The sequence below is a fragment of the Dipodomys merriami genome, unplaced genomic scaffold, assembly GCF_024711535.1.
Source record: "Dipodomys merriami isolate MVZ:Mamm:240054 unplaced genomic scaffold, mDipMer1.0.p SCAF_34, whole genome shotgun sequence".
Taxonomy (NCBI): Eukaryota; Metazoa; Chordata; class Mammalia; order Rodentia; family Heteromyidae; genus Dipodomys; species Dipodomys merriami.
The window spans coordinates 5956302-6533017 of record NW_027204937.1 but is presented as its reverse complement, the minus strand read 5'-3'; the positions used below and the strand labels follow the sequence as shown (position 1 = coordinate 6533017).

The window sequence follows — 576716 nt, the reverse complement described above, 5'->3', positions numbered from 1 at the left end:
TTCCTATTCACCTATTCATACAATTACTGGTCAGCCCTCTGGGCTGCATGATGGACACAAGGCCCTTCAGTTAAAAAAAAAAAAAAAATCAGAGGCCGGGCGCTGATGGCTCACGCCTGTAATCCTAGCTACTCAGGAAGCTGAGATCTGAGGATCATGGTTCAAAGTCAGCCCAGGCAGGAAAGTCCGTGAGACTCTTATCTTCAATAAACCACCAGAAAATCGGAAGTGGCTCTGTGGCTCAAGTGGTATAATGCTCGCCTTGAGCTGAAGAGCTGAGGGACAGCACTCAGGCCCAGAGTCATGTAACTTGTATTACAATACATTTTTGCAGCTGTTTTCTTTTGTTTGGATACTTGCTGTTAATCTCTGACTCTGACTTAAAAATTAAACTTCATCATAGACATGTACTATATCACAGTATGTCTATTAAATTGTCATACATAGCAAGAATAGAATGTATTTATATGTATATGGTGTACTATATATATATATATGTATGGTTCAGTGCTATTCTTGGTTTCAGATATTCATTGAGATTTGAGGGTGTATCCTCCACAGATAAGAGGGGACCCTCTAAATGGATCAAGACTTCTTGAAGATTGAGGTGAACAACCGTGAGAATGGCTTCTCAGAGAGCTGGTGCTCCTTACCTTGGGTGGAGAAAAACATACACTGATTCTTCACATGAATGGATTTATACATGTACATGTGTGTTTTATGTAATGGAAGAAGTATTTCTGAAGCCCAGAGAAATGCATCGGCACTGTCACTAAACAGTATTTACCTCTGTTCTTTGCCAGGAACTTACTGAAGACACAATGGGGGCTGAGACCAGCCAGCTAGGCTGAGCGCCGACTACCTCTGTGGAAGGAAGATACGATGGGATGTGTTTTGTAAAACAAACATGTTTAATCTTCTCGAGAAAGTGGGAGTTAGACTCTCTATGTCTTTTCATTTTTCAAAAATAGAAACAGAGACCCAGTGAAGGATGGACTTCCTTACATCCCTCCCCATGCAGTTTGACAGGGAAGCGGGGAGGGAGAGCATTTTTGGGTAAATGGGAAGGCTTGAGGTTCAAGCTCATGGCTGTCTTCATTTCCTACTCAGCAGTGACCCTGTCAGCAGAGACGCTTTCCCAAGTTTACCACAGCTTGGCTGCTTGCAGTCAGTCATGTGGGTCTGTTCTTAGGTTCCTAGGTTTTATAGACCCAGTTTTGCGGGGAGATATCTAATCCCCCTTCCGGCTAAACTTTTCAAGCTTACATTCTTCCTTCCCTGACAATGGAAGAGAGATAAAGGCATTTTACCTCACCAGTCAGGACTGTGATTAGTTTTCTTTCAATGCTCAGTAAACAACAAGGTCTTGTCCTTTTATTGCTTTATTCCCCTCAATGGTAGGAATTGAACCCAGGATCTCATGCATGCTAGGCAAGTGCTTTACCCATGAGCTACATTCCCAGACTCTTTCATGTGTAGCATATGGTCAGTGATGTTTCTGTATTTGTTCATCTTAATCCCGATCCCTTACCCCAGTGTCTTTCAGGTTTTAACGGAAAAGACCCTATCTCATATTAACATCTTTCTGAGTACAGCATGCATAGAACATAAAACAAGGTATTTGAATGATTGCTTCTGTTTCACTGATACCAGGTTCTAGCTTCTAAGTGCTGGGCTAAGACCTGTGCTGGAAGTGACTCCTTAGTTGGTGAGAGGGTAGTGCTCAGGCAATGTGCGCTCTAACTGTGAGAGTCCAGGTAGCTTAAAATTGACCAGAGTAAAGCAGCACACACACTTTAAATCAGGGCCTTTCTCTCTCCTCTTCCCACTCCCAAACACATTCCCTGAGCCATTTGTGGGTCCCCCACAGTCTAATTTCTGAGGAATCACCATGTGCTGGCAGATTTCCAGGTGACCTTTAGCTTAAGCTTACCCAAGGAGAACCTTCAGGCTTTTTGTAGGCTCTCAACACCAACAGTAGGATTTTCTTGTATGAAAATGAAAGATTTCAATTTAATCTCTTCCAAGGAAGAATCGCTTCTGTAACATCTCTGTTGACTAACCATCTGCTTCATAATTGCCTTAGTCAATTAGCTGATCTTCCAAGGTAGTTTTTCTTGTGGAGAAAATCAATCCCTTCCTTCCTTCCTTCCTTCCTTCCTTCCTTCCTTCCTTCCTTCCTTCCTTCCCACCTTCCTTCCTTCCTTCCTTCCTTCCTTCCTTCCTTCCTTCCTTCCTTCCTTCCTTCCTTCCTTCCTTCCTTCCCTCCTTCTTTCTTTTTGTTGGTGGTGGGGCTTGAACTCATGGCTGGGTGCTGTCCCTGAGCTCTTTTGCTCAAGGCTAGTCCTCTACCACTTTGAGCCACAGCTCCACTTCTGGTTTTCTGGTGGTTCATTGAAAATAAGAGTGTCTCGGACTTTCCTGCCCAGGCTAGCTTTGAACTATGATCCTCAGATCTCAGCCTCCTAAATAGCTAGGTTTACAGGTGTGAACCACCAGCACCAGGCAGAAAATTATTTCTTGATAATATTTTGTTCTTACTTTTCCTCTAGCTTTCACTCGCTGTTCTTGGTATCAGCCTGTTTTGTTTTGCCAGTCCTGGGACTTGAACTCAAGGCCTGGGCACTGTCCTTGAGCAAATTTTGCTCAAGGCTAACTCTATACTACTTGAACTCCTCTTCTGACTCTTTTGGTGGTCAACTGGAAATAAGAGTCTCACAGATTCTTCTACCTGGGCTGGCTTCGAACCATGATCCTCAGTTCTCAGCCTCCTAAGTAGCTAGGATTACAGGGGTGAGCCATGGGCACCCAGCTTGGATCAGCCTGTCTTTATAGCAGAGCAAACATCTCCAGTCTTTGAGTGACAACACAGCACCGTAGAGCTCCTGTCTGCTCAGCTAAATGGCTGTGGCTGCCCGTTTATGAAGACCCCTCCATATGTAGCCTCCAAAAGCTGAACAAAATATTAGATTTGGCTAGTTTAATGTAATAAAATGAGACAATTAATTCTTACAATTTTTCCCCACAAGCTGTCACACATTTAGTTTATGTTGTGTGAAAATTTAATTCTTTAGAAAAAAACCTAATTCTTTTTTATGAGCACTATTTTCAAGTGGGCACAATTTAGTGTACACCTACATGATTAATTTTATGAACTCAGCACTTCACATGTATGGTGGATAAATAGGATATTTTCAAAATTGATGAATTCACTTTTGGGTATTGAGTTTGGTATCTGGTATGCTAATTTAATTTATTATTATTATTTGATTTGTGACCTCTCTTAGAGGCCTTCCTGTAAATACATGATTAAGACTGTAGCTGGGGGTTGGTGGCTCATGCCTATAATCCTAGCTACTCAGGAGGCTGAGATCTGAGGATTGTGGTTCAAAGTCAGCCCGGGCAGGAAGGGCTGTGAGACTCTTATCTCCAATAAAGCACCAGAAAACTGGAAGTGGCGCTGTGACTCAAGCAGTAGAGTGCTAGCCTTGAGCTGAATAGCTCAGGGACAATGCCCAGGTCCTGAGTTCAAGCCCCACAACCAACAAAAAGAAAAAAAAAAGACTGTCTATAATACTTGAGAATATGTAACCACTGTGATTTTGCTAACTTACTGTTATTCAATATGATACAAGTTTCTGAAGTTTGGTCACAAGAATACTTTGAGAAGATTTGTCCAGTAGTTTGCTGAAATCTAATATTTTAATAGAATTCTCCAGATTTGTTTGTCTGTCTGGTCATTTATTTAAAATGGTAATGAATAAAAAGTGGTATATTTTGCTCTTAGTAAAATCAGCTGGTTTCTTATAATTATCATTTGCTAGTTTGCTGATATATATGATATGTATATATATACATATATTCTGAAATTTTGTCCTAAAAAAGATAGCTGCCCGATAGATGCCTTTTTGTTTGTTAGATTGAAGGTGAGGTGATATCTTTCTTTCTTCCTTCCTTTCCTTCTTCCTCTCTCCCTCCTTTCCTTTCTCCCTTCCTCCTTCCTTCCTTCCTTCCTTGCTTGCATCCTTTCTCCTTTCTTTTGTCTTTTCTTTTCTTTCTTTATGCCAGTTCTGGGGCTTGAACTCGGCCTGGTCCTGTCTCTGAGCTTTTTTGCTCAAGTATAGCACTCTACTACTTTAGCCATAGTTTCACTTCTGGTTTTTAAAAACTTTTTTTTTTTGTGGTTAATTGTAGATAGGAGTCTCATGGGCTTTCTTAAAGCCTGAGCTGACTTCAAACCTTGACCCTTGGATCTCAGCCCCCTGAGTAGCTAGGATTATAGGTATGAGCCACTGGCACCAGGTTTGAAGGTGACATTTTCTTAATCACCTCTACTGTTCACTCTGATGTCACATGGAATTCTAGTCATAGGCATATTGGAAGTCCCGGCTGTTTTCAGCTTAAGACTCTGTCTTGTCCTTCAGTGTCCTGCTGTTGAACAAAAAATGCTACAAGCCTCAGCTGCTTACCTAACCTTAAATTATCTAAAAGCTACATTATAGAAGTAAAAAGGAATCAGAAAAATTTTAGTAGTACATTTTGTTTAATCTGATACCTCTGAATTATTATCATTCCAATCTATATTCAATACAAAATTATTAATGAAATATTTTACATTTTATATTTCAAAATGTAGTGCATATTTTATAGTTTAATTGTAATAGCCACATTTTAAGTGCTCCAAAACCAGCTAGCGGTTATCTTATTGAACAGCACAGATAAAGATTTCTACGCATTTCAAATACCTGGACTGATTACTGTTATGACTCCTATTTTGTCTTCTATTTTAATCCTCTTTTCAATTTTTTTTCTGCATGAAAGTCTTGCTCATGGTCGAGCTCTTGCAAAGCAGGAGTGCAGTGGCATTGCTTTCTCTCTGTCTATTAATATTAACGAGGGGCCTTTTTACAGTTGAACACCATAAAGAAGGCTCGTTAAGGGCTCCATGTCCCCTAGCACACAACTCTCCCTAGAACCACAAAATGGGTATGTTACAGAGGCCTGGGAGCTAATGCGTTCCAGATGTTTGCAAAGCGAGCAAGACCAAAAGGTGGAAACTGAAATTACTAAACACTTAATAAGGAGCTGATGGAACCAAGGCCCCAGGGTTGGCTCAGCAATAAGGGAAACACACAGACCCTGTTTATGCAGAGCAACTTCAAAACCACCTATAAATGCCCAGAAAAGGTGAGAGGCAAAAACACTACAGAGATCCAACATTCCTGCAGAGTCAAACTGGAGACTACTAGCTGGAGATGCTTCCCTTGGTGCTTAGGGAGGAGACTTAGGGGCAGTCTGGTGAACAGATGTTTGGCTGTTGTTTATGCACTGCTATTATGTACAGTGCATGTCTGATATAGATATTTCCCTAGCTAGGCCAAAGGGGACAAACCAATTAAACATTCAGTTAAAAACACTGAAAGAGAAAATGCCTTTTCTCGACTATGTATCATTCTACACTAGAACCATAAACTTGCTAATGAGACAGCAGATCCAAATAAAATAACATTGATTGCATTTATCTTTATTTCTTCTCCATTTGCTCTTTTTAATAGTGGAGCCAATCAACTGGAGTATTAGCTGGGATTAGAATAAAGAGGAAGGAAGGTCAATTCATTAAAAGGGAGAGACCAATTAATAAATATACTATGAAAACATGATGAGTTACTCTTTGGATACAGGTACCTGAAAGAAACTTCCAGGATCCAACACTGTAGCTGTTTTGTTTTGTCCACTATTGATTACCAAGACCTGTCAGGTATGTGATGTTGGGGTCGGCCATGGTGGCACACTCCGGTACTCAATGAGGAGGAGGAGGCAGGAGGATCAGGAGTTTGAAACCAGCCTGGGCTACACCTTTTGGAAGTGGCGCTGTGGCTCAAGTGGTAGAGTGCTAGCCTTGAGCTGAAGAGCTGAGGGACAGCACCCAGGCCCAGAGTTCAAGCCCCACGACCAAAAAAAAAGAACAGGACAACAGCACCCAAAAAAGAGAGTAGAGAAAGTGAAAAAAAAATCTATCTTCTAAGTAAAATATCCATAGATGAGGGTTGAGAATGACTCTCTTTAAAGAATTATCAAGAGGTAGAAAACAGATACTCCTTGTGCTATGAGTAACTGAGGCAAAATCCCATCTCTGCACACAGCTATCGATTGGATTTCCAGTTCAGCAACTTAGCATGGGTGTAATTCTCTCTTGGTTTCAGTTTTTCATCTGTAACCAGAGCATGAAAATAATACCACCTTTCTAGGACTATTGTGAAGATTTAGATGAAGCAATGTATACAAAATGCTTATGTTTTATAGCCTTATCCCTGGCAGAAGATAAGGTTGCCCATGCTAAAAGCTGTTTATTAGGTATTGTCCCAGGCTTTTGCTCAGCTCGCTCCCCTTAGGAAGATGCTCTATTGACATGCACAGCCATCAGCAGAGTCCATGATTTTCAGATAGATCCATTCCCTTCCTAAACTCCAAGGATGGCTCTCTTCATGCAGAAAAGAGAGAGTCTCAACTGACTCACATGCTTGGTGTGCTTCTTATGTCTAGGTGTTTGCTGGCAGTGTGGTTTTCAGTAATGGGTTTCTGAGATGGATTGTTGGCTAAGTAGCCATGTGCTACCCAGTGCCCATGAATCCCTCAGTTTCACTTCCCTCTTAGTGTTTTGTGCAAATGCTCAAATAAATAATAAAGCATTTTGCAACTCATGATTTGACAAGAAAAAGATACATGTAAACACTTCACAGACAAACACTTTGGGGAGAAACATCTGGATGTCCACTGCTTATTTCCTGTTGAGAGAGTTGGGGAATTTTTTTTTAACAGTTGGACACATTATTACATTTCTCTCTTTGAGAAAAAAGAAGACTGAATCAGAAGTCATGTGTAGAGGGTTTTTTGTTGTTGTTGTTGTTGTCGATTTTAAATTTTCTGCTCTCTCACACTTAGGAGATCCTTTTACCATGCCTTTACGGTACTTAGTTTTGTCCTTTTCTTCCTACGTTCTGTTCCCTCTTAGTTTCTACAACTGACAACTTTGAACTCTGGCTTGAACACTCCCTGGTTAGTTGGTCTTCGGCAAATTATTTCATTTCTCTAAGCCTTATTTCCTTTTTTGAAAATAAAACAAATGTGTGGCCACTGCTTTCCTATCCCTGTTCCAAGTATACTTCCTTTCTTCCTTCTATGTCTTTCAGTACGAGGTTTCTCTTCTTCTCTCTGGGCAACTGTGCTTCACACTTCTAGAGCCAGCTCCAATGTTACTAATGCTAAGAGGTATGCTTAATATCACTTTCATAACTATTGAAATCGCATTTCAAAGCCCATTTAGTAGTGTGGACATTTACAAGTTTTTAAAATGATCTTTAAGTAGTTGTAGAAAGGAGGTGCCATATAACAAAGCAGTTTATAAACACAATGCATCTTGATCAGTGTCACCCCCTTCAATGTTCTCACCCCCCTCAATCGGCCCTACCCTTGGATTTCCTGGTGTTGATTTTGTTGTGCTTTGACCTAGTGTTTCTAGAAGATCATACTAATTGAGCTTTCTATAGAGCCTATTATAGTCAGTTCATTTATTTGTAACTATTTGCATACCGCCCAACATGTTTACTTATAGATTTATAGGTGCATTCTATACTTATAGGTGCATTCTACCACAACTGAAGGAAACCATACAACTTTTGTTTCACTAAGTCTAGCCTACTTCACTTAATATAATTTTTTCCATGTCTTTTCATTTCCTTGGCCATAGAGGAAATACAAACAAAAACAACACAGATTCCACCTAACTCCAGTTACATATCGAGTGATATAGATATATATATAATAGAGTTATCTATTTATAGATATATTTAATAACTGTCCCTCTTCTTGTCTTAGACTTTGGGCTACAACTTCAAAGTGAAAGAAGTTGCTGATTGAACCCTTACATCCTGGAGAGGAACACTGGATACACATCAACAGATGCTATGAAAAGTGGACCGGGTCGTCTCCAAACATCCTACCACTCCAATCAGCCTGTGAAAACCAAGAAATTCAAGCCAGTTTGCTAAGGCAGGAGCTGCACGCGAATGTACAAGCTGTCCACTTCTAGGCCAAATGAGAGCAGCTCTGCATAGCACCATCCCAACAAGTCCAGCTGTCTACAGGAATGGGAACACGGCTCCTCACCTCCTCAGGGCTGCTGGCTGATCATGGCCATCCCCACGCCCAAGCAGGTGCTGGAGGAAGAACGTTCGTGGAAGCTTGGAAACCTGATGCATACTCCCTACCTGCCAGTGGGAAGCTGAATGAGCAGTTCACAACAGCAAGTCAGAGGGACAGGGTGCGGAGGAGTACTTCAATGCTGCCATTCAGTGTGGAAAGGGTGTTTGAGCTTTCCAAGGTCAAGCTGATATGTCAGAATGCAACTGGGTTTAAACCTTGCTGAAGGTTATTCCAGCATAAAATGGCAATAGGATAATGGTAAAAGCTACTCTTACAGTGATGGAGTGAGGGACTCCAAGACATCAGCTGGACTACTGTTTGTTCATAATAATGTCTGAAATGCCAAGGTGTAGATACACCTGGTGCTTCCAGGTAACCTACTCACTCAGCCATCCCAAAGACACACAGAATGGAGGCTTGCCATGGAGGACAGGCGATGATAGCCAAGGCAGACTTTGAATAGCAGCAGCTGGGCTGGGAATGTGGCTTAGGGGAAGGGAGCTTGCCTAGCATGCTCAAAGCCCCCAGTTCAATTCCTAATTACCACATAAACAGGAAAAAGCTGGAAGTGGCTGTGTGACTCAAGTGGTCGAGTGCTAGCCTTGAGCATAAGAAGCTCAGGGACAGACCCTGAGTTCAAGGCCCAGGACTGGGGAAAAACACAAACAAACAACTAAACCACTAGCAGCAGCAAAGAGATGATGTTAAGAACTTTGTTACCATCTTTCTATTGCTTCCTCTTCCAATCTGAGAGTTAGGAGAAAGAGGAGAACAAATCCAAGAACACTTTCTCCCTACTGAAGACTCAAGATGATAAGTTAGGTTAGGTTGAGAGTTGATTATTAGGACATGTTGGGGGAGAAAAGGAGTTTTAAATTGCAAAGTGAGATTAAAGTTTTGATTTAGGCTCAGTGGGACTTGTCATTATAATCTAAAGCAATATTATTATCATCGATCAATTTTAATCTCCCATTCCTAACTGTGAAGAGGGAAATTTTAGACTTGACAATGAAAATGAATGCAGTTTATTTGGTTTGCAAGTAACTGGTGGGTTCCATTAATAGGACTATCAGGGTCATTTCCCCTTCCCCTCCTTTGTCTTATCTCTGATGGAATGTTTGAGTTTGGGTAGAAGTTCCAGTAGACTACACATGGTGGGAGGAATCTCTGTTTTGCCTTGATTGCTACCGTTGACAAGTGAGAAAGAGGTTAAGTAGTCTGCATAGGTTCAAGGCTTCAGTGGTAGAACTACCTTCCTCCAGGTAAGCAAATATATATATATATATGAATGAAAGATCAGGGAATAGATGGAAAGACACTTGAAATGTTTGATTTCAAAAACTAGGAGCTGGTGGGGTGGCTGAGATGACAGTTGACACACTTGGCAGGATACTGATAGACTGATATAAAACACACTAGATGAACTACTTAGTCTTTATTATATTTCTGGAAGAAAGACAAAGTCCAGTAAAGCATCTAGAACTTTGTATGATTCACTTATTCCACATTCACTTATTGCATATCTATTTTGTGTGGATTGTACACTAGGCAAAGTTTTTATTTTATTATTTATTTATTTGTTTGTTTGTTTTTGTCAGTTGTGGGACTTGAACTCTGGGCCTGGGCATTGTCCTCCAGCTCTTCAGCTCAAGGTGAGTGCTCTACTACTTGAGCCACGGCGCCATTTTCGGTTTTTCTGATGGTTTATAGGAGATTAGAGTCTCACGGACTTTCCTGCCCAGGCTGGCTACTACTCAGCTTCCTGAGTAGCTAGGATTACGGGTGCCTGGCCAGTCAAAGTTTTACTCACTATAAATACAGAACATTTGCAAGGCAGACAGTCCCTGCACTTAAAGAATTTTCATTAATATAAAGGAAGGAGATGTTAAAAACAAAAAAATTACAGGATTCATGCCTTAATTATAATTTTTGGTAAGTGCTATAATGGAGACATTTAGAGTCCCATGAGACCATTAAAAAAAGGCCATACTCTCATTTGGTAGGTAAGGAACCTTTCTTGAGGAAGTAGCATTGAGCTAACTTAAAAGAAAATGAATAGCAGCTAAGGAAAAGGAAAAGCGAGAATGTTCCACTCTATGTATGACATTCCTATTGAGACAGCATGACTCAGTTACAGACCTGAGAAAGAGCTGGATGACCAGACAACAGCAGTATCTGTTGTTGGATTTTAGTTTAAGCAGGTATTGGATTCAGTCTTTCATGCAGATGAATCAGTTCGCAGGGGAGGGCCCATGATCCTGCTGGGAACGTCTAGGAATTGGAGGAGGTAGCCAAGATGCTGCTGTATAATTTTGGCATGCTCTCAACAACATGTAACTGAAAACCCAACTAAACTATTGAGGCCTGGGGTTACCAAACTTCTTCTGGGAAGGATCAGATGGGAAGTATTTTAGATTTTGCCAACCATACTGTCTCTTGTAGCTACTTAACTGCCAGTGTCACACGTAAGGAGCCATAGACATTCATAAACAAATTCATAAAATTATTTATTGGCCCATCAGCTGTACTAGCCAATTTCTAGCATAAAAAATAAAGATATTTAAGATTTACTTAGACTTAGCAAGAAGTCTATTGTGGTTGGGAACTGGAGAATAATTTTTTATGGTCCCCTCATGGTCATGTGAACAAACAAATCACAACAAAAAGCTCCCAAACTCCATTTTTCTTTAGAAAGAAAACATACATTCACAAATTATTTTATTTTATTTTTTTGCCAGTCCTGGGACTTGAACTTAGGGCCTGGGCACTGTTCCTGAGCTTCTTTTGCCGAAGGCTAGCACTCTACCACTTGAGCCACAGTGCCATTTCTACCTTTTTCTGTTTATACGGCACTGAGGAATTGAACCCAGGGCTTCATGGATGCTAGGTAAGCATCCTGCCACTAAGCTACATTTCCTGCTCAAAGTTTACTAATTATTAATCAAACACATTTCAATGAAAAAAATTCTCTTGGAAGCATCTCAGGGGGAAAAGTCAGAAGTTTTTTATTTTAGGGAACTGAGGAATGGTTAGGTTAATTAAGGGTTGAAAATTTGTATTCGAAGATAGAGCAGAATACATTTATAAGCCTGCCCATGACTTGTTCAAGCCAGTCTCATAGCTCATTGACCAGCAAAGAATCTTCAGTTAGGTTCCATAAGGCGCTGATTTCCTGGAAGTTCATGGATCCTTCAACAAGGCATGCTGCTCTGAGCAGTTGAATGAAATACTACAATAAGTTTTAGTGTCTCCTAGACAAGAGCTGATGCAAGGGAAAATTCTACCATGTTGTCTTGCTGACACTCTAAACATCCCTTGTTCAAAGGACAGATTATGGCAGGGAGGGAGAGCAGAGCCAGAGCAACCATTCCTTACAACTCTATATATCTGGGAAGGAAACTTTCCCAGAAGCCTCCTCTCCACTACTGCAGTCTTTATTTATTTATTTGTTTGTTTGTTTGTTTTTGTGCCAGTCCTGGAGCTTGAACTCAGGGCCTGGGCACTGTCCCTGAACTTCTTTTGCCAAGGCTAGCACTGTACCACTTGAACCACAGCGCCAAGTCTGGCTTTTTCTGTTTATATGGTAATGAGGAATGGAACCTAGGGCTTCATGCATGCGAGGCAAGCACTCAACCACTAAGCCACATTCCTAGCCCTACTACTGCAGTCTTACTCTTCTATTTCACTGGCTCAGATGAAGTCACATGTACAACTCCATATCTACCTCTGGCAAAGAAGAGCAGGATTAGTAGAGCCCTTCCCTGGGCTTCTTGCTGATTAAAACTGACAATTGGTTCATAAGGAAAAAAAGGAAGGCTAAGGCTTTGGGGAGGGTCACCAACTGTGTTCTCTGGCAGCTGTTACTAACTGTCCTACTTGTTAACAGAATATGCTAGTACAGGAGGATACAGTACTGCTGTAGAAGCTGTAGCCTGAGCGATCCAAACTGACTGCTAGAATTGCATGAATTTTAGAAAGCAGTCACCACTAGGAGCTGGATGGCCAGAATACAGCTTCCATAGAGCCAGTGCTGATGCTGATCATATCTTACCCGCTTGGGATCCAAATCCAAAGGGGCAAACCTCCTTACAATCCTTCTTTCCCAAGGGCATACAGAGTCCCCTTGAGAACAGGAAACTCCAGTTTATCCATAAAGCAAACAGTTTAAATAACGAGCCATAAGTTATTAGATTTCTTCTATGTACAGTGCAGTTTTATGAGAAACTGACAAGTCCATACACATGTTCATGTTCAAGATTTAGTAAAAAATAAAATAAAATAAAAAACACAAAACACAAAAAACATCCAAGCACAAGATAAGTGATAATTAAAGTCATGCTGATTCAGCTCAATCCTATAACACCTACTCTGCCTAAGTCTGGCAGACATAATTCCAACCTGGAATTCTTGCAGGACATGGGAAAAAAAAGTTTGTGTTACTTGTATGTTACTGTTGTCCTTTTGGCAGGGGAAGGCAATGAAGAATGATGAGTGAGACATCGATTTTTGCAGCTGGAAAGTGTGGGATAAAATCTCAGGTCTATTGCTTTGTAACTATCTGCCTCAGTTTCCTCATCTGTGTTAGTTAAGAACTTTGGTATCTCAAGGGCAATCAATCTGTGTATGTGTGTGTGTGTGTTCATGTGTGGGTATGTATGTATGTGTTTGTGTGTGTGTGTGTGTGTGTATGTATGTGTGTGTGCCAGTCTAGGGCTTGAACTAAGGGCCTAGGCATTATCCCTGAGCTTTTTTGTTCAAGGCTAGCACTGTGCCACTTGGGACACAGCTCCATTTCTGGCTTTTTGGTGGTTAATAGTAGCTAATGGACTTTCCTGGCAAGGCTGGCTTTGAACTGAGATCCTAAGATCTCAGTCTCCTGAGTAGCTAGAGTTACAGGTATGAGCCACAGAAACTCTAATGCACAAAAAGATTAATCAGAGACAGTTTAGTTTTAAAAAATAATGTTCTTTCATTAACATTGTAAACTCAAAGTTTGAGTTCCTTTTAGTTTCATATCTTAATGTCTTCATTAGCATAGCCAATTTAAACAGTCACCTTGAAGGGAGCCTATGATTAATATTTGGCCTAACTTAGCAATTAAAAATATTCAAATACCTTAAAGTACATTTGTACAGTGAATAGATTTGATTCTTAAGGATTTCAGTTGTCTGAAATAAAATGAATAAAACTTTCATGAATATTAAAAGTTGTAAGTCTAATAAATTAAACTTATAACATGGGAAGGAAGTTTCCCTAACTGTTCTAATATTTTTTCATAAACTTGAAATTCAAACCACAAATCTAATCAGGTATTTGATTACATAATTTAAGATGGAGTTATAGAAGACTATTATTCTTTTGATCAAATTTTTATAAATATTAGAAATATGTAGCTCTTGTAAAGAATCCCTTTTCCTTTCTCTCTTCCTCCCTTTCTCCCTTTCTCCTTTTTTCCCCTTTGTTCCCATCTTCCTTTCTTTTTATGGTGCTGGGAATCAAACCTAGAATGCTAGGCAAGCATTCTACCACTAACTTATACCCTCAACTCCTCATATAGATTCTTGATTAGGAAATATTACTGTAAAACAATCCTAGAGTTTTCTATGCAGATATCATTGAGGTGATTTTCAACTAAGAGAGTGCAAACACTCAGAGGGGCGCATTTAGAACCTCTAGAACCTACTCTATCTTCCTATGTAATACATGGGCTGGTCTTTTCAGCTTGTTTATGTATTACTAAATCCAGGATGTTAACTAGATTTTGTCCTTGACTACGATTGAATGTGCTAAATCTTAGTTATAATTACAGATCAATTTCCACAGGAGGCTTTTTTTTGTCCTTGGCATAACCATATATGTATGTTATATACACACATATACATATACATACATACACACACACACACACACACACACACACACACACACACACACACACACACACACATATATATATATATATATATATATATATATATATATATATATATATATATACTCTAAGAAGCCTATAACTCCTACTGGGCCAGTCTTCTGTTTGTATTTTGCATTTCCTTGACCCTTAAGATCTATAAGTATCTTCCTAGCTTCTTCTGATTTCTTGGAGACACTCATTGAAACTGAACCTAGTTCCTGAATAATGGATATGGAAATAACTGATTGAATTTCAAATATCTCTTCACTTGTGATCACAACACATGAAATTAGTCAATTAGCAATATATAAATTTGAAATTATACTTACCTTAAGGGTTGTTGTGAGTATAAGCACAAATGAACATAAAGCATATACTCCAGCAATGGTATGTTGTAGGCATTTAATCAACTACAGCCAAGATATTATATATATATATATATATATATATGTATAATAGATGTACATATATATATTACAACCCATCAATCTAAGTGATTTTCTCAATAATTCCCCTTGCCCATTTCCTCACCTTTTTTTTTTTGGCTAGCTTAAATTCTAGCATCGATTACAATATGGTAATACCCTCAATTGCATATCAAGTTAAATCTTTTATAATGGTATACAAGGTGCAACAAGACATGAAAACCCAGGAGTTCTTCAGTATATCTTATACTCTCTTTTCCTTATTCCTTTGATTCTGAAATGGCAAGACCCCCACTTTGAGGCCTTTGAACTCACCAATACCCCTGTTAAAAGCAGTCTTCCCAAGGGATCCATACTTGTCCCTTCCTAACTTCTTCTGGGTCTTTAATCCAATGGCATTTTAGCTCATTGCAGAAACGAGCAACTCTGAAATCTCAATAGCCTAGAACAAGTCATAATATGGAAGGGGAAACAAAGGAGGAGGCTACAATGCTTGATAAGAAATGTACTTATTATCTTGCCCATGTAATTGTAACCCCTCTGTACAGTATTTTCACAATAAAAAAGTAAAAATGAAAAAAAAGAACAAGTCATAATATATACACATCTTGGTTTGCTTCATGTTGTTCTCACTTTAAGTTCTAAACTGACTGAACAGTCGCTCCTAGAACTCTGCCATAGGAGAGTGCGATGAACCCTCTGTCAGCTCTGAAGGCTTCCATACTGAGGCAGCATGTATCACTTATATTCACTCACATTTCACCAGCCAAAGCAATTCACTGGCTATCTCTAAATCTAATTCAGCAAGGAAAGCCAATCCTATCTTGTGCCCAGAAGAACCAGAAAAATTGGTGGAGAGTACTATAATATGAATGATTATCATGGTCACAATGTCATCAAGCCCTTCCTCAGCTGTGCTATCAAACCTTATAAGCAACTGGGCACCAATGGCTCTTGCCTGTAATCCTAGCTGAGATCTGAGGGTCACAGTTCAAAGCTAGGCTGGACAGGAAAGTTTGTGACACACTTACCTCCAATTAACCACCACAAAGCCCCAGGACCAGCATAACACACACACACACACACACACACACACACACACACACACACACACACACACACACACACTCAGAAACCAATTTACAAGCCTTCTTGATCACTTTCCAACTTTCTTACTCCCCAACCTACTGTATTTATTTCTTAGGATCTATCACCATCTATAATCTATCATCCACTATTAGAATATAAACTGCAAGAATTTTGCTCCTTTATTTAATGTTGTATTCCCTGGGCCTAAAACAGTAATTGCTGTTGTTCTAGACAAAAATGTACTGAAATGTATTGAATACATAAATGAATAAGATGGATACAATAGTTATTCATGTAAAATATGCAGTGATTTTTTTCAGTTAAACTTGGGAGTGAGCTAGCATCAGGGTTAGTGCTATTCATTTATTCAACTCATTTGACTGCATACCTAGCATGTGATCTATGTATCCGTGTGAACATTTGCACCCCCAAATATAACAAACACATCAGTGTTTATTACTTCTGCCAAGGGAGGAGGAAGAGCTCCTTGACTTCGTGAAAGCAGAGGGGATAAGCTTCCATGCTCAGTAAAGTTTCTTGTTGAGAAACACTAGAAGGTCTTATGTGTGCTAATCACACTGCTATTTTTTTCCTTTCTGATCGATGTGCATTTCACCACATGCACCTTGCTCCCAGTAAGCAAAACTCATGACTGTAATACAGTTCTCAGTACCTTAATTTAAAATGTTTTCATCAGTTAAGGTCAGCTTCTTTACGTCATGGTCTTCTTTTATAACATATTTCTCATTTGTAATTAAATAATATCTTAACAGGCTCTGCTTTCCATCTACGATTCATATGGAATTCATTGCCACAAAGGGATAATATACTCAGCACTCAGAGTAGATGATCTGTGCTGAGGCTGAGGTCACCAGCTCCTTGAAAACTGACCTCAAAGAAACTTAGCCAGTAGCTCAAGTTCAAGTTAAAGAGTTAGAGTTGAAGAGCAACTAGGTGCTGGTGGCTCATGCCTATAACCAGCTGTTCAGGAGGCTGAGATCTGAGAATCATGGGTCAAAGTCAGCCCAGGCAGGAAAGTCCATGAAATTCTTACCTCCAATTATCCACTAAAAAGTTGGAAGTAGAGTTGTGGCTCAAGGGCAGAGTGCTAGCCTTAATAAAAAAAAAAGCTCAGGGACAGGGGACCAAGAAAAAAAAATCACAGGCATATTGGTTTTTTCTTTTAGAGAAATAATTTCTTAGTCAACTATTTTTTACCAAAAAATTTGTATATTTCATCCAGGTATAGAACATATTTGAGGGATATACACGTGATATACAATTTTCATACAGTTATATGTCATCTTCAGGAAAATTCTAGGTTAATATGAAATAAGTGCCAGTTTTCCCTATGTCCCCACATTTTCTTATCAGTTGAACAAGGAGTTTTCATTTTGACGTGCTCATGTATGCATTCAGTGTACCTTGATCAGACTCATATCCTCCATCATACTTTCTCATCTTCACCCCCCCCATTTCCAAACTAATCTCAACAAGCTTCATTGGTCCATTTTCACTCAAGTATAAAAATATTTTGACTATATTTACTCCCATTTACACTCTGTTTGCCCTCCCCTTCCCCCCAAGTATCCATTCCCTAGATAGGACCCATTTTATATTTTTGTCATTCTGTGTGTATATGTGTGTGTGTGTGTGTGTGTGTGTGTGTGTGTGTGTGTGTGTGTGTGTGTGTGTATGTGTTTATGCCAATTGTTCAAAGGGGTTTTATTGTGGTATTTCACACATGCACTGACAGTACTTTAATCAGATTGATTTCCTTGTTTGTTCTAGCTTTCCCTGATTTTGTTTCTGTAGTTTCATGCCTCAGTTTTCTAGTGGGAAAAAAGGTAATATCTTCTTCCTGTCCTTCACTGACAGACCCCATTTCACCGGTCCTGCCATCACCATCTCTCTTCCTGCTCCTTACACCATCTTTCAGAGAATTGTTTATATACCCGCCACAAGAACTCACTCCTTGGGCTGGGAAGGTGGCTCAGTGGTAGAGTGCTTGCCTTGCATGTCTGAGGCCCTGGGTTCGATTCCTCAGCACCACATAAGCACAAAGAAAAAAGCCGGAAGTGGTGCTGTGGCTCAAGTGGTAGAGCAATAGCCTTGAGCTGAAGAGCTGAGGGACAGCGCCCAGGCCCAGAGTTCAGGCCCCATGACTGGCCCCCCCCCCCCAAAAAAAAGAACTCCTTACCATGCCAGAGGAGTCACTAGTGGTTGATCACCCTAACAGCATTCTCATTTTCTTCTTTCCTAAGTCTTTCTTTCTGTGAATGCTGAGTGTGTTGGAATTTAGGAGGATCTACAAAGCCCTAGAGTGTAAACTTTTGTTAGTCCAAGCTAGATCCACCATCATTTGTAAGTGATTGTGTTAATTAGTAAGAAGAAAAGAGTAACATGCTAGAGGGATTCTTGGAAAGTTTCCTGAGACTTAAAGGGGGATACAAAAAGCTGGGTGCTGAAGGACATAGCTAGCAAGATCAGTAGAAAGCCCACGGATTGGGAGAAGATCTTCACTAGCCATACAACGGACAAGAGTCTCATAGCTAAAATATACCTGGAACTAAAAAAATTAAATCGCCCAACAACAAATCTTCAAAGAAACAACTGCCCAATAAATAAGTGGGCTAAAGACTTAAAGAGAAACCTCTCTGAAAAGGAAAGAAGGATGACCAATAGACACATGAAGAAATGCTCAACCTCCTAGCCATAAAAGAAATGCAAATCAAAACAACATTGAGATACCACCTCACCCCAGTTAGAATGGCTATAATCAAGAACTCTAATAACAACAGATGCTGGAGGGGATGTGGACAGAAGGGAACCTTACTGCATTGTTGGTGGGAGTGTAAACTTTTTCAACCACTTTGGAAAACAGTATAGAGCTCCCCTATGACCCAGCAATACCACTTTTGGGCATTTACCCAAATGTTCACAAACAAGGCCACGCTAAAGCTACAAGCACAGCTATGTTTATTGCAGCATTATTTACCATAGCTAAGATATGGAACCAGCCCAGATGCCCCTCAGTAGATGAATGGATCAAAAAAATGTGGTATATATACATAATGGAATTCTATGCCTCCATCAGAAAGAATGACATTGCCCCATTTGTTAGGAAATGGAAAGGCTTGGAAAAAATTATATTAAGTGAAGTAAGTCAGGCCCAAAGAAACATAGGTCCCATGGTTTCCCTTATTTGCAATAACTAGTATATATCTGAATCAAGCAGAAAAGGTCAGATAAGTTGATGTTAGATAAATGAGCCCGAAGATATGTATTCAAATGTTTTTTTCTTTCATGCGATTGTTTCTAACGCATTTATAAGATCATTTCTTTGTTGCTTTGTATGTCCCTCCCCCATGGTATAACCCCTGCTTTCACTGTATTTGATGTTGGTATAATTTGTGGAGGGGAAGGGGAAAAACAAATCGTTTAAATAGGGATACAGGTGGACCCATTGTAACAATGAGATGTGCAAGTTGTTATGTTGAAAATGAACTTTACAACTTTGGTGCAGGGTGGGGGGGAAGGATTGGGTAGGGGGGGTGGGGGGATGATGGGAAGGGATGGGAAGGGGAAACAAAGGAGGAGGCTACAATGCTTGATAAAAAATGTACTCATTATCTTGCCCATGTAATTGTAACCATGTAATTGTTCAGTATTTTCACACACACAAAGAAAAGCTGGGTCCTGGTGGCTCACACCTGTAATCCTAGTGGTGCTGTGGCTCAAGTGGTAGAGTGCTAGCCTTGAGCCGAAGAGATGAGGGACAGAGCCCAGGCCCAGAGTTCAAGCCCCATGAACAACAAAAAAAGAGGGGGATACAGAGAGAGAGAGAGAGAGAGAAAGAGAGAGAGAGAGAGAGAGAGAGAGAGAGAGAGAGAGAGAGAGAGAGAGAGAGAGAGAGAGAGAGAGAGAGAGAGAGAGAGAGAGAGAGAGAGTCACCACTTTCTTTCTGTTTCTGAACAGGGCTGTGGCATGAGATATCAAAAGCATCACAGACATTGCAAGGCCATGACAGCAGTGAGATGTTTGAGAAGGAAGGCAGAAAGATGAGGAGCCTGGCATCTTCGAGGCTCGTTGTGCTCCTAGATTAGACCATCATCTAACAATTAAAACATAAACTTAAATGTCAGGCACTGTTCTGAGCATGTTATAGATGCTAATTCATTGAATCCCCGCAATAAGCTTATGAGCTGGGTGTTATTATTCTCACTTGATATTTGGGCATATTTCATGATTGAGGTCACTCTCCTTATCTACTTGTTTGTTTTCTCAGCTTTCATTATAGGAAATTTAAAGTACATGCTAAAGTGGAGAATCGTTATAACAAATCCCCACGTACCCATCAATCATTCAATTTAAACAATTAGCAATTCATGGCCAGTCTTGGCTCATTTATGCCCCTGTCGACTTACTTTTCCTCTGCCCTACAGTATTTTGAAGCAAATCCCAGACCTCATATCATTTCATTCTGGAATACTTCATGCATGACAAAAAAAACCCCTAAAAGCCACTTTTATGTGGGTCTACTGTTACAAACCCAACTAGTCACTAAATATTAATAACTTTTTTCTTCATGAAATTTGAAAATGTAGAAAAGCTGAAGGCAAGATATAAAAATCACTGACAATTTGATTTCCTAGAAATAATCACTGTTATGGGACTTAATTAATGTTTATGTCCTTCTGAACTTTATATGTTGGAAACCTAATTCTTGTTGGGGTGGAATTTGGAGGCAGGGCCTTTGAAAAGGAATGAGGTCATAAGTACATGAGTAGGATTGGCGCCCTTTAAAAAGGGGCCTCTCAGCAAGTCTTTTGCAATTCCATCATGTGAAGTTACAAGGAGAAGACAGCCAGGGGTGGAGTCTACGAACCAGAAAGTGGACCAGTAGATACTGAAGCTACTGGAACCTTGATCTGGGAATTCCCAGCTTCCAGAACAGTGAGAACTAAATTCCTGCTGTTTATCTGACCTCTAAGATTTAGCATTCTGTGATAGTATCCCAAATTGATGAAGACAACAATACCTAATACTGCATTTCTGCCAGTCACTGGTGGCTCACTTCTATAATCCTAGCTCCTCAGGAGGCTGAGGCCTGACAATCACGGTTGGGAGCTAGCCTGGGCAGTCAAAAGTGAAAAAGCTGAGAAGTTGAGTCTTTGAGTTCAAGCCCTGCTACTGGTGGTAGATACACACACAAATGTGTAATTTCTTCCAGAATTTGCTGTCTATATTAGGCAGTTCCTTCCTTCCTTCCTTTCTTCCTTCCTTTCTTCCTTCCTTTCTTCCTTCCTTCCTTCCTTCCTTCCTTCCTTCCTTCCTTCCTTTCTTTCTTCCTTCCTTTCTTTCTTTCTTTCTTTCTTTCTTTCTTTCTTTCTTTCTTTCTTTCTTTCTTTCTTTCTTTCTTTCTTTCTTTCTTTCTTTCTTTCTTTCTTTCTTTCTTTCTTTTTTTCTTTCTTGTTGTGGGGCTTGAACTCTGGGCATGGGTCCTGTCCCTCAGCTCTTCAGCTCAAGGCAAGTGCTCTACCACTTGAGCCACACCGTCACTTCCGGTTTTCTGGTGGTTAATTGGCGATAACAATCTCACAGGCTTTTCTGCCCAGGCTGGCTTTGAACCTCGGTCCTCAGATCTCAGCCTCCTGAGTAACTAGGATTATAAGCATGAGCTACTGGCACCTGGCTATTAGGCCGTTTCTTGCTGTGACCAATATCTAAGATAAACAATGAAAGGAGGAAAGGTTTATTTAGGCTCAAGGTTTCAGTTCATGGTTGCTTACTCTGTTGCTTCTTGGCCCATGCATGCATGGTGAAGCAGAATATCAAGGCAAGTATCATGGAGGGAGCAAAGTCCACAGGACTTTCTGTCCACAGGGCAGAAAGCAGAGAGAATGGGAGAGAGGATGCCTGAAACTGGCAGCTGCTTCTGTCACATCCAGGTCCCCATATGATTGCACAGTGCCACCCATGTTAGGTTGGGTCTTCCTTATTCAGTTATCATCCAGTGGGCCAATTGTCTCTAGCAGTGTACTCCCAGACATACCCAGAAACATGATTTACTAACCTAGACATCTGTCTAATCAAGTTGACAATCAAGATTAGCCATCTTATACATACTATTTATATGGAAAGGTTTGCATCTTTATTGCTGCCTTCATAATGTGTGTGCAGAGCTCTCTCTATCTTTTATCTTCTTAGGAACTTTCGTTATTTTTGATGACCTGCCTTCAGTGTATGGCTTTTCCTTTTTTTTTTTTGGTCGGTTGTGGGGCTTGAACTCTGGGCCTGGGTGCTGTCCCTCAGCTCTTCAGCTCAAGGCGAGTGCTCTACCACTTGAGCTACAGCACCACTTCCGGTTTTCTGGTGGTTTATTGGAGATAGGAGTCTCATAGTCTTTCCTGCCCGGGCTGGCTTTGAACTGCGATCCTCAGATCTCAGCCTCCTGAGTAGCTAGGATTATAGGCGTGATGGCTTTTCTTAATCTGTGTTCCTTTTGCACTTTGTCCAATTCCTCCACTATCATATTTTAGTAGCATGTGGCAATTATCTGTTAATTCATGTCTCAGACTAGACCTGAGTACAAGGTGCCAAGGGTTGTTTTTGAGTTGTTGGTTATTTTTTGTTTTTACTTTCTGCTGCTTTAAAAAAAATATCGGGCAAAATTCATATTGTAGAGTGATATTAAACACAGAAATACCTCCATTATATAATGTTTCTTCTTCGAGGGTCCAGTGGAGAAATCTTCCTTCTCATAAACAGTCATGCTTTCTTTAGTAGATGTCATGAATAGTTGTATCCATTTATGCTTTGGCCACAGCATGTACCAAGATGAACTTGATGTCCTAACTTTAGCAAAGTTTATTTTCAAAAGATTGTCTAGCCAAATCACACCTGTATTCCTAGTTACTCAGGAGGATGAGATCTGAAGATTGCAGTTCAAAACTAGCCAAGCAAGAAAGTCCAAGAGACTCTTATCTCCAATTAACCACTAAAACAGGCATAAGTGAAGCTATGGCTCAAGTGATAGAATGCTAGCTTTGAGCAAAAAAGTTTAAGGAAGGCACTCATATCCTGTCATCAAGCCCCAGGACCAGCACCAAAAAAAAAGAAAAATAGAAAGAGAAAGGAAGAAAGAAAGAAAGGAAGGAAGAAAAAAAGAAAGAGCTCAACTGTCTCATTAGTTTTTGTTTCTTATTCACCATGAATTCTTTATTTTTAAAAAAGAAAACCATATGGTATCAGAATAAGACCATATTTGAGATATTAATTCTAGAGTTTTCTTTTGTTTCTTCTTTCTGATTCTACTTGAGAAAACATGGTTGTTTTCTCTTTCTGGATTTGTTTCAAGATGTCCAAAGGCATTGATTGCTCACACTTAAAGTCTTAGCTACTTGAGAGGCTGCTATTGGGTTGATCATGATTCCAGGCCAACCTAGACAGAAAAGTTGATGAAATCTCCCCTCAACCCATAACTAGAAGCAGTGGCATCCACTTGCCATTCTTGGCTATGTGGGAGACTAAGATCAGGAAGACTGAAGTTCCATGCCAGCCTGGGCAGAAATGTCTACAAGGCTCTGTCACTCCGTAGAGCAGGTGAACGTGGTGGTGTGCCCCAGGGAAGAATGAGCATCTAAAGATCTGTGCCTAGAGTTATCTCAGCAACCTCAAGAAGCCTAATGTAGGCCAACTGCAGTCCAGGCATATGGGAAACTAAAGACACTATGCTAAAAATAACCAGCCAAAAAACAAGTTAGTTCTGTCCCCGACATCCAGAGAAAAGTTAGAACAAGGTTCTGGATGGAGAGAATTCTTCTTCCCAGGTCGACAAGATAGAATGTCTTTGGATTTGTAGGTTTCGAAAAAGCAAGCCCACAGATGAGAAGGGTGGTCAGCCTGGGTACTGGCCAAGGTATCTGAACAAATGTAGCAATGGAGCTATTTGAACTGGCTTCCCTTGTTCTCAGGCAAGATTGAGCAACCAAGGGTTCTGGAAGATCCTGAGGATTCTGTACTAATGTGAAAGTGGGGAACCCTCCAAAAGGCTGAGGCTGAATTTTCCACCTACCCAGTAGGAATGCGCTCAAATTAAACACAATATCTGATTTGAGATTCATATTCCATACAGCACTTACTGAATTTGTGAAAGCCACTCCAAATTCTTCTTGGAATGAAATGATCTACAAACAAATAGAAAGTTGTTATTATCATGGAAAGAATGTGTGGGTTTTGAAGGCAGATCTATATTTTATTTCAAGCCCTTTGTTTTTCCCCCTGGGACCCAGGGGTACTAGCCTAGACTAGTACCCCATCTTGTTGAGTACTTTAATTCTCCTTTACTAACGTCACTTTCTTCCTTCCTTTTTTTTTTTTTCCAGCCCTGAGGCTTGAACTCAAGGCCTGGACACTGTCCCTGAGCTTCTTTTGCTCAAGGCTAGCACTCTATCACTTGAGCTACATTGCCACTTCTGGACTTTTCTGTTTATGTGGTGCCAAGTAATCAAACCTAGGGCTTCATGCATGCTAAGCAAGAACTCTACCACTAAGCCACATTGCCAGTTCTGGGGTCACTTTCTTGCTTCAAGTTCTGCATTAAATTCTATTTGGCCTCAGGAAAAGTCCATGTCTATGAAATCTTTCATCATTTACTTCTTGTATGCCTTCTAAAAGAATCCCTTCACTCCTGCTCAAACTTGGTCCTCAAAACACAGTGGCCCATTTGCTGTTCCATGAACGTATCGTTTCTATCTTTTCCTCTAATCTCACCTAGGCTCCTCCTGTTGTCATAATAATTCCTCTGGACAAACTTCTCTTGCAGAAAGCTTCTCAGGCTTTGATCTTATCTGCACAGCCTTTTCTGACTGTTCTCTGCATGTGGCTTAGGTGTAGTATTCCCGCTGTCATTCCCAAGACAGCCTATGGTGACATATGTCATGTACCAAGTGATGGAATTCATGTGTCACAGTAAGCAAGAACATGCAACGTTATGCACAGTTAGTTTTTTACTATCTACAGACATGCTTGACAGATGGTGAACTGGGAGTACTTTTTTTTTTTTTTTTTTTTTTTTTTGCTTTTTGCCAATCCTAGGGTTTGAACTCAGGACCTGGGTGCTATCCATGGACTTCTTTTGCTCAAGGCTTACACTCTGCTGTTTAAGCCACAGCTCCACTTCCTGCTTTTTTGGTAGTTTATTGGAGATCAGAGTCTCACAGATTTTCTTGCCCAGGCTGGCTTTAAACCACATCCTCAGATGTCAGCCTTTTGTGTAGCTAGGGTTACAGGTGTTGAGCCACCAGTGCCTGGCAGGAGTAGGTATTTTTAAGGAGGAAAATAAGGAAGAAGTCCTCAAGTGGCTCACACTTGACAACAGGATTTGAAGCCTACGTGACTTTTGGCACAGTATGATGATGCTTTCTCAAGTACACCTGAGGCAGAGACACCTGACTTCTTCGCCAATACCCAATTTCTTTGTTTCTCTTTTAGAAATGGAAAGATACCTCTACCCTGAGCCTTTTAGTTGGTCACATGGTCACTCAAGCAAAGATCAGATTTTTCCCAGCTTCCTTTGCAGCTAGGTATGGTTATGTCTCTTATTTTGGGTCAATAGAATGTAAGAGGAAGGAATGTGTGAAAAGTTGCATATGATCACTTAAAAGGCAATATTGTTCACTCTGACCTCTTTCTCTTCCTACAGGCTGAAATGCAGATAAAAATGAGGAAACCTAGATTCCTGGGTGAACCTGTGCAAGGCTGGAGAGCTTCCCTAAATCAGTTCTGTTACGTGAGGATGAAGCAAAGTTCTGCTGTGTTTGGTTAAGGTGGTCATATAAGTCAAACTATTTTGTAAGTGTTCCACTCAAAAAGATGCTGTGTGATTTACCAATGGAAATCAAAATTCAGGACAGAGTAAGGGACTCTAAGGAATAATGCCAGGGTGCATCTCCCATAGAGGTACTATACAATGTGACATCCTAATCAAGTCAAATTAACTTATTTGGGGTCTTCAAGAGACTTAGTTAGTACTTAGATTTCTGCCACAAATGACTACTGCCAAGGAAGAAAGAGCCAAAACACAACCTGAACTGAATTTTGTTACCACAACTTTTCCCTGTTTATAAAGCTTAGAAATATAGGAAAAGAAAGGGAAGTCAGGGAGAAGAAAGAAGAAAGCACATTCTTTATGTGAGTGGACAGTTCATCTCCTGAGTTAGGTGGAAGAGAATAAAATAGAATATAAAGTCTGAAGCTTTAAACAAGGTCAATTGTACTACAGTAAGTATTTTTGTAGATGAATTGTATAATAGTAGATATATGTAAAAATAACCATAAACTTTTACCTAAAAATGTCATTTATTTATCTAAAAATGTCACTTAGAAAAAGAAAAGTGAGATCCATTGGGTTTTCTTAGGGGCAGTCATTGGATGACATATTTTTCATATTTGAACTCTGCTGAATTTAGACTACTCAATAAACTGAAAAATAAAAACAAAGACAAAATTTCCCACCTAGAACAATAACTCCAGCTCTCTTCTATCCTAATTTGGCCATGGCTTCTGGGGAAAGCAGTGAAAAGAGGAAGGGAAGAAGAGTTGAGCTGGTCAGAGAGAGAAAGTGAAATCTTCGAGATGTAGACTTGGAATCTTTTGTATCAGAGGCCAAGCCGAACAGCGCCCTTACCTTGGGTCACCTGACAAAATACTGCAGGGCGCTGGAGAGTAAAGGCTTCATCATGCTGACATCATGCCAGTTTTGGGGCATGGACTTAAGAGTGATGCTCTTAGCCTTTTCTTGGAACTTTTACTCACTTTTTCCCAGGACAGAAGAAAGACTTAACTGACTGGTAAATCTGGGCACAATAAACTAAGCATAGTTATCACCATTCTTGCTATTCCTCCTGAGAGTTAGCTGTCCAATGACCATAGCCTCTTTCTCTCCATACCACAAGTGACAGAGAAAATGATCCCATGTGGCAGTGGGGAGAAAACTTGAGTAATCAGTCAATGCTTCCTGGGACTGGGTGGCATATCAGTCTGATCTGAACCTTAGAGAATTCACTAGCCCTTGGATAAAAGCCATATCCTCAGCCTAGCTTTCTTCAGGGGTAGAGGTGATATTTTAGCTTCATTCCATCTTAGTGTTTTGTCTTATTTATCAGTGGGTTCAGAATTTGTGTAGAGAAAAGGAGCCCTCTTACCTCAACCCTGAGTGCATTGGTAAGGCTGATTAGGACAAGGGCATGCTGTAGACATGGAGAGACAACAGCCAGAAGATAGGGAAAGAAGCACAAATCAGGGAAAATAACTTATTATAGGTCAGATATCCAGCCCTACCTTGGAACTCCACAGAGGTGTAAAGAAGAAGAAGTCCTAGATGTACCTTAGAGACAAGTGAGGATTACTACTAGAACAGATTTAGGGGAAAACTTAAAATAACCTAACCCCAGCTCCACTGTTAGGGGATGATTGGGTCTGCAATAATCAAAGAATACTTGAAGACTTCCTGATAGGTAATAACACTATACCAGGTGTTTTATAGTGCTTATGGGAGAGGTAGTCTAACACCCAATAAGTTTATAGTCTAATACAATTTAATGAAATGTCAACTTTTCTTCTTGCCATGGAAACCACATTTTCCTCAGAGGTTTCCACTCAAATCCTTTCCAATTTTACCCTCCTTGCTTTATTGATTCCGCAGCTTGGTGGAGAAGGTATGAGATTTGATTTGCTGAAAGGAGCCAACCTATGCGATCTAAGCCACTCAAATTCTGAAGGGCTGTATCTGAAGGATGTAGGATTTCGAAGATGCTCTCAAATCAACTTTAAGAAATAGAGATGTAGGTATGCATCACTATTCCTAACTGAGATTATTCTTGTCAGGCTAGAAAATCTTGAATTCAAAGTGAAGTAAGCCAGGCCCAAAGAAACACAGGTCCCATGGTTTCCCTTATTTGCAATAACTAATACATGTCTAGGACAAGCAGAAAAGGTCAAAAGCTATATGTACATATGACCATATAAGATGATGTTAAGTGAAATGAATCCCAAGATAGGGAGCCGAGTGGTTTTTTTTCTTGCTATTGTTTTTAACTATTTAAACTGTACTATGTGATTTTTTGTTTCTCTTGTATGTTCTTCCCCCAAGGTACAACCCCTGTTTTCACTGTATTTGATGTTGCTGTCCTGCATCTTGTATATACATTTTTCTAATTTGGGGAGGGGAAGGGAAATAACAAAATGCTGAAATAAGGATGCAGGTTGATGCATTGTAACAATGAGATGTACAAGACACTATGATGAAAATGAACTTTACAACTTGGAAGAGGAGGGAGGAGTTGCGGAGGTGGAGAGGGAAGGGATGGTAGGGGAAAAACAAAGGAGGAGGTAACAATGTTTGATAGGAAATGTACTCATTACCTTACTCATGCAACTGTAACCCCTCTGTACAGTATTTTTACAATAAAAACATATAAAAAAAGAAAAATTTGAATTCAGCACAATTCTTGTCCTAAAAAAATGTTTCATAATGATATTTGTACAAGTTCTTGTTACAACAGCTCTAACAAGGGCCAGATTGGTTGTGGTCGAGTTATAGTTGCCATTTTGTGGGCTACATATTTGTAAATAGGCCAGTTTGTGGTCTTAATTGGGGTCATTGGGGGTGTTTGGGGTGGTGCAACAAGGTCACTCCATTTCCCTTCTGTGGTTCTTTATTAGTCATTTTGTGTGCTAAGCACAGCCAGCCACGGGGCCAGACAGCATATTTGCTTTGGGAGAAGCAGCTGGCTTTTAGAGCATGCAATGCTGTAGATGATTCCAGGTGTCAAGAATGATTTCCCTCAAATTTGTTAGTGATGTCTTCCCTTCTCAGAAGGAGGAAGTCAGAACAAGCAGCTCTGAGTCATGTAGTCCTATGTTCAAAGTGCAACTCTGCCATTTACCATGACTTGAATGTCCCACAAAGTTTTATGTGTTGGAAACCTAATTACCAATGCAACAGTGTTTAGAGATGGGGTCTTTTAAGACAGGCGATTAGGTCTCAAAGCTTCTGTTCTCATGAATGAATGAATACGACTAACTTAGGAGAGGATTTTTCCAAAAAGATGAGTTGAGTTTCATGCTCTCTTGCCCTTCTTTCCACATGGGATGCTGCAACAGGTGTGCCTTCACCAAATGCTGACATCTTGATATTGGATTTCCCAGCTCCTAGAACTGTGAGAAATGCATTTCTTTTCTTCATAAATCTCCCAGACTGTGGTATTCTGTGAGAGCAACATAAAGTAGACAAAGACAGTTCTTTAATCTTTTTGAGTCTCTGGTGTCTCATCTGCAAAATATAGAAAGCAGTGGAGTTAATATTATCATTAATGACATTGAATATGTAATGATCTAATGCATATGAGCTGCCCTCAAATAGTAGTAAAATAATTTTGACTCTGGAGACAGATAACCATCTGAATTGCTAAATAAGGGCAAGAGGAAATGAGCACTTCAGAAAAAAATACTTTCTTTTGAACATGTAATGTTAGACAAATGGAAATCTGGAAGCAATTAATTCAATAAAAGCATAAGCTATATCTTTCCACCTTGTGTTGAGTGCTGTGGAGATATTAGGAAGCCCACATGCTAAGGCTTCTTTCAACATGGTGACTCTGATCTGCTCACTAGCATGAGTGCTGTATAGACATGAACCGGAAGCAATAAGCTAGCAGTTAGGTCAATGAACAACAAAGTCCTAGATGGCCACCAGTGGATACTCTACAAACATTTGACAAGCAAACACATATAGTTTATCTGAATCAAATCATGGATTGTGTGAACTGAAGATTTTCCACACAATGAATTGAGACACAGTCAAGCTGGGCAGATGTTCTGCCCAGAAAAATAATTTAATGGGTAAAAATAATAAATGACAACTATTTCAATCTCTTGAAAATTGTCCTACAGTGATGAAGTAAGTGGAGAAAATCTACTAAATCTTGTGTGTCATTTGAGCTATAATCGAGGTCCTTACGCCTCCCTACACCTTTATGCTGCAAAACACTGTACTTCAGGTATGTGAGGCTAAGAAAACAATGACTACCTCCCTCTTTACCTCAGTTGAATCCACTGTCTGGTGGATGAGAGAGACTGCCAGCCTTGTGCTAGACAAGTTCCTTTTCAGGCAAGCAAGACCCTAAAGATTAAGAGTTTTCCAACCCTACTGTATATATCTATCTATATATTTTTTTTTAATTATGAAAATACCATACAGAGGGGTTACAATTACATGGGCAAGGTAATGAGTGCATTTCTTATCAAGCATTGTTGCCTCCTCCTTTGTTTTCCCTTCCTATCCCTTCCCATCTCACCCCCCCACCACGCCAAAGTTGTACAGTTCATTTTCGACATAACATCTTCTATATCTTGTTGGTGCAATGGGTCCACCTGAATCCCTATTTAAACAATTTGTTTTTTCCCTTCCCCTCCACAAATTATACCAACATCAAATACAGTGAAAAGAGGGGTTATACCGTGGGAGAGGGACATACAAAGGAACAAAGAAAGTTATCTTATAAATACGTCAGACACAATAGCAAGAAAGAAAATAAAACATTTGAGTCCTTAAGTTGGGGTTCATTTCGCTTAACATCAGCTTATCTGACCATTTCTGCTTGTCTCAGATATATACTAGTTATTGTAAATAAGGGAAGCCATGGGACCTATGTTCCAACCCTACTATATTTGACTCATGGGTGGGAGCTCTGCTCAGGTGTAGAAGCTGCAATCACTGGGTCCCTGATGTCCTAACTTGCTCCTCTGCTAGGAGGGGCAAGGAAAGATCAGGGCTTTATCGTTCCTACTCCTACCACGCTCACTTGGAGCAGGGAAAATCAATATGGCAGCAGCAGGAGCGATTGTACAAAGACAGTTAAGGAAATGGGACGTCTTAAGGACCTTCCTTAAGATGTTAAGAGCACTAAAGCTCAGCCTGAGAGCACAGAACCCGCTGAAGAACTCCACAAATAAACCATACTAAAAAGCAACTGGAATCTTGGTGCCTATCGATGAAGAGGAGGCAGGTTGTGTCATTATACCAGAAAAATTGCACAGCAGAAGTTTAGTAGAAAGAATCAGAAAGAGACAACCATAAAAAGGGACTTGTGGAGATCACAGCCAATTCCAGGGTCAAGAAGGATGGGCCCCAGAGCTGGGCTGCGCCTATTCAGTGCAATAGAATCAGGTGTGGGCTGGCTTGAAAGTAATTCCCAAGCAGCTCACAGAGCTAATAATATAGGGCAGTTGCTCATTAGCATAAAAGACTTGCACACACCATCTGACAAAACCCACTGAGCACTGAGCTATTCTGATGTAGGGGTCAAGCATGGGAAGGCCTGGCTGTGTAGATGGTGAATGAATACCCAAGGCCACACCCTCTGAAGAGTGATCATGAAGGAATTTCCAGGCACTATTCTCTCCTTGAACATGGAACAAAACAGGGCTGGGAATGTGGCTCAGTGGTAGAGGGTTTGCCTCGCGTGCATGAAGCATGTACCACATACACAGAAAAAGCTGTAAGTGGTGCTGTGGCTCTTGTGGGGCGAGTGCTAGCCTTGAGCCAAAGAGCTCAGGAACAGGCCTGAGTTCAAGCCCAGGACTGGCCAAAAACAAGAAAAACGAAAACAAAAAGAATATGCAGCAAAACAAATACACAATAACCCAGTAAACCCAAGAATTAAAATAGAAGCTGTCAAGATGCCCATTTCTCCATTGGGACAGAGTAAAAGATTTAAGTGAACTATACAACTCGTGGGAGGAGATGGAAGGGAATGGGAGAGAATGAGGGAACAGAGAGACACTGTACAAGAGGAAATGTACTTCTTATCTGACACATGTAAAAGCAATCCTTTTGTATATCACCTCTATAATGATGACAATGTAAATGTTTAAAAAAGATCTAAGTAGTTAAAGCACTCACAGCTTCTCATGGGTAAGTCACTACAACCCAGGTGTAACCTGTAGGAAGTCAGACTAAATGGAAAACTGAGCAGATCACACTTCAGTTGAATGAGGCTTGTAGAATTACGTCAGTCAAATCACTAAAGAAACTCTAAACAAACAAGCAACAATCTCCAGAGAGAGCTTGTATGTATAGTTGTTTCTACATGTTATCTAAACATACCTAAAGCATTTAGATAATAAAAAAATAGTAAGCACTCAATAAACAAGAAGAAAAATCAGCTCCTAGAAACTGCCTGTGAAGGGGCCTCATGCCTATTAAGGATTTAGTGGAGAAAGTCTTTTAAAAAATGCTATTATAAAACTTTTTTTTTTTTTGGGTCCGGTCATGGGCCTGAACTCTGAGCCTGGGCGCTGTCCCTCAGCTCTTCAGCTCAAGGCTAGAGCTCTACCACTTGAGCCACAGCGCCACTTCGGACTTTTTTTTTTTTTTTTTTTTTTTTTTGCTTATGGGTGCTGAGGAATTGAACCCAGGGCCTCATGCATGCAAGGCAAGTGCTTTACCACTGAGCCACCTTCCCAGCCCCCCTATTATAAAACTTTTTGAGGAAAGAATAGAGGTCAGTATTTATGAATTTAGATTATACATAGTTTTAAATATGACATTAAAACAAAAGCAACAAAAACAGAAATAGATAAAATGAGCCAGGCATCGTAGTGTACTCCTCCAGTCCTAGCACTCGGGAGGTGGAGTCAGGAGGACCACAATTTTCATGTATTCTGGGCTACATAGTGAGTCTCTGTTTCAAAATAACAACAGGGCTGGGAAGGTGGCTCAGTGGTAGAACACTTGCCTTGCATGCGTGAGGCCCTAGGTTCCATTCCTCAGCACCACATAAGCAAAAACACAAATGCCGGAAGTGGCGCTGTGGCTCAAGTGGTAGAGCACTAGCCTTGAGTTGAAGAGCTAAAGGACAGCGCCCAGGCCCAGAGTTCAGGCCCCATGACCGGACCCAAAAAAACAAAAACAAAATAACAATAACACCCACAAAAGATAGATACATTGAACTACATTAAAAAAAAACCTTTTAGGGTGTGAATACCACCATTACAAAAATGAAAAGATAATACATAGAGCAGTAGACAATACTTCCAAGTCCTTTATCTGAGGATCTTGTATCAGGAACACATAAAAAACCCTTTCAACTCAACAGCAAAAAGACAAGTTAATCCATCTTTTAAATGGAGCAAATATTTGAATAGACAAATAGCTAAGAAGAGCACAAAACATCATCAGTTATTAGAGAAACACAAAAACCAAAATCAGAATAATGTACCACATCATAATAAAAAAAATTAAGCAATAAGTACTGGAAAGTATATAGAGATAAAAAATTAAGCAATAAGTACTGGAAAGTATATAGAGATAAAAAAAAATTAAGCAATAAGTACTGGAAAGTATATAGAGAAACCAGAAGCCTCAGATGTAGCCAATGGTGCAGTTGCTTTGGACAGCATTTAGGAAATTCTTTGAAATGTTAACTGTAGAGTTCGCATATTTCCCAGCAATTCTACTTCAGAATATATATTCCAAGATACACAGACGTGTCCACACAAAAATTTGTTCATGAGTATTCAGAGTATTATTATTCCTAAAAATACAATCTTAGTCCTAAAGAAGACACATTTCCTGGCAATGAACTATTTACTCAGTTATACCTAAATAATACACATATTATACATACTGTACATGCTACAATGAAAATATAGGCAAAAACAAAAGAATTCAGTTACAAAAGGCCACCTGTTGTGTTATTCCATTAGTATGAAATGTCTCAAATAGGCAAATCCATAGAAAAAGAGTAATAGGTATGTAGTTGTCTGGCATTGGAGAGTTGAGGGGAAATGTGTACATAGTTTCTTGTTGCAGAGATGAAAATACTTTAAAATGGATGGCAAGGATGGGTACCCAATCTTACAAACTTAAGGAATTTTGCATGTCCTATTGTGTGTTAATTACTTGTACATCAACAAAATGGCCAAAAGAAATAATAGATCATCTGTGTTTATTGATGCAAATTTCGTCACTGCTAGGAAAGGAAAGAAGAGGAGCAAGAGTGATAATGGAGAATGTTCCAGGGATGAAAGCAGAGCTCAATTTGGTGGATGCATGCATTTAATTAATGTCGAGGATTTAGACTGGATAAATATGACTTGGAATTCAAGGAGGTGTTCCCTTCTAGAATTGATTTTTCAAAATTTGTTTTTATTTCTTTAATATATTTTTTGTTAATATTAAGATGCTGTTCGGAGGGGTTTCCATCTCATAAGTCAGGTAATGAGTACAAATCATTTGGACAATGTCACCTCTTCCTTCACTTTTCTCGTTTCCCTCTCCCATCCTTGTCCACATGTTGTACAGTTCATTTCCCACATAGTGTTCACTGAATACTATGGCTACATTTGTTCATCCTCTCTCTCTTCATTTCTGCTCCCCTCTTTGCCCTACCAAAAGAAAATCCCCACAGGAAAAATACACAATACTACTGTCACCAATCCCCACTACCACAAAAAAAAACCCCAAAACTAAAAACCCCAACACCCATGTTTCCATTTCCTGCAATTTATTTAGATAAATAGTATTTTAAATGTTCAGAGGAATTATGCCTTTGGGTTCCTCCCCTAAGAGTATCCTCCTTTAGTCTAACTCTGTGTGTGTGTGTGTGTGTGTGTGTACGTCTGTGTGTCTGTGTGTGAATGTCCAGAGTTCTGTGTAAGCTACCATGTCCAGTTGTATTTTAGTTCCAGCTTCTACATATGAGAGAAAACATGCACTGTTTGTTACAATCATGAGTGAATTTTTTTCTGATGAGCTAGCTTTAAATTTTTGTTTACTTTAAAAAGCAGGTGAGTTGCTTTGACTTGTTTTTCAGAATATATCTTAGCAGGAAGAAATGGAGAGAGAGGTGGAAGTCAGAGAAACTAATGGTAAAGAAGGATTGAATTAAGCTGGTTGCTATGGGAAAAGAATGAATAGGAGGTAAGACACTAGGACATCCTATCTGGTAAAGTAAGCTGGACTAAGCCCCAGTACTGTTTAGTAATTTGGATTCCCTATGGATATTACTATCATGGTCTTTGTCACATCTTGGGTTTTCTGACCTCAAGAAAGAATTATTTAGAATCTGATTTTGAGTTATTTGTCTGGTTAGGTAATTGGTCATAGTTACTTGATAAAAATAGCTAAAAACAATAGATTAAAAAATCATTTAAAGCAAGGTGATTGTGATGGATACCTGTAATCCTAGCTATTCAGGGGCTGAGATCTGAGGATTGTGGTTCAGAGCCAGCCTGAGCAGGAAAGTCCATGAGACTCTTACCTCCAATTAATCACCAAAAACTGGAAGTAGAGTTGTACCTTAAGTGGTAAAGCAATAGCCTTGAGCAAAAAAGCTTAACGACAGCACCCAGGCTGAGTTTAAGCTCCAGAACTGGTACACACAAGCATAGAAAACTCTTTTTTTTTTTTTTGGTCGGTCATGGGGCTTGAACTCTGGGCCTGGGCGTTATTCCTCAGCTCTTCAGCTCAAGGCGAGCACTCTACCACTTGAGCTACAGCGCCACCTCCGGTTTTCTAGTGGTTTATTGGAGATAGGAGTCTCACGGTCTCTCCTGCCTGGGCTGGCTTTGAACTGCTATCCTCAGATCTCAGCCTCCTGAGTAGCTAGGATTACAGGTGTGAGCCACCAGCGCCCGGCAGAAAACTCTTTTAAATCTGGAAAGCATCTAAGATTTGTAGAGTAAAAGTAATTAGCCAGTGATATTCTGAGAGAAACCTAGGGTAAAAACCTCAGAGAAGTCTTTGTCTTGACAGGATTTGCTGAATTTTTTACTCCTAAACTCTGGTTTTCATACCTATAGGTAACAGAGACTAGAAGATAAAGCCCAGCATGAATAAAAGCATGAAAAGTGAGAATTCTCAGAAAAAAATGACAGCAAGGACAGATCAGCAAAATCTTCAAATATTATCTAACTGGACACACACAAAACTGATGTTTATTATACTCTAAAAAGTTCAAAATAAACTTACAAATATCTTCAAGAATGTGCAACTGTAAAAATTTGGATTTAGAAAATAATTGAACTCATAGAAATGAAAATTACACAAATCACAATAAGAACTCAAGGACTCAATAACAGATTAGACACAACTGTAGAGAGGATTAGTAATCTAGAAGATCAAATTTATCTAGAATGGAATGTAGAGAAGAGTGTTGAGTAGACTTACAACGGAAGACCTGAGAACCTCCCATTTGTTCTGTCCTTGCCAGGGTCTGGGGCACATTTCCTTCCCTAAGGTGAGAAGACACACTTGAGTTAAAGAGCCTTTGGCACCTTTGAGATTCTCTGCTATTCTGGGTCTATACAGGTACATGTGTGAGGATCTACTGGGCTCCTAAGGGTCAGTGGAGACAATGGATAAAGCCCAGAATGAATAAAACCAGAGCTTGGTGCTTTATGATTAGTGGTAAAAGATAACATCATTTCTACAACTGCTAGCAGGGTTAATAGTGGAAACCAGAGTTTCTTATCCCAATGAGATCTGTGGTCATGGTGGATAGATCATGGTGCTTCTAGGAGACAGACAAAACATGGATGACTAAGGTAAAATTTGTACATTTTAAAATTTAAATGAAATAAAAATAATAAACTAGAGAGCTGATAAGCCAGGTAGTGGTGATAATTGTCATAATGGAAAACCATATTTCTTCATCTATTTTTCAATTTCAGCACATAGGCCACGACCTTTCATTAGAGGAGAAGCTGTGTTCCCTTGAGAAATGACCCACAATACCCTCACTAAGTCACTATCCCACAGTACATTCTCCAGTTTCTATGTATCATTTGTCAGGGATAAGAGTAAGGAGTGGTGGAATGCATATGCTTTTAAAGGACTATATGCTGTAACATTGAGCTCATATTGATGCCAGCATACACCCTAAATGTCATCATGGCTTTCTATTGAGGGTGAGACTCATGGAAACCAGGAGATAAATAAAGTTCTGCCCAAATCTCTCTCATTATTGGTCTGATATACCTGAGGACCCACACTGCAGTTGTTAACCCGGGCTTTGCTTATAGAATTAGTATAGATGTATAGTATAGCTGCCAGGACCCTCTGACCTATGGGATAAAGCCATTCTTGTAGAAAGAACAAAATAGAAACCCTTATAACTTATGTCTTCTTGCCTTTGGGAATTGCATAGATTAAACAGTTCTAGCTTCAACAGACTTAAGGTTGCAAACGTAGTGGTTCCTATCACATGTCTGGGTTTTGGATGATGGCATAAGATAATAAATTACTGTAGTTCAAACCAGATATGTTAGCCTCAATTGCTGAATTTGCAACTGTTCCTGGCATTTGGTATGTGATTATTGATCTAGAAACTATCATCTTGATCATATCTACAGAAAGGCTCATACTAATTGGCCCCCACATGGCAGCCTGGCAGCACATGCCCACAGTGCCCCAGGGCTGTGTTCACCCTCTCATAATGTCTCTGAGAGCTTCTAAGTAGATGCAATGAACAGGTGTCCTAGATGCCCTGGTAAGACATGTGTGTAGGCATGTGGTCTCTAATTACTCTCCCCATACACATCTGCTTTATTTGCCATCTTCTCATCCTCTGCACACAGCCAATGATGGCTCCTGTATTCAAGTACTCCATCTAAGTGATCAGCACAGACCAGTTAGAATCATTGAGATCCAGTTACAAATCCTTGGGAGAGAGAATTTGGTTGGCTGAGCTATTTGACCAAAGCTATTTGCCACAGGCCGCAGAAGATTGTTTCAAGAATTTGCAATTGATCTGCAGTAGACCATGAAGTATGTATCTTTTGGAAATCTGAAACTCAAGTCTCTGTTGATCTCTGTTGGTCACTTGGAAGAAGGGGATATAACTCATGATCATGGGAAAGACAGGCCAGGCCGTAGGAGCAGGATTTTCAGAATCCATCTAGAGAACAGAATGGATTGATGATGCCTTGAGAACCATCCCTCTACTTAACATCTAGTTATGGGAGAAATCAATGACATCATATCATAATATGAACACTCTTAACACCTGGCAAATTCTTTCTTTTAGTTGCCTCTATTTTAATGAAACTTTTGCAGATTTGGTATCAGGTAAAATTTGGCTCAAACTGCCATAGAAGAGTTGTTTTGAAGTTTAAGTAGTAGTTTAAGAAAATCCTTCTACATGGATTTAAATGACACTCAGATGTGTGTCAGATTCAAATCTTAATCTATAGGTTAAGGTAGCAAGAAATATCTCATAGAGTTCCTTTTTGTTGATGCTGTTTTGTTTGATTTGAGAGTCTTACTTCAGAGTCCAGGCTGGTCTTGAGTTCACTATTTAGCCCTAAATAGCTTTGAACCCTTGATCCTCCTACATTAGTTTCCTAAGTGCTAAGATTCCAGGTGTGTTCCACCACACCTGGCTCCAATATCACAGCTCTTTTTTTTTTTTTTTTTTTTTATTATTTTATAAATTTATTTTATAAAGTTAATGGTGTCATATTTTGTTTTCTTGCTGAGATCACGTTCCTAATCAGTATTTAAGGTGATCTGTTTTAGCTAGGGCTAACATCACTTTAAAGTGATTCTTGATTTTTGGTAAGGAAACTCAGTGAATGGTCTTTAATGAAATTAGTAAATTTAGAAAAGAATTCATTTACATTAATTGAGCTGAACATTTCTTCATCATTTAATATTCATTTAGTTAGAATTTTCTTTTTTTTTTTTTTTTTAATTGTATTTTATTTTATTTGAGAACATACTGTACAGAGGGGCAACAATTACATGGGCAGGATAATGCATACATTTCTTACCAAGCATTGCAGCCTCCTCCTTTGTTTACCCTTCACTTCCCTTCCCCGCCTCCCCCCTCCCCCCACCCAATTTTACCCCCCTCCCCCCACCCAATTATACCCCCCTCCCCCCCCACACCGAAATTGTAAAGCTGGTTTTGACATGACATTTTGTACTTCTCATTGTTGCAACAGGTCCACCTGAATCCTTAAACGACTTGTTTGTCCCCATCTCCTCCACATGTTATACTAACATCAAATATAGTGAAAGCGGGGGGTTACACTGTGGGGGAGGGACATACAAAGCAACAAAGAAATAATCTTATAAATGCATTAGAAACACATGCATGAAAGAAACGAAAACATTAAAATACATATTTAAGGTTTCATTTTCCTAACATCACATTATCTGGCCTTTTCCGCTTGACTCATACCTATACTAGATATTGCAAATAAGGGAAACCATGGGACCTATGCTTCTTTGGGCCTGGCTTACTTCACTTAGTATAATTTTTTCCAAACCTTTCCATTTCCTAACAAATGGGGAAATGTCATTCTTTCTGATGGAGGCATAGAATTCCATTGTGTATATATACCACATTTTCTTGATCCATTCATCTACTGAGGGGCATCTGGGTTGGTTCCATATCTTAGCTATGGTAAATAGTGCTGCAATAAACATAGTTGTGCTGGTAGCTTTAGTGTGGTCTTGTTTGTAAACATTTGGGTAAATGCCCAAAAGTGGGATTGCTGGATCATAGGGGAGATCTATGTGAAGTCTTTTGAGGAACCTCCATACTGCTTTCCAAAGTGGTTGAACAAGTTTACATTCCCACCAACAATGAAGTAAGGTTCCTTTCTGTCCACATCCCCTCCAGCATCTGTTGTTATTAGAGTTCTTGATTTTTGCTGTTCTAACTGGAGTGAGGTGATATCTCAATGTTGTTTTGATTTGCATTTCTTTTATGGCTAGGGATGTTGAACATTTCTTCATGTGTCTATTGGCCATCCTTCTTTCTTCTTCAGAGAAGCTTCTCTTTAAGTCTTTCGCCCACTTATTTATTGGGCAGTTGTTTCTTTGAGGATTTGTTGTTGGGTGGTTTAATTTTTTGAGTTCCAAGTATATTTTAGATATGAGACCCTTGTCCGTTGTATGGCTAGTAAAGATCTTCTCCCAATCGGTGGGCTTTCTATTGATCTTGCCAGCTATGTCATTTGCCCTGCAGAAGCTCTGCAACCTTATGCAATCCCATTTGTCCAACCTTTCTTTGATTTGTTGTGCTTCCGGGTCTCTATTCAGAAAATTTCGACCTGAGCCAAGGAGACCTAGGGTTTAAAAAAAAAACTTGGCTCTAAATCTTATATGCAGCCTTATGCTTGCATTCTTCCAGTCTGTGTACAAGTTCTTAGGTGTTTTACAGGGCCATGTCTAGTGATGGCTGAGATGCCCCTTGTCCCCTTTTAGACTTCTTCAGGTCCAGGTGCTTTACCTGAGGATCTGGTGAGATGAGTCCCTGCGCCTGTGTCTTATATGTCTAGAAGCTCCATACGACTGGTCTCTGAGCATGTACCTCTGTCAGACCCTCTGGGTCTGGTTGACTGTCTATACTTTTGCTATACCTATATATGTCCCCATCTTGCTGCCTTTTCTATCCAAGTCTCTTCCTTCCTCCTCAGGGAAGCCTCATGTAATCTCTTCTGTGAATTTAGGTACTCTTTCCTGGCCCCTCTACAAGAGTAAGGAGTTTTTAATGCTAAAAAATTTTATTCTACTGCTGCTTTCGTCCTAAAAACCTTCAAATATTCACAGAAACACGAATTCATATCTGAAGGAAATATCCTAACAGAAATGTCTCTCTCCTTCCTATCTCCTTTACTAGGAAGAGGAGATTTAAGAATTTAAGAATTTAAGAATTCCTAGAAGTTAAAGAAGCAAAAATAAAAGAGCTGTAGAAGGGGAGGAGCATTAGAGGTAGAAGAAGAGCATAAAATGGTATCTCTTATCTAGATGAGGCTTGACTTCAGGGAGTGGGTGCTGTCCCTGAGCTTTGTCACTCATAGCTAGTTCTCTACCACTGGCAAAACAGCTTTACTTTTGGAATCTTTGGTAGTTAATTGGAAATGAGAGTCTTGCAGACTTTTCTTCTCATAGCTTTGAACCACCATCCTCAGGCCTCAGGATTACAGGTGTGAGCCACTGATGCCCATTCTACACATTTGCTTCTGTGACCTTCACCTGATGTTATTTCATCTCCTTGAACCAGTGGCTGTGGCCAAATAGCATGATGTGCACTAATGGGTCAGGTTTTCTGGTCTAGGCCTGCCTGCCCTGATCTCTGTCAAGATTCAGCCTCCAATTCTTCCCATTGGGTAGAGCTAGGATGCTTGAGCAAGATACCAGAACTTGGTGAGGCTTGCTTCTCTAAGGACAGAGAAACACACCTCTACCAAGTTTTATAATAGATCATTCCAGAAAGATCATGGCTTTAGAACTCAAAGCCCCAAATGCAGGAATTGGGTAGCAGGACAAAGCAGAAATAGGACTTTTTCTTTCAGTGCTGGGGATTGAACCCAGAGCCTTGGACATGCTAAGCAAGTGCTTTACCTCTGAATTACCTAAACTCAAGATGAGAGAGCCATGGCACTAAGAGAGAATATAACTTACTCAGCTTCCCAAGCACCGATGGGATTGTGGTCTATCTCCAGAGCCAATGCCTCAATTATAACATGATTCTGATAAAGTTATAAAGTTACATTCAGTTATCATATTTCAAGGAGATGAAGAAACCTGTCTTTGCCATTTAACATCTCTGCAATTTGGAATGTGTCATATAATAGATGTGATAAGAATATATAGTAGACACCTAATTGACAACACTTTTTTTCTTTTGCAGTATATAAATAATAGTTGCATCCCAAACAAGTCATGTAGGAGTTGATGAAGTGCTGTATCCTTTCCACAGATATTTATAATGCTCCTTCTTGATGGCAAGCAGCTGTTCTGGGCTCACCATGCAGTGGGGGTAAAGAGATAGACACACAGGTAACCATTACCCACAATACAATGGAAAGTGGGCAGTGGAAGAGAGTCATTCTCAGGAAGGTATGAGAAGGTACAGGCAGGGCCCCAGCCACAGGAAGACACCAAAGGGCTGGAGCAACAGGTGGGTACAGAAGGAGGTGATTATGCAGAGAGCAAAAGTAGCTCCATCTTGAAGGAAGGCCAAAGATATTTAACATCTTTTGATGTAATGATGCTGGTCCACTTGAACCTCGAGTGCTGTGCTGAGTATATCACAAAGAGGAGCTATTTAACTTGGAGAAGTAAGCCAAATCCCACTTTGGAAGTCTCCTTCTGGAAACTGAGTACATGGTGAGTTAAACTGGAGTCTGGTTCAGGGGAGGTGGCAGTCACACAGAAGGACAGTGAAAAGAACTTGAACTCCATGAGGAGTCAGTATCTAGATGAAGAAGGGGTAGATGTGGTTATTTAGAAATAATAAAGAAGTGGTGAATAGGTTTAAGGGTGAAGGAGAGAGAGAGAAATCAGGGTAATTTACCCATCTGGTTTGGACACTTGGGTAGCGATGCTGCTAATTTATGTAGAGAACAAAGGAAAAGGACTTTTAGAAAGCAAAAAAGGCATGTACAACTCTGTGCATGCTGAGAGTTCTGTAAGAGAAGGAGAAGGCATTTGTGACAGTGAAGACGAAGTCTAGAGGACAGATTGAGACATCAGTGATACTGGAAGTAAAGCTAGAAAGCCAGAAGATCAAGGACTCTTCTGAGTATCACCTGTTCTGTGTTTAATGGGGTAATCAATACTCAACACATGATCAGTACCCATCAAACATTTTCCATCAGGCAAATAGAGTAACCACATTACCTGTACAGTGTGTGTGTGTGTGCCAGTACTGGGCTTGAACTATGGTAGTTGGCTTTTGAGCTTAAGTCTGGTGGTCTACCATTTGAGCCACACCCTCATTTTTAGCTTTTTGCTGGTTGAATGGAGATAATTGTCTCATGGGTTTTTCTGCTTGGGCTGTCTTCAAACCACTATCCTCAGATCTCAGTTTCCGGAAGATCTAGGAATACAGGTGTGAGCCACTGGCGCCCACCTGCACTGGTTGTTGACTATTTACTTCTTACAATGACATATGAGGTATATACTATTATGATTCAATTTTATACATTAGCAAATGACAGCCGAGATTAGAAAATGGCAGCAGAGAGAAGCTTAGTAACACATTTCCAGTGCTAGAAAGAGATAAAGGTAAGATGAAGCTAAGAAGTCTGGCTTCAGGGCTTGAACTGTATGCTTTGGCTATGATTATTTTTTTGTTTAAAATTAGATTTTTGTAATTGATCACGAGGAAAGGCTAGCTCATAAAAATTTAATTCTAGATTGCTTGAAATATTATTGTGTACCCATCAAATACAGAGTCACAGGACAAGATTTAGCCTAAACATCACCATCTTACTAAAGCGCTCCTCAGCCCCTAGCCTTCTTCCAGTGTAAAGCTTGCCTGTTTCTAGACTCCCCATTCCCTACTGGGCTCCTTAGGATGCTATTAAAATACTTGCTACGTTGTGTTAAATAATTTTAACTTATGAATTCTTTCTAAGGGAAGAGACTATATATTATGCTCTCTGTATCCTCAAATGGCTAACACCATATGTGGAATAAATAGTAAGTATAAATGATTGTCAGCTGTTGGAAGGAAGGAAGGAAGGAGGGAAGGAAGGAAGGAAAGAAAAAAGAAAAAAAGGAAGGAAGGAAGGAAGGAAGAAAAGAAGGAAGGAAGGGAGGGAGGGAAGAAGAAAAGACTAAAAAAGGGAGGATGAAAGAAGGGAAGGAAGTAGGAGAGGAGGGACAGAGGGAAGGAAGGAAGGAAGGACATGCTTCATTCATTATTTTACTAGCATTGACAAAGGACATGACTGTAAACACCACTTACCCTTTCCTCTGAGTTTTCAGTCTAGCTGCAATGCAAACTGAACTCTGCCTAGCTTCCCTTTGTGTGCAGATCCTTGCTGTGAGAAGTGCTGGCCAGAGGTGATTCAGTCCATCTGCTCCCAACTGCAACAACAGAGCCTAGTGTTCGATTTCCAGGAGAAGCTCCTCCATGTCTGTAGAGGAATCTTCCACGTGCTTTCCCCCAAAGCTGCAGTGAGACATGATTGTCACGTGCTGGCCCCTCGAGTTCCTGCCAAGATCGGACATCCCCTTGGAATTCCTTTAATATCTACGATCTCAGTCCCGCCCCCCTCGATGAGAAGATGAGAAGATGAGATGAGATGAGATGAGATGAAATGGGATCTAGGAATGCTCAGGACATCTCCATTCAGCCCTTGTTTACTAATGGCTTATTTCGATTACTTTTTGCTATGCATTTATTCAGGATGAGAAATAACCTTTAGAATCATGGCTGCATGTGGTTAGTGTTTGCTGTAAGGGGTGGGGTATCCATTTCTCCATCATGTGCAGCAGCTGTAATATCTCATTACAGGCCTTCCCTTTATTTAATAAAAAAAAATAGTATTGCTCTACTTAACAAAATTATCCTCATCCCCCTCCTACAAACCCCTGATCTGTGGTTTCAATGCCTTTTCACATAATAACTCAAAATGGTTTGCATGTGATACCAGTTAGCTGTTGAATCTGCTTTCAATCCAGTTGCTTCAGATTGTGTTTTCACTGTGAGCCATTAGTCACCAAATGTTGACAAGCATTTGTAAAGATGCCATTCTCCCCCTTTTGTTTATATGCAAGTGTAGCAACTCCAATGATTTATTTATGCCTTAATTAAAATTTGTGGATAGACTGGTGATTTTTAGCAGGGACTTTTCTAATTTGTGGGCTCCTGAAAGAAAAAAAAATCAATAACCTGATACCATTTATGTTTTTATAGTTGCCCTAGGCATTTATAATGTAGACCTGCCACTCACCTGTAGTCTCCCTCTAAGGAGAGTGATTCTGGCCACATAAATCTCCCCCAGAGGCTGAGAGGGTCTATATTTTAGAGTCACTTCCCTCTGTGTCAGCTGTAAGTGAGATGTTACATACTTTCCATTCTCTGGTATTCATGGCAAAGCACAAAGGCTAAAATTAATATTGAAAGTAAATTGATGGACTGTAAATTTTATAATACTTGACCCAATCTGTAATGAATGCCTAGAATTTTAATAATTTAAACCCATTGATTTTGGTCCCTGCATATTGCTCTCCACACTGAAAATGTACCCCATAGGGTCTTTGGAAGGAACATACCCCAAATGCCAAGCTTTTATGGGAACTTAATATATTCGACAATGCAGGTGCATAAATCTCCATGAAATTGCACCGAGCTAATGCATTTACTGGTGCACACAATTCAGTAACTACTTTGTAAAAGTCCAAATAAAGATAGATAAGACAGGTAGATATGGAGAAATAATGAGTAAATGTTCCAATGTATATTAACAAGATGAGGTTATTGCCTTCACAAAGTGATCAGCCTAACTGGAAAAGAATTAATTAATTTTCAAGGCATTGGGAATGGTTTTAATTGCTGTTTTTCAAAGTCTTGGGAAAATGAACTGTTTTTGCATTGTCTGCCAAGCCCAAATTATCTTCTCCCACCAGCCAGGGGTGGGGGAAGGGTGCGTGGGCAGAGTGACGACACAGAAGGTGAGAAGACCAAAGTTTAGCTTTGTTCACCATTTTGGCTAGCTCAGTAAGGCACGGGTGACAAGGGAAACTTGTTTTATGTTAGCAGGATCCCATGTGACGTCCGATAGCGCCCCGTCTCTCAGTGTTCCTCTGCACACTCATATTCCTGTGCTTGACTTCCCCCCGTTCCTCTGCTCTCCCTCTTCACATCTGTGGTTTTTGCAATTCAGCTCTGGGAACGTTCAAGTTTGCATTGCAGCATGTTGGAAACATCTGGCTATTGTCTACTAGGAAGACCCCTCCCTTGCCTTCCTTGGAAGACAGTTTGGATGTTTTCCTAGGAGCAGTGTGTGTGTGTGTGTGTGTGTGTGTGTGTGTGTGTGTGTGTGTGTGTGTGTGTGTGTGTGTGTGTGTGTGTGTGTGTGTGTGTGTGTGTGTGTGTGTGTGTGTGTGTGTGTGTTTGAGATACAGAGACTTGAACTCAGGGCCTGGGCACTGTTCCTTAGCTTTTGTTTGCTCAAGGCTGTGCTCTATCACTTGAGCCACATACGGTGCCTGCTCTCAGTCACTATGGTAGCAATGTAAATGAATGTATCCACAATGGGAATCTATATGGAGGTGCATCAGAAAAGTAAAAAATGAACTGGTGTGACTCAGGGGGGTTGAGACCTGAGGAGTATAGTTTGAAATCAGCCCCAGCAGGAAAGTTCATAAGACTCATACCTTCAATTAACCACCCAAACAAACAAACAAACAAAAAGCCAGAAGTGGATGCATAGTTCAAGTAGCAGAGTGCTTGAGCAAAATAGCTCAGGGACAGTGCCTAGACCTGAGTTCAAGCACCAAGACCAGCACCAGAGCAAACAAATAAAAACTAAAAATAGATCTACCTCTTGACCTCACCATTCTTGGGCATATATCTGAAGGAGTCTAAATCAACATACAAGAAAGATGCTTGCATACCCATGTTTACTGCAGCTTTATTTACAATAGTTAAGCTATAAAATCACCAGAGGCACCCAACAACCAAATAATAAAGACAATATGATAAATACATGCCATGGCATGCTTGCCATAAAGAAAAATAAGAGTATATCCTTTGCAGGAAGATGAATGGAACTTGAGATCATTATGTTGAGTGAGAAAAGCCAAGTTCAAGATCCAAATTTTGCATATTTTCACTCATTTGCAGAACCTAGTCCTAAAAATGTGAGTGTGTATATGTGTGTGTATGTGTGTGCACAGGCATGTGTGTAACATGAATCTGACTGTGTGACTATTTGAGGGGAAAAAGGGAAGGAGAAAGAGGGAAAGAAAAGCTGAATGATATTGAGTTGAAGCACATAGTTTTGTGAATAAAAGTAGAATAAGGAAGTTCATTGAAAGCTTTTGAACAATAAAGATGTATAGAGAAAAGGTAATAGCAATAGATGAGTTAATGTGACTAAATTGTGATATGCTCATGTGAATTACATGAGTATGAGTGACATGTACTAAATAATAATAAAAAAGAATTGCAGGGGACAGGCACCAAGAAAGTGAATGAGTGTGAATATGGTATAAAAATAAAACAATGAGACTTGTTGAAATTATTTCAGAATAGGTAAGGATAGGAGATGGAGGGAGTTAGTTGACTGGGGTACATTGTATGCATGCATGGAAACAGCATAATGAAACCTCACCTTTCACAAATAATATATGTTAATTTAAAAAAAGAAGTATAGCCGAGCACCAGCAGCTCATGTCTGTAATCTTAACTACTCAGCAGGCTGCGATCTGAGGATCATTGTTTGAAGCCAGCCCACGTAGAAAAGCTTATGGGACTCATCTCTAACCACCAAAAACAGTGGAAAGTAAAGCTGTGGCTCAAGTGAAAAAGCTAAGAAACAGCACTGAGACCCCAAGTTTAAGTCCTAGCACCAGCGCACATCATGTACTTGTGAGCAAACACACACACACATACACACACACACACACACACACACACACAAAGTACAAAGCTGGCAAACAAACTTCCTGATTCCAAAACTTGTTATGAAACCGTAATACATAAGGCAGACTGGTATTAGGAAAAAGATAGGGGTTGAGATGAATAGAACAGACATGAAAGCTGAAAAGCAAGTCCTTATACTTATGTAATTACGGATCATTGATTTTCAACAAGGGAACTAAGAGCTAAAATAATTCGGTAATGAAAGATAGACATTAGAAAAAATAAAGCTGGAACTTCTATCTCACATCATATAAAAAATTAACTCAAAATGATTTAGAGGCATAAATGTAGGCATGAAAACTAAACTCTCCTAGAGCAAAAAAGAGTTTTATGAGTTTAGATTAGGTGATAGATGCAAGTGATCACCTTGGAAATAGCTATTTAAATTTTACATTGATTAATAAAAAAAAACCCCAAACCATTTGTGCTTCAAAGTACACGATCACACAAGTGAAACTGAAAATCATATAATTCGATAAGGAATTTGTGTCCCTAATGATCCAGCTTTCCCAAAGCACCCCAAGAGGTGCTCCACAGTGAAGAATCTCCATTGAGCTTGCTGTGGGCTGGCCACTTCCACAGAGAAGGCCTTCCATTTTCTCAGAATCCACAGTCTGTGTCGGAGCCAAACTCGAGGGTTACATGGAAGTCTCACCCACTAAAGGAGCCAGAAATCAGACTACTGCTGCCACCAGTACAAGAACAAGACTCTCCTAACTTGTGAAATCACTGACCAGCCTTAGCTGTCAGAACTTGAGTAGAACCAGCTGGAGCCCGGCAGCAACTACAACATTCCAAGATTCATTCACACTTCAAAGATTTATTGAGTGCCTACTCTGTGCCAGGCACTGATATAAAAGGTAAGGTGTTCATCTCCATAACTTATAGGGCTTATAGAATTCTAACAGACTGTTATCCTTATGAATTGTGGGGTGAACACTACCACCTTTTGCCTCCACTCTTCTTATCTTCCTTCATTGTCTATTGATAATCCCAGCCACATTCCACAGGACCCCACGCATTCTAATTATGAGTCAAGAGCTGGAGTTTCAGAGCCCTTTTGCTCTTCATTTAACAAATATTAATTATGTGTTAATCATGTATTGTTCTAGACTTGTATCTTGTACATGCCAGGTACTGTTCTAGGTGCTAGAGAATTGGGTGTCTTGTACATATCAAGTAATGTTCTAGGTGCTAGAGAATAGGGTATCTGTTAGGTATCAGGTACTGTTCTAGGTTCTCTAGGTTCTACTATGGTAGAACCATTGTCTTCCTTCAATGTAAGGAAGACCATAACAAGAAAATATAAATATCTAGTTTATGTCAGGCTATGGTAAGACTACATTTAGGGTAATAGGAAAAAGACAGACTGCCTATTATGGTGAGATCCTAAAAGCTATGAGCAAATTTCTCTCCGAGGAGTTGAAATCTAAGCAAAGATCTTAGCAAACTTGAGGAAGTGAGTCACGTACAACTGGATGGACTAAACACTTCCAGGATGCCTGATACAAGAATCTTTCAATCTTTAAAGCCTGTTTGGCCTATACAGGAAAGAGCAGAAAGACCAGAGTGACTGAAACACATTGAGAAGGAGGAGACTGGTAGAAAATCAGGTCAGCTAGGTGGTCAGAAGCCAGAGCAAGGTGAAGGCTATAAGTTCTGGGTCTTTAAGGAGATGTTAGTAAATGGATTGTTAATTTAATGATTGTAACCAAACGTTTATCTTTCTTTCATGTAACGATTATCTAGTTATATTTTCTCTAGGGTTTCTTAATCATTAGTTTAAAAATCTGAACATAAACACATTTAATCTAAATTATACCCCTAAGAATAGTTCCTGGAATGGGGTCAAATTGACTTCTCTTTTAGATCCATCTATATGGTGGAGCTAAGTTGTTCTGTCCTAATTGGCTGAGAGAGGATTCAGTAACAGTAGATATAAAGGTGCCTGAAGCTCAGATTTTAGCTCTGTGTGATCAGAGTACAAGGTAGTGGAGGCTTGGGAGATGAGGTTCTCGAAAGGAGACCCGGGCTAGCTCATGTGGGCACTGGCTAGCAAGCAAAATAGACAATGAGATTTTCATTTTCACTCACGATGAGGCCCCTTGGAATGGAATTTAAGTGTAGAGTGGGTTTGGAAAGGTAATAGGTGGGGAAGGCTATGGGAAGGACAGGAGACAGCACTTCCAGACAGGCCACTGCAGATTTCTTGATGAAAAATGATGACAGTGTCTATGGTCTACAAATATTTTCTCCCATTCCACAAGTTGTCACTTGACCCCACATTGTTTCCTTGGTTGCAAAGAAGCTTTTTACTTTGTATTTATTTATTTATTTATTTATTTATTTATTTATTTATTTAATTATTTATTTATTTATTTATTGTGCTGGTCCTAGAGCTTGAATTCAGGGCCTGGGCACTGTCCCTGAGTTTTTTTTTTTTTTTTTTTTTGCTCAAGGCTAGTGCCACTTCTGGCTTTTTCTGAGTCATTTATTGGATACTCCTACCCAGGCTGGCTTTGAACCACAATCCTCATCCTGAGAAGCTAGGATTACAGGCATGAGCCACCAGCATCTGGCATTTGATTTAATCTTAGTTACCCATCTTCCCTTGTGCTTTTGGATTCATGTCCAAAAAGTCATTGCCCAAACCAATGTCTTGAGGAAATTTTCCTATTCTAGTAGTTTTATGGCTTAGGTCTTAGAATCAGTTGGCTATAAATATGTGGATTTATTTCTCAGATGGTTATGCTTTGGTATTTTGTGTGTGTGTGTGTGTGTGTGTGTGTGTGTGTGTGTGTGTGTGTGTGTGTGTGTGTGTGTGTGTGTGTGTGTGTGTGGAGAATGTTTAAGATCCCCTCTCTTGGAGATACATATAATGTTGTTGGCTATATCTCATGTTGTACATTAGATCTCCATAACTTATCCATCTTATAACTGAAAGTTTACACATTTTGATCATCCTGATTCCTCATCTCATAGGCCTCCAAAACCCTGCTTTAGTGTTTCTATGAGCCCAATCTTAGATTCTATACCTAAAGTGACATATAGTATATTTCTTTCTCCATCTGACTTGTTTCATTTGCCTGATAGGATTTTCCTTTCTTATACAAGCATCATATTTCATTGTGTACATGCCACATTTTTCTTACCTATGAATCTGTTGATGGACAGTAAAGTCATGTTCATGTTTTTAACTACTGTAGATAATGATGACATAAGAAACAGTTGAGCACAGATATCACAAATATCACAGATCTGACACACTGGATTTTCTTTTCTTTCTTTCTTTTTTTGTTGGTCATGGGGCCTGAACTCTGGGCCTGGGCACTGTCCCTCAGCTCTTCAGCTCAAGGCTAGCGTTCTACCACTTGAGCCACAGTGCCACTTCTAGCTTTTTCTGTTTATGTGGTGCTGAGGAATCGAACCCAAGGCCTCATGTATGCAAGATAAGCACTCTACCACTGAGCCACCTTCCCAGCCCCTGGATTTTGTTTTCTTCTGATGTATACTCAGGAATGGGATTGCTGGGTCATATGGTGGCTGAATTTTTAACTTTTTGAAGAGCTTATATTGTTTCATGGTGGCTGTACCAACTTACCATGCCACCAACAGTGCACGTGTCCCCTTTTCTCCACATCCTCTTCCACACTTGTCTCTTGTCCTTTTCATAATAGCCAACAACACAAAGGTCATGAAGTGATGCTTCACTGTGGCTTTGATTTGCATTTCCCTGGTGGTTTGTGATGTTGAGTGACTTCGTATACTTGTTGGATAATGCATGTCCCCACTGGAAAAAAGTCTGTTCAGGGCTTTTACCTTCTTTAAAATCAGATTACTTGGTCTTTTTTTTTGCTATTGATTTGTATAAGTGCCTTATATATTTTGGATATTAAGCTCCTATTAGATATACAGTTTGAAAATATTTTCTCCCATTTCATGCATTGTCTTTTATCTTGTTGACTATTTCCTTTGCTATGCAGAAGCTTTTAAGTTTGATAGAGTTCTACTTTTTTACTTTGGTTTTTTTTACTCATGCTTTAGATATCATATATAAACGTGTATTTCAGATTTTAGTAATTATATAGTACTGCATATAAAGCTATATTAATTATGGGGCCTATAGTGATATAGTTTACAATTACATAAATATAATATGTATTATACAATTATATATTAAAATTGTATAATTATAAAAGTTACAATTTATAGAATAACATAGAATTATTATATTATATATGTAATTATATATTATATATATTATATATTATGTATTATGTATATAATTATAATACATAATAATTAAATGTTATATTACATATTATATTTGTATATATTTACAGTTACATAATTGTATAATATATAAATTATATAATAGGTTACTATATAGATTACATAGGCTAATATAATTTATATAATTATATATAGACAGAGCATTGCACAGTCTAATGTCAAGGAATTATTTCTCTGTGTTTTCTTGAAAGGTTTCTAAACTTTTTTTCCTATTTTTTTAAAGATTTTTTTTTTTGTGAAAATACTGTACAGAGGTGTTACAATTACACGGGCAAGATAATGAGTACATTTCTTATCAAGCATTGTAGCCTCCTCCTTTGTTTCCCCTTCCCATCCCTTCCCATCCTCCCCTCCCAATCCTGCTCCCCCCCCACCAAAGTTGTAAAGTTCGTTTTCGACATAACAACTTGTACATCTCATTGTTGCAATGGGTCCACCTGTGTCCCTATTTAAATGATTTGTTTTTTCTTAAAAGGTTTCTTTCTAAACTTTCTTTTCCTATTTTTTAAAGACTTTTTTTTCTTAAAAATTTTTTATTGTTATTATAAAGATGATGTACAGAGGGGCTGCAGTTATTTATATAAGCTAGGTAATGAGTACATTTCCTATGTTTTCTTTTAGAAGTTTTACAGTTTCAGGTCTTACTTTAAGATATTACCCCATTCTGAGTTTATTTTTGTGAGTGGATTGAGATTGAGGCCCACTTTTATTCTTTTGATGATAGCGATTCCATTTTCCAGCACCATTTATTAAAGAAATGATTCTTTTCTTGTTGTGTAACTTGGGCATCCTTGTCAAATGTTAGTTGACAACACATGTGTGAGTTTATTTCTGGGCTTTTGGTTCTATCCCACTGGTCCATGTGTCTGTTTATGCTGTGTTCTTCCAGCTGAGGTTTTATTCTCTTTGTTAAATGAAGGCAAGAGTGCAGAGCTTGGGAGGAAGTTTATCTCAGACCCTTTCCCTTCCTGCCCCCATCCACCCCAAACAAATCGAAACTGTCTACTTATCAAGTGAAGCCTATGGTCAGGAGTGTATGTTTGGTTTTTTTTCCATTTTTTTTTTTTTAGTTAGCTCATTAGTTAGTTGGCTCTTCCAGTTTTTCAGATTTTAGTAATGATCTTTTTTGCAACATTTATTGAAAGCATGTTCTGTATAATGTGTTTTATCAGTGGCTTTTTTTTTAGTACTATCTTTTCATTAGCCCCATTTTCCAAATGAAAACAAAGGGCTCAGGAAGGTAGATATGTTTCTCATTGTAAGTGAAGAACCAAAGCCAGCATGAAGGATTTTGAAGTTTAATTCCATTGTTCTTTGTTTTATGTTGGATGGCCAGCTCGCTAAAGGCCTGGCTGTGTGACCACTCCTAACGAAAGATAAAAGTTTAGAATCCACCAAATAGAGACAGTGGATATCTAAATTAAAGCAGAGTTTATTTTTTAACAAATGTTTGAGACAGTTATGCTGTTCTAGAATAATAGAATCATATCTTATTCATATATGCAGTTAGTTTTACATAAAGAGCAATTATTTGTATTGTATTCTATGCCCCCAAATTTTATATGCATGTATTTCTCTTTAAAAACTTTGGATGATGCAACCTCTGATTATTCATGGACATCTTGGTATCTGCTCCTGATTTTAAGGGTAAAATTTAACTGCAAGTGCCAAAATAGTCCCATTGGTGTTGGCTCCACCCTCAGGACTTCATCACTTCCTAAGTGCTTCACCTTCTAATGCAATCACATTGGGGAACAGGTTACCACAAATGAATTTGGGGCGGGGGAGAGTATTTCCCTAACACTACTCTTCTCTGCTCAGAAAACTTGGCACTTTGCAGTGATTTTTGATAGAGCTGCTCTCGACATTCTCTGCCAGGGGGCTTTCTCCGCCATCACCCTCAAAATCTACTTGCCCTATGTCTTAGCCACTTAGGGATTGTGCTCTGCTTTCTATGTGTGTGTAGGGGCTGGGGGAGGACTCAAGCCCTACAGAACACTAGTCTCTTTAAAATGTCCTCTAAGTGAAAGGTTCTGGGACCATCCCAGTTGGTGAACAGCCCATGTTTGTGTAGAAAAGACCTGGAATCATAAAACTTGACTTAATCTTTGTTGAATCCAGCATTTCCTAGTCTAGGAACCCTACCCTTCCAGACTCCTATTGTGCCTATTAAGCTTCTACTTCCCAGGAGAGGGGTGTAAAGGCCTTAGAAGGAGAATGAAGAAATGATGTACTGTAGACTCAATGACCAGCCTGGAACACAAAGAAACGTGGGAAGTTTGGGCAGGGGAAAAAAAATGTGCCATCATAGCACATTACTGGTTCTTTTGCATGACAGCCACCACCCAACTCAATCCTGGGCATGCACAGAGAGGAGGGCTAGCCAGCAGCCGAAGCTTACCCTGGGGAATTTGGAAAATCTCCCAGCAGATATCCATCTGTTGGTTGGGAACTGAGTTCACCTTCCAGCTCTAATTTTCCCTGTTGTGTAACTTGATGGATGTTATTTAAATCATCCCACCTTTTTTTCCCTCTAGCTCTGTGGATTAAATTAGATACTTTATGTAGATGGTCTCAAAAGTGAACAGGTTCTCTGGAGGACCTATTAAAACATTGCTTGCTGGATCTCACCTCCGGGGTTTGATTAAATAGGTCTAGCTGCTAAGCTAATAATTGGCTTCTGACTAGTTTTCAGGCAATGGAAACTGTTGCTGGTACAGATCACAGTTTGAGTAGCCTTGAACTAATCTAAGATGCTAATCAATAAGGTATGCATCCTAATGAATTCGTTTACTCTATTAAAATGATCATGTGCTTATGAGGTAAGGGTGATCTCTTACTGCTCCTGAACCAGTTGGAGGAAAATTTTTTTGTTTCTATGGCAAGAGAATGATTTCCTTCATAGGTGAAAGTTTCAGGAAAGTACATGGAACGTGCAATACTCCTTGAGTAGGCCTCTGGGGTGGCTGTGGACAGGGACCTCAGACATTTCCTCTGAAAGTGCAGGGGTCACTTGCCATCTGCAGGGGACCTTTTCCTCTTAGGTATGCCATGTTCCTTTCGAGTTTCACCATTTATATTAACACACAATAGCTCTGACTAGCCCTGGAAGGAAAAAAAAAAAAAAACTTGCTCTTTCCCCGCCCGCCCCCCCCCCCCCATGGTTATATATAGAGGTTAGAAATATCAGAACTAGGCCTGTTCTGTCAAATATGGTTGCTACTAGTTCCATGTAAGCATTTTAAAGATGAATTTATATTTTAAAAAATCAGATCCAGTCTAGGAATGTGGCTTAGTGGTAGAGTGCTTGCCTAGCATGTTCAAAGCCCTGGGTTTGATTCCTCAGTACTACATAAACAGAAAAAAGTCAGAGGTGGTGCTATGGCTCAACTGGTAGAATGTGATCCTTGAGCAAAAAAAAAAAAGGCTCAGAACAATGCCCAGGCCCTGAGTTCAAGCCCCAGGACTGGCAAAAAAAAAGAGAGAGAGACAGAGAAATCAGTTTCTCGGTCCCATTCCAAGGTCTTTGGTGGTCACAGGTTCTGTGGACTCAGCTAACTCAGAGAAATTTTTGAGGAGAAATTGCATTGATACTAAATAGGTACAGATTTCTTTTTTCTGGCCATTCCCTAACCAATATAGTATAACAACTATGCACATAGCATTTGCGTTATGTGAGGTGTTGTAGCAATCTGGAGATGATTGTCGTGACTCTTATTCCACAGGTGAAGAAGGCTGATGAGGCTTTGGAAGACTGTGTTCAAAGTAGAGAAGCCAGTTTTCTAAAGTGCCTCTGTCTCCCTTGGGATCTAATGGCTAGAATTTGGTGTGTGCCAAATTTCTTTCTCCTTTTACCATTCAGAGAATGCCTACCTAGCCAGGCGTTGGTAGCTCATGCTTAGAATCCTAGTTACTCAGGAGGCTGAGATCTGAGGATCCAGTTCAAAGCCAGTGAGGGTAGAAAAGTCCATGAGACTCTTATGTCCAATTAACCACCAGAAAATCAGAAATGGTGCTGTGGCTTACAGTGGTAGAGTGGTTGCCTTGAGCAAAAGAGCTCAGAAGGGACAGCACTCAGGCCCTGAGTTCAAGACTCACGACGACCACCACCAACAAGAAAGAATGTTTACCTTTAAGCCAGGCCCATAGAAACATAGGTCCCATGGTTTCCCTTATTTGCATTAACTAGTGTATGTCTAGGACAAGCAGAAAAGGTCAAACGCTATGACCATATGACCATATAAGATGATGGTAAACGAAATGAACCCCAAGATGGGGACACAAGAGGTTTTATCTTTGTTGCTGTTGTTTTTAATGTACTGTGTGATTTGTTTCTTTTGTATGTTCTTCCCCTATAGTATAACCCCTGTTTTCACTGTATTTGATTCCAGTGCCCTGCATCTTGTATATACATTTTTCTAATTTGGGGAGGGGAAGGGAAATAACAAAATGCTGAAACAAGGATACAGATTGACCCATTGTAACAATGAGATGTACAAGACACTATATTGAAAACTAACTTTACAGCTTGGGGTGGGGAAGCGGGGAGGAGTTGGAGAGGTGGGAAGGGAAGGGATGATAGGGAAGAAACAAAAGAGGGGATAACAATGCTCAATAGGAAATGTACTCATTACTTTACACATGTAACTGTAATCCTTTTGTACAGTTTCTTTACAATAAAAATATATATTAAAAAAACAGAGAATGCTTACCTTTAGTTTCTACTTTTATAATATCCCAGTGTCCCTGCAATGGAGGCATGGTAAAGATTTTGATTTCTCTTTTTATAAGTAATCTAACAATGATTTTTTCTTTGTTTCTCTCTTTATGGTGTGCCAGTGCTGGGGTTTGAACTCAGGGCTTAGGCGCTGTCCCTTAGCTTTTTTGCTCAAGGCTGGTCCTCTACCACTTGAATCACCAGTTTTTGGTACTTAGTTGGAGATAAGAAGTAACCTGGAAGCCTGAGGGGGACTTTCCTTCTTTGTACCCTCAGTGCATTTTCTTCCTGTGCACTGTACCTCTGTCCATCTTCAGAGAGTATGTGTTCCATGAACTTACAAATTGGCCTCTCGCTTCTCTCCTGCAGCCTCCACTGGATTGGGGAACCTTGTTCAATTTGATTCTTCATGTGTAAACTTCAACGAAGTGATCTGCCTCAGACTTCTCCCATGTTGGGCATACCTACAGACTGCCCGGAGGCATGTCTGCCTTTAAGCATAAAGCAGTATGACTACCAGGGCTTAGGATTTAGAGGGACAGCTGTTTACTGAGTATCTTCTGTATATCAGATACTGTTTTAGGCAAGGCAGTTTCATAGTGAATAAAACAGACTCAAATGTCTCTCCTTCTAGAGTATGTTCTACTGCCCAGGACTGTAACTATTTATTACTATTTGATAGGCACTCTAGACTTGATATATCTAGGACTTCAATGTATTGGTATACATATAGATTTATCTCTGTTTCTATCTGGCTGGTTACTATTATCTCTCAGTTTTAGATAAAAGAATTGAGATATAGAAGAATGACTTATGTAGTTGGGGATTATAAAAGCAAGAAGTGAGGGAGCTGGAATTAAACTCCAGATCTATCGGCTGCTAAAAGTCTTGCTCTTTCAACTCTGCTCTAATCAGAGACACAATCAGACTTATTACAAGAACACAGAAAGTGACAGGCATAATTCAGAGATGCCATGTTACCTTCCCCTTTCATTTCGGGGGTTCTCGTCACTCAAACTCTCTTTGAAAGGATAATAGAGATGCTGATTCTGAGTGGCTGCAGTGAACGCTGCAGAACCTACCATGTGAGCTGTAATTAATAAAGATGCCAACTTCCAACTAACCAGAAAAACTCCTGCATCATAAATCTGTCTCCTTGGCTTCTCACAAGAACTGATGGATGAGGAATTCAGCTTAAATATTTAACAATCAATAATTCAAATACCTATCCAACCATTTGCAAGTTGGCATGTTTATAAATATAAGGGCTGTACTTCTCTTGCATTTTACATGAAACTTGGTTAAAGTTGAATAAAGGAGGATTACCCCCTTTTTTATGGGAAAGAATCTTGGGGGAGTGAATGGAAATAACACCCTGCTAGTCTTGGCTCAACTTGAATCTACTCAGTTTCCAGCTTCCACCATGTGCTATTTGTGTCTCATTACTGGTAAGTAAATCAAGCACAAATCATGTGGAAGGCCCAGATGAGCAGCTGGGATGAGACACCAGAGCCTGGTTTCCTTCGCATCGACAGCTATGGGGATGGAAACTAACAGCCAAACAGATCAATGAGTTATTCACTCAGGGCTTTCACCATCATTCTGTTAGAGGATAGCTCATTTCAGGCTGTGACTCATCCTCATTTCTCCTCCTTCACTTTCCAACAGCCATCCAGGAGTGAGGCCCAACTCTGGGAAGATGTTCTGGCATGGTGGCTGTAGCCTGAGCTGTGTATGTCCAGATGCTGGACTGGAGGATGACTGTTTGATTCTGACTCTTATGAATGAATCAAGTCTATAGTGGGAATTGACAGCAGTGATTTATCTGCACTTCAAGATTATTGGATTTAGATGCTCCATCCACTTGCTGATTTATTAAACTACTCTCGCTTCAGAGGGAGAATCAAAGCACCTCCTTTGGCCTAATGGAAAGACACTTTGAAAGCACTTAAGGAAGCCATTGTTGATAAGACATACAACCTAAAAGAGAACTCTGTCTTGAGTTGCCTTTGCGTGGGAATAACCTCCATTATTTGTGTTTCCCTCACAGTCAATAATTCACTTTTTCCAGAGGAGGGTGGGGGTGTTAGCAAACACTTCTGACATGACAGGGTTTGAAGTGTCAAGCCTATACAAGGAACTGCTGGCCATATTTGCCTACACCTTCAGGCCAAGTTTCCTCCCAGCTTAGCCAGAGAGCCCTGGGTTGAAGGGAAAACCCACAAGATTGACTACCAGCTGGCTACATTCCCTGTTTGCTTTCTATCTCCCCTTGACTATCCACAGAAACAATCTGAGTCAGTTCCTTGACCTAAACCTCCTGACAAAACAATGAGATTCTATAGCCCACCTGTGGGATGGAGCAGAGGAAGGGGCTATATAGTAACGAATCCAATACTGATCTGCCCTCCACTCTTGAGATTAGAGAAAGGCCATGACTTCTCTTATGCCAACAATAAATGACAACTCCAAATGGAGGATGGTCTGTTATTGGAAAGGTTACCAGGTTACTAGGCAGCATATCTTGACTCCACTCTGGGAAAAAAAAATTGGTAGAGAAAACAGGATGGAGCAATAGAAGTCAGGTTCTTCTTGTTGGTATGTCTTGGTTTTCGATTCCAAGGCTATGGATGAGGATAATTCAGCTATACTTGAAAGAAGACAAGGGAAAAACAAAAGTGGTTAGTTTATGCTGCTGATAAATGGATGTCATACTGTGTGCTATGTAGAATTTCTGGAAACTCATGAAAAGCAATAATAGTAACTAATGTGTGTCATTTGCACTCATTTCTAGCCATATCTACAATCATTTTCTTTGAGTGGGACAGTACTGATCAGAATAACAATGGAGAGGAATGCTGTTATGGGAGGAGGGAAAGGCACAAAATTAAGTTGCTAGGAGCAAAACATGCTATTAATATGTTAAGAAGTGGACCAGTTGGTAAAACCTTACAGGGGATATCTGAGGGCTGGGACCTATGTGTTCTTGGTGATGGGAAGAAGCAGTACAGAGCAGACATCTTCCAGCTGTAGATCTACAGTTTCCATATGCTTTACCCACTGGAGCTGGTGCTGACAAACAGCCTGAAGCAGAAATTCCTTTTCCCTGAGGGCATCTTGGCTTGAATTGAGAGCAGTAGCAATGCTATTAGTCTGGCCTTTTTCTTGTCCAGGAACCTTGGGCCTGCTGGAGTGTAGTGATTGAAGAAAACAGGAGCCTAAATTTTCATTTGAGGTTTCTTATCAGTCAAGGAAGTTGATATTACTAGCTCTGTGGTTAAAATAAGCAAACAGACACACAAAGGAGTAAAATATCCTGCTCAAAGTCACAGACTTGAGATATTTTTATTAAGATATAATTTTATTCTTATTATTAAGATGTTGTATAGTGGGGTTATCATTTCATAAATCAGGTAATGATATATATATTTATATATATATATAATATTATATAATTATATATTATATAATTATAATTATATAATATTATATAAATATAAAATTATATATTATATATAATTATATATTATATAATATTATATAAATATATATATATATTTTTTTTGGACAATGTTACCCCTTCCTTCACTTTCTTCAGCTGTGCCCCAGAATTGAAATTTTTATTTCATGTGTTGCATGTTTTTCTCCCCAACTCTTACTTTTCATTCTACAAAGAAGTGAATTGGAAGCACTGGGAAAGAGGAGGCTCCATAGCTGGGATTCTTCCTACTGACAAGAGAGTTATTTGGTTATTTGTTTGGTTATTTGTTATATTGTTGTTTGGTTATATTGTTGTTGTTATTTGGTTACATGATGGTTATAAGTAGAGTCTTAGACTTGTGCTATTGAAAAATATAAAATGACCACTTCAATAAACAAGTCAATTTTCCCTTTCATGGTATCTAGATATGGAGAGGAAATGACAAATTTGAATATTACCTGAAAACTTGGTTCTAATGTATTAAGTCATTTTCCCACAGAAATAAAACTTTTACTTACCAGTACTAACATAAACTGGAAGCTTAGGTTGCTTGTTGAATCTTTTTTTTTTCTTTTGTGCCATTACTAGGGCTTGGGCTTGAACTCAGGGCCTCATTTTCCCTTGGCTCTTTTTTTCCCCCACATCTGGCACTTTCCTGGCTTTCTCCTGATTAATTGGAAATAAGAGTCTTTTGGATTTGGCTGCTCAGCCTAGCTTTGAACCTTGATTCCTAGATCTCAGCCTCCTGAGTTGCTAGGATTATAAGCATGAGCCCCCCCATGCATGGTCAGACTATTGAATCTTGAAGATGATTAAGTCTTCAGAATGCCTGATTAAATTGAATGGCAACTGTAAAACTTCTGTCTGCCTCTCTCAAGGTCAGGAAAGGGCAGGTGCTTACTTGGAATTGAAAGTGTCCAGAAGAGGCCAGATCTAGATTGTTCCTTCTTGAAGGACAGAAACTTTTCACCATTTTTGGCAATTATTTTTTTTAAAAAACCACCCAGGGAGAAGGTACTTTTAAACACAATTAGGATTCTATTTTAAGGAGAAATCATAAACTGCCCATTTAACGCTAATGTTTGATCTACTGTGAAGCAGAGATGGGAGAAGCTATTACAAATTTGCTAATACCATCAAAACTTATAAAGTGATAAAATGAGACTAAGTGAAAAAAAAGGCATTCATCCCAAGCATTAGCCACTCTAATAGCTGTGAATATTTGAGAGCCGAGAATTATGCTGAGAAGCAGTGAGACACATCAGGCCATTTTGGCTGCACTCTGCACAGTGACCCTTGGTTGCTCCTGATTTTCAGCTGGGAAGAATGAACCCCAAAGTGGGGACATGCACCCCCTGGTACTATTACTACTGTGAGAGCTTTATTGCATTTATTTATTCCACCTATTAAAAATGTCTGTTTGGGGCTCTTCAGGATGTTTATGGTATTCCAGTCAAGTACACAAATACAATTTTGAGTGAATAGATGGTGATTCTTGCTAGCCAAATTCCCACTGTTTCAACTCAAAATTGAAATCAAGCCTTTCAGGGTAAAGTTGGAGAAGTAGAAGCTTTCTTCTATGACTCCATGGATGAAAAGAGTTAGGGTCATAGAAGGCAGACTATATTCTAAAGAGAGGAAGAAAAGAAGAGCATTGTGAATTATGAAAGAAGTGACAGGACTGTTCTGAGAAAGAGAAAGATGACACAGAAAAGTAGGAATCAACCTCAGCTCCCACTTCAGCTTGGGGCAAAGCATGGAGAAGGAGGAGACTGAAACCACAGCCACAGGTAAGCCAGGCAGCCTTGGTGTCAGCAGACTGTCTGCCCTGGCTTCAAGATAATCTTATTCTTCCTGAAAGACTTAGGTCCATAGGAGGTGTGGAGTGGTTGTGTGTAAGGCAGTCATTGGAGGTGTGGATTGGTTATGTGTAAGGTAGTCATTGGGGTGGGAGGGCGGGGTGGACAGTGACTCCTCTTGCATGACAGGCTCAGCATTGGAGAAGGAATCCAGTTCATTATTCACTATAGCTTAGTGTGCTTCAGACAGGAATCTCTGAGCTACTCTGGAGACTTAAAAACAAGGAACGATTGCAAGAGGAAGGAGTCTGGGATGTTCTGCCATAGTGTCCAGGTAGGAGACAACTGTGAGAGACAATCGTGGAGAAGGTGGGGGGGGGGGTAGACATAAACTGTTGAGAAGTTTAGGCAGTAGGGAGCTCAAACTGAGGTTGACACAGTGGTCAATGGCCCGGCCCTCTGGTGAGGAATGAGCCCTATCTCCTGGGAGTTACTGTGGAGACTGAGAGCCCCACACTTGGGCTTGTGGCCTGTGGATTGCTTGGTCCTTAAAGCTGTCCCTCTGCCATGTGTGGTTTACTGCTGGTCAGGACAGAATGTCCTAAGCCGGAGTCTGGCAGAATGCTCAATTTCCCTAAGCTTTTTCCTCCTGTAGGGTAGGTAACTGTTGAGTGGGACCTGAGATTTCATCTCATCTTAGTCAGAATGCCTATCATCAAGCAACACAAAAACAGAGGCCAGTAAGGATAGAGGGTGAACATAGGAATCCTGATATAATGGTTTAAAAATGTTTTTTATTGTCTTTAAATAGTTGTGCAAAGGAGTTACCATTCAACAAAGCAGTTTATGAATGCATCTTGATCAATGTTACGTCTTTCAACATTCTCACCCATCCCTCTAAACTTAACTTTTCCCTCACTTTTCTTAAGTTTGTAGGGTACACATTGAATATTTTTGTGTGTGTTTCAGCCTTGGTGCTTGAACTCAGGGCCTGGGCGCTGTCCCTAAGCTCTTTTGCTCAAAGTTAGTGCTCTACCAGTTTGAGCCACAGTGCCATTTCTGGTTTTCTGGTGGTTAATTGGAGATAAGAATCTCTCAGGTTTTTCTACCAAGCTGGCTTTGAACTGTGATTCTCAGATCTCAGCCTCCTGAATACCTAGGATTATAGGCATGAGCCACCAGCACCTGGCTTACATTGATATATATATTTTTTTAATCTGAATTTCCTCCCACTTCTTTTCTTCATTTGTCTCCTTATATACTGTTGGTGGAATGTGAATTAATGCAGCCATTTTGGAAGTCAATATGAAATTTTCTCAAGAGACTAGAAATTGAACTACTGTATGACCCATCTATACCATTTCTGGGTATATATTCAAAAGAATCTCTGTCAGTACACAATAGAGATACCTACACACCTCTGTTTATTGCATCTCTGTTCACTATAACCAGTCAGCCCAGATGCCCATCATCAGACAAATGGGTAGAGAAAAATGTGTACATACATAACATAATTTGATCCCTAAGAAAAGGACAAAATTATGTCATTTGCAGGAAAATGACAAAACTGAGATCATTATGTTAAACAAAATGAGCTAGACTAAGAAAGAAATAATACATAGTCTCTCTTATGTAGAATTCTAGATTAATAAAAGATACAATCTAGGCATCAATGGTTCATACCTGTAATCCTATCTACTCAAGATGCTGGGATCTGAGGAACATGGTTCAAAGCTAGCCCAGGGAGGAAAGTCCATGAGGAAAAAGCTGGGCATGTTGCTTATGTGTTGGTCTGTAGGTAGGAAGACAAGGCTGAGGCTGACTTGGGAAAAACCATGAGATCCTGTCTAAAAAAATAGTTCAGGCAAAACAGCCTAAAGGTGTGGCTCAAATGATAGAGTATCTGCCTAGAAAGAATACATCCCTGAGTTCAATTCCCAATTCTCAAAGAAGCTGAAGAAGACAAAGATGAAGAAGATAAAGATGAGAAGAAAAAGAAGAAAAGGAAAAGAAAAAAAGAAGATGAAGGAGGAAGAGGAGGAAAAGAAGGAAGAGAAGGAGACCCTTTATGGGATAGGGGTGTGCCTATCAAGTGCAAGTCCTTGAGTTCAAAAGCTAAACACCGAATGAATGGATGGATGGATGAAATTAATCCAAATACCCTTGGTAACCTGATGCTCCTCATCATTCAAACATGCTATCCCAATTCAGGAGCTGGTATACTTAGGTAGAAAAGCACATTTATAATTATGGAGAGGTGAGGTTTTTTTGTTGTTCTGCTTTTAAAAAAATTCTCTTGTCATTATAAGGGTGATGTACAGAGAGGTTATAGTTACATAAGTCAGATGAGGAGTACATTTCTTTTGGACTGTGTCACCCCTTCCTTCATTCTCTCCCGGTTAACGAGAGAGACATGACATGCTATTGTTGGAAGTGAGGAGAAAACAGCTGCAGATGACCACATTGACTGACCCGATTGACCTGTTGTAGTCAGACAGGCCTGAAAAAGTCAGATGGCATCTCTGACAGCCTGGAACAGACTGAAACAATTTTCCTATATGCTTGTGAAAAGTGAAATTGTATCTTTTGTGGAAATATGATTCTGACATCAGTATATTAAAGTGGAAATTTTATATAGTCAACATTCCCATTAAAGATCTCTCTCTCCCCCCACCCCCATCTGTCTTAAATGAGGTCTCATTCTCTCTCCAAGTTGGTTTCAAACTTGTACTCTTCTTGTACTCTTCAAACATGAGCCTTACAAGTATCTGGAATTTTAGTACACTCTGGCACACTTAGCTAAAAAACTCAGTATATTTGGTTGACCCAGTGAAGACACCGAGTTGCGCTTTGTAGTCATATGGTACCATAGGATCCCAAATGGTACTATATCTTTAACCATTAAAACAAACTCATGAAGAATGTGAACAAAGAAAGAGCCAGCGCCAGTCTCTCCTTCTCCAGCACCTCCTGGGTTCTGCGTGCAGAATATGTGCGAATACATGCTCTCTGTACAACTCTGTTCTTATGCTGAAACGCATTAGATTGGACACTTTAGGGACTACTTTAAGAAATTTATTTTTTAAAATTATTTTTAAGTAGTTGTACAAGTGGGTTACAATTCAGTGGTCAAGGTATGGGATTGTACACTTAAATTTTTTATTGTAATTATAAAGGTGATATACAGAGGAGCTACAGTCATAAGTCAGGTAAAGAATTTCCTTTTGGACAATGTCACCCCTTCCCTCACTCTCTTCCAGTGTTTTCTTCCCATCCCTAGCCACAAATTGTATAGTTCTAGTGAGTATCACTGCTGTCTCTACACTTCTGCACTTCCCCTTTCCCTCCCAAAGATAGATAAATGAACAAACAAACAAAAAAAAAAGAAAACAAGCACAGCAACAAAGAAAAACAAAACCTTGTTTCCATTTCCTGAAGTTGGTTTCAATCAATATTGTCTTATATGATCAGAGGCACATAGACATTGGGGATTGTTCACTTTAAACAGGCAAATTGGATGGTATCTTAATTGTATGTCGATAAATTTATTATCAAAAAAAAGTTGTGGAGCCAGGCGCCAATGGCTAATGCCTGTAATCCTAGCTGCTCAAGAGGCTGAGATCTGAGGATCACAGTTCGAAGCCAAGGGCAGGAAAGTCCACGAGACTCTTATCTCCAATAAGCTACTCAGAAAAAGCCAGAAGAGGCGCTGTGGCTCAAGTGGTAGAGTGCTAGCTTTGAACACAGATAGGTTCAGGGACAGAGCGTGGGCTCTGAGTTCTGCCTTAGGACCAGGGTGGGAAAAAGGGTTGTAGGCATCTATTCATACAAGTTTCTTAGTTGAAACAATACCACTCTTAGATCTAGGCAATTGGTACTTTTCTGGGCTCCACATTCTTTCTTCAGCCATCTTTTAGCTGTATCTACCCTGTAGGCTAAGATATCACAAAGCCAAGGAGATATGAACACTAAGATCTTTTATTCTCTTTTATAAGCCTGACTACTAGCTCCAGGCACTCTGAAGTTCTTCCCAGATGGCCCACCCTGTTTTGTGGCTTGCAGAGTTGCTTCACCTGTCCATCTCCCAATGTCAACAGATTTTATTATAGACGTATAGACTCTTAGTTGCAATGAGTAGTCTTTGCACTGGGGAAGGAGGGCACAGACAGACTTAGAGGCACAAATTGAGGTGTCCACACATGTGCACAAAGTCCCTTCAGTGCAGAACTGAGATTAGGATGAGAAGAGGAGCCAGGAATCTCTATCTATACTCTTTTATAAGTAATTCTACAAAGGAATTGCCATTAACAAAACAGCTATGAATACAATGTATCTTGATCAATGTCACTCCTTTCAACATATCTGTATTTTCATTTCAGGTTGCTCATATGTTGAGACCTGAAACTATGACAGAATAAGGTCTAAAACTGGAATATGCATCAGCCTAACCTGGTAACAATTCCAAAATAGTATGTTCTTTCTTTTTCCGAAATCTCAATAGAGCAATGGTTACCATCAAGTGTTTTAGTCTTTTGTATATTAAAAACAAACATTAACTCATTTATTTCTTATAACGAAAGCTATACTGTCATCGCCCCAACTTTCTTCATGAGAATGCTGAAACTCAGAGAGGTTAAGTAAATAGTTGAGTCAGAATTTGGTCACAAGACAATCTGACAAAAATGCCGGGCTCCTAGATAACATTGTGTTAGCAAGGAACAGGCTTCTTATCTTCCAACAATTCTGAGAGTGGTACAATAAGAAGTGAAGAAAAAAACCAGCAGACCCTCCAACAGAATCTTTGACTGACTTTCTTTCACTGGAGCAAGACCAGATAGACCAGCCATGCATACGGACCGTAATAAGTACTCTAATAGGAGTTGTATTTGTAAAGGACGTTTTCATTTTCTCTTCAGCCAGAGGCAATGCATAGTCAGTTATTCCTTGTAAGATTAATCTTTCTGCATCAAAGATATGGAGATTAAGGGTTCAGGGCATGATGACTTATGCACAGATGAATCTGATTTTCTATATGTTACTAAAAATCTGGTTCACAAAGCATTCCTTCCATCTGCCATCTCAGTGCTATTGGTTACTCACAACATACTGATGTGCCTAGGGGTGGTTTGCTTCAGATTGCAAACAACACCTTCAGATTTACATTTATGAGCTCAAACTGGTTTTATAACTACTGACTCCAAGGCTCAGAATTTTGTAAATTGTCCAAAGTGATATAACTAGATTCTAAGTTGGACCCTAGACACCATTGTATATATCTGTGTCTAGAAATTTATAGACAAAGGGCACTGTAACTTTCACAATCTCATGTGGATGATTATTATTAATTATTATTAGCTTAAATAGCTGTACAAAGGAGTTGTCACTTAACAAAGTAGTTGATGAATACAATCCATCTTTTTTATGCTAAGCAACTGAATGTATAGGAATAAAGGCTGTTTGATGAATCCCTCTCTATCTCCAAGCAGTAACCCCCAGGTCTTAATCTGGACAGAAGTCCCTGTGGAAAGCAATTTCTCTCTTGGCTCTCCAGAGGAGGACCTACTTACTTTTCATTGGTCAGCTTGACCTCCATGAGCCATAGAGATTGTCAGGCTGGCCGTGGGATGTAGTTTGGTTGGTGAGGTATGAGGGGAGATGTGGGAACCTCCAGAAAAGGCATTTTCTCTCCCATTCATAGTAATGGCAGGGAGAGATTAGTCTTGTGAAAGAGGACCCTGAAAATACTGCTGTTGCTTTTTGCTGCCAGAAAGAGGCAGCCAGAGAGGCACGGAGGCCATTTTGGTGTTGCTGATATGGTAGGGATGGTTTTCCTTCACTTTTGCATGTAAGAAACTAAAGTACAGAGCTTGAATAACTTCTCAGGGTGCCATGCAACTGTAAGGAGGCGTCCAGACAAATCTAGGCAATGGCTGCTCCTGCTCTTCCTGCTCTTCTTCCTCTATGACTGAGGTTTAAACCTAGCTCTTTGCATGTCCTAGGCAAGCACTCTGCCACAAAGCTGTACCCTGATCCTGTCTTTTTGTGCTTTCTCCAAACATGAAAACGAGTAATGCCTTTTCCTCCTCACCCTGGAAAAACAAGCAAATACCCACTCCATAGAAGATATATGGGGCGAAGGCCAGAAGAAATAGAAAAGAACAATGAAACCATTGTTTCAGAAAGAGTTGCACCAAAGCCAATAGAATCAATAGGATTGGACATGACTGATCTTGGGCATTTAAAGTAAGTTCCATTAAGAACGCTGACTGATTTATTAGAAACCAGGGAGGCCATTTAAAATTTTTATAATTAGTGGGATCTCAAAATATTCCCATTATGATGCCCACATCTGTGGATCAAATAAAAACGTAATAAAAAGCATAAAATATTAACTTTAGAATAGACCTTAAACATGATCTAATTCCATCTCAACAAAGGAGACATTCTTTTTTTAATTTTTTTTTTTACTGCATCTCAACAGATAGCCATCTGCCTCTGTTTGAATAACTCCACTAATTGGAAAAGCTCACTACCTCACAGGGTAATTTGGGTTTATTTTGTTTGGTTAGTTGGCCCGGGCTGGCCTCAAGCTTGTGGCCCTCCAGCCTTAGCTACGTGAGTGCTGGGATTACAGGGGTATACTTCCATGCCTTGTATGACTTTATAAACCACAAACTAACCTGATTTGATTCATGAGAATGATTAAAATACAGCAAGGCAAAAGTAGTGATGTTGCAGCACGAATATTTTTGCATTAACATTTTTTTCTCTTAGTATTTGAGAAATGGCTCATGTGTTCTCTTTAGCAGGATGGCTAACTAGAATGCAGAAACCAAAGCATCAATTTCTTGGCTTCTGGGTTTCACAAACATTCAGATGTAGATGTAAAGATGAAACAGCAACAGCAAAATGATTCTCTAGGCTGTGAAGGCAGGAGAGTGAAGAGAGAGGTGAGGAGTGCTGAGGTAGAAGGTTGCCTAGCAAAACACTGTGTGTCTGCACACCTTAAGGGGAAGTCCCAGGTAAGAAGACAGAAATTCCTGACAGGGTTGAGGGGGCTCAGGGTCCTTCTACTCTTTTCTCAGGAGATCCAAGAAAGAGGAAAATAGCTAGAATAGAAACAGTAGACAGGGAGACAACAGCTCTGCTGCCCTGCTGCCCTGCTGCCCTGCTGCCTTGCCAACTGTCTCATCGCCCAGGATGGCAGGCTGAGAGGGATGTTTCCTAAACCTAGAGGGAGAGAAAGATGTGGTGCATTAGTCTCATGGTTGAAAGGAGGCAGATTTCATGTACTCTCATGAACTTTTCACCTCAGAGCAGAAATATCTCAGTGAGCCAAAGGTGATGAATAGTGATTCAGATCAGGGTCTCCCAACTTTTTGGTCAACGTTATGGCACTGTGAAATGCCCCCAACCAAAACGCACAACACTAGTTGTTGCTTCTCGGCTTCCCCAAACCAAACATCTATCTGGGATTCCTTAGGAGGATTTTTTGTTCTCTTTCTTTCGTCCTTCCCTGGCTAGAATGAAGACACATAACCAATTGGATGCTTCTACTTAGAAGCTTGAGTCCTGAGTGGAGCAAAGACAATGAGATGAGGAGACGGGGCTTTGGTGATAGTGGTCCAGGTATCATAACAATGTTTGGTACTCACGGTGGCTGCATCCTGGTCTGTTTTTCCTATTGTCTCAATCTTGGTTGGTTCCTGACATGTTCCCAGACTGTGAGCTACCCAATACCTTCTGATGAATTCCTTGTTTGTGTTCTCTGGTTACTGAAACAGACATTTCTACCAGGAAATATGAAGTGGGTTCAAGTCAGAGGAGCTTTCTGGTAGAAATCTGAGGTCTGCCACATTGCTCAATAGGAAGCAAAGACAGTGGTCACCCTTTCAGGATGTGTACATAGGAGACCGGAAGCCTGTGGGCTACAGAAGCCACACATCTCATTTGTCACATGTGGGCATGGGGAGAAAGTACTCATGAAAGGCAAAAAAAAAAAAAAAAAAAAGCTTCAGAGGAGCCACTGTTCTGGGACAGTATAGATAACACACACTGGCCTAAAGCTAAGAAAGGGCATTAGTCTAAGGGCCTTGGGAAGCTCATTAAAAGAGAAGGATTTGTTCTCAATTGAAAGCAGATATTAGCACCCAGGAACACTGAGTGTGGTGGCTCAAGCCTGCAATCCCAACTACTTGTGAGGCAGAGAGTAGGTGATTGTGGTTTGAGGTCAGCCCTGGCCAAAGGAAGTTTGAATGATTCCATCTCAACCAATGTCTGGGTATGGTGGTACACACGGTTATCCTAGCTGCAGGGGTAGCATAATGGCTGGGTGGAGTGCCATGTGCCTGTCCTCTTCAACACAAGTAGGAGAATCACATCCCAAGTGGCCAGTAGGTAAAGTGATACCCTACCTAGAAAACAATCAATACAAAAAGGGGGTGAGGGCATGGCTCAAGTGGCAGAGCACCTGTCTAGCAAGACTGAGGGCTCCAAGTTCAATCCCCCACATCACCGAAAACCAAAACCAAAATTAACAACAAAGCAACCCAGGAACTTTCTATGCTGGGGTAAATTGAGTTTTACTCTCTAAAACACACATACTGCTGAGGGAATGGAAAATAATTCCGACCTGCACACTGAGGTTTATAGAATTTCATCTGTTGGGCTCACATCCTTGTAACAGCACTTTGGAGAAAGTTAAGATGCTGAGAGAGAGTCAGACTTGGAACAAAGATGAAGAAAACTGCCCCACCTTCCTGTCCCCATCAATGCAGCCCTCCTCCTTCACTGTTGACTTTCTTGTTTTTTCTCAAAAATACTGTCACTCCCTCACCCCACAGTCACATGGCAAGGAGGAGTCTGTTGTGTTTAATGGCTTCTTTCCCTCGTTTCCAGGATCTGACTTTGAGTACCCACTGGGGGTACCTATTGGGGAGGTGGAAGGCGGGCAGAAGGCATACATAATAAATAATTTGTAACTTGGCTAATTTACATCTTCAAAGACCTGGAGAATACACGAAGGAATGAATTATGCAGGTTCTGGACCAAGGACAGAGGAACGCCATTTTAAGAACATACAAAGTCGTCAATAGGAATGCATTTAGCAGAGACTCCAGATTCTGTTACTGATTTGGAGCAGCTGGGAGTCGAAACTGTTTGCTCAAGGGGCTCGACAGAAATCTGGACTCAGAGTTGAAATGTCATAAATTCTTTGATATCAGGTAAAGAGGGGCAAAAATATCCAAAGCCTGAGAGACTGAGAGCGAGGAACGCTGGAGTGGAGTTATCATGTGCAATGACCCCTCTCACTCCTTAACTCTGTCTCCTGGGAGAAGTCAGAGGAGATCCTCCATGGAAAAGTCTTGAGAAAAATGTCTTCTTGAGGGGAATACCAGCAACTTTGATCTGGAGACTCAGGGTATTGAGGAGAGAGGAAATCAGCACAATCTCCCTGGAATCAGAGAGGACTGCAAGGTCTCTGGTCCTCCCATTACACACAGCAGCTTTTCAGTGGCAGAGGTAGTGGCTCCAGTATATGTGTGTGTGTGTGTGTGTGTGTGTGTGTGTGTGTGTGTGTGTGTGTGTGTGTGAGTGTGTGTGTGTGTGTGTCGGGGGTGGGGGGTGTTTCCTGTCTCCTTCCTGGGCACATGTTGCTTTAATTCAGCTACTGAGTAGTGCAGAATTTTGAATCCTGAGCTAGTAAAACAAAGATGCTAGAGTTCAGATTGTCCCAAAGGATCTTGGGATAAAGATTCAACTATGCAACCTTATTTAGTTCAGGTTTTGATATTTTACAAAGCTGAACATGATTGAAACAATCTTGCCCCATTCCCCCATTCATCTGCTAAGATCTAGTTACTCTGCCCTTGTTAAACTTATCCATATTTCTCTTTCTCTTTTTTTTTTTTTTTTGGCCAGTCATGGGGCCTGAACTCTTGGCCTGGGCACTGTCCCTCAGCTCTTCAGCTCAAGGCTAGCGCTCTACTGCTTGAGCCACAGCGTCACTTCCAGCTTTTTCTGATTATGTGATGCTGAGGAATCGAACCCAGGGCCTCATGCATGCAAGTCAAGCACTCTACCACTGAGCCACCTTCCCAGCTCCTATTTCTCTCTTCTTATGACTTTCATAGATACGGTTTACTTCAAATACTCTTCTCCCAGTTCGGGTGTGGTGAACTCATCTTTCAGGTTTCAGAAACAAACAAAAACAAAAACAAATGGAACCCAGCTCTTCCTTATTAGTCTTCCCTCTTTTTTTCTTTCTTTCTTTCTTTTTTTTTTGCCAGTCCTGGAGCTTGAACTCAGGGCCTGGGCACTATCCCTGAGCTTCATTTTGCTTGAGGTTAGCACTCCACCACTTGAACCACAGCACAACTTCCAGCTTTTTCTGTTTATGTGGTACTGAGGAACCTAACTCAGGGCTTCATGCATGCTAGGCAAGCGCTCTACCATTAAGCCACATACCCAGCCCAGGTTTTCCCTCTTATACTTTATTTGTATTCTTCTGTAGCTCTTATCCCAAGGCTAATTACATCATAATTTGTGTATATTTTCTGTAATGCCTGTCTGGCTTATCATATTATAGGTTTCTTATAAAGGAAGTGGTCATTTCTGCTCAGAAATTATTTGCTGCTTATTTATACTTTTTTGATTATCTTTCCTTACATGTGCAATGAGAACATTCTTACATGTCAATAAATTAAATCTATAAGGACATTTTCCATCGCACCATACTTTTCTATACTAATAAAGGCAATCTTTATTTAAACATTTATTTAAACATTACTCTCCTCTAGCCTCTGACACAGCCTGCACATGTGTAACCTGTTTGATCTTCCTGACTCTCATGTGCAAACATGGGGATAGGGACATGGAAGAAGTAAGGACCTTTTCCAAGTTGCCTGGTCAGTACTGTGTGCATGTAGGACAGGAGCTAGGCATTCTGATGGCAGATCCTATACTTAATGCTGTACTGCACAGAAACTTCTCCTTAATTTGATAGCCTAAATTTCAGCAATATCTTTGTTGATGTGCATTTATGTTTTTTCTAATTTTGAGTCCTTTTAAACACTGGAATCACATTCCTTATCCAATGATAGTCAAAAATATTTTGCCAAAATATTTCCTTCCACACTGAACAGTTTTCATCAACAGCATGAGAATGTTTCTGGCCACATTTTTGTACTTCTTGAGTATCTTTAAATTTAACAGGAAAAAAAAAACAGGGCTGGCAGATTTTACAAATAAAAATACAGGATGAGGAGTTAAATTTGCATTTCCAATGAGTGAAAAAAGTTAGTATAAGTGTGTCATGTGCATTTGTAACTTATACTAAAAGTTGTTCATGATTATCTGAAATTTAAATTTTAGTTCAGCCTGTGCTTATCTAGTGACTTTCAGGAGAAAAGGAGACCTTTCTTTAAATAAGTAGTTATTGCAAAATAATTTATGAAGTACTAGCTAAGTGCCAAACACTCTGGCAATAAAAAGGAACAGAGAATTTCTGGCATTCACTAGCACCCTGCCTAGTGAGGAAAATGACCAACCATGAAATCTACTCCAAGGCCTCAAGGACAATGACAGGGATGTATGTATATGTACGTATGGTTTCAGTGAAAAGCATCTAATGCCACGTGGGGGAAGCAGAGAAGAGTTCCAAAAAGGGCAAAGAGAATTTTAGCTCCCTTAAGCAATGTTGGATTATTCCAGGCCTAAGGGAATTTGTAATCAAACACTACAAGCACCATGGACACGCAGGTGATCAAGTGAAGTTGAGGCTGAGTGTCACAGAGAGAAAGGGCATGTGGATTGAAGTAGGAGCCAAATCGTGCGTAGGGTTCATTTTCTATACCAGGTTACTGAATACTCAAGATTGTAAGCAGGACCATTCCAGGGACATTTCTTTGTGTCCTGGTAAGCTGTCACCTGTCTTCCTGTGTTTTCCGATCAGCTACCACCTGTCTTCTGTCTCACTTCTGTAGTAGCTTCTCATTGAACTTTCCTAACTAATGACTAAGGCACCACTCAGGGCTGCTCAGGAAGCCTGAGCTTGCTTTGTCTAAACGCCGAGCATCTTGTGCCAGAAGTGCTTATTGCTCTTCCCATTGGTCTCTGTGAACATAGGGACAATTTGTTCAGCATCCTTGTACTCTTATCTTCTGATTCTGGTTGGGTTTCCTGAATCTTGGATATGTGAATCAGTGGCTGCTCCATCAGTGATGTCCAACCAGACCATCCTTGTCTGTATCACGTAGGACCATACTCTTCTTTCCCTCGAGCCAGATGGTCTTCAGGGCCCAAAATGTGTTATCAGTATCTCTCCTGATGCTGACAGCTCTCAGCGGGTTCTGCAACCTAGCAATGAATTCCCTTGCCTAGCTCCTTGTCATTGCCCCCTGCCATTCTTCCTATAGCAAGATAGATGACTTCTGCTGCAGGAAATGCCCCATGGACATGGCTTGGTTAATGACTTCCTATAGTAGAAGCTCAGCAGCAAACAGTGCCCTCCCTATCCTGGGAAAGCTCTGTTTGGAACATCCCATGGCCATCACTGATGATTATTTGGTTCTTGTCTTCCCTCCTAATTTCCTCTCCTCTCAGGCCACTGCATTTTGACTAGTTAGTCTTTTAGACTTGCTCAGACTTAAGTTGGGGGTTGCTGCAGTATGTAGGTTAGCTCTCAGGGGATGATCTTGTTTCTCTCATTCTCAATTTTGTGCATGCACGCACGTGTGTGCTGTGTGTGTGTGTGTGTGTGTGTGTGTGTTGGGGGGGAGTATCTTTTCTTTCTTGGAATCTTTCTGGCCTTCTCTGCCATGGGTAATGGCTCTCTCTTTGCTCCTCTACAACCCCAGACCCTACATTATCCCCCGGAAGTCTCACTCTCAGCACCCCATTTGGCTCCCTGGCTGCCCTGGTTTGGGCACCTTTCTTGGCCTCTGTGTCTCTCCAGGGTTATGAATTTTGATGGTTTAATCACAAGTGCTCTGGAATCAAGAAAACTTACTTTGAAATCCTTGCTCAGTCAACTGTCATTTGATTATTTAACCTCTCCCATGTAGAATTCTTTGGTTCCCAGTTAGCCCTGTTGGTTGACAGCTGCAAAATACTGTGGTCATAAAAAGATAAAATCATTTTCTCACCCAGCACTAGTGGCTCATGCCTGTAATCCTTGCTATCTGAAGATTGCGGTTCAAAGCCAACCTTGACAGAAAAGATTGTGAGACTCTTATCTCCAAATAACTGGCAAAAAGCTGTAAGTGGAGGTGTAGATCAAGTGGTAGAGGGCCAGCCTTGAGTGAAAAAGTCAAGTGAGAATGCGAGGTCTGGAATTCAAGCCCAAGTACTGTACACACACACACACACACACACACACACACACACACACACACACACACACACACACACACACACACACACACACACACACTTTCTCAAATTTACTCAGTCCATGATTATGGTACCTGGGATCAAAAGGACAAATCCGCATTTACCCTCTTATGTGGCCTCCTTGCAAGAACGGTGCAGGACCAGGGCAGAGCTACTTCAAGTTTATGAGTTTCAGCTTCTTTCTCTCGGAATCTGGCTTCATAAGAGGTCAAGAAGAGCGCCTTCTCAACATTGTGGTGGAGACTAAGTGAAATTATGTAAATTAGGCACTTAGCCCAGAGCCTGACAACAACTGCACAAGAAATATTTCCTTTCCTCCTTGCTCTGCTCTCCTGGGCAGACTTTTCCATTGTGTTGTCAGTGAGGAATGCTAGGAAATAGCAGTGGTGTCAGCCAAGCTGGCCAGGCAGGAGCAGCTTATCAGGAGCACAGGTGGATGAGGCTCTCTCCCAACCATCAGGCCAAAATGGGCACCCTGGAAGCCGATGCTCTGGGACCTACTTTTGGTGTCTTGTAGACAAGGTCTTCATGGACCCATCATACCCCAGAGACAAATGACTGCTAACAGGCTTAGCAACTGTTTTTTGGGGGGAATCTGTTTTGGGGGATAAATCCCATATTTTTTTGGTATTCTTTATCTCTTCATCCCATCTAAGTATGGCCGTAGCTCAGCTCTGAGTTATGAGGACATAAATCTCCATCACAAATTTATTGCCATAATTTATCAGCTCCTATTGCTTCAATGGCCAAGTAGTTAATTTTAAAATGAAGTGGGGCTGTTTTCATTAATACCCCTGCATTAACTACCTATCAAAACACTTGAAGACAATTAAAACCATGTTGCCGTAGTACTGAACCAATAAATATCTCCAGTCTTGGCTTGTCTCTGGCAGATAAAAGACATTAGACTCATCCTCTGTTTTAATATCATTCTCCCATTCTCTTCTCCATACCATCAGGAACATTTATATTTAAGAACCAGAATAAATAGCTGGACAGGCCCATAATGTGAATCGAAAAGGCAGTTTTGTGACATCTAAGTAATGCCGTCAGGATGTTGTGGTAATGACAATCTGCCTGGAAAGGAGAGAGAACATTTCTGAAAATGACACAGCTTGCAGACCAAAGCCTTTTGCCTCCAAAGGTTGTGGGGAAAGCAAATGACCTTCATCTGACAGAGTCCAGCGTCTAGGTTTATGAGTGGATGGAAGATGGAGTCTATATCTTGAGCACAGGCTCAAGAAGGAAGAGATTTGCAGGAAGAGATTCTTAGATTTTAACAACTCTGGAGCTGTATCAGAGATTCATAGCCAATGAGAAACTGTTGTTACTCTATGCAATTCTGACTTTATACCTCCTGGAGAGGCTGGTGTGAGTAGGTGATACTCTCTCTTTGAGTGAAGCTCAGTAATTCTCCCTGCCCAGAACATCTCATTCTATCATCTCTTCTTTGTCCATTTCTTGTGGACCTACACTGTGCTAAACACTGTTACTAAGCTCCTGGCAATAAAGCCAGGCACCTCTGCAGAGTCCTTAATCTGCAGGAACTGGACACATCTCTCATTTGCGCTTTCTCATGTGTCAATGCCACTTGCCCCCCAAAATCCAGAGAAAACACAGGAAAATTGGTTTCTGTAAGAAAAAAACAGAAACCCATGTGGTCGCATTAAATTTTGTTTATTGCCCTTCCTCTTCCTCTTGCTTTTGACACTGTGGCCAAAAATTAGAAACGACAGGTAAGCTAAGAGAATAATGAGCTCCCTAAATCCCACCCCCCAGAGAGCACCACAGTTAACCTTAGCCTCCCATCCATGTGGGCTCATTTTCCTCTTGTACATTTGTCTACCATCTTTTAAAAAAAGATCTAGTAGCTGTACAAAGAGGTTAAAATTTCATAAGTAAGGTTATAAGTACATTGCCTCTTGATCAGTGTCCTGCCTTTGATCATTCTCCTCCCGTTTCCCCCTCTTCCATCCCTACCCTTAAGTTTTGTAGCTCAGTTTTTACCTAATGTACGTTGGCTATCATGACTACATTTGCTCATCCTTCCTCTTTCCATTTGTGTGCTAGTCCCTTGCCTATCCTCTCCCAAACATGTTTCCACTTCCTGGTATTCATTTTGTTAAACAGTTTATTAGTTGTTTAGAGGACTTAACACCTTTGGACTCCTCTCCTAAGTATACCATCCTTTAGTCTGTTTGTGTGGATATGTTTGTGCGGATATGTGTATGTTATCATGTATGTTTGTATGTTAGATCTACCTTCCACATATGAGAGAAAGCATGCACCATTTAGCTCTCTGAACCTGACTTACTTCACTTAGCATAATTTTTTCTAGGTCCACCACTTTTTAAAAAATTATTATTATTCTGATGCTGGTACTGAGGCTTAAACTCAGAGCCTCAAGCTCTCTCTTAGCTTTTTCACCCAAGGCTGATGCTCTACTACTTGGCCCATCATGCTACTTATAGCGTTCTGGTGGCTCATTGGAGATAAGAGTCTCTTAGATTTTCCTGCCTGGTCTGGCTTCTAGCCTCAATCCTTAGATTTCAGGCTCCAGAGTAGCTAGGTTTACAGGCATGAGCCACATGTGTCTGGTTCTGTTGCTATTCTAGCACAGTCATTGCCTGGCCAAATTCCTCCTTGGCAGCCTGCTGCTTGACACAATCCCTAGTAGGCTTGTTTGTGGAGTATCTGTTTTACACTGCGTCAGTGAGGATTCACAAGTGTTCCCTGTCCTGGAGAGTAAAAGATAGGCATAGAATTCGAGCATGCCAATAGTAACAGGAGAAGGAAGCCTAGAGTGCTATGCAGTCCAGCCACCAGGACAATGCTTAAGCCTACCTCAGACACCATCTGCCCGCATTTTATCCTCTAGTTTCTATTTCCCCCTGAGCCTCACACACTGAACCACCAACTGTCTCTAGACGTCTGTGTCTCACACAAATCTATAGTTTAAAGTGTCCCATGCTCAGTTCATAATCTCCCACACATGCTAAACGAAAACAGGTTCTAACAGCCAGGTCTCCCGATGGTACTGACGCTATAGCTCCTGCCCCTGCCATGTCAGGGACTTCTATTGTGCCCAGTTCTCTGTTCCTTTAGGACTTGGTCATTTCTCTTTCTTGCAAGCTCAGCCCCACAATTAATTTTACAAGATATATTTTGTCACGTGTGTGTGTGTGTGTGTGTGTGTGTGTGTGTGTGTGTGTGTGTGTGTGTGTGTAAAACAGTACTGGGGTTTGAACTCATGGCAAGCACTTGACCACTGAATACATGCCTTTAGCCCTTTTTTTTTCCTCTCAGACTGACCTGGACAGAGATATTCCTATTTATGCTTCCTGCTGTAGCTGGGATGACAGGAGTATGCCAAGATGCCCAGCTATTGGTTAAGACAGGAGTCTCATAAACTTTTTGCTCAGTCTGGCTTCAAACCACAATCCTCCCAATTTCAGCCTTTCCAGTGGCTACAATTACAGGTGTGAGCCAGTGGCACCCAGTTGTACAGTAGTTTAAGATAATGAAAGAGATGTGAATATGAAAATGGAATTAGGAAACTCGAGAGGAAGGATGGAGTCAGGATAGATGGCAGGAGGGTGATGGAAGAGGGAAACATGGATCAAACTACATTGTACTCATAAATTGACATGTTGAATTGAAACTCTTTAGTACAACCATATAAAAAAGTATTTGAAAACTAGATCTTTTATAAAAAGATACGTGAATTTCAGAGTCAGCCTAGTTTGCCTTAAGTGCCTTCACTCTACTGTTTGTGAAATATAACACACACATAGATAAGTGCCCAGAATGGAAGTCTTCAGCTTGACAATTTATCATATGCAAACATTCTCCTTAATCCTGTTGATATGGAGAATTACTTTGATTTTTGAATTAAATTAACCTGGCATTACTGTAATAAAAACAATCTGCTAGTGCTGCATGTTCAGTTACTATAAAACTGAATTTGGTGATAACATTTTGTTTAGGATTTTTGCATTCTATTCAGGAAAATTAGCCCCTATGTTTTCTTTCCTACTACATCTTTTTTTAGATTTTGGTAAATGAGTCAAATAGCTAAAGGAAGGTCTGTCTCTTGTATTTCCTGGGAGAGTTATGAAACAGTAGCATCTTCTTCCTGAAGTGTTTGGTAATAGTCACTGAAGTCATTAAGACCTAAAACTTTCTTGATGGGAAGGATATTTAAGTCTTTTTCATTATGGTAGCACAGTTTGGCTTTTCTATCTTGTCTGGTGTCAGATTTGTAAAGGAATTTATCTTAGTATTTTCTAGTTTATTGGTATAAAATTATTTATAAGTTTCTCATTGTATTATTATTATTATTATTATCTTGTGCCTGTACTGAGGCTTAAACTCAAGGTGTCCCTTTGTCTTTTTGCTCAGGCCCGGTGCTCTACCACTTGAGCCACAGCTCTATTTCCAGCTTTTTGCTGGCTAGCAATAACATTCTGCTGATCTTTTCTACCCAGACTGTCTTTGGACAGTGATCCTTAGATCAGGTGCTCTACCACTTGAGCCACAGCTCTATTTCCAGCTTTTTGCTGGCTAGCAATAACATTCTGCTGATCTTTTCTACCCAGACTGTCTTTGGACAGTGATCCTTAGATCTTAGCCTTTTAAGTATCTAGGATTACAGGTATGTGCCACTGAGCCTTGGTTTCCTTATATTGCTTTTAATGACCATCACATGTATAATTAAGTTCCCCTTTATTCCTGACATGGCTCATCTGTGTACTTAAGAGCATTGTTTTGTTTTGTTTTGAATAAATAAGTTTTTTTATTGTGAAAATACTGTACAGAGGGGTTACAATTACATGGGCAAGGTAATGAGTACATTTCTTATCAAGCATTGTTGCCTCTTCCTTTGTTTCCCCTTACCATCCCTGCCCTCCCACCCCCCCCAAAGTTGGAAAGTTCATTTTTTGACATAACTTCTTGTACATCTCATTGCTGCAATGGGTCCACCTGTATCCCTATTTAAACAATTCGCTCTTTTTCCTTCCCCTCTACAATGTTTTGTTTTTCAGTGCCTTTTTCTCCTTGTGTTTTATTTAGGGGTTAGTTTTTTTTTAAGCTTTAGTGAGGATTTATTTTAGGATAACAGAATAAAGGAGGGAGAAATGGGAAAAATAGAAAGAAATAAGTAGGAAATGAGAGCTAACGATCCCAAATGGTGGTTCCTATCTGTAGCTTTTTACTTTTTGAGCCAGGGAGAATACTTCTAGCAACTCAGAAATCTTAAACAATGGTTCTGGGTGGATAAGCTGGGTGCTGTATAACATTCTCAAACTGGGAGCCTCAATCTACTCTTCTCAAAACACAGGGACAATAGATGATATTAGAGTTTACCTGCTTGCCTTCAACTTCCCTGTGGCTTATACCTGTAATCCTAGCTAGTTAGAAGGCTGAGATCTGAGGATTTAGATTCAAAGCCAGACCAGGCAGAAAAGTCCATTTCTTATCTCTAACCAAATAAAAAGCCAGAAGTGGCAATATGACTGAAATGGTAGAACAGCAGCCATGAAGGAAAATAGCAAGCAAGAGGGAGCAGCCTTAAGTTCAAATCCTAGTACACACACACACACACACACACACACACACACACATACACACACACACACACACACACACACACACACACACACACACACACAGACACCATAGCTTTTTTAACCTCTCAAAGGAGAAAGCAGATCTAGATATCTGCTCCTATTCTTGGAGTTTAATAGTAGTTCAGCACGTTTTTAATTGAATCTTTCATATGGTGATTATATACTTTATTATTTGCTAATATAAATCCTAAGCTATAAAATGTTATCTTTATGTTGTTTAGCTATATTTTTTCAATTTTTTAAAAAAAATTTCTTTTTAACTTAAATACAGTTCAATTTCTTCTTGTTTAAATATTTGGCCTACTTTTAATATCAGGATAGTTGATTTTGTTCTTGTTAAAATTTAAGTGTTCTTATATAGTCTAGATACAATTTTTTGTCAGATGTACACTTTGAAAGTATTTTTTCATCCATAACTTATATTGTTCATCTCTTAATAGTATGCTTTGACAAGCCAAAGATTTTAATAAAGGCCAAACAGATATGTTTTTGCCTTGTGCCAGGTAAGAAGTAGAATGGTAGAGGTGTCACTTAAACCACACCCCCAGCCCCAAATGGATTATTTTTAAAATGGTCTGGTTTGGTGGTTGTACGTAAGAACTCTTTGCTTAACTCAAGGTCACAACAATTTTCAGGTTTATTTTATTTCAGAAATGTTGTAATTCTTACCACTTTGTAATGCTTATTTTAGCTTAAATTTTGCACAAAATGTGAAACATTCGTAGAAGTTGTTCTCTCTCCTCATTCTGCTCTTTCTCTTCCCATCCTCTTTCTGTATGTGGCTGTACAGTATTCTAATACCATATGTTGAAAAGACTACACTTTCAACTCTTTGAATTACTTTTGCCCATTTGTCAAAAGTGACTGCATTTGTATGGGTCTAATTCCTGGCTCGATTCCTGTCCATTGATTTATATATCTATTCTTTTGCCAATACGATGCTGTCTTGATTTCTTTAGCTTTATATTGTCTTAAAATCACAAGCTATGAGACCTCTAACCTCATGCCTCTCTTTCAAACTTATTTTGCTATTCTAGTCCCTTTGCCTTTTTATATAAATTTTGAAATTAGATTGCTGATATGTACAAGAAAATGGTGTTGGATTTTTATTGAGATTGTGTTGACTCTGTAGATCAATTCATAGAGGGTGACAGCTTAATAGTCATTTGGCCAATCCAAACATATGGAATAACTGTGTACTTATTTAGATTGTATTTAATTCTGTCCCCCAAGGTTTTATGGTTTCTAGTGCATAGTTCTTGAACATATTTTATTAGATTCATACCTACTTTGGGTTTGCTACTGTAAATAGTACTTTACAAGCTGAATTCTAGTTGTTATTATTACATAGCAATAGTATTAATTTTTTTGTATATCAACCATGTTGCTTTTGTTGATTGAACGTTAGTTGTTCTCATCCTCTAGTCCTTATTTAGAGATGGTGAAGTTCTAATACCCAAAGTGATGGTATGTACAGATGTGGTCTTTGGGAGGTAGGGTTAGATGAAGGTACGAAATTAGAGACTTCATGTTGGGATTAGTGTTCCAGAGAAATACCTCCCTCCTTCATCCTCCCTCCCCTTCTTTTTCTTCCTTTCTTCCCTCTCCCTCCTCCCCTTCTTCTCTCCTCCTCCTCCATCCTCCTCCTCCTCCTTCTTATTTCTTTTGACATTGGCATCTCAGCTTCCAGAACTGTGAGAAATAAGCATCTGAGTTTTAAATCAACCTGTCCACAGTATTTTGTTATGAAAACCCTCGCAGCAAATGAATACACTTGTTATTTTATGTATTAGTTTTAGGAACTTTTTTTGGTAGATCTTTGGATTTTCTTCAGAGACAAACACATAGCTAGTGAGGAAAAATAGCCTTCTCTCCTCTTTTGAGGAGGGGCAACAGTAAGAGTTGCTATTTTGGGAAGATAATACATATCAGTATTACTATAATATATCAGTAATACTGAAAATCTTGATTATGAATATTTCCACATTCAATTTTACTTTCTAAAATTATATGCAAAAATATTATTTGTGTTGATTAAGTTTTGGGGGCATCTTTTTAAGGTGTTAGCCCAAGGAAAGTGTATCACTTGCATGTTTGGATATGGCCTTTGGTCTACTCTGCTGTTCAAGAAGTTCAGAGGTCCTTGTGCTTCTCTTTTTTTTTTTTTTCCTTTGGTCGGTCATGGGGCTTGAACTCTGGGCTGGGCTTGGGCGCTGCCCCTGTGCTCTTCAGCTCAAGGCTAGTGCTCTACCGCTTGAGCCATAGCGCCACTTCCTGAAGTTCAGAGGTCCTAACAGGGTTCAGGGGTCCTGTTGAGAGGAGGGAAGGGTAAGGGGTTGGGAAGTCCCAACACTATGGATCTTCCATTTCCATGCACCAGGTCTCCAACCACCACCTCCTCTTTCACCTTAGCTGATATGGAAAGACAATGGATGGATGATATGGTCTTCCTTCCAACCTAAAGCATAAAGAACAGCTTCTCTGTTATGATAGCTTCTCTGTTATAATATTTGTGTTAGTAATGGGGCTTTATCTCAGGTCCTGGGCATTGGCCCTTAGATTTCTCTCTCAAGGCTGGCACTCTACCATTTGAGCCACAGCCCCACTTTCAGCTTCTTTGGTGGTTAACTGGAGATAAGACTCATGGACTGTCCTACTCAGGCTTCCTTCAAACTGGGATCCTCAGATCACTGCTTCTTGTAGAGCTAGGACTTCAGGGTATGGGCTACCAATGCTTGGCTGGGGATATTTTCATTGGTTTAAATTTTAAAAAATTAAAAGTGATGTAGACATATTACTTATGGTTGGTTCTTGTTACTACAAGGCAGTCAAATCAATGTTCTTTCCCTTTTCCATTGCCTGAAAAAGGCAGTCAGCATTTATATCTTGGGTCAGGGCTCTCTTCTGGTTATAAACAGCAGGATAGGGTTATTACTTGGGTATTTAAAATATAATGTAACTTTTAGGCTAGGGATGTAGCTCAGTGGTAGACCATTTGTCTCCACATGTATGAGGCTCAGGGTTCTATCCCTAGCATGGCACTTAGGAAAAAAAATAAAAATGAGCTCCCTTCCTTCCACAGGCTGTTCATAGATCTCCTTGCTGATCACCCTTCCATGCCACCAAGTGGCTGGCCCCTTTGTGGTAGCCAGGTGGCCTATATCAAGTTCTTCTTCTTCTTCCCTAGGAACTTCCTGGTATTTATTTCCCATACACCCCTCCCCTGCCCCCCACCAACCTCTCCCAGTTCCTCTTGTCAGGACAAAGTGGGCCCATGCCATGGGCAGATTCTCATACAGCTCCTCTCTTCTAACATTCTTCTCACAACCTCACTGCCCAGATCTCAGTTATCATTTCTTTTCTGGCCAAATAAGGAAGACTTGGAGCTCTTTAACCGTTTGTACACTGGTTAAGTTGCACAGCAGAGCAGCACTGTTCCAGCTGAATGTATAAGAGACCATGTCCTGGATTCCACAAGAGGCCCTGATCACATCACTCAACCTACTTTCAGCTTGATCATGGATGGATGTTTCTTTTTTGCAGGGGAGAAGTAACAGGCCACAGAACCTCTGAGGGAGCAGATAGGGGCCCGTGTCATTACTAGTTCTATAGCGTCTCTGTTCACATGCACAGACTATTTTACTATCTTTAATTCCAGTGAGATAGTAATTGCCGAGGAGGTACTTAGCATGGTGTTAGTATTTGGTCACTGGAGCCATTGTAGTGGTAACAATATAAGATTTGGTCTTATTAATGTAATAGATCTGTGGAGAGGGAGGGCAGTTTTGGTTCTATCTGAGAAGCAGGCAGAATCTTCACTTCTGAGATGGCTTCCCTCAGGGAGTCATTAGCACTTTTTTTTGTGTTCCAAGGCCAAGAAGCACAGTTGCTGCATCCAGAGGGGAAAAAAAAGCCTCCCATAATTAATTTATTAGAGATTCAGCTTCAGTAAGATTGGTCAAAGGCAGGAAGCTGAGGAGGTAGAGAAGCCAAAGTGGTCTTTTGAGAGCCACTAACAACAGAGAAATGAGGGATATGGTGACACGTGGGGTCTCTTGTAAAGAGCAGGGAGGATGGAGAGGCACTGCCCATGGTGCAGAGCTGCTATGTGTCTCAGCTACGAAGATGGCAGAGCAGCCCAGCCCAGCTTGCTTGGCCTGAAGGGAATGAAGTTTCCTGCATTCTAAAGGGATGGGTCAGACCCAGCCTGCTAACCACATATATGAAAGACTAGCGAACCCTCTTGTTTTCCAGACTGAGCAAGTTGCATGGACAGGTCGCAGGGAGTAAGGACATCAATGACTACTGACATCTGGGCAGCGGTAAATTCAGACTCTCTCTCTCTCTCTCTCTCTCTCTCTCTCTCTCTCTCTCTCTCTCTCTCTCTCTCTCTCTCTCTCTCTCTCTGTCGCATATGCAGCAGAAATTGACCTCAGGTTCATAATCCTCCCACCTTAGCCTCTCTCAAGTGCTGGAATTTCTGGTATGTGTCAACATATTTGACTCTGTGTTTTTTTTAATGAATTAGTCATGTGGATGTTGCTGTTTATTTTTTGTTTTCCCCCAGTGCTGAGGATTGAACCCAGGGCCAATCCTGGACTCAATGGCATGCTAGCCAAGTACTCTACAAGTGAGCCACAGCCCTTCAACCACAGCATCTGGGTCTGTAGTTTTCTCAGCCCACAAGTCCAGTTATCAACCTTCATATGGTTTTCTTCTGTTTCCTAAGGCTTTTGTCACCCTGTCAAAGTCCTGATTTTACTAGTGAGGAGTGTTGAGGGTCAGACATTAAGTGGTAAGGATGGATCATGTGAAAGTTAGGGAAGAGACTGAAGCCTGGGCCTGTTGATCCAGGGAACAGAGTCTGACCTTTGGGGTATTTAATGTCATTTGTCAACCAGACTGGATTGTAGGATAGATGCTCAGATATCTGGTTATTTTGGGCGTGTCTGTGAGGGTGTTTCTGGAATACATTAGCCTTTGATATGGACTAAATAAAGCAGATGGTCCTCCTCCATGTGGGTGATCCTTCTCCTGTCTACTGAGGATCTGGATAGGCCTCTGAAATTAAAATGACACCAAGGAGTTTCACCATCCTATTTCAGGTATGCACAAATTGTTTTGCTCAGAATAACCCTATTCATTTCTGTTTCCCCTCCCTCCCACCCCTTTTGATCAAAAGCTTTTATTGAGATTCTGCTTTCATATGTTGTTGCAATGTTTTGCAAAATTATCCATCTTCTTACTTTTTCCATCCACCACCACTTCTCTATATTTTAATTTTTTTATTATCTTTAAGTAGTTGTACAAAGGAGCTACCATTCAACAAAGTATTTTATGAATACAATGCATTTTTTTTTTTGTCGGTCATAGGGCTTGAACTCTGGGCTTGGGCGCTGTCCCTGTGCTCTTCAGCTCAAGGCAAGTGCTCTTCTGCTTGAGCAACAGCGCTACTTCTGGTTTTGTAGTGGTTTATTGGAGAGCCTGCCCGGGCTGTCTTTGAACAGTGATCCTCAGATGTTAGCCTCCTGAGTAGCTAGCATTACCACCAGTGCCCGGCTTGAATACAATGCATCTTGATCATTGTCACCCCTTTCAATGTTCTTACCCATCTCTCCCAAACCCATTCCTCCCCTTGATTTTCTTAATTTTGTAGGGTATGCATTGAATTTTACACCTGCATTCTCCTCTTCTTCCTTTCCATATCTTATAATTTCAAGTAGTCAAATGGTTAATCTCTGTGTACCTTGTAACTTCTTCAATTGTTGAATAGGACTGTTAGAATCTACCTCAGCAAGTTCCTGGGAGAGTGAAAGGATTCAATGAAGTGACCAACCACATAAACAAAGCACTTCTGGTACTACAGTGCAGATGCCTGGGCTTCAGGTGTCGACTTCTAAGTGATGCACGAATAAGAGGAATCCAGTCTGTTAGCTTTCATGCTTTTGTGAAAACCAATCAAAATCTTTGTGTGAACATGGGTATCAGTCCAGGAATGAGAATGAAACAAGGTGTATGAGTCAGGGGACACTTTGCAGATCCATATAAGTGGTTTAAAAATATATGATTAGGATAGTGTGTGTGTGTGTGTGTGTGTGTGTGTGTGTGTGTGTGTGTGTGTGTGTGTGTGTGTGTGTGTGTGTGTGTGTGTGCAGCATGGAGTAAGAGAGAAACTTCTGTATTTCAATGTAATTTATTTGAAAGCCCAGGCCATTGGGCTCCAAGGCTTATCAGATCCTGGGGATTACTGCTGTTCTTGCTTCATAGCCAGCTCAGTTCACGTCCACTGAAAGCTCAGATGGTGGAGATCACTAAAGAGAAGAAGGTGAATCCTTTATCCCCAAGCCCCTAGCATGTGTCAGGATGTGTTTGGAGATAGGACTTTAACGAGGTGATTAAAATAAAGTGAGGCCATTAGATGAGCCATGATCTAAGCTGTTTGGTGTCCTTATAAAAAGAAGACATTGGAACATAGGGGAGGACAGGGATGTGTGTGCACAGAGGCAGGACCACATGAGAACATGGTAAGCAGGCGGTCATCTGCCATCACAGACAGGGGCCTTGGATGAGGTCAGCCCTGCTGACACATGGGTCTTGGACTTTCAGCTTCGTGAACTATAAGAGGACAGTTTCTGTGTATGTGACCCAGTCTGTGGTATTTTTGTGATGATGCCCTAGCAGACGAATACAGAAAGGCCTAAAGGTGGAGCTGAGGGAAACTGAGGGCAGATTTCTATTTGCAGAGCAACAAAGATTGTCAAGGCTCTTCAACACCAACAAATTGTAGTTTGGGCTCAGGATAACAGACAGAAGATACAAGACTGAGAGATCAAAGCAAATCAAAGGGGAAGAATTCACTATTACTTCTGTCAGGAACTCAATGAGCCTTTTTTTGTTCTTCGTGGAGACTTAGGCTCCATGTATTCTTTTCCTCCACTGACTAACCTTTCAAACTCATTCTGGAAAGTGATCATTACAGCCCAGGATTCTCCTGGCATATCGAGTTGACTACTTGAGACTGACATGTGCAGATTATCTGCTATCATTGATGTACACATCAGAGCTGGAGAAGGGTAAGGGTGATTTAATGCCTGTTTTGAAAGAATGAAGGATCTTCTCCCCCCACCCCCCCAACCCCCAGCTCTTGCCAAAGAACAGACAAAGGAAACAGGCTTCACCTGTAACAGGAGGGATTCCTATTAGACAGGAGAGAGATTTATCAGGCAAGGAGACAGAAAGCCCTGGAGTGAGTTATGATCTCTCTTTACCTGGAGAGCTTCAAAGTAAGATATACTTCCTCTGACAGGCACACTTGGGAGTGGGGGGGGGGTAGAGGGAGATTCCTTGGTGGAAGCAGGGAAATGGACTTCAGTGACCTTTGAAGGTTGAGTCCAGCCTTCTGAGTCTAGGATAAACTAAGATGGGAAAGTTTATGGTTCTGACATCCATCATGAGAATAAATCTGAGCCTCTGCTAGAGTTTCAGGAGAAAGAAGATTCGGGAAGCTGCTCTGGCTTGACCACTCTATCCATCAGCGTTCCAGCAGGAAACAGATGGCAGATTCAGCTCAAGGTGATTTGAGAGGGGTTTAATAAAGAGACTGTTTACAAAGGTGGGTGAGATGTGGAGAGATTACAAAAAATGGAGTGGTACTCCAAAACTCTTACTCCCTCATTCTTAAAGGTGTAAGGGGGGGTGTGGGGTGGGGGAGGTGGTTATCGGAAACTAGGGTACAGAGAAGCATGGTACAGAGAAGCATCTGCAGAGAGGGCACACCTTATATTGAATGCTGCAAGCTAGACAGAACTCAGGGACGAGAGCCCTGGAAATAAATACCCTGACATCACTCTCTTCTCTCTCACCAATCTCGAACAGGATTTCCAAATTGCTGATCCCAGTTGAAGGCCTGAGGTCAAGGAAGCCCTGACCTGATCCAAACAGGCTGCTTTCCTGAGCAGAGAACAACTTGGAGAAGGTGGAGGGTAGATCTGGAAAGGCAAATACAATGATCACCTTTCAAGGCATGAAATGCCCCTGTGTGCTGTGCACTGCCCTGGGTGCCACAGGGAGGGAGACCCGTGACCTTGACTTCCATTGGTGTCTAGTTGTGACTTGCACAATCTCTACTCCTTAGGTGTCCAAGTGGCTGCACTTTAAGGCCACACGTGGGCAATTAGTAAAATAAGTAAGCAAAAGGAAGTTACAGAAACTTTTTGTGCCTTAGTATCCTCATCTGCAAATTGGGGATAGAAATGAAATATCCTTTAAGAGCCCGGATTCTAAGTGTGAGATCTCAGAAGCACTTACAACACAGTGGTAAGGGTTCACTCAGTCATGTCAGCTGCTTTCACTATTATTAGCACTAGTGTCTGCCAGCCAGTTTCTGTAACTCTTCCTCATTCTTGAAGACCTAAGTTGGATATCTCTTCCCTCAGGCTCCCCAGTTTGGCTCATGTGTTAAACTCAGTCTTCAAATGCACATTTTATTTTATTTTATTTTTTGGTTTGTGCCAGTACTAGGGCTTAAACTCAGGGCTTGGGGGCTATCCCTTAGCCTTTTAGCTCAAGGCTGGAGCTCTACCGCTTGAGTCAAAGTGTCATTTCCAGCTTTTTTGCTGGTATTAATTGGAAGGGAGAGTCTAGGGGATTTTTCTTCCTTGGACTGGCTTTGAACTTCAAACCTCAATCCTCAATTTCAGCCTCCTGAGTAGGTAGAAAGACAGGTGGTCTGAGCTCCCAGTACCTGGCCCCAAATTCACGTAGTAATGCCATTTGCAGGTGGGGCCTTTGGGATCTAAGTAGGATTAGATGAAGTCATAAAGGTGGCATCTCTTTATTGGCATCACAGGCTGTTCAAGGAAAGGAAGAGAGTCTTCAGCAGGCATACTCACTCAGTCTTGCCACATGATTCCTCTGCCATATTAGGATGCAGCAAGGCCTTCCAAGTAAACCTCTTCTTTATCGATGTCCCAGGCACACGTATATTGTTATAGCATCATTTCTTCTCCTTAGGGTATAGTTGGGCTTTGGATTACCTGGCACACGGTACCTTCTTGGTTCTGATAAGGGTATGCTGCCATTATTTGGTTTGCATATTGGCTCTCTCTGCCAGACTCTGTAATCTTCTGGGATAATTTTGGGGCTTACTTCCTTTGCCAATCCTAAAAGTTTCTTTTCTTTCTTTCTTTCTTTCTTTCTTTCTTTCTTTCTTTCTTTCTTTCTTTCTTTCTTTCTTTCTTTCTTCCTTCCTTCCTTCCTTCCTTCCTTCCTTCCTTCCTTCCTTCCTTCCTTCCTTCCTCCTTCCTTCCTTCCTTCCTTCCTTCCTTCCTTCCTTCCTTCCTTCCTTCCTTCCTTCCTTCCTTCCTTCTTTCTTTCTTTCTTTCTTTCTTTCTTTCTTTCTTTCTTTCTTTCTTTCTTTCTTTCTTTCTTTCTTTCTTTCTCTCGCACATATCAGGTACTCAGTTGAGTTTATTTCGAATGATTTGACAAGGTGTATGGTCCAGGCCAATGCTCAGAAGCCAAGATGGTAGAAAGGAGGTAGAATGTGGGCCCTTAAGAATCGAGTCATAATGTTGTCATAGTAGCTGATGAAAGGTAATTCCTTCTCTCCTGCCCAGAATTGACTTCTGTTTCCCAAAAGCATGCACTTTGGGAGTGGCACCATGAACAAGGAGCCACAGAGTTGATTTTCACCTGACTTTTCAACCACAATTACTTATTTTATTCTCCTGTAAGGCAAAGGCTGTTGTATTTTTGCTGCTGCTGTTGTTAAGATTGCCAGTTGAAGGGGACAAGGGAGGACAGAGTTCTGTGCTCAGCAGTATCCTCTGAAAGAGAGAAAACACTGGCTAGGGGTGGAGTTGATGGGGAAAAGCTACTGTAATACCTTTTTCTTTGGCTTATTTTTTGTGAAGTCAGGGCCCAAGCATTCCAGACCTGTGAGATAGTCTTGGGATGGGATCTTATGGTTCAACTTCCAAGGTTATGAAAATGCTTCTATTCTAATGATAAAAGACATTGATCTATGCTACAAGATACAAGGCACAAAAATCCTAGGATAACCTATTCCAGATAAAGGAACTAGTTTTGTCAGAAAATTATCTCAAGGAAAATACAAAGATGGAAGGGCAGTTTTGTAGATTTAGAGACTTAAGATACTATAAAATTGGCTGGGCTTACATCTATAATCCTAGCTATTCAGAGGCTGAGATCTGAAGAGCATGGTTCAAAGCCAGCCTAGGAAAGGAAAGTCCAGGAGACTCCTTAGGTCCAAGTAACTACCAAAAAACCTGGGAGTGGAGTGGTAGATCAAGTGGTAGACTGCTAGCTTTTAGAAAAAAAAAAAGTGCAAGGACAATACCCTGAGTTCAAGCCCCAGGACTGGAACAAAAATAAAAATAAAATATGGCCAGGTATGTGTGGCTTCTAGCTACTCAGGAGGCTGAGATCTGAGGCTCACATTCAAAACCAGTCTGCACGGGAAAGTCCATAAGACTCTTATCTCCAATTGGTCATGAAAGGCTGGAAATGGAGCTGTGGCTCAAGTGGTAGAGCACGAGACCTGAACAAAAGCAGCTCAGGGACAGCAACTAGGCTCTGATTTCAAGCCCCAGGAATGGGAAAAAAAATAAATTAAAAAAAAGATAGTACCAGCCACTTAATGAATGAATCTTATTTGGGTTCTTATTCAGAGAAACTATTAAAATTTATAAGATGGTTGGGAATATTTGAAGACATGAATTATTCAGTCATATCAAATAATTATTGTCAGTATTTTGTGTCAAAAGTATTTTGTGATGCTGAGTGCCGGTGGCTCATGCCTGTAATCCTAGCTACTCTGGCGGCTGAGATTTGAGGATCGTGGATCAAAGCCAGCCTGGGAAGGAAAGGCTGTGAGACTCTCGTCTCCAATAAACCACCAGAAAAATGGAAGTGGCACTGTGGCTCAAGTAGGAGAGCACTAGCCTTGAGCTGGAGAGCTGAGGGACAGCATCCAGGCCCAGAGTTCAAGCCCTACGACTGACCAAAGAAAAAACGTATGTTGTGTGGTTCACAAAGAACACTTGTCTTTTAGAGATGTATTCTTACTTTTATGAATGAAATAATAGGCTGTCTACCATCTGCTTCAAACTAATCTGAAAGTGCTTAGGAAGAGGTTTAGCTGTGTCCATGGTGCTAAGCTCCTGCCTATATACTTCCAGCTCCTTGTGCCTTGCCCTGTGGATAGATCTAGCATCATACATCCATTTTCCCCCAGGGCTCTGAGTACCAGTCATTTGCAGGCATCCCAACCCTGATGATGCCCCTTCCCTGGATAGACACAAATATCAGCTATGTCCCTCCCTAGCAATTAGGTTCTGGGACCTAGCCCTTCCCTTTTATCCCCAGCTCCACAACTGTTTGCTGAATCCTATAGTTATTAACGTCCTGAGTACTTCAAAGCCTTTGTAGAAAAGGTGGCTCAGTGGAAGAGCGCTTGCCTTGCATGCCTGATGCACTGGGTTCGATTCCTCAGCACCACATAAGCAAAAAAAAGAAAAAAAGCTGGACGTGGAGCTGTGGCTCAAGTGGTAGAGCATTAGCCTTGAGCTGAAGAGCTGAGGGACAACATCCAGGCCCAGAGTTCAGGCCCCATGACTGGACACCCCCCCCAAAAAAAAAACCTATGAGGATTCTATTCCTGGCCCTGACATGGTACATAAAGCACTTAGGACAGTATCAGGTACCTAAGAAGCCTCATGTGGATGTTGAATCCTGTTTCTGCCCAGGTAGATGGAAAATAACAATACCCAGAAAGATGCTCTGCTTCTAACATCTACCCAGGCTATGAGAAACACCTGGAGTACAAAAACCATCTTCTGGGGCCACATCATACCCATAGCTGTCATGTATCCATCCAGACATGATGTAAAATAAAGGACAACACAGCTTCCATAGCATTAGCAATTTTTTATTTTTCCTTTTTTGTTGCATAGGAAATGCAGTACTCGCTTCCAGTAATTGTATTGTAATGTGAGAAAGTGGTAGCACTAACGGTTGAATACAAGAGTTAAACTAATCCACACCAGCTCAAAAACCCTGTGGAGATTTAGTTGAATAAGAATGGACGCCCACAGTGATTCTCAACCAATTACAAATTTTCACAGAACACAGTCAACTAAAAGGGTAACTATGAGAGTCAATACAAGTATACTAGAGGCACAGGGGGCCCGGCTCATAAAAAAAAAAAAAAAACAAAAAAAAAAAAACAAAAAAAATGGATTTCAGACCAAGATATTAACACGGGGGGTGGTTTCATTTCAAAAATAGATCTCTTTTGCCATCACTGGAAGTATTTAATCCCCTCCCCCACAATTTGAGATGAAAATCAGAGGCTTTTTGAGCGGCATAATTTGTAGATACGGTGGGAAAAGTCCCCAGGGAAGTTGTTGGGGGTCAGGGAGAGCAGTTAGGGTTGAGAGCAGAGAAAGTCCCACAGACTAGGCCTTGAGGAACACAGACTAGGACCTCCAGAAACCTAGTGCATCAACTAGACTAGCCTGGTGGGTACGTCAGGGTCCAGGTTACCCAGTGCCTTTGCAGTGCAGAACTGATGGTCTGAGACCCAACCAGGGAGAGAGAACAGACTGGCAGCTCCCTCACACCTCCCATTCAATGTGGCCAATGGCCTTAGGATTTTCTGGTTGAGATGTGAGAGAGAAATGTAGAAGAGCAAACTTACAGGCTATTACCACGAAAAAAAAATTTAGAAAAAAAGGAACAACACAAATACAGCCAAGAAGAAAAAAAGAAAAGAAAAAATTAGAGTCATTTTGAGAAGTTGAGCAGAAAAATAGCAGGAACAGTGGCCCAGTTTATTGGATGCTACTTGTCTTTGAAACCATGGTAGAGATAAAAAAATTCACATTATGTAATCCGGTGGGTGTTGCCACCAGGAAAGTACTCTGGTTAGATTACAGGTGGCACTTCCACTGTTAACTCTGGTGGTCCAGATTTATTTTGGGAAGTTTGTTTTCTGAGCCAAACAACACAAAAGTCCATATGGGAAACTGAGGATGCCCAAGAGATTCTATTCCAATGTGCTGTCTCCCATCCTCATGCCCGACGCTGGGCATCCCACTTATCTATGCATTGGCTGGGATTTGCTCCCAATACCCCATCTCTCTAATCTGCTTTATTCAAACCCTTTGGAAGAATAAAAGGCAGATGTGCCCTGGTTTAGGGGGAAAAAAAAAAGATGGAATTTATTTCACCTGGGAAGCAAATGATTGCAAATTTAAACCAAATAAAAGTACATTTAAATAACAACAAAAAATCCCGTGTTAATAGCAAACTTTTTTTCTTATGAATCGGGCCCAAAGTTTGTACAGAATTTTGTTTTTGAAGAAGATATTCCAACTGTGCATGAAACTAAATAGCCACGTGATTTCTTCCAAGTTTTTCTTTTCTTTTTCCTTTTACGGTGAGGAGGTCTGGTGTGAAGCCGGATTAAACATGGGTACTGCCTGAACGCAGTCCATTTAGAAAACACTTCAGCCTCAGTAAAGCAGTGTCCCGCCCCTGCAGATGCTCTCAGAGTGGCTTTATAGCAGAGTTCTTGAAGTTGGCGCAGTAATTTTGAGACAAAATTCTCACCAGGTACTGATTTCTGAAATCAAACACCCATGCTTGTCCCCTAGGAAAAAAAAGAAAACAACAACAACAAAAAACCCGAAACAAAAACACAAGTAATACTGAATTTAAGTAAATGTATACCTCCAAAATACTGAAAACAGCTGAAGTCAAGAAAAGACAGAATTTTGCGTTCTCAGTGAAATACCTTTAAACCTAGCTGACAAGAACCAAGTCAGGAAAAAAAAAAGACTAACATAACTTTGAGTAATATTCATACAGTTCACTAAGCATTATGGAATAGCATGCATTAATATTGTACGGTTATTTTACAACACCTATACCAGAGGTCCTGACTGACAGACAGCGAAGGCTACCGGTGTAGAAAAATCTTACTTCAGAAGAGCAATATAATACAGATTTTCACAGGCACTACATTTTAATATATCAGGTATTATGCTGGTTTTCTTATAATTCTTTCTGTCCTAAAGCTGGCATTATAACAATGACCAAAGGCAAGGATCGAAGTAAACGGAAAGTAGATACCAAAGTTGATATAGTAGTTTTCTTCTTCAGATAGATTAGTGCATAGTTCTCATGCAGATAAACACTGCTATGCGTTTACACTGTTGGAAAGCAGAGTGAATTGAGCCCAAGTTGTCACATTTGTTTAAATCATTTTGTCAGCCTGTAATAGCACCATGTAATGGATTTGCATTAAACATTAAATTGATTTCAGAATTGGTGACACAGTATTCACTACGGTTAAGTGCTATGGAATAGCTTCAATGTTACCTGCTATCTATCAAAGCAATTTTCATCCCACTGCTTTTTTTTTTTTTAAATTGGGAAAAATAAAAGGGAAACATACATGACACTAATTGGAGAATGCACAGCCTTGGACATGGAGAAGGCAGAGCGGGTTTAAAGTCACACAAGAAGTACATGCATGGACTTCAAGAAGAAATGGCCTCAGAAGCCGATGGGAATGAAAGCCATGCCCAAGGGGAAGGCAGAGCAGAGCTGAGATCCTTTAGGACAGGTTGGGGGCGGGGCGGGGGGGGGCGAGTAATGAGGCACCACCAAAGTTCTCCTTATATTACCATGCCATTTGCGTCTCACACTTGCCCTGTGGAGGCCTGCTACCAAAATCGAGGAAAAAAAGGAGAAAGAAGCAAACAAAAACCAGAGAGACAGAGACACATACACACATTCAGAGAGAGAGAGAGAGAGAGAGAGAGAGAGAGAGAGAGAGAGAGAGAGAGATTGAAACTACCACCACTGAGGATAGGAAAATGTGCTTCAAAGCACATAAAATGACATTCTTAGAAATCCCCCCCCCCATAAAATCACAAGGGAAATAAATGTTTTCCTTAATCCAAATTTTGTAAATACCTTAGGACAATGACACTACATAACTCAAAGCCTGTGAGAGGTTAAGAATTTGAAAAAGTGGAAGATAAACTTGTTGAGTTGGGTTTTACATATATTCCTATGGGCTGGCTGCATACTGTGACACCATGACTAGAGAGTTTGGGTCTTTTATCCCTTGGCTGTCAGAAAACAAAGAGCATAAGCTTGAAGAAGTGTAGCCTTCTGGGCCTGCCTGGCTCCCACTTGGGTGATGGTGGCTGGAGATGCGTGGCCAGGGAATCAGCTGTCAGTTAATTACTGTCATGCTAGGTAGGGGTGAAGGATTAGAACCATCCCAAGGAAGAACAAGGTGGAGAAAGCAGCAACAGGGAGTGGGCCTGCACCCAGCAAAGCTGAGAACAGCAGTGTGGTGGCTGGGAGAAGAGAAGCCAAAAGGAAAAACATTGAAAAATGCTTAGAGTTAGTGTTTGTGCCTCTGACTTCAGTTCCTAAAGGAAAAAACAAAAACAAAAACAAAAACAAAAAAAACCACAAAACACAAAACAAAAAAAAAACCTCAGTCATTTGAGGGGACTATCTTTGCCAAATCCTGTTAATGCCTTTTGATGAAAGAGAAAAAAAAATTCAGATGTGTCTTGGAATCGAGGGCTAGGCCTTCAGATGCTGATAGCTCTCTGTCTTTCTACACACCCCAGTAGCAAAGTCTTCCTCAAACATCTTTGTTCAACTTTTAATCTTAAAAGGTGGATGGTTGGTGTTTCTTTTCCTGCTTGATCATGACTGAATTACAGTTTCCTGCTGCTTTCTGGGTAATGAAACATGAACAGAAATGTAACTTAGTGTACTGAATACTTAACCCCTGTTTGTGATCACCCTAGACTGCCTCCCTAATGTTTTAAAGCCTTTAAAACATTTTTTCCCTACAAATCTGTTCAGAATTCCCCAATTTTAGCTTCATCAAACTTAATACAACAAAATGCCTTCAAAAATACAGCATACCTGTAACGTCCATTTACAATGGTTCTTCAGTAGACCTATACTTCTCAAGCATAGGAATATGCTATACCATTGAGAGAAAAAAAATAACTGTATTTAAATACTTACAAAAAATAAAAAGGAAACAGGAAAGTTTTAAACTTAAATCCAGTTCCCACAGGGGAGGGGAAATAGAAAGAAAAGCAATTCTATGAATGCTGTCTTGATAATGAACAATCAGAAATTTCACTAGGCTAATTTGACAGAAATGTTTCCTCATTTAAACAACATTACAAAAGTCTTGCATTATAAAATAGGGTAGAATAAATCAGTGTAATCAATAAAACTATACAACAATACAAATTACATATCTTCTGAGTGGGCAGTTGATTCTCTCTCTTTGCAGTCTTGACTACAACATGCTCACTAAAAACAACTAAAACTGCCCCAAACTATTGCTTAGTTTGTTTTGTTTAAAAAAGGGTGCAATTTTTATTGTATATACAACCAATTTACTGGTAATACCTTGGCTTATTGCAAGGTTCTGACAAAATGTTTGTCTAGGCTTTTTTTTCCTTCACTGTGAAGCACTGAAAGCTGCTATTTTTTTTCTGTTTTTTTTTTCTTTCTTTCTTTTTCTTTTTTTTTTTTTTTTAGTGCACATATGTCATAATAAAGTAATGCCCAGCTAAGTGCTATATAAGGAAGGCAAAGTATGCTGGCTGGCTATTGGAAGTGACATTGTACACTGACAATCACACCAAACAACTATTCAACCACTTATCAGACACATATGAAAATCCAAAATGTTTTATTTTATTTTCCTTAAATAGAGATAACCAGTAAACAATTTTCAGAACTTGGAAGTTTAAAAACGTGCATATAAAAATGGGCATTATATACTTTTTATTGAATGTGGATTGACTTGCAGTCTGCTAAGAAAAATGGGGTGTGGGAGCTGAAGAAAAAGGAAGTTGTCTTTTTTATTTTTATTTTTTTTAAGGCTTGCTTGTGAAAGGAACAGTTGTAAAAACAAAATTGCTTGAAGCAGGGTCAGCTTAGTGCTTCACAGTTTGACTGCTTCTCTAAGAGGAGCCCTTCCTGCGTGCATTCAAAAAAAAAAATCACACAAAATAAGTACAAAGACAAACACCTAAAACACACTGCATCAAGTGCAGCATCGACTTTGGTCAAATAAAAAAAAAAAAAAAGAAAAAAATTAACAATCGCTAAGCTTTTCTACATGATATAAGCAGGTATTGCATATTTTCATATATCTGGGGAAAAATAAAGGAAGACTCCAAATAAATTGTAAAATGCAGCAACATCCAAAATACTGATATTCTAAGCATGGACAGATCTCGGAATAGCACTGCCACTGACCTACAGGACAATAAGGACTGGACTACCTGCGGAACAACTAGCTTCCTATTTAGTTCTAGATGTTGAAACTTACAATGGCTGACATAAAAGTCACATTTACCAATTAAAAAAAAAAGAAGAAGAAGAAAAGAAAAAAAAAAGTGTCTCCAAATGTTTGATTTAGGGAAAACCCCTTTTCAAAAGAGGAGCCTGTGCAACAATTCCACAAATAATCGCTATCCAGGGCAAGGCACATTGATATGGAATTTTTGTTTTCGTGCAAATTAAGGAAACAAAACAAAACAAAACAACATTGTTTGGGGGAGGAGTGGGAAGGGAAAGGGGGGAAAGATGAGGAGCAAAGTGTCTTCCCAAGAATTTCAGTTACTTGATTGTAAAGGACAGTAGTAGAGCCCTTCTGAAGGGCTGAAAAAAAAAAAACATAGTTTAAAGGCAAGTGCCTAGAGGAGGGATTACAATATTGTGTCTTAATGCACTCTACTTTATCCTACATTAACTATATAAAAATTAGTTACTAACACTAGAACATGCAGAGACTTCCTCCGATCAGCAAGGCCTGCCAACCAGAACATATATATATATGTATAGTATAGGAAACCTTTGTGAAGTTGCGGGAAGCAAAGGGGTGCTTCGCTGTCCGGTAGAAAAATCACTTGCACTTTTTTTTTTCATTTCTGTTTTTTTTGTGTGTTTTTTTATGCATTTTTTGTTTTTTACATAAGATACAGGACATTTGGGGGGTGCAAACTTTTTTTTTCCCTTACAAGTACCCTTGATCTGAATGGGCACCTGCATTTGTGTCAGTATTGGTTTCATTATTATTAATTATTATTATTATTATTATTAGTTCCCATAGCCCAGTTCAAGGGCACAGAGGTCTTAAAAACTTCTGGACAATCTCTGGTACAATGAAGTGTCTGATAACTGATAAATCCTATGTTGCCAGATACATGTAAAAACTTTCAGAATTGGCATAATTCATTATAGTGACTTCTAGCTTATAAAATTAACAGATACCATGATTTCATTTTAGTTATGTGCTTTGATAACAGAAAATAATTAATTAGCATTTAATGTAGTTAACATATTGTGGTAAAAGCACCATTAGATTTGTTTTTTTTGTTTTTTTTGTTTTTTTAAATTTTCCTTCGTTTTTTTTTTTTAAAGGGATACAAGTTTAACAATAAAAAACATAAAAAGCAAAAATAGCTCCCCTTTTTCTTGCAAGGCTGTTTTTTTTTACCCCAATAATTTAGAGTCCTGGGGTGGAAGGACTTGAAAAACAAAAATAGAATTTTCAACAATCTCTATCTTACAAAGATATTTAGCTATCCAATGAAATTGCACTTCACTCAATTCAAAATTCGATTGTTTTGATTGATTCCTGTCAGTTTCTGTCAAAACAGACCATCTTCCCCATTTCCATGTGATTTTTTGTGTGTCATTGTTGAAATTGTTGAAAAAAATGCTTTTTTTTTTTTTTAATGTTAAGTGCAGCATTTCCAAACTTAAAAACAAAACTGAATCGTCGTAGTAGTTTGCCATTTTCGGAATTGTTCTGCAATGTGAGTGGATTCATTGTCCTTGTGGGCCACGTTAACACTTTAACTGCGGACTTGCTGAACCAAACCAAAGTAAAAGAAAATCAGAAAGGAACGTTAACTGCGTTTTCTTTTTCCAATATGTTACAGAAAAACATTGCCCTTTGACTGTCCCGTAAGTTAGATATTGCAGATCTCAGCTACTACAAAAGATTTAGTTCTCCAAGAACCTCCTGAAGGAACTCAAGGAGGATCACACCTGTGTGGGTAAATTCATGAAATACTGTGAAACGGCCAGACTCCGCAGCAAGGGGAAGTGTGTCAGTGAGCAAGCGCAGACCTTGCCAGCCACATAACCCTACTGCTCATACCACCACCGAAACACTTCAAATGCTACAGAGCCTTCAACCATTTCCAGCACCATATGAGAAATGACCACAGTCCCTAAAGTATTAAAAAAAAAATCCCAAAAGATTATGGCCTTTGCTGTTGGACCATAATGCTTTGCTTGTTTCCATGTACAAGTTGATTCAAATCGGCTTTTTTGTTTTGTTTTGTTTTTGTTCTCCCCTTCCACTGACAGTGAAGTTGTAACCGCGCTGGGTTGAGGTTGCGTCCATGTTACAGAGTTGAGAAGGGGTCAGGTGGTCTGTCTGGTGGATGGTGGGATGCTGCAACTTTTATCCCAGGTACCAGGACTGGAAGACAAAAGGAAAAGTATAATTAGAGAAAGGTTAGGATTGAGGGATGGAGCTCAGTAGCAGAATACTTGCCTAGTGAGGGCAAGGCCCTGGAGTCAACCCTCAGAACTGCAAAAAACAAACCAATTCATTCAATGGCATATTTTGTACGTTGCCCTTCCAACCATGGAATCAGGATCTACTATTGGGAAAAGAAAAGGAGTGATGTATAACAGAAAATGTTGATACAGTGACACAATACTCCTCCAAAATTAAAATTCAACGTCTGTGTTGGGGATTGCCAGTATTGAGTGTATCTTACAAAATGAGGCTTTTCCAGCCCCTTGAAATTCAAATCAAGTTTTGTAGTCCGGGAGGGAGCACTTCCAGGAGGCAAGAGACTTGAGAGTCTTGTTTATCATTCAATCCTTAGTGTCTAGCCCAGTGCCCGGAATAAAGGATGAATGCAAGGAAGGCTGGAATGAATGGAGGATGAGCGAAGGGAGAGGCTTATGTGGTGATGAGTGGTGACGTTCAGGTGATTCTTACAGTATCTCCTTTTAGATGAGGGGTGGGTGCAGAACACATAAACTACAACATTCTCTAACAGACACAGGTAACCAATAACAATATTGTAAGAAGTGAGGTGAGGTGGAAAAACAGCTGTTTATCAGGTATCCTGGATGATTTGGGGCAAGTGACAGATTTTCTTATACTCTTCTCTATAGTTGTGGAGGTAGATTTTAGGATGTAAATCTAAATATAAGTTGCTCTGAAACTAATCATTTTAGAAACGACATCAGAATCAGATGGTATCAATCTTCACCATGAGGTCCAAGGGGAAGAACTTATCACTGTATACCCTTCATTCTTGCTTTTGTCCATTCAACATGTACTTGGGAGTTCTGTGGTTCCCTTACCTCTTCCTTTCAGAGACATTCTTTCACAGAATTTGGTGATACATCACTTTATCCACTGGTATTTCCTTGTCAGAAAATTTAGCTAAAGAAAATGACCAATAATTATACTCTAAAAAATGTTTTTAAAAAACATGGTTTTGCTAACTTACCTCTATTGTATTTATTTGTTTGTTTGTTATTTACTGGTACTAGGGTTTGAACTCAGCACCGTATGCTTGTTTAGTTTGTTTGCTTAGCTGGCATTCTATTGCTTGTGCACACTTCCAGCCCAGCTTCTTGTTGGTTATTTTAGATCTGGAGTCTTGAAGACTTTTCTGCCTGTACTGGCCTGGAAATGTGATCCTTCAGATTTTAGCTTCCTGAATGGCTAGGACTACAGGTGTGAGTCACTGGTGCCTGGTAACTTTCCTCCTTTGATACCTTGAAAAACTCACTATGTTTATTTGGAGTCACAGGAAAAAAAAATCACCATCTCCTAGCAAAAGTGAATACTTTGATGCTTGCTGAGCTGGCCGTGTCAGAAGGATTATATTTGGGCTCATCCTTGCCCCAGAGATTCAATTAGGTAAAGTGTGGACTTATTTGATCCCAGAAATAAATAATAGCTCCATGGAGATTGGTGTAAGATTTCTTGGTCACATAAGCTACCTTTGATTTCCAAAGTAGTTTAAATGAAAAACCTAAGCCTAAACTGAAAAGAAAAAAACAAACAAACAAAAAACACCTATCATCCTGTATACTTTTAGATGCTATTCTTTAACCACATGCTCTGGGGAAACACAATAAACTTCTTATGTCCTGAAAGGGAATCATCCTGGCAGGGACACACGGCCTAAATCTAAGTGGACAAATGAAAGATGAGGGAGAAAGGAAAAAGAGAGAGGCAGGTCCCAAAGTATGCATGTATTTTCAGTTGGTTTGTCTCCTAATAGCTTATGCTGATCCTTATTAGAGATACTTTCTCTCTTGAACACTAGTCTCTAGACTTTCAGTAGGGCAAATAAGGCTTCCTATTTGTTTGCACACTTTCTAAGGCAGTTGTGAAATTCCCGGCTTCTTCAATGTGACAATCCGTAGTTCTTAAGGCAAAGGGCTGAGGTCCAGTGCTAGTCAGCAGGGGGCGCAGTTTTCTATCCCACCATTTCTGGATGAGACCTCAGGGCACTACAAAAATCTGCAGTGCCTCTGCACTTCTCTTAAAAAGCAAAGCAGGAGGGAAAAAAAGTTTCTTCACACATCTTACTATTCAGTATGTGCCTTGCCGACAAGGTTACCCAGAGCAGCTCTGTAATCCTTCACTGAAATAGGCTTTATTGATTGCTCTGGTCTATTGTTCTCTTTTCAAGTCCCCCAAGTTCAAGTTCATCCTGGTGTTACATCATGTCTGGTTGCTAAGAGCAACCAGACAGACCCAGACGTGACTATCATTAGCAAGAAACCCTCCACTCTCCTCCCACCAACCTTCCAGTGGTTCTGACGTAGCAGGCCCACTGCAAACACATTGAAGTATTTATTCTGCCTAATTTATGACCTACCCAGCAAGCAAGACCCCCCACTCCAGAAACCAACACTGTTGTATATTTAATTAATCTATCTTTCTTTGGCACTTGGGAAAGTTAGACAAAGGACTAATTATTGTGTTTCCCTCTCCACACTCTTCTTTTTTTTTTTTTTTTGCAGGGTGTGTATGTGTATGTGTGTGTGTGTGTGTCTGTGTGTGTGTGTGTGTGTGTGTGTGTGTGTGTGTGTGTGTGTGTGACTATTTGCATGGGAAAAAAACTACAAGGCCCAGCCTCAGCCCCACAACCCCCCCTTTTTTTTTTTTTTTTGCCCTATTGACATTTCATGAAATACTTTAGCTGCTTAAGGGAATTAGAAAAAAAAATGTGATTCGAATGTTACTCCTCCTGAGTTGGTATTCAGTAACACAAATCAAGTCATGACATGTTTAAATTTAAATGCTAACCACACACTCTCAGAGTTACTTTAAAGGTTAGTTTTTAATCAATAGAAGTTGCTGACTCTGAGTTTTCGAGCTGCACACTGCAACTCTTGGGCTTTTGTCTAACGTTAAAGCTTGCGAACTTTTTTTTTTTCCTTGAGATGATTTTAGCAATGATTTGCCGACACAGAAGGCTTTTGTGCTCTGACCAGCAACACATTAATAGAGAAGCCAAGCTGCCCTGTGGTGGGGTGCCAATATGACTCCTAAGGCAGGGGTTGGGGGTCTTTAATAACCCGTGAAAAAACCTTAATTAACCCTTTCAGGCCCAAACCAAAACCTATTCTTCCACTTTTTCACTCCTATAATTTGACCATTAGTACTTATTTCAACATCACACTAATCTCAATGACAATTAACCCAGCTACTTGACCAAGGGTTTTCAGAATGGGAAGTCAGTTAGGGGAACCACACAGGAATTGTCCTCCCCCACTTCTTTTGAATGTGGTCTCTGACTAAATCATCCATGGAGATAGCCGAAACAGTTGTAATAAAAATAAATTCATCCACTCAGCCACATTTTCTAATGATCAGGTTAGAGTTGAAGCTGTTCAAACGCTGCTGTGATGAGTTTGGCAGCTGTGTAGGGAAGCCACTGGAATTCTGTGGAAGTCTGTGGACTGCTAATGACCTCCAGTGGATGCAGTAATGTTTGGGAAAGAAAAGAAACAATCTTTATTTTTTTTTCTTCATGTGATACTTTCTTTTGATTCCTATTATGCAAGCTATGCAAGTTTCAAAACACTCATTGAAGAGTGATTCTGCATATCTCTTCGTTGGGCTACACTTACAGGAAAAATATAAAAAGAGACCTGAGATTGTTAAGTTGCTGGGACTGAATAGCAAATCATTGGGAAAATGTTGACACATTAAACAAAAATCATTTATGGAGAGTAAAAAAAAATCATCTGGGGACGTTTCCTGACATAAGCTTAGGTTTCATATGGTTCTGCCTACATCCTTTATAGCCCCTTAATCTACCGTGCTATATCCAGAAGGATTACAAAGGAATCTCTGTCTGCTATCTGCAGTGAGAGGCAAAGCTACAATACAGTATCTGAGGATGTTATCTCGATACATTTACATTAAGGAAGTAAACACAGAGCTTTGATCTTCTTTTCTTTCTTTTTTCCTGCAGGAACACCCAGCTACAGTTGATTAGGAGGCCCATAAATCCACATTTCCACCAAAGACTCCAGTGGGGTAAAATTAGTCAGTTACATTCACCCTGGTGTCTACAGTTTTGGATGTGCAGGGGATATGAGTGTGTGTATTTGGGAGGGGGAGAAGGATTGTCCTCTTGCAGTGTTCAAGGTGAAACATCAAAAGAAATCTGCAGCCCAGGACAAGAGCTCAGCTTTCCTCCTAGCCAGTCAGATGAAGAAGTAATCTCATCAGGTTGGAAAGTGCTGACTAAGGATTTAATAAAGTGCCTGCAGATGTGGAGTCTCTAAGGTATTCAACTCATGTAATGCAAAACAGCTCCACGCTGAATGTGCTTATAAAATTTCATTTAACCATTGCAGTGCGCCTTTTTATTTTTATTTTTTTTTCTCCTTCACAGTTCTCTAAGGAGTTTTATCACACTTACCGCCCCTTAATTTACAGCTCCATGAAAGTTGGAATCCTATTCTGCTGGGATTCTGGAATACTCACAGTAGTCAGGTTTTATGAACCATAAACAATATCTATCCAACTGCATCCTAAACAGGAAGTTTGAGATGGCTGGCTACTGCTCCAATCTGTTTCATTTCTTATCTATCATGGAGAGCAATTAGAAAATGGAGGCCATTTTCCAAAATTTGGTCACAAGACTACTGGAGACATGGCAGATGAAGCCAAGGGCTCCATTCCTTAAGTGAATACCAAACAAGCTAATGTGTACAAGAACTTCAAAAACCTCTTTCAGTCTCTTTCTTTCCACCAAGAGGGCAGGCCACAGATTTTTAAAAACAAAAAGAAACATGTCTGTCTATTTATCTTAAAAAAAAAAATGGAGGAGGAGAGGGTTTCGGAGGAGAGTGCTGACCAGACTGTGATGAGGGCAGATTCTGTTTTTCAAATTAAAAAGTTAAACAAAAGGCCTCACGGGCAAAGTTTAACACTGCGGAAGGAGGTTGTTAATGTGGAATCCAGAACTGGGTGTGACACTTGCTTTCTTCTCCTGGCAAGGTGGGTTATTTAAGGACATTTACACACAGAAAACGGAAACAAAAATACAGGGAGCTCCTTCACCCCCAACAGGCCTGACTCTCCACCAGCCCCATAAAGGACACTGCCAGCCGTGTGAGTTAATGATCAGGATCACCCGTTTGCCTTTGCTCTTGTAGAGTTGTTGCTACCTCTGCTGGGTCACACTAATCCAGTTAGTCATTTTTGGCTTCCTGCTCTTGTTTGGATGAAGTAAGCCCACTGTTTAGTGCAACTGAGTTGTCCTTAGTAAACAGGCCCAAAGCCCAGTAACCCCTTCCCCGCTGCCATATAGTAGAAGTGGACATGAGGACACTCTCAGTATCAATCATATGAAACCATTTAATTATTCATTCAACAAGTAGCGCTGTCCTACTATGTGCTGGGTGTTATGTACACAGGCTGCCGGGGGAAATAAGTAAAATAAATACAGTTCCTGTCCTGAAGGACTTTATTGTCTAGCAGGAAGAATGGGTGGTATTTTAGACTTCTGTACCCTTCCTGATACTAGACGCCTTGCTTTTCTCTACAGATGATCTGTGTGTGTGTGTGTGTGTGTGTGTGTGTGTGTGTGTGTGTGTAGGTGTGCTGGTACTGGGGCTGAACTTGAACTCGGGGCCTCATACTCTCTTAGCTCTTTTGTGTGTGTGGCTGGCATTCTACCATTTGAGCCATACCTCTACTTCCTGCTTTATGCTGGTTAATTGGAAGATAAGAGTGTCTAGGATCTGTCTGCCTGGACTGGCTTCAAACTGAGATCCTCAGATCTCAGCCTCGTGAGTGGCTTGAATTATATAGGCTTGACTACCTTCTCCCCTCATGCCTGGCTCAATAGTGAGGATCTTTATAAACTTATGTGAACTGATGAGGCTTAGGGTCTAGTTTCCAAGGACCCACACCAAGTCCCATGACTATCTGTGAGAGTTTAACCCCATGGGCCCTCTCCTGGGTTCAGAGGATGGTTGTGAGCACCATTCTGCCACAGAATACAGAGTATGAGAAGAAGACTGATTTACATGCCTTTCTTCTGAAAAGGGTGACATGCTATAGACAAGTGTTAGTTATTGGCATTGCCAGCCTAGGGCTTTGATCTCTGGTAGCCAGTTTCCTTGTCTGATTTTATTTTGTTAATTAAAGAAAGGCTGTTTCCAATAACTCTAGAGCAAGACTTGTTTAGTGTACAGGAAACTATTAAAGCATTAATGGGCTATGAGTGACCCCGCTTACCTTTGTGGCCTTATCTTTTCACCACGTGCACTCAACTCAACACTCATGCTATGTCAAACTCCTTCCAGATTCCCCTAAAGCTAAATGCTTCCTCCCTGCTGGGCCTTGGGATAGGCTGTACCTTGCTTGGCTAACACCCGCTAGTCCCTGCATTCTAAGATGAGATGATCACTTTTTCCTGAAGGATCTTTCTCAGGGTCTTTATGGTTCACCTGTTGTAGTGGCTGAACTCTAATGACCTGTCTTCTCCCTATATGTTCTCAGGAGGGGTATCCACAGTGCCCTGTCAGGTGGCAACCGAAGTGCTGAGCAAATTCTGCTATGTAAAGAAGGGACAAGCAAGCAGCATCCTGGTTTCCGATATCTGGCATCACCGCAACAAGGGTAAAACAAGGTATCTAGGTGGATGACATTAGCACAGTGGCATCAACTCCATGCTGATACCACATGCCCAGACCTCCCCGAATGCCAGGCAGCCTCCCTAGAGAGGCACAAAAGTCTCTACGAGCTGCCCCAGGCAGTTCTGATTGGAGAGCTGTTGCAACCTGGCCAACTGTGGCCAACTGCGTCAGGAGCATGTGCAATAGTTTTGTAACATGGCCTGCTGCCTACTTACTACAAGCACAGAGCTGTTGTCCAAACCACTGCTCCCTGGAGACCGCCCTGTGTTGCTTCCAGCCAAGACCTCCGTTTTGGTTCAAACCTCAAGACAGGAAAACACTAATCTTTTTACCCAATAAGCCATCCAGTACCTCCCGAACCCCTGAATGCATACACAATCCAATTATGTGAACTATGTTCCTAAGTCAGAGTCTCTTACAAAACACAGTTTGCCTTGGTGTCTCTCTTACCACCGAGTAAATTGTCTATCTAGATTAAAATTTATGCTCTGGTCCACTTGCATCCACTCGGAAGACTAACTGAAGGCTATATTCATCGTGTAGAAAGCTAGGTGCTATCTGGAGTCCCAGTTCGAGTAATCTGTGTAGCAGCCTCAGTGTGTCTTGGTAGGTAGTACCTCTGAGTCTAGGTTTGCAATGCCATGAAATGGAAAGAAGCATCTGGATCCATTTCTGAGAGAATTAAATGAGATAATATCTGGCTAGAGGCAAGTACAGAAATGCAGTAAGTAGATGGGTTCTCTAAGGGTATCTAAGGCTTTGAGGTCCACGGGTACCCAGGAGGGCTGTTTTCCTAGGAAACTAGTCATTCAACAAGGCACTTTTTCTTATTTCATGATAACATTTCTCAGTTAAAAGTAGCAGCTGTGCCTGTTCCCTTTTTCCCTAGTTGCAAGAGAAAGTTCTTGAAAAAAATAAAAATCTGCCTTTAATTGCAGTATTGAAATCAGGGTGGCGAAACCAACAACACAAAAGGAATGGGCTCAAGTTCATGAAAGGCATTTGGGGCCTTGTCTTGCTGAACTGCTCTCCTTGGAGGCTGGGGGTGGAGGTGGGGGGGTGGGAGGTGAGGGACACAGGCAGGGAAAGAGGGAGGGAGGCTGAGACAGAGGGAGGGAGTAGTCAGGCAACCAAGTGGGACAGAAACAATCCTATTTTGGTTTTTGTTAGGGAATGGCATACTACATAGATCAGAGACTTCTTATAAAATACAAACCCCCCACTGTACACAAAGCACAGGAAAATGGGAGGAAAAAAGGGAAAAACTAAAAGCAGCTTAGGGTGTGTTAACGCTGCTATTCTGTCAGCTTAAAGAGTATTTTATGCTTGATCAACAGCTCTTTTTTATTGTGCTTTTCTTTCATTCATTCAAGACATCAAAGCCGGGCCCCACCAGCGTACCTGCTCTTCTGGAGCCGGTTAGGAGAAGCGTCTAATGAAGCTCGACTCTGGGAGCCGGAGACCCCGTGGACACGGCAGTTCAAAGGGAATATTTCAACAATGATTACATTTTGTAAATCTTTTTATGAAAGAGACAGCTTATTTCCTGCTTTTTCATGAAAAAAAAAAAAAAAAAAGGGAGATTCTATCCATTAAAGTGAACCCGCGCCACGGAAGCGCGGGTCTGAGGTGCAACGGGTAGATTAAGGGGGGACACGGACCCAATGAAACCGTCCAGAGCGCCCATCCATTACATGGGGATGGACAGCACTGGCCGGATGTGAGGGGTGGGGTCCAGACAATGCACTGGACAGCTTGGCGCGGAAAATGCAGAGGCCCTGGGCCTGAGGGCTTTTATATTTTTCAAACTCTGTCCTTGTGTATATGACTGCTTCTCTTTATCTATTTTGACTTTACCAAAATAAAGGCATATATCAAGAGGCATTGTGACCACACCTCCTAGCACGCGCGCGCGCGCGCGCACACACACACACACACACACAGAGTTGAGTTACAGATTCATTAAACGTTGTATTTTAATGTCCCAAGATGGGAAAAACTCTTTTCCGTATGGGAAGTTAGCCATAAAAAGTTGGCTCTACTCTCAAGACACAAAGTGGGCTTTATTAGTGGTTAATGTCTGCCTCAAAGGCAAAAATAAAGCAGCAGCCTCGGTCTTTGTACGTTTTGATTTTCACATTAAAATAATCTTTTCCCTAGCTTTTCTTTTCTTTCTTTCTCTCTTTCTTTCTTTTTTTTGGGGGGGGCAGGGGGATTGTTGTGGAGAGGGGGGCAGGAAGGGAATATGGTTTCCTGGGGAGCTAGGAAATGAAAAAAAAAGTATGTTTTCTACACATCAGATTCCAATTTTAATTAAAAGCCTGTTGTCTAACAAGTGCAGAAAGTCACACTTGGGGTTGGCCCAGGGAAATAAACCTTTCTGCTTAGAGAAAGAGGCGTGGGAGTGGAGTTGGTGCTCAACAGAGCGAGGCTCTATTCTCATACCCTTCCTTTTGCTTCCTTACTCTTGGTCTTTCCAGACACACTCAAATTTAGAGCAGATCCATCCTGGAGATTTTACTGCTTGGATTGTTCAGTAAGGGAAAACTAACTTATTTCAGAAGTTCTCCCAAAGAAATCCTGTAATAGAATGTCAGAAGATCAGGGCCTTTGCCAGGTAACGAACATCCCACTTCTAACCCGTCTGGAACTCGAGGCCCTTCACCACTGGGATACATCTGCCCACTGTGCCCCTACCCCCATCCCAGCAGGTGCCTCATACTACGTCCCTACACAGACAGATCTTTGCTCCTTACCTCTTTCTTTCACCCTCCTCTGTGCACTATCCCTGACCTTCTCCTTCCCTTTCTCACTCCATTTTCTACCTTCTCCTACTGCAAGCCTGTTCCACCCTCCCTCCCTCACTCCTCGCTAGGAATTAGGGCAGGCCCCTAGCCCCCTCATCCCCACCCCAAACCAAGACAGAGTCCCACCACATTCAGCAAGGAGGAAAGTGAAGGAGGTGCTGAACTGCCAGCCACAACCACCTTGCCAGGCGGCTGGAACAGAGACTTTCACAGTGAGCCAAAGAAGTGAGGCATAGACAAAGAGTTTAAACAGAATGTGGAGGGAGCTATAACATCATAGTTTTGCATCCACGAAGACAGAGAATGGGAGTGCAGTGAGGTGAGACTGAACACTGGGCTGGGGCTCCAACTAAGCCCCAACTCTGACACTTAACTGGCTGTGGGACCCAGGCACCTTACCAGACCACTCTGATGATACCACAAAGATCCCTTTCCTCTACCTTTCTTCTCCTTTCAGCAATACCTGTCTGTAGATTTGGCCACTGCAGGAGTCCTCTTTTCCTTGTTCATACTACAGAGATGACACTGGCAGGGGTGAGCCTGTTCATGTCCCTCACTGAGGGTAGAGTAAGCTCGGCCATGGACAAGTCGGAGACTTAAAACCTGTTCCATGGGATGTCAGGGGTCCCACTTAACTCTTCGGCACACCAGGCCTCAGCATGCCAGCTATTACAAGGTTCGTACAAAACTGGAAAAGTAAAAAGTGTCTATGAAGTATTGGTCTAACATGTAAGTAGCCTCATTAGGAAGGTGCTGAATGTGGTGGCTGGGGTCGGGGGTTTTAACTTAGCAAATGATCATCTAAAAAAAAAATGGACCAGTTTCCCTTAGCACATCCCTCCAGACCCAAACTAGGGGTCAGAGAACAATGCTTTCTTCTTCCTCCTGAGAATGTGGTAGGATTTACGGTTTTACAGTAACAAAACTTGACTTTGTGAAGACGTGGCTTGCAAAACAAACCCACGTGGATAATCTGCACTTTCAAATGAATATATATATATATATATATGTATATATATATTTAATCTACACACACATATTTGTACATATGTATTGAATGCTGAAACAGCAAATTCTTTTTATGACAAGAGTTATTTCCTTCTCAATTCATAGGTGGAATTTACAACTAAGCAATATTCATTATGACAAACAATTAGATTCTTCCTAAGTATTTCCAGAGGTGGTGAGCTGGCAGCTTCTCCGTGGAGATGGGTTAGGTATGAGGTAAAACTCTTATGGGCCAGCCCTGATGCTGTACTTGAAGGCCCTTCTCAGTGATTTGGCCAATAGGTAACATGTGATTGTCAGGGTGACTTGGCTTTTGTCTCAGGGATGTGCTTCTTGAAGAGAGGTAATTTATTTTTTTACCTTTTTAGTAATGACTTTTGAGATGGAAGAGATCTCACAAGCAAAGATTATTGAAGATGTTTTATAAAAATCAGGCATGCAAGCAAAATCGCTCTCACTTGAGGTTTTGGTAAATTCCACTTTGTTGTGCTCTACTAGAAATAGAGATTTAGAAGCTAGCTCAGAACATACGCATGGAGTGCTGGCTTAGAACAGTGGCGCACCTCTGCGATTACTTTATTATTGCTTAATAAGACCAATCATAGATTGCATGATGTTGTATGTTTATTAGCTCTGTAAAGATCCTTTGCCCTTGTTAAATTACCATATGGATAGGAGAGCTTATTGTTTACTTTGCAAAAATGGAGGCAGGTTTGAATGCTCTCTACGTAGTTTCGTTCTGATTTGGAAATCACAGACAGCTTGCAGACCAACTAACTCGTACTATTCTAGAAGATGGTAAAAAAAACATGCTTTAAGATTTTTCTTCCTGTTAAAGAAGTGAATTGCCTGAGCTAAAATATGACTTCCTGTTGGACCGTATCAACCTTTCTGTATTGTTCTCCAGAAACCCGTTTACAAGTTCAAGTTCAGGTTTAAATGAAATAAAACACTCCTCAGGAGTTTATAACTGAGCCTCATTTACATGTGCTCTCTCTGAACTCTGCCGGCCTACTATGCTAGTTTCCAAGGCTTGGTGAAGGAATGTTTTACAGTCAGAATCTTGACTGTTTTCACAGGCAATTCAGACCACTCAGAGACTCAAGCAGTAACACAGCTTTAAGTGGTGATAAATGTTTCTACAGAACTACCTTAGAGGAGGAGCAGAGAAAGAAAGGCAAGGGCAAACAGGACTAGATCTTCCTAATGTTCTCTATGAGACATTTACATTAACATAGCCAACAGGTGAGTCACAGACCCTACATGCATTTTCTACAATTCCATAGCCATGTGTTCAAGTTCCTCTGTCAACATTTCCAGGATTTCATGGAAGTGGTCAGCACACATGTATTCTACTTTTTTTCTGCCTTGTAAATGAGTGATAAAATGTTATGAATAAAAATGTTCCCAGAACAAAAGGGATCCCAAACTGTTTACAAACAAATAAACAAACAAAAGCCCTAACAGGCTAGCTGGTGTCACCTTGGCTATTTCAAGAAACTGAGATCTGAGGATCGTGGTTCAAAGCCAGACTGGGCAGGAAAGTCCTCTTATCTCTAATTAACCACCAAAAAAACTAGAAGTGGAACTGTGGCTCAAGGACTAGAGCACTAGCCTTGAGTAAAAAAGCTATGACAGTGCTCAGGACCTGAGTTCAATCTCCAGTACCAGCATAAAACAAAAACAAATAACAACAACAACAAAAAAAACCCTAACAGGCTTTTGAGGTCAAAAGGTCTCAGGATTGTTCAGCTAGTAAGTATGCACAGAAGCAGAAGAAATGGTTTGGTTTAGAGCCAGGAAAAAACTAAGTTGTGATTCTAAGAAGCTCCTAGAGAAGCTAGCTGGAGAGAGCTAACTTCCTGGCTGCTTCCCTGGATGCAAACTTATTGCTAAGCAAGGGTCTAGGAGTTCAGAGAAAGCAGCCATGTCTTTACAAATGGCAGTAGAGAGGTAGCAAGAAAAGGGCCGGAGACTCTGCTTTACAACTTCCCCCTGTTTATCGAGAAATAGAGAAGCACAGCAATGGTCTGGCAGTGGTGCTAACAGTAAATGTTCCCTCAGGGAAGTGCCAGAGAGGTATATCTTTATACTGGAGCAAATCTGCCCTGAGTGAGATCATGCATACCCAGCCAAGCTATAGCTTGTAGATCCCCAGGTTTAATAGCATCGCACCTTCCCCACAGTGATCAGAATCAGATAAGTGGCTCAAGGATCAGCACTGCTGCAGGGTTCAAAGAAGAGACTACCCAGCCAAGGACAGGTGAGCATGGAGGCCATGGTGAATCTGGATTTCAGCTGCACCATTGGAAAAGGGATTAAGACCACCTTCTTAGCACAGTGGTTGTATGGATGAAATGAAACACTATACGAAAGTGTTTTGTCTTCTGACTGGACTATAATCACAGTTTTAGAAGGCCAAAGCATCAGCTTTTTTTTTTGGAGTGAAGAGGGGGAGGAGAGTCCCCTCAGTCTCGAGGATGAGAGAAATCTCATCTTTATATGCTAGCTCATGGTCTTTTCTTGGATTAACACAATAATAGCCAAAGTACACTGGCTCTATACTGGGATTTTATCTTTATTCTCAGTGGCCTGAATTCAGCCTAGTTCAAATGCTGAAAAACATCCAGGTTTTTCTAAAAACAAATTAGATGCAAATTCTATATGTAAATCAAACTCTGCATGAAGTGTAGAAGTTTCTTCTACATGGTAAGGACATAGACAATGGTAGAATCCACTTAGATGATGTAGTACAGAAGTGGGTGGTGAAACCCATTTCTTTTTGGGTAGCACTTCACATATGGTGATTGGGTGAAACTGGCGCTGACTGACCAATCTGCAAAAAGATCATCCTTTGCACATGAAAATCTCTCACTGGTCAACCTCAAATTGCTGAGAATTATGTGTTTTTTCTTTTGGCTGTTTGTTGTTGCTTGTTTCTCTTCTTTCTGTGTCATAAATACTGTTATAATTTTGGTTCATTCTCCAGGACCCCTTTGGACTTCTGCCATTAAGTGTTGCTATAGGAAGTCTAACACAACTGCTAATTCTATTTGTTTTTAATGCAACTCTGGCAAAATGATGATAAGAGCTTTCTGAAACTCAAAATAACTTGCAGAGTTTTCTGAGGATTTAATTTATCTACATGGATCCTAATTAAATCAAAATAATTTCATAGTTGACAGTTCAAAATGTCTTAGTTTTTTTAATATGTGAATGGAGAGAGTGAAACCTAATGTTATTTAATTTATGCTGACTCCTTTGTAAAGCAGTCATCTTATCCTATTATTTATTTATTTACTTATTTATTTTCTAGTACCAGGGCCTGTGCTTGCTAGGCAGATGCTCTAACGCTTGAGCCATGTGTTTAGTCTGGGAGACTTTTCTGGCAGGGCTGTCCTTGAACCATTTTGCTCTGGATCTCAATCTCTTGAGTAGTTAGGATTACTGATGTGAGTTACCAGCTCCTGGTTCTGTCATTTTATTATGTAAAGGAGGACACCAAATCTGCAAACATACATTCTGGATGGAGCTTTTATAGAAGGAGAGGGAGAGAGCAAGCTATTTCTTGGAAGCAAATAGGCACTTGGCGGAGTATCCGCTTTCTCAGTACCTTAGCACTAGTTATTCAAGGACTGGATTCTCATCTTACCATGGGGCTTGAGACTGTGCCTGCTTTCCACTTAAAGCAAGCAGCCAGGAAAGGGTGGAGGGGACAATACAGATCTGACAGGCATGACCCCAGTACTGAGGAGCATTAGTGAATTCCATAAGGACTTTTATCCAGCAGCTCTTGGTTTACAAAGGTCAGTGTGATGCAGAGCTCAGGGGATGAGCTGAGCAAAGGGCCTTCCTGGAAGATACTGGACTGGGGGAAAGGAAAACCTATGATTTTATTTGGAGAATAGTATGAAGACAATTTGGGACATCTTTCCCCTTTGATGGGAGAAAACATTAGGAGTCCAGCTAAGAGATATAGTATGACTCTGGTGATAATGGGACAAAGGACAAAAGAATGGTATATTCAGCAACATCCATATACCAGGGATTATGACTGCCAGATCCTAAAATCATTGCAAGAAGTCAAATTAGGGCTCTCACTGCTCTGTGATCATGATACTTCATAATATTTGTCTAGAAAAGGCATACAAAAGCCTATGAGGTTCAATGACTCCTAATGATCAATCTTAGTTTTATCCTAATTAAATAAGTTCAATGTAATGAATGAGAGCACAGAAATTAGTCAAAATTACAAATGTAAATGTTGATCTTTAAATCAAAGGTCCTCCTTACTCTCTGCCTTACATGGAAGCACTTGAAAGTGTTTGCCTGAGAGGGTGGATGGGAATTTTTAACCTTCATTTGCACTGTGAAGGACAGAAGCCAGAAAACAGCGTGGCAAAGCACTACGCAGGAGCACAGTTGGAACTACACGCCAGTTTCCGAAAGCCACATCCTAAAGCCCCAGTCTCTTCCCTCCCTGGTGTCAAGCCCCGATCTCTGAGTCTTGCTTTTCCCCTCGCTAGTGTGTGGCCTTGGACATTGTTTTACCTCCCTGGACTTTGGTGCTCTTATTCAGAGATGCTACTTTATTAAAGCGGCATGTACTTTGTTCCAACATGCAATTCAAGTCCTATCAGAAAAAATGACAGAAACCACAGTAGGTGATCTTTAAGGAAACCCTCAGCCTCAGTGCTCACTATTTCTAATAACTTCAAAAAATACTAGCACAGGGTACATGTTTCTGAGTCGTTTTATAGAAGTATTTGAAAATGCTTTTTCCCTCCTCATAAAAATCCAAAGTAGAGCCAGGCGCTAGTGGTCGCATTTGTAACACTAGCTATTCAGGAGGCTGAGATCTGAGGATTGTGGTTCAAAGCTAGCCCAAACGGAAGTCTGTGAGGCTCTAATCTCCAATTAACCAGCAAAAAGCAAAAAGTAGAGGTGTGATTCAAATGGTAGAGTGATCAGCCCTGATCAAAAAAGCCAATCATGAAGCCATGAGTGTACACACACACACACACACACACACACACACACACACACACACACACACACACACACACAACCTGGAAAACAATGAAGGGGTTTTTTTTTAAATTAAAAAAAAAAAGGGTTAAGAAGAGGAAGTGATATGAAGTGTAAGAATCTGAAAGAGAAATATGTGCTCTTATTTCTACATTTATAAAGATTTGCGCTGACGAGTCATACTTTAGTTTAGAATGCTAACCAACTCTAGATCTGAGAGAATGAACTATGTTATTGCAAGATCCACCCTGGGAAGGCAGGGCAGACCCCTCCCTCCTCTGCTCAGCTTCTGCCCAGTACCTGTGTCACCTGGGTAACTGGCACACCTGGAGGCAGGCACCTCCCTCTCCTAAGTCACATCAGTGGGCCGCCCTAGTCATGAGGCTTATGGAACTGTGGGAGGGTCCCAGGCTTTGAGGTCACATAGGCATTTGGTGGTACCACGCCTTCCCTTACCTGGCCACACCTTCTCCCCTGCCCCTTCCCTAGTGAAGGCTGGGCAAACCAGCCCTCCGTCCCCCTTTATTGGCCATGCCTCTCTACCATGGTGGGGGAGCAATTTGGTAAAATAAACTTCTCTTCCTGCCTGAATACTGTGTGGTGTTCTCTTTATCGGCTACCTAATTAAATCTAACTATTTGATTTACCTTACAGTTATCACTTTTATCCTTAAATGGGCCACAGCTTGTTTTCCAAAAGGAGGCCTTCACCCATCATCCTTCATCTTGACTTGTTCTTGATTGTATATGGGAATTATCTGATAGCAATCAATTCACATCGCTGTTTAGGGGACACCACAGGGGGAACAGTAGAGTCATTTCATTCTATAGTTGATCAGTGTCACAATCATCATTAAATTTGTAATGATGGTGGGATTCACCATACCTTGGTTAATGATCATGGACAATTCATTTCTTGCCTGCCAGAGGTAGCAATGGTTTCTGAAATATGAACTCCTACCCCATGGGAATGACACTTAGCCCATCACATTTAATTCTTGACCTTCACTGAACAGCAGGATTCTAATCCCTTGATTTCATAATCTTAACTAGGAAACATTAAAATATGGATGGGCTCCAGTTGGCAGGAATCTTTATGTGCTTTTCACTAAAAAAGCTATAAATTCAATGGTTGACCTTTTATTTCCAGGTCACAAATGACACCCACTCAGTTTTGTCTGTTCAACACAGGATTTATATAGGGTCTCAGATAGAAGCCATGAAAGTTGAACTTTAATGAAATGTCGCTCAAAGATGCACACTTCACTCAAAATTCTCTCTCTCTCTCTCTCTCTCTGCTCTCTCTCTCCCCTCCTTCCCCCCCCCCCAAACACACACAATTAGCGCACAACCTTTTAAAAACAGGGATATTATCCTCATGTTCATTGCTGGCCTCCAGTAAATTTATGAGGGAAGTTTCTTCAAATGTCATTTTCTCTGGGAGGTACAAATATGTTGATGTTTGAGAGATAATAATGCCTTAGCTCCCAGTTTAGGTTTTAAGACTCAAAGACTTCTGAAATGTTCTCTTTGCCAGCATCACAATTCATCCATCTCCTATTGAAAAATGGTCCTGTCCCTTTTCAGAAAATCAATATTATTGATGGGAGGCCTCTGTGTTGTCAATCAGGGAAATGTGATTTGAAGGGACCCCAAAGCAGCAAGATAAGGAAAGGAATACCAAACTTGTTCAGGTCCACACAATTTGAGTGAGATCAATGTTTCCCATAATACTTCTCCTGTCATGTAGCGCTCTAACTGTCACAAGAAAAGGCTGATTAACTTAAGTAAAGTGTTCTCTGCTGTGTAAACACATAAAAATCTATGAGGCAAAAAAAAGGGGGGGATGGGAGAATGGAGCAACAGAAGAACAAAATGTCATTTTCATTTTTGATGTGGACCCATTCTTACTTTGCATTCTTCTCTTGTAACCATTACTGTACCAGCCATTCTGACAGAGTCAATACATCGATTTGGGTCTTGATGCAGTGGTGAGGCAGACTAATCTGATCCGCCATTGTCTGCCATAGACAGGATGGGGGTGGGGAGCACTCAGGTCACAGGGCAAAGGAGATGAGGTCAGTCAAGGTATGCCAGCCTGGTCCTCGATACGTAAAGAGGACTGATGCATAGCTGGCAGCGGTGCTGTGCATTTGGACACGAGTGCATTGAGAAAGGACAGAGGAAAAAAGAAATCTTCAGCTCAGCTAAAGGATGCAGCCTAAGTAATATGGTATGCACCACCTATTTAGGTCCCTGTGGAATTTCAGTCACTCACAGAGATCTGCAATTCAATGAGGATCACCACCCCATTAGGACTAATCATGTCAGTGGTGTATCTGACAAAATAAACATCCAGAATTGTACTCCCCGGTTCACAACTTGGTTTTGCATGGGATCTTTTCCTTCCTTCCATCACCTGGCAGAAAGCTGAATTTTTTTTTAAAATATGAAATTATACACAAGGAGACTCTATGCAATCTTTGGCAACTTCCTCCTAAAGAACCAGAAACTGCCACTGCTAGATGAGCTTTTGCTTGCTCCTTGGGACTCTGCTAAGGATGTTCTTAATAAATAAATATTGTTCTGCTAGCTAATGGGGGAATTAATGACAAAACTTATGCAAAACGGATGTGAGAAGGATAGAAAGCGTGAAGACACGGCTCAATGGGGAAAATGCACCCATTACCCCTAGGGTCCTGGTAGTATTAACATTTCTTTTTCTTCTGCCCAGTCACAGGTCCCTTGTCCTGAAGATAAGTGGGCTGCCTCCTGCCTGGCTCCATTGCTACCCAGCTTCAGTTTGAAGGGGAGGAAGGAGGGCTTTAAAATGAGAGGGCTCAGCACCCTCCCATCCTAACTAGATTGCATCTTTATGCAATCCCAAGGTATACAGTAATGTTCAATAAATGCTGGCATCTTTCTCCTCCCTGAAATTTGATCACATAGCTGGCAAGTGGGGGAGATGAGAGAGGAATCCAGGTATTTTAATTCCGAACTCAGGATGTTTCCCACTTTATACACAGATCCCTGCCATGTCCAGGTCCCTTCCTGGATCTTTGTGTGCTATTATCCTTCTATTCCCCAGAACCAGATTCTACCCCCCTCCCTCCCCCATCAGGGGTCAGTGGAAGGGGGACTCTGCTGAGGGGTCAGAAGCTATTTGTCCTGACAGCTGGCCTTAAACTCCCATTGCCTACTGGAGACAGCCTATCCCAGCCTGGGAGGGCAGCACTGTTACTTCTGAGTCACCAAGGTCACAAGGCAAGGGCCAAAGCTGGGTGGGAGGGTGAGGAACATACATCACCGTGGCCTGTGTTAACCTAACAGCTCAGCTAGACTAAGGATGGGAGTCATAGGCTTGTGGACGTGAGTGGATATAAGCTCAAACTCCAAATCAGTTCAGCTCTGTGGTAAGGAGGTGCCCACGGTCTTGGGAAAAATTCTCCTGTAACGTCTTGGGGAGGTGTGTCCTGTGGATTGTCTACCCTTCCCCCCAAACAGATCCCATTTTAAGGCAATATCCTACCCACTACAAACAGGTTTCTCAAAAAAACGCAGGAGGGCAAATGTGTGGGTGGGGAAACAGTGGGAGAATTCTCACAGCAGGCGTGGGATCTGTCTATCAGTGGGCCTTTAAGGACCTGGAGTCGGTGGTAGCCTTTGGGAAGTCTAGGTCCTAAAGGGCCCCAGCGTGGACTCTTCCCTCTCCCAACTAGGAGTCACTTAGAGTACAGGAACAGGGGGCAAAACCCATTCTTCTACTTGGCCTACGACTGTGTGGATACTATGGTGGGGACCCTGCCCTCACCGTGTTCCCTCCAGTGTTCACAGCCAGGAACTTTCCTTCTGCAAAGGATGCACCTGGCTTCGAGTGTAAAGGAAGAGCCTCAGAGAACTGCTGGCAACTGGGTAAGTGCCAGGGTTCTTCTAGGGCACTGGTCACAGATGCCCTGGGGAGGCATAAGCCACTGGTCCCCCTTTCAATTAACCTCCCCAGAGTCCATGTTTACTTGGGGAAGGGTGACTTGGCTGCACATCCTTAACCTCAAACAGAGGCTGAGGAGACAGTGCCACACACATGCTATTTACTGAGCATCGACTGGGTGCCACATCCCAGCAATCATCAACTAAGAAGCATCCCCGAATTTACTGCTCTTTCCTTCTTCTTCCCTCCCCTTCTCACCTCTGTCTCTCTCTCCCCTCCCTCTCTCTCCCTCCTTCCTTCTCAGCCTCTCTTCTTCTCTGGACAGATTCTAACCTTCTGACCTTCAACTTACCATCCTCCTGCTTCTATCTCCTCGATGCTAGGATTACTGGAGTGTACAGCCACATCTGTGTTTTGTTTTCTTTTTTTACCAGTCCTGGTGCTTGAACTCAGGGCCCGGGCGCTGTCCCTGAGATTCTTTTGCTCAAGGCTAGCACTCTACCACTTGAGCCACAGCGCCACTTCCGGCTTTTTCTGTGGATGTGGTACTGAGGAATCGAACCCAGGGCTTCATGCATGCTAGGCAAGCACTCTACCACTGAGCCACCTTCCCAGCCCGTACAGCCACATCTGGATCCGCAAATCTTTTTGGATCAAACTAAAGCATAAGTTCCAAGGGGATAGGATTGCCCAAGTATACGAACAGAATGAAAGGAGCTTCAGCATTAGCTCAGTGGTGAGGTGCTGGCTAGCATATCTAGAATACACTACCAAAGTAGAACGTGAAAACCCAAGGTTCTGTTTATTGAAAGGTTTATTTTAAGAGTGTCTCATAGCCTGTCAGTGAGTCAGCCACCGAGTGTATGTGAGGGGAATGTGTCAAGTGCTTACAGGTTGGTGTGGGAGATGGGAGGTGGGGAGGAGTCACTCCTGCCCACAGTAGTACAGAGCGAGGGGAAGCAGACTGCGTGAGAACTCATCTCTGCCAAGTGTAGCTTACTCAACACCTGCTGCTGGAGGCTGAGGACATGAGAACAGGAATGACCGAGCTCCAACTCCATTTAGGCCCCACTTTCCCATTAGATTCTGGGAGCTACATTCACTTCTTGCCAGTTCTCTCTAGTCAGATTTCCCACAAACTCCCCACCCTACTCCACCCTACCCCTGTCAATTATGTCTTCCGTGGGTCGGTCGAGGGAGAAAGAGGCATGGGCTGCTACCTGTACATAGATGACACATGCATCAATGTAGCCAGGTATAGACCACTTTTAGTGCAGATGTCCATTAGAGAATCCTAGAGTTCAGATCTTGGGAAATTTGTCTTGTCCTAGAAGGCTGCCTTAGATGGAGCTGTGCATAGGTAGCATGTAAATATAAAGCTCACAAGTCTTTCCCTGATAGGAGACCTGAGTTTGTGTTTTGTCTTAATGACTCCTACAGGGTCTTCAGAAGTCTCTCTCTCTCTCTCTCTCTCTCTCTCTCTCTCTCTCTCTCTCTCTCTCTCTCTCTCTCTCTCTCTCTCTCTCTCTCTCTCTCAGGGCCTGGGAGCTTTTCCACCCAAGGCTAGTACTCTACCATTCTGAGCCACAACAGCACTTCCGGTTTTCTGGTGGTTTATTGGAGATAAGAGTCTCATGGTCTCACAGACTTTCCTGCCCAGGCTGGCTTTGAACTGTGGTCCTAAGACCTCAGCTTCCAGTAGCTAGGATTGTAGGCATGAGCCACCAGCTCCTGGCTTAGAAGTCACATCTCTTTAAAGCTCTTAAAAAAATGTATAATAGGGCTAACTATAATAACTCTACCTGCCTCAAAGGTCTGCTCTTAAGATCAAATAAGAAACCATTTTGTAATCCAGAAAATAACTGTCACTATAAAACTAAGATAAAATATCACTGATTGTTTAAGAGGTATTAGCACTTATTTTTCCTGTATTAACAAAATTTAAAACTTAACAATTGGAGATATAGATGCAAACATTTGTGTATGTATGAATATTTATCTATCATCTATTTATCTATCATCTATAGAAAGACAGCAAGAGCTAGAGAAAGGGAGAAAGACTAGACTAGAAAATCAACTACCAATGGAGGAAAAACCAAGAAAAAATGTACACATCCTTTTGTAGGGACAAGATAAAGTGTCAGCCAAGATTGTACATGAATAAAAGCCATGCCTGTAGCTACTGTGCTGTCTGGTCTCTGGCAGAGGCCTGGTGTTTTCTCACAGACAGACTTAGAGCATTCATGAATGAGCGAAGCAGTTCAGCTTGACTGGACAGATACATGCACTAAGAGGAAGCTGGTCTTCAGAACAACCAAGTTCAGCACTATGCCCATTGGAACCAGTAGGTGCTGGCTCTGGTGGCTTGATGCAAGGGCTTCAGTCACTGAAGACTATCTTAGAGAGAATGGTCAGTAAGCTTTTACCTCAAATAATTAGGGAAGCAACAGTTACCTGGGAAAGGAAAAAGTTCTGGAGATTGTTTTAAGTCTTGGCTATCTCAATTACCTTCAGACAAATTTGCTCCTCTGAGGACCAAATGAGTGTGCTCATCTGTAAAACATGAACAATGGCGTCAGCCTTAGAGGGTGCTTCAGGATTGCAGTACAGGCATGGGCTTGGCACTACGGCTGGCTTAACATATGACATCAACTTGACCTAGAACACTTAACTTTTCTCAAAGCAGAGGTAAAAGGCTTCTCTTTCTTTTTCCTCTCTTTTTCTTCCTCCCTCCCTCCCTTTTACCCATATTCCCTTTCCTCCTTCCTTCATGCTTACATTTTTATTCTTTTGGATGAGGAGGTCACAGGGCAGGGAGCCCAAGCTAGCCTCAAACTTTTGCTCTGCCTTCTGAGGGCTGGGATTACAGGCATGGATCAATAGGCCTGGCTAGCAAATGGGATTCTATCTGCCATTCCTCTCTAGTCTTTTGTTTTTTTTTTTTTTTTGGGGTCCGGTCGTGGGGCCTGAACTCTGGGCCTCGGCGCTGTCCCTCAGCTCTTCAGCTCAAGGCTAGCACTCTACCACTTGAGCCACAGCATCACTTCTGGCTTTTTTCTTTTTGCTTATGTGGTGCTGAGGAATCGAACCCAGGGCCTCAGGCATGCAAGGCAAGCGCTCTACCACTGAGCCAATTTCCCAGCCCTTCCTCTCTAGTCTTAAAAGCTAAGTTATGCAGGCTTGTGACTGAAATGCTCAAAATCTGCTTTCCGTGGAAGGCAAAGAATGGGGAAGAGAAAGACTTTCGTTTTCTTCTAGGGAAATCCAAATTTCTTCCCCCTGTAACGCCCCAGCAGAGCTTTGAACCACTGTGTGGTGTCTCCTCTTAGGGTAAAGAAGCTCATGTCAGGGTGGGAAGTCTGCAGGAGGCTTAGCTAACTGAGACAGGGCTGCAAATGAAGTTGGTGTGGTGGGTGAGGATGCCACACCAGCAGGGGATGCATTTCTTGGAAGTGAGAAGTGAGGACAACTGGCTGATATCTGCACTGGAAAAGTCTTGGTCTGGTGAAGATAGAATTGAACCTTTTGTCTTCTTTGGATGGGCTCACTCTATCTACCATCTGACTGGCAAGAATTAAAGTACAGGGAGAAAAGGAATAATGTACAAGAACCTTATCATCAGACCAAAGTGAAATGAGGGCAAATCCCCGCTCCAGCCTCTTTTGCCCCTTCCACTCTTTGGGAAGTCCTTATACCTCATTCTGGAGCCTCTTGGGCAAAGCCTTATAGTTCTGGTATCACAAGTTACTACAATGTTCTTGCCAGTACTAACCTTCCTTCCTTCCTTCCTTCCTTCCTTCCTTCCTCCCTTCCTTCCTTCCTTCCTTCCTTCCTTCCTTCCTTCCTTCCTTCCTTCCTTCCTGTTTCCTGTATGTTATGTCTTTCTATTTCTTCCTCTAGAATCTACACAATTTGAGAAGAGTTTGTGTTCTCTCATTTTGTAAGAAATAGAAAAAGCAACATTAAGTAATCGAACAAAAGAATGCATGGAGAATTTTGCAGATTGCCTGAGCTTTAGTTTCTCATGCAGGGCTTCCGGAATAAAACATATGGAATGACAATGAATGGAGACATTCTTTCCCTATGTCTCTACCATGCTGCTTCCTTTGTGTACTCCCATCCAAGGTGACTTGGTGGTGCCATGGACAGTCGGCTAGCAAATCGGTAACAGGCCTGGAATTTAGCAGTAGGGGTCTCTTCAGATCAATTGGTTCCCAGCACAGGGATGTGTGAGGCTTATGTGTATGTTGGTACAGTTCATGAGGCAAGTGAGTCAGGCAGCTAAATGATTTATTAAGCAAAGGTTACAGCACCTGTGCCTTTTTGTCAGCAATCAGGCCCATGGCATGCCAAGCGAGTCTTCTAATAGCCCAAATGGTAATTTCATTTTAAACAGCATTTCAGACACCACCACGATCCTGTTCATGCGAACAATGGTAGATTTGGGTGGTAGGGAGGAAATGCCTATTTTAAATATTGTTTGCACTCATTTTTCATTTTCAAGAATTAGTCCTCGTTGGAGTTCCGCAGGTTAAGCATTTTTATTTGAACATTCTGATTATACTAGTGCCTGAATCAAAAATCAGTTCCTTTTTCACTTCTCCTGTGTCAGAACTAGCATTTCTATTTACTAGCTGATGATGAAACATTAACTTTACTTCCCCTTCCTCTAAGCAAACCCCTTTTCTTTTAATGGCTCTTGTTTCCAGAAACAAGATTAAATCATGGGATGAAACAGATATGTTCATTGGCATTCTGCTATTTGAGACAATGGTAACAGTGTCCCAAGTGAGGTAAACACTTTATGCTCAGAGACTTTTCATGTTAATTTTCACTGGCCTGGGATATTATTGAAAAATAAGAGGTGAAGCGTGGAGTGAGTGCTGGTTTCTCTGTACAGGTGGCTGTCCACAGGTGCTCCTCATGTAAAGGAGAAGAGCCTGCAAAATGGAGGGGGCTGGAGGCAGAAGAAAAGGACAGGTAGCTTGCAGGAGCGTTTAAGCACTGTCCAAAAGAAGGATGAGACTTCCCGAATACAATTGGAAGGCAGGAGAGAGGAAAGTAGTTCACCACAAATCTAAGGAGGATGCAAGTTTGCTTCAGCAGAAGGAGAAATTCTCTGGAGAAAAAAGAAAACCAGACTGGAAGGGAAGGAAGGAAAAATGGCTTTCAATTACCCTTGTTATCTCTCCCTACCAATCATTACAGATGATGAATAGGTGCAATAAAAGCCAATATTCAATTTTTCCAATTTACATGGAAAGAAAGCCATAATGTACTGGTAAGGGGAAGAAACAGCAGGTTACCGAACAGTGTATATAATATGATCTCATTTTGCAATTTTATTTGTATGTGTAGAAACAGTCGGGATGGATTTATAAGGAAATGTTAGCAGTAGGACTACAAGTGATTTTTATTATTTTTCTCATCTGTACTTTCCATAGTTAATATGTTTCAGTACTGTAATAGGAAAAAGCCATCATTTAAAAACTTCTTTGTAAATTAAATTCACTCCCTGTGTGTAGAGTACCTATTACGTGCCTGGCAGGAGAATGTAGTAGTTTATCCTCTTGAGAGCGTAAAGGGCCTTTAATTGCGCTAATGATTACACTTTTTTTTTTGGTCGGTCGTGGGGCTTGAACTCTGGGCCTGGGCGCTGTCCCTCAGCTCTTCAGCTCAAGGCAAGCGCTCTAACACTTGAGCTACAGTGTCACTTCCGGTTTTCTGGTGGTTTATTGGAGATAGGAGTCTCACGGTCTCTCCTGCCTGGGCTGGCTTTGAACCGTGATTCTCAGATCTCAGCCTCCTGAGTAGCTAGGATTACAGGTGTGAGCCACCAGCGCCGGGCTTGATTACACTTTTAAAATGGTGGTGATATGAACAGATTGATCATCTGAACAACATTTTGAATGTACAGTCCAGAGTTACCGGGGACACTCACTGTGATGTGAACACCATCACCATCATCTCAAAAACCCTCCCATTATGGGAAACTTCAACTCCACATACTACCCTCCCCTTGACCACTGGCAACTTTCTATTTCTATCCTTCCTTCCTTCCTTCCTTCCTTCCTTCCTTTCTTTCTTTCTTTCTTTCTTTCTTTCTTTCTTTCTTTCTTTCTTTCTTTCTTTCTTTCTTTCTTATCATGCCAATGCTGGGGTTTGAACTCAGGGCCTCATCTTTCTTTCTTTCTTTCTTTATGCTCAAGGTTGGTGCTCTCCCCCTTGAACCACACCTCCATTTCCTGTTTCTATCAATCAGGTAAGCAGAATCATACAACATTTATCTATGATTTACTGTACATATTGTAATGTCATCAGGATTCATCTACGCTGAGGCATGGATCAGAATTCTCTTCCTTTCTAAGGAGGAAGGCTATTCCACTATATATGGCAACTGTATTTTATTTAGTGATCTGTGTGCTGATAGACACTTGGATTGTACAAATATCCCTTTGAAATTTGGATAGACGTTAATGATAAGATTTTAATGTGATTTCAGATATAAAAGCAGGAAGATGCTATGGTATTCTTGAGAATTAAACGTCAGTCTCTGGATATGTCCAGGGAGCAGTACAGTTAGAATGCTTAGAGAGTATAGGCTTTGCCATCACAGAGAACTCAGTATTTAATTTTCACTCCTTACAGTCTGATGTCCTTGGAAAAAAATCAACCAGGTCTTTTGGTGTTGATTTCCACATCTGTAAAGTGGAGACAATTATATCTCTTGCATTGGGGTAGTCATAAAGAGTAGCCACGTAATGTCCTAAAATATGTAGCATGTAGGAAACACTCAATAAATAGAGGCAGCATGCAACCAAGTAACTCATTTTTCTTCAGGATGTTCTTTCTGTAAGTTAAAAACCTACACACATACACACACACACACACACACACACACACACACACATGTATATATCCATATAGATGTATGTATCCCTATATATATATTGGTTTATACCCTCTAGGAAATAAAACCAGATTACCTCTAATCCATCTTCTATAGGATGATGCTTTGAGTATTTTGAGACACTTCCAATGGGAACATATCTTTGAGGGACAGATTTTTAGCTTACATTTATTCGCAGACTTAAGTAGAGGATACCTCTTCTGCACCGAGAAAGCTCAAAAATCTGCTTGGGTTTACCAGAGTCGTAGAAAGCAAAATTCTGCTTTCCCAGAAAAACCTTTTCCTATATTTCAGTAAATACATATTTCTGGCTTTGTAAAGATTATATCAACATAGAAAAATGCAATCATTAATCTGCAGACTCTGTTTCAATTATGTTTTGGAGAATTCCTGTCAAACTTTCCCTCTTTTAGGCCAATGTCTCCCTGAGAGGGAGCCTGCATTTAGGTCTATTGATAATTATTGTATCTATCTACTTAAAACAGTTCTAGAAAGTAGTTTCTTTTCAAAGAAGTTAACATGTACACATTGAAATATTTAGAGTGCACAATTTTTATCTCAAGGCATGTGCACCTGCACACATATTCACATGTATGAACAAATGACAACTCCATTAGCAAAGTTTCTCATAAGACAATTAGGAATAGCTTTCTTCAAGCCAAATGTGGCAGGTGTCAGTTTTTTTTTTTTAAGAAACATCTAAGCTGTTGTCTCTGTAATGCCAAATATTTAATGCAAACCAAAGGACTTTAGTTCCAGATGCCAATACTGAGTTTACATGACATCATCCAACCAGATGCGTGGAAAATTTGGATTTTTAAGAATTGAATTTTTGTGGTCAGCCTCATGAAGACCGAGTTCCTGGGTTAAATCAGGCATTTGTGAGACAAAGAGATATTGGACTATAACACGTTTTGACTGTAGAGGAAATGAGCTGAATGGAACATAGGGTACAATTTCAATGTTCTGAGTCACAGCTTATATAAAAATATTCCGTAAAGTACAAACAGGCCATTCTAGAGGTTCTATTTTTTAAGGTTCTTAATAAAGTAACTCAAGCTTTGGGAAAATAAAGTGACCACCCAACAGAGAGGCACCAGCCCTAATTGTCCTTTTTCATAGAATCTGAGGATAAAAGAACAAAGGAAAATATTAAACTTTTGGTTTGTTTTCAACATAGATGGTTTTAAGGTGATGATGCAATTTCAAACTCACCAGGAAAATATCTGAATCTTTGACAGTATTGGAAAAAAAAATAAGCAAATGACTGGATGTTTATGGGAGGAATGAAATAGGAGATTTTAATACTGGACACTATGTACAAGCCAGTTTAGGAAGAAACAACAGAAGTGAGAAATCCAAGAGGCAGCCCTCTCTGCGTCCTTGACTCTCCCTGTTCTAGGAGTGTTGTGCTCCTGTGACCCAGCTCTGGTGAAGGGAATCTTCAGAGTCAGTGTGGGTCAGCCCGTGCTGTCCACATTGCTGTAAGCAAAGCCTTGTGAAGATGGAGCATTTGAACCTAGGCAGGCAGGCCTGTTATATCCATTAGCCCCCACTCCGGTCACATCCTTACAAACAGATGAACAAATTACTAATTTGGCATCTAGGGATGACACACCCAAGTATAGACCCTAAACCACTCAATAATTTTTCCAACACCTTGCTAAGAACCTTATGGAGAAAATATTTTCCTTTGTATCAATTAGGATAAGATAGGATCCCATTCTAATTAGAAAATCAGGGAGTAGATTTCTTTTTTAGGTCCGAGACTGGGACTTAAATTCCGTACCTGCCACTGGCTTTGTTCACTGGCGAGCGCTCTACTCACGGAGCCGTGTTCCAATCCCTCAGAGCATAGTTTATTCTTAAATCAAAACGAACCTAATTCTAGCCTGAGATTCTTCTACACATGTACCTGGGAATACAAAGGCTCACTGCTTCTCAATTCTCAGCAGCCACTCTGAAACTGTTTTTCAAGAAAGATCTTTTCTCCTTGAACTACAGTCCCAGGCCCTGAACGTATTTACCCAGTGTGTCCCGATGAGGTGTGGACATTCTGCACACCTCTCTCAAACATGCATCCTATTCATTCCCTGCCCACCCTCTCCATGTTTCCCAGAGGCCAGCAGTCACCCCTCTAAATGCCTCCTATTTCTGGAACTTCACAGCAACTTAATAGGGCTCAAAAAACCCTTCCCCCCACCTCTTCCTTTTAGAAAGCTTGCCAGGTTTCTGGGGAACTATAATGAACACAGAGGAGTGGCTGATCTCCCCCCCAGCACCACAAGCAAAACCGGATGGTGTGTTTGCTTGGATTCCTTGAGAATACAGGGAAATGTGGCTGAAGGGCTGGGGGGGAGGGGGAGGGAGGGTGGGCTGGTGGGGAACCAGAGTCAGGAAGAAAAGGGGCTGGGCCATGCGGCCTGCTGTGCCTGGAGAACAGTTAACAAAATGCACCTGATGAATAATACAAGCTGCATCACATACAGAAAAGATGAGAGCGGCCCACCTGTGTCTGTTGAGGGATATTTACAAAGCTTGGATCCCGTGGTCCAACACTGACGAATCGGTTTGCGGGGGAGGTGCTGGGTGTCGAGTAGGCTGTGAAGGAAGGGACACATGCGTTCAGGAAGCAGCACGAGATTGCGCACACAAACAACACCAAAACATACAGTCTCCCAGCCGACGCAGCTGATTAACGAGGAAATGTGCAAACACTGTAGCTAGCAAGGGCATTTTAGACAGTCCAAAAGGGGTAGCAGGAGGGAGGAGGGGAACTGGTTTCTGACTGCTGTGATTAAACAGGGTCAAGTTGGTGTCCGGAGGAGGAGCTGTTTTCTTATCCCACCTTTCAAATTAGAACATGCAGAGCGTTCGCAAAAGTACACTTGCTATGTTAAACAGGAGCTCTGGGGTCAGAGAGGGGAGGAGCACAGTTCACTTAAAACCTTTGCTTTTCATGCTGTTATACTTTCTTCTAAAAGTCATGAGCTGGTTGGAGCCTTCTATATCTAGAGATGAAAGAGGAGTCTTTTCAGAAAGAGTGAATGGGCTCTCCAGGGTGGACGTGAAAACCATTTAGAACAAACTGCCTTTATAGATCCCAGGAGAGTGGTTGGAATGTTTATAGTACCTAAAATGTGCATCAAATCGTCCTGTTGGTACTTTTGCCTTCCTAGATCCCTTCTGTAGGGCAGAACTACTGGAGCTGCTGTGTAAACAAGGGTATCACACAGGGGCTGGCTTCAGGTACCAAACTTCAATTGCCTATGCTTTTCATAGGTCTGTTGTTGTTTTGCTTATATTTCAGAACTTCGCTCCAGAAAACAAACAAACAACACCAACAACATCCCAAAACAGTGGCTTTTGTTGGTTTCGAAAACCAAAGTGCATTTTGTTGTCTTGGTGTCCCATGATTCAGTCCTTTACCATCAACTCCAAGGAGTTATTTCTTCTTTCTAGGACTTCTAGATGCTAGCTGAACATAACTCCACATTTCTTAACAGTAATTATGATAATTGTCAACGAACTCCAAATGCATACCATCTCAAGGGCAAAGAAGATTCGCAACTTCTAAAAGCATAATTTCTTTCCCCTTATTGATGTCATCGACTTCTCTTACTTTGATTTTCTGCTTTAAAGAAAACTGTTCACCCTTCTAGGTCCTCTTGTAAGGAGAAAAGTCCCGCCAATCTGGCCCAAGTTCCACTGATCATTGGTAAGAGCTCTGCCATTCAAACAGATCTGTACTTTAGGGGCACAGCGATGCCATGGTCAGGCACACCAAACAAAGGATGAGTAGGAGGGCCCACTGTCATTCTTAAGCTTTTTGTTATCATAGAATTTTTTTTAAAGGAGGCCTGATTCAGAGATCATTTCATAGGAAATGATCTAAATATATGGTATGTCATATTGTCTAGTAATGTGAAGCTAATGTTTTTCTTCTGTACCTCATCTTCTGTCAGACTAGTTTGAACAGAATTGAGACAAAGATTTGCATTTAGCTATTTCCCTATATCTTTCCATCCTGGGTATGAGGGAAATTTACGTTTTCCTTTTTCTTTTTTTTTTCATTTTTAAAAAGTTCAGTAAGATAAACTCCTGATTATTTGCTTTTCTTAGCCCATGGCTTTACTTTGATACACTTTAAGAAATGGCAAAAGAAAGTTATATGTTGAAAATGGTGGTCTGTTATCTGCCAGAGTTATTCATTTGGTCCTAGCACTCACGGAGTGTGAAGGAGACAGGAGGAAGCTAGCAGGTGAAATAACCTGATGAACTAGTTAGTGGTTAGAGGAAAAGTATTCTGTCACACATACATAGGTAGGTGTGTAGGGAAGGTATAAAAAGAAATGAGGAGTATGTTCAGGTACTAAGGCTACATTATTAGTGATATGTTGATTTTGATCATCCTGCTTGTTATAGACACAGCAGAATTTCCTGCAACATTTTTGCCACACTGATGATGTCATAAAAGAGCGTGTTAACTGGTCCCAGAATACATGGCTTTTCATGATGATAGTTCTCTATCGACGAAAGCAAGCTTACTAAATCTGGAAAGGCATTTCTATTATAGTTCATTATTTTAATTGACCAAAACTTCCCATTTGAAAGAAAGTTCATCACAGAAAAAAATTTAGCTTCCTATAAATAAAAGAGCATATAAATACTAATATTATATTATATAGTATAGTATATAAATATTATAACACCAATAACTGGATATTTCTTTTTCTTTTTGCAATCATGGAATAGAACTTGCAGTTTAGGTTTCAGAACATTCCAGAAGGCCTTTAATGCTTTCAAGGGCTACTAAACTGCACCAGAGTTTATTCTGGTTAGTGGCGAGAGGTGGGAGTATATTGGTATCTTAAAACGGATATTGTACAAAGGAACCTGAGGGATCTAAGTCATAGAATGGTGTGAAGGGAAATTTTTTATCGAGAAAGTTAGCTTCTGAGTAAAATCAGAGACATAGGAAAAACCAGGGAAGGAAGAAAAAAAATTGTGACATCTTCTGTTTTTCTAGCTACAATAGAGAGGATATTCTCTAATAGCAGATGTAATTCCACAAAAGATATGACATAAGTTAAATTTGATTTTTTTCAAATCATTGAACTAGGGTGTCATACTCTTGGAGAAAAAAACCCCACCATCTAAACTTTTTATTCAAACAACCTCCTATACTATAGTCAACATTACTACAGAATCAAGAAAAAGGGCACAGGGTTCAAGATCAGCCTAGGCATAACTTTTCAAAACTCCATCCTAGTCAAGTAAGTACCAGACACTGTGTTCAACTTCCAGTACCACAAGAAAAGAAAGAAAAAGAAGAGTGATGACTAATTACATATAACTGTGTTGACTATGGCATTATATTGTACTCACTTAATTCTTTCTTAATTATAATTTTATTTTTTTGTTGGTCACGGAGCTTGAGCTCAGGTCCTGGGTGCTATCCTTGAACAAACTCTCTCTTTTTAAAAAATATCTTTATTGTAAAGGTGATGAACAGGAGGGTTGTAGTTACATGAGTAAGGTAATGAGTACATTTCTTTTTAAACACTGTTACTCCCTCCCTCATTTTTTTCCTGCTTATCCCTCCTTACTCCCTTCCCCTCAAGTTGTATTTAATTTCCAACATAGTGTCAACTGAGTATCATTGTTGCATTGAGCTCTTTTGCTCAAGGCTAGCACCACTTCAGGGTTTTGAGTGGTTAGGTGGAGATAAGAGTCTTACGGGGATTTTTCTGCCTAGGCTGGCTTCGAACTGTGATCCTTAGATCTCGGCAGTTAGGATTACAGGTATGAACCTGGCTTTAATTATAATTTTTACTTCTTGTCAAGAACAATAATCAAATGCTGTATGAAGAGCTTTGGGAAATCATAAACGTGATCTTTTGTATCATTAAAATAATTTTTGGGGGTTAATATAGACATTTTTGAGACTTAGTAGACATTTAGGGGTAATGGATGACTTTTATAATGTCAACAAGGAAAATCCATTTAGCAATATAAATATATGACTATTACAGATTAAATTATTTACTTAGCAATATCACTGTGGCCCATTTTCCTATAAGAAGCTTTATTAGCTTATCTTTATTAATTGCACCACATTTTCCCCACCCTCTAATGTCTTTCTTCACATAATGCTAGAGTCTTAATTAGTAACTATCAAAATCTCAGCGAAGAATTTGACCCCATATTGTACTGTGTCACATTGTCTTTTTTTATGCATTACTGATTCTGTAATACTTCACTTAGGCAATACAGGAAATGCCAGAAAGGAAGGGCTGGCCTCAGGAAGGGCTGAAAGAATGGTCAAGGGCAGTTCTCTCTTTATAAGCTATAGTTTATAGGGCCTCTGAGGGTTCAGCAGTCTCTCTAGGCACTGTGCGGATAAGGGGGAAGAGTATAGAGACCTCATCAGCACTGGTCTTTACAACTCTGCTGGGGTCCCTAGAAGAACTTAAGTGTCTAGGTCTCAGAAATGAAGGTGCTCAATGCCAGTAGCCAATGAGAATTCTAGTTTGTATTGTTCTTTCTTTCATTTTTCTAGGTAGGAAATAAGGGACGTGTCTGAATAAATGAATCATGACATTTCCAAATGATTTAGCGTGAATTCACTCACCAATTACATCTGCACTTGCTGTTAAGAACTCTATAAATATATTTGTGTGTGTGTGTGTGTGTGTGTGTGTGTGTGTGTGTGTGTGTGTGTGTGTGTGTGTATACTTTGGTTTTGGTTTTGTGTCTTGAACTCAGGCCCTTGCACTGTTACTTGGCTTTTTTTGCTCAAGACTGGTGCTCTACCTCGACTTGGGCTTTCGGCTGGCTAAGTAAAGGTAAGGGTTTTTACTGCTTTGTCTGCCCAGGCTGACTTTGAATGGCAATCTGCAGAACTCAGCTTCCTGAGTGGCTAGGATTACCAGTGTGAGCCACCAGGGCCTTCCAGTTGATGTATTCTGAATAGAAGTAGTTAGTGCTTTCCTGACAAGGGAAAAAATATGACTGAGAAGGAAGTTAGATATTAAAAATATTTGTACCAACATGAACTGATGCTTCCTTATCTCCTAGATCTAACAAATAAGATGTGAGTCTGTGCTGCCTGTTTTGTGAATAGGTAGATGGTTCTAGTTTGGCAACTAGTGAAATATATATAGTTATGAGAGGTAGAAAAGTGAGAAAATCTAGGTTTCAGTGCAGAGGGTGACTGGAAGGTGAGCTGCCTTTTGAAGGGCAGTGTGCCTGTGGCTGGTTTCACCTAGGCTGAGGTAACTGAGGTTGGTAAGAACATTAGAAAAGTAATGCAAGAGAACAGATGAACTTTGAGCTTCGAAATTTACTTCCAGACACTAAAAGCAAGACAGGAAGTCCCCTAAACCCTGATAGGTAGTTCTCTCTGATACAAAATGTTAAGACAAATTTGTTTTCTGTATAACCAAAGTTCCAACTCCATGAAAGTGGTGGCTAATCTCCCTATTTTTTTTTTTATCCCCTGGGACTTTACCAAGATTAACTTTTGGAGTGCATCAGAGATAGCTTTTATTATGATCATATGCTCTCTCTTATTCTCACCTTACTTATTCTGACACTTGCCACATATTGCCCATGACTGGGTTACAAAAATGACCGACACTTAATGGTCTCCTCAGATGCTAGAGTCCACTGGGCATAGGTAAGAAAAGGAGAATAGGAGCCTAAAAGTAATAGAAATAAAAACTCAAAGAGGTCCCAAAGGACTAGAGGTCCCACGGAGGATGCCCAAGCACCGGACAGAGCCGGGAAAGAGGGCAGATGGAGCATGCAGATTCATCTGCCATTCAGCAAGGGGAGTCAAAATTTTAACTCTGAGACTTCAGTGCTTGAAAGTGGAGGAGAAAGGACCTTTTGGAACTTTTCTTTCCCAGAGAAAGAAATAATCTCCAAACAACCAAAGACATCAAAACCCAATTCTGAGAACCAATCAGACAATTCTGGCCATTCCCTCACTCAGAATGTGTCCTCTCATCTCACACATCAATATGCACCTCATTTTCTGAAACTCAGTGTGAGGGTCCTCTCTAAAAAGAACTTGTGAGGAACTGAACTTCATTTAGAGTCAACTTCTGATCTTATCACCTACCCAGGAATGTGCTAGTTACTGGGAGAAAAGAGACCCTGAACACGTTCAGGAATACAGAGTTAAATGGAATTCCATGTAATCGGAAAATGGTGATGTTCCTAAATGTTTTCCATGGCCACCTGCCAGTGAAGGAAAGTTGGAGTTAGAGAGCAGTGGCATAAACAGAAAGTGAGTTCGTTAAATACCTAATTGAAATATTCAGGTCCCTAATCTCTAACTGTGCTGTTGTATCTCTTTAAAAGTCCTCTGTGAGATTTTCATTAATAAAAAAATGAAATTAAAAAAAGAAAATAAAAAATGCTGGTAACTGTAAAATCCATTGGCCAGTCTTTTTCCTTCCTTCCTTCCTTCCTTCCTTCCTTCCTTCCTTCCTTCCTTCCTTCCTTCCTTCCTTCCTTCCTGCCTGCCTGCCTGCCTGCCTGCCTGCCTGCCTGCCTGCCTTCCTTCCTTCCTTCCTTCCTGCCTTCCTTCCTTCCTTTCTTTCTTTCTCTCTCGCTTTCTCTCTTTCTTTCTTTCTTCCTTTCCTGGTCTTAGAGCTTGAACTCGGTCTGGGCACTGTCCCTGAGCTCCTTTTGCTCAAGGCTAGCACTCTACCACTTGAGCACAGCAATGCTTCTGGCTTTTTCTGTGATTAATTGGACATAAGAGTCTCAATGACTTTCCAATTCAGGCTGGCTTTGAACCGACCTCCTCAGATCTCAGCCTCCTGAGTGGCTAGGGTTACAGTTGTGAACCATCAGTGCCAGGCTCTTGGCTAGTTCTAAAGAAAACCAACGCTATTGACTTCATTGAGGGATGTAAACACTATTCCCAGCAAGGTCACAAGAGAACACAGGATAATACTTGAGTGCTTTTCTTGCAAAAAAAGTCTATTGATATTGACAAGCTTCCACGGCCTGGGTTTCCATGGTTCATAGCATCATAGAGCATGGCCTTTTTTTATTTAAAGCCTTTGAAAATACAACAGCCTCTGCTTATACTTGAGCCAGCATTCAGAGATTTAGAAATCTCCACATGATCGAGTGGATGTAGTTCTCATCCAGATGTTTGGCATCTAGAAGATAACCACACTGAATTTCCATTATTGTTATTATTTTTTTTTATCACATCTATGCAGTCAGTTACCTTATTCTATTATCTCTGCACATCTTTTGTCTTTACAAACAAGTTACCACCACAACAAAGAAACACAGCCCTCCGGGCATGAAATTAAAGCCTCCTTATCGCTAGTGAATTATTATAGAACAACATACTCACCAGCTTCCTTCCTGAAAAGCTAATGAATTCTAGCTTAAATACATTAGCATTATTTAACATGTATGGTAACAATTTGCATGACATGTCTAATGTGTCAATAGTACACAAATATCATGAAAGGAACCAATTCAATTAGATGGCTTTGCTTTGTTGCTATTTCTATGTGGATGGAGGGTCCTCAGGAGGTACAGGCTCAGGCTACATCACAATTTGGGGTAAAATGGCAAGAAAAGCACAAAATATTTCAGGTTATTGCATGCACACAGGGAGAAGGGGACCGAAGTGACTTAAACTGAATCTATTTTGATCTTATGTTACCAAAATCTCTGAAAAGGAGGCACTTCGCAATGATGTCTCTCTCCCTCCCTCCCTCCCTTTCTTGTGTTTGTGTTTGTGTGTGTGTGTGTGTGTGTGTGTGTGTGTGTGTGTTGGCACTAGAGTTTGAATTCAGGACCTCGAATTCTTGCTCACGCTTTTTCTGTTCAAGGCTTGTGTTCTACCATTTGAGTCACATCTCTGCTACTAGCTTTTTGCTGCTTAATTGGAGATAAAAATCTTGTGGACTTTTCTGCCTATGCTGACTTTAAATTATTGGGTTCCTCAGATTTCAGCTTCCTGAGTAGCTAGGATTACAGGCCAATCCCTGTTTTTCATATATATATATATATATATATATATATATATATATATATATATATATATATATAATTTTTTTTTGTCAGTTGTGGGGCTTGATCTCAGGGCCTGGGGCACTGGCCTTGAGCTCTTTTGCTCAAGGTTAGCATTCTATCACTTTGAGCCACAGCTCCACTTCTTGTTTTTGATTGGTTAATTGGAAATAAGAGTCTTACACAGGGACTTTCCTGCCAGGGCTGGCTTTGAACTATGATCTTCAGATCTCAGCCTCCTGAATAGCTAGGATTACAGGCATGAGCCACTGGTGCCCAGCTGGTTTCATATTTTTAAAGGATAAAAATACAGTTTTGTTCTGGGCACATGCGGTAGCTCATTCCTGTAATCCTAGCTACTCAGGAGGCTGAGATCTGAAGATCACAGTTCAATGCCAGCCCTGGCAGGAAAGTTCATGAAACTCTTATCTTCAATAAACCATTAGAAAACCAGAAGTGGCACTGTGGGTCAAGCAGTAGAGCGCTCGCCTTGAGCTGAAGACCACAGAACAGTGCCCAAGTCCAGAGTTCAAGCCCCACGACCACCACCAAAACAAAAATCTTTGTTTCGGCTAATTTCAGTTTATTTCTAATGGTTATTCCAAATTCTTTTAGCTATGATTACTTTCTATGTGTATGCTGTGTGTTTCACTTGATAGTATATATTTATTGATCAGAGGCCAGCATGTCTATGCTTAGGGACAGATGAGAGTTATAAGCTACAGCCATAGTAAAACAAATAAAAAAATGAAACTTTGGTCACTATATTGTAACATTCTTTCCTGAAAGGCTTCTGAAGCTCTTAAAAGACATTGTCACTCTGGAAGAGACATTGTCACTCTGGAAACCTACTTCTGGGGATTATGCTAAACGAACATAAAAATATGGACAAAGATTCATGCTCTAGGATGTTCATTACAGCATTAGCTGTAGAGCAAAAAAAAAATTGGAACCACTTAAAACTATTGTTTTAGTCATAAATTAATGGAATATTTTATAGCCATTAATAATGTTTTAAAATAAATGAATGACATCACAACATTTAAAGCATGAAATAAAATGAATCAGTTTAGAAAACTATATGTACACACATACATACAGACATTTATACCTACACCATGATCAATTATGTTTAAAATGTGACCAGATATGATTGGGAAATAAACACAGAAATAATTGTTTCTGAAGAGTATGATGATGAATAATTTTTAAAATACTTCCATGTAATTTCTAGTGATACTTCTGCACAGCCTCTAGGATTATAGGTATGTGGCACTACACTTAACTCTTCCTAGTAATTTTTCATTTTATGTAAAATATGCACAAACAAAACTTGAAAAATCTCAAATAATACTTTATGAGACCTAGATATAATCAATAGACAATGAATTTCAGAACCAGAAAGTCCTGGATTGAATCCATGTAATCTCTAACTAGAAATATGACCTTGTCAAGTAAGTTAACCTCTGAGACCCTCTCTACATAAAGAGTCTAGCATAATAAACATTATTCACTCCAGTTTTCCTAGTCCTTTGACTGAGGCTTTATCTCTCTGTGAATGTCTAATACACTGCCCTGTCTACCGAATGGTCCATGGTGATGTATGCAGTGGCTTTGCTGATAAGATTGAAAAATCCCTATGTTCTCCTGTGCTTTATATTAACACCACTGCAGAAAGATCCTAAAATCATCTCATTGAGGACTCCTGATTCCACAATCTGATTAAGGGCATCTATTATACTCTTAGGTATCTACTGCTAAACAAAACATATTGAAGCCTCTCCAGAGTTAATGTTATAATGAGTTTTACAAGCAATTTGTAAGGGTATAAATGGCACAACATTTTGCAAAACAATTTGGAAATCTGTCTCAAAAGGAATGTTAGATCCTTCCACAAGTACCTCTGACTAGTTTCTGCCTGTTCTTCCAGGAAAAAGACCTAGGAAGTGCTTTTGCCATTTACATGCTACTAAATGCTGTTCTAAGACTTTGAATAATGATAAGGGAACTGAATGAAATAAGTAAAAATAAATGTAACTTTTGTAATAAAAACTATATGTCTAAAAAGGAATGTTAGTACTGCTTATATTAGTAATTATCACTCTAGAAATCTATCTATGTTGGATCCATATATATGTATATGGATATATATAATCCAACATATATATCCATACACACACACACACACACACACACACACACACACACGTGTGCATGTGGATATGTTGTATCATATTCTACAAGTTGGAGAAAATGAATGTCCTAGAATTGGTCCTTACTATAAACACAATTTGTTTAGAATTAAATTTCCTACCTTTTCATGAATAAGCAAAGGTATAAATTCTAACTTAAAAAAGAGCTTTTCAGGAGGCTGAGATCTGAGGATTATGCTCCAAAAGCAATCCAGGCAGGAAAGTCTATGAAACTCTTGTTTCCAATTAATCACCAAAAAATCTGCAAGTAGAGCAGTGCCTCAGATGGTAGCATACTAGCCTTGGGTACAAAAGCTCAGGTACAGAGCTCAGGCCCTGAGTTCAAGCCCAGCCCCCACCAACCCCAAAAGCAATTATATTAATTATACTCATTATAATTATAACCACTATATATGTGTATATGTATATTCACACAAATACACATATAAACACGTGTGTATAGGCAAAATAAGAAACTTAAAAGTAGCTGATGGCAAGTGATCGTAATTTTCTTTTCATATTCTTCTGTATTTTCCAGGTTTCCTACAATTCTACATATTACTTTTACAAAGGAAGTCTTAAAACTATTATCCATCCAGGAAAGTGAAAAACTGAGGCTAACACAAAACTTGAATGGGTTATGAAAACTCAATTGGATGCAATCACCTACTGTTCAGTTCTTTTGGCCACACTCTTTTACAATGTTCACTCTGAATTTCTTCCTGCCCCCCCATCTCCACCTCCCACCCTGGCCCCAGCTCTGGTTCTTAAGTTTTCCATCTAATTCAATGTGACCAGAATGGTGTTATTCTTGAAATAATAAAAAAGAATCATAGAGTGTTTTAGGGCTTTCCAAGGAACACCTCTCAATCTCTTACATGTCCTGAGAGTGTGGAAAGCTTTGTGCTCTGGAGCTCAACAGGCTTGGGTCTGAGCCTTGAGCTCAGTTTCATCATTAAAAAGAGCTCACTTTTTCATGGTATAGGTTGTATGGTTTCCCTCACTTGTGATAACTAGAATGTGCTTATAAATTTGTTTGTAAACACACTGGGATGGTAAACAAAAACAAAAACACAACAACACTGGGACATTATAAATTATATAGGCCACACACAGTGAGATCAAAGGAGGATATTCTTAGGAGAGGATCACAAAGGCTTAATAGGTATGTGCATATGATTATATAAAATAATACTTATTGAAATGAACTCCAAAAAATGGAAATAAGATGTTGTTGTTGTTGCTGTTGTTTTTGTTTCCTTTGATTTGTTAGTTTATCTTTGGGAGGGTAAGGGAGGGCACAGAAAAAGCAGGACATAGGTGAACAATTACAGCAATGGTACTCACTAGATACTATGTGGAAAATGAACTACACATCTGGTAGGTGGGATGGGAGGGAAAAATTGGGAGAGAGGGAAGGAGTAATGGTTCAAAAAGAAATGTATACTTGACTTATGTAACTATAACCCTTCTATACATCACCTCTACAATAATAATAAAATATAGTAAAAAAAAAAGAGCTCACAATTCCAACTTTACAAGTTCTCATAACAACTGTACCTAGAGAGATGTATATGAAAGCATCCATCAAAATGCCTGGTTATTTATTAATTATTTTTTCTTTCACTTTGCAAACCTAAATGTTAAAACTTTGGACTGTTCACAAAACAAAAATGCTCCGAGTAAAGTATAACATATGATTTAAGATAACAATATATGTTTGTAGTTAGTGGCTCCCCAGGACAGAACCTGTGACCAATAATGGCTATTGTGAATAAAAATGCCAGCTTTGCAGAACTCAGTGCTTGCTGCAAGGGGAAAGAACATTATTCTTTACCAAAAACCATATATTTTTGCTAGCATACCCGACGTTCAGGGTAGTGTAGCTAAAAACTAGGTGTATAAAAATGACTAAGGATTTTAAAGAGTGTCATTTATGTACATGTGGTTCTGATTACTGACATGGTTGAGGTGGAGACATAATTACTAGATTGTTAGGCAAATATTAAAAAAAATATATGTCAAATAATATAAAAGGGCACTTGAATTGTTTTTTCTTGTTGGTCATGGGGCTTGAACTCAGGGGCCTGGGTGCTGTCTTTGAGCTCTTCTGTTCAAGGCTAGCATTCTACCACTTTAAGCCCCAGCCCTACTTCCGGTTTTCTGGTGGTTAATTGTGGATCAGAGTCTCACAGACTTTCCTGCCTGGGCTGGCTTTGAACCGTGACCTCAGATCTCAGCCTGAGCCACCAGTGTCTCGCTCACTTGAAAATTTAGAATCTTTCAGTTTCTTTGGATAAGATATGAAAGAGCCATCCCTTCCAAAAGTGCTCCATCTGCCTGGAGTGGACCAACAGTACCAGGTCCTACCTCTCCATGTATATTCATATGTATCCCACCATGACAAGAGTCTCTGTAGTACTTGCCTTTCAGCGCACTTTTTTTTGCCAATTGAATACAACTGAAAATATACTCCATAAATTCAAATGCCCTTGTCTCTGTTTCAGAGTTCCTAATGTATGACGGTTCTATCAGGGGATATTTAGGTTACCAGTCTTTTGTTGTATTGTATGTACAGCTTTGCTCTTATGTCCAATTACAAGCACAATTTTACACTTAAATTTCACATATTTATGATTTTGTGCATAAACACATTTGTTTTAAACGTTATGTATCTAATTTATTTTTTATTTATTTTATTTATTTATTTTTTTGCCGGTCATGGGGCCTGAACTCTGGGTCTGGGTGCTGTCCCTCAGGTCTTCAGCTCAAGGCTAGCACTCTACCACTGGAGCCACAGTGCCACTTCCGGCTTTTTCTGTTTATGTGGTGCTGAAGAATCGAACCCAGGGCCTCATGCTTGCAAGGCATGCACTCTACCGCTGAGCTACCTTCCCAGCCCCTACGTATCTAATTTAAACCACACATGTGCATATAGAAAAGCCCTAAATTGTCCTAGAGGACAATTCATAGCCCTCCAATGGTATAAAGAGAAAGCCTATTTCCAAGTGCTAACCAATACTATATTAAGATACTTTCAGATATTTGCTAATCTGACAGGTAAAAATATCTTACAAGTTTTCATTTGTATTACTCTTACATTACATGAATAAAAGCCCTTCAAAGGTTTTCTTTTTTTTCTATTTCTATCAATTTCTTGTCTTCCTATTTGGTTAGTGGTCTTTCTCTTACTTTAAAAAAGTACATATTATTAAAAATTTTTAAAAACCAAAAAAGCACATATTAGAGAATTGTGGGTTTTTTTGTTGTTACATATGCTGTAGATTTTTTTGTATGTTATATCTTTTGACTTTGCTTATGGTGTTTGCTTTTTTTTTCTTGTATTAATTCTTGGCACTTTTAGGAGTAGAATTTATCAGTCTGTCACAGATGTAAAGCAGGCACTCTTACCACGAGCCATGCCTCCAGCCTTGATTTTTGCTGGTTATTTTTGAGATAGTGTCTCACTTCCTGTCTGGGTAGAAATGTGACCTATTAGGCTTCTTGGTAGCTAGGATAACAGGCAGGCCACTGCGTCTAGCTCTTTGTTGAAAAGGGAACTCTCTTGTTTTCTTTTTTCTTTTTTGAACTGGTACTGGGGCTTGAATTCAGGACCTGGGCTCTGACTCTGAGCTTATGTGCTTCAGGCTAGTGTTCCACCATTTGACTATAGCTCCACGTGTGATGTTTTTGGTGTTTAATCGGAGGTAAGAATCTCACAGATCCCTGCCTGGGCTAGCTTTGAACCAAGATCCTCAGATCTCAGCCTTCTGAGAATTACAGGCGTGAGCCACTGGCAAAGGCTGAGAAGGGATCTTTTCAACTTTTTTGTTCACTGGATTGGCCTAGATCTGGCCTCCCAACAATCTCAGCTTCCCAAATTATAGGTGTGAGACACCTGTACTTGGCTGGTTTTTGTATTCTTTAGAAGGGTCTTCCTCTTTCAATTGTTATTTAAAAATATCCTATATTTTTATGTAGCAACATTTTTATGCTATTTTTTAAAAGTCCATCTGAAATTAATTTTTGTGTAGAAACTTTTTTTCTTTCCAGACAACATGATTGTCTCAGTATACTTGGTTGAATAATGCTTTTCCCTTTTCTGAAATGCCACGTTTATCATAGACTGAAATACTGAAGTCTTTTCCATAATCCCGTAACTCAAAGGCATATAAAAAACTAAAACCCAGTGGGGTAACAACATTGGAGAAGTGCTAGCACCTACCTGGCAACAGAGTAAGACTAAGTTCCCTGGACTGTGTGGCATCAGGGCATGACCTAAGAGTGAGTGGGTATGAAAGACGGAGTTCTTTTAGCATGGTGTCCTGTCTATGGAGTTACTTATGAGAATCTATGAAAATAGAAAAACTCAAAGCTGTATACCAAAAGGAATTTAAAAAGTAAATTTAAACTTAAATGATAAAAAAATAACATCAAGAGTCCAGATAGCAGTAGTAAAAAGTGTTTTGTGAAGAAGGTCCTGTAGGGCTGAGGACTCAGCTCAGTGCTAGAATGCTCACCCAGCAAGCGTGTTGTGAGGCCTTAGGGTTGAAATCCAACATTGCAGAGTGGAGGTGGGGTAGGAAAGAAGCCAGTAACTCATTTTTCTCTGAATCTACTGCTTCTTCTCGGAAAGAGGAGTCCTTTTAAAAATATGTATGTACCTTTATTTAAGAGTAACAAGTGAATGTTGACGACTTTTATGACTATATTTTCTGAAATGAAGGAATTTAGGGAGAGGTGGAGCAGATGTTGGCGCTCGAGCGATAGAGTGCCTGCCTAGCAAGTAGGAAGTTCTTCTTGAGTTCAAACACCAGCACTGCTTCTACTCCCAGATTAGAAAATCAGATTAAGGCTTTCTGAAGCCTGCTGTCTCTCCTCATCTGGGAGAAGCCAGTGAAATCTTGCCTTGGCCTTGTGACATATTTAATTATGCACAGATAGGGATGTCACAGGTTTATCTGTTTGATTGGGCACAAACCACACCACTGTGAAATAAGGCAGGCTGCCTCTCCAAGCAGCATGATGTGATTTATTTAATCTATTAGCAAGCACAGGGACACTTGCCTTCTGTACACTTTTGCTTTAATAACTTTTCACTGAAAGTTCAGATTACGGCAGTGTTTGTCAATATAAACTTAGGAAACAGTTTCCATGTCTTCTCCCAAATCTTTTGCTTTCTTTCTTTGCTGATACAACACTGTTTTTAGATCAGAAATCAATTCATACTACAGTATAAATATACTAATATCTTCATGGAGCTATTTCCTCATAGGGTTTTCACTGAAGAAGGGAGTGGCAGAGAATATCCTTATGCTTTAGGATAGATCCTCCTGGTGTAGTAAAATGTAAGCCTTCTGGGTCCAAGGTGGTTAGGTGGGAATCATCTTTACAACACCTGGTTGACATCTCTCTACGCCTTAGCTTCCCTAGAGGATAGACCAGAGTAGACGTGATGCCATTTGGTTAATGTGAGGAGGAGAGATGATAATACCTATACTTTTTTTTTTTTTCTTGCTGCCACTACTTAGGTTTGAACTCAAGGTCTTGAACTTTTGCTTGGCTCTTTTCTACATAAGACTGGCACGTTACCATTACAGCCACACCTCCATCATCGGGTTTTTGATGGTCAATTGGAGATAAGTGTCTCACAGCATTTTCTGTCCAGGCTGGCTTCAAATTGTGATCTTCAGATCATAGCCTCCTGAGTAGCTAGGATTTACAGGTGTGAGCCACCAGCATGAAGCATATACAGTCTTAGTAGTGTCTAGCATGTTAGTAAGAGCTTAATACTTCTTTGTTTCAGGCTGAGCAGGCAGACATGTGCTCACACAACTTCCTAATTTGTCCAGGACCAGCACGTGGCTGGAACAAGAGGGAAGTCAGTCTTTGAGTCCCCACCATAAACCACGGGGAAAGTAACTTGCACTTTCCTTTCTCAGTTTCCTTGTTATAAAATTCCAACCTCACAGTCAGACTTAGAAGAAGATCTGTGAAGAGCTTTGCTAACCAAAACGTATCCAACATACATTAATAGTTATCCTGGAAAATTTCTCAGTCACAGATTACTGTTATGTATGGTCTTGGTGAACAGGTTCATATTCCATTCACACTTAAGATTCATTGGAGAGATAAAAAAACAAATCCTGATGGTAGTTTGTTATTATAGGCTTCCATTTTAGTGGCATCCTAGTTTTAAAAGAATCAAAAGTTCATAGCTAGGAAGGCATAAGGAAGATTGTTTATGGACCTCTTATGCATTTTCAAATTAAGGTTTTAAAAAAGAAAATTTGCATGCTTTATCTTCCATCATAATTCATAAGTATTTTTTTCATTATAGTTCTTTGCTACAATGCCAATCTCCACTTCAGAAAAAGAAATAATATAGAAAAGTCTATTTTTATAGTACATTCTTGGTCCCAACTGACTACACAAAAATTGGATCTTACGGTAACACAACAAACAGTGTACTTTGAATTACTATGCCACAAATAGATCCAAACATAATGAAAGATTTTTTCCCCCATCCTTGAGTTGTTGTACTCAAGACTGTTAGGAAAAATTCCATGTTTGAAAAGGAAATCCTGGCCAGGTGTTGGTGGCTCAAGCCTGTAATCTTAGCTACTCAGGAGGCTGAGATCTGAGGATTGCAGTTCAAAGCCAGTTTGGGCAGGAGAGACCACTAGACTTATCTCCAATAAACCACTCAGAAAACTAGAAGTGGTGCTGTGGCTCAAGTGGTAGAGCGCTCACCTAGAGCTGAAGAACTGAGGGACAGCACCCAGGCCCAGAGTTCAAGCCCCACAATTGACAAAAAGAAAGAAAGAAAGAAAGAAAGAAAGAAAGAAAGAAAGAAAGAAAGAGAGAAAGAAAGAGAGAAAGCAAGAAAAGAAGGAAAGAGAGAAAGAAAGAAAAGAAGAGAGAGAAAAAGAAAGAAAAGAAGAGAGAGAAAAAAAGAAAAGGAAAACCTTCCCAATGAATGAAAGGATGCCTGCAGAAAAGCTCACAACCTCGCACCTTGGCAGATCACTTCCGCAGGCAACTCAAACAGAAGTGGATTAAAGCAGGCTTTTGCTCTCCATCTTGAACACGGAACAAAGTATCCTGTCCATTCCTGAGCTCAGTCAATGGCAACTCCATCCTTCCAGATGCTCAGGTCAAAAACCTAGGTAGTCACCATTGATTTATCTCCTCTTTTTTCAACCCATATCAAAGACATCGACAACTTTTGTTAGCTCTGCCTTCCAAAAGTATCTGGATCCTGTCTCTTTCTCACCACCCCACTGCCCTTGCCTTCAGATTCTTGCCTGGGTGATGGTGATAGTTCCCATTTGCCACTCCCCTCTCCCCCTCCGCTCAGTTCAGCTTTCTACATTGTACCTGCAGGTCCCTCACTTCTTAATGTACTTATATTTTGATTGTCACTTGTCCCCTTCTGATAGAGTACAAGCTGCACCAGGGCAGTTTTTTTTTCTTCCACTTTTGTAATTCTCAGGCTTGAAACGGTGTGTGGCAGGTAGCAGACACATTATATTTATTGAACAGAACAGCTTCATAACTTCTCTCCCAGCTTTCAAGGTTGCCCTTGGCAGTCTACTTTCAACAGGGCCTGCCAATGTTGCTGTTCAAAGCTAGATAGCCTGAATCTTCTGTTCTTGGTCTCATGCGGAGGCCATGGAAGTCCTTACACTGGCCTAGAAAGTCCTTCGGTATGAACACTGCCAATCACATCCTCAACACCTCCCCTGATGGCACCTCCTACTACCTTCCATCCTCTCACTTTTCTCAAACTGCCAGCCAGGCTGCCTCAGTACTAATTGCTCCTCCACTCGCCAGCCTCTGCCTCTACCCCCTCCCACTCTCCACGACCTGCTCTAACTTCTCCTTCTCACTAGGCTGACCACAAGTTCTCCCTCCTCCTATTATGCTTTGCTTTCCTTATTCTTCACACTTACTGCTCTGATTGGCTTACCTCTTGCCTCTCTAGGTCAGGATTTTAATTTTTTCTGTTAAAACCTGGAAGTGGGCTTGGCACATAGCTGATGCTCAATAAATGAGTGCAGAAGAAAGGAAGTGAGGATGGGGAGGGGAAGAAAGGAAATGAAAGGAAGTGAAGGAAAAAAAAGAGGGAGGGAGATGAGAAAGGAGGAAAGAAGAGAGGGAAGAAGAAAGGGAGGGATGAAAAGGAAAGGAAGAGAGGAAAAGGGAAGGAAGGAAGGAAGAAGGACGGAAGGATGGAAGAAGGAAGGGCTTTTTTTTCTCTAGAGATGGGAACCCATAAAGGCAGTCAATGAGAAGGGAACAGGCCCATGGGAATTTCTCTCACTTGAACGTCAAGTTTATCACTATACCCTGTCTACAGAGACCATTCTGTCTCTGAACACATCAACAACATGAAAGTTGTTCAACTCCCTCCCCACTTCCACTTCCTCATACTTTCAGGGCATGGGGTAGGATTTTTCCTATTAAAATGTATTTATTTTATAGATCTCCCCCCATCATTTGCATTATACCCGTGTTTCTGGCCACAGCTGCAAAGTTTAGTATTAGTGCCAGAGGCAACTGATTTAGTTAAAAAACACATAGTCTGCTCTAGGCTGACAACCATTTGCATTTCATTATAAGGGAATATTAAAAATGTTGCCTTGGACTTTTGTCTCACACAGCACAGCACAGCACAGCACAGCACAGCACATAGCACAGCACAGCACAGCACAGCACAGCACAGCACAGCACAGCACAGCACAGCACATAGCACAGCACAGCACAGCACAGCACAGCACATAGCACAGCACAGAACAGCACAGCTGTCTCCCCACTTCCTCCTAACAGGCGATCTGGGAGCCTGGGCTTTTATTCCTGCTAGTGGATAAGGGAGCTGACACCTGGTTTGTCTTATATTTTTATTTATCAACTGGTTCAGAAGTTGGGGCATGGAGGAGTAGGGGACTTAAATCTCCTCCCAACATAGACCGGTATGCTTTGAGATTTTTAATTTGAAAAGCTTCTCTAATGCTACAAATCATAGCATCCCCAGCCTATCACTGTCCTCTTAGCAGAAAATGTAATAAGCAGTATGTTTCTGGAAAGCAATGTATCACTGTGAATCCAGCATATTCTTTCTTGAAAAGCCTACCCACATGGCCAATATTTAGGATGACAAAAACCTTTTCTCTTCCATCAGTAGAAGATTCTCTATTGTCTATGTTCCTGGCACCCTATGATCCAAACAGTAGACATCAAATTACCCATATCAAGCCTATTTCATCTCTTCTGATGGTCTCCTTTTCTCCTCAAATCTTTAATCACTACTCTAGTTAACATAAGCTAGTTTTGCCAAGAGCTACTCCTGCTTTCTTCTCAGTGTGCTGACAAAATGCTCCAGAACTTGAAAGGGGTGAGGGAGGGGTCAAGGGGAGGGGGCAGATGAGTGAAAAGAAGAAGGTGTGTATGGGGGGGAATGTAGTAAAAAAAATGCAGTGCATATTCTACAAAAATAAGGAAAGCAAGGGAAGGGGTGGGTTGAGAGGGAATGGGTGAGAATGTTAAAAGGGGTGACATTGACCAAGATGCACTGGATTCATAAACTGCTTTGTTGAATGGCAACTTCTTTGTACAACTAAAGATAATAATAATAATAATAATAATAATAATAATAATAATAATAATAACAATAACAATAATAATTTAACAAAGCAGGGATCTTCCTGTACAGGGCATTTGCTTCAGTCCATGGAGTGGACTACGGACCAAAGGCATAAACTTGATTTAGTAGTGGAGTCACTTCTGCCAAATCTACACACAATTTAGGGCAGGCATTTGGGCAGATAATACAATGCTCCAATGTATTTGGTGGGGCTGCTAATTGGGGACTGATTTCCTCGAGTCCTGTCAGGTAGGTATTATCATCTACATATTACAGATGAAGAAACCGCTTCAGAGAAAGACATACATGGCTAGCAGGCTGGAAAGCTGGGCATTTGAGACCCCTCTGTTCCATTCTTTAGATGTAATAACCATACCATGCTATTTTCACTTCTCAGAGTTTCATCTTCATTACTGGCCAGCTTACTACAAAGCATGAGACACTGGTAGTAATGTGGCTATTACTATACCCTTTAAAGGGTTCTGGCAGTGTCCTGCATACATTCAGCAGGAAGAGGAACAAGAAGATGGTATCCTGATGGAGTATAGGGCACAATAAGAATGTGGTTGCAGAGATGTGAAAGCAGATAGCTGATATGTAGAGTCGGTAACTACTTTGTTTCTTTGACTTGTTAGCAGATCCACACTAAAAGGAAACCAACTGAGCCTCTTCTCTGAAACCGTTTATCTTAGTGGAGCTTCCATGATCCACAAGTCAAGCTCAGCTTGTCATTGGACACTCATGTCTTTCTTATTTTTTTTTTTTTAAAGATGGTGTCCCTCTGTGTAGCCCAGACTGCCCTTGCGCTTGCTATGTAACCCCGGCTGGCCTCAAACTTTTGATACTTTTGCTTCTGCCTCCCAAGTGTTGTGAATGTTGGATGCCTATGTACTACCACACCTGGGTGATACTGGGGATTTTTTCCTGTTGACAAGTGCTGAACTGAGTTTCCTTTTACTGACAGGCAGGTTTTTCCCTAACCCCTTTTTTTTTTGGTTGTTGTTAAAGGTACTAAATTCTCATACAATGTCATCCACTTCTGCACACATTCATAGACACAAATCTTAGATAGATGCATGTCCATGAGAAATTTTGGGCATTTTGGATTCAGGAGCTTTCTCAGAATCACATTCAATGAACACGATCTGAACAGAGATTTATCTTTCCTCTTTCCTAGGTCTTTTCTCCTAATGCAGTAGTATTATGATTCTAATATCCAATGTGAGAAAGCTGAGAGGCCAGAAATCTTCATTCTTCATAGTTATCTAAGTAGTTGCCTAATCCTAATGCTATGTCGTTCCTCTCTCTTCCTATTTCTGCTGTTCAAGTTCTTGACCTTAACACTTATCCTGATCCCTCTGAGAGGAGACCCCGTTAGGCTCTGCTTGGGACCATGTCACAGTTCCTATTCTTTCATACACGTCAACCCATCTTTAAAGCAATTAGGGAAAGGTGTTCATCACACTATCTATCACAGCTAGAACATCCATCACCTGGGAACTGCAGCCACCACTCTTCCTGTCATTATTCTAGGCATTAATGAAAGCCACATTTGTGTGTTTAAGCTATTTCTAGTCCTAGCCATCTTTAAGATATCAGGACTATCTAGAGAATTGTTTATTCTCTAGTTCATCAAGTAATCATCCCCTTTATCTAGAAAGGTTTTGAAATTGTATATTTTCTGATGAAATATTCCAAGACTATTCAGAGAAGAGCCAAGAGTTCTTCTCTCTTTCCATGCAAATCTGCCCTCATTTTCCTTTTCCCAGCTATGCAACTGCCAGGGCAACTACTCTAGCCTGCCAGGCTCTCCTTGCCACTGGCAGTGATCAACACACGCACCTTTGAGTCAACAACTTAGATCTAAACACTTTTTCCCTATTGGATGTGTGAGGTATATAACTTTTATATCCCCTCAAGTATATTTTTTTCTTGGACTACAAGTTCCTGGAAGGCATGGCTACATAAAAAAAAAATTCAGAAAATTTTGCTAATAATTTGCTCAAGTAGATGTTCTTTGATGATCATGGGGATAACATTCAAAGCTACTCAAATAACACATAAAACATATTAATTTGTAGTTCTTTTTTTTTCTTTTTGTTTGGTACTGGAGCTTGAACACAGGGCTTCGGCACTGTCCCTTAGCTTTTTCACTCAAGGCTAGTGCTCTACCACTTGAGTTATAGTTCCACTTACGGCTTTTTGGTGGTTAATTGGAGATAAGACTCACAGACGTTCCTGCTTGGACTGGCTTGGAACTGCAATTCTCAGCCTCCTAAGTAGTTAGGACTACATAAGCCACTGGTTCCTGGCTAATCTTAGACTTGGGCATGCAGTTATACAATCATTTCCACACTATCAGCTATTTCTACATATGGTGTAGTTACAGTGGCTAGGAGTGGGAGTGTTTACCTTGATTCTGGCTTGGGCTAGGAAATTCATACTTCAACCATCGTGTGTGTGTGTGTGTGTGTGTGTGTGTGTGTGTGTGTGTATGTGTGTGTGTGTGTTGCCAGAGGCTATTCAGTGAGGGACAAATCTTAGGTGTATATTCAAGTGCACAGAGCTCCATAAGTGACCAGCACCTTGTCTCAGCCATACTTACTTGGTGAGGTGGGGGAGGCTGCCCCTCCTTCTGTTGATGTGGTTGGAGGCTTTGTGTCTGGCACCGGCAGAGGTACAGGCCTGGCCATTGGTGGTGGTGGTGGTGGGGGCAACATTGGGGTGGGAAGGAATGGGTTGTGCACCTTGCCTTGACTGCTCCCGTTGGGCTGTGAGAATGAGGGGAAGAAACAAAACACACACAAGAGAAAGAAGAAAGAAGACATCAGTCATTAGCTGCTTCTGAAAACGAAAGATGCATTAGGCACCTGCTATGTAAATTGCGATGTTTCTTTACTGATTAAATTCTTTCATAAGCCCATCAGATGGGCTCAGGAGCCTACAATCACTGAATCCTAAACTATATTGCCCTCTTTCACATTTGTCTCCATAAAATGACTTGTCCATCTTCACTCTGGAATTGTCACCCAAGTAACCTTTTGCCAGATATGTCCTGGTTCTGTGTTAATTGCTATTTTCATTATCATAATTATTAAATATTTTAAATTTAAGTGTTTATGAACAAAGGTATTATTCAGCGATGTACATTTATACAATTAAGATAGTTTCCTAAATATACATTTGATATATATATTTTTCAAACTCAACCTTATATGACATTTAAAAAATGTGTTCAGTGAACCTAAATATTTTTTTCACATACTATATACCACCAGGCATTGAAACTTTAGAATTTAGCTAATTTCATAATTCTGCTAGGTAAAGAGATCACTTTTAATTTTGACCTAATTTGGTGAACATATGCCACAAGAATCAGATTTATTTGGTCACTTGATTTTTTTAAGACAACCAAATGCCAGCTGATTAAGATGTTTTATTTTCAAAATTTCCAAAATGGTCTCCATGAAGAGACCTGTCTCAAGCTCGATAAAATTTTGATCAAAATACAAAAACCAGGAACTTCCCACAGGTATATAGGATGATGTCAAAACTATTAAATGAAAAAAAAATTCGGTGTTTGGAAGGCAGATGCTTGACTTGGGTGATGAGTTCACGTGATATCATGGTTTCCAAAATGGCCCTTCTGACTGCATGTCCAGACTCCAGTGACACACTGTTCACAGAAACAGCTCATACGTAAGCTGGATCCTAAATCAAAATTCTGCTAAACGAGATTCTGGGGCCCCAGACTTTAGGCATAAGCCTAATGATTCTGCAGAGGTAGTCTTGCTCTGCCCTCAGCATTCACTGATATATTTAGCATTGTTCCTCAAAGACTATCTTGTCTGACAATCAGAATGCTGTGAGTTCCTGCCAGCAAACTTGCCCGTGTGCTATTTCTGAGTAGGCTAAAAGTCTGTAAGTGAATGCTTTAGAATAAGCCAAGCAAATGAATACACAAGCACACTAGGAAAAAAAAGGCACCATATTGATTTGTTGTCTAGACAGAAATGTATCTGCTAACATATCACCAGCCATTAGTCAAAGCTGCCTGTTCTGGCTCAGATATGCAGAATCAGGTATTTCTGCAGAGGAAGAAGCCAGTGATAAGAAAGTGTGACATAATATCCCAAACTGGGCAACAAAAATTATGGCTAATCTGTGGTTTCATGCACAGTTATTACAAGAAAGGGAAAACCAAATTTGGCTTTATGTTGATGGTTATTTATTATTATTATTATTGACCTTGAGATGTGGCTATCCAGTGTATACATCTAGTTCTACATTTGTAATAAAACTTGTGATTTTGAAAAATCACTTTTACATTTGGGATGCTTTTTCAAATTGTGATTATTTGGTTTGAGGAAAAGAAAGAAAACAATCATTTGAAGTTACTGAATATGGTTGAGTTTTATGCAAAGATAAGTGGAAAAGATAACTACTTGCAGAAATAATAAACCATAATAAACTATGCTTCTAGCATCTTGAGTTCAAGTACTGGTCAACTTGATCTAAAGTGTTAGAAGACTGTACTTAAAAAAATATATCAACTCGGTTGATCTGAAACATCTGTCCTCCTCTGCCCCCTACCTCTTGTCACCACCCCAAACCATTATTTAAAATCATTTAGTCTTTCTATTTTGTTAACTGTTTGAGTCCTGGGGTTAGAATGCAGGAGGCAGAATTATCAGCCCACAAAACTAAGGTTATATGGTTCACCCTCAAGATGATTTATATCCATAAACTTGACAGTTGAAAACTTAACACAAACACTGTTTTGAAACTCCAGCCAATCATTCTTAGAGCAAGTTAACTTTCCCACAATCTAGAATAAATATGACATTTGCCTGCAGTCAGTCAGCACGACATTAGAGCACAATGTCACATGGTCATAAGGTCTCCTCTTGTTATTTTTACATTCGGTTAGGATTTTAAAGAAATTTTTTAAAAAATAAAGAGGTTTCCTTACATTGAGGAACCCCACCTGTCCAGCCTGCTGACCAGCATCAGGGCAGACAAGTTGGACAAACTCTTTCAGCGTCTCCTGAGGGTGGTAGCGGATGGCTGGGTGCGAGAAATAAGGCCCAGGCTGCTGGATAATGGGTGATGTTGGAAAATGGAGAGTCGATGGTGTCGCGTGTGGACTTGCTGTAGGAAAAGAAAAGACAAGGATTACGGAGAGAAAGACCTGTTTGTCCAGCTGAACTATATTCAGCCTCCTTTTTAACTTCTCCCGGCCCAATTCAGGGCATGGCTCATGTGACTGAATTTAACACTGGATAGGTCTGATGTATTCTCTTTCTATAGGATCTAAGACAAACATGGAGGTTAGATTAGGGTAGAGTTTCAAGCTGTCTTTCTATTTTCAGTGGGCATGAGTTATAAAGGCATGAATAATACTTGGTGAAGATGAAGATTATTCATTACTTTAAGAGCCTTTTTAATGAAGCAAGCAATAAAAAATGTATTTGGTAGATTAGACCTGATTTAACTGACATTACATTTGACAAATTCTAGTTTGCACATATGGATTCCCTTTCATTGAGAGCTATCCACAGACAATAATTCATTGTTAAGGCTCTTATACCCCTTTCAAGGAAATTTCTAGAGACTAATTCCGGATGAATTTTTTTGAAGTGTGTAGTAAATGATCACTTAATGAACCCATACAATTTGGGGGCTTCACTTTACATGAAGGTTTATGTTGCACTCCTTTTTTATTTTTTTAAATTGGCTTGCCATTTCAAAGCCAAGTTCAGAAATGTATAAATGTCAGAGCAGAGGAATCCATGAATTGTGTAGGCAGTGACCCCCGAGAAAAGGTCAGTCCTCTGTCCTCAAAACCCGATAAAAGACTATTGCACCTGATCCCTGATAAATATAATTTGTACAAAAAGATGACATCAGATTCAAAAGCATATATGATCATGCTATTCAGTATATACTATCTGGAAAATGACCTGTGTTACTTGAACCAGGGTGGGAAGGGGCAACTGGGGGAACACGAATGAAGGGGTTCCATTGTTCAAGAGAAGAAATGTACTCATTACTGCACTTATAAAATGGCAACCCTTCATATAACACCTTAATAATAATAAAATTATATTAAAAACTTGTATGAGATGGCACAATAATTTTTCTAATAATTTTGTGTGTGTGTTGGTCCTGGAACTTTAGCTCAGGGCAATGTCCCTGAGTGTGTTTGCTGAAGACTAGTGCTCCGCTTGAGTTCCACCTCCATTTCTGGCTTTTTCTGGGTGGTTAATTGGAGATAGGAGTCTCATGGTCATTCCTGCCTGGGTTGGCTTTGAATTGCCACCTTTAGATCTCAGCCTCCTGAGCTGCTAAGATTACAGACATGAGCCAACAGTGCCAGGATCTAAGATAATTTCTGTCCATGAATTGGAAAGACAATAGAAAGTCTGGGGATAAATACAGCCCATGTCCAGGAATGAAGCACTCAAACCAAGCCACACCATGATTCTAATTTGCATTTTTTAACAATAGCCAGACAAAACTTTCTCAATTTAGGGGAGATAAGTGTATGAATCTTTCCTTATCTTTGTTTTTAGTTTAATTCTTTAAACTGAAAGTTTTTCTACTAAGAAAAATACAGGAATGGCCACATTTTTGGAGAATAACACTTTCCAAATACAAGAATGACTGACTCACAGTGCTGAAGAGAATTCAAAGTATGACAGGCTATCTCTTTTACCACTATCCCACATGCATAGCTAAGGCTGTTAAAGAGTACTTGCCTATTAATTGACGAGCACGGACTTAAAATCAGAATTTTTTGTTACCTGACCCTTCTCTCGGTCATTCCCTTATCAGTAAACAGCTTTTATATCCACTGAATTGTTTGTGGCCATATACCCAGAACTTTCTGCTACTCAATAAATACTGCACAATAAATGATTGAATAAATGAGTGGTACAGAAATTAAGAAGGTAACCATAAACATGGTGAAGAAAAACTTGGTTTTTCTACCTGTTAAAGAGTCAGGGAACTTGTAGAAAAATGGATAAATGTTAAGACTGCATATGATGAATAATACATTTTGGAATCCATTATTGTCTTTGAGTTAAAACCCAGAAGCTAAAAAAGTAAAATGGCCAGTGCTTACTCTGGAAATGGTGCTGCTGGCATTTAAAAAACTAAAGAGATTTTTTTTTTCATCTAATAGGATACAGGCATCCTCATTGGTAGCCAGAAACCTTAATATAAAACCTTGAATGTAGTAGTTAGGTTTCTCCACGTAGGCTGGGAATGTACTGAGCTTTAACAAAATGACAAAGTTTTAACAAAATGACAAAAATCAAAAGTTTTTGATTCATGTGCAGTACAAAGGGTGGCACCTCATTGTCAAAAGCACTGATGGTCTGGTCTTGAGGAGGAAGTGGTATTGCCTCAGATGCTCAGAGAAAGTGATGACTGAGAGTTAAATAAAGAATAGTGGTGACAAATTCCTCATCTTTTACCAAAGGGAGAAAACACAATTGGAACAAACAGAAGGCTGACCAGGAAATTATTAACAATTTGAATTTACACTTTCTTTTTAAAAAAGTTTTTTTTACTAATACTTGCTGTTCACTTTTTCCTTACAACATAGTTCAATAAAACCCCAGACTATATGGTACTATAAGGAAGTATTTCTATAATGACTGATTTATTAGGCTCAATTAATTTTTAATTAATTCCAGGAAATCATCTAAGCTTGTAGTGTCAAATTAGGCAACTGCTGAATCTGCATTTATAGGGTCATCCTTTTTCTTGCTGGGGAGTTTCTGATTCAGCCAGCAGTTCACTATGGAACTTCATGCTAATCATTCAAGAACCTGAGCTTTAGTTTCTTCAAGGAGAAAATAATTGTGTTATAGACATCATAAAGGCTTGTTCATTCTTATTCAATATATGTCATTTTTCTGGAAAACCTGTTATTCCTTTTCAACTGGACAATGGGGCTCATTGAAGCTCAGTGTTAAGACTTCTTCCATGTCTAACTTTCTGCTTTCTTCTCCAGATCTTAATTTTCTTGATCTTGAATTTCTTGAACTGGATATTCTCACTGTACCTAAGATTTTTTTCTTTTTTCTTTTCAATGTTACATTTCATAAAGCGTCACTGAGGTTGAATCAATCAAGCAGTAAATTCATTCAATGTATTTTGAGATGGCCAGATCCGATCCTACAGCAGACAAACTACTGTTGTGAATCTGGCGTGATGCTCATGGAATGCAGGAGGAAAGGGATGAATCCAAATTTTTGATGAAGAAAAACAGCTCTTATGGATGGGTGTGTGAGCAGTTGACACAATAAAAAAATTATAGCACATTATGTAAATGCATAGTTAGATCCTTTAAAATGTGCATTATTTACTGGAGAGTCAATAAAGGCTTTTCTCAAGTGGTTACCGTTTATTACAGTGCATCCATCTGTATCCCTGTTGATATTAATACAATTTTGTGTATGAAAAGACTACAAAATTGGCTGCTTCTGGGGTCTGAGATGCCTAGTACCCTGGGCCAGGAGCAGCAGAGAGTGTTAGAGACAATTTACTCCGGATGCCTCTCACTACTAGCTTATTAAACTTTAACCAGCAGTCAAACTGGTTTAAAAGCGACTGGTTGGGCTTTTCACAGGAATACAAATAAGATAGGAAGGCAGGAAATTTGATCAGGTTTCTCTAACTGGAATGGAGCTGCCTACACGTCCTGAACAAAGTAGCCACAATTAAAGACATAGAGTACTAGAATTTCCCAAAGGGTGTAGTGCTACCTTATTTATTACAAATGATCATATTACTGAGTACTTAAAAACAACAACAACAACAACAAAAAACAGGCCAGGCAAGTTGATTTACTTGTTTACTCCTCCTCTACTCCCATAACCTTTTCTATATTCTTTGAAATTTCTACTGGTTCAAATGGGGGGGGCAAGCTAAGTTCAAATACACTTCCTCCCTTCCCCCTTGTCCCCCATACACATTTTTTTTTGTTGCCAGTCCTGGGGCTTAAACTCAAGGCTTGGGGCTGTCCTTGAACTTTTTTGCTCAGGTCTAGTGCTCCACCACAGAAGGTAAAGCTCAGATTCTGGCTTTTTGATGTTTAGTTGGAGATAAGAATCTTACAGACTTTCCTGCCCAGGCTGGCTTCAAACCAAGATCCTCAGATCTCAGCCTCCTGAGTAGCTAGGATTACAGGTGTGAGCCATTGGCACTGGGGCACACAATTACTTTTTCTTAACTTAAAAAATGCTTCTTGTCCTCCATACCTGGCTTATGAAATTATAACTCCTTAATAATAACAATAAAATTATATTAAATGTTTCTCGTTTTATTTTTATGTTTTCTTGGCGCCAGTATTGGGGACTGAACTCAGGGTCTTGCACTCACTTGGCTTTTTTTACTCAAGATTGGCACTCTACCACTGAGCCAAATCTCTACTTTGGGCTTTGTGCTAGTTAATTAGAGATAAAGAGTCTGACAGACTTTGAACCACAATCCTTAGATTTCAACACCCTGAGTAGCTAGGATTACAAGCATGAGTCATCAGTGCCTGGCTGCTTCCTGTTTTAAAGCAGAATTGGTTAAGGTTGGAAAAGACCAAAATCACTACTGTATGACTGTGTATCCTTATAGACTTACATGGGCCAACAGCAATTGTCTGAGAATCGATTCTGCAGAGCAGGCCCTGCAGACACTGGACAATGCTTACTACAATAGCTAGATTAGTGAGCAGATGATGGTAAACTGTAAATAAGAAGACTACCAGTCCCTCCCACAGTATAACCCCTGTTTTCACTGTATTTGATGTTGGTATACTTTGTGGAGGGGAAGGTAAAAAACAAATTGTTTAAATAGGGATACAGGAGGATCCATTGTAACTATGAGATGTACAAGATGTTATATCGAAAAATGAACTTTACAACTTTGGTGGGGGTGTGGCAAGCAGGGGTGAGGGGGTCGGAGGAAGGAGATGGGAAGGGGAAACAAAGGAGGAGGCAACAATGCTTGATAAGAAATGTACTCATTACCTTGCCCTGTACGGTATTTTCATGATAATGAAAAAAAAAGGAGTACCAGGCTTGCGCATGTGTGCATGTGTGTATGTGTGTGTGTGTGCACATGCGTGAGCACATAGGTCAGAAACTTGCATTTTTATAGTTTTTCTAAGACTTAGGAAAGAAAAAGAAGATAGAAGAAAGCAATCTCTTCTTCTCCCTCAAACTCTTTTTTCCCCTCAAGCTCAAGCTCCAAAAATTCAAAGAACCCACCCTCATTTTCCCTCAAACCAAAATTTCATGGGTTGGAACACAGTCTTCTCCATAACCCTGACATGCCTTAATTGCTTTATTCCTTCTCCGTGAACCACTGCAGATTCTCACAGATGGAACAGACTCTTGGATTTTTTCCACGTTAGCTTTTGCTTTTCTGGAAACAGCCTTCAAATCCTAGTCTCTGTGACTATGGGAGGTTCCATAGAGATGCTGTCAGGAGGTGACACAAACAATAAAATCTAATCCTCCTTTAGATGCAGTGTTCTCTTAAGACAGCCTTATACACAGGCTTTAGCCCTCCCAAGAACAAAGATCACTCCCAAGTCATGGCATCTGTAAAACCTCATGGTCTTCCATTAATCACCAATAAGGCAGTGGTAACAGGTGAGGTTTCCAGGTCTTTCTTTCTTGTCACAAGACCCAGCTACCCATCTGTCTACATCAGGAAAATGTCCTTTATGTAAAAATATCCATTGTTGGGGGCTGGGAAGGTGGCTCAGTGGTAGAGTGCTTGTCTTGCATGCATGAGGCTCTGGGTTTGATTCCTCAGCACCACATAAGCAAAAAGAAAATAAAAAGCTGGAAGTGGCACTGTGGCTCAAGTGGTAGAGTGCTAGCCTTGAGCTGAAGAGCTGAGGGACAGCGTCCTGGCCCAGAGTTCAAGCCCCACAACTGGACCCCACCCCCCAAAAAACCAAAAAAACTCCATTGTCACAGAGTGAGAGGTAGCACTGAGATTTCCTGACTACTCCCTAGTTAGAAGTTAAGATTTAAAAAAAGGTAAAGCTCCAAAAGGAGAAAGCAAGAAAAAAAGAAGAAAAATAAAAAGAAGTCTTCCATAAGACTACTCACACTACTTCTTCAGAAATTCAAAACCACAATATATAACACCATTATGGGCTACCTAAAGCTGGGAGATCTATCTTAATGGCCTAGCTATAATTTATAAATCATGCATGAATCAGACCTGCCATTTATGAAAGCCAAGAAGTTTGGAGTTATAGGATTTAACCGGCCCAAGGAAAGAGGAATTGGCAAGGGTTTTCAAACCCTTAGGAGGTGGAGCCTTTTCTAAATAACAAAGCATTTGACTCAAGGCAAGCTGAGGTTTTCCAAAACAATTTTTTCTTCCAAAACACATTTAGTTAGTACCTATCTTTAACATCATGGAGGCGCGTGTAAGAGGACCTGAAAATGTCAATTGAGAGAAATAGATGACATTGTGCGAGACTTTTCAAAACACCAATGTTTTTATATTGCTGCTACCAGATGAGGTAGCATTACACATGGTACAGTAGGTTTTGTTTTGTTTTTACCGTAGCTGATGATTCCATTTGAACTAATGAGATCTTCTGATGGAAATTAAATCCCAATGCCTTTTGAAAAATCAGATCTCTCCCTTCTCCCAATAAAGACAAGGTAGTTTTTAAATCTTATTAAAATCTGTGTTTCTCAAAGGCATGAGCTTCTGCCAAGTCTAGACCAGGAGTTGGCAAATACTGTCTGTAGAGGCTAGATAGTAAACCAGTTACTTGGCAGTCCCCAAAGATCTTTGTGACTATTACCCAACTCTGTGAAGTGGTGAATCAGTTATGAACATATCATTAATAAAAGGGCATGGCTGTGTTCTAATAAAACTTCATTTTTCATAACAGAAGAGGGCTGGATTTGATTTGCAGGCCTTGTGTCAGCCCACATAATTGCTGTGCACTCTCAACACCTGTTAAACTCTGCAGCAGGAGCCTGACAATCATTCTTTTCCTCTCTTCTCAGCAAACCATGCTGTGGTTCCAGCAAGCATTTCTGATGAAGCTTAGTCTTCTAAATCCTCCCAAGGCAATGAGAATGTCACCCAGACCTCACTAACTACCACAACCCTACTATAGTGCCCCGCTACCATTGTTTACTATGCTTTGGTTTGTGAGAAGTCTCTCTTAACAGTATTAGTATGACAGGAAAGGATGGGGCAGACAACACATTGCTTAGAATCTGCTCCTGTGTTCTAGGCCAGTTCTGATTGTAGAGCCCACTGGGGGAAAGAGGTGGTAGAGTAAGAAGTACCAGTTGTTTCTTGGGAAAAAATGAGAGTATGGGAATATTTGTCAAAGGGCATCAGCATGAGTATAAGCATAGAGGTCTTCAAGAATAATATCACAAACAACAAAATGCAAAAACCAATACAAGACACAGCGACCACCTAAATCTCATAGTCAGATACCCATGTGCAATGACTTGTAAAGATGCTTTATTGACTAGATACTTTAAATCTCTGCCTTTACTTAAAACTCAGATTGTAACAGCCTAGAAGCTTAGACTTATGGGGTTACCTCCTTCTAGACATTTTTTCATTTTTCATTTGAGTATGCATTCTGGGGGCCCATACTCATATTGCCTCTCCTTTTACCATTCAGGCTTCTGACACTGAATTTCTCCCAACCAAATGGTGAGCTTGACCTCTCCATGACTCCCAAACATAGACACAATGGAAATACCTATCGTACCCTTGAAAGGCCCACTGTGCTAGTTATTGGGAGTTTGCTGAGTAGAAAACAGACTAAAAAAAAAAACAAACAAAATGAAACATTTTCTAAGAGTCTGAAGGGTTGTTGTTTTTTGTTTTTTTTTGGTCAGACTTGGGATTTGAACTCTAGTAGGCCTGGGTGTTGAGCCTGAGCTTTTGTGCTCAAGACTGGTGTTCTACCACTTGAGCTATAACTCTACTCCCAGCTTTTCATGGTTAAGTGGAGATAAGAGTCTCACAGACTTGCCTGCAAGGGCTGTCTTTGAACTTTGATCCTCATATCTCAGCCTCTGGAGTAGCTAGGATTATAGGCATGACTTACTAGCATCCAGCAAGTATGAAGTATTTTGGAGGCAAAGATTTTCTTTCTTTCTTTCTTTTTTAATTGTGAAAATACTGTACAGAGGGGTTACAATTACATGGGCAAGATAATGAGTACATTTCTTATCAAGCATTGTAGCCTCCTCCTTTGTCTCCCCTTCCTATCCCTTCCCATCCTCCTCCTGCCTCCTCTCCCTCCCCCCCCCACCAAAGTTGTAAAGTTTGTTTTCTTTAAACGATTTGTTTTCCCCCTTCCCCTCCACAAATTATACCGACATCAAATACAGTGAAAACAGGGGTTATACCGTGGGGGAGGGACATACAAAGCAACAAAGAAATCATCTTATAAATGTGTTAAAGATTTTCTAATTAGATAAAGGGACCTAAATCTTAGCCTCACTTCTGCCTCTAGTTTTATTAATGTGAGCAATTTTTATTTCCCTTAGTTCAAAATATAGAATTTGAATAAAATAATCACCAAGGTTCACCTACTTTTAAGTTCTGAAGGGGAAGAGTCTACTTTTAAGTTCTAGTGGACTATATTTACAAATCACTTGAACAACTGGTCTACAGTAGTAAAATCCAAATGTAAAGGATCAGGGACAAAATAGCATGTCTCAGTTAGGAGAAGAATTTATTTTAAAAATGTTTCTGGGATACTTAGTTACAGGGGGTATCTGGATTGTCTTTAAGATACCTTGGCTTTGAGGGTTATATTTAAAATTTTAAAGATCCTAAGTGTGCTAGTTTGCAGTCTGTGACACAGCCCCAGCCTTTGTCCTGACAGGACCTCTCTGAATTGACCACATTCATGCACTAATTGCCTAAGCTGCCAGGATGGATGATGTGAAATGTGCTCAAGTAACATGCAACAGCTGTGATTATTGCAAATACCAAGAGTGATAATTTAATAGGCAAAGTTGACAAGAATCCAGTTCTGTGAGGGGAACTTGGACCTCCACATAATACTATGAGACAAGAGATGAGGAATGAAAAACAAATCAAAACAATTACTTGAGGGGAAAAAAACCCCAACCATCATATCCTGGCTGATTTCAGAGGTTAATAGAAACAGACAGGAAATCCTTTTTTGGCTTGTTGGAAGAGCAGGTTTTTGCTTGTAATCTTAGCTACTCAGGAAGCTGAGAGCTGAAAATCACAGTTTGAAGCCAGCTTGGGCAGGAAAATCCATGAGACTCTTATTTGCAATTAACCAGCAAAAGGCCAGAACTGGAACTGGTGACTTAAGTGGCAAAGTACCAGGCTCGAGTGAAAAACCTAAGGGACAGGGGCCTAGACTGAGTTTCTTTTCCCCATGGTAGGAAGTTGGAGATGTTTAGATTGTTTGTGCTGCAATCTGAGGAGATATGACCTGTGAATTAAGGTCACACAGAGAAGACCAGAGAGAAAAAAAAAGGTATCATTTGAGCACCTGCATCCATCTCTACCTGCACCATAATCCCACAGACTTTTTCAGGTATATGAGTCAATCCATTATCTTCTTTTGTTGGAGTGGAGAAGTGGGGTAAGCTATTTGATTGGGTTTCTTTCACTTGAAAGAATCCTTTCTAAAATATCTCTTGTTCATTCCCTGGTATTCAACCACTTTTATTATGGCTTCACACTGTGTCAACGAAGGTAGCTGAATAAATCCAAATCTCTACAAATACTTGAAATATTATCAAATGTTATATTATCCCCCGGACTTCTTTTAATGCCTTATTTCCCTCTCATTAACCTCAGCCTAGGAATAGCTATTTGTCTCTTCTACTAGGTTTTAAGGCAGGACTAATTTGTCTGCTGATGTTAGGACCTAGCACAGTGCTCAGAAGATAAATACTCAATACTTGTTTGCTGAATTAACTCATATAAGCAATAGTCTCTTGTGGTTACTAGAGGTGATTCTCCATTTGATAAGAGCTATGGCTGAAGGAAGGATTGTGAAAGCAAAGCCTTCTCCGTGGCTAGAGTGCTACCCACCATGGGATTGATACTGGGGCTTGAACTCAGGGCCTCAAATTCTTGCTTGGCTCTTTCACTCTAAGTTAGTGCTCTACTACTTGAGCCACACCTCTATTTCCAGCGTTTTTCTCGTTAAATGGAACTAAGACTCTCAGATTTGTCTGTTGGGCTGGTTTTGAACTTCAATCCTCAGATCATAGTTTTTTGGGTAGCTAGGATTATAGACATGAGCATGGCATCCATCAGGAGTTCCCTGTTCTTTCAACCACACAAAGAATGATGGAGAATCCTGGCTTTCTCCCTTCCCTAAGATCATGTTTCCCTTTGCAGGAATGCGAGGTTCTTCTCCAGGAGGAATTCACAAGAAGAGACAAAAGAGTGTAGAATGAAGGATGTGAGATCATTCCAAGGGAACAGGAAAAAACAAAAACAAAAACAAAAAAAACAACCAACAGAACACTGATAAAAGGACCAGGAAAGAGTAAGAGAAAATGTATTTATGGTTGTTCACTGATAATTGAACACTTGGTTACACAAGGCATTTCACTTCCTCTTATTCATGTTTCCCAGTTTTGTATAGGTGGAAAAAGAATGGTTGATGTAAGGTAAACGATTTGCAAAGCTTAAACACATCCCATGTGGCTGGGCAGCACCTGAATTCTATTCTGGCTGACTCTGCTGCCAGAAATACCTCTTTTTTTGTATTTCCTGCTCCCATTTAGACTGCTATTACTATTATTTAAATTAGTTGTTTTATTTTTTCAGAAGACAAATGGCCTACTTCCTTGTGTTGTATTTTGGTCATCGGCCCTTACCGTCCAAGTAGAATGTGGCAACTCTAAAAGATATTCCATATGTATTCTACACACATGGAAAAGGAATTGGTTGGGGATGAGGGAGCTACTGATATTTACTATGAAGAAATGGCAAATGACAAGTGTAACTTTTTCTGTGGAAATACAATTTTTAAAGAACACCTGTGTGCCTGCGTATGATTAAACACACCAGTTTCCACAATGCAAAAGTTACAGGCTGGAATGGTGACTATCTTAATCTTGGGATCACAGGACAGGATGGATTCCCATTTCTGATATTATATGTACCCCTTTCCCTACATGAACACTAACTAAGCTCAGAACACATAAACACCATTGAAGCTACAGCTCCATGCTACCGTAATCCACTTAAATTTAACATGATTTATGATTCTGTCAATAGGGGAGTATCACAGTCCAGAGCTGAAGCTTAAAGGTGAGCTTTATATTTAAAACTGCAAGTTTGCCGGGGGGGGGGGGGGGTGAGGGGGAAGGACAGAGAGAGAGACAGACACAGAAAGAGAGAGGGAGAGAGGAAGAGAGAGCTGCTATGCAAGTTCAATCTTGAGTTTTTATTTCACCTTGAAAACTGAAAAGCAAATAAAGTCTAAACATGGAATTCACATTAGATTATGCTCAACCAGCAAGAAAGAACTATTAGAAACTTCTCTGACTATGCAAGTTTCCTTATCCAAAAGTCCAAGTGCAGGATTATCAGAAGTGGCATTGGGAAGGGGGTATCTAGGGGTAACCACTGGCCTCCACATGCAAGCACATGTGGGTGTATGGTGTGTGTGTGTGCGTGTGTGTGTGTGTGTGTGTGTGCACGCACGTGCGTGTATGTGTGTTTATGTGTGGGACTGAGGGACAGGAGAATCTGAGGAGAAGCAGCTTTCTTTGTCAGGATGAGCAGGAATGTTGGCCACTGGGCTAATCCATTCACCTTAGCATTCCCTCCTACCCTATTCCCAGGGGGCTTTTGCCTCTTGAAGAGATTAAGGAGCCAAGTAGTCTCCCTCCTGTCTTCCCTAGGACAACATATTAGCATGATTCCACTACAGAGGAGCTCTCTTTAGAAGTTTGCTGCTGGGGATGAGAAATTAACCCAGCAGGGTGTCCCACACATCTATCTTCGTACAAATTATTAGTGTAATAGAGCTTTTAGTTATGCATTTATCTGGTAATTATTGAACAGTTACACAAAACCAAGCTGAGTAGTCATGGCCCTTTATGAGGTTCGCTCGGTGGGTGGCCTTATAGTTAATTTAGGATGGTTCTCCACCAGGCAGTTCACTTGCAGACAAATTAGCCAAACAGCCTTCTCCTTTAAATATTTTCCATGTCACAGTGAAACTCTTTACAATACAATAAAGGTACAGTTTTAATTACACGCTTCCTGACTTTTGTTTAGTTGTAGTTTTAAAACATTTGCTGGCACTGTTTTTTTCCTTTGGCTGGGCAGTAATAGCTGGTTGTAAGTATCTGGCTAATGAATTTAATAATTTCCTGAACGGAGACTAAAAGAGCCTTTGCTAAAATGCTGCATTTCCTCTTTACTGTCCAGTTACCTCCAATCCCACAGATGCTGTTTCCCATTAAGTTGGGCACTGCGTTTGCATTTACCTTCACCCTCTGCCCAAGCCCTCTGCCTTCTCTTTTCCATGTTTCTCAGAGGTGGGAATGCTAGGTTCTATGTCTGCATTTGAAAATCACTTCTGGATTCTCCTACTGGAGAAAGACCATGCAATATTTGCCCAAATGCTGTTCTCTGATAATAAACCAACACCTCACATCTGTCTGTCTGTTGGCAGACTGTTTTAGCACCTTGCCGGCAACAGATACTTAATTACTTCTCATTTTCTCTAGATGATTCAATTGCACTAAAACAGGAGAGACAAATTAGACATTCTACAACTAAGTTAAATGCTTTCCTAAGCAGCAAGGAAATTTGCAGGTAAGATAGGAGAATGTTGGAAAAACCTACCACCTGGGGGCTATGCCAAAGGCCAGATGCCATGGTTATGGTAATGGTAAAGGATCAGGGCAAGTTCCTCTTTGAGGGCTCATAGTTGGAGACACAATAACCTACATAAGTCTTCTGTAACAAGTGACCAAAAACTTTGAGTTCATTTCGCTTAATACTAATCAAAGTAGAAGCTGTGAAATAAAAACAAACAAGTACCAAAGGCACAAATATCAAACACTTCAACATGCTAGGAATTTCCAGATGTAGGCCCAAATACATGTACTTGAATATTTGATATTCAAGAGAAGGAGATAGAAGAACTCCATTTTCTTAAAAACATTCTTTCTGCTTCAATCAAATCTATGCATTGATTGATTTATCCAGCAAACTATTGAATGTTTTTGTTTTGTTTTGTTTTGCTTTTTAGTGCTAGTTCTGGGGCTTGAACTCAGGGCCTATGCTTCTTTTGCTCAAGGCTAGCACTCTACCACTTGAGCTAGAACTCCACTCCAATTCTAGCTTTTTGGGGGGGAGTAAATTATTAGAGATCAGAGTCTCATAGACTTTCCTGCTCTGGCTGGCTTTAAACTGCGATTCTCAGATCTCAGCCTCCTAAGTAGCTATTACAAGTGTGAGCCCCTGGTGTCCTTGAGTGCTTTCTTTATGCGAGGAAAGGTGGCAAAGGAGTTGAGGGACGGCAATAATGATATAGTCCTTGCTATCTAATGAGGACTGTAGCCTTCTATATATTACCTCTTCTTTCCTGCTGCTGTTACTATCCCTGTGTTATTAGGAATCCACACCCTCAGCTATGCCTGGTGACCTCTACTTCCTGGAAGGTGATCTTAATGCTCATAATTCTCTGCAGTATATTTTTCTTGGCCAAACTAGGAGATATTGTTAACTTCAGACCCTCAGAGGTTCCATCATTAAGAGCAGGATCTCTGTTTGGGCCAGGAGGATCATGGATTTAGAGAGGTTTACAGAGCATATAAACTGCTGACTATCTCTCCAAACAGAAACCAGCATGACTCTTTGAGAGCTGCACAATAAATCTTTCATTTATATGACCATTGTTTTAGTATATATTATGCATATTTTCAGAATCAGGACAATTTTACTTCTAAACTCTCTCTCTGTATCTGTCTCTGTCTCTCTGTGTGTGTATACTAATGAAGATGTGGGGATGTTTTCACTTTTTATATATTAATTCCTCAGTTCCAATAGCATGACTTGTTTTCAGTTACTCTGTTTTTCCATATGACAAACAGAAGCTAATCATGGGCTGGGAAGGTGGCTCAGTGGTAGAGCACTTGCCTTGCATGCCTGAGGCCCTGGGTTCGATTCCTCAGCACCACATAAGGAAAAAGAAAAAAGCCGGAAGTGGTGCTGTGGCTCAAGTGGTAGAGTGCTAGCCTTGAGCTGAAGAGCTGAGGGACAGCGCCCAGGCCCAGAGTTCAGGCCCCATGACTGGACCCCAAAAAAACCCCAAAAAACAAAAAAATGAAGCTTGTCAAAAAAAAAAAAGTGAAGTTTGTCAACATGAACTCCAACAATGGGAACGAGGTTTTTATAATGCACTGTTTGCAGTTATTTCTTTTTCTTTGTTTCTCTTTGGTTTATGCCCTGTTATCACTGTTTTTGATTTCTGTACCCTTTGTCTTGTATATACTTTTATCTCATTTGCAGAAGGGAAGAGGAATCACAGAAGCAGGCAGGACAAAAGGTGAACCAATGCAAAAGTGATACTCACTAGATATTATGTTGGAAATGAACTTTACAACTGTGGGTGGAGGGGGGAGGGGATAAGGGAGGAAGAAAGCGAAAATGAGGGAGGTGGTAACACTGTTCAAAAAGAAATGTACTCATTACCTTACTTAGGTAACAGTAATCCCTCTGTATATTACCTTTACAAAAAAGAGTGTGAAAACAAACTGTTTTAGTAAATGCAACTTATTTCTTCCAGTGGGGTAGAAAAAGGTAAGAACTCCTGAAAATAAGGAAAAAACACTGAGCTGGAGATTTGAATACTGATCTTAGAGCCAGCCAGCTCAGATGTCTCATCTGTAAGAGTCATGTGAGATATGTAGACCTGCTAGCCCAGATAGATCCCCTCGATTTACAGATTTATGAAATCCTAATTCTATAGAAACTAACAGTATTCCCAGCTACATTTACCATTTTAGACTTTTGGGACTTTCTTGCAGCTAGAAGGGACCATGTATCATGGTAATAGCATGTCTTGGATGTAAGTTTATCTCATTTGCAGAAGGGAAGAGGAATCACAGAAGCAGGCATGCAGATGTAAGGCAAGTGTCTAATAGTCATACTGTAAAAACAAAACAAAACAAAAAGAAACCCTCAACAATCCATTAAAACCTAGCTCTCTTGGTCTATTTTGTGTCCCTATAACAAAATACCTAAGACAGAGTCTTTTTATAAAGAAAGTAAGTTTAATTGATTCTATTTTCTTGTTGGTCCAAGAGTATGGTTCTAGCATGCTGGTGAGGGCCCTTGGGTTGTGTTACAACATGGCAGAACAAAAAGAAAGGAAAAAAGCTATGTGCAGAAGGGGCATGTGTGTGAGCAAGGAAGCACAGAACAGGGGAGAACCATGTTCACACTCTTTACAACAATGCACTCTCTTGAATTAATCCACTCCTACCCAGCCTGTTACACTGCTAGGAGACAGCATTTATCCCTTCATGAGAGTGCAGCCACCACCAGCTTATTATCTTGCAGTCAGTCCTTCCACTTACAGGTTCTGTGACTTCCACACTGCCAAATCATGTCTAAAACCACAGCAATTAATGAGAGAAGGAATTTCCATCCATAAGGGAATTTTGGTACTACCATAACAGCTGTGGGTCCTATATGGGACACATGTAACTCTTAAGTTTTTCAAGTCACAGTTTAATGCACCTTTTCTCATGCTTGCAGCCAAACATGTTCTTATCTAACAAACAGGGTGCATTAGACCAGATGATATTCTAAACACAGTTGTTTCAATTTTGCTTCCCAATGCATGTAAGTCAGGCTAACTCTCTAAAGGCAGTTACTTTATACAGTTTGGAATACTTAACTAAAATTATTATCCTTCATTATCTTCTTGGTTTTGAAAACATAAAAGCCAGAAATACACTTCAAGAAGGCTTGCATTTGTCTTGAAAAGACAAAGGTTGTTTTTTTTTTATCCAATGAATCATGAATGTGATAAATTGTGATGGTTACAACTGTGTGCAATGGTAAAAGAGTCTTCAAAGCCCAGTATTTCAGCTAAAAGTGACCAATAAAAGTAATGTATAAATGCCTTTGCTGAAATAGCTTCATCCCACTCTCAGGATATCCCAACACAGTTTAATGCCTTTACTTAATTCTAACCACACAGAGGAACAGGTGGCAAAGTACCATCCCCATGGTACAGATGGCCAAACTGAGGCCATGAGGTTAAGTGATTTATCAAAGCCACAAAGAAAGCCACTATCAAAGAGGGGATTAGATTTGAAACCGCACGCCTCTACGTTTACAATGCAAACAGGAAAGTGGTCATCAAGTGAGACCAACCATCACTTAACTATCAAAGCCTTACTTAGATCGTCTTGTGCAATCTTCTTTTGATGAAAGGCTGTGGTCCCTCCGCCCCTCAAATCTGGAACATTCCTGATGAAGAAGTACTGCAGAAACTACATCATGCTTATCACTTTTGACTCTTCTGAAGCAATGAGAACCCGTGTGTGTGTGTGTGTGTGTGTGTGTGTGTGTGCGCGCGCACGCATGCGCATGTGCGTGCATGCGAGAGACAGAGAGAGACAGACAGAGACAGAGACAGAGAGACAGACAGACAGAGACAGAGAGACAGACAGAGACAGAGACTATCTTCTATGGGTGCCTTTAAATGCAACTTGGCTGCTTTTTATTTATCCAACCCATAAAACTCTCTGGATGAGGCACAACAAAGATTCAAAATGTCCAAGAAATCATTGTTTCTAGAAATTTCCCTCCAGGAGGGTGTACAGACATGAGCATTAAACAAGAAAGTGAGGCAAAGTGTTGAGTAGATATGTGAATACCAAACATTGCAAGGGATTAGGAGGGTGAGGGAAGAGCAGGCTGGATACAGCTAAAGGGGCTTCAAGTTGAAAATCGCACAAGTTGAGCATCCCTAATTGAAAGTCCCACATCTAAAATGCCCCAAAGTCCTAGAACTTCTGAACATTGATATGGACACTATGTTGGGATATCCTGATCTCATGTGATACGAGTTGCAGCCACAACTCAGCTCATTGAAAACATGCGTATGTGAAATAGAAACGAATTTCACTTAGAGTTGTGTTCCACCCTAAGGTATCTCATTGGGTATATGCAAATATTCCAAGTCTGAAACCTTTCTTGCTGTCAGCATATACTCAGCTATTGTTGAGCTAGTCTTGGGCCTGGGTAAAATGATGACAGGGGAACATAGTAGAGACAAATAAGATTTTCAAAACCTGTAGGACAATGGATTACTTAATTTTTTTTACCACCCACATGTCTAGTTTACTTTCTGACTCTGTACAAAAAAATGATTTCATTTACTCTTGCCCTAATCCAGTTCTTCTGAGGGTGAAATTATGACCTCCAATTGATAGATACAGAACCTCTAGTTCAGAAAGGCAAAGCAACATGATGTAGTAGCACTGGTTCAAACACTAGTCCATTTGACCCACAGAGTGTTCATAATTTTTGTGTCCTCAAAAGTGATACATTCAATCCTAAATCTCAATGTGAAGGTAGGGGAAGTAGAGCCGTTGAGTGGTGACCAGCTCATGAGGCTGGAGCCCTTATAGATGCCATTAGTGCTCTCTTTTTGTGAGGGCGCTCTGTGGTGGGAGCTAGTTAGCCCTTCTGCCAGGTGAAGAGACGGTGGAAAGACAGGTACGGGCCTAATCTGTCAGCACCTTGAGTGCAGACTGGCAAGCTTCTAGCACTGTGAGAAACAGTTTTCTGTTGTTTATAAGCCACATGGTCTGTGGTATTCTGCTGTATCAGCCCACAGAGCCTAAGACAACCATTATGCTATACTGCCTCCCTTCAAGGGTCCTTGTTTTCTTCCTTTGCTTTACAATCTTTAGATAGAAAGATTTCCTTTGTAAATAGTACCCAACAAATCCCTAAATACAGTTTACTTTTTTTTTTTTTTTTTTTGCCAGTTGTGGGGCCTGAACTCTTCCCTCAGCTCTTCAGCTCAAGGCTAGCTCCTACTACTGGAGCCACAGTGCCACTTCCAGCTTTTTCTGCCTATGTGGTGCTGAGGAATCGAACCCAGGGCCTCATGTATACGAGGCAAGCACTCTACCACTGAGCCACCTTCCCAGCCCTACAGTTTACTTTTACAGCCCAAAATAGTGGTGTATGTGAGTGTGTGTGTGTGTGTGTGTGTGTGTGTGTGTGTGTGTGTGTGTGTGCGTGCGCGCACGCGCTTTGGTATAGCTACTTTGAAACCAACCTCACCTCTATCTTCTGCATTGAGATGTGCTATGCAGTTACTGCTTACTGATTGTTGTTTGTCTGGTCATGGCATTCCCTTGAGAAATTTAGGGAAGGCAGCAGAAATCCTACAATCTGGTCCCAACCAGGTCCTCCCAGGCAAGAGTGTGCAAGAGTGAACACGAGTGTTCTAAGCAGACACAGAACCCTACCCTGTGCCCTGGGAACCTGCTTTCTAAAGGACATGCCTTGTGCTCTTCCTTAAGGTGCCCTTATACAATTTGATTTTTCTGAATGCTCTGATTTACCATGTCTGTTTTGGTCACTCTGCATGGTGAAAATGCAGCATTGGATGAACTCTCACTTAGGCACACATGCTATTTTTATTCTACAGCATCTCTCTCACACTCTCCCTCTGTAAATTTCAATTCATTTTCTTAAAACACCAAGTCTTAGCCCCAGAGGGATATCATTGCAGGTACGAGCTTTCCTACCGGTTAAGAGAAGAATGAAAGGCAGCAAAAGTACCCATCAACAAGTGCTTCTTAGATAACAAGAGGCTGAATCCCAACCTTCTAAAAACACTTAGCCAAAGGGATGGAGGCCAAGCCTCATGGTTAGCCTATCTCAACTCTGATTCTTACCACAAAGATGCAACTGACGAGTGTCATCACCACAACTCCATGCCCTTCACCAGACCACTAAAGGGTGGGGTGCAGTGAGAATGGGTACCTGAGCAGACATTCCAGAAAGGAGAACCGAGGATGCTGGGAACCATCTTGAATTCTGGTGAAAACAAAGAATCTTTGGTATTCCATAATTCTTAGACTAAGCAACTTTTTCTTTTCCTGATACATGATTATATAAATATGACTATGAATAGGAGATCAAAGCTTATCGTGCTGTGGGCTAAGGAATTCCACTATGGTCTAACCCAGCACAGACCATTTTAGCAAATTTGCTTAGTTGTCTAGCATGAGAATGAAGAAGCTCCCAATCATAAACCTCCAGTCAATGCTAAATAGTCCCCATCATTTCCAGAAGTACATTTTTTAAACCAAGACAGAGTGAGCACTTGGAATTTATTAAGTGATAATATATACATATTGCTTTGTTCTTTACTGTTTCAAGGAGTTGCCAGAACAATTGCTTTATTGTAGTTTCTGTAGAAGAATGTAAGATTGGAAGGAAAAGTTCATTCACCAGAGAAGTATCTCTATTGTACTGGAAAGGACTAGAAAAGACCACATGATACATGGAAAGGCAAAGGCAGCAATCCTGCTCTTCTAATTCCTGGTATATTCTGCCCAGTCTGAATTTCCTTGAATTATGATGGATCTTTTTCCTTTGCTTGGAATTACCTCTGTTCATTTAAGCATCTTTTAGATTTGACTTCAATGTTATCTACACTGTTAAGTCTCCTTAGTGTAAATAATAGCCTATTCCACACTATCTTTTTTAAGTGTTTATTTTCTTGTGTCTCTTTTGCCCAAAATTTCATGCTATATGAGAGACCACTGATCTCCAGTGTTTGTAATAGTGATGGCATATACTCAATAAATATCTGTTGAATGAATGGATAAACGAATGGGCCCTCCATGCTGTTTTCCTTGGAGTCCTGCAGAAATGTTTGCTTTTAACACTCACTGGGCATTTAAAATATTTAATCTGATCATAAAAAGTGAGAACACATACCTTAAATTCCAAGACCATAAATACTCTGAGTGAAAAGGTTTTATATCTCTGCTTCTCCATTATAGTTTAGATGTTTGATGAATGTTAATGAGATAACATCATACTACTACTCTATTTAAATATGGCTATCCAGATACGTATTTTCAAGTTTATATATATATATATATATATGTATATATGGTAAGCATCTGAGATTATACTACTTACACACATGTGAAATAATAAGAGATCCTGACAAAGTTCTAATAATGAGCACAAGATATTTAAAGACAAAGCAGTAAGTTTTATAGCTGTTAATCCAAAAACGGCTTCACATGGAAGAGTTCAAAATGGATAGCCCTCTCAACTGCTGGATTTCCCTGAGATGCACACAGAGCATTCACAAAGAGGTTCAGATTTGTGGGCCTAACATTGAGATTAATGTAAGAAATATCCATTTGCTCAGGCGTATGTCAAAGTAGACAAGAGACCATAACTTTCTAGGATACTTTATGATACCAGCTGGTAGATCACAGACCTACCTAAACAAAAATCCGATGGAAGAATGAAAACGTGGTTACAATTATTCATCCTCCTACTGTGGGAGTTTCATAAACAAACTAATAAATATTTTCATCTTGCAATAAGATCAAGTTAAGTGATTTGCTGACATTCTCTTGAGGTTTAAGGCTTGTCTTTAATGTGAAATACAAATCGTATTTTGTGTGGACACATTTTAATAATAAACTTAAAAGCACACGAGACTATACTAATGAAAACACTGCAATGAAAACCAGACAAACTATCTACCACTTCAAAAGCAGTGAATGAAGACTGCTCGTCAACACCCTGATGCAAACAACCTCAGCACAAAATGCCACATATTAAAATCAGGTTTTGTAGACTGAGAATCAATGAGAATGAGAGAATGAAAACAAATCAAGGTTATTATTTAAAATCAGGTAACTGACCACATGAAAATATATTATTTGCTTAACACACACACACAGACACTCACACACACAGTCCCCCCCCCCCCAACTTATTCCACTGGCAAAAAAACCCAAAAGAAAACAACTAGTCTACTGTCTTTTTACCTGAAGAAAGGAATAAGAATTTGATGCCAAGGCCCTTTGGTTCCTAACATCCCAAGAGTGCTCTCAAAGATCAGACACTGGATCATTCACTGCCCTCACAATCATTCTTGGTTGCCTCTCATCTTGCTATTCTGGCTTCAAGGTCATGGATGCAATCACAACAACCAAGGTTCTCTGCGGAACCACTCACCTCTGGGTCCTGTGATGACGGGTCGGTGATGCTGTGTGAAGGCCGTTCCCAGAGAGGATGTCTGCGAAGGGGAGGGACTGCTGAAACCAGACTTCTCCGACTTCTTCAGTGTGGTTGGCGATGGCATTCCTGGTAAGAAGCAGTGATAGGTCAGTATACTAACTCAGGGAACAACAGCTTGTGTAACTTAAAGGACAATGCTGAAAGAATTGAAGAAATTAAAAAAGGAAACCCACTGGTGAATAGAAAATTTGTTTCAGGTTGTTTTGAATTTTGTCATGGGAACAAACAGGTGACATAATGATCTTTGATAAATGGGTCTATAATTGATTTTAATTTGCTACATCACAGTCTGTTTGGGGGTTATTGATCTTCTCCAGATTGTTTTCTCTATCTTGGATTGTAAGACACACTTCCCCCTACCTCCCCACCCCCGCCCCAAGAAAAAGTTCAGTGTGTTAAAGATTTGATAACCAGAATGGAGCTATTAGGCAGTGGTAGACCTCTAAAGATTGAGGTCTAGTAGGATTTCCTTAGGGGTGTGCTCTTGCAGGGGAGATTAGGGGGCTTGGTCCTTTCTTTTAGTTATGTTTTGTTTCCTGGCCATGAGGTAAGCAGTTTTACTCTGCTACATATTCCCTGCTTTTACTATACTCCACCATAGTCCCTGCCACTAGCACCCACCGGGAACTTAAGAGTAACAGGGCCCACCCAATCACAGAATAGAATCTCTAAAGCTAACTTTGATAGTAATTTCGCGTATACATTGATTACCTCAGTTACTTGTTACAGAAGTTATACAACTAACATGGGTTTCAACTTCTGAGGTGTTCCCAAAATTTGCTGCATGTATTTCCCAGTCCCTTAGAGAGAAGGCTTCTTAAGTACACAGAAACCTACATAACCATCCTCCTGTACTGTCAGAGCCTTCTTGAGCACCCAAACACTTCTCCACATTTAATACTTTCTCTCCCTCCCTCCCTCCCTCCCTTCCTCCCTCCCTCCCTCCCTCCCTCCCTTCCTCCCTCCCTCCCTCCCTCCCTCCTTCTTTTCCTCCCTTTCTTCTTTCTTTCTTTCTTTTTTTCTTGTCCTGGGGCTTGAACTCTGAGCCTGTGTTGTTCCTGAACTCTTGCTCAAGGCTAGCACTCTACCACTTGAGCCACAGCACCATATCTGGCTATTTCTGTGACTAATTGGAGATAATAGTCTCATGGACTTTCCTGCCTAGGCTGGTTTTGGACTTGAATGCTGAGATTTCAGCCTCCTGAGTAGTTAGAATTACAGGCATGAGCCACTGGCACCTAGCAATTTTTTCATTTTTTAATCTTTTAGTTATAATTACTTTTGCTGTTGGTAGTGGGTTTTGAACTCAGAGCCTGGTATTCTCAATCTGCCTTTTCACTGGTGCTCTACCACTTGAGCCACATCTCTACTTCTGGCTTTTTTCGGATTAACTGAAGATTAAGAGTCTCTTGGATTTGTTTGCCCAGGCTGGCTTTGAACCTCAATCTTCAGATCTCAGCCTCCTGAGAGTAAGGATTATAGACATGAACCACTGGTGTCTGGCTAGTTTTCCACATTTTAAAACACCTAGCTCTTAAAACACAAAGATGCCCTCAACGCTGACAACTCAGTTGTTCTCTCAATGGATTATTTATAATAGAAAATGCCCAACAGTTAGGGGCAGGTTCAATAAATATGACATACACTCTACAAATAATACTATAAAGGACTATTAGCATGTGAAGAAATACTTAAAATGTTGATTGAAAAACAAATTACAACATATGATGTTTTAAATACATCAATCATGGGATGTGTGACATAATCTTAGCAGGTATTTCTATGCACTGAGAAAGAATTGGAAGGAAATATACATAAGCTACAACCAGTTCTCTCTGTTGGATTTGGGTGGTTTTTACTGCCTTCTTTTTTGCTTACTTGTCTCTTCTATGATGAACATGTATTACCTTTATGTTATGAAGACAATATCAAAGCTTGTTTTTAAAAATAGCATAGTTATTGTAGTATCTAAGGAGTTCACAGTATTTCCAACTGGGGGAGTGGCTCATGAAATAGAGTGCCTACCTAGCAAACACATTTCCAGGCTAGGAAATGCTTTGGAGAGAAAAAGAAAGACAATTCAGTCCCTTTGCAATTACTGAATTTGTGATGCTGTCAGCAACCACGCTGACATACACAACTGGAGGCATCTATCAGTTTGGTGGGGTGCCAATTAAAACAATAAAAATCTGGACATAAACCAAAAGGAAATGACTCCTCCATATCACAGGACAAATCAGGGTTCTCCTAAGTTTCTAGTACAAAATTGGTCCACTGATATCAAAAGACCCAAATTTCATTTTATTTATACATATCTATCATGTTTTCTGGCTAGGACCTCAGAATTTTTTGAATGCATTATTACTAAGCACTTGCTAGCTAGTATCATGTACTATGTCAAGAACTTTATAGGTATAGATCTATCCAGATTGTTTGGCAATATCTAAATATGTCCTTTTTCTGTTCTTTTCTTTTTTCTCTCTGTGTTCCTCTCTCTTTTCTTTCTTCCTTTCCTTCCCTTGGCCTTGCACTTCACTTTCCTTTCTTTTATGCTAGTACTGGGGCTTGAACTCATGCTTTCACTTGGCTTTTTTTTGTTGTTGCTGTTAAAGCTTGGTGCTATACCACTCAAGCCACTTTGGGCTTTCTGCTGGTTAACTGAAGGTAACAGTCTCTCATATTTGTCTGCCTAGGATGCCGAGGCTGGCTTCAAACCATGATCTCAGATCTCAGCCTCCTGAGTTGCTAGTGGTACAAGTGTCAGCCCCCAGTGTTCAGCTGTCCTTGTTATTTCTGGTCACAGATATTCTTAGTGCAGTTCTGCAACGTGACTTTTTAGTGTGCCTAAACTCCAAAGATCTATAAAAACACAGACAATGTCTACATTTCTATGTTCAAGAGACTGATCAAAGGGCCTGAAATACACCAAGTGCCCCACCCAAACATTTAAACTCTGTGAGTAAATCTCAACTTTATCTTTGACTTTACGAATCAATGCGGTGACATAGCATAACATAGGGGGCTTTCACCCCAAGAAAGAAGAAATCAATTGAAAAGTGGTAAGGACATTTGAATGGTTAGACATAAGTACCCAATATAGACTGGAGTGTGACTTCATTCTAACTGGACATATCCGGATCTGATCTGTTCTAGATCAATATCTATGTGATTAAAAACAGTCTTCACGCTAAGTGGCTTTAGGTGTATGTGTGTTGAAAAGATAACCAGCTGTGCCATATAAGTGTTCTAACATTGGTAGGATATATTGAAGTTTAGGATGAACATTCACTGCAAATAACATAACCTAAGGTATGGTCATGTAATTATAGTAGGGAAGAACTGGATAGTAAAAATAAGAGGAATATAAAGCTATTGAAATGTTCACCAGCCTCCCAGCATTCAAAGCTCTTTTGCCCAAACCAATTTTTCAGCTGCCAACCATCCATTTACTTAACTTCAAATGCCTGAATTTGGTGTCATGATAGAGATATAAAAATAGAAAATGAAAAATGTCAAAACTTTGAAGGTCAGGGATTTTTTTTCAAACAATGGAATCACTGTATCTAAACCAACCTTAATGAAGGTTGCAAATGGTTGGACTCAAGAAAAAGTATTTATTTGAAATATGTCTGCTTCCCCCCCATGCTACTGTAAGTTTTGCAGAAATGTTTATTTTGCTGGTTACTCATCCAAAGGAGCAGTTACAAGTACACTTTAGACAACAAGTATCAAAAATAATCAAGTTCAGTAGTGCTGTGGCTCAAGTGTAGAGCTCTAGCCTTCAGCTGAAGAGCTCAGGGCCCAGGCCCAGAGTTCAAGCCCCAGGACCAACGAAACAAACAAACAAAAATAATTAATTTAGCTAATGGTTTTTAATTCATTATAATTTAAACCTTCCTTGAAAGGGTTAAAGGGAGAAGAAACACTGTTGGCATGGAAGAGCAGCAAGCTAAACTATGTCTAATCTTCTAAATTTATCACAGTCAAGTAATCTGAACCCTAAGGCTGTCATGAATCTCAAAATTACTTTGTGTTTTCAATTTTTAAAGACTTATATTGAGCACATTTCATGATTATATACTTTAATATTTTCTCTACATGCATAATGTATGTTTCAGTTAATTTGCTTTGTATACTTAATTGACCAGATGAAATTTCAAAATGCTAGTGAACAGCTCTATGTTAAAACCTAGAGGACATTAATCTTGGCTCTTATTTTTGAAATCAAATTTGGTTTCTGCACATTACTTTAAAAAATAAACACATTGAAATTTCTTTTTTTTTTTGCCAATTATCTATGTACAACTGTCGCACAATTACCGTACAAATTAATGATCGATTAGGATTTCTGTTAATGAATCAAAATTGTACAACTTGAAGAAAGGTGAGCTATTAGTGCTAAAGCTTCATGGAACTAAGTTCTGCCAATAGTTATGAGAGTTTGAAAAGGAATCTCAGGCTCCAGAAAGGAATACAGTCCTGATAAATTTTCTTGTAGCCTTGTGAGACCCTGAGCAAGGGACAGTTATGATATGCAGATTTCTGACCCATGGAAACTGTGTGATAACTGTGTATCATTTTAAGTTGCTCAGTTTGTGGTGATTAGCACACAATAATAGAAAGCTACAAGACTGTTGCCATTACCAGAATGCCTATTCTTTTTTTTTTCTTTTGGTCGGTCGTGGGGCTTGAACTCTGGGCCTGAGTGCTGTCCTTCAGCTCTTCAGCTCAAGGCGAGCTCTCTACCGCTTGAGCCACAGCACCACTTCCTAAAATGCCTATTCTATATTACTCTATTACTCTCTAGAATTCCAGCAATTTCCTTTTTTTTTTTTTTACCTAATCCACTCTAGCTCGTGAAAGTTTCCACTAACCCAGAGAAAATGGTATCTTAGAAATGGAGCTAAGAATTAGTTATTTCCAAAAAAATTTAGGCATTTGATAATTTCTCTTTTCTTCTATTTCTTTCAAGAAACAGGAAAGAGGGCTGGGACTCAGTGGTAGAGCGCTTGCCTTGCATGCCTGAGGCCCTGGGTTCGATTCCTCAGCACCACATAAGCAAAAAGAAAAAAACTGGAAGTGGCACTGTGGCTCAAGTGGTAGAGCGCTAGCCTTGAGCTGAAGAGCTGAGGGACAGCGCCCAGGCCCAAGAGTTCAGGCCCCACGACTGGACCCAAAAAAACAAAACAAAAAAACAAAACAAAACAAAAAAAAAAGAAACAGGAAAGATTTTGAAAGATATTTTTAAAACCCCAAATCAATTCTCATGGTCTTCTATAAGAAATGAAGGTGTTTTAGATAAATTTTTGTTGCAACCCAGTTATAGAATTAGAAAAAGTGAAATAGGAAAAAATTGTAATTTTAATTTCTCCTCCACCTCAAATTACAATTATAATACATATTTGTATATAATATATATAATTTTAATAATTATTATTTGACCTATAGTTTTAGGCGTGAGAAGCTAAGCAGGGGGGGAAGGAAGTAGTAGGGTAGAGAGGGGAAGGACCACTGTAACTTCAATTATTCCAGTGACAATGGAACAGATACGCAAGGGTTTTTTGAAAGGGACACTGTGAGCTGTAGATGTGGTCCAAGTGGTAGAATGCCAGATGAGCAAGCATAAAGCCCTAAATTCAAATCCTAGTACTGGTAAAGGTATGTATAAGCAAATCAATTAAGTAGGCAAACCAACAAATAAATTAAAAGAACACTAAGGCAAGCCATTGTGGGTACTTGTCTTGTTTAAGGACTTGTCCTGAAGCTAATTCTCCTATGAATGTTCTCTCTGATAAACACTGCTCAAGCAACAGGACCTTTTTGGCTGACATGTCTATTTCAGGACCTTGGGATGGATAATTCAAGTTGCCTGAGAAGATTTGACTGGTATATATGCCTTTCTCCAAAATGTCCAAGTTTAGAGCAGAAAGTTTAGTTTCTATAGCCATAGACTGTTTGAAAGAAACTCTGAAAATGTGCAACCTATGCACTTTAGTTTTAAATCTAATTTATGAGCAGCATAGAGATGACCTCCAAATCCTATGAAGTTGGTTTCTCTTGGCAATGGATATTCTCTTTCCCACTGAAAACCTCTTATCTCCAGTGACCTCTTACTACCAGAACCATCATAACACCAAACCTAAAAGCTACTCTAAGCTTTCATTCCTCAGGTGGCCCCCAGAGAGCCAGGAGGCAGCTGATGAGATCAAACCTCTATAGACTGATCATTTCCATAGAGGAACCTGCAAATAATAAAAGACACAAATTGTGGAGTTCTTATTATCTGCTATTTACTTCAAATTAACTCAAGTCCTTTCATTTCACCTCACATAGCTCAATATTCATATCCTACCTACTGGTATCTTAACACTGTAGCATTCTAGATACGAAGAATGTTCAGGACCTTGCCAAAAAACACATAGCTGTTCAGTGGTACTTCACACCCCAGGGCTTAGCAACTTGCTGAACATTCATCCTGGAAAATATTTTGTTTACAGCTATGCCTAGACTCAAGACAATGAAGATTATACGGATGTGATATTCCCCTCTGAAAGAAGGTAAAAGAAATATGAATATTTTCAGATCACAGGCGATTGCAGGTAATTGAAACTGCAGAAAATGGAACTGTGGTCAAGTAGGCTACTGGACAGGGATTCAGGAAAAGGGTCTGCTGGACTTGGCACATGGATGTTTGTGACAATCTTGATAAGTGAGTTATAGGACACTGAATATATGGAAGACAGGATGATCTGCCAAATCAATGGGAACTGAATTAGGGATAATAGGTGTAGTCAGCTCTTTAAGGAAAAGAAGATGAAAAGAGGGTAACAGCCCAAGGGAAGAGGTAGGCAAGGAAGAGCTCTGAAGATGGGAGAGGTCCAAGCTTGCTTGTTGGCAATGGGAGTTGTCCCACAGGTAAGTAGACAGCAGTGACTCAGGGGAGAAAGGAAGCCTGCAAAAAGTCCATATGAAGGTGAGAAGCTACAGTTACCAAATGGAAAAACAAGGATCTGAATTCAGGGAGCCAAAACTCTTGCTTCCAAGATGACTAATTTTGCAGAAAAGAAGACTAGAACTATTTATATGTCTTATTGATTTAAACATATTATGTATGAGATGTTTTAAATTAAGGTTATTAATATTACTGAAACATTGTTTTCTTCCTGCATTCATTCTGAACCTGAACTGAAGGATGCTAACTGCTATTGCAAACATTCCCCTTACACATGGGCATTCAGATTCCCCGCTTCTCCTCTCAGATAGCCAAGTTGTGTCTGTCAGACTGATGGTGTTGGCATAAATTTCAGTGACATTTCTCAAGCCGAGGGTGAAAGTTGAGTACCAGCACCATATTTTACCAAATCATCCACCATCAGCAGGACTCTGCTCTGACTCATCTCTTGCAGACACAGGGCTCTACTAGACTCTAACAATTCCCTCTGGGCAAGAACAGGACCTTTCTAGAACTATTTCAATTATCCCTTGTGATCCCTTGTGATCATCTTTATGTGATACTAAATAAAGGCAGTGATCGGACAGATGATCCTCCAGTGAAGGGCTATTTTGTTCCTGTGGGTCTTAAACATACTATGTGATAGCAGGACATAGTTGAAGATACTTTTTTTTTTTTTTTTACCAAGTACTTGAAGAATTGAGACTCATGTTCTAATGGTAAAATCCATTAAGGTTCACTCTAATGTAACTTATATCATTAATACACTCAAGAATAAAAAAGGTAAAACATTTTGACTGTTCTGACTTTTAGCCTTTTCCAGTGAATAAAAATGTTTTAACATCACTTTTATGATGGAAAGAAAAAAGTTAAAGTTAATAAAGCTTCCAGGGTTTATCCTTCGTACTCTATATGCATCCACTTAAAATGAGCTCTGTGGACCCCCAAAAGAATGACCACATCATAAAGAAGTCCAGATAATATAAAAAGGCTTGGTGACACAAATGATTTCTTTTAAAAAATGGAAGTAGGGAGGAAAAATTATATGGATTATTCAAGAGGAAGAAACAATGAATTCTCTAATGTATTCCAAATGTTCACTTGTAAGTGAAAATTTACAACCAGAGAGAGAGAGAGAGAGAGAGAGAGAGAGAGAGAGAGAGAGAGAGAGAGTAAAGAATAGACCCAGGGAAAATGCCACATAAAAATTAGTCCCTGGGCCAACAATGAAGTCTCTTGCCTTTTTAAGGATTTCCTTTCTTTTCTTTATTTATTTTATTGTCAAGGTGATGTACAGAGGGTACAGTTACATAAGTAAGGTAATAAGTACATTTCTTGTCATATTTGTTACCCCTTCCCTCATTTTTCTCCTACTTTCCCTCACCCACCCCCAAGTCGTACAGATCATTTCCAACATATTGTCTTGTGTATATCACTGCTGCTTTGGTTTCCCCACCTTGTTCTTTCACTTTCAATGATGAAAGAGAGGCAAACTAAATCGTGTTTTGCACACTTGCAAGAGGCTGCAGATGCCCTACTCTTCCCATCTCCCCCAACACCCCTTACCCCATGTGTTGGGGGGATTCATTTTGGCTCAACACAGCCATCACACACATTCACAGAAGGAACGCGAATAAAGAAGAAACTACTGAGAAAAACACATGATTTTAAAAAAAAATAAAAAATAAGGGTGGCATATGATGAACTGTTTTCTTCACTCTGCTTAGATATCCCACTGAAAAAGTAAATAACTCAATCATGCACGTTTAGTTTCTATCTGCCCTGTTCAATATGGCGACTTGAGTTGGATGTGAGAGCTGAATTTAAATGTTACTTAAATTCAAATGTTTTAATTAAAAAACTCAGTGGCTCAGCACAGCTACAGTTCAAATGCTCAACAGCCCTACGTGGACAGCGGCTACAGTTCCTAACAGTATAGAAGCTATATAGTTTATTTTGTGGTACTGGAGTTTGACCTTAGGACCTCATACTTCCTAGACAGTCACTGTACCACTTGAACCATACCTTCAGCGATGTTTTTGCTGCCATCTTGAGTCAATCCTAAGGCTTGAACTCACGCCCGAGGTGTTGTCCTTGAGCTTCATTGCCCAAGGTAAGTACTCTACCATTTGAGCCACAGCTCTACTTCTGGCTTTTTGGTGGTTAATTGGAGATAAGGATCTCACAGATGTTCCTGCAGGAACTGGCTTAAAACCTCAATCTTCCAATCTCAGCTTGCTGAGTAGCTAGAAATACAGATGTGAGCCACCAGCTCCACACCTTTGCTGGCTATTCTTGAGACAGGGTCTTACATACAGCTCAGATGTGTACCAGAGCCCTGATCCACCTTCTTTAGGTTTCCCATCATCACTGGGATCCCAGAGGCATGCTACCATATCCAACTTCTCTCTGTGAAGATAAAGTCTCACAGATTTTTCTGCAGGGGTTGTTCTGGAGCTAAGATCTTTCCCATCCCAGCCTCCCAAGTAGTTTGAGATGATGGGATATGCCTATGTGCTCAGCGATGGACTGAGGGTCCCAAGAATTCTTACTGCTGGCCTTGAATCATGATCTTCCTGATCTCAGGCTTCCAGATAGCTAGGAATAAACGCATGTACCACTAGTGCCCAGCCAGAAACACATTTTCATGACCATGGAATATCCTAGTAAATAAGCTCTTGTCTATGTAACATCAGCAATAAACATTTTCAGTTCTACTGTATAATATCAGGTTAAAAACTAGTTTTAGTAGTTCTGAGAACAACTCCTCCCCCCTTTTTAGGTTCTAAAAGTAAAGCATGGATTCTTTCAAGTACAGAATGGTAGAATAAGGGAAGGAAATGAAGTGGTTTTACTCTCCATCTCCAATAAGCGGCAGACAACCCAGTGCTCCTGCCTTGTCAATATCCTTGTAGGTATTTTTCTCAGCATATAACAATAGCCTCAACCATGGGAAGCATTTATTAAAATGTGTTACTTTCTGTCAATTTAAACATGATGCTTGGGGATAGTAAAATTGAATTTGAAAGCCGAGACTCTGATGTTCTGTGTTTGGCTCTGCCTGTACCAGGACTCGATCAGTTCCTAATAGCCTTTGGATGCATGCAAACTACCCATCACTTTATTTAGAGTAAAGAATTTGAAACTGATTGAAACATTTCACAGGGGGAAAAGAATATAATTTTAGGCCTCTTTAAATTGCTTGAACTGTGAAATCAAGTAATAAACACTAGAAAAGGTTCTGTCAGCTAGGATATGGGCTTGGTATAGTCAGCATTTTCTTGGTAAACCTTATTATGGGAAAGCATTTGATTTTTCATCTCTGCACTCTATTCATCCCTACGAATAAACTACTTTGAACTCCACCTCTTACTTAGTGAAATGTGCCTGCCATCCTTCAACAACCCTATTCTTTGACTTCAAAAGATTCTGAGTGACCAGGAGAGTGGGAAGATAAGGTTGTGCCATGAATTGAGGGCATATCGTTTTCTAACTATGTAGTAGCATATAGTTTAAGCTGCAAGCTACACAGCAAAAGGAAATGGATGCTTTTTAAAGGTGGTGCCTATAGATGTTAGAAAGGGACAACATGTTTTATCATTTGAACATGATTTTTCTTTCCCTCCACAGCAAAAAGGGTCTGTCTAGCTGTTCTTTAATGAAGACTGCTAGCCACTCCTTGTGGGAAAACCTCATTCTACAAGCAATTCCTTCATTTCAAACAGATGAGAGCTCATTTCAAACTTAAAAATGCTTCAAAGTTGGGTGTTGGTGGCTCACACCTGTAATTCTAATTATTCAGGAAGCTGAGATCCAAGGATTAAGGTTCAAAGCCAGCCCAGGCAGGAAATCCCCAGAGATGCTTATCTCTAATTTATCACTAAAAATACAGAAGTGGAATTGTGGCTCAAGTAGCAGAACATTTGCCTTGAGTGAAAAAGCTAAGACAGCACCCAGGCCTGAGTTCAAGCCCCAGTTCCACCACACACACACACACACACACACACACACACACACAGTCTTCACATTTAAGGACAGGTATTACACGAATATTTTGCAAAATAAAATGAATCATCAGCTTCATGTATAGCTTCATCAGTGCCAAAAGACTAATGGTATTATTAAACACTATAAAACAAATGAAAACAATAAAAGGAAAATAATTATACTGATGAGAACCATACAAATATGCGAGTCACTGTCTGAACCGTGGTATCTAACAAAACAGTTTGCCCCTTTTTTTACAAACAAAAACAAGAATGACATATTCAGTGTAGAGTTGTATCTGATTAAGCTACATTCGACAGAAGAGACAGTGTCGGTCTAATTACGTTAAATACTTGTGTGAGAGGGATTAGCAGGAGGTTTCTGCTCACTGTCATTCTTTGTGACAACATAATGATAGATCCGTTTACTTAGGAGTGCAATTATTAAAAAAACGTGCTGTTTTCTTAACTGTCTTCATATCTTGGAAATATTTTATTAAAAATTACTTTATCTGACACTAAGGATAAAATGCCTGGCAGAGCTCTGCATATCAATTAAGCAAATGAGTTAGTTCCATTCAATCAATGTCACTGTGGAGTGTCTTATTCAAGTTCAGTGAAACTTTAACTACTAGCCATGATCCTTTTATATTGAAGTTAATGATTCTTTCTCTTTTTTCCTCCTCTCATTTGTCCAAATTTTAAAGTTTGGTTTTGACTTAAACTAAAAACTGCTCATGGCCGACATTTTCTCTGGAGTCATGATTTCACACTTCTTTTTTACATTCACACTTTTTTTTGGAACCCAGCACAAGATCCAATTTTAAACAGACAACTCCTCAGAGGCCAATCAGCATGGGATGCTAGCTATAGACCATCTTTAGCAGTTTTTTCTATTCATGCAATGAACTTTTAACCAGCACTTGTGAGGAAAAGGTCTTTACCCAAGATAAAAACAAGAAAGCAAAGCAGGACGGGTGCTACAACTGGCTATCCCCAAACAAAACCAACATTTTCCCATGTGTCCAAAGAGATAAAATGAGGTTGCTCCTCCCCCTTCCACGTACTAGCTCTAAAATGACAACTGCCACCAACCCTGCCCCTGAACGTGAAGGGCAACCAAATATGGGCAAATGGATTTAAGTAATTACTGGACTGCTCCTATAAGAAAGATGATCGATGTCTGGTTTTAGTCAGTCTAAGACAACTATCAAGTGGTCCAAGTGGCAGATAATGACATTTGTGATAAATCAGACCTTTGCAAAGTTCTCAAAATGTGTGGGTAAGGCAAAAATTTATGTGACCCAATATAATGACTGTGTTACAAAGATGTTTTTTCTTTTAAATGAAAGGCATGTTAAGGTTTCAGTGCTGACGGACAAACTCATAAAAATATCAAGCACATCAAAGGAGAAAAATTATTAGTTAAGTCTTTTGAGGATACAATTTCTGAAGGAAAAAAATACCTACTAGAAGAAAGAACTCTTAAAATTAGAAGCAGGTGTCACCACCACGAAGTGATAAATATCAAAGATAACTGGCCCTGTAAAGCATTCTTAAGCATCCCTTGCTACTTTTAATCCTTACACGTGTATTTTGACATCAGAGCATACAGCACTGCTTATACAAGCCCCTAAAGAGTATCCAAATGTGAGAGATAATGCATAACTACTTTGATAAATCCTTCCTTATCTGAATTCAGGATGTGTCTAATTCTGACCAGCATCAAGTCCTAAGAAATCATGGTGTCCTAAAATTCACTAACTTTGGAAGCTAATTAAGTCATATCTGAGTAGGGTTAGTTATCATGGCAGAATAATCTTGTACAATCTAGAGAATTCTTCAGATTAGAAATAAATGTTGGATTGACATCCTTTCAGAGTTGAACCACTTGGACGCCTTTCCAGCAGTGCACATAAAAACTTGAAATTATTTCTCATTATGTATAATGTGAAAGATCTCTAGATATTGATATGATTCTTCAAAATGAAGAACAATAAGATGCTTGGCCCACATAAACATGAAAGTGAAGCATTGTAATTTGATGGATTCTGAATGCCCCCAGCTATCAATTACGCCAGCAGGGTGAGGTGCTGGACCACAGATCAGAGAATCAAGAACTGAAGTTACCCCACATTTAAGAATCCAAAAGCTTCAGATGATGGGAGTCTAAATGCCAAGAAAGGGGATCCATAATGCTTCACTCAGAAGAGCCAAGTCAATCAACCCTTTTACCACCTCTTTCTTATATGAGGGCTTGAACTCAGGGTCTTGATTTTTTTTTTTTATTATCATGGCTGTTACTTTGCTACTTGAGCCATTACTTCACTTCTAGCTTTTTGCTAAATGAAAATAGGAGTTCATATCTTCCCAGATTGGCTCCCAAATGAGATGCTCTGACCTCAGCCTCCTGAGTAGCTAAGATTATAAGCATGAGTCTGGCTTCAATGAACTGTTTTTTTTTAATGAACTCAGTCATTCTCAGTTTAATTTTTCATCACATTTAGGACAATTTGAAATAAAGTGGTTTTTGTATGCCTGTATCTTTCTCCCATCTGGGTGAAATACCTTGTGACTGAGGGCTGAAGGAAACCCTCTCCATTTTAGCACTTGGTGTGTTACTCAGGAATCCATCACGAAATGGTCCTTGATTTACTGTGTTGATGTGAGCATTTCTCGTAATCTTCCAGGAGGTAATTCACCCATCATCTTAAAATGGGTGTCATGGCCTTGATTAATTGATGAGTTTATGATGTAGCTATCTGAAATCCGTGAATGGATAGAGTTGGATAAATAGGCATTATTGTGATCCTCTGCCAAGCATGAAAGCAATCGGGATGCTCATGGCCCCATCACAAATTGCTAGAAAAGCAAGACTGTGGGAGATGCATAAGTCTAAGACTTCTCTCTTCCCTCTCTCCACAACCCCCATATAAAAGTCTCTTATTTGGGAGTACTAAAGAACTATTTTATTAAACGTCCTATAAACTGATGTTGTTAGTCTTGATCATTTAACACTGAAGCAGAAAAAAGTGCAAAAAACTATGAATACTCATAACTTGACTTCTGGAATTGAAACTCCTTTGTATAACTACTTAATAAAAATAAATACTAAATAACATACAATAGAGAAATAAGCCTGTAAATAGTATATTAGTGATCTGTATCACTTTTCATATGAATTTGATAAATATATATGGACATTCATACATGTGCATATGCATGTATATCTGACATATATGTGAATATATATAAATAGCATAGAACAACATACATGCTCAATCAACATTAGACACTAGTACTTAACATTTATATAATGAAATGTCCAGTGGTATTCTAGTGATGAAATTATAAGCAAATATATTTTTGCTAATCAAATTGTGGTACTACTTGAGTACAGGAAATCTCTATATCATGTTCACAGAACAAAGGAGGTAAAATCCTGACTAAATTAGTGTATTTTTCTCTTTACATCAAAGATTAGAACTAGCTTGTGTATCAACATGCACTCCAAGATATGGAAACAAATAGTTCTTACTATGTCCTGTAGTTTTTTTTCCCTTTGGTTTCTCTTAATTTTCGGTACCTTGTGTCTTGAATATAAGATTATTCAATTAGTGGAAGAGAAAGGGAATCACAGAAACAGAAGGACAAAGGATGAACTAATGCAACATTGACCACTCACTTGACACTATGTTGGCTATGAATCTTACAACTTGAGGGGAGGGGGGAGGGAAGTAGGGAGTGGTAAGTGGGAGAAAATGAGGGATGTACAGTGTTTAAAAACAAATGTACTCATTAACTCACTTATGTATCTGTAACCCCCCTTGTCAATAAAGATTAATAAATAAAAGAAGAAACTAGCTTGCATTTGAGTTCCACAACTATCTGATAACATTTAGGGAAACTATCTATCTATCTATCTATCTATCTATCTATCTATCTATCTATCTATCTATTAATTTATCATTTTTACTTTGTCTATCCTCTTCCAACTAGTTTCTGGCTAGTTTACTCTTTAATGAATTAAATCTCTGTTTAGATTAACTTTGCTTCCTCAACATAAATACTTGCTGTCATTCCTCGCAACTGTATTACTTACAAGTCAGAAAATTGTTTTAGATGAGGGAGGCTTGGGCCCACCTGTGCAGAATGATTTTTTTGTGTGCAAGCTGAGGATGGTTCTGGTTCATGCACTTCTTGTGGCCTTCCTAGTGTGCCAGCCCTCTCTATGTGTCTGAGGAAAGGACACAGGGACACATATACACTGCTGCTCCTTTGGTCATGGAGGGATTGATGCTCTAGTCCTTCTCATCAGTGCAGTGTAGGACTGTGGGCCAAGCCAATGAATAAGCCCCAATTTATGTGATGCTTGCCGTAGCTACATCTTGGATTACAGCCCTGGTTCCTTGTTGAAACAGGTGCTTATCTTGTTTTCAGTGGGCTGCAAACTCGTCTTCTATCACTTTCCTCAGAGCTTTGCATATAATACAGATGTGCACATGTTTTCAGTGAAATTTCATTGCATCCAATCTCATCTAGCCCTTTAGTTTCCAGAGTGCTCACCAAAAACACGTACAATATTTCTTTATAGTTTTATGATTTATTAAATATACTATGCATTTATTTAAAAATCCTATGGGTAATGACATGCATAATATTTACACACAGTTGGCACTTAATCAGTGGTAGCTCTTATTAGTGTTGCCATCTCATTTGATCTTATTAAAAGTATGAGTTAGGAGGCAGTGTGGTTTTATTGTCCCTAAAGGAAAGGAAAGGAAAACTCACAGTAGTTTGCTAAAAATCTCAGGCTTGCTCATGACACAATTGTAGAGTTACAGGCTTTGAAAATTCTTAATTTGTACTCTTTTTTTTGGTAATACACTCTATACTTCAGCTATTATCCCCATCTCCAGCAAGCCTTCAAAGACTGCTGTGGCTGGAGTGAAATTTGCTTTAAAGCTCCCCCTTACAGCATGCTAAATCTAAGCCACACTTCGCTACCTCAGCCCAGGGCTGTGCTGAGGATAGTGCAGAGCCACGATCACATGCAAACCTATTGCGTGAGCTTTATCACTTTCTTCCCTCCATTCTAGAATATTTACACATCCTCATTTTCAAACAGGAATCGAAGAATCTGGTGAACTGGATAATTTATTTATTTACACAAGACCAGCTGAAATGTTCCATTTTGTTTTCCTAGGAGCTTCTGTATTTACAAAATTGTGCATCTGGGTTCCCCAGTGCCTGTGAAGCTCCACTCGTTTACTGCACAAATGGATGCAACATCTACTTCCTGAGTGCTTCATCTTATTCAATGTGCAAGATAAGACATGTGTGCTCTCCATCTCATTATCTATTTATTTATTCAGCAAATATTGATGGGTGGCTTCCATGTTGCCAGGTATTCTAATGGGCTTTGAGAATGAAAACAATGATTTTGTTGTTCTTGCTTTATCACACACACACACACATATATTACACACATGCGTATGAGACACATGCAACTCAGGGTTCACATGTATCTGAGAAGAGTATTTCTTGTGGTAAGTAGCTTAGTAGATTCTAATTACAAAGGGTTGTTGTAGGTCCTTTTCTGGCATTAAAAAATGAAATAGAAAGGGACATTTTGGAAGAGTTGTTAGAGTGATCAATTTCACCTCTCTGTTGTAACCCCTTATTTAGACAAATTTCTCTGATCAAAAAAAGTCATTAAAGAACAGGCCTCTTGTTACTGTACCAATTCTCCCATACACCAGTCTCTAATGAGCAGTGCCAATACTAAGGAGATAACGGAAGAGCCTATTGCTACAGGAGGATGCTTTCCCACTGCTCCATAAATGTAGAAGAAAAGCCAAGACATTGATCCTATGGCAATGTTCTGTAACACTGACTATTCCCATTACAGCAGGAGATGGTGGGAGATTTAATCATTTTCTCTAATGTATGCTAGTGCAGCACAGTGTACATGATCAATGCACTGTTGGTACCAGTCTGCTGCCCTTTTATTGGTACTGATAATGGGCTTCCTATGTGTTTCAGCTACAAGGAAAAGTTGGGAAACTTCCTTCTCTCACAATTGATGAATGTCTGCTGGCAGTCAGATTAGGGACTGGCAAAGCTAGGAATCCAAGTGAACCTAATGTGTGATTTTAGAAGTTACAATGAACTAACGCAAGTCTGCTGTTTCCCTAACAGTTAAGACATGGTAACCTTAGTTCGAAATTCCCTGGGTTACAGATTGACTAGATGTTTACCAAAATATTCTTCTACAGTTAGTGTGTGAGTGTATGTATGTGTGTATGTGTGTGTTTGTAGTACACATACACATACACACACACACAAACACAGAGGAACTGAGCCTTTAATTGAGCCTTGATATCTTTGGAGTAGCATTGAAAGTATTTTTTACATTTATTTATTTATTTATTTGATGGTCGTGGGGCCTGAACTCTGGGCCTGGGCGCTGTCCCTCAGCTCTTCAGCTCAAGGCTAGCACTCTACCACTTGAGCTACAGCACCACTTCTGTATTTTTCTGCTTATGTGGTGCTGAGGAATCGAACCCAGGGCCTCATGCATGCAAGGCAAGCATTCTACCACTGAGCCACCTTCCCAGCCCGAGAGTATTTTTAAAAAAACTATTAGATTAAATTTACTACTTTTCAAATTTGACTTTAAGACTGGCTGAAATGTTTAGAATTTTCAATATTTTAGCTGGCATAATTGTGTCTGTTAAAAGTTTTACCATTCCAATATAATTATAACATGTATTATTATAATTGAATGTATTAGAATTTGGATCCTTCCTTCTCCCTCCAACTCCCCCTTTCTCCCTCCTACCTTCCCTCCTTTTATCTTCTTCCCTCCCTCCTCCTCTTCCTTTTTTATAGTACTGGTGTTTGGGACTTGTTTTGCTAGGTAGGTGCTATACCATTGAGTCACACATCCAGCCCTTTTTGCTTTTGTTATCTTTCAAAAAGGGTCTTGTGTTTATTCATGAGCTGGCTTGGACCACGACCTATTAACGCTAGGATGATAGAATGACTGTCATATACTACCACATTCAACATTTACAGATTGAGATGGAGTCTTTTTAACCTTTTTTTGCTTGGGCTAACCTCAAACTTCAGTCCTCCTGCTCTTTGCCTCCCAGATACCTAGGATTACAGACATGAGCCACCTGACCCAGCCTGAATATTTTTCTCTGTGAGAAAACTTAAGTAGCCTTTTAATCTGCATGCAAACACTAAATTTCACTGAAAGGACTGGAATTGAGCAGTTTTTCACAATGAAAAGAAATTAGCTGTACCGAAGACCTGCTGAAACTATTGAATACATGTACTGAGCCTAAGTGCAGTCTTGGATCTAGAAGTGGATCAACTTGGAAACATAAGAAATCCTCCATTTCTGGGACACAGAGAAGCTGAAACAAAAGCATGCAGGCTAGCATAGAGCTGCCCCGCAAAGAAGGAGGTAATGATATGAAGACAAATTAAATTTCTACGTGCTACTAATTTGAAGGCTAAGCACCATCAAGTCTCACTTTCAGCTAGGTGAGGATTTCTCAGGTGGGTTCCAATTGAAACCCAGTTTAATTGCCACTGAGTGGCCAACCGTCCATTCAGATTTACAACTCTTCTTTTGCTCCTCCAACACTTAATTCTGTCTGCTTTTGGCCCGCCTCACTTCCTATAACACTAAACTCCATCCACTTTCGGCAGTTTGCCTCCCCAGTAATCCCAGTGAGGGCAGTTCATGAGACTAGCCTTTACCAAGGACTTTACTCACCTCATCTGATTGTTTTAATTTTGTGATATGGATGGAGCTGAAAGCACAGTGGCTATATTAGTAAGTATGGACTCACACTTGAAGCCAACCAGAGATTTGTCCTTGGAGAAAGGCACTTAATGGAGTGCTTTTGTATCTACCCTAGGATACTGCACACCATTGACACTTAATAAAGGTTTGGCTTGATTTATAATGACTAAGATGATAATCCATTTCTTTTCTTCCACTTGAATTGGAGGACCAATTTCTTGTAGTGAGGTATCTGGAGTCCCCCAACATACACTCTTTTCTTATCTATGTGAAGAGATTCTCTATCTATCTGTCTGTCTGTCTGTCTGTCTGTCTGTCTGTCTGTCTGTCTGTCTGTCTGTCTGTCTTTTGTTCCTTTAAAGGAACATCTGAAGGCAACGCAGAATGACTATATAGTTGGATGCAGTACTACTCATCAATGGGGTATGAACCTTAGCAATCGTTTCTAATTACTGGAAGCCTGAAGATTAAAAACAACAGGAAATAACATTCTAAGGGGATTATTCACAGCAACCTCTTGTTTTCAAGTTTATTGAGAGCACCAGAAACTCTCTGCTTCACTCATTCATTCATTCAGTATGTGTTGCGCTAACCACTGTTGCAAATACTGCACTATACCCTCTATTATACTGTCTATCAAAAGGTAGAAGAGATGAACTAAGTCCCGCTTCATGGGGAGTGTATTCTAGACAGTGCACAGGAAAGGAAGGTAGGGTTATGAATTAGAGGAGACTGAGGGAGTGTCAGCAGCTATTTTAGATCACTAAAGGCCTCATTGCTGTGGTATTATCCTAACCAAAGCTTGAATGCTGAGTACTCATCGATTTTATGGGTGATAATGACAAATCTTTAACTTTGTTAATGGTTACTTTTCTTTGAGTGTATGTAAAGTGTACTATTTATTCCTTCTCTGGCTTAGAATATATAACAAAAACTTGGGATAAAGAAAATGGGTGGATTTTCAGGTCTTTCTGATTAGTTATTTATTGATTTGTTATTATGTTTTAAAACTAAATACAAGCCTAAGACACGAGGCCTTACAAAGCCTCTTTTCATGTGAGCACAAATACTATGGAAAAAGAGGTTATTGCGTATAGAAAATTAAACTTACACTCTGAAGTCAGATTTGGTTTGAAATACGAATTCTGGATCTACAGATTTACTTTCTGTATGGTAAGTCACTTAATCATGCCTGATTCTCAATGTTCATTTCTAGAGAGGCAAGAAGATCCATGAAATCTTTTATATTTGGTTTGGTTAACATCAAAACCAAACCTGGTGCACGGTAGGTACTTAATTGTAACTAGAATCTTTTTACCCTATCTGAGAATGCTTCACAGAGACCCAGCCAGTGGAGACGCCTGTTGGTTTCCTTCCTATTTATTTGCATTATCAGTTTCCCAGCAATTTTTCATTTGCACAGATAAACAAGACTTGATGGTATGTGCATCTCTGCTGGATAGTATTTCATACGACTCACTTCATCAGTGTGTGATTAGCCTCCAAGCTTCGAATCTAACCCAGTTTTGAGATAACTGGGAAATGAAACTAAGTGGAGGGAACAAATGTAGCATTGTAAGAGAAGCAAAAGTCAGCCTGAGGTTGTCTGATGTTTTTAAACTAACATCATCTTTAATCTCCTCTGCCCTTCTTCCCAGATAATAGGAGCTCTGCACCAAAAGTGCTGAGATAAACTAATGGGGAACAGGATACTACAAAAGGCCTTTGAAAGGGCCCATGTCATTTACTGAGGGTCTGGTTTGTTTTACTTTGCGAAGTCTTCCTGTTGCTCAAGGAATTGTGTCTCTTCTGACCACACTGGGCCTTCTTTTGACAAGGGCGTCCTGGGAAGGAGTGAGGGCAGGTGCCCAGATGCTCTCAGAGTAAGGAGTGAGCAAAGCCTCACTTCCTGTGTTGTTGGAGGCACAGACCCAGTATCCTCAGCACTTGACTCCTCTGAACGCACGATCCCACATGGAAGCAACCAAGAGGCTGCCGGTGCATTCGAATATACATAATTCCCAACATATTTCTGAAGGTAATTTACATGAGTGAGCCACTAAAAGCCTCCTACTCAATTAACTATACCCCTGGGGAAAAGCTATGCAGGCCCGGATAAGTGTGGGAACAACATAAAGGTGTTCTCTGTGCCAAAAAGGGGATTGGGCTGGATGGAAAATCCCCAAAAAGGACCATCTGGCAGCATAAATTATCCATTTAAAATGGCTGGTGTGAGTTAATGACACCAAAGTCACCATGAACATGTGCAACATCCTTCAGTTGTGTTTTAATGTCCCCTTAGGCCCTGTTTCAATTATGACTTTCTATGCTGAATAGGGCCAAATGTAAATTTATCCACTGCCCCTCCCCCGTACCCCACAAATACCACAAAACTGCACTTTCCTTTAATGAAAAGAGGACAGACAATGGACATTCAGTGTTAGAATGTAATTGTGGGGGGGGTGTCTTTAAGAAGAAGAAGAAATCTATCTGTCTGTCTGTCTGTCTGTCTATCTATCTATCTATCATCTACCTACCTACCTAAAGAGGATATAGCTATTAAACTTTAGTTATTTAATGACTGTAAAGGATATAGGTACTCAGATGTGAAAATTTATGACCGTTCAAGTCATCATGTGCAGGTAAGAATAGAAATCACTCTGAATAAGAGAGTCATTAGGCTGAGCTATTCAACCACCCCTCACTCCCCCAAAGATGCTGATGTGAGAGCCACAGAACAACCTCATGGCAGAGGAGCTTCCTGAACATGAATGACATACAGACAGCTTTAATCTGCAGAAAATACACCGGTAGGGTCCTCAAGCACAAATGCACTAAACCTACATATTTGAATCTGATTTTCACTGAAGCAGGTAAATTGGCTAGGACTAATTAGCCTCTTTAAAAAGGGTTCAAGGAAGTTCTACATCTTTTAATTTTTTAATAGCACATAAACTTTTCACTGGCACTACCCAGAGGTCGTGCTGACAATGCAGTTAACGGCACCAGGTACTCAGCATTTCCATTTAGCCTGGCTTTATATCTTAGCCACTTCAGGCAAAAGAACATGAACATAAGTGTGCAGTGAGACCCAGGTGAGACGTGCATAGAAGACCAACCACACTGTGAGTGCTTAGTGGGTAATAATTAGAAGAAGAAGGCACCCGAGGCTCATCTCACATAGCTGTGCTCCCCACATCCATGTATAATGATCTGTTTATATGTCTGTTTCCTAGCCCTGATTGTGAATTCCTTGAAAGCAGAAGCCATAGCCTCACCATGCATCTTTGAATTCCCAGAACCTGGTATCAGAACTCATAAAGGAAGTTCCCAAGGATGATTGCCCAGTGAGGGAACAAACGAGTGAATGAATGAGACAAGGGAGGGAGTCAGGTAGAGCAGGCAGAGAAGGCTCCTATTTTCATAAAGGGAGCAAGATAAAAGGCCCAGTCAGTAAGGCCCAAGGGCTTGATTTGTTTTGTTTCTGTTAATGATACAGTACATGTGGGGAAGGAAGCTGCATTTCTGTGAATATGAAGACTTACGTAGATTATTAGATTACCATAGTCATCACAATCAGGATACAAAACCATCTTATCACCCTCAAGTCTCCCTTCTGATTTCTTTTACAGTTACCTCATCTGAGGGTGGTCTTTTAAAACAGTATCAGGGAGGAGAGAGGGGATCTAAGATTTGCACGTGGAGAGGCTAGTTCATGGTTTTTCTCGGTGCTGATTTGCTCTTGGAGACCAACAGGGATGATCAGAGGATATCTCTTTATGAGTACTTCTGTGCTAGGTAGAATTCTTAGATGGGTGACAGATATTACCCCAGCAGTGAAATAGCTTACTGTTAGATGAGTTTAAAAAAGGTGGGACGGGGTGTGGGGGTGTGGGGGGTGGAACATGGGCTCAGAAAAGTCAGGTAATTTGCTGCCATCACACAGCCAGCAGGAGTTGAAGCCACAACTATACTCTGGCTCATTCCAAAACCCACATTATATCGTCTTTTATCCATCTGATTTGTTGTTTTGTGGAAGGCATTGGAGATGACTTTCCCCTTGTCCACACGGAGGCCAAACATTGATTACGGTTGCAAACAGCTGCAGCCATCAGAACTATTCCAGGGCCAAGAGGAGACAACCCCAGGAAGTCAGACCCAGCCGCCACTGGCTTAGTGTAGCACAGATGGGTTAAAGATCATTGCTCCTTTTAAACAGCAAGACAATCAGGAAGATATCCAGTATTAGGAAAGATATTAGAAAGTATTCTCATTTTTATAAAACTCTAAGTGTAAACTGCACACAAAGAACTCTTTTGGTCTGGTTGAAAAAAAAATTGATGGGTTTTGCTTATGATTGCTAAAAGATAATGCCCCTGCCCCAAAGCTGATAAGTGTACACACACACACACACACACACACACACACACACACACACACACACACACACACACACACAGAGCATTATCTTAGCTGCTTAGGAGGCTGAAGCATGAAGATCATGGGAGCTCAGAATTTTAATGCCAGCCTGGGGAGGATAGACACACCTTCTCAATCAACCAACCAGCCAGCCAAACAACCAACCAACCAAACAACACAACAACAACAACACAAGGGTGAATGGAAGGCAGCACTGCAGTAGAGGTGATAATGTGTGAGCAGAGATCACCTGTGATTCTCATCCAGTCTTGCCTGTCAGCTTCATCTCTGCAGTGTATGGCTACCCCTTTATGAATGTGGCAGTCACATGTTTATGTGGACAAAGGCAGCTCTCTAGGGCTTCTTTCTTCATGGGCATGCATGGTATGGAACCCAGGCCCCCATGTCCTGCTCACCTGGCTCCACTTCATGCCATCCGCTGGATTGACTGCCGCTCCCTGGAGAGCGTCCTTGGCCTGTGTAAAATGGCTCTTCACCAGGACTGTCCATTTCATCCTCCACAGACTTGAGTCGCTTCGTGGAGCTGAAAGAACAAACGAGTGCATATTTAAAAGTGACCCCCCCCCACCTCCTTCTTCTTGGACTCTCTTTCTCAGGCTGAAAGAAGCCAAGGGAGGAAGGAGCTGGGCAGGTGTGTGCAGTTCCAGGATTCGCTTGGGCTCTTGTGCAGTGGGGTGAGTCACTGCATGGGGAATAAAGTTTTGGGTCTGTGTTGTTCCAACTGTCTGGGTTTGATTTTTATGTCCCTCGAATTGCTGCCACCACCACATCCTGTGCCTTTTTTCCTTTGAGGAACAGGGCTGGCTCCTGCTGGCCTTTACCAGGAAGTGTGGAAGGAAGCCCAGGTTTCCTATCTCCGTGGGCGGTGGTTGGAGGCTGCCCAGTCACAGTGTTACCTAGACATGAATTCAGTCCCCGCTGGCCTCCCAGAAAGGATAAAACAATAAATAAAGAGCAGGACTTGAGATCCTTTAAGAAAGGCTCAGATTGCTTTTATTCCCCTACATTTCCCACCTTCTACTTGGATTTGTTCCTTCCAAAATATTTACTGTAGACTTACGCAGTCCAGGTACTTACTCCCCTAGATGCCAGAGATACAAGGTAGGTGGAAGGAGGAATACTGAGGGTCCAGTGTGTACCTGTGAGACTAACCAATATGGACAAAGGGTAGTGCAATGATGACTTTATGCCTTTCCTCTATATAGGGATGATCAAAGGAAACTGGTTTCTAGAGCCGTGTGACTGAGGAGCTTCTAGAATGGCTCTCATTTCCTCTGGGTGCAGGACTGTGGTGGAAAAAGTATGAAACATTGTCTGTTGTTGTTTGGGTTATCTTCACTGTCAATGCTTCCAGTACCCTACCCAGTGGTAGATTTCCTGCCTAGAGGGAGTGCCTGCCGGGGAGCCTCTTTGTCTGTGCCAAGATATAGAATATTCCATGAGTTTAGCCCAATAAATAAGTGGGCTAAAGACTTAAAGAGAAACTTCTCTGAAGAGGAAAGAAGGATGGCCAATAGACACATGAAGAAATGCTCAACCTCCCTAGCCATAAAAGAAATGAAAATCAAAATAACATTGAGATATCACCTCACCCCAGTTAGAATGGCTATAATCAAGAACTCTAATAACACCAGATGCTGGAGGGGATGTGGACAGAAGGGAACCCTACTGCATTGTTGGTGGGAGTGTAAACTTGTTCAACCACTTTGGAAAGCAGTATGGAGGTTCCTCAAAAGACTCCACATAAAGCTCCCCTATGACCCAGCAATCCCACTTTTGGGCATTTACCCAAATGTTCACAAACAAGGCCACACTAAAGCTACCAGCACGACTATGTTTATTGCAGCATTATTTACTATAGGTAAGATATGGAACCAACCCAGATGTTCCTCAGTAGATGAATGGATCAAGAAAATATGGTATATATACACAATGGAATTCTATGCCTCCATCAGAAAGAATGACATTGCCCCATTTGTTAGGAAATGGAAAGACTTGGAAAAAATTATATTAAGTGAAGTAAGCCAGGCCCAAAGAAACTTAGGTCCCATAGTTTCCCTTATTTGCAATAACTAGTATATGTCTGAGACAAGCAGAAAAGTTCAGATAAGTTGATGTTAGAGAAATAAACCCTAAGATATGTACTCAAATGTTTTTTTTTTCTTTCAGGTGATTGTTTCATCACATTTATAAGATGATTTCTTTGTTGCTTTGTATGTCCCTTCCCCATGGTATAACCCCTGCTTTCACTGTATTTGATGTTTGTATAATTTGTGGAGGGGAAGGGAAAAAACAAATTGTTTAAATAGGGATACAGGTGGATCCATTGCAACAATGAGACATACAAGTCGTTATGTGGAAAAACGAACTTTATAACTTTGGTGGAGGGGAGGAGGATTGGGGAAGGGTGGGGGGAGGATGGGAAGAGATGGGAAGGGTAAACAAAGGAGGAGGCTATAATGCTTGATAAGAAATGTACTAATTATCTTGCCCATGTAATTGTAACCCCTCTGTACTGTATTTTCACAATTGAAAAAAAGAATATTCCATGAGTTTAATTTATCAAATACATATTGTATACCTCTTACATGTCAAGTGCTATGATACTGTGATGAGTAAGACGTACTCCATAAACACAGATGGAGGGACCAGAGGAAAAGAGGAATCAGGAAGGAACCATGTCTAGGCCACGGTGGGTCACTTGATGGAGGAAGGTGACAATGATACTCTTGGAGCTTTTCTCAGAGTATTACTAGGGAACTGTCTTTATGTGTCAAAGAGACAGCTGGGTGTGGTGGCTCAAGCCTGTAAGCATAGCTACTAGGGAGGCAGAGATGGTGGATTATGGTTTGAGGCCAGTTGGGGCATAAACATTTGAGAGACTCCATCTCCACCAAAGACTTGGCATCGTGGCATGTGCTTGTTAGCCTAACTATGAGGAAAACACAATAGTTGGTTCTGGTGGCTTGTACCTGTTATTCTAACAACAAAGCACAAATAGGAGGCCTGAAGTCCTGATTGGCCTAGGCATAAAGCAAGACTCTATAATGAAATTAAAAAAAAGCAAAAAGGGACTGGCAGAATGGGTTAATTAATAGAACATTTGCCTACCAAACATAAGACTCTGAGTAATTACTGACTAAGGAGACTAGGACAGAGAAACGAAGTAGAAGGTTGGGCTGTTATTCAGCTGATACACTACTTGGGAAGCTGTGCTGATTTAAAATATGGAAACCCTTCTTTCCATTTGGCAAACTGTCATTGACTCAAATACTGTTTCCTCCAACCTTGGTATCCTTCCTTGCTCCAAGATACTCCCATCATGCACTACCTAAAGGATTAATATCAGGCCTCAGGATACTCCTGGGCCAAGAGTAGTGGCGCTCATGGCTGCACTCATGTACACTGAGTACCAGAGGCTGTGAACATCACTCCCAGGAGGGAGGAGTATTCCAGCTTTTGGGATGTTGGGATGGCTGAAGTTGAAGAGGGGCATAGAAGAGAATGGTGTAGGATATAGAAGATGCTGTGGGTCTGGACTTTATCCTAAAAGCCCTGGTAAGCATGTGACATTGGCATTTTATTGTAGAAAAGTGACTCTAGTAAGGGTGTATGTGATGATTTAGGAAGCAAAAGGAAAAGAAGGGGTGTAGTCAGTCTAGGAGTGGCGAGACAGTTAAGTATTTACTTAAGCAATCTGAATAAAAAATGTGCAAGGCCCAATTTAGGTAAGCAATTCTGATTACTGGTGTCGGCATTCCAGTATTCTTAGCTATTAAGTTCTACTCTCATTAAAGCCAGACCACAGGAAATAAAGATAACTGCACAGGCTAACATAGTACCCAAAGGAAACTTCTTTAATAACTTATTTAATGTCCTTTCTTTGAGTTCCTTTAACCCCAGTGAAAAATAGCCACTAGAAAAACATTGCTGTTCTTAATGTAAAATTGCATCTAATGGAAATCCTTTATAGGAGGGTATATACACATAAAAACTTCCTTCCAATATCTAAAACCAGAAAAATCTGGTCTCTGAATGGATTCTACTGTTTCCTTTTATGAGAAAATGTAAATGACACACTGTATTGCCTTTTCTTCTTGCCCTGGCAACCAGGAAGATCAGGGCCAAATCTGAGACATAATTCTTGATTAATGTACCTGATATAATGATTTCTCCTATTTTTCCCCATATAGTTTCAGGCTTTTCTTTCTGTATTTAGTATATCTGTAATGTTTTATAATTGAAAGCCACTACAAGTCATCTTGGAGGCAGGAAGAATATAAATTGGAAAAAAATGTATTTCCTTAGAACTCCACCAAACAATAAGAAAGGAACTTCACGTGATGATAGGATTGTCAAATCTACAAGGAAAGTAACTCTTTCTTATTACTACATTTTAATCTTTACTGCTTACCACATAATCTGACTAATAGCAGATGTTCAAACTCTGCTGCACCAGTGTGTGTGTCAAGGATTTATCCAACTATCAGGATTCAATGAGATTCAACCCAGAGGGCCAATTCTATTACCCATCATTCTCCCATTATTCATATTTTTTTCTGAGGTTTTACTTCCTTGTCATGCTCTGATAAAATGCAGGCATGAAATCCTACAGGTAAAAGGTTCTGTAATTGCCAGCTAAGTTGGGAAGCTGGACTTTCAGAAGTGGACAAAAGGATAAACATCTGCAGGGTAGAAGTGTGGGGGAGGAGGAGAGAGAGGGTCTGAGAGTGAGGATTAGCAAGGCTGGGAAGGGCAGGTGTGGGACTTTCAAGGTAAAGCTTATTGTTTCCCCAATCTTGATGGTGGGTTTATCTTGATGGAATTCTTTGGAATAAAAAAATGTATCTTATCCTGATTTTTATACTATTCTTTGTATAATTCTGGAGACCTTTTACTCTGAAATTATATAGAGCCCACAGAAAATACCTATCAATTTCGTTTATTTACTTCTTAACTTTTAGAAGTAAACTGAACTTTGATTTTGTTTCTTGCTCTTGACTTTCTAACACCATGATTTTTATTCTCCCAGAAATATCTGAGGAAAACAGGAAAGTAAGTACCAGTAACAGCTACCCATACATTAGAGCATAAATATTTCTGAAAGTTATAAAGTGCCTCTTCACCAAGTTTTCGTGGTGTCCTGAAATGAACATCTACTCAATCACTAGTATCTGCCACTAACTTGACTATAAACTTCTGTGATGGTCTCTATTTCTATTGTGCTGAGTACAACATCTTGGCTGCTTATGAGTGTTCTCTGCAGAATTGGAAGCATTAGATACTGTCCTTCAAAGAACTAAGAGTTCAGATGTGGAGGTAGGAAAGCTGCATACCTCAAGATGATAACAGTATTCAAAAAAGCAAGTGCTACATGCCAGGGAAAGGCAGAGATGTGCATGTTTTTCTTCTGCCATTCCATATGCCATTCTTCTTTACTATCAATGTCAGCCTCATTCTTAAGCAGAGTAGGGGAAAGACCATGTTCTGTAAGTTCCAATGGACCCAAGTTCTAATGCAGACAGTACCATTTACCTGGATTGTGACACCAGGCAAGTTATTTAACTTCTCTGAGCTCTGTGTTGTTCTACTGTTTCAATAGCCATTGTCTACAACTGTGTGAAGATGAAACCAGATGGGGTATGGAACATACCCAATATGGTGTCTGCCCAGCCCAATTAATACTGGCACACAATGAGCAAATATTGATTAATTGATAAGCTTTTCTATGTAAATCTGCTATATTTTTGCAAGCACATTTTCAAAGCTTATAATTCCACTGAGCCTATGCATTCAAAGAGTTTTTTTTTTAAAGCCATCCTAGGAAAAGCCTAATGAGAGCAAAACAAACATATTACTGAGTTATTAACTACTGATGATGTTTATAATTAGCTCCTTATCGGGGTTAGTTATTTGCAGAATAGGAGAATGATACTAGCCTTTTAAAATGACATTAATAATCAGCTTTCTATTTGGGGAGTCACAACAAAAGATAATGAGACATCTCTGGAGAAGTGTGCAGAAGGGCAGAGGTGTGGAGCACTGTTTGGGAGGGACGAGGGACAGGTGCTCCACACATAGGAAAAACAAACAGCCTGTAAACTGTTCAATTAATCACTGCCCACAAGTATTTGGAAAGCTTTCTCATGTTGACAGAGTGTAGTTACACACAATGTCTTTTCCGTCAGCAAACATTGCAAATCCTCAAAGTAGAGTAACACCCAAATGTGTTCTTAATCTCTTTTTTTGCTATTAAAAATACACCTTAGATTTGAGACCTTTACCTCTCTGCGTCATCCTCCTCTCTCCCCCCACCCAACCCAGGAGCTGATACTAGAGTAAACTAGGGGAACATTTGAACAACACTAAACATGATATGGGAGGTAGAGGTTCTGTTTAGGGATGACTTTTACTGTCTTCACAGCTATAAAAATGGCTAAGTTGATTTTTTTTAAATTAATGATGCTTAAAACACTCTGATAAAAGGCAAGGTTAACACGAGTTTCCACCAAACAAAATTTCTATAATCTTGGCATTGTTTTAAATCATAAAACTGTACTTGCTTTAGGGAAAAAGAGACCTTTGACAAACATGTTTTTGCAAAGTACAAACATGAAAGATCGCTCTGCACTACTCTTTCCTTTGTTGTCACAGTCCAGTGGTAAAGCCAATTTGTGAAAGAATACTGTGGGTTTAATGCTTAATCCCTTTTCCCTGGTACAAGTTATCTAAAGACAACAGGATCTTGCTAAGTGCTTCGTTTGTATGGTGGCTTCATGACCTAAGTCACAGGGACCAAGAATTCTGCTTCAAAATTCATTCTTTTTCTTTTTCTTTTTTTTTTTGGGGGGGGGAGGTCCATTGTGGGGCTTGAACTCAGTGCCTGGGCACTGTCCAGAAGCTCTTTTGCTCAAAACTAGCACTCTACCACTTTGAGCCACAGTGTCACTTCCTGTTTTTGAGTGGTTTATTGGAGATAAGGGTCTCATGGACTTTCCTGCCTGGGCTGGCTTCAAACCACGATCCTCAGATCTCAGTCTCTTGAGTAGCTAGCATTACAAGCATGAGCCACTGGTGCCCAGTCCAAGTTTGTTCTTTTAAGGTCTCCCAAAGAATCCGGGTCTAGCCTCTGGCATGCCCCTGGTATCTTACCACTTCCTCTTTTATAACCACACACTAGGATAACAATCTAACTGACTTACTTGGAGACTTTTGGGAGCTTCACAGGAAAAGAACAGGGACTGAGTTGTATTTCTAGAGGTGGGCAGGGGACGAGGCAGGTATCAGCTGGTCATCCTCCTTTCTCCTCATCAAGCACATCCTTTCTTTTCACATAACATGGTTCCTTCATCGCTATCCCTCTTTACCAACCCATCCCACCATGCCTTTTCCTCCCCATCCCCCCAATCCTAACAATCATTCAGAGCCCAACACAAGTAACTCCTTTTGGAAAGATTCTTTTGAGACCTTTTTATTAAGCCTATGATTTACAGGGTAGTTCACTGTTTTTAAGTGTCTACTGTGTATATGTGTGTATGGGTGTGTATACATACACTTCTTTTTAATTCTGCTTGTTGGGCAAACCACTTATTTGGTTATCTTCTCTCATGACAGGCTCATTGGTAAATGTCTAGCAGGACCAGAGTTAAAAACCAAATTACCTTGTAGAGGATGTGCTGGGTAAAGACCTCCTCATTGCTCCTGGACTCATGCTGTAGTATGAAGAACTTTCCAAATCTGAGAGAGAAAAATTAGGGCCAGTTCCTGCAGCTATTGGTGCTGGAATGAAAAACACAGAAATGGAAGCAACATCAGTTAAGTTCTGTAAATGGGTCAATGAGAGTCTATTTCAGTGTTACATTTAGCACCTTTCCTTTTTGTATTTATCTAGGAAGCCTATCCAAAGTAACAAGTAGTCAATTGTGACTTCAAAGGAATGCTCGAAATAAAAAGTCTACGATTTTTTCTAACATACTTCTCATCTTTTTTTTTTGCAATAGTAAACTGTCAACAAGTTTACAACATTCCTTGATGCTTTACACAAAAATACCTCTCCATGTATTGGTCTTCACTCTTCCTTCCATTTTTTTCCCTTCCTTTCCCCCTTTCCTTCCCTTCTTTTACTTCCCTTTCCCTTTCTTCCTTGTTTTCTCCCTCCCTTCCCTTCCCTTCCCTCTCTCCCTCCCTCCCTCCCTCCCTCCCGCCCTCCCTCCCTTCCTTCCTTCCTTCCTTCCTTTTACTATTGTTGTTGTTATTAATGGTACTGGGGTTTGAGCTGGGGGCTATTTGCTAGGCAAGTGCTCTACCACTTGAGTTATACCACCAAACTTTTTTGCTTTAGTTATTTTTTGGAAAGAGCTTGCACTTTTGCCTGAGGACAGCCTTTAACTGAGATCTTCCTATCTATACCACACATGTGACTAGAATGAAAGATGTTTCCCAACGTATCTAGATTGTTTGTTGAGATAGAGGTCTCGGTAATTTTTTTGCCTAGACTGGCCTTGAACTTGAGATCTTCTGATCTCTACTTCCCAAGTATTTCACTTTTCTTCAATAACCAGCCCAAATCTCCCTTGGGCTTTTCTGACTCTATATCTGACAGCATCTTCTCTGTATTTTGCAATTCTGTTCGGCTTTCGTGAGAAAAGAAGCAAACTTTGTAATCCACTCAGTCTCTGCTACCTGCAACGTGATGGGTGCTTTCTCTTTTCTCTAAATCCCACAGCACTCTTGACATTCAGGTATTTCCCACCTTGGGAGTTATAGCCCCAAACCATAATTTTTGGGGGTGGGTGTGCCAGCTTTGGGGCTTGAACTCAGGACCTGGATGCTGCCCCTAAACTTTTTTTTGCTAAAACCTGGTGCTCTACTACTTGAGCCACAGCTCCCCTTGCAGCTTTTTTTGGTAGTTAATTGGAGATAAGTCTAATGGAGTTTCCTGCCTGGGTTAGCTCTGAACCATAATCTCAGATCTCAGCCTCCTGAGTAGTTAGGATTGCTGGTATGAGCACTGATGGCGGACCCAAATCATAGTTTTTTTTGTTGTTGTTGTTTGTTTAAATAAATGAAGGCTCACTGGATCACTGGTCACATACCTTCATTTCATATTCTCTATGGCTGCTGTCCATTATACCATCAGAGCAGCTCTAAAGGCCATGTGCTCCACAAAGCTGAAAATATTTATCTGATGCTTTATAGGAGAACTTGCCAACCTCTTATTTGACTTGGTAATATGTTATTTTCAGAGCTGATCCTCTCTCAGATGTGATTCTTTATATTATTTATGTCCTTAGATGTCCATATTATATCCTTATAGATGACTTATCAATGGTAGTTTAACAAGTATTTTTAAATAAATAACGCTTGCCAAACTTATTTTAAAACTGCATAGAATTAAGTGTTGAGACTACATTAGTGCAAGTAATCTGTTTTTTGAGAGATTATGCAACGGGAAGAACAATAGATGTATATATAGTATACTGTAAAGCTATGCTCATACAAGTACATATATAAACAAATACAATACAAATAAATTGTTGTTAATAACCACCAGAAGGAAGAACAGTTGGGAACCTCAAACACCAGGGATTTTCATTCAAGAATGATTACTGGGAGCCTGGTATGCCCAAGAACTTGTGCTGGGGAGGGAGACACTTAGATGAAAGTCAAAGGACCACCCCCTCCAGCTCTAGAGCGGGAGCCTGAAAGACAGAAAGTCAGTCTACAAGTCTTCTACAGAGCTCTTTCTAAACAGACATGGCACCCAGAGTGACTTTCTAGACTAGCTTGGGAATAAGAGGTTCAAGAGGTATCAAGGGCACCTTGCACTGTGATGTCCATGCAGGAAGATGGAAGGACAGGTAGGTATATATAACTGAGAGGAAAGGAGGGCTTCCAGGTAGAAGAAGCAGCATACAAGTAGTTAGAAAACTTCTGACAGCCTGATAAAATATAGTGTCTAAGTCAGATCATGAAGGATCTGGTAGATTCCTTATAAGGGGTATGGATTTGAAACTAGCATATCCCGATTTTCTGTGTTATTAAAGCACTTATACTCCACTGGGATTATATTGCCAACCTTTGATATAATCCCCAACAATGGGAGGCCATCAGAAGGCAGTGGTCAAATGCAATTGGTTGCTACATTGAGCTTTATTCACTAGCCAAGGGAGAGTTAGTAACCTATGGGAATGCCATTACAGACTTGCATCTATAAGGCAGAAGAACATTGAGTCATGAGGGCAGGCCTGGGACACAGAGGGATGATTGAAGAACAGAATCAAAAGACCAGATGTCGGTGTAGTTTATTGAACAGGGTGAGCTACAGAAGGGGTCTAAATGCAAAGGATAGAAAGGAAGAGCCAGAGGTAAGTCATTTAGAAGTTAAAGTCAAGTAAATGTGTTAACTGGTGACTGGAAATAATGGGACTACTCCCAGAACAGTTGGTAGGGAAACTGCATGAACTGTGGTGTCATAAGGAACTATGGAAACAGAGGCCATGAAGGAATACAACAATCTCTAAGACTAAATGCTGAGTTGTCTGATTAAGAGCAATGACTAAGCCTTAATAATAACTATCATTACATAAACAGTCATTGTCAAGTGGAAAACACTGAAATTCACATATAATTATTGTGTCAATGTGGGGCTTGAACTCAGGGCCTTTGGTTCTTAGCAACACATAGTTTTGAAATCAAATTTGTCTCTCAATGCCAGGCTGTTTTGAAATCAAACCTGTCTCTCAGTGAGAATCGAGGCAGGGCCTTTAGTTCAAAATCAAATGATTAGGCTTCACAGTAAGTGTATAAAGAACTCTACTTAAGGATGTTGCTAGTCATACCTTGCTTTTTTATATTAAATTTACTTGCATAATTTCCTCTTCTATTTCATGGTATTTTATGTATGAAATAGGCCATGGTGAGTGGGTGTGTGTTTGCGAGGAGTGGATTGCTCAAATACAATCCAGGTCAGTGTTCATCATCTTAGCAGTCTGTCATATAACAGTTATTTATTAGTACTGTAGGCCTCTGGGAATACAGAGTCATGTATTTTGGCAACTTACTAATAACTGTCATTGTGTAAAAAAACAGTCACTGCTAAGAAGTGGAAAACTTTGAAGTTCACATTAAGTTCTTGAAAATCAACCCCATCCCTCAGTGACAGGCTTGAGTGGTAAAGTTCTACGTTGAGTTTCTCTCTCTCTTTCTTTCTTTCTTTCTTTCTTTCTTTCTTTCTTTCTTTCTTTCTTTCTTTCTTTCTTTCTTTCTTTCTTTCTTTCTTTCTTTCTCTTCCTTCCTTTCTTGCTTGTTTTCTCTCTTCCTCCTCTTTATCTCTTTCTCCTCTTCCTCTCCCTCCTTCCTCCCTCCCTTCCTTTCTTTTTCTCTCTTTTCTCCTTCTTTCTTTCTCTTTCCCTCCTTCTTCCTCCCTCCTTTCCTCTTTCTTTCTTTCTTTCTTTCTTTCTTTCTTTCTTTCTTTCTTTCTTTCTTTCTTTCTTTCTTTCTTTCTCTCTCTCTCTTTTTCTTTTTCTTTTTTGTCGGTCGTGGGGTCTCTCTCTTTTTCTTGTACTAGGGCTCTCACTTGGGCTTTTAAAATCAAGGCTGGTGCTCTACCACTCCATCTGTACCTCCACTTCCAGGTTTTTGTTGTTTAATTAGAGAAAAGAATATTTTGGATTTGTCTGCCTGGAATGGCTTTGAAACAGGATTGTCAGATCTCAGCCTCTCGATTAGCTAGAATTACAGGTACGAACCACCAGCACTTGACCTACATGTATATTTTTTTTCACCAGTCTCAGAGTGGAGCAGGGCCTCAGCTGCCTCATTACCGAGCATGGGAAGATTAAGGCAGGTCCTCCATACTAAGCTCTTGGAAGGTGAAAGACAGAGCAAGAGAGAGAAGCCAGCACTAAGGAGAGCTCTGAGGCCTAGGCAGAGAAAAGGAAAAGACATATGGTATCTCTGAACCCAGAAGGTTGAAAGTCTAAGCAGAACATCAGAGTAATACCTGCAGTTCTAATGTAATGCTGAATGTGCTAAGTCCCACATGGGGATGTGCAAAGGATTTGTTGGGAAAGTTCGGAGGAGTTACAGATCCCACTGGCTTATAACATCAAAGCAAACTGTCTGATATGGGAAGAGCAGGTACTAACACTGCATCTTGGAGGATGCCCAGGTTTAAAGAGGCAGAGGAGCTAAGACAGCACTTGCCTATGTTTAGGAAGTAGGGTGAGTGATGTATGTGTATGTGTGTGTGGGGGGGGGATCCAAGGCAGGTTGCAAATGTGACAGTTTGTGATAATGGTTGAATCTGAGGCGCATTCACCTGAAAGCCAATGGAATGGGAGATCTTTGCCAGCTATATGTCGGACAGAGGCCTAATATCCAGAATATATAGAGAGTTTAAGAGACTTAATCCTCAAAGAACCAACAACCCAATTAATAAATGGGCAAGGCAAATGAACTACATAGACTTCTAAGAAGAGGAAGTAAAAATGTCCAAGATACATGAAGGAAGTACAAATAAAAACAACACTGAGTTTCCAGCTCATCCCAGTTAGACTGGCCAGCATTCAGAATACAAACAACAGATGCTGGCGTGGAGGTGGGGGAAAAGGAAACCTAATACACTGTTGGTGGGAATGTAAACTTGTTTAACTACTCTGAAGATTACTTAAAATATAAGACACAGAACTACCCTATGATCCAAAAATACCATTCTTGGGCATTTACCCAAAAGATTACAAATCAGGACACAATAGAGCCACATGCACAACCATGGTCATTGCAGCACTGTTCACTATAGGCAAGGTATGGAATCAGCCCAGATGCCCCTCAATGAATGAATGGATCAAGAATACACATATACACAGATGCACACATGTGTGTACACACACACACACACACACACACACACACACACATACAATGGAATTTTACTCATCTATTAGAAAGAACAATGTTACATCATTTGCAAAGAAGCAAATGGGTTTGGAAAAATTATGTTAAGTGAAACAAGTTAGGTTGAAGAGATAAAGGATGCATGTTCTCTCTGATATGTGGAAGTTGATCTAATTTATAAATGTACAAGTAAGCACATACGGGGTTGTATGCAAGTATGTGCAAATGTATTAACTGAAGTATGGTATTTACAGGTGAGAATTCAAATGGTGTAATTCCTGAGAAAAGCGAACTCAGAGTCCAATGAAATGAATACCAAAGAACTGGCACTTGAAAAGTGTGTGTGGGGGGGAAGCCAAGGAGAGAGGATAGAAGAATTAAGATAGCAAGGGGAGCAGAATGCAGACATAAAATGCAATGTATATCCTATGAGAAACTAAGAAAATTGAGGGGAGGGTTGGAAGGGATGGAGGAGAATGATGAAAACGGTGACATCGGTCAAGATGCATTGTACTTATAAACTGATTTGATAAGTGGTAAGTCCTTTGTAAACTATTTAAATATAATAAAATATAATTGAAAAAGAAAATTTAAGAAGAGAATACATGAGAGAAGGCTAACCCCGTCAGAGGTGGGGAAAAGTGATGAAAGAGTCCTGGTCACAGAGATTGGAAGCCTGGGTGAGGCTACTGAGGAAAAAAAAGAATTCGTGCAGTGGCTGTTTGACATATCCTCCACGATATAGATAGGTCTGAGAGACTTGTTTGGTCTCAGTTGTCCACTGGGAAAGGATCTCTCTCTCTCTCTCTCTCTCTAATATGTATATGTATATGTATATATATGTGTGTGTGAAAGGGATACTCTTCTAACAAATACAGGTTAGCGTAAGAAGTGTATAATGTAGTGTGCTTTTTGGCTAGTAATAGTATAGAGTCCTTTTTTTTTTTGCAAATTAGAAAACTCACAAAAGTTGTCAAGGACTAAACAGCTTGTCCAGTGTCACTTAATTTCTGGCTTGTCCTGAATATTATGTTTGGTTTCTAAGGCTAGAGACTTAAACTGAGATTCTAGAGCCCCTGCCAGTCAAACTCGGATGTTAAGGAATGACTGGGTCGACCATGGAACTTCTTTCCTCTTCCATATACTGTCAAACCTGATGTTGGACCATTATCTTTAATGGTAGGTGTTATTATCTTTAACGGTGTCATATTTATGTGTGAGACCTACTCCAACTAGAGAGAGCTGCATTTTGAAGACTATAAAGTACTAGTACTAGTCAGGGAACAGGAAAGATTGTCTAGGGTCCTAACCTTGCTAATAACCCCATGAAACTTGGTTATGTCATTATATCTTCTCAGTCTCAGAATTCTAATGATAATTATAATATACATGCAAATCTACCAACCCTGCTATACACACTACCATCCTGACATCACAAGTGATTCATTACAGGCCAGGTGCTGGATTTTAATCAAAACCCACAACACTGCTAGGAAGAAACTGAGACACAAAGAAGCTGACCAATTTTCTGAGGTCATAAAATCAGAGGTCAGACCACAGATCTTTCATCCTAAGATCCTAGAGCTTCTTTTGTGTTTCTAAACATCTCACAACAGTTCTGTGTATGAAGCTGATGGTCAAGAGATATGCTTTAGCCGGGCGCTGGTGGCTCACGCCTGTAATCCTAGCTACTCAGGAGGCTGAGATCTGAGGATCGCGGTTCAAAGCCAGCCCGGGCAGGAGAGACCGTGAGACTCCTATCTCCAATAAACCACCAGAAAACTGGAAGTGGCGCTGTAGCTCAAGTGGTAGAGCGCTCGCCTTGAGCTGAAGAGCTGAGGGACAGCGCCCAGGCCCAGAGTTCAAGCCCCACGACCGACAAAAAAAAAAAAAAAAAAAAAAAGAGATATGCTTTGTACATAGCTATTCTGCTCATATATCCTAGACATACACTAATTATTACAAATGAGGGAAACCATGGGATCTATGTTTCTTTGGGTCTGGCTTACTTCACTTAATATGATGTTTTTCCAAGTCTTTCCATTTCCTTACAAATGGGGTGATACCATTCTTTCTGATGGAAGCACAGAATTCCATTGTGTATATATACCACATTTTCTTGATCCATTTATCTACTGAGGGGCATCTGGGTAGGTTCTATATCTTAGCTATGGTAAATAATGCTGTAATGACCATATTTGTGTTGGTAGCGTTAATATGGCCTTGTTTGTGGTCATTTGGGTAAATGCCCAGAAGTGAGATTGCTGGGTCATAGGGTAGTTCTATGTTTAGTCTTTTGATGAAGCTCCATACTGCTTTCCAGAGTGGTTGAACAAGTTTAGACTCCCACCAATAGTGTAGTAGGGTTCCCTTTTGGCCACATCCCCTCCATCATCTGTTGTTAGTAGATTTCTGACCATATAAGATGATGCTAAGCAAAATGAACTCCAAGACATGGAAACAAGAGGTTTTTCTTTGTTGCTGTTTTTAATGTACTAGGTGATTTCTTTTTACTTTATGTTTTTTCCCCCAATGGTTTATCCCCTGTTGTCACTGTATTTGATTTTGGTGTCTTGGGTATTGTATGTACATTTATCTGAATTAGGGAAAGGAAGGGGAACAACAAAATGGTGCAACAAAGGACAAAGGGTGAACCAAGGCAATAGCGATACTCACAAGACACTATGTTGGAAATGAACTGTACAATTTGGCAGGGGGTGGGGGGATTGGGGAGGAGGGAAAGTGGGAGAAAAATGAAGGAAGGGGTAACAAGTTCGACAAGAAATGTACTCACTACCTTATATATGTAACTGTAATCTCTCTGTATATCACCTTGACAATAAAATTAAATTAAAAAAGATTATAAAAAATAAGAAATATGCTTTGAGTTAAATTATTCTCTCCTTTTACTCATCACCCCACAAAACAAGAACTTGAAGCCATGCAAAATGAAATTCTTTCTTTCTTTTCCCTTTGACAGTACTAAAGGACTGAACTCTAGATCTTGAATTACAAGGCAGGTGCTCTACCACTTGAGCCATACTTCAGCTCCCTTCTCCATTGGCAACTATCCAGCCTAGTCTGGGCTCTTCCTACTTGTGCTTCCTCTTGTTGATAGGTGCATGCCAATGTGCTCAGCCCTTGTTGCGTCCTCTGTAGCTGGGTAACAGGCATGTACCATCATCATGCTCAGACTCTGTTTGATATGGGGTGGTTTTGACTTTTTATGCCCAAGCTTCCTGCAAACCATTATCCTCTAATCTCTGTCTTCTAAAGAGCTAGGAGTATAGGCTTAAGCCACCATGCCAGGCTTGAGACTTAGAATTCTATAAATACGCACACTGTAGTGGGGGAAGAGGTCTTCATTTCTTAAACAATATTGTAATTACTGTACTCTGAAGTATCTTATTCCACCAAGGAGTTTTCTTAAAACATTAATTTTTTGGAAATTGAGCCTTCAGATGTTATTTCTAAGTCCTGGCCCCTCCCCCCTCCCTTCCCTCTCTTTCCTGTCATGAGTAGAATGTACTCTTTGTGTCATTTCTTAATAAATGGTTTGCTATTAAGGAATCATTATAGTAATGTGGGCTATTGGAAGAAAGGGGTTACTTTAGTAGCCAACCCTCTTAATGACCTGCTCTTCTATACACATTAGTAGTTGGAGAAGGTTGTGGTTATTGAACTTCTGCCATCCACCACAGACAATCTGCTCAGGCTTGCATTGTTGGAAAGAAGAGTGTGATGGAACACACACACACACACACACACACACACACACACACACACACACACACACACACACACACACACACACACACACACACACACACACACACACACACACACACACACACACACACTCTATCCAAATTTCCAAGCTACTCTGCCTAGGAGATTACCCGATACACTGAGTTTACAACTTGTTCAACAAGAATCAGCAGGGAGCATTTGCTGAATGACTACCAGTGTGTCCAGCCTACTGCTAATGGCATATGTCCTCTGAGAGACTGCACCCAAAGGGATACCACACATATCTGTGGAGCATGTCCCTGGTGCCAGGCATTGTTCTGGATGCTTGAGGAGAAACAGTCCACAAGAGAATGAAAACCTCGACCCTTACCAGGCACACGCTGTACAGATTAACCATTGATTTCTAACTTGCAACATCAACTGTGAAAAATTGAGGTTGTTTCCTCCTCCTCCTCCTCCTCTTCCTTCTCCTCTTCCTCCTCCTCCTTCTCACCCCCCTCCTCCTCCTCTTCCTCCTCCTCCTCCGACTTTAGAGGGATCTAAAACACTCATGAAGAGAGCTTATACTTTAAGACTGGAGGGGGGCAGGGGAAAGTGGTGAGCTCAACAGCATAGAGTTCCATGGGTTCAGAACAATTTAGTGTTGTTTTGCATTCCAGAGGCAAAGATCTTGCGAGAACGTCCATGTCACTGGCACAAAAGGAGTGAACATGGGAAAATACTTGTTCCTTTTCTCTGTCAAAGGCACAGTTGTACAACACACAATGCTATGAAAACTGCAGCAAATCTGGAATCGTCGTTAGAGGGAATTAACTTGGAAAGTAATTTATGGCAAGAAAATCCAAGTCCTTTGTTATCTTCCTCTTACTGTTACATACTTCCTGCACACTGCCAATAAGAGAGGGCTTTTAGAAAGAAAAAAAATAAGTATAGTAAAATTAACTCATTTTATCAATTTGTGCTCTCTGCCAGAGTTTCCTGACCGGCTACGAGAGGCTGTAAACCTGATGAATTTGCATGGAAAAAGAAACGAGTGTAAGTTATTTGGATAAGAGGTAACACGGACATAGGCTACTATAATTCAGACACCCTGCAGATAGCAGACTGCTGCAGCGTGAGCAGTTATGGGTTAGAAAAATGACCACACTGCAGTCAGTCTGACTTGAATGGAAATCAATCATCAAGGTACTTTCTTTGCAGCTTCTACACCACAGTCTTCAGCAAATCCTTGCCAAGCAGATTTCTGGTCTGTAAACCCTGTGCTGATCTCCCTTTTTCTACTCTTGCTTTCTAAAAGATCTGGCCAAATGCATGCTAGGAGTAGGATTTTCCAAACAGGAACATAAAAGAAAAGCACTGAACTAAAACACGGATTTCCCTCTATGTGAAAATGTGTTTGCTGCTATTAAAAGATTTAAGCAATGCTTTTTTTATGAAATGTAGTAGAAAGTGCCAAAAGCCAGCAGACTGGTTTTAACTATTGAAGGGCATCTGCTAACCTAGACAGACCACCTGGTTCATATGACCATGATTTGTGGACTTAAGAAATATGTGTGTGTATGATGGTGGGAAAGGTAGAGGAACTTTTCCTTCTGAAAAAAGTTTCCATTTTATTAAAATAGGAATAATTTAGTGAAACCCTCTCCCATCCAACTTGGCCATGAAGATAATTTCTCTTGGATAGACAATTTATATAATGAATTTGTAAATCATGTAAATTATGGCACCTTATTGCCATAAAAGCAAATTCAGTCTTGGAGGCTTAAAAATGTAGATGTCTGCCCTATAAAAGAAGAATGGATTTCTTCTTATTGCTTAGCACACAGGTTAGGTCATTGCTTGGACTGCATCTGTAACAAATGTCTATTGAGTTGAACTTACATTTTATGAGCTTGTTAATAAAAATAAGCTAAGAATAACTAATATCTACTAACTTTCCATTATGTGCCAGGCAATGTGCTGGGTGTTTTATCTGAAATACAGTACATAATTATATGGAATATATGTTTATAGTATTCTTAGCTTCAAATAAGAAAATTGGCTATGAAGCCAGGCACCGGTGGTTCACTCCTGTAATCCTAGCTACTCAGGAGTCTGAGATCTGAGAATCATGGATCAAAGCCAGCCCAGGCAGGAAAGGCTGTGTGATTCTTATCTGCAATTAGCCACCAGAAAACCAGAAGTGGCACTGTGGCTCAAGTGGTACAGTGTTTGCTGTGAGCTGAGGGACAGCACCCAGGCCCAGAGTTCAAGCCCCACACTGAAGGAAAAAAAAAAGAAAATTGGCTATGAGGTTTGAGAATACCAAATTTGGGGTGAGAGGATTGGGATTAGGATAATATAACTAAATAAGTAATATCAAAGTAATCTAAATTTAAGTATTTCTTAGGTATCAGCCCAAAGGAACAATGATTTTCCCCAGAAGCCACATTTCTGGTCTTCCTGTCTTTCTTTTGTCTTCAATTACTAAGGAGATGAATCCAATGAGATTCAAATAGAAAAATAATTATCACCTACTATGCAAGTGGTAAAACTTCTATCTGCTCCTCATCCCTGTCATGTCTTTGTTTGTATAGTGGTGGGAGGAGTGGTAGCTGGGCTTCTCTTGGACATGGGGCCTCACATAGTCCAACAGAGCAGTTGTGGAGGGGTGAGGGATGCTGACTGATCTTCTGCATTAGTGGCTTCTGCCTTTGGGACTGAAATTGATTTTCTGCATTTTAGAGCATCATCTTGTCTTGGCTTTTGGTTGAGGTCAAATGTGGTACCTGTTTAGTATACAATATAGGCTCAGCCATAGGTTTCAGTCTTGCTTGACAGAGGATGGATTTGATAGCATAAGAGGTCTTTTTTACCACAAGGATCTATAAACCGGGGAAGGACTTCTATACATAAGCTCCTTTGGTCAGAGTGCACTGGGACAACCTGACCATTAGCTATTAGGAAATCAAGCTATATCAACAGAGCCCCTTCCCAACAACGTACTAATCCAGCTGTCTGCAAAAATAATCGTTTTCAATATTTTTACCAAGAGCTGTTTAATTTTTCTTTCTTCCTCCATCTACTGAGAAATCCTGGGTTTTAATATAGACCCCTATTAATCACATTCTGGATTAGTTCTGCTCCTGTATTTGACTTAATGTGTGGCTTTGTTGACTGTGGCCCCTACCCGTCTCATCCTAGACATGCACACAGGGCCACTAGCAATAGCCTTTCTAATCAGCTAGAGGTAGCTGGGAAAATCTATCCCAGACCAAATCTCAGCAATATTTGTGGCCTTATCATGGGGTTAAGAAAGGATTTCTGTCAGGCTTCTGGAAAGCACAAAGATATTCCTCAATGTTACTTATTAGATATGAATATCTGCTCTTAAAAATGAAACTCACACAAATACAGCAATAATACTTCCTAGATACTATGTTGAAGATGAACTATGCAACTTGTGGGTGGGATGGGAGGGAAAAACTAGGAGAGAGCGAGGGAAGGGATGACATTATTCAAAAAGAAATGCATTCCTTACCTGACTTACATATCTATAACCCCTCTGTAATCATGTTTATAATAACAATAAAATGTTAAAAATGATATTTAAAAAATGATACTTACACTCACATAAATGTTTATTTAAAAACACATTGTCAAGCCAGGTGTCTGTAATCTTAGCTACTCAGGAAGCTGAGATCTGAGGATTGTGGTTCAAAGCCAGCATGGGCAGAAAAATCTATGAGACTCTTATCTCCAATTAACCACCAAAAAAATCAGAAGTGGTGCTGTGGCTCAGGGTGGTAGAGCACTCACCTTGAGCTGAAGAGCTCAGGGACAAGGCCCAGAGTTCAAGCCCCACAACCAACAACAACAACAAAAATAAACAAAAAACACACAAAGAAAAAAAAACCCCACACACATCATCATTAATGACTCTAGAATTGTTCATAATTTGAAAGCAAGAAGAAAGGTAAATTTCTGTAAAAATAAGTACTACTTATAAAATTTTGATACAAATAATCCAGGCATGGTTGGCCACTTAAAAAGTTGTTAATGTGGGCTGGGAAGGTGGCTCAGTGGTAGAATGCTTGCCTTGTATGCATGAGGCCCTGGGTTCGATTCCTCATACCACATAAGCAGAAAAAGCCTGAAGTGGTGCTGTGGCTCAAGTGGTAGAGTGCTAGTCTTGAGCTGAAGAGCTCAGGGACAGCCCAGAGTTCAGGCCCCATGACCAGAAAAAAAAAAGTTGTTAATGTGTCAGGATTAGACCGAGAGTTTTAAAATACCTTGTTAACTATTAGACACCCATTAGCTAACCAGAACATTGCAGAAATACCAACTGGGACTAACCTCACACAGAATAAGAATAAGGGCTAGTTTTGGTAAGTCCTTACTCTATCAGAATTATTAACCGTGAAGAGTTCATTACAATGGTTATTCTAATAAATCATAACTCTAAAATTGGTCATTCTTAAAATATACATACATGTATTTTAAAATAAATGTGCTGATGGCCATCAGTTCAAGTACAGGCTTTGAGTATCGAGTAGAAGATCCAGAGCCAAGGCTTTGTTTAAAAAACATCATGGTAGTTACGGTTACTGAGCCTCTCATACATACTAGACACAAGGCAATATCTCACTTAATCCATATAGTGCTTCTGGGAATAATTACCATTTCAGCACTAAGACATAGGCTCAGCACACAATTTGGACAAAACACACATTTTTAATTAAATAAACAACTATAACCTATGAAGAGAATACAACTAAATGGGGTTAAATAGTTATACATAAAGTAGTAGAATTTGGTTACCATCTCTTTATCCTGAACTATTTTATGGTAATAAAACAGTTTATGATCTTGAATGTGGGTTTTATATTTTATATATAGGAAGTATAACCATTTAATTACCCCAAAAAGATTAGAAATAGCTGGAGGCTATTTAGCATAAGGCCCCGAGTTCAAACCCCAGGACAACCAAAGAAGGAAATAATAAAAAATGATGAATGTACAAATAGAGTTTATGACAGCTAGTTATTACGTATGTATAAGTATTACGCATTTGGCTTCTTCTTAGGCAAAATCTTTGTACTGGGAGAGTATACAGTCTGGCAAGTGTAGCAGCATCTTCAGGTGCAAACAGAGAATAAAGACTGCATGAGTACTCTCATTGCTATCTCTAACAAGGAAGTAGAAGTGTATGACTATAACAGAAAGGACAGGACCTTCATACACAGTATTGCCAGAGCATCTGCTGATGTCCTAAGCTCCTTCTTACCCTAGTTCTAATTTCAGCTGGGACAGTGGTCCACAATACCCTGGCCAGGGCACTTGCCCAATACAGGTGCATACTCATTTCAAATGGTAGGGCTGGGTTAGCTGATCACAGTCAGCCTGTGGGTGGGGTTATCTCTCACTGTCTGTGGTGCACTCTTTATTGGGTGAGGAGAGCAGAGTTTGACCACTCATATTGAGAGCTAGGACTCAGAGAAAATGGTATTTGGATGACAACTCCTATTATTGCCAGTCTATTTCATTTGCTGCCAGCTTTACTATCTAAATATTCATCCCAGATACATGGATAAAAATTACACAACAAAACATTCTTCTTCACTAATTTAATTTCAATATTTATTTTGAAAATTTATTGAGTTATCATAGAGGAAACCTGCTAAATTAAGCCACTCCTAAGAGTATGGCAAAATGTATTATTTCATCTCTTTATGAGGAGTTGATTAAAACTAGAAAATGAGACATTTACAGAGCTATAATCTATTTGGAATAAGATGACTGGCGGGGGGGGGGAAGGGGGGAACCTAAGGCCAATCAGCATCTTCTATTATAAAATGACAGATTTTCTTTAAAATCTGTATTTTGGAGACAGATATTAGCATTTTTTAAAGGGCTATCAGCCTATTGTCTGGTCCACAACATACCCTCTAGAAGAGGTGCCACTGACTTCTACAGATATAAAATGTGTGATGTTCATTTTAAAATTACTAGTAGAGCCTGCTATTGACCACCTAATTATGCCGAGTTCCATTTATAAACATAGCTAACCACTAAGTTTATGGAGACTTTTGTGCTGCTTTAATAGGATATTGATCGAGAGCATAGTTTGAGTGGGCTGCCATTGAATTGTGTAATGGCAGATGAAAGGCAAGGTCACCGTCAGTGTTTGTGCTAGGGCCGCAGTCTATTTTTTATTATCATCTTTTTGTTTTTCCTTTAATGCTCAAGCCCAAATGGTTTCTCTCAAGATTTTTTCCTTAAGAACCTAAATTATTTTAAAAAGTGAATTTCTATGCCATGATCACAGTATCATATTCCTTAACTGAGGACATCCTACAGGCCACTCACTCAGGGAAGAAAGTTTTAAATCTATCCCACTTCAATAAAGATGTAATGGACTGTAAATATTTTTAAAGCATCTACAAAGGATCTAAAGAACTCGAGGTCTGGAATTTCTTGTCCAAGACCCATTTCTTCACCAGTCCTTCTGTGCAAGAATATTTCGTATTTTCATGTTGGGGCTTGTTCCTAGTGAAGACTTTCATTTTCTTATTGTGCTGGCTGGCCAGGTTTATTCTGTTTCCAGACATTCCATCATGTCAGGTGTGACGGAGGCCACCGGTTCCTATGAAATTCCTCCCTGGAAGTCTATGAGCATGGTTAAAGCACTGGAAGACATACCAAGAACTACAGAGTTGCAAACAAAGAAGTTTCCAAATGACTACATTTGGATCGCCCTGGCTGTTCCTCTTTGAAACTAGAGTGAGTGCACATTTCCAAGGCAGAAAACAGCCACTAGGGTGCCACCTCATGCCAGGCTGAGGCATATGCCGGGTTCCATTCACTGCCACTCCATTGACAAACAGCTCCGGGAACCCTGAAGTTCAATCCAGCAGCCAGGCTTTGATGGCAGAGCCAGGACAATTCAGCTGCTGGATTTTAATAGATTCTGCAAGCAGTACAACAGGAACCAAAGCTCAGTCTGGGTAACTGAGAGCAGTTTTCACACCCAAAGACGCTAAGGCTGGCCACAGTGTACTGAGAATCTCGGCTTTTCTAAATTCCAGGGCTGTGAAGTCATCCTTAGCCACGAAGTTTACTTAACCCTTGCAGCCGTCCTGAGTGTACAAACCACTGCTAGAAAATTAGAACGTACCAGGCCAGAGTCACAATGGCCTGTGTATATTTGTGGTTTCCCTCTTTCCCAGCGAAGTATTTAAGGTTTCAGAGTCACTCCACCAACCTCAAGGAAAATAGAGTCAGCACTTTGGAAGGAAATGAGCAGACGTAGTGGACTTTTAATTTTTTTTTTTCAAGAGAGAATTTTCTGGGTTCATATCTACTGGGGCATTTGATGGCCTCAGATCACATACTTAGAGGACACATGGGTACAAAATAAACAAAAGAGTGGGTGCCGACAGAGAGCCCTCAAAGCAATATCACTTAGCAGCTACAGAGTGGTCTCTGTAGCAACTGAAGGAAAAGAGACCAATCTGAAATCGCCTCTAGTATGCTTTGTTTGAGAATGGAGCATCTTGTACCAGCCATCCCAACAGATGGCTCCTGTCTCCTTCCTCAGAGTATTATGCTAAAACAACTTTAGTGATTCTGAACCACACTATTAGCACGTGGGACCATGTGGGATCCTACCCCCTCCCCATCCCCTCCTCCCAGCACGGAATACCTCTGTCCTTGTCTCTGGCACAATATTCAGTGGTCTGTATTTTCTCCTCCCACAGAACAAGGTCATAAATAACTTGAACTACTTTCAGATGGTCCTATCACATGGGAAAAAAGGCAGCAATAGAACAAATACAGATTTATTTTTCTTTGCTGGGGAAACAGGGCTCTCCTTTCCTTGCCTTTCACAGACTTTAGATGAATATATATATATATGTATATATATGTATGTATGTGTATATATACATACATATATATATACATACATACACATATATATATGTGTGTATATATACATATATATATACACATACATACATATACATATATATATATATATATATATATATATATAGTGAAAGGGTAGCGGGCCACAGTCAAGGGTGACAGGGAAGTTCATGGGTGCCTGCAGCTTCAACCAAACAACAGGAATCTGAATCCACCAGCTCTATGTGTCTGGCATATATGATTTAAGGTCAAGCAGCCTGGCTGCCTGATCCTCACCTCTGACTGTGTGACTACAGGCCAGCAGCTTTTGCTAGAGTTTCTCTGCCATTGCCACCTTGGCAGGAACACTAATATAAACAACAAACTTAGCACATCGTTATTTCAGAGAATCCTCATGGGGGACTACTGAAATAGCAGCTCCCTACTCTAGGACAGCCCAAAAGGAGGAAAATGGAAAGGCAAAAACTAGCTGGAAACCTGGTGGAAGTAAATATTTATACTGTCAAATTTAAAAACTGAATTTTATATATCCTAAGTAGCGAAGGAAAAAAAATATCAGTCTTTCTTTGAGGTCAAGGCCATCATTACTGATTACTGTGAGAGTCCCGGGCCGGGTCATGAGTATGGCCACGGTTTGGTGTGATTGGGGTGAAGTGGCAAAACAGATGAGTCTGGGAGGTGAGGTAAAGAAGAAATCTGCAACACAGAGGAAGGCATTTACAGACATTAAAAATAACCAGGTATAGAACTGGTGCTGTGGCTCAAAGTGGTAGAGAGCTAGCTAGCTTTGAGCACCCAGGCTCAGTTCAAACCCCATTAAAAAAAAAAGCAGGAGGGGGTGGCAGGGAGATCTTTAAGCTGGGGGCTAGTGGCTCATACCTCTAATCCTGGCTGCTCAGGTGGCTGAGATTTGAGGATCATGATTCAAAGCCAGCCCAGGCAGGAAAGTCTGTGAGACTTTTATCTGCAATAAACTACTCAGAAAAAGCCAGAAGTGGAGCTGTGGCTGAAGTGGTACAGTGCTAGCCTTGAGCACAGAGAGGCTCAGGGACTAAGCCTTGAGTTCAAGCCCTAGGACCAGCAAAAATAAATAAAAAGATAAATAAATAAAAATTAAAGTGTATGTATGTGTGTATGTATGTGTATATATTTATATTTATATATATCCAGGTATAAGGAAAAAGAATGGAGAGAATGAAAAGATGGGAAGTGGGTGCATGATCAAATAAGGCATGACACTTTTGGAGCAGTTGAAGCAATTCTATATGATACTCATAAAAGTGAACACATGTCCTTACATACTTGTCAAGGCCAATAGAAAGCACAGGAGCAATAAATGTAAAAGGCTGGATCCAACATAAACTATGGTTTTACTTTAATAATTATATATCAATATTGGCTCATTAATTACAAAAAATATACCATACCAATAAAAGGCATTAATAAGGGGAAGTTGCAGAGGATGAGTACAAGTGATTTCTGTACTTCCTGTTAACCTCTTTAAAAACTATAAGCCTCAAAACCTGCTCTAAGAAACATAAAGTTAGGGCTGAGGGCGTATAACCTTGTAGAGTACTTGCCTAGCTTGTACTAACTTGATCTCTAACACTGGAAGGGAAAAAGAAGCTCAACAAAACCCCCTCATAAATTTTATTAGTAAAAAGCAAAATCATACCTGAAAAGAATTAAACATTTTACTAGTTCTAGTTTACATGAAAATAGTCTTAATCATGTTTTAAAGCACAAGTTATTAACAAGTTAAGTGTTTACCAATTCAACAAGAACTAATTACTCAATAAAAGTTCCGAATCCTCCCTGCATCTTGTATATACATTTTTCTAATTTGGGGAGGGGAAAGGAAATAACAAAATGCTGAAACAAGGATACAGGCTGACCCATTGTAACAATGAGATATACAAGACACTATGTTAAAAAATGAACTCTACAACTTGGGGATGGGAGAGGAACAGGGGAGGTGGGGAGAGGAGGAATGGCTGGAAAAAACAAAGGAGAAGGTTATAATGCTCAAGAGGAAATGTACTCATTAACTTACTCATGTAACTGTAACCCCTCTCTCTGTACAGTGTCTTCACAATAAAAAAAATGTATAAATAAAAGTTCTGAATCCTTGGGTTTCTTTGATTCTAGAATGCAGGACAGAGTAATACAAACATGTCTGCAGCCAGGCAAGATGCGTAATATCTTTGAGCATCATGGTCTTCCGCTGAATTAAAACACACTGACCCCAACTATGGCAGCACTGAATTGACAGTGTCTGCCAGCTTATTCATAGTGTTTGCATGATAAATTTGACCTATTGCAATTTTTCATACTAACATGGCACCCTAACATCATTGGTTTAATTAACTCATGTGCCTGTTAGTTTATTTCTTATTCAGGCATGCAGGGTGCATCTTCATCCCCACTCATCCTCAAACAGTATCCCTAATATGGAGGTCAGAACTGGTACAGAGGAGAAAGCAGAGTGCACTTTGAGGAACTGGCTAAGAACTTCAACTACCGTATGTGATTTTGGTGGCAAGTCTTTCAGAAAGGAGTGCGGATGAGAAAACCTGAGTGTTGTCTGTCTCTGTCACAGCAACCCAGGTAATTGGTAAAATAGACTGACAAACCTAGATTAAGGATCTATGAGGAAGAAAGGGTCTCTGGAATACAGTTGATCCGTTTGGCCTGAAGCCATGGTTTAGCTGACACAGCCCAATCTTGCTCTTGCCGAACCGTTTCAGTCAGCACAAGGCCATGTGTGATTGAGTCCTGGAGCGATTACACAGCAGCGTGCAGAATCAAAAGGCATTCAGAAGCCGAAGGATGCTCACGATGCCAGACATGAGCTACACAACGCCCTACACAGGAACAGAAAACAAATCCAGGTCCCTTGGCAAACTCAATCCTGGGTACAACCATCCCCTCTGGCAGTCTTGAAGGCAGGTTTAGAATTCACTTGGCAACTACTCTGTCTAAGACCCAATGGAGAAAGGGTAAAAGGAGAGTACAGGAAGTGGAAAAGGCTGCAATGCTGAGATGGTTTTCAGCAGCATGGGCTTTGTCTTAACAACCCCAGGCCTTGGAATTCTGATGGTAATGAAGACTAAATGTAAGCATTACAGCAGCCAGGGCAGAATAAAATGGATTAGTGCTCCAATCTTAGAGTTTAAAAGCACATTAAAAAAAACTTTGAGTTTATATTTGGATCCCAATAAAGGCTCAAAAATTTATCTCCCTTTTATGCTACAATGGTAGGTACACTCTGATATATACTCTTTATACTCCTATTATTAGTAAATTATAAGGAAAATGCAGGATATTGATCCTTTTCAATGTCTTGTGAATAGTATACCCATGCATTGTTTTTTGTCTATGACAAATAGCTTGATTATTAGCTATGCAATCACCAGGGCTGCATATATCCTCTTGGTTAACAACACAATCTAATCTTCTCAACTCTCAACTGGCTGTTACTCTAAGCACACTTCCATTAGAGAGCAGAAGCTGCTGCATTCCAAATCATCATCTATTGCTCCTAATGCCTCTTTTCTTGGAATTCCAACTTCCCTCTACTAAACACTGCAGAATCTGCTAGGGAGCCCCTGACTCTTGGAATTTTGACATCCATAGTTACTTTCCCACTTTTTCCTTGTCTAATCTTACAGTAGATTTTTTTTTTAAGTTCCCTTGACCCAATCTATATTACCTACACTTAGCTGAACCACTGGCCCACTGACTTTAGGTAACTTCCATAGATCCTCAATCTAACTCATGTCAAAATGGGGTTAAATTCATATGTGAAAAGTTTAATGCATTGATTATTTTGTATACTATACTCAAAGGCCTTAAATTCATATGTGAAAAGTTTAATGCATTGATTATTTTGTATACTATCCTCAAAGGCCTAGAACAATGTCTGACGAGTAGTAAATGTATATGAAGAGTCTCTGGGTTCTTTCTCACAGAGATGAGAAAGAATTATATTACTTTTTAGATGCTTAAGACTCTTCCATCCTGAGAATGACTGAAATAAGAACAGACAGAATCTAGACAGGAGAGCAAGATGGCTTCACTTACCCACCTGTGTTTTTTTCATGCAGGGAACTAGCTTACCTGGCAATCGTGTAAGCCTGCAACACAGTGAATGGAGAGCATGAACATGAAGTAAAAACGTGCTTTTACTCCATCTCATTTCATAAAAGACGTGATGCCACTTGAAAGCAATACTTAACATCAAATAGGTAATCATTTTACCTACTATTGGTATTTTGAAGTAGGTGGGGCAAATAAAAAGAATATAAACCTTTGGTATTTTGTTTCTTAAAAACTGAGACCTAGAACATCGTTATCATTGTAAGTATGATTTTTAAAAATGCAAACAGATGTTCTTAAGGGGTGTGTGTGTGTGTGTGTGTGTAGAGAGAGAGAGAGAGAGAGAGAGAGAGAGAGGATGGAGAAAAAGATGGGGAGAGATATGGAAGGAGGAAGAAATAAATGGAGGGAGGGATGTAGATAAAGATGGATGGATGAATGAATAGAAGGATGGAAGGAAAGAGACTCTTCTACTTCTCCTTGGACTGTCTGGTTTATGCTGTAGTAAAAATACAATCAATAGGCCTTTGATCAACTGCACAGGGCTGGTGGCAGGTACTCTTCACTCACTGTGGTTAGTCACTATTGACAAGCTGCTAATGATCATGCTGTACTGTGTCACTCATACCGAGGACATTAGCATTGTTTAAAGGTCAGAAACAAATTCTCTTAAAATGAAGAATTTCTTAGAAATCAAAGAGCACTAATAATTTTTTGGAAACTAAGTTCACCCCAAATTCAATGACATATATGAGCCACTCAGGATTTTGATCCATCTCCTAAGTGTCTCACATTAAAATACCTAATTTTCCTGGTTCAAAACTCTTGATTTGTTTTAATAAACAAATTTTGGACAAAATTCTTCCAATAGCAGAATAAAAAGGGAATCTGAAAGTGTTTTATGTCACTAGGGGGGCTAGACAGAAAGTAGACACAAATCAGAAACCAAATCAGAGCACACTTGTACTTACTCTGTGACACTCTTACTAGCTCAGTCACACTGAAAACACCTGATGTGACAAAACTGTCCTGGAAGCCCAAATGTCCTGTGGAAACAAAAACGAAAGAAAACCAAGAGTCACAAACAGAAGACATTTAAGGCAACGGGGCTCTAAATATTCGTTTCATTATGATTAAAGAGAATACGATCCCTAATCTCCTAGCCAGCTTTGTTTGAGTTTATGTGGGAGGATACAGTCATTTGGTTATCGAGATAAGTTTCTGTTTGAATCTGGAGGTTGTGGAAAGCTATGACAAAACAACGGGGTGATTTTTGAGATGCTGAAGTAAATTCAACAGGAAATCTGAAGCAGAAGACAACTGAAGAGAAATGGTTACCTTGGGTGAACTGAGACTTGAGCAATAGGAACAGACAGCACACCTACGAATCAGCTAGATACCTGAAGCCCCTGAACATTCTGAAACATTATTCTCTAAAGAAGTATCTATTGTGATAATTCATTCACTTAAATCAAACAAGATTTAAAGATGTTCCCTTTATTTCTACAGGCACTACAGGGAGAATTTGTAAAAAGCTATGATAGAAAAACCAAGATCCTTTCATGAAACGTGCAAACAAATTACTTTTGCACAAGTTTAGAGAATAAAGAGTTTTTCGGTGAGGCTTATGGATTTTATTTTCTTGTTTTGGAGAAAATACCATAAATGGATGGTTTAAAATGGCTTAGCCTTTAAATTTTCTATCTTCTTCATGTTTACTGGATATGATTAATTTTGAGTCTAATATTACCAAGCCCCATGACTGACCAAAAAGTCTGATATTACTTCTAACACCAATCATTCATGTAATTTTTTTTTACCTTTTACGTTATTTTTTTCTCTGAACTTCAAAAAGATTGTGCAAGAAAGGTTACAATTTAACATGTCCATCTATGTTGCCCAGTGTTTCTTGATCAGAGTCTTTCCATCATTGTCCCTTATCTCATCTGCTTATTCATGTAATGGTGTGGCATATTCAGAACCCTAAAGCTTGCAAGAGACCCACTATGCCATACAGTTTCCCTCTTGGCTCTGCACCTTAATGACTTTCTAAGTCCACATAGGTAGATTCTCTGTGACAGATCTGTCTGTGCATCTGTCAGCTTCATCTTCAAATTTGGCTCAGAGAAACAGTTGTTATTTCAAGAGAATTTTTAAAAACAACTGTTATTTGCAATAAAAAATACTTTAAAGAAGTGTAATATAGGATAATAGACCAATCTGAACATATAACAAAGCTGTCCCTCTTTTTTTGGTGGGTCCTGGGACTTGAACTCAGGGTCTCGGAGTTTTCTTAACTTTTTCCACAAGGCTAGCACTCTACTATTTGGACCATCGCTCCCCTTCTGGCTTTTTTGGTGTTTAGAGATAAGAATCTCATGAACCTTTCTGCTTGGGCTGGCTTTGACTGGTGATTCTCAGATCTCATCCTCCTGAGTAGCTAGGATTACAGGTGTGAGCCACTGGGTGCCTCATGCACAATGGCTTTTTGTATAAGGATTTTTACTGAGACACAAAAGAAAATTTTCAGTTAAAGTTATGTCAAACACACAATCTATAAGACATCCTTATTTTTTTTTAGGCTATGCAATACTTGTAAATAAAATGACAAAAAAATCTCACCCTAAAATTACTTAAGAAATTTTACCTGTCAAAACAACCTTCACCCACTTACTCAGTTGTCTTTTATTTGTAAGTGCCTGAGGTGCTATCTCTTGGATTAAGAGAATTGAGAAGGGAAAAAAATCCCCCAATAAATACAAATTCCCCAAAAGATCTTGACAACACAGACCATAACATTTCTCTTCTCATTCTTATTGGGGTAACATTAAGACTGCATTTATCTCACAGATCCTAACAAAGAAAATCCAGCCACAATATACACTAAGATTGACTTGAAAGACATATAATTCAAAATTGAATAGGAAAATCTATATGTGTTTCCAACTTTTGCTCATCTCTGTCTTTGTCATTTGAGATACAGGCTGATACTTGTCTTAGTTCCCGCCTTTGGAATCCCTTATTTTAAGAAAGGACTAAAAAGAATTCCTGAACTGAGTAAATATAAACACAGGTGCTTTAAGCATGCCACCAAAACACCAAGTTATATATTATTTGTGTGTGTGTGTGTGTGTGTGTGTGCTCACACATGCATGCGTGTGAGCACATGTGCGGGGGGGGGGTACTGAGACTTGAACTCAGGGCCTGGACATTGGCCCTCAGAGTTTTCACTTAAAGCTAGTTCTCTATCACTTCAGCCACAGCTCCACTTCTGAATGTTTGCTGGTTAGTTGGAGACAAGAGCTTTATGAACTTTTCTACTGAGCTGGCTTTGAACCATGCTCCTCAGATCTCAGACTCCTGAGTAGCTAGCATTACAAATGTGAGCCACCAGAGCAAGGTCAAGTAATATATTTTAAGGAGTAAGCTGAGTTGTGAGGACTTGGTCAGGAAGATCTTTGTTGAGATTACTGAGCAAACTCTGTCACCTTCTCCAGGTTGCTTTGCTTCTTTGGCCCACCTCTTAAATGTTTTTGTTCTCCTAAGTCTGTGTTTCTCTCTATGTTTCTCTTCCTCTCCTACCTCTTACCTTTCTTCAGTGAGTTGTGTATGTACATGTGTAATTCCTAAACTATTTTATTCACTTTCATGAAATGAACTACTGGTCTAGACTTTGATATTGTGAAAACCATATTAGTATTTGATTTCATCACCATAGGGTCCTTAATACCTAAAATAAAGCAATTAGGGAATATTTATTGAATGAGTAAATACAGTTATCTATAGGCTAATGACTCAAATCTTTTTTTTTTAACCAAGTTCTCTCACTCTTGGATTCTAAACCCCTAACTCTTTGTATCTGTTGAACATTCTATCCAGACATTCTACCCAGCAGCCTAAGCCCAACACTAATTCATTTTCTTCTCCTTCTAAAACCTGCTCTTGCTCTTCTCAATTCCTTATTTAAAGGAATCTTCCACTGTGCATCTAGCTTTCTATGCTTTGGTATTATCCTTGACTCCTGTCTTAATCTACTGAACCTGTGTAGACTCCATTTCCTCTCTATCATTTCCTATAGATTTGCCTATCTATTATCCTTCAGGCTTTAGCCTGTAGTCACCTCCATCAATGATCTTATCTTTACTCAGTATGGACAGCATACCTACCATACATACCTCTAACCTACCAGTTAGCACACAGAATTGTGATTCTATCTTTGAAATATTAAGTATGAATCCATTGACCAGGCAGTCTCTTCTGTGTTTTTGTCTCTCCAGGTTCTAACACAGTGCCTGGCAAGTAGTAATTAGTCCAGATGCCTGAATGACTGTAACTCAAGCTGGGGCTCACCTCTGTTTATTTTTCCTTTGTATTAAAATATTCAGAGAACCTGTTGGTTCTATCTCCTTTTTTCCTTGCTAGTACATCGAAGTAGAAATTTGAGCCAATCAGCACTGCAAAATGGAACCACCCAAATAAATGTGAATCATGCAAACATTCCCTCCAAACTAAATAGGATCAGGAGAAGAAAATAATCGATTAGGTAAAGCATCTAATGGAGACAGTGTTATTGGTTTCTCTGATGAAAAAACCTGGGGTGTCCTTTTGTCATTTATTATAGTTTACATTTTGGGAAATCAAGAAAAACCAGAGTTAAATGATAGCATTAGTTAGGGGCCAAAATAATGTAATCTACACTTTAAAATGAAGGTCTCATGTAACCTTGAGAAAGTCAACTGCAAAAAATCATTTCATTCTCCTTCCTCTAGCAACCTGCTTCCTAATTCTCCATTAGTAGAATGTATATAAATAATAAAGTAAGATATGTGACGTGTTATTGTCAGAAAAATAACAAGAGAATATGTGTTCTTTACAAGTTCTGATGGAACCATTTCTTCACAGAATTTTCTGTTATTGGATAACCTGGACTAATTTATCGTTATAGCTTTCCCATAATAAAAGGTCTATGTAAACATCCTATGTTTTAAATCACTACACAACTTGTTTTGTTTCTGTACCAGTTATTTGGAAATGTACTAGAGAACTCTGTAAGAAGACAAGAAGGAGATGAAAGCTAAGAAATGATGGGAAAAGTAACCTGGTTAAAGTAATTACTAAGCAAGTCTGAGCAGATTAATGCTTGGTTCTCACTAACAAAAATGAAGTCATAAAAATGACTTTCAGGGAAATTATAATGATCTGGCATGTACCCTTTATTGCAAAGCAAGAGAAAAGGGGAAAAGAAAATAAAAGAAATAAATGTAAGCATTTTAAAATTTAGATGTTATTAGAAAAGCTGATCAAACATTCTTGAAAGGTCTCAACATTTCCGTTTTGAACAAGCCTCTCAGAAATGAGGGCAAAACATAGACTTTTGTTAAGTATTCCTTAGATGAAAACCAAGATTGCTCAATGATCTATGTCAAAATTTCTAACCACTGTACAGGAGCAATTGTATATAAGAATGAAATAGGAGCATATCTCTTTTCATTTTCCATAAAATAGCTAAAAAAGTTCATTCACTGAAGTCTTGTTCAATGAATCCCTAATTAGGGAACCGATTTCAATGCCTTGGAGTCAGTCATACTCAGTGGGGAGAAATGAGACTTTCTGGAGGAGGCAGAAATGTAACAAGCCAAATTTGTTCATGGGTAGTTAGGAAAAGAAGCTCTCTTTACTTCGATGATATCAGCAGTTATTATGGAAAATGCTATTATATAGAAACCAAATCTCATTTCACAAGAGGACTGAACATCTATCTCCCTTCTAACATTAAGGTAAGAAAGGATAAAGCTAGACTTGCAAAGACACAGGTAACCTTGTAGAGCTGCTCTGAGGTCAGAGAAGAGACAGCCAGGAAGAAGCCATTCGGAAGAATGGTCATTAAAAAAAGTTCACATGTTTACAAAACAGAGTTAGCTTTGTGTCTAAGGATGGAAGTTTACATACAAGGCAGCATATATATATTTTTTTACCTGTCAGAGTATCAAAGGATCTCAGCTTAAATCATCAAACCTCATCTGCTTACTTACTGGAAGTAAGCAGAATGGAATACATAGGTATTTCATCAAACAAAACATACCCCTATTATCCTCACATGTTGGTCATTGAGGTCCCATCATTGGTAAGTGACAGGCCAATTGCACTGTACCTATCCATGCTGTGGACCTCAACTCCTGGGAGGGAAGTTGGCTTCTACACCATTTAAAATCCCCCAGCATTTGGGGTTGCCTGGGGGCAGTCATCCTTCTAAGGAAAAGTTGAATTCACAGACTAACCTCCTCCCTGCAATTTAAATTATTCTCTATGAACTCCCCATTGGCTTGTGAGCCATTGAAAGAAAAGAGGCCTCCTACCTTCCCTCTTCTTCGCTTAGCTCAATAACTAAAGTTAAGTCTATCTACCTCATTTGACAATTAGTTGTTGACATGCACTCTCCTTGTACTTATACAACAAATTGAATGGGCAGAGTTGTGACTCATTATCTTATAGCGTCCACAGGGCCTAATACAGTCCCTTAATGTTGGTTTGTAATAAATATGTATTCAGTGATTCAGATGAATGACTTGAGATATCTTTATTAAACTGCAATGTAAACTCACATTAGCTTACTTTATGTAGTGATATATTACTTCTATATTCAATTTGTAATATGTGATAAGATGAAGCTGAGTTTTTTAGAAGTGAAGGTATGTTTCTATTGATTTCTTTAGATCAAAGTCTAAAGTTTTAGTTTGATTTGCGATTATGCATTGACTAAACTATTGTGCCATTCATAGGTGGCATGTGAGGTATTTCTTATTCTTAAAAGTAATTCCTTGTATTTAAACTGAAGAGAATTCAAACAGGTAAATATATGGTTGGTGTGACTGACATCTATAAGGGAGATGAAGAAAATCACTTGGTAGTCAGTTTAGGAGAAATGTTAAAAGATGGGCATACCGTGATGATAGATGATAAGACTAAATTACTTCTATCATAATTCTGTTGTAAATATAACTTTCAGGTACAACTTTTCTTCCTTGTAAAACAGAAAAAAATGTATTTTTCAACTAACCATATAAAGTGTTTCATTTTATCAAATGAACAAATGGACTGTCATAAATAAATCTGTAACATGGCTATAATTGTTATTGTTTTATTACAACACATTAAGGAACTGTCACTACTATAGAAATAATGTTATTATTACCCAGACTTTTTGAATATTTGCTAAAGATTAATTCTTTAAGCTATCACACAGATGTCCCAAACAGCAGTACCTCATTGTTTACTGAGCTTTTGTACTTATATTTTTCAGAGGAAAGAACACTATTGTAAATTGTAAATAGTCAATAAATAACTATTGTATGCAAATCTATAACTGTTGGCAATGACATCTGGGAAGAAGAGGTAAATGAAGTTTATTTCCTGTAAAAAAAAAAAAAAGAAATAATGTACTTGTGGCTGAGAAGAAGAATAAGGAAAAGAGGTCTGAGAAGTGGGAATCACAGGAAATGTACACTGCAGGCTCCTCCTCAGGTTCTCCTCTACTCCGCTCTTGTTTTCTTACCTATACTGTGAATCCATATTTTTCCAGTCAATCACTCACTATTACTCAAAGGACACAATCTGTGGCATTGGTTGGTTTTAGCTATCTTTTTCTTATGAGTAATTCTTCCACATCCATACAAATAAAGTCATTTATTTGGGTTATTACTTTAACTCAGTAAATATTCATTGAATGTCTTGAATATGTACTGTGAGGCTAGCCCACTCCTAAGCTCTGAAGATTCACCACTTGAGCCACAGTGCCACTTCCAGCCTTTTCTGTGTATGTGGTACTGAGGAATAGAACCCAGGGTTTCATGCCTGCTAGACAAGCACTCTACCACTAAGACACATTCCCAGCCCTTGGCTCTGAAGATTCAAAAGGAAATAACCCAAGTCCTTGTTCTCAGGGACTTATATCCTCAACCAAGGAAGCTATTTCAGAGATACATTTATATAAAATTGGGCCTCTTAGAAGACTTCTCTAAGAAAATATTAAAAACTAATAGAGACCATTATAATATCCTGTGTGCTGAATGTCTATACATATCTATGATGGATAGCTATAAGCCACACTTCCCAGTCTGCTTTGCAATTAGGATTAGCCATAATGGGAAAGTGAATGCAAGTGATACAATCAACGTCTACGGCTCCAGCTCGTATTTAAAAAGAAATTCCTTCCTAACAGCTCTCCTCCTCTTTTTATAAGTTACCACACTTTGTCAACCATGCAACACAGACAGTGCCCTTGTGGGAGGAGAGCAATAAGACAGAAGGAGCCTGGGACAATGAGTGACAGTATGCAGTGGGGCCATCTATATTCTTAGTCTAAAAATAGATTCACTGTGTACTTGCCAATATTTAATTGTTTTTTAGATTTTACATATGTATTTTTGTTTCTTTGCTTTAGCAACTTAACATTCACCTTATCTTTTCTCTTTTAAATCTGGGGAGTCAAAATTAGCAGTTCAAGCTGAGTACCAGTGGATTGTGCCTGCAATCCTAGCTATTCGAGAGACTGATATCTGAGGATTATGGTTCTAGCAGGAAAGTCTTATCTCCAGTTAACCACCAAAAATACCAGCAATGGAGCTTTGGTAGAGCACTAGCCTTGAGCAAAAAAAAAAAAAAAAAAAAAAGCTCAGGGACAGCACCCAGGTCCCAAATTCAAGTTCCAGGACTGGCACACAAAAAATTTAGTTCACAGGCCAATTCAATCTCATGGGCCTGAACTCTGGGCCTGGGCACTGTCCCTCAGCTCTTCAGCTCAGGGCTAGTGCTCTACCACTTGGGCCACAGCGCCACTTCCGGTTTTTTTCTTTTGGTTATGTGGTGCTGAGGAATGGAACCCAGGGCCTCAGGCATGCAAGGCAAGCGCTCTACCACTGAGCCATCTTCCCAGCCCCAATTCAATCTTTTAAACGTTTGTTGCTTGATTAGCACAGCACCGTATATGGTATTATTATTGCTTTGCATAGGAAGATTTTCACCTTTTACATCTTAAAGCCTCTGAGAGTTTCTGCAAAAAGTAAACTCCCATGAGGATTTAACACTATTCCCCCAATAAATTGACAGGGATATCATTAATTTTTTTTGTTCAGGGTTCTGCAGCTACCTGGTCTACATTCCTCCTTTTTCCTTTTTCCCCCATTTGATTTAATGTGCTGAAGGGAATGTGGAACTTGAACTCATGGAACTAATTAATACTCTGAATGTATGGCTCAAGGACATTCCACATGTTATCTGGCCATCACCTTTACGTAACTGCCTGAGGAAAATGATCTAGCCAAGTGACAGGCATTGTCAAGTTAAGATCCTACCCAAAAAGTGTTTCTAAGACCCTCACTGGGTAGTGTTGAATTTTCATCAAAGTATCATGTATCAGCATTGCTGAGAGTTTTAATCATATTAGTCCTAATGATCATTACAATTTTGTGGTTTGTATATAGATGCTAATTTTACAGAAGGGAAAATTTTAAGCCCAGATAGGCTAACAGATTTGCTAAAGATCACATAGATAATGGTAAAATTGGAATCAGAACACAGGAATGTTTAGTCCTCTCTACAAAATGTTCTATTTCATTGCGGTCCATTCTATAACACATTTTCACCAATTTATGCAGTTAAGAATAACATTTAATTAAACTGAGTTATGTGATTTCACATAGAGGGCTTATGAATTTCAGTAGCAAGTGACTGACCAACTAACTAAAACTCTATCTCTAATTGCTATCAAAACATCGAAAAGTAAAAAGTAAAAAAGATTGTTTTACTTATTTGTGTGTTTGTAGCTATTGAGTAGATGGCATTGTGGGCTAAATCGGAAATGGAAAGGACCTCAAAGGCCAACTAGTGATAGAGTAGCCATCACTGTATGGTAACACAGAGATTTGGTTTAATTATAATAATTTTTTAAAGGTCCTTCATTATGAATGTGTGCTTTTGCTTTTTTAATTTAATTTATTTTTTATTTATTTATTTTTTCTGGCTTCACACTGCAACCCTCAGATCTCAGTCTTCTGAGTAGCTAGGATTATTGGGGGTTAGGCACCAGTGTCTTATGCACACACACACACACACACACACACACACACACACACACACACACGTGTATATCTGTATACGTCTGTCTTCTTGTATTTTTCCTTCATATGCCTTGCTCTGCCCTTTATGATAAGCAGAATAAACCTTATCTCTCTTCCATTCTCTTATTCCTCAAATATTTGAAGATGGTCTCTCAACCTGTTTTTCTCTCCTCCAGGCTAAAGTTCTTTCCTTTCATTATTTTGTCTGTCAGCAAATTAATTTTCCTGAAACATTTATTAGAATCATGACTTTAAATTGATGTTTTGCAAGTGGACCTAAGTACAATTCAGCCTGAACAAGAACTAAGAAAGATTTACTTTGAGGAATGTCTTTTCTCTCTCTCTTTTAAAAAAAATTACATGTACCACTAAAGAAAGAAAGAAATGAGAATTCTGTATCATGTTAGAAGAGGCCACCACAAGTAGCAGAGTGTAATTAGAATTTTGTATGTTCAATCTTTCAAAATTAATTTTGATGTTTTTTAATATACTCTAAAATTAAGATTATTTTTTAATTGACTTCTTTTTGAAATAAACAGGGGTTTATAAGCAACCTTATCATTTCTGTGTTCTGAACCTAAGTTTTCTATAAACTTGGTCAGTAACAACTGGGTAACTTACAAAGAAACCAAACCATTTATAATAATCATAGTTTCTGCTATGAACTCTCACTATTTATATACTGGAGGAAAACAAAAGAAGGAAATTTGTTCCTTGAATATATTAGAAACTGTTTATTATCTTAAATGAAAGAGGCAAGAGACTGAATCCCCACAGGACTTCCTCTGGTTCCTGGGTGTAAAACCATAATGGCCTACCACCCTGTTCTTTTTTTATGTAGCTATGCAACCTCTAACAGAGAGACTGCTTGCTGAACCACCAGAGGACTCAGGCATTAACAATGAGGATGACCAAAGGCCATGTGTTCATTTTAAGACCCTCAACACTGATTTTGGTTCACCAAGCGTGCAAAGAAAATCATTGATGAACTGAAGCAACACATTGTTAAAAAATGCTTTTAATTATGTTTCTAAGACCATGGAGGGGGCGGATAAATATTAATATATATTACACAAAGGGTTACAAAGTTTTCTAAATATAGATAAAATTAGTTAACACAGCCACAGAATGCAAAGAGCTTTCATATTTTTAGTCATTTTGCTTTGCGCAATTATTTACCCAACAATTCCTCCATTACTGATACCATAATTCACAGTATTTATTCAATTGTATGTTCTAAATATCATATATTTATCAGAACGTACAGCATGTTGCAAATTGTGTGGGCCACAATACTTTGAAGTTTGCTGGCTTAGCACAAACAGGAAGACTTTTGGAGGTACCAGAAAATTCTTTGTGAAATATAACAGAATGAATTAGACTGTTGAGGCCATGTCTGTCAGCACAATGGAGGCGCACTTTTAAGACTTTAAAGTCATGTAATGCAATTCGCGGCCGAGTTTTTCCTTGTTAAAAAGAAGTAGAATGGGAGTGATTGGAAGAGAAAAAGGCCAATATTTGACAACAGAAATCAGCATAACCTTTTAACTGCAGCAGCCATGGGTGACTGCCCTTCGACCTTGGAAGATTATGTGGGATTTCAATGACAACAGCTGGAAGTGAGCATGTGTGAATAGAGAATACAGATCTGAGGCCGGGGACAAAAGGCTGCACAATCTCTGCCCAGATCAGAGTGCTGATTAGAAATTGTTTCCTGGTCCTGGCTTAATAGAGTGTGATCATGAAAGTTGGTGGGTTTTTTTTTCTTTCCTTTTTTTTTTTTTTTTGGAAAAAATTCTTCCAGCAAGAAATTGTTGGAGGATTTCTTCCTTAAGTATTCTGTCCAGATCTATCTTTCTAAAGGATGAAATTCTGCACAAAACTTTGTGGTACATGCAACGTTTCACAGACAAAAATCTAAATTTTTAAAATTCTTTCACTAAAATTTAAAGTAATTTCTACTGAGGACATTTCACATATAGCATTGTTATTTTTTGTTTAAAGATCTGTCAACACACACTACCAGTTGGAATAACACACATATACCCACACAAATTAAGCCTCAAAGTAGGAACTATGTCCTCCTCATCTTAATTCTGCCATTCCTCAGAGTAAAACATATGGTGGGAACGCAGTATGCACAGAGGGAACCATGTGGTCTTAACTATCCATTCTTTTTAGGCTTTTTGAGGTGTATAGATAGACTCTCTACTGCATAAGTCTTTAATGATTTCACTCTTCTCTTCAGCTAGCTTCATATATACATTAGCAGTGTCTAGTTAAGCCTTTTTTTGTGGGGGGGGGGGCGGGGTTGAACTCTGATCCTAGGTGCTGTCTCTGAGCTGTTTTGCTCAAGGCGAGGGCTCTGTCACTTTGAGCCACAGTGCCACTTCTAGTTTTCTGGTGAATAACTGGAGACAAACGTCTTACAGACTTTCCAGCTGAGGCTGCCTTTGAATCAGGATCTTCAGATCTCAGCCTCCTGAGTAAATAGGATTATAGGCATGAGCCCCCAGTGCCTGGCCTCTAGTTAAGTCTTGATGAGTGGGCTAACCCAATAAGGACATAGGAGAAAAGACAAGTACTTCCAAGTACTTCCTTTCAAAGTAAAGCTAATCTAACCTGGTATAGACAGAGCTCGGGCTGCTTGATAATTGTGGTCATTTCAACCCGTGAAAGCCTGAATGAACTATATACATTATTCTGAACTGCCTGTTTGCTGACGCAGGTACTACTCTCACTTTGCATAGGATCCCCACATTGCTCTGAAACTACCAGAGTGATGCCGAATGATGACTGAAAGGGCACGAGGTTATGACTCATTTCTGTTGTTTTGGTTTTACCAGTTGCCCTAGCTTACCTTCCACTGCTCTGGGTTTTGCTAATTATTCTAGTTTCTATATCAAATTAGCAACTGCTTAGCTTCAGTAGAAAGTGGCCTTTCCTCTATGCAAATAATAATCTGAGTCAAGAAACAACAACAACAACGAAAAGGAAGAAGAAGAAGAAGAAGAAGAAGAAGAAGAAGAAGAAGAAGAAGAAGAAGAAGAAGAAGAAGAAGAAGAAGAAGAAGAAGAAGAAGAAGAAGAAGAAGAAGAAGAAGAAGAAGAAGAAGAAGAAGAAGAAGAAGAAGAAGAAGAAGAAGAAGAAGAAGAAGAAAAGAAGAAAGAAGAAGATTCAAAAAAAAAAAAAACACCTGGCTGAGAGGTATGTGACCACAGAAACTGGTGAAACTGTCTTCTAAATCACACACCAGTCATCTGCCTACTTCCTTCTATAGCAACTCTAGATGTTATTCCAAACAAGCCACGGGGACAGATTGTTTTTTTCAGAACAGACTAAATCCATTTGCTGTTTCAACATTCTATAAACAGAGTATTAAGGAATTCAATTCCCAGAGCAACTATATGGGTGTTGGCTTCAGACTCATGGGTGCTTCTTGCCAAACTCACATATTTGTTAGAACTATCAGTTTGGAGTGTCCTTTTCGACTCAGAGTGGGAGGACCGCAGTTTGTGATCTCATTTCACTTTAAGGACTAGGTCTTGCTGGTGACAGGTATGCATGATAAATGTCCCAGAAGGCTGACCTAATTTCCGCTGAAGTGAGTGTTTTGCTAAGAACATTCCCTCCAAGTGTCCGCCTCTAGCTGGGATGCCAACTTCTCAGCAGCCATTACTGCTGCTGGGGAAACTTCACTTAAGATGAAGTTAACTTTGACTCATTTATCAAACTGTGCCAGAATTAGTTTTGAATTGATAGGTTATCCACCTAATTTATGTAATCATCAAATGTACTATCATAGTTTTTGTTTGTGACCAAAACAAAAACAAAAACAAAAACAAAAACAAAAACAACCCAGTATGTGAATGAGGATAAATACAATTGGGGTAAACCTGAAATGTATTTGCCTCTTCCCTCATAAAGAGATCCGTATGACAAACATATTTTAAGCTATTATATATAATACACTTAAAGAAGTGTTATACACATTAGAATTAGAAATATTGCAAATTCCCTGTCCATAAAAATACTAATGGCTGTATCTACGTCATAAATTTGTTGTTAAGAATAATGATTTAATATATTTAAAATGCTTACCAAAGAAGCTGGAAAACAGAATATGTTAAAAATGAAAGAGTATATTTTTAATCTTTATTATGTTATTGTAAATAATAAAATATTCTTCATATCTTGGATATCGAATCATATAGCAAATTTTTTGTCAGAAAGACATGTTCTTTTGGCTTGTTAAATGATGTAGGTATTCATGTAAAAGTTGTATATATAAGCCAAATGTTGACAATACAATTTTATTTGAATGAATTTCTGAGTAAATATAAAAGTACTGTCTAAAATGACACAACCACATTAAAACCAAATCCTATGAGATGTCTTGTATTTTTAACAAGTGAGATTAACATTATTTTATCTCTAAATTACTTTAAATAAATTAGTTTATATACATTTTTAGAATTCTGAAAATTTATTCATGAATAATATTTATTAACATAATTATTTAGTGACATAATTTGAAATGTAAATTTCATCTATTTTTATATTTATATTGAACATCTATTTGGGCCAAGTAGGACCCTAAGATACAAAAATACAAAATTTCATCTTATATAGTTTTTGAAAGTTATACAGATACTCTAAGAATGAACTTTGGGTCAGTTTTTCTTGTAGCAGATCAAGTTTTACAAAGGGAATGAAAAGTAGTTCTTTAAAATAAACAAATAGAAATATGCATTTTGCTTAACATTCCTGTTGGTAACTAATTGTGTAACAGTGCCTGCTTTAGAATAAACACGTATTTAGGAAATCCAATATCATATTTTACAACTAAAGTTATTTACATTTTTAAAATGCAAAATCCTTTCTGATAGCTTAAAAAGGGATGAGAAATAGGCTATTGTTAGGCATATTACATGAAGAAATACCATTTTGAAATGAACTATGCCCTCTTCCAGGGCCTCTACATTTGGCTCCTGATTTCAACATAAATGGAGAGCCACCAGAAAGCATCATTAAAGAAAGGGTCTTGATTCCTTATAGCTTTAAATCAATGCTAAGAGAATTTGGCCTTTTAGGCAGCAGAAGGATCGACGTATTTCACTGTACTGACTTTGATCACTGAAGCACTTTGCCACACAGTCTGTTTCTTTGACTTTAGGAAACAGAACCTTTGTTCCACTCACAGAATGGACTGAGGACAACCCAGACTCAGCTCTAAGGTCGTATGCTCCCATGATTGGAATTATAACCGGGTCATCAGTATTTTGAGGGGGACAATTCCTGGTGTTCAGAACTACTCTGCTTACTGCAAGGCACTTAAGATCTCTGGTCCCTACAATTCAACATCTCCTTGTAATCACTGAAAGCCTCCCCCCTTTTTTTAAACATGCCCCAGTCTCAAAGGACTGTAGGTCTCTCCTTGAGACATCATTAGGCACTTAATACAGAATAATCTTCCCCACATGTAACTGTCTGACATATATCTTTCTAATGCCAATGCCAAATTTCCTAAGCCAGGGACTGATTGGCCCAATTCTTCATCGTTACCAAATATTACTTGATTTTACATTAACTTAAGTATTTAAAAAAATACTTGCAGGTACAACCTAGAACAATAAAAATAAGTTTAAAAAAAGAAACAATAAGCCTTTAAGAAGGGGGAGACCTAATTTCCATTGTTTCCCTATTGTTAGATGTGAATTAACAGTTTTTAAACAAAAACTAATAAGGCATTCAAAGAACCAGGAAAATATGACCTATTAAAAGGCTAAATAAATAAAATACAAATCATTTCTTAAAATGTTCGGTTGGAACTAAAGGGAAAAGGGTGAGAAAGTGCAGCAGTGGAGTTCACTGGATGCTGGTAAAAGTGACCTATACAACTCGTGGGCAGAGATGGGAAAGAGGGCCTGGGGAGTGAGTGAGGGAAGGAAAGACACTGTATGAAAGGAAATGTACTCATTATCTAATGCATGCAATTATAATCTCTCTGTACATCACCTTGAAAACAAAAATAAAGTAAAAAAAATTTTTTTAATGTACTTGAACTGCTACCTTAGAGAGGTCACAGACCAGACTTCTAGCTAATATAGTTTGTTAACATAAGTCATCTATTTTGGACTTTCTGGAAGACTTTTAATTTCAAATATTGGTTAACTGGTGTATACCAATGAGAGCATGTTGGACAAGACTCCTGATCACCTACTGTGGTTGAAGAGAAGGATGTTCACTGTCCTAACAAATTCCCAGGAAATCACACAGATAGTATTTTGTTTCTTCGCAACAGCATTATAGTGCCTTTAAGACCATAACTTCTAGAGAAATATGATATAAAATTAGAAAATAAATGTGTATTCCATTCTCTGTTCTCAGTGCAAATACAGAACATGAAGAAATCCAGTGCCAACATGACCCCAAATCCTTACTGCTGAAACCAAAGAAACATCACCTTGCGAGGGAAGAACCAAATGGAGTAATGACAGGTTTCATGATGTCAACCAGGAATCCCACTGAGGGCTTTTGTTCTGAAGTAGGGCAGCTCCTTCAGGTCTACTTTTTGTCTCTAATAATCTGACACTTGATTGAATACCTGTCGTTTTTCCTAAAGTAAGAAGAGCCAGTGGCACTTTCCAGTGCCAGGTGGTTACCAAGAGAGGCCCCTTGATTGAGTTCCTGTTCCTAGCACTAGGAAATCTATCTCCCACAATTGTGGGATTGTCACAGGCCAGCTTGGGAGGCCCTACATGTATGTACGCCTAAAAGTACACATATGTACAAGTGTTTAACTTCATTTACTCAGTCTCTTGTCAGCACTTTCTTGGCAAGTGTAAGTTTACACTGCCAATACACTTGAAATATGTTTTAGTATCTGACATTTCTGACTCTCATTAATAAAGCCATGAGAGAGACATGATTTGCAGCTAATGCGAACCATGAAGCCTTCTTGGCCACACCTGTCAAGGCCAATAGCATTCTGCTCTGTTTTCAAGCAAATCATGTGAAAACAAGTCATGGCTAATTTCTGAGGTTCCAACTTTTAGCAAGAAGCTAAAGGTGGTTTGTTTTCTAAGGTCTTTTAACTATATACCTAAACTTTTCTCTACAACAACCTAATTTATTCATTTAACGAACATCTGTTAATGACAACCTATGAACCATGTACAGATGGTAAACTCAGTACAAATACTAACAGGCTTTGTGTCTCAAGTCTAGTAAAAATACTTCAGAAAGATTTGAATCACTATTCCTGCAAGACCCATTTCAACTGTAACCACCTTTTGGTATCACATATGAGCATCATTAGTCTTTATAATGTTGGCCTTGAAAAACACTGATGGCTTTCTGAAAGAAAATGAAAGTGAAGTCAGAGTCACAGGGCTGGACAAGGATATTCCCATGACAGGGAATCATGTATGCATGCCGGGACAGAGGATAAGATAGATTGTTGTAGGTTTGAAGGAAGGATAGCACCAAAAGTTGAGAGGGGTCCAAGTAGTTCAGACATATTCTTTGCATAAGTAATAGCCAGCCTTCAGTCATAATTTAGTGTAGTAGTATTATTAGGAAAATACTTTTAATTGTTACAACTAATTATTTTATGATTGTGATGACCAGTCACTCAAATGACTAGCTTTGTGATGTGAAATTATACTTCCCTTAATTTATCCAGGAAACACCCACTGAAGCCCTATTCTGCACTGGGCAGATCCTTATATATTTCCAATCCAGTGGGGAGGGAAGCCTTTTGGGAATGATTATAGTTTCAGGGGCCAAGACTATAGAAGTAGAAGCAGGCTCTCAGAACACAAGTGGGAGGGCCAGAGAAGGTTCCTTGGAAGAACAGCAATGGCCTGCACAAGTCCCCAAAGACCTGTAGGATAAGCCACATGAAGAGGCAAAAGAGTGACTCAGAGTCTTTGTGGGTACACATAAAATCAAGTGATGAGAGCTAATATTTACTAAGCGCTCACTCCCAGCCAGATATCTATCTCAGACTGTCATGTGTAATTCTGCAGTCTTCAGAGTACTACAGATTGTGTACTGTTATATGATAATCTTGTTTTACAGCTAGAGCAACTGAGGCACAGACTCCAAGCAAGAAATTCAAGTTCACACCAGAACTGTCCGGCAGAGGTAGGATTCAATTCAAACAATCTAAGGGAGGAACCCATACTCTTTTTTAATTTTTTTTTTTTGACAGTCATGGGGCTTGAACTCTGGGCCTGGGTGCTGTCCCTGTGCTCTTCAGCTCAAGACTAGTGCTCCATCATTTTGAGCCACAGCATCACTCCTGATGGTTAATTGGAGATAAGAGTCTCATGGATTTTCCTGCCCAGGCTGGCTTTGAACTGTGATTCTCAAATCTCAGCCTCCTGAGTAGCTCATAGGTGTGAGCCACCAGCACCCGGCTTCCCATACTCTTAATTATGATACTGTTTCCAAAGTGCATGGTATATGAATATTAACTTTGGAGGCTCAGGCACTTGGAAAGGGCTCAGATGATATGATTACAATGATATGATTGTGATGACCATTAATGTCACCAATAGATTATGTACAAATCTCTTTAACTATAGATCTAAGTAGAGAAATTTTCCCATCAGATAATGGACCCTTTATAGTCTATTCAAACTGAAACTTCAATTTACAATCTAAGAGAGGTGCTATTCTCTGAACAATCCAGTGAGAAAGTTATTTCTTCCCCAATCAAGATCACCAAATTCACACTCTAACAAAGCAATGAATATCCCTTGACATCGCCTCTTTCCCCTCTTGTTTATCATCACAAATAGTGGGCTCCTTGCCCACTATTTAATTTACAGATTTCCTGCTCATAGATGTGTGATTAAAGCCATACCAAATTGTCCACTGCTGGTGGCTTACATCTGTAATGCTATGTACTCAGGAGGCTGAGATCTAAGAATCACAGTAGAAGCCAGCTTGGGGCCAGCTTCAGGAGAGTCTGGTAGGCTTAATAAGTCACAAGTGACACTTGGAAAAGGTCAAGTGTTTATTGTGCAGGACTGGAGCACTACAAAGATATTTAGTATCCCACTCTTCCCCTTCTTTATTCCTCTCTCATATGGTGAATGCTGTAGGATGCTTCTTCCCAGGCATGCTGATGAGGGGAAAAGCCTGTATTACCTTATCTCTTGATGTGAGCTTGGGTAACCTATTGGTCATCTGCAGTAAAACATTAGGCTTACAGTCATGTCCAGTCAGACAGTCCTAGCCAAGAGGTTCAGCCCCTCTACGCCTAGTGGTCTTTTCTTACTGCCAAGTCTTCTTCTTGCTAAGATACCAGAAAACATGGCCACCAGCCCAGCATACCAGTGAGAATTCCCAAACACAAAGAAACACTGAATTAACACTTCACTTGAGATGCATCTTGACTGAACAACTCTGACTAGGTCTTGCTTTGCAAAATATCTCTGTCACAATAAAACTCTAGGTATTATATATTTGAAGCCAATGGCTTTAAAAGCAGATTTCCAGTTTATTAAAAAGTAAAAGAAAAGCAACTGCTTCTACTTCGTGTGACTGTTCCATAAAAGAGGAAATTAAAGAAGGGAGATATCCACTACATTTCTGTTCTTTTGAGGTTTGTTTTAAGTTTTTGAACTGGTGGGAATCTGTAATTATATCTTCAATATGCAGAAACTTCTGTGTGAGTTTTCCAATCTTCTCCCTCTCTTTCCCAACCCAAGCATACTTTGTCCCTCATTGTTGAAGGCAAGAAAAAAACTGGAAAAAGAAATAAGAAAGAACATCCTTAAAACATAAGATTTAAATAAGGAGACACATGCTGGTGGCTCACAGCTGTAATCTTAGCTGCTCAAGAGGCTGAGATTTGAGGATTATGGTTCAAAGGCAGCTGGGACAGGAAAGTCCATTAGACTCTTAACTCCAGTTAACCAACCAAAAAGACAAGAGTGGAGCTATGGCTCAAGTGGTAGAAACTAGCCTTGAACAACAACAGAAAAACCTCAGAAACAGCACTGAGACTCTGAGTTTAAGGCCCAGGGCCAAGTCATAAATAAATAAATAAATAAATAAATACTGTATAGATTTGTGAGGTTAGGTTTGTTTTTTTTTCCCCAGATACTCATACTTGCCCCAAGTAAAAGATGATGGATACTGACATTGAAGAAGATCTTCATGATCCATAGGAGTAACATGAAAAGAATTTAGTCTGTTCATGCTTAACCTGTGAAGCCCTTCTATTTAAAAAATTTGTTGCTGAGCTCCAGCTATATATCATGAATGCAACATATAGAGTCTTAGAGCTCAAATGAAAGCAGTAATGGTTTTGTAAGGACATTACAGAAAAGAGAAAGATAAGGAACACTTCAGAAAGTCTTTGTAGCGATAGTAATTAATCTGTCTGTCTATCTCTCTTCAGGACAGGTTATTAAACAAGGGGGCAAATTGCTTACTGAAGAATTACTATGTACTTAAAACTAAAGCGATAAAAATGTGAGAGTTGGATACTGTATTCTTTGCTTCCTAACTGAAATCTGGGACAGAAAGTTTAAGTAATTTTCATGAGTTCACAAGATTAATGAAGGACAAGATAAGTTGTCTTAAGCTCAGCTCCCCACAGAATCACCTACCTACCTAGGCCAGCATGGCTTCTGGAGAAGTGTAAGTTGTTATTTTTTGGTTATCATCATTATACAACAGTTTGCAACTTATGAACTCTCAGCAACTCCCAAAAGTTCTATTTTACATAAAACCTTTAAAGCACAAACCTGGATTACACACACCTGGAAGGGAAGTCTCCCCTCTTTTGATTTCTAAAACGAGTCTTTGTTTTTTCCTCCAATGTAACAGTCAAGGAGACCTCGGAGACTTTTTATTATCAGTGATGATGATACCTGACAGACTTTTTCTCCACTCCGTTACTCCTTTGACTCAAGCACCAACATGGTAAAGTGCATGAGAACCTGTACTTATTGCTTTGTTAGGAGACTATTACTACCACCCACTTTCTAAAATTACTATGGAGAGCTGTGTGGCTTCCTTCATCTCTATCCCCCTCCACAACATTCAGATAAAGATAACCTGAGTGGTTCTGCATTGTTTCAGTTTGAAAATGTAAAGCCAAGAAAATCTAAGTACCCCTGGTGACTCTGCTAGTCTTGTCCTTCCTCTGGTTCAGCTACCGCAGGGGATAATCATCTGTCAAAAAGGTAAATGCATTACCACACCATAATATTACCATGCGCCTTGCCCATCTTCACAGCCAAGCATACTCTCGGAAATACTGTATCTGAATTCTCCAGGGAGCACCTTACTGCGACATAATAATAATACCACCACCACCAACTTACATTTATACAGAAGACAAGAGGGCCTATATTTCCTAACTCTTGACAAAGAATAGCTCCCAGATCTACCTCAGATACATAAGTTATCATTACAAAAGACTCAGGAAAATCAGGAGTCTTTAGAAATGTCTGCAAATGGATGTGCTAAAGGTTCATAAAAGTTTAGCTCTCACAAACAACTGATTCAATTGCCAGCCTCATTGTGCTGCTGAGAGACTCCCAGTGGTACTACTCCAGAGCAACTAAATAAAAACAGAGATCAGAAGCACAGTCAGATTTGGGCAGTGGTAACAACTCTGTATGTATTGCTGACTAAGTCATCCAATTGTTCAGCATACTTATCCAGGTAACTGACTCATTTTGGCTTATTTAAAAAAAAAAAAAAGGTTACTTTGAGGAGGGGGGGGCAGGGGTTGTGGTCTTGTCTTGGTTTATTACAGCTGTTTTAACAAAATATCATAAACCAAATGGCTTAGAAACAACAGGATTTATTTCATAGTTCTGAAGGATGGGAGTCCAAGGACAAGGCCTCAAGGTCAGGACAAAGATGGTGCCTCCCAGCTGTGTTCTCCAGTAGCAAAGGGTACGAGCTAGCTCCCTGGAGTTTTGTCAATAAGGTTCTGCCCCCGTGACCTAATCACCTCCCCAGAGGCTCCACCTCCTAACACGATTGCATTGGGGATCAGGACTTCCTCACATGAATTTGGGGAGAGGGGACACAACTATATGGACAAAGCAAGCAACATAGTAAGCAAGTTACTGTACAATGTGTAGACCCTTCCATACCCATTCTGCCACACTGGGCAGAATGTTTTGTTTTGTCTTATCCCTAAAGGCACTGATTTAATCTAAAATAGTGATCTATTCTCTATTAACCAGTACTTCTACTGAGGTGGATGTGACCAAGGAAGGCAAGCAGAATTAACAAGAGTGATTACCCCTAAAAGACTCCCTAGGGCAGAGTCTCCCAAAAGCTAGGCATAGAACCTTTCTTATAGACTAAGAGTTTTCTATAATCTGAAGTGATAGGAAAGACAGTTCTTGGCTCTGCTGATCCTCCAGGCCAACACATGCTCATCCTGTGTGTGAGGTTGGGAGGTGCCAAGGCAGTCCACAAAGTAGGACTTCGACCACATTTTGCAAGTGCCTAGCTATCAGTCATAGTTAAGTGGTAGAGAATACATGGGCAAGTGAGAAAGCAACGTCTAGAAACAACAGCTAAAGGGAAAATAAAATTTGATTCCCAATCCTACAGTTCTCACCCAAGGGTGAGGGAACGCTAGGTACAAAGGCTGACAGGCAGTCCAGAGGAGAGCTAGACAAGTGAAAGAAGCAAAAGGTTGAAGATAAGACCTTGAAAATAACTAGAAGACAATTTCCTGTGGAACCAGGCTCCAGGTTAAAATACCAGACTTATTCTTTTACTAACTGAGCTCTGGAGTCTTCATATTTGAGTCAGACTAATTCTGCCCACCTGAGGATTAAATAGAAGGGCAGGCCCTGATGCCATAACAGTTGGTAATGTTTTTAATGCCATCTTGTAGGAGGAAGAGCTCAAACAGGGTTTTGCCCAGGACATGTATAGAAGTAATCCTAGTCCTAAATAATTATGTGGGAATTTATAAAATCTGTCCAGTTTCTGGCTAACAAGTCTGAATGGATATCCGGTATCATGATCCACCCTTAACAGATCCAGTAACCCTTGTTGTTATTCTCTTTCTAGCCTATGTCCATCGAGAGTGTAGAAGAGGCTTTCTGGGGTACATCTGGCTCAATGCCTTGTGGGCATGGTAATACATTACTTCATGCTTAGCCTCTGCCCTACTCAGAGATCCCAAGAACTTGGGGTTCTGCCCACCTCTGCTTGTCTTTCTCATTTAACTCCTCTTTATGGTGCTTAGTAGTTCCCTATCTTAATATTTCATTTTTTCATTCTCTACTAGACCCCTTATTTTCTTTTTAAAAATTTTATGTTCGACTGATATAACTGTATATATTTATGGAGTATAGTCTGATATTTTGGAACATGTGTACAGGTACCAATGAAAAAATCAAGGTTTGTCACAAACTAACATTTCTTTGTGGCAAGAACACTCAAAATCTTTTCTTCATCCAATTTGTCATCCATTTTGGTAATCTATAGTCACCAAAGTGTATACCAGGACCCTAGAAGCCATTCCCTCAGTGTAACTATAACATATCATAATTTGCTTCCCTTCTCTCCCTCAAAGGGTTTACTGCCATCATTTTCATGATGGCACTTAACATTCGTAAGATTTACCCCTGGCGCCTAACAGACTTTTACATTATACTGTTTTTGTGTACAGCAGGAATTCTGATGAGGAACCAATAAGTGTCACACTAGAAAAGCTAAAAGAATCGACTTCACTTTAGTTGTGACACTGAAGTGAGTTACAACTAATAGTTAATGTTCTCACTTGATCCTTTTTGGGAGACAAACCCAGAGGAGACCTGGTGTCCTGGGTATGGTTGTCCAGTTATTAACCGGTTATTTGTGACTACGAGTTCAATGTTCACTGCTTCCCTTACTTTGGAAGGAAGTAAACAGAGACACGCTTCAGGTTTTTTATTCACCCCCCACAGATCTGGGTACCTTAGGGAGGATTTGTATGTACTACAAACAAAATTTCCTAGGATCTTGGGGACTTTCACCTCTCTAGTTCTGCTAAGGATCAGACAGGAGGTCAAATGCTGTTTTCTAATTGAGAACCTGAGTCCTCTGGTCTAATTCCCCCTCACACCTTTTGCCTTCCCAGGGATGTGCTAGGAAGTCCCACATTCCTTAAGAGAGTCCTTGTCAGTCACACTGGACCAGTATCCCAACTCTGAACTCTGTGTTTTCTATCCTTTCCTCAGACTTGTAGACCAGTAGACCAGGAGCTCTTTGAAAAGAAATTTATCTACTTTTTCAAGATAAAAATTGAGTCAGAGATATAATTAACATAACTAATGTCCAATGTGCTTTTGCTATAGAAGACATCCTCAAATAATCTGATCGTACAGACTATAATAATCAATAGTGTTGCCAAGGCAGATAAAATATCTGCCTCACTGTAGGAATGTCCTGATTGGCTTCCTTCTTTTGCCCTTGTCTCCTAAATGTGCTCTGAGCAGCACCAATCCTATTCCTCCTATGCCCAAATCCTGCAAATGCCATCCATATCATTGAGAGTGAAAGCTGAAGTTTCCCAACAGTGAGACTCAGTGGTCTCAAAGTACAACCCCCTGCTCTAACAGCAGAAGCATCACCAAATCTTGTTAGACATGTGAACTTCAGAATTGGAAATGCAAGGGGTGGTGCCTACCATATACATTTTCACAAGCCTCCCCAAGGCTTGGGATGTAGTTGAAGAATGAGCTGCTCCCACCTCTCACCCCGAGTTCCCTTCCTTTTGCCCTCCTTGCTCATTTCATTTCTTCTATCCTGGCCTTGTTCTAGGTCTTTGCCTCTTTGTCCTATACCCTCCCTGAGATCTTGCTCAAATGTCAACTTGTAATCAATGTATGCCTATCTCCTTTCAAAAGTTCAAACCACTATGCTTCATCTGGTTCTAAAGGAAGATGATTTTTTTCTCCTATTCTGATGATCACAATTGCTATCATTAATTGAACACTTAAATAAACTAGGAACTATGACTGCTTTTTACCTTTCTTAACCTCTTTTTAATTGATGAGGACACTGAGGCTCAGAGATTAAATACCTTGCACAGACCAAATGGCTTCTAGCAAGCAGTTCTGATGATTCTTTCCTTTAACTTCAACAAGTATTTCTTGAGCCTTTGTTGTATACCACAGAGCATTCTGGTTTGGCAGGATACATCAGAGGGGAAAACACCTAATATGTTGGCCCTCAAAGAATTTATATTCTAGAATATTGACAGAGATAGAAAACTACAATCAGAAAATATATAATGTGTGCAATGATACTCTCTCAAAAGGCTCAGCATTCTAAGCCTCATTTTTCTTTAGGCACAATAGAAATCATCCTCAGCTGAAGGACTCTTCATACGATTGAGAAGACTCCAAGAGAAAAATTTTAAGTAATCCCTACTTCTGACTTCCTGTTGCTCTTCTCCCCTCTCTCTCATTTTTATAGTTTGGAGAACCTTGAGAAGTGGGTGCAAAAGATAAATTCCTTCTTTTTAAGAACAGGTTGCTGAAACAAGGAATTATCTTCCTACATTGAAATCATTTACCCAAAAGGCACTATTTTGATGAATTAAAAACAAAAGTTTCATAAATATACTAATTAATCTTAAAAAATAAAATACATATCAAATAGAAAACACATAAAACACTTTGGGTTTGGTTTCTTTTTGTTTGTTTTTTTTTTTAGTTGCTTCTTTTTTCCAAAATATTGCAATACAATGTTTGGGAACAGCTAATAAAACTAATATGCAGCTGTATTTTCCTGCCCTCAAACTAATTTGCACTGATTACCAGACAGGTCACAAGGTCTACATGCTTTATTTTTGATGCATTCATTATAATTGTTACTATGGGTGAAGACTAAACACAAAAAATAAAACATCCTGTTGAGGAATGACTTACCCAACACACACCACATGTTTTCTTGCCTATCCTTACTCTAAGGGGAATTTCCATAAAAATGAGATTCTTAGAAACTAAGCTTTTACTTGTCATTGCTGTGAATTCCCACTTAGTCATGTCCTGGGACCTCCCAGTTTCTCTCTGATGAAATAAATCTGAAGTTGTACACTAAAAACTAGCCATGAATTAAGTAGCTGGAGAATGAAACTCTCTTCATAGTGTGGTTCCTAACACCATAAGAAATAGCTGTAGTTAATAGTACATTGGGTTTTACTTTAAGCAAACTCTTCTAGAATACATACCCAGAGGATCTAGGATGAAGTGAGGATTCAGGTACCAGACCACATCTCTCTACTACAATAAGGCCCAAAGAGAAATCCCACCTGCTGCATGGGGAGAAAGAAGCTGTCGAAACACATTGCTTCACATCTAGCTCTTTCTCTCATGTCAATAACTCTTTTGGTTATTGACAGAATGGTGTGCCCAAGGAATCTCATAAGCAGTGAAGTCCTTTCTCCAAGGAGTGCTAAGAATGAGACTCAAAGAAAAGGTCTCCAGGTCAGCAGCAACTAAGTAAGTGCCTTAGGACAAACACCTTAGGACACAGCATTGTCATTTGCTTTTTACTTTAGTAGATGATCTGGCTGGAATAATGCCTCACTTTTCACTCCCCTCAAAGAGCCCACAGCTTCTTCCAACAGGAAAAACTGTCTTCAGACAGGACTCCTAGCAATCTCCTCCATGGGAAGTGAATTGAATCAGCATGGTCTTGCTCTTTTTCAAAAGGCTCTGCATTCTAAACCTCATTCATCCTCCATTTAAGCAATCTTCAAACAATTGGGAAGATTACAAGAGAAATTTTCAAAAATATCTTTAAAAGTAAACATGACAGCCAATCCCCACCCTCCTGTACCCAGACAAAGAACCTTCTTAAAGAGCTTCTGTTTCCACCTGATGGTCCTCACACCTTTCACTCACTCAAGGATGTGGATTTCACCCAGAAGTAAGTATCAGTTCCTAAAAACTGTAAGTCTTCATGGCTGTGCTTTCTTAACAGTCATAAGGAATATTTAGAACCATTCTCAGACTACAAGACCTACCTACCTCTCTAGATTTTATAAATTTCATGATATATTTTCCCAGCTTTCAGATATTTCTAAATGGAATAAGAACCAAGTTACTTCATGATCACTCAGAACTATTTTCATTGAGTTACATACATGCATACATACATAGACTCACAAACACACGTTCCCCAGCATGTAGTTAGTGGGCTCTAAGAGAAGCTCTCTCATGTTAGTAACACTGATTGCTACTGCATTCTTCAGTGTTCCCCTGATGAAGTTCTACAGGAGACACTTCATATTAGAATTAAGTGGTAGCACCAACTTTTTTTCCCTTGACATACTGGTATTTGTTTTTTCATGTGTAATGAGATGTGCACAATTAATTATTCATGTTTTTCCTTTTCTCTTGGCTGCTGGGATATATCTTAACATTATTAACCATGTAGATCCATATGGCATAATCTTTCATTTCTTTTGATTTTTCCCTTTCTACTTTATATATTTCCCAATACTCATTTTTTAGTTGCTTATTTTTCCATTTTATGTACATGTTTTTGTAAGCCACCAATCTTTACAAAAATGGAGGGTTATGCATATATTTACATATCTGTGTATTGTGTGTATATATTAACATATCTATCAGTATCTGTATATAACTAGAAGGATTATAGCTTTCATGATAAAGAATGATAACACAGCCGGGTGCTGGTGGCTCACGCCTGTAATCCTAGCTACTTAAGAGGCTGAGATCTGAGGATCGAGGTTCAAAGCCAGCCTGAGAAGGAAAGTCTGTGAGACTCTTATCTCCAACTAACCACCAGAAAACTGGAAGTGATACTGTATGTAGCTCAAGTGGTAGAGCACTTGCCTTGAGCTGAAGAGCTGAGGGACAGTGCCCAGGCCCAGAGTTCAAGCACCATGACCAACAACAACAACAACAAAAATTTTTAAAGGAATGATGACATGTAAAAGAATACAATTAGATATATATTGGATTATCCTCTGTAGGGAATTATTTTGAATGTGTCCAGCAAATCTCTGTGAATTCTCTACAAACATACAGAAGTAGCCATGTTTAATAGCACTTTCTATTCCATTATTTTATCTAAATTCCAAATGGTCTCATTCTCAGAACTTTCAAGTATCATTTTTTAAAAAAATTAAGTATGTCCAATACACTTCAGTGAAGTAGATATAGATCTGTTTGAATATCACATAATTAAACTTAAAAGGTTTGCAATGTACCCCATGAGATAGCACATAGGAAATTCTTTTGGAAAAGTCCAGAGTGCAATATAAATATTAACTTTACCACCATTACCTGACCATAATACAGAAAATAGTATCATCAAGATGAACTGTATTTTACCAGTAAGCATGGTAATAACTGTGGAAATGTGTGTGTGTGTGTGTGTGTGTGTGTGTGTGTGTGTGTGTTGCTAGGAATGGAGATTGAGTCTTGAATATTCTTAATAAGGAGTTTGCCATTGAGGTACACTCTGGCCCAATTTTAATTATTATTATTATTATAAATACAGGTACTAAGGCATGAACGCCAAGCCTTGTTTTTATCAAAACTTGTCATTTTTGCCCAAGGCTGACAATCTACCATTTGAGCCACTTCCAGCTTTTTGCTGATTAGTTGGAGAAAAGAGTCTCATGGATTACATGGCCAGGGCTGGTTCTGAACTATGATCCTTACATCTCAGTCTCTTGAGTAGCTAGGATTATATTAGTGAGCTACCAGTGCCCATCCAAAATGTTATTCTTAATTGCTTCCTGGGGTAAACTGAGTCTACGCCTAAAACTAAGGTCTTTTATTGGTACTCCTCAAGTAAGAAGATGCCAGAGAAGCCTCAGATACTTGGGAATTCTTTGATCTCATATGTCTAGAACTCAGTATCTAACTTAAAATCCTCTGTATGAAACAGAAGTTAAAGCCTAAGAGATGAGAAATACACTTAGTGAAAGCACGGGCCTGTTCTCCTCAAATGATGGCTATAAACACAACTGAGCTATTCACTAATAATCCAGGAAGCACAGAATGAAGACATTAACCAGCTTGTGTTCCAAGCTAAGAGGAGGTTAAAAACACAGCATTGTAATACAAACAGAACTTATAAGTACAGCGTGTGTACCTACTGTTCTGCCATTTAAACTTCGAGTCGCTGTACAAACAAGTCTATCTTGAGGAAACAGACTGAGTAATTTTCCATTTGGACTGATCAAGATTTCACCAAGTGCTTCAAACTTGCAGAAGTCTGTGTTGCCAGACATTTTTTCTCAAATTTGTTATCTACAGTTCTCCCCATTAACATTTCCCTTTAGCAACAACAAAAAAAGTTGCTTTTCTAAAAGGCTGGGCTTGAAAGTGAAAGCTTTTCTTCTATATTGAGATTAAAATTTAAAAAAATAATTAAAGAGGTAGTAGCTTAAGGTGGGTGAACCATTAGTTCAGACTTTTCTTTCATAACTGAAGATAGACCTAGCTCATGTTTTAAATACTGAACTATTTTCAAAGTTGAAAATGCAAAAGATTAGAAAGGGAAGTAAAATGTTAATCAAGGAAAAGATCAAGCTGCAAAATTTCTATAGTGGCAGTCAATGCTGACAGTGATTTAAGGAACTTTTAGGGTTGTAGATATAAGATTGGAATCTGTAAGAAGGGAAAACCTCAGCTCAGCTTATATTTCAGGAAAACCATCTCGGTTTAACTTTCACAAATACTTTGAACGTCCATGAACTGGCATCCAGCAACGAGAGCTCTGTTACACTATTATTTTAGATCTATCGTATTTAGGTACTATTTTAGGTATGTACTTATTTATTTATTTCAAGTTTTGTTGTAAAGGTGAGGGGTTACAGTTACATGGGTCAGGTAATGAGTATATTTCTTTTAGAACAATGTGTACTTATTTTAGGTAAGTACAGTTTCACCAGATCCTAGTCTTAAAAATTCCAACATTTCTTCTCTACAAGCACAAGTGAGAACTCTTTTAGAGTGATCTTTGTTAGGAAGGAGATTACTCCACCCATTTGTTGTAAAATATAAAATAAATACAATTTATTTAAGATGACCACAATTGTGAGTACCCCCCACATTGTTTGGTCTATCTGGTGAGAAATAGGCTAAGCATCTTTTTTTTTTTCTTTTTCGGTAGTGGGGCCTGAACTTTGGGCCTAGGCACTATCCCTCAGCTCTTCAGCTCAAGGCTAGCACTCTACCACTTGAGCCACAGTGCCACTTCCAGGTTTTTCTGCTTATGTGGTTATTGAGGAATTGAACCCAGGGCCTCATGTATGCAAGGCAAGCACTCTACCACTGAGCCATCTTCCCAGAGCCCTAAGCACCTTTGAAAAAATATCTTATTTAAAACTTTTAACAGCTATGAGGTAGGTACTGGTGTTGGCTCCCATTTATAGAAATGTAGGTAGTTAATGGCTGAGCCAAGCATGAAAACCCAGTTTTCTGGGTTCCTAATTCAATGTCTTTTCTGCCAGCATTCTGATGAGGCAGGGTGAAGACTCCAAGCTCAGATGACAGTCTGGCTACATTGCATGGGACCTGAGAGAAAGGACTAAAGTTTGTAGATGCATTCCCTTCCCAGAACCTTGAACAGGTCAGGTCACACTACTTGGCTGTTTTCTAAGTTCACCAAAAGCTTTCTGGCCACTATGTGATTTTTGGTGGTATTGTTTTACTGACTTGGAACACTTTTTTCCCTTTCTCCTCTCTTCTACTTCCTTGACTGCTGGTTGAAATCTAACTGTCCACTTCCTGTTCCTGAAGTCTGAATGAAAGCATTCCTTCCTCTGCATTGTCTTGTCAGAGGACCATGTCTGTTTCATTCTTAGAGTACACAGAGTATTTATGCTGCTTATTATTAGACATAAATTTGACTAACTTCCACAGAAAAGAAGTACAGCTCTTAAGAACTGTACCAACATGTCTCTGTATTGCCCATGTGTCTTTAGACAGCACCCTGAACACACATAGCAGGCACTCTATAAATGTTTCATGTGGAGTTTAAAGAGGAAACTCAGGTACTACTATTGCAACATTTATATCCAAGAAAGGGCTATTCCCAAAGGCACTTGGGAGTATTTTTGCTCACTCTTCTTTTTGAAAGGATTTTTCAGACAGCCTATCACCATTCCAAGGCAGGTAATGGGGCTATTTTTCTGTTTAGGAACCAGTGGTTTAAGTAATGTAAGCTATGGATCAGTGGTTTGCAATGATGGGGTTGATCGAAAGACAATCACACTCAGTACTGCTAAGGTTAATGGCATTGCCTCTTACAGAGGAAATATAAAAGTGGAAGATAGGGAAGAAACCAATAAAAACATTCTCACACACCTTTAATGGTATGCAGAGGAGAGCCCACTTAAATGAATGAAACCCAACTAATGAAAACATCTTGAAAAGAGAGTGATTTTTAGAGAAACCTTTTATCTATGGGCCTTATATTTATAGAGCAAACCTTTTAAATGAATACTGGGTAAAAAAATAAAGAATTAAACTGGTAATTGTTGTGATTCACTGTGGTTCATATAACTTTCATCAGGCCAATAAAATAAATGAACCATTTAACCAAAGAAGGCTCTTCCACCAACTTATATATGTATGTGAGATTACAAGTCAGAGCCTCCTCAAAGGGTACTATAGCAAAATAAGTCTGGGAATGACTAAGCAATCCCAATTCTTTGCACCTTTCTGGTCCCAGTGGAAGGTCCTTCTGAGAAGGGGAAGTAAAAAAAACTTCCTTCAGCTGGGGAAAGCATAAATAGGAAAACATGCCATAGCTCTTCCAATATGTATTCGATATTTTCTTTCCAGGGCATTTATAATTTTTTAAGTAAGTTCGGATGCCTTGCTGATACAGGTATGTGATGACAGGAAGTGTGATGAAGGAGGAAAAATGGAAGCTCAAAAGCAGAGATCAGAGCTGGACTCAGTAAGCCAAATCGTCTTTCTAAAAATCTTAGAAATAATTTATCAGCTATCTAAATTCTATGAGTAATGGACCTGTGAGACTAGTGCCTTTTGAAAGTGAATACTAACAGTTCCATAAAAAAGAAAATCACCAAATACAAAAAAAAAAAAAAAGCTGCTTAGAGAATGGTGTAACTAGAAGCTCAGCATCTCATGGAATGCAGGTAGTTCAACCTTATTTTGACTCTAAGCTGATTGTCCCCACCAAAGGAAAGTTTCAGTAAAAGCAAATTAAAAGCAGATCTAAATGCCACAGAGGTGAATGTACACTTCATAGATAAGGTCAAAAGTACAGGGACTCAAGAGGGTTTAACAACACACAAATTTGAATCAATCTGAAGTCAAACACAAATATACTAATAGAACCTTTCGAATGGCTTAAATGGCATCTGCATCCACTAGACTATCAGAATGATGATATTACTTTGTTTGAAAGCCACAGGCTCTCAACAGAAATCCATGAAATATGGACATCACCCACAATCCATCTTATTGAAATAGGTCTCACTATGGAGCCCAGCTGGCTTTGAATTTAGGATCCTTCTGCCTCAGCCTTTGGAGTACTGGAATTATACAGGTCCACTTAGAGGATATCCATAATCTCACCTGCAGCAGGCTTCATGGAGAACTCTTACTGAACATACACTGCACCATGTAACAGGACACAGTAAGGCAAAGGAGATGTCCAGTTCTGCATTTACTAGGGAGACAGTGTAATAAGAAGAGGGAGGAGAGTGACAATAAAAAGTCCCTGCCACCACGGAGTTCATAATCCACAGAATATCTGCTTTTGCAGAATTATTCCAAGAATCACACAGGTATGTGCAATGTTAAAACTGTGATAAATGGATGATTCACAATTCTGCCTAAATGACTTTCAAACAATCCACAACTTGCCCTGCCCATGAACGGAATTGTTTTGACAGCCTCTGGAGTAACTTTCTGCCTTCAGTTTATTCTTTCTAGAGAAGCAGCAAGTCTAGGGAGTGCAGAATAAGCCTGTAGTACGAAGAATGCCGGGCAAGGTCAGAACATCAAGGCTCTTGGTGCTGCTAAGGATCTATGTGTTATGTGGAACACATCCCTTTGCTCCTCCAAGCTTCCTCGGTGCTGCAACCAATGTCTGCAACAATATCTGGCATCCAGCAGATGTTTAATAAATAAATATTGGTTGGATGAGGAAATGTAATATGTGAAGATTTACTGTGAAGATTTTTATAGTTCCCTGTAAACAGCCAGAAATTAGAGATGAAAACAGTCCAGTAATAAAGATGCATGTAATTTGCTTATACCCTGAATGAAACCTCACTAGTAAATGATGTCAAAGTGGATGGGTGGCCGGCAGGAAAATGTGGGACTTTGGCCACTTCAATGCTTTCCCATTCCATCTCTTTGACTTCAGTTTTATTACAATTTAAACTCAACAAATGGCCTTTTCCAATTCTAGCTCTGTAGACCAGTACCTTGAGTAGCAAATTCACTGTTGCTATTCTAAGCCTTCTCTTCAATATTTACAGAATAAAAGGCCACTTTGGTTTGAGCTCTGAGCACATTAAATTTTGACAGTTTGGAAATGTCATTCTCAAAGCAAGGACTTTTCACACACATAGAATCCTGGCTCTAACTATTCAATAAATGCAAATGCAAATATCCTTGACCAGAAAACCTTGAGCATCATGTTCTAAGAATGTTAGTGAGATTACATGAAGTTCTTTTTAACTGTATTAGTTTCCATCCAACATCTACTAAATTGAATTAGAGTAAAGTGGAGAAGGCCTAGGTTCGAAAGGTGGATGCCAAAGAAGTCACATTTTAATTTCATCTCCATCTCTCATTTATAGATGCTTTCTAGCTGTCAGCCAGGCAGTCAGCATACTTTGTTCCAAGGAAATGCATTGACTGACTGGCCATCCAGGAATTAAACATGATATGACTGGTATATTAGAAACTGCTGAGAAATGTTATCCCTTAGCTCATGCAGCCTTACATGCTGGGTCCTATCTGCCCCAGGGCCTCTCCTCAGCAGGCTCGGTTTGCTTCACAAGGATTTCCCATCTTTCCTCTCACACATGCAAAAAATGCAAATTTTGTTTATTATTTCATCAAGGGTGCCAGAATCCACTGATTAGGAAAGTGCCTTGATGGTACGCTTCTTGTTGAAAGGGAGATTGCCAAGAATATAAATCTGCAAAACTCAAGGAAATGAGATAGTGACATTCGTTTGCATTTGGAACTAAACAAGGGCTGAGTCTAGCTAGGGAAACACAAGGAGCGAAAGAAAAGAGGACAATGGTAACAAGGTAGAAAGAGAGGAGGATGGCAAGGCAGCTCTGACTAAGTGCATTCAATGGTTTACAACCATTGTGACATTGTTTCTGTGTTCCAAGGCATAATCTCATAAAACCCATTTCCCTACACCTTCACCAAAGTCAGCTAAACACATAACTTCCAAAGGTGCATAGTACAGAAATACAGAGAGGGCCTGCCCAACATCTGGGGCATGGGACATGGAAGAAAGCATCCCGTGGCCTGGGAGAAGATCTATAAAGTGAGCTCACACAGCAGGTGCAGCAAGTGTGAGCCAAGAGGGAACTCTAGCTGAAAGGACTCCCAGTAAAATGTGGAAATCCTGGGGTGGACTTAAGATTTCCTGGGATTGTGGAATGGGGGTTGAGAGTCCTTTTGAAGGGATAAGAAGGCCCCAGGTCACAGCTAGGAGCAAATACGTGCTACAGAATTTAAATCAAGTATCTAAGGAGTTCTTTCATGACCACTTGTACTTGACTACCGTTGCCTCCTGGCACAGCCTTGATCATCTATACCTACCTTCAACACATGCCCCAAACACTCTTCAAATACCCTCAGGAGACTGTCATAACATAGTAGAAAAATAGTTGCCTAAACATCTCTCTCCATAGCTCAAATATGTACTTGATAAGCATTTATGTTTCTGTCCATTGCCTGGTACAGGCAGTAGTAGAGTCCTTACCTAGAAGCAAGCACTTCTGGGCAACAAGAAGCTTCTAGGAGGAGCTTTGACTTACTACAACATTGCCATGGCCATAGCTCCATAAATAGAGTGCTTGCCTCAAATGCATTAAGTTCTGGGTTTGATCCCCAGTATTGCCACCAAAGAACTAATTCTTCATAAGTCTATCTCCTTCACTTGGTACCTGTGTCAGAGGCCACATACCACCCAGTGTGGGCAGCATGTTCCCATGGAGAATATAGAATTCTACAGACCAGCTCACATGGGTCTCATGTCCATATTTGGACACATTACTGTTTGCATTTGCTATTGTTCAATAAAAGGGCCTGTAGGTCATTTAGCTTTGATTCACTAACTACTACCCCTGCTCCCTCTGTAATTAAATACCACTATTACATATTATTACAAAGTATAATAAAATACACATATATTATATGATATAATTATATCACCATAATTATGTTATTCTATGTCACATATTATATGTCACGTTATTCCATTTTCCTGCATTGGTGGGAGGACAGAAAATACACCAAAACCTAACAATACAAATTAGTTGAGATTATTACTGTTGCTGGCTATTAAAAAAATAGCCTCAAAGATTTCAAAGCAAGTCACACCCATTATCTCTGTTTCATTTCCCAAACTCCCAAAGAAGATGAGATAAAACAATGGTTATTCTTCGGCTCATTACTGTTGACCGGGGGTCAACAAGGTGTCTACCTCAACATCCCCACAGCCTGATTTCTAACCTTTATACCTCTTAGAACTCTTATGGCAGAATAAGATAATGTATTAAAATATGCTTAGCATTGCTTGACTATGGTCAGTGTTCCTGCATGACCTAGGGAGAATGTATAGAAACAATCTACATCAGAAGAAAGCTGAGTCTCAAATGCAAATATCCTACACCAATCCCATGTGATCTGCCCAAAACTTCGTTGGTCACTTTATATAGAAGTGCTGTATGACTCTCTATCCTGAAGGTGCCCTCCACACTCACCTCACTATCAATTCTGCTTAGATATAACCAAGTACAAGATCTGTGGAAAGAATGAATGAGAGGGGCAGATCAGAGAGAGAACATGCAGCCCCTGCCACACTAGCTCTTATTGGCACCTGCTTTTCTCTTTCCTCTTCTTGAAGAAAAAGTTAACAACTGATTAACAGAAGATCGAGGTTTCTTGATCCTATATATACAATTAAGGGCATCTTGTGATCATTTTCCATCATGGCGTCTTATTTCCCAATGTACTTCATTTTTTAAGTAATTGATAAGTCATCTCTCCTCTACTTTTTATTGAATGAATTCAAATTATCACTGTCAGAGTCTTAGTAGGAAGCAAGAGATTGATGAGTTCACAGACACAGAGAAGCAAAAAGCTTCCACCTACACAGCTCTAACGAGGGGAATGAAGTACACAATTCCTTTTAGGATTTCTTCCTTAAGCCTCCTTTAAGGACTGCTAGTTGGTAACTGTTGGTTAACTCTGTGCTAAGATTTACTTGTATAAATACCATGAGCCAGATCTGCAAATCTACTCTTATCAGCAAGGTTCATCAGTGTTGCTACTTTTAGAACTGGAGAATGCCCAGCTGACAAGGTGCCTCATTTCCCCCCCCTTTCTATCACTGACGATCTCATACTGCAAAATTGTAAGGAGGCATAACAGTGAAAAGCTTTCAGTTTAGGCAGCATTTTTAAAAGAAGAGAAAGCTCTCTATGGAGTTAACATGATCTGTGAGTGTGGGGCATGCTAGGAATCAGATGTCCTAATGAGCTTGGTCTTGCCTGCTTGAAATGGAGAATTAACCAATTCTTCTAAATAATTCAGAAATGTAAAATCAAAAGGACGAGGTGAAAAATTTCTATTGTGCTGTACAAAAGAATGGGGGCAAGAAACAAATAGTTTATGTTTTCAATAAAGCCACATTCCTATATCTTTTGCAATTTGAAACACTTTCAAATTTACTGGCAACCATAATGGTTTTATGCCATCCAACAAACATAATGGCATCTGGTGTAAATACCTTGCAACTCATCTCATTTTATACCCTCCACCTCCAGCAGAAAAATCAAATGAAAATTTCGTCCACTGCTTTAAAATATCCACTAACGAGCTATAGAATCCTACTATGTAAGACTGTTACAAAGAAAAGAGTAAAGAATGTTCATAAAATTAAGAATTGTCATTTTTTTTAAATAAGAAAAGGATGTTCTTTAGCATGTGGTTCAAGTCCATGAGGCCATGAGGTGATGAAAGGTGAACCCATTCTATTGAGTGTCTAGGACAGACAGTGGCAAGTGCTGGGTGCTTTCTCCATGTCAGCTCTGAGGATGGAACTAAGCTGGAAGGTGTCTGAATAGGGCTGAGGTAGATACTGGGAAGATGTGATGAAGAAGAGCTGATGGTCCTTGATGAGAGAGAGGAAAAAAAAGGAGGAAACGAAAGGAACTAACTGAAAATGAAAGAGCAGCAAAAACACATTTTCTGGGGAAGTGTTAACATCCCAAGTTATCAATAAGGACCTGTCAGCCCAAGAGTTTAAATTTACAAAACACAATAAATAGAGAGAACCAGAGTTTGAACTCCATTTTTTTTTGGTAATAGTATAGTGTAATGAAAACATAGATTTAGCTTTCCATCTAGCACACAATAAAGATGTCATCTTTTGCCTTCAGATTTCTCTGAAATGCCTTTTCAGGATTTTACCTCTGAAAGTGGAATTTCTCAGTGCTCTATTATTTGACTGCTTTTTTCTATTTTTATCATCTCACATGAGGCAAACAGTCTGCCAATGCCTAGATGTTGTGACAAGATACACTTCCTTTTGCTATTGCTTTAAAAAGAAGTTACATACTGCCCCATGGAATTGTATAGGTTGAGTGACTCTCGACTTTCTCTATTGTACATATTGACCACACCTGACAACTTGCTTATTGTTTCAAGAAAACTACCCTGGCCACCTACCAGGAAGTGTGGGAGGAATGGAATTTAAGCAGTCAAGTCTTGAGAACTCATGAAGCCCTTCTCAGGTTTCATTCTTAGTGGGTTAAATTCCAGTGATTTGGCCTTTGGTGATCAATGAATCATCACAGACTAATCAAACTTTTCCACACACTGCTATTACTATTGACTCTCTCACCTCCACAGGAGTATGTAGAGAAGTAGGATTGTGGCCAGATAAAATGCAGGGTTTCTTTGGAAGAACTAAGCTGTGTATTAATTTGTTCTAAGTAAATCCTACGTATTTCTTAAAAAATTATCCTTTTTTATCTGAAATTCAAATTGAACTCGACAGCTGATGTTTTGTTGTTGTTGTTTTTTGCCAGTCATGGGGCCTGCACTCTGGGCCTGGGCACCATCCCTCAGTACTAGCTCAAGGCTAGTACTCTACCACTTGAGTGAAAGCGCCACTTAAGGCCTTTTCTGCTTATGTGGTGCTGAGGAATCGAACCTATGGCCTCATGCATGCAGGCAAGCACTCTACCACTGAGGCACCTTCCCAGCCCCGACAACTCCATGCTTTTATTTACTAAAGCTAGCAGTTATTAAGAAGCAATATCAGCCTTCACAGTTAAGGTGCTTACTTTCAATGGAGGGACTTTTAATCTTATGTTGTTAGTTGAAGTTCAAGCTGAAACTCTGCCAACTTAGACCTCCATTATGAAAAAGGAATCATTTGTCTGAGTGGGTCTTTAAAGCCAACTATTCTGTGCTAACAACTTAGCTTTTAGCAATATATACACAAGGGGGGAAATTTTGGTGATATCAACAGATACTTGCCATGCAAGTGTGAGTATCATTTTGACAATGCTATGAAGCAGATCTATTTCTTCAACACTACCCTAAACTCTGTGCTTGCCTTATTTACCACTACAGTACAGCAATTCTCATATCATGGATGCTCTCAATATTACCTATTTAGTACATCAAGAAATAACTGGAAGCAGATACTTGTGGGTTACATTGCTAACACAGAGGCTGAGATCTGGAGAATCATGATTTGAGGCCAGTCTGAGGAGGAAAGTCTATGAGACTCCCAGCTCTAAAATAACTAGCAAGAGATTTAGTATGAACATTCATCTGTAGAGCATGAAACAGCTTTCAGAGACTAGCTATGTCCTGGTTCTGGCTCACAAAATCCATTGACTTCCTGCTATCTTCATTTCCAACTTTTCCTTCTCTCATGTGTGACCCTGACTTCTTTTAGTATGCCTCGGGACCTTCATACTTACTGCTCCCAATTAACTAGAAAAATAAGTTCTTAATATTGTCAGAGTTTACTGCTTCATCTTTGGGTCTTAGCTCAAATAGCAACAGGTCAGAAAGGCCTTCCTTGAGTATCCTTGTAAAATAATACCATATTTTCCCATTTTGCTTTATTTCCCCTTACAATATTGAATATCACCTGGCATATTATATGTTTAAATAATATGTTTATTGTTTCTTCTCCCAAGGTAAATTCAGTTGAGACCAGGATTCTGTCTTTTGCTTTGTGCATTGCCTGTTCCTTAGAATATACTTGCAACACTTGTGTTGTATGAATGAATGAATCTAGCCTTTTTGCCATTCCATTTCGATACTCTCAAGGGCAGGGTTTCTGATCCATCACTGTATTGTCTCAACACATACGATACGCAGCCCGTGTGTACTCAGCAGATTTACGATCTGTTGGATGGCTTATGAGAAAACTGAGGCGCAGTCGGAATGACTTGGACCACTGATTTCCCTTTAACAACAGATGCTCAGTGTCAGACTTAGCAGCTCTCTTTTGCTAATTTGACCTATTCAGAAACTGTGTCTTGGCTTCTCCTTGTTCATCTCTAAGTTTACAAGTATTGCTTGCTGCGAAGCTCTCTGATTGCAAAATACCTACAGAGATCTAAGAAAACATTGGCTCCTTCATTGAGAGATAGTTGGAAGGCTACTCCTGGTTTGCTGCCTTACCACAATATCCTTTACATTCTCCTCTCTAGATATTCTCCATGCCATGTCTGTATATAAGGCATATGAGAATCTCTTGTTCCCCCTGGGTTAAAGTCAACCAAGTATAGAAATGAACAACTGAGATGGAGTGGTGTAATCTGCAGTAAATACTACTTCTCCCCCACCCCTATTTGAGACATCCCAGAAGATTTCCTTAACGACAAGCTCATGCCAAGGGAACAGAGTTGCCAGGAGCTGAGTAAAACCTGCACTAGAGAAAAAGAGCGAGGAAGCTGAAGCCAGAAAAGGTGCCAAAAATCCTGTGGCCACATGAATTTTTTTTTCTAGCAGACAGCTAATCAGTCTGGATTAGCAACACCAAATCCCCAAATACATTATTTATGTTACATTCAGTTTTCAAATATTATCCACAAATGGGTAATTCCTTCCCAACATGAGGCACATAATTTAAAAACAACTAGCTCTCAATCAAATGTCAAATCAGAAATGATCCTGGTATTTGGGGCAAGATTCATCAACTGTTCCTAACTCCAAGGACACTCTACCCCTGATTCCCAAATGTTTCGCCATGCTGCTACTTTGATTGATGGGGAAATCCGGGAAAGTGGGCATCAGAATTGGTTCTTTTAAGGTATCTTTGTCAAAGGGCCCTGTTTTGCTAGCTACAGGCTTAGATCAAAGGGAAAAGAGCAGAAGCAAAGTAAACTGCAGCCAAACAGCAGGTGCACTTTCCACCACACTGCGATTTGATTTGATTTGATTTGATGAGGCTAGCGCTCTACCACTTGAGCCACATTTCCACTTTTTGGAAGTTAATTGGAGATTAAAATTCTCAGGGACTTTCCTGTACAGGAGGGCTTTGTACCTTGATTCTCAGATCTCAGCCTCCTGAATAACTAGGAGTACAAGTATGAGCCATCAGCACCTGGCAGAATGGTAATGCTTGCTGGGCACTCTACAGTCTTTCCAGAGAAAATTATCATAGTAGGCACAGATGAATTTGAAGACCAGGAAGAAATACTTTCCAATCTAATTTATTTATATGTGTGGAGTTGAAGGAGCATGTGGGGAGGTGGAGGTGGACTATTTAAAATAGATCACCAACCACTCAGTCTATTTCAGAATCAGAAATATCAGATAATAGGGCTTGAAACATTCCCTCTTTTTGCTAATAGCCAAACACTTCGCATTTTCTAGTGAAAAGGTATTGTAACCATATTGGACTCCAGGTAAATGCAGCACAATCTAGTGAGGGATGGGAATTGAATAAGTTGCATGGGGGAAGCCCTCAGCCCCACTTGGTCCTTTGTGCCTTTGTGACTGAAGAAATATGGAGGCATTTCTAAGGTGCTTCTGCAAAAAATGATAGAGATCCACCAGCATGCTTGCTCCCTGTTCTCTTAAAGAAGACAGAGACTAGCTCCATGGCCTTTGCTGAAAATTCATCAGCCAGAATTTAATTATGCAGAGCTGGAAACCAGACGGCATTTAGGTTTTAATGTCTCCCTGAGTTGGGACCTTTACATATTTTAGAATATTGATCATAACTGTTATTGCTGCTATTTTGGTGGTCACTCTACTGTGTCTGTCCTTGCAGGGATTTTTTTTAAAGAACACTGTAGAGAGTAACTGTTGCTAGGTAATTGTAAAAGAAAGTCATGCAAATTATGAAATATTGATAGATCATATTTACAAGTCAATGGTGCTAGAATGTTTTCCCATGCTTTCCCAACAAAATGCAAACTGTAAGCCTGCATTGCATTACTTTCTAAATTCTTACAATGACCCAACTAAATGACACATTAATCAAATAGCTCCTAAAACAAGCAGTCCATCCAGCAGTAATAACTCTTTCACTTTGGAATTATCAATTTTATTTTGCCTTACCACTATTATTAATATTGTCATATATCTACTTCATATTGGAGACAGTAAAAGTTAAAACAATAAGCAGAAAGCCTATGATTTATGAAGAGCATAGTATCAGATAAAAGAATGTTTACCCAAAAGGAGAAATAGAAGTTTATGATCTTCTAATCTCACTCCCAAATTATAAATTAAAATCCTACATATAAATCTCAAGTTAGGAAGTCAGTAACCTTATAAGTTGTTGTGTCAAGATTAAACAAGTCAAAATATGCACAGAATTGAACTCAGTGGGTGATAGCTAAGGAAATACTGACCACTGAGTTGAAGATAGGTACCTTCTTTTGTGATTTAGCAATAATAATATGCCCAGTTCAACAATTAAACATGGGAATGGAATTAAGTAAAGATGGAGAATGGGAAAATTAGACCCAACCAATATTCCAGGGTGATTTTCATGCTGGCAGGTAGAGCTAGAAATTTTCAAAATCTAGGGCAAGCATCATGATTAATGGCTTTCTACTGATTGTAAATGCCCATCTGAGGGTTGGTGCCACCAACATATGTGCAGCTACTAGACAGATGAAGAGGAATAGGCATGATTAAACCCAGAAAAAGTAACCTCAATACCAACCGCAATTGAAAATCCACTAAAACAACGTTAATATTGGCTGGTATGCAGATGGTAAGAGACAGTAAATAGGAAAGAAAAGGAGATGCACATAAGCTTTTCTTTTTCTGGCAAGGGAATCTTCCATTTTATTTTTTATTTCAGGGTACTCTCACTGGTGCCTGTGGGACCCAGGAAGGAGTGATTTCAGAGTACTAAGGTTGGCCTGCGCTGTTCCCTCAGATTCTGGTTCAGTGTGGCTCTGGAGAAGCGTGCCTTGAATTAAGTAAGACGGCTATCTTATGTGCTTTTCCCCTCATTAATGATTGACCTGATGCACCACAGAATGCAAGCTTTGAAGGACAGTTCACAGGCTGCAAACTTCAAGTAGGCACTTCAGATGTTCGGTCCCACAAATACTTTCAACAGTGGCCAAAGTATATCATGGGAATTCACGAAGGTAGAATGAATAGATTTTCGAAGTCTAAAGTCCAACAAATGAGACTGCTGAAAAGCTAGAGAAGGATTAAAGGAATGGTTCCCAGAAATAGCTGGAAACTTTATATCACTTTCATTCCCTATGCTAATTCAGCACTACCTAACATGATAGGACTCACATTTTAACCACACCTGCTCAGGGGAGCATAACTTGGTCTGAAAGGGCACTTGGAGCGTGCCTCTTATTTCTGACTCCTGGCACTACATACCTGTGTATTTATGCCTAGCACCCAAATTAGATTTTCAGCTTATCTAGAAGGTTTTTGTTTGTTTGTTTGTTTGTTTTGGCTGGTCCTGGGGCTTGAACTCAGGGCCTGGTAGCTGTTCTTGCGGTTTTTTCTGCTCTAAGCTAACACTTGAGCCATATCCACTTCACTTCCAGCTTTTGACAGATTAGAGACAGAAGTCCCATGGTCTATCCTTTCCCATGGTGGCTTTGAACTGTGATCCTCAGATCTCACCCTTCTGAGTAGCTAGGATTGCACCTATGAGTCACCAGCACCCAACATTTTAGAGGGATTTTTTTTTTCCTCTTAAAAAATCAAATCAAACAAAAAACTTTTGGTAACTTGACAGTAAGGAGACATTCAAAAATATGAGAATAATGACACATTCACCTACTTATTTATTCATTCAGCAAATAAATAACAGGTGTCTTCTAAACTCAAGGCAGTTTTGTTTTTCAAAAGAAATTTGTCATAAATCATACCCTCAATCTATTTTCAGGTGTCTTTACTTTTTCCTTTTCTTCTCCTTCCTCCCTGTTTTCTATCTTGCCTTCCTCCTTTTTCCCTCATTCCTTCCCTCCAGTACTGAGGACTGAAAACTCAGGGGCTCATATATGCTAAGCAAGTGCTCTACCACTGAGCTACACCCCAGAGCAGTTTACAGTGCTTTTCTTTTTGTTGCTGTTGTTGTCATTTTTTGTTGGTGTTTTTGGTCAGTACTGAGTCTGAACTTGGGACTTCATACTTGCCCAGTTGGTGTTGTACCACTTGAGACAAACCTTCAGCCTGGCTTTTTGCTTCTTATTTTGGTAATGGAATCTCAAGCACTTTTCTGTCTGAGCTGGCTTTAAACCATGATCTGCCAGATCACAGTCTCCTGAGTAGATATGAATACAAGCACGAGTTACTAGTGACTAGTTCCAGTTTACAGTTTTTAACAAGCCAGACTCTTCTAGCAAAAACTCAACATATATATGTACTACAGTGGATTTGAACTAAGAGCCTGGCACTACCACTTGAGCCATGCCTCTAGTCCATCAGCTAATTCTAAATACACACAGGACCAAACCTCCTTCCTAAGCACAGACTCTCAAGTTTCCAACAACTCTGAATCAGTTGTGCAGCTGCCTTGTTCTCACACACAAGAATGAAGAATAGAATGTGAGGGCAGAGCTGAATAGTAAAGTAGACGGGGCACTGTGAGGATGGTAGAAGTCTAAGAAGATCATTTATGTACAACATCTTAGAGCACAATAGGTGATTCCAAAGGACTTGCCTTCAAGTCTTGGTTTATTTCTGGAGTCCATTCTAGCTTTAGACTAGAGCACAGTCTACAGGATCATTTCTGTCAGCCAGGCACTATGTTATTTGCTGTGCCTATTCTCACGTCCATCCTCATGAAGTTGTTTTACCATCTCAGTTTTGCTAACAAGAGAACTGAGATTGGGGCAAATGCTCATGCAGTCACTCAACTACTTAATTAATTTTTATCACAGATCTGACTCCAGAGGCAATGTTAATCATCATAATATACTAATTTTGAGTTTCAGAGATTTTGGTCTGTTATCTCTGGGCTTCAAAATAATTCCTTCAAAATTCCCCTCTAATGCTCTAATTGGACAAAGATTTGTTTTCTTTTACAGTTGAGTCTTAAGGGAGTACAAGTAAAGAAAGCAAAAATTCCACAGGAAAAAAAAAACTGGCTAGTTGGCCAGGGAAGAAACAGCTGCATCCACTTTAGGTAACGTTACATGGCCTCGTTTATAGGTTTGCATGAAACAGCATGTTACCATTTGTCCACTCATTCTCCATGGTTTACCAGGGAAATACCATTCATTTCTCATTACCTTTTTCAAGAGCTGGGATTAAAAAGATTATTTTCTCTTGCATATATGTATTTATACTGAATAAGTAATGAGTTCCCACTTCACTTGAAGAACAGAGTTTGTCACATCTTCCTGCAGTGAGATCCCCAAAAACTTGTATATCTTTGTTTATCTACCTCGGAGAGTTCCCTTGTTCAAAACAACAAACAGACAAACAAATCCAGACACCTTTCGGAAACTTGTGAGGTAGCCAAGAAGAAAGGGACATGTGCTTGATTCAAACATCAACAGAGCATACACTCACAGGTAACTAACTTTCCTAACTTTCCCTGAAATCTTCATTTATTCCCTCTAGTGATTCCATGTCTGTGAGGAAGAGGTTAGATAGTGCTCCCCAATGACTTCATCTGAGATTGATCAAAGGCAGATGAAGGAAAGTGAGAACTCTGATTCTTCACTGGGGTGATTTAAGGTAAAGTATCTTCGATTTTTTTTTTTTTTGGTAGTTGATCTTATGTATTGGGGTTTGAACTCTTGCTTGTGTTTTTTGGCTCAAGGCTAGTGTTCTACCATTTGAGTCACACCTCCACTTTTGGCTTTTTACTGCTAATTGGAGATAAGAATTTCTGGGCTTTTCTTCCAGGGCTGACTTTGAACCATGGTTCTAAGATTTGAGCCTCCTGAGTAGCTAGGATTAGAGGTAGGAGCTTTCAGTACTCACCTTCTACTTCTTTCTCTTTGAAATACAGGGAAGTTGAAAAAGCATTTGGTATTTTATCTCAGTGTTTCTTTCTTTGTATTTGCTTGATCACCACAAAATGGTACCATGAATCCTTGAGGTAGTACCAAGTAATCGGGGGTTAAAAGCAAGCTCAGCAAGTATCATAATAATGCCTTTGGATGAAAAAACCAGGCTTAATCCCTGATGCTCTCTGGAATGATAACACACAATATCGGTATTGCAGGCAGTTCCAGAATGGCATATCCGGCCTTTCCTGCTCTCAATTTATATTTGCATGTGAACAGCTTGTCGGCCATTTTATGAAGACAGATGAATCTCAGGCCTGATAGAGGGGCAGCCAGACCTAATATGTGAACTATACACCCCTACTGCTTTAAATGACATAAAATGTGTACTTCTGAACACATGTTCAGGGAGAGTATGCACAAATATAGTCTATGAAAAAAAACATTTAAAGCAAGTGGAAAAGAATGAAAATAGACTTATAAATATTGTTCTTCAGAATACTAACAAAAATTCATATGTAGCTGTCTATGTCACTAAAAACAGCTTTCAGAGGTTCACCACCAGTTTTTTCTTAATATTCTGCTTTAAACAAAAACAACTTCCATCAAGAAAATAACATCAAAATATTAGTTCTTACTTCATGGCAAAGCGGAATAATATAACAAAAAATTCTTCAGGCTTAGGAAATGAAACAAATTCCCAAATATTAGTGACAGGATAGCTAATGCAATGCGATGAGCCCCATCCTCCACCCTACAACCTCAACATAAGTCAGTGTAACGATCTTTTCTGTAAGATCAGATGGAGAGCAAAATGGAAGAAATATAGAATGAAAGGAAGAAAGATCCAAGGAATGAAGTCATTCAAATTAGGTGAAAAACAAAGTGGATAAGTTTGTTTAAAAAAGAAAAATGGTAAGAATAATAGTGAATCACTGACAATACTTTTATTTAGCATAAACTAGGGAAAATCTTATGGTAAATATGTTCTACACACATCTTATTTAATTCTTCCATAGATAGGTAATATTGCCCTATATTAGATAAGAAAATCAATACTCTGAGAGATTAAACAACCTATTCAGTATTACGAGGTCAAGAAATATGGAATTTTGTGATAATATAGTATTTTACCTTATGATGGGTACTACTTAGTACTTCTCTGTTTTTATTAAAACTCAGGGTTTTACTGTCTAAAATTCCAGTGTTCTTCCTATTTAGAGAATATAGCACAAGTTTAGGATTTCACATGATACTATTATAATCATAAAGTGTATATTCCATTTTAATAAACTTTCTGCCATAGAATGTATATATAAGGGCTGGCAATATAGTTTAGTAGTAGACTGCTTGACAAAATATGCATGAAGACTTTGGTCCAATGCCTGTGACTACAAAAAAGAAATAAAAACAAAATTAAAAAATGCTTGTAATTTGTAAAACTGAAAAAACTATGTCATTTTATATTCTCACTATTTTATTATTTTATTTTAGACAACTCAAAGTAGAAAACTCCTTTCAAGATAGAGGTTGTTTTCTTAAAGCAATTTGCAGCAGGTTGAGTATAAGGTCCTAAAAGGCTTCAGAAATAAACTCTCCTCTGTGAATGATCTCTAGTCAGTAGCGAAGATAATAGGGTACCTGCCACTTTAAAAGAAACCAAAATGTCAGGGAAAAAGCTATGATTCTTTCTTTATGATTCGACAAATCAAGTCCACTTCTCAGGGTTCAGTTAGATTATCCACTTTCTTGGGAATCAAGATCCTCGGAGTACTGACAAATGGGAAGGGCTGTGATTGGAGCTGCTAAGGTGGTCCACAGAAGAAACAGTTCTGGGAAACTTCAGCTCTCTTTCCTCTGTCTCTGTCTCTGTCTCTGTCTCTGTCTGCCCCCGCCCCCCCTGCCAATTCCCTCCCTCTCAATCCTCATAGTTGTTCCTATGTGGGTCCCTCCTAGAGCAGACGCCTGAATCCTCCTGCCTTGCCTGGTTGCTGGCGCCTTGTGGACGCTAATAACAGCAGCCAGAGTCCCACACTAAACTTACCGTTTTCTGGCTGGTCCTTAATGTCAGCGTCACTTGGCTGGCTGGGACTTTCAGACTGACTTGAATCTGAAAAACATAAAAATACAGCCAAAAATTACAGGGTCTGTGAGAGAAAGTGGATCAGCGGTGCCAGACTTTCTCACAAGGTTCAGCCTATAGACTGAAGAAAGAGAACATGAGAGAAATGAACATGATGAGTAAAAAGAGAAAGGGCTAAGAGAGAAAAGGAAGGGAAGTTAGAGGTAGGGTGCTCAAGTCTTCCGAGAGCATGGTGCATTCTGTCTACACCTCTAGTAGTTTCCTTTGCATCAGATCAGAATGAAAGCACTTTAAGAAACCATTTTCTTATAGGAAGAACATTTCTAAACTGCTCTTCTCCATTATTTACACACTGGAGCCTGATAAAGACATCATCCTTCATTACACACATCTGAAGCTTGATTCAGAACATAATAAAGTGTCAAAACATATTTTGAAGCTGGTATATAAAAGCAACCCAAACAACAGTAACAAGCTCTGTTGCTATTTAGCTCTGTACTGCAGCAACAGATCATGCAGCTGAGCGCTAATACCCTAGCACGTGCACTCAAACTAGTTACATAGCTCAGAAAAGGCCAAGGCTCTGCCACACACAAAGGAAGTATAGTTTTCCTGCTGCACTCCTGCATTTGGGAGATCCGACAGGATTTTATTACCAGAGACAAGTTCTTACTCACTTTGATGGAATTAAATTGATTTCTTCTTTTAAAATAGAGGATAAGATTTTTGAACTTAAAAAAATTAACTTCATGAGTTAACTGAAAATAAACTAACATTGAATTTTTAAATTTAGATAAAATTAACTTGGATCAAAGAATTCCCCAGAATTAGAAGCAGGCACATTTATGATATATTTTAGGGAGAAAAAAATCAAGTAAGATGTTTCTGAGTGAATAACACATTTTCTGAGTACTTAAATCAACAAACATAAATACATTACACACACACACACACACACACACACACACATACACACACACACACACACACAACCTCTATTTGTGGAAAGGCTGGATGGAGATTTTACCTTGACTTTACAGGGTAAGAAATTGCTATTTGAAACTTGACCACATTTCAGCAAGAAGTTCAATGCAAGATCAAGAGTTCATGACACTTAAGTAGGATTAAATTGAAAGTATTACTTCTATTGCAAGGGAATTCTAGCATTGCCCTTGTCTTTCTTGGAGATACCATACGAAGATACAGCACTACTTGTGAATTTAGCTGCAGAAATGCTCACTTATGAGTTAAAAGACTTCTTGCTTTTAAGCAAATGAAAGATTTTAATAATCAGAAAGTCTTATACAGAATGTATCTATTTTAGAACTTTAATGTGATGATAACAAAATGTGTTTTTTTTTAAATTCAAATAACAAAAATGGCAAAATAGTGAATTTTTATTTAGGTCTGGAAAAATGATAGGCTTTTCTATTATCTTGTAATAATTGGCAGTGAATACACACAGAAATTGTGATCTGCAAATTGGAAATATAAATTGATTTATAAAGTTTAGCAACATAAATCAGTAATACTTAGTGCAGATGATTTAAAACACAATACAATTACTTTCTCTTTTCCTAAAGGAGGGTTTGGTAATTTTATTATTCAAAATTTCCAATTCAGTATTTTGAAAAACAATGAACATATGCTGGAGACACATAGCTCCATTATTTTTCTTCCAGAAAATCTTAAATCACTAATATCTTTAACTGAAACTAAATATCTCACCTATGTTTTTAGAGATGTCAAAATTCTTCCTGATCATTTCTCAAAACATACATAAAATTTTACTGACCATATTTTCTATGGAAAAATACTAGCAAAAAAACTAGCAAATATAATTGTCTATTTCATAGATTAAGCAATATATATATATATATATATACTATGTTTATGATTGTTGCTCTATGAACAAATGGAAAACATCTTTCATCTCAATTTAGCTATACAATGATTTTTTTATATTTATTTAACAATACTAAATGATAAGTGATAAAGATCTAGCTTCAAAAATTTTATTAATAACCTCAAAGTGCACTTCTTTGTTCTTTTCAATTTTTGTTTACAGTTGTTTTTCTGTTCTACCTTTAGAAAAAGAGAGTGTAATTATGGACAACATAAACATCAACAGAAGCTGAATATCAGGTAGAATGAAATTTAGCTTAAAATTCCAAGTTACGGGCAAACAAGCAAAGGACTGAGTGGTAAGAAAATGCTCAGAGTTGGTCTGCAAGGGGCCGCAGTGCTCTCGTGAAAGCTCACACACAACACACTGGGAAAGGCATCTCACCAAACTGAAAGTGAAGTGGCATTTCTCAGTTTTGTTAAAAACCTAGAGATCCTGCCATCTCTCCCAGTTTGCACACAGCCAAAGCCTTTCCCAGTAAGGCACATGTAAAGCCAAAACCCTCCAAGAAAATTATTTTTTGACCCTGGTCCATTTAATGCTGTTTCCTTTCCTGAATCAGGTCGTGGGGCTAGCCTCTGATGAGGATGGATGGACAGTTTTTCTAGTACTGTAAAAGGTCACTAAGGAAGTAAATGGCATCGTGCTAACCAGATAACCAGAATTACAAATTAATTTCTACCCATACATAATTGATACATATGAAAGATCTCTTTCTTAAGCACCTGCATTTAAATCCTATCAAGAAGGTTAGCAATTTACTTTTCTCCTTTACATATTTCTCAAGATCCAGAAACCAAACTAACTTTATGTCTTACTATTTTAGATAATTATGTTGTTGGTTGATAATAATTAGAGGCCCCAGAAAACAAATCCAATGGCAGAGAATTAAGTTCTCCTCTTGTATTGGAACCTCCTCCTGTAACAGTGACTTTCCTGGTTCCCTAGTTGAAAGCCAGATTTGTATTCTACAATGAAGAGAATATTACTTAAAGTGAGTTTAAATTTAAATGGTGGAGTTGGAAATGCTATTGTGAGAAAGTACATTAGGGTTGTCAATTTTTTCCCCATCTAGGGATTTGCTTTTTGTTTAAGGAACCTTAGACTTCAACCTAACCTTGAAACGCAATATTTCTTTTGGTTTTTAAAAAATTTATGAGCAGAAATTTAAAACTAAAATAGACAGGGTTTGCATATAGGAGTCTGGGTTAAGACCTCTTAATTGAACTGGTAGCCATCCATCTATGCATTTTTATGGCGCCTACAGCTATGTTGCGGGAATACTCAGACAAAGATAGTTCGCTACCAATATAATCACTAGGGAAAGGAATAAAATAAATCCTCAGGTCTGCATATTAGTCTCCGCTTTCATAAGCTTGTGAGATACAAGAACTAAAACCTTGCACTAGGTCAGATACTCAGCTATAGTTTCCCCCAGTATCAATTCTTCTTCCCTTCAGAAAGGAATGGCCAAAATTGCACAAATAGGTTAATATGGTAAAATAATAAGGCTAAGATATGAGAACCTTAGATTTCAACCTCAAATATACATCGAACATACTTCCCCATGTTTTATGTTTTTTAAGTTTCTTCCAAAGATAGAATAGGACTGAATCTTCCATCCTTAACTTAGAATTAGGTACCTTCCTTTCTGTAGCAATGAGGCTCACAGCAGGTGGATGTAACTATGTGAAAGTGATGTTAAATGATCGCTGGGGCCCTTAAAGAGTTCCTTCCTCCTCTTCTTTTCCCAGTTTCTCCAGCAGGGTGCCTGGCCCAGCCACACAGTTCAGTTAACTACCTGGACTGAAGAGATTTTTGTTCAGCTCTCTAACACTGAACAACTTCCAGTAACAAGAAAAATATATTATTAAGTTCACACCAAATAGGGAATAGAACTTCTAAATCGAGAAAAGGAGGGGAGAAGAAAAATGCTTTCATCTCTGCTTGATATCCCCCTTCTTCAGGACTGCCAAGGGAAAGTGAGGTACAGCCAGTTTGTGGGTGATTTGGAAATCTTACCCAGAGTTGAGAAATTGCAGACAGACCTCCTGTGATCCCCCGGCCCATCGACCACCAAGGCTGAGCTGAGGACATTGTCTGACACACAAGAGGCCGTCTACAGATGTGTACAGGGTAAAATGATGGATGGCAGGAACATTTTGCACATTCAAAAAACACAAAGGTGGAGAGCAATCCACCATCCTCCCATGTCCTCAAAATCCTAACAACTGCTATTGTGAACCTCTTGATAAAGGAGGAGCAGACACGTCATGGTGAGAAATCCTTTCCTCCCCTAAAGCACACCAATGTAATTCCTATTCAATCAACATGATAGCAACAAAAGTCTATGGATCATAAAAGTACAAATTCTAGTTCCACTAGAAAAATCATTCAGCCTCAGTATCTACATGTATAATGATTTGGCTAAATGAGGTCTGAAAAGCCTTGCTAGAATTGTGTGTCCAGTTTTAAATCTCTCCAGTTAGGAGGCAATAAGAAGATACTAGAAGGCACACACACACACACACACACACACACACACACACACACACACACACACACACACAACACACACACGAGTTAGGCAAGCAAAAGAAAGAAAGTAAAAATTCTGCATAAAAGAGTTTTTGTAGTGTGAAAAAAATAAAAGGCCAAGACAGGAAAGAATATTTTCTTGCACATAAATAGAGGTAGGAGTATTCTTGGGACTAATAGTGACCACCCTGACAGAAATAAGTAGTAACCACCTATAATTTTAGCCCTTAAAAGATGTTAGGTAGGTTTGTGTTTCTCATGTTTGGAGAGATGAGTACTTTGCAACAAAGTTGGGCCAAATAACACACTCTTATATTCATGTAATTATAACAGAAAAAGTAATCCTATTTCTGATTGGTACTGTAAGAGACTTTATATTGTCCAAAAAGAAATATGTTCTTTACCTGACTTACATAACTGTAACCCCTCTATACATCACCTTTATAATAACAATAAAATTTTAAAGCCATAAGAGTTAAGACTTTATTTTGATCACCTAGTGTCATATTTATTTATAAGCATCTCATATTAACTACAGTAGGCAAACCTAGAAAAGCAAATGGCTCTGAGAATCTTATTCTGTTTATTAGTCTCATGGTTACTCTTTAAAAATACCATTATCATAATACTTATAATATTTAGGAATACTGTTTGTTCCTAGTGTAACCATAACCTTACAGACTGATGTGAGCATAAATATTTGCAACGTATTACTTGGTAATATAAAATGTCAGCATCTAGGTGTACCCATGTATATACAATTTGTGTTGTAAGTATAAACATTGATGAATGGAACACCACCAGCTAAATGTAACATTATCCATCATGATCTAGTGAAGAACAAACAGAAATCTGTAATACCATTAGTAAGTCTTGGCCACTTAAATTTATGCAATTATTATTAGGCCATCCAGAGAACAGCTAAAAACCTTTAAGCATGGTAAATAACCAAACCTATATTTTAGGTCATATTAGATATACACTAGCTGTGGCTTGCCCAATGAAAAATGAACAATGACCTAGTTCTTAGACGAGATAAACTATGAGATGGGTACCACCATAGAAGATTGCTTAAGTTTTAGAGACAGAAACATTCTTTAAATGGCAAGTCTTATCTTTCCCACATAAAAAAAAACAGTATTCAGTCCCCACAACTTTCCCAGCAAGCTAGAACTATGGATAAAAATGCTGTAAATTACAGTATGCAAAGGGAGCTACGAGGTGAGGCCAGAGGAAGTGGTAGCTGCACAAGGATCAGCTAGTTTACACACGCAGAGAAGAAAGGCTGTGTTCAAGCAGCAGCCACTTGGAAGGGGTCCACTAGACCACCCCGGGGGCTGCCAGCTGCTCTGAATATCCACCCTCTAGCCACGCCTGTATCTGGCATTTTCAGGCCTAGTTAAGATGGTTATACAATCTGGGTTACCACTAGTTTTCATTCTTGAAACTTCCCTTTGTGTACTGCCTTTTTGAACAAGAAATTTGTGAAATATTAAATTTGCGGGAATTAGACATTTTTTTTTTGGCATGAATGCTGGTATTCAAAGCCCATCTGTTGAGTCGGGGCTGCAGATGATGACGAGGCTGTTTAAGTTGAAGAATGAGTCAACCATCTTATCACCTACTCACAAAAGTGTTATGTGCAAGAGGAGGCTGTGGGAAGATACACGGTTTTAACGCACTGAGGGAAAATTTAAATGGTGTCTAACTATCGCGTGATAACAGTAAGGAGAAAATTGTTGCTAAGTTTTAAGAATTTTGAAAGTAAGGAAAGAATGACTCAGTCATGAAACCCTCAATTTTCACATCACCTGGATTTCACAGAGGGATCAGCTTTGCCAGGGACAATAAAAGCGAAGTGAATGGTAAGAAGATAGTGATAGTAAAAGGTAACATAGCACAATACTTGGACTACTTGTGTAACTTCTCACATTTGCTTTCTGTATCTTGCGGGAGTGGGGGAAGAGCTAATGGTTCACACCTGTAATCCTACTCAAGAGGCTGAGAGCTGCAGATCCAGTTAGAAGGCAGTCAAATTCATCTCCAATTAATCAGCAAAACAACAACTCAAAAAGCCAATGTGGGACTCAAGTCCTAGAGGACCAATCTTGAAGGAGATCCAAAGGGACAGTGCCCAGCTTTTGAGTTCAAGCACCTGGACCAGCACAAAAAGAAGGAAAAAAAAATGAAAGGAAGAAAAAAAAAAGAAACAGATGGAGACAGAGACAGAAAGGAAGAAAAAGGTCCTATGACTAAAATGTTTAAGTGATCACTTTGACTTTGTTTTTCCTATAAGAGAAACAAATGGTGCTGACATGGGAGGGTAACCTGTTGATTAATTCAGAAGTCAAGTACCTGAGTCAACCTTGTCACCTACCCCCAATCCAATGTAAACGAAGATCTACATAAAAAGCCTTCAATATAAAATCATCACATGCCAGTATTGTGCTTAACTTCTCCTTTCACACACATCTTTCCTTTACAGTCAAAATTAATCCTAGTAGTAGGTTCTTAAAAATCTTATATATACTTGGAAGTGGTGCTGTAGCTCAAGTGGTAGAGCGCTCGCCTTGAGCTGAAGAGCTGAGGGACAGCGCCCAGGCCCAGAGTTCAGGCCCCACGACCGACCAAAAAAAAAAAAAATCTTATATACTTGAACATTATTTATATACTTTCCAATATAAATTAAAGTATAAAATGTGTGTACTTTCATGTTATAAAAGCAAATACAGGTCTGGGAAGGTGGCTCAGTGGTAGAGCACTTGCCTTGCATGCTCAAGGCCCTGGGTTCAATTCCTCAGCACCACATAAGCAAAAAGAAAAAAAGCCAGAAGTGGTGCTGTGGCTCAAGTGGTAGAGCACTAGCCTTGAACTGAAGAGCTGAGGGACAGTGCCCAGGCCCAGAGTTCAGGCCCCACGACTGGACCCAAAAAAAAAATAAAAATAAAAAAATAAAAGCAAATACAGTCTAAACCAGGTATCAGTGGCTTTCACCTGTAATCCTCTCTGTGCAGGAGGCTGAGATTTGAGTATCATGGTTTGAAGCCAGCCTGGTCAAGAGTGTCTATGAGCCTTTTACCCCCAACTAACCACCAAAAATCCAGAAGTAAAGCTGTGGCTCCAGTGGTAGGGCACCACTAGCCTTGAGTAAAAAAGCTAAGAGACAGTTCCTAGTCCCTGAGTTCAAGCACCAGTAATCCTCCCTGCCAAAAGGTAAAGGAATTAAATAAAAGTGATGCTTAATTGAGTTATAACCTGTGTGCATTATATTCATGCATCTGGATGTCTGTGAAGTCATTTATTTAAAGAATTAAAATGCCTCATATGGAGGGTAACCATGCTATTTAAGTTCAGGTAACACTTTAAATTTTAGCTTCCTTACATTTGCATTTTATTATTGAAGGAGTTTGAAAAGGTAAAAAAAAAATGCTAAAAAAAATCTCAGCTAGAACTTAGTTTTTTCATCTGTAAAAAGCGACATTGCTGATCATTTCACCTAACTTTTGCATTAAATAAAATAATGCAAGAAGACCTAGCTATAAAATTTATAGCCCCCCCCAAAAAAGCACATTTATTTCTGCCATACAGGTCTCATCTGATAAGTTTTTCATTTCTTTTAAAAAATCAACCCAACCACACATGATGTAGTTCTAGTATAAAATCCCAGTATTGCAGATCTGTTCTTCTCTCCCCCCCCACCCCCCCCACCCCCCCCCCCGGAAAAACAAAGAAAGAAAGAAAAAGATTCTCAATTCCCATATACTGGGAAAGAGATTATCTCTGATAATGGAAATGTAAATCTCAGTTTGTTGGTGTTTATTCCAGACAGACATTTGTGTGTTAAATCTGTTTATCAGGCAACACTTTGTCTAAGCCAGGAAGTACTAAGTCTTTGTATCAAGATGTATGCAAATGATTTCCCATGAGTCTCTGCTGTAAACTGCAGCAGGGGGAAAAATTCCTGTTACTTTACCAACAAGAAGCTACCACAAAAGTAGAGAAGAACAGAGAACCAAGCACTAGCCTATGCTGATGAGTCCAAACGAGTCCCAAACATGTGCTCACAGTCTGTTGCTCTTTATTTTAAACAGACTTGTTGTATTACATCTGTTTGTCAGACAACACTGTCTGGGTAGTCAGGCTTTGGGACCTGTGTGAAAATGAATGGTGACCATAATCCCATGAAATAACCTGTCTGTGGCAAAACTCCAAACCTCCTACCACTCAAAGAGTCCCCACCAATGGGAGCTACCACAAAACCTGGGAAATTGTAAAAGAAAAATTCATCCAATTCTAACATTTTGTCTGTTAAAAAAAAAAAAACAAACCCAAAACCTTTTTATACCCATTGGATTGTCTGTATAAGAGATTCTTGACACAAGGGTGAACTTTATCATCCAAATTAAACTTAAAAAAAAATGCTAATGAACACCCTGTCTAATGATCAAAAACAGGGAGATTTTAAATGAAAATAACAGGAAAGTACTAGACTTATTCCTTGCTGCTATTATTGAAGTATTTATCCTGGAATCTCTTTTCTTTTAATTTGAACACAACCAACACTTTTTTTTTTTTAACACATCTATCTATACATGAAGAGTTAGTTGAACAGTGAATTTCTTTTCTTTTTGTTTTTCTTGTTCGTTCTGAGGATTCGAAAATCTTACCAGAGAAACTGAATTGGTTTAGCTTGTCTTCCTAGACAAAATAAACACTTTAGGACTCTACTTGTTTGTATTCTCCTCAGTGGCGCTGTATGCATCAGCAGCTAAAAACAAAGAAACTTTTTAGCTGCTCAGACAAAATGCAGAAGCTTCCCAAACAAGAGATGGGAGGGGGCAGGGGTTCAGGGAAGGGTGGGGGTGGAGGAGTGTGCAGAAAGTCTGACAGTCCATTCAATATAGGGATGATGGCTATAATGCATCCAGGGTCCCCTTGCTAATTAAATATGCATTGGCACCGTTTTGATCGATGCAAGCCATGGATCAGATGACGCACCTGAAAAATCTTGAGCACAGAGCTCCCAGGAAAAAAGGGAAAATACAGTCTTGTCTCCTTATCTTTGTTTTCAAAGGCTCTCAATTTCTGTGCTTAGATATCTAATTTAATTCTCTCACCCCTCAGCAAACTGGATTAGGGAAGTCAATACTGCCTTTGTGCATCGACAGGAAAACACAGCTTTCCTTTTATTCAATTTAGCTATGACCTTTAGACAAAGATAATGACAACTATCTAAAAGTAAGGTTAAGGCCTCAAGAAGAAGACCCCAGAGCTAAGGCTCTCTAGGAGATTTGGGTGACATTTTTCCTAGTGGTAAGGGAGAAAGGAGAAAGGAGATAAAGAATTGGTAGGGGTAAAAAGAAAGTACAGTGAAAAGAGATTTGAAACTGCTGGTGAGATGACCAAAGTCTCAATATTCAACTGGGTCCTGTCATATCCACAACCAGAAGCTAACTCTGTAAACAGAAATGAGAAGATAGGGGTTTGCAACCCTCAAATGAAAAGTGATTGATTCAATCAATGAATACCCAGGACAAACCAGCAGGGGACTGAATGTTTACTCAATGGCACCATGTTCCTCACAGATGCCTTGATCTTTAGCAACAGAAGCAGGACCAGAACCAACCCTAGCAACTCCAAGAGTCACCATGTATGTGCCTTCTGATGAGCCTTCAGATGCTCTGTAAGACATTCTGGCCACAAAGACTAACTAAGTCTAATCACAACTAGTTTATATCTAACCTGTATGTTGTACATCACATGACATAACCATTTGCCTAGAATTTTTCTCAATTAATGGAAAGGTTAAAGATTTTGTGGTTGAGTGAATCAGAGGGTGTTCTTCCTCTTCCTCCAGAAAGCATTTGGAAAAGCAGGAAGTCCCACCACTGATTAAAGATATAACCTGAGATTTTGGATAAGTCTAGTATTCTATAGGGGTAGCAGGGCCCACACCACTGCCTTTAAATAAAGGGAAAATGCTACTGAATCATTCTCCCTCCTTGCCTTCCTTCCTTCCGACATTTCTTTCTTTCTTTCTTTCTCTTTCTTTCTTTCTTTCTTTCTTTCTTTCTTTCTTTCTTTCTTTCTTTCTTTCTTTCTTTCTTTCTTTCTTTCTTTCTTTCTTTCTTTCTTTCTTTCTTTCTTTCTTTCTTTCCCTCCTTGGGATGGCTCATTCCACCCACCTATCCATCTATCCATCCATCTATTCACTTATTACTTCTATCAACATCTAAACTGTGTATCTTTTACTCTGTACTCCTCTTGATACAAAGTGAAGAAAGGCAATAGCTCTGCCTTCCTGGAGTTCTCCATCAGTCAGAATAATGATTTAAAAAAATATAGCAAGAGTCCGTGACATCTCTTCATTGCTATGTCCTGTCTCCTAGTGAAAGTAAGATAGAGAGGTAGCATGTACTCTATAGTTGCTTTTATCCTTTTTACTCTTGGTAGTAATCAGTATTATGAAACATACCCTTGTAGCAGCATTTACAGCAGCCTAGACCCTAACTATTAGTGGTAACAGTTGAGATGGATTCTTCTAGCGAGACAGGGGTTTAGGTGTGGTTCCCTCAATACTGGGCTATAATTACCACAAATGTGTATTGCTGGAAATGCTGGAAAGCACCGAAATCATTTAGGGAAATAAAGATCTCCCCCTTCAGTATCCAGTTCCTAGCTGGTGCAGAATGCTGTTCTAATCAGGCCTGGTGACCTCCCATTCACAAAAAATGGCCATTTGAGCCGAAGAAGCTGTTGTCCAGTAAAAAAAAAAAAAAAAAAAAAGGCAAAGTACTTGGTATAAGAAAACCTAAGTTGGAGCCACTTCCTGACCATTTCTTCTAGCTTTATGGAGTTGGGCCAGCCTGTCACCTCCCTGAACACCCACTTACTCATCATCCAAGTATCTAACTCAAGACGAGGAGGACTGAATGGCATGATTTAACATGCCTTGTAAGTTCTGAAGAGCTGTCATTCTCCAACTGCACAGGGCATGAAAGCCGGTTTTCCAAAGGATATAAACTGCTTAAAGCATCACATCGAGTATTTATTTTTATTTCCTGTCTCATTTTTACTGGCAGATAGCACAGTGTCTAGAACACGCAGATCCTAATATATGTTTGTTGAAATGGAATTGCAATTAGAAGGTAGAAAAATACTTCTTTGGGGGCCATGAAATACCACAGAGTCTATCTTGGGAGGTTTCAACAGGTGTTTTGGGGTTAGACTGTCTGGTTTCAGGAAGACTGCATGACTACAGGGTGGTATGTTACATGGGAGGCAGGAGGCTTGCTTTCTGGTTCTGAATTATCCACTTTTTCTTAGCTATGTACATTCTCACCTGTCCAGGCTGGAAAAACTATAAAGACAGGGCATTACATGTTCCATGAGCATTCTTTCCAGCCCTAAGTTCTACAGTTGAAATTGATCATTAGCAGATGAGTTGCTAGTCTTTGGGCTTTACTCAGGACTGACTTTCCCATTTCACCAAAGGGGACTGGGTGATATTTGTTTATTTGTTTCTCTATAAGTGCAAGTAGAAATAACATGAGTGCAGTACTCATTACAAGTCCAAGGCTGTCTCTTCTTTACTTTATAAATGACCACAAATAGCCCACTAAGAGTTGCAAATGTTTATCTTCAGTGACTTGGCAAACCCCTGACCAGAGGCCTATAAAGAAAGTTTTCTCTTTGGAGCCTAACTCATATGTCACCCAGAACATCAGAAAACTTCTGCTGTGTGTTTTAAAAACTACTGAAGCTAGGAACTGGTGGCTCCTGCCTGTAATCCTAGCTGCTTGGGAAGCTGAGATCTGACGATGGCAGTCTGAAGCCAGTCCAGGCAGGAAAGTCTTAAGATTCCTAATGAAAAAAGCTAAGGAACAGAGCCCAAGCCCTGAGTTCAAACCCTGGTACTGGTTAACACACATACACACATACTCCCCTCCCCCTCCCCCCAACACACAAAGCTATTGAATAAAGAACTTAGTCTGTTGGGAGGCGCATAGATTTAATAGTTGTGTAAAAATGGTGTTGGAGACTAAATACAGGTTAGCATTAATGCTCTATCACTGGAATATACCTAGAACAATACTTTTACAAAATATTTCAGATCTACCTTCTCTAAATAATGGGCATTGAAATCCCATATTAACCTTTCCCCACATTTTGGCATTGGAACCTATAACACATATGACCAAATATAGGGAGCTATTAATGTAATCAAACCAAAATTGCTCCTCAAATTTCCCATATTACCACAATAATGGTCTGGCAAAATCTGTATCTGTTCAAATTCACCGAGCCTTTTCTGAGTGGAAATTGTCATATATTTCTATACTTCTGTGTCTTTATGCTAGATAAAATGATGTAAATGATTTAAGTGAGTCATTCTACTTTTAGGAGTTTCTGTTTAGATTCTATCATGGCTTTCTTCTTGACATATGCAGTGCTAAGTTATTTAAAATTAATTGCAGTACAATATTTTAAAGTTTCTTCTCATGGTGCTAATCTCAAGTGCTTTGGATGTTTGAACCACACTTGGAAGCCATCAAGTTCTGTGTATCCTGAAAGAACAGAGTGCTTGAACATGCTAAAGAGATTAGTCAGTGATTCTTCAGCAAACTTTAATCTATCACCAAAGCTGCATTGGATTATAAAATTTTAAAAATGTGTGAGCTGATACAAATGAGAAAACTGCCAACATCCCTTACAACAAGGGGGAAAAAAAAACAACAAAAACCAAACCTGGATAACTAACACACATGAATTCGCTTTGGAATCCTGCAAAACTTTTGCAACTCCCCTTCTCCCAATCATGGGGTCCTACACAAATCTCAAACACCCTGGACCACTGAAGCACCTGTGCCCACACCTCCAATCCAAAGATCATCATATGTGTCATTCTGGTTTTCATTTCAGGACATAATCACTACTTTCCCCCCCCCGGATTATATTGAGTGGGAGATTAAAAATTATTTCCCATGCCAGTAATTCAGTATGAATGAGTAAGTTGCCTGGTAAGAGGCATAAAATTAAATTGTCTTTCCTACAATGCCTGCTATCAGTTTGCATAGAATTAGTGAAGTGAATTATCTTCAGGATGTACATTAAGAAAAGTGTCTTTTCATCACCAGCATTTATTTTGGTGAAAAAAATTATGTTTAGTAGGATATCTCTCTTTGATACAAGTGCTAGTTCAATATCCTTCACCATCAAACAAGTGTAATAAGCAGGTGACTGGAGTTTTAATTCAGTTTTCAAAAAAATCAACACAGATCCAAAGAATGACTAATAATTAACCTTTCTCAGGAGGAAGAATCTTGTTTATGTCAGTCCATCAAGTACTTATTATCACTACTATGTATAAAGCACTGGAGATTTTACTCCATTCCTTAGCAGTTTACACTGTTTAATAAGAACTACAGCCAAGTCAGGTGCCAATGGCTCATGCCTGTAATCCCAACTACTCAGGAGGCTGAGATCTGAGGACTGCCATTCCAAGCCAGGCCAGGCAGGAAACTCTGTGAGATTCTTATCTCCAATGAACCACCAGAAAACCAGCTGTGGCACTGTGGCTCAAAGTGGTAAAATGCTAGTCTTGAGTGAAAAAGCTCAGGGACAGAACCCAGGTCGAGTTCAAGCCCCACAAGTAGCAAAAGGAGAAGAAGGATGAGGAGGAGGAGGAGGAGGAGGAGGAGGAGGAAGAACACCCACAGAATTCTGTATCATTTATAAAAGAATGCATTTCTGAGCTGGGCGCTGGTGGCTCACACCTGTAATCTTAGCTACTCAGGAGGCTGAGATCTGAGGATCACAGTTCAAAGCCACCTGGGGCAGGAAATGTTGTGAAACTCTTATCTCCAATAAACCACTAGAAAACCGGAAGTGGCGCTGTGGCTCAAGTGGTAGAGCACTTGCCTTGACCTAAAGAGCTCGGGGACAGGACCCAGGCCCAGAGTTCAAGCGCCACAACTGACCCCCCCCCCAAAAAAAAGAATGCACTTCTGATTCTCCTATTCTAGCCACATCTCATCATCACCACTAGTGGTAACATTGAGTTTTTCAGAGATTAGGACCCTTTCTAATGTCTAGCAGCAGTGGAAGGAGGTAGAACATTAGATAAATCAGAAATGGCAGCTGGGTACCAGTGGCTTATGCCTGTAATCATGGCCACTTAAGAGGCTGAGATCTGAGGATCACAGTTCAGAGCCAGTCCACACAGAAAATTCCATGAGACTCTTACACCCAATTAACCACCAAAAAGCTGGAAGTGGAGGTATGGCTCAAGTGGTAGAGTACCAGCTTTGAGCAAAAAAGAAAGAACATGAGGCCCTGATTTTAATTCTGGTCCCAACAACAACAAACACAATCACACACACACACACACACACACACACACACACACACACACACACACACACACACACACACACACACACACACACACACATCCTACACACACAAAGAAATGGCCTGTTTCATATTCAACCCAAATCACATGTATCTTAACTTTCATAATTTCCCAAATACCCTGGTCATAGTAGAAATCTATGAGCAAGTAAAAAGTTGTACAAAAGTGAGTGTTTCTGTTTTCTAGCCATGCTCTATTCTCACACAACCTCACTCTACCACCTTTGAGCTCCACGACAAATCTTAAGACCTAGCAGCATCAGTACTAGCAAGGCACTGGTGGGTCTGTGTGTTCAACTGATCCGTGTATCATCTCTTCCATCTCAGATCTGCAACCTTAAATAAGAATTAACCACTGACTCAACCACAGTTCATTGAAACCTATGAACATCCTATCTCAATTCTGTACTGTTTTATTTTATTTTATTTTTGGCTACTAAAAGACAAAAACATCATGAATGGGAAAAGCAGTCCAAGGGAATAGGATCTTTTGTTGTTGTTTTCAAGGCAGGAACAAAAGAAGTAGCATGGTTTGAATAGGGAACAGAGGCAGCAACTCTTACACTGGGAAATTTACTTGTAAGAGACATGGTATAGCTTGAAACAAAAAAAGAAACAAACAAGAAAACCACAAGTAAACTTGTTCAACCACTTTGGAAAGCAGTATGGAGGTTCCTCAAAAGACTTCACATACATCTCCCCTATGACCCAGCAATCCCACTTTTGGGCATTTACCCAAATGTTTACAAACAAGACCACACTAAAGCTACCAGCACAACTATGTTTATTGCAGCATTATTTACTATAGCTAAGATATGGAACCAACCCAGATGCCCCTCAGTAGATGAATGGATCAAGAAAATGTGGTATATATACACAATGGTATTCTATGCCTCCATCAGAAAGAATGACATTGCCCCATTTGTTAGGAAATGGAAAAACTTGGAAAAAATTATATTAAGTGAAGTAAGCCAGGCCCAAAGAAACATAGGTCCCATGGTTTCCCTTATTTGCAATATCTAGTATATGTATGAGTCAAGCGGAAAAGGTCAGATAATGCGAGGTCAGGAAAATGAACCCTTAGATATGTATTTTAATGTTTTTTTCTTTCATGCATGTGTTTCTAACGCATTTATAAGATTATCTCTTTGTTGCTTTGTATGTCCCTCCCCCACAGTATAACCCCTGCTTTCACTATATTTGATGTCAGTATAACTTGTGGAGGAGATGGGGAAAAACCAGTTGTTTAAGGATACAGGTGGACCTGTTGCAACAATGAGAAGTACAAGTTGTCATGTCCAAAACGAGCTTTACAACGTCGGTGCGGGGGGGGGGGGGGAGGAGAAGGATTGGGATTGGGGGGGAGGGGGGAGGCTGGGAAGGGATGTGAAGGGTAAACCAAAGGAGGAGGGTGCAATGCTTGGTAAGAAATGTACGCATTATCCTGCCCATGTAATTGTAACCCCTCTGTACAGTATGTTCACAAATAAAATTAAATTAAAAAAAAAAAAAAGAAAACCACAAGTGGAGGTAAACTAATATCCAGCATGGCATCTTTGAGTCAGTAGGTTATTGCTGGGGGCAGGTGAGCAGTAGCAGCAGTTTCACATGGATATGGGAGAGAAAAAAAGGATAACCCTTCTTCCATTTCCCTGACACCATCTATCACCCTGAAAAAGCAGTGCACAAATTCCATAAGGAGCCTTTTCTTTTTAGTAGTGGCTACGGTTTGCACATGGCTTGTGTCTCAAGGATTCACATACCCCAATCCCTAGCACGGTAGTGCTGGGAGGCGGTAGGACCTTCAAGCGATAGGGTCTAGGGGGAAGCAACTAGGTCATTGACAATGCTGGCCTTGGGGGGAAAAATGCAACCCTGGTTTCATGGGATCTGGTTAATTCTCTTGAAAGTGTTCTTAACAGGAAGGAAGTGGTTCCCTCCTAATCTTTCTCTGGCTTCCTTTCTTGTCATGTGATACCATACTCTTACACACACACCTGCCATGATGCATGCATGAGATACAGCCAGGTGGACCTTTGCCAGAGCCAGCTTCCCGAACCTAAATAAACTGTTCTCCTATGTAAAGTTCCCAGCCTCACGTACTTTGTTATAATAACAGAACATAGACTAAAAGAGTACTTGGGGACAATACTTTCCTCTTACTTTTTATTCAAATGATTCCCAAAACTTCACAGATTTGCTTTATATGTAAGCAACTTATCTAGTGATTTCACGCGTTAATGGGGGGGGGTCTTTAGAAAAGGAAACATTTCTAAAGTCTTAGTCAACAAAACATCATGCCACCTCTACATTATTATAAGCGTATGTCCTAGATTTAAGGAAGATCTCAAGTAGTTTAATTCCAAAGCCAAAATCAAAGTTCAGCAAACAGGTGTGAGGTGGGATTGAAGGGAAAAGGGTAGATGAGAGAAAAAATGATGAGGAAGCCATGCAGACAAGATTAAGAATGCAAATTAAGAAGAGTAAGGGAAGGGATAGGTAGGAGAGGGATGCTTGAGAATGTTGAAAGGGGTGACATTGATCAAGATATATCATACTCATAAACTGCTTACTTAAATGGAACTCCTTTGTATAGCTACTAAAAGATAATAAAAAATACAGTCCTCTCAATTTGCCTTTAAAATCACCATACATAGAATTATTATTACCACCATGGTGATATGGTAGCAGGATGCTTAAGACTTCCCAGGAGACTTCAAGTGAACCTATTTGAAAGGTCTTTTCATTAAAAACATTAGGTGAGAAAAAATATTTTTAATAACCAGAAACACTTCACCAATGGTAGATACTGAAGTAAATTATTCAAACTGCATACATCAATATCATAGGGAACAGAGGCAGGATCTAAGGAACTTTACTGAAAAAAGCTAGTGCTTATACAGAATCTGGGAACTCCTCACTGGAACACTCAAGACACAAACTTCAATTTCTCTAAGTAGAGAGCACATGTATCAAAGTAATAATGTGAACATGGAACCAGATACATTGAGGGGAGGTGTGGGGTTGGGAGAGATGGGGAAGAGATATTAGAAAGCATGATATTGATGAAGATGCATTGTACTCATAAATTAATATGTGGAATTGAAACCTCTTTGTATAACTACTTTAAGATAATAATTTTTTTAAAAAGAGAATAAAAGAACCCCCAGATCCCTAGAGAAAAATTTCATGCAGTAACATAAAATGTTATTCAACATTTTTCAGTTACCATGATGTCAAACAGACCACATGATATAAGAACATTTAAATATAAGTTTCTATTTCTGTTTTAAAAATTAAAAAAGATCAGAAATTTGATTCTGGAAAAGCAAATTCTCTCGCAGGTTTAGAAAGCATATACAAAACCTGGCAGAAGAAACCACTGCTCACCACCACCATCTGCTTTCTGGCACACTTGAAGAAACTTTTCCTAACAGCAACATTTTCTTACATTAGAAAATCCACTAATTAGTTTTGTTGTAATAAGAAAAATAACCTTTGCATGGAAGGCAGACAGCCAGCTTGCTTTTCTCTTGTTCTTGGCTGTACCTTACACAAGGTCTGAAACAGTTCCATGTTAAATGGACCTCTGACATCTTCACCACCACAGTTACTCGGTTATTCCCTGTTTAGTCTAAAGGAAATATTCACAACTGTGAGAGCAACAGAGGACAACCTTGAATCAATCTGGCATCATGTCTCCCCAAAAGAACATCAGGTTCCAACTGAGGAAACCTGGCCTCCAGAATCAACCTGACTCTTATCAACCTCACTTGAAGGTAACTCCTCTGCACTGGCTCTAGATGTCCCTGAAAATGTCTAAACTCTTTGCATCTAAATCATTTTTTTCCTTAAGAATTGTATGTCCCAGGAAAATTGATTATTTCAAGAGAGAAAGTAGAACTTGGGATGTCACTGATAAGCCTGAAATAACTTGGAAATGTTGCCATCAATATGTTGCTTAAAATGTCACAAAACATTTGAGCAACCTAGGAAATGGACACGCTCGAAAATTCCTTGAGAAAAGACACTAACTTAACTAGTAGGGGAGAGTGGGGAGAAGGGAGGTCAGTGTATCATTCCATAAACAAAACCCACAAGACTTTACTGAGCACCTACTGGGTGCCAAACTCTGTTGTGAGCACTGGAGATGAGACAGTTTAAATACAGAGAAGCTTCCTAAGGCTGGCCTCAAAGGAGGCATAAGTAGGAGTGTAGTCTGAGGCCAACTGGAGCAAAAAGTGAAAGATCCTATCTGAGAAATAACTGAAGCAAAAAACAGGCTAGAGGTTTGGCTCAAAGTAGTAGAGCTCTTGGCTAGCTAGTGTAAAGCCCTCAGATCAAACCCACTGCAAAGAAAAAAAAAAAGAACATGTTTATTAAAATTGCACTAGAAATGTTGTTAGGCTGGTACTAACTCCGGCATGCTGCACCTAGGGCATTTACCTAAATAGCTTTCATCTTTGGCTTGTTATAGGCACAATCTCAGATACTCTTAGGTTCTATTATAAAATCGGACCCTAAGAATGTCATTTCCAAAATTAGCCAAAAGTTCTGCAAAATGTTTTTTTAAATATATCCATATTCTATTACATGCTATTTATGAACAGATTACATTTAGAATATCCATGAGGTGATGTAATTTTTGTACAGATGATAAAATAACATATTTTCAAGGCAGATAAATATCTATGATAAATGATGTTGAACTAAGAAAAGAGACTAAGGAAATAGCATTCAGATGAGGGAGTGATATGAAAGGGAATGAAGGAAGGGGATTGAAGAAGAAAGAGGAAGAAAGAAAGAAAAGAAAGGAAGGAAGGAAGGAAGGAAGGAGGGAGGGAGGGAGGGAGGGAGGGAGGGAAGGAGGGAGGGAGGAAGGGAGGGAGGAAGGAAGGAAGGAAGGAAGGAAGGAAGGAAGGAAGGAAGGAAGGAAGGAAGAAGTGAGGGAAGGAGGGAAAGAAAGAAGGGAGGGAGGGAGAGAGGGAAAGAAAAGGGAGAAAGAAAAGAAGGGAGAAAGGGAGGGAAGAAGGGAGGGAAGAAGAGAGACACAGAGAGAGAGAGAGAGAGAGAGAGAGAGAGAGAGAGAGAGAGAGAGAGAGAGAGAGAGAGAGAAGAGAGGTGAGTGGGGAGAAGTTGAGGCAGAGGGTCAGGGAGGCTTGGCTGGCAGATCTGATGTCCCCCACCCTGCACAATATGCTTACAGTGTAAGCTCACAAAACGTACCATCAATTATTCAACAAGAGGCAGTATGTACAATCTCATTCCTGTATATCCCTCCAACTTCTCTCCTCACCTCTCTAGGTAACTGATAAAATTCAGCTAAAGAACCTTAGTTTCTCTGGCTAAATAAAAGAACTGGTCTTGAATATATATATATATATATATATATATATATATATATATATATATATATATATATATATATATATATATATATAAACAATTATTTGCAAATTGCTGGAAAGGCACAGCACTTGCATAAGTGATGAACTGAATCCTGGGTTGAATTCCATGTACCACCCAAACCAAACCAAACAAACCAAAAGAACATTTTCTGTTTCTATAGTAGAAAGAGTAAGGTAAAGAAAGCTTATAGTCAAATTTTACTTACTGTGAATCCTCTTAGGTCCTTACCTCCATTCATCTAAACTAGGTAAACTATAGTAAAAATAGCTACTTGCCCCTACATTACAACACAACACATGGCTGTAGCTCTAAAGTCGAAGGGTTTTAGTCTAGTCACTCAGGGTAGAAGGTGGTTCAACATTCTTTCTAATCTGTTGCCCTGTTGGTGGACAGTAAGCCATTCAAGCATTGTGCCACAGGAACACAAAGAATAGTAACCCACAATCCTCTTTTCAGTATAGCTCCTTACTGGCTAAAAAGCAGAACACTAAATTCATAAAGTAGAATCTGGGCTCAGACCATTGTTACTTTCTGATTTAAACAGAATAAAATAGGGGCTAAATGTTCTGCTAGATTTCTACAGGGTAGAAATACTTCCACTGAGATTATGCTCTTACTGAGGGCAGACTAGCACCAGCCACACATCTTTTGATATAAGAGGCTGGGGCTTCAAATTCAAAATGACCTTGATGGAGAATGAGGGATAAAGAAACGGTAATCAATAGATATAAAATAGAGTTAGGAATAAGAAATAAGAATACAAAAGTCTTCAGTGTTACTGCACTAGATGTCAAAATAGATAGGACCAATACATTTCAAAAAGTTATAGAAAGAGTGTTAAATGTTTCTACCAAAAAGAAACAGTAGATGTTTTGAGGAAACAGATGTTGAGCATGACACAAACATTATGCTATATATTGAAACATTATATGGTACCCCATTAATATATACAAGTGTTGTGATTTCATGCATCAGCTAAAAATAAAATACACACAAACATGTGCATTATCAAAGATGTGAATTACCTAAGAGCCAAAGCTTCTATTTCTGGGATACAGAAACTCCATGACAGTAGGATGTCGAAGACCTCATGGGACACGCCAAGAAAGAAGAGACACCTTTTCTACTCAACCCCAACAACTGTCAGGTTCAGGATCCCAATGACTAAAGACTGAACCTCTGACCAAAATGCAAACCCCATTAGGGGGCTATTTTCACAGTGGAACCTGATCAAAATCTACTCTTAAAAGCTTTTCAGTCTCCTAATGTAGCATACTTTTTATGTGACCACATTTCAAATGGTTTATACATCACAATGAGGTTTGAAAAACATATGGCATGTCTCCTTGGTCTGTTTCCTTTATTATACATGTGGTTTCATCTTTCTAAATTCGGACTTTATCGCATTCGAGAAGGTCAAGAGAATATAGTGCATAATGCAAATGTATTTGGAGCACATCTAGGATATCTATGCTTGATAATTTTTCATGGTTCATACCCAAAGAATCACTCCATATTGAAGATTAGAACTTTTTTTTCTTTAATGCTAGAACACGGCGCCCTGCTTTCAAGCAATTCAACACGACGGGTGAACTGCTGACACAGCAACGCTGTGGTCTCTGAGAGACTGTGGGAAATGTCAAATTTATGGTCCTGGGGGTGATTGGTGGATGGTTTTGTGGTGTGTATGGTGTTTTGTTTTGTTTTGTGTGTGCTTTTTCTTTTTCTCTTTTGAGCCTCTGACAGAAACAGAGCTCTACAAACTTTCTGGCGACCTCCCAGGAAAACAGAAGGAAGCTGTACCCTGTACCTCCCTTGGGATCGAATGAAATATACAGCCTCTGGGCTTCTTTCAATTTGGACTTTCAGACTGCTAAGCCAGTGAAAAGGGGTTCCTAGCTGTCACAAATGTCACATGGTTGGGGTCACCTGCTGCTTGGGGGTTCTCATGCCAGTTGTTGACATAATAAGTACCCCTTACACTTTAATTACAATTCACAGTGTGCAAACTATGCAATCTGCTTTAAGGCAGGCTGTCTTTTAAATCAACACTGAAATTCTATCACTAATACAGCGATGAAATGTAGCAGAGGAATGGTGTGTCCAGAGGAGTAGCTCCTGGCAGATTGCTGCCATTTGTGTGGGGGGCAGGGGATGGGGAGAGGAGATGACGAACATTTGCCGTAAAATAAAAATGATGTTGCTCTCCTGTATTGTGGGAGATAGATGTGTTTACTCTGACATCAATGCTTGAGACTTCTCCCGAAAAGACTACAAAACTGCAGTACAATATACTCCTTGTAGTCATTTTACATTTGTATAACTATTATGGGTTGTTGTTTCATGTGGAGACTTTACTCCTTATAATATCTTGACCATCCAATAGGATTCCTCAATTGAGAAAGAACAGGAATTCCTGCTTCTCCCCTATTTTCCCCTTTAAGCCTAAGGGGCTAGAGATGTTTAACAAAAATTTAACTAGGGTTGTGTTGAAGCCCTATCATTTACTAGATCCTTGTTATTTGGCTAACTGCAGACTTGTGTAAGCTATATTCTTGCAATCAAAACATGAAAGGTCGTTTTAAAACGGAGCCCATTTAAAATAATATGACAATACAGGGAGCTGTTTTCAAAGTGCTAACACAAAATTACAGTCCACAGTTTTCTCCAAAAACAACAGTGGAAATTAGTTACAATTCTATTACAGAGAACTACTATAAACTTAGGTGGGCTAACCTTTGAATGAACTGTCCCAGTGCTCTGGGAAGTGCAATCTCATTTTTAGTGCCATAAATGACGTAAGACGGAACACATGAAATAAACCCACGCAAAGTACTTTTCTGTTTATAGAGCCTTACTCCAACACCTTAGCTGAGCTTCAGGAATGCCTCCTTATAAAATGCTGCTGCCACCAGCAATGGCACAATAAACAGTGCAACAAATAAGAAATTCAGACTTACAAAAACAGTAGGTAGGTTGTTGTTTTTAACAATAATAATATCTATCTAGGCTTGCCTGAGTGAAACGTGCCTGAATTACAAGACCAAGACAAAGAGATCATGTTGCCAGCAATCATTCATGGATTTGGGGTAATCACTAATCAATTGCAGATATCAGGAGAAACAAAAACAACAAAAACCAAAATAATTAATTTCATTCTAACACGAGGAACAGATAAGATGGATCTTCGATTCTTTCATACTGGGAATTCTCTTTGGGTGAACGTCTAGATCCTGACTATTGGGTTTTGTTTTCACAAAGAGAGACACAGAGATTTTATTCTCTCTTCTTTGAACATTTTCAGCCCTCATCTGGCTGCCTGCCAACCCCACTAAACCACTTGACCTCCCATTGCATAACAGTGCCCACGGTGAAGTCTATGTGAGAGGCCCAGGTTCACCGCAGACCCCAGCACCACACTGTCCCTCACCACCGGGCTGCCCTGTGTTCCACTTTGGGTATGATAATTCCTAAAGTCCACAATAAATGCCAGCTCCTCTATCCATACTTGATCCAGTACCCAGACTCATTTAAAACTAGACACTCACCTGGGATGTCCTGATGCACCCTTAAAATAAAATTCTGGCACTGGAGCCCTCTCTGATGCTAGGAATCTGTTTACATTAGTATCAGCTGCTCATGTGCCTTGGTTCTGTCCACCTTTTGGAACATCTGCCTTCTCCCTGTTGGACCATGTTGTACACTGCTTCCAGTAAATGGCTCTTCAGAGTGCTTGCAGCCTGCTCTGATTGGAATTAATTTGTTTCTCCTCCTCTTCATGCTCCTCTTCCTTCACCTCTCCTCCTCTTCCTCCTCAGGGCTTCCTACATACAAATGTTTCCCATATAGCTGGGGGTTACAAGTATGCACTACCATGCCCAATCTGGACTTAACTTCTTCCTGGATTCCCAAACTGTGTCAAACTCAGAATATCAACTTATTAACTATATCAAGTTAAAATTTTAGGTCTTAGCCCATCTTGTGTTCTTGGATATGAACCTCATCTGTTAGTTCTTTCTTCTACCTTCCTTTGGTAGGAAGAGAACAGAATATTCCTTAAATCTCTGCAAAAAATATGAGTAAGAAATTAGTAGAAAAGATGTCTATCCACGATCACTGGACTTACTACACTATTGTTGAAATAATTTATTTTAAAATGGGATTTATGAACCTTAAGCATTTTAGTTTCAGACACATAGGTGCACATTTTTTGCGGTCCATCTGCTTAGGCAGAGGCAAGACCCAGCTTTAGGAAGCTTTTAAATTGGAGTTTTTTTTTCATTTCTTTCTTATTCAAACCACATCTATAAAGCATAAAAAGAGTTCTAGATTTATTTGTTCAAAAAAGAGGACAAATTCAGAGATACTTTAAAAGTTTTCTAACCAAAAAACTCTTAGGTTTTCACAAAATTTTCTAAATTTTAGAGTTATCTCACTCCTATGTAATTTAAAGAGATTTTTAGAACTCATCTTTACTCTTTCCAAAAGCACTGGCTTAGTTTCGCTGAAACAAAACTTTCTTTTTCACTTGGACTTGAATCTCATTTGTTCATCTAATAGGTCTGGAACGAACATAGCTAATGTTTGGTAAGCACACACTGGTAAAACCAATAGTCCTAGGGTGTTCTGGTAGATATTTGTTAACATTAAAGCTGGTGTCCTAGGGTGTTCTGGTAGATATTTGTTAACATTAAAGCTGGTTAATAGTAACCTTCAACTATGAGAGTCTAACCAGAAGTTCTAATAGAATCAGGAGTGTGATCCTAACAGCCCTTACGTGAATGCTATGAGCAGAAAATAGTACTGGAAGCTTGAAGCTGGTTTTCAATGTTGAAAACATGATTCCCTAGCAGTTGGCATAGCTCTAACTTCTCATAACATCAAGAAATAATTAAATACAATTCAAACTTCTCATTGAAATCACTATTTTAAAATGGTGACTGAGTTGGTATTTGTAGCTACCTACTGCAGAAGTTTTGCTTAATATTTAAGCTGATTCAAATGTTTACAATAACAAGAAAACTTTCAGTTTTCATGTGATAATATTTAAGATCCAGTGGCTTCTGCCTATAATCCTAGTTACTAAGAGATCTGAGGATCATGGTTTGAAGCCAGCTCAGGTAGGAGAGTTCATGAGACTCTTATGTCCAATTAACTAGCAAAAAGCCAAAAGAAGAACTGTGGCTCAAGTACAGAGTGCCAGCCTTACATGAAAAAGCTAAAAGGACAATGCTCCAGTTCTGAGTTCAAGCCATGGCTCCGGCACATAAAAGGAAAAAAATCAGTCTTTTAGAAAAAGAAAAAAAGCCAACTGTCAACCTTGTTGATTTTTTATCAGCTAAAAATTAAATATACTATAGAATTGTGTGTCTATGATGCTCATGTAATGTACACTGTATGTGGGTATGCATAACCACACACATAGGTTCATAATGGTGGTAGTGGTAACGCCTAGACTTTACTGACTGCCTAAAAATGGCAATTGCCAACATTGTCTGATAAATGATTGTAACTTTCCCCGTGGGAAGTAACTTTTTCAGAGTATTATTATCCTCATTTTGGGTTGAGGAAACTGAGAGACAGCACTAACAGAAAACAGAGTTGACTCTAAACTTAAGTTTTCTTGCTCCAATAAGTTTTCTTCTCTGTGTCTGTATATGTATATATGTGTTTGTGTGTGTGTATGTGTGTGTGTGTGTGTGTGTGTGCTTAAAGTAAACCAGAGATCTCAGACTTCCCTCTCTAGTGAAATTTTTATTTGTACAGATGTGCATACATGTAGGTTCACACACACAAGAAGAACAACACACACACATACACTTTAGTTAAATCAATTACATATGCAAAAGAAAAGTGAGCCAGGGCCAAGTTATTAAAAGAGGCCTTTGAAGCAAGAAGCGATGATGTGTGAAAGACATACCACAAAAGTTTATTCAAACAAAGAACAAGCGCTGAGGGGAGGAACAAAGTGAAAATAAGGGAAGTGAAAGCTCTCCATCTTTTCTCCTACATAGAAAGACACGTCCGGAATTTATGGAATATCTAAGACTCTGTTTAACGGAGCAAGGGTTTGGATGGCTCAAATTCACACTAGTTTTCAATGAGGTTTGCTATGTTCAGTGCAATGATGTTACCCAACACTTTACAATTTTTAAAAAAATGTTCCAACTAGGATTTAAAAAAATACTTTTATACTATCTTTCCAATTGATATGTTATGAACGTTCAGTCTTTCATTTGGCTTCGGAAAAGAGTAAAAGAGCCTTTCTACAAGCACAATGCTCTGCTGATATTTCAATATTCCAAAGTATGTTCACTAAGCACTAACTCAGTATTCATGGTTAAATTTTTGTCTGGTCATCTGCATTAAAAGTGAAAACTTCAGTCAATCTTATAAGTATTATATTTATGACACATATCATCCTAATCATATGGAAATGACACGATATGTTTTTGTTTTTGGTGGGTCCTAGGACTTGAACTCAGGGCCAGGGTGCTGTCCCTGAGCTCTTTTGCTGGAGGCTAGCACTCTATCACTTTGAGCCACAGCTCCACTTCCAGTTTTCTGGTTGTAAATCAGAGACAAGAGTCACATGGACTTTCCTCCCTGGGCTGGCTTTGAACCACAATCCTCAGATCTCAGCCTCCTGAGTGGTAGGATTACAGGATGAGTTACTGGCACCCAGCTTTTGGGCACAAAAGAAACCCAGCAACATTTAAATTGCACTGGATAGCAAATAGAATGTCCAAACACTGTCAAGGAGAAAGGAAAAGTCTGGTACTCTAAAATTTAAAATCATTTTGTCTACTTGTATTCAAACAGACATTATTATGAAACTCTTACAATGGCTCCTTGCTTGCAGAAGACATCATTGCCTTTGTGTATAAATGCAAGCACATTTCTAGCACTTATATTATTACAAATATTGAAAATGGCCTCCAGAAGCTTTTAGCGATGTACTCTTTGTATTGTTTCCAAAGAAGCAATCCAATTAAAATGATTGTTTTCAGCACAGAGGACTAGGACAGGGAAGTGTTTCTTGTACTCAGCATCTTTCAAATGCAATGGACAAACATCGATGGAAAATAGATTTGAAAACTACCATATGCTGTCTCTGTGCTGGTTCTAACCAAGCCTAATTTACAAATATTTTCCTAGAAAATGAACTGTATTTTTTTTCTCCCTTCCTCTTCCAATAAGCATCCACCACAATGATTCCAAACTCCACCATGAGCTCAAACTTTTCAACACAAACTCAATAATTATTATTAAAATGTTATGTGTTCTTTCCGCCTTCCTCTTTTGGAGATCCAAAAGTAAATATCAATGGTATACATACAAAAAAAATGCAATAAATGTATAAGCTGAAGTGATTTTCTTATAGAAGGATTATTATTTCTTATAGTAGGATTATTTCACCTCTGACCTAACTAGAACATCTGGTTAGTAAACCTTTCTGTTTCTAGAACTATTTACTTATGAAAAGAATTCACTGACTCATTGTGGTCTTCATGTTTAAAATTGTTCCTCTCTTAATTCCTTGAAGTTAATTATTGTGGCCATTTTTCCCATCAATAAATATTTATTGTGTCTCTTACAAATTGTGTTTTAAAATCCCTTACATTATAAATGATATTTATGAAGTTACAAAGTAAAAACGTACTCTTTTATGCCTTTCAGGATGTGTGTCATACGAAAGATGGATGCCTTCCTTTTAAAATATTTGCATGGATCACCAAACAATTACCTACTTTTCTCATACCAGTCAGATAAATAATTAAAAGGAGATATACTCAGATTGGTTGCATACTTAAGAGTGAGAATCAATTAAGACAAAATGGTGTGCATGGTCTTCCAATAATATATCACTTCAGAGACCATGAGCTGCTACCTTTCTGTTTGTAAAATCACTAAGGTCGAGTTAGATCCTTAATGCTATTTCTCCATGAGTGTTCAGAAGTGGATGAGCACAAGGGCATGTGGAATTAGAGGATGCTTTAATTGGCAATTTTTCAGTTACTAATATCTTCATAATTAAGTGGCTTTAAAAGTTTCTCCTAATAACTAGAAATGATCATTGAATATTTATTGAGTGCACCTAAAGTGAACGTTCCTTGTTTAAGTTGGAATTTAAGTTAGAACTGTAATACTGCACACCAAAAAGCTTTGCAATTGGCTTTGAATAGACTTTTAAGTCCCTTTCCTGAAAGATCTCAGGCTTTCCTATGCTACTCAACAATAGGCAACTGCTCTGTAGCAGACAAAAGAACACAGACCCCATGGATGATGCTATTGTTAGACAAATAAAAGATCATAAGGCCAGGTAATTCTTTTAGATTTGTGGGCCATGTCAAGTTTGGGAAATGCAGACACCCTAAGACTCTCCATCTTTAGGCTGGGATTGAATATCATGAAGCTGATTTATGCATCAAAAAGATTGGGTGTAAAGTTTCCCAAACCAATCTCACCCAAGTCTTAGTTAAAAGCACTACTTTACTTTGGGGCACACAGACCATAATTGAACTCACAATGTTGCACGTATCCCTTCAGCCCCACTTGAATCCATCTGCCTGATGCCATGGTTAATTACGCTTAGGTTCATCTCCCAGCTGGAAGGAGAGCTAGAGGAAATCAGGCTTTTCTTTATTTCCCTGCATCTGCTTTAGGGGTCTAGTAAATGCAGGCTGATAAGATTTTTCAGTACTTTCTCAGACTAATGTTTGTTTATCTCCCTACATATATGGACAGACTACTTAAAACTCTTGAATAGAAGCATTAGGTCCTGGAAAGGTTCAAAAATAATGATGAAAGATAACATTCACACCAAAATCCCCCAAACTTAAAACCAGGAAACACTTAAAGGGAGGTCATGAGGATACTTATTCATTCTCTTAGCTAATGGAGAGAAGAACGTTCTCAGGACAATGTTGGTAGTGGGCACTTTCCAGCTCTGAGATGACTACCCCCCTTTCCAAACCTAACTCATCATTAAGCTGTGCAATAATGATGGCTGCGAGGAATCCAATGGTGGCAGGGAACTCAAGGAGAGGCCCATGATTTGTAGGCAACAAACAGACACTCTTGTGAGACAGCATTGGTGACCAGATGTCAGTCCCAGCCTGAGGGCATCTTCTCGCTTCCCCTCACCCATTATGCTGCTTTCATCCCCCACCCATTAAGGGTGGGACCAGGGGCAATTACAGCATGCCACTAATGGACTGTGCCAGGCAGGCAGCTGCAACACCTGTCATAAGGTCTGCATGACATTAACAAGAGCCCAGAAAGTAGCTCTAGTGTGGTGTACCTGCCACAGACACAGCTTCATGTTTTATTGTGTGTGCTAGGAATGCTCTGAAGATTCTGCTTGCTGCACCCAGCAAGCTCACTATTTAATCTAAATTCTAGTTTTTCAGAGTGCCACTTCTTATCTAGGATTAGGACATCTTGGAGGTAAGAGGTACACTCAGTGTCAACATGACCCCCTTGAGAAACTCTCTCTCTCTCTCTCTGTCTCTGTCTCTGTCTCTCTCTGTCTCTCTCTGTCTCTCTCTGTCTCTCTCTCTCTCTCTCTCTCTCTCTCTCTCTCTCTCTCTCTCTCTATATATATATATATATATATATATATATATATATATATATATCTTCAGGTATGTCAAGACATTCTTTTGATGACAGACCTGCAGCTTGAGTAAGTTCCTGGAAGACAAGATGCCTAATCATCAAGTTCTCCCCAAGGCCCATGGATGAGTGGACATACAGATTCCTTATGAAAACTACTCATTTCTTACACATCTTACCCATTATGAGACCAACAGTCTAAAAAATAAAATGATTAAGAGACCGAAAGAGAACCTTATTTTGGTTACCTGTTAAACACTTAACAGTCAAAGGAAATGATTTCAGGATTCCTGAGCTGCTAAGACACCAACCAAAAAGTCTTGTGAAAATACTTAGACAAGATGAGTACCAGTGGTTCATGCTTGTAATCCTAGCTACTCAGGAGGCTGAGATCTGAGGATAGCAGTTTGAAGTCAGCCTGGGCAGCAAGTTCATGAGACTCTTATCTCCAATTAGCCAACAGAAAACCGGAAGTAGTACTGTGGCTCAAAGTGTTAGAGTGCTAGCCTTGAGTGAAAGAGCTCAGGAACAGCGTCCAGCCCCTGAATTCAAGCCCCACGACCAACAAAAACAAAAACAGGCTTAGCCAATAGAATAAAATCATTGGTATCCCAGGGTACTAAGGAACTAAGAGGGTATATGCTCAGCACAGGACACCCAGGAGTGTTTTTTTGATTTGGGGATTAATAAAGGAAGGAGCTGGTATTCTATCATGTGTCCTCTGCGTATCAATCAACCCACTTTCAGAGGATATGATAAACAATGGCATGAAGACAGTTATTTCTAGAATTTTTCGAGTTGGAAGGAATCTCATTTTAGTCTTATCATCTCAGTTTCCAAAAGAAACTGGCGCACCCAAAAGGTTAACATACCTATATCTAAAGTCACACCTCTAGATGGAAGCCGTGATCAACAATCGATTAGTTATTGTTTCTCTCTGTCTCTCTCTCTTTCTCTCTCCTGAACAGATCAATAATACATGGCTTCTACCAACTCATACTGTCAGAATAGAAGATTCAGCCAGAATCTTATTTTAAGTTTTTGGCATAAAGATTCAATATAAATTAAGGTAACTACTCTTTCCAAATGGTGATGAAAAAGAAATTTCTACTATTAAGAGCACTATTAAAACTATCACCTTTTTACTACTACTATATTTTGTCAATGTCTGTGTGCTCCTGAGAATATTTGTAAAAAGGTTCTAGTTGTTGTTTTTTGTTTGTTTTTTGGTGCCAGTCCTGGGGCTTGAACTCAGGGTCTTGGCCCTATCCCTGAGGGTTTTTTTTTTTTTTTTTTTTTTTTGCTCAAAGCTAGTCTTCTACCACTTGAGCCACAAATCCACTTCCTGTTTTGGTGGGGTTTTTTGGTAGTTCATTGGAGATATAAGTCTCATGGAGTTTCTTGCCAAGGCTGGCTTTGAACCATAATCTTTAGATCTCAGCCTCTTGAGTAGCTAGGATTGCAGCATGAGCCATCAGTACTCGGCTGCAGTTCCTCTTTTTAAACTGAATTATTATTAGACCTTCACAACAGGATAACTCTATTTAAATACCAAGTTGCTTATGATTCATACCTTCCAAAATAAAACAGTTCACTTCCAAATGTAATGTCTGTCTTCAAACTGGGGACACTTAAGCAGCTGCTAGAAAACAGTGATTTTTTTAATTAGCCGTGCTGGGTTTAGTTACTTTGTTTCTTTGGGGTACATGCAGGGTTTATAGGACTTCACTTAGTTTATGGGGTTCACACAAGTCTCAAGTGAACTTCACCTGGAACTTTTCACATGGTTTGAGCATTAACCAGGGATTGAGTGGTTTATAGATCATCCAAAAGAATTTCTGTTTTGGAATCTTGCCGTGAACTCTTAAGTATATAAATTCCAAATAAATTTATATCACAGGGTGTCTACAGGTTTTTAATAATCAGTTCTATTTTTTTTGCTTTTGCTATTTTAAGTGCCACCTCTGAACTGGTTGGCTACTTGGAAAGAAATCTGATAATATAAAGTTTCAGAAAACAAAAAAGAAATACAGCTTAAACATCTTGAATGGAATATTTTATGATTTACAAAAGGCTTTCACGTTCGATAACTTATTTGAATGTTAAGCTTTGTAGGATATGATCAGATCAATGTTTATCTTACTACCATCTCAGTCTTTATCTATAATTATATGTTTATAGCTGAAATTCTTATAAAAAATCCATTATTAATATCATTTATTTTTTTAAACAAAGAGTTAAAATAAAGCCATGTTTATAGCATGTTCTCCTCCTGAAGAACAAAAGCTTGGACCATAATAAATGGAAAATATTTTGGTGCCTACAGTTAGGACTTTGAAGTTTGAAATTTTTACTTTATATTTATGGAAATGTTTTCAGGGGATGTTATAATGAAGTTTTACTGTGTCTAAAAAGTTTAAAGATCTAACACAATGAATGGATACTCACAAAACACAAACTACATGCCTCCAGTTAATTCTGTGTACATGGCTTTTATTAGATTTTAAGAAGGTATTGTAACTTTAGTTAAGAAAAAAGCCAACTAGATACTCTCTGTTCAAAATCATCAATGACATAAACATATCACATAAACATAATCATATGATCACATAAACATGAAATTCCATCTTTTCCATCTTTCTACATATAACTGTGTTTGAGCTGGAAAACCATAGTCAAAGAGATTTTAACTTATTTCAAATTACTTTTGTATTTAATGAAGAAATATCTCTAATATATCTTAGACAGTAGGTGAGCAATTCACATCTTTCAGTCTAATTATGAGAGACAATTTAAATCTAGACAGGTAGAAATAAATTTTAGGATTATGCTCTGAAGTCTGTTAGGCATGTGTAGAAAAATATACTTACATGAAGCAAAATATTATGTCAGTTAAAAGGAGGAGAATGGTACTCTTTTGTTTGAGGAAAAATTCATGATTTGGGCCGATAGCCAGAACTCATGAATAATCTAGGGTTTTTAAACAATCAATTATGAAAAGCACTAAAACACTGTCACATTATTCGAATGTCACTTACAAGTAAACAATACCTATTCTTCTGAGAATCTCTGCCCCAAACCCAGGTGATGAAAGAGTACTAGATTATCTAAGTCCATCATTTTATCTATAATTCATATAACTACATAATTAAACCTACATATTCATTCAAGGTACCCAACAGCAAAACCCCAGCTCTTCTGCTTTACTACCCTCTGGCATTGGGTGAGGAGTAGCCAGCCTCTCTCACCTATCCTGGCAGACCCAGGCCTCTGGCTGTGAAGAAAACCACAATGTGGGGAGAAAAGCCTACAAAAGAATGAAAACAGAAAGTGTCTAAGGCCTTGGCAGAAGGACACTAAATAAAATAGAGAGTGGTGACTCATTTTGGCAGTGAATCCACCTCAACCCCTTCAAAGCCTTTGGCAACCATCCTCAGAGGAGACCCCAGCCCTTTGCCAAGCCACAAAACACCACAATTATTATCGCAGCAGTCATCAACAAAACAGATTTTGTAAACTGACTTGTTGGCACATAGATTAAAGAAGCTATAAAAAAGGAGTAACAGCTGTTTGGGTTGCCCTATGCAGAAAGCTACTATATAGAAAGTGAATTTTATATCTCTAGACTTGGGTAGGCCTGAACATATATTCACATACACCCCATGTATTAATTGAGAGATGCTATGTAGAATGGGATAGAATGCTAAACACAACACTACATCCATTTTAAACACAAACAACCCTTTCAAGTTAAAATACTTACTTAGATTTCCTGGCAAAAAGATTCTATAATTTACTACTGTAAATTTTGGACTATCGTAAAATTAATAAAGTTTCCCTTAGAATACTGAAAAGTACTATTCTTTTTATTCAAGCAAGAATGCTCAAGAATTCTTAGCAAACAATATCCTTACTCAGCCTACATAAACACGATCGTGCTGGCTTCTCATGCTCTGGAATTTAGAATTATGTTATGCTCAAGGCAATATGAAAAATATCCCTACTTGCCCAAATCCTCACAGATACGATCTGTTATGGAAAAAAGTTTTAAAAAATGCATATGTTTAATTTTTACCATTGCCTCAACAGTATTTCTGGAAAAAAAAAATAAATCATCAGTGACTATGTAAGAAAAACAAAACAGGCAAAAATAAAAAGAATAAATTTTAACCATACTACTTGCATATTCTTAACTTGAAGCTTAAAATGTATCATGATATTTCATGAAGAGGCTTGAGGTCTTGATTTTTAAATCTAACACAGAAAAGTTTTATGTAATATTGATATAACAATATTACAAACATATTTTGTAACTATGCACTAAGAGCTCTGCTTTATAGTTTTCATATCATACATTTGCCCAGCTAACCTCTGAGTGTCTCCATGGCTCTATGATGAACTTTCTAGTACTGAAGCATCTTAATGGGAATTGATCTTTTACAGTGAAGGATGCAGAGTTCAAATTCCAGCACAGTCGATAGCATTTGGCTTCATCTACTGACTCACTGGGCCTTGGCTGACAATTGCTTACCATCAGAGAAAAGACTAGAGATGAACATACAAAGGGCTTAAATGACTACAAACATCACCAACAAAATACCAAAAGAAAATCAGCAAAAAGTAAAGTACTGAAATGTCTCATTTCTTGGTTATCTCTTATGTGAAACACAGAATAATCAAACTACCTAAGGACTCCATGCCTGAATACATCCTAAACCAGTGAATTTCTGAAAGTTCAAACTGTATCAACTCCACAAGCACAATGTTTTCACTAGCCAACTCTTTTCCTGATAAAACATACTAACAAAACAAAAACACTACCACCAGTTTTTTTGGACAGATACTTAAACATTTAAATCATTTAAAATATCTTTAGGAACTCAGGTCTCAATTAGAACATAAAACCTAGTTCATAGCTGATATTAAACAGAAGCCCTATTTAAGGAATTCACTAACTAAACAAACTGCCTAGAAAAGTTAATTCGACTATATATTTTTAAAAATATCTCTGAGAAAAATTTCCAACAAGTTGTAGAAATATATTTGCTATTAGGTCATTCATCAAAATAATAAGTTTTTCAAATTAGCTTAGTATTAATTGTTTATGAACTACACAGGAAAAGCTGGATTTAAATAAAATTCTGCGCACACACACCCCCAGGCTTTATGTTTTAATTGAAACTATTTTTTTCCCTTATTATCATTCCCCCAGCTTCTTCTATCTACCTTGGAATCCAAGCACATTACATAGACAGCACAATGAGCCATCATGCCAGCAGAAGTAGTCTGCTCCACCTATCCAAGAATTTTTAAAGCATCCAAGTACACACACACACACACACACACACACACACACACACACACACACACACACACACACACACACACACACACACACACACACACACAGAGTCTCCTGTGTAGCCTGGAGATTCCTATTGAGCTCATGCCAAGTGTCTGCAAAGTTGGACCCTGCATCCGGTATTTACACTAAGCTAAAATTCTAATCAGCACTAACAGCAGTATGTTTTAATTCACCCTTATGATTTTATTTCAATCTGCTAAGTAGCACAACTGCCAGAAAGCAATTGCTATAAACTTCAGTAAACAAATGCAAAACTAAAATAAATCTTAAACCTGTTGTATATAAAGTTTGTATCACTTCAGGCAAGCAGTACAAAAAGGCACAGCCCGAAGTCTTAGTTAACGCCTTCCGATCTCATTTAGAAAGCTCTTTCAAAGTACACCCCCATGCTAACGCACTAATGGTGCACAGGAGACAAGGTGGAGAAAATGGTCATGGTATTCGCAGTGGCTTTTCCTCCCCGCCTCCCCTGCCAAGCAGTGAAACCAGTAGTTCACGGTGACTACTACAATCTCTGGATGACACTAAAGCCATTCGTGCCAAGGACTTAGTGCCAAGTCTTGAATCTGTGAGGGAATCCCTCCCCTTTCCTTTTAGGGTAGGAGTTGTGTGAGGTGGGCACTGGCGGTGGGAGAACCTGACCGACCAATTCTGAGACGTTGGTCACCATTTTGAACCTTTTCAGTGTGCTCAGACCTTGGCAGCCATCTTACAGCTTGGCAACCATTTTGCGAATTTGTTTGGCAAGCTCTCAGAATTCGCTGACACTGTCTAAATAGAATGCTAGTTAAAAATAGTCCCCAATTAAACAATACAATGTGATAGCAGGTAAAATAACCCCCAATAAATCTTGCCAACAACACAATTTACATCTTCACTGTGGGAATGACATCCCAATTTCCTTAACTTAAGTACAGTGCAAGAAAGCAGCGTCTAGTCTGACTCTTTAACCCTTTAGCAGACAAGGTCTTATGAAACAATACTGGAGAGCACCCGTGGGCAGGTAAGTAAGTGAAAGGTATGAAGGAAGAAGGAGATGGCCAAAACCAAAACCATGATTCAAATTGAAACATTCAAATTTAAGATGTGAAATAGAAAGAATGGGAGGTGTTGTCACATGCCATGGGTGTAATTCTAGAAAATAATCACCAAATTTCAGAGGCTGTGTCTGAAAGATTGTTTTATGAGCCGATGGAAAAATCCCTGAAGGTGTCATGTAGTATAAAACTCTATTTATGTAAGGAAATTAGAGACAAAAAAAAAAAACCCCACAGTGATTTTAAAGAACAGCTAAAAGAAAATAAAAAGGAAAGGAAGAATAAAGAAACTTGTAGATGCTATTCTGCAAAACCAATACCTGTTATCTTCAACTTACTTCCTTGTTAAGTTGTGTTGCTTCTAACTCAATCAGAGCCAAATTATGCCCTTGAAAATATGTATCAAGGTTTAAGAATCCAACAATACAAGTGCTAGTTGTGCAGTGTTGTGACTCTGCCATGATTAACAAACCTTTATGGTTTTGTAGAAGGCTGAATTAACCAAAATGACACTGGTTGGTAATTTCATACCACATGGGAAAAGAAAATGACAACCTAGCAATCTGCAATTTACTATTACAATAGTAAATAATATTATCATGGTATGGTACAAACTTGATGGTAGAAGGACCATATTGTATATGTTTTATGAAATAAATAAGTGGACTTATGTTCTTATGAGCCTACTATCACAGCTAAGTCATAAATAGGATAATAAAGCCTATTTTGAATCTTATGATGATCAAAGGTAAAATTTAGAGTTATTAAATAAAGTCTCAGGCCAAATATTTGTTATTTAAATTTTAATAATTCTTGGGGCATGATGGATACGTGGCTGTTATTCTAGTTCTAAGTGGGGTATAATATATAATGACCCTGAGAAAGACTAAAAGCTATGCACTAAATAACAGTGTTTACACTATTGCAGTGCTTTTAAAATTGAAGTGCTTTTTAACTTGAAGACTGAATTTATTTCAATTCAGGAAATATTTTAATTCACATAATACCATACAAAGTGAAACAATTAATTAAACCATGATCAAAATTAGAACATTACATAGGAAGACATTATGCTGAAATGGATCCATCTAAAGTCTTTATTCTGTTAGATGTCTCTTTATTGAATGACAGTATCTGCAGTGGTATGACGTAAACCAGGCAAGAATAGTTTTGAATGCATTGATAAATTGCTCTATCGATCCCGTTCTGCTTCACTTACCATAATTATAGCACGGTAATGGAAGACATGAATGATAAATTTTCACTATAGAGGGAAGCCCAGAGTTTGCCTGTTTCTTTATATTATACCAAACCCTTTCAATTAATACAACTAGTCAGATCTAGGTTTGAGGATGCAGCTGAATTGTACTGTTCTTTCTGTAATATTACTGTTTAACTATGAAACATATTATTTCAAATAAATGTATTTTGTGTTTAGAAGACACATAATTTGATTCTCTGTAAGATGCTGCTCCTCACAACTTTACAAAAACACTTTGTATTTTACTTAGGAATCTACTGAAACTTGAAGACACTTTTGCAAATGCAACATCATCATATCCTTATTCAGTGTACTAGAAGATTCCTCAAAATATATGAAGGGTAATATTAAATGGTGTATTTGAATAAAAACAAATACCACAATGGAAGACAAAACAATCAATGAAAATAATTCTTAGAAGAGAATATTAATATTTACCAATCCAAAACAGCAAGAGACGTAATGGGAGAAAATTCAACAGAAAAAGGTTTAATAGACATCATTTATAATGATTACGCACTATCCCTAATTATTCAGTATACACAAGAGCCATTCTATAGCTTCACAGAATCCAAAACATAAGCCACATGAGTATTATACCTGATATTGAGCCACTTTCTTCTTCCTGATATTACCATTGTAGAGTATTTCTAAGGAAAGACACTGGGTTTTCCCAAATGGATCCTTTTAAAATTAAAAGTGTCATTCCATGTCATGTAAAAGGAATGTGAGAAATTCCAAACAGGATACAACTAAGTCTTAACAACTGAAAAACATGACTTGAATTGCTTTTCATTTTAGAGCATTTGCTAATGAAAAGATCTCATTTTATTTGCATTTGCTGTTTAGAAGGGGGAAATATATAAGTGTGGTAAATTTTTACAAGAACAGTTCATTGGCTGAAAAAAAAAATCCCTAAACAACTAAATGGTGTAAAAATTGATTTCCACTTCCCTTCTTGAATTACAAAGGTTACCGTGGGAATAAAATGTAACCCAGGAGGGCTGTGACAGCTATCAGACCTTCCCAGACACATTATAAGGTCTGAAGCCCAGACACCAAAGGTTTACATCAGAAAAACCCTAGCATGTACTGAACAACTCAAAACCAACTATCGACCATGCTATTGATTTTTAGCAAGGAAACCAGGAGGGGAAAAAGCACCAGAAAAGAGAGAAATTCCTTTTTCTTTTCTCATCCCCAGTTTAGTGGGCTGATAAAACTCAGGTCTTCCCAGGCTTGAGCTCTGAGTCTTGCCTTGCAGCTAGCCAGATGTCTGCCTGAGATAACTCAAGCTGAAGGCAGCCAATCTGCAGTGGGAGAGCATTCTCAGTGACAATGTAAGCTAGCTCATACCCAATTGCAGCGTCTTGACAGAAAGTACAGTAAAGACAGAGACAATTAGAAAAGCCAAATATGTGATTTTCCCATTCAAATGATATTTGACCAGATCTGACTGTGTAAATTCACAAGTTATGCTTTTTTGTTATTGTTTTATTTGTTTGCCAATACTGAAGCTTGAACTCAGTGTTTGGGCTCTGTTCCTTAGTTTTTTTCCTACTTGAGCCACATCTCCACTTCCTGCTTTTTAGTGGTTAACTGGTAACAAGAATCTCATAGACATTCCTGCCTAGGCTGGCTTTGAACTACAATCCTCACATCTCAGTCTTCTGAGTAGTTAGGATTGTAGGCATGAGCCATAGGCATCTAGCTACAAATTATGCTTGCTTAACCCAACAACTGATTAGAGCTAAACCAACCATACCTGAAATGATTTCTTTGCATAATACAGATAAGGTACATAGATAGACTTATTTAGAAATTAGAGAATGAGGCACTTATTCCAAAATTCCAACATAATTACATAGAAAAAAAATCCAAGGTGATTTTTAACTTTCCCTTTTCACATAATTTAATGCAGAATGGATTTATTCACAAGCTGAAAGGCAACCATACAAAGTGCTTGCTTTAGCTCCTTGGGGTCTTAATCATGTAATTTTGAATTGGTTGAGGATCATTTACTTGGATCATTATAATCCTATCCTACAAGTATTCTGCCATTTAATTTGTGAAATGCATGACCACAGAACAGGTACACAGAAAGAATTATTTGACACATTCATTTTATTACAAACCTTAGAGATGGCTTGAAGCCATTTAAAAATAATAATAATAGTAATAATGATTAATAATTATGCACTTCTGTCCTGACTCACAGAGCCCTCTCCAGGGGTTTTACAGCTGTTCACTCATTAAGTCTCCTACCCCTTGCTAGGTAGATAAGTACTTTTATGCCAATGTTCCACCTGAGAAAATGGGGCACTGCAAAGTGGGGCCAGGTAAATCAAAACCCTAGAGCAGACATCAAATGAAAATAAGGTAGACAACTTGCAGAGTCTTCCCTTTTTTGAAATTTGTATCTGAAAACAGTAGAAAAGAAAAAAATGCAGAACTAATAAAAATAGATTATCTCCTGTTGATTTTTTTCCTGCTAATTCTTACTTATTTGTCTTTATTTTTACCTATTCTGCCCATACGAGAAAAATTACTTTGTTGATGTTCCTGAATTTTTATGTTAATATAGTTAAGCACAATATTTTCCTACCACAGAGATTTATTTTGGGAGGAGAAGTCCATTTTGATAAATATTATTTTATATCATCAGAGCTGTAGAGACTTAAATCAATTACTTGTCCATCTAAATTCTCTATCACTGATGCTATAAGACGAAGTGGAAGTTCTCATATTACCTTCAAGGTAATAGAATGACTTGGAAGGTCTTATAAATATATATTTTGTAGATGTGGTTAGGCTTTTAATTGGAACAAGGCTATAGAAGTCTGAGGTTCTCAACAGTGCTAATTAGAAATGATCATATTTTGGTTTGAAAGAAAGCTTTGCCATCATTCATTCATTCAACACTAGGGGGAGGAGAAGAGGGGCATCATTACATTGGAGTTGAGGAGAAAGCTCTTGGCTATACAGTCATTTACTCCTTCAACCATGAATGAAACATCTTAGACTGGCTTCAACGAGGCTGTTTTGCTAAGTTCTTCCAAAGTTAATTTTTGTGAAATTCTCTTACTGGTGATAAGCGAAAGATTCACCGAGCCAGTACACAACTGGAGAAATGGACTGTATCTGCCTACAGACAAAATACACAGAGTCCTTTACTATGTTCTTTATACATTAATACAGGTGATGATTATACCGAGCCATTTAAAACTAATGGACAGCAGGGAGAAGTGGAAATCACAAAATCAGTGAAACCATGGAGAGAACCAGGAAGGTCTTTTCTAGGAAAAATTCTTTCTAGTAACTATTCAAAATGTATCCAAGTCATGGTTTGGAAAATATTGGTTAGCCAGGCAAATTTACCTTTTGTAGTTATTCCTCTACTTGTCTATATAGCACTTTTTTGTAGGAAAGGCTCATGGTTTAGGGTTTGAATGTGACTAAATACATAATAAAGATCATAATAAAGAAATAACACAAAAATTATATAAAACATCTGTCTTAAATGTACTCAACACACATTGTCATCTGTTATTTGACCAAAGATACCTTTTACAATCTGTTGTAAAAGGACCCTTAACTACTAGTATCCTCCAGATACAGCCTCTATATGACACCTGTTTAGCTAAAGAACTCTATGACACTGTTTTTTCCCACATATTTGAAAACTGACTTCTCCACATCCTTTCTTCCCCATCATTTTTAAGGTGGATTTTTAATGTTTCTGAAATAACAAATGTACCCCATTTCGGGATATCTTTAATAGGTCCTGAATTGGCAGTAGAACATAAGCAGCCTGAGCTCCAACACAAAGTGGGGCTAGAGTGAAAATGAGGCTCAGAAACCATGTGAGAGAACTTTAGTCCCTGCTGATCTATAATCTACATCTATAATCTACATCTGGATCAGAGGAAGAGCACTTGCCTAGAACACACAAGGCCTAGGTTTGATCCTAGCACTTGAAAAAAATACATGTACACGGTCAGATGTTAGTCTTCACAAGCAATGGATCTGCATAAGAAGAAAGTGGTCTTCAGTTGATTGAGGAAGGTTGGTGGGAAGTGGAACTCATTCTTCTCTCATAAATATGATAATGACCTCATAAGCCTTTTCCCCACTTTTAAAAAATTGCTCTTAATTATAGTTCATTCCTTCATTTACTTCATTCCAACACAGGTAATCCTGTCTACCTTAGTGTATGTGTGTGTGTGTGTGTGTGTGTGTGTGTGTGTGTGTGTGTGTGTGTGTGTGTGTGTGTGTGTGTGTGTGTGTATGTGTGTGTGTTGGTATTGCAGCTTAAACTCAGGACCTCACACTCTTCCTGAACTTTTCTAAGCTCAAGGCTAATACTTTACCAAGTGAGTCACACCTCTACCTCTTGGATCCTATTGGGATCCTCAGATCTCAGCCTTCTGAGTAACTAGAATTACAGGTATGAATCATCAGTGCCTAGTAACCACTCTACTCTTTATCAGTGATAACTTCCTTCTGTAGAAATGGCTTCTTTTTCAAAAGTGGAGTGGAAGGGTGAGGAATAAAGGCCTGACTATGGTAAAGACAGGATATACTAAGGGAAAGGATGGATAAAACATGAAGTCATGGGAACTAGTGAGAAATCTATCAGAAGGGGCAACACAATGATTCGATTTTGAAAAAAATAAAACACAAAAAGTAGCAAAAAAATAATGCAATACAAAATGCATTTCTTCTATCCATTTGGGAAGTTCTCGTAGTCAAAGAACATCACCCGTCTTGACTAACTCATAAATCATAGTTCTCAAATCATAGAAAGGAGGGAACAATGCTGGTTTTATAAACTGTGCTTATACAAAAGTATAGTATAGACGTTTTCTTGACAAAGGTGATTAAAAACTACATCTACTGCTGGGGCTAGAGCTAAGCCTTTGGGAATGAATTATTTCTTTCACAAAACAGTAGCTAGAAACAGAGTAGCAGGGGAGGGGGCAGAGACAAAGAGCAGACATTCACATTCCAGCTGACCAAGGCCCTGGCAATCAGAGGACAGAGGAGGAAGACAAACACCCACACCCCATCTGATGCAGCCTGGGTTAGCATCAGGTGTTCAAACCTGTAACAATGAGCCACTGTGTGCATGAGTCCTTGTGAAACAGACCTATAGGAGCAGGAAAAGGTCACCATCTTCCTTCCTTCCTGCTACTCCAAGCTGAGTATTAGGCATCAACTAGTGTAGCACTCCTCTGGCTCCACTGGACTCTTAACCTGGGGTCTTGCTAACATGGGACCTTAAACAATATAGAATGATGATGATCAAGTTAGGGAACTTTCTCCTATCCTCTATCAATTCTTTATCATAAAAGGTCTGTGGACTGCTCATCAATATCACCTGTCGTTTAGAAAGATAGACCTGTAGTTTCTCTGCATTTGTGGTTTGACTAGCTCCTAAGCCGTAGCTCTTAGCTTGAGACTCATAAGCTCTTTGCTAAGCTGCCCATCATCTCCAATGATATCCAAAGCATATCTTAGAAAAGAGCAGAATGCATACTCAATCCACATCCCAGAGAAGCAAGGAGGAAAAGGACAAAAGGAAGGACACTAGAAAAACAAAAACAGTATAAAGGCATTCGATGTATAACCTAGGAGGGGAAGACAATATATACTCAATAAAAGTTTAATATGGATAGAGTTTAATAATAAACCAGGATTAAGAGTATCCTCATGCCTTTAATCCTAGCTAGTCAGAAGGTTGAGGTCTGAGGATAGCAGTTCAAAGCCAGCTCAGATAGGAAAAGTTTGTAAGATTCTTATTGCCAATTAACTAGCCAATGAAACTAAAAGTGAAGCTTATGGATCAAGCAGTAGAGCATTAGCCTTGAACAAACGATTAGCACCCAGGCTTTGACTTGTACTAGCACTAGTACTAGCACCAAAAAGCAAGCAAGCAAGCAAGCAGGCAAGCAAGCAAACAGGCAAACAAGCAAGCAGGAAGCAGGCAAGGAAGGCCAGGAGAGGAGAGGAGAGGAGGGGAGGGGAGGGGAGGGGGGAGGGGAGAGGGGAGAGGAGAGGAGGGGAGGGGAGGGGAGGGGGGGGAGGGGAGAGGGGAGAGGGGAGAGGGGAAAGGAGGGTGAAGGAAAGGAGGGTGAAGGAAAGAAAGGAAAAAAGAAAGGAAAGGAGAAAAGGGAAAGGGAAAGGGAAAGGGAAAGGGAAAGGGAAAGGGAAAGGGAAAGGGAAAGGGAAAGGGAAAGGGAAAGGGAAAGGGAAAGGGAAAGGGAAAGGGAAAGGGAAAGGGAAAGGGAAAGGGAAGGGAAGGGAAGGGAAGGAAAGGAAAGGAAAAAGGAAAGGAAAGGAAAAAGGAAAGGAAAGGATGGGTGTGGTCCAAGGAGGTAGGGAGGTAGCTCACCAGTAGAGTGCTTGCCTACCACACACACACACACACACACACACACACAGTGTGTGTGTGTGTGTGTGTGTGTGTGTGTGTGTGTGTTTATACACAATGAGGACAAACAACAATCAAACCAGAGTTGACATGTACTCCCTGTGAGCTTCCTGGGAATGAGATTTGAAATGGGTTTTGAAAAAAAAAGGAAGATTTACATGAAAATAAAAGAGAAGAGAAAGGAAAATGTTTCTACTTAGCAGGAAAAACTACTTAAACTTGAAAGGAAGATGTTTTCAGAACTGACCACTGTTGAACGTGTACTTTTAAATCTCTGTGAATTAATTTTTGCAACAATTAATGGAACCAATATTTACAGAGCAGCAAGTTTGAAATATAGAACCAATAAAAACTTTTACAACTCTGGAAATTTCTAAAATTGGTTCTCTTTAAATTTGTAGCATAGGCAGAATAGCAGATGATGTGGTACAGTAAAAACATTTTATTGGCATCTACTTGAGACGACCTGCATAATTCACTTGTGGCTTTGCCACTTATAACATGTCATCCCAAACTCATGGCAATAAAACTTTTATGCAATATTGCTCCTCTATGCTTTATATAAATATGTGCATATATAATATATATGGCTTAATTTCCTCTCTTAGTTTCAATGGATCTAGCCTAATCACTTAGAGGCATATTTGTGAACTCAGACTATTTAGTAGTTGTACAATGCTTACAAAACCTAAGACCCCACTCAGTGCCCTGCTTGATTTCAGATAGCGATACTTAATGTTTCCTTCTGTGAATTTATAAGTAAGGAGGAATCATTAGGGAAATATGACTCACTCTCTAGGCCTTGGCCTTTGTAGATGTGCTTTCCATTTTCCTAACTTACTAAATCCCTTTTGAGAACCTCGAACGCTGCTGTGGGTCTGCTCAGGAGATTGAAAAACCTAGGTTCCAATCATCACCCATCACTAACGACTGGCAAGTCAAGTCGAGTCACCAAATTTGGAGACTAGGTTTCCTTATCTGCAAAATGGGGATGCCATTCCAGGTCTTCTCTGAAGGAGATGCTTACCTATTATGCAAGCAGGCTTTACATTCTATAGACTCTTGTTAAAGCCCAACCTGTTTTATATCTTTCTGAAATACGATTGCACCAAGTTCACCTCTAAGCATCTAAAGGAACGTAGATAAATGCTCTAACACCTGAATTTTATATATTTATGGTTATGTGTCATTTATGTGTTTAAATAAAGCACTGTTATGTGATTGCAAATGTCAGCAAATAAGCTAGCAACCTCAGTGTAGGCATCAGATAGAGTATAGTGATGATTAGCACAGACAACATAAAAATGAGTTACATTCTAATTCACCAAATTTTAATTTTTATTCCTGAAACATTAAACGTGTAGGCTTAAATACAACAAACACATTTTGTATTGTATTTCAGGCTTTTTTGCATTGTATTCTCTAAGTATAATATTTATGTTTTATATCCAATTGTTTAGTTCTACTATGTCAAACAAGGAAATTTTGAATCAATTGTATCTGAAAATGATTTTATAATAAGTGTAAATTTTCTCAGAAAAACAAATTTGTTAAAAAATAATTTTAAATATATACATTCCAACAAATGATCATGAATGTCCACTATGTTCCAGTTCCTGAACTATGTACTGAAGATGCAGTGAACTTCATATCATTCAATGGAGCATACTATTAGCTACAGAATAGTGTGATAAGCACCATGCAGGTTCTAAAGAAACAGGTAAGGTACATTCCTGAACCACTGCAAGCCAGTGTCTGGGATAGCTTGTAAATGGCATAGTGCTTAAACTGAGTATTGTGCAGGAGCTGGAGTTTTGTGGGCTATGGAGCCATTTCTAAAGAACCTTTTAACAGTAGGGGATGCAGTGGTACTATACTGCCGTGCTGACTGATAAAGTACATCACCTCGGTAAACTGGACGCATTTCAGCAGAGCCAGATCAGATCAGACAGATGGAGCATGGTGTACCGAAGTGGGAAAGACAGTATGGGATAAGGAGGCAAGGGGCATGGGCTTCACACAGCAGGTGATAGAGCTTGACACTTTCCAGATAGAGCTTGACACTACTTGAACCACATCTCAAGCCCTTTTTGCTTTAGCTAGCTTAGGGGTAGAGTTTGTCCTGGTCTTCAAAAGGATGCCAGCAAAGAAGGCCCATTCTGGCAGAAGAAAAATGAAGGAATGGATGACAGGGGGAAAAGACTGGGAGCAAAGAAAGGAGGCTACGGGAATGCTCTAGGCTACAAATACTAACAGCCTAAAGCACAGGAAGAATGGGGTGAAACAGAAGATAGGTTGCCTGCTAAGACAAGACAGTAGACTCAGCAGAACGTGGCATAGCTGACTAGACGTGAAACATGGAAGAGCAGTAGGAGATAACTCCTGGGTTATGAGTCGAGAGAAACTTACTGGAGGTGATACCATTAGTTCCATTCATATCACTCTCATAGTTCAGAATACCAACTTCATAGCAGGCCTTTTTTTGTTTTTGCAATCAAATTACTGCCCAATAAGGAATAGCCATGCATGGGTTTTTTTTTTTTTTAGCATCAAGCATATTAAGTGCTTAATAAATGAAGTAATGAGGGTGTCTGTTGAAATGATGTCTAGTTTAGCACCCTGTTTTTCTTTCATAAGCTCATTTATATTAATAAAGCCAAAACAAATAATTTCTCTCTCTCCTTCCTTCCCTCTTTCCTCTCTCTCTCATGTCTCTCTCTCATATCTCTCTCTCCCTCTCGTTCTCTCTCTTTCTCTGTCTGTCTGTCTGTCTGTCTGTCTGTCTCTCTCTCTCTCTCTCTCTCTTTCTCTCTCTCTCTCTCTCTCTCTCTCTCTCTCTCTCTCTCTCTCTCTCTCTCTCTCTCTCTCTTTCTCTCTTTCTCTCTGTCTCTCTCTCGTGTTTGTGTATATGTGCCAGTATTGGGGCTTGGCCTCAGAGCCTGGGTACTGTCTCTTAATATTTTTGCTCAAGGCTGGCATTTCACAACTTAAAGCATAAAGCACAGCTTTACTTGTGGCTTTTTGCCACATATATAAGAGTCTCAAAAACTCACCCAGATTATAGGCATGGGCCACCAGTGCCTGGCTAAATATAATTGTTTCAGAAACACTTTCTAAGGATCTTCCCTAGAATCTAACTGGTGGTTTGGGGGAGGAGAAGTACTCTGTGTATGGGAAAACATTTAAAGAAATAGGATGGGAATTTTACTCTTTTGCCAATTTGCAAGTATAAATAAAAGAGATATTTCTTCTAAGAATATATGGTTAAGTAATTGCCTTGAGGTTTTATATTGGTGGAAAATGTTGTAATGTTTTTTCCAAGAACATCTTTTAAGTGAGATGTTTTAGTTCAGTAAAATAGGCAACCTGATTTGTGCATAGAAATTTAAAAAATTTGGAACTAATAAAGGAAAGACGTACGTATTGCTTTCATAGCTTTTGAAAAAAACTCTGACTCCACTAATGACTTATTTCAGACAATGCAGGTAAAACATATGTACTTCTTTCCCTACACAAAAGAAGAGGACAATTTTGGCACTATTTGGGGAACAAATTTTCCAGGCTTAGTAATTAATGGTTTATATGGTTCTTTTAATAATGTAATAATTAATCTTAAAATACTAGTAATTAACAGGCTTTTGTCCAGAATTATTGAACTTATTATTGCATATATTTTTTCTGAAGAAAAATTTATATCCCAGCGTAATTGATGTGATCATTAAGGCTCAGGAGCAAGCTTCGCAAGATGGCTAATTGAGAAAGCTTACATACAAGATAAAAAATGTGAATGAGGGAAAATACCATTTATATGGTCTTTGGGATGCTTTTGGGTTTCATATTAATCTGCAAATATGAACAGAAAGCTTACTATTTTTTTCTAGTAAAATTCCCCCCACCAAACAAAAATGCAAATAAAAATCAATGTTGCAGGAATTTTTTTTTCTTTTAAATTTTGGAGACGTCAAAAGGCTAAATCGTACAGTTTGTGGAACATGAGAGTATTTCTCTTCAAATATTGGCCCTGTCACATTTTGGCCATTATTACTGAAGCCACATGATCCATTTCTTTTGAACATCTTTCTTCAGCATAAATGCTCAATACTGAAGCCTAGTCCAAGCCAAGGATGCACAGATGGGTGGTCACAGCTGCAGCTCCTCTGACAGACTGTACAAACCCGCTGGGACACTTCCCCCAGCGCCGTCTATCCATCTTGTGAGCTGGTACCCTCCACCTTGTTCAGGCTTTGTTGAGTGTGCCACAGGACTTTGGCCAAAATGTTATAATCTGAATCAGTCTTATTAAGGCAATGAAAAATGGCCTCGGAAAACACACATCAACACAGATAAGTTTTTCCTGAAATGATCAACAATTCCAATAAAAAGAACATTATAATAGATTTAAATTTTAAAGGAAAAAAAAAACAGCCTCCCAGAAATATTGTATTCAGGTCTCTTCTGCAGGGTGAATGAGTCAAGTTACTCAATAGGATCCATTCAGACTGATTAAATTGGAACCAAGCCAAAAGAGATCTTCAAGATCTAAGAGATAGTGGTCATTGAGAGGGAACTAGCCCAACCAAGAATGCACATACCATAGCCTTGATGGAAAATAGGAAGTTGGCCAGTCCAAAGGCCAGCTCAGAATTCACAGTAATAAAAGTTCTACCCCTAAATCATCACAGCTCTCCTATTTAACATACAGGATAATTAACCTGAAGCACCATCTTACTATTTCAAAAAAGTCTATTAAAATATTTTAATCAGGAGAGGCTCAAGGTGTTAATTCTCACATTTTATCTATTCATCAGTTAACATCCTCCTTTCGATAAATCACTAGAGATGGCTCACAAACATACATTAAACATGTACACACATGAGAATTTAAGGCCATGAAAGAAGGCAAATAGTAACAAAAGAAAAGTAGTAGAGGAAGAGATTGAGGTTGAAATATCTGTTGAGGCAAGAATTAAATTTTTCTCTGAGTTTCTTGGGAGTCAAAGCAAAAGGGGAATCAAGATATTATATAATCCTTAGGTACTGATGAGAGAAAGAAGGGCATCTTTCAAAAGCACAAAGCAGAAATACGTCTTCGAGATCCCACAACAGATTGGGCATGTTCCCCACGATTCCTGACCCAGTTTGCCAATGATTATGAAATCAAGCTTGATAAATAAATTATGAAACAGCTCAACTAATTTCAAAACTAAACAAAATGGGGAAACCAAATGAACAAACGTTTCCAAACATTCAAAAGTTAAGAATCACCCAAAATAAAAATTGAAACCAGTAACAAATAAAGCCAACCCAAATCCCAGTGAACCCAGAACCGCAAAACCCTGTCACTTACTGGCTTGAGAATAAAATGCTGTTTGTCAAAGTGTCTGTCTACGGCATATGGGTAAAGGTTTCAGTCTGCTATCTCCAGGCTCATCTTATGGCAGAGGTTCAACACCAGTGAATGGTGCTTTAAACAAAAGGAGAGCTCATTCAAAATGGGCGTTTGTGAGTTAGCGGTCAGTGTCGCTGAGCGGTTTGTCTGAGTGAAAACTATTGGCATAGGAGACATTGAAGTACAGCTCTCAGGCCTTTGGAGTTTCCTAAGTGCTGAAAGGCAGCCAGGAGGTTAAAGCTGGCTGGTCGGAATGGCACACTTGGCTGAATGCAGAGCCAGGTGGCTTGGGCATATTGGCAAACAACTGGCAACCTGCCTAATACATATGGCTTAGATTGCTTTGCTCTTCCCACGAAGCCTTCTTAGATTCTTGAGCAAGCATTTGCTTTAGAACAAAATACATCTGAATGTTTAAAATAAAGCTCTCTTAATAATATCTGTCCCGTGTAAAAACCCTCCTACCAAAAATGAAAATAAGAAGATGGGAGTCAGAGTTGCCAGATACATAAATTTAAGGCATTTTGATCTTTGGGCCCGGGGGGGGGGAAATCTTTGAAAAACCATTTGCAACTCTCATTGGGCTCAGTTATTTGTACCTTTTTTGAATCACAAAGGTTGAAATGACCCCCATAACCACATCATGGAGGAAGCAGGATCCATGTAAAGATGGGATATACAAAGGGTCAGTAACCATGGACTCTTACCGAATACATAAAAATACAAAATGAGGAACAATGACAACCAACAGCAGATACATTTGATCAGGAAACATTCTTAAATTTTGAGTGACAGATAACACTAAAGGTGTTAGTATGGTCTATCATGTAAATATATATCTGGAGACTTGTTAAAACACAGCTTTTACATGCTAACAACGGAGGCACATGTCACTTCTCAGGCTTTACCAAGTGACTGCTTGACACCCTGAGCAGGAGGCAATTTTTCTTTTTTTTTTTTCTGGTCCTGGGACTTGAACTCCAGGCCTGGGCACTGTCCTTGAGCTTTTTTTGCTCAAGGTTAGTACCCTACCACTTGAGCCACAGTACCACTTCTGGCTTCTTCTGAGTAGTTTTTTTATTTTTTATTTTTTATTTTTGTAAAAATACTGTACAGAGGGGTTACAGTTACATGAGTAAGGTAATGAGTACATTTCCTATTGAGCATTGTTACCTCCTCCTGTGTTTTTCCTTTGTCATCCCTTCACTCCCCATCTTCCCAACTCTATCCCCCACCCCCTTTCTGAGTAGTTTATTGGAGATAAGAGTCTCAGAGACTTCCCTGTCCTGGCTGGATTTGAACCATGATCCTCAGATTTCAATCTCCTGAATAGCTAGGATTATAAGCGTGAGCCACTGGCATCCAGCTCAGGAGGCAAAATGTAAAATGTAATTGTGTCTCATGGTAATTTTTAAAATACATGTTCACGGTCTATTAAAATTGCAAGCCTTTATCTAATATATTGAGTTAAATCTTCTGTTATTACTGCAGTCTATTTAGTAAGGTAAAAACTGTGTTGAATGTGATAGTTTTTTTTAAGGTTTTTAGCTCAACGATAGCTCAAAAATTGAAATAAATTCAACTTTCATACAAATAAGAACTTCATACACTCACAAATCTAAAATTTCTTACAGATATGCAAACATTAATATTGTCATAGAAAAAAAATTGTACCTATTCAGCAAATATGATGTCAGTGTTAGATGAGAATAGCAAACTTCCTTTGGGTGATAAACTTTACAACTTCAGGTGGGGGGGGGTGTGTGAGAGGAGTGTGGGAGGTGGGGGAGGGAAAGGATAGGAGGACAACAACAAGGGAAGGAAGGGGTAACAATGATCAACAAGTAATGTACTCATTGCCTTACTCATGTAACTATAACCTTTCTGTATAGCATCTTTACAATGAAATAAATAAATAAATAAAATTTCCTGCTGCAGTTAGTTGCTCCATCTCTTTCCCAGGCTCAAAAAAAAAGGAAAGGCAAGAAAAACTCAAACCAAAACAAACTTGTGATGCCTTCATATTGTATAGTTGTTGAGTTTTAGGTTAAAAAAATCTTCGTGGACTTCTTCTTACTCTTTTTTTAGGAGAGGGTCTCACTATACAGCCCAGGTTGTCCTTAAACTCTGGATCCTCCTGCCTTAGTCTCCCAACTGCTGAGATTACAGGTACGTATCACTAGACCTAGTACCTTAGTACTTGAACTTTTTTTTCTTCCAAAATATATATTGAGAAATGAGGCAAACTTAAATCAGAAATATTCAATGAGTTCCTATGTCATGAATCTGGAAAATAATATATACTTAAGTCTGTTTCTTTGTAGTAAGGACAATAGAATTTAAAAAGAGGTTGATTAATGAATCTTTCCATTGCTCAAAATTATAGTTTGAAAGAAATAAAGAGCTGTTTAAAGATGGGTTTTGGAGCCACAGGGAATGACCTCCACAGTCGCACAGTTTCAACACTCTTGTCCTCTCCTCTTGATCAGCAAGTAGTACCACTTAGATCTTTATTATAACATCCTTTTGTCAACTTGGAAGAGCTCCAGGCAATGCTGGCTTCCAAGGACACAGTTTGGTTATCTAGAGTCAATTACCAGGAGCTGTGCTGATGGGCAGAGGAAAGGTGACAACTGAATCTAGAACCTTGGCCTCTGAGTCAGACTTCTATGACTGGACACTTGTTCCAAATGGAACTTGGAGATTATTATTTATTATTTTTATGCCAGTCCAGGGACTTGAACTTGAGGCCTGGGTGATGTCCCTGACCTTTTTTGCTCAAGACTAGAGGCTTTTTATCACTTGAACCACAACACCACTTCTGGATTTATTTTGGTGGGAGTGGAGGGGGGTACTAAATTGGAGAGAAGAGTCTCATGGACTTTCCTGTCCTGGCTTGCATCACACTTCAATTCTCAGATAGCCTTTTGGGTAGCTAGGATTACAGGCATGAGCCACCACTGGTGCCTGGCAACATGTCAATTTTTAAGGGAACCAGATGAGTAGAAGAGTCATAGGAAGATGCCCTTTTTTACAGCAAAGGGACTGAAACAGAGTGTTTCTTCACTTAGATGCAAAGAAAAGACCAAAGGGCATCACTTCCTAAGGTGGTTTTAGGACGATAATTGAAGTTACAGCAAAAAAAATAAAACAGGGCCCACTTAATTTGGCTATTGCTAGGTTAAAGAAAATATGAAACCTTTTCATATATTAATGTGTTTTTTTACTTTCCAAGAGGGAAACCAGTATTGTATATTTTAAATTTATTTATACAACAACCTTTTGCCAGAAGGTATTTCATAAGATTCAAGTATTAAACAGTCCATTCTGGTTAGGATTCACTTGGAGCTTTTAAAAGTTAGATTGAAGTAAAGGAATTTAATAAAATTAAATTGGACAAATGAATTCAAAGCAGTAAATTAATTTAGAATCTTTAAAAATAATTGAAATTGATACCTTCCCTTTTTGAACACAATAAGGCACTGGCCTTATTACTGTTGCTATCTCTTAAGGAAAACCTTCAACTATTCCACTACCAGTCTCTCCCTCCCATCATTGCTTTCCCTCAATCCTTTCTCTTCCTATTAGCCAAAAACCATCTGGTAGTTAGTAAGTAGGGAAGCCAGTTTTCAAAAATATGGGTTTCTGAATATTGGCTTTGAATTGCTTAAAATTTCAGGCTAACTTTCCCAGGGGGAGAATTGTTTGATTAGAAAACGTGAATCAGAATAAACAGAAATACAGAGAAGAACTGGGAGATAATAACTATTGTTCTAAACGAAACTATTACTTAATACCAAAAGACAGTTACACACTCTCAGACCAAAAAGAAAAAGAAAAAAAAGGAGCAAATAATTATAGTATTATGTGGACTCTGAGGAAAAGCAAAAAAGATTTTGTAATAGAATTTGAAATGTTTATCTTATCCAAAAATAAGCTAGATTTTAGGAACAAGTAACTTCATTTTTAAATTAATAATTCCATTTGTTGAGCTGGAACTGTGAGTTGCTGCACATAGAAAAATAAATTTTGTCTGATCACAGAACAGTGAAAAGTCTCTCTGTATATATCGATATGGAGTAATAGTTTTATAAAAGCTACTTAAGAAAAAAAAAGGATACAAGACTATGGTTGCATCACAGCATATTTTCCTGATAAACATTTGTTCTGTTTTATTTTTGTCTCTAGACTCTTCTTATTTCCGGCCTAAAGTCTCACCTAATGACAATAAAGCATTTAGTTCTTGGTTCAAACTCCTGAAGAAAATGTCCTTTAAATAGGACAATTTTATTTAACTTAATTTTAAAAGAACTCCCACTAAAAATTTCCAGTTAAAAAGAAAAACTAAACAGTTCTAAAAATAAACATTTTTTGGTTAAACAAATACACAGATTTAAAGCATATGGGTAAAAATGAATGTTAGTGTAAACATACGGCAACATTTTTTTCCCTTCAAAAAAAAAAATCCCAGAGCAGAAACAAACAATAAAAAAAGAGTTATTCTGGTTTAAATTGTGAGCCCATTTCTAATAAGTAATCATCTTTTACTCAAGAAAATAAATATTTGTATAGTCTCAGAAATCTGTTTCATTTCAGTCTCTGTGCAAAACTACACATGAAAAGTATATTTACAAAAGAAATACCAGACTTAGAATTATTTATGTCACTGTAGTGTATATATATGCATATATATATACTACAGTATACATATATATGTAATAAATGACAGCTCACCACACATACATATCTTACATAATATCAAGGTTGATTTCTGTCCTACAACTTATTATTAAAATTTTTCTTTTCTAGCTGGGATCTCATTTTAAGTTTTTAAAAACATTTCAAGATAGCAGAGTTGTGCCTATTAACAAAATAGGACCTAGCTCTCTACCAACTCTAAATACCCATAATTAAAGTTAGTCTAAGGTTTTTTTTTTTTTCCCCGGAAAGTGCTTATTGCAGATCAGAGCTCAATGTTGTAAGTTAAAGGATGGGAGGGCTCAACCCCTATGTTCCTGCTAATGTTCACTTCGAAGTCAGAAAATCAGTAGTATAAATCTGTATTTCACAGATGTTTCAAGAACAAAAGCAAGCAGGTTGAAGATTTGTTAATGAAAAGGCAGGCTATATAGAAACCCACTCAAAAAATCTAGTCAGTGCAAGAGAAACCTTAAAAATAAAATGCAAATCACTTTACTTTCTCTGCAATCTGATATTCTTATTTTATATTTAGTATTTTGCATTATTGCTAAGAGAATGTTCTTTGAAGGTATTGCTTCTACTAATTGAAAGAAAAGATATATATGATCACAGAAACGTTTTAACTTCTGCAAAACAAAAAAACGGAGCCCATACTATCCATTTCTACAGTAAAAATTAAAACAAAGCGATTGTCTTTAAACTTCTTATAGTGATGGTGTTGGAGAGAACTTTTCAAAAAGTATCGTGTTTTACGGAACATTTTGAATAAAAATGTAGTACTGAGTTCAGAGTGCTTTTGAAGCCTAAAGACCAAATGTTCAGTTTTAACAAACCAACAATGTCTGTTCATTTTACCCAAATCTTTTCAGCTTAAATATTCACAATGTGCCATTATTACTGAATCATTATCTGCCTTTAGCTCTGACAACAGCATCATACGGGCTATGAAAGGCTCCTTTCTTCTCATGATTCCTCATCTTACAGTGCTTTTCAACTTCCCAGAATGCATTGCTCAATTACAGTGCTGAAATTAACTGTATGCCACTCTTATTTATGGAGAAAAGAATAATCAAGTACTCCAAACCATGTCATGGGTTGCCCACAATTTTATATCAAATTTCAAGTAATAAAAATATTAACCCCTTCGGATGTCAATTTTTTTTTAGCCTACCATTTGTTTATTTTGGGGCTTGTGTCTTATTTTCTTTTTACATCAGAAGTTTGACTTTCTGATAGTCTTTATAATACATGTACAATAAATTCAAAGTATCTCCAGAGGTTTATGTATCCTTAAAATAATAACTTACCCCCCCAATACAGTCATAATATATAATGCACATCTGACAAAATTAAGAAAACGGAGAGAAGAGGTAAGGTTGGAAGGGATGGGGAAGACCGACGGAAGGAGTAGTGCAGATCAAGAAGCATTCATAAACGGATGAGTTGAGTGGTAACTCCTTTGTACAACTGCTTAGAGATCATTTTTTTAGAGCTACTTAAAACCACAACATGAATTTTTTTAAGTAAGTTTTTCATCGTAGCCCATTTAAACTTAAATTCAAACTTTGCTGAGCTGAGTCAGAGTTTCTCCTATTCCTACTTATTCAATTTAGAGGTGCTATAAATCATCTTTCCAAAAGCAGGAAACAGACATAAATGAACACTGAAATTAAAGTGCAGAAATGCTCCAATCTCACAGCTGTCTTGTTTATGCCACTAGATAGCACCTCTTCCTCAATAATAATAGTAATTTTATTAAGCAGAGAATGTGAGCCGTTTTTTTACATGTGCCTTTCAAGTGACTATTATTGTCACATGTATTATTTGAGCTCAACATTATGAATTAAATTTGCCACTCTTCGAGTATTATTAACTTTATTATTTCTATCATTTGCAGAAGCTATATTCAAAAGTACCTGGTAAATTGTAAAATGAATGACTATCAAGTACTCGGGTCGAAATACACTTAAAGGATATGTGTTGGCTAAATAGAGAGGAAAAAAAGGCACAGAAACAATGAATTAAAACTGTGCCTGCCTGCAATCACACTGTGAATACTTGTATAAAAAGAGAGAGGAATATTTAACACATGGATTTTTTTATTTATTTGTTTTATACCTTCAGCCAACAGAAGAATGTAAATAAAAACACTTTTTAAACCTCAAAGATACTTACTAACCCATGCATACATTAATCATTCATACCACATGATTATTGTTCAGTATTTTCTGCAATAACAAATTGGAGGGTGTGGGGGTTATTGTGGGTTTCAACAAACCACATTCTATTTAGGCAAAGCCAAGTATTAAAGAAAGGCCTAACTTGCCAAACCAAGATAAATACATGCCATTATTATGATTACATAAAAGCCACTGTTCTCAGCGTTACAATTTCTCTTATAATTGGCACGATTATAATTAAATGGATTCATATGTTTACAATTCTTCTTTGAATTGTAAAGTGATTTAGCAATGATAGTGTCTCTAATTTCTTTTAACTATACTGACAAACTTCACTTTGTCAGTGGTCTAAATACCGCATTGCCACAATAAATTAGGTAAATACCCAGTAAGGTCTGAATTGCTATTGAATTTAAGTATCTTATAATAAGGTAGCAAGTAAGTTCTCCAGAGCCTGTTGCTGGACCAGCCCACAAACCCACAAATTGGAGAGAACGGCCTGAAGTATGCCAATGGCATTCAAGATATTCTCTGATGAGTTGGAAGGTAATATAGGCAGGGACAGAGAGAGAGAGAGAGAGAGACAGACAGACAGACAGACAGACAGACAGACAGACAGACAGAAACAGAGACAGAGACAGAGAGACGGAGAGAGGGAGAGAGAGAAAGAGAGAAAGAGAGAGGGAGAGAGAGACACACAGACAGACAGACAGACAGAGACAGAGACAAAGACAAAGAGTTGAAACCCCACAGGTTTCAATGGATTATTACAAAAACGATGGTCAGCCTCTCTCTTTAAGATTCAAATAAATCTTCATTTATATCTCTCTATCAGGGAAAAGGTGGCATAAAATGATGTACCATATTATTGGGGCAAAACATCCCAGAGTTTTACTTTCCACCTTCAAATGGAAGCTATTGTAGTTTACTCTCTTATTTAAAATAATGATAGTTAATAGTTTTAAATGTAAGAAAATGGTCATAGGCTTAATAATTACATTACTAATATGTATCAAAACATACAATTCAAAATTATTTGGAAATAATTGAGAAGTTACACAAACAATGCTTTCTTAAAGCATTGACAGAGGAAACATGACAGAGGAAACATGAAACAAGTTGGTCAATTCTGTATCCCTCAGTTTTGTTTAAAAATGTTTTAAAGCATAGTCAACATTGCTATTTAATAAAAAATAGTTATAATTTTACTACATGGATATTCACTGTCATATTAATCATGATAGAAAAAACTGGTAACAAAATTATCTCCTCAATCCATCATAGAATGGATTTGACAATTGATGGTACAGTCATAGAATGAAATAAAATCATCACTGAAATGACTATAGGAAAACACATAGTAACAAGAAAAGATGTCTGCCCTATAGCATCAAATATTTTAAATGATTTCAAAAGTGTGTGTGTGTGTGTGTGTGTGAGAGAGAGAGAGAGAGAGAGAGAGAGAGAGAGAGAGAGAGAGAGAGAGAGAGAGACTAAACATTGACATATTTTAGTAATTTTTTTCCAAGGTGATTTTTCTCCCTTTTCAGGTGGGTAATTTCCTTTCCTTCTTGTTACTTGGACATATGTTACTAGTTAAATAACAAGAGCAGATAAATCCTGTAATAATAAACACAAGTTTTTGTTTTTTTTTAAGAAAGACTATGACATGAATTACTTATGCTCTAGGCACAGAAATGACTAGTATGAAATTCAATCCTAATAATAAATGCATTTTTAAAAGTTAGCATTTTGTGTGTATGTGTGATAGTGCTAATTACCACTTACTAAATTGTGATCTATTCCCAAATGCTATAAGAAGGAAAAACTCTAGAAGCACTGCTGAGGTGAAGTGTTATTAAAACACTACTGTGGAATTCTTTTCTCCTCTTTTTAAAGTTAATTTTTTAGCATAACATTTTCATAAAAATAATGAAGTTGAAAAAAGACTTAAAATTTACAAATCATCACAAAGTACACTGAGAGCCAGAAAGATTATGTGGCTTTGCCCAAAGGATACATAATTTAGTTAACACTCTTCCATGAAAAATATATGATTACTAGCAAATATGTGATTATTGGGCTGGAGTATGTTCCTTCCTCAATGGTTTTTTTTAACTTACTTGCAACAGAGTTCATGAGAAGAAAGTCAAGTAGTTCTCACTGAGGAGCAATTTAAAATAAAAGTATAATATAGACTATGCAGAATAGAGGGGGGGATTGGCAATTTTCTGGGTTTTTTTAATGTTTTAAATGATAAATGAGAGCTCAAAGCTGTCTTGTTTCAGTATCCAAGTTTCAATGGCAACTCCAAATTTCCACCCCAAATCCTCCAAAAATGTAAGATCCCTTTTTAAAACATCCTAAAGATGACCTTAGCAAACTAGTAATTCCATTACCAACACTATGTAACACAAGTGAAAACAGTGGAAATTGTTGGAATTTTAAAAAATTAGTTTGGGCTAGTATTTAATATTCATAATTTATTATGCTTGAATACGGACTTTACTCAACTTCCTTGTTCTTTCACCTACTCCTCTGGATAAACCACAGTTAGAAACCATGTCTAGTTCACAAATAAAAAAAAAAACAACAAAAAACCATGTCTAGATATTTGCTCATTTAAAAAATGAAATACTACTAATAATACTTGGAAATCAGCACTGTGTCTTGAACGTAACAGCACTCATACATTATTCAGCACTCATACATTGTAAGAATGAAGGTAAAAAAACAAACATCAAAACAGAACCAATGGAGCTGTATAGAAGATGAGGGAATTCTATCTACTGGGCATCTGGTTTACCTTCAGTATAGACACCCACTTTCTTGAGTTAGAATCCACCAAAACGGACTCATCTATTATTAGTAATGTCTCAAACACAATAGAATAGACATAAACCAAGTATAAAGGGGATTTTTAATTAAATAAAAGCATAATTTAAGTGGGGCAAGAAATTTCTAATTGGGAAAAAAACAACCTTATGTCCAACTCACAAGAGAGGGTAATTCATACCTACATATAAATCATGATGGGTCAACCTAATAACAAAGTAAGAAGTTGCTAAGATTATTTACCATAGCTAAGATATGGAACCAACCCAGATGCCTCTCAGCAGATGAATGGATCAAGAAAATGTGGTATCTATACACAATGGAATTCTATACCTCCATCAGAAAAAATGACATTGCCCCATGTGTTAGGAAATGGAAAGACTTGGAGAAAATTATATTAAGTGAAGTAAGCCAGGCCGAAAGAAATATAGTCCCATGGTTTCCCTTATTTGCAATAACTAGTATATGTCTGGGACAAGCAGAAAAGCTTAGATAAGATGATGCTAAGCAAAATGAACCCAAAGATAGGGACACAAGTGTTTTTTATTTCCTTGCTATTGTTTCTAACGTATTTATAAGGTACCATGTGATTTTTTTGTTGCTTTGTATGTCCCTCCCCCATGGTATAACCCCTGTTTTCATTGTATTTGATGTTGGTATAATTTGGAGAGGGGAAGGAAAAAGAAAAATTGTTTAAGTAGGGATACAGATTGATCCATTGCAACAATGAAATGTACAAGATGCTATGTCAAAAAATGAACTTTATAATTTAGGTGGGGGTTGGGGGTGGGGTGGGTAAGGGGTGTAGTTTGAGGAGGCGGGAGGGAGGGGATGGTAGGGGAAAAACAAAGGAGGTGGCAACAGTGCTGGGTAAGAAATGTACTCATTACCTTGCTCATGTAACTGTAACCCCTCTGTACAGATTTTCACAATAAAAAACTTATTTAAAAAACTACAAAACTATAAAAGTTTTCAAGGGCAACATAAGAGAAAATCTTCAAATGCTTGAAGAAGGTGATGAGTTTTTAATTTTTCCTTAATAATATAGTCAAAGGACAAGTGGATGAAATGCACTTCATCAAAAGTAAATTAAAATTTGGGGATTGTAGTTGTGGAGGTGGGAGGGAAGGGATGGTAGGGGGAAAACAAAGGAGGAAACAACAATGCTTGATAGGAAATGTACTCATTACTTTGCCCTTGTAACTGTAACCCCTCTGTAGACTATTTTTACAATAAAAACGTATTAAAATAAAAAAAGAAGTTGCTAAGATCCTATATTAAAGAAATACTCAATTCCCTAGAATTCTGCTCGTTAGAGTACAGTGACCTAAGGTGTCTTTTGTATACTATAATTATGACTAGAGAAATGATACTTTTAATAACATAGTCATTATGTAAATCACATACCCACTAATACCTTTCATACTTGGCAATTGCTCACAGGAAAAAAATTATTATGTGATGATTTTTACATTATTTTAGAAATATGACACATGTAAAAAGAAAGTAGAATTAACTAATTGCCAATCCCTGGTTTGGGTCATTTGTGGTATTCAGGAACACTGTGCCTTGTTTTACCATTCCTGAACATTCTAAAGATTTTCTGTAGAGCAAAGGGCTCACAGAGCCTTGGTTTTATGGGAATAAAGCACATAATGAACTCCACCTTCCATATAATAAGTCTCCAATGAGTATCAATAACAACATTTATGTCTTTGGACAAAAATGCAATCTCATCATTAGGATCAATATTAAACTTTTAGGGATCCTTTTCTCTGGGAGAATGATGGCAGCTGTGGTCTCTCTTCCCAGGAAAATAAATATACTCAGAAGCATATACCACTTTATATTTCAATTCAGAGACTTTCTCAGAACCCTGTTTTTATTGGAAGACCATCAGAGCTTCACCTACATCTTACAACTGTAAAATATTCAAAGATGGAAGGGAGACACAAACATTAGCTATGCATTATGAAAAAGTAGTGACACCTCATCCACAGAGCAGGCCTTTGCATATTGAGATATAAATGTCCTGTTGTTTTAATTACTTAGCAACCATGCAGTAATACTGTGGTAAATACAACTGAAGTAATGAAGCACAAAAACACACCACAGGAGACTTCTGCCTTAGCTTTTGCTGAACAAGAAGGAAACCAACATTTATTCTATGTGCCAGGGACTGGATTAAACCCTTTTGGGTATTACTTCATTTCTTCTTATCCACAATGCCACAATATGGGTCATCAACATTACTGCTTTCTAGTGGAAGGAACTGAGGTTAGTGAATAAAACACAGCCAGCTTGAAGTCCTAGAACTCTGAAGTGATAGAGCTCAAGGTATAGAATATAGGTCTTACACCATATTCTATAACATTAAAGAGTTACTAACATTAAAGAGTTATTCTTATTGTGCAATAAGACTATGAGGAACCTTTCCCCTATAAAATAAAGGTTAACCATGTATGGGGCTGTGAGGCAAATATTTCATATCTTCATTTGGCCTGTGCCTGCCAAAGTTCTATTTCCCAATCCTGAGCTTTTCCCAAGACCCAGTGGGATTACCTCCTCCTGTCTTCAGCTCTGTCATGGATTATTAACCAAAACTTGTACTTTTGGACAGCCCTTAAAACACAGCTAGAGGAATGCCGCAGAGAAAATAAACAGATCACCTGTCCTAACCATAAATTTTATAATTACTTATAGTTATCTTCCAGGCATACTTATGCACATTAATAGAGGTCATATAGTAGACACAGCTATTTAAAAGTTTAATCAATCCCATTGCTATTAGAATATATGTATAGACAGTTAAACAAAACAGGATACCAGAGACTAATACCAGAGACACTGCACCAGGAACTATTGGAAACATTTCTCAGAGGCAATCCATTTACCTGAAGCTCATTTAACTGAGCAGTCGGTTGTTTGTTGAATTATCACTTAGAAAACAAAACAACAACAAAACCTGACTCCATTCAGCTCAACAGTGAAACTTCCTTGATTTTAAAAGCCAACTGAGAGAACTGCTCTCTTCTACCACAATTCTCCATCTACCTGATATCCAAAAGTGGAAGAAGAAAATGCCTTTTTTGTGTGTGAAATTCCTACAATCACTTAAATATTCTTCATATATATTGTGGGTTGTAGGGTGTGAGTGTGTGTGTGTGTGTGTGTGTGTGTGTGTGTGTGTGTGTGTGTGTGTGTGTGTGTGTGTGTGTGTGTGTGTGTGTGGTACCAATACTGGGTCTTGAACTCAGGGCCTCATGAGCTCACATGTATGTTTGTTTTTTTGCTCAAGGCTGCCACTCTACTACTTGGCCCACACCTAAATGTCCAGCTCTTCCTGATTACTTGGAAATAAAGAGTCAGGCTGGCTTCATATCTGAACTGGCTTTCTGTCCAGGCTGGCTTCATACCTGAACTGCAATCCTCAGATCTCAGCCTCCTACCACTGGTGCCTGGACAACATATATTTTTTTATTTAGGGGTTGAGGACTCAAGCCCTCAGTACAGAGTTAAACACTGCTTAACACTGTGTCCATACATCTTTTAGGGAAAAAAGGAGATAATAACACACTCTTCAAACCACTTATCACCATGAACAAAGGCTCAACTCTGAGGGAAGGAATGCAAAGGTGAACTCAGTCACTGTGACAAGGTTAACTTAGTCTAAGACATCAGAATCTGTACCATGTGAAATTCATAACCCTCTGCACTTCATACACTTAATGTAGTAGTAAGTAGCAGCATTATCACTTTCTTGGCAAATAAGCCACCAAGTCCATCAAGAGTTTCTATGTTCAGGAAGTGGCGCTGTAGCTCAAGTGGTAGAGCGCTCGCCTTGAGCTGAAGAGCTGAGGGACAGCGCCCAGGCCCAGAGTTCAAGCCCCACGACTGACAAAAAAAAAAAAAAAGAGTTTCTATGTTCAAATCAATGTACATGAGAGCTTGCCACATTTTGGGTCCCCATGTTTTTCGCTTCATTTTCCATTTGGGTCAGAATGACCTCCGTAGGGCAGAGGGCAGAATCTGATGTCAAGTCACAGGTCAAAGGGGAGATACAAGCTAACATTAGCCTAACTGTCATGTTATTGAAGTAAGCTAACAAGCAGTTCTTTTGGATTTACCTGATTTACTCAGGCAATATAATAAAAGAGAAGCTATTTAGAGGTCAAAGGGCATCCTGCTTTTTCATTGCATTTGGATAGCTATAATATTGTTTTATTTCACCTGCTCAAATCACTTACATTTCTATAATGGTGAGGTTTATAATAAAAAATCTTTACCATCAGAAACAACCTATTATTAATTATTCAGAGATGAAGCTGTTAAAAATTTAGTCTTCTGATTTTTGACTTGTTTTTTTTTTATTTTTTTCTCAGCTAGTTCTAAACCTATCTGATAAATTGTCTTCTCTTAGTAAAGTTACAGTCTTTTGCCTTCCTTCCACAGGAGTATTTTAATGTTTTTATTTTCAGGACAGGAAAACTTGGAACATGCTTATCAAAAATTTACAGCATTACACAATCACTAATTGCACAGACATGGCTCCATTAGAATTTTCCAGCTGTGTTACCTTTAACAAGAAGTGTTCCTGTAAGCAGTGTCGAAGAATTTATACCTCAAATTATAGTACAGTTATTTTGAGCAGTTTGAGAATGCTGAAGAATTCATCAACTGTATGTTTTAATCTCTTCATTAAAATATATCTTAAAGCAATGCTAGAAACAGCTTAGATATCACCATTCTCAGTTTTAAAAGAAAATCATGCACTGAGAAACACCAGCATGTTAGTAAATATTTACTGCATATCACACGTTTTCTTGAAGACTCCAGATGCCTCATAGCCTAGACCAGCATTATGGAGGTAGGAAAAATTGTGTCACTTGATTTGCATTATGCTTTGCAAACTTTATTGTTTTATTAATTATTAGGGGAATTGATTTTTAGGTTAATTAAGAACTAAGGCCTATTGTACAAATTATCATGATTTTAGTTCATATGCATAGTATAACTCTGGTGACTCTTTTTATCTGTGGGCTACTGAGGTATTAAATAAAATGCATTTACAAATATCTTCAATTCTGCTCTACTGTTGAATATGACAGGAAGTCCTTTAAAGCATGTTTTATCTACAAAATGATACAAGGGAAAGAAAAACAACATAGGATCTGTCCCCTGACAGCCAGACATAGAAGTACTTACAAATCTCTTCAATTCTCAGCGGATCTATTTTCTTAAATATAAAATGGGAGGTAGATTGACGATAATGGTAATAATCATAGGAAAGCTTTCCTTTCTCAAGTGAGTAAATATCAAGCTCAAATATGCGTGGTACTTTGCCAGTTCTTAACTGACAGGCAAACACAGTTTATTAGTAGCACAACATCTCCCTTCCATCAGATTCCATCAGCTGCTCTACACGTGGGCTTTACAACACAATCACCCTCAATGAGATCCTAAACCAGATATGAATAAGTCATACTTTCCAAGACTTTTTGTGTTTTTGCTTTTAACCAGCCAGGGCTGAGGGGTTAACACTTCATTTAAATTAAGTGGCTCAATACAAACTGAAAAAGCAGCTTCCAGCCAGGGAATGTTCTGATAAATCTTTAGTAGAACACAAGACTGGTCTTCTTGTGGACATGAGGGCAGAATCCTCTCTGCCTAGGATGAACCATATCTTCTAGGATATGGCTAGGATGATTTATGTTTTCTAATCACATTTCCACTTAGGCTAGGTGAGGTCATGCAATAATTCCCTTCTAGTATTTGTGAAAAGAAAGCAGCCCAACCCTACCTGATGCTCCCTAGATTTGGGTTGGATTAGGGAGTCCTTTAAACTGGAAAAAATCCACAATGGTGCCTTTTAGGTCACATAAGCTAATAGTTTAGTTCCTACTTTTCTTGTATACTATCTGCCTGTTAGAGTAGGGAAACGTACAACCAAGTACCTAGAAACACCTGATATACCAGCAAGACAGACTCTTCCTCTTCCTCCTCCTCCTCCTCCTCCTCCTCCTCCTTCTCCTCATCCTCTTCCTCCTGCTGCTGCTGCACCTAAAGATAGAAGTAGCTTGAAGAAGTTGAGCAATGTGTGCCCTGACCATTATTTCAAGCCATCAGATCGCACGCTTGTTAGTAAATGCTAGAGGGAAAAGTAGCTTTTGCTTGATGAAACCTCTGCTGCCCTTTCCAAGGAACTGTACTCAGAAATTTTAAAAAATGCTGCACACTTATGTAGTATCAAGGGCATTTTCTCCAAAGAAAACAGTAAAATAAGATTGCAATAGAGCTGAAGTTCTTCTAGCTCAAGTTCAGTTTGGGTGGAAAACCATGCCCATGTGCCAGCAGACTTAAATGACATATTGCCAACTGGAGAGGAAAACAGAACAGGAAAAAAAAAAAGCAGGCTTCTTCATGAATAGGGTGACATATACACTAGCTCATCCTTGGAGATGTGGACGTGTAGTCTGTCCCACACGAACACACATCTTCGCAATCCTCGTCTCCTGTTGACACTGAAACATTCGCACATAATCTATATCAGGCACACAGCGCCTCTAACTCAAATGGTATCCAAGTCTAGAGCATCAAGACTGATGCGGTAGCAGACTCAAATATCAGCTGCCCTCCAGAAAGTCTTAAGGGTTTGAATCAACAAACCATTGAAGGAGTCATAGCATTTTCATGTGCTGTCAATCAAATAGGTCATGTTAAGTTTAAAAATACTATCCATGTATTGATGACATCCCTTGCATTGTCCTTGATTTTTGTCTTGCTTTTTTTCTGCTCCAGTCAGTGCTGCCTGACACTAGAGAGCATGACCACAGCAGGCACACACTGGAATGAGCCGCAGAGCCCCAGTGGGGGAGTGCTGGTGAGCCCTGCTTGGATGACTAGGCCAGACCACTAATGGTACGCAGGCCACAGTGTGAAAAACCAGGGAAAACTGCTCACTTTAGAAAAAAATGGACTGCAGCTGCCAAATTGAAAATAAGTATGGTCTACTTTCGATTATCCACAAGTGGTTTAACCACAGGACCTCTTTCTTCCTACAGCTCAACCTTAGTCTGGGCTCCTACCCAGACATCGAGCAGAATTGGGGGTCTGTGAGTCTGAATGTTGAGTCTCTGTCTGGAGGTGTGGTCCCAACGATAATGAACAAAGCACAGCCTTTTAGGAACAAAGCCAAAAATTTCTCCTTTATTCTCAGAGACAAAATTACAATACACATGAAATGAATATTGGTACCTAGAACTATGTTTATACCCCCCTCTTAGTGGTTACTGTCTTTAAAATTTATACACAGATGCTTATGATAAATGATAGAAAAACTTCATAAATGCTTTTTATTCATTTATTCAAAAAGCTTTATGGAATCCTTGCCATGATACCTGTACACACTGTTCAAGGCCCTCTGGTCCTAAGGAGGAAAGTAAGTTAGTACCTACCACATTCAGAATTCAAAAGTCATGTTTTCTAAAATATAAAGTAGCTTTGTAGATGAATACTGCCCTAGCCCCGATGTAAATGCAATCTGTTTGGTAGCTCTAAAGAACAAATAAGCTTCGATATATTTCAAAGGAAACACATAAGAAAGATTTCATGGGGGTAAAGGTGAAATTCCTGCCATAGGTGGAACTCATCTTTGATGTTCTGCTCTATCCTGTGCCAGTGTGTTCCCAGTCCCCCTTTCAAAGGCAGACTTCTCTACCTCAACTCTCATCCCTCCTGTCAAAGCTCCTACAACCAAATAACATCTTTCTGTGATCCAGCAATTCAATGTGTTGGTGTAAACTCATACCATAAGTGTGTAACAATAAGGACCTAAACTTCTTTTTTTAGGGGCGGGGGGTCCAGTCGTGGGGCCTGAACTCTGGGGCCTAGGCACTGTCCCTCAGCTCTTCAGCTCAAGGCGAGCGCTCTACCACTTGAGCCACAGCCCTACTTCTGGCTTTTTTTTCTTTTTCTTTATGTGGTGCTGAGGAATCGAACCCAGGGCCTCACGCATGCAAGGCAAGTGCTCTACTGCTGATCCACCTTCCCAGCCCTGAGGACCTAAACTTCTAAGGGAATTTTCTCTGTTTTTGTTTTCTGTTTTTAAAGGAACTCTTCCTTGATTCATTCTAACAGGATATCTAGATGGAATCACATTTTGTGGGGAATGTTTCCCACTGTCTACATTCGGATCCACATTCGTAAAACTACATTCGGAAAGAGGTGATCGAAGCATTCAGGTTTCTGCCTTTATACTGTGGGGATTATTAATGACTTTAAAAGTTAAGAGAGGGAAGTCAGAGATATGGCTCAAATGGTAGAGTAAGAATATGGAACCTTGAGTTCAAGCCCTAGTAACAGCAAGATAAAAGAAGTAAGTAATTCATGAATCCTCTTCTCTAGGAGTTCCTTTCTAATGTATAGACCACTATTATTTAAATATTACCATTAGTATATAAATATTAATTTGGCAATTCATTTCTAAATTGTGAGCAACTGCTAATTGAAAAATCAAGAAAACCATGGAACCCCCCAATTTTCTCAATATTGTTAAATTTTCATCAGGTCTAAGGAAATGGAACACACCATTGTGGCACTGTTAGCTTCCCATTAAAAATCAGGCACTGTTTGTTTCTTAGGGTAGCATGTATATTCACTGCCAAGCACCTCGGATACGGTGGTTATGGAAGCTGAGGACGCTGGATGTCATCTCCAGGTTCTTAGAATGACATGTAGTACATGAACCCAGGAAAGTGGGAAGAAGATTATACTAAGATACCCATAAGCCACAAAAGTGTACAAACTTCCTTCCTAATACAGCATACTCCTGCAATCTATTTCCTTACTTGAAATTTATTGCTATAAATACAGAGCATGAAAAATATGACATGATGCCAGTTCAGCCATCACTTTGGCCCAGATCCTTTGCTAAATTTATGCATTCTTCTGGTTTGTTTAAATGCCACAGAGCTAGGCAAATGAGAAGAATAGTATGCTTTTCTCTTCAGTTTCAAGGTTCACCTGAACACAGAGAATCAAGGAAAAAGGATAAAAGAAATGTCCGATCAGAAAGGGTTACAAGGAAACGCTCCTTCAGTAAAAGTGATCATTGAAAAACTTGCACATTTTTCAAGATCATTTCCATTTTGTTAGTCTCTGTTCAATAGTGGACAAATTTAACAGAAGTTAAGTCTGACTAAGCATGAGAAATGTCAGAGATGCATGGATCATACCAAAAAGTATCTATAAATAAACGTGTAACTCAACAGAAAATAGTCTTTAGGATTCAAGATAATGATGAAGGCTACAAAAATTTGCATGTGCTTAACACTCATTCATCCTTTCTGGTTTAAGTCCCTCATTCCATATTTGAAATTAGTGAATAATTTAAACCTTATGGATAAATAATTCCCTGGGGGTGGAAAAAGCTACATTCAAAACTGTGCTTGTAACAGTGCTGGAGGAATATCAATACCAAATTTCAAACTCTACTATAAAGCCATAGTAATCAAAACAGCTTGGTGCTGTCACAAGAACAGACCTCAGGATCAATGGAATAGAATTGAAAACCCAGAAATGAACCTACAGACCTATAGCCATCTAATCTTCAATAAGGGAGCTAAAAAAATAGAATGGAAGAAAGACAGCCTCTTCAGTACATGGTGCTGGCAAAATTGGTTAACTACTTGTAGAATACTAAAGCTAGATCCTTATATATCACCCTGCACCAGAACCAACTCCTAATGGAGCAAAGACCTCAGAATCAAAGCAGACACTCTGAAAACGTTACAGGATGGAATAGGAGAAACCCTAGGTCTTCTTGGCACAGGCCGAAATTTTCTTAATAGAGACCCAGAAACACAAGAAATCAAAGAAAGGTTGGACAAATGGGATTACATACGGTTGCAGAGCTTCTGCAGGGCAAATGACATAGCTAGCAAGTTCAACAGAAAGCCCACAGATTGGGAGAAGATCTTCACTAGCCATACAACGGACAAGGGTCTCATATCTAAAATATACCTGGAACTCAAAAAATTAAATCCCCCAACAACAAATCTTCAAAGAAACAACTGCCCAATAAATAACTGGGCTAAAGACTTGAAGAGAAACTCCTCTGAAGAGGAAAGAAGGATGGCCAATAGACACATGAAGAAATGCTCAACCTCCCTAGCCATAAAAGAAATGCAAATCAAAACAACATTGAGATACCACCCCACCCCAGTTAGAATAGCTATAATCAAGCACTCTAATAACAACAGGTACTGGAAGGGATGTGGACAGAAGGGAACCTTACTGCATTGTTGGTGGGAGTGTAAACTTGTTCAACCACTTTGGAAAGTAGTATAGAGGTTCCCCAAAAGACTCCACATAGAGCTCCCCTATCACCCAGCAATCCCACTTTTGGGCATTTACCCAAATGTTCACAAACAAGACCACACTAAAGCTACCAGCACAACTATGTTTATTGCAGCCTTATTTACCATAGCTAAGATATGGAACCAGCCCAGATGCCCCTCAGTAGATGAATGGATCAAGAAAATGTGGTATATATACACAATGGTATTCTATGCCTCCATCAGAAAGAATGGCATTGGCCCATTTGTTAGGAAATGGAAAGGCTTGGAAAAAATTATATTAAGTGAAGTAAGCCAGGTCCAAAGAAACATAGGTCCCATGGTTTCCCTTATTTGTAATAACTAGTATATGTCTGAGTCAAGCAGAAAAGGTCAGATAAGTTGATGTTAGGGAAATGAACCCGAAGATATGTATTCAAATGTTTTTTTTTTCTTTCATGTGATTGTTTCTAACACATTTATAAGATTATTTCTTTGTTCCTTTGTATGTCCCTCCCCCACGGTATAACCCCTGCTTTCACTGTATTTGATGTTGTTATAATTTGTGGAGGGGAACGGAAAAAACAAATTGTTTAAATAGGGATACAGGTGGAACAATGAGACGTACAAGTCGTTATGTAGAAAACAAACTTTACAACTTTGGTGGGGGGGGGAGGAGAGTTGGGAGTTGGAGGTGGGGGGGATGGGATGGGAAAGGGAAACATAGGAGGAGACTACAATGCTTGATAAGAAATGTACTCATTGGAAGTGGTGCTGTAGCTCAAGTGGTAGAGCGCTCGCCTTGAGCTGAAGAGCTGAGGGACAGCGCCCAGGCCCAGAGTTCAAGCCCCACGATCGACAAAAAAAAAAAAACAAAGAAATGTACTCATTATCTTGCCCATGTAATTGTAACCCCTCTGTACAGTATTTTCACAATAAAAATTTTTTTTAAAAAACTGGGCTTGTTGGACCTAAAGATTTTTTGTTTTCTGAATAAAGGAATAACATAGTGGGGGGAAAAGAGCTGGGTTGTTTTATTGCTTTTGTTATCTACCTGAGGAGTAATATGAAAACTTCTTCTGAGCTTACCTACTGTCCCTTTGCAACTCCATTCTACTGGAAAAAAAAAATACAAAACCACATTTCCTAATGTAGAGATGAGAGGGCCCAGGGTTAGGGACATACAGGGTTCCTAGGACGATCTCCGGGATTTCATGACACAAACACACTCTGTGTCTATACACTCTGCCTGGTCCCTATCTGTTGTACAATACCCGGTCTTAGCATCATAACTTTTGAGGACATAGTTTCATAATGATAAATAATTAGGATAAATATCTAGCATTGTGCTGGCAGGAAAAAAAAGTCTGGAAGGAAATAGCTCAAGAAGTTAATGTTAAGTATTTGGGGATAATGAAGTAAGTTTGAATTCTTTGTATTCTGTTCTCTAAAGTGATCGCAGATCATTTTTATAATAAAAATCTTGGAAGATAAAATTGTTTTATCTATTTAGAGCCTACCTGCATACCATGGTGTGTAGCTTGAAGGCTGTGTGACTCTTGTTCTTGTCCACACACTGATTATATGCAAAAATGATTTTTAAGTCATTCAAAGTAAATAAATGGAACCCTCATTTGAGGGTAGGCAGAAAAGCACCACTTAAACCTGGTAGTTATTGATGGCTTCCAGAAGTACACCTATATCAAATAACTGGTTTTACTGAGTGAATAAGTTCTGTTTCTCTAAGGTGATACACACACACACACACACACACACACACACACACACACACACACACACACACACACACACACACACACACACACACACACACACACACACACACACACAAATCCAGAAGACAATGCTACTCTCTCAATTATTCACTTTTCCCTGAAAAAAAATCAACTTTGACTCACTTATCATTGAAATATAAATAACTAATTTCTGGTATTAAAAACAAACTTGCATGTTTCAGTTTGAAATTGCTTTAATTTGGCAGTTCCTGAGGTGGGTAGGCTTTGCCTAAACACCACTGATGCAAGAGAAAACTCAGTCCACCCAGCTAGCACAGGAAGTGACTCCTCTAATTGGGTTCTCTGCTTAAAGGGACTGTTATGTTACATCATGAGTTTCATTCAGTACTTTCTTCTAAACATGTCATAAAATAAGTATCTTCAACTGCCACTACTTACTCACCAAGAAACTAATGATGTCTAAGCCCTTTATAAAGTCTTAGATCTTAAGGGTCCAGAAGTGCTTATTTTTAAAAATTTAAATTATATTCAATCACAAACCTTAAAATATATTTTATGAAAGTTAACAATGAGAAAAAATGCAAGGGAAGTCTTGCTACTAGAAAATTACTTGCTATGTGTAAGGTCCCATGCTTCCTAGGCAACGTCTTGTATGACCCTCTTGACAGCCCTGGTATACTATTATTCCAGCTAGCTGGCCTTGGAACGATTAAGCAGTGTGTCTAAGTCCGCTACACCCAGTTTCAACCTCAGAATTTCTTGATTCCTACATTCTAAAATGACAAAGTATTTCCCTTCGAATTGAAAAAAAATTGAATTCCTTCAAAACTACAAGACAAAACAAGTATCAAAAGAAAGAAAAGCCACTTGCATTTTCCTCTTCATGACCTTAAGCAACTATATGTTTCTCCCTGCTCTGCTGAACTTTCTAACAGGTGTAGATCATCCTTTTCAAAGCCAGCAGCCCTCAGAAGGAATACGGCAAAACGAGCAATTACCTAGACAAACTTGATTGCAGCAGGATTTTCAGATATACTACATAACCTATGTACAAGAACAAGAGCTTGATCATAATGTTATAAGCAGGAATAAAAATCACACTCTGTTATTGTAAAGAGTTCAAAGTAATGAAGTGGCCTCTTTGCTAAATATGAAAGAAAGGAAACACTTGTACTGCTCCTGTAGCATGATAGGCCTAATGAAGTTCTCCCTGCCTTAAAAAAAAAAAAAAGCTTTATACATTGCAGACAGTGTCTTTCCTTACACTTCTATGCAGAACCAAAGGAAGAAGAAAAAGAAGGAGGGAGGGAGGGAGGGAGGGAGGGAGGGAGGGAGGGAGGGAGGGAGGGAGGGAGGGAGATAGTTCACTTACAAAGTATACCATCTATCCAATTAAGACTTCATTCAATCCTAATCCCTTTTTTCCTCAGCAAAACTCCTACACAAACAGTAAAGTAGTTAAGTGTACATTTCACTACACATAAGAAATCATAGGAGGTTGCTAACATGGAAGTATGTTCTAATTTAAAAAACTAAATAAAAAGTTTCTGTCTGAATATGAAGGGGCCTGTGCCTACCCAAAGTAAATGGAGGCAAGCAGAAACAATGAAGGCCATGGAGACACCAGAGGCTTTTCAATCATGAATAGCCTTGCTGTTGGTGCCATAAAAGTCCCACTCCACAGACGAGAGGGTCCTAGGAATTCCATCTGGGCACATCTCAACAGTGCTGCTGTGGTCCAAGAAGTGTGTTCACAGCTACACAGTTGCCAGGATTCTCCCCATACTTCTGGAGTGTCCTATGAGTACTAAAGTTTGTTTGTAATGACAGGGAGATGGTGGGTAGAGTCACATGTACATAGGATTGTGAATTTCCTTGGCTAGAACCATGAAGTTTAAAAAGGAGTCGGGGAGGTGAGGAGGGAAAGGATAGTAGGGGAAAAACAAAGGAGGGAATAACAATGCTCGATAGTAAATATACCTTAGTATGTAACTGTAACCCCTCTGTAAAGTATCTTTACAATAAAAAATTAAAATTTTAAAAGATTTTTAAAAGAAACAAAGATAATCATTCACATAGCAAACATTTTCTCATTAAACAATTCAAAATTACCTGTGGTCTTTGTTTCTAAATCTAAAACTCAGGAGAAAGAAAATATGGCAACATGAAATGGGTCTATTTTTTTCATTTCTCAGTACTTATATAAATTTGAGAGTCAGTGCTTAAAACAATTGACTAAATTTTATTTTTTTAAATGTTAATTGCATAAGCCAGGTGCTGGTGGCTCACACCTGTAATCCTAGCTACTCAGGAGGCTAAGATCTGAGGATCATGGTTCAAAGCCCTCCAATAAACCACTAGAAAACCAGAAGTGGTACTGTGGCTTAAGCGATAGGGTGCTTGCCTTGAGATGAAGAGCACAGGGACAGCGCCAACCCCAGAGTTCAAACCCCATGACTGACTCTATCTATCTATCTATCTATCTATCTATCTATCTATCTATCTATCTATCTATCTATCTATCTATCTATCTATCTGTCTATCTATCTATCTATCTATACACACACACACACACACACACACATATATATATATATATATATATATATATATATATATATATTACAATTTTGAAGATCTTCTCCTTCAGTTTTCCCAAGGCATCCTAGTGTCAGTGTCCCCAGCCTCTCCAGTCCACTCTTGGCCTTTATTGGTTATTATATGACCTTCTTCATACTGAGAGGACTTCTGTTCCTAACCTCCATTAATTCCTGAATATACATCAAAAGATATATAAAGGCTGTAGAGATTCATTCTATCTATCTATCTGTCTGTCTGTCTGTCTGTCTGTCTGTCTGTCTGTCTGTCTGTCTGTCTGTCTGTCTGTCTATCTATCATGTACCCATCTATCTATTCATCTATACATACCAGGGTTTTGAAGTCATGGCCTCATGCTCTAGGTAAGCACTCTACCATTTGCTACATTCCCTAGCCCATTTTGCTTTAATTTTTCAGATACATCTCATGCTTTTGCCCAGGGCCACAGACCACAATCTTCCTGATTCTGACTTCTACATAGCTAGCATGATGGAACACACTGCCAGGAACCTGACTTTTTCTTTAAGATATGACCTCCCTAATTTTGTAATCTGGGCTGTCCTCAAACCTCTACCTCCCAAGGAGCTGAAATTATAGGCACCAGCCTATCAAGTTATTTTCCTTATTTACATTAGCACTTCAAAATGACAGGAATATTGACTTCAGTGCAAAATCTTGCAGTCTAAAGTACAATAGCATGAGTATGTTGCCAGGGATTGGGCTTTGGGAGACAACAAGAAGCAGAAAAAAATAATTCTGAAAGTCAAAAGGGAAAAGAGCTGCTCTAAGATTGTCTTCCATTTTGTTTTTCTATAGTTAGCAACCAATGAATCTATATTTATCTAAATTACACCTTGTGCCTTTCTTTTGTTGTGTTTTTTAGACAAAAGACTCACAAAGTTGCTCAAACTGGTTTTGAATTTTGGGTATGTATATTCTCCTGCCTTAGGTTCCAAAGTGGTTGAGACTAAAGCTGTGTTCCACCAGGCCCACTTTACATCTTGCATCTTTCAAATGCTTTTTTGGTAACAACTCGCTGCAAGAAATTCTCTCTGATCAGAGGATGCATAGAAAAGGGGACCACATATGTCTGAAGTCACACTGACGAGAATTTTTAAGTTGGTGGAAGAAAGTCTTCAGATTGATTTTCTATGCTTACAGCCAAGAGAGATGAAATACTAGTTACTGGTTTCAACTTCCCACCATGGAACTTTGGCCATTCTGGGTCATAATTAACACAATGAAAGTGGTTTGATCTGAAGACAAGCTAGCAGCCAGGGTAGTCTCTGGAGCTCTTCTCTCTAGCAAGAGCCCAAGAGCTTCTTAGAAAGAAAGTTTACACAAATGTGATAGCACTCCATGTGTTGGTAAATAAATAAATAACACAACTGGTTCCACATGAGTACAAAATACTGAAAATCCCAATAAAAACTTCATGTAAATGAGTTTTTAGACCTCAAAAACTGCAGCACAATAAGAATAGAACCTCACTGTCGGACATCTGCTGAATATCGTAAACTGTTGACTCTCCATGGAATACTGTGGCCTGTGTGGAGGCTGAATGACTGGTACACAGCAGCCCGTGGAATTCTCATTAACTCAAGTCAGCAAAGCTCTTCATGCTGCCTCTTCTGAAAAGCAAGTGCTTGAACTCTGCCCAGTCCTGTAACATTCTGAGTTACTAATTCCACTTTGAAAAGTGACTGGCTCACGACTACAAGCTCCAAATGTGCATGTTTCTAAAGTCTTCTATACTTTGGCATCATTACTACCATACCTATGATGGCTAGTTTTTTTAAAAAGAAGAATTAAGGCAGCTGTGTTTCATGATGCAAACTGCCTCTTAATTCAGGAAAATCTATTAAGTGATCCTTCAAAGCAATGAAAATTCTTTATAACTTCTAGGTTAAGCCTCATGAAAGTTGGTGGGCAACTTAAGAGTTAAACAATTATTGAGAGTACAGATTTGGGATAAAAGTCCCTGAGTTCAAATATATTTCTTTAACTTAGATACTGGCATCGCCACATTGGGTATGCTGAAACCACCTCTTTTGTGCTTTGGGTTCTTCATCTATAAATAGGAATAAAAGAATATTATCTCCTAATTGAACTGACAGCAAAACAAATTTATAATTGGCAGTGGGCTTTAAATCATCCAGCGTGCCTTAGCATTTGCCTAGCACTATGCTAAGCTCTCTCAGCAAAGAAAAGCAATATTTGAGCCAACAGAGTGCATTCCCAGTGCCTAGACTGATGCATGCCAAAGAAATCACCAATGAGTTGAAGGAATGTGCTGGTTCTTAGAGGAGAGGAAAAAAAAGCGCCCCCTAAATGTTTTCAATATCACTAAGTGTATGTCAGAGGAAGGCTCACACAATAACAGGATCAAGGCTACAGTTGTTCCCAACTCACCACCCCTACTAGGCAAGAAAAACAGCTGAGTTTGTTCTACTGAAGTGAAGGTCAATGTCCAATCTTCCGATAGCTTCATTATCTCCAGTAACAACATCAACTCAAGGGGGCCACAAGGTGAACTAAGGCAAATATAGTACAAACACTCACAGCTAGAAGTGAAATCAAATTTTAGTGCATTTTGCTGCTTTGTCTTAATGAAAGAATGAAGATAGATCCATATAAAATGAAACACTTAACTAGCTAGGATTACACAGAAAGGCCTTTTATGATTTTTCTAATGATATAGGTCTACTGTCTTGTATCAGATACTGCCTTGAGGGTTATTTTACATGTATGCTCTAAATTCAGATAAATGAATCATTCTATAGAACTTTCTGGCCCAGGCTGGCCTCCTAGAAATTAGATGTGGGTCAATTTAAGCTAAGTAACTTTCTAGTGAGCCAGCCTAGCTGGCTCCACTTCTCTAACCAAAAACTAAGTCTATTTTTTTATCTTTGAGCCTATGCCCAAGTAAATAAGAATCTTAAGACAAGTGCCTGCTCAGAGGCCTTTCTGAGCCAACCCCTTTTCAGAAGAAAAGAGGGAAAGTAGAGGAAGGTTGATAAAGACACTCCAGATAAGAGAAAAGCCCTGCTTGGTTCATCATTTCAGAAACTGCCAGACAGCTGGTGGCAAAAAGCACCTACAGAATTTGCTACAGGTCAGTCCAAAAAATGTGGAGAGAAACAGTACCTTCCCTAGTCAAAAATCTAGTCACACAGCGATCACGGCACATATATAAACCTACAAAACTTCGCTAAAACAATTCTCATGTGGTCGAAGTAGAGCCTGGCAAATGAGCATGTCCTTGGAGAGACACATTTTTCCTAAATATTTCTTTACCATTTGAAGGTCTCCCTCCTATGCGGGTACTTTTGTCTCATTTGTTTTCTTTAATTCAGTCTGAGAAACCGATAGTGAGCATTCACTGGTACAAAGAACTGTCATAAGCACTAAGAAAACATGGTCCTAGCATTCGAGAAAACACAGCTTGTGAAGGAGATGGATTCACACACAACTGACTACAGTGTAAGCCAGACTGAGGCTCCATAAGGCAACGTAATCCATGTGCCATGATAAAAGGAAGAGGAAGGGTGGACAGAAGAAGAAAGAGGTGTTCTTTGCCCTGTGCCAAAGGGTAAATGGGATTTCAAAGCCCACAGGAAGCACTGGGCGCCCCAGCAGAAGAACACAATAGGAAAAAAATTAAAAAGAGGCTGGTGCCTTATGTACAGAAGGTATCACTTAATAAGGAAGTGGGTGAGCTTCCTGGTGTACTTCTGTGCTTTAACTGTGACATGCCCCCTTGAGTCCCTGAAGTGTCTGTCACCTTAGCCATCTTATCCATAGGTTCAAAGGATTCTGAGCTTACTGCCATATGAAACTCTCCTGCTTACAATGTCTTTTCCACGGCTTGACTCCTTCATTTAGATGGGGCAGGCTTTAACATGTGGCTCATGGGGAAAAGTGAAACCACAGACACCAATGGAACTCAGAATAAAAAACACATTTTGAAATAAAATAAAGGTTACGCTCCCATACCAACAGACCTCGCTTGATCAGCAAAAACGTAGGTGTTAACAGGAAATCACTATATTGTGCAATCTCCTTTTTACTTTCCACAAAACTGCACTATAATTCAAAGTAAGTGAAGCAACAATTGGATGGATGACCAGTTTTTGTTGTTTACATAGTTTAATGCACAAATGTGCAGTTTCTATGACTTTCAGAATGACGTGATTTACATGCGGTCTCACAATAAATAAACTTGAAGTGCTGTGTATAGTTAGCATATGGTGACATTTTTAAGCAAAACTCTTTTTTTTCCACTCCCTGAAAGGCGTTTAAAATATTCTCCTCATTGGGGTCTCCCATTTTTATTTCACACACTGATAATTCTCCTCTTGTGTGAACAAAAATAATTTTGTTTTATAGATAATATGGAAGGTTAGAAAATAAAAACAGAAAAACTCTTTACACATTAATGCCACAATAATCATTACCAACTGTACAGACTTTACAGATATTTATAACTTTGCCATTTTGTAAGTTAGTCACAGATACCAAAAATACTTATATTATTGTATAATAATTTATGGCATTGCTATAGACCTGGTATGTATCATTTTTAACCACCTGGCACGCCAGAATATCTAGGATAAGATTAACAAAATCATTTGCAATAAATCTCAAAAACAGATCTTCTAAGGAACATACACAAATAAATCCTTAAACAATGAAGTATTTCCTTGCTAACTTTTTACAAACCCTTCCACCACAGAAGCCTTTTAAAGGCAAGATTTCCTGAAGCTGGAGGGAACATATTTTATCCAAGGTTAAGGTCATGACTTTTTTTTTATTTTTTGGTATCATTCTTCCCCAAATTTCACAATAGTGTTTTCTTTCCTCTTTACTTACTTGGATTTCATTTTTTTTAAATCCCTAGCACAGTGTTTGACCACAATTATACTATAAGGCAAAAGCCCTCATTCCTTCTGAAGAGAAATAGGAAACAAGGCATAAAAACAAACTCTCAATTGACAATTGTCCCCTCAGAAATAAGAGGACACTCAATGAGTTTCCCATAGCAGGTAAGCCTTGAACTAACTACAACTGCCCAAGATGAGAGCCAAGGAGAAGAGGAATGAGGTTCAATTTGTGATAACAAGTTAAACACACTGGAATCTTATTTTTTACAAAATCTTTTATCTTGTGTATTGTTTCTTGGACTCATCATTAATAAATATCAATATTCAGGCATTTATAGAATATTGCTAATCTGGAAACTGTTACAGGAGCTATTTGACCATTTTTATTGTGAGTTACATTTTTGTTCACACCTGCTACAAATCTCTGACCTGAAATACGTTGTGTTCAAGTGAAAGGATATCACACCACCACTGCCTTCCCTTTGTCTAATGGCTCAAAATCTCTCTCTCATAAATTCATTCTAATGAACTTATGCTTCTCAAGGTGTTTTCTCTCTCTCATGCAATCTTTATGTAACTGAACGTAATATTTTCTCCACATTGATGTTACAGGAAATAGGCTTTTATATCTGCTAGCCTAATGACACCCACACTTTCTTTTCTTTCCTTTCACCTTCTTTCTTCCTCTCTTTTGCTCCTCCCTCCTTCCTTTCTTCCCTTCTTTCCTCCCTTCCTCTTTACTTCTGTTCTTTCCTTTCCTTCCCTCCTTCTCTTCCTTTGTTCTTCTTTCCTTCCACTCCTTCCCTCTATCCTTTTTCTTGTATTTGAAAGGAAACAGAAATCTAGCCTGACAAACACATTTCTTTACGCTCAGGTCAAATTCTTTACCATTTTCTTAAGGTGATACATAAAACATACAAAGCCTCAAGCAAATATGAGCATTATGTCTTCAAGCTTTAAGGAAGAAAGAAACAAGATCAGTTAACAAGTTATTAGTCGGCTTTGTATCAAGGCAGTGATGGTACAGAGGAGAGACTATGTCAATTAAAATTACTCCAATAAAATATATAAAAGTTATTAATAACTTTTGTGTTTTCCATAAATGTAGTAAAAGGTGGCTCTTAATGCATTGAGATGTATTTTTCAAATGATACCCAGTAACAAAAAAGTCAAATCTGAGAATGTATGTAAAATCTTAATACATATCTTGGCTTATGTTGCAGATTCTCATCAAAAATTTCTATTTTTAAATAAAATGGAGAGGGAATAATTGTTTTCTCCCTCATATCTTACTATGTTTCAGCAACCCTATGGAATAAATGTGAGTCTTAGAAGAAGTTTTATGAGAAGATTATAGGTGATAAAAGTTTCTCACTATGTTAAGTATGTAAATACTGTGTCTAGGGCCAAGGGAAAAGCCACTTCAGTACATACTGCTGCTTCTATTCCTGGCATGATCATTGTTCAAAATATGACTATTAGCTCTGTATGTGTGTGTGTGTGTGCGCGCACACACACACACACACACACACACATGTGTGTGTAAAAAATACACTTCTGGAGGCCTTTTAGTTTGTTTGATTTACTTCTTCAGTGTTTCTGCCATTGCTTGGAGATGAGTATACACTTAAATTATGTGGTTGATAAATCACTGGCCTAAATATGCAAATACTCTAGAGCTCTAATGAAATGTAATTAAGTGCATATGTTTTGTCTACCTATGACTGAAATCTATTGTTTTTGTGTGCTGGTACTGGGGCTTGAATTCAGGGCCTCACTCTTTTGTTTGGCTTTGTGGGTCAAGGCTGGTGCTCTACTACTTGAGCCCATACCTCTACTTTTGGCTTTTTCTGGTTAATTGGTGATAAGAATCTCAGGAACTGTCCTGCCTAGCTGGCTTTGAACTGTGATTTTCAGATCTCAGCCTTCTAGGTAGCTAGGATTACAGGCCTGAGGCTCTGGTGCCAGGCTGCTGACATATTTTTACAGTTTATGATACTATTTTTTTATCTGGAGTTTCCATATACCATTTCATAATGGAAGCTTTACCAATGTCTGTTGACCAACAAATGGAATCAAGAGGTTGATTTATGAAATCAAATGCTATAAAAAGGTCAGTGGCACAAGCAGAAAAGGTCAGATAAGATGATGTTAAGCGAAATGAATCCCAAGATAGGGACACAAGTGGTTTTTTCTTCCTTGCTATTGTTTTCAATGTATTTATAAGGTACCATGTGATTTTTTTGATGCTTTGTATGTCCCTCCCCCATGGTATAACCCCTGTTTTCACTGTATTTGATGTTGGTATAATTTGGGGAAGGGAAGGGAAAAAACAAATTGTTTAGGTACACAGGTGGACCCAATGCAACAATGAGATGTACAAGACGCTATGTCAAAAAACGAAGTTTACAATTTAGGTGGGGGGAGGTAGGGAGGGGTTGGGGGTGTAGCTGAGGAGGTGGGAGGGAAGGGATGGTAGGGGAAAAACAAAGGAGGAGGCAACTATGCTGGATAAGAAATGTACTCATTACCTTGCTCATGTAACTGTAACCCCTCTGTACAGTATTTTCACAATAAAAAACTTAATTAATAAAAAAAAAAATGGGGGCTGGGAAGGTGGCTGAGTGGTAGAGTGCTTGCCTTGCATGCCTGAGGCCCTGGGTTCAATTCCTCAGCACCACATAAGCAAAAAGCCGGAAGTGGCGCTGTGGCTCAAGTGGTAGAGCGCAAGCTTTGAGCTGAAGAGCTGAAGGACAGCGCCCAGGCCCAGAGTTCAGGCCCCACGACCGGACCCAAAAAACAAAACAAAAATGGTCAATGGCTTAATACCAGTATTTTCTGTGGAATGGATCAATTAATCTTCCTTGAGAAAAGTTCTTTTTTGTTGTGAGGTATAAAATGTAATGACTGATTTTAGCTAGTATCTGCTAAGTGCTTCCAATGTTCTAAGACACACATTCTAAATGTCTTATAGAAAATAACTCTTGATATCATTTCTCTTATACAGAAGAGAAAAGTGAGGAAGGAAAAGCGAAGGGGGTTGCACAGGTAAACGACAATGGGAGTAAGAGGGGTTTTAAGGCCTGACATATGCTGCTTCCCAGAGATAATTACCTGTGTCTAAAACCATGGTAATGAAAACCACATGTATTCCTATGTCTGTAGGTAAGGACCCTGACTTTAAATTTCGAAGTAAATGAATATGTTCTATGACATTGGATCAGCGGTAAAAGCCTGCATACTGGCATGGAAATAATGCTGGACTGAGAGATTTAACATAAGACACAGATAAGGTCAGGTGTGATGGCATATGCAAGTAGTTCCAGCTACCAGGAAACTGAGGCAGAGGAATCACTTAAGCCTAGAAATTCAAGGCTGGCCTAGAACAATGTGTCCCACCCCCAAACAAATTAGGTTGAGCATCCCTAGCCTCAATGTTCAAAATATTTCAAAATATGAACATGTGTGTTTGTGCATGTGTATGCCAGTCCTAGGGTTTCAATTCAGGGCCTGGGCTCTGTCCCTAAACTTTTTCCCTCAAGACTAGCATTCTACCACTTGAGTCACAGCTCCACAGCTCAGATTTTTTGGTGGTTCACTGGAGATAAGAGCCTTGTGGGTTTTCCTGCTCAGGCTGGCACTGAACCATGATCCTCATCTCAACATCCTAAGTGGTTAGAATTACAGTTATGAGCCACCAGCACCAGGCAATGTAAAAGATTTTTAGCATTGATATATAATAGGAAGTTCCACTCTTAACCTCATGTGATAGGCTATAGTCAAATCAAAAGAACATAAAAGTTTTATAGAAAAGCAACTCCAGCTGGGTACCTGTGGTTCACACTTGTAATCCTAGCAACTCAAGAAACTGAGATCAAGCATCATTCAAAGTAAGACCATGAGACTCTATGTCCCATTACCCATCAAAAAGCTAGAAGTGAGGCTGTGGCTCAAGTGGTAAAGCAACAGTGCCCAGGCCCTGAGTTTAAGCCCCAGGACCGGCACAAAAACAAACAAATAATATTCCAGGCTTTGGGTAGAATGTTTATACAAAACACAAATGAATTTCGTTTTTAGACTTGGGTTCTATCTCCAAGATATCTCATTTACATACAGACAAATATTTTAATATCCAAAAACAAATTAGAAGCATTTCTGATACCAAGTATTTTAGTTAAGTAGTACTCATTCACTCTTTATATGTAAAAGTATATACTCAGAAGTCCACCCTGAATCTGGGGTGTCAGGCTTAGAATGACCTAGGAAAAGCCCTGCATTTTCTTCCCAAAGGAAACAATATGTACGGTGTGTCAGAGACCTGAGTCCCAATACCATTTTTACTATATGCCAGAAGTGCTATATAGTTTGGAAATGCTATATATAAGTCAGCCAGAGAATGTTCCTTTGTCACAGAGATAAGGGTAAAACTGAATAAGGGGCACAGGTGAACTGACTTGTATTTTCCTTAGCATTTTGCAAAAGATAAATAAGTGAAAGCTATTCATACAATGTGAATCCCACCAGCCACATGTCTTCTATGCTCTTTACAGAAAGACCTACTTCCATAGGATATTTTTGCCTGGTGTTGTCTACCTGGGATAGTTAGTATAATTCTTTTAAAAATTTTCAAATGCAGCTATAATCAAGAACTCTAATAACAACAGATGTTGGAGGGGATATGGACAGAAGGGAACATTACTGCATTGTTGGTGGGAGTGTAAACTTGTTCAACCACTTTGGAAAGTTGTATGGAGGTTCCTCAAAAGACTCCACATAGAGCTCCCCTATGAACCAGCAATCCCACTTCTGGACATTTACCCAAATGATCACAAACAAGACCATACTAAAGCTACCAGCACAACTATGTTTATTGCAGCATTATTTACCATAGCTAAGATATGGAACCAACCCAGATGCCCCTCAGTAGATGAATGGATCAAGAAAACGTGGTATATATAATACACAATGGAATTCTATGCCTCATCAGAAAGAATGACATTGCCCCATTTGTTAGGAAATGAAAAGACTTGGAAAAAATTATACTAAGTGAAGTAAGCCAGGCCCAAAGAAACATAGGTCCCATGGTTTCCCTTATTTGCAATAACTAGTATACGTCTAAGACAAACAGAAAAGGTCAGATAAGTTGATGTTAGGTGAAATGAACCCCAAGATAAGTATTTAAATGCTTTTTTTCTTTCATGTGATTGTTTCTAACATATTTATAAGATAATTTCTTTATTGCTTTGTATGTCCCTCCCCCAAGGTATAACCCCTGCTGTCACTGTATTTGATGTTGGTATAATTTGTGGAGGGGAAGGGAAAAAACAAATCGTTTAACTAGGGATACAGGTGGACCCATTGCAACAATGAGATGCACAAGTTGTTATGTCGAAAAACGAACTTTACCATTTTGGCCAGGGAGGGAGGTGGGGGGGTCTGGAGGGGGGGGGTTTGAGAGATGGGAAGGGATGAGAAGGGGAAACAAAGGAGGAGGCAACAATGCTTGTTAAGAAATGTACTCATTATCTTGCCCATGTAATTGTAACCCCTCTATACGGTATTTTCACAATAAAAAAATTTCAAATGCAAGCATACAAAGAACTGTACACATTCATAAAGAGTAGGTAACAAAAAAGATTTACATACTCATTAATACCACTACACATGTTCTTATCCAAGAGTATACCTTTATCTCATATTAAACAAGCTTCACTATGAAATGTTGTGCTATGTTGAAGGGATAGTAATATTCACTTCTTTTTGTTTTTTCAGCTGAGGATACAGAGAACAAAGACTGAAGCAGAATCTTCCCAGGGGTACAACAGGGCCCACATTCCTGGGATTTAGAGGCTTAGTCAAGGGCATCAGCCACCTTTCCTGATGCCTCTTCCTTCCCCTCCCAACCCAGAGAGTTTTGACTTCAAAATGTAACATGAGAGAATTCCAGCATGATGGGTTGGTGGGGTTTTTTTGGGGGGGGGGGTAGAATTGGGATACCATTTTTCAACCCATTCCTAAGGATAGCAAACATAATACTTCAGAGAGATTTAGGAGGGGGTGCTGGGGTGGCGAGCCTCCTGCCTTTGAAGCAAGCCAGCCAGCAAACACAAATGCATGCAATTTGAAATTTTAATTAGGGTGCCATGTGCTGGTGACATATGGCAACACACTGACAGCTGGGCGTCCAGGTTCAGGAACAGACCTGGGTTCTGAAGTCACAGTTGGCAGAAGCAAAGTTCTCTGCTTGTGCGCTAGGTGCTAGCATGCCTGGAAAGGGCTTTGCCAACATAGCCCGCTACCCGGCACCACCTTCCTGCCACTCCCAGCCTTGGCCTGCCAGAGGACCATGACTGCAGTCAGATAGACAGAGCAGTACAAACGAAAAGATATGGAAACGATCAAACACAGTCCCAGCCCAGAAACTGTTCAAAACAGCACAAGCATTGATGTGGGGGTGACCTTGGGGCTCTCATACTAAATCATCCTTGCAGGGTCAAAAGAGACCCCAGGGAACCCCACAAAGGCTGCTGGCTTAACTCTCTGAAGTCTGAAGGAGCCAAACCCTTCTGCAAAGCCATACAGGATTTAAATGTAAAAGTCAGGTCTGCAGAGATTAGAAGATGAATTGTGTAAGGGTGGTATCAAAATTGACTAAACACAGTTCAAGACAACTTGTTAAGCATTAAAGGTCAAGTTTGTTAACTTTTTTCTTCTCCCAGAAGTTGTTTTTTTTTTTCTGTGATGAATTAAACAGTGGTCAGTTTGACCTTTGAAGCTTAGCAAGCTGCCTGAAAATGCCTTGGAATGGGTTAATGAATTGCCTTGTGGCTTTTTCATCCACTTTTGCTTGCCCCACTCTGTTTACCCTGTTTGAAGTGGGAATCATCTGTTTAAGTCTGCTGTTTCCAGGCCAGCCCGGGACTCCCAGCAAGCCCAGTGACACGGAAATTTCCTAGCCAAACTAGGAAGCATTATTATTAGCAGGACCATTCTCTGCATCCTTCTCTACCTACACACTCAACTCCCCTGGAGTTGTCAGCCTTGGACCACAGAGAGCTAAAAATGATAACTAAACAACTTGAATGATACCTTCTGCACTTCCATGGGAAATCTGACTTTCTAGCCACTGAGCAATAAAATTCTTCTGGTTCATTATAAATGTGGGATCAAACTTTCTCTTGTCCTGGTCTTGCTTTCTAAGTACTACGTCAAATTAACCAAGTCAATTCAAGGGAGAATCATCACTGAGATAAAAATTGAAAACTCTGTTAAAAGGCAGCATTTCACTGTTTCACTTTATTCAATTAAACACACATATATGCACATGTACACACACACATATACACACACATACACACACACACATACACACACACACAAAACACACACACCGGTCAAGTTTTAAACTGTGAGATATTGGAAATTTCAATTTAATTTTTTAATACCAGTATTGTTACAAATGTGCAGTGAAATAGCATCACCTCATAGTTCCTTCTACTTCAGATAAACTTTTGCATCTCCACAAACAACCTTCAAGATTAATATCAGTTGTTTCAGGCTTCAGACAGCAAGAGTAAAGAATACAAGCTGGGGAACATAGATACAGAATTAACACACTCCACTTATAAGCCTATTAGCTAGTTTGGACAGCAAATATGCATCTTAAGCTACCCTTAAAAATAAAGCATGCTGGCACAAACAAAAGTACTCTCTAGCCACTATGAGTTAGCATGAACTCTTGAGAGAAAATACCACAGCCCAGTCTCATTGTCTCTCCAAATCTGCTGTACACTAAGATGTACTAAGACATTCATGTGAGAGCAACAGAGAAATGACAGGCAAACATCTTCCCAACTAGAGATGTACTTCAAACTTTTCTGAATCCATCTTTTAGTTGGATCTTTCCCCTGAATGTGTTCCACAGCTGTAAGTTAGGATCTTACTACAGAGTTTTGGGTTGGGGGATACACATATAAAGTGCTTATAAAATTCATATAGATTTCTTATTCAAATCAACCTGGGGTATTCATTCAAGTTCTAAAATTTCAGTAGCATGCGACAGCTCTAACTTTCTCAAAAGGTACTATAAAACTCTTGAAAATACCCCTATAGTGCCTACACACTGAACAAGAACACACCTACAAACCTACTTATATTGAATTTTCTTCATAAAATTTCTAAACAAGAGAATGTAAACCAAGTGATTAAAAATTCACTGCAAAATCAACCTTAGCACAGTCCAAATCCACATGTAAAGAATTAAAGCAAAGTTGGATTTAAAAGATCAAGTCTGTTGCAGAAAAATTCAGTTTCTCTGTAAGAAAAATTAGGCTCATGTTAAACTGCTAAATAAAGTTTTAAATACTGTTCTATTTATATGTGAAATTTTTTCTGATGCCATAACTAGGTTAATAATAACTAAAGTTGAATTTCAGCATATGGAATAATACTATCAAATTGGGCTGAGTGTGGTGGCATATAACTATATTCCCACTTTCTCAGAAAGTAGAGACTAAAACATCACAGTTTGAGGGCAGCCCACACAAAGTTAGCATGAGACTATATTTGAAAAACAAACCAAAAGCCAAAAGTCTAGAAGCATGGCTCAAGTGGTAGAGTATTTGAAGCTCTGAGTTTCATTTTCAGTACTGAAAATAAAAAATGACATTTAAAAGAGATTTTTTGTGGTGCTAAAAAAGAACTCTACTGTTAATTAAGTGCATTTTTCACCATGTCTTTCACAGAATAGCAAATTTGTGAATTAACAAAAAAATTACAAAAGGTTTTCAGAAAATATACACCACCTTTAAATAGGCCAAAACTATCAGACAAAACAGTTTATAAGTAAAGCAAAAGCAAATTCCCAAACACAATTTAGATACACTAAATAAGGTATTAAATTGCATTTACAAACATCTTAATGCTTAGGGGCATGATACAGAAAAAAATAGAGGAAAAATGGACAACCTATAGAGAATATTACATTTTAAAGTCAGGATAACAATACTGTTTATGGGAATAAATGACTGAATAGACCTTGAAATTCAAAGGACTAAAGAAAATTAAGGTTGACATGAAAGACTTGTACTCTGCGGGTTGCATTTCATGTACAAGCTGTATCTTTGGCCATTTTCTTACATGGCTGAGATGAAATTAACTAGCAAAGGAACAGACTCATAATGGCCTTCATAAGACTTTGTAATCAGAGCCGTTTTGACAAAAGAAGCTCCATTTCAAAGTTAAAACTCCATAAATATTACCAAAAAGGAAAAATAATCTATAGATGTGTACCTAGAATCCTTGCAAAGATCTGTAGTGCAGAGTTAGTTGCAAATATTCCAGTACAGATTCCTGGTTATCATCATCATCATCATCATCATCATCATCATCATCATCATCATCATCATCATCATTATCATTATTATTATTATTATTATTTTAGATCTGGAAGCTAAAGTCAGAGAAACACATGTACCAAGAGTAGTGATAGAATGAAGCCCAGATCTACAGGACTGTTTTTGCAGAGGTCTACGGAACAAAAGCCATGACCTTAGGAGAAACTGATAGAAGTATTACTGTTGCAAATATGTTGGAAATGAACTGTACAACTTGGGGGGGCGGGGTTAGGGAGAAGGAAAATGGGGGAAAATGAGGAAGGGGTAACAAGTTCAATAAGAAACGTACTCAGTACCTTACGTACATAACTGTACATCACCTTGACAATAAAATTAAATTAAAAAAGAAAACAAAAATAACTAGGCATCCAATACTGAATCTCACAAAAAGAAAGATTTAAAAAAAGAAAAGAAAGATACATGTGTAGTTGCAAAGTATTATATCTAGTAAAGTTCTACCAATAAAAAGAAAGAAAGAAATTGATAGGAACTTGTGATAGATTCTATAGCAGTACTTACTTAGGTATTCAAAACCAAAAAGATCTCTCTATGGTCAGACTATCTGGACTTACTCCATCTATACTCATTAGTTTGAGGTTTGAACACCCCTGAAATTAAGAGCTATAAGCAGCCTGCCAATGAGAGGCCCAAAAAAGAGGGCATTTTGATTTATTTAGAACAGTGATATGAAAAGGGCACTGAGTTCAAATCTCCTGTACCATCTTGGCCAGTCACCACACATACATAGAACATTCTTCACCTTCAATAATGGGGTAGACTTCAGGACACCACATTTCCTTCCAGCCCTAAACTCCTTTATCTCTACTTGATCTATATTACAGAAGTTGGGGGAAATTCACTGAGATAAGCATGTGAGGAAATTGTAAGACTTTTTTTTTTTAATATACGAAGAATTGGGGCTGGTGTTATACCTCATGGCCTAGCATATGTGAGATCCTAGGTTTGATCCTCAGTACTACAAAAGCTAAATTAAATAAACAAAAAATACATAGGAACAATTATAGTTATCTAAGTTGAGGATAAGGGAGGAAAGAACGTCTCAACTATAAAAAGGGACAACATTCATAGATGATATCATGCTGTACTATTGACGTCTTAAGGGGGAAAAAGGACTGTTTACTAAGAGAGAAATCTATCAGCAATCTGAGACATGGTATCTTTCAGAGGCACAAACTTTGAGAAATCTCCAACATAACAATAGGTACTATTGTCCACAATTGATTTTGGGCCAAGTATTGTGCTAAGCACTTTACATGACTTATTTCAGCCATACACATAGCAACTTTATGAGGTAGGTGCTTTTATGACATTTTAATAGATGGGGTGATTAAACATAAAAGTTTAAGATCAAGGTCACTTAGCTAGCTAGTAAGGATTTGAACCTAGATCTTTACCTGACACAAAACTATCTTGTTAATCAAATTAATTATCAAATGGAATCAATCTTGTTCATCTTCACTACCATATTATACTAATTCTGTTCCACACTGAACAAGAACTTCTCCTATTCTAATTAAATTCATCAGGCCAATCAGCTAATTGGATCAAAAGGTTAAGTTAGATTTGAATGTATACAGACAAAATGCTGAATAAAAATATAAGCATAAGGACTAAGCTATAAAGAAAGACCTTGCCTCAAAAAAAATCTATATATGAACACATATTCTGAAGTGTCTGCATTAGTTTTCAATTCCATTAGAATTAAATGTTTGCCTCTTGGTATTTCTAGTAAAGGCAATAAAAACTTTTTAAAGAAAATTTTAAAGGGAGAAAAAGTGTTTTTATTATAAAACAACTGCACTAACCATCAGAGTGTAATTCTGGGATCCAGTGGATTTACAGTTCTTTCAGTAAATAGGTCTATTGATGTATCATTTTCAGCAGAAACAAATTACAACTAAATAAAGATAATAATCCTTTGTTTTTCCTACATCAACTAAAACAGAACACTTGCAGAATAATATGAAGAGGTACCTTCTGTGCATTTTTCCATTAGAGGAAAGACTGTGAATGTTGACTATATATTAGAAACCATTTACTTCTGTTACTGTATATATAATTCAGAAACTTTCTTTGGATGGAGAAGAAAGGATATCATGGATGAGAAAGACAAACAACCAAAAGAACAGGCTGCAATGATCCTTAGTTGTAATTTTGCTTGGTAGACCTCCCTGAGTGGAAAAACTGGAAATCTCCCTTCCCCCACCAAAAATGAAATGCTTCTTCCTTGTAGTACTTACCCAGTGATCAAAAAAGAAACACTGGTAGCAACAGAACAGCTTCTTCTGATACTTACGCTTTTCTGCTCTATCTTATGTATAACTATTCCAAATATCAGGGATTAAAAAAATTCATAAGCAGTGAGCACTTCATAAATTGGTCCAAACCAAACATATGGCTGCCTGCCAACTTTGGTAGGCTTTGCCGGCACAGTCAATAATAATAGCATGTTTCCCCTAGATGAGAGGATTCTGGCAGTTTCTGCCAGTTTGGAACTCTATGCTGGGCTATTCTGAAAAATATTGAACAGCTCATTTTAAGGATCTGAGTAAAAGTTCTCAAGAGTGAGAAGCAGAAATGTGCAAAATGTGAAGTGCAGTTTAGGGGCAGGTGTACAGATAGACAAAGGCCAAGCTGCCTGAAGAGAATAACCAACACCTCCTTGGGAAACTAAATGAACTCATTCCCATGGGTGTCTGTGGAATTTCCTCTCTAGATCAGAAGTGCCTCCCAAGCTACCTCAGCACTTCCAGTAAATGAGTCAAAAAAGTGAAAATATACACAAATCCCTCTTTATTTTCACATTGCAAACCTCTACTAAAGCCACGTACCACATGGTGGTCTAAAATTAGACAGTTTCAGAGCTTAAAGAATAGCAAGTTTCTTTTTAATATACTTCAAAGCTTCCTTGTGTGTGTGTGTGTGTGTGTGTGTGTGTGTGTGTGTGTGTGTGTGTGTGTGTGTGTAATATTTATTCACAGTTCAGAAAAAAAGGAAACAGGTTCCTGCAGGAAACTTAACTCCATTCTCACATGCTCAAAAAGTATTTGGATTATCAGGCAGGAGAAAAACCTATGGTTTCCTAATGACTTACCAATATCTGTGAACACAGGGCAATTACTACGGTTTTGTGTGATGGATGAGGCCAGGGGACGGGAAGGGGTGGGAGAGGAGAGAGATTGATAGACGTGAATGCCTCTGGGTCACTGGCTTGAGAGGGGATCAGAACCTGGACGATGCACATCGCATCACCGTCTGCAAGGTTCTCCAATATAGCTACTCTCCTCACACCTCAAACCTTCAGCAGTACCCTGACTAATTGAATTGGAGCCTGTAATGGGAGGAAGCTGATTCTCAGAACCTAAATCAGTGGTGCTGGGAAAAGAAGGAAGCCAACAAACAAGCCTGAATCTGTGGAACAGGCAACCCAGAATCTCCAGATAGCAAATCCCATTTAGCATTTATTCACCCAGGTCACAGCGAAGCCTGTAGCATAGCAACTTAGGAGTTTAAATGCTACTATTCATTTGGTCATTAGTTTCTCTTGGTTTCTTTTACTTACTGGTATTTTTGGTGGCCAAATCCTTAAAAAGAAAGCAGAGACTATGAGAATGTTGTCAAATTTCAATAATGCTCAAGGGGTAGGGAGGGAGGAGAGAATCACCAATCACCTAATGGTTTGGTCTAGCATTCTTTCTGGAGTTACCCAGTAACAGATTAATGTAGCTAAGCATTGTAACACTGAGCTGAAGTACTAGGAAAACATGCTTGAAATTTACAAATAGGCCTCCCTGGCTTAGGGGGAAAAAACCTCACTTTTTTCCCACTTTACTTTTAGTGGAGTATAGTGTCAAAATCTATGTCTGGTCTTGGGAAAATTTTGGCATAAAGTTGGCTTTTCATTAATATCAGCCATTAAGACTATAAAAACACCAACTTAAAAGCTGCCAGAAAAGTTTAGTGCTTACAGAAAAAAAAAGAGAAAGGAAGAAGAGAACGACACCCAGCCAGACAGACAAAAAGGGCGAGAAGGGAGTGATACAAAGACTGAGATGGGAAAAGGTAGCTTGTCCTTGTTAGAAATCCAAGTCTAAGTCATGTAACTAAATCCCACTGCCCAGGGTCACCAAGTAGAGTCTGCTTTTTAAATATGTCCTTCTCTTGTTCCTGAGCCTTGACTTCCCACATACTCTGATTCAAAGCACTATAACTTTGAAAGTTAGAAAATGTGATCTTTGATAATTTTGTCTCAGTGGAAGTCCCAAGTTGGACATAATCAATTGCAACCAAAGACATATCAATGATAAATTTTGTGACACCTGAAGCAGACTAGCTACCTACCTGTCTTACCCTTGTCTGTTTAAAATGAGATTGGTAATATCTAGGACAGGCTGAGTGGGGGGATACAACACATGATATATGTCAAAAGGAGCCAACTTGGTGCCTTTTCAAATGTGGGAGATCATGGGTTAGTCAGGGAGTCAAGCTACTAAAGGCCCAAACAGGGATCTGTGATGTAATAAAAATCCTGGAGTTGGGAGGTAAAGCTGGGTGAGTAATAAAGGAGGAGTATGGGGTGGGGAGGAGAGTAGATCATAGGGAAGCCGAGGATATAGAAGGTCAAATCCTAATTCTTATTTGGGAAAATGACCAATCTCAAGGAGTTCACATTATGGTAGCACAGAAAAAATAACCTGGCCAATATATGAATTTACCGAGTTCATAGTGCTGGATAAGAATTAATCCCAAATGCTACAGAAGTGGAGCCTATTCTGATGGAAACAGTGTCAATGGTACTAAGACTGTGTGGCCTCTGGAGTCATCTGCTCAGTCATTAGTCAGTAAAAGAGGGAGAATAATAGTAAAGGAGCAGTACGAGGGTTACATGAGATAACTGATTGATAGTATTGCCCATCTGCTCCATACAGCACATCCAACAAATGCTACTAGATGCCATTATTACTTAATAGAATTAATTTCATTAAATTGATGTATTGTCAACATTATTAAAGTGAACTAGCATTGTAACCAAGAATAGCAATGTGGCATTTGCCCTTTCTTAACACTATAAATGTAGGCTAAATTTCCCAGAATTCAATATGTTCCAAACTCAATCCATCCATTGGCCACAAGTGGTAGTTTGATTAGCCATCCCTCCTTGGATATAAAAAGACAGGAAGTCTATTTATCACAGGCAAACTCCTAAAACACTGATCGTGAGTTCGCTGACTTAAGGGTCTTTTTATTTAAAACTGAAGAAGCAAACTATTGCACATCTTTTGGCCATACTCTGGAACTTTCCCTCTACCTGTAACACAGTTCCTTAAGTTATGTGCTATCTAGACAGACTAGACACGAAGTAAAAAAGCAAGAGCTGAAGAGCTGTCTGAAGGTCAAGTCCACCCACATGCTAATCTTCAGGGCTCTTGCTTTTTGTCTGCTTTGCCTTCTGAGAATCTGTCTCCTCTGCTCTCAGCCAACCCACAACTGACCAAGGCTATTGCTTTCGCCAGACCCAAGAAGACTATCCTAATCCTTGACCTTCACCTTGCTGTACCTCTGGACTCAAGATTTTGATGAGATATTAGTCTGACTGCCTGACACCTTTGTGTGTATGTCAGCCGTGGGGCTTGAACTCAGGGCTTGGGCACTGTCTCTGACCTTTATTGCTCAAGGCTAGTACTCTACCACTTAAGCCACACAGCTCCACTTCCAGCATTTTTGGTGGTTAATTGGAGATAGAACTCTTATGGAGTTTCCTACCCAGGATGGCTTTAAACTATAATCCTTAGATTTCAGCATCCTGAGCAGCTAGGATTTACAGGCATGAACACTAGAGCCCAATATGCTTCCAAATTTTTGAGACACATGAAGTTGGCCATTTATTACATGTAGCATGTGCCACTATCACAATGAGGCTGGTAGAAGAGATCTTACTGTTCATATTTTACAAGTGGAAAATATTCCTAGATGGAATTATACACATAGGGCTTTGAATACCAACTCAGGCACCAATTAATATGGTCTGAAGTAATTAATGTCACTTGGAAAAGTTATAATTTGGTATGGAAACAACAGTTAATAGTAAAATGCTGGCCCAAATTGTCCCTAACTACTGAAGAAAGAAGTTTTCAGACACAGGTAAAATGCTGGCCAAAATTGTCCCTAACTACTGAAGAAAGAAGTTTTCAGACACAGTGAAAGATTAATCACCACTTTGAAAGAACAGGTTTCTCTACCATAGGTACCCTAGATTTAGAGATATCACCTAAATGGTAATGGTGGTGATGAAGAAGATGATGATGATAATGATATAGCATGGTGTAATTACATGCCTATAATCTTATCTACTCAGGAGGCTGAGATCTGAGGATTGCAATTCAAAGCCAACCCAGGCAGAAAAGTCCATGAGACTCTTATCTCCAATTAACCACCAGAAAACAGGAAGTGGCGCTGTAGCTCAAGTTGTAGAGCTCTAGCCTTGAGCTGAAGATCTCAGGGACAGCGCCCAGGCCCAGAGTTCAAGCCCCATGACTGACCAAAAAAATTAAACAAACAACATAGCACAGCGATTTGCCTAAAATCTTGAGTGGCCGAGCCAGGATCTGCACTAAAATTATTAAGTAACCATGTTCTAAGATCCAATAGTAAAGGCAGAACTCATAGCGTGAAAACAAAAATTTTCAAGCAATAAAAAATAAAAAGAAATCCCTCATGTCCTGATCTTAGTTCCCAGTAGTTATCTTGTTCTGCAGTACACCACACAATAGATGCTTTTGTTCAGCCCCACAGGGTTATTTATATGTCGTAACTCTGAGTGCTCTGGGGAACTATGTTCTTCCTTCTCTAGTATCTAGATTTCAAATGGTCATGTAAGGAAACTTCAGGGATAAGCTAATTTTGCTCCAGTTCACTAACTAGTCAAACCAGACCCACCATCCCTGGGCACACAGAGTCCACTCCCCATGAAGAAGCCAAGAGGAGACAGGCTCTGGCTCCCCACACAGAAATATCCCTTCCCAGCCACAAGGGGAACGAGATTACAATGCACACTTAGATGCTTCTCAAACCTGGGACAAGAGCATTGGGTGGTGAGGTGACCAGCCCTGAGTTTTAGTAGGCACAGAACACTCAGTTTTTTCAAATGAGGATGCCACATTTCTGAAGTCTACAAGGCTGAGACAACTTTAATATTCTCTCTCCCCCCCTCTCTCTCTCTCTCGCTCGCTCTCCCTCTCGCTCTCGCTCTCTCTTTCGCTTCCTCTGTTCTACTTATTGGGGCTTAGACTCAAGAGTTTGGACATTGTTCCTTAGCTTTTGTGCTCAAAGCTACCGCTCTACCACTTAAGCCATCTCTCCACTTCTGGCTTTTTGGTGGTTAACTGGATATGAGTCTTGCCAGCTTTCCTGCCTGGGCTGGTGCAGCACTGTGATCTTAAAATCTCAACCACCTAAGCAGTTAGGACTACATGTGTGAGCTCAGTGCAAGGCTAATTTTCTATTTTTAATCATGAGCAGGGAGAAAACTCAGAGGCAAACTGTGGGCAATCAAGATTTCTCTTTTCCTGTGGACCAATACCCACGAAGGACAAGCCAGTGTGTGTCACTGAGTCTGTGCCAGGAGGGAACAGATCTTCCTGATACCACTGAGGGAGTGGGCGGCAATGCAGTCTAAAAGCAGCACATCTCCATGCCAGCTTACACATCCCCAGGAAAACAAAGGGCCTCGCAGATGCATCAATTTCTGAGTTGAAATACAAGTCAGGAGGAGTAATTTTTAAATTAGCAAGCAGATATGGCAATTGGTAAGGTAGCTAAGGAATGATGCTGAAGACATGAGGAATGTGACATTCTAAGTGCTGGGAACATGCTCTTTGCAGATGGATATCCAGTGCCCAGGCTAAGGGATAAGAGGCTTAGATAAGCCATGAGGATCCCATATCTCATTTCAACATTGCTTAATTAGTAGTAGTAGCAATAGTAGCTGTTGTTGTGGCAAGCATTTGTTAAATGTTTATTGTATGGCAATATGCTCATCACTTGACCTGAATTATTTTATTTAACTACCCAAATTTCCCTATTAGGTAAGAAGCTACTATTACAGTTTACATTTTACCAAGAAGGCAACAAGGGCTGGTCCTGTACTGAATCCTGCTGGCGCTTCCATATACTATGAAAACGGGGCATGCTATACTTTACTTTCATAGTATATAATGCCTGTGTTCTAACAGCAACAACATAAGAGACCTAGCACTAATATTTAATAGCTACAGGTCCTTGTACATGTTATTCACCTCTCACTATCTTAGTTTTCTTATCAAGGAAATAGGGATGACCAAGGCACTACTTTATAGGATTGCTGCAAGGGTTAAATGAAACAGCAGATACAAAATACTCACACTAATAAAAGAATCACAAAGGTATTAGCTGCTATTATTTTATTTTTTTGGAGGAACATATTTTACCTCAAGACAACTTCATCTCACTTAAATGCTTCTATCCCTAGAGCATCTTTCTAGTGTGCTAAATGAGGCAGTTGTTCCCTCTTTTGTGTTCTTTAATGTTCTGTTCCCGTGTCATTAGAACTCTTGGCACTGGTGTATGGTAGGTAGCTCACTTCTTTATATCAATGTCTCCCACTAGTTGAACGATTTAAAATTTATTGGAAAGGACTTGCTATAGTTGTTTTTCCACTGTCTAGTACTGGGCCAGCCCATCATTAATGAACAGCAATGGTTACCATTTCAGTCATAAGAATTTTGCAATATGAAATCAGATTTCAGCTTTATAATAATTCATAATGTAGGAACTATGCTCAAATTCCACTTTGCAGATGAAAAAACTGAGGCTGAGCATGGCTGAATCACCTATTGTAGTGCACATGACTCATCAATGTCAGACTCAAGTACAGACACACTGACAGTCCATGACTTCCTCCTCTTGGAATCAATGTGCTCTTTCAAAGAAGAATGGAAGAAATTCGTTTATCTAAACATAGTATTACCAGTCTTCTGAGTATTGGTAACAAGCTATAGGACTATTTAGAAAACTCTGTAGTAAATGAGGGCTTTTGGAGTATGCTAATTTGTCCCACAGTTTAATCCCATTCCCAAAGTGATTAGATATCACACAAATAAAAGTGAAAAGAGAGTAGTTATGGTTTCCTATCCTTGTAGTTTGCACTTTAGAGGAAAAGAGTAATAAATGAATAAATACATATAGTAATGAAATAAATGAAGAAGTACACTTCAGATGGTTACAAATATTATGAAAAACACAACTAGGAATGTCAATCCTAGGTAGACTATTCCACCACCGAGAGCTATTTGTTCTAAGAAGAAAAAGGCAAGAGTAACCTACCTATAGGCTGGACACCAGTGATTTATACTGGGATTTTAACTCATTGCTTCAAACTTCCTAGGCAGATATTCTAACACTGAGCCATGCTTCCAGCCCTTTTCTGTAGTTTATTTTTCAAATACAGTCTTACACTTTTTGCTAAGGCTAGCCTCTAACTGTGATCCTCCTGATCTCTGCCTCTGGCCTCCAACTGTGATCCTCCTGATCACTGCCTCTGAAAGTGGTAAGATTATATGTGTGATCCACCACAAATACCTTTCCACTGTCTTTTTAAATGTCCTCATGGCCCATTTGTGTAAACTGAGGTATAGAGGATTTCCATGGCATGCTGATGTCACACCAAACAACGAATAGCAGGCTTCACTCACTTAAAAAGTCAGATGTCAGGAAGTCAAGACATGATAAAAACATGTAAAATTACAAAGTTCCCCGTTACTCTAGTAAGTCTCCTAACAGTCTTCCATATTTGAAGTCTGCAGCTCCCATTCAATTTTCAAATCTTTGTTTAAAGGAGTTAAAGGGCACATTCATTCCCATGTTAATGCTAAGCCCTCCCCTCCAGCTTTCAGCTAGGACACACAGATGGAGCCTGCAGGGTTAAAACAAGAGTCCAAGTGAAGTCAAGTCCGAGAACTGAGTGTTATGTCTAGGGAAAAGTTCATGAAAGTAATTGTATACTCCTCTGTTTTCTTTCCACTCCTTCCTTCGGGTTTATGTGCACATTCTACCTTTTGTACTAGGTTGCATTTGGCCATTTTCCCTAAGAAAGCTCCCCAAAGTGACAATGCCTTTTTTTTTTCTTTTAAAGGGCCAGCATGGAGTTCCTCTGCGTTCCTGCTCTCTTGGAGCCCAGCTCCTATCACACAATAATGTGTTATTTTGTTGAATTTTGGCATCCTTCTCGCTTGTTTGGTCAGAAGCCAAAAAATTAGAGTGTGTCGGTCCACCAGTTTCTGTGCAGAGAAGCTCTCTTCTCACCCAGCCAGTGTGCTGTACCCTTGGCCTCTGGCCAAGAAGGGAAATCCATTTTACATAAAGAATGCACAAAGCTCAAGTGCTCAGAGACTTTTTTTTTTTTCTCCCCTACCTACTAAAATAACTTTATGGACACATGCCAGTGTGCGAGACACATTCTGCAGGAACATTTGGCATGCAGCACAAGGTAAAGCGCTCGCTGGAGGTGGCTCGGGGGTGGGTTTTTGTTGTGTGTGTGTGTGTGTGTGTGTGTTTTTTTCCTTGCAGAACCCAGGAAGCGGCTGTGCGTGCCCTCGTGGCGCGTCACGTGATCCCGACGGCCAGCCCTGATTGGCTGCGGCCGGGTAAATACAGCCGCCATGTAAGGAACGTCCGGACGTCGCCCTTCAACGGCTCCTTAAGATGGCGGCCAAGCGACTGCACCACCACCACCGCGGCCAGCCCAGCTCAGCCGGGGCCTAGTCCTCCCTCTCCTTCCCTGCTGCCGACCCCTCCACGCTGCCCGCTCCGCACCTCGGGGTCCTTGTTTGTGTTTTGTGTTGTTTGGGGTGTGTGTGAATAAACCTTCCCGGGCTTGAGTAGAAACAGATTTCTCGCGACTTGGCTTCTCCGGCTCAATTTCACAGCTCGGCTCTTGTCAAAAGCTTGACAGAGTTCCAGGGTGGGGAGGGAAAAAATGTATTAACTGTCAACTTTCCAAGGGGAATGAAAGCAGCCAGACAGAAACGGCGGGAAAGGATGTCCTCCTCCTCCCCTTGGAGAGCACAGCTCCCCTCGCCACGTGTGTCCACGGGGGACGGAAACACAAGAAGCCTGCGGCCCAGACGACCTCCATGTTGGTGCTGCCTCTCCAGGCCTCGGTGGGAAGGAAGGAGAGGGGGGTGTGGGGGGGGAATACAGATGTATCCTCTCCTCTCTCTCTCTCTCTCTCTCTCTGCCTCTCAGGCCTGACCAGTTGAACACTGCACACTCGGATGTATAAATATTTGGCTCTGGCTAAAGTTCAAGCAGCCCCTGTGTGGCTGCCAGACACAACAGAAAACCAACATCCAAGGGAAAGTGTTTACTGCCGTGGTGGCCAGAGGAACAACTGCCAGCCAAAGATGGCATCGGATTGGCCTGGGCCCTGTCTGTGGTGTTATCATAAAGCACCTGGCCACTAGCCACTGGCCACTGGGGTGTTCCCACCCTTTCAGTAATGGTTGTGGTCTTTAATGCACAGCCTTGCCACAGTTAATATATGACCAAGAGACATACTGATGGTTTCACAAGTGTTTCCCCAGAGCCAGGAGTCCAAATGAGCTCAGACCAGGACGCGTTAAGTGTTATCATGACTGCCATAACAAAACAAGAGCAACAACAAAATAACCAAGTGGGTTCTCCAGAAAGTTACTTAGGATCTGTGAGCTTTTTGTAGGTCCCCACTTTCTCAGGCATGGGATTTCCTGCACATCTCCCGATTCCCAGCCCTAAAAGAATGCTACAAGTGAATTTTTCTCATTCATCATTGGATAAACTTAAACATCCTTTGAAAGCCCTACTAGGAAAGGAACTAATCACTAGCTGGGTATTGGTGATTCACACATGTAATTCTAGCTACTCAGGAGGCTGAGACCCGAAACTAGCCCAGGCAGCAAAGTTCATAAGACTCTTATCTCCAATTAACCACTAAAAAGACAGAAATGGACCTGTGGCTCAAGTGGTAGAGCACTAACCTGGAGCAAAAAAGCTAAGGGACAGTGTGTTCAGGCCCTAAGTTCAAGCCCCAGGTCTGACACACATACAAAACAGTAATCACTAGTAGGTGACTGTTAATTTAGTGGGAGTTTTGGAGTTTAGTGTATTTTTGCCCTGCTGAGAACTGATCCTAGGGTATTGAGCAAGCTAGTCTAGTGCTCTAGCAACTCACTGTGTAGCTCTGGCTGGCCGTGAATTTGAGATCCTTGTGCCTCAGCTTTCCAAGTGCTGGGATTATAGGTGTGAGCCACCATGCCTTGATAAGATACTTTAAATAAAGTCACATACTCTTCAAATTCTCTCTTCCAAAACCAAAATATGCCTTGTGCTATTTTTTTCAGTATTATGGTTTGAAATAGGTAGTAATAGAGGAACATAGGCATTAAAGAATAAGATCTTTAGGAAAAATAAGGGAATTGAATGATAAAAGGGATCTTGAAGAAAATCTCTGAAAAGTTATGAGTATATATTTAATGCTAAGCAGGTAGCTTAGTATGATGTAAGAGTTTGAATACAATCAAGGTAAGTCATAGTATTTTTTATCATTGTTATCTAGAAAGAAGTGACATTGATCAAGATGCATTGTACTCATAAACTGACAGGGTGAATCAAAACCCTTTTGTACAACTATTTAAAGATAATAAAAAAGAAAAAAATGGAAAGCATGAATTGAACTTTTTGTTAATGCTGTAGCTGAAATATCTGTTTAGCTGAACCAAAAAGTTATACAGAAAATGGGACCAAAGAACAAGGAATATGAAGATAATAACTCCTGTTAAGTAATTTTATATAATAATTTATGTTTTTATCTGTTTCAAATAAAATACACATTTACTTAATTGAAACATTTACTGTTTGTTGAAAATAAAGATCAAACATCTCTATACAACTTAAAGTGTGAACTTTGAAAATTCCTCAAGATCCCAAATCTTGATTAATCCTAGGCTTAAGGAAAATTTTAACTTTGAATGTGTGACAAAACTAAAATCATGTATCAAGTAGTTTTATTTTCCACTGCTCATGAAACTCTTAAGAACGACACTCAAGTTATCTAATTCTTAACTAAATGTATGCCTCTTAAGTTTGGACCTCAGAGGCTCAGGACTCAGAGTATAAAGTCCAGCTTCCAAGAGCTCCCAGCGAATCATGTGCAAAGGGATCACAGAGGAATGTTCTGTTCCCAGCTGTGAACAAGACAGAATTAACTCTGAGCGGCTTCCTCCTGCTGCCCTGGTGGACAGAAAGGTCAAGATGGCTAGCTCTTGTAGTCTTAGTATGAACCGTCAAAACAACATGTGTGTTAAAAATAGATTGTCTGTAGGCAATGAAAATACAAATGCAGAAAGAATTTAAAGTAAAAATAGTTTTAATACATTTAAATTTCAGTTTCAGGACCTTTAAAAGACTGTAACCTGAAACCAAGGGGGAAAAGAGGACAGGGCAATAATTTTCCCAAGTGCATTACTTCATAAACTCTTCAGTCTTCAAGTTTAAAATACAACCATTCTGACCCATGGCCAACTCTTTCCTTAGAAAATTTTTTGGATTTACATTGGGAATTAAAAGTACAGGAGGCAAATTTACCACTTTTGTTTATATTTTTGATAACTGCATTTTTCTCAGCCCAATTTCTATGGAAATCAAAATCCTTATCAGTGGGGAATAGCATTGAAAAATTATGAGGCTTCTTTTTTTTTAACGTAATGAAATAAGACATCCCAAGGTGCAATGATACATCCGTTCTATCATAATCATGTAGAAAAACAGGAGTAACTGCCACTTTATATTTAAGTAGATACTTAAGACTTATCACCCAGCAGCCTGTTTAATAACGTCTGTGGCATTTGTACGATAAACTGTTAAAACAATAAAACTAAACTGGTGACGAAGGTAATTCCATCTTATAGACCTGCACAATGAAGAACAACACCACAAAAATGTACCTTCTAAATAAAAATGATGGAGGGGGTAACAATGCTGGATAGGAAATGTACTCATTACCTTATTCCTGTAACTGTAACTCCTATGCACAGTATCTTTACAATAGAAAATATATATTAAATTTTTTTTAAAAAAACGCAAAAAATATACATAAAAATGATGTTATAAATGGAAATATTCCATTTAAAGCTGCTGAATGCATCTCTCTAACAGGAAAGGCTTAGCTATGTTATTTGCAATCCGCTCATTGTACCACAATGTACATTACTGTCTGTAAGCTCTAATTTGGCATGGCGCATCATTAATGACCTGAATGGTGGCTGTTTCACACATACATATTTAATTACAACAGCTGAACAAATTACATATTTATGCTTTATAAAGGGGATTGCCAGTCTAATTCATTTGCTATGCATGCAGGTACAGGACTCCATCTGCAACAGCATCTGCACAACAAGAGCTGACAATTATCCATTGTACAGCAAGTAAGCATATCTGGGGAAACCTGTAAGGGAGGCAGTCATATTAACTATTTCACTGCCTCGGGCCCTGTTTCCATCCAGGGGTCAAAATCTTTCAAATCCTTAAGTAGTGACTCCCTTGATAATAAAACTGCAGCAGCCCACACATGGATCCAAACCATTCTCACCCTCTAACTTCCAGGGGGGTTATGATGAATGAGAGAAACAAAGGTTTAAATCCTATACTACAAGGGAAGTTGTACCTCCTACAGAGAGGTAGCAGCTCCACAACTAAAAACACTGGTTCCAAGTGCCCAACAGTTCTAGCTAGAGGGACTTACCACCAACCAAGACAGAAGTTCAGCCTTTGTGACAGTATCTCATCACACGCCTACATCTAGAGGTTTATAAAGGAAGGCCTGGCAAACTTTTTTTCTTTTAAACAAAAAAGCACACTCTGAGTCCCCTTTGAGAATCCCCAGATCTCTGCTGAGCCATCCTTGTCATCAATGTACTTTCCAGCTAAGCCACAACTAAAAGCTACTGTTCTCTTTTTTGGTAATAAAGTCCTATTCACCAGTGCCGCAACCTCATCTTAAATGGCTGTAGGACTTTCATATGTTTAATTTAATATATCCAGTGAGTAATATAAATATTCTAGACCATCACTTCTACTCTGAAACCCAAAGAGGAAGAATTAAGAGTCAGCCAATCAATAGTGAGGTTTCCCATTATCATTTAAGGCTTTTGCTAGGCAATAAAGAGGCTCCACAGTGATGGCCCCTAAAAGCTCCTTACGGCGTCTTTGCCTCTTTAGGCCACAAAAATCAAAGCATGAGTCAGAGGTGTGGGTTGTTGTTTTTTTTTTTTAATGTTCCCTCTTGAGTGATGGAGTTCAAGCCAGAGGCTAACTGGGGTAGGCCGGGTAAAGGAAAGGCAGGCCTCACCGAGGACCTGGATGGGAATGGGGTTGCAGTCAGGTCTTGTCTCCTTGCTCTGTGCCTCTGGTCCTGGCTAGGTGAGAGCCAAATTCACATCATCACAGAGAATTCTGACTCACTTGTTATTAGTCACCTATGGCAGCAAATCTGGTTAGAAAATTAACTGAGGCTAACAAAGATGAAAATTCTAGGTGTCTCTTCTGAAGGCCAATGGAACTTTAGGCAGACCAATGCTTGATCTCTTATATGTCCAAACCAACTTTCAGTAGAAAATAACTCTGTACCCTGTGAGAGCTACTAGAGATACAACCCACTCTGCTGCCTGAAGGAAGTGGTCAAGTCGTTGGGGGCCAGCAACCAGACAAGGGAAAGGGACTTTAGTTGACTTTGCAATTGCTCATCCTCCAGTGTCAGGCTACTTGAGGACAGGCTTCCTGGACTGTCACAACAACACTCCCAGGGGCTTCTCATAAGGCAAAGACGGTTCTCACAGTCCTACTGCCCCCAAGAACCCAGCACATTCTGCAATCAGGAATGCCAGTGGAAGCCAGACAATTCATGAGGCCTTACAACTCACCAGGGCAAGTGTGAAGGGACTGCTTCTGAACCCTGGGGGGCAGCCATGTCCACTTTCCAGATGAGAAATTGATAATGTGGAAATTTTACCTAACAAATAGCTGATCTGTGGCAAAACTGGGACCAAAATCCCCAATTGTCTGATTCTAAATCCTATATTTCTCCCCTGAAACTAATCCTATCTTCACTGTCTCCCCCTGCTTTCTTCACAATGCTGTCAGTCTCTGATGTCTGGGACTTTACCAGAATGGGTAATAACGTCAAAAGCAGCGTAACTGAAAGGCCATCAGTGTACCCTAGAGGTTCCTGCAGCTGGGAAGCACAGACTTTCCCATTGCAAGGACAGGGCCTGAGTCTCTGAGCCTCTTCTGTCCCCAGGAGGAAGTGAAAGTGCAGGACCTTTCCTTAACACACTTAAGCAGCAACTCACACCAAGGAGACACAAGGGCTGCTCTCAGGTACCTTCTGCAGCCTGGGGGTGGTGGGGGTGTAAACCCTGAGAGACTCGATCCAGATTGTTCTCACTGGTCATCTTGCTCATTTAAGCACCCTTCAGTTGATATCTTCCCTTACCATACTTCCTGGTATCCTCTCTCAAATAAACCAACTGCACTCAAATCTTTGTCTCAAAAGTCTAGATGACCCAAACTATAACAACAAATGAGGATCCATTTTGTTAGCAATGAAAGCCTGACTTTGTGTCCACTGCTAAGTGTAACCTCACACCAACAAGTGCACATCATTTCATTTGCTTACCAGTATGTTGTACGTCGACTGCACTGTCTTTCTAAAAACTGGAAGACTGCAACAGAGCTGTGGCCTCACCATGGTCCCAAAGCCAGACAGCTAGCAGTGAAACTTGTTTCTGTCCTTCAGTTATTCATGCTTTCACAAGTTATTTAATCTTGGTATAATCAGTTCTGCTACAGGAACAGGGAATAATAGCTCCTACATCCTGGTAGGATTGTAAAAAACAAATCGGGCATGTGTAAAAGCACCCAGCAGAGGGCCCAAACACTAAAAAAAAAGTTCACCAACAGTCAGGTGCTTGTGGCTTACATTTGTAATCCTAGCTACTCAGGAGGCTGGGATCTGAAAATCCTGGTTCAAAGCCAGAAAAGGTAGAAAAGGCCATGAAACCCTTCTTTCCAATTAACCACCAAAAAGCCAGAAGTGGAGGTGACTCAAGTAATACAGAATCAGCCTTCAGTAAAAAAGCTAAGGAACAATGCCCAGTCCCTTGATTCAAGCCCCAGGACTGGCACACACATGCATGTGCCACATACACACGCACACACATACTCGCACATATCCCCCCCCCACACACACACACCAGTTCACCATCATCATAATACAGAATCTCCAGTTAATTGTGAAGTCAAAAAGGGTATCATATGATTTAGGCAAATGTTGAGATTAAAATTTTCAACACTTCAAAATTATCAATTTTTTTGTTTGGTTCTGATTTGCTTAGTTGACTCTCTGGCTACCTTTAATCAAGAAAGCATAATTGCCCTGCTCTGACCACTTACTCTGTTGGCATTGTTGGTGACATCACCCTAAAAGTCACGGGCAGTGTTCAGTATTCCCTGTCTGTTAAGTCAATGAGCTGACCTTGGCAACTCAGAGGTCACAAAGCCATACTTCACCACGTTTCTGCCTGATCTCTGGTGATCTAGGGAAGTGGGCAGAGGGAATAACTGCAGACCCACGTAAGATAAATGAGCTCTTATAAGGTGCCATACACCAATTCATGCGCTGGAAGGAAGAGATGAATGGTGCCTTGAAAGAGCTGATTTACTGTCTCAGAATAAAGTCTCCTATAGATCTTCATTAAGAATGCTAACTTCCCAAGGTTGATCTGCAAGAGTGGCTACTGCGTGGGACAAAAGACAAAAAATAAAGTTCGAAAATGTCAAGGTCTTACAGAACCGAGAGGAGGAAAGGTTTACCAAGCTCGTCCATATTCAAAGTAGAGGAGAGAGGTTGTGAAAAGAAGAGCCTGATGAGCTGAAGATCAGGACTTACACAGAGCACATGGCATTCCAGAACACACATATGTACACAAAACACACACAGAGCAGAAAATGTTCTTATTATAAATACTATGTAAAATGGCCTTTTTTGTTGATTAAGAATACTCCAGAGGCTCTTAACATATTCCAGAGTTAATTTCATCATTTTCAATTTTCCTTTCTTTAGAATAGTTGCAATACTTGGGCAAATTAATGAAAGCCAAGTGCTGTGACTCACACCAATATTCCTACCACATGAAAGGCAGAGATTGGGAATGTTGTGGTTTCAAACCAGACCAGGAAGTTAGTGAGACCCCATCTCAACTAATAAACTAGGCATGATAGTATTCATGACTATGATCCCATCTACTTGAGAGGCACAGATAGGAGAATCACAGTCCAAAGCCAACTTGAGCAGAAAGTGTGACACCTTACTAAAAAATAACCAAACAAAAAGGGCTGGAGGTATGGCTTAAGTGAGTATCTGCTTAGCCAAATGTGAGGCCCTGAATTCAAATCCCCAAATAAATAAGTATATAACACTAATAGGTAAAAGATAAAATATTACACAACTAGTAATTTTTTGAATAAGGATTATTATCAATAATGCTATCATGACTTCATTAAATGCTATGTAAGATGTATGCAGAACACATAGGAGATTATAATAACTCAATCTGTCATATACGTTTAAAGCTGTTTTTGGTTTTTTTTGTCAGTTGTAGGGCCTGAACTCTGGGCCTGGGCACTGTCCCTCAGCTCTTCAGCTCAAGGCTAGTGCTCTACCACTTGAGCCACAGCACCACTTCTGGCTTTTTCTGCTTATGTGGTGCTGAGGAATTGAACCCAGGGCCTCATGCATGCAAGGCAAGCACTCTACCACTGAGCCACCTTCCCAGACCTTAAAGCTGTTTTTAAATTAACTCTTAACTCTTTCGTCTCTCTTTCATAAATATGCGGTACTAAATGTGGTAGAAAATGGTGATAAATATTACTTCTATTGCCAGAGTTCCTTACAGAGAATTTACAGTTTTTCACCAAGCAAAAATGATAACGAAGCACAGAATCATAACAAAACACAGATCTCTTGGATGTTTACTATAGTATGATTCTAGTATTATTCATAACCATAGACTAAAAAGAAAAAATTATTTTGTAAAAAGGAAGACAACAACCTATATTTTATATAGTTCCTTGTATATCAAGATTAGAACTGATTTTAATATGTCTTCATATTTTTTCTTTCTACACATGACATATTAGCCATTTAAAATAAAAAAAGAATTTTCATACCAACATGTTTTATATGAAAAAAAAAAAAAAAGCTTAAATCCATTAGAAGGGAGAAAATCCACTCATCCAAACGTTTTATCTTCTGGAATTGTCTGAATCAAAATAGATTGCTTTGGATCTCATAAAGTATCCACTGAGACAAAAGAAAGAAGCTGATAGAACTTGTTTTATTAAGAGATTTTAAGACTGTAACATTCATTGCTTCATATTACCCTCTCCTATCCTACAGAGTTCTGACTCAATTCAAAGTAGTAACATTTACAAAAACAAAAATGGCAAAATTTTAAAATAGGAAAAAAAAAATGGTGCCTGAAAAAGAGAAGAGCCTTTTCAGTCTTTTTTCTCTGGCTGTGTGGCTCTCCCAGCTGTGGTAGAACAGTGGCTGCTACAGGTTTTGCTAGGCACTCTCCTGTCTCCCTCTTCAGACCTACACAGGTAGAAGGATCATGGTCTGAAGCCAGTTCCAGGCCAAAATCTCAAGATTCTATCCTAAAACTAACAAAATAAAAAAGGGCTAGAGGTGTGGCTTAAGTTCCAGAGTTCAAGGACAAGGCCCTGAACAAGTACAAGGCTCTGAGTTCCAACTCCAGTACTGTTGAGAGAGAGAGATAAAGACAGAGGAACAGAGACAGAGATAGATAATTGACTTACATCAACCTTCGACCTCTGACAACAAATAAGAATCCTATGCATAAGCTCTGCTACTAGAAAAAAGCTTCCTACAATATAGGGTTACTTTTAACATTTGTGTTTTTTGCAGATGGAAAGAAGGCTGAGGTATCACAAACACTTAGAAAAACCATAACTAAATACCCCCTACTATGCTCCTCAACAATTGATTGTAATAGAAAACAACCATATCCAATACGTTTTTCCTTTCTGTAGTTATACATTTCTCATAATATTGCAAACATATTAGTCATCAACACCAAAAAGCTCAATTTTAAAATCAACAATTGCTAATGATCTTGGGACTGGTCTTCCTATTGAAAGACCAAATTTTAAGGTGCATTTTTGAAACTCTTTAATTGGCATTGGCCACACTACCAAGACCATAATATGAACATGTTTCTGTGGCAGAATGTTCCTCCCTGTGTGTCAAGTTACTCCCAAAAGAAATAAACAGTCCTGTTTTGTTGGGTCCCACCAAAATGTCACCCTAGCTATTACAATTAAATCCTAGCTATTACAATTCAAAGGCTGACTTCAGTTCCATCCAACATGTTCCAACCTTTGTCAAGATCTGTCCATCCATCCTTTTGCCTCAGGCACTTAACTTGGATGGTTCTATAACCACTTTTCCCTTCCATATCACCATATGGAAACAAGGGCAGAAAGAAGGCTCCTTTTCTGTCCCAGTTTTCAATGCAAATGACAGATACCTGGATACTCAGTAGTTTTGGACCACAGGGTAACCGCTTCATTTACTCCCTCCCTCCTTTCTTACCTCCCCTGCTCTAAGGGCAGAGGAAAACAGGAGTAAAAAATTCTAAAAGCTGTGGTATACCATATATCTGCTCCTTGCATTGGACTTATAATTGAGTGTGGAATTCCCCCAACCCATTCCATTAAAAGTCCATTTCATTTTTAGACCACATAGAAAGCAAAAGAAACCATCTGCCTTGTGAAGTGTGTATAGTTTTCAGAGCAAGTAATGCTGCCTGGGAAAAGCTTCCCCAGCAGCTCTGCAAATGACCCTGGCCTGCTGAGAGTGCATGTGCTTCAGAATTGAGGAAGGCTCGGAACCGACCAGGGTAGGGCTTCTGTAACACTCAGTCATGGATCTTCCCTTCCACAAAAATGCCATCACTTCCTAAGTCATCTCTTCCCAGAAGACTCCTAAGATCTAGGGGTGAAGGGTAGATGAGAAAAAAAAAGAGGAAGCAGAAAAATAATATAATAAAATAGTACTAAGTAAAAAAAATGCCTGAATCAAAAGCCATCTGCTTCTTCCATGAGCGTTGCCCTAATTGCTTATCTCTGTTCACCTTTCCTAACACCAAAGAATATTAATTGGAAGGGTACTGAATTCCAGTCACTTCACTGTGGACTTTACATTCATTACCTCATTACCCCCTTAGGTATCAACCTGTATCCCAGCTGTTCATAGCAGAAACTGAAGTGCATGTCACTTATCCAAGGCCACACATATGGAAAGGGCAAAGCTGTATTCATTGGCTCTAACTCTGAAGTTCCTCTCAGGAACATCATCACAGCCCTCTCTCAAGAGGTAAGGAGAAGAAAATGAAGGGAAATTGGAAAAGTTGGCTGGACAAAAACAAAATCACCCATCTGTGTTCCCTTGAGGGTAGATTTACTAGGGATATACATAAATGGTATACCAATCATTTCTAGAATGTATATTTTCTGGTGGACTGTTACCTAAAATTACTGCTGTGTCATCTTCATCATAGATCTGTAGGTCATCTAAGAAGACTACAGATTATCATCATCAGATAAATCTAAGGCTTGGAGAAGTGACTTTCCCATCCTACCATCACTTGGTGAATAGACAGGGCAGATGGCCAGGGCTCACCACTGAATACCTTCATCCTTTCTCATCTTATTAGTCAGGGCAACTGTCTTGGACCTATTTCTCCCATCTGACTTCTATGTTCCTCCCCCAAAGCCAACAACTTTTCTTTCCTAGATGAGCAACAAGTATACAAGGGTACTAAAATGGCACAGTGCAAACAGCACCTGTTTCTGGACCAACATAAAATCTAGGGGGTTCCAGTCGCAGCCACTTAACAATTGTGAAACTTGGAGCCGGATTCATAAGCATGTGATATTCGGGTTCCTCATGGGTAATTTGGAGGTAACAATAGCTGTCCTCTCTACCTCATGGAGTTGTCAGGAAAGTCAAATGAGAAAAAATGAAGGCAAAGAGTTCCTTATAAATCTACAAATACTGTACAAATATAAAAGATTATTATTTTTGGATTCAATAGACCTTTCTCAATAGAACGAAGCCCTGTATAGCTGGAGGGTCAAGTTATGTTATAAATAACCAAGAAAAATGTTCTGATTCTTGAAACAATTTTACCAGGCTTCTCTCCCCTATGAAAGGACATTGGTTATAAAATGAATTAAATCAGCACTCTCTGCTACCTTTGGGACATAAATCGTAACTAGCTGAAGATAGGTAGGGAATGGCTATTTTCAAAGGTATACAACCTCTGACTATAAAATGCTGACCTTCCCTAGTCTAGAACACCCAGAATGGAGGCAAGATGGAGAAACAAAGGGGTAGATAGCTTTCTTGTGCTAACAAAAATTATCCAATATGGTTGGAAGAGCCCATACACTAAAGTCAGCTTCTTGTTAAATATTTCAAGGATGCTAATGGAACCAAAAACATCAACTCTTGTACATCAACAGGCTAGCTGTATTCTAAAACCAATTATAAATAAACTTCTGAATACAGACTGCATTAAATGTGTGTTTAAAAAAATATCAAACCTTTGTGTCACTGTCACTAACATATATCTGACTCATTTAAAGCCCACTTTCTCTGGGATGTACTTTCTTTGGGATGCTTCAGTCATGTCTAGTATAGCATTATTTCTAATAACTTCTAACAGTTCCTTTCTCTTTAGGAAGCAGAAATCTACTGCCAAACACACTGCTTCCATTCACAAGATTATTTATGGCGCTGATAATTGAATTCTGGTCACATGACTAGGGAAGACTGGGTTGCAAGGGGAAAGAACCCAACCATAATTTCTAGAGAGATCCATAAATTACTGCTTTTCTCCCCTGGAGGTTGAAGTCTGGGAGCCCTATGGATTCTTCCCCAGTATTTATTCTACTTTGGAATCACTGCAGAAATCTCTCTGTGCTCAGTGACCAAGCTCTTAAGTTTGCATCAACCTCTAAGAACTCTTAAGCAGTTCATAGAAAATACACCCTCCCTGTTATGGACAAAATGTTGCTGTCTCCATTACAGATCCTGAGGGTATAGCAGGTTGATATTAAGCACACACACACACACACACACACACACACACACACACACACACACACACACACACACACACACACACACACACACACACACACACACACACACACACACACACACACACTCCTGTTCTGTGTTTTCTCCTTTCCTCAACAAAGGCTGAACACTGCAGGCTTGGCAGCCCCTAAAGGTAAAGTCTCTTGTTCCTTTTCAAGCTGATCAGTAGGCCATTTTCTTCATTTCTCTAAGGAAGACCTAGCAAAACCTTTCCAAATAAGGAACTTGTCCTCTTCCACAACTCTACATTCAATGTTCTGACAAAGATTCAATATAGCCTACACTGCACATAACATTTATTTCTCTTTACTCCTTGGTAAAACCCAAGAAGAAAAGGCACTACTGTTACTTAGTTAGTTTCAAAATGTTTTCTAATTTTGCTTAAAATAAAAATCCGGGGAATAATGTCAGTCTAGAAAGAACAAGTTCATTTTTTTCTCTAAGAAATGTCTTATTAAATAGATCATATTTCCATTTGCTGGGCTTCTGTACTTCTTAGCCTGCATTTTAAAATTTCTCCACAACTGAGCATTGATGGCTACACCTATAATCCTAGCTGCTCAGGAAGCTGAGAGCTGAGGACTGCAGTTTGAAGCCAGCCAGGGCAGAAAAGTACCCGTGAGATTCTTATCTCTGATTAACCACTTTTCAAAAACCAGAAGTGGTGCTGTGGCTCAAGTGGTAGAGCGCTATCTTTAAGCACAGAGGCTCAGTGACAGCACCCAGGCCCTGAGTTCACAACTGACAAAAAAAAAAAAAATTCTCAACAGTTGCTTTGATTTAACTGTTTTGGAGAATATTATAAAGAGAATTTGAGAAAATGATTGAGAATAAAAGAAACTGATAAAAAAAAGAAAAATAAATAAATAAAAAAAACTGAGAGGGTAAATAAATCTTTTGAGGATGCACAGCCAATCTGATATCATTTTAAGGCCTTATACTATGAACCCAAATGGTCATGTGTGCATATGACTATAGGCATATAGGACAGATAGGAACACACACACACACACACACACACACACACACACACACACATACACACACACACACACACACACACACACACACACACACACACTGCACCAAAGGCCAACAGTGCATTAGCCACTTGGATAATACTTCCTACAAGCTTCATGTCTTTTTCTATTGAGAAAATGAAAGAATGTCTCTCCATCACATCTTTTTTTCTAAATGAAAAAGAAAGAAAATCCAGTAACTATTTAAAAACAAAGTCTGCTACTTTAGAAGCTTATCAACACCAAACACCTTTGCAGGAGCTGCATCAATGATACTGGCCCTGCTCTGTGATAAGCATCCAGCTGTTAAAGAGAGCATTCATTCATTTTTGGTTAGCTCAGACCATCTTCTACATTTCCAATCTGAATTAAAAGATACTTCCTGCTCCAGCCCATGAAGAACACAGGTTGGCAGAAAGTTCAACAGGCTACTTACTGATAGGCACACTTGTCACATAGTTGGTGAACGCACTGGTGAGGGAGAGCACACTGCAGGCTAGAGAACAGGTCTAGTTCCAGTTCTAAGCATCCAGAAACTCTACATTGGCTGAAGTACAGGCAAATGCCTGTAGGCTGTGAGTCATGTGACAAGGACTTTATTAGTAGGATGGTTTTCTGGGCCTACTTTAACAATGTTAAGCCCAGAGACCCTCCAGCTTCTTGAAGGTCAAAGGCATTCCCTAACCCTTGTCTATATAGGAGGAAGTTCTTGGAAAGTACTGTGAATCCAAGTCACCGCATGCACCTGCATGTGAGCATCCTTCAGAGAGACAAGTGTGAGACTCAGTCATGTAATACCACAAGTCATGGATACCTTTGGAAACTTGCTGAGGGTGTCCAGCAGGTGTGATCCTGCAATGAGCTGAGTAAGATTGTCCAAGTTGACTTTACAGGGTCAGATGAAGAGACTGACAGTGTCTCATGATTCTCAATGAAATCTGGGTTGATTGATCTATACAGTATATATCTATACAATATCTAGACATATACATATAATATACCTATATTCTTTCCATGTCCTCTAAGAGAAATAACCAGCCCTCAAATACCACATGATAGGAATCATGGTGAAGTCTTCCTTTACATATTGTCTATCCCTCCCCCATCCCCCAAAAAAATCAGTGTCATTGAAAATGGGTAAAATAACACTACTTCTATTTAAGTCTCTAAGAGAAAAGTCAGTCTTAGTTATTCAGACACAAACAATAAAAAGCCAATTTAGTCAACTAATTTGACTCATAAACATTTACTGTGCAACTACTGTAAGATGTCAGGCTTTTCGGAATCTAAGACTATTATATATCTACCCATTGGAAAGTCTAATAAAGCTGAGGAATAAAAAGACCAAGGGGTTACTGGTATCACAGGCAATCTTTTTTAAGCCTGTTGGGTTCTCTGGTAAGTAGGTAACTAACACAACATGTGGCAAAAAGCAGGCTTTTGGTAAATAACCACTGAATGCTACTAAGTACACCACCTAAAACCCAAAGCAGAAGAACACAGAAGCCAACGACCAAACAAGCAAGGCAACTGCACAAGAAGTCATGGACCTCTTTCTACATTCAGTTGAGGAGTCTACAGGAAAGGCTGGAGCAGGTGGCCTTTGAAATTCAGGCTGAAGAAGCAAGGGGATGCCTCCAACACAAAGGCCTGGTATAGGAGCCAAACTTTCATAAGTTTGCTTTCTGTTTTATGTGGTTACATCATCTCTCCAAATGAATTATGATAAGACAGGCTTTGTTTTCTAAACAAACTTGGGGCCTTCCATAAGCAAAGGAAGTTATTCTTGTTGCAAAAATAAAAATGCGGATAAGCTAGTAAATAAAAAATATTTAACACTCATTTATAATTCAGCTCTCAGAAAACCATGATCAAAGGTGTGGGCTTATAGAAAAACTAAGATGGCTATTTCCAGTGCTTAGAAAAGAAATATGGAACATCTAGACAGAGGCATGAAAGAATCTTGAGATATCCCAAACACTGTCATACTTAAGCAATGTAAAATTTTCATGAGCATCCTCAAGAATCAAGATCACAAGAACATATTCGTGTCCATACTTCCCTGTGTCTCTTGTTTAGGCAACTAAGCTACTTTTTAGGGAGATTTTAAGAAAAGATTCTCCCAGCTGCACATTTAACATCAGTTAATGTTTAAATAATGTTCTTCTGCTTTTATTTCATCTTTGCCTATCATAAAAATAAAAGGGCAATTTACTACGGTATTTTTCACATCAAAAACTATTACCTTTTCAACTACATCTTTCAATTTATACCTACTGTATATATGCACACAAAAGAGACCACTTATGCACAAGTAAATGTCTCTGAAATTAGTTACTTTGGAAAAATAATGCAAATTTATTTCAGATCTTGCATTTCCACAAAAGCTCTAGTTTTTTAAGGATATTACGATTGGTATTTCCATGATTGAGGGCTTTGTTTTCCTGTGTCTTCATGGGTTAATTCCACAAACATGTACGACTATTATTGCCCTCCATATTTAGCATCAATGTATTTGCCAAGCTTTCTTCAAATATACACATAAAATAACTGTAATCTTTCAATAAAAAGCTTTACAACATTCCCTATTACTACACTCAAAAGCCCAGGCCTGTTAAATCTTCCTATAGTCCTTTATCTAATCAAAGTACAGGAAGGTAGCAACTAGTGCAAAATCTTCATAATGTTATTAAGTATACATCAAAACCTGTACATGTGGACGGCATCCAATACTGGAATTAAAATAACCTTCAGGATCTGAGCTAGGGATTTTGCTAAGCATATCTAGAAAATGAAATAATTCTAACACCTAAAACCTTCCATTGTTTTTGTGGGAAATAACAGTGACTTCAACGCAAAGAAATAACAACGGGATTCATAGCTGCAGATATTTTACTCCTTCTAAGATCTTTTTTCAAACTATTTCAAATGAATATATGAGGGGTTGATTTTTAAACCCATGTAGATTCTTAGAGACAAAGCAGACTGACTTAATTATAATCAATAAGATCTACAGACATTGATTCAACCCAGCAGAAACACTGCTACCAAAAAGCATAGCATAAAAATCACTCCATGTCTCCCTTTGTACTCAACAGTGATATAACCTTAATAAATATTTCATTCCTTTCAGTGTATAACCAAGCATCAAGATAGCAAATTTAATAGCTATGAAATAATAACATAATGACTACAAAGCAAAATGCCTCCTTTAGAGGAAAGTAAGCCTATCCTGAAGTCTAACTTGTAGTCTTCATTTCCAAAATCCACTCCAAATCTGTACATAATCCTAAATGAACACTCTTATCAACTCTCCCCATATACAGAGTGATGTATTGCTTAAGAGGTTTTCAGGAGCACTTTTCTCACTATAGAAACATTAGAAAAGCCATATGGGAAAAGATCTAAGTCCTTCAAGTACAAGAACATTATCTTTCCACCACCCCCCCCCCACACACACACAAAGTAAGAGCTCAATAAATACTCTTGGATTCTGTCTTTAGGGACCAGCCAAACATCAGGCAGAAGGACAATCTTGACAGTGACTCCTAGGCCTTTTTCATGAGGTGTAATTAATAGCAACGAGTCCATATCCTATAAGTATTTGGATTGCTTCTTCACTAAGTACATTATCATATATTTACCTATACCTAAGTCCATCTGAGTTTTCTTCTCACTTGCCCAATGTAAGGGCATCTTCTGAAATTGACTAAAGGGGCTTATATTTGTTGTCCCAGCAACAGAGGAGGCAGAAATGGGAGAATTGTGACTCCAGTGCCATTATAGCAAAGTTAACAAGCCTATCTCAAAGAATAAGGCAGCCTGGTACCCCATGCCTGTAATTTCAGCTACATCAGAGGCAGAAATAGGATTGTGGTCTGAGGCTGGGCCCTGGGCGAAAAGCACAAGTCTCTGATCTGAAAAACAAACTAAAAATAAAAAGTGGATCATGCGGTAAAGTGCTTGTGTAGTAAGCACAAGCCACCACCGAAAAAGTGAGTATGGAAAAATAGATGGCACAGGGTTCAAGACTCAGCTCTAACGTACTGACCACACACCTTAAGCAACTCACTTGGTGCAGAGACTTGATGTTATTGCCAAGAAATCAAGGAGAACAAGACCTAACTTGTAAGATCTCTGTGAAGATTAAAGATAATTTGCATGTATCTACCATACTAGGGCTCAAGTTACAGGTATATAATAAATAAAATACATTCCTATTTTCCTATACAAATACATTTCCTATTGTTTATTTCCTGTGTCTCTAAAACAGTTCCCTACCAATGAAAGAAATAATTTTATAATTCTAAAGTAGATTCTGGCATAGCACCTGGACAATCCCTTTATTATTTTTCCGTCCTAAGTAGACTGGCTCACATATCTATTTACTCCCTTAAATAATGCTAAAAGATTCTCTAAGTTTAGGCTTCCTTGATAGACACTTTTTTTGCCTTGAATTATTAAGAGATTTCACACAGCAGGGCACCAGTAGCTCATGCCTATAATCCTAGCTATTCAGGAAGCTGAGATCTGAGAATCACAATCTGTAGCCAGCCCAGACAGAAAAGTCCGGGGGGCTCTTACTTCCAATCAGCTACCAAAAAGAAGGAGAAATAGTAGAATGATAAGAGTGCTAGCCTTGAGGGGAAAAAAGCTCAGAGACAGTGCCCAGGCCCCAAGTTCAAGTCCCAGGAATGGCTCACCACCTTACTGAGCATGACATAGAGATCACATATTAGAATCCCATTGTGAAGGTTTCTCAGGAGGTGATCACCAGGCAGATCCTGAACCCAATATTCCATGTCATGCTGAAGAGTCATCTTTCAGATTGTCTGCAGCTGATTTTGATTAACGTCTACAAATGAACACACCAGTTTATAACCCTGGGAAGACATGATCACAAGCAAACTGACAAAAATCTATTCTCTCAATTTATCTACACATGGTGGCTTTGGAATTTGTCAAGGACATTAAAGGACCAGCTAACTCAGCAGTAAGCTGCCAAAAGGTGTAAGCAAAAATATTATACACGAGTCAGTGTACTGGAGTCAAACAGATATGGTTTCCCTTTAGTGCATTCATAGCTGTGATTAAGAGTTCTTCAAACATCCATAATTCTTGAGTTTAATTAACAAAGTATATAAAATGGCTGCTTGTGTAAAGCATTTCACAGGATTTCATAGTGTCTGAGATAAATGTACAGATAAAACAGAAAAGATTTCTTTACAACAGAGGTTAGAGGAATCAGATGACAATGACTCATAAAACATAAAATACGTTTTATACACATAAAAATAGAAGGGTTGAAATTGTTTTAAGAAAGAGGGAAAGATGAGAGAAAATGATTAATGGAGTGAGTTTGATCAAGGTATACTATATAAAAATATACACCAAGGATATGCTAATAAAAATGTTTTTAAAAAGCATACATTGAGCCGAGCTTCTATGTCTCACGTCTGTAATCCTAGCTACTTAGGAGACTGAGATCTGAGGATCATGGTTCAAAGCCAGCCTGGACAGCAAAGTCTGTGAAACTCTTATCTCCAATTAACCACCAGAGAACCGGAAGTGGCACTGTGGCTCAAGTGGTAGAGCACTCACCTTGAGCTGAAGAGCTGAGGGATAGTACCCAGGCCCAGAGTTCAAGACCCATGACCGACCAAAAGAAAAAAAAGCCTACATTGATTTTAGAATAAGAAATTAGTGAAAAGTGTAGTTTGTCCAGTTAAATTACATATATATTTAGATATTATATTGTAATTTAATTAGATGTAATTTAGATATTATAATGTAACCCTAATAAAAAGTATTAAATGCTATTTTATTTTATAACTTCTCTTCTGTAACTGTAAATAATGTTTCCCCAAGAAATAAATTTATATAATGCTTTCTCAATAGCTTGTAAATTGCTTGCAATAATCTATCTACATAATGTGAATATATTTTTCAAAATTAATTCTGGTCTCTTCTTCTCCCCTCCTGCCCTAATAATACTTTTACTTTACAATGCTGAAATAGAGACCTGGGACATATTTAAAGGTTGTGAAGTCTTCAGGCCTGCAGCTGGGTGTCACACTGAGTTAGTTGGTAGGACAGACAAGACACTGTTCACCAGGAAGCATAACAACCATCTATAACCTCCCTACTGGCTCCCACTACAGAGACTAGTGGGATAGTTCCCAAATTCCCTTTCAGAAACTGCAACAGCATTCCAGCCACAATGACCCAGGTTCTGCCAGTAAATCGTAAGGGTATGTCTCCTGTGACATTTCTGGAAAAGTTTTCACTTTCCTGATTAAATGGATCAAAGAAGGCTACTCCAAACCATCTCCCTCGCCCCCATTATCCTGCCTTAAATATATATATATATATGTATATATATATGTATATATGTATGCATATAAATATGGTGACCACAAACTGGCATGCATGAAAAGAATTGAGAAATAAAGAATGTCAGAACAGAAAAACTAAAAAGTGTCTGAATTCTTGGTGCTATTAGTTAAGTACAACAACGCCAACTAGTACATCTGAATTCACTGTTAAGCAAGAAAAATAAATCTTTGTTTAAACTATTGATAAACCAAGATTTTCGTTTCGAAAAGTCAACAACACTCTCAGGATGCAATTATTTAAGACATTCTATGCTTCTCATAAAAATATGCAATTCTGTTGGGTGCTGATGGCAATTCTAGCTACAGGAGGCTGAGATGTGAAGACTGCAGCTTGAAGCCAGCCAGGGCAAGAAAAGTCCCTAAGACGCTTAGCTCCAATTAACCAGCAAAAATCTGGAAGTGGAGATGTGGCACAAGTGATAGACTTCTCTAGTCTTGAATAAAAAAGCTAAGGAACAGCATGCAGTCCTTGAGTTCAAGCCCCAATACTAGCACATATTTATACAGACAGACAGACAGACATAAATCCAGATACAGATTCTTTGGGGAAAACAAAAACACTGGTACCAGGTTTTCCCACAGTCTCAAATGGTGAGAGATAAAGGATGTAGAAAGACATACAATGTCAACAGCTGATGCTACTCCTGTAGTTACCAGCGCAGCTGCTTAGAGCACGAATTTGAGGCTGCAGTAACAAAAATACATATTATATACTACAAAAACAAAGCACCATTGTACACAACGAAATATTTTATTTTCTGCTTGTTAGAATCCAGATATCCTGCATCATAGACAGCCATGTTCTTGCTTATAAAAGTGTATTTTCTGGCTGCAGACTTTTTCACAGGCACAGAAGGTTCAGTTTTGCCTCCACATCCTATTTATCCAGAAAGAGGAAAGATTCCACATCACCAAAGTATAATGCCATTCTCATAAGCCAAAGACAATATGATGGTGGTAATAATGCTAAAAATAGCCACCGCTGACTAGGACAGAAATTCTAGGCATTGCACGATAACTATAGCATCAAACCCATTTTTATTTATTTGTTTATTTTCACCTGGCCTGAGGCTTGAACTCAGGGCCTTGTGCACTCATTTGTGCTTTTTTTTTTTTTTCACTCAAGGTTGGCGCTTTACCACTGAGCCACACCTCTACTTCCTGAATCCCTTTTCTAAAAGTCTCTTACTTTTACCTTGAAAATAAAATGAGTCTCAAAGAAGGAACAGATTTTTTTAAAAATCGCATAGCTAACAAGCGGCAGATATAGAATTTTAATCTATGTCTTATTTCTCAAGTACACATTACCACTTTACAAGACCAAACCACCTGATTTTTTTTTTTTTTTGGATAAACGTTTCATAAAACGTCTCAATTCCTACATCTTATTCCTAGGTAACTATATTCTAACATGAATGTTACATCGAAGGTTTGATTTTTAATGCTCATTAATGTAAGTCTGTATTCCAGTATAGGATTTTTCTTTCCAAATGGCACTTCCTTCTTAAGTGTAACTGACCTGATACAGTAAATTCTTGAGATTCAGAAGTGACTCATTTCCAAAGCTCCACGCATTAGCAGCTGGTAGTATTCAATCTGAGATTTAAATTTATAATGTACTCTTGATAATGTACTCTCGATACATTTTTCACTTCTCTATCTCTTGAATGACACAAGATAAAAGATCTTTAGAGTATAAATATTTTATATAAACTTTCACTGTGTTCTTCCTCAGCCACTTCCCATTTGCAAACACTAGACAGCATGCAAAAAAGGTGGGGGGGGGGACGGCTGAAAGAGTTTTATGGATTCCACTGGGGTGGGGGTAAAACTACTTCTCTATTCTGCTGTGCTAGCCACATGGAGACTATCGGATACAGCCTCACTGGCTAACCAGAATGTTCCACCCCAAATGGAAGCTAACTCGAAATACAGTCATTCCCTGGAGCAGATAACAGACAGGAAGGAAAGGTGCCATCCTCGGCTAGCATGGTAACCTAAGTGTGGGCAGGATGTAGGCAGAGCCACAGAACCTAGTGCTAGGGGACAGAAGAGTTGAAGTTTGCCAGGACTCAGAAAACCCTATCTAACACTTTACTGAGTCTTTCCAATTTCCAAAAAATGAAAGAATTTTCAAACTATCCTCATAGGTCTCTAGGGTCTTACTCCTCTAAATGTGGTCAGCTCCTGCTTAGCACCTCAGGAGTTTACTCCAAATACCAGGTTCCAGGCCTACAGCACCTGCCTAAGATCAACAACGGGCCAATTTCCCAGAGAACTTTTTGCCCCAGGATCTCTTCCCACTGGGGCTTCTTCTGGGAGAGAGTACATTTGACAGGGGTACGATATTTCCATTTTCCTAGCTTAAATATACCTGAAACACACACACACACACACACACACACACACACACACACACACACACACACACACACACACACACACACACACACACACACACATACACACACGCGCGCGCGCGCGCGCGCGCGCGCGCGCGCGCGTCTGGATGTGGCTTCTCTCTGAATTTGGCTCTGAGTAAAAGATTCCTGTCTAATGACTACTTGAAATCACTAGATAAGATGATCTATAAGGTTGTTTCAAAACTGCAGATATCCATGACTATCAATTTGCAAAACTGCTTCATTGCCACTCTAAAGACTACTTGTTTTCTATAGTAACTCAAATATGGGGAGAAATCTTGTACCTAATTGGTTATTAATGCTATTATATGCAGAAACAAAACTGAAGCTTTTCCTGAAGATCTCATTAAGAACGCAAGTTATTACTAAATATTCCAATGCAATAAACACTCAAGGAATGATTTAAAAATATAACTATACAGGATATGTGTATATGCACATATAAATGTGTATGTGTGTCTGTATGTGTGTGCAGAGAAAGGAAAGCTTCTATTCAAGCCCTGGACAGAATACTCATGTCGTCCATACCCATTTATCAGCCAGCTTACACCTCTTGCTTATTTCTACTTTCTAGACTCAAGCAACTATCAACTATGACTTTATTTGCTGCTCCAGAATAAAAATCTCAGATTTAAATGAAGAATAAAAGTGATAGGACTACAAAGAGGGTCTCTTCTATGCATAAAGACCATGCACGTTAGGGCTTAAACTTGATTTTTTTTAAAATCCAAGGGCTGGAAAGGTGGCTCAGTGGTAGAGTGCTTGCCTTGCATGCATAAGGCCCTGGGTCCGATTTCTTAGCACCACATATGCAGAAAAAGCCGGAAGTGGCACTGTGGCTCAAGTGGTAAAGTTTTAGCCTTGAGCTGAAGAGCTGAGGGACAGCGCCCAGGCCCAGAGTTCAAGCAACATGACCAAAAAAAAAAAAAAAATCCAAGTAGCCAATAGAAAAGTAGCCATGATTTTTTTCTAATGTTTAGATGTATTGCCAATTTAAAAGTAGAAAACAAAATTGAGGGTTTATAAAGTATAAACATAAACAGATAAAGGACAAGCATGCATTTTACTCTCTCAGTTCCCCTCACCTCACACCAATGCCAAGAGACTATGATAATCTTGGAGAAAGCCCTTGGAAACTGAGAAATGTGAGCTGGTATTGCATCATGAAGACAGCCACCAAGGAGCAGGACAAGGAAGAAAACGGAAAAAACCTTCGCAGTGTCACCTACATTTGTCAGTTTTCACAGGTTACTGAGGCAGCCCCAAAGCAAGAAAGATGAAGCTCAATGCAGGTGTCATCTGAGTTCTGTAAAGGGGATGGCGTATTGACTGCTCCTCAACCCACCCCCCACAACCAGCCCTCTCCACTGTCCCTTGTTCAGCACCCCCTTGTATGTGCTCAATGCAATACAATTCCCACTTATATCTGATGACACTCCAATGTGCTTTCAAAAAGGAGACACCTAAAGAGATTATTGAAAAGCAGATTTCTGGTCCTCTCTTCAGTTTCTGGTTCACCGTGTCTAGAAAGGGACTGGGAATTTCCTAAACATGCTACTGATTTTGGTCTTGCCCTCACATTTTGAGAAGGATTGTTTCTGGCCATGCCTTTATTTTAAACATGCGGCTTGTCTCATTGGGAACAATGTTTTGGCCAAAATCAGGGAAGAGGTGCTGGGGGATGGGGAAGGAGGCAGGGATTTCAAGCCTTCTCTCCTGCCTCCCCAGGTCAGGGCACTTCCCATCATACCACAGCTCCCACTGATTCCATGAGAGGCATTTGAGGAATGTCTTTATCTATAAACAGAGACCCTTGCTGTCCTTACAATTACATAGCATTTAAAAATTTCATTTATGTCGTCTAATTTTATTCTCAAAACAACTTGGTGAGGCAGGCAAAGCAAAGATCAACAGCTCAATGTTAGAGATTAGAAAAATGAGGTACAGAGATGTCAAAGGACATATCCAAAGCCATAAAGTAAGGTAAGTGGGATAGCCAGTTAACTGGTTAGCTGTGGGCTCAGACCCTTCAGCCAGGACTTCCCAGTGAGCTTGTAAGAAAATGTAGACTGCCAGGCCCCACCACCACCCTCTTGGATCAGAATCCACTGCTGAACAAGGTCTCTGTTGACTCATACCCGACGTGTTACACAGACAAACTTGTCTAATAATGGCAAGTAAACCCCTCTATACATTAGTTTGAAATACACTGGCATAACCACACCTAGAAACCAGATCAATTAAATCCAATGTCAATGCTTTTTCCTCTCTTTGTTTTTCTCTCTCTCTCTCTCATTTCTCTCCATTTCTCTGTCTCTCTCTGGCTCCTTCCCTCCTCTCTCTCTTTCTTTCTGTCTCTCTTCTCTCTTTTCTCTCACTCTCTAAAACTTCTAGTCAGGCCGGGCGCTGGTGGCTCACGCCTGTAATCCTAGCTACTCAGGAGGCCGAGAACTGAGGATCGTGGCTCAAAGCCAGCCCGGGCAGGAAAGACCGTGAGGCTCCTATCTCCAATAAACCACCAGAAAACCGGAAGTGGCGCTGTAGCTCAAGTGGTAGAGCACTCGCCTTGAGCTGAAGAGCTGAGTGACAGCGCCCAGGCCCAGAGTTCAAGCCCCACGACTCACAAAAACTAAAATAAAATAAAATAAAACTTCTGGTCAGTGTCATATTTGATTTAACTTCCAACATGGCCTAATTAAGAAGTTAACTCTCACCAAGTAAAGGACACTTACAGTGTTCTGTCCTTAAAAATATTATTCTAGGTTAAATTACCTTTATTACCAGTCTTGGTAACGCCTCTGTAGCCATTTTCATGACTGATGTATAGACCCCTATGAAATGAATCCTCTGAGAAGAAGATGGGAAAAAAACAAGACAGTGATCAATGGATTCAATTAGTTACAGTATAATTCTACCAAGATGAAAAAGAAAAGAAAAGAAAAAAGATCAAGACACAATGCAACTACTGTAGGGTAGCTAAATATTTTACCCAGAAAGTACACCACCTCTTTCCCACTCTTTCCCCAACTACTTAGTTCAGGGAAGCACAAAACAGATGCTCTTAAGACACCTACAACAAACACAAGGCTCCTTACCACTGGAAGTACTTAAATACTGCTGTAATGGTCCAGGCAACACAATAACTGCATCCCTCACTATCGGAAGTGTTATACAGACTAATTTCTCTAATGATGACAAATAAACCCCTCTCATGACAAACAGTCAAACAGGAATTAAACTCTGTGATTATGGTAAGACCACAGTTCTAAAACATGTATGCAGGATTTTATCTCCAGCCTTCCAAATCAATCAAGTGCTAGTATGGCACTTGTGAAAAGCTGATGAATTCAACAAGGCAGGATGGAAATTCAAATTATATCTTTTAAAATATATTAATCCTAGGCATTTGAGTGAGTAAATATAAATATGATTAGTATCATAGTAGTAAGAGTACAATCATTAAAATTAATGCTCAGGACACAGAAACAACCATTTGTAATGTCTGAGTAGACCAATATAGTAAACACAGGGCATTTCTGCAAGGCAAACATCTGTTCAGAAAGATGCATACCTGGGGGAGAATGATGGAAGGGGTGACATTGATCAAGATGCACTGTACACCTAAACTGACATGTTGAATTGAAACCTCTCTGTGCAACTATTTAAAGATAATTTAGCCAGGTGCCAGAAGCTCATACCTGTAACCTACTCAAGAGTCTGAGACTAAGGGATTCTAGTATGAAGCCACCTTGGATGGCCAAGTATGTAAGCTTCTTATTTCCAATTAAACAGCAAAAAGATGGAACTGGAGGTATAGCTCAAGTGGGAAAGCACCAGCCTTGAGTGAAAAAAAACTGAGAGAGTTTGACTCCCTGAGTTCAAGCCCCTGTACTGGTAGAACAAAAAGAAGAAATAATCTTATTAAATTTAAATTTTAAAAAGTTAAAAAGAAAAAAACAGAACAAAAGATGCACACCTATTCAAAAAACATCTTCCTCATTTAAAAATCATCTGTGAGCAGATTGTCTAGCATGTATGAGACTCAGGACTCATTCCCCACTACCATGACAAGAACAATTATAATAATAACAATAATAACGTAGTTAATTAATGGAGCTGATCAACTGATTAACAAGATCGAAAATCTTAATCGTATTATTTTCAAAGATGAAAAGGCTTTTCTGCCAAGAGCCAACTGTCTCCATTTGCTTAAGAACAATAAAATCTGATTGACTATGACCTACCTACTCTGAGCTAATTTGGCCTGGGCGTACCTTTAATTCCCCTTGTATTCCTTTTTAAGATACACAAAGCTGTTAGTGGTTTATCCCACTGAAACCTGGGGATTCGTGTAAATAACTTTTAACAGTGGGATCATGCGTAACAATTTACAGAGCACTGTGGCATAATGTAATTCAGAGTTGTGCTTGATTTAAAATGTTTAAAGTCCAACCACAGTGTCAGCCTGCCCAGAGAAATCTCTTAGAAAAGTTTTCACACTCTGCTGGGTTAAGAGACAGTGGGTATTAATCCTATGGCTTCGACACCAAGCTTCCTTTTTGTGGTCAGCAGAGAAGCGATGTGGTTGGTCTGAAGGAGTCCAAACTCTTTTTTCTATGCTAAAACAAGGGAAAGTGGGCCGGTGACAGAGTCAAAGAAAAACCACAGCCAGCTCACTCTGCTGTAGCTTTTCCCTTAAATGTGGCCTACAGCTATTCTGCTTTCCAAAAAAAGGTTTAATTTAAACCATACCCAGTGCTACAGGCTGCCACGTTTCCAAACTCAACATTCCTTTCTAATCTGTGCACTTCAGAACTAACATACTGTTTCCAATGGTACTCAGACATGCTGTAATAAATAAAATATCACTGCCCATCCATTACTTAATTTGATAATAATACACCCTTTTTTTCCCTTCCTCTATTGACATTATTCTAAGTGCTTATTCAAGTGTGTTGAACTGTTGCAAACATCACCTCTAAAAAAAGAAAAAAAAACTTCTGTTGTCTTTGAGGGGGAGTGGAGGAGACAAGAGAGGGAGTTTACAAAGTGAAAGGGCTTATGAAACATTAGAAAGTGGTTAAAAGTCTAAGAAAACCACCAATTTGTGGAAAGGCAGGATACGCTCAAAATAGCTTATTGTCTTCATGTTAAAGAAAGAAAAAAAAAGATACCCTACCACCACGACCAAAAAAAAAAAAAATCTTCAGTTTGTTTAGTCCTTGGATAAGGTGCCAGCATCTATCTATCCACACACCACCAGGAAAGATGACAGCCACCCTTGGCTCAGACCAACACAAGGCCCTTCAGTCAACAACAAGGCTGGTGTGGATCACCACGCTGGCCAGAGGGAAGAGAATGAATGCTCCACAGCTGGGGAGCTTTAATTTTTTGCCTCAGTGTATTCACTTGTATGTTCATTAAGAACTCCAGCCCCAGCAGGCAGTCTAGCACAAGGTTTTCTATGTGAGTTACCGTGCTCTATTATACATGACACTTGTCAATTAAAGAGGAAACTCTTTTAAAGCAGACTGAAGTTAAGCTGGTACTTTCTTCAACATCTGATTTACCGCTGCTGTTATCGTCCAAAAGGAAGTTTGTTTTAGAACAATGATCGCTGTAGTAATCCTCCCATTTCAGCAGTGAGGGATTTAAACACATTCAGGGCACTGGGGACCAGTCAAAAGGTTTCTTTCAACAGAACTATGTATTTTCAGTAGTAAAAAGAACTTCTTACTGATGGGATAACTGCCAAGCTCAGACAATTTTTCAGCCTAACAGTTAAGAGAATATCATTTTAAACTACCTGGTATAATACAAACGTGGCACAATAGATCAATGCAATGAATTCTCTGTAGTTTGTAAAATGCACTCCCAAATAATGGAATCCATTAATAATGATTATGGCCCTCGTGCTTTTGCCACAAAAGTAATGCCCAATGCTACATCTCAATGGTCGCTAATAAATATATACAAGTCCCACAAAAGTAATAATCATAACACAGCAAATGGGTGCAGAATGTTGCGTTAGGACAAATTAAAAAGCCATGATACAGCACAGCCCCTACTTAAATTTTATTTCACCTGGTTAAATACACTTTCCTTATCTGTATGGGGGCCTAGAGGAGGTGATCTCTTAGTTTCCTTCCAGCTCTATGATTCCTCAAGGGTTTGCAGTTTTCTCGAGGGTTTTAATTCTTAATGAAGTCACTTTAGGACTTTCAGCAGCACACCAATAATAATTAATGTCAGCATGGGTCCATGAAACTTTTGCAATGAAACTTTAATTCAGATTGATCTGGAGGGAAAAGGACTATCTAAGAGAGATGATTTCAACTTTATGTTTTTATAGGCAGATATCATCTGTTTCTGGAAAGACTGGAAGTATACTGAGAGCATACAATTACAAACATATAAATGCTAGAAGGCAAATGAACCTGGACATGCACTTGAGTGACTCAGTGACCCGACACAAGAAGCCCTAAGGAAACACACCTTTAGGCCTTTCTCTAAGAGAAACAGCTCAGAAATACATACCAATTGCATTCTAGCTAATGATGGTAATGAATATTCATTGTTTATTCTATGACCATCATGATGATAAATCCCTTGTATGAATTACTCTCATTTACTGCTGAGACAGGTTATTATTATCCCCATTTTACAAATGAGGAAACCAAGGTTCATGGAGATATAGATACCCTCTCAGAAGTGTCAGAATTGACAAGTCATAATGAAACCCAAATTAACTCAACCCCACAGCCTAAGCTTTTAACAATATTGTATGCATTGTATTAAATTGTACAAATGTGATAATTTGGTTAAATCTTATTTCTATCATTATTGTGTGATTTTGACAAGGTCAAGTTTCTGTAACTAGATTGCCTCTAAATTTATAGATCTTTAATCTGCTGTATTTAAATGTATACTTCAAGTCTAACAGTTAGTTTATAGCCACATTATCTCTACACTTACAGACCTTCAGTATGTTCTATTTAAATGTATTTTAAGTTCACAGGTTAAAATATTCACTAGTACCCTGGGTTCAATAGCCTGAACTAGAAGAAAGCATTCTCCTGAACTTGGGAACCAAGTGTCAAAATTGACTATTAATGCTTTTAACAAAATTTCCTAAATGCTCTTGACCACAGGGAGAAAATGTAACAAGGCCTCTTAGATAAAGGCATATTAAGGGGCTCTTTCTATCTCATGGTACATAAAAGTCCAAGTTATGTAGACTTCCCTAAACTGACCAATAAGAGACTAGTTACAAAAAGATGTACTACATGTATAGATGAACAACCTACTTGAATTTACAAAAGACAAGGAAAGCCCAACAGCTCATAAAACAATAAACTAAGCACTCAGCTACTAAACACTTACCTAGAAGCCTTGGACTATGATGTGTCTAAAAAGCCAGAAAGGAATTATTTTTGTTGTATTAAAACCTCAGATAGAAACTACACTTATCCATGATTCAACTTCAGAAGCTGGCTAAAACGTTAACCAAGTCACTTGATCAAACTGAACTACATACCATACTATCAATGCATAGAGTTCAGTGTGTGTGTTAGGGTATACATATCTGTTTGCCTTAAATAAGAGGAAGAAAAAGAATAACCCATTCAGTTTGGTGCAGAAAAGTGTCCAAATCATAGAGCAAAAAACGGCAATTGATATTTTTTTTGGGGGGGGGTCTGGTCATGGGGCCTGAACTCTGGGCCTGGGTGCTGTCCCTCAGCTCTTCAGCTCAAGGCTAGCTCTCTACCACTTAAGCCACAGGGCCACTTCCGGCTTTTTTCTTTTTGCTTATGTGGTGCTGAGGAATCGAACCCAGGGCCTCAAGCATGCAAGGCAAGCACTCTACCACTGAACCATCTTCCCAGCCCCGCAATTGGTATTTTTGATGATACAAGGATTAGAATGTTAAACACTTAAATGTCTAGCCAAAGGCATTATCAACTAACCTGAATCTCAGAATTAGACACTTTTCACAGCAACAAAAGATCACCTTAGAAAGAAATAACTACAGGAAGCATAAACTCTTACAGACTATAGGATGAAGCAGGGAACAGCAGAACCATGGCAAACTCAGAAAGCAAGATTCTATCTAAAGGCATTCAAATCCGTATGTTTGAAAGCACTATGCAGGCAGCATTCAACCTACACAACACCCACCTATCTCCCACAATTCAGCACACTCATTTCATTGATCAGGGAACTTGTTTTAAGAGTAAAGTGACTTGCCCAAGTTTACTACCTGAAGTTACTCCCTACCTTAAATGACTATGTCAAGACAGAACAAAGTTTCCTGACTCCTACACAGGATGCATTTACTACACAAACCCAGTGCTTACATTGGGTGAAACCTGGAAAATCAAGGCCAGGAAAACGAATGGTTATAGATCCCTGCTCTCACTCTCAAGAGTTAAGTGAAGTAAGGCAGGCCCAAAGAAACATAGGCTCCATGGTTTCCCTCATTTGTAATAATTAGTATATGTCTAGGATAGTCCTAGCAGAGGATCACAATAGCTCAATAGCTATGGACATATAACCATATAAAATGGTGCTAATTGACATGATCTCCAAGATATGGAAACAAAGAGGGAGAGGGTTGTTTTTTGTTTTTGTTCTTGTGGGGTTTTGTTGTTAATGTACTGTGTGAAGTTATTTCTTTTTTTTCTTTCATTTTTTCCCTTTTGTTTATGCCCCCGTTGTCATAGGTTTTGATTTTTGGTATCCTGTCTCTTGTATATACATTTATCTGATTTGGGGGAGGGAAAAGGAATAACAAAATGGTGAGACAAAGGACAAAGGGTGAACCAATGCAACAGCGATACTCACAAGATACTACATTGGGAAATGAACTTTACAACTTGTGGGGAGAGGAGTCAGGGGGTGGGGAGGGAAAGTGGAAGAAACATGAGAGAGGGGTAACACTGACAAGAAACTACCCATTACCTCACTGACGTAACTGTAGCCCCTCTGTGCATCACCTTTACAATAAAATTAAATTAAATTTGTTTAAAGAGTTACAGGAACAGACACAGCCCAGGAAGCAAATATCACAACACAGCAGCAACACCACAATGATTCTCTGTTCTCATAAACTGCAGTGAGAACACAGAAGCCAGGAGAAGCCCATGCAGAGGCTGCAATGGTCAGACTGTATCCAAATTTTGGTTACCTATACTACTGGGGTGATGTTCTTGGATTTCATTTTATATCATCAAAGAGTCACATTCCAGTTGTTGTTTTTTTTTTTTTAAAGGGGGGGTGGGGAGGGAAAATCTCAGATTGTGACACTTTTGGAAAGTCTTAGCTTGAGGAAAACTTTAATGGCCCAGGTATAACTCTTCCAAAGATGAGAATTTATAATAGAAATACCAACAGACCTTTAATTATGGCAGCACTGTGGGGCTTTGTATAATAAAGTCCACATATTTTCAGCTTAGATCATGATTTATAGGATGCCTTGGAAAGGATTTTATTTACAAGAGCCTGCCTGAATCAGTAAGGTGAAGTTTTACACAAGGAAAGGAAGTGCAAAGTACACTGTTTGAAAAAGGAGGGATTTACCTCCTGGGGTTCAGAAGGCCCAGGGAACAGAGGCTTCAGACAATGAATGATGATTTTGACTCCTCTAGTTTGTATAAAAGGTTGAAGTTCAGTCTGGCTGCAGTACAGCATTCCACAAGACCTGCTGCCTCTTTGGGCAGGCGATTAATCTCATGATCGATAGACCATATGATTAGGCACTAATAGCTGATAGGAGGAGAGAATAAACAACCATAAATTTGCTTTGTATGGAGTAATCCAAGTGTAAGCAGGGTCATTTAATGGCCACATTGGGTCATGTTACCTAAGGGGCTATATGGAATAAAAATGGAAGAGACATACATTTTTAAAGGTCTTCAATTATTATCAGAGGGCCACAGGGCCAGGGTAGGGCAATCTGAAAAGCACTTATACTTTGTTTTTTCTTTTTTTGGAAGGGGGGAGGGGTACATATGAGATGCCCAGGTTCTAAGTGAGGAAAGCAAATGAGAAAAAGTCTTATTGTTGAAATAAATCCCCTATAAGCATCATCATCAAGCACCCTTAATACCACACCAGGGGGTCTGGGTGGTCTAACTCATCACTGGAGCCCCTGGAGTCTATGCCTAGGGGATAGACTCAGACCCAGAACAGCCCCTGGTCCACCTCTCAACAGAGAAATCTCTGCACTGTTTAATTTCCCCTCTGCATGCAGGTCACTGATCTGAGGTCCCAGGTTGTTTCTCAGGGTGTCATGAACTTCCAGTATCAGGAATAACTTACAAGACATAAAAGCTGTGATCCAGAAGGTCATAAATCTCATTCTTTCTTTTCTTTTTCCCCCTGGCTTCTTCTCTTTCTAAGACTCTGACCTCCCCCTTCAGTCTCTTGAAAGAAAGAAATCAATCACACTCCCCCCCAGACTAAAATGAAAACCTGAGTCTTCACTATGCTCCCCACCACCACCCTGGTCTGTGACAAATTTTAAAAAATCTGCAAAATGTCAATTCTTATATATGTGTCTTTCCACCCACTCCAGTCAAAGCCCAGGAAGCAAAAGCCCTGGAGCTCTAGCTATCAATGACCATGTAAATGGAAAGGAAGATGCTTAGTTAGCCTAAAAGGAATGTGCTAGAGAAAATAACTGCTGGATTAAAAAAAGAACACCAACTGGTCTTACAATGCACTCTCAGCCCTACAGCCAACTACACAAATCTCTTTTCTTTAAAAACTATCTGAGAAACAAAGCCCTCCAACCACCCTCTCTGATTTCTGAGTCCTTCCACCCAGACTCGCTCTCATCTCCTTCCTCCCAGACATACACACTAGCTTGGCCTTTGTGAATTGCTAAGCCTTGAGGGAACAACTGCACACAGTCCTTCCTTCCAGACTAATTGTTCCATACTGTAGATAGCCCTTGAGCCCACAGAAGAATATTCCATTGGTTCTTTGAGAAGAAAGCTGGCATTTCAGATACTCTACAAACTTTGTTGGGGGATGTTTTAGTTGGGTGTTCCCAGGAAGCTGGAAATTCGTTCCCAGACAAGTTCAGACCAAATTCAAAGACTAATCCAAAGAAGAGTTAGTTATAAGCAATTGCTATAGCCAAGGCGGAGGAGAATTTAAAATCTAAACTGAAAAACAAAATCCCTTTGCCATTTACATTTATTCAAAGACTTTCCATCAAATATCTGAGCTACAAGCCCATATATTTGGTCACCTTTTTTTTTTTAATGGTGGACCACAAAAGGATGCTCCCAAATGCCAAAATAGGAGGGACACTACAACCTTCAGTCACTTTCTGCTAACATTTCTTTGGAACAGTCAGATCCGTCTAGCAGGGGCCATCCCACACTAACTCTCAGTCAAGGGGAGCACTTGCCTGGAAGAAAAACAACTGAGGGCCAACAGAATCCTTTGATCCCATGTGCTTGGCTCACAGGGGAAGGCAAAGAACAGAGACAGAAAGGGGCTTGGCAGAGAATCCAGAGCGCAGCAAGCAGGCAAGCAAGCGGAGGTTGACCCCTGGGAGCATGATGGCATTCCCAGTCAGTGCTCTTTCCTCTACACCCTCACCCCAGCATGCATAGGCTTTAAAGTCTTGCCCTAGTACATGGTATCAACTCCTAGCCATCTCTGAATCATTTGGAATTCTTCCCTATGGAAGAGATCCTCAGTTCCCTTCTTCCACTGGGATGAATTCTCTCCCTAGAGGAAATGACAGTTTCTTTGAAGATATATGGCAGTTCTTTAGGTCAAACTCAGATGTCCTCCTTTGACACTGATGAGTACCTGTAACCTAGCTGTCCTCATTGAATTCAGAAGGGCCTATTGAAGTTAAGCAACTTATCCAAAGTCACACAGCCCCATTAACAGCTGACGTAAGCTTTGGATCACATCTATCTGATTCACGTTTAATTAGTTCATGCTGTCTTCCATATTGCTTTGATAACTTCATAGTAAAATTGCTCCATATCTCTCAGGAATTAGCTGGTACCACTACAACTAGCTGGTCCTTCTGACTTCTGTTTTTTCTAAGCATCAAAGTAATAGTATTCCCACAGACACCAGGGACTTTGTCACTAAAACAGTCAGGAAAAAGACAAATCAGCATTCAGTATAGATTCAGGCTAGGACTATGAAGACAAAAGGAGGTTCCTCCTCCTCCAATGTCATTATAAGATCCAAACCAAAAGAAAACCAGAAACTTGATTCAGTTCTTTTTTCATTGACAGTATTAACTAAGGACCTACTATGCACCCTATTTTCCTAAAGTGAATTTAAAGGGGAGTGGCTTGGTTTCCCCCACTTTTTTTGCCCATTTAGATACTTTGGTATCAGTTATACCAAAGGTAAGTGAACAACAATACTCTGTCACCTTCCTCTGCCCTGATGCAGCTGCTTTGCAAATGGACTAGTGTATAGTGACTTTCTGTTTCAAGTGACTGTAGGGTCACACATTTTGTTTCTAAATAAAGAGTACAATAAGGTAGGGTATGGGTGATGTACCTCTAAACAGTGAAGGAAATGACCTGTGTCCTTATGGAAAGAAGGCACAGGTAAGTCAGCACTGGGGGCTCAAACCTGTAATCCTAGCTATTCAGAAGGGCTAAGATCTGAGCATCTCAGTTTGAAGCCAGCCCTGGCAGAAAGTCTGTGAGACTCTTATCTCCAGTTAACCACCAAAAAGCCAGACACAGAACTATGACTCAGGGAGTACAATAGCAGCCTTGAGCAAAAAACCTAAGGGACAGTGCCCAGGTTCTTAGTTCAAGCTCCAGTATTAGCACCAAAAAAAAAAAAAAAGGCTCAAATATGTAGATTCCAACAGTTCCACTAGTCAGGGACTTTTGGTTTTTGCCAAAGGCTGGTGGAAAAATAAAAGACTGACCAGCCTTCAAGTAGACACCTAAATAATGCCTTCTAAAAAAAAAAAAAAAAAAAGTCTTCTAGAAGGTACTAAGGTAATAAAGAACCCATATAAATTAACCAGATCAAAGGTTAGGAAGGATGCTTCAGAAGCAGAAGTACAAACAGAAATCCAAAGGCAAAAATCAAAAACAAAATCACCAACAACAAAAAAATCTCCAAATAGTGCATTACAGCTAACAAGTAGGTAGTAGTTAAGAAGAGCATGAGGTAAGCAGGGACCATTCATCCATCTCCTATTCATTTCACAAATACTAAGGGACACCTACAGCATACCACTCATGATGCTAGGCCCCAAGATACCCAGGTGGATCAGCAACCTCTCAGGATACCCGTTACCACCCCTGTTCCACCACAAGCTGCACCTTAAGCAGCTGGTTAATGTTCAGTGTGTAATGTTGAGTGTGTAATGTAAACTGGAGTGCAAGCAAATACCCCCATGCTTTTGCTAATCGGCTTACTAAATGAAACTCTTCACACCTAGAGAGGAAGGACTCGCTTGCCTCGGTGTACAGTGAACATTAGTTGACTCCCTAGGATAATGCTGGACGTCTGCCCGCTCGTCAATATTAATTGCAACATATACAGACGCAGCCCTGTGTTCTCCCATTTCACCAATTTCAGCCCTCACACCAAGGTAGTTTCTTAATCCAACTGAAGTTTCAAGACACACACTTCAGTGTAGCTGGGAATACAAGAATTCACATGGTATCATTAAGCACCACTAGGTTAAAAAAAGAAAGAAAAAGAAAAAAGACCAAATGAGAATGACATGCTTTCCAGCAACACCGAAAGCCAAAAGCTTATTTCCAAAGGAAGAAAAAAAATCAGCCCAAATGCTGTAAAAGAAGCCAGTTATTTTCCAGTCGCCACCATACAGAAATCAGAGTTTTCTACATAGTATGAGTTCACTTAAAAAAAAAATCTCAGTAGCAGAGACTTGACTCCATTGGAGTAAAACTAGGCCACAGAATATCTTCTTTATGACTGAACTGAATTTGAAGACTTTAAACATTCTTTTGGGCATTCACTTTGAGCTCCATCAGTTCGAAACATCTGGCATCTACCTAGTTTAAGGTAGATTTGTGGTGACCTTGAGACAAAGATGGTGCAGAGCTTCAAGATTATATTGACTTGAAAAGAAATATCCCTCAAACGCAGTGACTCACAGCTCTGTCAGTGCCCTAACAACATCAAATACAACTCAGGCAGGCCATGGGGTGACAGTCCTTCCTGAATCCAGCCTCACCATACTCCACCTTCTTCTGCTGGCAAATACTTAGTTACGTGAACTTAAATAAAACGCATCAAGCTATTTTTAAAAAGTGAAAGAACCAGCGGCTACTCCAGAGGCTGAGATCTATGGATTGGGCTTCAAAGCTAGGCTAGGAAGAAAAGTATGTGAGACTTTAACCTCCAATGAACCAGCCAGAAGTGGAGTTTTGCTGCTCAAGTAGTAAAGTGCTAGCTTTGAGTGAAAAAAACTCAAGGACAGTGCTCAGGCCCTGAGTTCAAGCCCCAGTAGCAGCACCCAAAGCAACAACAAAGTGAGCAAATGAAGAATCTAATTTCTGGCATAGAAGCTGTGCACGGGGTGTCTTTCTTGAGCCCACAGAAATTTTCCTCCCACATTTGGAGGTAGATGTAGGAGAACCTTGAGCAACAAGAAAATCTACACAGTTACAACAGGAAAGATGCACCTAATCATGAAGCCATTTACTGTGTGCCTCTGAATCACAAAGAGGAGCATCAAAGGAGCCTCGAGGTACCCAGGAAGGCTTCTTAAAGGAGGACTTTCTTGAGTTGAGTCCTGTGGATTCAATGGGAATTATGAAGGACATTTTCCAGGTAGTGGCACACATGTGTAACGTACACACGTTAGCAACGCTTACATTCTATAGTGTTCTTTGCAGAGCTGAATTTCAAGGAAAGGGAGAAACTTCTCCACAAAATCTGTATTTTAATGGCGGAATTCTGGAAGGTGTAATGAGGAATGACTGGCTGAACAATAACTCCCCAAGATGTCTGTATGTCTCCGAACCTGTGAAAATGACAAAAGGGACTTGGCAGCAGATACAATATAGTGAAGTATCTTAAGGTACTTGACCCAGACTATCCTGGGTGATCCTAGTGGGCCCAAGGATGTGATCATCAAGGTCCCTGTAAGAGGGAGGCAGGAAGAGCAAAGACACAGAAGATAGTAAGGAAGATTCCTACTGGTGCCTCCAGAATGAACCAGCCCTGAAAGACTGTAGTCTTACTGAGATGCTTTCAGACTTTCCTCTCCAAAACTATAGGAAAAATAAACTTGCATTTATTTATTTATTTATTTATTACAGCAGCAACGGAAAGTAAAACACATTTAAACCATGTCATTTACTTAAATCAGCAGTGACCTGCCCCTACCAGCCCAGGAACACCAGGCTATGACAGAGAAAAGAAAAAAATGTGATAGTGTTCACTAACGAAAGAGTTGAACTTCATGCATATGCTTAAAACTGACCAGCCACCATTGTTCAGCTTGCTCTGATCACTGAGAGTAAGCAATCATCTTCAGCATGGAGATTAATGCTAAAGGTCTATGTTCAAAACCACCCCAGGTTCAGCTCTGTGTACAACTCCATTGTTCCAGAGACACCTAAACACCTGCTGAAGATGTTTCACATCCACGGGTGCCAAAGGAAAGTCTCAAAGGTAGAGAATTCTGTCCTGCTTGATCACCATTGCTTGTTCAGAACCTAGAACAATGTCTGGCACACACATAGTAGGTACTTAATATATTTTACTTAGTGAGTCAATGGATATCTGAGAATAAAACCTGGACAATCTATTTGTGAACACCGTCATCCAGTGCATTGTGTTTCTTTAGCTGATTGATCATACCCTACAACATAGAAACAGCCTCCCCCTAACGGTACTCTGTCTTTAGACATGCCATGCAGCATATGCTTAAAATAGGAGAACAAAAACTTAGAAAGGGCCAGGCACCAGTAGTTCATGCCTGTAATCTTAGTTACTCGGGAGGTTAAGATCTGAGGATTGCAGTTTGAAGTCATCCCAGGCAGGGAAGTCCATGAAACTCTTATCTCCAACCACCAAAAAGCCAGAAGTAGAGCTGTTGCTAAAATGATAGAGCACTAGCCTTGAGTGAAGAGGCTCAGAGACAGCACTCCAGCCTTGAGTTCAAGCCCCAGGACTGGCACGCGCACGCACACGCACACGCACACACACACACACACACACACACACACACACACACACACACACACACACACACACACACACACACACACACACACACACACACCTCAGAGAGAAAAAGTCAGTGAGATCAGGTTAGCTGGCAAACTGTTAGCACCGTATTGCTACCATGTTTGAGGGAAGTATTAATTTCCTTGAGAATTTATCTCCTTGGCTTAGTGCTGAAATTGCACAAAACAAGCAAAAGTCTGACTCTTTAGATTTACTATTAATGCCACAAGCAGTTGAAAAGTAAAGTATCTACAGGCAGATCTGAAAACCCTTAGTTGAATGTAACTTTATGAGCATATGAAAGATTCCAAAGTTAATGGCTACAGGGGAAAGCAAAAATCTCACTTAGACAGGTGGGGCAGAAGCAAAAGTAGTTGGTAAACTGAGGTAGGTAGATATATTTCCTAGAAGTTCCTAATCGAGTGAGGCTTACCTTTCTCATCCATAAAATAAGTTCTTAGAAACACCAGAAATAACATCTATGGAATGTTCAGCTATGTGTCAAATATTCAGTAAAATATGTGTAACTATGTGTACCTCTTAACTGGTAGTTAAGGTGAACTTAATCGCAAACATATATTTGTCAAGGTCATCACAGAAATCTTGATCCTCAGAAATGTGCACAAGGATATTTACTCAATGTTTACTGTTTAGTAATGCTTACTGTGCATGTCATTGACCCTGGGCCATATTTGGTCCCCTGACATCATAATGAGTAATAAACTAGATCTCAAATCCCCTCTCCAGGTACCCCAAGTTGTTTGTTCTTCTGAAAATCCTGTTGAAGAAAGACCCGAAACAAGCATTATGGAAGAGCTCAGGGACAAGAACCAGTAAGTGTTGTATGACGTAGAGGGTGAACTCGATCCTACCTGCTCTAGGGCTGACACTGCCCACAAGTGCTGGTCACCATAAAGGAACCAGATGAGAAGCTGACTACCCCAGAGCTAACAAGGTTTTATCCCAGCCTCCTCATACAGGCATAGCAATGTTCATGTGCCGTGAGTCTCTGCGTTTTCTCTCCTTTACCAGAATAACTAAGGCACACACCTTACTGTATGTCCCTTGTCTCCTAGATACACTTTGGCAGAAGTTAGCATGTACTAAGAACATTTGAGTCAAACTATGCCACTAAGAAAACATGAATTACAAGGAGAGGAATCAGAGAGCTGAAAATAACCTTTATCATCTCATTTTCCTGAGTTCATTCATAATGTAAAGACGTAGAAAGGTACCCATTTGGACTCTGGAGAAGAGGAAAATCCCAAAACCATAGTTTACTATTTTCAAAGGAGTTTCAATATGGGCAGCAATGAAGAAATACTGTTCTTCAGGCTAAGTTTATATCCTAAAATATGCTTCTTGTAAGAAATAATTTTAAAATGTGGAATCTAAAATTAAGCAAAAAATAACATACAGTATGTTCAGCTTTGAAATTTGCCGGGACTCAGCCAAGTTTACCATAAACAGAAGGCAGAATTATCTATTTTTAACTTTACAGCCCTTGGGTGATTAAAATTTTGAGCCATAATAAACAACTTTTTTCTTCTTTGTAACATAATTTCCCATTTGAAATTGCAGTCTTTTTAGTTGCTCAGGAGATGTGGAATGAGTGCTTTGTTTTTACAGTCTTTCTTAGACAGAAATTTCTTGCAGTGATGAAACCTATGCTTTGCTGTGCCAAAAACACAAACGGGGCAGGGAAGAGAGAGAAGGAGAATGAGGGAGGGAGGAAGGGAAAATAACTTTACCAGGACCCAAACTAAACTACCTTTCTTTCTTTTTACTGTTTGAACTGCTTCATTATTACCACCTTCAGTCAGCTGCCTTTTAGGAGCGGAACCCAGTAACATATCCCATCATTCTTCCATGATACGTGGATTTGCCACAAACACCTTCCATCATCCAGCAGAGATCATAACCTGGCATGTTTGCGTACCTACCATGTCAGCAGAAAGTGTGTCTTCCCATCAGGAAAGGCAGTTGCATATGCAATAAACGAGTAGCCTTTGACATACCAGTTAATTACATTAGTTAGCAACTATCTCCTGTGCATGATCGCTGTGTTAATGAAACTATTTTGGTGTGGAAATGAAGCAGGTCAAAGCAAGTAGATCAGGAAATAGAAGGATTTAGGGTCATATAGAATGTCAGTGTGCTGAGTCACACAAAACTTAACCGTGGCCAGCACAAACGATATAAAATGTTTCCCTCTGCTGTAATGGTAACCATTCTTTTTCCTTTGATAGTACTCAGTGCTAAGGATTTAAAACTCTTCAAAAATTATCAAGTTTAGCAATTGAGCTATGGAAGATAAACCCAAGACCAGGAGCATATAGACTTTAAACCAACTGTTGCTAGGTATGGTGGTATTTGCCCATAATCCCAGCAATTAGGCAGCAAGGTTCCAAGTTCAAGGTAATAGCTAAGTAGATAATAGAAATAAACAGATAGATAGATAGATAGATAGATAGATAGATAGATAGATAGATAGATAGATAGATAGATAGACAGATGGATAGATAATAAATAGGTAAGTATATGACAGATACGTAGATAAATGGGGGAGGGAGGGAGGGAGAGAGAAAGAGAGAGAGAGAGAGAGAGAGAGAGAGAGAGAGAGAGAGAGAGAGAGAGAGAGAGAGAGAGAGAGAGAGAGAGTTTAAATGTGCAATTGTATTTCCCCAAGAAGAGAAAAGAACCAAAGATAAGCCAACTCCCAGTTTGAAGATCATATAAAGATGGTAACAGGCACTCATTTCAACCACCAGAAGTTGAGCAGATATACTAGAAATACAAGTCAGGCAGTGAGTGCAAGGGAAACTTAACTCGTGAGTTTTTTTTTTTTTTAATTTCCACTTTTTTCATGTTGAACGAGGTTGTGAGACTCCAGAGGAAAGCAACTCCTTCTAGAGCATCAAAGACTATCCACTAGGTCTCACATGACGCCTAACTACTTCACTTGCTTCTGAGATTGTTTTGAGGACCCTCAGCCCCGACTCCACAGCCAGGCTTTCTCCAACTGCCCTTCACAGGATATGACTGACTTAATCCAAGAGTATCCGGATCTCCTTCTTGTGGGCATTCCTTTTAGCATTTATACCCAAAACTGGGCAAAAAAAATTCCAGCTGTGGTCAGACCACAGCCTAACACACCATTAGCTTTTTAAATGGCAATGTCACACTGCTAGCCCCTATTAATCTTGTGGTCAACATACACTGGAGTTGTTTCACATGAACTGCCGTCGAATTAGAGTTCCTCCATTCTGCTTTTGTAGAATGAGGTTTCTAATTCTAAATGCAGGGTGTTCTGTGTCTAGCCTGCCTGCGTTTTAACAGAAAGTAGGGATTTTCATCCCATTTCCACCCTACCAATTCCATCCCCAACTGTGCCAGAAGGCCCAGAGGTAACAGACTTAGAGTTTTCCCATGCTACATTCTAAAAGAGTAAAACAAGAATCTCCATATTCCAGGCTATTTTTAAAAGTAGTGTTTTTCCCCCTACAGAAAATATATAAGTTACTGGGGGCAAAACTTACACATTATAAAATAATGAAAAACCAAGTGGCTTCTTGTAATTAGTCATAGAACAATACAGATCTGCTATAAATTGCTTTATTTCTTATTCTGGACTGAACACTGTGCATTTTCCAACATAAATTTCTATAAAGAACATTAGCTTTCTCCTACTGCCCCGCCCCACATACCCACACCCCCAAAGATCAGCCAGATATTTACCCATCCTAGAGGCCAGTAAATAATTTAGCTTTTTTCTGTAGGCAGTAGTAAGGAAGGTTGATTGCATTTATTTAGCTATCAGTAGGTAACAAGCTGTACACCCTCCAGGGCAGGGCTACAGAAAAGTGTAAAGAAGGGAGTTATGTTTTTCAAAAGTACACACTGGCCAATTTTCAGGACTTATCTCAGCCTCACAGCTCCACTGCCTCACTGTCTCGGGGTCATATAAGGATTCAGAGTTTAGGGAGTGAGTGGTACCTTGGATATTTCTATTTAGTGGGTATCATTGGAGCTTGATGGAGCCAAGTGTCTGGACTTCTAATAGGTGATGAATCTGCAGGAAAAGTTATTCTACTGAGTTTCTAAAACATCCTGCTATCTAATCCAACCCATTAGCAGATAGGTTAAAAAAATTCCTAAGTATAGAAAACAATTTTATACCTCCATAGACGATAGGAGTAAAAATATGTATAACTTGATGCTCATCAACATTAGAAATAAGACTGAAGTTCTTAGAAGTTAAGCTCCTGACATTGTTATTTAAAGAAGAATCGGAATACTTCTGTTCTAGGGGTAATTTAGATGTATCTGTGCCTGGAGGCAGGAGGAAAGACAAGATCACTTCCCAATGACTGTATCCAATCAATAGCAGAAATCTAGGGCTCACTCAGACTGAGTAAGAGCGTTGTGAAATCACACAGAGAATGCTGGTACCATCATAAATCCCCAGACAAGCTTTCAGGGAAGTTACCCCCAACTTCTTTTTTTATTTGCTAGTCTGTAAAATAACATACCCAGAAACCTTTGAGATGAAAGAAGACCTCTGAATGGTATCCTGTTGAAAAAGAAAGTCAATGGCAGGCCTGCCACCAGCTCCGCACTGAACCCATGCAGACCAGAGCTGACCAGGTTCTACACACAAGTCTCAGTTCTCCAAGGACTGAGCTCCACTGGTGGGTTCTGGGCTATATTCTGCCTGCTTTCTTCCCTTTGTTTTATCCTTTGAGTCATCAAATGAGTTCAGAATTGTTTCTGTTTCGCAGATTATGAAACCAGGGCTCAGAGAGTTTAGAATGACTAATTCTTTATTAGTGAGTAAGACAGCCAGAACTTAACCACAAATTTGTCAGTCCACAGCTGCTCTTTGCACCTCTGAAGGGGAGGAAGACCTCCTGTTCCTATTCTTTACCTCCTGGAGAAGAAAGTTGCCACCGTTACTTTGTGCTTGGTCTAATTTAGTATCCTTGAGCAGAGATGAAGAGGGGAAAGGAGGGAAGGGAAGGGGAGGAAAGGGAAAGGAAGGGAGCTCCCAGTAAGATTACAGAGTGTTTAATGTACAAATAACATCGATCATGACTGAAAAAGATTCTACATTTCTTCCTCCAAATCAGCTTGCAGCTGAAGGCAACTGAAATGCCTATGCCTACAAGAAGCACTTCTTAAGTAGAGGATTGAAGCCACGGTCAGACACCTGCAATCTTCGGGAGCTTTAACAAATACTAATGTCCTGCCATGAGCATCACCCATTAGGGTGACCCTAAGTGGACAGCTGAAGCCAAGGGATCTTCAAACAGTGGAATGAGGGTAAAAAGTAACGTAACACATTTTATTTAGAACTGAAAAGACCTAGTGGGAAGGAAGACTGAGCATCCCAGTAATTTAACATTAAAAAAATGTAATTTTAAAAGCTTAGAAATGTATCTGCATGACTTTTCTATCCAACTACCACTCAAAAGTCAGATAAAACCTTGAGTTTCTGTACCTGACTCTTCTACGTTACAATTCACTTGGACTTTGGATTTCTGTTTCTTTGTCTGTAAAAGTGGGTCAACAGTACCTACCTTGCAGAGTTGCTGTCAATAGTAAATGAGAAAATAAAGTATACCAGAAGGTTTGTACACAACCCAACTGAAACCTCTCTCACTTCAGATGTTCTAGGCTCCAAATCATTTACTCATTATGTCTGATTTGCCCTTTTTTACCCATAAGCTATCAGTTCAGTCCTCTATAAGATATGGTACAGTATTTACCTCCAGAATTCAACTCATATTTATAAGACAGTTCATTTAAAACCACCCTTGGGTCCAGGAGAGGGTATTTCTGCAGGAGTTCACTTGTCAAATATGTTCAAGGACTTGGGTCCAATCCCAGCATCATGAAATAACCCACTCTGGATGAAACAGAAGTTCCTTTAAGCACACAGCACCTATTTTATGGGCTACAGGGCATCTTTAGAAGCATCCTACTCTTACAGTTTCATTTGATGTTCAACAATTGTTTTCACATGAAGTATTATTTCTATTACTTTATAGAGGATGAAATCGGAATTCACAGAGGTCAAGTCACATGTATTAAAAAACACATATTAAGGGACATACTAGAATTTGTACTCTAAAATGAGATTCTAATTATCTCAAAGCATTTATGCATGCATCGGATACTTTGTGCACATGTGTTAACTTGCTAACCTTTGAAAGAATTAAGTAAACCTGTAATTTTTATACTGAAAAGAGTAACATATAATTAATTTCTAAATCAATATTGACATTCTCCCAGTTTTGTTTTGTAGTTGGTGTTAATTCACCCCTTATAAGTGTTAGCACCCCTCTCTCTGTCTCCTTCTCTCTCTCTCTCTCTCTCTCTCTCTGTCTCACACACACACACACACACACTCACTCACACACACACACACACACACACACACACACACACACACACACACACACACACAGAAACAGCCCTTTTATACTATTCAGGCTTTTTATTAGCCCTAATGTTGATTGCCTTCCCAGGGCATCTACTAGTTGTGTATAATTTGTCTAATTAAATTTAAAGCAGAGATGTTTCAGGGGGCACCATTTCATCATTTCCTCTTACACTCCATGCTGTGGACTTTAATGAGGAGCTAACCCTCATCTTAACTCGGCCTTCGTTTCAGCACAGATGAGTTGTGCTTGTTAAGACAGTCTTCAGTTGTCAGGAAAAATAGCTTTATTAAGGTCATGGAATGCAGAGAGTTTGATTAAAGCTAATCAAGAAAGAAAGCCAGGCTGCAGCATGGTGAATCAAGTCTCAATTCAAGATGTTTAACATAACTTAACCTAGCCTATCTGTGAAAAACAGACCTAAGTAAGATCAGGTTTCCAAAAAAGAATGCATGGGCAAAGGCAGGCATATTACATGCTGTAATGTATCTCCTGAGTTTAAGCTGAACAATTCTTTCAATAAGCAGCACATATTTTAAACCACCTGGATGTAAATGACAGCGAAAGATTTTTTTTTCAATAGTTGTTACCATTTTTTAAAACATGAAGGAAAGAGATTATGTTTACATTTTTTAAGATTTAAAATATGTGATTTACAGATATTTCAAGCCCCAAATGGCATAGACATTACTTGTCTTGCTACTATGAAATTTAGATTTCTAGTTAATAAAGCTGGGTAAGTGTCATTAACAAATGTAATGTCAGGATGAACATATTTTGGAAAGCTCTCGTTTCCAAATGGGTACTGTTTTACTTCTAAGAATATTAAACAAGTAACAGGAAGAAATAGGAGACATCTAAGCGCCAGAAGGCTTGCCATAGTCCTGACTCAAAGGTGACTCAAGGTGTTACCTCACAAAATTCCTAGTCTGGGCTACCCAAGCCTCAGAGTTCTCTCAAGAACCAACTGAGGGCATTGGACTACCTTATCTCTTAGAAGCTGAAAGTCCTACAATGCGGTTAAAGTCCACTGAAGAAGTAACAGGTTTCCTTCCTAACTGAAAGGAGTACGTAAACATGAAGGACTATCATATTTTGCTACTCAGTTCTTAAGATTATGATCCTAATCACAAATAATAGGTATAGACCTTTGAGCAGTTTTAAAAATGAAAAACAGTTGTCTTGATGATGTCCTTTTTACTCTTTTCCATTATTATTCATCTTACTTTTTACTATTTTTTTCCCCATCCAGATGTGAAGCTTTGCAATGGATACACACACACACACACACACACACACACACACACACACACACACACACACACACACACACACACACACACACGTGTAAGCACATGCTGCAAATATTTTCTTTTCTTTTCTTTTTGGTGCCACTATTGGGGCTTGAACAGAAGGCTTAGACCTTGCCCCTTCACTTGTTTGCTCAAGGCAAGACTCTACCACTTGAGCCATAACTCCTCATCTGGCTTTTTGCTGGTTAATGGGGAATAAAAGTCTTCTAGACTTTCCTGCCTAGGCTGGCTTCAAACTGGAATCCTCAGATCTCAGTCTCCTTAGTAGCCGGGCATGAACCATTGGTTTCCAGCAATGTATCTTTAAAAAAAAATCCTAATAGGCAATTCCACGTCAGTGATTTGAGCTAGTCTCTGTCAAATGCAGGATTATCAATCTATATATTACCAATTAACAAGTAATCCTAATTAAGATACTGAGTCACATTTTATATGGGTTCAAATAATAAGAAGCTTCGTGGAACCTGCAATCAAGAATTTAAAGTCTGGGGCTGGGAAGGTGGCTCAGTGGTAGAGCGCTTGCCTTGCATGCATGAGGCCCTGGGTTCCATTCCTCAGCACCACATAAGCAAAAAGAAAAAAAGCCGGAAGTGGCGCTGTGGCTCAAGAGGTAGAGCGCTAGCCTTGAGCTGAAGAGCTGAGGGACAGCACTCAGGCCCAGAGTTCAGGCCCCAAGACCGGACCAAAAAAAAAAAAAAAAAAAAGAATTTAAAGTCTTAAGAGGAGAAAAAGGACAAGAAAAAACAGCAGACCCCACCTCCCTCACCATCCTGACTCACCACCTTTTTCTGATTTACTGGAGGTAATGGAATACAGAGGCTTAATCGGAACAGAGGAAAGCAGTGCATAACGGGATTTAAATAATCTGATTTTCCTAAGAAAAGAAATTGAGAAGCAAAGAGATAAAGGATTTTCTGTAGACACTCTCCCCCCATCTCCTCTGTCTCTTCTTTAAAGCACCCTATAGTTTCCAGAGCATTTTTTTTTGGTATCTCTCAGGTATCGAACATTCATTATGACACCCCACAAAAGGCAAGAAGTGCAAGTTGTTATTCTCAATTATTTGAAAATAAAGAAAAAAAGACATTAAATGCCTCTGAACTCATCAACTTCTTATCAGCCATAACAGAGCTATACCAAGTCTTCAAAGTTCCAGGTTGATATTATTCCCATGATCAGTTGGTGTGCACATTATTCTTTCCACTCAACAAGTTCTTACTGAAGGCTACTTATATGCCAGGCATAGTACTAGACCCTAAGAAAACAAGTGAATAAGGCCAGTAAGTCCCCTTCTCCATAAAGCATCCCAGTGTACACATGCATGTATTTACAATAACTATAGCATAAAATATATGGCTTCTCATACACTTTTCTATACCAGCGAGTTTATGATAGTCATTAAAAATTAAGATCACATATAAATATTTATTATATTTTTAAAACTGCACTCATTAGGTCAACACAGAACAAATAAACCCCAGCCACTCCCACCTCCCTTCCTTCCTCATTCCTCCACCCAGCTAGCCTTTTAAAACAATCCAAGCAAATAGACAAGTAACATCTATTTCTGTTACACATTGGTTCACATGCTGAGAAAAAGGAAGAAATGGCTATAAAAGTTATAAAAGAAAGAGAGATTCAAAATTATGGAGAGGGAATTTTTAAGATCATTTTAGGCTCACAGAATCTTAGAGCTTGCACAGGGACATCTTGTTTGGGGGGGGAAATGTGTTCCTTTTTTTTTTCTTTCTTCTTTTTAATCTACACAAAGCACAGTCTTAAAAGGCTTGGGGGGGGTGGAGGGGGGAGGATGTCTGCTCCCATCTCTAGTTCTGTTGCTGAATGAAAGATCAGGGACAGGAAATTAACGCAGTGGTCGGGAGCTGCTTGCCAAGGGTGAACTCAGAAACAAAAGACCCACTATTGTGTAAGAAAATCTGACATCTATACCCCTAGCCATGTTCTAAACTTCAGTAATCCCTTAGTATGATCCATGATTTGTTGCAAGTTTTTAATATGTATATCTAAAGTGTTGTGTTACTTCTCATCTTCCAACTCCTACTAAAAAAGAAACAGACTCAAGTTTCTTTGTTCCTCTCTCCTTGTTTAATTGTCTTTTTTAGCAGCCACAGAGTTGGTCTATGAATTCTCTAGCTGCTTCCTGATGCTCACTGTGCCACAAGCACACTACCTTAGCAATGTACAGGATTTCAGCAGCTACAGCCTACCTGAGGTTGTGCTGTGAGCTTTGGGGCTTTCAGCTGATATTGCAGAAAATGTCTATTTCTTATTAAGTTAGTGAAAGTGATATTATTGATGTGTTCTCATTTCTAATATCCTTTATAACATTAATATCAGGGAAAGAATACTAAAACCTAAATGGCAGAAGCCAAGTTATCCTAGAATTTAACATTAAACCAAACGCTGCTCAAGTGGGTTTACAGAACATGATCCATTGATGAGGTGAAGTTAGAAACATGGATTTCTTTTTCTTTTTTTTTTTTTTTTTTGGTCCGGTCGTGGGGCCTGAACCCTGGGCCTAGGCGCTGTCCCTCAGCTCTTCAGCTCAAGGCTAGCGCTCTACCTCTTGAGCCACAGCACCACTTCCGGCTTCTTGCTTATGTGGTGCTGAGGAATGGAACCCAGGGCCTCAGGCATGCAAGGCAAGCGCTCTACCACTGAGCCACCTTCCCAGCCCCAGAAACATGGATTTCTTTTGCTTTGCTTAACACTTCAGAGCTGAACTCTAAGAGAACTTTTTAAAGTGATTTTCTTGATTTTTTTTTGCCCCAAATGGCATTAAAAAAAAGCTCAACTTTGCGATTTTGTAAAGGTAAATTGGGCTTACTTTATCTTTAGCAATCAGCTTACCTACATTTCAATTAGTTTATAAATTAATTTATAAAATTGTGACCTACCAATACAAAGCTACATTCGTTTGCTCTCTAAATAGGTGCCAGTAGAGCCAGAAGTAGGGACAAGTCTCCCAAGTATCAGCTGTAGAAGTTTTCTGGGCACAATCCAAAAGTCTGCATCTGCTTGGCAACAACTCAGAAAAGAGATACGATTACTTTTCCAACAGCAACAGAGCTTTCTCAGGCCCACAGACTAGGAAAAACAGCTTCCTCTCTACCAGTAGAAAATCCAAGCAGATCTGCAAAATCACATCCACACTATTATTGTGCTCCATCAACTTAAAAGTTATTGCCATAAATGGAATTGAAATCATCAATGATATGGCTACCTCACAGCACCCTGTCACATGGCTGGAGAGTCAGTTGGAGTGGGAATCTTTTTTTTTCCTTCTCTTTTTGCAACATAAACACTTAAGCATTTAGTGATAAAATATTAAAAGCTTGAGGCTCCAGTCCCAGTGAGTACAAGTTGCTGATATAGCATCCTATACCAAGGAAAGGTGTCAAGTACGTTAAAATATAGCTTTAGCTTAGACATTAGGGGCTCTATTCTTTCCTAATAATTTAACTGTCCACAGTTAAATACACACATCAGCACTAAAATGCATCCTCTTAAAATGTAGGGAGGAAATTCAACACATCTACGTCACTGAACAAAGTATTTATCACATTTGTTCATCACAAACAACAGATCTAGACACTGTTTTTAATTATAACATTAATTGATCTTTTGTCACCACTAATTAGTGGTGATAGCATCACAATTAACTTTACTAGCAGGAGTTGACTGCAAGTTACTAGAAAATGCATCAATGAGGAAGAGAATGAAGTGAAAGAAAAAGATTTGGGAGAAAATAATCATGTTATAATTCTCTTCATTTGTGCTGGGACTGGGGCTTGAACTTAGGGCCTGAGCACTGTACCTTAGCTCTTTTGCTCAAAAATGGTGCTCTACCACTTGAACCACAACTCCACTTCCACATTTTTGGTGGTTAATTGGAGATAAGAGTTTCCTGGTCTTTCCTGCCTGGGCTGGCTTTGAACTGCAACCATGCGTAGCTAGGATTATAGGCATGAGTCTCCAGCACAGCAGTCATGTTAAATTCTTTTAAAAAAAGAAAAAGGAAATGCTTTATCACAGTAAGTGTATTTTTATATTGTAATTAATTTTGTTTTTCATGAAAACTTGATCTGGTCTCCTTAGAATTTGATTTCATACTAATATTACAAAAAATGTTCCTCTACTGTTGGGAAATTAAACACAGGGGAAAACAGGTTGATGACCACAAAAGCTACCTTTCATATCTTAAGAAGAAAAAAATGTTAAATAAACCTGTCATAGCCCTAGTCTGTGAGAAATGTAAGAGACTTTAACGGGTATTTTAGTAGAACCACTTAAAATTAAGTGATGAATTGGAATGGGAAAAGTTATTCCAATAAAAGCAAACAAATTAACTAACCTGACTTTGGTCCACATAAAAGATTCATTTTCTTAATGGAAACAAAACTCTTTGAATTTAGCTCAGGTTTAACCACTGAAGTGTATGGAGAACCTAAATTAAGCTATAGGAACGTATGCCCCTAGAAACTCAGGTGTATATGCCTAAGTAGGTAAGAGTTCTTTGAGCTGCGGGATATGCCACTGGCATGGACTAGTATGACCCACTTCTACACTGATTACCACATGAGTCAGAAACCTGTTAAGACCCAATTAACAAAAATGTTATGCATCACTGATGCATGTTTTGTCCAGAGCTTAATTCCACCACCATTTTCCTAAGTAAATTCTGTCTTTTCTATTCATTAACTTGCTCTTCCCTTGGGTACAAGTAGCAACTTCTCTTGTTTTGTTTAAGAAGGTTACGGAAGATCTGAAAATTACAGGGCAATGAGTATGTCTTCTGTCCACTAAGATATCAACTGTCGTCAACCTATACTTGGTATTACAGATACTGCAAAAACACAAATCTTTCTGATTTTACTTAGCAGTCTTTCACTAACAGCTGGGATATTAAGCATCCTTGTAAAGGCCAAGCAAAGTGGAAAGAGGCTGCTGGTCTTGTCTCTTGTTTCCTACCTCCACAAAGTTGTTTGGAAGACAAAGTAGAAAGAATTTCTGAAAATAAGGAAGCTTAGAGTCTAGAACAGTGATATAAAAATATTGTGCTTGAAGCAAAGGCACTGAATTTGACAATGTGGAAGGAGAATAAAGGAAGGGTCTTCATGCCAACAGAAGAACCACCACACTGGTCAATTCCTTTGTCTATCAAGCTCTGATACAAGTTCCCTGAGGGGCAGCTGTAGGAGCCAAGGCTATCTTCTGAGGTACTAGAATGGCTACTAACTTCCTTAGCTTTATTCAATGTGTGTTTTGCTTGTTTTAACACATTCATTATCACTACCTTCCTCCCTTGGGAAAATGTCCCTAATGGGAAATATAGCCAAGAACTGGCAACTCATGTTTAGAAAGCATGACTGTTATCTTTCTGTGCATATATCTTACTTGCATAGAAACTGTTCTACAAAACCAAGTTGTGTGGATGTGTAGGCTCATTTATTCTATAAAATAGAATATACTCAACCTGGGACAACTCAGCTACTTTTATGTTGTTTCTGTATGTCCTTTAATATCATATTTACAAAATTAAAACAAGAAAAGCACAAGGTAAGTTTACCACCATTTGTTGGAAAGATTTCTGCTGCCTTGGGTTTCTGATCTTAGTCACATCCCCATCAGCACCTAAATGTCTATAACTCTGGAATACAAGGAATTACATTCCCTGATCTCTTTAAGATACCAAGGTTGAAAATTCTCTTCATCTGTGTATAAAGTAATTAGTTACCATCTCATGAAGGCCAATGCCTATTTTAATGACATGTACACTGGGGGTATCTTTACCTTTTACCTCAGCTATATATTCTTTTTGAAGTATTGCAAACTTTAACTCTTCAACTTTAGTAAGGCACTTTACCTTGTCTTCTAGACAAAGAAGCATGATCTATACATGGCCTAGTCATATGAACTAATGGTCATTTAGGAAGCCTTCCCAAAAGGAGGCAAATAATTCAATCTGGAGGAAGTTTCCTACTCTGAGAACTTGTTCAATTTTTAAGACAGTAAGTTTTGTTTTGTTTTTTAAGAATCTGGTAATAGTCACTGACTCTCTTTCCACAAAAATACACAGGTGGAAATTCTGCATGAAGGCTTAGACACAAGAACAAAAGCCATAAGCTAACCTAGCCTGTTTGCCCTGTTCCTAATTTTTTATGAATACTTTGAATACTAGCATACTAATAATTGGTTGACAAATCGTGCAGGTAGGAATGAAAGTAAGTTATCTTCTAGCATTCCTATTCTGCAAAGTCCAAACCTCTAGTATTTTTTTTAAAGAGCTCTATATGTCGAAAAACGAATTATAATCAAACAAGAGGACATTTGAGTATGTAATATGTGTATGTGTGTGTGCTTTCACTTTCAAAAAAATTTACTGAGTACAGGACCATATTGGCAGCAAGTGCTGTAAACATACCTGTCTGAGGAGAGAGAAACCCACCAAATCCCTAATCCTGAGGTAGAATCACAGCGAATAAGAGATATTAGAGGGTCACATATTTCAGCTAAATAACAGTGAGCATTTCAAGCAATGTGCATTACTGAAACAGAAGAAGTTGCAAATTAGGAATGGAGACCTCCTTCACTCTGAGAGGCACTGCTATGTAGTGCAAAAGGCGGACCAGGCTTTCGATTTCCATTTTGCCTCAAACTGAGCTGAGACCAAATTTCATTATGCTTATATAAGTTAGTTCCCTCATTGGTAGGCTGGAGATTATAAAACACACACACTCCTAAGTCAAACGATAGACGATGAAGTGTGTACTCTAGTTCCCTGCAGATATTAGGGATTCAACATTTCCACCCTCTACTCCTGCACTTTCCTTTGGGAAGATCATAGGAGATTCCTACAGAGGAAGGAAGTTAGACATGATGACTTCTACTTTTTAAGTCAGAGGTTTGGTTAGCAAAACTGTGATTAGTTGATAACTTTTTTTTAATGTGTGTGTGTATGGAGTAGAAAGTGATTCCTCCAGTGCCTTTCCACCAGTGGTCACCCAAAAATCACAATGAAAGCTCTCATTTTCTTTCTTAAATATAATATGCTTGCTAGCTCTCATTCCACTATTTCAAAGAATTTCCCATAAGCTCTTAACTGTTTCCATATGACACCGTGTTCTGCAGGTAACTTGAGTTCATACCATTCCCCAAACATGAGTCTCTATAAACGTTCCAGGATCTCTTTGTGTGTTCTGAATAGAATTTGTGTGACTGCCAAGTGGCTCTCTCTTCCCCAGATAGCCTTGTTGTTCCTAACTTGGTTATCAAATTCTTTTATCAGCATATTTTAATCAAAGCCTTTCAAAACAGTCTGAGGGTTAGGAAATACCATAAGGTCTAAATGAAAAAGGCAAGAGGGCAAAATATGACTACCAATTGGGACAAAAGCAAAGGGTTGGTCTTTCTTTCCCTTAGAATATAACACAGCGGAAGCTACTGTCATCTTGGAAAGGAAAAAAAATGCCAGTACAAATGTCACATGTGAATAAATTTTTGGTTGTTCATAAACAACAATAACTAAAAGGATATATTCAAGTTTTATTTCTAACTTGTGGGTTTACACATGATCTTTAGTAAGAATTATTTAGAGAGAGAGATGGGAGATATGGGGGGAGAGAGGGAAACATGAATAGAAGGAAGGAGGTAGGAGAGGGAGGGAGGGAGGGAGGGAGGGAGGGAAAGGAAGGAAGGAAGGAAGGAAGGAAGGAAGGAAGGGAAAGAGAGAGAGGGAGGGAGGGAGGAAAGAAGGAAGAGAGAGAGGGAGGGAGGAAAGAAGAAAGCAAGGGAGGAAGGAAGGAAGGAAAGAAGGAAGGAAGGAAGGAAGGAAGGAAGGAAGGAAGGAAGGAAGGAAGGAAGGAAGGAGAGAAAGAGAGAAAGAAAGTGGGGAGGGTGGCAAGGAGGGAAGAAGGGAGAGAGGGTATCTCTCTTACTGTGTTCACTGCCCCTCGCAGATTTTAACAAATTAAATGATAATGTAAAAGAGAAGGGAGAGTCCCAGGCTACACACCCCCTGCAGCAGCACACACTCACTCCTCTAGTGGTGAGGCACACGGACAGTGGATGTGATCCAGTGTCTCAGCTGCTCTGGATGCTGCAAGGCTCTCCTGTCATTTCAGAAACCTTTTGCACACAGCCACATTCTCATATGGCCACCTGGATCCCTTCCTCCAGTGGAGGGAGGCCAGGTCACAGGGGTTCTCTCCACGGTTGCTTCCTGGAACTAACAAGGAAGGCCTCTACTCAGTGTTTATCACCTTCTATGCCATTCCATCTTTCAAACAGGGCAACAATTAGAAAAAAATAAAATGAGCTGTCTTCTTCCACCCAGCCCCAATTTTATCAACAAAGGTAATCATTGTTCCCTTTATTTTTATTTTCTTTCAACCACGATAATAAACAACTTTTCAGAAAAATAAGACATCAGTGAAAAGCTATTCAAAGAATTTTACACTGATAGCCCTACAAATATGAAACTGGAAAGACCTTTGTTGATAATTTGTTCTGAACCTCTCATCATTCAAATGCTTGGAATGCTTGCTCCTCTGACTGTCAAAATAGAAAAACCCCAGGAAGGATTTATAACACAAACCTTGCTGTCTGCTCCAGACACGGTTAATGTGTCCTTCCTTTGTGAGCCCATATCCCATCTACAACACTCCTACTTTGGTTCAGCAATAATGCTTCGCCACAGCAAGACCTTGAAAACATCTTGACTTACAGGATCCAAACCTACTTATCAACAGATCTACAGGGCCTATTCTATCTAAGTGGTTGGCCAGAGAAAATGCTCACATTTGCCTGGGTAAATAGTAGTTAAGGTGACTGAGACCAAAGGATCCTGAAAACCAAGAACCTAAAAACTGACTAATGATCACGCAGCTAGAACTAAAGCCAAATGCTTGAGCACTACTCTCTACACTCTACCAGACTGACACTCATAGCAAAAAAGAAAGAGAAAAGATAATCCGAATGGCTCCTTATTTAACTGTCTTTCAAAACCAATTGTTCTTCATACAACATTAAAACAACTCTTCCTTCAGAAAGACACTCAGATTCAAGAAAAAGGAATTTGTTTTGCCTAGTACTAAATAATTTGGTCAAAAGCTGGTAAAACAGCAAGGTTTTACACATGCAAATCCACCCTTACACCCAACTTCTATTCTCTTATTTTCCTGATCTATATTCCTGCTCTCCAGATGGACCACCAGCTTTATACCAATGCCAGCAACAGCTTGTGTATTGTTTGTTTAAAACAAAGATGATGGATTAAATATCATATGCAATGTGAAGAGAGAGGTTAAGTCTACCTAGTTCTTCCACCCACAATGGAGTCATATAAATAAAGATTTAATTTTATTTTTCAGAGTCATATGGAAACATACAGTCATCTAGATATGGAGCTTTTCCCTGGCTCCAGATTTATTCTCGTTCTAAGGCATCATTAACTCTCCAAATTATACAGACATGTCATTTCACTGAAACACTCATTCACCCATCACATGCCCAGATCCAACATTAACACTTTTGTTTTAAAATTATGCCAAAATGAGCAAACTAGAAATTCTTTCACCTATATTTGAGTACTCTGCAAAATGTCTTTAATCATCTCAAGTAAATTCCAACCCAAATCTAAAATTTCAACACAAACTACATAAACCAGAGAGATCACAAGGGGAGGGTCTCCTTTTGTACTTTCTGTGTTCTTATGGGAAGCTGCCTATGAAACAGTTGCCAGTAGGACCAGCTGTGTGTCAAAACTAGCCCTACTATATGCAGACTCCCAGCCATGACTATGAGTCTTGACCTGCATAGTTTGTATGTTGTCTCCATAAGAAAAGTGATTTAAAGGAGTAAGAAAATAACCCAGAATGGAAGAACAGCTTTAGAACGAAAGACTTGTACAAAGTACACTGATAATCCATTAGGGATTTTGATACTAGGATATCATTTAAGTAGATTATTGTCTGCAAAGAGTACTGATTAGTGTTAGTATTCCCATAGGGAATAGTTCTAGAAGAAATCAAAGGTACTGTACAACTCTCATTTCTCCTGGGTCCAAAGGTCTATGTACCATGTAGAGATGAGGAATGCATCCACAACAGCCCAAAAAAATGCAGAATCTAGTTGAAACACAGTTTAAGACATTGGTTCTTGACCCCAAGTTCTATTCCTCTATGATTTCTACATATTAGAAGCTTTATTTAGGGATGGAATTTGGTCCTCCCCAGTTGCACCACAAAAAGAAAATATTTAACGAAAGGTGTTTTGCAATTCCTATGTTTGAGATGAGTGATTAAAATCCATAGTGCTACAAATGCATCCGTCATGACAATTCAATGACATCCATTTTATATGTCAGGACCAAATACCAGGAAGTGTTCAGCTAATGAGGCTGGCAGTAACCTTTGTGCAAACTCTGGGATACATGAAAGTTAGTCAAAAACTTTAAAATATGACCCTTAAGAGCCAGGTGCAGGTGGCTCATGCCTGTAATCCTAACTGCTCAGGAGGCTGAGATCTGAGGATTGCAGTTCAAAGCCAGCTGAAACAGGAAAGTAAGTCTGTGAGACTCTTATCTCCAATTAACCACTAGAAAACTATAAGTGGCACTGTGGCTCAAGTGGTAGAGCGCTCACACACACACACACACACACACACACACACACACACACACACACACACACGACCCTTATGGCAACTAGACTGCCAAACACATAATTCATATACTTCATTTCAGTTGATAACAATGGGTTAATGTTTTCCCTTGTATGTTTGCATGTTACTATATTAGCAGACTAACATGAATTATATGAGCATCTAGATAAATTTTTTTAAACTATAATACAGAATGTTCCCATTGGTGATGTTAAAAAAATAGCTACAAATACATCCATCGTGAATAACCAAAAGGACACATTAATAAATTTAATTTGTAAATATAAGGAAAGCCCACTAACAATCACAGAATATACACCTTATCTAGAATTTGGAAGCTAAAATTTGGGTTAAATGAAAAACCTTGTAACATTCTATGATTCTTTGGTCTGTTTTTATTTATTTTTCACTTGAATTTTTTTCTTCTCACAAAAGGTGGTCCCAGCTGCCTTTCAGAATAACATTCCACCTGTATTTACATCTTCCCTACTGAAACAACACAAGTTAATCAAAATGCAGTTAGCTAACTTTACAATCAAAAGAAAATGGAAGAGTAAGTTCTACCCAGCCCCACGTTATCATTACCAAAGTCTACCCAGTGAATATTGCATTTCACCAAAATACTAGAGCCCTCACTAAAACATTTCCCAAAAAGTTATACTAATAATCTTTCTTAGAATTTAGGGGGTGGAGGAGAGCAGGGGCGGAAGACACAATCACACTATTGAAGGTTACCTAGAATGCCAGTACTAGTTATAATGTCTTCACAATACTATGTAAGGAAACTGGGAAGTTCTTTTCTCTTACACATCTATTTACAATGTGCACATTTCTTGTCTCATAAAATAAACCCTATTTGTGCTGAATGTGTATTCCCAATTTCCTACTAATGAGGTATAAAGTGATTCCAGATGAATAGAACAAATTTCTTAATTTTCACTGAAAATTATTTCCAGGGCAAAAATGTAAGGAAGTTGCTTTATCCTTTTTTTTTTTTTTTCTTGTCAGTCATGGGGCCTGAACTCTGGGCCTGGGCGCTGTCCCTCAGCTCTTCAGCTCAAGGCTAGTGCTCTACCTCTTGAACCATACCTCCACTTCCGGCTTTTTCTGCTTATGTGGTGCTGAAGAAATGAACCCAGGGCCTCATGCATGCAAGGCAAGCACTCTACCACTGAGCTACTTTCCCAGCCCTATCCTTATTTTTTGATATATAATTCTGTTGGTCAGTTGCTGGCTTCTTGCTAACTTATTTTACTCACTGGAATTTTTCTTTTTGGGGGTTTTGATAACTCAGTACACTATTTCATTCTGAGCAATGATTGTTAATTTTAATCTAGAATTCAAAGAAGAGCTTCAATCTTTACTTGCCCAAAAGGGAACTTTTTTTTAAAGCAATAATAGTGTAGAGTATTACTTTGAAAAACAAAAGCTGAAAAAGGTCTGGGACAAGCAGAATTAAAGATGATCTTCTAATCAACCTTAACTCACACTGGAATATTTAGCTATTGCATCATTTGCAGTACACAAGTCACACGCTGTCCTCAGTCTTTGCCATTGAGTAACAGACAATGCAGTGCTTTAAGTTTGATTTCCTAATGTCTTTGAGGTCAATTTAAAACCTTACAAATTGTTAACGCTGTTATCATAAATTTGTCTGAAATCCTTAACATTGTCCCCAGCATTATGATTAGTAAATACTGCTAACAAAATGTATTGCAAGGCACTCGTGAGACACTGTAAAATGCAAAGCATGGATGATCCTGGGAATTGAGAATTGAAAAGCACCTTATGCCCTAGAACTTTCTTGAATTCTTCCTACTGTTTTCCTTTTCCTTACATTCAGAATCAGCTGAAGTGTTTCAAAGGTGGCTTACAGAAGAGCCACTTCTTGCTTGCAATGGAGTGAATGTAGCCTGGTGAAACCTTCAACAACTCAGATTGGAGTGGGCATTCTATGTGACCTAGGGCACTTTTAAAGGCATTTTGAAGAATGTCTTTTGGGATAGAACTAGAAATGAAGCATGCTGCTTTCCAAAAGGCTTCATTCATGAGCTTGTTATTTTCATTTTGTTTTTGTTTTTGTTTGTGTTTTTGCTTTTTGCCAGTTTGAGGTTTTTTGTTTTTGTTTTTTGCCAGTCCTGGGGCTTTGACTCAGGATACTGAGTCAGAGCACTGTCCCGGAGCTTTTTTTTTTTTTTTTTTTTTTAAGGCTAGTGCTCTACCACTTGAGCCACAGCTCCATTTCTGACTTTTTGGTAGTTTATTGGAGATAAAGAGTGTCATGGCCTTTCCTGCCTAAGCTAGCTTGAACCATGATCCTCAGATCTCAGCTTCTTAAGTGGTTAGGATTAGCGGTGTGAATGCTGGATGCCAAGCTAGCTTATCATACTTTTGATGGCAGCTATGTTACTGAACACTGTCACTGACATGACAGACATGAAATAAGTGGACATAAGAACAACGGATTGGCCAGAGTTTGCCTGGAATGCTCAATCCTGTGTAGCAACAGACGCTGATTCTGAGTCTAACAATATTTCCAAACAATCCCTAAATCTGGCAGACAGAAAGAATACTAATCACCTAGATAAATGTGTTTCTTCTACATTCTGGAGACATGCCATGAGAATACATCAAGTTTAGTGAGTCTGTGCAGGAGAAGCACTGCCCCGCTTGGCATTACTTAACTGAATTTCATACTATTTTATTAGGATGTTACGACAGACACAACGGAAAACTCTGCAATTAAGTAAATCCCACCTTGTCATCTCATAGAATTATAAATATTACAGAGCCCAAATGAAACCACCAAATGTACACAAACTCTAAACCAAAGAAATGTGATTTGACCTACATGAACCATAAAATTAAGGCAGAAAGGAAAAATTCCTTTCCCTGGGCCTTGAGGATCCAAGGATAGTATCTACACAGTTTGAGTTCCTTTGAGATGAGAATCATCTACCAACCCTCCACTTAGGCTAACTTCTTCCTTAAAATGTTTATTTTTTTTTAAACTCTTTGCAAGTTGACAAGATAGAGATAAGATGGTCAGAGGTGAGAAACTGTTACAATTCAGGGGCATTAAACACAGATGCCTTCTGGTTAGGTGTGAATCTGCTAAAGACTTAAGTTTCTCCTGAAAATGTAGATACTCGATTTAGATATGGGCAATGATAGACCTGACTTCCTCAACCATGATATCAAGAAAACATTACCACAAGTACACATTCTGACAATAATCTAAAGATCAATATGGCCAAAAGAAAACTTTCGGTTTCTTTAGTCTGAGTTATATGAACAACTTTTGCAAGAAAATATCACAAAATTATTTCAGCTACATGAATTATTTAATGTGCAGCCATGCCATCCATGTCAATTTTTAAAAAAATGAAGCCACAGGGCCATGCCAGGTTCTCTGATTCATGTCTCCTTGGGCTTACATCTCCATACAGAGTTTTTTCATTAAAGATGAATAGAAATATCTTCTCACTAAACACTTGCAGGTTCAAGTTAACTATCTATAGCTCTCTCTCACTCTCTCTCTCTCTCTCTCTCTCTCTCTCTCTCTCTCTCTCTCTCTCTCTCTCTCAAAGTATGCATCATTTGTTTTGCTGAGTAACTGAATTAGTCCATGTGATAAAGCCATTAATTATGTGGACCTGGTAACAAAGGAAGAGCACTTGGCACAGGAACAGACACTACCGAATCTACTAGTGGGGTGGGCGTTGGAAATCGTAGAAGCCAGGTTTTGTGTCACTAAGGCAAAAAATACCTACATAAAAGTTAAAAATCACAATTCCACACACAAATATTTAAGATTACACAATGATTAACCACCAGAAAGGCTTGCACACATTATTTCCACCGGGAGTTCATAAAAGTTTATCCAAAAAACTTAGACTGAATAATTTCCTGCTTATATCATAAAAGGAAAAGACCTATGGTATTTTCATGTTTTGTACAATTTTTTTCAAAGAATCTTAATTTTATTTCCTAGATGGAAGCGATTTCCCTCTGGACAGAATGCCTATAGCAACCTTTTCCTCTAATTCTTTTGAGTAGATAGCTATAGGGCTAAATAACATAATGGGGAAGACAGCAGCACAGTCTGGATGGCGTTGGGAAACCTGGATTCTAGTGCTCCATTTCACCACACTGACTACCTTGTGACCTGACTGGGTGGCAGGTTGATCTTCCTCCCTCCAGGACTCTGGGCCACTCTCCCCTTTATCATCCTGCCATAATGGTTTTCCTTCCTGCAAGGAAGCTTTGTACTGCCAGGGACGGACAGATGGGAGACACGCACACACGCACACACACACACACCAAGCTCTCTGCAGACACACACACACACACACACACACACACACACACACACACACACACGCACACACACCAAGCTCTCTGCATTTGGTTTTCTAGAAATATGGCTCATCCATACTGCTTTTCCATACAGCAAGAATACTTCATTTCTCTTAGCCCCTTGTTCATTTCTTTAGAGGTTCATACCATGTAGAAATTATTTTGTCCCCAAATTTTCCTGTCCCTAAAGTATAAGCTCCACAGGACAGAGCTCTATGTGTCCTACTCAGTGTTGCAGCACTTCCAGTTTTGACCACGAAGCCTGGAACAGGTTGGGCAGCCAGTAGTAGCTGGCTGAGGACATAAAACTACCTAAAATTAGATTGATTAAAGGTATCATTACATCTGCTATTTCCTCCAATCATATGCTCACCTATGATGATGTTGACTGTGAATTTCTGGCCCTATTCTAGTATGTGCCCCAGTGGAAGATACCTTAGGGACTGCTCTCTATTCTTAATGCAAGATACAGTATCTTTAGGCTAGAGATATACACTTCCATCATCAACTTCAGAAACATATGATCATAGACACTCAGTAAATATATTTGAGGGCTTTAATACCTAAATGATAAACTGCAGCTTGTCAGGACAATAAAATAATTAGGTAACATTATTAGTGAAGTATATGATGACCTCTTAAAATATTCAAGTTATGTCTATCCAAAAATTAAGTAAAAGGAAAAACACAGACTTACATATGTATGCAATGGCTACATTAACATAAAAACTATGCCTATCCATGACTCCTTTACTTTTTCTGCTCTTAATAGTAGTGCAGACTTGACAACAAAAGGTGAGGGTGGAGGAAAAATTAGTTCCTCAATGTAAGACCTTAAAACTTTCGAGAGAGGAATAAAAATGGTATTACAAAGACCATGTAGATCCTGTATCACAAACCAGTGATTCATTACAAGTACTTTTCTCTCTGGGGCTCATTCATCTACCACTATGGAGGGATTTATATCCATAACCTCCATTAACATTAATGGAAGGGAGCCACATAATTTCACTGTAAGTCCACTAGAGAATCAGGCCTGTCAGAAAAAAAAGGCTTTCACTTACTAAGTTTATAAAGAATTCTTAGTATAATACAAATAGTGGTGACTCTGTTAACTGCCCCAATGGGTATAATCATGGTGGAGAAGGTGAAATAGAACAATTAAGTTAATTCTGCTATATTCACAGAAAATATAGTCCATGGAGCCACTTGCCTCTAAGATCTTCCACTCTCAACTAGCGACTAACCTTTGATACTCTACTGTGATTTGAAAAGCAAACAGTATTTGAAAGTATTTCTCATCCATGAAAAGAATACATGCTTTAAAATGAAATGGCCTAACAAAACATACTCATACATGCAGGAAAGAAGAAATTTACAAGCCAATGCAAGGTCATTATTTAATTTTTAATTAGGTTTCACCTAACAGTGGAAAACTAAGTCTTCTCTCATCCATTTAACAAAATTCTCATTTAGAATACTCCATGGCTTAAAAAGCTTCTGAACAGATGTCTAAAATGAGAATTCAAGACTCAGGAATATATGAAACTCACTTTACATGGGTCTCAAGTGATCTGATAAACAAACAGCCTTACCCGCTTGCAGTCATCACTGATAATTTATTTCTAGAGTCTGATGACTCTATGGCAATACACTTTGCTTGATGACACATTCTTTATTTGGGTGGGCTGCATGCAGATACCAACTTAACGAATGTCATTCCCACAAGATAATAGACCATAGAGAAGATGCATGCCAGGCAGAGCTCCATCAAGAAACCACTTTTCACCTATCAGAAGATGCCTTAACAACCGACGGTGTTTATCAAATTCACAAAACCTCATTCCTGCTAGGCAATGTTCCAGAGCCAACTCTCTTTCTTCATTAAGGCCATCTAGACTTTCTTATAGCCATGATGTCTGCATAACTGCAGCTACTAAAAATCCTTACCTTTGCAGTTACTCAGAGCAGCACTGGCAGCACCAGGGATATATCATTACGTTATTTATATTTGGTAATTAACTAAGGATCTCATGCTGCGCTTAAGGAAATCCTCAAATCCATGAGACAATTCTTCAAATAACTGCAGGATGTGTATGGGGTCCCTGATTTGAGCCTTACTTTCATTGAGTTGAACTGCTAAGTCCTAGGGTGAGAAGAAAACCAGCACTAGATTTAAACTCCCCAAGGAGTGGAAAAAGGGAACTCCCCCAACAAGCACAGAAAGTGCAGACCTGAGCACTGCTCAGCTCTCCTTTAGCAAGATGCTGGAACATGGCTGCAAACTGAACTTAGGGAACAGGACAGTGAAGACCAGCTTTTAAATTAATCAAGAGAATATGAAGTCTTACAGTGTATATATGAGCTAAATGCAGGTGGTTCATACCTATAACTCTAACTACTTAGGAAGCTAAAGATCTGAGAATCAAGATTGATGCCAACCTGGGCAGGAAAGTTCTTAAGACTTCTCCACTTAACCAGTAAAAAGCTGGAAGTGGAGCTATGGTTCATGAGGTAGAACCTGGAGGAAAAAAAAAAAAAGGTAAGGGACAGCTCCCAGTCTTTGCATTTAAGCCCCAAATGAACAAATGAATGAACCCTTGAGTCATATTTCAATTCTTCTAAGGGGTGACATATCAGAAGAATCATACTTGGACCTTCTCCTTGATCCATGACTTTCAGAGGAAAAACGATGGATCAGGTGATGGCTGGAAGAACCAGGAGAGAAGTGAAGATAATTCATGTACAATACATGCTAGGCTCCACCTTGACCATATGCTGCTGCTAGAACATCAACTACACATCCCCATTTCTTTGCTCTGGCCCTGTGTATCCCTGGCCAGTCAAGGCCCTGATTTAATCTCATCTCTTCACAGAAGTCTCCAAATCAAAATCAATACTCGGATGCTTTGCAGTCCACATGTAACACAGCATTTAACCTGCTTCGCCTTTTCCCCAGCAAGTCTGAACATCTAGAAAAAAAAGGATAGCTTTTCATTTGTCCCCACTGTTTTCCTATCAGTGTGGACCATTCTGCTTTGTGTATGGCAAGTGAATACCTGTTTTTTTGCATGTTTGAAATGAGTACTTGATTTATACTGATGTATTCTAGCTTTCCAGTTGAACCCAACATTCAGTTTTCTCCTGTTTATATTAAAATATTCAAATGTGGCATTCGAGACCAAATCTTCTCTAGTCTCTTCAAGGCGCTTTCAGATTACATACTATGAAGAAGGTAAATATAGAAAAGTGACAAGAAGAGTGATAACAGTCACATGCATCCAATGTCCGACCTTATCAAAGTTAAGCCATTAAAAGATAAGAAGAAAAGCTTAGGACTTTCTCCTGAGCCAGCTCTGATATGACCTCAGCTTCCAATAAAGATCAAATATTGACAATGTAACAGTCTAGTCACACTTAAAAGAAAAAGAAACATCTTTTTTGTTTCTAGTGCTCAGGATGGAACCCAGGGCCTAATATAAACAAAAGTGCCAGCTTTACCTCTGAGCTACATATACCCAAGGCCCTGAAATGTGGTCTCAAAAGCCATCATTCTTAAAAACAGAAGGGGCAATTATCTGGAAATCATTTTCTTTTGAAGGGATAAAAGATAATTTTTAATATAGGATATATATATTATATAGTTGCTATTTAAACTAATAAACAAGGTTAGAGGTATGGTTCAGTGGTAGAATACCTGTCCAGCAAGCATAAGGCTCTGAGTCAAACCCCAATACTACCGGGGAAAAAAGAGAAACATATACACTTTGACTTGATATTAAGCTTTAAGTAGTATTCACAATCAGAAACCAGACAGTATTTTCAAAAGTACTCTTGCCGTTTATTATCCTGCATTTTGTTTATCATATCACTCAGGACACAGGAAATAAAAACCACCATGACTTATCACCTTGTTCTGGGACAACTATAAAATCTACAGTTCCACAGTCCCTAACTGTTACACTTCTTTCTGGTCCACATTTCTTAACTCCACTCTGCTCTCTTTTCCATAGTTCTAGATCCACACTGCTCCTTTTCCATTGTCCCTTAAATTTGGGCCTCATGCAGAAGTAGTCCTATCAAAACATTTTTTTGCAACAAGCTCACTTCCGTTGGAGAACTCTGGTTCTTTACTGCCTAAACCATGATACTGTTATCCAAACCCCCTATTACAGTACTGAGCACCAGTGGCTCACCTTTGTAATCTTAGCTGCTCAGGAAGCTAAGATCTGAGAATTGAGGGTTGGAATCAACATAGGTACTCTTGAGGTTCTTTTTATTATTATTATTTTTACAAATAACCAGCAAAAAGTTGGAAGGGGAGGTGTGGCTCAAGTAGTAGAGAGCCAGGCTTGAGCTAAAAAGCCAAATGAGAGCATAAGCCCCTGAATTTAAGACCTAGTACTGGCAAGGAAGGAAGGAAGGAAGGAAGGAAGGGAGGGAGGGAGGGAGGGAGGGAGGGAGGGAGGGAGGGAGGGAGGGGAGAGAAAGAAGGAAAGAGAGAGAAAAAAGAAAAAGAAAGAAAGAGAGAATGAGAATGAATGAGAAAAAGAAGGAAAGAGGGAGAGAGAGAAAGAGAGAAAAAGAAAGAGAATGAGAAAAAGAGGGAATGAGAAAGAGAAAAAAGCAAGAAAGATAAAAAGAAAGGGAGAAAGGAGAGAAAGAGAAAAAGAGAGGGAAAGAGAGAGGGAAATGAAGAGAGAGAAAGAGAAGAAAAGGTCTCCATCTGAATGAGCATTGTGAGCTTCTTGATATGGATCAAAGCTTGCAGACTGCTACTTCTGCGCTTCTCAGGTCTTTCCCATGCTGGTCTCCCATCACAGTCCCTCCTGAACATTTAACTTCTAAACTGTTCTTCAAGCCATGACTCAATTTCAGCTTTACCCAAGGAGACTTTGAGATGGTGGGAATTCCTTGTAAATCTTCCTAAATCTCTTTTTTTTCCTTTCTATTTTAAAAAATGGTACTGGAGTTTGAACTCAGGGCTTCACACTTGCTAGGCAGGTGTTCTACCACTTGAACCATGCCTCTAGCCTTTTCTGTTTTAACTATTTCTTTTTTTTTTAACTATTTCAAAGAAGGTCTTCTACTTTTGCCTTGGTCTTCCTACTTCTACTTCCCATGTAGCTGGGATCACAAGCATGCATCAACCTATTTAGCTAGTTCTTTGAGATGGAAGACAGTTCAGTAACTTTTTACTCAGGCTGGCCACTCAAACCAGGATCCACCTACTCCTACCTCCCAATTACCTAGGATTACTATGCTCAAGCCTCAACTCCTAAATTTCTTAACAAAACATGTTTTAATTTAGTATTTACACAAACCCAAGAATATATGCTCCATAAAGTAAGTACTATGCTCTATAGCTAAGACCGCATCCTCCAACAAACCTAGAATAATGGCTCAGTATCAAGAATTGGTTGGTATTCCATATGAACTTGTGAGATAACTAATTATTTCAGAAAGTATTGCTAAATCTTATAACTCCATACACAAACTCAGTGATAACAATTATTACATATAAAATGAGGATCAAACCTACAAGACTGCAGCAGTTTTGTGGATTTCTATGAAAACCATTAATCCAACTGTATGCAAATACATTCCAAATTCTAAATGATTCTTAAAGAAGTAGACAGTTCACATTAATAAATGTTAAGTTAAAAACTCCACATTTAGTTGACTATTGAAAAGACAGTTTAATGCTCTGAGATTAGGGTCAAACCCATCCTTAGCATATGTGACCTTCTGGGTTCATTCCCAGCACTTCAAAATGGAAGTTTTCTAACTTCTTCCTTACTGTCCATTGAGAGTTGTGAGCTATCATGTATATATGACACATGGGTAAAAACTACGTCCACCATACTCTTTATCTTCAGCAGCAATAAGAAAAACAAATATAGGACACCCAAAACACCTAGATTATCTAAAAGAGATCAGCACATACTCAAAACTATTAAGTGACCATTGATTACAATAGACACACCTCACAAACTGTTAATTTTCACATACATACACTCTTACACACACACACACACACACACACACACACACACACACACACACACACAGCTCCCATCCTATATCTCAGAAGCCATAGTTACATCACTACCAAATGAAAGATACAAACCTAGATTAGAATTTCTGCTAGCACTGATCTAGGAAAGAATGTGCTGTTTGTTTTTTCTTCAGAAAGTATATTAAAAATGGAGGATTTTTTGATATATAGAAATACATATTCTTAAACAAACAGAAAACAATTATTTTTTTAATGGCCCAACATGACACTAAAGATATATTCAAGCTGCCAATTTTTAGAACATGGGTTTAGGAAGAAAAAAAAAGGAAAAAGAAAGAAAGAAATGCAAGAGAAAAAGAAAAGAAAATCTTTCTATTTTGGACAAATAGGATTAAGCTTCTTAGACAATTCTTTGTTGTTTTGACTTCAACAATTTATGCAAATGAGATGTTAATTAGTGTAATTGTAACTTAAATTATGCTTGTGTAAACCTCCCCATTGGTAGAAAAGTGTGGGAATCGACACAACTGGTATTTAAAGTAGCTGCACTAACTCACTTCTGAAAGCCCAGCATAGCAAGATCACTTTCATGTCTTTACAATTTGTTTTTATGAGGTGATAACATTTTTACAAATACCATCATTTTTGGTTTTTTATATTGTAAGTGACAGTCTGACATTTTACAACTGGCTTATTGAAAACAAGAATTGAGCACTCTAGCAGTAACGGACATTAACTGCTGAATAGAGATTCAGATGCTAATGAGGTGAGAGGGGCTCTAGAAAGTTTTGATAAATGCTACACACACTCTAACTAGCTGTGAATGTGGGTTGACAAAGAACATCTACACCAGGGTTCAATAAAATGTAACCCTTTAAATTAATCATACTGGCAGTATTTAATAGAATGCACAACAATCTCCTTTTCTGTTGGCTCCAAAGCTGGAGAATGCAAAGTCTTCACAAATGAACGTTCCCACATTCCCCACTCCACATTGCTACTTTCATTTGAACATCTACAGCTGTTTCAAAAGTACTTACTGTAAATAGCAAAGTATAAGCAGATTTCAGGGTCTGACTCTTTCACAACATGGGATGTAATCTTTTCCTTCATTTTTATGCCTACATTGAAATAAGGACTCCTGAGTAAGGAAGAAAAAAACCCCACCACATTAACATGTGTGTACACGTGTGTGCGCATGTGCGCATGTGCTGAAGACAGATCCAGCACACAGTAGGTTCTCAAAAATGGCAGTTATTGTTACCAGAAAGGTCTGGCAGCATATAAAAAGAAAAGCCATCTGCTCACAGAGAAAAAAAATAGGAAAATTCAGGAAGTAAAGTACGCATTCACTCCTCAAATCTACAAACTAAAGAGAAGGCCTTTGTTCTTCAGGGGCTGAAGGGAAAACTATTTCATAGCTTTTGTGAAGAATTCTTTTATATGGAAAGAAGAATAGTTATGTCCCCTTATGTGACACAAATGTCAGAGGACCTCTGCTTATTTGAGTTTTGGTGCTCTTGCTTAAGGGAACTTTTCTGTTGATTGCAAACTTGCAGATTTCAACAGATGACATACAGTTCAAGAGAGTACCCATATCCTTCTTCAGCAAAGGCTGAAGAACATGAATGTGTTATTTCTTCTTAAAGTGACAATCCCTAATATCCTTTTTGGTTTTTGCCAATTTTAATCTTGGCAGGAAGTGGAAATCTGTGCACCCGGCAACACTGCAAGCTTGCTGGCTGTCAAAATCATGTCTCAGCCAATGCCTGAGTGGTATTCTTGTCATTTCACCGTGGTGAGAAACTTTTCAGGCTGACATAGAAAGCCTCTAAAAGTAGTGATTTATGCCAAAATGTAGACACACTTATCCAACCACCTAAATTTCATTTTTATAACTCCCATAATTATTACCACTTCCCCCCAATTATATATATACAGACTGTAGTTATAGTTTCTACAATGATTTTTTTTTAATTTTTTCAGGGAATAATTATGACTAAATAGCTTTAGATTAAAAGACAGTGATTTTTTTAAAAGCACACATTTATATAAATTGATATATGCACACATACACTTTGGTTAAAATACTTAAGTGCCTGGAGACACTGCCTACTTTTTTCAAAATCATTTTACTCCAAATAATCTCCATGTGAACTTTATATATTTCCAAGCCAACAAACTAATCACTTCTCAATAGACTGTGTAAAAATTATACCTCTACCCTTTAGCAAGCGCTGGTTACTCTTGACTTTTTAAGAGTAAAAACTTGCACTTTAAAGAAAAAAAAAGTAAAGTGGTATGGAAATGTGTGCTGTGGGTTAGAAATGGCCATTTAGCCAAATTGCATACCTGTGCTGCGTCAGCGCCAGGCAGTCATCTCATTCCACTGGTCTAATAGATGGCAATTGAATTTAATTAACGAAACTCCTTTGACTTAGTTTCATACTGTGCTGAATGTAATGGAATCCTCTCCTCTCTCTCTCTTTCCTCTCTCTCTCTCTCTCACCCTCCCTCCCCCTGCCCCCCACTGCACCCCCAGCCTCTCCTGATCTCTCTCCTAAATCTTTAACTGTCATCCACTTTAGAAATATTAATACATTAAACCTAAAAGATAGAATATAGTCATCCCCTTTGCCATGTCTTAAATTTAGTTACTAAATTACATAACATAAAATAATTAAAAAGATACTTTGGTAGTGATACACAGTATAGATTCAATTACCACAATGTTTCCATTAAAGGCACTTTTATAGCATGAATAAAATGCAAATCCTCTTTGTGGATCAATACCAGATCATAATTCTATTCTTCCTCTAAAAAAAGGAAGTTAGCCATTATAAATCGTCTTCGCACAAAAATGATAAGAAGGTATTCCTTTGAAAGGGTTCTGTTAATCCCAATATATTAAGCCTGATACTTTCTGTATTATACCCATTTTTAAACTAGCTGTCAGCAATATCTGATATAACCATTAACAGAAATTTCATTTACCATTACTATTGATATTTATTTAAATGTCTGGTGCTAAATTCAGAAAGACACTTCAATTAATTCAATAATCTCTTCTAAATAAAATCAAGAACACATCAAAAAAAAATGTTCCTGAGGGATTCTGAGTAAACGTTAGTACCCTGCCTAGCTTTTGCATGGCTGGGCACTCTGCGACAAGTTGCTATGATTGATTATTGTGGTATCTCTGAATCTTTGACTTTGAACCATAACCTTTTTTTGCGAACAATGACAGTTGGGACCTACCATTTGCCATCTGTAGAGATGGGGGTGGGGTGAAAGACTTCTCGTACATTAATCAACCAATTAAGAACAGACTTAAACAAAACACTAAAGCATAATAAACCCCTGACTGCTTAATAGCTTTCTACTTTTAATAGTAGTCTTCCTGCAGTCTGCTCAGAAGATTAGGAGTAATCTATTCAAGTCTTAACAAAAATTGCATGAGAAAAGGAAAAAAAGTATACTCATCCAAATCACACGCTTTAAAATTGCGGGAAAAAATGATAATTAAGGTTCTGTAACTCAAATCAAAACTTAAAAGTACAATCCTTACAAATGAACATCAAAAAGAGAAGAAAAAAAAGAAAATCTCAAGTTAACAAATATGACACCTCTCTTCACTGGTATATACAATGATTACCACATACAAACCAGCCTCTTATTTTGAAATACTAGAACCCTAATATTCTTAAAAACAACATTTAGTAATTAATACATGCCATATCACTTGGTATCAGGTAATTTAGCAGGAGAATATGAGATTTCGGTATACACATAGCATAGACCAAAATAAAACAGAAAAATGGAAAAGGGGGATTAACAATGTAGGTAAATTCTTGTCCTCTGTCAGAATATACTCATCAAAATAAATATTTAAACACTAAGGCATTATCTTGTGTAATTTGTGGATAAAAAAAATAAGTAGGAAATAAGAAAAAAATCGAGGATATCATCTATCAAAAAAGCCAGATATATGGCACTGGTGGTTCACGCCTGTAATCCTAGCTACTCAGGAAGCTGTGATCTGAGGATCAGATCTCAGCTGGCAGTTCAAAGCCAGCCCTTGCAGGAAAATCCATGAGATTCTTATCTCCAGTTAACCACCAGAAAACCGAAAGTGGTGCTGTGGCTCAAGTGGTAGAGCACTTGAGTTGAAGAGCTGAGAGACAGTGCCCAGGCCCAGAGTTCAAGCCCCACAACCAACAACAACAACAACAAAAAGATGGTCACACCCATAGAATTGGAGGTCATATACAATACATGCAGGGAGAAAGGCAAAACAAAGCATGAAAACCAGAAGAGCAGCATGAAGATGCATCATCTCTATCTGACATAATTATCTGCACAGAAAAAAAAACAATCATTTTACAGATTAATTATTGACTGAAAATATGTAGCTATATAACCGGATCACTATAGAAAAAAATCAACTGAATTTCTAAACTAAAAATAATAGTGTAAGTGTAGCTTGAAACACAATTAACAAAAGAAGCTTCCCCAGAAGTTTTAAGACCCAAAGGAAAAATAATTCAATGTAATCACACACACAACACAGACATACCATGTTCATAGATAAAAAAGATCTAGTAAAATGGTATCAACTTCCCTCATCTGTAGAGGTAATTTAGCAGAAGAATTAGCAACAGAATTTTTCTTGACCCTTCAGTGACCCTATATTGTACATGAAATAGTAAAAAGTCAAAAATAATGGGAAGCATTCCTGAGAAAACGAAGTATAAGGATTTGCTTTATCAGTGTCAAGACTTGTTGCAAATATTTAGTGGTGGTACCAAGTGAACATTTTGATCAATGGAATAAAACAGTGAAGATCATCTAAGGATCACTGAAGATTCATAAGTGACAGGGAAAACTGCTCATACTAAAAACATGGAAAGCATGAGAAATGTATCTGTACCTAACACCATACCCAGAATAAACTCTAGATGCAGTATAAATGTAGATGGGTAGTGAACACATAAACTTGTATAAAATTACCACATATTACTTTAAGCTTGGAATAAAGGTGAATGTCTAAAACAAGATACAAAGGCACTAACAATATACTAATGGAATTTACTATATTTAAAATTAAGAAACTTTATTAAAGACAACTTGAAGAATCTAAGACAAGGTTCAAAGGATAAAAAAGTTATCTATAAAAATATAACTGGCAAAGTATTAGAATTAAGGAATTATTAAGATCACCTACCAACCAAAATAGAAAGGGTTAGCAACGAAATGAGAAAGAAAAAAGTCAGTAAAAGACAGGGAAAGGGAATAACAAAATGGTGAGACAAAGGACCAAGGGTGAACCAATCAATGCAACAGCCATACTCACAAGACACTATGTTGGAAATGAACTTTACAACTTGGGGTGGGGGGGTGGAGTATGGGGAGAGGGAAAGTGAGAGAAAAGTAAGGGCGAGGAAAACAATGTTAACAGGAAAGGTATTTATTACCTTACTGTAACCCCTCTGTACATCACCTTTACAATAAAAAGAAATAACTTTTTAAAAAGACAAAAATAAGCCTGCCCCTTGTGGCTCAGGCCTATAATCCTAGCTACTTAGGAGGGTGAGATTTGAAAATTAAAGTTCAAAGCGAGCAAGGCAGAAAAGTTTATGAGACTTTGTATCTTTGATTAACCAGCAGGAAGCCAGAATCAGAGTAATAAAATTCAAGTGGTAAAGCACCAGGCTTGAGCAAAAAAAAAAAAAAAAAGCCAAGTGATAGTGCAAGGCTCTAAGTTCAAGTCCCAGTATGGATACTAGAAATTTAAAAAAAAAAAAAAAAAGAGAAGAAAAAGAAAAGAAAGCTGCTCACACATTTACAAAAACATGTTTAATCTCATAAACAACCTAACTAAAAAACGCAAATTACAGTAGCAAAAAAACTATTTCAGAACCTCTAGACTGGCAAAAAGTAAAACCTGGCACTGGCTGATTTTAGTGGCAAATACTGGAGATGATACAGAGATCATAAAATCTTGAGTATGAGGCTACTGACAGCAAATGTGTAACTTGGTACAACTACTCAGTGTGACAAAAATCCTACGATTTTAAATCCATTCACTGCTCCCCATGCAAACAAGGAGGATGCAGTTACAGAAAAAGCAATACTAGTGAGGACCCAAACAACAATCCAAAATTCTGCTTGACTGAAAATATACCATCCGAAACATTCCATTTCAAGTTCTGAGTGTGTCGGGTTTAAAATAAACACCTATTCTTGGGAATGGTCAACACGGATGGGCAAGGACTGGCGTAAAAAGTTGATATTTATATAGATATATAAAAATATTACCCATGTTACATATTTTTATATATAACATAAATAAAAAACACAAAGTAAAAGTATTGTGGTTTTGCAGAAAAGGTATGATGCTTTCCTTCAGTGACAGTATTCAGATATCTGTTGATAACTGGTGAAGTCTCAGCTATTCAGAAGGCTGAGACAAGATGATCATTTGAGCCAGCATTTTGAGGTCTCTCTAGGTGACACAGCAAGATCCCATCTCAAAGAAAAGAAAAATCTGGTTCTAAAACTGAGATTCTATGAGTTATCTCCAAAAAAAAAAAAAAGCCTAAGCTAAGTTTTCAAAAGATGAATTGAACTGGATTCAGGTGTTCCTTATGTCATCCATAGCCATCAGAACTGCAGCACCCCCTTTCTGTCAGAGCACAGATATGTAGTTCCTTGAAGAGGTCTTCTGATTCAAATTCTTTCCCAGCTGTGCTAAACTGAGTAAGAAACAACACTGTCTATTCATCCATACTTTGCCAGAATGGAGGTGAGCACTTTATCTCAGATATAAACATATAAAAAAAAAAAAGTAGTAAGTCTTTCCATTTCCTAACAAATGGCGCAGTGTTGTTCTTTCTGATGGAAGCATAGAATTGCACTGTATATATACCACATTTTCTTGATCCACGCATCTACTGAGGGGCATCTGGGTTGGTTCCATATCTTCGCTATGGTAAATAATGCTGTGATAAACATAGTGGTGCTGGTAGCTTTCGTATGGCCTTGTTTCTGACTGTTTGGGTAAATGCCCAGAAGTAGGATTGCTGGGTCATAGGGGAGCTCTATGTGGAATCTTTTGAGGAAACTCCATACTGCTTTCCAGAGTGGCTGAACAAGTTTATACTCCCACCAACAATTCAGTAGGTTTCCCTTATTTAGCCACATCTCCTCCAGCATCTGTTGTTATTAGATTTCTTGAAGTTACCCAGTCCCAAAGCCATTTAGGTCACATGGTTTCCCTTATTTGCAATAATTAGTATACATATAGTATAATCTTATCAGATGAGCAAAGAGCTCAAAAACCATGATGCTAAGTGAAATGAACCCCAAGATATAGACACAATACTTCTGTCTCTATTGTTACTGTTTTAAATGTACAATGTGATTTTATTTTCATTGTTGTTGTTTCCTTTGTGTGTTCTTTCCCCTATGGCATATCCCCTGTTGTCACTGTACTCTATTTTGATACCCTGAATCTTGTATATACATATGTCTAATTTGGGGAGGGGAAGAGGAATAACAAAATGCGGAAACAAGGACACAGGATGACCCATTGCAACAAAGATACCCACGGGACAGTATATTGGAAACAAACTTTACAACTTTGGGCAACCAAGTGGGGAGGAGGGTATAGGAGTGTGGGAGCTGGGGAGAGGGAAGGGATAGTGGGACAATAACAAGGAAGGGAAGGGGTAACAATGATCAACAAGTAATGTACTCATTGCCTTGCTCATGTAACTGTAACCCTGCTATACAATCTCTTAACAATAAAACTTTAAAAAGAAGAGAAAAAAAAGTAATAATTAGGGCTGGGAAGGTGACTCAATGATAGAGTACTTGCCTCGCATGCATGAGGCCCTGGGTTCGATTCCTCAGCACCACATCAACAGAAAAGGCCGGAAGTGGCACTGGGGCTCAAGTGGCTACCCTTGAGCTAAAGAGCTCAGGGACAGTGCCCAGGCCCAGAGTTCAAGCCCCAGGACAAATAATAATAATAATAATAATTAAATCAGTTAGAACTTCACTGACAAGCATTATACCAGTCGATATAGTTACTATCTACCCGTGAAAATCTCTCCAATAATGGGCCTATCTAAGCACACACTCCTCACAACCTGAGATATGTTTGACCAACACCACCAACAAAAACAGAGGTGCAAAAAAATGACCAGGAATTTGTTGTTTAAGCATCAGCTACATCAACTTCATTTCCTCAAAGAGGCTAAGATTTCACTAATAATCTGTTTCAGCAATCTGTGCTCTATTAACAAATTAAAAAATAGAACAATTCCTAATTCAGATTCTAAATATTAAACATAACTTTCACACAGATTGAAGGAAACAAAAAAAGAGATATTTACCTCTCTGATAATGGACTCTTTGTTCATTTAAAGTTTTTTTTAAGTGTATGAAAATCTCCATCTAAACAGGAATTTCTCAAGATTCTTAGACCCAACCAGCTCTACAATGACCTTGACCCAATCTCACACTCAGAAAGAAATATGGAACTACAAAACAGCTCCAGGTCTCCTGGCTTGAAATAGAGATACTTAAGATTGCCCAGTCCTTTGAAACAGTAGCAAATGCAGAATGTCTTCTCTACAACTTTGAGGTCCAATTAAAATGTGGGTGAGAAGAGAGTCTCATTCTATTTTTCTTGTCTCATTGTCATATTTTTATTGACTGATCACCAAAGATGGTCAGAATTTAATTTTTTTAAGCATTCTAAGAAAGCATAACAGAAAAGTTATTTTCAGTCTCTTTAAAGCACATTGATTTTCATGTTTTTTGTTTCTCATGATTTTGAAGGCTGTTTTTTTTTTTAAGAAAGAAATATTTTGTCAAAATGCTTCCATGATTCTTTGCTAAAACCAGTAGGAGCTTTTAGATATGAAAACAGAGCCAGACAGACCACTTTATGGGAAAGTCTGCTGTAGAATGGTTTTGATAATGAGCATGCCCAGAGAAATAAAATCATGAATGCTGTATGTGTTGGGGGAAGAAAGTCTTATCTTGGGCTGGGTTCTGTTTCCCTCAGAGAGGCTTATGTTACAATCAATAGGTCTCCGATTAAACAAAGGAAATTTACATATGCTGCTGCCTTTTGTAGCTGATGAAACCGGTCTAGGAGTTTTAATGAGATTAGAGCCTTGGATATGAAGGGAAACTTAGAGAAGTTCGATCATATATAATGGGGCCCAACATCTAATTGTGATCTTCTAACTTTTGTACTCCTACACAGTGTGGTCGCTCCCAACATAGGGTAAGTAACTATGTTGTACCAAAACACTGTCCAGCAAGGCTAGATTTATACAAACCTGCAAATGCTTCCAGAGATAAGGACATGATTCATATACTTTTCCCTGTACAGCCAGACAATATGTGATGCAAAAACACCAACAACAAAATTGAGTGTCCACCTTGAGAAAAAGGACTGTTTTTAAACAAAATTGCAGCTGGGCACTGGTGGCTCACGCCTGTAATCCTAGCTACTAAGGAGGCTAAGATATGAGGATCAAGGTTCAAAGTCAGCCAGGGCAGGAAAGTCCATGAGATTCTTATCTCCAATAAACTACCAGAAAACTGAAAGTGGTGCTGTAGCTCAAGTGGTAGAACACTAGCCTTGAGCTGAAGAGCTAAGGGACAGCACCCAGGCCCAGAGTTCAAGCCCCATGAACAACCAAAAAAAACGTTGCACTACAACAGCATGAAGCTTTTATCTTCTCTACTCTTGGCATACCCAGCATATAGTAGGTAATGATAAATAACTACTGGTACTATGATGTTTTATGCTCATGGTTGGGTTAGGGCACTGGCCATATAACTCCATTACCGCCAAACCACCTTTTTCAGTAAAATAATCAAATAAAAGCTAAGACCAGCATCAGAAAATATGAAAGAAGTAATACTTAAATCAGTTGGAATTTCACTGATAAGCATTATACTGGTTGATATAAAGTTACTGTCTGCCAGTGAAGATCTCTCCAATAAGGGCCAACCTAAACACACTCCTATATACATATAGGAGTAGCCTATACATTTATAGTTGTCTTATAAGTGAGTCTTAACCTTTAGTTCCATAATTATAATTATGTGAATGTCAAACTTCTTTGGATTAATATGAAACTAGATTTGGACAAAGAAATAAAAAACAGTTAATAGAGTAGGGTGAGAAGATAAAAAAATTCTCACACAAAAAAAGAGAGTATTAATCTTAGTACTGAGCTAAACAATGGAAAACTACTGTAGATACTTTTGGAAAGCATATATTACTTCTTTTTTTAAAAAATCATACTATAAAGTTGGGTACAAGTGGCTCATGCCTATAATCTAAGCTATTCAGGAGGCTGAGATCTAAGGAGGTTCAAAACCAGCCTGAGCAAGAATGCCTATAAGACTCTTCTCTCCTCCATATAGCCACCCAAAAGCCAGAAGTGGAGCTGGGGGCAGGGGAAGGGAAAAAGGGGGGGGGCAGGTGGTTGTCAAGTGGTAGAGTGCCAGTCCTGAATGAAAAAGCTAATGGACAACTCCAATTATAAACAAATAAGAAGTGAAATAAGACTGTAAGCTTTTCAAGTTCTTGTTTTGTTCAATCCAAGTTCTCCTATAGTTACCACTGCACAAAGGTACTAAGTAACAGGTCCTAGGCCCTCCACTATAGGCTGTAGAAAACAACACAATCCAGTCCCTGCTCAGAAAGAAAGCACAGTTCACTCTGGAAGACACAGTGCTGATAGAAATTAGGGCTACACAGGAACGATCTTTACCTCAAGTTGGGATGAAAAGAAAGCTTCCTTGAGGAAAGAATGATAAGGCTGAGTTTTTAAAGTAACAATAGGCAAACAAAGGTAAGAACATTCAGGGTAGAAGGAACAATACAAGGAAAAGAATAAAAACATACATCCATACATTACACTAGACAGGAAAACAAGGTGGTCATGTGTGTTCAATACATGCTTCAGTCATGCTCACTTGTTAGTTAAACCCAGAAAGACCACTTTTTCACCTTAATGAGTCTATTTTTACCAAAACCCACAAACCCACATTTACAGACTGCATCTATTATACTGATGACAAGAAAGAATCCACAGTAAAGCTGGACATTGGTGGCTCAAGCCAATAATTTTAGCTACTCAGGAGGTTGCAGTCTGAGATTGCTGTTCAAAGCCAGCTCAGGCAAAATAGTTCATGAGGCTTTGTCTCTAACTAGAAAAGGCTGGAAGTAGAGATGTGGTAGAAAACCAACATTGAGCAATAACTCCAAGGGAAAGTATGAGGCCTTGAGTTCAAGCCTCAGTACATGCACAAAAAAGTAATAAATAAATAAATAATAACAAACCCCCACAGTAACAGGCCCTGTCAGATGCCCAAGTTATTCCACAATACTGTCTCTCATGTCCTGAAACCCTGCCTCCAACTTCAACCTCCTACCTCTGAAAGTTCAAAGAATCAAAGATCCATTGGTTCACTGAAATATCATCCTGCTGGGAATATGTGGATGGGGATTAATTCCAAATTTAAAGACAAGCAATCCTTTTTCCAGATGCTGGACAGAGTTAAAGAATGAGACTATGCTGACACAATTTCCTTCTAAAGAAAGAAGGAAAAAACAAAACAGGATGTCAATGGCATTGTTGAAGGTCAGCACTAACCTGAAAGTACATATGTGAAATATATATATACACATCTGTATGTATAGATATATACATATATACATATATGTATAAAATGAATGTAGAAGGATAGAAATCATGAATACATTCTGTGTTGCATGGAGAAATGGGAGAGCAGAAAGAAAAAAGATTTTCAACTTTTCAACTTACATTATTGGGAATAAAGACACATCAAATATGACTAAGATCATCAGGTATGCAACTGGGTTATTTAATCTGAAGGCAAGGTGATTTTTTTTCCCTTTGCCTGGAGGAACTGAACTGCTACCATCCATCCCATGGACTGGATCAAGTTTGCCTCACTTCTACTGACAGTTAAACAAAGAAATGTGTCTTGAGTTTCATGATGTCCCACATGTTACTGTGACTAATCCCCAGCCATTCTTATTTACAATGTTCAGAAGGAGTTTCTATGATGATCCCAGGCCATTTTTTAAATGTTACACATTTTCTGCTTTTCGAAACTAATTTTAGACCAAATCATTTGTTTCTGTGCAATCTATGAAGAAAAGCACACATATTCATGGTGGTAGAAATGATTTTCACTTTTGGATTAAACAACAACAAACAGAACAGGTAATAACTACAACAAAATCCAATGTGCATTATTTGGACCATCAGAATTTGTCATTGTTGTTATTATTGTTATTGCCCTTTTACTTATGTCTTCTTTTAATGAGAAAGGAAAAGGCAGAGCAGCTCCAGACCACTGACAACCTAAGAGCCACTGTGCCTGTGTAAAAGGCTAGTGATTGCTAACTTTCTTCAAAGAAAGAAATTTCGATGGCTACACTACTGGGAACTTGGCTGTGTTTTAGAAACTACTACCGCCTGCCAAATGAATTCACTACAGCCTGCTCTCCAAGGCCTTCCCTTCCTTTCTGTTTTGCAGTCTCTCATTGTTTTGCAGTCTCTCATTCTCCTGCTGTTTAGTTTTCCTGTAACTCTATTTGTTTTATACCTCAGCATTACTAGAAGGAGAAAGAAAGAAAGAAGAAAGAAAGAAAGAAAGAAAGAAAGAAGGAAAGAAGGAAAGAAAGAAAGAAAGAAAGAAAGAAAGAAAGAAAGAAAGAAAGAAAGAAAGAAAGAAAGAAAGAAAGAAAGGAAGGAAGGAAGGAAGGAAGGAAGGAAGAAAGAAAGGAAATAGAACTTCTCTGTGCCTGACCAGCTTTCTTTAGAGAAAACATGATGAGTTGTTAAATAATAGAAAGCACCTGTACCCTCTTTCCTGTTTGCCTGGATCTTCTGAATATTTACATAGAAACACTTGAGATTAGAAACAAAACAAAAAAATAAAATGTTTAGCCTCATGATTGTAATCCTAGCTACTCAGGAGGCTGAGATTTGAGAACAGTGGTTGGAAGCCAGCTCAGGGAGGAAAGTCTGAGACTCTTTATTTCCAATTACCCACAAAAAAAAAAAAAAAGACTAGAAGTGGAGGTGTGGTTCAAGTCACAGAATGCTAGCCTGGAGCAAAAAAACTAAGCAACAGCACCCAGGCCCTGAGTTTAAGCCCCAGAACCTGCACACACGCGCGTGCGCGCGCGCACACACACACACACACACACACACACACAAGGCAATGCAAACAACTTGCACTATAATTGTTTAAAACTCAATCCGGTAGGCTATTAGTGAGAAGTACCACAATTTAAAAAATCTCAAAAGCTCTAAAATTAAATTAGTGAGGAAATTACAGCAAAGATGCCAGTAACTCATCTCACAGTTTTTCCTCAGTTCTGCATCTTTAGATCCCTGTATAGACTCTCAGAAGTAGAGCTTGATGGACTGAACTTCAAGGATATAGTAGAAATGGTCTGTAGAAGCAGCCAGAACAGATCTTCTATGCTAATGCCAACCAAAGAGCATCCATCTCGGTGCAAATGGTAACAGGCTACCAATGTTATTCGGTTCACACTGAATTTTTCATTCTCCCTTCCTCATGGGATGCAAAAACTTGGGATTCTCAACTGTAAAATGAAGTTTGGGGTCTTCTTCTGTTTCCTTCATGGTAGGAAAGTATCACTCTAATACTGCCGCATACAAAACTCTATCATACTTTTGAAACTTCAGAGAAAACAAAGTGTTTAGCATTCTTACACAATTTCTGAGAATACTTTTTACCTCTATAAATTCAAAAGGAGGGCTTAAGACTTCTGATACACTAAAGAACACCCTGGAGACAAAAATAGGCCACAGAAGAGTGGACCACCTACGAATCATACAGCCTAAGACAGCCCCCTAAATCTGTTTCCTTATCTGCAAAGGCAATTACTTAAGGTTCATAAGAATAGCTAGTAAGGTAATGTATAAGAAAAGATCATTTAGATATTATGCTTTAAAAGCACAAGTTTGAGATTTGAGGGATTTGACTTGAATGTTGGCTGTCTCACTTACTAATGGTATAACTTGAGTGAGTTAGTAATGCTCTCTGATCCTCTGTTTCCTGAATAACTGGAGTAACCCACAACAAAAATGTTCACTCCACACTCTCTGCTCTCACCAAATTTCTCCCAAACTTGGATAAGTCAAAAAGAAAAACAAAAATTAAAAAAAAAAAAAACAGATAAAATCCAACTCATACCCACAACTTCCCACAGCTAGCAATTTTAAGACATGGTACCCAAATATGTAACCTCCTTGAATTACCCAGAGTATGCATAGTTGGTGGTAGAATGCCCTATTACAAAGCAAAATGAACTGTTAAAGCTTTTGTCCCTACCTTTAAACTGATTTGGGTAGACAAGAGTCAACCATGTGAATCCACGCTAATGGATTCCCCTCCAGTCTACCTCCAACTCCCCTTCAAATCTGCTGTCTCATGACTTGCTTTCACTTAGTCATTACACCCCCCACCACCACCCAGGCTCAGTTGCAAATAAAGTAAAAAGCTATGTATAATCAGTATTTCTTTATATAGCAGAACTGAAATGCCTCTTTGAAGAATTACAAAGCTTTTTGTCTAAAACCTCTGACCTTTCTCGAGAAATCAGTCAGTGTAGTTAAAAAATTGTAGGTGGCAGAAATACAAAGGATTACATTTATCCATTTTGCATGTTTGTCACCCTTTCTGAGATGAGGGACAAATATCTTTAGAACAATTACTTTTTCAACCTTAATATGTCAGCCTGCAATACCCTCATTCTCCAAATATGTGTGTGTGTGTGTGTGCGCACGTGTGTGCATGTGTGTATGTCCATACATATGCTGCACTCAATATGATGGCACTTTTTCTTCTCAATTTTAATCTTCACTATATTTATTATACAACAACCCTAAAATACACAAATTCCAAAACACTTTTTTGTTTTATATTGTTTTGTTTTGTGCAGGCCCTGGGCTTGAACTCAGGGCTGAGCACTATTCCTAAGCTTTTCTACTCAAGGCTAGCACTCTACCACTTGAACCAAAGCCCCATTTCCAGCCTTTTTGTGGGGTGGTTAATTGGAGATAAGAGTTTTGCAGATTTTTCCTGTTAGGGGCTTCAAACTGCTACCCTCACATTGTTGCCCCCTGATAGTGAGGCTTACAGGCATTAGTGAGTGGCCAGCCCAATGCACTTTGTAAAATAAGATTTTTATCTATACAGTGAGAATAATAAAAGTTTACTTAACTCTTAATAAAAATAATTGATTGAGAATAGGGAGGGAAGAGATTTCTAAAAGTACATGTAAAAATTAGAATTATTTAAAATAAAAATCCTTGTTACACCCTCAAGAGGCCATACAATAAAAGTACTGCAATGGCTATCTTTCTCTAACAGGAATGCACAACAATAGTTAGGCTGTTGAACAGCATTATTACAAAGACTTCATTCTCAGAAGTTACTTGAATCTACACTCCAAAAGAGGAACCTCTACCATTTAAAAGAAGTGAAGAAGGATCAACTAAAAGAGTCCATCAGAAACATCAGTAACTTACTAATTTTATATGATATGCATTCATGCAAAAAATCTTGTCCCTTCACAGCCAGGCGCCGGTAGCTCACGTCTGTAATCCTAGCTACTCAGGAGGCTGAGATCTGAGGATAGAGGTTCAAAGCCAGCCGGGGTAGAAAAGGCCATGAGACTCTTATCTCCAATTAACCACCAGTAAACTAGAAGTGGCACTGTATGTAGCTCAAGTGGTAGAGCATTTGCCCTGAGCTGAAGAGCTGAGGGACAGCACCCAGGCCTAGAGTTAAAGCCCCAAAACTGACCCCCCCCAAAAAAAATCTTGTCCCACCCCCATACAAAGACACAAACATTTCTCATGCAAATAAGCTTTGGCCAAATTCTTTTTTTTTTTTTTTTTTTTTTTTTTTTTTTTTTTGTCGGTCGTGGTCAGCTCTTCAGCTCAAGGCTAGCACTCTACCACTTGAGCTACAGCGCCACTTCCGGTTTTCTGGTGGTTTATTGGAGACAAAAGTTTCAGGGACTTCCCTGCCCTGGCTGGCTTTGAACCATGATCCTCAGATCTCAGCCTCCTGAGTAGCTAGGATTACAGGAGTGAAACACCGGCTCCTGGCTCTGGCCAAATTCTTAATCTAGAATTCTTTCTGCATTTAGGTCAGTCTTTGAAAACATACTTTCAGGTACTCAGTTTTCCATCAAAAAGTTTTAAGCCTGTAATCATATTAATTAATTGCAATCAGCCTAAAAGTTATCCGTGGTTTTCGTGGATGGTGTGTTATCATCACTAGCCACACAATTGTTTAGTAGTTGCTACTGAGGCTTATATGCAGACACACAATATCTTAATTACTCATTCTTGAGTAAACTCTTTAAGCAGTCCCATCCCTCACCCACTTAGAATGTTAAAAAATGCCATGTAGAAGGGTTTCGTGTCATCTCAACACTGAAATCCATCTGTCTGTGGCCTTCCTTTGACTTTACTCCTTCTGCAGCCAACATTTTCACAAAAGTTGATGCAAATTTGTCAACCTAAGGACTTGTAATGCCAGCTCCTTTGAAAGTCAATGGAGTATTTGAAAGTGACAATGAAGGGATCTTGTGTGTATAATATTCATTTTATGTAGGAGCTTAAAATTAAGTAACTAATCCCTTTAAGATTAAACTACACACAACTGGCCATAGTTCCAACAGAGGAAGGGGAAAGAAGCAAGCACATAGCAACACAGAAGACATGGTTTCAGATATCTGGCATTAAGTCACGTTATCTCTGATTTTAAGAATAAGATCGATATTGTAACAACACTATTCCTATTCCCTGATGACAAATATCTTTCTTTGCCCAGAATTCCCACCCAGACAAACTATGTGACTGCCTTGTTATAGCTATCTTCTCCAAGCAGCACAAATGTAACATGCTACCCAATCATGGGCTGGCAAAATTACACAAGGAAATAAAATCACCCAAGCCATAGCAACAAAGACAACAGCCTGTTAATGGCAGATGCAACACAGACATTCATACAAATTTTTAAACAGCATCCATTTCTAAATGTATTTTAATTTTACTGTTTTTTAACCCATGGGGCATTTCAGAAATAGCCATTAAAAATAAAGTCCTAGTTTGATTTTATTCAATGTAAGCTCAATTCTCAAGCTTATTTTTTAAAATACACTTTAGGATTAATATGTACAGTGAATTAATGTAGCACAAATTGAATTTGTTGGTCTTTTTTTCCAATTACAGTAAGGAAATTCACATTGAGTGAGGCCTTTAGTTTTTGGACTGAAGTCATTAAGAACTAATCTCCTCTAAATTCATAAAATGAAAATAAGGCTCAGTCATATAAGGATAGTAAGATGAAACCTGTCTTTCAATTTCTTTCCTTCCTATTCTAAATTTAAGTTTTCAAGCCAGTAAGAGTCCCTTATTTTCTTGAACACAATTATTGCTTTCTTTCAAAATAATAACACTCAAAGTCTTAAGAAATAAACAATTTCAGAGAAAAGTAAATTTATAATTTTTAAGTTTAAAAACTAACCATTAAAGTTGAAATATTTCTATGCATAATAAAAGACAGGTAGGTAAACGTCTACAGAGCAAAATATTATATGCAGGTCAGATTTTTTAAATTATGCTTGCTTTAATGTCAATGTCTTCCCCATAGCATCTAGAGCCTGTTAAACTAACTTGATATTAGAAAGAAAAAAATTAAACATGTATAATAATAATGTTTCTGTTCACTTAACTTCAACATTCTGAACAAGAAAGAACAAGCCACTCCAGATTTTTCACCCCATCACTGACAGTATTAGATAAGTTCTCTCTCTCCACCAAATGTGCTTTCATTATGGCCAAGGTCTGAACTCAAACAGCACAGGATTTCTAGGAGAAAGGTTTAGATTTTCACTTTTTAATTCCCCCATTGATTCTAGATAAGTGTGTAAATTATATTACCCTTCAATCCTAAGGCAAAAGTGAAAGACATAAAATGTGTTTAAATATTTTTAAGAGCACAGGATTTGGAATCTTGTTATATACAAATAACTTGACCATCTGAGACTTCTCATCTACTCAAATGCAAGGTGCATTAACCTCCTCACAATCCTAACCCCAGTCCTAAAAAAAGACTTAAAAGGGAAGAATTATAGAAAAAAAGTATTAGGGTGTAACTCAGAGGTAGACTGTTTGCCTAGCATGTACGAAATCCTGAGTTTGAGCCGGAAAACAAAGTGAACTACATATGGGAAAACTTCACACAGTGACAGCTGCAGCACAGATACTCTTGCTCCCTTGCTACCTTCCTGCCTTCTCCTTTTCTCTACTGCCAATTGATCTAGGTACCAAATCTCTACCACTAGGAAAGTGTTTGCAAGATATTAAGTAAAATAAACTTAAAGTTCTCAAAGAATAGTATTAACTATTTATCATCAATCTCTCTAGTTATTATGATCATCCTAATTATTCCCCAGCCAACATACTTCATTTTAAAGAAAACCAATACTCATAGTTTAGTTCTATGTATGAAAATAGAATGAGGGACACCTGTTAAAACTGTTTAAAGAAGGGGAAGTAGAATAGGACAGAGTGATGAGAGGAGTGAGGTTGAGTGGGATGCATTTGTTTACATGTATGCAGATATTATCACAATAGAAAAAAGCCCTTGTGGGCTAATAAATATGTGTGCTAACAAAAAAACGCAAGACTTGCCAAAGTACATAACACAAATGAACTTCGTTTTCTCAATTTTATCATACTTAGTTTGTTTTGCAAACAGAATAGCAAAAATGTCCTCTGTCATGGACGCACTGCAATTTGTCATTTGCTGGGCTTATCATTTCTCTGCCTCATGAGCCATGTTTATTTAACTAGAACACTAATGGGAGGACTAATTCCATTAGATAAAATATGCTTTTACACTGTAGAGTTACCATAACAGAACATGAATAATTGTTTTTCTAATATTTGGGGGAAACTTCAAGGGGAAAAAAGCCATTTCTGTCTAAGCAGATGCTAGGAGATATCTGTTAAATTCAGAGTCACCAAAGTCTGAAACAATCATGAATATCTTACAGTCACCTCAGCAGAAAAGAACCTACTAGGAGCTTCCTCATTAAAAAAGTACAATAGTAAAATAACAATAATAATAATAATTAATAATAACAATCTCTTCCCAAGCTACTATGTAGCCTCAACACCACTAGCTGGACTCCTAAATCCTAAAGATAATTTCTTCAAAACTTCCTTTATCAAACTTTGAATAGAAACTACAAACCCTGATAGCATCTTAATGCAAAATAATTAATGCGAAAAGATAACTGTGGGGTGGTGGATTCTAAAATTCTTCACTGTCTGAGATCCCTTTACAGTCATTACTTAAGCCCAAATGCTTTCAGAGAATTTGTATTTGTGATTAAATCCATGGTTTTAGGTTTGTCTTAACAACACACAACAGTGCATTCATTCCCTTCCTCCTCCACCTGACTCCTTCCTTCTCCTCCAGGGATTTACAATTTATAATATATTTTTAAAGGAAGCTCTGACCTCTAAAGAACGATGGAGAAGTTTTTGCTGGGATGATAATAAACTAGAATTTCGCACATTCATTCAATTCAGTATGTAGTTGATGAGTTTTTTCTATTATTTTAATCCTGAGAATTGTTTTCAATAATCTATATTGACATTTGTGAGCAATTAGAATTGTCATTGCTTCTGTGTAGGATTTTAAAAGCTGACAGGCTGTTCGGCGTCCTCTGGAAGCAGCTTGAGGCCCTAACCCAGTGAAACACCCAGTCCTACTGTGTACTGCACGAACCACAACAAAAGCTGTGGTTTCTCCCACACCAGCCTTAAATAGGTTTAAATTAATGCTATTCATCACTGGGTGGGAAGGAAGACAAGGCAAATCCATGCCAGCAGCATTGGGAAATTTCTAACCAACACACTCAAACCTCTTAGCCATAAATGAACTGACCTCCATTCAAAGGTTTGATCTGGAACAACTTTTGCTCTCTCTGCCTTTGAACTCTATCATTCTCACTACATTCCCAGTACAGGATTTTGTTACTCCATTCTAGACAAAGGATACTGTTACTACTCTCAGGTTACACAGAAAACACTCAAGTTTGTTGATTGCTATCTTGAAACAATTAAAAGACATATAAAAATTCCTTAGTGTGAGCATATACAAATAATTTACAGTGCAATCTATCAGCCACAAAACCCACTGTAGACTTGGCTTAACATTACAGTCAGAATTTAAGATAGAATACAATACTGATGTCACCATTTATTAGTCTTATCCCTTCTTCCAAACGTACTTTATCACCACAAATCACAGGAACTAACTGCACAACTTTCTGCAAGGGAGTTTGAAGTACAAAAGAAGTTTAATTATAGTGTATATATAGTCTGAGACTTGAATGTAAACACACAGGCACACATGCCTGCTTGTAGAACATATCGATTACATTGTAGATATGCAAGGCACTCTCAAATTGATGTGGTATGGTACCTAAAAATTATGACATTGTCATAATTGGGCCTAAAACTATAAACTAACAGTATGATACCATTCTTCTTTTAAAAAGGTTTACATGATCACTCTACATGCACTGGTCACCGTCTGGATAAGATAGGTATCCCATCTTTCCATTGCAAGCTTTTCATACTGGAATCATTCCCACTACTTACACAGCGCTCGGGATGCAGCCTGGATGTGCACACACAGCACCCGCAACACACGCTCACAGACACTCCCAATCTTACACCTGCTCTGAAGCAGTAGGAAGTGAATTCTCAATCTGTCAACATGACCATCTGGTCTATCTGCATATCACGGCTTTCTCTAGTATTCTATGAAGGAATGGCAAGCACGAAGCCAAAATAAAATGAAAAAGCACCTGAATGGGAGTATCTCTCTTTTCGTTAAAATGGAATAATATGTGGCACATCGTAGCAGTGATCTAACGAATTTTTTTAAAAATGAACATTCCCAACAGCATAATTAAGTGAACAATCTGGCGCAGGTAATGTGGTAACTGGTAATAATATTGTGCAGGTTTATGGTGCCAGGTACCATGCTTTTGAGACACCTCATCAGCTCTTTCCCTAAGGGATGGGACCTCTGCATTTCTGACCCAAGCAAAAGCAAGTCGGGGGGTGAGTAAGCAGTAACAACTCTACTAAGTGGGAGAGCCAGGGTGTTCATTTCCCACCGCAAAAATAACTGGGTACTCATGCTGCCATTAGGACAACATCAATTCACTTTTAACTCATTGGCTAATTAACAGGAACAACAATTACCTGAGAGAGTCTGGTCACTTATTAGACTTTCAAAGTAAATTTTAAGACTGCTAAAAAACATTTCCCAATTTTAGAAAATTCTTCACCTGCAAAAAAAAAATGAAGATCATTCCATATGATATAGCTTTGGGGCTTAATGTCACTTGAAATTAGCAAAGGTCTTTGTTGAATTAAATCTAATTCTGTTTGTTTAACTTTAGTTTTTAAATCTGGTGACCTCAGAGCTTTCGTTGTACCCCATACTAGGTAATAACTACTAAATATAAATGGTGGCTACCACTCTAAGTCGTAAATGTAGCAATCTTCTTCAGTCCACGCAAGGAATCCTTAAAAAAAAATCTAACCTCTTACAAAATTTAACTAACTCAACTGAGGATTTTTCTAGACTCTGATTACATTACCAGAAGTTATACAGGAGCAGTATTTTAGAAAAGAAAAAAAAAAAAAAAAAGAAACCTCTCCAGAAAGTTCTCGGTTGAGTGCCTACTAATGAACAAAGGTTAACTTTATCTAAAAGGTCAAATGCCTGGTGGCTAAGGTTATGACCTTAACAACTTAAATTGTGACCTTGCCACGTGCCGGTATAGTGTAGATTCTGATACAGATCATCTGGTAAAAGCTGGTCATAAATTAGCTTTACTGTTCCATACCCACAAAGAAAACCACTGGCCACAATACCGTAACATAGGCTACATGGAAGGACAACTCAGAGACCATGCTAAGGGCATAACGTGGCTTTGTTCTTTTATACCTCTAATGAAATGAAACTCTCAGGCTTATGAAATAACTCCAGTTTCAGTACACTAGTTACTATTTATCGGCCACGAAATTAACACCGTTCTAATACCACTGGATTTAAGGGAAAACTTGGAATGTAGTTATGTATTGTATTTTAGTATCTCAATAAGCCTTAAACCACCTCTGCTTAAAAAAAAAAAAAGATCATGCCCACATTTACTTTCAATATTCTCTAAAAATTTTACTTTTCACCAAAGAAGCTGCCGATGGATGAGGCAATAATTATTGTACCTATTTTTGGAAGCAAAAGATCTCACTTCTGTGGCCGTCGTAGGAGAAAGAAAAGGGACATCTTTTTAGGAGGAAAAAAATACGTTTTGAAAGAAAGAAAGAAAAAAACTACACAATAGGTAAAAAGGCCACAATAGTTCTGGCATGTATCTTGAAGCACGTTTCAGAGTCTCTGCCTCCTGCCAATACTGGCAAGTTCTCAAAACTTTTAAGGAGGTAAAAACATTGTTTAGTGTTTACAAATCTTCAGTATTATAACAGATGCTTGTCAAATCAGTTGTATGTAAGTTGACCAATCTACCTCATATTTGTATTGGCAGCTTATCTTCCACAAATAGCAAATCTCAAAATCGCTTAAATCAAATTTGTAATATTTTCAGACAAAAGATCCTTACTATTTTCTTTTGCAACCTTTCAGCTATGCTGGAGAATAGCAGCCATTACTGATGTCCTGTAGAAACCAATGGCCAGACGCTTGGCCCCTGTTCAGGCGTAAGGAGGAATTCTGGGATATATCACGAAAACCAAACCAAAAGGTAGTCTGATCCACATTGCAGTCGATGAATTTTTCATAAGCAATAAAGATGCACACTCTCTTAGGCAACCTTTTTAAACATCTTTTCATCAACATCACCCCTTCAGGAATAACGCCAACCAGAAACTTTTGTTAGCTCAAGGATTTGAAGCAACAAGCATAAAAATAAACCATCAACAATCAAAGGTAACACGGGTACTGGGAATAGCAAAAACAGCTGCATTTCTTTTAGATCTAAGGGAAAACTAAAGCCGAACTTAGAATGGGTCTGTCCTGCTCACTATGGTTAAAAAAAAAAAAAAAAAAAACTTCACAGGAATTTCATATTGGGGCTATCTTCTAAGAAAGCAGACATTTGATTTACCTCACTTGTTGTTACCCCAAGTTCATAGGTCAGCCAAGTACTATAATTTAGAAATGATTTTCCTATCTTTCTAAAAGAAAACCACACTATTTTGAATAGTGCTCCTTGAAAGCATTATAGCCCATGCTTTTTTTTCTTTGCACCTTGATGCACTTATAGGTGCAAATAAATGGAAAAATAAAAGTTAACTTTGCTCTTGCCATAGACAAAACAAATGAATAACAGAATAGTAAAGGGCCACTTGTTCCCGCTTAGGGATCAGTCGTGACATATTGCTTTTTCATTTTTGCTATTCAGAACTGGCTTAATGCAAAAGGCACTCCTTATAATTAAATATACATTTTCAAAAACCCAAATATTTGAGCCACTCACAGAGCACATCCTCTGAAATACTCAACTATCCTCTGCCAACTGAATGCAAATGATGATGTGACATGCTTGCAAAGTTAATTTCTCCAGCTTCTTAAGTAAGGACAGATGGATAACAAAAGTCCTCTTCCTAAACCATATTTTGTGGAAAATAATAGAAAGCAGAGTATCCACTGACCTTTGGAAAAAATAGTTACCATTTTTAGAACTAAAAATTTTTTGCAGAAAAGTGCAATGTTGACTTTACAGGTAGTATCTCCTCTCTCCTTTGTCAAAAAATAAACTCCCACAAATACATGATCTCTGCAAAGAGCCACCGGTAGGACTCTATAACTTTCCCTTTCTTCCATCTGGCTCAAGGAACTGCCATGAAGGCAATCTAGCAAGACTGATATGTACATATAAAAAGTCAACAAGTTACACAAGACCTAAGCTTTTACATAACACAATGAGCCTTTTGTCTAAAAACGAGACGAAAGGAACAAAGTAGAAATTGACTGTTTTAGCCAGTTCTCCACAGTTTTATCCTGACTTGCTATTCTAGATGCTGAAACATGCACTGGTAAAAACATGTCTCAAAAAAAAAAAGTGAGTTTAATAAAATCCAGAACAACTCCCCTCCAGGTAGTTATCAATAGCAACTTTTCAATGTACTCAGGCACTGTTTAGTTACTTTTAATGTTAACCCCTCTGTCAATTACTTAAGCAGTTTTGTTGGTTGATTGGTTTCTCTGGCTATTTGAAACTACACTAAGAATTCCTAAAACAAAGCTACTCAGCTTGTGTATGAATGTGATTACCTTTCCTTCATAAATGATGAGCAATTTGATAGTATTCTTACCTCCAACTTCTTAATTGGCAAAAGGGTTCAAGAGGCCCCAGTAGGCTAAAAAATACTCCCAGTAGAAAAGCAACTAACAAGATTGCCTTGCCACCAAACTAAACGACCTTTAACTAGATCACTTGCCTGTTAAAATACCTTTTTTACTCCAAAGGTTTTCATAAGGCCTTATCTCCCACCTCATCCCAAAAAAAAAAAAGATCGAAACTTCAGGCCCCTGTTGGGGACTACCACTTACCAAAAGATCTGAACATAGTAAGAATTCTCTCAAAGCTATGCTTGGGCACCTACATAAAGCTGGAACCGGACACAGAAAGCTTCAGGCTGTGCTAACTAGTCTATGAGAAACCACACTGGCTCTAAGTACCTGGCCTGTACCATGGATTGCTCAGGAAAGATCAGGCATATATAAAGTCATCAGGAAAGAAACACACACACACACAAGAAAGCAGAAGGATTTCTCACCATCGCACTTACCTGCTGCATGCACAAAGTATGCCAAATATAAATCGAGTTCCTTAACAGAGACCCCTATGTGATGGGGCTGGACACAGAGCCCTGGATTAGAGCATTGCGGGGACTTTACAAGGCGCTCGCCATCAGTACTTTCCAGCGGAATACCTTTGAACAAGATCACCATAACAAGGTCCAACCTCCAGACTTTATCTGCCTGGCGGAGGCAGTCAATTCTTCGCATCTTGCCTTTCTGGTCTGGGTTGGACAGAACACAACATGGAGGCTTTTTCCCTGTGACTGTAAGAACAAAATCCTCTCGGTACTCAGGTCTGATATCTTTCCGTAACTTTGCCAGAAGTCGAGATGCCCACTTCTGCTTGACCTCTGGTTTTTCACTTAGCAATTCATCCTTCACGGCTCTCTCTTCTTCTTTTGACATACGCTTTTCGTGTTTTTTGAAGTATTTTCGTTTTCGGGCCTGCAGGTTGAACCATGTGTAGGCAAAGGCTCTGACGTGCGGCAGAAGTGCTTCAATGAAAGGATGAAATTCATCCTAGGAGAAGGCACAGAAACCAAATGATGAAAACAAGGAAAACAAAAAGGAACAGCTTTCATCAGAGGGCCACCTTAAAAGTAATTTCTCCTTTCACATAAAAATTGAATTGAGCACTGCATTACCCAAATTCCACCTACAATCTCTCATGCCCCTTCCGGAAAGAAGGAACAAGGCCATCAGTATCATCTCTCCCGAGCTGAAAGAAGTTGCTAAAACTTAAAAGATATTTAGCTATGTTCCCCAAAGTGCATCAGCCTCTACTGTTGGGCCTAGGGATCCTTTAGATAGTACATGAAGCTTCTCTCCATGCTTATAATAATATATAATCTTAACCCTATTTCAAGGAGGACATATCTAATTTGTCCCTATCTTGACCTCACCACTTGTAGTACAGCCAGGGCCTGGCCGCCAGATTGGCAAATCCTGAACATTCAGATGCCAGTCAATGTTTATGGAAGTCTTAGAGCAAAAATCCCCACTATCAATGAAAGCAAAGGCTTGTCCTCTAAAATACCTCACGTAGACTCTGTTCTATTTCATATGCATTTTGGTGGTATCTTAAGTTCTCTCGCAAACATGGGAGTGGCACATAATTTTTTTTTAATTCAAAAAGAAAATTTTGGCAGGGTCTTCATACAAAAGAAGAATTTGATGTTCATCAGGCTACCATAAAACATCCATGCCTTAGATATAATCTCTGATACCATATGGGAATGAAAAAAAAAAGTGGGAGTAGAGGACATGGAGAATTAAAAAATAAATAAACAAAAAAAAAGCATACATGCCAAAAAGCAACTAACTGCATCACAACTCTGTTGCAAATAAATACATTTAATTTACTGATAGGATTGTGACATGCCTTCAGTAATAATGAAAAAAATAGATTATTTAATTTTTAAAAATAATATTTCTGCTTTTTTCCCCACAGAGAAGCAGAGAACCTGGTATGCTCAAGTTTATGAGATTCCAGGAAAAACCCTCACGGACACCTTTTAAAATTTGAAAATAAAATTCAATTGAAACCATTTAAATTTTTCTCCCTTTTTTTACTCAAAATGTCTGATTCTTTTAACATTTAGTTAGGAAATACAAATATTTAAAAAAAATTAATTAAACAGTAACCTCTCCACAGGGTTTTCGGAGTACATCTAACTTTTGATTAACTAGTCCATACTACTCTTACATAACTTCTTTCTGCCACATAACCTCCCCTAAAGGTAAATTACTTACTTCCAAATAAATAAGGATAAGAAAACTAAATAGATGTTTGATGACTTTTTTAAGGGTATAGTGAAAATATTATGAAATGCATTCTTGTTGAGTTTGGTATACTGAACCAGAGATATGCTTTTGAAATGCAAGTATTGTCCAAAATAGTCAAAGAAAATGTTAAATTTCTTAATGTTCAGCTATAAAATGAGTAAAATATTTCAATAGACAAGTCTGCTAAAAATTTATAAATTATAATCAATCATCTGAGCGTAACAAGTGACTGTTTTTTTAAAAAGGATATATATTAATATAATATGTCATAAATCACTGCAATAATTGACATTTTTCCTCTCAGCACAAGTTCTATATTCTGTTTCAAGTCGAGCTTTGAAAAATGGCCCCCTTTCAATAAAAGAAATCCAAAGAGAAATAGTTAGCTTTCGTATCATGTGCATTCTTCAAGTGGAAGGCCAAAAGCAAAAAATACAAGAATTATCTTATTCTTTCCCATAAACCATTAGCATTTTTAAAATGTGTGATGTTTGAGAATCTTCTTATCCTCACTCTTTAGATGAAAGAAATACGAGGAGAGTCACAGTTTATCTGTTAAGGCATATGCCAAACCACAAAGCATTTAAACATTACTAAATTCTGAGCTCATCCTCGAAATGTTCTGAAACACATAAATTTTAAGTTTGAAACAACCGTTCACTTAGACTGATTTTCTTATAGATTCAGGACATACTGAGGACCAGCATTCGGCAAAGAATTCCTGCAGTTTACCTTAAATTACACAGTAAGCTTTCACCAAAGGGAAGACTTCATTTTAAAGTCTCAGCCCCATTTCATACTGCAAAAGAAAATAACTTAGTTCCAAAAAATTCACATCTATATCAAAATATTATTTTATTTACAACTTTTTATTTGAATTATCATTTTAAGTAAACATTCTAATATGGCATTGTATTTTTTATGTCCAACAATAGTCCCAAAATGCTTTTTAAAACACACACACACACACACACACACACACACACACACACAACCCTAGGAACTGTGTTTCTTCCTGTTAAGAAGCATTCTATTTACCTGCCAACAAAATGCCTACATATCTCACCCTAAAAATCTGTGAATAAGGCCAACTGTGTCAACCAGTCATTAAGAATAAAGTAAGTCTCCAGTTTTGCATCAAACGTATTTATAAAATGTTATTTTCCAAAAGTTGCTACAATGTATTATCGGAAATACACAATATTGTGTATAGCTTTACTCCCATGCACATTTACAGCTCCAGTTAATTTTTTTAATTTATCGTTCTCAACCTATGGTTAAAAATATTTCAAAATATCCAAACTTTAAAAAAAAAGATCAATTTGTAGGAAATGTCCTGGAATAGTCTAAATGATTAATTTTTAAACAGATATGTCCTTATAAAGCATGTTGCTGAACAAAATGCCATAAGCTACTATAATATTTCAAAATATTCAAGAGGAAACAAAGAGCATTTTACATAGGTAGCTGGCAAGAATGTTCCAGGCCACCAATTAAAAAATAAACCTGAAAACCTGTTTCAAAGGCCATCTTAAATGTTGGTCTGTTTGAGAGCAAGCCAAGTTCAAGCACCTCAGAATATGGATATTTCTGAAAACTATTTTTAAAAAAAACTCACCTATAAATTTCTACTGGGTTATCACTATTTAGCCAGGTACATGGTTTGTTTATAGTATGTCCATCCTGGAATAAAATATGACGTCTGGCATTTTCTTGATAAAGTTTTTAAAAGTACGAATAAGTAAATAGAGTTTCCGCTTTTTATGTATAGCACTTGTATCACTGGGCTTACTGATCTTTTTTACTTTTTAATGAGCAATAAACTACCTAAGTTTTTCTTTCTGAAACTGGCTCTAAAGCGTTATAAATACTCCAGAAAGTTAAATAAATTGTAAATCAATTTTTAACCCCCCCCATAAAATAAATGATCCTTCATCCACTATTTATTGTACATTTTCTTCACAAACTGTTACACTAAGAAAGCATTTCTCTTAGTGGCGTTTCAGAAGGAGGCCTAGTGAATCCATCAATCAACACTGCCAAATATGTAGTGGGGGGGGGGGGAGGTGGAGAAGAAGAAAAAAAAAACTTTCTATAGCTCATGAACCAAAAGAGGTCAATTTTATTAAATACCTGATTCTACCCTGGGCCTGCATGATACACAGGTTTCCTTACACATGCAGGACTCCGAAAGGTAAGTTTATGTTTTCTTAAGAAGACGCTGATGTATATTAGGGTCTTCTCTCTCAATGGCAACACACTGGCATTATCTACAAGTTCTCTGGGTGGCAAACTTTTGCCAAGTAGAACTTCAGCCTTCGAATCTCAGCATTTTTACTGCAGTCTATAATTCATTCAAATTATCTTACACTTTGCATCTTATCCATATGCAATCGTGAGCCTTGCCAGAAGTGGTTGGAAAAGTTTCATTCCATACTTCCACAAGTTACTAAAATAAGAACTTTGGAAGTTTGTTGGGGGGGGGGGCTCTTTCTTACAATAACCAAAAGCAACTGCTATCCATTATTAATGCTAGGCCTAAATCCCAAACAGACCATTTCAACATAAAAATGCATTTAAGAGTCTTCTGAGATCAAATAGCCACTATCATTACTGCTAGATACTGCAGTAAGAAAGGATGTCGTGGCAAATAACCCCAGAATCTAGAGAGGAGAGAGCAAACAACTGATGCTTTTCAGTTCTTCCCAAGTCATCTGGTTAAACCGTTATCTCCGGCTATATGAAGGCAAGAAGTGAGAGCAGATTTTCGGAAGGGACTGGTGAATAAACATTTTATTTGAAGCTTAATAAGTTTATGTAGGTGCTTAATGGCTAGATCGCAATGTACCAAACCAGAATCAAAACTCACGGGTGGTTTCTTTTTTTGTCCCCCTCCCCCCAAAAAAGAAAAGAAAAATTAGCGCACAACTATTCTGACTTCAGGCCTTTTAGTCAAAGAAAGTAAATACTGTATTGAAAAGGGCTCAGATTTTAGGGCCTCGAAGTAGCAGTATTTTGCCTGAGGGTGGTGCAGGGCTCGGAGGGACGGACTCGCAGGGTGGGGGGGGGGTAGAACGGAGGGGCGGTGGGTGCGCAGACCCCCACGCTCCGAGTGGAGTCGGAGGGGGAAAAGTTGCCCCCGTCCTGCGCGCACGGAGCGGCCGGAATCGCGCAGTGGCGACGACGGGAGGCGGCGGCAGGGGGGTGGAGGGGGAGGTGTGCGTGTGCGTGTGTGTGTGTGTGTGTGTGTGTGTGTGTGTGTGTGTGTGTGTGTGTGTGTGTGTGTGTGTGTGTGTGTGTGTGTGTGGTGGCGGGGGGAAGGAACCGTGTCCGGCCCGGGGCCGCGGATCTCAAGCTCCAACTCCGCCCGGAGCACCCGGGCCCCGCGCAGCCCGCGGCCTTAGTTGCCCGCCGCACCCGCGCAGCGTGGACTCGTCCCGGCCCCGAAAACTTTCACTCGGGGAAAAGCAAGCGAGCGAGCGGGCGGGCGGGCGGGCAGCGAGTGCGCGGGCGGGCGGGCGGGCGGGCGGGCGGCGAGGACGCAGGCTCCACCCGGCCGGCGCGGGGCGACGCGCGTCCACGCAGCCCCGCTCGGCCGAGGAGCTCCGCCGGCCGCCCCGTCCGCGTCCAAGGGGCGCTGTCCCGAGCCGGGGTACGGACGACGGCCGAGACCCCGGAGGCTGACAATAAACAAAAGTAAAAAAAAAAGAGAGAGAGAGAGCGAGAGAGAGAGTTTGGGGGGCGGGGGAGGTGGCGGGGTCCGCGCGGGCTCCGGGGGAAGTGGGGGGGCCGGGCCGTGGGCGCCGGCACCCGCGGCGTTGCTGCACTCGGGGGGCTGCGGCTGCCGGCAGAGCGCGGGGTGCGCGGTGCACTCCGTGCGCGGGTCCCCCCCCCCTTTCCCCGGGCGCGGCGGAACTACCCGGAGCCTCCGCTCCGGGCGGCAGAATTCGCTGAGTCCAGATTTCAGTGTGTCATGGGCTGCAACCCCGCGGAAACACGTGCGGGGCGTCCGAACACACCGCCGTTCCGCAGTCCGGCGCCCCGATATTAATTAACGCATTAATAAGAGGGCGCCATTAGCCATGTGCCCACACAAATGGCCGTGCAAGAGGAATGCACCCGCATGGAAACAAAGTTACTTTCTGAAAGCTGAATTTCTCTCCCCCTCCTCCCCTCCCAGCCCCTCCACACGCGCGCGCGCACACACTCACACACACACACACAGAAACACGCGCAGACACGGGCACACACCGAGACACATGCCCCGGGCCCAGCCGGCGTGACGGTCCCAGGTTCCCCCCCCCAACACACACACACCCCTGCCCAGCCACAGACGGGCGCCCCCCCTCCAGTCACCCGACCCCCCTCCTCACCCCCTCCGCATCCCAACAGCTGCTTACCTGGGTGAGACAGAGCGGAGAATACATAACTGCCGGGCGGTGGGGTGTGCGTGTGCGTCTGGGTGTGCGGTTTGGAGGTGTGCGTGAGTGTGGGTGAGAGAGGAGAGAGAGGGAGAGAGGAAGAGAGAGGAGAGAGAAAGAGAAGAGAGAGAGAGGGAGAGGAGGGGGGGAAGAAAAAAAAATCAAGCCTGCTTCTTGCGTTCACATTTCCAACTCGGCTCAACTGCAGCCAGCCAGCGCTATTGCCGCTCCATGGGCTGAACTTTAACCCCGCCTAGAGTTTCCCTACACTCCACTATACCGTCTACTGTACGCGGGCGTTAAAGGCATAGCGCACCCTTTCCCGCTCCCGCGCCGGCCCGGCCCGGGTGCCCGTGAGCTGCCCGCGCGCCCGCCTCCGCCTCCTCTCTGCACCGCACCGCACAGCCGCCGCCCGCTCGCGCCGCCGCCGCCGGGGGGCGGGGGAGGGGGGCGTGGGGGAGGGGGGCGGCTGCGGCGCCGCGGCCAGCCCGGGTCCCCAGCCTCCGCGGCCGCTCGCGCTCACCCACCCGCCCGCCAGCCCAGCCCAGCCCAGCCGAGCCAGCCGGGTCTCCACTCGCTTCCCTAGCTCGCTCCCCTCTTCGCTCTCTGCACCCCCTCGATCGCTCGCTCGCTCGCTCGCTCTCTCCAGCTCGAACACCCCCCCCCCCTCTGCGTCCACCCCCCCCCCTTCCCCTGCTCAGCGCATTTACTGGGTAACGCAGTGAGGAGCAGTTACAGTCTGTACTCCCGGGCAGCTATAGGCTGCCACAGGATGTGCTTAAGCAAACAAAACTACTTTTCCTCGTCCCCCATCCCCCCCCCTCCCCGCCGCAGACCTTCGCGGACCTCGCTGCAGGATTTGGGCAACTTTGCCAGGTTAGCCTGCACACCCCACCTCCCCCCACCTCCCCCTACCCCCCACCCCACCCCCCACCCCCGGGCCACCGTGCGGGCGAGTGGAGGGTGCCCTGGAGGAGGAGGAGGAGGAGGTCGGGCGGCACATTTGCATGTACACAAATTTCCTTTAAAGATCAGACCTCCTAGGTAACTTTTCTCGCCAGCCGCCCCCACTCCCCCCCCCCTGCTCTGAAATGCGGTACGGCTCAAAGCATTGTAATCTCTGGGGCGAAGCTTTCTGTGGGAATAGATTCGTCGGCAGAGGTAATTATGCACAAAATCCTGCAAACTTCATGCAGCTTCGGTCCTGTGGCATTCAGAAGCCAGGGTGGTGGGGAATTATCTCACCGAGAAGATTCACCGGATTTTTTTTTGGGGGGGGGGGGTTGTCTGGAGAGAGGAAGGCGGAGATTAAGAAGCGTTCTTCCCTCCCAGAACTCTGGAACCAGTGGGTTTGAACACAGACGCCATACAAAAAGTTCTATCTCGTTAGAAACAGCAGTGGTTTAGCTGGGACTTTTTTTTTTCCTGTTTAGAAGGAGAAAAAAAAATCAAATAAGAAAGGGATGTCCCCTTGAGGGAAGACATATGCTCTGATCCACAAACGCATGTCCAGGAGTGAACATCAGCTGTCATTAGCCTCCCCCTGGAAAGGTGCCTTTTCCGAACCCCTTCTTTTTTTTGACTCCCCCAGGTAATAGTTCTTAAAATGGAAAAGAGCTTCCTGCAATTATTTTAGGTTTGCTAAAGTATTGTTTTGGCAGAAAAGGGGGGTGGTTTTTAGGGTTTGGCAAGTTGCCAATAAGCCTGCTTTTCCAGTTTTTTTTTTCTAACCTCAGGTTTTTTTTCTCCAGCTCTCTTTTTCTCCGTCCTATCTTTTTCTCTTCCTCTTCCTCATGTGAATTTGCAGTCTCCTACGTTTGCCAAACCCTCTCAAAAGTCCTAAGGGAAAGAGCAGGGTATCATGTTGAACCGGACCCTGGCACCCAGACAGGGGAATCTGCACCTTGGTAGAGGTGACATAGCGGAAGGGACTCCAAAAGAGGAAATTTCAGATGGAAAGCCCACCAGGCAAATAAGGGTACATGATGTATCAAGGGCCACTTCCATTCTGACTTGCTTTTTAAGTAAGGAGCAAGAAATATCCAAGAAACAAAATAAAATCTCCTGAAACAGTTCGACATCCGTCTAAAATTATTGTGTTTGTTCCTAGTTACTTTAGTGCTCAAATAAATCCCCAGTGTTCGAGAAACCATCCTCTCCCCCACCCCATCTTAAACATACTTGAAAACCTCTCAAGTATTTATTAAGTGGTAAAGAGAAATAATAACTTCAGCCTTTAATTAGAGCGTTCACCCTGCCCCCCCCCCAAGGAAAAAAAACTGAACAACTGCCTTTCTTCAGTTGCTGGTGGATTTCAGTAGGAGAGGAAATGCCCTCAAAGCTAGGCGAGTTACAGAGTCAACACCCCTGGCCACGAAAACCTTTGCTGGGATCTATAACTTCAAGCGCTCCAAGTTTCCTCGATAGAAGTTTCTGGCTGACGGTCCCAACATGTAACTGAGGCACGGTGAGAAGTTATTGTTCCGAGTGTGTACTCTTGGGACGCTCTCTTCTAGGGTAGATTAACATCTTTCTTTTGGTGTATTAAAAGATACACTTCACATCTGCCTCTTTTCAAAACAGCAAAGATTCTTACTTTTGATTGAGTTCAAGAAAGGGGAAAAATTTTTATAAAAAGGACTGGCACGTCGCCCTGGGTTTTTTTTAATGAAAGTAATTTAATGCTGATATTTCCATTTTAAAAACTTCTTTTGTTACAGCAGTGGATGTGCCCGCGATTTCCAGCTTTCTGCGGTTAGCAATATTATCTTAAGTAACTTTTGGCGCCCTTCAGAAGACTTTTGGATATGGGACGATTGTTTGCGCCCTCTAGGCAAGGGCTGGATCCAAGTTCAGCACCAAAGCCCTTCACATCCGCTCCTGCTTTCTCTCCTATCTCGGCCAGCTCCCGCTCCCTCCCCCGTGCGGGAGGGGAGGAGGGGTGGGAGGCGGGGGAAACACTACAAAGCCCAGTTCCAGCTACAGCTTTTGGAAAGTCGACTGAGAAAAATACAGTAGAAGAGTTACAGTTACAGAAAGGTTTCTGGTAACTTTCTCTCCAACAGGCATAAATTTAAACTCACACGCACACATACACACGCACATACACACACACACACACACACACACACACACACACACACACACACAGAGATGTTCCTCAAAGACAGACTAAGGGGAAAAAATTATTTTCCAACTTTCTCTCTTGCTCCCAAATTGCAAAGTAAATTCTTGTCCAGATAGTAAGGAGACAGAATAGAGTCAAAGAGAGTCGGGGGAGGGGGAAGAAACAGGTGAAATATGAAAACTAGTTTACTGTACTGCTGCCATGGTATAAATGACCCATTGTTAGGAAGGATAAACCCCTTATTGGAAATAACCGCTCCAGTCATTTATTTTGCAAACTGGTAGGAGGCTGCCTTGAAATGGGATTGTCTCTGAGAAAAGGAGTCTCCTGTCATGCTCTCTGCTATCCATATTCTTCCTGGCCCAGAGCCCAGCCTTGCATTTACTGTGTTTTATTTGCAGAAACATTACCTTGCCAGCTTTAGTGAAATCCTCTTAGATATATAAATTATGTCAATAAGGTTTCACTTATATATACATCTCAAATACCTCTCATTTTGCAGGTTACTTAATTGGCAAATCTTATTAATATGATTTTGATTTTAATGCCCAAAGCAGCGAATATCCTCACTGGGATTTGTAAGTGACAACCACCATTCACTTTGTAGTTCTTACCAAGACTAACTTCATTAACTCACATTTGCCAACATTTTTCTTCTCTAGTTTTTGACTAGCTGAGCACTTGTGTGCTAATTTTTCTTATGTGTATAAAATCCTAAATTGAATCATGTTGCTGAACCCAACACCTCCAGTAAAGTTGAACATAAAAAGTTAAAACAGGATTTTACTGGAAGGCCCAAAGCCTTAGGAAATAATTAGATGGGAATGTCCAAAAAAAAAAGTCTAAGATTATTTTCCATTCACTTCCCAACAGGATTAGGTGTTCTAATCAGAGAAAAGGTGATAGATATATTTCAGGCAGAGGCTACTTAGTTACAATCTCCAAGACAAGCTACTACAGTTGCTTTCCACTGAACTGGGGTCAAGGACTTGAACAAGAGGCCAGACTACAGCTAACAGTTAGGAAGTCAGCAATCTTACAGGCTTGCAGCTTCAGGAGGGGTTGTTGTGGGAACAAGAAATGTGAACTTGGCCTGTCTTAACTATCCTGTTTACTACTGAACAAATACTTAAACAGTAGAATTCAAGAAAAGCTAAAGAAAATCCACTCCCTTCCTTTCAAATGTATGAAACAGCTGTCAATCCACCTGTGAAGCATTCTCTTTTAAGACATCAGAGATCAAGAGGACCTCACCCATTCCTTCAAAGTACTGGAAATGTCAAAGCTTCTCAGGGAATCAGAGTGAGTTCTGAAATGCTGAGTATGCAAAATATATCATTCCCCAAAGCTCCCTGTAGCCCCCAAATCCAGGCCACTTCCAACTTCCACAAGTTACCAGTTTTCCCCCCGAGTAACGAATACAAAGTTACCAAAAATAGCTAATTCAAAGTAGAATGCTTCTCTAGAATTTTTTTTTCTTTTTCCAAAGGGCAGAGAAAAAGGCGTCAGAGTCAAGCAAGGAAATACCCAATCACCTTTTCCCCCCTCGCTTAAACTTGCAAACTCTTTCCTATTGTGCTTGCTAAATCCGGAAGAGCTTGTGGCATTGACAGCTTGAACCACACCAACCCCTTCAGAGAAGCCGAGAACTTCAGATCTCTTCTGCCCGCCCCCTCTGGCTATTGCAAGCCATTCATTGTACACCTCGAGCTTTCTCCTGATTGGGTGGAGCTTTAGTCAATCTCCTATGTTGTCCCATTGATTAGAGGACCGAATCGTCAATTATTCTCCCGGTCCAGACATTTCTTTTTCGGGTTAGGTTGACTGCTAAGGCCAGACGTCTTTTACAGAATGGAGCACGTACAGGATTCCCCCACCCCTTTCTGGAACCGAGCAAGCGCTAGGAGAAAAAAAAAATCTGTTAAGCTCAGCAATTTTTTCAAATCTCGAAAAAAAAAAAAAAAGGGAAAGTCGGTCTCAGATGCACACAGTAAAAAACGCCACAAAGCTATATCTTTTAAAGAAAAGCATCACGATAGACATTTACCCAGCAATCACTTAAGTGCATATTTGAGTTACAGAAAGTCTCAGTCATTAAGCATAATCATTCTATCATTATTGTTTATAAAATGCATATTGTCTAAACGTAAAACAGAAAGTTTAAGATGTGACACGTACCATTGCAATGTAAAAAGAGTACGTGAGAAACTTTAAAATGCTCAGATGAATTGCTTCATTGGTAGTCGCCTCTTTGTTTTTTTAATTAAAAAATATCTATACAAATTTGGAACCGTTTGGAAACCCGGAAGAGATTTGTTTTTAAAGCTACTGGCCAATTGCAGGCTTCTTGACGAAAAACATTTTTTTTACTCCAAATCAGAAGGCTTTTGCCAATGCCAGGAGCAATTTCCCTCTCTCTGTCTCACTCTCTCCCACCCTCTCTCCCTCCCTCCCTCCTTCTCTCCATACCCCCCTTCTCCCTCCCTCCCTTTTCCCTTCCTCCCTTTCTCCCTCATCCACTCTCTCTTCCTCTCTTTCTCCCTCTCTCTCCTATTTGAAAGCAATCCAATCCGGGCTGGCTGGTTCTCAGATTCTTTCTGGTTTTGTCCTGTGTGCTTTGGATTGCAGGAGTCCGCAGAAGTTGCCATCCTTTTCGGCAGTCCCTCTCTCCTCTCACCACCCTCTCTCTTGTTTATTTCCGCAATCGCTTCAATTTGCATAGTAACCACGCAAAGGGCGGTGGGGGCTGCGGGCGAGGGGGGTCTGGGAGGGGGGCAGGGAGAAGGCCTTGCCGTGTCTCCCCTCCTCCCATCTTTCTCCCAGCCAGTCTCCTCCTCCCCCACGGCGCGTGGCCAATGGGAGCCCCTGCATTCAGCGCAGGCTCCAGTTAGGACACCATTCGGAAGAAAAGCCCAGTGTTACTAGGCCCCACTCCGGGGCTCGTGTTTTTGGTGCAGTGGAAGTTTCCCTGTTTGCGGAGTGGATATGGGAGATGGGCATATCTATAGTTCCTTTCCCTGCAGTCGTGTGGGATTTGCATGTTTTAATCAAAACTGCACACCTGCTTTCTCGGTTTCTTTTTTTTCAGAGCCTCTAGTGAGTTATTAGGCTAGTTCATGATGGTTAGTGAGAGATTTAACCTTTATTTGCACTGGTGTAGACCAAAAGTTAAAGATCCTCTTTGGTGCATTAAATCAAGAGAGAGCAAAATGTCATAGGGAACGTGCAATGAAATAAAGCTTCCACTCTGGGTGGGGAAAAGAACAAGATAGTGCCGCTCTCCCTGCAAATGACTGAATACTGAATATAGAATTGCTAGTTGGGCTCCTTGAAGAAAAAAACTGCTCTTTTAAAGCAAAAGATACACTGTCATTCTCATAATCGTTAAGCTCTTTTACCAATATCCTTACAAATCCTGGGCTATGGAGATTCTAAGGCAAGCCCTCATCTTCTCCCCCCCCCCCCCCCCCCCGCCCCCCCAGAACTGTAAGAGGGAAGGGGTTGTTTGATTTTTTTCTTTAGGGAAGGAGGGGTTTGAAGAGTGTAACTGGAACATGAAGTCCTTCACTGACTCACCTTATTCATTAGCCCAGACTCTAAGATCATTTCATTTGGATATTTCAATGTCAAAGGTTAAGATGTTTTCTTCAATCATCAAAATAGTGTCAATGTAGAGCAGAGACCTTCAGCTACACAAGTAGGGGATTGTCTCTTTAAAAGGCAAGTATCAGCCAAGCTATTGCACTTTTTGTTGTGTTTTGTTGTTGTCACTTTAAAAAATGTGTTTGCTTTGTGTCAGTTAAGTAACTTGGGATATTTTGCTTAGTGATTGAATTATAGAAAAATGTATGCTTAGCTCATTCTATTAAAAAGTACCCAATAATTCAGGAAGACAAAACAACCTGTTAGTTGTCTGTTTTTCTTAACTGTACTTGATGAAGGGATCTAATTAATTAATAACAAGCTCTTGCACAGTTAGAGGCTGGAGAAATCTTATGTTTTATAGTGAAATCACAACTCTGGCTTAGTCCTGTACAACTCTGGCTTGTCCTTTGTGGCTGTCCTTGGCACTGTATTACCTTTGGCAGAGTTATTACCTTTCATAGATTCAGATAGGCTCTTACTTGGTGGCATTTAATCCAGGCCTTCTCCACTGAACATCCCTTCCCATTTGGCAGACTACTTTCAGTCAGGTATACTTAATGGGATATAGAAGTTTAAGTTAAAAATAATAATGATTTTTAAGTAACGAAAGTTCTAGGCCTAGTTCAACTGGTATCAATCTATATGGCCTTATAACACCTATAAAATAGGACATCAACCTGTTGTGAGAATATAGAGGTTTTATCAAGTGTTAAGAATCTCTGCAATGCACAGGTAATATCAACCTCTATTACATTGCTCTGTGTGTTGCATTGCCATGGTCTGGGTAATTCACAACACTAAGCAGCCAGCGCTATCAATAACAGGTAACAGTGAGTTTCGAGTGCATTGATTTAATATGGTAAGGTAACACCATTTCCAAAGTGACCTCTTATATTCCTATTTAGTCAACACCAACATAGCATAGCTGCTGGAGTTCAACTTAGGTTTCTAAGCTTTATCATCCTCATCTGGAACATGGGTAATATCTAGATAACATACATAAATTATCTAAGGCATTTTATTTACTCAATAGAGGATAGCTAAAATAAAACCACATTCTAGGCACAGTGAATGTGCTAAGTACTGGGGATACAAAAGTGTAAAATACTATTTCTTCCTCTAAGAAGCTGTGAGTTCCACAGGTGAAGATGAGGCACAAAGTGTATATAAGGGGCCATGGTGATTTTGCCTGGTGTCCCAATAGAGTCATGAAAGCTGAAGAAAAGGAAATGACATTTGTGTTAAACACGCACACACACACACACACACACACACACACACACATATGTGTGTGTCACATGAACAGGAAAAATAAGATATTCCTCTCCAGATAAATGCAATCATCTCACTTCTTATCATGGGCCACAGAATGGAGATGTATTTGCTAGTTTCATAGCATTATTTGCCTTACTCTATATTTACTGGAGGGAAGATTAGAAAAGAGGCCAAGGCAAGATGATGGAGAGTCTTGTGAGCCATTTGAACTTTTGCTTGAAAGATTGAGAAGATATCAAAAGTATTTGATATATAGGTACATAGAGTAAAATTACATATAAAAAAAGAATATTCTAGTAGTGGAGGCAAAGAGAGCAGTTAGAAAGAGGCAAGAGAAGCTGAAGTCCTAAGCTATCATACACCTGGAATGAATAGGGAAGAGAGAGGGAGAAAATAGTAGAGGGTGTGTGTAATGGTTTAGATGTTAAATGTTCCCCCCAAAGCCTCATGTATTAAATGGTTGAGTCCTAGCTGATGGTGCCATATTGGGAGGTTCTGGAAACTTTGGGATATGGGACCAACTAGAGGTGCTGTGATTGTTTTAAGATATTCCTTTCCTCTCTCTCTCTCCCCCTCTCTCCCTCCCTCCCTTTCTCCCACTCTTTCTCTTTTCCTCCCTTCTGAATATGATCAGATGAATGGCCTCCTTCAAGTGCTCCCAGGCCAATGATGATTGGCCTCACAGTGGATCCAGAATCAACAAAGCCAAGACCTATGGACTGAAAGTTCTGAAACCATGACCCAGAATTAATATCCCCTGCCTTTAAATTGTTTTCCCTGACATTTTGACCACACCTATACAAAGCTGACTGACACTGCAAGGGAGGTGAGGAGATAAGGGTGGTCCATCACTGATGTTTTGGAACAGGAATAATTTAGGGCAATGGAGGCATGGCTCAAGTGGTAGAGCACCAGCCATGAGCACACCAACCAAGCAGAGTGTGAGGCTCTGAGTTCAAGTTCCAGTACCAGCACACAAATACCTACCCATCATTTAGAAGACTGCCCTTCATGTCCCAGTATGCAAATATGAAGTATGATCTATTAGTGAAGGAGGAGCTCTATACTTCAAATATTACTATTTCTGTATCCTTAAACCTACTGATATTAAATTTAAGATAAGAACAGTAATAATAGTACTCAATTTAATTTTAAAATAGTACCTAAGACTAGGAATAGAAAATAAAGTAATAATAAACACTTATGTATTGAGTGTTGACACTATGTTGATTCTTCCTAGCCCTCCAAATTTGCATCCCAGTAAGCTCAGCTCCACCATAGCTCTAAAGGTCAGATACATGTTGAATAGGATGACTTTGGATTACTAACTCCATTGAGGGCCTCAGGTTTTCATGTAGGTTGGCTTTATACCTTGAAAATAGTTGGCTCTTCCAGGAAGTCTTTGTTGACCCAAATAAAAATATAATCCTCTTGCAAGTCATTGACATGGAAACCAGAGCATCAGAATCTTGCAGAATTAAAGACATAATTCAAAATTGCGATGGATTTTAGATAATCATTTTAATTTGTAAATTAAATAAAATACTGGTAGGCAGAGATCTATTTCACATTTTCTTGCCATTCCTGTGTTAAATCCTAAATCATCCAAGTCACTTTTGTGTGTGTGTGTGTGTGTGTGTGTGTGTGTGTGTGTGTGTGTGTGTGTGCGCACGCATGTGCATTCGCGTGCGGCATGTGCATGCATCAGTCCTGGGGCTGGGACATGAACTCAGGGCCTGGGTATTCTCCCTGCACTTTTTTGCTTAAGTTTAGTGCTCTACCACTTGAGCCACACCTCCACTTCTACTTTCAGCTTCATGCTGGTTAGTTGGTAATTAAAGTCTCATGGGCTTTTCTGCTGGGGCTGGCTTTGAACCTCAATCCTCAAATCTCAGACTCTTGGGAAGCTAGGACTACAGATATAAGCTGACAGCACCAAACTATACCACTCATTTTTTTTTATTGTAAAGATACTATACAGAGGTTTACAGTTACATGAGTGAGGTAATGAGTACACTTCCTATTGAACATTGTTACCCCCTCCATTGTTTTCCCCCTACCATCCCTTCCCTCCCTACCTTCCCCGAGGTTCTTTTTTTTTTTATTGTATACCACTCATTTTTTAAAAAGAGCTGGATTAATGCTTTCTACCTTTCTTAGGAACAATGGTCAACCCTTCCCTGTGACCTATAATGCCTTATACCCCTCTACAATATCTCTCTTTACTTTGTATACCAGTTATGTATTTGTATGAGTCTACCAGCCTATGGGTTCCTTGAAAGTCCAATTATGGTTTTTATTCTATATGCCTCCAAACCAACTACTACAGTAGATTCTCAATAAATGGTTTGTGAATTAATGTGTAAATGAATACATGAACAAGACTGGTACATTGACAGAAAACAGGGTTAAAAGAATGGCTGATGTGGGCATTACCCCAGGGGATAATTGTAAGTATAACTAGCAGGACAGTAAAGTTGCCTTCCATTGAACCTCCACACATCATCATTTCTTACCTGCCTTTTGAGCAGGAGAGTCAGGCATTACCATTCCTGCTGCACAAAAATGAAGAAATTAACACCCAGGAGTCTGTGGGGTCTTACACAAGGTCATTCACTTAATGGATGGTTGAATAGAATATTCAATTCATCTCAAATTTCTCTCCAAAACGTTAATTTATAAGGGCTTTAGCAGAAAGTTTAGGCTTCCATTCTTTTAAAGTACAATTTTGATGGTTAGTGGTTATCATCATAATAAAAAGTCAACACATGGACCCATCCTTCTTATCTTGGTTGCACCACAACAAACTACAGAAGTCCAAAAACGATGTCACATCCCTAAGCTGCTAGGGTAACTAGAGAAGAAAAATTGCCTAAAGTAAAGGTAGAAATGTATGAGTTTACAAGACACAAAAGAAGAGAGCTGAAGGGGAACTCAAATGTATCCAGCCACCACATTTTACAGATGATAAAACTGAAACGGGCAGAGTTTAAGGAGCTAGCTCATGGCCACACAGCTGGTAAAGAATTAATCCCCAAGCCTGTGCCAGTTGCATTACCTCATGCAAGGGCTATGCTGCACAATTGGGAAAGAAGCAAATAAATATCTCTGGTATCAACGTCAGAAAGAGGCCTGGGAAAGTGAAGAAATACTATTAATGAACCTGATAGAAAAAAGAAAAGTTATTTTCCAAACAAAGTTCTTTTCCAAACAAGGGGGAAAATATCCAGGTGCGTACTTAAAGCTTTAGTTGAATATGCTCAGACAATTAAAGGATAATTTTCAGGAAAAGTAAATAAAGCTAAGGACAATGATCTAGAACTGGAACTTATGAGTCCTAATGCTGTGGGGTTTAGAACAATAGGCTGCCTCCGCTCCATGCTCTTCCCCTGATAACCTTGGGTAGTTCAAGCCCTCTGGCAAGCACCTCTACCTGTCTCTTCTATAAAACACAGGTATCATCGCCCCTGCTTTCTTCTTGATATTTCATTAAAATTCACTGAAATTACCCAGGTGAAACTGTGAAAAAAACTAAGTTTTTGTTCACTGCAGGCTTGTACAACTAGTTGTTAATAGAGGTCTATACAGAGAAAAGAATGTGGTCATATTAATCCTGCCTATATTTTCTAAATTTTTGCAATGGAGATGTCTGTGTATCTGTGTGTGTGCATACCACACATACACACATACACAATCTATTAAAAATAAAGTGACTGGCTGGGAAGGTGGCTCAGTGATGGAGCACTTGCCTTGAATGCATGAGGCCCTGGGTTCGATTCCTCAGCACCACATAAGCAGAAAAAAAAAGCCAGAAGTGGCACTGTGGTTCAAGTGGTAGAGCGCTAGCCTTGAGCTGAAGAGCTGATGAACAGTGCCCAGGCCCAGAGTTCAGGCCCATGACTGACAAAAAATAAATAAAATAAAATAAAGTGAAATTACTGGGTGCAGTAGCTCAAGTCTGCAATCCTAGTTACTTGGGAAGCAGATATCAGAGTATCACAATTTGAGTCTAGCACAAGCAAAAAAAAGAAAGAAAGAAAGGGAAGGAAAGAGGTTCACAAGACTCTTTCTCAGCCAATGACGGTACTGTTGCCAAGGCCTGACATCTCCAGTGAAATGGAGAAGATTTAGTAGGAAGATCCCAGCCCAGGCTTATCCAGGGATAAAAACAAGACCCTACCTTGAAAATACTAATGCAAAACAGTGGCTGGAAGGGTGACTCAAGTGATAGAGAACCTGTAGGTATTAAACCCTGAATTCAATCAAGTTCTCTAAATACTTGGCTAGAGTTGCTTTACAGTTTTGATTTTGAGTTTTTAATAATTGTTCTAAAGAGGAAAAGGCAAAGACTTATGAAATATACAATATCCATATTATTATAAAATTCTACAAGGCTTACCCAAAAGCAATACACATGTTCTTGAGGTCTGAGAAAGTTTGCTACATAACCTGCCACCAAACCGTTACTGCTGATAATCACTCAGACACTATCATGAAAAGCTCAGGCTTTAGTTAGGAGCCCTGAACTGTGGACTGGGTCTCCTGAGTGAGAGTCCATCCAGGATAGGGATAGAGGGAATGGGAAGGACAGGAGCCATCTCAGATGACTGTTCTCAGGAACTGCTCAGGGAGAGCCCAATTGCCCTGGTATCACAGGACTACTGTTCTAAAGAAGAATGGATCTGACTTTACATCAGTACCTACACAGCCAGAAAATCAGTAACAAAGGAAGTAGAAAACTACTAGAAATCTGTTCCTTCAATCCTGTAGTTTATCACAATCAGACTATATGGTCAAATGGTAAGTCTAAGAAGTGCAGGATCCTGAATGAAAATCTATCACTAGCAAAATGGGAACAAAATAGAGAGGAAACAGAGAACACAGTTGATGGGGACTCTGGCTACAGATTCTCTTTCCCAGGCCCTAATAGCTCTCAACCTCTCCTGACTTGTCTCTGTAGCAGGTTACACAGAATGCAGTTAGCAAAGGGAATGCTAACAAAGAATGCTATTGAACCAAGTTGTACTTGTACCATACAATAAGTAGAATGAGTATTATGCTTCAACAAGCAGTAATAAGTTAAAACAACAACAGATTCCAAGTTAACCAAATGCTTTAAGAGTCAAGGTAGGAAAATAAGACATAATCTTGCCAGGTGCTGGTGGTTTGTGTGTGTAATCCTAGCTACTCAGGAGGCTGAGATCTGAGGATCATAGTTCTAAGCCAGCCTGGGCAGGAAATTCAGTGAGACTCTAATCTCCAATCAACTGCCAGAAAACCAGAAGTGGGGTTGTGGCTCAAAGTGGTAGAGTGCTAGCCTTGAGCAAAAGAGGTCAGGGACAGCATCTAGGCCCTTAGTTCAAACCCTACAACCACCGCCACCCTCCAATAAAAAAAGAAAAAGACATGATCTGACACTACCTTGGCAATAGACAATTGTTCATCTTTTCTCATTAAATTGTTGTAAACTATATACAAGATAACATTTACTGTTCTAACCATTTAAAATGTACAGTTGAGAAGCATTAAGTAGATTCATGTTGGTCAACAGTCACTACTGTCCATCTGCAGATGTTTTCATCTTCCCTAACGAAATTATGCCCAACAATTACCTCCCATCATCCCAGGGCTGGGCAACATTATTCCATGTTCTTTGTGTGTATGTGTATGTGTGTCAGTACTAGAGCTTGAACTCAGGACCGAGACACTGTGTGTGTATGTGCCACACATATACCCATACACACATGACACATTTTGTTTATCCATTCATCTATCAGTGGCCACTTGGCTTGCTTCCAATTTTTTGGACTACTGTGAGTAGTGCTTCTATGCACAGCGGTGTGCATAAATATCCATTTCAATGTCTCTGTTTTTGATGCTTTGGGGCATTAAAGAAGTGTGATTTCTAGATTAAATAGTAATTCTATTTTTAATTTTTTGGGAATGCAATAGCAATCTGAATTTGTTTTTGAACAAACTTGAAGAGATTCTTTTATGATTTGTTTCATCTATGGAGCTGATTTCATGAGCATCACAAATCTCTAATTCTGGTCCCAGTTGTTTGGTTACACTGGTCCCTGTCGGTCCTCAACTATTCCAGTCCCAGAACTCTAACTATATGATCTTTGAAAGTAGCTTGAATTATTAGAATCACTCCAACCACCCTACATCTACAGCTCTTAAATATCTTTGAACTATTTTGAAGATCTATAATTCTGTGTCATAGAACTACATGCATATGGGTTCACATATCATTTCTTCACTGATTCATTTCAGAAATACTTTTTGAATGTGGGAGCAGGTGTCTTCTTGAGGATAATAGGTGTCCAATGACAATGGATCAGAGGAAAAGGAAGGTTGGGATGTTAGTTGAAGGAATAAACTAAAGTGGATACAAGCTAGTGGGAGAACCAGTGTCCAGGTGACCCTGAAAAAGTAAACACCAGTCAGAACATACTGGCCCTCGTGATGAACTTTAAGGACTATAGACTTTATCATGAAAGCAATGGGGACTCATTAGAGTTTTAAAGGAGGTGGTAATAAGAGGAGTGTTTTAGAAAAATCACTCTGATAGCAGTGTGAAGAATGAACTACAGAGGTCCAGAAACAAGCACCCATTCTTTCTCTCCTAATTAGCTCATGTTTCCTTTTGTTTTGAAAGTAGGAACGGTAGTCAAGATGTCCCAGAGCCTATCCTGGAACAAAAGACACTTAGATCAAGTTTATTTCAACTTGGTAAACAATACCTGCCTATACTTCTCTTTACAATAAAACACGGTCAGTCAACATTTCTCTGAAATGTGTGAACTACATCAGCTGACCTAGTCATGGTAGTTGGTAAGGCACTACCACATTGAAGCCACTAGTTTTTCAACTAATATTTTAGAACTACAACACTAGAGCAACTTAAAAAAAAAATACTTCTCATGGGAAAGTATCATCCCTTTGTAAAATTAGAAACAAATATTGGCCTATGGTTCTAACTTAGCAGTGGAGTGCTTGCCTAGCATGTGTTAGGCCCTAGGTGTTAGAGTGTACCACTGAAAAAATTAAATGTCACATTAAATGTGACATTTCTTTCATTTTAATGGGGAAATTTTAGTAAATGCATATTTAATTAGGTAGACATTTATCTTAATTGGGATAGTTTATTTCTAATTACATATATATATTCTTTGTAAATCATGCCTTCCTATAAAATCACAGTTATATAGCAATATTACTTTTCTCTCATTTCCTCTACAATGAAAGATCTGGGTTGTGCATCTGTGAAAACAAGGAATGATCCCTAGTATGTCTTATCTGTTTGTTTGTTTGTTTGTTTATGTTTGTGCTGGTCCACTTAAGATGCAGCTCCACATCTGGCGTTTTGGTGGTTAATTGTAGATAAAAGTCTCCTAGATGTTCCTGCCTGGGTGGACTTTGAACTGAGATCCTCTGATCCTAGCCTCCTGAGTAGCTAGGATTATAGGCATGAGGCACTGATGTCCAGTATATTTTTAATAGGGCAAGAAAATAAGTCATGAATGCAGAAATGAGATATTTAGGGAAAATACTTTGGGTTTAATATGCAGGAAAAATGTCTTGGTGTATTGCAGATGTTAAGATTTATTTAATCAGTAATGCTTTGGTCAGTAAAAGTAATGCTGGAAAGATTGGCATTTACCATCAGTGCATTTTGTTATTTTGGCATAGTTTTTACTTCGTGTTTACCAAGAAAGAAAACCAAAAGGAGTGCAAGGAGAACTAATTATAAAGAGTGCTTTTGTTTGGCGTGCATGCTTGAAATGGCCTGTTTGTTTTAGGCAGGGTCAGGCAGAAACCTGAAAATTTTAAATTTTGCAATATATTTGGTATATTTATAATACATTAAAAAATATAATGTCTCAAAAAAAAAAAAGAAACCAAAGAATGGTGTTTTCTGGCTTTAACATTATTCCTATTAGTTGGCTAATCCTAGCAAGAGCTATCAAGTTGACAGTAAATCAAACATATGTTAATTGTCATGAGATAGGAGGTAGAAACCAAGTTTCCCCAATTGGTTCTCTGCCAAAGTGTTTCTGCTAGCCTGTCAGCTACCAAAATTTATGCTATTACAATTTGAATTTGAAAGTATGGAACTATCAAGTCAATTCACGTTTAGGAAACATATACTGAATGCCACCAGTGTTTCTGTCTTAGATACCTGGACACGGGACAAGAAAGGCATGAGCTGGCCTTTTAAAAAGTAAGCAATTATAGTTAAGGCTTATTTGCCATAAAGCTGTAGTATAATCACCTTCTCCAGATCAGAAATGACATAGTGAGCTGCATCCTACCTCACCATCTCTCTTCAAATCCAAAGTCTTGCTCTTTTTTAAACATTGGGTTACACTAAGTACTGTGTCTGGATGTGACAACACAATATTGGATTAAATTCTGGATTACGTTAAAAAAATTATTAGTGTCCAATTTGACTGGTCAAAGTCAGAATTTGAGATGATTTTATGTTTACAGATAATCAAGAGAAACACACGTTGCAATATCATGTTATTTAAAACATTATTGAGTTATAACAATGTTTTTAGTGCATTCAGGGGAGCCCTTTCTTCCAGTAGATAAGAACACCTAGACAAACACCTGTTGTTTCCAACGCTAAGTTTTCTTACTTGGAAAGATATTGAAGCTCACTCTTCCTTCTCTTCTGCTTCCTTGGTGAAGCTCAATAGAAACCCATAGTTTCATGAGTACCTACATTGTTTTGACATTATTATGCCATCGTTCCAGTGGTTTCAATTTGCTCATGTCTTTGCTTTAAGTTTTTAAAGTTACAAACTTACTGTTAGAAGTTGCTGTCTGAGTAGGTATGCTAAGTACAGTACCAACAGGTCCATAGCAGAAATAATTGCATTAACCACCCCAAAGACCCTCATTTTTCACAGTTGTTTGGTACAAGTGAAATAGGAGAAATGTAAAATATGTTTCACCATAGTGTTTTGTTACTTTAAAAATAAAAACAACTATTAAACGCCATGATTAGTGGTTATATTTATTAATATCTTAAATTCCTAGATGGATACTCATTACCTTAAGAAAACAATCTTAAAGAAAAACAGCAGCACATTATTAAATGTTTCCCACAATAAGAATGTTTGGCTTGTGATTTTTTTCCTTTCAAAAATGTATAACCAAGCATACTTTAAAAAGCAGATGTGACTCCCTGACCAGGTCCTTATGATGACAAATCCTGGTTATAAGAAGATAGCACTAAAAGCATTAGCTCAGATAAACTTTAAAGGAGCATTTTTAAAGTTTCAGGCCTACTTAATACTCAAAGAGCTTTCCATTAATTTTCTTGTATTCTTATTTTTGAAATATCATATTGATATTTATAAAGCAGTCATGTCAACTGTGAGGCCCTGAGATCTATCCTTTAAGGAAAAAGGACTAGAAAGAAGGAACTGTTCTGTTAAGCAAGGGTTTTTTGAGATGGTGGGCTGGCTCTTCTGAACTAGATGGAACTAGATGGCAGTACCTCCTATTTGTCTCTTTAATGGCAGAATTAAAATACCCATCCATCTCTAGATCACCATAACATGGAAACTGGTTGTAAAATAGTGGTCTGAACATGTGACCAACTTAGTGTGTTTTAAATGTTACAGTGATTGAGATAATTGGCTGTGAACTCATATAAGTAAGTTTGCATTGAGAGTTTTACAAACATTGATTAGAGATCTGAATCTCAATTATGTTGGAATAATTTACTGGTACATGTTCAAGTTTAACTGGGAAGCATGCTCACTACATGGCTACATTTTGCTATTATTTTTCCTTAAACAGAAGTTTTCGTTCATAGCATGGATAATCCTGGCTAACTTTATCAAGTAACTTTAAGGCATCACCTTAGCCTCTTCCTTCCCAATCTCTCCCCCCTTTCCAAGGAAAATGGGGTCCTCTTGGCCCTACAAGTTGGGGTCCCCTATAGAGAAAGGCACTGGAGAACCATTTTTAAGAGCTAGGGAATCCCCCCCCCCCCATGCTTCCTGCATAGCAACTACCCATTTGCAATGGGCTCTGCCCTTAAACCCTTTAAAACTACAAACAAACTTAGAGAAAGTTCTATCACTGTAAACAAAGACACTGTTGCTTAAGTTATCATTATATAGCATGGTGGCATTACTCACACCGGGACCCTGCAATTATCTTCCCCATTTGACAAATCACACTGAAGGCTGTGCGGGCAGCCTCGGGATCAGTGAAAGCATGGCATAAACACATAAATGCCAATCTATGAATAACTTTTTTTTAAAGCCAGGTTTTGTCCTGAAAATAAAATGAAGTGCCAAAGCTGTCCTCCACTTCAAGTCTTTGGAATTCCACTCATCAGTCTGGTATGATCCATATGCTTGGGTATAAAGAAGACCAACCCCAGAATAAGTGAAAGTAAAAACTGGGCTTGCATCCTCATATTCACAGTCATCAATGCACAACTAGGAATTAACTTATTCATTAGCTATTCCTCCCTTTGAAACAAAAAATAGAAAGAAAAAAGGTGTAGTAACCTCTGGGTTATATTTGTACCCGGGAATTTTGGATGTTTATTAGGTCTGGTTAGGAGACTGCATAGCCAACGTTGCTGCTCAGGCTTGACATGGCTTGGTGTTTAAACAGAAGATGTATGAAACATATGTTGGACACGTTTTTATTTAAAAAATCCAATAACCAGACAAAAAAGATCAGTTATAAAAGGGGGGATGGTAACTAGAAGAAGGAAGAAGGAAGAGGAGGAGGAGGAGAAGGGGGGGAGGAGGAGGAGGAGGAGGAGGAGGAGGAGGAGGAGGAGGAGGAGGAGGAGGAGGAGGAGGAGGAGGAGGAGGAGGAGGAGGAGGAGGAGGAGGAGGAGGAGGAGGAGGAGGAGGAGGAGGAGGAGGAGGAGGAGGAGGAGGAGGAGGAGGGGTGAGGGAAGACAAATGACCCACACAAGTACCTATGATCATTTCTCTTGGTGGCTGTCCCAGAGCTGACAAGATGGGAGGAGGGGAGCAGGAAGGAAAGGAGAGAGGAAAGAAACAGGATTCAAAGCGTCATCTACCATCCGCTAAAGTATGGCCTCCCCAAAGCTCTGCAAGCGGTGGTAGCCATTTTCTTCCTTCTTTCCTTTGCTTTCTTTCGAAGGGAAATTAGATATCTATCAGAAACGTTTAATCTCCCTTCCTGCACCCAACAGCTCGGCTCCTCCCCCCCGCCCTCTCCCCAACGCCCAAAGAAGTAAATCACAGGTACAAAACCCAATCCGCACGCATCCCGTGGGACGTCTGCAGTCTACTGGATTCCCTTTGGCGAGTTACACTGGCGGAGACGCAATCTGCAAAAATCAATCGGTGCTCGCGTCCCCGAGCCGCCGCCGCCGCCGCCGCCGCAGTGGCCACAAAATTAGCGGCTCCGAGGACATTTTCTGCCGCAGTGCACGTCCGCCGAAACCCAGGAGCACTCGGGTGAATAATGGAAGTACAGTATGGAGACAATCAGGTTGATTTATCCCACTAAATAATGCACTGCTTCAGTCGGCTGTTGGTTCTGTCATTTTAAATCACAAAACGCGCGCACCCCCAGATCCATAGGCGCTCACACAGCCACGGTACACGTGTGTGTGTGTGTGTGTGTGTGTGTGTGTGTGTGTGTGTGTGTTTGCGCGTGCGCGCACTGCAGTCAAAAGAGAAGGATTCAGTGTTGCTTCACATATAGGCATGGTAAGAAAAAAATAAAAAATAAAAGCAAAATAGCCTGTCACCCCAAGTCGCCCATTCCCATCTGTGGAGCATGGACAAGTGGCTGGTAATACCCCTTAGCACAAACTATAAAGTCTGAACAAAATTATTCTGAGACCAGCACGTCCTAGAGAGAAACTGACTCACGTTCAGGCAGACTTGTAAAGACGTTGCAGGCAAAGCTAAAATTTTCCTTAAACAACAAAAACAAAAACAAAATAGAAAAAGAAAATCATCAATTGGGTTCAGGTCTGAAATGCTGTTTTTAAAATGCACACACATGTTGAAGACTGCTGTTGCAAGCTCCCGGGTCAACAGCTGGTGAAGACATTGCAGGAATGCATCTGAAAGGAAGAAAGGACGAAGACAGTCCCTGTTTTATGTATCTATCAATGGGCCAAAAAAATAAGGAGGGGGGGGAAGATTGTTAAACTTATTTTTAAGTTGCTCTTGGTCTAAAAAGTCTTTTAAAAATTAACTCTAAGAGGGTAATCTGGTTTGGAAGAAGAGGATTGAACTGCTTGAACTGGAACTGAAAAAGTCCTAGGTTCATTTTAAGCTAGGGCAGGCCTGGCTGTGTCTGTCTCTTTTTGTTTCTCTCTTCCCTCTCTCCCTTCCTGGCCTTTCTCTCTTTCTCTCTCTCTTTCTCTTTTTCTCCCCGACAATCCTCTTTCCTCATCTGTAAAATGGCAGAGCGTCTTCTCCTCTTCTTCCTCCTCCCTTTTCTTCTCCCTTCCATCAAAAGCTAGCATTCTACTGTTTAAACCACACCTCCAGTCCAGCATTTTGCTAAGTGGAGGTGTAGTCCTGTGGACTTTAATGCCCCTTGTCAGCTTCATACTTGGATTCTCCAAACTCAGCCTCCTGAGTAACTAAGATTACAGGATAAGCCATCAGCACCCTGCTCTCTCTCTTCTTTCTTTCTCTTTTTTCTCTCTTTTTCTTTCTTTCTCTCTTTTCTTTCTCTCTCCTTCCTTCCTTCCTTCCTTCTTTCCTTCCTTCCTTCTTTCCTTCCTTCCTTCCTTCTTTCCTTCTTTCTTTGTTTTTGCATGGACACTCCATGATTCTATCTAGGAATGGGTGATGATAAAGTAGTAGGTTAAAAACCAATAGGGATGAAACTGATGTTTCTAATATGAATAAATCCTTCATAATAAAGATTGTGTCTATATTTGAGAACTGCTCATTGTCTTAGCTCTGAAGTATATATAGCATATAACTGCAATACTCTTTTAAGATCACAATGTAAAATTAAAGTTAGATTTTTTAAAGGGAAGGGGGAAAAGACTGTTTTTTATAAAAGGAATTAGCTGAAAAGATTTGGAAATTGGAACAATTTTCAGTGTTCTTATTCATTAATAGTCTGTATACAAAATGAATTGAATCACTTGGATCATTCAGGGAAAACAACTTTTTAGTGGGTGAGATTTCTGTGCCAGGTTGGCTGTCTAGACTGACCAAATTAATGGGATTAATTACTCCCTGTCTAGTTTTTCACACACAAAAGAAAAAAAAAGAAAAAAAAAACTTCAAGCAAAGCAGGGTGGCAGGCAGAGACTACTACTGGATAGCTATCTTGTCTGAGTCTGAATGGCCAAGGGCACAGGGGCTAGAACCAAAGCACTACCTAGCATTGACCTACACTAGCTGAGTGATCTCAGGCAAATGACTCAGTGTAGTGGTGCCTCAGTTTCCTGCATTTAAAAACCAGGGATTATAGTAACATCCACTAATTCATAGGTACGTTGTCAGAATTAAATGAGTTATCATATTAAAGTTCTTGGAACAGGCATAGCACATGTAACAAACAACTCAATGAGTGTTAGAGGTTATTATTACTCCAATGTAAACACAGGAGAAAAGCAAGGTCAGATATAATAGAGGGATCTTTGAACTACTCCTGGATTTTCACTGAAGCCTCTAAGCAGTTTATTTTATCTGGCTTTTATGATGTCAGCACAAAGCATGGAGCTCAGCAGCCTTTATTATTATTAAGAATAGGCCAGAATGTTCCTACCAACAACTCCAGTTGCACACACATGCAGTCTTAAGGAAGTGGAGACTTTTCCACTTGACCAGATCAATGCAAACATGCAATATTGACTCTCTATGTCCAGCACACACTTATTGATTCGTGTCTTGACTATCAAGGTGGGAGGAAGGTGGGAAGGTTTTCTATGGAGAGAAGTTTCCAAGGCATCCTGTCTTGTCTTTTCCTATTGCGATACTTTTCTTTTCTGTACAACTTGTTACCTTGGGCCTCATCTCTGTCATTGAATCACAAAGTCAAAACAATTCCAAATCTCCAACCTGCCCCTTTTCATCATTCTTTGTTTAAAGGGAAACAGAGACCTCTAGAATCCCACCCTTCACCCCAACCCCCTTCTTTGAACCCCCCACAATACAGACTTGAACCAGGCTTTAGGAAGGGTCACAGGAAAGGAGTGCTTAAGGGAGCAATTCTGTTCGCGTTTGCATTTGGAACGGGGTGGGGGGGGGGGTGCTGCAGTTAAGCTTTATAGAGGAAATGGAGATTAGGAGTTTCCAGAACAAGGTAGAGGCTGGCAGGCTGAGGTCACTCTTGTTGGAAAGTAATGGCCCACATCTTTACTCCTGTGTACTTCGCAGTCCAGGTGCACTAGGTGTTTTTACCCTGGGCGGGTGGAGAGGAAAACTCGAAGGCCGGCAGGCCCAGAGCGACCTCGGATGCCAACTGCAGGAGGCTGCGGGCTCTGGGTGAGGGGTGGAGGACGGAGGTGGGGAGGGGGGTGGTTAAGTTCTGCTTTAGGCCAAAAGCATCTGGCTGAGAGAACCCTTCCTTCCAAGCGCTGGCTGGCGTGTCCGTCAGTTTTACTAACACAATTACTAAAGTAAATGAATGAACCTTCAGACGGGCCGCGGTGCTTGCTTCCTACTTTATTTGCTTGCTGTCCGCACTTGTGGGGACTCTAGCAGGTGGGGGGCGCGTCCGTCTTTCCCCTCTCCCCCCATCGCCACCAGCGCACAGCAGCTCTGCTAAAGAGACCTACTGCAAGTTTCCAGGGCTGAAATCCAAGATTCACATACTTCTCAATGTTTCCGGGATTCCAACATGAGAAAGCGATTCCTCCCCTTCCACAGCAACCCGGCACCCAGATGCCACCGGCGCTCGGGGGGCCGTGCGCACCCCGAGACCGCCAGCCATCCTAGTGCGGACCTGTGATCGCCGCCGCTCGGGGCGACTCGCGGACTTTTCTCCGTATTCGAGTTTCTGGGAGAAATTGAGCATACATAAATTCCCTACTGCCTCCCAGTCCCGTCACCGCCAGCCCGGACCGCGGGGTTCTCCCGCTCCAGGCCCGAGAAAAGGGCTGGGACGAGGACGGGCCTGGGCCGGGAGCTGGAGCCAGCGAAGCTGGGGGAGAAGGGGGTGCGGGGCGGGGGGTGGGGGAGGGACAAGGTCACGACCGGCGGGCTGCGGGAGGAGGCGGCGGAGCCCGCTGCCGCAGGGCACCGCCCTCTGGCCTGGGAGCTGACCTCGGGTCGAGTCCCTGCAGCCGACTCCAGGCACCCACGGGAAGGCAAGGGAGGGGAGCACTGCGGACGAATCGACCTTTACTTTCACCGAGGAAGCTGAAACCCACTGGGTTCCAGGACAGCTCGTCCTGGAAGGTACGCCAGTTGCCTAACACGTTGAACTTTATTTTAAAGGTTGCCTCTACTCCTCCCCCTGTTCCCCAGACCTTTGAGAGGAACTTTGTCCCGGTCCCCTCTGCCTCCTGGAGTTTCGGGAACCGGGCCTAGAAAGTCTAGTTCTCTATGATTGTTCTCTGGGCCCATCAAGTAGGTAGACTGACTGTCCTCCTGTCTGATCATATAAGGGAGGTAGTACGTTCAGCTGTGTTTTCTTTTTTTTTTTCCTTTTGGAGGGTGTTTTGCATACATCGAACATTTTCTAGGTGTAAAAAGGCAAAGGCAAAACAAACCTTTGAAAAAAATTCAAACCAAAACAACAACAACAAATAGGGTGTCATCACTGAAATGGATAATGGAGTCCCTCCAAGCTTTTCTGGGGCCAGTCTTGGTCAGATACCAGAGTCCCCGAATCTTCCAGAAAAACAGAGCCCCTTTCACGCACTTTTGGAGTGAGACTTAGTAAGATTGCAGTATATTACTAAATTTAAAACGTTTTACCACGGAGGCAAGATTTCCTAAAAGCTTCTTTCCAGGGATCATGGAAAAGCAAATCTGCTTACAGAGAAGGCCCGCTGAGAGGAAGGGGGAGAGGCAGGATTCAGCCCTAATTAAAAACCACAGTTTCCAACTTTGGAACCACAGCACTAGATATTGTGGGGCCCTGGGGTGGTGGGATGGAGCTCACAGTCTAAAGACTCTGGGCTGTTTTTCATTGCTTGTTGGAACTTCACAGACTTTTAAAAACTTATTTTAACACACACACACACACACACACACACACACACACACACACACACACACACCTTCCAATACTCAGAGTTAAACCCACATCCTCTGGGTTTTGTGGAAATGTGTTTGGATCCCTGGTCAAGCTTGTTTATCCACTGTAAGTGGATAAACTCTTGTTCCTTAGCTCGACTGGGAATTTTGGTGTCAGTGAAAAGGAAGGTGTGTGTTTGTTTGTACTGGCAGGTTGTCTAGGAGAATCCACCACCTTAATTATCACACTCAAAGCCTTTTGCATTTTGTATAATGAACTCAAGAGAGAAGTTGCCGAGTTTGCAAGTTTTGTGATTTCTCGGGCAGGAGAGAGAGAGAGAGAGAGAGAGAGAGAGAGAGAGAGAGAGAGAGAGAGAGAGAGAGAGAGAGAGAGAGAGAGAGAGAGAGAGAGAGAGAGAGAGAGAGAGAGAGAGAGCACTTGTGAGAGTCTTAGATCTCATAACTCTAGGGGAAAATTATTAAGCATATGTGGCTGGAAAAGAAGTACAGCCTTCTGGCTTTATGAGGGTGAGGGTGATATTTGTATTCTTTAAGACAGTGAAGCCACACTACAGGAAGCCTGGGCAAATTCAAATGCACATGTAGTAGGTTTGTGGTTACAGTTCTTACCTATCTCTTTGGATGGTGATTCCACTATTTACAAAGTTTCTTGCCCTTTTTCATCCTGATAATTTGCCCTTGTCCTGGGTGCAATATAAGCCCTTGACATACTTTCAAATCCTGGACAGGGAGTGTTCTAAAGGCTATATTTTAGCCTTGAGGGATAAAACTTGCTTTTATCCTATATGTCAAGGGGCAAAGAGGGCAATTTTGTAGCAGAAACAATCTCTTGGTGTTGTTAACAGCAGAAGGACAGTTTGGATGTGCCAAGCTTTGCTGTTTAATCATTAGGGAAAGGAAGCCAGGGTGCATTGGCCATGGCCCTTCTGTTTCTCTGCCCCATCAGGCCCAGGCTCCAGAGCCCAATAGGACCAACGCTGCGATTTTAATGTGAGGAGTTCAGTTCATGCCACCACCGGGAGCCTGATGACTTCTTTACATTTTGGACTACTGCATGAATCTAATGCTAGAACCTGACACAAAGGAAAAGCCTGCTCTTTCCTTTCCTTTGCTTGGAGACCAGGCCGGCTAATGTATCTGGTTAAAGTTAAATCTACAAATATGTATACTGCGAGAATTCCCTGAAGATCACAATGTTACAAGAAATCGCAACTCTTGGTTTCCATAGGTCTGTTTTCTCTTCCACTTTTTTCCTTCGTTGTAATCCCTACCTCCTGAAGTATCAGAGAGGAAGAAAACCCTCTCTTAGTTTATTTTTTAAAATAAAAGTTAAACTCCCCAGTCCACCTGTCAGTTCCTCACATATTTGCTGCCTGTCTTGTCACTCTTCTTAAATTTTACTGAAATTAAGTCTTTCAAAAAAAACTTTAAATAAAAAAAACTTTAAGAGTAACAAAATCTAATTAAAACACACACACACACACAAAACCTCCTCAAGTCGCTCCTATATTCTACTTACTTTACAAACCAAAGAAAGCAACTCCAAGCAAAATACTAAACTTGGTCTCGTTTATTTATTTATTTTCACTGTGTTCCCTACCTAGATGACCGAACTTCATTCAGTCCCGGTCCACCTGGCTACTGCGGTAACCCTCTTACCCCCCTGATCCACTAAGCAGCCCTCACTAAGCTGCCCAGGTAGTGGGGAGCCCCCCTCCCCCTTCCTCCCCTTCCCCCTGCCACGTCTTTCCCAATTGTTCCCGGGCTCACGCGCTCACTTTCAGAAGATCGGAGGAAAATAAAAGTCTTCAGAAAGTGCAATTGGAACAAATCATTTACCCAATTCATTCAACAGCCTCTGTAGGAAGGACTTTGGAGGGTGATGATTTCCACCCCCGCCCCCACCCCCGCTCCCCATAATGAAGTTCTAATGGGGGGGGGAATCCCCTTCCTGGGTTTCTTTGGCTGTGCGCTTGCGACCGAGTCGGCGCTGTCCGCGGAGCAGCCCAGACTGCAGGCGGCAGCGCGGCCCGCGTCCGTCCGTCCCAGTCCGAGTTGACTCCGGGGACGCACAGCGACCGAGGTCACCCCGCGATCCGCTACCGTGCGACCTTTCGGCCCCACCTCCTCCCCGCTGCGTGGCTGCCCCCGCAGCCTCCCCAGGGGGCTGGGTGGGTGCGGGAGGGGAGCTAGCGTGTGCAAAGGGACCCCTCCCTCCATCTCGACGCGCGCGCGCGCGCGCACACACACTCCCGGCAAACTCCCCACCCGGGAGGATTGGGGTTAAAATCCGAGACAGACAACTTTGCTGTGAACAACGCGTGTTCCTAGGGAGGGGCCCGAGGGAAGGAAGACCCTGCGGGGAGCGTGCAGACCAAAGAACCCCCGCCTGGCCGGCGGCGGGCCCGTTGGGGGGGGGGGATGAAAGGCGCGGGCCCCCGTCCTCCCCCGCCCCCCACCTATCCCCACCCTCGCACCCCGAGCGGGCGGGGCATCAGCGCCGGCCGGGGACTCCCCGCCCCCTCCCCCGTCCGGGCCGCGCGCCCCGGGCCGTGCAGGTGCACCCCGCCCCCTTCCGTGGTAGCCGCCTTCCGGCCCGAGTTCTGTCTTTGGAGGCTTTGAAGGAGGCCTTTCAGAAGTTTTTAAAGCTGTCCCGCCCCGCCCCGTCCCGCCCCGGCACGGATGGGGTCACGCTGGCCCCCCTCCCCCGCCAGCCCTCCACCCCGCGACTAGCCGCGGGAAGGGAGGGTGCTGGGGAGCCGGGAAGGGGGGCGCCCGCACGCCCGGGTCCAGCAGCCGCCCGGGGAGCGCCAGGCTGGGCCGGCAGTGCTGGGACCTTGCTCCCTGAATCTTCCACCTGGGGGTGGGGTGGGGGGGATGGAAAGCCAGGCTAACCTCTCCCCCACTCGCCTTCCCTGGGGAGGGAAGCGTTGAGGAAGACCGATCGGCCAGGCGGGGGGGGGGTGGGCGAGGGTGGGGCGTCACCCCGGTTCCCCCGCGGAGCCTCTGGCCCTGGGGAGTGTTTGATTGGCGTTAGGAGAGACAGCTGGTGACCCGCGTCCTCGCCCTCCAAGTTCCCCTGAGCGAAGCGGGGCGCCACCTACAGTCCAGTTCCGAATAGCAGGCGGGCTCCAGTTAAGGCGCCTGGTGAACCAGGCCCGGCTCCAGACAAGGCCCCCCTCCTCCCCTCCCCCCCACACCCTCCAGCCTTCTCTGTGCTCTCAGTTAGGGGTGTGTGAGCAACAGCTAGTCGAGGAGAAGACCCTGGGAATGTGTTTTGAGGGAGTGCGGAGATGAGGGTAAGTAGTGCCAGAACCGGGGAATTCCAAACCCTAACCAAGTAGCAACTCTGAACCTGTAAAGTGTGCTACAGGACAACTTTGGCCGGACTTTGCTTCCAGTGTCCCCCCCCCCCCCCCCGTTGCAGGGAATGCAACAGGTGAGTTAGCGCTGTGACCTTGGTCAAGCCACTGAGTCCTTCTGAATCTCCTTTTCTGCGTCTTTTAGGAGGCAATGGTGTGCAAGGGTCCTTTGGAGAATTAAAGGAGAGGCTGTGAGTGACCTTTCACCTATTTCTAAGATGAAAAACCACCTTCTGCTCTAAAGGGATGCAATGTGTAAGATACTGTCCAGCTGCTTTGTGTTGCTGCGAGATTAGGCCTGTAGAAAGAAAAGGGCAGGGAAAGCCCAGAGGCCTGAGTATCAGATTAGAACACAGGATTTGTGGAAGTTTTGATAACTGTTCTCTGTAGTTCTCATAGGCCACCCATAAACTTACAATTATTGGTGATGGTTGCTATTAACGTATAATTTCACTTTACCAAAGGATTCGTAAATTATCAACTAGTTTTCACCACCTTATTGAGTATATGTTATTCCTATTTTTAAAGATGAGGAAATACAAGTCATAATTGCTACCTGTTTTTTTTTTTCTTTTCTGCTTTCTAAAGAATTTTTCCTGTGCTGGAGTTCAATTTTTGACATGGATCAAACTTTTGATATGGATTCATTACTTACTCTGTGCTAGGAAACTAGATTAGGCATTTTGCCTATGACATCTCAGGCATTTCTCAACCCTTCTATGAAGTAGTGCTTAAATTCTCAGAATGGGGGACAGAAGTTCAGGGAGATCAAGGGAAATATTTAAGAAATGGCAGCGCCAGGTCATGGAAAGACATGATCTCTGACAACACATCTGGACCTTGCTTTGTTTGGGTTGGCACCAAATAGTTTCAGGGGTACTTTATATATATCTATATATCTATATCTATATAAATAGATCTATCTATCTATCTATCTATCTATCTATCTATCTATCTATCTATCTATCTATCTATCTATATCACTGGGGTTTGAGTTCAAGGCCTTGTGCTTGGTAGCCAAACACTGTACACTTCAGCCATTCCTCCAGCCCTTTTTGCTCTACTTTTTTGCCCATTGTGAGGCTTGAACTTAGGGCTTGGGCGCTGTCCCTGAGCTCTTTCACTCAAGGCTAATGCTCTATCACCTTGAGCCACAGTGCCACTTCCAGTTTTCTGGTGGTTTACTGTAGATAAGAGTCTGATGGACTTTCCTGCTTGGGCTGGCTTTGAACCTCAATCCTCAGATCTCAGCCTCCTCAGTAGCTAGGTTACAGGTGTGAGCCACAAGCACCTGGCTTTAGACAGGGTTCCTTTCTTTTGTGCAGACCACAAATCCTCCTCTACCTATTTCCTAAATAGCTGGGATTACAGGTGTGAATCGTTATATCTGTCCCATTTGGGCTCCCTTTAAATGTTTTAAAGAAAGATCAGCAGATTAGCAGGAGATGGCTACTTTGGTAGTTTTTTACATACTAATGGTGTGGTAAAGCTAGTGCTTGTGGCCTCAAGTAATGAGGGGGGGAGGGAGAGAGGGAAAGACAGATGAGGGAAAGACAGAGAAAAACAGAGTGAGACAGAGACAGAGAGAGACACAGAGAGAGACAGAGATGGGGGCTGGGGGAGGGGGAGAGTATGCCCGTATCTTGGCCTGAACCCCAGGGGCCCCTTGCTCACTCAGCTTTCTTGCTCATAGCTGACATTCTACTACTTCAACACTTCCAGTCTAGCACTTTGCTGGTTATCTTGGAGATGGAGTCTCAAAGACTTTTCTGCCTAGACTGTTTTAGAACCACAATCCCCCAGGTTTCAGCTTCCTGAGTAACTACTATTATAGATGTGAGCCACTGGTCCCTGACAAGTTTTAGTGCTTCCTAAGAAAATATTGAAATATTGGTGGTAGTACAAATATTGGTGGTATAGCAAGGGAAGCCAAAGAGTCAGTTGACTTAGACTTTTCCAAATGTGAATAAGTTTATTTACTTGTGACCTAAGCAAGGGAATCTCATTATAACAAATGTTACAATGAATAGTTTGATATAATGTAACTATTGCTTTTTTGACAGCTGAACTCTGAAAACAATGCTGTGTTATGAAAATAGTATGTGCTAAGTTTTTGTTGTTTATGTTTTTGGGGTGTTACACAACACTGGACAAGTACTCTACCAATCTCTATCCCCAACCAAATACTAAGTATTTTGTAGTCAATTATTTTGCTGATTACATCCATATAATAGTAATATTTCCTGATATATGGATTGGATTGATCAGGGAAGCAAATTCTATTCTCTTCAGCAATTTTGTGTTGCCATTGTACAACAATCACATATGAATATGATTTCCTTAGTTTTTACCTACCTAAGTACCAAATGGAGTCATTATCCTTGCCCAGAGCCCTTCTTCCTTACCAGAGAGCAACTATACGCATCTGAAGGTCTGAAGGTTAAGTGACAGAAGGAGAGTTTGAGATTGGTCACTGGATGTAGGGATGTGCATCCCCTCTTCTCTCTCCTGTTGGGTCCTGACCTGAGCCTTCTGCCTGCCAAGGTATTTTCCAGTGCTCAGACTTTGGCAGGTGATTGTCCAGCTTCTATCTATTCCTAATAATGAATATATTTTTCATTTGGAAACATATACTATAGGAGATTTATTAGCAGGGAAAAATCCTACTATGCATCTAACATTTTAACGTTAGCAAGTTCAAGTTCAGGTGGCTAGAGTTTCAGCTTTCAGGGAGCAGTTGGTAATTAGATAAGTTAAATAAGTGGAAATCAAAACATATTTGCAAAATATACTTTGTGTTCTCCAATACTGTTCTAGGACTTAGAGCTTAGAAAGCTCCTCAAATTTAGATGCTAAACTTTCAGGTGGAAACATCTCCCTGGGTCCTGTTCTTTCTCCCTGAGTCAATGCTTTAGTTTTCTTACAATACAATGATGGATTAGTGTTCAAAGAAATTTCTTTCTAGAAATTTACCATCATCATTCTAGTAATGTTTGTCATTTCATCTTCAGGTATAGCTCTGTAAATAAATGATTTGAAAAAGACTTTATCAAAGTTGGGAACTAGAGCCTGTGAGGCCTATAGCTTCATTTTATACACATACACACACACACACTTATTTTTACAAGGGGCGCTATTGTACTCCAAGGACACCTGTTCTATTCTCTAATTTGTAACAGGACTTCTATGTCATGGTAATACATATTGGTCCATGTAAGGGTGTTATAGTAAGTTTCTGGAAACCTTAGTGATTTTTTTTTGGTGGTACCTTTCCCCGACAGTGAATAATCTGAGGCTCTTTGTAGAAAAAGAAAAGGCAGAACTGTGATCCAACCTGTTGGCCACTTTGACACTCATTGCTGTTGTTCATATTACCTGTATTGAATCAGAGCCTTGGCTTACTTTCCCAAATCCCAGTCTCAGCCCTTCTGGATGTGGATATCTCCCTGTTAGCTGCAGGTCAGAGGTTTAATAAGCAGATGCTTATTAAAAGGACATGGCTGTTTACAACGGGCAGGGGTGAGATGTGCTGGAGAAGCTGAAGGGCTACCCCTGATCATGGGGGATGGAGACTCCAGATAAAGCCATTGGTGAAAGCTCATCAAACCACTGTTTAGAGGGTCATTCTCATAGTCAGCTACTGCCAGATGCTTGTAGTAAGAACTCAGTGTTTTTCTTTGATGTAGGCCACAAAGGATGTCCCAATATTAGTGGGCCACTGTGGCTTATCCCTGTAATCCTAACTACTCAGGAGGCTGAGATGTGAGGATCACAGTTTGAAGCCAGCTCAGGCAGACAATTCCAAGGGACTCATCTCCAATTAACCAGTAAAAGCTGGAAATGGAAGTATCACTCAAGTGGTGAGTACCAGCCTTGAGTGAAAAAAGCATGAGAGTGAGGCCCTGAGTTCAAGCCCCAATATGGGCACATGTGTGCACACATATGCACATGCACACACACATATGTTGTAAGCATAGCATGGAGTCCTGAGTATCTGCAGGAGCAGAATTGACTGGGTATAACAAGATGGGCCATAGCCACATACTTATTTGGAGAATCTCTAAGATGCCCCGGAGAAGTCTAGGGAACATGGGAACAATTTTGAAATAGTTGAAAGGGAAGACGGAGTTATATTAGTACTAAATGCACCAAGGCTGAGGACATTGCCTTATTTAACCCTGTGCAATTCTCACAACATCAAGACATAATTATCCCCATTTCACAAAGGGAAACAGACTCAGAATTTGTAACAGACATGGATGGGATTTAGACCCAGAGCATTATAGCCCAGATCACATACTTTTTCTATTGTATCCACTAGGTTCCAGGCCCCTTAGCCTTCTCAATCTGGGCTTGATTTACTTGTGCAATTCTTTTTTTTTTTTCCCCCTAGCATGAAGGATTGGCTCTCTTTCTTCCCACCATCATCTCAAATTGTCTTTGCACAGAGCCATCTCTGAACTGCAGTAATCTGGCTGGGATGCCACTTGGAGACCTTCTGAGACAGCAGCCTTTTCCACTTTTACTCATCCTTTATTTGCACCCTCTGGTGCATCCTTTTGGCTACTTAATCACTTCAATTTGTCCCTTTCTTGGGTTTTTACTCTCCTTTTTCAGTTGCAGCTTCCGATTTATGTTCTTAATGATTGCCTGTAGTGCCTTGGTTCAGTGTTTGGCCCAGAAATACTTGCTGGATGAGGGTCGTCAAGCACCCAGGTCACCCTTCTGCTCTCTCCTGCCCTTCCCTCACCCAATGCTGGTACATGATAAAAACAAAACGAGGGTCAGTGTGTGCAAGTCCCCTCCTGGTTACCCCCTAGTCCCCAATATAAAAGGCTATGTTAACCATCAGAAGCTCAAAAAACGAGAAAGGTTTAGGGGGCAACTTTATTGACCCCCAACAAACTACGATCAAGCAGGACTGGAGCTTTCTGGGGCTGAATTTATACACTCACCAAGATTGGGAATGAAGAAGCGGGTGGTGTGTGTGTGTGTGTGTGTGTGTGTGTGTGTGTGTGTGTGTGTGTGTGTGTGTGTGTGAAAGGATGGGGTCGGGGGCGCAGGATGAGGTGGGAGAAGAACGTTTCCCAGGGAACCCTAAATCCACAGGGTTTCTCAGGTCAGGAGGCTCCCTCACTCTTTGAAAGAGCGCAGCAGGCCCAGATCATCCGTCAGTGTCGCCTTTCAATGGCAGCGCCGGGCCGGCCTGGGCTAGGTGCCGGTGCAGGGTCTGTGAGTCTTTCCATGACAGCAGTGGGGGGTCGGGGGTCTAGCGATTTACAGAACCGGCCCGCAAAGCACCGATGGGTGAGGGGGAGGATGGGGAGGGACGGAGAGGGGGCCCTGGAGGACTGGGGAGAGCTCAGGAGCCCGGGGCCCCTCTGTCTGCACTACCCGGAGTATCTCGGTTGCCCGCTGCGAGGCAGGTGCGGGCCCTGCGCCAGGCGCGCACGGGGATTTGGAACTCTTTTTTTGCTTCCCAGTCCTCCTCCCTCCTGGCCCCCTCCCCCAACCCGCCCTCCACACGACCCTGCCCCGGGGGACTCTGGCTCTCCAGCGACCCGGAGACGACACCTGGGTGCCAGGTACAGGGCGGATGGCTTATCTGTCCCCCAGCCTTTCTCGACAGCGCGGCCGCCGGGGATGCAGGGGTGCGCAGAGGGGGCGGGCGCTTTGCTAGGAGCTGGTGTCTTTGGGTTTGCGCAGCGGGGGTGACAAGTTTCACTCGGCCTCCGAGAGCCTCGGCTTTGACCCAGCGGCCGCGAGCGGACACCAGAGGGCGCCGTTTTAATGTGATTCAGTCAGGGACCCGCGCTCTGGTGGCATCGAGGCTGTCCCGGATGCGAGTTCCTGGAAGCTGAGTCAGGATCTCGTGGAGACAGCCCCGCACCCTCTCCTCCAGGGCGCTCATCCTGGGGTGCAATACAGGGTGCGCACCCCACCTCGTGCAGAAAGCCCTGCGGGGGTCCCTTCCCCCTCTTCCTACATGGCGGGAGGGGCTCCGTTGCTGTGGATGGTGATGGCTTGGGGAGTTTCTTGAAGCCTTTTGGGGGTGGGAAGGAGGAGTGTGTCCCTCTCTAACTGCTAAGGACATAGGCCCGCAGACGTTGCTCAATTGCGAACAACTAATTAATTTCCCGGCACTTGTGCAGAATACTTTAAAATGGAAAAATGAAGGTCTTCGATGAAAATGAAGCTTGATAGTGTGCACCTGCCACTAATGTAGGGCGCACAGTAACCGCCCCTCATTAGAGAGATGACTTGGGTTGAGAACCAGTCATATAGTGAGAATCACTTCAACACGTGCCTGTTCATATGCATAAACTCCTGTGTACCAGATGGCAAAATATAATGACATCTTAAACAGCTAATTGCATAAACCTTGTAATGCAGATAATTGCTGTACCAAAGTAGGAGTTAATAATTTCCCACTGTATTGCCTTGGCTTCAAAGTAATCCTTAAGGAAAGTTGTGACAATTCTAACACACTGAAGTTCACCAAGCGTTAATTAAAACTAGCACTTAAATCATTTGACTTTCAAACCCTCAATTATGATTCGGAAGAACTGCTTTGCGGAGACCCAGAGTTTATGGAGGGCTTGTGTGAGTGCATTTAATGCCTGTATTTCAGCAAGTTTTTGTTCATAAGTCTCGTGTGGCGTGGTATTACAAGGAGTCAACAGGAGTTTGACTCTCTAAAATTCGATTCTCTAAAAAGTATTCCAGTAGCAGGAGGCTTGAATTTTGGAGCACAAGTGGTTAATTGCTAATTCCACCCCAGGTGTATCTGGTGGTTATTGCCCGTTTACATTTATTTAGAGAGCTTCCTCCCTCCATAATGAACTCTAAGCCTGCACCACATGTCTAGCATTGTTCTAAGCACTTTATAGGTATTATGTCCTTTAATCTTCAAAACAGATAACAGAAGATTGCATTACTATCATCCCCTTTCTCTAAACCAGAGAGGTCAGACTTAGAGACACTAAGTAACTTGCTCAAAGTGAGCTGGAAATCACTGAAACATGCTCAGTACGATCCCATAGACCACACGAATTACATCTTTATGCTATTGTCCCTTGGGTTGAGCCGGGACTCTAATAACAATATTTCTCACTATTTTATCTTCAATAATATGCTGAAATAAAACAACATAATTGATTTAGGGAAGTTAATTGACAGGTAACTATCCTTGTTGAACTTAATTTCTCAGCTTATGTCATTATACATTTCCAAAGCAGGTTATCTGCTATTTATACAGGGTAGTTAGTTCTCCAATAGTAAATAAGCCAAGAAGAGCAAACATTTGGAAGTAAATTCTGATTTCATCAATGCCTAGTTTAAAAAGTAGGTGCACTTTCATGTTTGTATTCTCTCTCTTCAAAAAGATTAAAATTAGGCTTCTACATTTTAATGAACATAGAAGAGAATTATCTTTATGAAATGCACAGAGAGCCATAGTCCTTTTTTTTCATACTTGCTGATCTTGTAGAATTTCTCTTTTATCAGCTTGGGTAGATACATGTGGCATAAGATGGGAGATGCTAGCTAGCTATCTCCCTAGTATGGAGCCTTAACACCTGGAATTCCACAGCTGGAGATCTCCTTCCTCTGAGTTAAGAGCCTAACTCCTTTAGGCTGTTGCTTCTAAGACCCTTACTTTAATTAGTGGTAAACACACTGGCTTAGACCTCAGATGCCTTCATGCTCATTCTTTGACCACTTTGAACTTGCAGCATGACCTTGGGTGTGTCACCTAATCTCCCTGAAGTTCCATAACTTCACTGTAAAAACAAAGGAACTGGCTGTGATTGCTTACATCTCTTCTTGGTTTAATCACTCTAGAATGTTAGGCATTTACACCTAACTATTACTTAGTGGGAATGAAATTGTTAGGTTTCATTTCCTCTAATATAGGTTTGGATTTTGAGAATGACTGAAATAGTGTTTATAGACTTAATGTAACAAGCATTTCTCTAATACCTGTTATTTTCTAGTACATGATCAGGGCATATGGAGAAATGTGATGTAGTCCTTGATCCCAACTGGTTCTTAAAACAGCTAGTGACAAGCAGAGGAGTACAGGTATGTAGTGGAATGATGGGTTAGAAAGTGTGGCAGGCTGTGTGACATAGGAGCTGAATTTTGAAGGATAAGATGGAGTTTGGTAGTGAACAGTAGGAGACGGGCACTTCATGTGAAGGGTATTCTTGAGCTATGCTGTAGGACAGAACAAGGAAACAAGACTGTCTAGGTGTTAAGGGTCAAGGGTGCTGCCTGTTTAGATGGAGGACAGAAATGGAGGAGTCTAGACAGGAGAGTGGGCACAGGTCAGATCTTTCAAGCTTTGGACTCTACTCTGAAAGCAATGGGAGGATTCAACCCAAAACTTGTTTCTTTAAGGGTGTTAGTTATTATGTTAATTTTTGGGTTACTTGGATTGCAGAAAATTTTCCACTCACGGATGCTTGCATTTTAACAGAGGGAATGCAGCTACTGTACCCCTGAAGAGGAGCCTTGTCCACTAAAGGCCACGTTGGGTGAGCTTCAGTAGACACGTTTTATGCCAGCTTCTAGGAGAGAAATGGTTCTTTTCTAATTGTTGAATTCCAGATTCCCTCAAGCCTGCAAGCTGATGGCTCACTTTATGTATTAAGGGAAAATTCAAAGTCACAATTATTTCCTTGTGTCTCTAATTTGTTTTCTTTTCCGTTGTTCATTTATCTATCTTTGGGAAGGTAACAGGCGGGGGGGGGGGGGGGAGGGAAGCACAGAACCGGTGGGACAAAGGGCAAACAAATGCAGCAGTGGTACTCATTAGACACTGCTGAAGATGAATTCTACAAGTCGTGGGTGGGGATGGGAGGGGAATACTGGGAGAGACAGCCGGAAGGGGTGACATTGTTCAAAAAGACTGACTCATGTAACTGTTATCCCTCTGTACATCACTTTTACAATAGCAATAAATAAATTAAATAAAAGTCACAATTATGGGGCAGGAAGCTTTTAGAATCCCTCTTATGTTATTTTTAAATGGTAAAGCTCATTTACATGAGTTTAGGACTAAATGATCAGAAGTTCTAATTAGGCTTTAGGAAGCCAACAATATCACTTTTAATCACTGGTAGGAAAAGAAAATGAAAGTAATCTTTTGGAGTATGACTTGGCAATTTTTAATTTTTTATATATTTTTATTATTGTTGTCATTATTTGCAATACCAAGGATTGAGCCCAATACTTTATGCATGTGCTCTGCCACTGAACTACATCCCCAGCACTACCTGTTGGAATTTATCCTAAGGAAATAATCAAGATGTATTCAAGTAAAGTCAGCCTTTCTTATTTGTGGATTTCCCATCAACAAATTCAGCCAGCTGAGAATCTAAAAAATTGAGAACTGTACTACATATATATATATATATATATGTATATATGTATATGTGTGTATACATATATACATACTATATATATGGTTCTTATCAACAAAAATTGAGAACTATATATATATATATATACTATATATATATACATACATATTTTTAATCCCATCAACAAAACAGTATAGCAAATATTACTACAACCTTTACATTGTATTATTATACACTAAAGTTAACAAAGTTTGTTATGCAGCTGACACCTGTAATCCCGGCTACTCAGGAGGCTGAGATCAGGAGAATAGAGTTCAAGACCAATTACAGGTAAAATAAAAAAGTTATTGTGACCCTATCTTAAAAGATAAGTTGTACATAGAGGTACATACCTAAAATCCCAGCTATTTGGTAGGAAAATCTTGATTTCAGGATGGCAGGGGGAATAATTGAGAAGCCTCATCTGAAGAATTAACTAAAGCAAAAGACTGGAAGTGTGATTGAATTGTCTCAAGCTCAAAACCTCAGGAAAATTTGAAAAAAAAGAGAGAAATAGGAAATAATAAAGAAGCTGGTTGTGGAGGTACCTGCCTTTAATACTAGCTACTTGGAAAGTGAAAGCAAGAGGATCTTGAATCAAAGGCCAGCTCAGGCAAGTCTAGTAAGACTATCTCAAAAGCAAAATAAAAATGAAGGGTCTGAGGCAAGCTCAAGTGGTAGTGCTTGAGTGTGAAGCACTGGATTCCAACTCTAGTACCAACACACCAAACAAGTAATGCAGAGATGACTGAAAATGGTAGGATATGTATCAGTTATATGCAATTATCATGTCAGTTTACATGAGGAACATGAACAGCTACAGATTTTGGTGTTTGCAGAGCATCCTGGAACCCATTCCCTGCAGATATTGAGGAACAACCACTGTATTTGGTCAAATAATGTTTGTGACAATGGTTTCATGATTTTTACAATACTGTGTAATTGGAAACTTTTTGATATCTATCTCTAGAGGACTGCAAGTGAATTATGGTGTGTGTGCTTGTGTGTGTGTGTGTGTGTGTGTGTGTGTATCTGTGGGTACCATATCTAACATAACTGTCAAGATAATGGAATATATTAAATGAATGTATATTGCTACAAAATAATGCTAGTGTGGCACCTTTTAGTTAAATGTGTAGAAAAGCGATTTTTGTTTTCTTCTTTTTCATGTTTTTTAAGGTTTTGAAAGTAGAAATTTTAATAATATGAAAGCATAATTAGAAACTATAATTAGGAAATCATACAAGTGACTGTATTAAAGAATGAATGAAACAGACTTGTACATCCAACAAGTAATGGGAGACAAGGTAGTTTGTAGCAATCATCCCATGGAGGATGAGAAAAAGTTGATGAAAATATTAAAATACCTGGTCAAGGCTTTGGAAAATTAGCCAGGTGAATTATCCTGGCTAGGATACAGTGGAGGGAAATGTAGGATCAGCATTTGGTCCTCCTTTCCACATTGTAGGTATTTGTCATCTGAAGAGGGTTGCTGAGGGGTCGTGTGGCAGGCAGTATTAGATGGGTGCTGCCTTGGAAACTCTGAACCCTGGAAGTACAGGTGAACCAGAAATAAAGAGGCCCCACAGGGATGAAGATCTGCTCTGAATCATCTTTAAATTGGATTGAAGTGCTTATAGCTTGAGGACAGACACAAATGTGAATCCTCTCTGGGGAAGATAACATCATCCTAGACTTCAAACTAATTCTATGAGCAAATTCTCAGTTATAATCACTGTTGTGAAATAGAAAAAGAAAATAACCAGGTGTATGGGGAGACAAGATGGCAAGAATGAAAACTGATAAAACCACAGACAATGAAAACAGACCCATAGGGAGTCCAGTCATAAGAGTTAAAAGACATAAACTATATCAGGTGTACAAGAGATACACCTAAGGCATAAAAGAATAGAACAGTTGAAAGAAAAAATATGCATATATACTAGCCAAAACATATTATTATACATATTGTGTATTGTGTAATGTGCATACATAGGAGCCAAACATATTATTATACATGTTGTGTATTGCCAATATAAAGCAGCATTAAAAATAAAGAGAGATAACTGGCACTGAAAAAAGAGTTAATTTATAGGAAATTGTATGTATTTGATAATACAGCACCAGCATACATAAAGCAAGGACTGAAAAAACTGAAAGGTGAAACACATTAATTAATAATCATAGTGAGAAATTTAAATAATTACTTTTAATAATGAATAGAACATGGAAACCTTAACTAAGTAGAAATATAAAAAATTTGAGAAACATTATGATTATATTTGAATTAATAGACACATGTAGATGTGCCTATTTTCACTTGTAATGGCAAAATATGTATTTTTCCCAAGCACATGCAAAAACTTCCTAAATCTCTAAAACTTTTGAGAAAATCTACTTCCAGGCAATTAACCTAGAAAACAATACCAAAAAAATCACAGGAAATCTGATATTCTTCCATTAATAAGTACAGTTCTAGAGTCCCTTATTCAAAGAAGAAACAATGGGGAATTAGAAATAATTTAAATTGAAAAAAATCATAAAAAGGTATGTGTCAAAATTTGTGTAATGCTGCCAAGGCTATACTTAGATTAAATGTGTATATTCAGATATGTACACATATGTATATACTAAGAGAATAAAGGCTGGAAATCATTCATTTTAGAAATTTAGAAAAAGAGGTACAAATTAAAATCAATTACGTTTGATGGGAGGAAATTGTAAAGTAAGAGCAAAAGAAAATGGAAAGGACAGAATCCAAGAAATCCAAAAACCTATTTGAAAGTGCTAATAAAATTGATAGCCTCCTTATGGAAATAAGGAAGCCAGAAAAAAATGTGAAGGGAAAGGACTAACAAAATGGTGAGACAAAGGACAAAAGGTGAACCAGTGCAACAGCAATACGCACAAGACACTATGTTGGAAATGAACTTTACAACTTGGGAGAGGAGGAGAGTTGCAGGGGGAGGGAAAGTGGGAGAAATTGAGGGAGGGGGTAACAATGTTCAACAAGTAATGTACGCATTACATACATAACTGTAACCCCTCTGTACATCACCCTTACAATAAAATTAAATTAAAAAAATAAATAATACAAAAAACTCAACCAATATCACAAAGGGAAAAAGGACATGACTACAAACACAAGCTAAAAACGATGAGTGCCGGGTGCTGGTGGCTCCTGCCTGTAATCCTAGCTACTCAGGAAGCTGAGATCTGAGGATCACAGTTCAAAGCCAGCCTGGGGAAGGAAAGTCCATGAGACTCAGCTCCAATTAACTACCAGAAAACCGGAAGTAGTACTGTGGCTCAAGTGGTAGAGTGCTCGCCTTGAGCTGAAGAGATCAGGGACAGTGCCCAGGCCCAGAGTTGAAGCCTCACAACTGACAAAAAACAACAACAAAACAACAAAAACTATAATGAAAGAATGGTATAAATAATTACGTAAATACATCTGAAAATTGGAATGAATCAGGCAAATCCACTGAAAAACACAACTAATAAAAATGGTACTAATCAAAAAAGAAAATATGAATAGTTTGCTAATTATTAGAGAAGATGATTATTCCATAACCAAATACCTTTATTTTCCAAGGAAATCTAGATCAACATGGTTTGCCCAGTGAAAAGACAAAACAACGAATGCTGACAAGCTTGAGAGGCAACTATGTGTATATAGAAAGAACTGTCAGGCATTTTTGGTGCTAAAAATTAGCCCAGTCATTAGAGAAATCAGAATAGAGACTCCTCAAGAAGCTGAAAATAGTTCTCCCTTATAACCCTGCTATACCACTCAGCATATATGCAAAGGAATAGAAATCAACACACAGGAAACATACATATATACATATATATGTATATATATAATATTCAGTCATGAGGAAGGATGAAATGATGTTGTTTACAGGAAAATGGATGAAACTGGAGATCATCATATTAAGTGAGATAAGCTAAGCTAAAAAAGATAAGCATCACCTCTTTTCGCTCAATACCAATGTAGGCCTAACAGGAACTAATAAGACATGGTTGTAAAATGGGGACTAATTAGTGGTCATGAAGGAGGGAAAAAGAAGAGGGCAAAGGGAGGTAAAGATTATACAAGTATGGTAAGTATATGTGTGAAAATAGAATAAGAAAACTTACCAGAAATGGTTAAAATAAAAGGAGGGGAGAGGATGGAGAGAGGTTAAAAAAAGAAGAATCCATTCAGAATGAATTTGATCAAAGTGCATGTTATAAATGTCACAGTAAAATTCCTTTGTAAAATTAATTTCTGTTAACAAAAACTAAAACCCAATTCTACAAAGTAGCCCTACTCTTAAATATACACTCAAATGTTCAAGAATAAACCTCAGCAAAGAGATACAAGGCTACAACACTGTAAAAAAATGGCTGAATAAAAGTGCTGTTAATGGGCTGGGAAGGTGGCTCAGTGGTAGAGTGCTTGCCTTGCATGCATGAGGCCCTGGGTTCAATTCCTTAGCACCACATAAGCAAAAAGAAAAAAGCCGGAAGTGGCACTGTGGCTCAAATGGTAGAGTGCTAGCCTTGAGCTGAAGAGCTGAGGGACAGCGCCCAGGCCCAGAGTTCAGGCCCACGACTGGACCCAAAAAAAAAACAAAAAAAACAAAACAACAACAACAACAAAAAAGTGCTGTTAATATTGTTCATGGTCAGACAATGCAATATTATGTTATTTCTCTCTAAAATAATCTATAGATTTAATGTATTCTCTGTGAAAACTCTTAAAAGAATTTTCTAGACAGAACTTGATGCATATGTTAATGGAAATGGTCATGAATAGCCAATACATTTAATGAAGAATAGTGGGAGGATTTCTTCTAATGGATTTAGATGGTAGAAACCAGTATATTATTGCTATCTGAATAAGGTCTTGAAAAGAGACCCAGACAGATTCAAAACAAGGATTCTGCTTTGAAGCAGTGTTTCCACAGCTGGGCAAATAGATCGTCCTTATGGGAAGCATGAAATAACACAACTATCTGGTTCCCTTATATCAGATCAAAATTATGCAAATTCATTTGTTCATTCCTTCATTCACTCATTCATCATTTCATTCATTCTAAGCAACTGTAGATCTGGAAGTCAAAGGTTAAATGATGAAGCATCTTGAAGGTTACATCTTCACAATCATGGGGTGGAAATAATTTTCCTTAATGTGAATAAAATAAAGCACAAAATGTAAAGAGAAATATTTATTTAATGAAATCAATAAAACCAAGCACTTCTTTTCCTCAGAAGATAGTATTAGGAGATGAAGATAGGAAGAAAACCTCCAATAGACAAAAGATATTTATGAAAAATATTACTCATGAAGGCTTGTGGCCAGGATGCTAAAAATAACTGCTATAGTTTAAAAATGATAAATCTTTAGATGAAGAAGAGGATTTAGGCAGACACTTTACAAAAAATATTTAAGGGGTCAAAAGGATGATTGTGTCCTCATATACAAACACATCTAGAGGTCATTAGAGAACAGAATTAAAACTAAAATAAACTATCACACACTTGATAGAATAGCTAAAGTGAACAGACTGACAAAATCAACCATTTGTGTGAATGTGAAAAAATGATATTTTCATACCTTGGTCATGGAAGGGAGATTGATGCAATTTCTTTTTTTTTTTTTTTTGGGTCCGGTCCTGGGGCCTGAACTCTGGGCCTGGGCACTGTTCCTCAGCTCTTCAGCTCAAGGCTAGTGCTCTACCACTCGAGCCACAGCACCACTTCCGGCTTTTTTCTTTTTGCTTATGTGGTGCTGAGGAACCGAACCCAGGGCCTCATGCGTGCAAGGCAAGCGCTCTACCACTGAGCCACCTTCTCAGCCCAATTGATGCAATTTCTAAGGAAAACACTTGAGTGTTATAGACTAATGTTATAGACTAATCTTATAGCCCAGAAATGATTCTCTAGGTATAGATCCAGTAGAAATATATGCATTAAAAATATATACAGGGATAGGTACCAGTGGTTCATGCCTATAATCCAAGCGACTCAGGAGGCTGAGATCTGAGGATCATGGTTCATAGCCAGCCAGGGCAGGAAAGTACATGAGACTTATCTCTAATAAACACAGAAAAAAAAAGCTGGAAGTGGCAATGTGGCTCAAGTGGTAGAGCGCTAGCCTTCAGCACAAGGAGGCTCAGGGACAGCACCCAGGTCCTGAGTTAAAACTCCAGGACCAGCATACACACACACACACACACACACACACACACACACACACACACACACACACACACACACGAACACATACAATCTGTACAGGAAAGTTCATAGCAACATTATTCAAACTGGTTGGAAATTAACGACAATATCCATCACCAGGTCAATGGGATGAACACAACAGTTGTATAGTCAACTTAGTCATACTATACAATAATGAAAAATGAATGAGTTATAGCCAGCTATTTGCAGCAAAATGGATTAGTTTCTCAATACAAAAGAATTCAAACATAAAGAGTATAGAGCCTATGATACCATTCATACCAAAAAGAAAAGCTGAAAGCAACCAGTAGTTCTTAGCTATATATATTTAGAAAAGCTATGAAGGAAAAGCAAAGAAATGATAACCATGAATTGATCAGGGTAAGGAACACTTGGGAAGTAATTTTTTGACCTGCATTGTGCTGTTATACCTATTCACTTTAGACAAATTTTAGAACTGTGTGTTTTTGGTTTGTATATTTTCTACATGTTGATTAGCAATACGTTTTAGTTACACATGTTTTATGAACACAGTTTACAAGATGAGGGGGTGGTGCTGAACATTTAGACTGAGTTAAAAAACAACAACACACCTTTCAGAAACCCACATTAAAGGCAACAATGATCAGAGATGGTGTGTGTATGGTCTTCCTGCATTCCCCACAGCTTCTACTTATGGCCAGACATCACCAGTAGACTGTGGCATGCTTTCCCACAGAGCACCACAGCCATTCTCAATCAACCTGACTGACTTGTCATGGATGTTCAAATCAATTTTCCATCCTTTTTCTATGCACTTGACTAGTAAGATAAAGTAAACTAATCAGATCAATTTGTGTGTGCATTCAGCTCTGCATATTCTTTGAAAACTCACTACAGTTGGTATGAATGGAGAAATTATGCATAAAATCAACAGCAGCCTGTACATGCAGGAACCTGAACAAAGGACTCCAGAGTCATAATCTGCCCTTGGAAAATAGGACTGACCATATCAATGGTAACTCTGATTTGCAGTTCTTCTGAGATCCCAATTTTGGTTACTTTATCAAAAGATGGAGTGGGCAGGAACAGCTAGAACATTGGTCCAAATCTACAAGATGATACCCACAGGGATAGATTCTGTGTTTAACTTCAGCAGAAGCAATGACACATGTCTGAACACCTAGCATTACGTCACTGGACTGGAAAAAGACTTAGATTTTAGTTACTCATTAATGCAAGTTACAGGCATCAGCAAAAACCTCTGTCAAGCCCAAAGCCTTAAATTATAGAATTAACACATATAATGGATGGGATTAGATATATGCAAGAGCAGCTTCGTGGGTGAAATGGAAGTACAGATGGAATATATGGCATGGTCAAGGTATGATGTCTAAAGAGACAAAGTGTCAGTCCAAGGCTCCACATCAAACATAGGAAATGAAGCACTGGAATGACCAATTGGTACAGTGTCAGAGGGTGACACCCTGTGGAGGGAGTAGTTGGTGTATAGGTTTGGGGTCAGCCGGATGCCTAGCTTTAGTGACAAGTTTATGAAGCATTAATTATGCAATTTTTGGGCAAGGTACAAATGAATTGGCAAGTTATATGTGTGTTTGCATGTGAAGTGTGTGTGTGTGTGTGTGTGTGTGTGTGTGTGTTGGTCCTAGGGCTTGAATTCAGGGCCTGGGCACTGTTTGCTGTCTGTGAGTTGTTTTTTCTCAAGGCTAGCACTCTACCACTTGAGCCACAGCTCTGTTTCCAGCTTTTTTTTGGTAATTAATTGGTGATGAGTCTTATGAATTTTCCTGCCCGAGCTGGCGTTGAACCTCAATCCTCACATCTCAGTCTCCTGAGTAGCTAGGGTTACAGGTATAAGCCACTGGCACTCGGCTTGGGTATTCTTATCTACAATGGGAGAATCATGATCCCTATTTATGGAGTAATGAGTATTAAATAAGATGTGATGGTACTTGGTCTTAGTCAAGGTTTACTACATGTTAGTTATCACCATGATTTTCTTCATTATAAATTGATAGCATGCCTTTTGAGTTTCTACAATAGTCTTGAGAGATTCCGCAGCTGATTCTATAACTCTGCTCCATTGTTTTTAGAGAGCTGAGAAAAAAAAATCAAATTCCTCAATGTTTGACCCTGGAACTACAGTCATAGTTATTTTTTAAGTAATGTTCATTATACATAGTTACCGTGTAGTGATACCATGGTAACTATGCTCAATTGACCATAATGGAATATTTTATTAAATTATAAAAATCCATATTCTTAAAAAATGGCATGGATACACTGAAATATATCCAAGTTTCCAGGCCTAAGAATGACTAAAGAGCTAAAAACGCTAGCTAAAAGAAGCCATTATTCTCTGCCTTTACAGACACTTCATGTAGAAGGCAGAATAGCTTTGAACATCCCATGTAGCACAAGCCACCTCTGGGCACAGGAGTTTCTCTGTCCTGAAGGTACTCACTAGAGGTCTCTCGCAGAAGGTCATGGAAGAAACGCTCTTGGGAATCTGTGTGTATGTGAGTTTGGGCACAGGTTAAGAACTTACCCAGTCCTAAGAATCTTAGATGTCCACGAGTAACTTAGGAAATAAACAGCCTTTGGCTTCTAAAGAAATCATTTTTTTTCCAAAAAGAGAAGCATAAATAAGTAAATAAATAAATAAAAAAAGAAAAGTCTGTTGTAAGGTTATCTGAATCAGAATCGCTTACCTGAAAGTGCTTATGAAAAAAAAAAAACAAAACCCAGATATTTGGAATTGCTAAGGGACCAGGTTCAAGGACTCTGGAGATTCAAGGGTCAACTAATTGTAGAGAATGTAGAATGGTCTTTTCATGTTCTGTTCGAAATCCAAGAGACTGCATTGGTTTCAGTCCAATACCTTTCCACACCATTCCCTGAACTTTCTGCTACAGTACTCACATTGCCACCCTTCTTATAATGAGTATTTACAGGCATGTACTAGACACTATTTCAAAGGCTGGCAGAGACAGCAGCGAGTAAGTCCACAGTGCGCCCTTCTTATTGAAGCTTCTATCTGGGGAGAGCCGTGTGTGTGGAATAAGCAAACCAAAGAGAATCTTGACCACATCAGACTGACAGGGACGCTACCAAGAATTCAGCAGGGGGTGGAATAGGGTGATGCTGAGGAGCCTCTGCCTCCGGGAACCTAGTTGTCTAGTGTAAAGGCCCAGCGATGATAGTGAACCTGGTGTGGCTAAGGGCACAGGGCTGCTCTGGGGGAAGAGCTGGTGATCCGATAAGACAGGTTACCTGCAGTCACCTACCGGTTTCAAAGTCAAGGAAACAGTTGGGTTTTGGGGGTTGGGAGTGGGGGGAGATGAGAAACTACTAGAGGGTGTTGCATCAGATAGGGTAGCGTTTGATTTACATTTTGAAATATTTTTCTTGCTGCGGTGCATATTCTGCAGGTTCATGATGTCAATTATCACTGCCACTGGAGAGAATTTGCTTTGATTAGTTTTTCTTCATATATATATATATATATATATATATTAGTAAAAATACTGTACAGAAGAGTTATGGTTACATGAATGAGGTAATGAGTGCATTTCCTATTGAGTATTGCTACCTCCTCCTTTGTTTTTCCCCTACCATCCCTTACCTCCCCACCTTTCCAACTCCTCCCTTCTCCCCCCCTTCCCACCCCTCAAAGTTGTAAATTTTGTTTTCAACTTAGAGTTTGTACATCTCATTGTTACAATGGGTCAACCTGGATCCTTATTTCAGCATTTGATAGGTTTTTCTAACATCACACAGCACTTTATAGTTTACAAAGTTCTTATTTCCCCCTCACTCCTTCCCTCCCTTTCTCCATCTCTTTATTTCTCCCTCATTCCCTGTCTCTTTCTCACCCTTTCTCCCCCCTCCTCTGCATTTTCCTTCTTTGCTAAGGAATGAACACAGGGTCTCATACATACTACCATGCTAGGGTAAGTATTTTATACTGAGCTAGATGCCTAATAAAGCATATATATATGTGTGTATATACTTCTATCTATAATTTTTGACATCAGTATATGTTAATTATACAAAACAATAAGTTTCATTAGTGTTTTTTAAATTTTTTATTGTAAAGACACTGTACAGAGGGGTTACGGTTACATGAGTAAGGTAATGAGTACATTTCCTATCGAGCATTGTTACCTCCTCCTTTGTTTTTCACCTACTATCCGGTTACTCTCCAATTCCAAGTCATCTCTCCCCGCCAAGTTGTAAAGTTCATTCTCCACATAGTGTCTTGTACGTCTCACTGTTACAATGGGTCAACTTGTATCCTTGTTTCATCATTTTGTTATTTCCCTTCCCCTGCCCAAATTAGAAAAATGTATATCCAAGATGCAGGGCACCGGCATCAAATACAGTGACAACAGGGGTTATACCATAGGGGAAGAACATAAAAAAGAAACAAAAAAAATCACATAGGACATGAATAACAAGAGCAACAAAGAAAAAAACCTCTTGTGTTCCTATCTTGGGGTTCATTCGCTTAACGTCATCTTATATGGTCATATGGTTTCCCTTATTTGCACTAACTAGTACACGTCCAGGAAAATCTTACCAGACAAGCAAAGGTCATTAGTGTTTTTTATATACTGTTGTTTCCACTATCACCCTCATTTTAATAAGTAACAGACTCACAAAGGATGACATACTTCTGCAGCCACAGGCTTTCTTAAAGCAAACATTGGGAAATGGGAAGATTTTACACAAAACTCTATAGAGTTTTGCTTTTCAAAAAAAATGAAGTCAGTTAAATATAATAAAAAAAAAATGAAGTCAGGAGTGGTGGCTCACACCTGTAATCCTAGCTACTCAGGAGGCTGACATCTGAGGATTGCAGTTCAAAGCCAGCTGGGGCAGGAAAGTCCGAGAAGACTCTTATCTCCAATTAACTACCAGAAAACCAGAAGTGGCACTGTGGCTCAAGTGATAGAGCCCTCACCTTGAGCTGAAGAATCAGGGACAGCGCCCAGGCCCAGAGTTCAAGCCCCATGACTGCCAAAAAAAGAAAAAAGAAAAAAGAGAAAAAGAAAAAAAAGAAGATTTACTCCACTGAACCCACATTCCTCATTCAGGAGATAGGCTGGCACAGCTGGAGGTACGTGCTTCAGTCTATCTAGCTGCCTGACCCCCGTGAATAGCCAAGTTCTAGAACTCTCTTCTCAGGCATTCTCAACATGTTCCTTTAGTTCCTGACACAGCCATTTTCCTTCTTCTCATTAAAACAGTTCCTAGAAACCAGGAAGCCCAATGCAGCCATAATCAATGAGCTTGTTCTCTCAGATCTCAGCCCGATGCCATCATGAGTTTCTTCTGCTTCACTTTATGTTTTTATTGTCTTTAAAGTATTTGTACAAAGGAGCTGCCATTTAACAAAGCAGTTTATGAATATAATGCATCTTGGTTAATGTCGCCCCTTTCAACATTCTCATCCATACTTCCTCTACCCACCCCTTCCCTCACACTTCTTAATTTGGTGGATAGGCATTGAATTCTTGACTGAATTCTCCCCCCTCTTCTCCTCTTTATTCATCTACCCTTTGCTCTTTGACTCCTCCGAATTGCATATATTTATGACCTACAACACAATGTTTTGAAATATATGTTCCTTCTGGAACGGCTAAGTTGAGCCAACTTTTTATGTGTTATCTTACATACTTGGTGTGTGTGGTGCTAAGACTATTCTTAGTGATTTTTCAAGAACCCAATATATTAAATTAATGATGGCTATTTTGATCTAGCTAAAGATTGAACTTATTCTTCCTGGTTAACTAAAATTTCCCATCCTTTGACCTAACTCCCCAATACCCTCTCTTACCCCAATGCCTACTAGTCATCATCATACTCTCTGCTCCTATGAGTTGAGCATTTTAAAGTTCCACATGTGAGAGTATGTGTCCTGTGTTTAGTGTATCTCATTCAATGTACTGTCTTCCTAGTTCGTCCATGGGTGAATAGTATTCCATTGGGAATATACACCCCAGTTTTCTTTTTCCACTCATTACTTGATGGACACTTTGGTTATTTCTATTTCTTGGTTATTGTGAATAATGCCACACAGAACAGGGCAGTGCAGCTGTCTCTGACGGACTGATCTCATTTCCTGTGGATGTAAACCCAGGCGTGGGACTGCTGGATCAGATGGTGGCTCTATGTTTAGTTTCCTCCATATTGTTTTCCATGATGGCTGGACTAATTTACGTTATTTACGTTCCCACCAACAGTGTGTAAAGGTTCCCTTTCTCCATTCTCGTCAACACTTGTTATCTTTCAACTTACAGGTTTCTCCCAAGTATGTGCTTTAGCTTACACATGTATACATAAACTTTCTTCACTTTACTTGGTACTGAGAAATGTTCTTCAGAGGAAAATCTTTGTTTATCTTCTGTTTGCGCATTACTTGATTCTCAAGACAGCTAGTAAGCCCCTTAAAGGAATATGGGGCTGGTTATTTACCATTGCTAAGATATGGAACCAACCCAGATGCCCCTCAGTGGATGAATGGATCAAGAAAATGTGGTATATATATACAATGGAATTCTATGCCTCCATCAGAAAGAATGACATTGCCCCATTTGTTAGGAAATGGAAAGACTTGGAAAAAATTATATTAAGTGAAGTAAGCCAGGCCCAAAGAAACATAGGTCCCATGGTTTCCCTTATTTGCCATAACTAGTATATGTCTGAGTCAAGCAGAAAAGGTCAGATAAGTTGATGTTAGGGAAATGAACCCTAAGATAAGTAATTCAAATGTTTTTTTCTTTCATGCAATTGTTTCTAACACATTGATAAGATTATAAGATTGTTGCTTTGTATGTCCCTCCCTCACAGTATAACCCCTGCTTTCACTGTATTTGATGTTGGTATAATTTGTGGAGGGGAAGGGAAAAAACAAATCGTTTAAATAGGGATACAGGTGGACCCATTGCAACAATGAGATGTACAAGTTGTTATGTCAAAAATGAACTTTACAACTTTGGTGGGGGGTGAGGAGGGTTGGGTGGGGGGGTGAGGGAAGGATGGGATGAGAAGGGGAAACAAAGGAGGAGGCTACAATGCTTGATAAGAAATGTACTCATTATCTTGCCCATGTAATTGTAACCCCTCTGTACAGTATTTTCACACACACACAAAAAAGAATATGGGGCTGAGAAAGTGTCAGTGGTAGAGTGCTTGCCTTGCATGCATGAGGCCCTGGGTTCGATTCCACTTAAGCAGAAAAAAGCCAGAAGTGGTGCTGTGGCTCAAGCGGTAGAGCGCTAGCCTTGAACTGAAGAGCTGAGGGACAGCGCCCAGGCCCAGAGTTCAGACCCCAGGACCAGCAAAAAAAAAAAAAAAAAAGAATATGCAAAATTTTTGTTTGTCTTCATTATTTTTGTATAGGGCAAGGGTTTATTGCCTTCTTTAGATTTCAGGGGATATCTATACTCCAAAGTGATACTTGTACTTTTGCTACATGATTGAGATTCAGGTTCACGGTAATCACACTCATTTCTTCCCCAAACCACTCACTCTCACCATAAACCCATCTCCAAATGGGTTTCTTCACACTGGCCATGTGAAACAAGGATTAACTGAGACAATATTTGTGAAGTGCCAGGCCCCAGTGAGGGTAGAAGGATCCTTTTTTCATGGGTGGTACTGGGTTTGTTTTTCTTGGGGAGTCTTAGATGCCCATGACATTTGGAAGCCTGAAATATGTCCACACCTCTCTCCCCCGCCCACCGAGGTCTCTGTGTTGAAGCCTGAGCTAAAATCTTACTACATTTGAAAACAGGACTTTTAGGGAATAACCAAAGTTGAATGAGCCATAAGAGTGGAGTCCTTGTCTGATAGGATTGGTGACATTGTAGGAAGAGAAGAGTGGGAGCACCCTTTCAACTCCTTCCTTCCTTCCTTCCTTCCTTCCTTCCTTCCTTCCTTCCTTCCTTCCTTCCTTCCTTCCTTCCTTCCTTCCTTCCTTCCCTCCCTCTCCCTCAACTCTCTCTCCCTCCCTGATCTTTCTCTCCATCCCTACTCTCTCTCTCTTCCCCCTCCCTCCCCCTCCCTCCCCCCTCCTTTCTTGTGGTATTGGATATGAACTCAAGGCCTTGTATGCTAGGCGATTGCTCACAGCTCCATCCGTTTTTGCTTTAGTTATTTTTCAGATAGTGTCTTAATGTTTTTTCTTGCCTGCTTTTTTTTTTAGCTTGTTAATGAGATGAGGGTCTCACTACCCCCCTCCCCCCTCCCCTGTCTCTGGCTTATCACCTCTTAAATAGTTGGCATTACATATGTGTATTACTACACCCAGCATCTTTCTATTTGAAAGTCACTTATTCTATAGTATTTTGAATTGGCAGCCCAGGCTAAATTGGGCAATGTCCTATCTTCTGAAGCAGGATATTAGGAGGAGCCCCTACCTCACCTCAGGGCAAGACAGACTTGAGCTGGTCTTGTTGCTATGTGATTGGAATCCATGTCCCCCATAAGTATTTGCCACAAGTGGTAGAGTGTCAGCCTTGAGAGAAAAAAGCCAAGGGAGAGCACCCAGGTCCTGAGTTCAAGCCCCAATACACACACACACACACACACACACACACACCACACACACACACACACACACACACACACACACACACACACACACACACACACACACACACACACACGGCAAGCATCCTTGCTGGGAGACCTAAGTCTTAGAAATGACCACTGAGGAGATAAAGTTCTATGGCTACACATTCAGCCTGGGATTAGAGAGACAGCTAGCTGGTGTTAAGGAGGCTGGCAGCACCCCACACCAAAACAAATACCCTCAGATGAGTGTTTAATTTGGCCTTGTAAAATGGGTGAAGTGCAGGCATTTAATTTGTTTGACAGACGCAAGCCCAGAGCACCTTGTGTAATATGGTGCCACATGGCTTCCCGGCTCTTGCCACATGTTAGACGTAGCCTGGGTGTTTGTATTCAATAAGCACCAAGCTGCAATACTGGCTACAATACTAGGCCTGTTTTAATAAAAGGATGCGAAGCTGTCTTTTCTGGGGCCACAAGGACAGGAAGGAGAGCTGCACCCACTCCTAACCTAAGCATTCTTCAATGCTTTGCTTGCTCCTTTAGGAAGCCAGACTTGTAGGCATGTATAGGTGGGTCCTAGCATGTCTGGTGTTGCTGGCTTTCCAGAACATTCTCTTTCCTCCAACAATGCTGGCTGGCTGCCACAATATCAATTAACTCCTGCTGAGATATTAATGATCCAGGTTACCACTTTTCCAATATAATGTTTTAACAAACTAGAGTTAGGAAATTCTACAAAATTCATACACTGTGACACTCAGGCATTAATATCCAGTGCTTGTAAATCAACTGGATCCACCAAGCTTTCCTGCCTCAAGCATGTTAAATGACCAACTTTTGGAGATACAGCAGATAGTCCTCCAGCCTGGACATGAGACTGGTGCTTTCTTCTCCTTCTCTTGGAGGGGTGGGAGAGACAATAAAGAAGAGAAGGCAAAGTCAAAGTTCAGCAAAATAAAACACCAGGAAGCAGGTACTCCAAAGAGTTGAGGTGGGGTCAAGTGGAAAGGGATAGATAAATAAAGGGGAGAAGCTGGGGGAATGCAGCCAAGAATTCAGTGTTTATCCTATGAAATTCAGAGGAGTGTGGGAAGGAGTGGGGAGGGGAGGGACGGTGGGTAAGAATGTTGCAAGGAGTGACATTAATCAAGATATATTATATTCATAAACTGCTTAGTTAAATGGCAACTCCATTGTACAACTACTTAAAGATAGCAAAACAACAACATCACAACAACAATAACAACAACAACACCAACAACACCGGCTAATTTGGAATGGGAATCTTGGCTTCTGGGATTACGTGCTGGATTTCTGTTTCCTTATAACAAGGCCCAGTGTTTTCTTGCCTCCCGTCTTCATCTACGGCCACCTTCTCTCTGCTTAGTTCTTTTGCACTGTCATTTCTGATTCCTTCTAATGCTCAGTGTGCTTTTCTGTACTCTGATCTTTGAAAATGACATCTCTACCCTGAGAAACCTTTCTCACTGCCTGTGCCTAGGTACCAACTTCCTTCTATTAGTGCTCTTATTCCCTCATTCATTAGACAGCCGTTCATTCAGAGATGGTACATACTGAATGCATGCATGAATGCAGCTAATTAAAATACCTTCATAGCCTGTACATTCTGATGGGGGAGGGTTGTCTAAAATCATACGTAAACCTATTAAATAAGGAAATCAGTATGTTAGAAGAAAAGTGATATGGAAAAGTAGGAGTAGGTAAAAATATGAAAAGAGTTTGCTATTTTATTTATTTTATTTTAGAGCTGGGAGTCTTCTTATGTTGTCTAGGCTTGCCTGGAATTCCTAGTCTCAAGTGATCCTACTGTCTCAGCCTCTAAAATATCTGGAACTACAGTTATGTACTATTGTACTTGGCTCAGTGCTTGCAATTTTAAACAGGGCAGTATGAAATTCTTTACTGACACAGTGGCATTTAAATTAATTTTCAATTAGCCTTTAAGCTCCACGCATGTTAACTTCCTCAGGGCCATCTACTAGGTTAGCTCTATCAGGGGATTGAATTCTGACTAGGTCATTCCCTGTTATGCATTCTCACAAGTCCCCAAACTTTTCACACAGCCCTTAGCACTACTTGTAATTATATATTCATGTACTTATTAATTAATCAATTCATTAGGTTAGTACTAGGGATTGCACTCAGGGAACTGTGTATGCTAGGCAAGTACTGTTACTACTTGAGCCATGCTGTTTTGTGTTTACTTTGTTTTTGAGGCAGTATCTAGCTAACTTTGACCACACTGACCTCAAATTCATAATTCTTCTACTTTTACTTCCCAAGGAGCTGGGATTACAGGCCTGTGCCAGAATGCCTGGTTTGCATTATAAAGAATGAACTGTGTGACATATTATAAGCCCCATGAAGGCAAGGATGGGGTGCTCTTTGATTACTTACATATCCCCAAAGCTAGCTCAGGGAAAGTACTCCACACATACTTGTTAAATGAATGAGAGAATCTGTGTCACATGAATAAAAAGTACATCCAGGCTACATTAGCAGGATTAATTACATTAATTGAGATGATGAATGATTATGTCCTTTTTATAAATTGCAAAGCTCTATAAACATGCCAGTCATCATTATTTGTTCAGATAAAATGTACTCTTCTACCAGTGGTATTCTGTATGCACTGACATTGTATGACCCTGACTCTCCTTTATGGAGCAAAGTGTGGTTTTATGTATAAACCAGACTGCCCAGGATGGTATGTAGTTTTGCCTCATACTTTGTGACTTCATAGTAACTCCAGTTCTTCATCCATACAAGGAGGAGGGTGATAATAGTCTCTACCTCATAGACTATATGGGGACTGAAGGTATTAATATTGCTAGGGTGCTTAGAGGAAGCCTGTATATAATAGACAAATATCATAGCTGTGGTGGTTGTCTCTATCTGCAAACTGTCACTACAATCCAGATTGTATGTACTAGGTAATGAACTAATTTGAGCCAAACCCTCAGTTCTTTTGGCTTTTAATTAGTTTTTCAGATAAGATCTTGAGCTTTGGCCTATGAGAGCTTTGGTCTATGATCCTATCTCTGCCTCTCAAGTAGCTGGCATTTTAGCTGTGTGCTACCATTCTAGACTTGCTTTGGACATGGAGTCTGACTTTTTCTAAGGCTGACCTTGGGCCATGATACTCCTATCTCTACCTCCTAAGTAGCTAGGATTGGTATTTATTGTATTTTTGGCTTATTGTTAGAGCTGAACAAGCTTGCACTTACTATTAGTGTTATTTTCTTTAACCAAAGAGTTAGGATGACTGTCTTTCAAGTCCCATTCTATAGGCTTCAGCCTCAGTCATCCTTCATCAATGATTTCTGTTCAATCTTGGTTCTTGTTTTCCAATGTTTTTGGCATGCATTGATGACTGAACAGACTAAGTTCTTGTTGTGCCCCTTGCCTGGAGAAAGATGTTGGACGAGCTACTCAACTCTTTGAGCTTCTCATTTGAACTTATAAAATGGAGTGCATACTTGCTCTCCAGTAGGGTTTGCTGTGAGGACTGAATGAAATAAGTCCCCAAGGGCCAACTCAGAGTATTCTGCTTATATTAGTTCTGCTTTCTTGACTTTTGCTGGGAACCAGAAGGTTTAAATGGAACCTGCTGGAGAAACGATAATGAAGTCTATGAAGAGCCTTCCAAACCAGGGAGCCAAAGCTACACATTTGGAATGCAACACTCATGCCCTGCAATAATTCTCACTATGGGCAGAGGTCTATACAAGAAGTGCTGTGCTCATCGGTAGTCTGTGAGCTGAGGAAGCAGTAATCTTTATAATAATTCTTTTCATGATCAGAAATGTATTGCTAGAAAAGATGTGGGAGAACAATGGAAGGAGTGATATTACCCAAAATGCATTGTACTTATAAATGAATTTGTAGAATTGGGACTCCCGTGTATAACTACTTAAATATAATAATAGAAATAAAATAATAATAATAATAATGTATCCATGTATTCAGAAGTAACCAATTAATAGAAATGTCCAACCTTTATTTATGTATTTGGTCCTGGGGCTTGAACTCGGCTTGGGTGCTGCCATTGAGCTTTTTAGATCAAAGCTAGTGTTCTACCATTTGAGCCGCAGCTTCCCCTCTGGCTTTTTGGTAGTTAATTCTCTAAGTAATGGACTCTCCTGCTGGAGATGTCTGACTCAGAGTCCTGATCCAGCTTTGAACCACTATCCTCAGATTTCAACATTCTAAGTAGCTAAGATTAAAGGTATGATCTACCAGTGCCTGGTGCAACTGAATAGTTTTCACGAGTTGCAGAAAATTTTTATGAAATCACTTCTTATTGTTCATGAACAAATACTAGTTAGGAACAGTTAATGGCATAGTAATCATTGGTATTAAGGGATTTCTTCATGAGTGTTAAAGTTACTGCTTTATGATGACAATTAGGGATTGCCCCATTGCGTGTGTGCATATTTGTGTGTGTTTGCATATACACGTGTGTGTATGTATGTGTGTGTGTGTGCATGTGTGTGTGACTGGGACAACAATGACAAAAAGTGCCAGAATGTTGCTTTTGCTAGAACAAACTCTAGATGTGCTTTTCCTCTCCTAGATGTTTTGCTAACTTTAGCTGATGATTTTTTTAAACCAGCTGTTCACTTGCAAAATATGCTTTTCAATATGTCACAGTTCAAATCATGTTCTACTTCAAAAGACCTGGTTCCAGTTTCTAAGTCTTTCTTTTTCTTGTGTTTTGGGTTTTTGATCAACAAATGTTTATTGAGGCCCCACTGTGCAAGTGGCAGCCTCCCAGAACGGCTTTTCCAATGCCCTCGGTGTTCCAGATGTTGGGTAAATTGAAAAATCCATGAATCCTAAGTTAAAGGGGGAATTAAAATTATGTGTGAACATGAACCGAGTGCTCAGAGGGCAACACGCTGTTCACCACTGGCAGCAGCAGAACCGAGGGATTTATTTTCGACTTATTGGCTTAAAATGTGAAATCTGGATGAGAGGGGGACCAGCCTACCTGTCCCTAGGGTATCTTCATGCCAAAGCTACTCATTTTAAATTCATCTGGCATTCTTCTTTGCTCAAGTCACTCACTTGTTCCACTTGGTGCCTTTGATAATGTCTCATGGCCTATAAAATAAAATTTGGCATTCAAGGCTCTTCACAGTAGGAGTCCTGTTTACCTTTCCAGCCCTGGTTTCTTTTGTTTCTCCACTGGCTCCCTGTGGTCCAGCCAAGATCAACTTCTTGCTGTTCCTCCTCATTCACTGAAGTACCTATTCTTGCTAAGCCCTGCTTCATTAACTTGTAAAAAAAAAAGAATGTTTTTCTAGAAGCTAGAGAAAGATACTGAGTCTCAGACATGTCAAGTGACCTGCCCAAGTTTACATGGGTGAGTTGCTATTTGTGCTCAGGTCTGAAGCTCCAAACTCACAGGGGAAGGAGCTTATTCTACCATGTTTCCTCCTCATCCTGCACCTTTCTTCCATAGGCAGCCGAATATTGCTACTCTCCCCCAAAATGTCCATGACACAATTCCTGGAACCTGAACATGTTACCTTATCTGGCAAAGGAGAAATGAAATTGGGGATAAAACTATGGGAGATGATCCTAGATTATCCATGTGGACACAACGTGATCACAAGAGTCTTTAAAAGAGCAATGAGGAGCTTCAGTGAGGGATACCCAGACACAGATACAGACACAGACACTCACATATACACACACGGATATAGATATAGATGAGGCAATATTGTTGGCTTTGGGTCTGAAGAAAGGGATCAAGATCTGAGAGAGAGAGAGAGAGAGAGAGAGAGAGAGAGAGAGAGAGAGAGAGAGAGAGAGAGACAGAGACAGAGACAGAGACAGAGACAGAGACAGAGACAGAGACAGAGACAGAGACAGAGAGAGACAGACAGAGACAGAGACAGAGACAGAGACAGAGACAGAGAGACAGAGACAGAGAGACAGAGACAGAGAGAGAGAGAGAGAGAGAGAGAGAGAGAGAGAGAGAGAGAGAGAGAGAGAGAGAGAGAGAGAGAGAGAAGAGAGAGAGAGAGAGAGCACACAGCTTCTGGAAAAGTCAAGGAAATAGGTTTTCTTCTAAACAGTTCAGAAAGGAATGTATTCTGGCAGCACCTCAATTTTTATCCAAATGATATCATGTTAGACTTCTAACCTATAGACAGAAGAGTCAGATAATAAGTTTGTGTTATTTTAAGCTACCAAATTTTTGATAATTTGTTTCAGTAGCTATAAGAAAACTAATTGGTTTGGGGTTTGGCTCAGTGGTAGGGATGAAAGGAAAGAAGGAAGAAAAGAAGGGAGGGAAGATGGAACTTAATATCCTCTAGGAGTAAAGTTCTTTCTTGACACACTTCAACTACTTTCACATCATGCTCTGATCTGAAGTCCTAACAACCCCTTTCCTTGAAACCTGCATTTGGGGAAGGTCAGATGCCAACCATGACTCACTGCCCCATCCCAGCCAAAGCTGTGAAGAAACTATGTAAGCCAAACCCCTCATCCTGAAGAAGTTGAGTGACTCACCCAAGACCGCGTGATGGTAGTGACCCAAGCACAGCTCAGCCCAACTAGTGCTCTGTACTTCCATTTCTCAAGAAAAAATTCCCAAGAGCATCAGCATTTCTTTTCTGGGGGGCATATATGCCTCAAGATCTAATTATGAATTGACTGTGTCAGCATCTCCAAACCAGTAAACAGGTTGAAGGACATTTTTGTAAATGAATCTTTGGAAAACATGGCACTGGTGGTTGGTGCCTGACATCTTAGCTACTCAGGAGAGTCCAAGTTCAAAACCAGCCTGGGCAGGAAAGTCTGTGAAACTGTTATTGCCAATTAACCACTAAAAGGCCAGAAGTGAACTAGTAGAGTGCTTGCCTTGAGCAAAAAGCCTAGCAAGAGCACAAAGCCCTGACTTCAAATCCATTACACACACACACACACACACACACACACACACACACACACACACACACACACACATACACACACACACACACAGAGCAAACAACAGCAGCAACAACAAACACTCCACCAAACTAGAACATACACACACAAAACTGCAGTGGTCAAGTAACATGGTAAAGTGAAGGACCATTGAGTCCCTCAGCAGCCTAGAGCAAAGGGATTCAAGGTCTGAGGTTTCTGGAGGAGACACTATCATGGCTGGGTTTTGAAGCAAGCATAAGAGATGACCACTGAAGAAGCAGGGGACCTTTCAGCCTGGAGGAACAGTAGGATTGGACTAGTTAAATCAGTTAAATAAATGATGGAGATTTACAATTTTCCATTCCCTCTAGAATACAAAACCAGCCCCCAAAGTTCTCTGGTGAAGAGTTAAATTTCAGAGTGTCTCAGCTTTATTTCTGAATGGTAACCCAACCTTAGCTGGTTTGTGGGCAACATGGGGATAGACAAGGAAAGACCAGATACATCTTGCCATTTGTGTCACTCTGAAGTACACTCCCCTGGGCCTTAGTTTCTTGTCTCTGTTGAGCTGATGTGAGGACTCCAGTCAGTGCCTACCAAAGTGGGGGATATGGAATGTTACTAGAGGTAGACAAGAGGCCTAACACTTTCTCCATTTAGTTGTTTATTGGAAGCGCTATGTTACTAGACAATTCTTTCCCACCTGCAGATCATTCTAATGTAGGTCCAGGGAATTCTGGGCCTGCAACAGATTAGAGAAGGAGGGACTAGAGAAGTATGGCTTTAGCTGGAATCACGAAGTCTATCATTTTGTGTTCCCTTTCCATACAGCTGCTTACAGCCAGCCAGCCAGCCTGCCTGCCTGTTTCCCTGCCTGCCTGCCTGCCTCCCTCCCTCCCTTCCTTTCTTCCTTCCTCCCTCCCTCCCTTCCTCCTCTCTTCTTCCTTGTCCTCCTTCCTCTGTCTGTCTGTCTGTCTGTCTGTCTGTCTGTCTGTCTGCCTGCCTGCCTGCCTGCCTGCCTGCCTGCTTGCTTACCTGCTGGCACACTTACCATTTGACCTACACCTGCTTGTTATTCTGGAAATGGGGTCTCTAAGACTTTTCTACCCAGGCTAGACTTTGAATTATGATTCTCTAGATCTTGCCTCCTGAGCAGCTAGGATTACAGATTTGAGCCACTCACTAGTTTGGCCTTTACAGTTACCTTTCAGAAGCCTAAAGCTGACTGTGCCTAAAATTCTTGTAAGAAATTTTTTCACAGTCCCAGCTTTCTGTCTAGTGTGACCAGCTACTCAGTCCTCCACTCCAGATACTCTGTGCCTTACTGTTGCTCTCTTCTTCTTCAGAATGTACCTGCTCCTGGGTAACATTGCTGAGAATGCCCTTATGTCATTGTCCTTGTCTGAAGAACTCAGTTTCTGTCTAAAGCTCCTTGAATTCCTCAATTTCTTCCCAATGTGTCAGTTACACCTTTTGCTAGATTATCATGTACAGGTCTTCTGTACAGTAATTATTTATTCTTCTAGTTTCTCCATTAGATAGGGTGCTCCTGGAGAGTAGTGTGGGGTGTTATTCATCTTCGTACTTCTAGTGCATAATAGGGACCCAATGTTTGTTGAGAGACTGATTGACTAACTAAATGAATGAAAGAGAGACAATTATTCAGAATTTCCTAGGAACTAACTCTTATAGAAAGGTGGCTTGGGAGTCCTATAAGTAATTACATAATCACATCTTGTAACAGATTGGCGTTAGCCAGGGAATGACAGTATGTCCAAAAGGTAATGAATTAAAACCTGCCTGTGGCATATCCCCTTTCAGAAATGGGAGCTGTCTTTCCAGTGACTTGAAAAATTGGCCTCAGTAGAAGTGTAGGAAAATATCTGCAATTAGGTGCAATCAATAAAGTTGTCCTTGGCTAATGTCTACATTCAAAGGAGTTTAATTAAATTATGAAGATAGCCTTTTTTAGATTTAGCTGTCAGTCCGGTTTTTCATGGATGGATAGGAGCTCTATGTATGGTGTTCTTTTATGGGTTTCCAGACCATCGATAGACATGTTGGTTCAGAGAAGCATCTACCCACTGTTTACTGGGGAGAGGCTGATGGGAAGGGCCGGTGGGCAGTTTGAGAAAGCAGGAAAGCAAAGTGATTTGCTGACAGGAACAGGAACCTCCAAAGCACTCTTTCTCCCTCATTCATCCAGTCATTCATTCAAAAATATATATTCAGTGTGTACTATATGCACTGGAGCGCAAAAGATCTCTCTCTCTCTCTCTCTCTCTCTCTCTCTCTCTCTCTCTCTCTCTCTCTCTTTTCACACACACACACACACACACACACACACACACACACACACACTATATTTTTATGTCTATGTTTACCCAACCCAGAATGCCCTATGTTCTTTACTTCTTTAAGATAAAAGCAACATTTAATACAAAAACATGTTATTTTTAATAGGAAATACATTGAATCAACTACGAATCTACGATAGCATGCAGGAATTAGGTGCACAGAAGTCCTTCCAGGAACTTACATCTCTGGAAGGAGGAGGACCAGATATAGAAATAAGAAAAGCCATAATGCGTTGTGAAAAGCACAATGCTGGAGACAAGTGTAGTATTGCTGGAGAGACACAGAAATCCCCGCATCCCTCTATCTCCTTTGAGTCTGCCTTTCCATCCACCTCTCCATGGTCTTACCAGACACAAAGGCTAGGCACCAGAATGCTAGAAGCTGAATAGCATCACCAACATCTTTTACTTAGGGCAGTCAGCTTTGGGTAGACTCTGCATCTCTGCCTATTTCCTGTCTCTGCCCAAGCAGAGGAAGGGAATGGCTGGAGGCAAGGACATCCATCCAGGGAAGGTGACAAGGCCATAAAAATGGCGGTAATGAGATGCTCTTGATCAGAACTAGGTTGTTGCCCAGTGGTGGGCATCCTGCCTGCTGAATTTGGAGGCTCCCTGCAGGAGCCTTCATAGCCCCCTGAACTGGCTTCATCACAGGTGCTCCAGGCTGAAGGGATCTATGTCAGAGAGACCAATTTAGCCAGCCAAACGATGCTCAGCTAACTGTTCGTATTTGAAATAACCTTAATGAGATGGAGCAGGTGAGTCTGAGCAGTGTATGCTGTATATTTGTAGAAGGACATGTCAAAATGAAGCACTCTTCTATACTAATTGATACTAAGAAAGATGTGAAATAAATATACTTAATTGGTTTACTTTAAACATCTTAAATACTTTTTTTTGGGGGGGGGAAAGTATTATTCTAGGATTAGTCAGTACAATAAACAGAAATGGCCATGGTCGCATTTCAATTTGGTTATGTGGTGAATAGCTGTGGCTCCCAACTGGCAGTCACACGGGCTGAGATGGCAGGCACATTTTTGCTGCTCAAGCACATTTGAAAAAATTTAAAATAAAATGGCTTAGATGGAACAGGCTCTCTTCTGTCCCCTGTGGCTGATACCGCACTCTGGACCTGTCTGGTCCCAGAACATTTGAATTTAGAACTCTGGTCTAGATGCATCCTTTCATTTTGCAGACTAAGAAGCCACATGTTGGAGGAAAACATGCTGTGTAACACAACAGAGCGAAGACTAGAATCTTCTTCCCCGTCCCTGGCTCTTCTGAAGAGCACTTTGTGAATTGAACATGTTCAAGCCCTCAGCAAGAGAAAATGATCTTTAGTTCCAATAAATGAATGCAAGCAGTGGGATCTAGTGAAAGATCTGGGACGAATTTTGTCATGTGACACAACTGTTTGGCCTTGTGGCCCAAGATAAGTGACTTCTCTGTGTGGGATGGGAACAAGTTCTGTCTCCCTTTGCTGGGGGGGGGGAAGGGTGGTGAGAAAAAGAGAGGAAGTGGGTGGGGGAGAGCTGGGTATCCATGGACTGGAACACAGACTGGATTTGTCTGTAGGGTGGGGGACCACACTGCTTAAGAAAACCCTTTGCCAGGGCCAGTCACTTTGGAAGTCCTGTTTGCAAGCTCAGTTGTGGATGGGTAGAAAGATTACACACTAAGGCTTATCTCACCCTCTCAGCTGGCTTTCTGCTCTCCCTGGGCTCAGTGGTAGGGCTGGCCAAGGTGTTGACCTATTTGCTTGGCAGCTTGGATGCAAAGGTTGCTCAGCATTGTTCATCCTTGGGAAGGAGGGCTGGGGGTGGGGCTGGGGACAGTGGAGTGAATGTGGTAGGAATGCAGGTAGGAAACAGAAACTAGTACATTACCTTTACAACAAAATACAATTTAAAAAACCAACAAAAGAAAGAGAAACCAAACTCCAAATCCATACTCAAGCTTATACAAATAGAATGACTGACAGCCCTAAGTCTCAGAAGAATATACTTCTGAAAAGGTGAGCCAATAATCAGTCTTTCCCTCCAAACCCAAATGTGCCTTGCTCTTAGGACTTTAGAATTCTACCTATTTTCTATTTTCTGTACTCTATGTATGTGCATCCATCCCTTGACTAGATCTCACCTACTGTGCAGTAGCTTATGCTATTCTCACAACTCCCCACCCCCCACCCGCTGCCAGCGTGTATTCAAGGATAGCAGGAGGAGGAAAGGTCTGAATGCCTGTTTCCAGCCCTCTGAACCTCATGCTGAAAGCTGGCACTGAGCAACATAGTTCTAAAGTTAGAGACCTGGACTCTGTCCTAGTAACAAGATCTCTCCAAGTGTTTACTATAGAAGATCAACAAATGGCCTTATGACTTCCCTGAAGAGTAAAGAACTCTTCTTCTATACTATGACAATCTTAAGGGTAGAAATAGTGGTTTATATGCCTGTATTATAGAGCCTAGTGATAGGCCTAGCATGGCAAAGAATTCTTCAACCCATAGGGTGCTGACAGGGTACTCAGCACTAGGCCAAGGACATCATCATCAACAACAGGCAGAAAAAAGAGATATCATGTACTCTTCACCCATAGTGTGAAATGCAATGTGCAAATGTGCAAATGAGGGGATCCCTATCTAGAAAACTAGAACATAGCCACTGTTGAATGGAAGAGTATGATCAAGGCTTTGGAAGCAATGTCCCTTGACTTTCCCTTCTGCATGGGTAGCTCTTGACTTCTTTGTGGACCCAGTTGGTTAGGTTACAGGTGCCTTGCAGGAGGATCCACAGTCCAAGGTACTTGTGCTCTGTTTGGCTTGCTCTGTTGCCTACAGGTGGTCACTCAGCCACTTGATCTACTCTTGATGATCAGATTTACTTTGAGAAACAGTGTTTGGAGTGTCGTTTGGAGGCCATTTTTGAATGATGGTCCACCTGGTGTCTGCGCCCAGGTTCTGGATGAAGGCCAGGGATGACAGAAACATCAACTTGCTGTGGATAACAAGTCCTCTGTTCTGACTTGGGAACGTTTGGCAGTGCTATAAATAACCCTATCAATATTGTGATAATGGCACTTTAAAGAGGTTATTTTACAAGTGGTGAATGTAAGAGAGACCACAGCTGCACTCATTAATTCTGAAGTATGCTTCCCTCTGTGTACAACTCGCAGGTGTAACAATAGGAGTGTTGACTCGATGTAAGCCTAGATAATGTGTAGATTAAGGAAGAGGTTAGAGTAACACTGTTAACGTCCTCATTGTGTTTGACATAATGAAAACAAATTATAATCCCTTAATTAGAAATGGAAAAATAAAAAGAGCAAAACATAACTTTGTTATAGACTTCAGATGCTCCGAGGTAGCCCCTCCCCTGCTCAAGAGCATGCTGCATCGTAATTGACAGCAGTAGATCTTTTGATAATTAATTGCAGTAAATTATCACTTGGCACAAAGAAGGCATAATTGCAATTAATTTGCAACCTTCGCAGCATAACACTGAATTAGAAATGGCACTGCCGTGATTTTTCCAAGTGAGGAGATGGAGGGCAAAACTGTGCCCTTTTCCTTTGACACTCATTCAGACTTTGGGGTAAGCCCTACTTGCAATTCTTCTGGTATGATCACAGCATCTTTGTGACTCTCTTGGGTTAGGGGTGTTTCATTTAGGTTATGACTGTTGGCTCTGGGCTATGACAGTTACCAAGAGGCGTCCCCCGCTGAGCTCTGCCATGGCCTTTCATTACTCTAGTCTCAAGTTAGTCACTTAACCTTGGCGTCACATCTTTCTGTGTCAGTCTCATTCACCAGAGTGCTGGCCGACGGAGTAATTCAGATAATAGACACTATTTCAGGAAACAATACCATTGCAGTTTTTACTTTTAAGTTTTATTTCTTTTTAACAGTTTTATTGAGGGATTGCTAGCATATTAAGATCGTATGTGCTTAAAGTATGCAATTTGATGTTTTGCTTTTTTTTTTTTTTGTCAGTCGTGGGGCGTGAACTCTGGGTCTGGGTGCTGTCCCTCAGCTCTTCAGCTCAAAGCTAGTGCTCTACCACTTGAACTACAGCACCACTTCCGGTTTTCTGGTGGTTTATTGGAGATAAGAGTTTCACGGCCTTTCCTTCTCCGGGCTGGCTTTGAACTGTGCTCCTTAGATCTCAGCCTCCTGAGTAGCTAGGATTACAGGTATGAGCCTGTTGTCTAGCTCCACTAATGCTTATAGTTACCATTTGTGCATGTGCTGAAATTTTATGTAAGATTTGCCTCTTAACAAACTATAAATACAGAAAATAGTATTGTTGTTTATCATCACTAATGGACATTCAAACTTCAGAAATTACGTGTACCCTATGACAAATACCACCCATTTCCTTATATATATTTAATAGAGATTAATATTTTATTATTTTAAATAGTTGTAAAGGGGTTTCAGTGCAACAGGTCAGTTAGTGAGTACAGTGCATCCTGATCAGTGTCACCCTCTCCAACATTCTCCTCCATCTATCCCACCTGGGCTCATCCCTTTTAGTTTCCTAGTTCCATTTTCACATCTGTACATTGAGTATTATGACGATATTTGTCCACCATTCTTCTGAAACTAGAATTTTGCTGAAAATATTCTATTTTTATCCAATGCATCTTATTTCTGGTGTGTGTGTATGTGTGTGTGTGTGTGTGTGTGTGTGTGTGTGTGCACGTGCACACGCATAGGTGCCTGGGAGAACAGATCATCAATAAGAACCTCTACACAATTTCATGATTATAGTAGATCAGAGTTCAATCTACTTGTTCAGCAATTAATTGGAAACAGAAATGAGGAAGCAAAACTATTTTCACTGGATTCTAGGAAATTGTTTCTATGTCATCAGGGTGCCTAGGAGAACAAATCACTAAGCTATAAAAGATTACATCTGGGCTAGAATTAAAATCAAGCAGATTCATTAAGCCACATGGAGGCCCAGAGATTACAGCCACAGCATTGCTACCCTGAGCAAAGGCTCATGCATCTAGGAGCCCTTCCTATGCACTGCACATATCCACTTCACTTCTAGCAATGCCAAGATTTGGGTCTGAATATTCTGCATAGAGTTTATCAAAAAAAACAACAACAAAGAAAGATAAAGATTAAACAAAGATCATGGCCCTTTGTCAAGTAGAGCCATATAACAAAACCAGCCTTGTTAAATCATCCTGGATACTCTTTGAAGCTGTTCGTAGTCCTATTGTTATAAACACTGTGACAAGATGGCTTCACAGCCAGAGCCCTTCACCACTGCTGCCCTGCTATGAGCTGAGGCTTGACCTATGTGTAACACCTTCCCTAGGGGTTAATAAATTATTCCATCATCATGTAAGGCTCCTTTCCCCAAAACGAATGCTTTAAGTAACCTCTGCCACCTTGGGTCCCCCAAATAACTTCCTGCAGTTGGGTTGAATTAGTCATGATAGTTTTACTGCATGAGCTAATATTCACAAGTGTCAGAGTTCAAACCACCCAACATATTTCAGCAAACTTCAGATTGAACTCAAACCTTAGCCCTACTTGCCAGAAATCCCAGTGTTTGCCCTCCTGCATTCCCTATGTAAAGACTTACAGCACGTAACAAGGAGATGGAGGTAGTTTTACCATCTAAAACTGAATTAGCTATAATTGCCATGAAGCATGAATGGAAATGGAGGGAAAAAACTTCTGACAGGTTCTCCTTACTTGAAAGAGGAAGGAGACTTCATGCTGGAAGGAGAATAAAACTCACGAATGGATGCTTCAGAGAGGTAGACTTTTGGTGTTAGGAAGAATCACATTAACATGAATAGTTGTCTGAGATAAATATTGTCTGCAATAAGTGTGCAGCATGAGGGGAGTTGTGAGTAGAGGTGAATCAGTGGTCAGGGAGAGTAGTAGGGATTTAGATGTAGATTTGGAAATCTATCCCTGTGATGAATTAGTTTCTAGTTCGGTAGATGAGATTATTGATGTATTAATGATCAGACCCAAGAGCATTTGTTTATTCTTCTAGTCATTCATTTATATAGCCAATGCCTCTGAAGAATCCCAAAGCCCCAGCCCCCATTCTGAAATCATTTAGGTACCTCCCCCACTCCACACATGGACGTATGCTTAGTCTGCCTGAGTATTTTGGCATATTTATTTTTTATTCTGACTAGACTCCAAAGGAAGGAAAACACATAAGCTAATAAGAAAATGAAAGGCCAAACCTTCTGAATCCTATATCAGGCTTAGCTGAGATCCAGAAGCTGAGTCTGCTTCCTGCCCAGCCCCTCACTAGTCTCTTCTCATGGCTCTTTCCTTGTAGTTCTTTCTCTCCAGCCACATTAGACTTCCTTTGGCTTTCACTTGTTTCAACACTCCAGCTGTTTTTTGTCTCAAGCTCTTGTCCATGGGGCTCGGTTGGCCCATGCCAGATTCTTTAGCTTTCAAACATAACTTCCTAAAGCAAGTCTTCCCATCAATCCCAATTGTCCCACCAGCCAATGTACTCCAAGATGGAGTACTTGTGTTTTATAGCATGCAGTAATAGTTTAAAAATAGTTCTGAAATAGTTAAGCTGATAAAAGAATTGAAATTTGGTTCCTTCATTTGTAAAATTCCTAAGACATTGGTAGAATAACAGCTTCTGATTTAATGGTATAAAAGATTGGGGTAGGGGCTGGGGATGTAGCTTAGTAGCAGAGAGCATGCCTAGGAAGCACTAGGCCTCAAGTACTAATATGAGGTCTAGAAATAAGCAAGAGAAGGAAAGAAGAAAGGAAGAAAGGAAAAAAGGAAGAAAGAAAGAAAGAAAGAAGGAAGGAAGGAAAACAGAAAAGAAAGAAGGAAAGAAGAAAGGAAGAAAGGAAAAAAGGAAGAAAGAAAGAAAGAAAGAAAGAAGGAAGGAAGGAAGGAACGAAGGAAGGAAGGAAAACAGAAAAGAAAGAAGCAAAGAAGAAAAGGAAGAAAGGAAGAGAGGAAGGAATGGAGGAATGAATGGGGTTAGGGAGGAAGGAAGAATGACAAAGAAAGGAAGGGAACAAAGAAAAATGAAAGGAAGGAAGGAAGATTGGGATAAATTCATGGTTTTTGTAGGAAAATGTCAAAATAAATAAAAACATAATATATTAAGTGTCTTATTTAGTGGTATTAAAGTTTGAATTTAGAGCATTATATGTATTAGGCACATACTCTGCCACTTAAGCCACATCTCCAACCCTGTTTATTTTTAGGTTTTGTGTGTGTGTGTGAGTGTGTGTGTGTGTGTGTGTGTGTGTGTGTGTGTGTGTGTGTGTGTGTGTTTCTGGTAGGTCTCATTTCTGCCTAGGGCCATCCATGGACCATCATCTTCTTACCTTTGTTTCCCATATAGCTGGGATTAGACTTGCTCCACCATGCCTGGGGTCTTTTGAACTTTTTACCTGGGCTGGCCAAGAACCTCAATTCTCCCCATTTCTGCCTTCACAGTAGCTGGGAGCACAGGCATGTACCAGGTTTACTGATATTTTGATGCAAATATTTCTCTTTTGTTCCTCAAAACCATTCCACAGAGGAGCTGTTTGAAATTACACAGGTGTGTAATTTACACAGCTGCTACTAGTGGTAGCACTGGAACAAGCCATCTGATTCAAATTGAAGACTCATTCTGTGTGGAGGGCAATCTCGTTTGCCAGTGTTTTACACTGAAATGAAGGTTCTCATGAATGGAGCTCTTTATAAATCCCCATGTTCCCTTCCTTCCTTTTTCATAAATCTCCCTCTTTAACATTCCTAGTACACAATCAGGCCCAGGTCAGCAGAGCAGGAGAACTGGAGTTAGGCTTGTGGCCAGTGCAGTTTTGGGTAAACGCATTCTCCTTGTCTATTGGAACTAGATGGGGACTCTTTTGTTCCATGATCTATACTTTGAGCTATACTTTGTGGAGCTCTGAGTTGCTGCTGCCCTCACACAACTCCAGGGGTCACCACTCCCACATTCTTTCGGTGTTCTGACTACAGGCATTTTAGGATTGTCCAGTCACTTCTACTTCCTTCCAGCCAACTTTGATCACTTTTCCCTTTTTTGTTTGGTGGTGCTGGTAATCCAGCCCCTGGCCTTTCATATTCTAGGTAAATGCTCTTCTATTGACCTATACCTTAGTCTCAGATCTCTTTTTTATGTTGGGCTTCTGAATAAGATTTTCCTTGAAGGAAGTGTTCTGCTAGTGGGGGAAAAAAGCGTCAAACCAAACAACAACAAAATCCTTCTGAAACCACCATTTATGAGTGTACCAGATGAAATGTGGTTAGCCTAATTACTGATGACTCCAGAACAGACCAGGGCACTGTGGCAGTCAAGGCTAGCACTCTAATTTCTACCCTAGGCTGCTGGTCTAAGGCAGATGTGGGAAGTTACAGAGATGGTATAGGTAAAAATAAAACTGAGCTGGGTATTAGAAAAAAGCTTGTGGAATGAGGGATGGGAGTTGGGGTTTGGAAACTGGCCACTTAGTTAGACCTTGCTTAGTATTTTTTCCCCTCTTCTTAGTAAATATGCCCCTACTTTTATCCTTATCGCAGCCACTATGAGCTCCTTTCAACTCCTAATCCTGAGTTTTCTTCCCAGGAAGCCTTTTCTCTCTCAACTGTGAGGATGTTGGCAATGAACATTGTTCTTTCTCTGCTTTTATCCTCAGGTTTGAACACACTGTCCCTCTCATGTAACATGAACCTGTGCCTGTTTCTGTTGAACTTTTCAAAAGTCTGTTTGTGATTGCTACCCTTGACCAGGGACAATGGCAAGAAGACTGTGTATTCTGAAGGCTGTTGTGATTTCTCCCCTGGCCTTGGGACTTTTCTAGGCACTTCTGGTCCCATGAGAACCTGCACCATGACTTGCACCGTGAAAACCTGGGCCATGCATATAGGAAAAGTTTTTGTTTTGTAATAGTCAAGCCCATGCAGGCACATAGATACTAAAGAGAAAGAGTTTCTGTCCGTAAGTCTGATAGGCAGGCAGAGTCAGAACTATAACTGGTTTAAATTAATAGCTGTTGCTGTGTCTTATGGAATGCTCTGGCAATGCTGGCAAAACCTGGTTCTTCAGGTCTGCTGGGGCTCAAGCAACACCCACTTCAAGAGTACAGATACCCCCAAATCTCCTACAATGAGTGAACCTCACTTCCCCCTTACTGAGTTATTGGCCAATCCTTTCTCCTGACTCCCACCTCTGCCAAGCCACTTAGAACAGAGAAGTTTTTCCTGAACACAGAGGAACTGGAGAGCTTTTTGATTGCAGCCACACAAATAACTTGAAAAGGGTTTTGTTTTGTTTGCTTCTAGAATCTTTCAGCCACTTTGGAAAACTTCAGCTTCAGCTTCTGAGGAGCCTCTATGTCCCCTAGCAAACAAAACAAAATAATGGAAGGAGACCAACCACAAAATAAATGCCGTGGATTTCAACTCCCATGTACTTTTATTCTTAAATTTAGACCTTAATCCATCAGTATGCTTAGCAGGACACAAGTGCTTTCCTGTGACAAGATATTCTTTCCCTATTGACAACACTGAAAAGAAATAAACAAACATTGCTCTTGGTTTCTTTTAGACTGTCCTGTGTTATCAGACATAAGAAAAGCCCTGTGGTGGGTGTTGGCTGGCACTGGACACCTTGGTTCCTAAAAAGATCTAGACTTCCAAGAACGAAGAGGAAGGACAAGAGGGTGGGGTCTCTTCAGGGTTTCTGCAGGGCCTTGGCGAATGTAGTGGCTTTTTCCTGCTGATTCTGCATTTCGGGCGTCTGTCATCACTTGCTCTTTGGAAAGGGGACTGCAGACAAACGTGCCTTGCTTAGAAACGAGCTCACCCAGCCTTGCTGGAGGTGGGGATGGCTGCTGAGTAACCGGCACATCCTAGGGAGGAGTCCCTTCCCAGAGTCCATGCCTTGAGTCATGGATCCCTATATGGACACCAAAGTGAACCAGTGGGATTTTGTTCCAGGCTCCTAGGCAGGCCTGCATTAGTGCACTGCCTTCAAGAGATGGGAATTTGAGAGATGGTTGATAATATTATGTTAAAATGACAAAGGCAAGTGGAGGAAGTGGGGTGTGCATAGGTTGAGAGTCAGGAGATACTGTTCTAGTCAGGCTTCTTCCTTATAACTTGCTTGGTCATATTTTTACCCTCTGGCCTCAGTTCGTTCACAGGAAAAAGAGGGGCCTTTGGTTTTCCAGCTGTCTCCTCTAGGAGTTCTTTGCATAAGAGGAAAGAGGCTGAGGAGAAAGAAAGAGTTCCCCAACTGGGCAGTTCTGCTTTCTCCTATTTTATTGCTAAGCTGCTAAGATTTTCTTTGCATAAAGGATTTGGCCATAAAAGAAGTCTGAAAATACTGCTCTAAACGATGGCTGTCTACGGCCTCCTTCCAGTGCTGACATTACATGATTCTAGATGGAAGTACGGAAAAAGAATGGGTGCTGGGAAAGACGCAAGCACAAGAAAAAAAAATTCCTGCAACAAATAAATCCCTGGCCAATCTCTCTTAATCTCTGAAACTTTAAAGATTTAAAATCTGCTTTAAAAAAAAACCTGCAGTTCTCAGCAAACAGAGACTACTTTAAATTATTCAGGTTTGTTACACCCACAAATCACCCATACAGTACATTCTAAATAAAAAGCTAATAACTCTCTTTGCAAGAAGTGTCCCTTCCAGGGGCCGTCTATAAGACATTAACCTGCTCTGGTAGAAAATAATACTAGTGATTTCCAAATTACGCTCATTTTAGGAAATAACTTAAATAAATGAAATTGGCCAAATGCAGCATGCTCATTTCCTCTGCATTGAAATGCAGAGGTAATATTTTTCTGCCAGCAAGTATTGGGAACAAAATCACTTAGAGCCATAAGTACTTAAAGTAACATTTGGGAATCTTTCATAAAATTAGTTTAATACCTTTTCAAAGCCTTTTGCTTAGAAAAGACAGATTCACAAACACACACACACACACACACACACACACACACACACACAGAAACAGGAGAGAGAGAGAGAGAGAGAGACAGACAGACAGACAGACAGACAGAGACACAGAGAGACACAGAGAAAAAGAAAGAAAGAAAAAAGAGAGACATACAGAGAGGACAAAGAGCTATGGACTCAGGACTCCAAATTTAGACCTAGTCATTCTAGACAAGTTCCCATAGGATGTTTCTGCCTGCAATATTCCTGCAAGGCCCTCACCCTGCCTCTTTAGTAGACCTCCACCATGCAGGTCTAAGAGTCAGTTCTGTTTTTGGATATATGTTTGGGGATGCTCAGCACAAAGCAAACCCTTACTGTTTGTGAGTTCACAGAGATGTTCTACTTTGTGGTTGTCACCTATTGGTTCTCCCTCTAAGGGGAGTTTATACAAAGACAACTTTCCTTCAAGAATAAGCTACATGGGTCCAATCTTAAGAGATGATAGAGGATACAGACTGAAGAGATGTGATATTTGGGAAATATCTTTCCTCCCTTCTGCTTTGGATGGCACCAGATGACAGGATTCAATACAGTGCATTTGCTTAGATTGGAACAGCCCACATGAAATGAAGCATCTAAGATTGATGTCTACAAGGAGAGGAAGGGGAGAAGGGTGTGACGGATGTCTCAGTTCTAGTCCTCATTGAGGAACTTCTCAAAGATTTGATGGTAAAGAATCTATTTTGTGGGGCTGGGAAGGTGGCTCAGTGGTAGAGTGCTTGCCTTGCATGCATGAGGCCCTGGGTTCGATTCCTCAGCACCACATAAGCAAAAAAAAAAAAGAAAAAGAAAAAGAAAAAAAAAAGAATCTATTTTGTGTTTTGGTCATAAAATGAGGGGAGCAATGCTTACTACAGAATATGGTAATGAGGGTTCAGTCTAGGTCTATTGAGTTCTTACTGTTTTACCCAGAACTGTGTTCCATTCCTCCTGGATTTAAGGAGTTCAGTCTGAGGAGGAGACAAGCACAGAGATCATGGTAATTTCACAGGGAAAGTGTGGTAGTAAGGGCATGTGCAGGTGCTAGGGAGATACAGAGGAGGGGATCCTGACCTCTACTCCCCCATACCCCCCTGCCCGGGCAGGGATGGCTCAGAGGAGACCTCTAGAGACAAAAAGATGAAGCGAGGGTTATGACCTGTGTTTGGAAGAGATAGAGCCAAGGCTAAAGACAGAACCAAGATTTTGGGAATTCCCTGTATATTATGCCAACAACTAGGGGTTTGTTCTTGGTGATGGGAGGCCACAGAAAGGTTTGATGCAGTGATAAATTTTGATGATGTGTTGGGAAGCACAAGCCACAGAGCAGATTGGAAGCCATGCTCATTTAAATGTCTTCAGCTTCCAGGAGATTCTCTGTATTTCTTAGCTTCATGTAGATGAAGGGATTCATGATAAGGGAGACTGGATGCTGACAAAAGAACACTGGATCAAGAGTTAGGAGATAGCTTAATCCACACGTCCCTACTAAGGGTGTGATCCCAGGAAATTCACTTAATAGCATTCATTTTCAATTTCATGACCTTATGGACTGGGTTTAATAGTATTTACTTTATCTAAATCAGAGTGGTATGAAGGGTAACTTAATGTATCAATATCAGGTTGTATAGTGATGGCGCTCCACAGCGGATCTAAGGTCATGGGACAGGGAAAGAGCATGTAGGCAGGGTCATGAGAACAGTGTTCTTCCTTTATTTCTCTTGGTCTGCACCTCCCAAGTGCATGCACTGTATGCTGTGTGCATCTCAAGGCGGCAGAGCTGTGTGGCGGAGGACGGAAACAGCCCCACTGATTTATGAGTAGGAGGCAGATTTGCTTTAATATCGCAACACAAGAAAGTCAGGTCTCTTAAATAATATGGTGTGTAGATTTACGGCTGAGCTGCGTGCTTGCCTCAGTGCTGTCTCTGGCTGTGGATGGTGCTTCACTCAGGAAAGGCTGAAGTCAGCAACTTCCCAGACACTGGGAAATAGATTCGGTGGCAGCAGCCAGTCCTGTAGGTCAGCTGTTTTCAATGGGGTCCGCTCCCCTCCCACTTCTCTGTTAGGACCCTGGGGACCTTCTCAGCAGACTGGGACTGGGTAGGGGATGGTGAAGCCAGGCTAGCAGAGAAAAGGGCTGGTGCTAATAAGTCACAAATTGGGAGACAACAGAGAGATACAAGATTTCCTTTGCTTATTTTTATTACTATATGTGCCTGGTCGTTCTCTCTTGGACCTTTTAAAAAATGTAAATCAGAAACAAGTATACACTAAATCCCTGGTTCCCAGTAATAATAATGATAATGATGATAATAATAATATTTATTCAACAAATATTTAGATAACACTTATTTATAACCCAGTAATTGCCCTAAAATGTTATATAATTATTGTCTACTTTAGTTGTTCTAACAACCCTCCAAAGTAAGGCTGTTATTATCTACATCTTCTGGATGAAGAAATTGAAGTGTGAGCAATTTCTCTAAGGTCACAGAGCTAATGAGAAATGGAGACAGAATTTGAGCTTAGCAGTCTGGGCTCATGACCACTATGCCATAAATAACACCAGCAGCATGGATAGCGGTGGATATTCACTGAGTCCAGGACATTGGGCACTGTAAGTGCTTTTTATGCATCTGGTTTCATGCTTACCAGTGGCTTGTGAGATAGGTACTATCACAACCAGTTCCATTTGATAGATGCAGAGGAGTATGTAGCATGCCAAAAATCAGATATGTAGCAAGGGGCAGAGCTGGGCTTTAAACTTAACAATCAGACCTGAATGCTAATTATTAATTATCCATGTCATTGGACATTGCTAATTATCCATGTGATGATGGAAATTTCTTGTACTTTTCAAGAAGCAGAAATAAAGAGGGAAAAGCCTTTCAGGATAACTATGGATAACTATTACCTATTTTAGTTGTTACCCAAATGGCTACTGTGGGTTGATTTCCGTTTGTTTGGAACTGAGATTGAATAAGAAGATGCTGCAGAAACTTTGAATTCCTTTCCAGGTACCATATCTGCTCTTTGCCCAATAGCTCTGTCAGCTCTTCAAAGCCATCTTTCTCCCAGTCTTCTGTCTTGCCCTTGAGATCAATCCTACTTCTTTCCCTCTTGTCCTTGCACCTGGATCCAAACTCCTTCCTGTACTTAATCACTCACCTCGTTGACCTGTCCATATTCCATTTCCCATCTCCTGTCCAGTGTCTCTATTTCCTGTAAACCCGACCCCGGATTTGGATTTGCTTTCTCCAGCTTCCTGAATGCTGCAAGTTCAGCTCAGAACTGGATCTGTGGATATGTTGTGTGCTGGGCCTACTGTCAAACCTGCAGAGGTTGATGGAACCCTTGCTTTCATTCTTTCATCCAGGTGGTGTCTTCATGGAGGTGAGAAAACATTACTATGAGCTAGATACCATGTTAGATGTTGGGGACACAGAGGTGTGCTGTCACAGAACTTAGGATATAAAACAAATCACAATTATAGTGCCATGGGTGAAGTGCTATGGTAGCTGTAAGAATGTGGTAATAAAGGAGCAAAGAAGAGAACTACTTAAAATCAGATGAAATGTGGGTTTGTGTGTATATACATGTGGAATATATTGGAGGAAAGGGAGGCATGAAGAGATAGAAAAAAGTTCTTCTCTGAGGCAAGCCAATTTTTGAGTATGAGGAATCAGCGGTTTGTAAAGGGAGACAAGTCACTACAAGAGTTCTTAAGTTTACAACTATGTGGCCAGTTTTGGTCATTGGCAGCACTCCGGTATGGCTAGAGTGAAGGAACATAGGAAGGTGTAATAGAGGGTAGATGCGAGAGGAGCTGGGTTTTGAGCACTGAGCTAAGTAAGGAGTTGGAAGTTTATTTATAGGTGGTAGAAAGGCAATAGAAGATTAAATAGTGCCATGTTAAAGTCACCTTTGGGTATTACCTACTCAAGCTTTCTATCACTTGCTGAGACATGCAGCAATTTCCTCATTCTCCTCAAATGTCCCGTATTATTGCTCTCCACCTACTCTAGATGAATTGTTTCCACTCTCCAGACTGGGCATGCTAGAGGTGGGTGAAAGATCAGGTCCTGTCATAACCTTTCCTGCCCTTGGCAGCTCTGGTGGGCTCTGCTTCTGTGGCTCTACCAGGCCTGTGGGCTGTCTGAAGGCTGGCGAGTGATCCAATGAGGCTGGTACAGAGAGGGTGCAGGAAGGAAGAAAGATAGTGGGAAGGAAGGTAATGAAGGGTTTACTGTAAGGGTCAGTGTAAGAATCTGATCCTGTGCTTTTATTGAAAGGAATCATTGGAAGGTTTAAAGACAGACATGGCATAATTTGATTGACATTTTAACATCATGCCAGCAGCAGTGCTAAGAAAAAACTGTAGACTGGAATCCTACTTAGTCCATTTTCTGCTGCTGTATCACAATACCTGAGAGCGAGCAATTTATAATAAGTAGAGATTTGTTTGTCTTACAGTTAGGGACAATGGCCGGTTCGGGCTCATAGATTAGCACAAGGCAGGCTCAGGTACAAGGCCTTTAAAATGGTTCATCAGCTCATGTGAAAGAAAGAAGGCAAGGAGATGCCTGGTGCTGGTGGCTCACGCCTGTAATCCTAGCTACTAAGGAGGTTGAGACCTGAGGATCACGGTTTAAAGCCAGCCTGGGCAGGAAAGTTCATGAGACTCTTATCTTCTCCAGTTAACCCAAAGTGGTGCTATAGCTCAAGTGGTAGGGTACTCACCTTGAACTGAAGAGCTGGGGGACAGCACCCAGGCCCTGAGTTCAAGCCCCAGGACTGACAAAAAAAATGAAGAAGGCGGCAAGGAGGCCAAGATCAAGTGAACAAGAGGGAACTAACTTCAATATTACAACAGACAACTCATCCTCCTGGTAATTAAGCCACACTCCCTTGATAGTGGGATGAATCCATTCATGAAAAAAGTACCTTAATGAAGTAATTACCTCTTACTAAACCCCACTTCCCAATACTTGCACAGAAAATGAAGTCTTCATCACAGGAACTTTGAGGGACACCTTCACACCATAGCATGTATTCAGTAGGAAAATGGGAGATTCATTAGGAATCTTTTGTCTAATCCAGATGAGAGATGATGGCAGTTTAGATGAATGGGAACGGAGAAGGTGGTTGGATATATGTAGAAAAAAGAGATAATACTGTTTTTCTACTATACTGGATGGGGATGATGGGAAAAGAGAGCATGCAAGGTAACTCCCAACTTTATAGCCTGCTCGAGAATGTGTGTGTGTGTGTGTGTGTGTGTGTGTGTGTGTGTGTGTGTGTGTGTGTGTGTGTGTGCACTACAATGAGTGACTATTACATGAGATAAGATGTCTGAACTTAAACCTGTTTTTTAATGTCTCCAGAGATTTTTGTGCAGTATGAGGTAGAAGACTGATCTAGTGACCTAGGAGATTGCAGAAAGGGCTATGGCTCCCACTGTAGGGTCTAAGTTTTGGGATTTCAGAATGGACAGCATTCATCTCCAGCAAAGTGTGAGTGATTTAGACATTTCCAAGTACCTGTATGCTGCATCTACAGCCTTGTTATATCTTCCAGAAAGTGCTGTCTTCTTTTGCCTATTGCTAAGTGACAGGATTTACTGTGGCCTCTCACGTCAGGCCTAAATCAAGCTCTATGTTGTTGACATTTTTGCTAAGCAGAAACTCTGGTGCAGGGATTCAGTAATGAATGGATTTCTCTGTAAGCCTGGTGCCTTTAATGACTGCTAGGTTATCCCCAAGTGATTTCCATGGGAGGGGACCAAAAATTGCCTATCAGTCCAAATGAAGTATGCCACAATTTCCCCTGCTTCCCAGTTACTTTTTAATTTCCACACCACCTGCTCCTAGCTCTACCAAGGCGGTCTCTGCCAGTGTGAGCATTACGGTCTTTGTCTTTTTGTGATGTGTAACTCATCACATCATGGGTCTGTCTCCACTCAGGGGTGAAAAGGAGTGTTTGCCAGTATTATAGGATTTCTGGCCTGAGAGAGACAAATGCATGACCTTTCATAGATCCTAGTAATGCCCTAGACCTATTGGAAAAATATATCACATTAGTCCCTCCTATGCATGTGTTATGTTTGGCTCCTGGGTAAGTTCTATCAGGCATGATGTGTGGAAGGAACAGGGACTTTTACATAAAAATGAATTGGGCATGGTTATGTAAGTGTCTTTGTGTTTCCCTAACAGTAGAAAAGGTGTGGTACCTGCTTCATGAGCCTCAGAAGGTATAAGAATGGCTTATAAGAATGACTTAACATGTGGTAATCTCATAGTTAATCCCTCCCTATTCCTTATGTATAAAGTCTTACAGTGTGATCATCTGAAAAATGGGGGTATAGTGAACACCACTAGAGTTCAAATGCTTTGATACCAGGGCACTGAGGTCTAAGTCCCAGTTCTACCTCTTACTATTTGTTTTTAAAAAGTGTAGTCTTGTTGTACTTAGTTCTTCATTTGAAACCAGAGGTAATAGTAACATTGGCATGTGCAGATGGATGTATGGATTAGGTGAGGCAATGTGTTCTTGGGAAAGCACTTAGAACGGTGCTAGCTCAGAGTAAGTCATCTGCCATTGTAGGCCACTATTATTCTCTAAGGTCAGGTTTTTATCAAGGAGATAATTAGCTTGCAGTTAGCCAGCTGCTGTATCAACTTTGCAAAATCCACTCAGAGACTTGATTACTTTTGAGTCTCATAATCCTGAGATGTGGAAAAAGAGTGGCATCTTCTCTCCTTTAAACTGCTATATTGCATGGGAGAAATGGAGATATGGGGCAAGAAGATAAACGGCTCAACTTGGGGGTCACAAAGGCAAGAGGACATTTTTGAAGTTTCTGAATTCAAGAAGAAATAATATAAATCAGTGAAAAAAGAAATATATGATTATTAGCTTACATATTCCCATTTACCTCTTATTCTTATCATTTATATTCTTATTTAACCATTAATTCTTAATATTACTCCTTTATATCTCCCATGTAAAGGAATAATTTTCAAGTTGTTTGTCTTGGAATGCATTTAGTTACCTGACATCAAGTTGGAAAAGCAGACACAATTGCCATCATCATCAAGTCAGGGGCCACAGAAGGTTTGAGTGAATTACTGACCTCATGGGAGGTGGTGGTCACATGAGATTCTAATGGAGTTGAAACCTTGCCACTGCCTTGATGTCCCAAATGCTACCCATGGGTTTGTGGTGACATTAACAAACGTGTGGTATGCCCGGCCAGAAGAATAAAAATGTAGAACATATAGTGACACAGAGGACCTAAGACTTGACCACACGCAACGGTGTCACTATACCTAACGTTTTGTGATTACCATAGAATGTACTCTTCTGCTTATATAATACAACATGCTGTTGTCGATGTGAGCAGCAGCTTCATACAAATCATATTTACCTTGATTGCCCCAAGAGATTGTGTCAAGTGATTGACCCATATAACCAAAGCATGCATATGAACACAGAGATGTTCACATAACAGAACTGCCTAACAACAAAGTTCCCACCTGTTCCAACTGCAGGTAGGTGCTTGCTTTGTTCTGAGTGCTCTCTCTATGTTAACATAAGATAAAGTTACTATGAGGTAGTTACTACTAAAATCTCCATTATAAAGGTGAGGAAACTGAAATACACAGAGGTTAAGTAACTTGTCCAAAGACAAGTATTTTTGGGAGGAAAGATCTAAATCTATAGCTTATGTACTTAAAAAATTGCTGTACCATCTTAAAAATTGAGGTCTCAACTTATTCTGGATTGATACACAGTCAGATTCCAGGATTTCTGGGCAGAACATACTCATTGGGATAGGTTTTCCATAGAATTTGGGCCACAAAAGAAACATAGGTCCCATGGTTTCCCTTATTTGCAATATCTAGTATAGGTATGAGTCAAGCGGAAAAGGTCAGATAATGTGATGTTAGGAAAACGAACCCTTAAATATGTATTTTAATGTTTTCGTTTCTTTCATGCATGTGTTTCTAACGCATTTATAAGATTATTTCTTTGTTGCTTTGTATGTCCCTCCCCCACAGTGTAACCCCCGCTTTCACTTTATTTGATGTCAGTATAAAATGTGGAGGAGATGGGGACAAACAAGTCGTTTAAGGATTCAGGTGGACCTGTTGCAACAAGGAGAATTACAAAATGTCATGTCAAAGCAAGCTTTACAATGTCGGTGTGGGGAGGGGAGGGGGGTATGAATGGGTGGGGGGGAGGGGGGAGGCTGGGAAGGGAGGTGAAGGGTAAACAAAGGAGGAGGCTGCAATGCTTGGTAAGAAATGTATGCATTATCCTGCCAATGTAATTGTAACCCCTCTGTACAGTATGTTCTCAAATAAAATAAAAAAAAAAAAAAAAGAATTTGGGCCACAGTAATTCTCTGATCCTACCATTCAGAATAATCTCTTATTCTTAACTTAAACTTTGTATGATAATTTTTGTGTGAGACAAATATTTTTATAGGAGACACGGTATGAGGGGCTGGGACGTAACAATGGTTAAAACCATGTGACCAGTAGCTTGTATTCACTATATTTACACAGTTCTCTGTCCGTCCCCTAACCATCTTTGTACTTCTTTCCTTGGACAAATTAAACTAAAAATAAAAATCTAAGTTTTAGGGTGAGCCTTTCTAGTTTCATCTGTACATGTCTGTGATGAAATTTCCCCTCATTTCTCCTGGAGGGTGGAAACCATTCTATGATCAATATGTTAGTTACCATCCATAATGCATGGTTAAATACCCCAGGGTTATGTTAATAGGGGGTGCAGCTTTGAGGAAGTGATTAAATTAGGGAAGCTGAGCCCTCATGAGCAGGATTAATATCCATAGAAAAGAGGCCCAAGCCAGCGTCTTCATCTTTCCATCATAGGAGGACAGAGTGAGAAGATGCTATGTATAAGCCAGGAAGTGGGCTGTACCAGGCACATCTATTAGCCACCTTGATCTTGAACTTCTCAACCTCTAGACTGTGAGAAGTAATTTTTTAAAGTAACTCAGATTATGGGATTTTTTTTTTATTATGAGTTCCCTAGAATAAGACAGTAGGAGATGTCCATTTCCTATCTTCCTTCCCACAGACTGTCTTATCCCATAAAGAAGGAAGAGAACAAAGGAAGTGTATCTCACTCCCCTTCATTCTACCAAAATTAGCTTGTCACCCCAGGAATTATGTTCCCTTTGGTTTCTTCCACCATCCACAGAGTTCTTCAGGCCTTACACCAAATAGTACCTCCCATTCTGCTGTCTTCCTCATCCTCTCCACTTAAGACCATACACATGTTTGTGTGTCTTCCTTCACTCATTCTTTCAGACTGCCATCTCTTACTGGCATGGTCTCCTCTCTACTCTTGTCTCCTGCTATACATTCATCACAGAACAACCAGAGCAATGATTTTTTTTAAAGCACATACCAGTTCACCACATTCCCCTGCTCAAAACTAAATTCTGATCAGTGTTCAGGCTCTTGGGGATCTTGCTCCTTTTTTTTCCCTCTCCAGCCGTGCAAGACTCTTACATATTTCTTTGGTTTGCTTTGGACATAGTCGGAGGCTTTGTTTTACCGTGTTTCTATTTGTTGTTGTTTCTGCTAAAATGTTAGAAACTACCTTTACTCCTCGTTCCCTTCTACATTTAGGCTTCTACAGGAGTGCTCCTTCCTGAGTGTGGAAGTCCTACCCTGATTCTTTTTAATAGTCAGTCTTCTCCACCTTCTTCTTTGGCAGTTGTGACAAAGATATTACTTGTGGAATGGTCTTTGTCTGTCTTTCGTATTGTTCATGGCCCTACTGCCTAGAGCAGGCTGGAACCTCATAGAAACTCAGTAAGTTTTCCTTAACATGTGTGGCTTCATTCTCTTCCCCCTGCCCGTTTTCTTCTTCAGAGCATCTGTCCTTAGGAAGCACATACACTGTGTGCTTATAGGGGGCAAGTTGTCAACTCTGTCCTGCCAAGTTCATTTGCTAGGCAGAAAATAATCTTTCAAAATGGTCTTAGCTTCCATGGGAATGGAATGCCCTCCCTGGCTGCCTTAGCCAATGTACAACACCTTTGCCAAAGTTCTCCTCTTCCTCAGTGTCCTTTTAGATTCTGTAGCACATTTCATTTACTCAGTTATTTTCTTCCCCTGTAATTGCTGCCACTTTTGGAAAACTACTTTGTGCCAAGAACCATGCCAAATATATGGAGGCATGACATAGTCATTGCACTCAAATTGCCTCTATGTTAGTTGGGGAGTGAGGGATGCAAGACAGACAGACAGACATTGTTGCTACAGAATCTTAAAGGGTTCACACCAGGCAGGTGATGTTTATCACTGCTCATACCTATGAAGTTAAATTCACTTACAATTAAAGGGCTCACCATGTTGTTGGAAGAAGCATGAATTAAAGCACCTTGTAACATCACTATAGAATGCTGTGACTGTGTAAGACATGTGTCATCTTACATTGCTTATTTTCCCCTGAACATCAGTGGGGGATTACTCAGCAATAGAGTAATTACTCAGCATGGAGTAATTCTTATGGGTAAAATACAGGTTGACTCAGAGGTGTAAATGTACCTCTCCTTCCTCCTCTACCCCCAACACAGCTTTGCCTCGTAGCTAGCTCTGAGACCTTGGACTACTGTCCCTTGACAGAACCAGATGTTCAGGTCCTGCTCTGGGCCCAGCCTACAAAACAGCAAAACTAACACAAAACATGCATGCTGCTCTGCAGAGGCTGGGCTTTCAGCTGACCTTGAACTCTTCATGCAAGATTTTCCAGGAGGGTAATTGGGGAGGTTGGGCCTCAGAGTTAGGCAATTTGGTATCTCTGTACTCTCTCTACCCAGTGAGTGCTCTAGTCAGTGAGGAATCAAGCTCTGATTTTAGTTAGTCAAATAATGAGTGCCTTGTCTATGCCCTGCCCTGTTTTAGGATTGAGCATACAATGAAGAAAATAGAGACACTTGCACTCTGAGGTGGGAATGTACCTCACGGAGCATGGGTTCTAGTGGAGATGGATTATGATTCGGTCAGTAAGGTGGTAATGCAGGTTGTTCTTCTTAAGGTAGTGCTGGGGGTTTCAACTCAGGGCTTCACATTCACTAGGTGGGTGCTGTACCGCCTGAGTCATGCCCCGGCCCTGTTTGCTTTAGTTATTTTTCATATAGGTTCTCATATTTTTGCCTGTGGCTGACCACAGCCTGTGATGCTCCTATATATACCTCCCAGTAGCTATGAATCACAGATGTTCACCCCTCTACTGGGTTGAGGTGGGGGTGTTCTTAACTTTTACCCGAGGCTGGACTCAAGACACTATGCAGTCTTAAGGAGAATAGTCAGGGGAAACAAGGCCAGGGTGAATAGGAGAGTGGCCAGTCAGCTCAATGTTTACCTGAGCAAAAGGCAATCCAGGCCAAGGGAAGGAGAGTGTCCTACAGGTGTAAGGAGCAACAAGGGGCTAAGGGCTGAGGAGTCATGGAAGCTCAGGGAAGGGAGTATCCAAGTGCAGTTGTTACTCATCAGAAGTGGGGAAGCACAGGATGGCTTAGGTCAGAAGAGTCACATGAAGTGTTTTAAAGGGTCCTGACTAGCTGCTAACGTGGAGATGGGCTTATTCAGGAGGGGCATTCATCACGGCAAGGTAGACTCGTGAATTTCCATCAGCCTGGTGGGAAGACCTGGATGGAAGCAGGGAACTGGCGAGACACAGACACATTCTAGGCATGTGTGGAATATATAGCCAACGGGATGTGCTCAAGGTGATTACTGCTTAATTAAACTGAATTAAGATACTTAAGAATATTGTCTCTTTTTATGACTTTTAAACATTTCAGTAGTATTATTGCTTTGTATTATTTCAAAGGACCCTGAAGACCACTTTGTAACTTAGGAAGAGACTGGCACCCCCATTCCCAGTCCTGAGAGACTCAGTGGGTCTCCCAGGGCCATGTAGTGATAATTGAGCTGCAACACTGCACCTTAGCTCCCAGCTCTCCATCGCAATTTTAGCCTTTCTCTGCGTTCCCCTAGCTGCTTTTGGATCTGAGCTCTTCCTAAGATCTTCCTTTCTGTGTTCTCAGCTCCTGTTGAGCCATCATCATCTTTAATGGCTTTATCCATTAAATAGCCTATCCATTCAAACCTCAAAATGCCAGCATACAAGAAGGACCAACAGAAGAATCAGCAGAACAGCTCTGGACAGGAGACCTCCTGGATCTAGACCTCAGCCTCCCCCTGCCCTCTGCAGTTCTCTCCTCCTTCCATAGCTCTCCCCTCCCTCCCTCCCTCACCACCAGGCTCCGACTGAATTCAATTATTCCTCACAGTCTCATTACCGTCTGACCAAGATTTATGAGTTGCTAATTGTCTGAAAGTAAGACCACAAAGTATCATTTGTGTCTGGGCCAACCTTCCTGGTGACCTTTAGGATTAAAGGAAAAATGAAAAGTGTGATTTCTGCAGAGCCAAACCGGGTAATGTTATCCAACCTGGCTAACAATCCCAAACCTCAGATTTCCTTGGTTGAGGACATAGTAAAGCTGAGCACAAAGGGAACTACTAATCCTGAAGGTTCAGTTCACAAATTATTATTATTTTTTAGAGGTGTCACGCCCTCACTCCGTTGCCTTTGGGTGCATTCGGAGTGACTTTTCCAAACAGGATGATGACAACAGCTCACACCTCCGAGGCTTTTATTGGATTATTTTTACAGGCCATTTAAAAACACTTTTTTTTTTTTTTAAAGAGGAGCCTAATTGAAAACAGACTTGTCCCCCTCATCCGTGTGTTAGCAAGCAGAGCATCACTGGGGGTGAGAGGAAAATGAATTCATGGAAAATTTCCCAGCTCAGTGGCGAGACCTGATCATTCCCTTCCCGGAAGCACTGTGCATAGGATAATGGCCCTTCCTGTTCGTTCCTTACAGGCACCAGCAGCTACTCAGACAAAACTGCAGAGAACCTGAGAGTCATACAAAGCTTCTAACCAGCCTAAGACATCCATGAGGTGACTGTGGTTCCCTGTTGGGAATATATAAAACTGTATTATTTGAGCCAGAAGGCCACTTCCTAAGGGAGCAGGGCTGTTGGCCTGTGTCCCACACAGTGAATAATACAATGAGGAGGTCTAATAAATATGAAACTATTTTTCATATTTGGTTTTCAGTTCAGCTATGTATTTGTTGTACCAGACTCTGTATTAGGTCCTCTGGAAGGCATTCATAGGCTGGGTAATCCCCTTTTAGAAGATATGAGGATATGGGAATATATGGGACTGGGTCTGGGATTGGTATGGGTGGAGCCTTTGTGTGTGGAGTCTGGAGATCAGAAAGCAAGAACAGCTCCTAGGGTGAAATACAGGGAATCAGGTGTGAGAATGCTGGAGCTCCAAGGTTGCAGGACTATGTTTGCATATCCTACCAGTGTACACAGAGTACATCTGCTCTACCGAAGGCAAGATCACCCATTGCCCTTTCTGCATGGGCAATCTGAGGGGAGACCTCAGAATGTGTATATTATTTTGCACCAACTATGTGAACACTGTGTACTTATTCTACATTGAAGTCTTGCTTTTATATTTTTTCATTCTTGACTTTGTGGCTGAACTCAGGGTCTTATGCTTGCTATGCAGGTACTCTACCACTTGAATCACAGTTCCAGCCCTTTCTTTGCTTCAGTTATTTTTCAGGTAGGGTCTCTCTATCTCTCTCTCTCTTTCTCTTTTTTGATCTGGGCCCAAGATTCTCCTACCTATGCCTCCCATGTAGCTAATCTTATAGGGATGTACCACCATGCCCAGCTTTATAGGTTGACACCAGACCTTGATCTGTCCTTGATCGTGACTCTCCCAATCTCCATCTCCTAAAGGACTGAGATGGCAGGTGTGCACCCCTGCAAGCAGCCACTTCATGTGCTATTCGCCTTCTGTATATAATTTTAAGCCAGACCAAGACACACACTTGTGCTGTATACCCGTTATAACCACAGATTCCTGTGGAGTTAAGCTCTCTGTTGTATTTGTAAAGGAAAACTATCAGTAGTGAGATAAAGCATGGGCTGTAGTTTGGAACTTAAATTGTTCCTCAATGGTTCATGTATTAACCCCCAGGATGATACTGTTGGGCACTGGTGGAATCTATAAGAGGTAGGGCCTAGTGGAAGGTCTTTAATTCAATGGGGCATCATGTTGGAGAGAATTGCAGGACCACAATTCTGTCTTAATGCTTCTTGGCCATCAGGTGAGCTGTTTTGTTCTGCCACATGCCCCCGCTACAATGTGCTGCCTTAAAACAGGCCCACCCAAATAAATCATGCACTAAAACCTCCAAATCTGTGAGCTAATAGAAACCTATTCTTTTGTCTTAGGTTATTTTGTTATAGTGATGGAAAGCTGACTGGCACATCAAACAAGGCACGTGAAAAAGTACAGGATGGGGCTGGGAAGTAGCTCAGTGGTAGAGCGCTTGCCTTGCATGCATGAGGCCCTGGGTTCGATTCCTCAGCACTATGTAAGCAGAAAAAGCCAGAAGTGGTGCTGTGGTTCAAGTGGTAGAGCACTAGCCTTGAGCTGAAGAGCTGAGGGACAGTGCCTAGGCCCAGAGTTTAGGCCCCATGACTGGCCCCCTCCCCCCCAAAAAAGAGAGAGAAAGTACAGGATCCATGTTAAGTGCTCAGAAAAATGATCATTATTCACTACTACTAAATGTGAGCTCTCCCAGATGTGTATTGTACTTTCCAAAACACTCCAGACTGGCTTCTGATGGGTTCTCCCTTTGTCCCAACAACTGGCTACAATTCAGCTGCAGAGTATGTGTCTGGCCCTCGGGTCTGCGGTTAGGACTTTAACTCCTACGCTTTTGGCTTTCAGGACCCTGAACATGTTGGTTTGGCTTAATCCTCTACCTCTTGACACTCCAGATGGCTTGAAATAAGCTCTCAGCTCACATCTGGCCTCTTGAATGTCCACCTGGTATCCTCACACTTGCACTGGGCACTGGTCAACCCTTCTTCCTAGTGCAGTTCCAACCAGTGTCAAACTGGGATAGGTTGTAACTGCCAGGAGACTCAGCTGTTAAGAATTGCAACAATTTCGTGACTGGTTGTTAAAAGTTGAATTATATCAACTTGAAATAAAAAAATATTGAAAACAGGGTCACTAAATTTCCTTACTGATCACTTCTGAACTATTTTTTTTAAAATCAATTTTAATGATTTATCTAGATACTCTTGAGGAGATTGCCCTGACTGTCACAATGGTTGGAAGTGTTTTGTAGTGGCATGTTGTTACTGGATATCACTTTCTAACTCTCATCATGATGGCAGCTGGAAATGGATAAGCAGGGAGAATGTACATCACTGAACCTGGGAGAGCCACACAGCAGAGTTTTCTTTCTCCAGGGAAGATGATTGTGAAACATTGACCAGCATATCATCAGGGTCAGCTCTCCCCATGTGGCAGACTGAGGCTGCTCAGTCTTCTGGCAAACTCAAAATTGGAATTACTTGTTTTTCCTGTACTGGATTGTTACTGGGTGAGGGTAGAGATCTATAGGTTCTCATCTTTGGGACAAAATCCCTTTCTGCATGCTGCCCTGCCTGAGCCTATTTGTGGGATTCAAGTTGGAATATAGGCAGTCAATCATTGTCAACCTTTATCGGTCCTTTCCTGTAATGTCACAGGGTGATAGGTGGAGAGAAAGAATGAACAGCAGCTGGGATTATAATGCCATCCTCACTATTGTAATTGGATAGGTTAGTTTTTGGTTGGGATGGAGGTCTCTAGTTTCTTTTTGTTTCTTTGCTATGTTTTCCAAGTTGGCCTTGAACTTGATCTCTTTGTGTTACTCAGTCTCTGAGTTCCAGAATTATAGGCCTTGCATCACCACACCTGGCCTATCAGGAAAAAAATTTAAAATCATCAAGAAAATCAAACTTTTATAAGTGGAAAGGGAGGCTGGGCACCAGTAGCTCACGCCTATAATCCTAGCTACTCAAGAGGCTGAGATCTGAGGATCTCAGTTCAAAGCCATCCAGGGTAGAAAAGTCTGTGAGCCTCTAATTAACTACCAAAAAGCCAGAAGTGGAGCTGTGGCTCAAGTGATAGAGTGCTAGCCTTGAGCCAAAAAAAGCTTAGAAACAGTGCCCAGGCCCTGAGTTTTGGTTGTCAGACTATTCATGAAAGTGTTTGGCACCCAAAGCTTCTGCATGCTGTCTGCATTGGGAATCTCTAGATGGTAAGCACCAGCTCCATGTAACTGGGAATTGTTGGGGGAGCCTAGGAAATAATAACTAGCCCTGGGCTTGTTACATTCATAAATTCCATATAATGATAACTAGTTAACACTTTCCAAAGGTCTGAGGAAATAGCCAGTGTGACCTTTCACATTTAAAAACTCAGCTTCACACATTTTATAATTAAACTGCCGTCCCTGTGACTTATGACCTGGGATTTTCCCTTTTCTCCTAATAGACTCCCTTGGTACCTTCCAGGACTTGGCTGTTAACCTGGGTGCCTGTGTTTCAGGACTAATCTTGCATTCTAGGGAATAAAAAGCCAAAGCCACTGCTTGAGCTAATGCCAAAGGCCCCATTCCAAACAGGAGGCAAAGCTGCCTCCCTTCCCATCCACAGATCCACACCGCAGGGGTGACACATCGTCAGGAGTGACCACGCTGAAGTTTGTGACTCCTAGACATGATACAACACCAGCACCGATGCCACTGCTCTTTAACTGAAAAGTTGACTTACAGTACAAAGTTTGGAACAACTGAGATCTGTAGGGCTATCAACCAGAATTTATTTTAAAAAATTGCTTCAGGCATGCCTGGTGGCTTTATTTCTAAAATAGTCATTTTACTAATGTAGCTACAGATTGTGGACATGCGGGCTACATCTGTACGTTTTGTCACTGAGGTAGAACCAGACACTGAGGTACTTTCATGGGAATTGAAGCACAATTGCTGTTATTTCTCCTCATAATGGCACTACTAATGGCCAACACTTCTCAGAGAATGGTTAGCTGAGCCTCGGCATACTCTAAGAAGTTGTGTGATACCTTTGGTTCTTCATAAGATAGATGTGATTGTGATTCCAGTTGTTACCAGGGAGGAAATTTGAGGGTTAGAGAGATTAGGTAACTTGTCCAGGGGCATGAAGTTCCTAGGTAGCTAAGATAGACTGAAGATAGAGCAGGGCAGGGTGGACAGAAAAAAAAGCATATCTGAAAGGGCAAATAGAAGAAAACCAACATGAGGTCCATTTCTGCAAAAAGGGCAGGAACTAAACTATTTGTTTCAGATCTATGTATATGCACTAGTAAGTTCTCAGTTTCCATGGAATTTTTTTAGGTAGGTTGTGGGCTTGAACTGAGGGCCTAGGCACTGTTCCTGAGCTTTTTCTTGTTCAAGGCTAGTGCTCTATCACTTTGAGCCACAGTTCCACTTCTAGCTTTTTTGGGGTAGTTAATTGGAGGTAAGAGTCTCATGGACTTTTCTTCCCAGACTGGCTTTGAGCTACAATCCTCAGATCTCAGCCTCCTGAATAGCTAGGATTACAGGCGTGAGCCACCAACATCCAGCAGAAAATTATTTCTTGTTATAGATAGCAGTAAAAAAGGTATGAAGGACATTTAAGTCAACAGAGACTTATAGGAGTGGGGATAAGAGGTGTTCAAGCAGGGAAGTGACCAGTTAACTTAGATTGGGCCTGTCATTTGAGACCATCACTTGATTACTTTGTGTTATTGGTAGGAGAAGGTAGAAGGAAGGCCTAACCGGTGATCTAGGAGTAGCTGCAATTGTCCAAGTGGTGGTCTATTCTCTCCTAATCATGGCAAGATTGTTCACTGTGCATTTCTAGAATCTGATCTGTTTTTCTGTACTGAGAGGCAGGAAGGTGTGGAGAGTATAAGGATGAACTCTGGACAAGTGGTTCTGAGCAAGGGTTCTGTCAGCTGTCTACCTCACTGTCCTTGTCTGTACAGTGGAGATAATGCTAGGACCTGCCTGTGGCTTAGCTGTGAGGATCAATTGAGTCTGAACATGGAAGCCTCTAGATGAATTAGAGGCTGATAGGAACATGGTCTTACTATAACAATAGACTCATGTGTTCGCTGACGGTGCAAAAGCCATTTCCTAAATGCCCATTGTATGTCTGGAACTTCTGTAGCCCATGGGGAAGACAAAAAGTGATTATATAGAAATAATAACAATGAAATAATTACAAGGACTGCTAGGTTAATGAGGAGTTCCTGCTGCATGGAATGTTGTTATTGTTAGATTACTATCTCAGCCACTGCATCTGAACAGATATGTATGCAACAAATCATCCAACTTCACAACTATTCTCTATGTACAGAATGTTCATACCACTCTATTAGAAATGAGATACTGACTCATTAAGCAGAAGTCACCTCTACCAGCTGATGTCCACTGCGTCGGCTCTTGACCACATTGTCATGTGAAAGAGACAGTATATCAAAGGCCTGAAGATGGGTCATGGCATTCTGTGTGGGGTACAGCAGCGACACCCCAAATGCCCACTGTGTCACCGTGTTTGAGTTTGAGCTACAGTGATGGGGAGGAGCCTGATATGGCTGTACTCACAAAGGGTTTTCAGCCAGAGAGAGAGAGAGAGAGAGAGAGAGAGAGAGAGAGAGAGAGAGAGAGAGAGAGAGAGAGAGAGAGAGAGAGAGAGAGAGAGAGAGAGAGAGAGAGAGAGAGAGAGAGGGTGATGTACAAACCTCCTTCACAAAGCATCTACTAAATCAAACAATTGATTAAGCACTTAACAATATGCCTACCACTGTGCTAGGAGTTTCAAGGCAGATGGAAAAATGAGACCAAGTTTGTACTTTTCAATACCCCGGGCTCTATCTGAGAAGAAAGAATATGCACGTGGGAAGACTAGCCAAGGCAGCAGGCATCTATGATGAGCTGTTGGACATCTGTAGGTAGCAGCTAATGCCATCAGGGTGGTCAGCAAAGACCTGGCATGGAAATGGTTTCAAAGCTCCCAGTGAGCTAAGAGACACAGGAAACCACTGTGCAAAATTAGTGGAGCAGGTGCCCCCCCTTCTCCCCAGCCACTGGCCAAGAGTTCCCAGGTTACTTTTGGATAGCTTTGCTTTCTTGCAAGTTCTTTCTTCCCAGTTGAGATCTGTCATTTTTGGCTAATGAGGAGACTGAGAGTTGGAGGAGTGGAGGGAAACACCTCCGTGAGGGGAAGCTTGAGGAAGGACAGCCCAGGCTCCATGGCAGTGAGTAGTCATTGAGTGAGAAATGGGTTTTCTGGGTGGCAGGAGAGCTGAGCTAATGTCTGTGCTAAGCCATGAGTATGGATGTGTCCCTCTTTATTGCACACTGATCTCCCCACCCTGCAGGAAATCTTCTGGGAAAGACTGCTCTTCTTTCTTCTTCTTCTTCCTTCAAACAAAGGAGAAGAGCTGGGCTTATTTCTCTGACATTGAGAAGCCCCCCACCCCCATGGCTCTGGCTACAGAGCCCCCTTCCCTGGGGGGGGGTGCTTACCTAAGGTGTCTCTCCTGAATCCTGGGAAGCCCCAGCTGTGTGGGGAAAACAAGCTGCTGAGTGGCTTGTTTTGGTTCACGGACCTGACCCACCAATCATCAGGCTTGTGATTGATGCAGGGCCTGAGCTCTGGGTTATGTGAACTCTGGGTGTTTTCAAGGGAAAATTTTGGTCATGAGGCAAAGCCTTGCCAGGTTTGAGATAAGTGTGAAAAACACATTACAAAAGGAAACAGACCCAAAGTTTCCTGAAGAGGGAAACAGTTAACCCTGTGCTTAGGGAGTGTGAGTAGCACACACACACGGAAAATCACACTTGTGTGTGTGTGTGTGTATGTGTGTGTGTGCATGTCCCTGCTGGAGAAGATGGCCAAGTGTATGACAGACAGCGTGAAGGTGTAGGGTGGATGTGCATACATGTCAGAAAGCGGGAGAGGGAGGCCAGGAAGGGGGGTGGAAAGAGAGAGAGAGAGAGAGCGAGAGAGAGAGAGAACGCAAACGTGCCTGGGGAAGGCAGGGATATTAATCATGCTAAAAGCAATCTAGCCCCATGGGAATTTATAAGGATCCAACTAAAATCAATGGGAAGTTTTATGAGACAATTTTCTTCTCGCTGGCTCTGGGGATTGTTTGAACTCTCATCGAGTTTAGGGCGGTGCTGGCTCAGAGCGCCTCCATTCTCACACCTGTGTGTGCCTTTTCCACGTTAGCAGCTCAGAGCTGACTCATCTCTAAGAGCTGCCATGGAGGGCTGCCCTGCCTGACCTCCGGACTGCCTGGCTCTCCAGCTTAGAATCGCAGCTTCTAGCTAGAGGTCAGGAGATCCATGAGGAGGAGGAAGGGGTCAGAAAGAAATGAGCATGCTTTCTGTGGTATTCAGATCCGAGGGAATGGCCCCAGGGATGCTCAAGGCCTGCAGGCCTTAAATAGAATGCAATCTAGATGTTTCGGAATGGAGGTTCTGGTTCTCATGTGCCTCTCCCATTCATCCCCTCCCCCAGATTCTTCACTCCAGTCCTATTCACTCCTACATGACTATGTTTTCACGACTGTGTTTCTGTCCATGTTCTCCTGCCTGTAGGGCTGTGTCCTCATTTCTCAGCCTGCGGTAGGTCTTCTAATGTAACAGGATTCACTAGGAATGATCCCAAACTTCCATCCAGCACAGCACCCAAAACATGGACCAGGACTCCTGAAGCCATCATTAGACTTGGAGAGATGTTGATTTTCGTGAGGGCAAACCCCAGAGAGGAGTTTGAGGTAAACTCGCTTGTAATCCTCCTAATGCATCTTTACTGTACTTAAACATACCCCCATACAAGCTGGGTGCCGGTGCCTCACCCCTTCAAGCCTAGTTATTCAGGAGTCTGAGATCTGATGATTGTGGTTTGAAGCCAGCTTAGGGAGGAAACTCCACGAGTTGCATACCTACAGTTAACCACCAAAATGCTAAAAGTAGAGCTGTGGCTTAAGTAAGACTAGAAGCCTTGAGGAAAAAAAAAAAATCTAAGATACAATGCCTAGGCCCTGAGTTCAATCCCCAGTATCAACACAGAACAACAAACAAACAAACAAAATGGGTAACAAATCATTTGTCCCTTAGTAGGCAAATAAAAATAAGCTGTGGTTTAATAAAATGAAATATTACAGTTAGTAGTTAAAATAAACAAGATCTACATGCGTTACAGACATAATGTTGTGCAAAAAAGAAGCAAGCTGCGAAATTGTCTGCTCATTTTTCATGGCCAAGTTAAAAATGTAATCCTTCTCTTTAATGAAGCATTCTGTGAAAAATCCCATCCAAATGAAATTAATTGCTTTTTTTTCCTCCTAGAGAACTTTATAACTTCATTTGTTTAAGGATTACTTTTTACCCTTCACTTTCTACCACACATATTATGAGAATCTTACGCGCAGGAACTGGGTCTTTAAACATATTTGTATGAGAATTTGATTATAGTTGATACTCAATAAATAGCTGGGCAAAGAGAAGAATTTGTGTTTCTAAATACTTCAAAATAACTCCTCAGAGGAGCTCCTTAACCCCACATTTTGTTTTCTTCTTCTTTTTGTGTTGGTAATGAGGCTTGATTCCAAGGCTGCATGCTCTTTCCTAGCTTTCTCTTTCAAGGCTGGCATTCTATCAGTTAAGCCACACCTGTTATTTCCTGTTTTGTTTTTATTTTAACTGGTTGATCGATAAGAGTCTCATGGGCTTTTCGGCCTAGTCTAGCTTCAAACCATGATCCTCAGATCTCAGCTTCCCGAGTAGCTATGATTACAAGTATGAACTAAGGGCACCCCCTTAGTCATTTTCAATGAGGAAATTAAGTTGACTGAAGTGTAGTTCAGTGACTGCCCTTGGATACTGCCTGTAACAGACGAGCATCCGGGGCTCTGTCTCTTGGCCATTGGAGCCAGTAGTATGTTGGGAATCCTGGCCATCTGTCTTTTGCAGCAACTGTCTTGCACTAAGCTGTCATGCATAAGACTTCAAGAAACTAGGATAGAGGACTTAAATTTTATGTTATGACTTGATCTGTTTGGAAGAGAGCAAGAGATGAAGAGCCTTAGATATAGAATGAGAAAATTGAAGTCCAGAAAAGGAGAGTGATTTCCTTCACTTCATATAATGCAATACATTTATTTTAAAATATGTTAGGGACCAGGCAATTGTCCATGTTCACCCAGGTTGGTAGAGCTAATGGGGACCGCCACTGGAAAGACGACAAACAAAACACTGGGGCAGATTGGGTTGCAAGAAACACTAATTCCTTTCCTTGTTTAAGGCAGGACTATAACTCAGACTTCTAGATCCTAAGTCCTATCCCCACCCACCTTGTCATGGTATCCCAAGACCAGGAAGCTAACCTGGAAGAGATCAGGCCTATCGTCATCTGACTGGCTAGAGAGAAGAGCATGGATCTTCTGACAGCTCTTTTGCTGTGTCACATCAGACCCCCATCTGATTTTATGCTCACATGCCCATTTCTCTCTATTAGCATACTAATAAATGTTTATGAGATTATGCTGTATAAACGATAAACTTTTACATATTATTAATTAACCTCAGACACCACATTGGGAGCTCCTGAACACTGACTGACTTGTCAAACAGAATAGTGGTATACAGGGAACTGTGTTGGCAAAACTGCTCTTCTCTGTTCTGTTCAGAGGTAAGGATACCTTTTTATTGTGTGACTTGGAATGTAAACCACAGGTAGCATTTATTTGGAAACTGGAAGACTGGTCCTGCCTCTTCTTACCTATGGCCTTGGGGATACATTTTGTAATATTTAAAGACAAGTTCTTGGTTTGCAAAAAAAAAAAGCATAATAATGGTCCCCATCTATGGAGTCCTTGGCACATGGCAGGTACTCAATAAACATAAACTGAGTGCAATTGAGCCAGTGCAGCATGATGAATGGACATGACAAGGAGTCACAGCTCTGTTTGTTAATGACATAAAGACTGATGATGAGGATTTCTCAGAGTGGGTGGCCTGTGTTCCCTGTTGGAAATAGTATGTTCTCACTGGCAGTGTTTAGAGAGGAGGACAAAGGGCTGTCTGCAGGACATAGAAGAGTTTCTTCTATTCCTGTCATTTAAGGATCCTGTGACTAATAATAATTTAGGCCAGAGATAAGGCAAAAGGAAACACGGAAACTTAGGAGTTTAAGATTTTAGTTCTAGCTTAGTTGCTGACTTATTTTACAGGCATTGATGTTCTTTCATCTATAAATAGTTACACAAATTTGGTGTAGCGATGACTGGGAAGGTACGTTCAATAATACAGGTTGATATTTAGAAAAATCTTATTTCACCATCTTTTTTTCTTCTTTATATGGCTTTGGGATTTGAACTCAAGGATTTATGCTTCCTAGACAGGTGCTCTATCACGTGAACAATTTCAGCTATTTTTGATCTAGTTGTTTTTGAGACAGGGTCTGGACCATAATCTTATTGCTTGCATTTCCTGTCATAGCTGGGATGGCAGGCACAAATCACAATGCCCATACTTTTTTTTTTCCTGTTGAGATGGAGTCTTTTAAACTTTATTTGGCCCTGTGTTGGCTCGGAACTTTATCTTTCCAGTCTCAGTCTTTTGAGAGTAACCAGAATTAGAAGTATGAACCACTGATACCTGGCCCATGTCACCATCTTCAGTGTTTGTAGTTGGCATTCATGCATTCAATCTTAGGCAGCGATGGCACAGGTGTCCTGGGAAGAGCCCAGATGCCTTCCCTTCCCTTCCCTTCTATGGTTTCTCTTTTCTTTTCCCTTTCCTTTCCTTCTCTTCCATTCCCTCCTCTTCCCTCAGGGAAAAGAGATAGAGGATGCAGTTCAGTTTGTCACTAATACGGGACTTTAGCTGAGTGCCGCTGTCATTTTCATCCCATGTAATTAATCTCGTGTCTATGAAATGAAGTTAGCAAACAAGCTATGCTATCATCATTGCTGGGGAGGGGGAAGGGTTCCCGAGAATCACAGAAGACGATGGATGTGATTTAGTGCTTTGTAAACAGGAAAAGGACCATGGATGTTGAAGGTGCTACTCAGAATTAGCCTTGTCTGATTTTGAATCAGCTACGTATTCATTTTCTACCCCACAAGGCTATAAGACTTTTAAGGACAAAGCTGTCTTTTAGATATTTTTAAAAATTTACCAGTGCCTTGAAAAGAGAAGCCTTTGACTCAGCACATAGTTATGAAAGACCTGGTTGCAGGTCAGGCTGGGCGTGGAGAGTTGGCATGAGGATGAAAACAATATGGATTCCACCTCCGTGCAGCAGCTTGCTCTCTAACAGAGGAAGGAACTCTGGATGTAGCCAGGAGCAAACTCACAGGAAAGACTGAGATTTTTGTTTTCTAGGGGGCCTCCTGTGTGTGAATGATAAAGTACTCTCCTTGCCTCAGAGAAACCAAAGGAGCTCACTTGTAGATGGCCACGTAACTGTGGGTTTTGTGTGCTTCCCTGTCTGGGGACACATCCTGAACTGAGTATACATTGTTAACTGATGCCCAGGGTCTATGCACAAGGTGTCTGGGTGTAAAATATTAGTGAACTGATTTAAATCGTGCAGAGATGAGGAAGCCCCCAGGGAACTGGATACCTCTTAGAATACAATTACTATTGATTGCTGCCAGTTTCTTTTTATCTGACTTCTGCCCATTCCCCCCACCCCCAGCCCCTCTTCATTGCTAGATCTTGTCCCTTGCCTTGTGTTACCTTTGGAAATGCTTCTGAAATTGGTTCTGCAGAATTTTGATGGTCCCTGAATAGGTGTACACATTACAAGTGGATCTTGAGGACCACTCCAAAGCTTGACAACAATAACCATTTTATGATTAGGACACAAACTGGAAAAAAGGACCATTTTTAGTGCTCATCTCAGAATGCTGGAAACAACAGCGAAGGTCAGTGACTCTTCTTACAGCTCTTGAGAGACAAGAGGCCTTTGAGTGGTTCTCTGACTGTGGCAGGGTGGATATGGGTCACCCGTGCCTTTCACTCAGCATATTTTTTTAAATTCTAGTACCCTACTTTTGCCTTTGGAGAATGATACTTCCTCCTCCATTATCATGGGCATCAGATATGAATTTTATTTTCTGGTCCTAGGAGCAGGTGTATATTCCAGTTTAGAGGGAGGTTGGTCTCAGGCTTATGGAAGCCTCTACTGGAAGAGACAGCAATGGGTGGTAGGATTCTAGGAGAGGAAGGAAGACTACAATGTGAGCCTGAGATGGGGCCATTGTGGGAGAAGTAGAGCCCAAATTGGGATGTGGTAACATTATTTGAACCCAAACCAAGCAGTGTTTGAAGCCAGATCTGTTCACTTTCCAAGGCATACTTTTTCCAGCTTGAGTCAGTCTGGATTTCTGTCATTTGCAATGAAAATGTTTCTAACATGATGCCTTATAGGATGACTTGCTTCATTTTTTCACCACTTATCTGGCTTAGCACTAATATATTACTTAATCATTACGCAGAGTTAAGAAGTAAGCTTTATGATATAGGACACTGAGGCTCAGAGAGAACAAGTGATTTAATTGAAGGAATCTATCTAGAAAGTGATTTGCTGAAGCAAGAAAGCATGGCATCTGACCATAGAAGTTGCTAATGACCCACTTTCCTCAAAGCAGATACTTACAGAAAGTGAACAGCATCAGATTGTATCTATAAACGGCATTGGTAAATGGCAACTCCTTTGTGCAACTACCTAAAGATAATAACAATTTAAAAAAAAGACATGCAAAAGAAAGCCTGGGTATCACTGATTACTGCAAGACGTTATTTGCTGGAATATTTCATTCACAAGAACATGCTTCCATCCAAAGTCTAAAAACTCTTGGCCCTATGTTCTATGGCCATTGTCTTGGTCTGTTAGGCCTTCATCACTTTGTTTTTTGACCAAGTGTAACTTCATACATTTTTAATTTTTTATTGTGGGGCTTGAACTCAGCTTGGGTGCTGTCCCTGAGCCAATTTGTGCTCAAGGCTAGCGCTCTACCACTTGAGCCATAGCACCACTTTTCATTTTGGAATGGTTAATTGTAGAAAAGAGTCTTATGGGGACTTTTCTACCTGGGCTGGCTTTAAACCATAATTATCAGATCTCAGCCTCCTTAGTAGCTAGGATTACAGGCATGAGCCATTGGTACCTAGCTTAAGTTAATATTTTTATAGGTGGTCTTTCTGCCTTCAGTCATCTTTCGAATAGCTGTCATCTATACCACAATGGAGTTACTTTTCCAAAAGCAAAGTGGACATTGGCATCACTTGCTTACAACCTTTCGGAGCTTTTCCAGCTTTAAGTTAGAGTCCAGGGCCAGCTTTGTACACCACATATTTCATGATCTGACTTCTGGGTATTTCTTTAGTTTAGTTTTCCTCAGTGTGTGTGTGTGTGTGTGTGTGTGTGTGTGTGTGTGTGTGTGTGTGTGTGTGTGTGTGTGTGTGTGTGTGTGTGTGTGTGTGTGTGTGTGTGTGTGTGTGTGTGTGTGTGTGTGTGTGTGTGTTGATACTGAGGCTTGAACTTAGGGACTAGGTACTTTTTTTTCTCTGCTTAAGGTTGGCACTCTCTTGAGTCATACCTCTACTCCTTTTTTTTTTCTTCTGGTTAATTGGAGTTAAGAGTCTTACAGACTTCTCAGCCTGGGCTGGCTTCCAACTGCGATCCTCAGGTCTCAGTCTCCTGAGTTAGGATTACAGGTGTGAGAATCATAGTGAATGACCTATGTTTCTGCAAGTGCTTATTCAATGCTACATTTGTGGAGACCTGCATGGGACCCAAATCCCCTATTTTTGTTGGCTTGGCAAATTTCTTCTTAAAATCACCTTCATCCTGTAGATGTTGTTTCTCTGAGAAGGCTTTTGTGATGTAGCACATAGATTTGAATGCTTTTTCTCCATTTCCCCACTGTACTCTGGACATGTCTCAGCAGAGTTCTCACACTGTACAGTAACTGTCTGTGTTTCATGCTAATGTCCTCTCCCCTCCAATAATGGGAGATAATTGTGCCCTGTTTGATTTTATATCACGGGGCCAGCAGACTGCCTGATACTTAATTATCACTAAGTTTTTGTTGAATGGACAAAGAAGAAAGAACAAAGGGAAGACATATGGGAGAAGAGCCCAGTACTTTTTCATGTGTTTGTCACATTACTTAAAAATATTAGATATCACATTTCTTTGACTAAATTTAGATACTAAAGTCAGATAGCTGATTTTAATGACTGAATGCATTTTTAAATGAGCTTTATAAAAAGTAGAAAAAAGATATTGCCACCTGTATTGGACACCTGTAATCCTAGCTAGTTAGGAGGCTGAGATCTGAGGATCATGGTTCAAAGCCAGCCTGGGCGTGAAAATCCATGGGACTCCTATCTTCAGTTAACCACTAAAAGTTGGAAGTAGAGCTGTGGCTCAAGTGGTTTAGTGTTAGCCTTGAGCACAAAAGCTCAGGGATAGTGCCCAGGCCCTGAGTTCAAGCCCATCCCACTACTAGCTGAAGATGTGGCAGAATGAAAATTATTTATGTTAGGGCTCAAAGAGAAACTAACTACAGTTCCACGGACAGAAATATTTCCTTCTCCAGCATGTCAAGTTTGGGACCTCATGCTTACTGATTCTAGCCATTGGTAAGGGATTTTATCTCCTAAAATCTTGTCTCAAACCTGCCTTTGAAACTTCCAGGGGGAATGCTGTATTTCCCCTTGGGTTTATGCATTTCCTTCTAATTATATTGCTTACCTACTGGTGTGTGTGTGTGTGTGTGTGTGTGTGTGTGTGTGTATGTGTGTATCAGAAATTTTTCCATGTTTCTCATGTTATGTTAATTAGCTCCTACATATTCATAGAAAGTTTTGTTTCCACCTCTGATGTCCACAGACACTTTATCTTTGCCTCAAAATATAAAATGAGCTTTTGCCAAATTGACTTCTTGATTTGGCCTACCTTAGTGAATCTATTCATTCATCCATCCATCCATCCATTCATCCATCTATCTTTTTCCTGCATAGTGCTGGGCATACAATAAAGCCTCAACACGTCTTCTCATCTCATAAAAAAGGCCCCCACAGTAATTTCTGCATTACAATGTTGATCAAATGTATTCAGTTAGTTTCTATCTAATCATATGTTTTATTTATTACCTATGCTAGAATGCAAAAATTGCCAGAAAAATTTGAAGTACCTCCATATTAGCAGTAGGCAGTGCATGTCCTTTGAATCTGATTTGCCTTGACTATTTGAGTGAGCTGGAAATTTTGTTATATGAGACATGAGCTGAAGCCCTGAGTGCCTAGCTAAGCCTAACAAAAGAACTGCTTCGCGGAGGCCTAACTCAGATTGTCAACCCATAGAATTGTGAATTTATCATAGGTAGCTGCTATAAATCAGTGTGTTTGAGAATGGTTTGTTAGGCAGAAAAAATTGATGCAATTTTCTCTGTGTATAGTGATAAGTCTGTAGGGTACATATTATTATTCTACTTTAAGGGTTAAGAAGCAAAAGGTCAGGAACAAGGTAAGGTGGAATGGCGGTCATGAGTTAGCATCTTTTGGCAATTATTACCCATATGGGGAAACATATTGGGAAGCACGTGTCTCAACAAGCCCAGATGTATCTGATGGGGAGGAGACAAAGCAGTGTTTGTTGGGAGAAGTCAGGAGAAGTCAGATCATGGGTTACCTACAGTAGGTTGAGGGAACAGACAAGAACAAGCTTGTGGGCCCTGGAGTCCTTGAGTTCAAGGTGAAATAAGACAGCATGGGAATTTCCATGGGGAATGTAGGGAGCGGCGAATCACAATGATTATGGAATTCACTGAACACTTTTTTTTTTGTCAGTCATGGGGCTTGAACTCTGGATCTGGGCACTGTCCTTCAGCTCTTCAGCTCAAGGTGAGCGCTCTACTATTGAGCCACAGCACCACTTCCAGTTTTCTGGTGCTTTATTGAAGATAAGAGTCTCACGGACTTTCCTGTCCGGGCTGGGTTCAAACCGTGATCCTCTGATCTCAGCCTCCTGAGTTGAAAGGATTCCAGGTATGAGCCACTGGTGCCTGGCTTCACTGAACACTTTTTATATGCTGGAAGCTGTTCTATTTCTAGGTCTCCAATCCTTTATGAATGTCCCGCATGGATCTGAGAAAACTAAAATACATCATATGGGTGATCAAGCTAGTACTTACTAGATGTATTAAAAAGACCAAGTCAAGGCACAGTGAAATAAGTACCAGAAAAGGGGTAGGGTGGAGCCAAGGGGCACGGAGTAGAAGAATGAAGAGGTAACTGGGGAGCAGGCAAGAATTCATCATTGAGAAATATGAGGGAAGGGGTGGGTAGGAGGGGGTGAAGATGTTGAACTGGTGACACAGATCAAGAGGCCTTGTACACATAAGCTGCTTTGTTCAATGGCAAAAACAAATCACTGTATAACCTAAGCTAAGCAAGGGAAGGAAGGGGAAGTTGGGAGGAGTGGGTGAGAATGTGGAAAGGGGAGACATGGATGAAGATGCACTGTATTCATAAACTGCTTCGGTGAATGGCAACTCCGTTGTACAACTACTTAAAGTGGCTCCACCACTGGAGCCACAGCACCACTTCCGGCTTTTTCTGCTTATGTGGTGCTGAGGAATTGAACCCAGGGCCCCATGCATGCGAGGCAAGCGCTCTACCACTGAGCCACCTTCCCAGCCCCAATTAAAATATTTTTAAAATAATAAAAAAATAAGGTAAACCAGCACCAAGCGAGAAATCAAAAAATAAAACTGAGCATATTTCATGAAAAAAACTTTAAAAAATGTGCCTCTTTCGTAATATTGTTTAGTCTGTCACAAAGTTTTCTGCCTAACTGGATTTTTTTTTCATGGCAGACAAAATTCCTTTATCTCTAGGAACAGAGTCATGCCTAGCTACAACTTACGCTCTGTCTCCCAGCAGACACAAAACCACACTTTCTCCCAGTTTGAGAGGAGGAAGGTCTCTCTACAGCATGCTTTATGATAGTATTATTTGGCTTAGCAAAAATTTTATGAACGGTGCTTTTTTAATGTTATTGTAATGTTGATGTACTGAGGGGTTAAGGTTACAAAAACAGAGTACATTTTATTTTGGACAGTGTCACCCCTTCTTTCACTCTCTCCCAGTTTTTCCCTCCCCTCGCCACCCACAAAATTGTATAGTTTATTTTCAACATAGGGTCTAGTGAATATCACAGCTGCATTTGTTCACCCTTTGTTCCACCATTTCTGTGCCCTCTGACCCTTCTAAAGACAAACAAACCAACAAATAAGAAAAAAGAAAACGAAAACAGCAACAAAGAAAAGAACACACTCCTTGTTTCCACTTCCTGGAGTTCATTTTGATAAGTATTATTTTATATGGTCAGATGCACATAGCTATTGTGCCTATGTGACCCTCTCCTAAGAATATCCTCCTTTGGTCTCACTCTGTGTGAATGCCTAGAGATGTGTGTGGAGAGAACTGTCCCTCTGCGTTTTCAGAAGGTAAAGTGACCTTGAGCAGAGGACTTCAGAGTCCCTCAGGTAGTATGGTCACCAAGACTAAAGTCATGATGATTTCCTTCATCATGGAGTGGCACAACAGCTTTGAAGATTTCACAGGGCAGTCAGCATGATTCCTATTTTATAAACTGAGAAAAATGGAGACTAAGGAGTTAGGTCAACTCCATCAGTGGTTGAGATGGGTCTGGGCATGGTCTATTGGACCCCTAGATTCATGTTCTTAAGCCCAGTCAGTGAAACTGACCAAATTAAATACAAAAGCATTGACTGTGGATGAGGTCCAGGAAAGGCAGAGAAGAGTAAGACAGAGCTCCTGTTCACAGTGGCAAGAAAGGCCTGCGGAGTGCTCATGGAGGGTCAGAGCCCATTCTAAATGTGTACAGTGATCTATTTAGTTCTCCTAAACAACCCTCTGAGGAGGTGTGCTTGTTGCTCTCCTGTTATGCATCTGCAGTGGAGGCATCATAAAACTAAATAGAGCTGGGGTTCAAGTACAGTCTAGAGCAGAGGCCTTTTTGTGTGTGTGTGTGAAGCCTGGTACCACCCTGCCCCTGTGCTCAGGACAGCACAGTCCTTGTGCTTCTCTGCTGGGGTCAGCAGTGAGAAGCCAAATAAGGAGGAAAGTCTTACTGCTTCATGTACTTACTCCATCACTCAGAGTGTTGGTTTGGAAGACATCACTTGATTGATTTATTGATTGATACCTGCATATCAGATTTTCATCTGTAAAATGGGATTTTTGTATCACCTACTTCTGGAGAGTTACAAAGATCAAATAACTCTGTGTGTGTGTGTGTGTGTGTGTGTGTGTGTGTGTGTGTGTGTGTAGGTGTGTGACTTAGAATAATTCTTTGGGCTTGCATTTAGTGTAATCTGTTTGTTATCACCACAAGGGACTGTGATGTGGATTACTTTCCAGGTGCTCAGCACACAATGGTAATAGAGATAGGTAGATGCTCAGAATGGGGAGTATTTATTTTCAGTAGTTAGGACAGGTTCATGGAGGAAGAGAGAAAATACACACAGTTAACATCATCATCCTATGGCTTTATCTCACAGGAAAAACATCTAATATCTATGGAACAGGTGACTTCCCTGTGTGCTAGTAAATGTGTGTGTGTGTGTGTGTGTGTGTGTGTGTGTGTGTGAGAGAGAGAGAGAGAGAGAGAGAGAGAGAGAGAGAGAGAGAGAGAGAGAGAGAGAGAAAGAGAGAGACAGAGACAGAGAGACAGAGAGATAGAGAGACAGAGACAGAGACAGAGACAGAGACAGAGACAGAGACAGAGACAGAGACAGAATGCACCTTGGGGCTTGAACTCAGAGCCTAGATGCTCCACTTCTGCATTATTTTTTTTTTGTCAGTTGTGGGCCTTGAACTCTGGGCCTGGGTGCTGTCCCTGAGCGTTTCAGTTCAAGGCTAGTGCTCTACCACTTGAGCCACAGTGCCACTTCTGTTTTCTGGTGGTTAATTAGAGATAAAGAGTCTTACAGACTTTAATGCCCAAGCTGGCTTTGAATTGTTATCCTCAGATCTCAGCCTCCCAAGTAGGTAGGATTACAGGTGTAAGACACTGGTGCCTAGCACTTCTGGCTTTTTGGTGGTTCTTTGGAGGTAAGAGTCTCATAGATTTTCCTGCATGGGCTGGCTTCGAACTGCAATACTCAGATCTCATCCTCCTGAGTAGCTAGGATTCTAGAGGTGAGCCACTAGCACCCGGCTCCCAACATGTTCTTTTTACTGTTCTGCTTCCCAGTAATGTGCAGTGGCTGACTAGAGACTAGCTATATCAGAAGCCTGACTTTCTCAAGCTATATGAAGCTTCCTCTGGTGGCTCTTCTTCCATTCAGTGAGTGTCAGACCCCAACATTGTCTTTTTTTTTTTGCGAGAGATGTAGCTGAACAGTGCATTTGACAGCGATGACCAAGGGGTCCTGCAAAAATGAGGGATCTGATAATCTATAAATAGTGTCTGGATACAAACCACTAACATGGATGGACCACTTACTATGTCAGGGACTCACTAAATTTCCTTATTAGCACAGTACAACTATGAATCGACTCCTGCTTTCATACTGTAAGGAGAGAGGAAAGGCAAATGCCTAGTGGGCTACTATTTTAGTTTCAGTACTTTTCCAAGTTCTCCTAGTAAGAAAGTGGTGGAG

The 576716-nt window shown here is 39.8% G+C and overlaps 1 protein-coding gene and 1 long non-coding RNA gene across 6 annotated transcripts; one reads left to right on the top strand and one right to left on the bottom strand.

The window, feature by feature from the left end:
- Positions 1-92339: 92339 nt before the first annotated feature.
- Positions 92340-472262, bottom strand: Nfia (nuclear factor I A). 5 transcript variants are annotated; one of them, XM_069987172.1, is made up of 12 exons: positions 471867-472261; positions 465669-466200; positions 274343-274408; positions 227460-227534; positions 205497-205614; positions 198231-198358; positions 174573-174701; positions 172344-172397; positions 153268-153431; positions 150886-151051; positions 128899-128990; positions 92340-99987 (listed from the first exon to the last, which is right to left on the bottom strand). In XM_069987172.1, the coding sequence occupies exons 1-12, from the start codon at positions 471891-471893 to the stop codon at positions 99970-99972; spliced, it is 1569 nt and encodes a 522-aa protein (XP_069843273.1). In that variant the 5' UTR covers positions 471894-472261; the 3' UTR covers positions 92340-99969. The 5 variants fall into 5 exon arrangements, with proteins under 5 accessions (XP_069843273.1, XP_069843272.1, XP_069843274.1 ...); XM_069987171.1 differs by having other exon boundaries at positions 153253-153431; positions 471867-472260; XM_069987173.1 differs by lacking the exon at positions 128899-128990 and having other exon boundaries at positions 153253-153431; positions 471867-472262.
- Positions 412565-417252, top strand: LOC138803237 (uncharacterized). Its single transcript, XR_011364920.1, has 3 exons — positions 412565-412662; positions 416345-416520; positions 416959-417252. It is a non-coding gene; the product is annotated as an uncharacterized lncRNA (long non-coding RNA).
- Positions 472263-576716: the final 104454 nt, after the last annotated feature.

Coding starts and splice junctions, on each gene's coding strand:
- Nfia (XM_069987171.1), bottom strand. CDS start 471,893: ATGTATTCTCCGCTCTGTCTCACCCAG. Junction 198,359..205,496: donor CCCAGCACATCCTCTACAAG/GTAATTTGGTTT, acceptor TTGTTCTTTCAG/CTCCACGAAGCGACTCAAGT. Junction 151,052..153,252: donor GACAGGTGGGGTTCCTCAAT/GTAAGGAAACCT, acceptor TCATTCTCACAG/CCCAACGGGAGCAGTCAAGG.